The sequence below is a fragment of the Pogona vitticeps genome, chromosome 5 (genome assembly GCF_051106095.1).
Source record: "Pogona vitticeps strain Pit_001003342236 chromosome 5, PviZW2.1, whole genome shotgun sequence".
NCBI classification, from domain to species: Eukaryota; Metazoa; Chordata; class Lepidosauria; order Squamata; family Agamidae; genus Pogona; species Pogona vitticeps.
In genome coordinates, this window is record NC_135787.1 from 134,947,047 (window position 1) to 135,523,762 (window position 576,716).

Consider the following 576,716-nt stretch of genomic DNA (forward strand, 5'->3'; position numbering starts at 1 on the left):
GCCACCTGGGGAATTCTAGAAGCTGTACTCCTCGAAGTAACTTTTCCAAGCAATAGATCTTCCATTTCAGAAATGAAAGCAAAATGCCAAGACAGGTAGCCCCCATTGCTGCTTTTGGGGGGCTTTTTTCAGGGAGGGAGAATGCAAATTAAATAGCATCCACAATTAAGGAAGGAAGGGTGTGCTGCTTATATATATCCACATAGTGCTTAGTGCTCTCTGTGCATTTTACTATTAAATTATGCAGGCTACACATTCCCTTCCCCCCCCCCCCCGGTTGTTGGTACTCAATTTACCAACCTTGGAAGGATAGAAAACTGAGTCAACCTAGAGCCAGTAGAGTCTTGACTGCAGTACTGCAGTCTAACTATTGTGCCATGAAGCTCCAGAAAGGGAGGGAGGAAGGATCCCACAAGGATTCCCAGTTCTTAAAGGCTTTGTCCTTAGAAGAACACAAAAGCATGGGATTCTAGAAGGAACTGGCATGGTTCCAGAACTTTCAAACAGGAATCAAACCAGTATGGATAAACTCAGACAGAAAAGTGATTCTAAAGCAGTGGTTCTTAACCTTTGTTACTCGGATGTTTTTGAACTGCAACTCCCAGAAACCCCAGCCAGCACAGTTGGTGGTGAAGGCTTCTGGGAGTTGCAGTCCAAAACTCCTGAGTAACCCAAGGTTAAGAACCAGTGTTCTAAAGGATAGTCATGTTAGCTGGAGCCAGAGCCAGTCCTGTGACACCTTAAGGAGTACAACATTTATCATAGCATGAACTTTTGTGGACTATATAGCTCGCTTTACTGGGCACATGAAATGTTATCCAGATTACATGCGCGCAATTTTAGATAAAGCTCCATGCTATTTTCTTTTTAAAATGTCCTGCAAAGTGTAGCAGGGCTCTTTGCTATTCTGGATTGGGGGGAAAGTTCAACTGTAGTCTCTCATCTGTTCATACCTTAAAATGGACTCAGGTTGCCATTTCTCTCTCTACCCACTGGAAATTAAGTGGCAAGGGAAAGCTGTTGTCACCAAGAAAGCAAGAAAAAGAGGAAGAGGAAGCAAGGAAGGTCACACTTGGTCCTACTATTGCATAAAGTAAAGCAGTGAATTTTGGATGTCATGAAAAATCTGTAAACCTTTAGTTATTTGATCTACTACTATTATATTTTAAAAATAATACAAGATACATTTGCTAGATTTGCTGCCTCACGTGCTGATTTTGGATCACCAGGTGTGTTAACATGGGTGAGAGATGCCATTTATCACCCTGGCTCAGTCAGCAACATGCCTTGGGTGAGCTCTGGAAAAAAATATCCCAATTAGAGGCCAGTTTTGTCACCCTCACACTGAGCAAGCCAGGGAGATGATGTCAGTCTGAGGACAGAGTATAAAGGTGGGTCTGAACCACCAGAGGATGACCAAGGAGTGCCTATAAGGCCTCAGTTTTCCCTAGGTTTCACTTCACAAAGCATTCTGTTTCCCTCCCCCCCCTTTTTTTTTCTTTTTGCCTGAACTTTCTTAGCTACCTCCTTCCCAACCTGAGACAGGGGCTGCTTACCTGAAACCAGCGCTTGGCCCGTTCGCAGGTTATAGCGGCGAACAAATGTTTCTGTGCTTGAGCTTGAATGCTTGCTACAGAAGCCAAGAACGCTGAAGGAATGATGGGTTTGACCTCTCTGGCAGACTGGAGTGGAGAATGGAAGCTGGGTGGCTTGGTCAAGGCAGTGGCTGAAGTGGTTGAAGGATCCATGGCTTCCTGACCTAGTTCATTCTGGTGGTGCTGGATGGAGCCTCGCGCCACTGCCATCTTCCCTCCTCATCCCTCTGAGGTGGGTCAGTCATGGATAGAGTGCCATCACCATAGTAGCGGCAGGACAGGTATGGAGCAAACCCGCCCACACACGTTTCAAAGCCTGAGCTAATGCAACCATAGAGATAGAATGGAAAGCTGGGACAGAATCCTGTTGGCTCATGTGATCATGGAAGGGCAATTGTACAAACTTGCCCTCTTCCCTACCGTTTTTCCTTCATGTGACCGGTAGAACACTAGTTCCAAAATCTAGCATGTGAAAGATAACCTGCCAGAGGGAGGGGGAAACCACCCTTGAATGTTTTCCCTTGTACATATGTTTTTTATTTAAAAGCTTCTGACCTTGATATTACTTTAAATTGTCCTTCTGCTCAGCAAGCTGTGGAGAGTGAGAAGGAAAAGAAGCAAGAAATCCATCATCTTTGCCCCAGTCATAGACAGAAAAAACCATTCAGTGACAGGATTTCTGTTCAGTACAGTTAGTTTGGTGCTCATTCTTTGACTGTTCAATTCAGTCACAAGATGTGACTTGGTTGCCCCTAATAATTCTGGGGGAAAAACTGAAAATAAGGAATGAAGTTGCCCCAAAGATTAACGGTTAAAGCAATTGGGGGAGGAGGGATGTAGCAGGAAGAAAGATTGGAGTAGATCTGATAATTTCTAAATTACTAATCAGGTTGTTGCGCAAATCATCTCCAATTAAAAACCTGCAAAATAAACCTCAGGAGTGTATGTTCTGCTCCTTCTGATATTTCATAGTAAGACCAACTTGACATTCTCAATCAGCAAGGAATGAAGCATACATGAAATAGATGTCCCAAAGTGATATCTCACCCCAGGTAACAGTAGACTCACTCCCAAATAGCTGGGATAATGCCAATTGTTGTTCTTGTATGTCTTCCTGTGAGCCATTGGCTTATTCAGTTGTTCAAAATCCAAAAAAGCTAAATACATAAAGGACAGTGCACTAGCCCCACCTCTCCATCGCCATTTTGGTCATGTGGCGTTGTCAATATCAAAAGTATGACACTCAAACAATAGCCTCAGAGTACTATAAAACTTTATAATACCCCTTGGTTGTTTGAGTCTGTGGTGGTTCATCATAGCTGACATCTCTTGAAAGGGTTAAATACCAGTGTGAACCAAATAATCATGATAATTATATCAAAGTTAATCTTTTTTTTCTCTTTGCTATTCCATCTTGGTAATCCTCTCTTTAAATTAATTGTTTTAAATTGAAATTGTAATTGTAATTTTATGATTTTATATATTTTTATACTGTTTTATTTTGTAAGCCACCCCGAGTAGACATGGTCTAGAGGGGCGGGGTAAAAATCAAATAAATAAATAAATAAATAAATAAATAAATAAATAAATAAATAAATAAATAAATAAATAAATAAATAAATAAATAAATAAATAAATAGTATATGTCATTTAATTACTTCTGCCTCATTCACCAGGAATGTCAAAGTGCAGTAATTAATTAGTGTGGTCTCCTGGATGGCTTGCCAGAAATGTGGCTTCCCACCTTGATCCCTTTGTCTTCATTCATTGCGAAGTTAACAGAAAAATGAGTTCAGACAACATACACTTCTCTGATTATACAAAATTTGTTCATCCACATTGCTTCCATGCATAAAAATCCAGACATTATTGAAAACATATAACTTTTTGAGAAGTTAAAGACATGTGACCTCTAGATATTCTCACAGTTGTGAGCAAAGCTATAGGTACATACTGTATATTTAAAAATATATGAAGACTAAACTCCATGGAAGTTCCATCACCATTTTGGTCATGTGAAGTGACAGCTTTGAAGATGGGAAACACTTCAATCTGTGGAGGCCCTCCAGGCAATACAACACAAGAAAATCAAGATTCAGGTTCACATGCAGACCCTTCATCGAGCGACAGGTCTCTTGATGGGGTATGTCTAGCATACTCTCCCTCCTTGCAGGTTTAATGTGCTGCATTATGAACAACAAATATGACTACTGTGACAACTTGATTTAGGCATAATGTGCAAAAAGACTCATGGCTGAGGTGGGGACAACTCCCCAATTGTATGATGTGCAAAGGGACATATAGATACTGTACTCATTAGCTGCAGTCATATTGGGTTGGATCAAGAGTTACTCAAACTTAGAGCTGACCCACAAAAATCAATGGATCTTAAATAATGCCTTTTTTCCTATCTTGCTGATGGTGTACTTAAAATATGACAAACTCTTGGTTTAACTCATTTATTAGAAAGCAAGCTCCATTTAACTTATGTGTCTGACCTTCTGACAGACGTAAAATTGAGCTCCATAGTACTGATTTTTGAAACAGTTTTGCAGGTGGCAGATTGTTTACAACTTGAGTGTCCTAACTGGTTACAAGGGAAAATGTTAAAATACATTGGCCATTATTGTCTGATAAGTCTCAATTGGAGATGGGGGCTTCATATTCTTATACAAATACAAAACCTGGCGGCTCAGGTGGCTGGTTTGATGAATACTGTACTGACTTCCAGATGCTGCCAGACCACTTACCAGGCAGTGCATGGTGTGCATGGCTGGCATCATCTTCTGCGGCCCAATCACATCAGTAGCTTGGCTGCCACAGCCCTGCCTCCCAGCTCACCCACCACTCCACAGCTGAGCAGGGAGGGTCATCCTCCCACCTTCTTGCTGGAGTGACTGGGCAAACAGGGAGGTGGGGTTGCTGCAGTCAAGCTACTGCAGCGATTGAGGTGCAGAAGATGTCGCCAGCCACGCACACCACATGCAGCCTGATAAGTGGTCTGGCAGGGTCTGGGGTTGAGTGTTCATCAAACAGTCTTTGTATTTGCATACAAATGCAAAGTCCCATCTCTACAAGACCCACTCAGCAATCAATTCAATGCCCCCCTCTCTAGTAGGGACTAGCAATAAGATACTGACCATTATTTTTACATTGTTATTGTCCCTCCTTCCTTCTTCAATGGCTGTGATTTTGTATTATTTATGTAGGAGCAAACCCTGCTTAATTCATTGGGATTTATTTGACTAGCCAGTAAACACATGAAAGAATTGTGCCTTGAAGATCAGAATAACCCAAATATAAGTGGGTCCTTCTAGAAAGGCCAAGAGAATTCATTAAATTAATTTATCACTTTTTTCTTCTCTTTGGAAACACCAGAAGACTTTAAAGGACACTTTTGCCTATAGGTCAGAGACAGAATTAGGAATAATTCATTCTGATGGTCTCTCCAGCAGTCAATGAACTAATTTTAATCAACACATATGAGGTGCTTCTTACAGTTATTTGCAGTCTTCATTCAGCACTTCCTCTCTCCAGGCATTTCTCTAACAATGGCCGATTTCCACCACCTAGTGGATAAATTCTATGCTACAGGAAATTTCATGCAGACATATATAGTACTCTCCTGAGGTCTACCCAATAGATTTTACTGTATGGCCCCCATATTTATAAAACATCTTTGGATAAATTCTCCAGCATGAGGATATGGCGTCCAATCCATAAATAGGTGGCAGCATGGCAACACGTTCATGTGAGCCTCCAATGAGTACAAAATTAAAACTAGAAGCATGTGTGCTGAACTCATTAGATGAAGAAGAAATACATAACATCACAAACTAAACAAAAAACAAAACAAAAAAGATTACTAAGATTGACACCTGGTAGCTTCAATGAACCAACTTAAGCAAATTCAGAAGTTTCAGTCAATTCCTCACTGATAAATATACAGTCTCTACTATGAATCTTGAAGGTGCACACACATGCACCAAGCAGCCCCCGAGAATCACAGCACAGACTCTTTATTTTCTGTCAAGGAATGGACTGAACCTTATAAATGTGCTTACATTTTGCAAAATAAATTTCAGCCGTTGTGTGCGTTAGAGAAAGGTGTACATGTTGTATGTGTGATGTTGCTGCTTTCCCTCTTCAAAATACATAGATTTGTTTCTTTTCTGACTTCTTTTTGTCAAGCATATTTATATTGAACTTTTCAATACAAAATGCATCATGGTAACTAAAATGACTGAAAACATATTTTTTTTCAAAACACAAAATGAAACATGAGACACCACAAAAATGATGGCTGCAGCAGACTAAACAAGGCAGTATGTAGTAATCCTTCCATCTATTTTAAAACAACGAGCAGGAATAACATTTGCATAGTCTTGGCCTTTGCACACATTGTTTATATGTTAAATATTCAGGGGGACTTATTCTGTAGCAAGAATGCACAGGAATGCTTGCAATGGGAGATAAAGATTCAGATCAGCTCCAAATCTGTCAACATATGGGGACTGGGTGGATCAGGGACCAGGAGGTCTTGAAGGCTTTTCCTACTTTACCCACCCCACATTCCAGTTCTTCTCCCTTTACCCTCTTTCCACTCCAGATCTTCAAGGGGAGATGATGCTTTCTCAAAGGTGATAGGAGAGGGATCCAAGGTCAGATCTCCTTGTCTGAATTCAAGTTTTGCCTCTGAGTTGGGTGGGAGATTTCCAATCTCTTTGATGGCCTGTCTTATCCTATGCTATCCCAATTTTGGGTTGTGCCGTTTAGCAAATAAAACTCTTACAGCCAAATTTAATGTAAGTATCATGATATTCTGTAGTCGGGATAATATACTGTAACTAACTTCTTTTCATGTGTAATCAATTCTATACACTCAAGGAGCTTCCGATTTTCACTCTTATGAAGCACTCCCATTTCACATAATACCTTGCTTTTGAAACTGAGATTTGCCTAAAATTTGTGATATACAGTAGTTTGGCAGGACACTTGATAAAAATCCCACTGGTCAGATCTGTCTCTTGAGTTTCCAAAGGAGCCCTTTGGCTCTTACTCAGTGTTGACATTCATACATGGGATGAAGCAGATGCAAAAGGCCATTTCATGTCACTTGGGAAAATTTCTTAAAAGTTTATCTCACTGATTTTGAATAATTTTGGCTACCATCAGGTATCCTTCCTCCCTTAATGGTACACATTACAGTGTGCATAGGATTTTACAGTTCAACAGCTATAATTTTCATGAGTGCCAATGACAGAAATATGAAGGTGCTCATTTTCACAACCATCATTGACTGGAACTGGTAGTGAAAAGCCTGGAATATCACTCAAGATTTTAAAAAGAAGCTGTGCCAATGCACAGGGGGTGGGGGGAGAAAATACTTTTGGATGTGGTAGAATTTTGTCATTTCCCCCCTGCCCCAAAATCTGAGGAACACAGTTATATTTTGGAGTGCAAAATATTCTATTTCAAAACGATGAATAAAATGTGCAAAACAAAATATTCCTCTTAGTTGTTTGGCCTTCCCAGTCTGCTCTGATTTCTGAGCACACTTAGGACTTGCTGTTGGACTTGCTCACATGTTGCAAAATATAGAAGGTATTTGGTTCAGGAAAATGGGAAATAAGGGTCTTCACTGGATGCCATTCCTCACAATGGTATGACGAATTGCTATCAGGAGAACAGCCTTATGGTCACTGACCCCCATGCATCTCTGGAATACCCTCCCAGGGGGTTTGCCACTTCAGCCATGTATACATATATAAACATTCAAAATAAAATAAATACAAAACTGGTCATCATTTGGAATTATACAATTATGGAAAAGTTCCATTTTTAACCACCCATATAGATGGGGAGACCTGTGGAGCCAGGGGGTGAGTGTTTGAATCCTCATTGTGCCTCCTGGGATGGGGGTTGACTGAGATTACCTATGGCATGTATAGCCAGTAAGATGTACATGTCCTTTCACCTGAGAGGCTTTGGGCAAGCTGCAAGATTCCAGAGTGCCACCAGAGGTAAGCAGGCGAAGCATTTCTGAGTACTCTACTGTATATCTGAAAAAACCTAGAATGGTAGAAATTGACCTGACAGCATGTCAGTTTCATGGTTGTTGCAGATGATAAAAATGGAGGCGAGGAAGAAGCAAAAGTTCAGATAATAACTCAATGTTTTATGAAGCCAAATTAGTATTTGATGAATCTTGGATCTACTTTGTTTTATTCAACTCTTTTTTCTTTAGAAAAGAGAGGGGGGGATTGAAAGAGAGCACTTCCTGTGTCTGCTTGACACTGTGGAGGAGGACTTATGTTCAGAATGTACAATACCATTCTTTGTTTCATTGTACTGTTGTTGGATTCTTCTCTTTTCAACAGTCACCCTTTCCTGGCAAAAACTAGGTTACTTCTGGCTCTGCAGCTTATTGCTCCATTTGTAGCAAAAATACAAACATTTAAAAGCATATTAAATTAACAAACTTGTAATTCTTGTTTGAGTAGGTTAGACTTTTAACGTCAATATGCTCAGCCACAATAATTTTAGGAGGAAACCAAGTTCTGCCTAATGTACTGTATCTAGTGCTGGATTTCTGCTTTTGTAAGAGCAAAACCCAGCATGAGGGTAGAGAAGCTTAGAAAAGGATGCCTTGTCACTTTGCTAGTAAACTATATTCTATATGTAAACAAAACAGAACACAAGATTGATAAGAAGAGTGCATAATTGGGAAACAGAAGAAACCATAATTATTTATAGCTGTTGAAATTTCCTTTTTGCCCATCTGTAAGAGTGTTCCATTCTTCAGAATGATAAACTAGTAGCACAGATGTGTGCCTCCTTCTTCTGGAATAAGCTCATTGCTATTCAAGACTTTAAAGCTGTATACCATGAAGTGCCTCTCAAATAGGGGACAATTAGCTAAAATTAAGTAGCAAGGAATTAAGAAATATAGAGTTCTGTAAATCTTTTTTTCTGAATTAAAAGCCCTGGGGCTGATTCTGCAATTGTTTATGATTCATTCCTTTATAACTCAAAACTTTTCATGAATATTCTGTTATAAAGATCCAGCTCAAGGAGTCTGCTTAATTTATGTGAATTGAAGCCTGTAAAATGTTGCCTGCCTACTTCTCTTCTCTTGGCAGGAAGCACTGACTGTAGTCATGCCAGAGCTGGATTGTTAAGCATCTGATTTTCTAGCTGGCAAATTAAAGGGAGAAGAGAAGAGAAGAGAAGAGAAGAGAAGAGAAGAGAAGAGAAGAGAAGAGAAGAGAAGAGAAGAGAAGAGAAGAGAAGAGAATACTGATTGTGCAATTGTTCAGCTGCCATGATTTGCCACGTATATTTCAGAATAAGGCTGGCCCTGTCATTAGGTAGACTGGGACTGTGACAGAGACAGGCAGAGACTTTGGGATACATAAAAAGGCAATAAATTGGTAATTATTAAACATATTGTTTAATGCAGGTAGTTCTCTATGTGAGATCTCTGACCATCATGTTCCACACAGATTGAAGCGGATGAGAATCCAACAATATCTGATGGACCACATATTTCCAAATTCTGATTCACATTTTACTGTATATAAATTAAGCCACTCTGGAAAGTAAGAATCTCTATTTTTTTTTCTCTGCTAGATTTCCTAGAAAAGTAAGTACATCTCAGTGATGAATCCTCTGATCCCCAAACAGCAATGCATTTATTCCCCAATGCAGTGGCGGCTGGTGATGCCAGTTTCAGAGGTGCTGTGGTTCCACTCCAGATTTAGATCACTCTTTACAGGAGTCACTCAAGGTGCTGGCTCCGGGGGGGGGGGGAGAGAATGGATTTCAGCCACAGAGATCGCTCCTGTAAAGTGTAAATTAAAATTGAGAGTGGATTCACAGCACCCTCAAAAGTGGAGCCACTAACAACCAACATTAGAGTAGAAAATTAAAACTTTAATTCCAAACCACTGCCACAGATTTTGGAATGCTGGAGGATGGGGCAGAAAGAGAAACAGAAGAGGTTTAATTTGCCCTTAAAGTTTATTGCAGTGGTAGAGACTGAACAGGCAAAAAACCACTATTGTTCAAAAATATTCATATTCTTGGAACATGGTGTAGTATTTCCTTCCATTTGTTACTAGCTCTTATATGTTGGAGAGCAAGCATGCTGCAGTACAGCAGCAGCATTAACTTGTGGATTCACTCCTTTGAAAATACCATATTTTTCCATGTATAAAATGACACTTTTTCCTTAAATAATTTCAGAAAAAATTGAGGGTCGTTTTATACATGGAAGACAGCTCTTTACCACTGCCTTTTACGAAGACACGTGGTTTAGCAAAAAGAAGGGGGTGTTGCTCCGTTCCTTTTTGTTAAGCTCCGCGCCTTCTCAAAAGGCAAGGAAAAGCGGCAGTCACTTTGACAGCTGCTTTCCTTGCCTTTTGCCAAGGCGTGGGGCTTAGCAAAAGGGGAGCCCTTTGATCCCTGCTTTTTCTAATTTTGGGTTAGAAAAGGGGGGTTGTCTTATGCATTGGTTCATGTTATAAATGGAAAAATAAGGTAGGAACAACTAGCTGAGCACACTTCCTTTTTGTAAAGGAATCACATTTCTCTAATAAATACAAGAAAGCTTGTAAAGAAATATACTTGTGTATTAAAGAAATTAAAGAAATACACTTGTGATATGAAAGGTGATAGAAGTCCTAGTTCTCACTAAGTAAGTTGTAAATGTCAGGAGCCATGAGTGTTTCTGTCATCTACAGAGAACAAAGGCAAGAGGTGTCCTTCTTGGAGGGACAAGAAAAAGGCCCAAGAAGGAAGAAAGTGACATCAACAAACCTAAGAATAGCAATTGAAGGTTGAGGGAAGGCCAGTACATGCGAAAGCAAGTAAAAGACAGTCTATAGAAGACCTGAAGGGGGTCCCTCTCTGTACTCTTCGCCACATAAAGACATGTGTCTTCTTGGGTGTAAACTGAGTTGCCCCCAGTCATTTCCAATCTATATCTTAAATTGAAGTGAATGTGTAATTGTGATAAAGCCAGTTGCACAGTGGTGAATGCAAAAGTTTACAGTTTTATTGTTTGTTTTTAAAAACAGATGTAGACGTACAACTCGAAAATAAGGAATATTTATTATGTCCTAATGACCTTGCCACTTGCCCTCTTTGATTAAGATCTCAAACCGTCACAGTGGTGACAATGACCCATGGAAAGAGACAGCTGGTAAATGAGGGCCAGACTACTGGTTAAAAAGAACAGTGGTGGAAACCTTCCACCTCAGCTAGTAGACCCACTGCTTCCCCTCAGCTGTTACCTAGCAACAGCTGTTCCAGAAATCTCCCTTGTTTCTCTCCAGCTGGTCATTGTAAAATCGGCAACCCAAACCAACTTTTTCTCTTTCCCCCCACCCCTCCCTTTCCTTTATTGTTTTGTGTCATGTCTTATGGTAAACCAGAGAGCAGGGACTGTCATATTATTGACTTTTGTAAGGTGCTTCAGGATTAAAGTGCAGGATATGTACTTTAAATAATTAAGAAACAATACACATACTTTATTAAGAAAGAATTTAATGTCCGTTTCTATTTTAAAGGAAAAGCTGCCACGTGGCTCCAAAAAGGAAATGTGCCCCTGGTCTGACTCAGGGCCAGTTCAGGGCCCCAGACTTCTTTCTTACCATCACTGAAAAGAACTGTTTATTTAAAATAGTTGCTGAGGGAAGAGGGTTTCTGCCAAATGTAGTGTATGGGGTTGGAAATGTTTGTGTGGAACCATTATGTCATGTGGCAATGAACAGATTACAGTGGGGTCTCGACTTACGAACTTAATCCGTATTGGAAGGCAGTTCTCAGGTCGAAAAGTTCTTAAGTCGAATCTGCATTTCCCATAGGAATGCATTGAAAACCATTTAATCCGTATCTGCTCTTTTCGTCCATAGAAACTAATGGGAAGCTGCTATTCCGCCTTCTGCCACTAGAGGGGGATATTTTTTCCTTTTAACCTAAGATGACTTAGCTTTTAAAAAAAGGGAAAAAAAGAGTTCGTAACTCAAATCTAAGTTCGTAAGTCGAGTCCATATATTCCTATGAGAGTGGTTCGTAAGTCGAAACGTTCGTATGTCGAGCCATTCGTAAATCGAGACCCCACTGTAGTCACAACTGATAAAAAATTAGTATTGTTTGATGTTATTTCCATTATCACATTTCTTGGTGGATATTGTTCATGTTTGACACCCAACTGACATTATCTCTGACAGAAGTCCAGTTTCATCTTATTCCACTGGATGTTTGACAACAATCACAACAAGATTGGATGCCCATCTGACAGACATACGCTGGCTTTGCATTTCCTGTATCAGTGGTGGGTTAGGCGAGATCAGCCATTCTCAGCGGGGGTCATATAGACCCCTGGGGGGCTTTGACACATATGCAGGGGGACAAAGACTGGGAACAATTCTTCACACACTACTTTATGCAATTCATTATGTGACCTATACAATTTTGATTTGGTTTATATTTCTTTTACATTGTGCTTATGTCTGTGGCCAAAAAAGGGTGAGAATGGCTGGGCTAAATGATCTTTGGGATATTAACCAAATCTACAATTCTGTGAAATAATCCTTTGCAATGTTCTCATGATCCACTAGTGGGCAGTTGTCAGAGGAGGGAATTGTGCACCACTGCCATTGAGAGGCTGGCCACAAGAGGAGATGGGAGAGGGAAGAGTGCTGCTGCCTGTGAGGAGGCAAATGAGGCAGGGAAGGGAATCACGCAATGCCCTGTGTGGACACTGTACCAAATCGGGCCAAATCAACAAAGTGCGGTTCATGCCCATCTAATTCCCACTTATCAATAGCTGCAGAATTAGCAAAAACTCATTGTATAAGATGCCAGAAAAGCTTATTGTTGTAGAAATTAAACATGCTTTAAAAATCATGGAGCCTCAAGGATTGTGAATTAAAAATGAATGCAAAGAAAATATTGGAAAGTAGAGGAACCACCTCAGAAGACATCTTAAGCCCAGAATGGTCCATTATTCTGAGTCTTTCAGCTGAACATGTTTCCATCAATAGCCTGGAAAATCAGGACTTGGTTTTCTGGTTTGCACTGTGCTAAGGTTTCCTATGTTCTCCATCAGTTCAGACTGGTTGAGGTACTGTAAAATCATGTCATTAAATGTCTTAAGGTCTTCAATGCTCTTCCTTTCTATCACAATTTTTCTTGACACTTCATCTATCTTGTCTCCAGTGTGAACTACAAGAGAAAGGAAAGTAATGCTGAAACTAATACACTGTCAAATTAAATGTAGGCCATGATATAGCAAGTTAAATAAGCAGCACTGGACATGTCATGAAGCAGGATGAAACAACATGTTGCAGGTGGCATGAAGAGGAAGGGGCAGAGATGAAGGCAGGAATTGGGTATCTGAAGGTAACAGTGTATCAAGCACTAACTGTATCAGGGACAGAATTTGGGGGATTTGGGGTAAGCTGGCCAAATAATGCTTTAAAAAATTGGAATTCTCACTGGGGTCAAAAAGCACCCATAACCCATTCTGCACAAGTTTTGGTTATGAGAGTTAAATCTTTCATGGAAATTGTCCCCCACCTCAAGTAAACCCAAAATAAAAACAGATGAGAAACAGAGATAGAAGGTAGAAAGAAGAACTGTGACTGAGTGGGAGATAGCAGAAAAGCAAAAGTTGAAAGAATAGTATATATGAGGCAAAGCTGCCAAACAGCGTTTTCAAACGCCAGAGATAAGGCAATCAGATTACATATAAATCACCTGTTCCTGTTCATACCAGCTAGGAAACAAGCCAATGTTAACTTTATGGTAGGCTTTCAGATAATCACTAATGAGAAAGCCAGCTTTTTAGTGATTCACAAAGCTCTTTACAAAAGGACTTCCTTATTAAAGTTATGCATAGTTATTCCATTATTTTATCCCAATGCCACACATAAAGATATGAGCGTGTTATAAAATGTGTAGTACGTCATTGCTTTTCAGCCACTCCTTCCCTCACAGTCAATATTCAAAGAACTAAGATGTGTTTACTTACCAATTAAGATTATTACAAAAGAACCAAGTGCCAGGCTGACAATTAAAGTAATGATCAAGGTGACGAAGTACCAGCTTGGACATCTCATGCTGCGTTATGTGGGCATACAGTTAGCATAAGCTGAGTTCTCTTCCCAGACAGCTGCAAAGCAAAAACAGGAATCCAAGAGAAAAGCATTTAAGAGACACTGGGAATAACATGGCAAAATGGGTCTGAGAAGAGAATAACAAAAAATATTCAAAGTGTCTGTCTGCATAGCATCCTATCTCCCCTTTTTCTAAGTACCCATAGCAAGTATACCATCAACCCACTCATCAGAATGAATAAAATCAAACTATTCTTGCTTTTCAAAAATAAAAAAAACATGGCATGATCTCAGTGGTTTAAGTGTCTGTCTGTGGAGACAGAGGTTGGGAGTTTGATTCCCCACTATGCCTCCTGTGAGTACAGCCAGCCTATGTGGCCTTAGGCAAGCTGCACAGTCCCGGGGCACCCCCCCTATCAAAAGAGAATTATAAAATACTTCTGAGTATTATCTACCTGGAAAACCCTGAAAAGGGTCAGCATAGATCAGAACTGAATTATTGGTACATGATTAATATCCCCATTATGTACAAAGTCTTCCACTGAGTATATTGTTGATCCCATGAGAATTCCAATGTATTAAAGATTACAGTTAGACATAGGGATGGAGGTCTAATGTATATTTCTTATATTTTCTGAACAATATAATAATTGTGTGCTGTTGATTCTCAGGGTTTTCTAGGTATAGAGTACTCAGAACTGGCTTACCATTCCCTTCTTGTGGGGTAGCTTTGGAACTGTGCAGCTTCCCACATCTACACAGGTTGGCTCTTCTACAGAGCACTTTGGGGAATTGAATTTCCAACCCCTGCCTTCACAGTCCGGTGTTCTTACTTGGTGAGCTATCCTGACAGCTTGCCTTTCCTGAATCTAATTAGAATTCTAGTATCCCTCTGGATGGGACCGGCCTTATGCCAACTAGAGTATACAGTATTACTTTTGCTCCTCAGCATCCAAGTTTGCTGAAAAATAGTGTCAAATGTGGTTTTATCCCTATTCATCTTTTTACCAAGGGAATAAAATAATCTCTGTCTTGTGTACTGCCACACCTGTTTCAGAGAAGAGTGCCATAGGCTTAGTATTTAAGTTGATAAAGTAAGAGGCCACCCTGACCATACCAAAATAGCTGGGACAAAAAGTAACCCAATGGCAACAAACATAATAGATCTATTGAAATGATTGTCCTCATTTTGTGTCTTCTCCCTATTAAACATACAGACACAGAGAGAGAGAGAGAGAGAGAGAGAGAAACAACAATTGCTTGAAATCTGAGGACATTGTTTATCACAGCTGAGGAAGCAGTGCTACATAATGACTTCACTCTTCAGTCTAGTCCAGGGCAGATCCTGTAACAAAAAGCGTAACTCTGGACAGACTAAAATATCTCATTGTGGCACATGAAGTTCAATAAAACGCCATCATGAGAATCAGCGTGGTGTAGTGATTAGAGTGCTTGACTCGGGTTTCTAGTTCCCGTTCCCCCATTAAGTCATGACATTCATTGGGTGACCTTGGGCCAGTTACTTTCTTTTCAGCCTAACTTACCTCACAAGACTGTTCTGAGGATATAATAGAAAGATGGGAAGCCACACACACTGCCTTACACTCACTGGAGAAAAGACAGGATAAGTATGTAAATAGTAAAAAAAAAAAAATGCAAATAAGAATCTGCAATGGAACATAGGAGTAGAAATAGTGTCTCACATACTTTCCACTCAGGCAGTTATTTGTACCATGACGTCCTTTGCCTGCCATAAAGGTTTCAGTTTTGAGACGCATCATGAGTGAGAAATCTAGTAACTAATTTTGTCTCTGTATCCTGAATCACGCCTACAGAGCAATGGGAAAGCAGTGCAGTTGCAGGACATCTTTTATAAAGTGTTACTGATGGCCAGTCTCTGTTTGAAGATCTTGCCCCAGCTGTAGCTTCCAAAAAGCTATTTATTCCTATAAATAAACCATTTCAAGCAGTTGTGCTTCAAAGTTTCGGTAGCATTAATGATAGCAGCTGGGCCTGAATCAGAGAGAAAAGAACAACTCTCATTCCAGGTAGAGTTCATGGAAAGTGCTCCTGGCTATCACCAACTTAATCCAAGGAAATAAGTAAATCTAAATGTTTGTCTGAGTCATCACAATGGAATGTGGAACCTGCCCCAGCAGGTTGTAAAGTGTAATAATCGTTACCTCATAATGATTCATCAGCACAGTCAGTCATACTAAGTTCCCAGCTGTGTTGAAAAAAATTATAGCACATGGTTTTTTTTTTTAAAAAGGAAAATAGGGCCAGGTTTTGCCCATGTGCTCATTGTGCTATTGGAATCAGTTGTGTGAGATAATGAGGGAAACATGTGGCAACTTGTTATCTAGTGGCAATTCACTCCTGGAGTTTACACAATTACAGTATACCAGAATAACTCATCAATAGGATTTTGCCCTGTGTACCTCTTCAGTTTTACCCAAAATAAATGCTTAATTAGCAGAATGATAAAACAACCAGGCTGTACCCCCAATCAGGCAGTTAGCTGGCTATCTCAGGCAGCAGATGCTAGGGGTAGGGTGGCCACTGCATAAAAAAGTCATCAGGGAAAAAAGCAAAGCAAAAGATGCTACTTGGCAGTGAGTTGCTGGCAAACCGAATTCTGCATGCCACAAGCTTGTTCTGAACCCTCTGAACCAGTCTAGTGTGCTCTGGTGGTGGTGGGAGATGCTGCCCCAATACAAGTTTTGAAATAAGGTTCAACTATCAGTTCACCTGGTGAAAAGGGAGAGGCATCTTCACCTCATGGTAGAAAAAAATGGCTTAGATTGGTCCTTTGCCTTCAAGGTGTGTCAAGATCTGCTCGGGCTCCAGCCAGGAATCTTTAGTTCTGTTGTTTTGTAACTGTGCCCCATGTGACAAGTTATTATCATTAAAACAACTTGGAGCCTCTTCCTCACTGGAAGGAATCACCATTGTGACCTCACCCACCCAGATTGGCCTTTGGGCAGGAAGGACTGTAAATGGCTTCCTCCTTGTGCTTCAACCTTGCCTGGGGTTTTGGTGGGTGTTGTATTTTTCCATGGGTGCCTCGGTGCTTGCTCATTCTTGATTGGATGTCATGGAGAATGTTATGAGAATGTAACAATAAACTAACCTTCTGTAATACCTGAGATCTCTGTGCCAGCGATGAACACAACAGTTCCCAGAATACCTGCCACACACAAAAAAGGACTAATGTGGGACTAGAATTCTGCTACCTATAGCAGGTATATGTTCCTCATCCCTCTTTTAATAGCACTGAAATAGGGCCACTCAGTTGATTTATAGGTGAAAAACTATGTTCCTGGATCATCTTAGTTTTCTTACTAGGTTCGAATTTAAGAATGACAGTGTATGCCAACCTGGTAAGCTTAGAGTTGATTCAGTCCCTCATGAAGACTGAAGTAAAGTGACAAGGCACCAGGAACCCTAATATTCAAGGTAATGTTTGTTGTTTAAAAACAAATTACCAATGCAAGGTCCTTACATATGAATTTGTCATTCTAATGTGTGTGATTTGAGTGTGCGTATAACACACTGCTGAAGCATGTGTTTTCCGTGGTGCATCACTGGACTAATGACTAACAATCAAACCATACATTACAGAGAGAATGTCATTAGAAGAAGGAAATCCTTAAGTGCTGAAAGAGTCTGATTCTCATAACAGGAGCATTTCTCACCTCCAATAGTTTGCATTTGCTTGCCTTCTTTTTTTTCCCTTTCTTTCTTTTTTTAGTTGCCTTCAGGAATTAAGCACAAACTTCATTCGTAAGTCTGTTCAGTCAGAGCTCCTGCAAATGAGTCAAAATTCTCTTTCTTTCTTGATTCCAATTAATTGCAAACACAGGATTTCCTGAAGTTTCTGTTCAGACCTTGGTGGGGTTTTTTAAAATCACTATTCTGGAAACCTCTCCTGCTTAAAGAAAACTTCTTGAAAATTTGTAGCCATTTCAAAATAATTCTAAAATATTTTTAAAAGACAACTAGCTTGTGCTTCTCTTCTGAAGAATTTGTTGTTAATTACATGCCTAATGAAAATCTTCCAATCAAGAAATCATACCATGACACAAACTTCCATTTTCCTTTTTCTAGTATCTTAGAATTTGACCAAACTCCAGGAGGTAGTGAAAGACAGGAGGGCCTGGCATGCTCTGGTCCATGGGGTCATGAAGAGTTGGACACGACTTAACAACTAAACAACAACAACGACAATAGTATCTTAGAGGAACATAAACTCTTTTTTTAAAAAAATCACATATTCACAAATTCTTGCTTGGGCTTCAGTTCCAAAGCTCCTTGTTTGCTTTCTTGTTTTGCTCTTTAACACATACATTGAAACCTTCAGACAGGGAAGCTGCTGTCATGCTAAACTTGGCTCCTTCACAAGCCCAGATGAAAAAAGAACTACGCCTTGGATAATGGAGGTCTCTGCACAGAAAGTCTCAGTTCCTGTCACTGTCACATGTCATATCAAGTCAAGCCTTACATCATCTGGACGGGAGGGGAGGCGGAAAGGAACCAGGAAACCTCAGGGATACAAAAGTCTGCCTGAACTCCATTTCTAGAACACTAGCAGATTTCAGCTTCTAATGGTAGGCTATCTGTAACATATAGTTAGTAAACCATATAGCACTTTTAAGATTGCTATACTTCAGCATTGTATCAGAAATGACATTTCCAAGTGTGTCACATCATCAGGAAACACAGGCTGGGAAGTGACTGGGAAAAGAATTGCGTAGCAACACCTCTCTACACTGAAAGATCCTCTCGCATTGGCCTTGCCTTAGGCCAATGAGGGAGCCAATCGATTGTCTTTAGGACTATTTTCTGTGGCTGGCTGTTTAGCAATCGACGTAAATAAGTTACTGTATCACCACTCTGCATGAATCCCATCTTCTGTGTCCAGTATTTGGATCAATTTGCAGCAAAACTTGTGAGGTCTTAAAAATCCTTGAAGAGCTGTCCTCATTTGGTGAACTGTTCGTTGCGGAGTTCTGTGTAAATTATTACTGTACTACTATTAACCCTTCTCAGAGCCTCCCACTTTGCTCTCTTTACCTGTGAATTGCTCTCAATTTCAGAAAGAATCTTTATAAAACTTTTTCTAAAGCTCACTCCATGACATTCATTTTATTGCCGACTCTGTAGATTTTCAAATATTGCTATCACCATTTGGGCAGTTAACAGACATTGGTCTGCTAAATATTTAGGGATATTTGGAGACTTTAAAACCTCCCTTGGAGAAGAAGTTACAGAAATTATTGACTGATACCCATTCTTCTGAGTTGAAAAGAGCACCTCATTCTCTAATGCAGCAAACCTGTTGCTTCAAGTAATGACAGATGAAATGGGCATATAACTCACAGGACAGCTAAAGTTTACCATTTTTTCAATTATTCCATTGGCTTAGTGAGAGATTGACCTGGACGGGATCTCTGTCATTTATTTCCTATCAGATTAACATAGTTCCACACAAAAGACTAAGCTGTTTAGTTCTATCAGACTGTGACGTCCAACCAGCTTGAGTTCCTCTCCCACATATATTGTCTCCCTTCCTCTTGGTTGAACTTTGTATGCTGCTTGTTGGTAGAGATGTAACTACTACCTATCAAGTCACAAAATTTCTTTTGGCAGCAAAGAAAATACGTGCCAAGCATCAAAAATCTTAAGAAAGAAGGGAAGTTATGCCATCTTGTATTTATGTATAGATAATGGTGTCAGTGCATCTTTGTGTTGCTGTTGACATATGGTTTTAGACAATAGAGCTTGTTCAGTCTCCCTCACTGAGTAGCAGAGATAAAGTTATCCTTGCTGTTTTTCTCTCCAGTCATGCAGTTTGCTATTGTGACTAATTTACCAAGTCAGTCAGAAAAAATAAATAAAGTCAGCCAAAATGATAGGATCATCCAAAGCAAAGTCTCTGGATTCTCTTATGCACAATCCTCTTCCTTTTAAAAGGTATTAACTAAAAATACATTTTCTTAAAAAGATATTTAACTAGAACAACTTTACACCACAAAACTGCATAATAAAAAAACTAAAGAAAACAAAGAAACAGCAAGAGTGACGCACCAAGGCCACACCCTAGTGACGCACCAAGGCCACACCCTATCAGAGTCAGAAGTGCTGTTACAAGTGTAAATATGGAGGTTTCTTATTTGAAAAACATTAGTCAGTATCTTCCTGCTAACTAGGGAGGAGACGCCTGTTCAAGGAGAAATCAACATTTACGTACACCACAGAATCAACGGCTCTCTTCTGACAAAAGGATATTATCTATTGTGTACAACTGTTTTTTATTTATCTTAATAAGTAACCAGTAATCTTGGGATGTATCAGCCTTCTGTTGAGGAACTGGTTATACGTGACAGGTTTCCTGAGCTAGTTGTATTTTCCAAAAAATGTCTCCTTGCCACACTTAAAGTCAAATGCTCTGATTTTTAATTACCCCTCATTTCCTCTGCTTTCCTAATTGCATTGTACATTAAGTTTATTAAGTTTCACCATGACTGATCCTGCTTTCCTAGAAGCATGGTAAAATCTAGAATGCATGTCTTGTCCACACTTTCTAATGAACAGTTCTTAGTAAGTGAGTCGGCTGAAAGCATTAGTTTAAGATATTGTGAGTAATGAATTATTGAGGAATCCTGATAAGCTATTAGCAGTTTATTACTGTTGTGTTATCTGGATTAAGACAGAAGCTGTCCAGCCACTGTCAAAATCCACTGGAAGCCACCTCTTCTTTCAGAAATTCATTTTGGAAGAAAGCTACCATGCTGGTTTATGTACTGCACATTTTTAGCCACTACCAATGTGGAGTAGTGGATAGAGCGATGAGCTAGGACATAGGAGATTTTGGTTCAAATCCCCATTCGGCCATGGAAATTCATGGTGGTGTGGTTAGAAGTGGTAAAACGACTCCTTAAATATCTCTGTTAACATAAAATTTGCATTAAGGTCATTATATATCAGTTCTGACTTGATGGAACATAACACATAACAGTCACTACAAAGGAGTGAGTGAGGTAATGCAGAGGAATCAGTTATAGTTATTGATTACATTATCACAAACAAAGACATTGACTGGACAATCTTGACATTGAAAATTACTCACATTAAACGATAAATAGATGGTTTGAAAACAGTCCCCATAATACCACCCAAGGCAGCTTGTATTTTACAATGTATAAACTAAGGAGGAAACCCTCAGCATGTAAGTGATTACATTTATTTTCTTTTTTATTATTTTCTGGAGACTGACAATATTAGCCCTGTACTTCTTTAAAGGCCTTCTTCAGGGATTAAAATGAAATATTAAAATGCATTTTATTATGTAACTAAAATATAAAACCAGATTTAAAATACCAATTGCTTTACCAATTTTTTTCATAAACAAATACATAACTATCTGAAGGCATAATACTTAACAAATTCACCAAAACAAAACAACAAAAAAAGGAATGGATTATATGTATGTGGTTATTTTAAAAAATTCAGAACTTTTAAACAAAACATGGTATTTTCTTGTGATTTCATATTTTAGTTACATCTTGGCTGAAATCCTGTTGCACAGTTCCACATGTGCAACAGGAGTGACATCAGCAGCAGTGCCATCACCATTGATTAAAGGCTTTCTCTGTTGATTCTGAGGTGCCTACAACTTATGCACAATTTGATAACATCATGTGTGTCCTGAAGTTGTCAAGGAAAACCTTTAATCATGCCCATTGCATACATGAAGTTATGTAACAGGATTTCAGACCTAAAAATGTAAGTTTCATTTTACTCCCTGAGGATGACCCTAAAAGTAGTAAATTGCTGAAACATGTCAGGATGCATAAAACTGGAACTGCAGGATAGTTCAGTGGTTTAGGCATCTGGTTGGGAGTCTGGTTCCCAGTACGCCTCATTGACAAGAGTTGGACTAGATGATCCATAGGGTAGCTTCCAGCTCTGCAATTATTATTATTATAATAATATTTAAAAAGAAAATATAGCTCTGGATTTCTCAGTTTTTTCTCTCTCATTTCACTTTAGTGAATGCCTGCCAGTTCTGGTTTATTACTTTGTAGTTTAGAAACTTGATTATAGATTTCTGAGTAAAATACCTGACAGCTATAAAGAGGGTGTTTGTGTGAATATGAGAAAGCAAACTAAGTACTTCTTTATGGCCAATTTCCTGAAACCACATATTGGAGAGCAGTTTATTGGAGACCAGAGAATGGAAAGCTCTGAGCTGTAGACCTTTAAAACCTGCAAGACTGCATTGACATGCAAAGTTGATTGCTAGCATGAATCCACCCTGCTGAGTAAACAAAAGTAACTAAGTACCTTTCACACCAGCTTACCAGCAATATTCCTTTGTTGCTGTCATGTATTTTAGCATTTGGACGCCCCTCATATAGTGTCATCATCTGGGCAGATGCCGGGGATGACATTTGCTCAAAGTCCCTGTGTGTATGTGTGTAGGGAACATTCTGGGTAATTTAAATGGTGGCGATATAGCATTCATTAAGCAAATGAGGACAACCAGATAAGGCTGTGAAGAAGTCTCCACTGAGGAGTCACCAGAAGGCCCAGGTGACAGCAGGTGTTCATTGTGCCTGTGGGTCCACAGGCTGGTCAGTTAATGGTAAGAGAAGTCAAGAGTGACAAACAGGCAGGCAGGCATTCTGTCATGCAGAGTAGGTACTCACATTCACAATCAAATTCTCTCTCATGCACAAAAACTCCTTAAGGGTATTGTGCGGAGAAGCCTGTCCTGATGTTCTTAGATTCCTTATCAATCTAACAAACACGTCTGTAATTTGTATTTTACTGGTAATCTTCAACCCAGTTGTATATTGGCCCATGTATGAAGTTAGAGTCATGGTACAGGATTCTGTATCCGTTCAAACAACAAAGTGTGATTGTTGCTAAGACACTATGATTTCCAAAGACAGGAAGGTAGTTGCACTTTAGGCAGCTAAAAATAGTCTTGTTGCCATGTGTACACTGGAGACAAATCTGCGTGGGAATAGAATTAGGGTGAAGCAAGTGAAGAATCTGACAAACACACATGGAATGCAGTTTGCCTAGTCAAGAGAATATTATGTTCAGCCGAATCCCCTACCAAAGGAATGTTGTTTGCCAGAAAGATTGCATTTATTCCTCCTCTTTAACAAAAAAGAACTCATGCCAAGTTGTTAAGATCAGAACAGGGAGTGGTGAGGGGGAGGGGGGACATGGTTTGAGGACAGAGGGTGCTAAAGCTAAGTAAGTCTAAGGCCAATCAATGCCTGGATGGAGATCGCTGAGGACCAGGTGTGCTTCTTGGCTCATTTAATCCTGTAAGCCAGTGGTCCCCAACCTTGGGCATCCAGATGTTCTTGGACTACAACTCCCAGAAGCCTTCACCACCACCTCTGCTGGCCAGGATTTCTGGGAGTTGAAGTCCAAGAACATCTGGAGGTCCAAGGTTGGGGACCACTGCTGTAAGCCACCTTGGATCCTTTTAAGGAGAAAGGTGGCACATAAACAAAAAAAACAAACAATTCCAAATTTGCCAATTTAAGCCCCTTTTATTGGCCATAAATCTGTTAAGTAAGCGGCCTGTAAACATGTGTAAGATATACACAGCTTAAATATTTCAGGAGAAAAGCATGTACGAGGTGGCTAAAGAAAACCTCACAAAAGACAGAAATCAAATAATGAGAACTCTGCCAGTGTTCAAAGTTTTAATAAAAAGCAGGCAATCGCCCAACTTTTGATGAGGCAGAGCTTCAAAGAATGCATAAGTACAACCAGTTCAGTTCAATGCTTATTCTCAGTCAATGATACTGTCACACAGGAAAGTAAACAAATTAAAGTGTAGACATGTCGTCTATATTTTTAACTACTAAATCGAAGGAGAATGTTATGCTTCTAAAATTTCAGCTATGCCTTTAGCACAATGTGAATGTGACAAATGGCACTTACCCCAGCTCTTTCCTCAAAAGAACTTTAGATAGCTCAGTGGCTTAGGCATCTGGCTGCAGAGCCAGAGGTTGGCAGTTCAGTTCCCCGCTGTGCCTCCTTGACCGGGGCTGGACTCGATGATCCATAGGGTCCCTTCTAGCTCTGCAGTTCTAAGATTACTACTACTAATACTACTACACTACTACATGCCACAGACTCCATCTTCTATTGTGCTAATCACCTTGTACAAGCTGTAGAGTGAGTATAGGGGTTCATATTTTGAACCCTCTAAATGAGGTTATGTCTTTACATAACAGACCATTATTTGAGCTCTCAAAGAGATTATGCAGTGCTAATTGTGGATGTGTAATCTGTTGCTTAGCAATTTTGATTGATTCTGACTCGATTTCCCTCCTGACATTTGCCACTGTCCGGTACTCCCACACCATGTGCAAGTATGTTCTAAACCCACTGCTCTCCTCCAACTTGTCATTCAACCTGACACTATTAAATAAGAATCTTGGCATAGCAGATGCAATTAATATGTTTCCATTACTCTTTTATCCCTTGTGGAAATGGATGCACCAAAACAAAAATATTCTCAAAAGAAAGAACAGGCACCCTCTAACACTGGGGTTTAGAAGCTACCATTCCAGGCTTTGGAAAGCCTCGATCCTACAAATCACAGAACCTCACAGCTTGAAGAACATAAAATGGATGAAAAGAAGTATAAACTAACAACAAACATGGGAAAAAATACAGAAAGGAGGTTGGTTTCTTTTTCAAAGCTGTGAAGACTTTCTTTCTCTTTTCTGACCCTGTGTTGTAACTTGTAAGTCTGCTCTGCTTTACTCTTTGCCCTTCTGGCAGTCCACCAAGGACATCCGGAATAGCATTACAAGATCTTGCCAGCTCTCTTCCCTTTGCCCTAGTTTCCATGTCACTAAACATGTTTCCTGAGTCATCCTTGCTCACCACTCACAGCAAGGAGGCCCTCATACTTTCATCTCAGAGTGACAAATTAGGCTGCTTCCCTTAACAAGATGGAAAACACTTTTCTCTCATCAGAACCTCATGAACGAGGGATGTGGGACAGATCGCTTCTGCTATTCACATAACAGGCATCTTTTCCTCCCAGCTTACCCAGCTCTCTTCAAAGTGTGTACATTTGAGCTAGCATATGACCACAATGCCTGTTTACCACTTCCTAAGCCCCATCCTCTGATGCACAGCATTGCAGTGTTACATACTGGCAACTGACAGTGTCGCAAAACCCAGCACTACTCCAAGAACCCTACTAACTAGTTTGCTTACAAACTGCTACATCAGTTTGCATTTCATGCGCTTTACTCCATTTTGCCATTTCTTCAAGCACAGTCTTAAAATTAGGGCACAGAGCTCTTGAAATGTAGGCTATTGAAATACTTGAAAATGGAAGAGAAGGGGTGGAAAGGTAGAGGAACAATTCAAGACTGGGCAAAATTATATTCTCAAACAAAAGACAGAGGGGAAAATGCACCTTTCAATAAAGTAGGATTTGCTAACCAAGAGAGAAAATGGAAAAGTCACCCATCCCAAGTGCAAGAAGTGTCACAAAGAGTGAGAATTGCAGTCCTCAGTGAAGTAGCATTTTCAACTGCCTAAAAACAACAAAAAGAACAGTACTCTGATCAAAGTACAGAGCATTACAAGGAGAGGCTCCAGTTACAAAGGTCAAATACTTTATGGTAGAAAATAGCTCATCTGTGCAAGGCCAAGTTCAGGATGGTTAGCTTATGGGTTCCTTAGGGATACAATCATATGGGGAAGATGTGTGTTCCCTCCATGAAAGCATTCATAGACAACGTTACGGAGAACCCACTGCAGTTCGGAAGATAGCATTTCAACATGGGTTACATAAGATTGAAAAGATCTTCCCCAATATTAAGCAATCTTGTTCTATCTCAACTTTTCCTGCTTTAAAGACAAATTGCAAACCCCAGTAAAGAGGTCTGTAAATCACTGAGGTTTGGCACATGTAATCAACTTCCTTTAACTAGCTTTAAGTCTGTTTTGAAATATATAAAGCCCGATTATGTCCCATTAGGGGCTTAAGACTTGTGTAATGGATCTGTTTCATTTTTTTGTTTTGTTTTGGTTTGGTTTGGGGTTTTTTGCCTCAAGCATAACTATCTCCGTTTAGCATCCGACTTACAGGGGACTAAACTCACTGTTCCTTAACACAATACTATTATCACTTTTCGAGGGTTTGAGTCCGTACAGGTTTGGTCACTGATTCCCAACTTAATTTTCACTTAATTTCTTTAAAATGAAGGGAGAGATGAGCAGAAAATAGCAGATTACAGTTACCTCAAAGTAAGTGGATTCTTTATTGCTTTAAAGTCATAAATTACTTACATCTTAATCATGTCCCTGTAAACTCCTGTGCCAAGCCCAGCATTATGATCTAGAAGAAAATGTATTTTGTTCTTACCCTCTAGAAATCCATTGGCGTGTTTCTCCTGAACCAACAAGTTCAGCTTTGAAACAGGAGTCCCCTTTCCATCTATATTTAGTATTTGCTTCAGCCAAGTTGTCAGGTTTCAAATATTTGACTGGATAGTGTAATAATAAGAAAAAATAGATTGCAGTGCTGATTGTAATACAATCCCATATAGATAAGAATCAGCATCTTACTGTAATAGGCTGTCTATTTTTGGATTTGAATTAGTGCTTTCCTCCAGTACACACTTTGCGAGCCTTGCTGTCAAAATATATACTAAGTATATACTAGTGTGTACTATGCTCTATTGTTGTTAGTATGGTACTTATATAAGATACTGTACATATTAAGTCCAGCAAAAAATGTTCAAAAGTACAGAAAAACCTGGAGGAGCTCTCATGCTTGCACATTTGCTTCGGCTTCTGCAAATATTGTGCGTTTTTGCTTGGCCTAATAGAAGTATCATATTGGTATATATTTTGCAATTTGTTTTATGCCAACACAGTTATCCTTGCTGGTACTTGTACATAGCATGGAGGTGTTTAGTATCTTCTGCAGAGAATTTAACAACTCATGCACTGCTTCCGGGTATCTCACAGGCATCTGTCAGGACATCTGAGAAAGAGAAACCATGTGGTCTCTTTGGCAAGGGCTTTTTACCATTCAGGAGCATCTGCAATGATCTAGCTATTAGCTAAATAGCTGATTCCTTCTTCCCCTTGCTTTGAACCCTGTAAGGAAGGACATTTGCACCAAGACATCTCTAAGAGTCTACACTCTTGATCGTATAGATCTGCTTAACATTTTGCTAAATTGGAAGAGGCCATCCAAACACAAAGCTGCACACTCTTGGGTACTTAATCTTTCGGTTTTCTATGACCTCTTAATGCACTGCATATGGGCTGCAACTCACATTAGCCTTCACTGTCTATGCAGGCTAGGGCTGATGAGAGTTGTAGTTGAACATTTGAGACAACCACCAGTTCACCACCCATTTTAAGAGCTCTGTCTTCCTACATCTTTCCCTAGTTACTACATAAAGATACCCTAGGACCTAGGTTATGGCATTTATCAAATGCCTACTTGGAATATCTGGAGGAATAATTTGGACAGAATGTATTCACGAAGGCTTTCACGAGCGGGATCTAATGGTTGTTGTGGGTTTTCCGGGCTCTTTGGCCGTGTTCTGAAGGTTGTTCTTCCTAACGTTTCACCAGTCTCTGTGGCCGGCATCTTCAGAGGACAGCGCTCTGTGCTCTGGTGTAGTCCCAAGCAAACTACACCAGAGCAGAGTGCTGTCCTCTGAAGATGCCAGCCACAGAGACTGGCAAAACGTTAGGAAGAACCACCTTCAGAACATGGCCAAAGAGCCCGGAAAACCCACAACCACCAATTTGGAAACACTTGTTCGATAATTAAATATAGGTAGACAATATAAGTGTAGCGTTCACCTTTATTATGTTAAGTATTTATGAATATTCATGTTTCAGGCTAATGTAGCTGAGAGGCGGAGCCGAGAGATATGTAATAAAGAGATGGAGTCAGAGAGTCAGTGAGAGTGAGAGAGTGGAGGAGATAGAGTGTGAGATCTGAGGTGTGATTAGAGTGAAAAGTGAGTAAGAACTGTAATAACAAATAGAAGGTTGTGATTGATAATAATAGAAGTTACCTATGATTAATATTCAGAGATCTGTAATCAATAAAAATGATTTATTTAAAAGACAGTGAAGTTTGGACCTGCATCTTCATCCTTTCATAATTAATGTTAATTTAGTGATCAACTGGTGGCAGCGGGCTAAAAAGTAGTAGTTTGCTTTCATGTGCTCTGTTTGGAGGGTCAGGCAAGGGGTACGAGGGTGAACGCCACAGTAAGTTACATACTGTATGAATCAAACCATTATCATAGGAGTCCAGATTCCCAAATAGCAATGAGATCAGAATGAGACAAGAATAAAAAAATCTATAGGACCCTTTCACTCAATTTGAAAACAAGGATGGGTAATAGTGATATGCCATTTTTGTTTTTTCACTTCAACTCCCAAGGCTCTATTAGAGAACTTCTCCAAAGGACAGGTTTCTTACCTGCTCTTCAAGTGGTCATCTGTGAATTCACACACTCGGTACTCTTGCGCTTGCACAACAATAGTTGGAAACATCTAGAGCTCAATGATACCAAAGACTTCACCCTCTCTCTCTAGTAGACATGATGTTCACCACGCTGGCCCTCCTCAGTTCCCTATTTTCTGCTGCTGAGGTAACATCAAGGAAGACCAAAGGGAATGGGAAAGGAAAATTGATTCTGGCTACTCTACCAAGGATGTCTTCCCATACAGAGTATCTACAGAAGCTTGGATATTGATGCATGGATTGTTCCCATTCCAGGCAAACTTATCAATCTTTCCCTGCCAGATCCTTGTCTTTGGACCTCCTAGTGGTATCTCACCAGCAAGCCTCTCTCAGATTCTCAACTCGAACACTCTGATGTTCTGGCTTTGGAAGATTGCCCGCCAGTGCCAAAATTAGCACTTCAGCATGAAGAGCCTCAGTCCTATTGGGACAGGTCACAGGCAAGACTACTTGGTCTAGATCTCCTGTTGACATATGGCACAGGAGCAAATCTCCACATTCTAGAGGTGGTTCCAGGTCTCCATCCATGGCAACCTCTGCATGGAGAGGTACGGTAGTTTTTGCTCTTTTCTGTACTCCCTGCCAGAGTTCTATTTGGGGCCTGAATGGCTATCCAGTGTCCTTTGTTGGTGCCTAAAGAGTGGAATCGTTGGTGCAGCTGAGCTCTAGTAGTTTCTGAGGAGTACCCAATGAACTACACCTCCCACAAAGACTTATTCCTTCCAGGAAACAATAGGACATTTTCCTTCTTGTGTATATGAATAGGCCTAGCATCACCAAGGAGTCTCAAAAATAGGCTTGTTCCAGGTGAGTGCAATGTAGGTGTGGCTGTGGGCTGGAACCCAGAATTCTGCCTGGGGAATCCTTTGGAGTTGGAATCACCTCCCCCCACAAAATAAAAACCCAATTAAATGGCACACTCCCTAGCTGGTGATACCTTTATTAAACCATTACAATTTCACAAACAGAAGCTAAGTCTAAAATATTGAAGGAGCCTTCATCAAGCTGGCTACCACAGAACAGGGATTGCAGAAGCAACAGAAAAGCACCAAAAACCATGGCCAGATATAGGGGCCAAGCTCTTGTTTAAAACAAAACGATTAACAGTGGAATCTGCAAATTTGTAGAATCAGCTCAGGGTAATAGGTGTCAAGCCAGACAATGTGCATAGATTTCATTGTTTTTCCTAATCTTGGTAGCCAAAGGGCTGGATACTTAACTCTACATTGTCTAGGGGTGCAAAACCTGCTACCCCAAGTTTATTCTAGTCAGAGATCAATATGCCCATGCTTCCCCCCAACACATCTTAACTTGCATTCCTATTCAACTTTGCTTAGGTTGCGTAACTTATGTTCCAGTACTCATATTTGTTAGAGTAATGAACAATATTTTTTTCAGGTACAATGAAGGGATTAGGATAGTGTTTTCCAGCCTTTTTCTGAGTCATAATCCCCTTTTATAATACTCAAGTAACCTGTGACTCCCACCAATATTTGCATAAAAAACATGAGCTTTGCAGGGTAGAGATAGAAGCAAGACACTAACTTCAAATGTAATGTGTGCATATTGTTGTAGAGTTCAAGTCATTACACATTAGTTCTTGCTTTATAGTTATGAAATAATAATTGTGAGGATTGGTATCTCATTGTTTCCAGTAAGGAGTTAGGGCCAGTATATCCTTCCATATTTCACAGGCTACATACCCATTGCTTTAGCCTTACAGGTTCTAAACATCAGGGCCATAATATATCAGGACGCAGCAAATTGGCAGGACTTTAGCATATTTACTTGGTACATTCTTCTGTTTCTCGCTCTCCCCCCCAAAACTTCACAAGCAGCATTTTTTTAAAAAAAATTATCCTTGTCTTTCCAAGAGAAAACTGACAAACTCATTTCAGAGAAAAATTCAACACAAAAGTAGCTTTTACAGAGAAGTATTTTATTATCCAAATTTCAGCATATTGAGTGTAACATTTCTTTGAACATCCAAGTTCTACGTCACTGTCAATGTTAGCTAAAGTTGAGGGTCCCCTTCATGGCACACCTAGATGTTTTATTTTAAAATATTTCTTAATAGCAGCCTGTTAAGAGGCATGTTTATCCCGGTGTATTGTTCTTAGCATTTCCCACCCATTCCATCACATTGCTAAAAACAATGGTTTGTATCAAAACAGGCCTCAGCACCATGTGACTAATAATGATGTAGGAATTATTCAAGAGCCATTCTTGCCTACTAGTGTTAGAATCTGCCCTCCTAATTCTCCCACATTGTAACCTATATACTCTACATAGCCATCTACGCAATTAACATTACATCAATTACTATACAAATTCATAAGAGATACAGACAATTAAAAAGCCTTTTCACTTTAAATAATGGGATTACACTTCACAAAAATTAGATTTAACAAAAGCTAAAGGTGTTTAACAGCTGCTTTAGAACACTTCACCTACATCTGCCCTTTTATCACGAAATTTGCTTCGAGCCTTTGTCCGAGCTTTGAATGCAGCCGAGTTGTACAGGTGCTATAAAAACAGGGGAAAACAGCAATTATAAATCTTAGCAAAGCTAAATCAATGTTAAATACTCCTCTGATAACTGAAATTATAATCCCGAATAAGCATACTTTACACAACCTGGCATTAGGAATTGATCAAAAAAAAGAAAAATATAGTAAGACTTGCAGATATGCCAGTTTCAGTTAAGACAAAGATAGGGGGTCTGCAGCGTTCCAGATGTTGGAATAACAACTCCCTCTGGTTTAAGTTAGCATAGGCGGGGACAATGGGTTGCCGTTCAACAGTTGATGGTCCAAAAGTACTGCACCTGAGCTACAATGTTGCACTTTTTATGACACCAAGTTCTAAAGATGCAACTTAATCTCAAAGTGAAACCATTAATAGAAAAAACCATCATGGTCTGAAGAAGCTGCTGACAGGATAACACCCTATTTCATAGATGATTACAAAAGCTACACACCATTCTGCACCCAGAGCAGATAAATTCTATGGACAGCTTTGCAAGGACAATCAGACCTCGTGTTACTGGTTCTCACTATTTTAGTTTAATTCATGAATTCTGGTATGTTGCCTTGCTGTGTTTCTGCTTTGTTCATTAAAAAAAAACAAAGGTAGGATATTAATGTTGAAAAAATTAAGGGTTTATCACTAATTCATTATTATCAGTTTAATAATATGTTAACAATATGGTTAAGTAGAACAGAAACATGTTTACACAATGACTACAAAACTTGCTCTTGCCAAAGGTTTCACTGTGGAGTTGAGCTGAAGTACAGCCAAAATCTCAAATAATTTGGACACTGTAGATTTGTTACTAACTCCCCCCATCCTGCTTCATTTATTTAAAATACATCTTCCTCTGCTTCAGTTACCACACTCAACACATTCCCAAAATTCATTCACAAAGGCTTCACACATTACTTGCAGACTGCAAATCCAAACCGCAGTCTAAGTGGTTCCCAACCTTAGGTCCCCAAATGTTCTTGGCCCACAACTTCCGGAAATCCTGGCCAGCACAGCTAGAGGTGAAGACTTTTGGGATTTTTAATCTTAAGAACATGAGGACCCAAAGCTAGAAACCAGTAGCCTAAACCTTCTTGCCTGGTTATGCTGCCATAATGTAAGTGGTGTAACATCTGGAGGTAGACTGCCTTAAGAAATCACCATAAACATTGTTTGCTGCAGGCTGAGCGGTATGACTCAGCATGCAACTCCTATTGGCTATAACGATTTCTTAACTTGGGGCAAATCACCTCCAAGAGCTATGTCATTTGCACAGCAACATATAAGCAGATTTCAGCCAGTGATTCTCAATCACTGTTCCTCCATATGTTTTGGACTTCATTGCCCAAACTGGTTATCATTAGCCAAACTATCCCAAAGGCCACTTTTGAGAAGCAAAACATATTTTACTACCCATCTAAATCCTTGGCTTGGAAAGTGAGTAAAGCAGTTTTACCATATGTTATTAAGTAAATCTCAATCTACTTGCCTGCATTCCCAAAGCACCTCCTTCCCTCCTAACTTTCTAATCTATGTAAGTACATCTGCCACACTGCTCAGAAATAAACTGAACTGTACCGTTTCCCCGAAAATAAGACCTAACTTGAAAATAAGCCCTAGTAGGATTTTTCAGAATGCTTGTAAGCCCTACCATAAAAATAAGCCCTAGTTAAGTGAAACCCTGCCCTCCACCTTTGTGCAGCAACCAGAAGATGACATGACTATATTCATTGTACATGAAAAAAATAATACATCCTCTGAAAATAAGCCCTAATGCATTTTTGGAGCAAAAATTATTATAAGACCTTGTCTTACAGTATTTTCGGGGAAACAGGGTAGTACTGAGTCAGGTGCCCATGTAACTCAACTTAAGCTGCATTGCTAGGTCTTCGCAGCTACAAAAGATTGAACCACAGCACTCTGTATCAGGTTGAGTTTCTTTCTCATACAGATTTTCCAAGGAGATAACAGCTAAGGCAAGCAGTAAATCAAAACACAGCTTGATAATTGCATTTCACAAAACAAAGGTTAGCATACCCTTTCAAAACGAGGTATCTTCATGGTTTTAATAGTTGCTTCATCAAGCACCAGTGGTGGTCCAAGTTCGAAGACATTTCGCAGAAGCTCATTGGACTGCAAAGAACAAATCATTGAGTTATGTATCAATGTTGCGGTGTCAAGTACAGCATCAACAACTTGCATCAATAATTCATATCAACAAATTTAATCATAGTTCTATTATTTCCACAACTAAAACTGGATGTTCCCTATTAAAACAGAGGTTATGGGAAACAACTGATCTCTTGTCTACAACTACTTGAACATAATACAGAAAAGCACTTTTCATGGAAGTAGAGATGCTTTTCTAAAGCATTCCAGCAAATATGCATTATAAACATTTGCCCCATAACTCCTATTTCATGAATGGGTTCCCAAAAATAACAAAAAATAAAAAAGAGCCAAAAAACCAAGACTGAGCACAGTTCTGTTCTTCCACCGAATGTTTTATAAAAGGCTTATAAACTGCAATGGAGTTTAGCTTCAGAAGGTGCTCCTTTGCTTAACTGAAAAGCCAAAGCAGCATGAGCCTTTAATTTCCTTCCTATCTGCTAAGTGGCAGAGTCTGGGAAAGTGAGTCTTTTTGGACTTCTCCCAGAATCCATCAGCATGAGCACTAAAACCCAAAATCCTGCACTGCATCTGCTGTAATACTGTTTGAAACCATAGATGGGGCACATATGTTTGAATTAACCTGTAGAAAACGTTTCTGGTTAAATCTAGCCAGTGTCCAGTACATCTTAGGGAGCTTGCTTTCCTCTTTCAAATGTGAGGAAACAAAACTATGGAAAGCACTGCTTCTCTCATGTACGGCCTGAAAGGACCTCTGGATGAACTGCAGTTTTTTTCCTCTTTCTGTTTTAGAGTACAAGCAAGATGAAGCAATCTGACAGAAGCCAAGAGTTTGGGAATTGCCCTCTCCCACCAACTCTTAACAGGCTAGAAGGACTTCTGGCTTGGGGAGGACCCTCTCCCCACGGGCTGTAGCAAGAAACAACCTCCAGGAAACTGTGATAAGAAAAGCACTGTTTGTCTTTGGCAACATGGTTGTTGTTGTTTGGTCGTTTAGTTGTGTCCAACTCTTCGTGACCCCCTGGACCAGAGTACACCAGGCCTCCTGTCTTTCACTGCCTCGCGGAGTTTGGTCAAATTCATGTTGGTAGCTTCAATGACACTGTCCAACCATCTCATCCTCTGTCATACCCTTTTCCTCTTTCCTTCACACTTTCCTAACATCAGGATCTTTTCCAGGGAGTCTTCTCTTCTCATGAGGTGGCCAAAGTATTACAGCCTCAGCTTCAGGAACTGTCCTTCCAGTGAGCACTCAGGGTTGATTTCCTTCAAAATGGATAGGTTTGTTCTCTTTGCAGTCCAGGGGACTCTCAAGAGTCTCCTCCAGCACCACAATTCAAAAGCATCAAATCTTCGACAGTCAGCTTTATGGTCCAGCTCTCACTTCCATACATCGCTACTGGAAAAACCATAGCTTTGACTGTGTGGACTTTTGTCGGCAAGGTGATGTTTGCTTTTTAAGATGCTGTTTAGGTTTGTCATCGCTTTCCTCCCAAGAAGCAGGCGTCTTTTAATTTCGGAGCTGCTGTCACCATCTGCTGTGATCATGGAGCCCAAGAATGTGAAATCTGTCACTGCCTCCATATCTTCCCTTTTATTTGCCAGCAGGTGATGGGACCAGTGGCCATGATCTTAGTTTTTCTGATGATGAGCTTCAGACTGTTTTTGCACTCTTCTCTTTCCCCCTCATTAAGAGGTTCTTTAATTCCTCCTCACTTTCTGCCATCATGGAAACATGGCACTTAGAAACAAATAACCCAAGACAAACAGAAAAGGAGGTGATTTACTTAATGATTTACCTGTAAATGAAATTGCATCCCAGATCCTAAAATTTCCTTGAAAGTATCATAGGTTTGCTTTTTGACCCAGCAGTCAATGTACATACGCTCTGGCCCAAATTTGACTGTTTCTGTAGGGAAATCATGTTCCTAAGAAAAAAAGAGCAAGCATACAGTTGTGATTTTAGAAATATTATACAGATATCATGCAAATTAAGACAAGACACTTGTCCACTAGTAGGACCCAGCTACTGAACTCTAATACTCTCCATCTACAATGGAATTAGGGGTGTTGAAATTTATTTGGAAAACTGCTGCATCTTCACACATTCCTGTCACACTGTGAATTGGCAAAGATAAATGCAACATAACCTTCCCAAACAGTGCAGCCCCAAGTCTAACGTCCTCCACTCCTTATTTTAAAAAGTCAACGTTACACTAGTATGAACAAAACAGAATTTTAAAATTTCACGTCTCTTCCTATTGTAAAATCAAGCAGCTAAAACCCTACCACTATGAATTTTAGAGCTCTTAGCAACTTATGATTAGATACTACCATATCATCATATTCTGATGGTAGTCTACATCTCTATACTGAGGGACAATTATGACCCTGCAAATCTTTTTATCCTGTAATTCCCACAAACCCTAGGCACTACAACCAATTCTGAGGAACAATGGAGACTGCAATCCTGCAAGAGATCTGTTTAGAAATCGTGATGCACTGATTATAAAACTAGCTTCCCAAATCAAATGTTTTGAAAGATTAAATCTGTCAGTTAGCTTTAATACTTATTACTGTTTACCTCCACAGCTCGTAAAACATCTCTGAAGACAGATCGCTGTTTCCTTTTGTCTACCTTTGCACGGTGTTTATTCCCATCTGTAGCCAGAGCCTTCAATTTCTGTGTCAGAAGCTCCATATCTTCGTAGAAGAAATTCTAACCAGATGGAAGGAAAAAAGAAGAGTTGTTTCTGGTGTGACTTTGTTGGCAGACTCATGTTTCAAAGCCTTTGGGGAAGCCATTTTCAACAGAGGCCACATGGCCCTGGGAACGAAGGTAGCACATTTGAAGGGTGCCACAGACTGGAAACAATTCTTCACACACCACCTTATAAAGTCTGTTATACCGGACGTCCCCAACCACCAGTCTGGGGCCTATCCAGGATCACGCTGCAGACACAGATCTCCTGCCAGAGTGTGAGCGCATTCTGCCCCCTGCATGCACGCGAGTGGAGTTCCCCGACAAGAATGTGCATATGCATGAGCTCCACCCCCCCAACCAGTCCTCAGATGGGGACTACTGTGTTATACAACTTATACAATCCTATTCGGCCTATATTTCTTTCATACTGTGTTTATGGCTGTAGCCTAAAAAAAGCTGAAAATGGCTGCTCTAAGCCTATTAATGACCTTATAAATCTATTCTTGTTTCACAACTGAACAAATAGCAAAGCAAACGACTAATTTAGCAAATTACAATTGTAATTGTGAATAATTTTAGCATGGAGCAGTAAACAACCCCTCTGAGCCCTCTTCTAATGTAAGGACATGATTTTTGAAGGCTGTATTTTTTCATCCCATCCATCTCTACATCCTAACACTCTGGAGACAAGTTACTTATCACATGATGTGTAATGCGGTCATCCACTCCTGTGAGTGATGGAAAATTTCTTAATGATACTAGTACGTAGGCCATTACCAATATATTGTAAAAATCAAAGTACGGTGTCTGTGACTATGTGTAGGAGTTTAGGTTAATGAAGTTGGAAAAATGCCATTTACCAATATCATATATTGGATTAAATATCGGATTGAAACATTCTTCCCTTCTACATTAAAATTCCATAGGAGACTCAAACTGAAGCAAAAGCTTTAATTATATAAATTAATATATTTAAACACTGTGCAATACACTGGCTGTCGTGACCCATTTACAGTTATTCTCTTATCCTATGTTGCCAATATTTTTTCTGGCTACCATCCCAAGACAGGCAGATAGAGAAGTGGACTAGTCTTCAACACTGTCAAAGGAAATAGCAGAGACATTAATAAAAACATGTAAAAATCTAAGAAAAAACCTACTGAAATCTACGATATAAATCTTATGGCATAACCCGAAGTGTCTTATGACCATTTTTTGTTCCTGTTGGCACCTATCTATGAAACAGATAAGCCTGTAACCATATACACAGACAGCAAGGCTGCAAACCATGGCAATAAAATTCCAGTTCTTACTGAACAATAGTTGAGTTATGAAAACGTTGTGTTTAAGGCAGACATCCTCATAGCAACTACAAATGCTAGATTATGCTTTTACTGGGTGTATGAGAGTGAAAAATAGGGCTTCTTAAGCACAGCCTTTACCCCACCAGTAAAAAATTTCAGCCAAAATGAGAACTGCAGCTCCAAAAAGCATTAGTCTTAAGTAGCAGGCATTCTTACCCCAACTCACAAACTCAGAAGAAAACTACTCAAACTAGAAGTGGCTTTTTAGTCTCTTCTGATGTTTGAAAAGCAACTATTGGGTGTGGGCCATGGGTGGTAGACAGTAGATGAGAAGCAACCATGGATCCCTGGCTGTTGCCCAGCCTGGCTTGAGGGCTTTTACTGTATAGAACAGCCTGCCGCAATAAGTACTCTGACTGTAGCTGATGGAATACATCTGGAGAGCCTGGTTAGGGAAGGCTGGTCCAATATTCATCAATTAACTCTTATTTCTCTACCAGAACACAAAAAATGTTTTAACACGGAAAAAACATAACTGCGATGCAACATCCCCAGTTTTCTGGTTTGTGGGTGATTTACCTCATCTGCTTCTCGTGCTAATTCAAACAGCAGAGCCAGAGCTTCTCCAGCAGCAATCCTCATGTTCACATCATCACAGGACAGCAAGATGGGAAATTTATGCAAATGCCTAGGAAAATAAAGACCACCTTATCTATATTGGGTAACATATTCCATGGAAAAGCATTTTAGAGCCAAGCAGGGACCCAAAGGACCACAAGTTGTTTTCAACCTCTCTTCAAGCATGTGCAAGCACTCTCCCCCCCCTCCCCCAGCAACCTCCAACTGCCCCAGAAAATATCAAAGCTTCTGCCTCGCTCATGTCAGATTTCTAGTGCCAGCAGAGATTAAAAGGGAGCTCTTCCATGGCTATGTCAGGGGATTGATCAGGGAAGTGTGTGCAGCCATCAACCTCCCAAGCCACACTATAGAACTGAAGGAAATGGGTACCAGCCCTATAGCTAGCAAAAACATTACTGCAAACCACAAAAGAAATCAGAAAAAGCAAAAGCCCGCCACTCATTTTTGTGAGCCTGCAAGAGATCAATGTATCCTTCTGATTTCCCACCCTTTGTTTGGATGGGATTTTTACACACAGAACCCGTTACGAGGGAATAGAATACACACATTTCAAGTTTTTTCTTCACTTCATTCATTGGGCAGATGGTCAACAGCAGAGTCCATGCCAAAAGAGCGCTGATGTGAAGAACTGTATTCTGGGTGCTAGGAACACCATTTGAATTCCTCTCCTTCTGATAGGATTTTGTGAAGATAGTTTCCAGGAACTCCATAGTTGAATATAACTCCTAATTTTGAAAACAGACAGTCAAAGTAAGCTGCCAAAAAAATTCAATTGTCTTCAGGCAAGAATATTTATTTTAGAAGTTTCCTTACTGTAATATCATCCGTGGCAATAAAGCAACAGACTCCCAAGCAGGTGGCACACTGGACCGAAAAACACAAAAAGTTAATACCTTTGATTTTGATTGCATCAACAAGACTTACATAACAATGTGTACTCACAGCATGACAAACATCTAATAGCCAACAGCAGTAGATTCTGTCACACTGGTCTAAATCCAATTAGTTTAGGCCATCTAAGACCAGCTTAAGTCATCAAACATTCACCTGTCCTTTGCAGTCAAACAAGGCAATATGCTTGCTTAGAAAAAACACTTTTATTTCATTAACCATTTAGCCAAGCACTGTTTGACCACAATCCGAACAAGTATTTTTATAAGAAACATGATACTGCAAAATAACTAGCTGAACAATGCCAGCAGCTCCCCCCACTATCAATCATACAAGCACTTAGGTTAAACTGATCACGTTCTCAGCACCATAAACTATTAGATAACAGATATGGTTATCAAAGAATATGAAAACAATTTAGTCAGTGAAATATTCTAACATCATGACCCCCAAAAAACTCATACAGGAATTTTGGGGGGGGGGCACAGTGCATCTACTGGTTTGCAGTGTATCAGCTGTCACTCCCAATTAGAACAGACCCAATGAATCAGTAGGGCTTAAGTGTTGACTTAAAGAGTCTGATTAATTTAATGTTTACTACAGTTGAGCTGACATCATTATTTAGACCTTTAAAAGTCAAATATTTACGTTATACTTACAGCTTGCCTAGCCTGAATACTTGCTGACCCATCCAAAAGTATCTTCTTTAGAACTGGTGCAAGGGTTTTAAAGACTTCCTCACTTTCAATTCCTGACCCCAGCTGCACACAAAGCAGACATGCCAGCCCTGCTGCTGCGCGCTGTTCTTCACTCTTTCCTAAATACAGAAAACCAATAAAAACTCACTGTAAAACTGAACTGTTTAGCTATAAAAATCAAACTATAGACAGACTTGCTTTAGAGGAAAACACAGTAGTGTGTTACCTTTCTTGATACAGCGTTCAATGCTATCAGTTAATGTCATTCTCCGCTCCAGGATGAAATCATACAGTATTTTTGATGTTAGGGCATTTTTGAGACTTTCAAGGGCTGACTGCCTTGTCTTTGCACTATTGGGGAAAAACACAGTCTCTGATCAACTTTTAGCTGAAAAACATATGTATACTTCCCATCTGTTATTTCTAATGATCAATCATTTTCTGCCCCTATCATTTTGAACTCTTTTGGACAAATTCAACAGAGGTGACGTAACATGCAGAACTTTTAAGCAAGTAACAGGGGATGTAACATTGTGGGACTCCAACTCCAACCACTGCTAGGCAGCACAGGGAATGATGAGAACTAACAAGACCTACAGCCTCACATCATCTAGATCAGCCATTGTCAATGTGGGCCCACCAGGAGGCCCAAGTACATTTGAAGGGGGGCACAAATCTATTATGTGATTTATAGAATCCCAATCCAGCCTATATTTCTTTCATGCCCCCCTCAACAAAAAGTTGAGAATGGTTGCTTTAGTTTGGCACATAGTCTGCAACCTTGATCTAAGGCTATGGCTAGCAAACTGACCCTAAAACACATTTAGCCCCATTTAGGAAACATATGAAAGCATATCCTTAAAAGTTGCTGAGTCTCACTTGTGACAAGTCTACCTGACCTCTGATCCTTCCAGTTTCTTAATGCTTCAGTGGAAGCAACCCCTTTATACACTCTCTGTTCTCAGCCTTTTGCCCTTACTTGGCATCTGACGAAACCGATCCCGCAGTTGTCAGAAAAGAGTAGGTGAGAACACAATTGAAAGAAAAAATATTATGCCAAGCAATGAGTTGTCTGGCAAAGGTTTAAACCGAGCATGTTACAGAATTGCAGAACTTGAAGAGAAACCAAAGGTCAGTGAATCCAGTCCCCTGCCAGTGCAAGAAATCCACAGCTAAAGTATCCCTGATAGGTGGGGCCAGACAACCTCTGCTTAAAAATCTCCAGTGAAAGAGTTCACCACCCTGCACTGTAGCAGCAGATAACAGCATCAATGATTACAGCACATTCCAGAAACACCCAAAGGCTTACTCAAACCCACAATGCCATTGAAAGATGAGAGTATGAGCCAGAACCATTTAATTAGTCGGTTTACGATTACCCTGCATTACGACAAATCTGCTTCACGATGTTTTTGCGATCGCTTTTGCGATCACAAAACAATGGTCTAAATAAGGTTTTTTCGCTTTACTTCGGGAACCGATTCTTTGCAAAATGATGTTTTTTAACAGCTGATCGGCGGTTTCAAAATGGCCGCCGGGTAATTAAAATGGCTCCCCGCTGTGTTTAGGGACGGATTCCTCGCTATACAGGCACCGAAAATGGCTGCCATATGGATCTTCACTGGACGGCGAGTATTTAGCCCATTGGAATGCACTGAACCGTTTTCAATGTGTTTCAATGGGCTTTTTATTTTCACTTTACGACGTTTTCGCTTAACAGCGATTTTCCTGGAACGGCTTATTGCCGTTAAGCGAGGCACCACTGTATTTTTTTTACAGCTATCAATACAAGTTGCCATATCAAGAACTATGATACGATTTAACAGAGTAGTTTCTCCAACCTGTTAGCCTTCTCACTTAATCAAATCAGCAGCAATACCTCCTAGAAGTTACACTCAGTTTCAAAGCTGTCGTTACACATGAACAAAGCCCAGCCCACAATTGGAAAAATCATTGAAATCTACACCTCAGGCCTCCTGTACCTCTTGTCCAATGTAAGGTCAATGAATCCCTTCAGTTTATACTCAAAGTCTTCATGGGTTGCTTCCTCATCCACTTCAGGCACTAGTCAGGAATAAAAAGATTATATATTTTAACTTGGACAAACTGAATATTGCCCAAACTGATTGATCATGGCTTTTTTGACATGTGAAAATGATACATGTATCTGAACTGATCTCCATTATTCTGTTCCACTTCTCTCTAGCCAGCAGATGTTCTGCAATTCTGCCCAACTGACGCCATCATTAATAGCATTTTGAAAGCTGTCAGAAACAGTGCCATTCCACTGTGTTTTAGGCTTTAATTTTGTTTCTACCTCTTTGTCTCCCCCTCCCCCCAAACTGTTATTTTGCTGTGTTATTACCAGTCAGTCAAGATAATACAGAACTAGCTGGACCAAAGGTCTGATCTGGCACATGCAGTCCCCATATTCCAGTGATACTCAAAACTTCCCTCCATAACATTTATGCACATGAATATAACCAAGAACATCTGAGTAAAAACACTAGGTTACCACCACTCACTTGTAGCTATTATGCATATTTTACATAGAGAAAATGTCAATATTTTAATATGTTAACTTCCACAGTTAACAAAACAATATGTTTTTTTTTCTAATTATGAGATCTGTACAAAATTCTTAAGGATTTACTGACCTCTGCAGCTACACTACTGAAATCTGGTTTTCCTTTTCCCTGAAGAAACTGTGGCAGGAGTATTATGCACATTTGATCTCTAAGACCACATGCACCCTGCACTTCTAGGCACCAATAATGAAATCTTTGCCCCTAACATTTCTCCTGAGGGAGGCATAGGAAACGTCCCCCATAATCATAACAAAAAACCCTACAAGTAGTACCAGCACCCTAACTCCAAAAGACTTAAGAACCATCTATAACCATTTCTGCCAGCCTATTTTCCTAGACAACTTCACACACACCATATTTTAATACCACAAAGCTTTATTCCCACTTTTTAAAAAAACATATGCACTGAAGTTTGGATTTTCTGCACTTCCTAACACACTTTATCTTTATTCCATCACAGGTATGAATTTTTCTTCCAATTAATACCCTTCCTCTATTCCCCAGGGTCCCACTCCCAAAACTTCTCCAGGCCTGTTTATCTCCACCCGCCCCCCTTTCTGCACCTCTCTCTGTTGGATTATCTCTTTTTTTCCCCCACTTCCAGGTTCTCTTGCCACCCTCTTTTGTCAGCCACTTCCTTTTCTTTCTCTGCATTGCCATCTGTTTCCTTCAGTCTCTATTTTTACTTTACCATCCATTCCCGCCCACATCTATTCTTTGCTGAGTTTGCCAGCAAAACCTGCTAGGGCTTTCGGTGTTACAGCAACTTAAGAAGAGAGTCTCTGTTACAGGTCAGCCACATCCATGTTGGCTGTACTAACTCCTATCATGTCCCTATGCACACATGAAGCAGAACCAATGTCAATGGTGTGAGGCACGCATTCGTCTCACTTGCTTTTGATGAATTTGGACTGCAGTGTGAGGTTCCCACACAAATATAAATACACTAGAAAAAACAAGGATTTGAATTCTCTGCAACTGCTGCAAATAAAACAGCGCGGGCACATCTCCAACTGGTCTTATACAGTAGGGATTACTACTAAGAGCTTTTATCATTCTAAAATAATATACTCATTTCCAATCTAGGGTCTCCCTAAACAAAGAAGAATGCCTCATCTCAGTAGCCCTTTCAGAATAGGACACTGAAGCTGACTTACCCTCCTCAGTGAAGCTAGCAGGATCACTGAAGCCACTACAATGGCTCATAGTTTCAATAGATGCATCTTCATCACTAAAAGGTTGCATGTTTCTGCGCTGGGCACCTAGAAAAACATTTGATAGGCCACATTAGTACAGAGAAAATATATTAAAGTTATACTTTAATAGCTTCCTACTGCTAAACTGCAAATACACGACTCTACGACAGACCCATTTAGTGCCAGGGAGACAAACAGACAACTGGCTTCCTCTCGATAAGACACACACTTCGGCAAGCCACAAGTCCTCTGACTTACTTGATTTGGCAGTAGTCCACCTCTCACTGAACTGGTGCCATAGGTTCATAATTGCAGGAAGTCATGTTAACCTCCCAATAATGTATACATTACACAGATGGTGCACAACTATGTACATAATGGCCAAACATAACACGACTGGAAACAAGGGCTTGCCATGTTGTAACTCAACTACCAATCCTGCCCTCAGCCATCTGGAATATGCCATCAGCAAAAAAATCTATGGCCAAAGAACAACTTTGCTGGGGTAGGATGTAGCCTTTAGGTAAAACAGGAAAGCCACACACTTCAGAAGATTTCTGGCTTTACAATATAAATAAATGAAGAATTATGTTTAAAAAGGAATTCTAGCCATTAACTAAGCAAGGTACAAATGGTGGCTTGTGGAACAAACTTTGCTTTCCTTAAAAGTAACCAAACCACTGTACAGTAAAAGTGAATTCTAGCTTATTCTTCCTCCTGGTCATGCAGAAAAGATGAGACTAAGATGCAAGCCCAGTACAGTATTTCATATGATGTAAATTATGGTATATGCAGCTACTGTGATGCTGAGACTGGATACATCATTTCAGTGAGAAGGAGTGTAACAGGCAGATTTCTGACCATCTGTTTGCAATATTTTAAAAACATACCTTTGTATGTCCTGCCTTGTCTCAGTAGACAGTCTACCCAAGTTTACACTTACTTTGAGCATTTAAGCAGGACTATCATCACATAACAATGCCATAAGTAGTTTTATGTTTAAGAACAACAGTGGAGAATTGTCACCAAACTCCAGCAGTAAAAACTGAAAGTATTGCACAGCCTGGGAAACCAGAAAATACTTAATATAAACCTAGACTGTTGCTTAACACAATGACCTCACAATATCTTAGTTCTGAACTATCAATAGCAACATACCTAGGTATTAAAGCCTCACTAAGCTGCTTTATTTGTCTACTGACTAACTTCTCCCAGCATAGTAAAAATCACATGGTACACTGACAAACTTTTTATTCATACATTTTTCTTTACCAATGGGCATTGGATGACATCTGTCATAGCCTATTGTTCATTTCCAGACTGCTAAGATAAACAAAGAATTTCCTTGTGTAAACTAAGTGCCAACACAGAATCAGCTTTTAGGGCGCCCCTACATTTTGAAAACTACTGAACGTTTCTCAGTACTTGTACAACAAACACAAGTAAGCACACAGGAATGAAGGAGGAAGCAATACTTATAAAACACACGTTTGACACTCGGTTTCTTGCACCAAAAATACTCAATTTTCAAACTTCACAATAGAGCTATTAAAAATGGAGTCCAGCTGCTTTAATGTCTATAAAAATTACCTGACTTCATATTGCAATTGACTCCAGCTTTCAATGAGTTTCATGCTATAACACTTTGGTATCCTTACTACTCTCAAATCTTTCTCAATTCATTCATAAAACCCTAGCCGACTTTTTGCTACTCACTTTGAGAACAGGCAGGCCCCAGAATTTCCACCTGTGAGATTTCTCTAGACTTATTAATCTTTCCTGAAAATGTGGTTTCATCCTCTAACTAACGTAATGTAACGACTAAGACTGGAGATTATCTGAGACAATTCAATTCAGAAGAGGGACGGCAAGTCCAAAGAAAGAGCACGTCCCGTGCCCTTCGTCTCGGTCATCACCCGTTACTATGGTTCTGCCACGCCAGCAAACAATACAAAAGGCTGAGAGGGAAAAAATGGAGTCCGCTCCTGGAATGCGTGGCTGTTTTGACTTCATCCGTGTGTCATGACGGGCTGCGTTAACACGGCACACTAAATGACGCAGAGACACTAAGGGGCCAGGCTGGGCCGAAAGAGCGGGACAATCAGCTCGTACGAAGATCGCCCCACGCGGGTATTAAAACAAGGACCTCGCCCCACCCGGCCATAAGAAAGGCTTGCGTCAGCTAGGCCTCCTCCAAGCGGGCCGGCGCCCGCCCGCCCTTCCCGCCGCCCTCCCGCACATCACGATGGGACAAGCAGTTCATTCCCAGGCCCGCGTCGTCGAAAAGCCCACCAGGGGGACTACAGCGTCCAGAAGACCCCGCGGGGGGACGCATGCGCGTTTTACCGGGCCTCACCTGGCGTTCCGCGGGAGTTCCCCGCTCCTCGTCGCCTAGACTTCGGCATGGCGGCGGCGGGCTGTAGCGGTAATAACTTCCACGCGGCTTCCTTCCGGCGCTCCCGCAGTGGGGGGGGGGTCTCGGTTGCCGGCCTGGCCTTTTCTTTTCTTTTTTTCCCCTCGCCCAGGTCGCAGGGACAATCAGCCGATGGAAGAGCAGGAACGCTTTTTACTATAAAAACGTCTTTGTGAGGCCGGCTTCCCGGACCGAGGCAACGGATGTGATTGAGAAAGGCAAGTAATAGGCAAAGCTGTAGCAGCGGCAGAAATCCCCGTGGATGCCCGTGAACGAAAACGATACATCTTTCTCCTCTCAGACGCCAGGAACTAAAGGCGGAGGGCTGCCGCTGCCGCGACTTATATACCGCGCCTCGCTGAGGCAGAGGCGGAGACAGTGACGTAAGGGCGAGGCGTTGAAGCAGCCAATGGCGCCTGTAGGTCTGGTGGCACGGGGGCGGGGAATCTCGCGTCGAACTCTGGAAGATGTAGTTTTTTTAACTCCTCCGTCGCCGACACCCCCTGCCGTTTGGAAGGGTGGTGCTGCATTAGTGCTACCAGAGGCCTCAGAGGGGGTTCCAGTTTGCGCTGCATGCTGGGAATTGTAGTTTTTAGCCCTGCGGGAGCCATTACGGTACACGAAGGCCTCACGTCGCCTTCCTTGTTCCTCTCCTTGTCCTCGTATGACCTGCTGACAGTCGACTGTTCTAGCAAGAGGCGGAACAGAGGCCAGGATTATAAATTGGCGACACCGCAGCAAATCCTAGGAGGGAGTTATTATTGCTGGAATAATGCGAAGACCAGACTGGGTGTGGATGGATCGATATTAATTGTGCCAGAGCTTTCTAAGTTGAAAAAATTCAAAAGCTAAATAGCGCGATTATCTTAGCATATTTGAAAATTATGCATCACCCACCCTGTTTCCCCCAAAATAAGACCTAACCTGAAAATAAGCCCTAGTAGGATTTTTCAGGATGCTCGTAATGTAAGCCCCCCAAAATAAGCCCCTGTTAAGTGAAACTCCAGTATTGTGCAATAACCAGGATATATTACTGTATTTAAATAAATGTAGATTGATGAACTGTATATGAAAACAATAAAACATCCTCTGAACATTAGTCCTAGTGCGTTTTTTGGAGCAAAAATTAATATAAGACCCTGTCTTATTTTCCGGGAAACACAGTAGTACCTGTGACAAACCCAGACCTACTGGGATCTGCCACACGTTAACTAAGCTGCCACCAACCATTCCCTATAAGAAGTCACACAGACCAGGGATGGATTTTCAAACAAATAAAAGAATAAGGTTTATTTAAAACAACACACAGGCAAAATAAAATGATCAGGTGAATAAGAAATAGTAACGTGGCTTAGTTTCACTCATACATACACACAGTTTGGTTCACACAGAACCCTTAACTTGAAGCACAGACCCTGAACCTATCAGTTCTGGCTAACCATTCAGACACCTGAACCTATCAGGTTGGTACTGACACACAGTAGTACCCTGTCTGACACACAGACTCCCACACCAGCTTCTTCTTCCCAGCTGCTGCTTCGTCACATCCCAGCGTCTAAACTTCTCCACACACGCATCACATATATATACAGTACAGCCCCTCCTCCTGATGTCCCGCCTTCCACTCCCCATAGGATGGAACTTTCCCTCCAAACCCATGACAGACAGGTAACATCAGTGCTGTATGTAACACCTCCCCTCTTTATAAGTTGTTTTGTAGGGGGAAAGCTAACGTGCTTTTTCCCAAAAAAACAACCTGGATAAAACACACAACCCCAGTTATACATACAATATCATACTTACTTATACTTACATTCTAAGTTAACCATATCAATTAGGCATTTAAACATTTACCATATACATTACATCAAGTTACCTTTATTTATACAAACCAAATTCAAAAAACAGGTACATTTAACCTTTTGTCACCAACATATATACATAGTCCATGTTCTTTCGCCGTCTTCAATCTTCAGGTCTTCTTGACAAGGCGTCAGCAACACAGTTCACTGACCCTCTGACCACCTTCACTTCAAAGTCATAGTCCTGTAGGTTTAAAGCCCACCTCATAAGTTTGCTATTGTGGGTTTTCATTGTCTTTAACCATTGCAGTGGTGAATGGTCAGTGCCCAGAACAAAATGTCTCCCCCAGATGTAAGGCTTGGCCTTCTGGATCGCGTAGACTATTGCCAGACACTCCTTCTCCACGGTTGCCAAATGTCTCTCACCTTTCTGGAGTTTCCTACTCAGGTAGGACACTGGATGCTGGTCACCATTCTCATCCTCCTGGCAAAGAACTGCTCCTACCCCGCTGTTAGACGCATCGGTGTAGATGATGAACTCCCGGTCGAAGTCTGGAGCACGCAGCACTGGATAGTTGATTAGCGCCTCCTTCAACCTCTGGAACGCCGCCTCACAGTCGCTGGTCCACGGGATGCGGTCATCAGCCTTCTTCCTCGTCAGATCGGTCAGCGGAGCCGCAATCTCGCTAAACCTCGGGATGAACTTTCTGTAGTAGCCCACCAACCCAAGAAATGATTTGACTTTTTTCTTGGTGTTGGGTCTGGGCCAATCACGAACAGCTTCTATTTTGGCCTCCAGGGGTTTTATCACTCCTCCCCCTACCATGTGACCCAAGTATTTTATTTCTGGGCTACCCAGCTGACACTTGCTGGCCTTTACTGTTAGCCCTGCTGCACTTAACCTCTGCAGCACTAATTCCAGGTGTATCAGGTGATCTTCCCAGGTATTACTGAAGATCCCTATGTCGTCAATGTAGGCCACTGTAAAGTCACTGAGCCCTGCCAAGGTCTGGTCCATCAGCCTTTGGAATGTGGCTGGTGCATTTCTGAGACCAAAGCTCAGGACTCGAAACTCATAGAGACCAAAAGGGCTGCAAAAGGCAGTCTTTTCTTGATCCCTGGGATCAATTCTTAATTGCCAATATCCCTTTACCAGGTCCAATGATGAGATGAACCGACAACCCCCTATGGTTTCAATCAGGTTGTCTAGCCTGGGCATTGGGTAGGCATCAGGAGTGGTTACACGGTTTAATTTCCTGTAATCGACACAAAACCTAATGCTCCCATCAGGCTTGTCCACAAGGACTATCGGAGAGGACCAAGGACTAGAAGAGGGGACGATTATGTTCTCCCTAAGCATCTCGTCCAGCTCCTTCCGCACCTTGTCCCTATAGGGTCCCGTTACTCGGTATGGGGATACTGCTTGCGGGGGTGCATCCCCTGTGTGGATCCGATGCATCACTCCCTTCACTATCCCCGGCTTGTTGGAAAACACCTGTTGATATTTACTAAGCAGCATTTTTAGTTCTTGCTGCTGGTCTTGGGTGAGTGTAGGACTGATCTTTACCTCCTCTGGGTTGTATTTTACTTCCCCTCTACCCTCCCAGAAGGGTAATTCCGCTTCCTCACTCTCAGCTGCTTTTATCGCAAATAAAACCCTCTGTTCCCCTCTGTAGTAGGGTTTTAGGGCATTCACATGAACCACCCTCCTTGCTTGGTTCTCCTCCTGCTCTATAAGGTAGTTCAGGTCTGACATCTTGGAAATGACCCTATATGGTCCTGCCCATTTGAGCTGCAGTTTATTCTCTCTGCAGGGCCTAAGCCAAAGCACTTCCTCCCCTGGGTCAAAGTGCCTCTCTCTAGCTTTGTGGTCATACCATGTTTTCTGTCTGACCTTCTGCGCTTGCAGGTTTTCTGCTGCCAGTTCTAGGTTTCTCTTTAGGTCATTCATCAGGGTGTCTATGTATGTCACAACGTCTTGTGGGTCATCCTGGGTGATCTGCTCCCAATTTTGTTTGATCAAATCAAGGGGCCCTTTCACCCTTCTCCCAAATAAAAGTTCAAATGGACTGAACCCGGTACTGGCTTGTGGCACTGATCGATAAGCAAACAAAAGGGATTGCAGCTTCTGGTCCCAATTGTTTGGATTCTCTGCCAAGTAAGCCCTAATCATGCGCATTAGAGTCCCATTGAACTTTTCAGCTAACCCATTACTTTCAGGATGATAGGCAGTGGTTTCCTTGTGCTTAATTCCACAGATTTGCCATAAGCGTTTCATGAGCTTTGATGTGAACGATGCGCCCAAATCTGTGATTATTTCTGAGGCAAATCCCATCCTGGACATATACCCCACCAAGGCATCTGCCACTGTGTTAGTTTCAATGTTAGTCAAGGGTATGGCTTCAGGGTACCTCGTGGCATGGTCCACAATGGTGAGAATGAACCTGTTCCCCCTCTTTGTGGCCTTGGGCAAAGGTCCCACAATATCCACCCCTATGCATTTGAACGGAGTGTCAATCACAGGCAAAGGGCACAACTTTGCTTTGGTCCTATCGCGGCTATTCCCCTGCCTTTGACACACATCACATTGTTTACAGAACTCCTTGATCTGCTTCCCTATATCAGGCCAGTAAAAATTCTGTGTGATTCTCTGCTGTGTTTTGTTCACCCCTAAGTGCGCAGCAAACATGTCAGAGTGCCCCCTTTGTAAGATCATGGGGCGATACTTTTCAGGTACCACCAGCTGACTTCTGATCCCATCTCCCCCTTTTGAGGTAGTCCTCAGGGTCTCTCTATATAAAATCCCCTTTTTCTCCAGAAATCTCACTGGGGTTTCAGGTGTTAGCTGGGCGTCAGTCACCTGTTCAAAACACTTTTGGAGAGTGGCGTCTGCCTTTTGCTCTTGTCCAAATCTGCTGTCTGTGGTTAAGGTTTCCACCACAGCTTCTGAACTCCCCTCTGCTTCCGTCTCTGGCTCATCATTACCCCCTTGAACTGTCCCCGTGGTGGCTTGTGAACGTGTAATCACTAGCACCCTTTTCACATGTTCAGCCAGGTCATTTCCCACGAGCACGGCTGCTGGCAGAGTCGATGAAATCGCTAGCCGCCAAACTCCCCTCCAGCCTTGAAAGTTCACAGGTACCTCCGCGACTGGCAGAGAGATCACCTGCCCCTCAATCCCTGCCACCTTCATGCTCTCATTTGGGATTACATACTCCCTAGGAATTATATCTGGATGGCACAGGGTCACCTGGGAACAAGTGTCCCGCAGCCCCCGATACTGACGGTCAAGTATTCCTACGTCCACCCCTGCTGTCTCAAACAACTGAGAATCTGTTCTCACCAGTAGGCAGCGCCTGACCTCTACAAGAGGACCATTTTCCTCAGCCTGATCAGCAGATGTAGCTGTTCCAGATTGAGTAGCCATGGCAACAGGCTCCCTCAGTGACAATGAGCCTTGCTCTTTCTGGACACAGAACACAGCTTTTGGCTTGGTTCCACTCGAATCCTGAGGCACAATTCCTTTTAGCTGCTTTAATTTCTCACACTCTGAGATTAGATGGCCCTTTCCCTGACAGAAATAACATTTTCTGGTGTATTTTGATTCTCTCTCATCTTGTTTTGGTTTTCCCTCCAAAATCTGAGGTCTTGGTTTCATGTCTGAGGGCTTCCCTTCACCATGGGCCCCTCCCCCTTGCTGGCTTTTCCCTGGTCCCTGAGAGTACTTGCTGTAGGTTTCTTTTGGTTTCAGAATAGTTTGTGGCTTTATCTTTCTTTCAGACTCATAAACCATATCCACTGCCACTTTGGATTGTAAATCTTTTCCCTCAGAAAACTCATCTATGCCGTATGCATCCTTAAAAACTTGCCTTAATAGAGTAAACCCAGACCTCTGTTTCTCTTTCAGTTGTTCAATATATCTATTTTCCATTTGCTTAAATATATTGTCAATATTTTTCATCTCTTCCATATACCTATCCCAGTCATCATCCCTCTTGGATTTTTCCTCACTATTTATTTTCATTTGGCAAGTGGTGCAGCTTTGACAAAATTCTTTTATTTCTTTTCCCATTTTTGGCCAGTAGTACTTCTGGGATATTTTCTGCTTAGTCTTTGCCATCCCTAAATGTCCCGATAGGGTGTCTGTGTGACATTTTTCCATTACTTTCTTTCTATATTTAGAAGGAACTACAAGCAATTTTTCCTTCTTGGAGTTTATTAAGATCTCCCTACATAAAAGGCCTTCTTCTTCACAATAATATCTCTCACGGTTCTCAGGGGTTACTGGACAATTGCTAACCATCTTAAAGCACTGCTGCAAGGTTGGATCTAGTTGTTGATCCCATTTGCTAAACTCAATAGAGTCCTCCCCCTTTGAGTTCTCCGTTTCTATTTCTAACGGCCTCATTTGAACTTCATGCTGTTGGGCTATGAGCATTTTCCTGAGTTCTGGGTTCTGTTCTCCCGTGCTGTCACCCTGCACTGAGCCAAATTCATCCTCAGAACCTTGGTCAACCTGGGGGTCTTTCACTTCACCCATTTCTGCCATTTGGCTTCGAGTCAAGGGCATAATCCCCCCCCTCAGAACAGGCTGCTTTAAAAAGTCAAGCCTCAAAATAAAACGACCACTTTTTTTTCCTTTTGCCTCAGAACCAGCTTTCCCTATAGATTGCTGCTGTCCTTTCAGCACTAACTTGCAACTGTTGCGAGCTAGAGTCTACCCCCCTCTGCTGGGCCTCTCAGCAGACAAGCTAGCTCACTGCTATTTCACAGTTTTGCCTCAGCTTTTTTCCCGCCAAAACAGGCTGCCTCAGAGCACCCTAATCTAGTCTCCCCAGTTGGCACGTTCTTCCACTAGCGCACCTCCCCGTGAGGTACACCTAGAAGATTACCTACGCGCCTCAGATTGTCCCTGACTAGACCCCCCTTGCTCTGGGCACACTTGCCAAGGCTTTGCTGGACCACTGGACAACTGGACCAGTCGTATCCCACACGCTGGACACCAATCAATGTGACAAACCCAGACCTACTGGGATCTGCCACACGTTAACTAAGCTGCCACCAACCATTCCCTATAAGAAGTCACACAGACCAGGGATGGATTTTCAAACAAATAAAAGAATAAGGTTTATTTAAAACAACACACAGGCAAAATAAAATGATCAGGTGAATAAGAAATAGTAACGTGGCTTAGTTTCACTCATACATACACACAGTTTGGTTCACACAGAACCCTTAACTTGAAGCACAGACCCTGAACCTATCAGTTCTGGCTAACCATTCAGACACCTGAACCTATCAGGTTGGTACTGACACACAGTAGTACCCTGTCTGACACACAGACTCCCACACCAGCTTCTTCTTCCCAGCTGCTGCTTCGTCACATCCCAGCGTCTAAACTTCTCCACACACGCATCACATATATATACAGTACAGCCCCTCCTCCTGATGTCCCGCCTTCCACTCCCCATAGGATGGAACTTTCCCTCCAAACCCATGACAGACAGGTAACATCAGTGCTGTATGTAACAGTACCATTGGCTTTTTGCACAGATTTTTACCCCCATCTACACAGTGAGGAAAAGATGATACTGTGTTCCCACAAGCAGAGGAGAAATCAGCTGCCAGTACCTGCAAACCAAAGGGAGTAGAAATCAATCCCCCAACCAACTTTATTTTGACACCCAGCAGAAAAATCCTAGTTGTATCTCTCTTAGAGACAGGATATTTACAAATATCCCATCTCTAATCTCTCCTTTTCCCTGGCAGTATTTGTACAGAACAATTTAATAGCTAAAGAGTTACTGCCTTTTCATGGTACCAACAATTTGCTGCATGAAGCAGCCGCCCCCATCATGTTAGCATATATTTTCGAGTGACAGCTCTCTGATGGTTGGCTTTTGACTGTGGTATCCTAAAACATTTATTTCAGAAATTAGTTCAGTGAGACTTGGGTGTTTTATGGCTGCAGTCTGGATTAAGGCACCTGCTTGAAGGAAAATAAAAATAAAGGGTGGCACCTTCAGGATGTGCAGATTTTGTTGTAGCATGACATTTCAGAGTGTGGTCTTTCATAGGGCACGTAGAGTTGACGGGTCAGGGCACAAGCTGAAGTCTCGGACAAGTGCTTTCCATCTGGTCTCCAGACAAGGAGACAAATCTTATACTAAGCTATGTCACAGGAAGGGAAAGCTGGAGAAGGCTTTCTCGTGTGAAGTGACACCCATCTTCACTTTTTCCCAGCTGGCAGTAGGACTCGGCATAAAACTGTTTTTGTGTTATTCTTGCACAGTGCAGAAAGAAAGAAAGAAAGAAAGAAAGAAAGAAAGAAAGAAAGAAAGAAAGAAAGAAAGAAAGAAAGAAAGAATACTCAAATACCAGGTGGGAGGGGTGGTAACTGGTAGAGAGTTAAAATGCATACAGACTTGGGCAGTTTGGAACAAGGCATCAGTGTCACAATCTGTGAAACTTTTTGTTGCACACACCCTGATGGCAAACACACACCTGGAATAAATTCCTCAAGTCTTATGTGTTGTTTAGATAAGGCCACATGGGATTTTACCTTTTTAGGAACTTCTCTCCAGCTTTTTAATTTGGTGATCAGTTGCTGGCCTTAAGAGTGCTGAAAATTTATACTTCCTAGTGGAGAGTGGAAATTAATTTCTAAAATGTGTATTGCGCTCTGCAAATAGGTACTTGAAATTGTGTGTTCCAAATATACTACTAAAAATTGTACAGAATGACCCCAAGTGCTAGCATATGAGAGAATCCATTCATCTCGGATTTCACTATACAGTACTTGGTACAAGAGTATAAATCTGCCATACACCACAGCTCCTTAATGATTATGTTTTTCCTAGCTCAAACTAAAAATCTCAAAGTAGGGAATGCACTGCATTCTCTTGTGGTTCTCTATATGGGCTGGTACTTCTGAAACCTTGTGCCTGCTAGAAGTGACTTGCATAGCATACCTTTCTTTTACTGTATTTACAAGATTTAAGGTAATTAAAACACTGGATGATGATATGCTGACATTACATTTAGCTAAATGAGTCACTATTTATATTAGTGAACGTATTAGTTGTTGATTTGTAGGGAACTAGCTTTTCCCATGATGCTTAGTGTCCATTTTTAGCTGGTGTATCACTTTGGACATTGCTAAAAATGGAATGTACTTCTGTTATTTATACCACATACACAGTCTGTCTGGTTGCCATTGGATTAAACTGATGGATGTGTATATAAGATACTGAGGTCATTCTGGTGAATCTGTTGTGTATGATTACTTAACACATATATTTCTCAGTATGATGACAACTGCTTGGAATGTATACAAACTCGTTTTGTGCGTCATTTAAAGTTGATCATTACATCATCTTTTCTTTTATGTAGTAATTATCCCAGCATAATCCAAAGTCTTTCATAGGAAACAGAGCTGACAGAAAACTGATGTATATGAAATCTGGATACTTTTAAAATTCAGCTCTAAAAACCAATGCTTTACCCAACACCATATTTTCTTCAAAAATTGTCAATTCAGGGGAGCAAGTATAATTATTATTTTTAAAGAGTTATTTAGTTCTCTTAAGGTTTGTATATTACATGCATTAAAGCTTTATTTATTAAAGCTCCCAGAGAGCTTTGGCTGTACAAAAATACAGTGTAATACAAATTTAACAAAGAAACTTTCAAATGGGGCTTTGGTGGAAAAGAAAGTTTTCTTGTTTGGTATTAGCATTTCAGAATGGATGGGTGTTGCTGTCTTTCATTATCAGATTTTATTTAGAGATGGGCATAAATGTAAAAATTGAATCACCAAATTTATTGTTTTCCCCAAGCCAGCTGCTAAAGAGCACTTTCTTGGGGGGGGGGAAACCAATTTGTGTGTATAATGTGGATGTCTCAGACCCAATCTTCACCAAACTAAGATTAATTGTAAAAGAGAGTCAAAGGAAGTATCTCTGTAATCTTGGTGTCTCTAAGTGCCTGAGAGGCCATTTTACAGCCAAATGAATTGACGAAACAATTGATTCATACAAATACAAATCAACAAATTAGCAGTTTTTGAATGAATTTGGTGATCCATTTTTAATTATATATTAGTATATTATATGCCTTAGTGCATATAATATACAAACCTTAAGAGAATAAAATAGTTCTTAAAAATAATTACACTTTCTACCCTCCTGAATTGACAATTTCTGAAGAAAATGTGGTGTTGGGCAAGGCACTGGTTCTTAGAACTGAATTTTAAAGGTATCCAGATTTCATATACATCGGTTTTCTGTCAGCTCTGTTTTCTATGAAAGACTTTGGATCATGCGGGATAATTACTTTTTGTTTGTTTGTTTAGTTGTTCAGTCGTGTCCGACTCTTCGTGACCCCATGGACCAGAGCACGCCAGGCCCTCCTGTCTTCCACTGCCTCCCGGAGTTGTGTCAAATTAATGTTGGTTGCTTCGCAGACACTGTCCAGCCATCTCATCCTCAGTCGTCCCCTTCTCCTCTTGCCGTCACACTTTCCTAACATCAAGGTTTTTTCCAAGGAGTCTTTTCTTCTCATGAGATGGCCAAAGTACTGGAGCCTCAGCTTCAGGATCTGTCCTTCCAGTGAGCACTCGGGGTTGATTTCCTTTAGAACTGATAGGTTTGTTCTCCTTGCAGTCCAGGGGATTCTCAAGAGCCTCCTCCAGCACCACAGTTCAAAGGCATCAATTCTTTGGCGGTCTGCTTTCTTTATGGTCCAGCTCTCACTTCCATACATCACTACAGGAAAAACCATAGCTTTGACTATTCGGACTTTTGTTTACTACATAAGAGAAAAGATGGTATAATAAGTGTCTCTAATTGACTTCAAATGACACACAGAGTGAGCTTGTACACATTCCAAGCAGTTGTCATCATATTGAGAAACATATGTAACCACGCACAGCAACCCAATTCTCACCTAATAACAACCCAATCTTCACCTAACTTGGAGGGATTATAGAGGAGAATCAGTAGAAGCTTCTTTGTGATTTTGGTGTCTCTGGGTGTCTAGGGGGGAAGTTTCCTGAGGGAGCTACTTGTGAGTGTATAACTTGGATGTCTGAAACCCAACCCTCATCAAAACTGCTGAGCTTGTAGAGGAGAGTCAGGGGGAGCTTTCCTGTGAATTTGGTGTCTCTGCGTCCTGGGGAGGATTTTATAGGGTTTTAAAGGCAAAAATTAATCAATTTGTTAATTAATCAAAAAAGTATAAATTCATAATTCATGATTCATCGACCTTGACAAATCACAAATCAAAATTTATACTTTTTTTCTGTTTCATGCCCATCTCTAATTTTATTATAATTTTTATATACTCCGTTTTATTACTCAGATATCTAACTTTTTAGAAATGTAAAAGTTCAGAGCCAATCTGAATGCATACTTTTGTCCCCCATCCCCAAGTATCTTATCACCTGTCTCTCTTGCAGTGGCTAAAACCAGCTGGCTTACTGTGAGGCAAGTGGCTGTTTTGAAGGATACACTGTTGTGGTTTCTGCCTCACAGTAAACTGAGCTAGGAAGCAATAAATTGCAGGGTATATTGGCCAATTTGTCTGTATTCAATGTTGCAAAAATCAGCTACCTATGATTTTAACTTATCGTTCATGTTCAGGTCCAAAGTGAACATGGCGGCACCTCCAGAAAAGTTCAATGTGGAAGAGCCTAGGACCATAATCAAATTCCTGTTTCTCCTAGGGAAAGGTGCAAAGCAGATCCATGATGAAATGTTACAAACTATGGGAGACAGTGGCCCTTCATATGCAACAGTTAAATGTTGGGTTGTCAATTTTAAAACTGGCCATTTCGATGTTGAAAGTGAGAAACCCAGTGGAAGGCTTGTTTCTGTCTCTGTGCTTGCAAATGTGAAAGCCATCCATGACATGATCACAGAGGACTGCCGAATATCAGCCAAAAGTATTGCTATATATCTGAGAATAACACGTGAGCGAGTTGATGCCATTATCCACAATGACTTGGAAATGAGAAAGCTGTCAGCAAAGTGGATCCCCAAACTTTTGACGACTGAACAAAAGAGGAAACGTGTGGAGTCATCGGTGGCTGTTTTGGAACATTTTGCAAGAAATGAGTCAGATTTTTCTGGACAAACTGGTAACTGGTGATGATACATGGATCTACTATTATGATCCTGAGACAAAGGAACAGTCTAAGGAATGGAGGCACAGTGGTTCCCTTAGGCCAAAGACGTTCCTATTGCAAAGGTCGGTGCATAAGCAAATGGCAACAGTTTTTTGGGATAAGAAGGGAGTTCTGCTGGTGGAGTACCTCCAACAGGGTTCAACCATCAATGCAAAATATTTCTGTGCTTTATTGACGAAGCTGAGGCAAAACATCAAAGAAAAACATCGAGGAAAGCTCTCCAAAGGTGTTATCCTGTTGCATGACAACGCCTCGTCACACATTGCAGGTTAAACTGTTACCTTTGAAATTAAAGTTCGGAATCTCCGGCAAGGAAAACAGGCTAAGACACACAGCTGATACTGAAGCCAATCTTTATTTAGAAAGTACAGCTGGACTCTTCGTCTTAAAAGCAGAGAAGAGCCCCGATTAGAAATTGCATAGGCATTTTATAGGGTTTTACACAAAGAGCAATAAAGCAAAACATTCCCTTAGTGGTTCCCTGAATCCCAAGTTTGGATCCTGCTTCTAATTGGACTAAAAATGCCAATTAACTCCAACCATTGGTTATGCGTTGTGCCCCCGTGTTCCCTTGACCTAAAGTCAGAATGTACCCAGGGTGTGCAAAAATGTTGCCTGAATGTCTGAGGAGATATTTTCCCTTTCCCTCTTATCTCGTTATGTTGATTTCTCTTATTTCTGGTCTGGCAAGGATCAAGGTAATTGTGGTGTGCAGGAATGCAGGAAGATGTTCTAAGACTACAAGGGCATTATAACAGGAAATGTAATCTTATAGCATGGAAAGTTACATGAGTTTGTTAGAGTTCTGTTACAAAGGTTACAAGGTATTTTGATTACAGACTACATAACCCATACAGTGCTTAAGATTCATTACTGAAAAATCTATCATAGAAAATATACATCAAGCATTAACTATGAATAAGAATGAAGCATAAAGCATAATATTGCTTGTTAAAATAAGGTTTCATCCTGGCCCACTCACAAAACAAATTGACGCCCTTAGGCTTTCAAGTGATGCCCCATCCACCCTATTCTCCCAACCTGGCTCCTTCTGGCTATTATCTGTTCCCCAAACTCAAAAAATACCTAAAGGGACAACGATTTGGGAGTGTTCTGGAGGCAACTAGTGCCACAAATGAGTGGTTACACCAGCAGTCGGAAGAATTTTATTTGCAGAGACTTAAGAAGCTGCAGGACAGATGTGGCAAGTGCATTGACTTCCTGGGGGAATATGTAGAATAGTGTGGCAGTTACAGCTTCCTAGCTCAATTTTTTCTTGAAAAGGCTCAATACTTATCAGCATCCACTCGTATACTGTCAGCTTAAATGTTCACATGTGCACTGAATATTGGGTTCAAAAACACCAACTGCCTAGTGAAAATTGCAGCAGCAGTTGCTTCTTCACTCCTTTTAAATTTCTCAGTGTGATGACTGGTGAAATTGAATTTGCTCAGTTAAAGTAGGGTCAATCATAGGGGTGACTGAAGATGATTTGGTGCCAGACAATGAAATCCATTTTTCTTCCTCATGAGCTATATTGCTACGGCTGAGAAAGAGAAAACTCTGCAGTTCATGTAGAAATTGCATCTCATTAAAGGGCAGGCAGGGGAACCTTTGTTCCCCTCTCCAAATCAATAAATGTGTATGGTTTTGTTCATAGCATCATATTCTTCTTGCTCTGAGATTTTTGAGTGTGAAATGAGAAGACCATTCCAGTGACTAGTGACTGGCTCAGAGCTATAATGATTATACTGTACATAAGAAGCATGTTGAGGAGAAGAGGAATTTTATAGCTGTGGTGTACTTTTTAATGCACCTAATATACTTTCTGGAAGCAGAGCAGATTCCAGAAGGACATATGCTGTAGATATAAAAAAGTCTTCCCTTACATCTTTTCCATCTCATGGAGGATTGGAAGTCACGTAGGTAGCTTGGTGTGTCACTGTGTGCATATTGAAAAGGATAACTGTAAAATGTTTAACGTTTATATTATTTAAAGGCTGCTTTATAACAAATGATTTCTGAACATTCTGAAAGTAGCAACTAACAAAAAAAAACAATGATAGAAATATAGTAAGATATACAATAAGAAGTCCAGGGAGATTGAATAGAATGCAGAATTTAAAAACTGAAAAATATTAAAAGCTGATGAAAAATCAGCAAATAATAAAATAAATAAATCAAGACCAGCTTTTCATAAACAGCTTGAAAAGCTACTGCATAGTTTGAGAGGTTTGAAATAATTAAAAGGTCTTGATGTGATGCTGAACAGATGAAAGTAGATGCCAGGTATGACCCTAAGGAGGTCATTTCACAACAGTGTGCCATCACTGGGAAGGTCCTTACTGTATGTTGTTGGAGCATTTAAAGAAGGGCCTTAGAGGAAGTCTCAGGGTATAGGTAGTTACATGTAAAAGGAAAGTATGAGTGTGATCACACAAGGAGATAGATCACATTTTGGACCACGTGAACTGATCTGGTGTAATCTATTTCCTGATGATCACACAGCATACAGGGAATTGTGTTCCACCCTAATCCTGACCTGGATGTTTTTGTTCCAGCTGTATGGCTACTACTTTCTGGACTGGGCTAGAGTGATTCCTCAACAGACAGAAGGGTCACTTTAAGAGGTCATTCCCTGGAAAATGACACTTTCCAGTGTGATTGGTTGCACATTTCCCCCCAACTTCTGATCACACCCTAGCTGAAGTTCCTAGTGATGAAGTATATTTTGGAACACTTCAAAAATATTAGTTGTAAATTAATATATTGCTGAAAGCAATATTTTATTCATTCCCAGATCTTTGCCCTCTTTGTCATTCCTTTGGGGTCATGTTGGAGCAACTGGCTGGAGCTTCTGCATTCAGAAGTCAGATCTGCATGGTGATGTACAGCAGTGGTCCCCAAACTATTTGACACCGCGGACTGGTTTAGCATGCGTGCGGGGTTGTCTGTGCATGTGTGTATGTGTGCAGGAGTATGCCTGTGCGTGTGTGCAGGACTGTGGGCATGCATACAGAGGAGCATGTGGGCGTGGTGTGTGTGTGTGTGTGTGTGTGTGTGTGTGTGTGTGTGTGTGCACGTCTGCACGGGGGGGGGTAGGAGATCTGTCTCCAGGTCCAGGTCCTGTCAAGGCCACGGACCAGGGGTTGGGGACCCCTGATGTACAGTATATATGGCTTGACATTGTCAGGTATTGTAGTGTACAAGCAACAATGAAAGGAACTATAACTTTTGAACAGATTCCAGTGCACCCTTAGTCAATGTAGTTCTGAGTAGCTGCATAAAGTTAGGCTATAACTAGGTATATGTTATAACTCTGCTATAACAGTGCAAAGAAAATATTTTAAATGTGCCATTTAAGTGGAGATTTCATTTAAAAATCAGTTATGTTCCATATATTGTAATTATTCTAGGTTTAAATATTATTATTAAAAACTTGCCTTTCTTTTAAAGATAGTGCATGCCTCCTCACCTGAGTTATCTCTAGTGCTATATAGTATATACATGTGTTTCTAACAGTTCTTGGAGACAGTTTTGAAGGTACATTGGATAACATAAGACCAGTGAATCATCCCACATTAAAGAAGCTATTTAATAATCCTCACCACACACAGATATGAAAACGAGCATGAGCGTGATTCACTCTGAGATCTAATTTCCACAATGATGTGACATATTGACATCTAGCTATCTTCTGAGCCTGTGTTAAAGGCAAAATGAGAAAGTTCTGACAACAAAGAGTGGACAGAAAAGGGAAAAGTATACCCACTAATGGAAAATTATAAAGAAAACACAGATGTCAAACAGGTTTCTGTGCATATGGCAGGTTATGGAGACCTCTTGCAGTGTTTAATCCATAGTAGGGTGTTTTTTTTTTCTAGGTCACAATGAGACAGAAATATAGCTAGAGAGTGCTTATACTTCCAGGGCACAGAAGGTGTGACCATCCAAATGATTTCAGACATCTGCTTCCATTAGTCCCAGCAAGCATTGTCAGTGCCCATTGATGACATGAGCTGTAATATAACAACTGCTGGAGAATCATACAGTCCCCACTTGCAGTGCTTTCAGGCCATAAGTTCGGGGACTGCCTTGTCAAGGTCAGCCCTTTTGCAAGTATGGGCTGTTGTTCCAACAGTCTGCAGGTGAAACTGAGAATAATGTCCAGTAAATTGTTTCCCTTGTCAAGCAGGGAAGGGCTGAAGCACAGCTGTCAGCCAATCAGGGTAGAGGGAGTTCCAAGAAATTTGAACAGGAAGAATTGATGTCATACAGGTGTCTATTTATACACTTGGCTTCCATACCCAACTGACTGACAGACCAGAACTGTGGTTCTCAGTGTGCCTCTTCTAGACATCCTGCTATTTCGCATTAGTTATCAGGAGCCTGTTTGACTCTGAGATGCCATCTTTGCTTCTGTTGCAACTGCTGCAGCTATTGGCACATAGACTGCTTTCCTCCCCCAAGTTTTTCCTGGCAGGACTGGCCTCTGCCTTCCCCTCCTAAGCTTCTGAGAAGGTGCTGCCAGTTGGGCCATTGAACTCTTCTTGTGCATTGGATTTTTCCAGCTGTGAGAGATCATCTTCCCCTTCTGAAGATGACTCAGCTGGGTGACATATGACATCCCTGTTGTAATGCAAAGTACTTGATCGCATTTGGTGTTAAATGGACAATTATGAGCCAATAACTTTGCAAAGAAACCTCATCCTCATTTATTAATGTGGACCAACCCAGGTGTCTGCAATTTACTGTGGGGCTGTAATGATGATCACCCACAGTTCCAAATTTACCATTACACCTCTGGCTAAGGGCCTGGCTTTTACAAAGCCAATCCTTCACTGGAGGTGCAAAGTTCCATTTGGTCCAAGTCATTTTGGTGCTTAAGATGAACATGTTTTCCCCATAGTTCTATGTAAAGTTGAGTCTTTGGCATTGGCAACAGGACAGCATCTTCTTCCGGGCCTGAGGATAATAATAGCTTAAGGAATGCAGAAGAGGGGAGGTGGTGCACACAAATCTGTTACTTGTTGGAGCACTACTCCCCAAGTTCATCTGCTCATGACACAAGATCCTCTCAAGCTGTGCTTCTTCAGGTGGCCATGCTTAAGGAGCCCAGAAAATCTTTGACAAGATACCAGGCCTTCTCACCAACTCTCTGGAATCACCTCCCAATGGAGCTATGCCTGGCTCCTTCCCTCCCTCCCTCCCAAGTCTGAGTCCCTATTAAAAACAAGCTTTTTCCCCCAGAAAAAAAGAGAGGAGTGGGGGTGGGGGGTTTCCAAGTCATGAGCTGAGTCTGAGTCATGGGGGAGGGTGCAGAACATGAGTTGAGTCCAACTTAAGTCCAACTTGACAACAAGTTCCTCGACTCAAGTCCCCATCCCTGGTAGTTTCTCCCAGCCAATCAGAACTATCCTTATCAACATTCCATGCTTCTCACTCACCCATCCCATCCCATACTTCCCAAACCAATGCATTTCAAAACAGTACATTTACCATTACTACATAACCAGGCATGACACTAGCCAGCTCTCTCTTCCTCATGATACAGTTGGCCTCAGCAAAAACTAAAACAAAAACAAAACTCAAGATGTATGTCTGTTATCCTGAGTATACATGTAGAAAGTGGTAGTCCAGCCCTAATAGCTCCCTTTTCTCTAAATTGATAGAACAGTTGCAGCTAATACTTCCCTGAATAGTCTAAGTACAGGTATTGAATCTTGCCACATTTAGGGTATAATCCTATAGTCACTTGCGGGAAAAGCCCTTTGAATGTAATGGAGATTATTTTGAGCAGATGTGTATATGGTTGTGTTTTAAATGTATGTGCTGCATTTTAACAACAGGCACACAAGAGGAAAAGGAAGAGATTCAGAGGCAACATTGTGAAATAGCCTGTTCATGGCAAGGTGCAAGTGGAATGCGCCATGTCTGATGACACTGTGTACTTTCAGTGATAAGTTATTAAAGGGGTTGCTGTCCCTACTTCTTCATGAAGATAGGCGACTTTACCAATGCAACTCTGTATGTATATGTGAATGTTTGTATGTGTGTGATTTGCTAAAGCTTCTAGTGTGCTACCTTTATCTTGAATTGTGACAGTGTCTGTCAGAGGAACCTGTGACCCATTTTTGAAGGGTGGCATAGACTATTTCAGAGAGTGTTTTCCCACAAGGACTCCAGTCATTACAGCTTTGCTCAGTCTGTCATCTTGATTCCTCGGAAGGCAGATGTTCCTGACAAACCTGTGACAAGATGATCTCATCTCTGGGATTTTCTGTTGAGTAGTCCCAGATTGTTACTAAATCAGAAGTCTTCATGAATTGGAGGAAGAGCATCCATAATTGTTTCTGGGCAGAGTTTTTGGAATTCTGAGGAGTCCTGTGAGATTAAAAATACAGATATAGTTACAATTTGGATCTCCTCCTGTTCTGAAAGCCTAGGGACAGTGTTATTTACAAACAAGGTATAAAACTCAATGAATTGCAATTCTCTCTATATTAGCCTTCCCAATTGTGATGCCTTCAGCTTCAGACAGCATATCTAATGCTGCCTTTGGTTAGCCAATTGCCTCTGGGGTGGATGGGAGCTGTAAACTATCATATCTGGAGGTTGTCATAGGGGTTGCTGACTAATGAGCAAGAAAAGGCAGGAAGCCACAAGCAAAGGGATGGCTGAGAAGTTTCATATGGTTTTAAAGGGTGATGGATGATTATTTGAAACAGCATATACTATGGTGTCAACACTGTTTCTTAAGCCTGAAATCAGGGTTGTGGGTTGCAGCATGACACAACATTCAGCTAATTCAGTGCTGACAAATTCAAGTTTTTGTTAACAATTGTTTCTTCAAAGCTTCATGTATCTATCCCAGTTTAGCACTTAAATAGGCAGAAACATGTATAAGTATTCTTGTTCTCTGAGTACAGCTATGATACTCAGAGAACAACATATTTACATATTTACAACATATTGACAGTCATCATCTTTAGCCATGCCTTTTTGACTATGAGCACTTTGTTTCTTGCCGTTTAAATAAGTGGTACCAATGGATAGTGTTGAGAAGGCTCCATTGCTGCCACCTATTGGTTTACAGGAGAAAGCTATCTTCATTTCTGGCAATTTCAGCACATAATGATTTGTTTCGGTCTATAGTGCCACCACCTTCACCTCTGCCAAAGTGCTGCCATTATGCCAGCTTGAGGGAACGGAATCCTGCTCATGACTGAGATCTTACAAATTTCTGCATTTCTTTTTAAGTGGACTTTATGTTTTAAGCTGGAAGTGTTTGAGCAAGGCTCTTGTTACTCAGTGCTTCATCTCAGTTCTTTTTTATTGGGCTGGGCAAACTAGATGTTAAGGAGATGACTCATCTGGGCAAAGTAAACCCAGCCACAACCCCAGTCAATGAAATACGGCATAAGGCTCTGGGAAGCAAGCTCTGGAGTTTAGCCTCTAAACCATTCTCTCATCTAACAGGCTGGAAGCTACCTCTGCCATGCCATGGGCCCCAGGTGAGATGGGTGGGAGACCCTCATTTCTGGCACATGGGTGCCAGGTGATCTTTAGACACAATCTTCATTTTGTCCCCAATGCCCTAGAAGCCGAGTTGTGCTGAAACACTGTAGCGGACATGAAGGATGTTACCACAAGTTCGTTCGTTCGTTCGTTCGTTCGTTCGTTCGTTCGTTCGTTCGTTCGTTCGTTCGTTCGTTCGTTCGTTCGTTCTTTCTTTCTTTCTTTCTTTCTTTCTTTCTTTCTTTCTTTCTTTCTTTCTTTCTTTCTTTCTTTCAGCAGCAGCAGCAGTTTTTCTTACACATGTACACATGTCTGGGCCATGTTGGGAGAGCACAGATGGTGCCTGGAAGTCCCTGTGGTATAGAAAAGATTAAAATAAGATTAAAATGTCAACTATTTTAAAAAGGAAACCCAGAAACCTTTCTTGCATGAGGATATGGATGCTAATGCACTTTGGATTCAGAATTTGGCAAGCTACTGAAATGATGATGTTGTCTTACTTATACAGTATAGCAAAAACAAAATAATCTTTTACTGATTCTCTTCACAAACCATCTTGGGTTACCATGATGTTATGGACACTTACCTCAGAGTAATTTGCTGCTGAGTAAATTTGCATAGGTTGTAAACAAGGGGATGTAAAATGCTTGTGGAGTGCCATTCCCATTATCCCTGAGCAGTACAGCCAGTGGTGAAGAATGCTGGGAGTTGCAGCTTCGATAATATCTGGAGGGGTTCTGTGTCACCATCCCTGAATGGAAAGAGCCATGATTTTCAAGCAGGGGTCCTTTCAGTATTTTCAGTGCAATGTCGGCTCCAAGATTACAAAGAGCTATAATAAAAATATGGCTTCATTTAAGTCAGATTTTCACCAGTAGTATAAGTAGAAGCAAAAAATGAGGAATTAAAATTTTTCTTTAATTATAGATAGAGATCAGTAGCTGATTAAAGTAGTGACCATGTTGGCCCTACCATTAGACAGAGAGGGATGGCCAGTTCAGGCAGGAGTTTTGGGTGTGTAAGGAAGGGGCAAAAATTGTTTAATTTATTATGACTTCTTTTCTTTAAGCTGGGAAAGAGGTGAGGTGTTTGAATGCTATTCTGCCTCAGGAACTAGAATATGTGAATGGCCTAGGGTATGATGCACTTTGCCTTTGGTTGTAGGGTGGTATCAGCCTCAGGCAGCAACAAGTCTGGAGACAGCGCAAGCTAATGACTTATTCATTCTATCTGTTTATAGAAGAAATAGAACAACAGAAAAACTACCAGAGGCAGCATAGAGCTTTTGTTCACAAGGGAATATTTCAGTAGTCCTCTCGCACTGTTTATGAGTTGAGGAAATGTATCCAGGTGGGCTTTCAATTTACATAAGCCTATCGTACCATTGCTCTGTCATATTGGCCTCACTTAAGGAGGATGGGGGTTGCGAACTATATTGATGTTTGGACAAATTCCAAGCAATCATTTAGCCGATAATGAAGACAGATGATGACTTAGATACTGTTTTGTGGCTAAAGGCCTACTTTGTCTGACTCATTACTGATGAGGGAGTTACTGGAGGGCATTGCTGATTGTTATAGTTTTTGTTTCTTCACACTCCTCGATGCCTCATAGCTCTCAGTAAAACAGTGATGTGCAACCAGATGAGTGAATTTAAACAGCTGTGAGTCGACCTGCAAGAGAGGAAAGGGAGCTTCTAATAGCTTGGAGCTAGGACCTTCCACATACATATATGATTGATTAACCGTGAAAATTGTCTTCAAAAAAATACCAACAGTGCCAATTATTAGAGGCTCTGTTCGCTTCCTGAGGTCAATCCTACTGGTTTTCTTTATTTGTAACTCAGGTGGTGAGTGTACGGTATAATCTGTGATGATTGCCAAGGATCTCTGTGTTCCACCTGAAATGTAAACATTGGAATCCAGTGTACAACACACACACACATGTAGTTGTAATCCAGTTCAAGACTTTCTGCATAAACAGGAATCAGAATTTTGGCTTTCTTTTCAACATCAGTGAGGGTAAATGGGTGATGTGGGAAATAGGAAAGTATTTTCCCTGTTAATTCATGTCTGTATGGACCATCTATTTAAAATCTTAAAAGATGACACTGTTAAGGTGCTACACTCAATATGCCAGCAAGTTTAGAAAATTCAGCAGTGGCCAGAGGATTGGAAAAGATCAGTCTACATCCCAATCCCAAAGAAGGGCAGTGCCAAAGAATGCTCCGACTACTGTACAATTGCACTCATTTCACACGCTAGCAAGGTTATGCTCAAAATCCTCCAAGGAAGTGTGACGTTCACCCAGTGTCCCCTGCTTGTTTCCCCTGAACCAAGGGTTCACTCTGGTGATGTTCTCTCTTTCTTTTGCTGCCACCAGTGGATTTCCTATATCCACACTGAAAAAGACTTTAATCAGACACTTGCTGCCAACATAACTTGTTTATTAAAAGATACTAGGTTGAATCTGAATCATATTTGTTCCTTAATCATTGTACAGAATCAAAATCATTTAAACCTCGTATATTTTGTTACACACTCAGTCACCATTTACTTTATTTATTCACTTTAACCAGCTTAACTTTATTAATATCAGTTCTCTCTATTTCTCTGACTATCTATCTCTCTTTGCTCTTCAAACTCTCTCTTTCCCACCTTGCACTCTCCTCTACTCACTAACTGACTGAATGATCCCACCCCTCCAGTCCTCTCATAGGCTCATGCAAATGAGCTCCAGCTATGAGTGACAGGTGTGACGTGGGCATTCGTCACAGTAGGCTTCAGCAGTATGTGGACCGAGAACTCCCAGAAGTACAAGCTGGATTCCAAAGGGGCAGAGGAACTCGAGACCAAATTGCTAACATGCGTTGGATTATGGAGACAGCCAGAGAGTTCCAGAAAAATATCTACCTCTGCTTCATTGACTACACAAAAGCCTTTGACTGTGTGGACCACAGCAAACTATGGCAAGTTCTTAAAGAAATGGAAGTGCCTGACTGACTACCTTATCTGGATGACAGAAGGGCCTGGCATGTTCTGGTCCATGGGGTCACAAGGAGTTGGACATGACTTAACGACGAAACAACAACAATTGACCATCCAGATGGCAACTGTTTATCCAGCCACATACACTTGTAATTGTTATTATATTTCTGCTCCACCCTTTCCTTGAGTGTCTTGAAGCATTTGAAGAAGCTTATGTGGAAATAGTGATGTATGGAAGTGAGAGCTGGACCATAAAGAAGGCTGATCACTGAAGAATTGATGCTTTTGAACTGTCGTGCTGGAGGAGACTCTTAATGACTAAACAACAGAGGGGCGGGGTATAAATTTAATAAATAAATAAATAAACAAACAAACAAACAAACAAACAACATGTGCAGGCAATGTGTTGTGTATATTTGTAGTACTTTAAATAAGAAATGGGAGGAGTTAGCAGCTTAAGGCTCCAGGGCCAAATTGACTTCATTAGAAAATCATCTGGTTGTCCAGTTACCAACCCAAGTACAGTGAGATGAACAGAGATGCATCTTATATCTTATATCTTATATAGGAGCCTCGTGGCGCAGTGGTTAAATCGCTGTACTGCAGCTAAAACTGTGCTCACGACCTGGGGTTCAAATCCCAGGTAGCCGGCTCAAGGTTGACTCAGCCTTCTATCCTTCTGAGGTCGGTAAAATGAGTACCCAGCTCGCTGGGGGGGGGGCAATGTGTAGCCTGCATAATTAAATTGTAAACCACCCAGAGAGTGCTTGAAGGACTATGGGGCGGTATATAAGCAGCATGCTTTGCTTTTTTATATCAACAGGAGTTGGACAGTCTGTTTTAAAAATACAACTTGAGACACAAAGGGCATTTTTTTCACGTTTAGAATTGCTGTCTGCTGATAGGTGCTTGTGATTTGAGTATGGGAAGGAGCAGTCCATCCTGAATGTTTGAACTAAGGTACTCTGTCTCCTGCACGGGCCCTGAGCTGTCTTCACCATGAATATTGTAGGAAAAGGACAGGCATTTCTCTTCCCTTAACTATCACAGTGAGCACTATGATTTAAATCAAGCAGATGCTACAGAATAAAGCAGGTGGTGTCGTTTCAGTGCACCATCTCCATGTGTGGCAAATCCCGTGATTAAGAAAACTCTGCAGGAGCTTCCAGATATATATGTGATGCATAGAAGAAAGTTCTGAATTGCTAAAAAGACATAAGACTAATAATACAGTGGCTTGTAAATTTCCAGACTAATCACAGACAGTCTCTTGCTGTCCGCTTGCCCTGAGAACGTTTAAATACTCATGAAATAATAAAGCAAAGCAAAATAAGCTGTGTTTATCACAGAATATTCACATCCTCTAGGTAGAAAGAAGCAAAAAAGAATGATTGAAGAGGGAATTTAACATTCAGTGCCTAGGGTAATGGAAAATTGATTTTATTTATATTTAAATTGCAATGCAGAGAAATCAGGCTGGCCCCCAACTTCTTGCCCTTCTGTCGTTAGGCAAAGATCTTCCTTTCCGGGTTTTAAGTGGTAAATGTCTCAGGAATGCTTTGCTTATTAAACTTAGAGATTTTAAAATGTTTTTTAAACAATGTTTTAAAATTGGTTTGAACCGTGTTTTTAATCTTCATATATGCTTAATTGTATTTTAATATGGTGCATATACGGTATTCTAGAACTGTTGACTGGTATGTAGTTTTAGCTAGTGTGAACTGCCTTGGGTCTCCTATGAGGAGAAAGTTGGTACATAAATAATATAAACAAACAAACAAACGAACATGCATTGCATCCTTATAAAACTGAAGAAAACTAGAATAAATTCACAAAGGTACTGTTTTAACCTAAACTGTCCAGAATCCCCTAGCCAGTATTGCCCCTGGACATCTTCTGAGAAATGAAATTCAAAAAGAATGTTTACCAAGCTCAGAGTATATTGTTGATATACAGTATGTTTTACAGAAGGACCGGGTTAGTTTAGGGTGATTTTACCCGTTACACTATGGACTCCAATCCGCATCTGCTCAGAAGTAAGTCCCATTATGTTCAAGAAAGTAACTGTGCATGGGCTCACTGACAAAACAGATATCAGTCATCACATGATGAAATGAAGAATAGACAAGAAATTATATTGCACCAAGAAACATTTCAAATATTGAAATAAACCTTTAAGTGACAGATAATTCATTTTTAGACTTGTTTGCCTGAAACAAACTTGAAAATCCTGCTTGTTAAACCTTTGTTAAAGTTAATCCAGTTGTTAGTTTTCCATGTAGAGTAGAACTCGTTGAATCAATTGCTAAACAGCAAGTTGACATTTATGAATCTAACTAGTTTGATTAATCTACTTTACTTGGGATCAGTGATTGGATTTAGGCCAAAGTAACTTAACAATTTTTTTCAACCAGCTTATCAAAATTCTTTGCATAAAATGTGCTGTAGTAGATAGAGTGACAGACTAGAACCCTGGAGACCAGGGTTTAAACTGGCATGGAAACTGGTTAAATATCTCACTTTGAAAGCCCTATTAGGGTCACTATACAACAGCTACAACTTGATGGCACACAACCACCACCACCACCACCACAACAACAACTGATGATGATGATGAACAATTGTCTTGAAAGAATTCTGTCCCTTCCTGTTTCTGAACTGAGTAGATCATTTCCTGCAATATCCCCAAATGTAATTGTATCTTAATAACAGGCAATTCTCTACTCCTCTAGCAATTAGTGTTTTGCCTGCTTCAACACATTCCAAGCTACTTCATTGTATGTATTCATTATCATGTATTTAATATATCCCAATAGCAGAATTGTATTTAATCTGCTAGCATTCAAGGTGCCACACATTTTGCATTTCCTAGAATAGGCTAATATGGGTTTTCCTCCTGGAATATTTAAGAGAAAAATCTCATACCTAATTACTGGCAAAGTCTCACAGGGCTTTCCCCCTCCTTTTTGTGGTAGTCATAGATATCACTGCTCCATGCTTTATCCATTCTTTGCTTAACTCACAATCTGCATATATAAGGAAAGGTTATCTATTGTACAATAAATACCTAGTAGGCAAACACTAGTTCCCAACTACAGTACTGTACTCAACTGTCATTGGCTATCTACATATTCCAAGTTATGGAATATGGAAGAGTCTCTTCTGAGAGGCAAGTGGATGACCAAAATGAATTATTTTCAGCCCAAATGGAATGTGCTGAAAAATCACAAAAGATTGTAAGTGTAGTTAGCTCTGTGATAGTTAGAAAACCTTCATATCACTCATCACAGACAGAAAGGATACAGCAAGAGCAGTATAGGCTAGGGGAGGGAACTATTTGGTGCCAGTTTCAGCACATCAAAGTGAAGATGATGAGCTAATGCAGTCCTATTACTGTTCCTAAGATAATGGGCCTGTTGGTTACTGTGTGGCAAATTAGCAAAGCCACATTGAGTTCAGCAGGATAACACTGATGCACCTTAGGTGACTGCAGCATTAAAGTCACTGCTTCTCTCCTCATGCCATTTTTAATCTGTAATTTGGTTATTTCTTCACATCTCCTACAGTCTTGCAAAAGAATGTCATTTGGCTGGCTTTTAAAAATGAATTTTCCAAAATGTATGAATTTCTTCCTCAATGCAACCAAAAGGAAGGAGAGATGAAAGGAATACAAAGGTGACAGAAGGTAAAACTGACAGATACATCCATCTGGATGAAGGCCATTTGAGGGCTTTTTTTTCCTCAGAAGTTTGGGTTTAAATCCCAATGTATTTGACTATTAAGCTTGGCACCTCTTCCCCTCCATCCCCAGAGGCTTTTTATTTTCACAGTTATATGGCAGACATATACAACTGGTTGCTCTCTCCATCCTGGGAATAGCATTGCCTACTGAAAACAGTGGATATAGTCTCAACTGACAGATTTGGCTACCTCTGTGGCATTGTCAAATCTAGGCAAAAGTTACAGCTTTCACCTCAGCTGATGAGGAACTTCTAAATAAATCACACATACAACAAAACACTTAAGTTTTGGCAATGCTATACGGTCTCATATCGTTGATGTAATTTAGGTCCTCAGTATGTATTAAGCTGGCTCTGCCTGTCAAGAGTCAGGATGACTTGGTGATTGATTGATTGATTGATTTTACAGCTGCCAGCTGCCTGCTTCCAACAGCACACACATATTCAGCACATTGCTTTCTATTTGCCTTCTCGTTATGCAGACTTCTTCATTCCCAGTGACACCTTGGTGCACGATGGAATATATGGGAGCCTAAACTGGCTTAACACCTACTTCAAGGTAAAGACTCTTAACTTACTGCTAACATGGAGAGCTACAACAATGAAAGTCTAATAGCATGAATTATAAAAAGACAGAGCTCCCAGTTCCAGGGTGTGGAAGGTCTCATACTTCCTTCTTCAGCTATGAAGATGTTGAAATAGGGGTAATGTGTGGGTTTCATGCCTAAAGGGCATTCCTCAATGTTCCAGAAATATAATTTAAGCATATGTTCATGTCTGACAAGTCATGTCTGCAAACAAAGACCAATCACAAAACCAAGCAGAATTTTCAGAGTATTGAAGGTGAGGAAAACTTCTGCTGTGCTCTATGCACACACCTGCAGTTCAAGAATGTCCTCTTCAAATGATAGATTGTCTGCAACATATAGGTAGTTCCCATAGGTATTAACATATGCTCGTTGATTGAGGAACCCAGTCTTGTCAGGTTTCTTGACTGAAGAAAGAATTCCACAGGCACTCTGGTGGACATGCATAAAATTCTACTTCAGATCTTTTTGCCAAATATGCAAAGATCAGAGAAGGAGCCAAAATATGGTCCAGAGCCATTTGATGGCACAGCTTGCATGTGTGTCCCCAATCCTCTCTCAGTTTGCCACCACTCAAGTTTCATCGAACCAATCGGGTAAGGCTTCTCAGAATCCACCAGTTAAATAAGCCATGAGAATTTCTGTATCTTGATCAGCACTGCTTCTGACTGCTCCAGTACAACCCGGACCATCAGTCAGAGTGAGGGTACCATACAGCGGGGGGAAGTAGATGGTGAGGACAGCAATCATAGCCCCTCACTTTTTCCTTATGAACTCTCCAGTTGTCTTCCTCTGGTGGAGGATAAGCTGGGAATGCTACGCAAGTCCCTCTGTAGCTTGTACATAAATACTGCCACACAGTGTCAGTTGTGATAGAGGGCACTGTCCTCTCACCACTGCTGAATTAAGGGTGCAGTCAGATGGTGGTTTAGGTCTGTTCTTGGAGCACTCAAAGCACAGTCTGGTTTAATCTGTTTTCTGGTGACCAGATAACATTCAGGCGATCGCAAACTTGATCCCTGCCCAGTCCAGACCTTTCACTTCCAGCAGCACGACTGCTCTTTTTTTTTGAAACTGGGTTGGAGTGGATCACATGTGGATGGAAAGGTCACTTTAAAGATCATAACCATCAAAGTGTCCCTTTCTGACACAATCCAAACTGATCTTATATCACCGCCTGATTTCCCCCTAAATTTCAAATCTCAATCCAGCCAGTTTCTATACCTGGACTGGAGCAGGAGCACCAATTTTTTAATTTTATTTTATTTTTATTTTTTTGCTGTTCCTCTGGCAAAGTATCTGTGGTGGCTTTGAGCTGCTCTGTTTCCTCTCCCCCCCCCCCCCCCACATGCACAATAAATTTACTCCTTCACAAACAATCCCTATCTTCTTTGCAGGTTACTGACTTAAATGGCACCACTTTTTAATCTTCACAATATCTTGTCTTTTGTATCTGTCTGACTTTATTTCAGCACTGAATAAGCATCTTTACTAATCCTATAACGACATCAAACTTTTCTTAAAGGTTAAGGAGTTTTCCTAACCCTGCTTTTCTAGGAAGAGGGAGGCTTGAATAGTCATTTGTGTGAAGTACAAAATGTCTGGACTATCACACAACGAGCCAACAGGGTGCAGTACCATCCTGCTCTCTGCTTCACATGAAAAGACTGCTAGCATCCACAGTTAGGTTCGGGTGAAGAAAATGTTAACTTTTTAAACAAGACGGGGGTGTTATTTCTGTACTTATTACACAGAAAGGGAGACACAAAATAGGTAGGAGAGATTCTGTTGCTACAAGAATAATATAAGCCAGCAAGAGACCAAAGCCTTTGACTTCAATTAACTCCTTTGCCAGTGTTTGCTTTACAGGCTAACTTATTCCTTTCTCTTAAAAGCTGCCACCTGATAGCTGTGTGTTTAAAAAGAAAAGCAGTGTATAGACCGAATGAGCAAGTCAACAAATGAAAAAATTATTAGCAGGATTCACTGTGGATTTTGGAAAGGAGAGTGATTTGATTATGAAAACCAGCTTGGGCTGAAGATAGCAGCAGAATAGGGGTGGCATAAATTTCTATTCACCATGCCTGTGATTTTCTCTTGGAAGATTTAGAAGGCTCTGCATTAAATGGTGTTTGTAATGTTCTGATCCAGAGGTGGCTTGTGACCGGGAGGGTAACTCCCCACCAAGCTTGGTCTATAAGCTTCCCCCTGCTCCAATCTTTGCACTGTAGGACACACAATAGATAGGATCAAATACGAAACCTTACTACTAATGCAGCATCATGAGTGGTGGCGTTGCACTGTATCAGCAAAATGCCCAGGACTAGTCATTAGTGTCGGAACTTTTTAGAGCATAGTCGCCTTATACAAAGCTGTGCACAAGTCTGAGGTGCAAACCTGCACACTTTGAGGATACTGCCAAAAGTAGGGAATGCCAAGCAAGCGTCTAGAGGAAAACTTAGGGGGAGTGATTTGAAACTGGATATATACCGTGTTTCCCGATAAATAAGACAGGGTATTATATTAATTTTAGGGCGTTTTTTCAGGGGATGTTTTATTTTTGTTAACGTATCACAATCTATGTTTATTCAAATACAGTCATGTCATCTTCTGGTTGCTGCACAATGGTGGAGGGCGGGCTTTCACTTAACTGGGGCTTATTTTTGGAGTAGGCCCTATATTACGAGCATCCTGAAAAATCATATTAGGGCTTATTTTTCAGAATAGGTCTTATTTTCTGGGAAATAGGGTAGTACATATAGAGACTGGCTGGATAGCTTAGTGGTTTAGGCAGAGCCAGAGGCTGGGAATTTGATTCCTCACCATGCCTTCAGGGAGAAGAGCCAGTCTGTGCAGCCTTGAGCAAAGTACACAGTCCAAGGATGGTTCCAGAAGAAAGGAATATCAAACCACTTCTGCGTACGCTATACCTAGAAAACCTGAAAAGGGTTACCATAAGTCATAATTGGCTTAACACTACGGATTTATTATCACACATATGGACCAGGTGTGGTTTGGCTCATATGTTGCTACAGGGTGTGCTCAGGAAGAAACAGAGGTAGGAAAGGCAGTAAGAGTGGATGGCAGGAGGAACAGCTCTTGCTCCCTTTCTTGTGTTTGAGGATAAAGTATGAGGTCCCTTGCAGATGGGGGAAAAAAAATCTAAACCTAGGTGTGTGTGTGTGGGGGGGGCAAATCCCATCACAGAGCCAGTTGGTATCTACTTTCCTTTACCTGGAAACAAGACTTAGCTTTTTTTTTTCTTAGTCATCTCTTCCTTCTTCTGATTTCCTGAAGTTGTTACTTCTGGATGTGACTGTGTCAAGTCCAAGATAATCACATTTTTCCTACTATTCAGTAGATGAGTAAGCAGCAAGGCAGTAGAAACTATGGAAGAAGATGGGGACCTTCACAGTGTGTGCAAACACTTAACTAAATGCTGTGTTCAAGAACAGCACATTTATAATTTCTCAAAACTTCCACATACACCCAATATTCCTAACATTTTCTCTTTCTTTCTTTGCCAGCATTTCTCTATGAATCTGATGCCAAAAACTTATACAAGAGGAATATACAGTGGTGCCTCGCTAGACAGTTACCCCACATTACAGTTTTTTCGCTAGACATTGACTTTTTGTGATCGCTATAGTGATTCGCAGAACAGTGATTCCTATGGGGGAATTTCGCTGGACAATGTTTGGTCCCTGCTTTGCAAACCAATTTTCGCTAGATGACAATTTTGACAGCTCCCTCCGCGCCCGCAAAACAGGTGCTTTCGCGACCTAAGCTTCGCAAGACAGCAATTTAAACAGCCAATCGGCGGTTTGCAAAGCTGCTTTCCTATGGCCGATCTTCGCTAGACAACGATGATTCTTCCCCATTGGAACACATTAAACAGTTTTCAATGCATTCCAATGGGAAAATGCTTTTCTCTAGACAATGATTTCGCTAAACAGCAATTTCAGTGGAACGGATTATCATCGTCTAGCGAGGCACCACTGTACAGTATTTCCACTCTACCCTGTAGTGTTTCAGTCCATTCTGAGCTATGATTCTCACATGGTAATCTTGGACTGATTGTTCTCTTTCAGCCTGACCTACCTAATAGGTTTGTTGTGAAGATAAAGTGAAGAGCAAGAGGAAAATGATAGGTACCTCAGTGGTTTAGGTATCTGGCTGTTGAGCTACAGGTTAGGAGTTTGATTCCCTACTGCTCTTCCTTGACAGGCTGGCCTCCATAATCCACAGGGTCTCTTCCAGCTCTGCAGTTCTAAGATGCTAATGATGAGTTGCCTTAAGATTTCTGTATGTTGAGTCACAAACAGGTATGTGTGTATGCACTTCTACACTCATGTATGCATCTATGTACCATATGTGAGTCGATGGGTGGATGGATGAAGCAACTTGTGACAGAGGAGGAGAGGGACTTTCACGATTGGCTGTTGCTAAACAGCTCCTCTGAAAGATGGAGACAAAGATGAGACAAATTAGCAAAATACACAGTTATAGAAGCTTTATGGCCTTTTCTCCCAATACAAAATAGAATGTTCCTTTTTGAACCAAGGTAAGAATATTCTTTATTTTAGTTAGTTGTTAGGACTACCAAACCCTTCAAGGGAGGAGACAAATTAGACAACATGGGTAAATGGTGACTATTATTAGCATTACAGTGATCATGACTGCAGTTATTTTCAGGGTGAGGAAGGAGAAATGCCCCTGCTCTCCAGGCATAACAGTTAATGTTTAACATGTGAAATGGAATTTGCTGGGTACAATTTTTTGTCACTTGAAGTTCAGCATCAGAGAGAAAGGGTAGCAGATTTTTATCCTCCATGGCAAGAATTTGTAAATCGGATGCTTTGTGTAAGTGCTGCAGATTAAGCTGTCAAAAACAACGCAAGGGGAAATGTGTACCAGGGAGTACAAGGGGTAGTCAGCAGCACATAATTGAAATAGTGAAGTGAATGAAATATCTTGGCAGCAAGTTACAGCTGAACTTCTCACACTTTGAGAAATCTGCTTGGATGTTGCTACTTCAGTTTTGTCCTCTTGGGCCAAAAAAATAATGTTTACAAATAAGGCGTGTGTTAAGAGTGCTCACATGTCATCGACTTCTGTGCATCAACTTGTTATCTTATATGACTCTCTCACAGATACTCATTTTGTTCACTATAGGGAGGAGGTAAGGCTTGAAGAAGTGTAGAGCTTCTTTCTAGAAAAAGAACAGAGTCAGGTTTTTGTAAGCTGTAGTGCTCTCTGTGATCATCCCACCCTATAGAGCCTCCCTCAGAAGAAGCATTGGGGTGGCCAGGATAAATGGCATCAAGCAGCCCTCTAAGAAAGCTCAGTGGCCAGCAGACATGTATAGGCTTCACCTTTCCTTTTTTGGAGGGGGCAGCTGTTAGGCCTACAAGGCATCTGAAGGTGCTGGTGGCAGTGCTGTGATAAGCGGTTGATAAAAATGGTAAGTAGTACATGATCTACCAACCCTTCAGTTGGCCAAGTGGTTCCCAGCCTTGGGTAACCCAGATGTTCTTTAACTGCAACTCCCAGAAACTTTGACCAGCACAGCCAGTGACTGGGAGTTGCAGTCCAAAAACACCTGCATTACCCAAGGTTGGGAACTCGTGAATTGGCTGGTTGAGCCACAAGGCTCACTTTAGCTCAGAAGAACTGGTCTTTTGTGGAGTTATATTCATTTATTTCTTTTAGCCAACAATGTAGGCAACTGCATTAAAAATGTCAGCAATGCTATACTGGCTGTAATTCAAGAACTAATCACTCTGGATTTTCACCACTATTGGTCCAAGCACATAGGGCCCAGTTGATTTGTCTCTCTGTGTAACTTATAGTAGATTATTTTTCTAAAGCTGTCTGAATATCATAAAGCATTCTTATATTTTATACTTGGCTACGTCTGCCTTACCAACGTTCTTTATGTCTACTAGATATAAGCCAAAGCAGCGAGAATATATTCGACACTATATTTTACTTGGAAGAAAGCCAGGAAGGAATATATTGGGGTTTGTCCACCAGCAAAGGAAAAGACTAGTCTCATCTTTCTAAAGAAATTAACATCTAATGACAATGTTACCGGCCAAATTTGGGTTCTAAGATTCTCTGTCAAGGAATCAAGCATAGATGCAACAGCTGAACCAAAGGCCCAATTTTATTTGAATAGTAGCAAAGAAAAGGTTGGTTGGGGGTTCTCTTAAAAGCAGAGAAGATCCTGAAAATACAGTGTACATATGTTTTATAATGATACAAAGAGTCATAAAATGCTACAATTCTATTGGTCATTTTACCCCAACTTTAGATCCAGTGCCTCATTGGGTAATTGATGCCAGCTACGCTAATCTACTTTCTGGAAAAGACACTGATATTAGGAAAGTGTGAAGGCAAGAGGAGAAGGGGACAACAGAGGACGAGATGATTGGACAGTGTCACTGAAGTTACCAACATGAATTTTATCCAACTCCGGGAGACAGTGGAAGACAGGAGGGCCTGGCGTGCTCTGGTCCATGGGGTCACGAAGAAGTGGGCACGACTTTATGACTAAACAACAACAACGCTAATCTATTGGCTATTTGTAGAGATGCATATTATGCCCCATCTTTCCTTGACCTATCTATGCCCATGGTGTGCTGGGATGTAAGTGTGGGGTATAGAGTATCTATTTCCCTTACCTGTTGATATGTTTATGTGTAGGCTTCCTGGGCCCTGATATATGGTCTTCACTCTCCAGCTCCCTGGTGTGAATGTTTTGGCCCGTCATGGCTGGTTTACTCCTGCCTGCATTCGAGGACGAGGCCATCTGCCAGGTCAAAAGGAGGATGGGCAAAACAAAAGTATCAACAATGACATTCTATACTATGTGTGAATGTTCCTGGGCGTAGTTTCTCTGAGGCCTGTGTTTTCTCTGCTAAGAGTTATACTAAAATCTAGTTTGATTGTGTTCTGGTATAAGCAGCGTGTGTTCCCTTTATCATATCTTGTTTTAATGTAAAAGCAGGCAATGAAATAAGTAATTTCTGATGTTCAGGAACATTGTTTGCAAGCTCAGTCTTCCTACTCAAATAGCCACACAATCCAGGGGAGGGATAAAAAATCTACAGTTAACATGGGTACAAAGGCATTCCAGATGGGGCTGTCTTTGAAAATGATCCAAAATCTTCCACTGGTACTAAACAAGGCTGGCAGAGTAGCTCCATGTTACTGTGATTATATTATGCCAGGAAACCATCCGGCTCATTTCAAAATAGTAGTTTTAACTTATAAACTTGAAACTTCATGGTTTGAGATTTCAGAGGACATTTTGATGCCCTTCATTTCTTGTACAAAAGCTGATCAGACTGGAAACTTTCTTAAACAATGGTGATGAGACAAATATCCACTAATGCACATGAAGGCAGTCAACTAACTTAGTGTGCATGTGTGTGCTGTCAAATCTATTCTGACTTATGGCGACCTATTCCAGGCTTTTCTAGGTAGAGCATGTGCAGAAGTGGTTTACCATTCCTTTCTCCTGGAATTGCCCTGGGGCTGGGCAACTTGCCCAAGGCTACAAAATCTGGCTCTTTTTCTGAGAGTCACATTGGGAATCAAAACCCCAATGTCTTCCTCCACAGCCAGATATAGGCCACCTTAAAAGAATGAGGTAGAACAGTAGGAGTGGAGCTGCATTTGCTTCACTCTAATGGCAAAGCTGGATTTGGGACTTCAGGATCTCTTCATTTACCTGCTTAGTGTAAATTCTGTTATTGTCATTGGAGGTTCATCTTTGTATGTTCCCATGTAGAAATGACTATACTGGCAAATAATAAAGGAATTGCTATGTATTTTGTATTATTTTATATGGGTTGTCTCTGAAAAGTGTCAGGAAACTTCAGTGGGTTCATAATGTGGTAGCAGATCTAACTGGAGCAGGTCAGAGGGATCACATAACCCCCATTACACCACCTCTACTGACTGCTAATCCATTTCTGGGCACAATTCAAAGTGCCAGTTCTAATCTATAATGCCCTAAATGGCTTGGGTCCAAGCTATGTCAAGGACTGCATCTCCCTTTATGAGCCTGCTCAAGATCATCAGGAGAGGCCTTTCTTTCAGCTTTACCAACTTCATGGATGGACTTGGAGGGTACACAGGACAGGGTGTTCTCTGTTGCTGCTCCCAAACATTGCAACTCCCTACCACAGGAGGTTAGGCTGGCCCCCATCTCTGCTGTCCTTCTGCAAGAAGACAAAGACCTTTCTCTCCAGGCAGGCTTTCCCAGGGTAACTGGCTGTCTGAGTGAGATTTTTAACATAGATTTCTGTACCTTACTGCACAGAGTATGTTTTGGTATTGTTTTTGTTTACTGTGGTATCTGTTTGTTCTTTTTTAGTATTTGTATATTTACTGTTAGGTTTGTAAGCTTCCTTTGGTCCTTTTTAAGGAGAAAATTGAGGTAAAATATTTCAAAGTAAATTAATTTAATAATTATTTTTTTGTTTTCAGTGAATGCATTTGTATAGGCTCAGATAGTGTGATTGCTTGTGCCTTGATCTTTTTTATGGAGGGGTGTGTAACCATTTCGTTTCAAGCCACTTCACCAAGCTACAGCAGGGGTGAAGAAGGGCAGCAGGCCCATTCAGATGAGAAGCTAGGTGCTGTTTGAATCATTTCCTCCCCAAACCTGGTGCCTGGGTTTGTATGTGTGGCGATCGACCTTGTTGCCCCTGTTTATTTGGCCCTCACAAAGGCTCACGCCCTATTTCCTTCATGTTGCCACCAGGTATTCTCCTAATACCAATTATGTTATACACGTGTGCTGCCAAAACTAAGGGTTATTGACCTTAGGAATCAGAGGTTTAATTAACAAATATTCTTTTATTGTCAAGTAAATCATGGCTCCTCCCTCTTGAGCTTCTGTGATGGACAGGCAGGAATGACGTCACCTGTTGGCATTTCGCTACAGCATGCTTTCTTCTTCCCTTCCCTTCCTTCCTTTCTTGGTGCCCTTGCACTAGGGCACTTAGGAGGCCAAAGGAAAAAAAAAAGAGCAAGGAGTCAGCAGACAGGAAGGAAGAAATTGCTATTCAGCACTTCACAGCTTGTTGAGATAGCTTTGCCTCTTGAAAATCTGAACAGCCGCAGCAGGCCTAGCTTAAGAAGCTGCAGACAAGCCTGGTAGTCAATTTCCTTTTTATTTACTCCTGTGTGGTTGGCTAAAGCAACTTCAACTTCCTGAGTGTAACTTCTCAGGGGATTCATTTGCATTTTTCTTACTGTATATTCAGACCCTTGCTGAGGTACAAACAACAGTGGTGAGGGAAAGGGCTTTTTCATTGATGGTCCCATGTCTACAAAATACCTTATTTAGAGAAGTCTGTCTGGCAGCTACTATATTATCTTTTTGGCACTTGGTAACAACTTTTTATTATTTTTCTCAAGCCTTGAAACATTATTTAAAATAATGTTACACACACTGTTTTACTTCTAAGGATTCTGTTCCTCTACACGCAATTTTAATTTAATTTTTTTCTGCAAAGTTTTTGCTCTCTGTCTTAAAGTGATGCAGTGGTGCCTCGCTAGACAGTTACCCCGCATGACAGTTTTTTGGCTAGACACTGACTTGTTGTGATCGCTATAGCGATTTGCAAAACAGTGATTCCTGTGGGGGAATTTCGCTGGACAATGTTTGGTCTGTGCTTCGCAAACTGATTTTTGCTGGAAGACTATTTGCTTTTTGCTAGACAATGATTTCGCTAGACAGTGATTTCAGTGGAACGGATTATCATCATCTAGCGAGGCACCACTGTATATGATATTATGGGTTGGGTTTTGTTTATAACTACTTTATTTGGTTTCACTCATGTGAAATCCACCCTGTGGAAATCCTCTGGAGATCAGTGGTAAAGTCGGCTTATTCCCTACTGCTGAAAGATTCCAGCAGGGACAGCTGAGAACCATGGTGCCACTCAGTGATATCGTTCAGGGTTGTTTACAAATCAGTCTAAGCAGCTTCATCAGAGGAAGGAAAGAGCGATAGGGTTGAAAGAGGGCAAAGATGCTCCTAGTGATGGAATGGAAGGAGAAGAGAAAGATAGGAGGCAAAGAACCAGGATCAGAGAGATAAACAGAGGAGAATGGTGAGAAAGATTTAGAAAACGGGACCATGGAAAGCAAGGAGAGAGAGAAGGAAGAAAGTTGTTTGGGGAGAGGCTCTACAGATTCAGAAATACTAAGGACTAGCCCACACTCCCCTAATAAACATATCTGACAACTAGGAGCAGGACGCTCAGTATAAGCAGGGCCATCCTAAGGAAGAAAAGCGCGTGGCTGCCATATATTCATCACCTTCTAAAGCCAAAGTGGGCTGTAATACGAGCAGTAGCACTTTACTTCTGAGCTAGTGGTCAGCTAGCCCCCGGGGAAACCTCAACTTTATTTTTCCAAGTGAGGAATCAGGTGACATCCTGAAGAGAACCACCTGCAGAAGTTGTTGTTACGCACCATCAAGTGGCCTCCCTGACCCCATGAATGAGTGATCTCCAGAAAGTCCTGATCTGCTCAGCTCTTGTAAACTCAAGCCTGTGGCTTCCTTTAGGGAGTTAGCCCATCTTGTATTTGATCTTCCTCTTTTCTTGTTGCCTTCCACCTTTCCCATACTCGGGGTGAAACATTACTGTATTATCACCCTGTAGGTTTACCAAGGCATCAATGGCAAAAGGCAGTAGGACATGGGAGCCCAGACGTTCCCAATGTGTGGAAGATTCAAAACACCAAGATGGAAGAGCTGCTGACCCAAAAAGAAAAAGAAATGCACTGAGTAAGGGGTTCTGGAAATTGTAGCACAAAAAGGCAACTTTCCCTAGCTTTGCTCATGTGTAGGTCCTACCTGCGTTAATCAGTTGAATAGGTCAGGGAAAGTTCAAACCTTTAAACTCAGTCCCAAGTAACTTATATTCAGAAGATGGTCCCTTGAGTCTAACAGGGCTAACTCTAAGATCAGTGAATTTGGAATTGTGTGACCTAAGCTGATCAATGCATCTGGAAGAGGAAGTGGATCCTAAAGAACCAATAAGCTAAAATGTTGTTGCTAATGCTACAGATATCCTGCTATTCTTTCCTTGTCTCGCTTCTCTTAAGAGGGGGAGAAAAAGAGAGAGAGAACACCATGTTCAAAGGCAACAGTCTTCAAAAGAAGTAAATGGTGAAACTAGACCTGAAAAGAAAATGTGAACAAAAACAAGAAGCTGGCAAAGAGCCTCATTTCAATTGAAGAGCCTAACAAACAGCTCTCTAGTTTGTCCCCCTTTCTCACTTGTTTTCCTAAGGAGCTTTTGGGCTCAGGAAGCCTGCTTTGTAAAACAATGTAAGTTCAAGGCAAACGGTATACACATGGCCTGCCTCATTTCCAAGCACAGTCACAGGAACAGCTGAACTGGCACAGCAAACAGTGCATTGCATAACTGAGTTTTACCATTTTGTTTCATTTCTTACATGTGTTTTTGTGCTAAGTTGAAATATAACCAACTCGTGGGTTATAAAACAACATCTTTTAAATACATAAGTAAGCTTTCTGTTTTTCACACTAGCCCAGAATGGCCAGCCTTTTTTCACGTGTTTTTAAAATTGAGAATCCAGGCAATGTGACAATTCACAGCATTCCAGTGTTCTCTGCGTTGCTTTCATATCTAATTTCATTCTTGGTTTATGTTGATTTTTTTCTCCACTTCTTAAAACACAGTTGTAATTCTATTCTGTCCAGTGTGGACTGGCAAGGAAGTGGTGTGGCACTTTAATTAGAGGCTTCCTCCTCGTGGCTTTTGTCCCCATAATTGGTTTTTGTTAAAAATGGTCTTGATGAAGAATTGACTCCTTAATTGTCCTTTAATTATTCAGTTTCTTTTCCCTTTAAGTGTCTAAATTACTGGTTTTCTTCCTTTTTAAAAATTATTACATTTAGCAAACAAAACAGTATTTTGTATTTAGTTTCCAGATAGTAGACGAAGCTAATAACTTAAACCTTCCATGCTTTGGGAGATGTAGAACTAATTAAGAGGAAAGGTAGGCTTCAACTTGAAATCATATTTGCCAAACATCAGAATAATGAACAAAGGCAGGAGTTGCAAAGGAAGATTCTAAGTAAAGATGCTGTGGAAATGTGACTGTTGTCAAGACATTAATTATAGAAGAATTGTGCCCATGGAGAAGGTCATTGCCAGAAAATATGAAACGACTAATTTTCTTATAGGGCTATTAATTTATTTCTACTTCCAATTGATTGTAGGAAGTCAAACTTTATATGTCTGATCAATAATGTTCCCAGAAAGAAAGAAAGAAAGAAAGAAAGAAAGAAAGAAAGAAAGAAAGAAAGAAAGAAAGAAAGAAAGTTTTCAGTTTAGAAAGGAAATATCATACCCAATCCAGGAAAGTATGATTACTTCATTTGTAAGGCAATAGATCCCTGATTTTGCTGAATCATAGCTTATTCTGGTCTTGCATGGGGAAGAAGCAAGCTGGCCCACTCTCAAAGACACATTTTAATAAATATCATTTGCACCAGACATTATTTTGCTGCAAACTGAATTTGAAGAGCCCAACAAACACGAGAATAGAACAACTCATGTGTTTGTATATTCAGGAGCTTTGAAGTTGTCAGTAACCTTGCTTTATTGAGCAAACTTCTGTTTCTGAGCCATCTGGCTGGAGAAACACCTGCAGAATTAATAAAATGCCCATTCTGCTATGTGTGCAGTCACTGTTAGCTTAGTGGCTGAGTCTAATTTGATGCCAACTATGCCTGGGCATTACGCATGATAACAGTCATCTGGTGGCAAAAGCAGGAGAGTGTTTTATGGTTCATTATTTACACATTGATTTAGATAGTCTGGAGAGTAAGAGCATAGCATTATCTGGGCACAGGAGTGTATCCCACAGCTCTCCATGCAAAATCATGAAGTATGTAATAAAATGATTTACTGCAAATCTACATAGGTCCACATGTCTGACAATTCAACTTAACCAATTACAAAACCCAGATGGCTCATTTTGCAAGCTATCAACCTTCTGTCTCAGTCAGCAATAACTTCACCTCCCATTAACCTTCTTGGCATGTCTAAGATGGATCCAGTCTCATTCCTTGCAAAGGTATCATAATTTACAACTAGATGTTATTAGGCCACTTTGGTCTTCTTCACAAGGCCCAAAATGCATTGTTGTTATGTGCATAAGTTTTCTGAGTTATAGTGACTATGAGTGGGCACTCTTCAAAATGTCCTGTCCTCAATTGCTCTGCTCAACTCTTGTAAGCTCAAGACTGTGGCTTCTTTTAGGGAATTACCGGTAGACCATCTTGTATCTGGCCTTTTCCTGCTGCTTTCCACCTTTCTCAGCATCATTGTCTTTTCCAGAGAATCCTGCCTTCTCACAATGTGCCCAAAGTAGGACAGCCTCAGTTTCAACATCTTTATCTCCAGAGATAGTTCAAACTTGATTTGCTCTAGGGCCCACTTGTTTCTTTTTCTAACCATCCGGGGTATCCACAAAGCTCTTCTCCAGCACCACATTTCAAACAAATCATTTTTTTCTTGATAGCTTTCTTAACTGTTCAGCTTTTACACCCATATAAGCATACCCACATGCTATTGTTGCTAGAATTTTTTTGACTATATCTCCCCGAATCCCCACTAGCATCTCCCCAGAATTGGGGGCTTTTGAAAATTATAGTCAAAAAGTCCTTTTTTTCAAGATCCAGTTGCTTCTAAGACTACATACCTCCCCTCAACCCCTCACAAATTTGTATCAGGGATTGTATCAAATTGTAAATGAGAATACAATATTTCCTTGGATGATCAATAAAGGAGTGCTTTACTCTGTATTGTTTTGGGGTGTGTGCTTTTTTGGGTTTTTCTTGGGGGGGCTTTGCAGGATATTGTCATCAACGGCCTTTCAATTTTTAGTCTCCCACCTCTGTGCAGGGTTGAGGAGCAGGCTGCCTTGTTTAAAGGGCATAGCTTTATTGATGTAGGCAATGCAAAATAATTTGGGGGATTACCTTGCTTCTAGACTTTGACAGGAATTGCAGTCCCATGACCTTTGAAAAGTTGCACTTTGCCCATCGCTGTTAAGAATTATTAAAAATAGAAGCCAACAAATGGGTCTTTCAAAATGGCTTTGAACTGCAGTGGGCTGGAAATGTTTGCAACTATGCTGCTGCTGCTGCTTTAATTCTAACATGAGAGTATAGTAGTCCAACAATTCCCCACAGAACCTACTGCAGTAACATGGGAGAAATGTGGGAAGAAATGATTTGTCAAAACTGGTAATCTGTTCAGCCTAGGAAACTGCTATATAGTGAGTCATGCCATTGGTCTGCCTTATTCCACTATTATCAGTTCTGCTATCAGCTCCCCCAGATTTCAGGCAGGACTGTTTCTTAGCTGTATTAAGAGATCCCTATTTTTTTTTCCTGGTGGTCTCCCATCCAAGTGCTGACCAGGTCTAGCCCTGCTTAGCTTCCAATATCAAAGAATACTGGGTATGTTCTGGATGATATTGTTGTTCAGTGGGTACCTACTACGTTGGTGGTGTTCATCAGACTGTTCTCTGCAGTGGGGGCTCTTATGTGTGCAGTTGGAAACTCCAAAAAAGTAAGCTTTAGGCAAAGGCAATTTCTGCTTGACAAACCTATCTGGGGGTGGGGGTGGAGCCTTGTTCGGTTGTGCTTTAAATCATGTGGAGCCCCCAGGTGTTAAGGGTATTGTGCAAGCTATGCCCCTTCCGCTGTCTCTTTAAACAAGGAAGCATAACTGTGTGAAGGAAGCACCTTTTGGGTTGTAGCCTTTCCACTTGAGCCAGAACCTGAATGGGTGGTTGTTTGTCTCACACAGAGAGGTTATCTGGACACAATAGTTTTGACCTCTTCAGACAATTGTATTTCCGTAATTAAAGAGATGATGGAGGAGGCAAGACTAATGTGCTCCCATCGCTGTGTATGGTCTCTCCATGCTTTAAAGCAGTGATTCCCTGAGTTGTGACCCCCTTTATAATAGCCAAGTAACCCCCCTCCACTACATTTACATAAAGAGGCATTTTTAATGGGGTAAAGTCATCCCTTCTCAGAAAGTAAAGGCTTCTTTCTCCCCCAAAGGGCCTGTTTCCAAAACATACACACTAACTTTAATGCCCAGCACTTAAAGGTTAAGGAAGAAATTATGTAATAAGGGCTAAAACACCTACAAGGTGACCCACAACCCCCCCCCAAAAAACCCTCTTTGTTAACCCCCTTTAAGGGTCATGACTTCAGGTTGGGCAACACTGTTTTAAAGCATGAATGGATAATGCTGTAGGCCCATCTGTTATGGTGCCATGCTGTGTTCCTGGATGTTGCTTTACCTTCTCAGCAAAACTGAGTCCAACTTCCATTTACTTTTCATCACCCAGAACGGCAACAATTCCATGGCAGTCTTAAGGATAAAATAGGTCCCCTCCGTTCCATGTACAGAAACCAACTGGAGTGGCAATAGATTTTTCTACTCTAGCACTGGTGGAGAGACAGTTTTCCTCTCTACCTGAGGACAGCTGGCTAAATGAGGGGTTTAGTGCTGGCCATGCAGCACACACAATCCGCTTCGTGAACCTGGCACTATCACTTTCTGCTCCTAAGCATCCATCAACAGAGGCAACCAGTTCACTCTCCCCAAAGGATGGGCTAGCCAAGCTTCCTTGAACTATTTTAGTTAGGATCAATTGCCATTTGTACTCTTTTTCCACAAATATTTTTTTACTGCGAGGCTGTTTGAATTGACCTTTTTTGCTCCTTCCTTTATCTCCTTTTTCTTTGCCCTTTTGCATCACTATTCATCTGTAAACAGTTACAGTATTTTAAATGAGTATCTTGATAAAAAAGCTAAACACAAGCAAGACAGCTTCAAAATCAATAAATAACACAAAGGCTACAATTACATATCGAAGCCTAATTGCATACCTAAACAGGTTTGAAGTGGTGATTGAAAGCAATAGTTTGTTGTTTTTGTGAGTCAAGAACAAACACGAGGTTAAGTTTTCACTGCAGCCAAAGGTATATTTTTCTCTCTCATTCTCTTTCACTCTCTCTGTCTCTCTGGATGTGTGTGTGTATACACACACATACAAGATTTTGCATTTTGCATCAAAACCACCAGAGCAAGAGAAAAATGAACAGAATAGTTGCAGCAGCTTGGCTCCTGTTGACATGGAAATGTAATTCAAATATTCCAACTCTGTTTTAGCCATATTTATGTTTTAGCTCTATCTGTTCATCTTCACCTGGGACTTACACCTGATGAAAATGGCAAAGGTCCCACTGATTTCCATGGAAACGAGCTTAGGAACTCTGTAAATGCTCCATAACATTATTTACTCTTTCAGCAATAATGTAAAATAATAGTCTTTTAACGCAATAATACTTTTTAGCTTACCAAGTCTGTTTTTAAAGTTTTGGATGTTTTTAATGATTCAATGTATTTTAATTACTATTATATTTTGCTTTTAATTACAATTTGTTGTGTTTTTAATTTATTTATTTTTTACACTGTGAGCCACCCTCTGTCCCCACCCATGAGGAAAAAAGGGGGCTATAAATGAGACAAATAAATAGTAAATAAAATAAATATGTACTTTTTCTATCTGAGCTAGCCCAACTCTATTCTCTCCCTCTCCTCCCTTGTCTCCCCAATTGACAGTCACTTTTAAATAATAAGGGAGAATATATCTGAAAAATCTGAGAATCTGTTGAATAGTGCCTCTTCATTAAGAAACCATTTATAATTTGCTTTCCAAAATGTCTGCATTTAAATGCTTCCATTTGGGATTCTTGGAAGCTAAATGACATTTCCTGTCTACGTGTCCCTTTTAATTTCTCATGTCTAGTCTGTTGAGTTTGATTTAGCAGAAGTATTTCCTTCCCTTCTGGGGTTTCCAGGCTTCAGCCAGTGGGTTAAATGACAGCGATTGATGACAAAAACCTGTGGCACAATGCCTGTAGTTTAAAAGGTAGATAGGCTTCTGCAACTTGTCACAAGTGCCAAAAACTATTTTTTTTTATGTGGGAACAAATGTGAACATCTACCACAGGTTGCCTTAAATTCATTCATCAGAAAATAATGGCCTGCTGACAGGCTGCTGCAGGACAGTTTCTTTGAAACTGCTCAGTAATTACTCACTGGGTTTCTGGAAGTTACCCTCACTTTCTCACAAGCCAGCCGCCTCAGGCCACTATTGTATACAACTCTGCACAGACAGACATAAGTAAGCAGGTCTCTGTACTGCCACAGTGAGGGAACTACAGAGGTTTTTCTGACAGGAGTATGAATTAACCGAGGCACACCCTGTGATTGCATCTAGCAGAAGCAGTAACCAGGGCCAAAAACCTCAAAATACTGAGATTCTAATAAATCGAATAGAACAAATTGCCAAAACTCTTTTTGACTGTCATTGTGATTGCAAATTTTGTTTTTCAAACTATTTATTTATTTTTTTAGCAAGCACTTTAGTGTCATAGTATGGTAAAGGTAAAGGCTCCCCTTGACATTTAGTCCAGTCATGTCTGACTCTAGGGGGCGGTGCTCATCCCAGTTTCCAAGCCATAGAGCCAGCGTTTCTCCTAAGACAGTTTCCGTGGTCACATGGCCAGTGCGACTAGACACGGAACTTTCGAACTACTAGGTTGGCAGGAGCCGGGACAAGTGACGGGAGCTCACGCCATCATGTGGATTCAGTCTTAGGACTGCTGGTCTTCTGACCTTGCAGCACAGGGGCTTCTGTAGTTTAACGCGCAGCGCCACCACGTCCCCTTTTAGTGTCATATACACGGTAAATAAAATAGATGCAAATAAATATATTTAAAAAGAATGGAATTAATGCATCAAAAGTGGCAGCATTACTCATAACATCTCTTGAGAGGATTACTATCCCACCCCTTCTCTCTGATACTGATGTCAAACCTCTCCTTGTCTTTCATTTGACTATTGAGGTAATTGTCTCTTTAAATTACCACAGGAATAAGCATTCTTTCTTTAATAATTATCATTTATTTCCTCTCTTTCTCTTTCACTGTGACAAACCTTTAGCTGCCCTTACGTGTGTATGTACAATATATTTAACCCTTCACTCAAGTCCTTATAACACCCTCCACATCGTCAATGCTCAGGTATTGAACTCAGCACCACTCTGCTTGAATGAAACTAACAAGGTGTTATTAAAACAGCAGCATCAAAATAATGTTGTTTATTGCTAGGCTTCAAATTTATTCATCACAATCTATAGTACAATCTCTTCATGCACACATGCCACAATCTGTCTCTGACTTCTCTCTCAGACCCCAGATTCCAGAACCACTCTCTCCCTCATCTCTCTACATCAGATACCTCTACATTAAACTGACAGATTGATCTGTCAAAAACATATGCACAACTTCTTTATTTAATTTCTCTCTCAATCAGAATCATTCTTACCAACAGTCCATGTGCCTCACCCTCTCCCATTACAGACTTGCCAAACCATATAAACAATACATTCCAATCAATCATTCTCTTTTTGTATGGTCACAGACCCAACAAAACTCATAAACATTTCAAAAATTGTTAAAAACAGTTCAATTAACCACAAGGACACAACTTAAAAACAAATACAGTGGTGCCTCGCTAGAGGATGATAATCTGTTCCACTGAAATCGCTGTTTAGCAAAATCATTGTCTAGCGAAAAGCATTTCCCCATTGGAATGCATTGAAACCTGTTTAATGTGTTCCAATGGGGAAGAATCGTCATTGTCTAGCGAAAATTGGCCATAGGAAAGCCGCTTTGCGAACCGCCGATCAGCTGTTTAAATCGCTGTCTTGTGAAGCTCTGGTCCCGAAAACACCTGTTTTGCGAGCGCGGAGGGAGCTGTCAAAATCATCTAGTGAAAATTGGTTTGCGAAGCAGGGACCAAACATTGTCCAGTGAAATTCCCCCATAAGAATCACTGTTTCGCGAATCGCTATAGCGATCGCAAAAAGTTAATGTCTAGCGAAAAACTGTCATGCGGGGTAACTGTCTAGCGAGGTTATAAAATAGAGGCAAGGATTATAAAGGGTTATAAAATAGAGGCAAGGATCATCTTGGCCTCTGGCTCTGTGTTGGACTTGTTTGTATCAGCTAGGTAATATTTTAAATGCCAGTTAAATGACCTACCTGGGAAACCACTCATTGCAGGGTTGAGGAGTTTGGGACATCCATCCCTATAAAAACTGCATACAGAAAGGACATGCTCCAGAGTTTTGATTTCTTTGTTATTACAGGGCATAGTTAATTTTCATGTGGTACCCCATAATAGCACCCATCTAAGACTGCAGATGGAAGACAATTAAATCTGGCTCTTGAAAAGACCTGCCAGTATTTTAGGATGCTCAGATTTTCCAAATACCTGTACCAATTATTTTGGAGGACCTCACTGTGAAGGGAAAGACCAGAAGCTCCGGGTCTTTCTAGTAGAGCCGACTCTCTTAAAGACTTCCAAAATGACCCAGACTAGCCCTCCCACCTCCCCTGGTAGTAAGAAAGAACAAGGGGACGTCGCACAGGAGTCAGGAGGAGCACCGTCAGAAGGGAAGGTGTCATGTGCGGTGGATACCAGTGACTTGGAGGAAGCACTCAAGGGGTTAATGACACCCGGTCCGTATAAGGAAGAATTGGAGGGAAGGAAGGAGGAGGGGTTAAACAGGGAGGAAGGAGGACTGGGATATATAACGGTGAAGCAGGATGATATCCCGGGTGGTTGGGAGATGGTCTGGATAGAGGATCCGTGGACCAAGCGTTGGGAGCAGGTGCGTGTGCCTCGGGAGGAGGCCGAAAGGAGACGTAAAAGGGGTCTGATGCAAAAACCTTCTTACTGGGGGGAGACGGAGGCCAAGCTCTGGTGTAAGAAGCTGGCCGAGGCGAAGGAGGCGAGTGAAAGGGAGAGGGCGGCCAGGCAGGCATGGCATATAGAAGAACTGAGGAAGATGGGCTGTTACCTGGTCCCTGGAGTGCCTCGCCAAGAGAAGGAGACCTCTCGTGGGGGTGGATTGGAGACGAAGAAACCCTCCCATTGTTGAGTCCGTTTGACCAAGAAGAAAAGGACAAGTTGTTGGGGGAGGTCCCTGTTGGACCTTGGGACTCTGAACCTGTTAAATCTGTTTTTGATACCTCATGGATACCCTTGCCCGAGCCTGTTGCAGGGCAAGAGAACAAACCAGAATTGCCAGTAAAGAATGACGTTCCGTTTATTCCAGTTAATAAAGAAAAGTTAACAGCAGAAAAAGCAGTGTCGACTCCTTCTTGGGAAGAGCGGGAAGCCCCAAACAACGAACCCTCACACTCACAGTTTAGGCCAAAATGCAAAGGTGAGCAGGTTTTGTGAAGTCAATATCCCTAAACTGCTTTTCTAAAATAGACTTAATAGCCTTGAACTCATGAGCATGAAGGAAATCCATAGCTACATTTCTCTTGGTTTCACTCTCTCAGCCCCACAGATGTGTTTGTGGGGCCATAAGAAGACCTTCTCTGTTGCTGCTATCAGACTCTGGAAGTCCCTCCCACAGGAGGCCAGGTTGGTCCCATCTTTATGGTCCTTCCACAAGCAGGTGAAGACTTTTCTCTTCAGGCAAGCTTTCCCTGAGAGACTGGCTTGCTAAGAAAGGCTCTAAAATAGGGTGGTTTTTATTTTTGTTGCTTTTAAATCTGTTTTAATAAAGCATTCACTTAACATTTTAAATATCTTTATTTCTTTTAAAATGTTTGAATAAATTGCTGTTTTTAGCTTTGAACAGTCTATAAAGTGGACTTTCTTCTGTTGTTTAGCTGAGCTTGTATCTTTTCTGGAAGATTTTATTTCTTTTTTCTTCAAATCCTTCCCCCCCTTTTTTTAGCTTCCCCTCCATTATTGAGGTCAATGTTTAGGTCTTTCTCCTTTGACTTTACTTCACTTCTAGTATTGTTCTCTTTTGGAAGTGCAGGCCTCTCATCTCTCTTATACAACTCACCCAGAGTGGTTAACAAGCCATAGCTTTCTTTGAAGAATTTCTAGATTAAGTTCAAATCTTTAATTACACAAACCAGATATTCTTCCACTGTGCTCTCCTTAGAAATCAAATTTCCCTAAAGTGTAGGCGTATCTCTTGGGGCTGAGTTGGAACATGAAAGTGGAGTAAAAATACTTTCCCTTAAACATTTTGGATCATGGGATGTGTTTGAAGTAACCTCGGAAATACTTTCCTTATCATCTTGGATAGAGCTTTCCGGGTCTGGTCCAAATATACCAGCTTGAAAAACAGGACTGGGGTTTTTAGACCCACTATGGATTCACCATGGGCAATTTCCGTTGCCAGGATGATCGCTTGCAATTCAGTTTCAGTTCTTTCAAATCGATATTAAGCCTTTTCCTTGCGTAAGGTAAAGGTTCCCCTTGACATTTAGTCCAGTCATGTCCGACTCTAGGGGGTGGTGCTCATCCCTGTTTCCAAGCTGTAGAGCCAGCGTTTGTCCTATGATAGTTTCTGTGGTCGCGTGCCCAGCGCGATTAGACACGGAACGCTGTTATCTTCCCACCGTGGTGGTACCTATTTATCTACTTGCATTTACATGCTTTCAAAATGCTAGATTGACAGGAGCTGGGACAAGCGACGGGAGCTCTCTGTCGCATGGATTCAATCTTACAACTGCTGGTCTTCTGACCTTGCAGCACAGATGCTTCTGCGGTTAACCTGCAGCACCACTACATCCCTCCTTTCCTTGCGTACGCCACTGGTATAATTGTTTAGGTCCTCTTCTTCCTTTCCTTCCTTAGTTATAGATAAAATTTTAGTTTGTGTGGGTCTTTTCTCTTGATGAAGATCTAATTTGGAGAGGTTAACGGTCAGTTTTTTGCATGCCTGTCTTGTAAAAGCCATTTTAAACAGAATAGGTTTCCAGCTAAATCCACAGGATGGTAATTCCAGGCTTACCAAATTTTAAGAGCTATCCACCAGAGAAGATTTTCTCTCTCTCTCTCATAAAGTAATGTAAGATAATGTAAGGTGAATTACTCCAGCTCAAAAAACCACACTTACTGTGCAGTTGAAGCTGAGCACACCAACAATGCTTAATAGAACTGGAAGGCCATAGAGCTTCTGATTTCTTTTACATATGATCCTTGGAATTCTTGCTGTGATTCTGTTGTTTCCTTTCTTTTGGCAAATATCTTTTTACTATTAATAAGTGGTAAAGGAATCTAATTTTTAACATTCCTACAAAAACAATATTAATCACACTTCTGCTTTCAGCACCATCCTGTTCCTGCAGACAATGCATTTAAATATGAGCAGGTATCACAGTTATAGTGGCCTTTTTTCCTGCTTCCCCACTCTTTTCTCCTGCTGAGAAAATGGCAATACAGGAAATACGTACAGACCTGTCATGTCCTTCCATGGCCTATCACAACCTGTACATCTAAATGAGCAAGACAGTTTCCAGGGATGTCTAAGATGGTTGTCAACTTAGTTTTAATTGGATGGCCAAGGTTCCATTTTATCAGATCATATCTGGAGATTCTGGATGAGTTATAGAAAATATCTGTGGCCAGGCAGTACAGATGGACAGTCACATATTACTGTATGAAAAAGTGCCATGGCCTCTTCATTCCAGTGTATTATTTCTTTTCACGCAGGGTTAGCCTGAAATTGGGGGGGGGGGGGGGGAGAGAGCTGTCAAAACAACACCTTTAATTATGACCAGGGATGACTAATATCTAGCTTTAGTTTCACACCTGCCTGCTCATATCATCCTATTTTCTATCTTTGAATTCACACCTCAAGTTTTTTTATTTCCTGCTGTGCATTTGTATTTAAAGGTCAATTATCCCACTGAAATTAGGGTCGGTTTTCAAGTTACAAATTAACAAATTCTTCTCCTTCCAGATGCATCAAGAGTAGTACAAGTTGTGCTTTCATTTTTTTCGAAGCAGCTTACTTTTCCCCAAATTCTTTACCCTTATTTCTGTAATTTCTAACTAAAGTAGTTTAAAGTACTCATTGGTCATTTTTTGTACATACATTAATACTGTAATTACATGGATCAGTGACATCATTTATATCTTTTATCAATACCAAGTGGGAAAGAATTTGAGAAAGCAGGTCAGTATAGAAATATTCTTTAGGAGTTGAATCCAATTTGTATCTACTCAGAAGTAAGGTCTAATGCTTGCTCACAAGTAAATGTGTACACAACTGCAGCCTCCAATGATTTAAAGAGTATAGATATGTACGATTCTTAGATATTTAAGCATCTCCAGAAAGGTCTCTTCTTGCACTCCATAATTAGTGAAAAAATCAGCCCTTGCTGTCAAAACATTATAAAAAGATATGCTTGATACAAAGAAGGTGAAAAAGTTATTTTTAGTTTGGGGGAAAAGTACTAAATCCTGTTTGACCATTTGCAGTATAAGAATTATACCCTCATCCTACACTGTTTATTCAGCAATACATTCCTTTGAATTACTTGGAGAAAATTCCATTTAAATAAGCACCAGATTGCAAAACTGTGCTACTGGTTGCTAGCTGAAATACACTTGTATGAATCTATGGGGATTTAGTGGCTTAACTATGTAAGCTCCATTAATTCAGTGGGCCTACTCTAGTAGCAATTTACTACTGGATTTCAGCGCCTGTCTTCAAACATCCTGAAACCCAAACTTATTTGTTCAAGTTTCAATTGGTAATTTCAAGGCTGCAGATTAATTATGTAGTTAATACCTTGAGATGGATGACCGAGCTGTGATGACAGAGCTAAGATTATATATACAGTATATACAAAGGATCAAAGATTATGGGGTAAATGTATTTCCAGTACTTCATGAGTATGTTAGACTCATCAGGATTAAAACATAGAATCAATCTGCAGTACCATGACTAACCCAAGAATACATGACACAATGTACCTGTGAGCGTATATAGAGGGCGCTGGAAGAGAAAATGCAGGTGCAGTTAAATTGAGTTTTATGTAAGAGTAATAAAAGTCGTGGGCAATGTATGGCTTTCCAGGTGTTGTTGGTCTTCATCAACAATACTCAATTGTTAGAGATGATGGGAGTTAAGTCTAACATCTAGGGGGCCAAAAGTTACCCATTACTAGTATAGATTTTTCTTTGCTACATATGTAGCATGGAAGCTAAAGCAGATGCCTTAACTTATAATTTCCATATTCTGTGCATGAGTGAATTCATCGTATAATGATTACTTGTAGCAGCCACATCATTTGTATAAATCCCAACTGGGAAAGCGTTTCATTAAACTTCTAGAAGCTAAGATAAAACAGGACCAAAAGTCCATGTAAGGAAGATTTTAAGCCACCAGCTAAGAGTCAAAAATGTCTAGGCAAAGCAGAAGATGGTGAAAAGAGGAAGGAAGATGTCACAACAGCCGCAGGAAAAAGCAGCAGCAGCAGATAGTACATGTCATGGTGATACTGACGGGATGTCTTGTCTGATGTGTGAAAGGTCTGGCAGATAGCAAATGTTTGAAAAGCTGCACAAATATGCTCTACTATATACCCACCATTCACTGGATGAGAAAGTCATCACAAGATAAAAAAAGGGAGCAAACTGCCCTGGCCGTATCCATCTTCTAGGACAAAGAGAAGAATATCTCAGCAAGGGTAAAACACACAAGTAGGACAGCAATCTCCACCAATAATATGAAAGGCTTTAAAAAACACCATTGTTTTATTATTTGTAACAACCTTTGTCCCTTACCTTTCCACTAAAAAGCACTTAGAGTAGGTAGCACACACAATTGAAATGAGAGTAAAAACAAATTGAAAACAGCATGTTGGCGAAAGGATTTCTCCCCCCCCCCCAAATCTTGTCACACTTTAAAGATTAATACCTATTTCAGAGTGAGCTTTTGTTGGACTTCATGGCTTGTATATTTATAGGATCTTCCTGACCAGTGAAGATACAGATAATGGACAAAAAGACAATGGTTTGTTAACATAGGAATGGGATTATTGAGGTATAAATAACTGAATTAGAAAGTCCTGGTTAGGACAATAAACAGATTAGACAACAGAAACATTGAAATTGCTATGACTGGTTAAAAATCATCACTGTAATTAGTAAAATAGTTCTAAAGGCCAGTTTGAAGAGACATGCCTTTCTCATCCTTCCTAAATGCAGAAAAAGTAAGAACCAATAATCATTCTTGAGATAACAGCATTTCACAGTCTGAGAGCAATCCAGTAGAAACCCTTCTCTTGTGTGCCCATCAAGCAGGACTCCTCAACCAAGGATACTCTCAAAAGGAGCTTTCCTGAAGATCTTAACATTTAAAGCATGAAGTCTAACTTGAAACCAAGCCTAGCTAATACTGCTAGGTGAAAATGAGATCCTTTATACCTCAGTGAGTAGAAGGGCATAAGCAGAAATGACACTAAGCCATTTACAGGTACAATTAATGGGAAATCATAGTGTGCCTCCATTCTTTGGAGGTACAGTAATAAAGTAAGCAAGTGGGACTGGACCAGCTATGCTGCTTGGGGAAAAGCAGCAAATGGACCCTCATCCATCTGAGTTAAGTTGCTTAGAAACCAAAGCCAACCAAGCTATTCTGGCATAAAGGTAAAGGTAAAGGTTCCCCTTGACAATTTTTGTCTAGTCGTGTTCGACTCTAGGGGGCGGTGCTCATCCCCATTTCCAAGCCATAGAGCCAGCGTTTTGTCCGAAGACAATCTTCCGTGGTCACATGGCCAGTGCGACTTAGGCACGGAATGCTGTTACCTTGCCACCAAGGTGGTTCCTATTTATCTACTCGCATTTGCATGCTTTCGAACTGCTAGGTTGGCGGGAGCTGGGACAAGCGACGGGAGCTCACTCCGTCACGTGGATTCTATCTTACGACTGCTTGGTCTTCTGACCCTGCAGCACAGGCTTCTGCGGTTTAGCCCGCAGCACCACCACGTCCCTGGCATATTAGCAGAAAAATCCCACAAGTACCTCTTCCCCAGTCCTGGCACTATAAATATAATAACAAACTCAACCTTTTGCTACCTACTCCTTGAGGCAACTACTTTACTGTGTCTTAATGGAAGAAGGCCTGGCCCTTCAAGGGCATCACTATCATCTTAAATGTTTAGCTCCACCCATATTTTTCTTTCCACTGTCCTTCAAACAAGCCAAGAGACACTTTCCCTCATGTATCTGTCATGTTGATTTTATTATATTGCATCTCATGAAACGGGCACATCTGTCACATTCTATGTTAACAGTGTATCTTGTATATATAGACAGTAGAGCAGCCATGGAGGAAAGGTTTAAGAAATACGATGGTTTGTAAAGTATTGTCCTTTTTTTAAAAATCTGCACTTTCCACCTCCCCTATCACATATACAAACCCTATCCCACTGTGAGAAGCATGAACCTTTCCTTCTGAAGCATCCTGTGCTGATAGCCCTAATATTTTGCATGTTCACATGTATAATAAAAATCAAGCTGGCAGCTTCTCTTAGTTGTGGGGAAGCAATCTGGTCATGCTATGAACTGGCTTCCTTATGCTTTTAGGCTGCCTAGTATTATGATACCATTTGCTACAGAACTGCGGATCGATCAATTTCAAAACTTCTTTCTATACTGACTTTTAAGCAAGACAATAAAACAAATATAAGTAATAGCAATAACATCAGGACAGCAAAATAAACTGATCACTAAAGCACATGTACATTTTAAGAAAACAACAGTGAAGCAGAACTATAAATTCATGAAGAATATAGAAAATATATTTTCAGAAATATATAGTTGCCCAACTGAAAAGATTATCAGATCAACAACATGATTATCCAGGTCCCCCCTCCCCTTATTTTAACTCAGAAGTCTGCCAACTGGCAAAACTACATATTTGGGGGACTGGAAGCAGCTCACTACCTAAAACTGCTTGAGAAAATCTGAACTTTCCCATCTCACTCACCCCATGATCTTGAACTGAATTAAACACCGTTTCCCTTTTCTTCTCATCTGGTCCCTTACAGGTCTAGATCAAAATATTGTCACTAAGAATGGCATACATATGCACAATGCTAGAATTAGAGGTAGGAATACCAGGAAAAACTTCCCAACTGTTAGAGCAGTATGACAATGGAACCAATTGCCTCAGGAGGTGGTGAGTGCTCCGGTGCTGGTGGCATTCAAGAGAAAATTGGACAACCATCTATCAAATCTGCTTTGACTTAAGATTCCTACACTGAGCAGGGGGTTAGATTTGATGGCCTTATAGGCCCCCTTCCAACTCAATTAAGCCATGATTCTATACTTTGATTTGGATTCCTTATGTCACCACAGTACTGCATTGTATGGTAATTACACTGGAATAAGCAGGAAAGAAAGAAGCCATAAGGGCAGAGGCAGAAGCTCATACATCACTGTGGAAACAGGAACTGGTCCAGAGAACCATAATCTGTGAAGGAAAGTCAGACTGGCTCAATTCTTTGTGAGCTTCTAGTTTTAAAAGGATGTTTGAAATCTGCTTGAACTACTTTTTAAACTGTTTTTAAATACTTTTGCATTTGTTTTCAAATCATTCTGCCTTTTGTATCTGGCGGGCAGAAAAGCCAGGAAGAGTAATAAGCAAGTGAACAGACAGCACCCTAGTGTGAATATTTTGCTAAATTGTCCCCTAAATATTATATTCACATACACAGATCTGATTTGAAAGGAAGCTTAAACTAATTCCAAAGAATAGCCATTCCAAACAAGAGGATTCTCTACTGCTGTGCATTTTTAAGCAAATGTGCATGGAACTGCAGTGAAATGGCTTAAAAACAAAGAAACCAAAATGGTGATGATGTTTTTCAAATGCTGATTTTTATTTGAGCCTCCCTCTCAATTAGCTGGTCTATTACAAGTCATGAATTCATATTACATTTTAAATTACCAAATCAAATGTTGCAGTGTAAGGTAATTGTCTCCATATTAAGGGGAAAAAGTAATTTGACATTAAGGTTCTTCATTATTTGTCTCCTCACGCAGAAGCTGATTTAATATGCTGCTCTTTTTCAAAGCCTCTAGGTTAGAAATGTCCTCGCTAATGACAGGCACAGCCTGTTTTGCTCCCCCTGAAGTCAGCTCTTCCTCACTGTCCGAGAGCGTGCAGAGAAGAGTATCATTTTCATAGGTAGGAAAATAATATCTAGGAAAAAGGAAGAAAGGCAAAATACTTGGTCAGATCACAATACCTGCTCCCTTTATGCATGAACCTCGGGTGTGCTGGAACAGCAGTGCTTTTTTATGATGCTTGCAAAAGTTCCTCCCCCCCCCCCCCACTGGGATTAGGAAGTATTTGGCATGTGTTTGTGATCCTGGAAGTTAAAAGTTCAAAAATGTAACATTTCCAAGTTCTGCCCACTGCACACACACACACACACACACACAGGCTCTTTGAGTATGTGCATGAACTTTGCAACTTTACAGGCCACAATCTGTTGGCTCTAAACAAATCAGAGCTGAGTAATGTATGGGCAGCCCTTGGATTGCAGACAGCCTCTGAGCGCTATTCAACTGTTATACATGTTGCAGGGGCTCTGTGCAGTTTTTAAGCCTTGCCATAACCAATTTTCGGACAGAAATGTCCTTCCATCTACTTCTGGTTTCATTTTTAATTTCCACCCCACCCACTTTTTTGACAGACCATGTTGCTCTGGAGAAGCCTGGGGCTTAAAAACTGCTCCCCCGCATTAGCAGAAGTTGTCCATGTTGATATAAATGGATACATTTAGTATTTATCATCACACTCTGGCGGCCTTACACTGATTGCCCATTCATTTATGCATTGACTTCAAGGTATTAATGCTTACATATAAAACCCCAAATGGTTTAGGACCTCAGTACCTGGAAGAGTGCCTGCTCCCATCTAGATCTACTCGTGTCACTTGATCTAGCCAGGCAGGGCAGCTGAGGGGCTTGACCCTGAGAGAGGCCCAGAAGGAGAGAACTAGAAACCGGGCTTTCTCGGTGGTGGCCCCTCACCTCTGGAATATCTGAGATTTTCCTGGCACTCTCACTGGGAGTATTCAAGAACAAGCTGAAGATTGATTCTTCAAGCAGGCCCTCCCCCCTTCCATCACTTAGTTTCTTGTGTTTTACCATTTTGACTTTGCTCATTTCTCTTTTCTGTTTTGATATTGTTTGTTTTAATTCTTGGTTTTATATTGCTTGGACTGTAAGCCGCCCAGAGTAGATTCATTTAGAATCTAGATGGGCAGGGTAAAAACCGAATAAATACAAATTAATAGAAGTCATTGCTGCACTTTAACATTTTGTTCAGGATACAAGTCACTACTCATTTCTTTTAGGACTTCCACTTTTGAAGTTATTATTAGTCATCTGTTTCCTGCTCATTGCTCTGTGCATTCTGGATGGCAGTGCCTGCAGAACAGACTTGTTCAGAATGGCGATTAGGTCATCTAGCATGACAAACACAATTAAAATGTACTTTGTGATGGTAAATGAGATGCCTTAAAACCTTATATATACCTTAGTAAATGCAATATTCTCGCTGATGGAAACAGCATATCATTCCCATTATAAACTGGTATACTACCGACCTTTCAACCAGGCAAAACCATCTGCATTAGACTAGAAATTCGTTGACTAAAACACATTTGTATACCATTTCATGGACGTCATTTCCCTGGCTCAGTGGAAAGCATCAGCCCACAGAGAAACTGTATGCAGTGTTCTGTATTTAGAAACCCACTGTTCTAGGAACAGCTAATATTGTCAAGGTGATAGCATGCTGACCTGCACAGGGAAGGAATTCATACTAAACAGGAAGGATCAGTTTTCCTTTTCCTGGAGTTGGGATGAGGGTACTTGTTGACTTCTATTCCTTCCTGCCAATTTCAATACAGGGAGGTAAGGGTATAAAAACTCTTGGTAACTGTAGGTGGGAAGGACCATGCTCATCACTATGGTGAACTCCTCAACAGGGAGTATACCCACCTGGAATCAAGGAGGCTCGCCAGTATGTAAAGGCATCTGCATATTTCCTTTTACTATACTGTCTCATGCTACATCTATGCCAAACAGCTATACTACTGCATAAACCTTCTAAGGCACCAGTGGCTTCCAATCTCCATCAGAACACAAAGACTGGGAGCCCACTGGGGTTCTAGCTCGTCCGATACTACTAATTAATACACTGATCTTTTGGTCTGAGGGTATATGGCTATTCCAGAACACTGGGTCAAGGATGAGGAAGTTACTTTTCTGGACTGCAGCTCCCAGAATATTCCTCCACCACCAATAACAATAAAATCCTTTAACTTTGGTCTGCAGAAAAGTCAACGTAGGCTTGAATGAAGGCAAAGGATGCAAAGCCCCATTTTCACTTTTTAGATGCCATTGTGTGTTGCCTATAGGTGCATAAGCAAACCAAATGCATTCTTACTGGGGCTGATCCCACATGGACCTTGCTGGCAATAATGTTATGTGTTTGGCTTCTTCCATATGAGTTACCAACTCCTTTTTCGATGGGAGTTTTTTCAGGCAGCTGTAACACCGGCACTGGTGGACTTCTCTCCTAATGAAGTTCACTAACTTCACCTGTTGATAGAAATTCAAACCTGGCAAACAAAAAACAGGCTTTTAAGCATAAATATCCACATGACACACAAACCAAGCACGATTATTAGAACAAAGGAATGGGCCTAAAGACTGCTGTGAATGAGAAAACACTAAATAGAAGGCATGTTCATAGCTGAAATAAAATGTCATCTATGATCTAGTTTATATAGCTAGAAAGTATGGTGTGTACTGCAACAGCACACTCCCCCAGATATCCATACGAAAACACTTCTGCTATGTCGCAAAAGAGACAGAATGAACTGGGGGGAGGAAATTACATGATTTAGTACAGTGGCATTATTTAGTTTATGTCAAGAATAAATTATAGGCCTGACCAGAATAAAGTGCTGTAATGAGCAACCATAACTGTCAGGTGTGTTGAGAATGAGTCAGGGTGACTCAGCAAGGATGATGTAACCCAAGCTGATGCAACCTAGAGCTGATGTAATGGTATGAGGTAATCTGTTATGTGATTGGTTGTACAAATGTATATATGTAGACCTGTACAGTCAGTATTATCTTCACCTGGTTGGAGATCACATATGCCTGCCATGCTGCTGTAGACTGCTGTAAATACACTGTGCTAAACGAAATGCTGCCGGATTGCGTGTGTTTTATTACTGGACTGCCTGAGCCGCCTTACACTCTGCTAATTCTGTGATTTCTGCAAGGAAAACCTGACAGTTTAGCATGATGTTTATCTGCAGATTCATGATTTATACAGAGAAAATTGAACTTTCAGATCTTCTTGCTACTTTTCTGAGAACCACTGCAAACAATTGATGCTACCTTTTGACACTCCACAGAGATCAGAACTACCATAAGAAGTTTAAAGCAGTTCCAATTACATGGAGTCAGGCAAGCGGACTTATAGCTCCCTACTTCTAAAATTCCCTGGAAAAGACCCTGATGTTGGGAAAGTGTGAAGACAAGAGGAGAAGGGGACGACAGAGAACGAGATGGTCGGACAGTGTCATTGAAGCTACCAACATGAATTTGACCAAACTCTGGGAGGCAGTGGAAGACAGGAGGGCCTGGCGTGCTCTGGTCCATGGGGTCACTAAGAATTGGACACGACTTACTGACTAAACAACAACAAAACATCTAAAAAGCAGTTTTCCTAGCAGCAGACATCTTCAGCAAAGTATATGCTTTACTCACCATGCTCAGACTTAATTTGCAGGAGATCAAACCCATGTGACTCCTGGAATTGGGCAAATGAAAAAAGAGTGTTTCTGGTTACAAATGTTTCAAAGTGCTTCAGGTGGAATGAAATTTGTTACTGACGCTGGACTTACAATCTCTAAATAGCTAGGACACTATGCAAGTTACACAGTTTAATAATGGTAGCTTACCTAAATGCCAGCTGAATACTTAATACTGTTCCCAATGCACAGTTGCATCACCTTAAATCAAACCACCGTTTCACCTAGCATGTTATGGTTTATTCTGCAAAGTCGTTTGCCTGCTCTCTGAAAATTGTTCATATGAAATAGAAGGAATTGAAGCTGGGGCCTTTTAACAACCAATATTCATGTACTATCCATGAAATCAAGCCTCCCAACTGAATTGCTCAAGTTTCTAAGCTTTATTCCAAGCTCTTCACACAGGACCTAAATTTGGACTTTGTTCTGCTTTGAACAGACAAGGACTGGGAAATGTGTGGCCCTCCAGGTGTTGCTGGACTGCATTGGTCATGGATGATGGGAGTTGCAGTCAAACAATATCTGAAGGGCTAAAGGTTTCTCATCCTTGGGAACACACCCAGTGAAAACAATGAGACAAATAAGCCTGATTTAAATAGATTTATTCTTAATTAGGGATGGGCATGAACCTTGGTTCGGAAGTTGGTGCCACATGTTCCCTTCCCCTACTCACCAGTTAAGAGTGTGCTCTTCTCCTCCTCCTCCTCTTTGGCTGTTCAACCAATCCCCGACAGGAGCATGGGTTTGCCAGTCCTGCCTCCTTGTTTGAGTGAGCAATCAGCTAAAGAGGTGGAACAGGGAAGCCTGTGCTTCTGATGGACTGGATGAACAACTAAAGTGGAGGAGAGGAGCGCACTCCAGCTGGTAAGTGGGGGATCCAGCTAGGGAGGCAGGAGAAGGGAACAAGCGGGGCCAGTGGTGCATGAACCTCCAAACCTAGTTTGTGCCCATCTCTATCCTTAGTACAATTAAGTCTAAAACCAGCACTTTGGATGCAAGGCTTGTAACTCTGCCCTTGGTGGCTTGTAAGATCCGCACTGCTTAAGCTCATACAATATAGAGGAGAGAGAATCTTACGAGCCACCAAGGGCACTGTTAAAGAGTTTCCAAACCCAACCAGAAAATTATTCCCTTCATTTTAAAAAGCAAGGCCTAATATAAATTGTATGTGCCTCTTACCTTCATGTGAACATAGAGCTTTTCTGTAGTGTCTGCCTGTTTCTCACAGAAGAGGCAAACTGCACAAAGAGGATGTTCTTCCCAGCCAGACCAGTCTCTATGAAAAAGCATTATTTAAAGCCCACTGTAATAAATGTTTAGAGGCTGTTTCTGAAAAGTATGGAGAAGCAGTACACATGGAAGTCAATTCTGCTTTAAAATAATCTTTCAGTGTGCAGTATTTCTTCTAGGTACGTAGTCTAGTCTTAGAGGCATCTACATTGCATTGTTAAGCAGTTTGAAGCCACTGTTTATTTCTGTAGTGTAGATACATGCTTCCTTGTTTTGTTCTACAACCCTTTAATGTCAGGTGCTCTCAATTTTTAATCTGATGTTACTTACATAAAACTAACAAGTACAAGCAATGCTTATTCTCTTTGTTATGCCCAGTTGAATAACATTCTTTCATGAAACAACCATTTAGTGTTATAGCACAAGGAAGGGAGTGTGCTTAATATTGAAGGATTAGAAGATTATATTCCCAGCCTTGTAAGAAAAATGCAAAGCACCACTTAGATACAAGAGCAGACTTTTCTTGCAGTTTACTCAGGTAGTGTCATCTCAATAGCTATTCAAACACATCAATGGCTACTAGCCATGCACAAAAATAAAAGTTACAAAAAGATCTGCATTTTAATCATTTTGTCCCATCTTTACCACTTCCTAACCTTGCTTCCTCCCCACACTTTCCTCCTCAGAACATTCAACAAATGCTTGAAGAAATGCTGTGAAATTTAGTGCAGTATATGGTTTAAGGCAAACAGCTGTGGTCTTGCATGCTGTATATTGGTAAAAAAAACTCAAGCTTTTTTATTATGTATTTTTGTTGAAGGCAGCAGTACACTCCTGGCCTGTTCCTTTTCTTCCTGGCCTTAAGTCAGCCACCTACAATCCTACCCCTGCTGGGTGAGTTGAATACATTTCTCCTAGGCAGTGTGGTTGCAGCTAGAGGGAAACTGGTTAGAGCAGACTGGCCTAAGAGGTACGTAGAAACACTCAGGAAATAAGAAATATAATATTGGGGCTACCATAGAATGTGCCTCTTCATGCATTCTTCTGGCACTTCATATATGGCATGGTAGTGTACCAAAGTGGAATATCTGTGAAAATTAAAGACTATAATATATGCAATAGATAAGCTCCATTAAACATTGCTTGGAAGTTAACAGGTGGTTCCCCCCCCCCCCAGGAACAGTAATTATGGATCAATGTGGATCTTCTATTTTTCCAAAGATGTTATTTGTCCAATGACGTATACGTTTTCCTTTCTTTCTCATATGCCCCATGAGTGTCTATATGTTAAACTTGGAAAATCACAGTTGGGAGAGAGAAACTATGTTATTAAAGAAAATCATTGGGGGAAGTTGAACCATCTCTAATGGCCCTAAAGCCTCCCAGTCCAAATAATTGCTACCTGGGTCTGCTGTTAACACTTTATGGAAACCCAATTCATGATTTTCCTATTTTGTGCCAATTTATCCTTCAATGTCTTAGTTTTCAGTATGAGGTACTAAGCCCCAGGACAGATGTTCTACTTTCCTAGCCCCTCAATAGAATAAAAAGTCTCTATTACTCTTCTTGGTTGGACAACAATTCTCGATCATCTTCTGACTGAACTTCTTCCCAGGACTTTCCAAATTCCTGACAAAGAAAAAGAAAGTAACTTCAGCAAACATGAATCCATTTTACCTCAGAAACCACCCAGGTTCAAAGACAAGAGAGAAAGGTCTCAATTGAAAGGCTTTCAAGCTAGGTCTAGTTCTGCTGAAGCTTCCTGTTACTCCCCCAGTGACAGCTGGGAGCTTTCTTTCTGAACATAAAGCCAGGCAGAGCTAGGACTAGCTAAGCCTCAAGGTTGATGCCTTTCTTCCAGGTGAGACACATTTAGGTGTCTGTCAGGTAGAACTTGCACAATAGAGAATTATGGGATTTGTAGTACAATAAATTAAAACACCCCATCCCTATTAGTTACTGAAGAATCAGTTATGGTTTGGTTTTATCTCGTCTGTCTTCTTTTTCATTATTTTTCTCTTTCAATTACATTCATATCCTTTCCTTTTTCTTTTGGCAAATAGTTCCAAGGCAGTACACATACTAAAGTCCTTTCCCTCATTTTCATCCTCACAACAACTTTATGAGTAGGTTAGGAAGAGGTAGTATAATTGGTCCCAGGTCATTTAGTAACTTTTTGGCCAAGCAGGAATTCAAAACCTGGTCTTCTTAGTTCCTGTTTAGCATTCTAATCTCTACACCATGCTGTGTGTCAAATTTCTGATTGCTATTCAACTCCGGGAGGCAGTGGAAGATAGGAGGGCCTGGTGTGCTCTGATCCATGGGGTCACGAAGAGTCGGACACGACCGAATGACTAAACGAACGAATTCATATTTATATACACTCTCAACATACTTATATATCATTAATTTTTTTCACTTGCTCTTCACTTCGTTATATAAATAGAAATGTTATGTTGCCCAAGAGAAGTACTGTAGATTTCAAATTTCTAGTCTTCCCAGCAATTCTAATCATTCTTTTCATTCTTTTCAATATCTTTTTCATATATGTGCCAAAACACACTATGTCACAAAAGTACTGGAAATATCTGACTATGACATTTAGAAACCTCAAACAACCAAATGCATAGTTCTGCAGGCAGACCTCACACAGCGTGAGCTGGTGGTCAGTTGGTGTCGATGTTAGGCTGACCTTTGTGCCTTCTACCCACAACACTGTTTGAAAGCACAGCCTGCCTGACACACCACCAAGCAGGGGCTGAACTATTTTAATGTTCTGATTTGCTGTGAAGATGTAGTTCTGTGTTTGTCAGACTGTGGCATCCAGAGCCTGTTATTTTACAGTCCAGATCTCCGGCAGTGTCCTTTTTTTAAAAAAACAAACATCCCTCATGTTTGAAAGCGTGAAAATGCTGTGGAATTTGGGCAATACTTTTAAGGAATAGAGGCCCTTTAAAATAAAGCAGCACCACCTTTTGGGTATCTTCCAATAATATAATAAGTCAATTCTGTCAAGTCAATTTTGACCTGTGGCAACCCTTTCCAGGTATAGAGTACTCAGAAGTAGTTCACAGTCCCTTCTTCTGTGAGTGTCCTAGGACTGTGCAGCTTGCCCAAAGATACACCAGCTGGCTTTTCTCACTCGAGGAACCAAAGAGGAATTGAACTAATGACCTCTAGGCTCCACACCGAGGTATCCCGCCAGCTTCATCATAACACAACTCTTAATACAGGTAGAAATTTTAAAGGCAATCGCCAGTCACATAATAAAATATCTGCTTTTTCAGATATCAGAGCAAAAGGTTGTGGGGGGGGGGACAAGCAAAATGTTGTGGGGGGAGAGAAGCAAAAAGTTGTGGGGCGAGAGAAGATAAAAAGGTGAGCAAATTCATAAGCAGGTTCAGAATAAAGTTTTGTTAGAGCCTGCAGTATTTAGTATATCAAATAGAGGAAAAGCCCTTAAAAACAAATCAAACTCACACCTGTACCTTAATCAGAGTTTTCAAAAGTGTTACAATGTGTCAGATAAATTGAATACCAGCCTGCAATGTTAGAATGGCCTGTGACAAGATGTCATTACAGATTAAGGAATTAAAATCTTGTAATTAATTCAGAGAGATATTACTCTCTTGGGTAAACTCTCCTACTGCAGCCAGTTTCATTAACATTGTCAGGCTAGTGAGATAATGTGAAGCAGTTCACACTCCTTTCTCTGTGTTCTCTCCCTCAAGACGATCATGCCTTCACTGATAGAAAAGGTTGCTTCTAGAAAATTAGCTACTAGGTTTTAATGAAAAGCTATTAGCTGGAAGAAGCAAAGAATTCAGAGGGGACAAACAGAGCTCTTTCCCCCACATCTACATACAATATAATGATATCAAGTGATCCATAAGTTTAGGGCCACATGGATGGTTTTTATTGTTATTTTTATTTTCTGAACTGTAGCAGGCTTTAGTGATTTCCAGGGCATTAAAAACCATGATGATTTTGGCAGTTAGTTTGACCACAGGGAAATCAAAGCACTAATCTGTTTAATGGCTTGTTCCTGCCCTCAGCTAGAGGAATGAAAACTCCACCAGGACCAATTCATTTAAGCAGCACGGGCACATAGGAATAGCCATTAGGTGGAACAGAGGCATGAAGGGCTGAAACCCTCTCCCTCATCATGCTCATTACTGGGCCAGATTCATGTGCCTGCTGGTACAGTCTGTGTGTTTAGGTTTGGTTTCCGATTATAGGCTTGCTCCTGTGACTTGGCATATTGAGCAGAAGCCTCTGCTTTTTGTAAATTGGCCCTTGGAGAGTCTTAATATGAGAAAGATGAACTCACTAGGAAACACAAACAAAACTACTTCAGAACAACAGTCTTCCTAAACTGCAAGTCATAAATAACTACATTAAGCGGCATTCTAGAACTCCAGCTCTATAGAGTACTACCAATATTACGGTCGCTGCTGCCTCTTTTAACAATATTTATTTCCAGATGTATTACATTATTGTTATGACTTAGATTTTTGTGTTTTTTTTGTGGGGGGGGGGGAGAAATCACATGCATGGCTTTTAAGACTTGGTTCGTGACCCTTGAATGCTCCAGGGAGTGCAATAATGAGCAATCCAAGGTTACGCACCTGTCATTTCCAGGACGGCAGGCAGTATTTAGTAAAAGAGAGGGGGAAAAACTTTCATGGTGGCTGCTTGGGAAACTAATGCAGCTCAGTGCTGTTAGCCTGAGGGAAGCCAATTTCACACTGACATGAAGTCTGGCTTGAATTACATCCGCTTAAGGTGGAAATGGCAGAATATGTAACTCTCCAGATGTTACTGGACTGTTATCCCCATCAGTTCTAGTCAGCATAGCTAATGGTAAAGGATGATGGATGCAACAATCAAGAGGCCACTCATTTTCCATCACTTTTTTACAGAACTTAAGCAGGGGCAGGGAGATCAAATAGATAATAAGGTTTCTTGTACGCCTTAGTTGTGTAGAAGAGAAGCAGGAATGTTTTCCCCCTGTTTTCAGAAGACTAAATCCACTTGTTCATCCTAACTAGAGTTCACTCATAAAATGAATGGGCCTTATATAAATGTTGAACTAAGAAGGTTTATTCATTCAATGGTTCTACCTTAATTGGGATTAATAGCTGCATTTACTCCACTATGCTACAACAGAAAGAGCTTCCATTCACAGCATTTTGGCCACATTTAACAACTTTTTTTTTAAAAAAACTATGTTTTTGTTGTTGTTATGTGTTGGCAAGCCGGAACTAACTTACAGCAAACCTAATAGGGCTTTCAAGCCAAGTGAGATATTTAAGGAGCAGTTTTACCAGTTCCACACCCCCAATGAATTTTCATGGCTGAGAGGAAATTCAAACCCACTTCCCCCGAGTCGTAGTCTGTCATACTATCCACTACACACCACATTGAGTATTAGTACTAGCTATTCACAGTAAAATGGTGATCAGCATCAGATGGATGGTAAAGCAGGGCAAGGACCTTGGCAAGTGGAGTGGTGGGGGCATGGGGAATAGAATTTGGAGGCTAGAGAGGTATTTCCTGGCTTCCATTACTGAAGAAAGCAGGAGCAAATGAGCTAAAATTTCAGGTAAGTGGGGATAAAATCTAATTTTCTGCTTCTCCCTATCCGCCTACATTTCATGGATGATCTAGATCAGTGGTGTCCAACCTTGGCCCTCCAGATGTTCTTAGACTACAGCTCCCAGAAACCTTCACCACCACCTCTGCTGGCCAGGATTTCTGGGAGTTGAAGTCCAAGAACTTCTGGAGGGCCAAGGTTGGACACCACTGATCTAGATAGACAGAGATACTGTTGAACAGGTTGCAGCTGTACATCATATTTGGGCAGGGCTGCACTCCTATAAAGGACCAGCTGCCTGGCTTAAATGTTCCTTCAAGGCTGGCACTAACGCTGGAGGTGCAAGTAGCAGCAGTGGCCAGGTAAAGCTTTTGCCAGCTTTGGCTGATTCACTACTAGTGGCCTTATCTTCAGTAAAGCTTGGAAAAAAAATTCCCCAAAGTTTCTCTTGTTATTTTAAAGATTTTCAAAAGCTACAACGGTAAAAAATGTAATATCTCCCCGCAAACTAATGTTTTTGCAACACTGAGTAAATTTTACAAGTTATACAAAAACTGTAGCATTTACAACATTCTTGCTAAAGCATTAAAATTAACATCATTTGCTTTAACATGTTACTTTCAAGTGCTAATCTAAAAACTAAGGGTTTGCCATATATTTTTGTAATACTGTATTTACATTTAGTCTGGACTACTGCAATGAAATCTGTGGGGGGGACTTTGAAGACAGTCTGGAAGTTTTAGCTGATGTAGAATGCAGCTAACGAACTGCTTTAGTTCTTTATTGGCTCTATTGGTTGCCAGGCCATTTCTAACCTAATTGCAAGTTCTAAATGTTATTTTTAAATCCCTAAATTGGCACAATGTAATTTGAAGGGCTGCCTTCACCTTTGGAATAGAGCAGTGGCCTAAGCAGTAATTTCGGAAAGTGCATTTCTTAGTACTGTATTTTGAGGATTTCCCCTCCAGATGGCCACATGTGTGATTTCAGTTAGTGAAACATCTACCATTTTCTTCCCTTCTTGACTTCAATCACTGTGCTATCATGCCTGCAGGAATCTGGCTGAACTTTATTATCAGCTACAAAGGTTCCATTCAAATGCCCAATGCTACAACCCATTAGACAAGAGACAGGACCTCTTTGTCAACCTGTGACATGGTATGTTTACACAGTGTTAAAGTTTTAAAGGGGGTGTAGAAAAAGCAGCCTGGAAAACACAAGTGGTTTTAGAATGGAAGCTTGAACAATAGTTTAGTATAGTTTCTGCAAAAACAATTAGTCAGCTCTCCAACCATCTTTCTACAATAAGGTTTCTGACAGTTGAACATATTTGTGTTGCAATGTGTAAATAGAGAAGTGTGCAGGTCCTATAGCTTGCACCCTCTGTAATTACAATATTCTGATATTGTAATTACAGAGGGTAATTACAGAGGGTAATTCTGATATATTCTGATATGAATACACTCGTCATGGATGCCCCTCCATAGATGTAAACTGGTACAAGGCTGGCTTGACTGGGTGAGAACATTATTTAATAATTGTTCATATACTTAAAGGCTAATAAATGCTTTTTCTGTATCTATCTTGCTTTTAACAACTTTGGAATCTTTAAAGATATGTTCTCAGTTTTTCTGGTGTGTCTTTTTTAGGCTATAAGCTCTTGCATTTTTAGACTATAACTGAAACAACCTCATTTTTTTGGTACTCTTTTAAAATATGTTTCGACACAATCTGGACTGGATTCTCACTTAAGTATTTGTATGACTTTAGTTTTCATATTTTCTAAGTATTTGTCCCTGACGTTTATCCAGAACTCTAGATATTTAAAAACTTTCAAGTATTTCTGAACATATGGAACATAGAAGCAATGTAAATAAATAAAGCTTGTAGAATTAGACATGTGTGTGTTGCCTAGATTTATTGCAACAATGATTTATGCCTTGATACCCAGATGAATGTTAATATGATTGTCTAATTTCATTCTAGAATTAATCCTTTATAAATGCCAGCTGCAACAAACACAGGCTTCTGATTATTCACTAGAATAATCAGAGTTCTGCAGGGTTCTTAGAGAGTTATTCAGGTGTCAGAATCCCTGACCTGACATCTTCATTGGTGAAATTCCATCACTTAAAAAACATATTTGGCTCCATCACTGATGTTTTTTTAATGCGATCTCAAGAATCTGCTTTTAGCTCAAATTGCTATGGGTTGACTGCTAACCAATATCTGAAGAGATCTGGCAACCAGTTCCCACTATTCTACTGTTGGTATATGATATTCTGGGATAGTTTTGTAATTCACCTTGGTAAAACTTTCTCCTCATATGAAGTAAAATATTTAATACTTATTTCATTAAAGAAGAAAAGCAAGCATCTTACCAGATAATTAATAATATAAAATCTGTCATATTCTCTGTTTTTGGCACTGATTCTGCGATGCTGCTTCTTTCTCATATGATCCCTGAGTGTGTTCTTATCCCGAAATATTTTTTCACAATATAGGCACTGCAAACTGAGATTTTTTTAAAAAAGGGTTACAAATGATGGAGGGGAGGAAGAATACTGTAACTAATCAGCCAATTCGTTCTGGTAATTCCAATAAATTCTGATGTTCCAGTCAGAATGTTGCCAGATACCTGATCATGCTTTGTTTATGTTAAATTAACATAAACAAAGCATGATCAGGTATTTAGCAACATTCTGACTGAAACATCACCAGAAAATTATATTTACAAGAAGGAAAAATTTCATAAGACATATCTATATTAATGAAGAAACAGTATAGATAGTAAGTCCATGCAGTAATATACAGAAAAGGAAAAAATAGATGGATTGAGTATAAATATATAAAATCAGAAAACGTATGCTTAGTTTTATAACATTTATGGGATTTTTGTTGTCGTGAGACTATCTGAGATATACAGTATGTAGGTACTTTAAGCACTTTTTTTGACAATGTATCCTTTTATATTATTTGATATTGGAATAAATATGTAGCAAAAGAAGGCTCCATATCAGCCTAGCACAGAAAGTCAAGGAGTCAAAGCACATTATGTGTACAAAAAAGTGCAATAGTGGAAAATTCCAGGAAATGGATATATGTCATTTAAAACATTCTTAATTCAGAGCTTAAAATCACTAGAAGCTCAACAGGCAGAACTGCTAAGCTGGTATCATTCAGTATGGGATAGCATTGACCTTCCACACTGAAAAAGCAGGCAGACTCTTAGGTAAAGAGTATTACTAAATGTGCAGCTCATTGTAGGAGTGTTACACTGTGGAAGAGCATCAAGAACTTCAATAATACATGCTTTAGATAAGCTCTGGGCAGAGTGACTTTGCTTGGAATTCACCAAATGCCAACAGAAGAGACACCCCCCCCCCCGAGTCTGATTCTATTTCCTCAGCTCAAGTGAGAAGGGACTTCTAAGGCACTGGAAGCATCAAAGAAAAATATGGCTAAAATGTGGTACACTACTAACATGTCAGTGTACTAAAATGATAAGTTAAGATTACTGCTCTTTCACCAAACAGCATGTATACACTTGGGCACAGAGAGACATCTTCTGCTTTAAGCTGCCCCAATTGGCAATGGATTAGCTCCAGAGACCATTTGCAGTTCTGCAACACTTTGATTTAGTGTTCATTTGCATACATAATTGGCCTACAGCAAAAATATTTTCCATTTACAGCATAAACACCTATCTTACTTATTCCATTCCTAGGCACCATTTGGAACCTTCTAAAATGGAATTCTGTACTTCTTGAATCAACAGTTGCATTCTGTTTTTCCTTCCCAGATTGTCTGCAGAGAACTAAGCTTTTTGATTCCATTACAAACTCCATATTTTAATAGACACAAGAAACAGGATATAGGATGGCAGTTGGAATTCTCCATGATCCCTTCCCTTTCAGGTTTCTGTAAAATGCTGAAGTACAGCAAAATGGGGGAGGCATTTCCTGACTATCAAATTAAAGTGAAAAAGAGCAGCCTTAATCATAGTGGCCTCAATAGTTGCTCCTCTCTGCAGCAGTGTTATGAACTAAGTCAGGGTACATGTGGTTTACTATGGTTTAATGAATTACTGTGCAAACAAGGTGTGAAGATTTATATTAATTACAATAATACCCCTCAGATGTCGTGGATGCCAGTGAATGGAACAACAGGCAAATGAGAGAAAAAGACAAGGTGTTTCTGCCAGGTAACAATCTCTCCGGTCTGTCTAAAGCAAAGGTGGGCAACACCCCCCCAGGTCTGAAAATGGCCAAAAATTGGTGTGGTGGTAGTGGGTCAAATCCAGAAGAGACTGGCATGCTCTTCTGTTTCTAGGGAACTTCAGGGGACTGATATATCCCCACCTTGCAATGCAAAACCATTTTCCTAGACGCCTGTAAGAGAAGAAACTAACCTCTCTCTCTTTCTCTCTTGTGTGTGTGTGTGTGTGTGTGTATGAGAGAGCGAGAGAGCGAGAGAGAGAGTACGCACCTTCAGGTGGAGGGGGTTGTGAGTGTCACACCTTCAAAAATAGATTTGGGGACTAATGCAGCTTGGCCTAACAGTTAGGAAAAGCATTGAGAATGTGGCCATGATCAATAAGACACGAGGAAAAGATTAACAATCTTTAAGACTATAATTCTCACGGGCCCTCATGCCTGTGAGAATTATAGAGCTGAGGGCTCAAAGGGGAAACTGTTTAAATGGGGATGCTGATGGCAGAGGCTTCCAAAAGAAGATACACACCCTCACACCTGTGGAGAAATCCACAGGGGGTGGGTGCAAATGCTGTCCTAGAATGGATAAAATCTATCTAGACCAAAAGCCCAGAGACATGCTTTATAGTTTGATCTTTCAAATACAGTATGCAGGAAAGGAGTAACAGTTTTTAACTATCAGGTGAGAGAAGAGTGAAGGAAGTAATAGTAGGTAAATATATACATCATTTATAAGGTAAAACTAATTATGGAAAGATACTAAACAGCCACCTGGATTGTGGTCTCCAAAATCTGATCTGTAAAGTAACTGTTTCCATTTTATGGGTCCTTAGATGCACACAGAATGGATGCATATACAGGATGATCACTAGAAATAGGGTTCTGTCATCTCCTCCGCTGACTCTTACAGTTTAATTTCCTCCTTACAGTTTAATTTCCTCCCCCACCTTACTCCCAGAGAGCTGGAACAGTTACTTTTTCTAGTATTCTGAGAGTTGTAGTTCAAAAATTATCTTAAACGCTGACCTTTTTCAAATAAATTATCTTCTTTGCTTTCTCTCCCGTTAAGTCCACTGGTGGGTGTATGTGTGTGTGAGAGAGGAAGGGCTAGAGTTTGAATAACAAGCATCTGTTTATGAGACTGACCGCAAAATGGCTCAGTGATAATAATCTGGCACTGTTCACATACCTGCTAAGTTTCTTCTGCAGAAGATCTAAAAATTCTTTGCAATTTACAATGTTATCTGGCAGTCCTATATTGAATGCATGATCATTTGCCATGTGATTGAGAACGAGTGACCTACAAAAAAGAAAGAATCAGACATTTACTTCTTTGGACTTTTTTGACCACTACAAACTTGTGTGTTAGGCAAAGGTTGCCACCAAAACTTATGGAGAGTTACTAAAAAATAAATGCATTTTTCCTCCTTTGTGAATGTTTCTCTTCACTGCAGGGATCACTGGAGAGAGGAAGAAAACATCGACTATGTATTTGAAGCTTCTCTTAAAACCAGCAATGCATGAATAGTACATGAAATACTATCATACCATCACTGAGTCACTGAACTTTTTCTTCTGTTGCTAGACATTGTTTGCTTAACAGAAGACAATTTGAATTTCAGACACACAAAACCAAACATTGAGTAACTTAATAGCAATGTTTGGGTTTGGTTTTTTTCTTTTTAGCAGTAAACAGTTTTTTGTCACTGAAAAAGAAAATGTACATTTCAGGTCTGTTGCTATGTTACAGTAATATACAGTACTGTATCATAAGGGTGCCCACTCGCTTAAAATCAATGATTTTGATTAGTGTTGTAAGTGACCCCAAGGGACCACCACACTAGAGATTTCAGCTGGGGAGGCAAAAGATTTTAGTAGAAGAGGAGCAAAAACTGCTTAAAAGAACTATAACAATAACAGCAAGACAAGATACACAGTCTTTTCCAAACAAAGAACATTAGCATACAAACACGGCACAGGAAACAATTTTAATGTTCAGGACACTTTCCATATACACAAACAACATCAAAGAGTCTTTCAGCATCTTAAAGGTTAACACATTTTGCTTCACTCAAGCTTTCAAAAACTGTAGTTCACTTTATTATAATGTAATTAGTCTACAGTCCATGAAAACCGATACCAAATAAAATGTGTTTAGTTTTTAAGGTGCCATTAGTCTTTTCACTGTTGTTTTTGCTGTGCCAGGCAAACACAGCCACCACCAAAAACCTGGAAACTTAGTACAGAGTGGCTGAAATCCTGTTGCTTTGTCTAGTAAGTCACACTACAATAGCCTATAGAATCAGTGGTGATTTGGTGAGTCAGCTCCTCTGTAAATAGGCCTACTCTAATAGCAACTTACAGGTCCTTTTGGATCAACAGAACATACAGAGGAGTTGACTCACCAAATCCCCACTGCTATAGTGGGCCTAAAGGTAAAGGTAAAGGTTCCCCTTGACAAGTTTTGTCCAGTCGTGTCCGACTCTAAATACTAAACAACAGGATTTCAAGCACCGAGTGACTTTATCAGAATTGCAGGTGGTGTAAGAAAACGAGGAATATGGTGCTATTATAATTTACTACTTAATTCAGACTCAACAGTTTTGGTTATTAAAAGTATCTGACTTCATGAAGAGACTGCAGTTATTTCAAAGTGAATTAAGGCATGCAAGAGGAAGGGGGAACATACAAGATGTTGACCAAGATGGTGGTGTCCAACGTTGAATAGTTATTATTTTCTTGGCGCCTCGCTATTCAAACCTGTTGCTCTTCTTAGGGTAACAGAAAACAATGTGCCCCCCCCCCAGTTTTCACTCAAATTGCTAAAATTTCAATTTTTCAGTTTTTAACCAATAAGTAAAAGCTCATCATCCACCCCATGGCATTTAAAGCACTCTCTGGGTAGTTCACAAGTTAATTATGCAGGCTACACATTGCCCTCCAGCAAGCTGGGTAATCATTTTATTGACTTCGCAGGTAAGGAAGGGTGAGTGAACCTTGAGCTGGTGACCTGGGATTGAACCCCAGGTCATAAGCAAAGTTTGGCTGCAGCACAGCAGTTTAACCACAGTGCCACAAGGCTGCTTATGTAGAGCAGATAACATAAACACAGTATTAAACAGCTGACTTCAGAATGCTTCCAATTTTCCCCCTCATACGTTTGTTTGGCTCTTATCCTGGCCTAAATGTTTCACACTGGATAGTGACTGTAAGGAGACACAGTTTTGAGTTTGTTTAGCTATAGCCTAATACGGACTTGAGTGGGAGTCGCCTTCTTCCTCAGTTCGGATTTTACCCCTGTTCAGAACACTACTTGTTGCAAAACTCAGAGCATGGCAATAAGCCTCCTCTTTCCCTGTGGACAGGGAGAGAAAACCTGTGGATTCAACTCTTACAATCCTATACACACACCGTTCATTGTTTAGAGCCACACACAGAAGGCTTTTCACTTCTACGCTAAGGTGACTGGTAACATCTATATACATTTTTATCTTCTTTGCTAGAATCAATGTAGTTTAACAAACAGAAGCTGTTGTATCGGGGTTTCTAATTCTGCTTAGATATGAAACAATCTCTATGGATGGTCAAGATAAAATGAGATGAAGGTATACATATGCAGTCTTCAGCTCTTTGGGATACCAGCAGGATAACAGTGTAGGAAATGCTGGCCAAATCTCATACATAGAGCTTCAGTAGCACAATATTTTCATTTTTACAAAGTAAGATGAATCACCACTGCAATAATGCTATCACACAGGTGACTGCATCGCAGAGTAATATAATGGTCAATCAAGCTTCCTTTCCTGTTACTGCTCATCACAGGTAGATTTGGCCCTTTGCTTTCAGACCCAACTATTTAAGACCAATCCTCGCTAATAGCAATGTGACCTTGGGATGAAGAGGGTTGTAATTCAACACATGTACGTAATACCAGTTTGGGGAAGTTTAAACTAGATGGATTGATCCAGCAGATCTTCTCTTTCCCAGAAATTCTAAGAATTTGCCAGTTATAAAATGCTGCTCTCTCTACACCAGCACTAGCTGTTCTATAACATTTCCTTTTTGTGCTTGCTGTGTTATTTCGAGGTCAGAACGTTCAAGTGTATGAAAACATGAAGCTGGATGTTTAACACCAACCTGTTACCAGTAAATTCTTTGTCACAGAATAAGCAGATGCCACAAAAGTCTGCATCGTATCTCTCTTGCTGTTGCTGCTCCAGAATGTCCTTCTGTTGAAGTGGAAGAAAAATGAGACATACAATTACACACACCCCTTGTACAAAATTACTCTTAGCAGATTTACACTGGATACATCCTCATAACACAGCAAGGCAAAGAGGACTGAGGGATCACCAGCTAACCACGGACGACTGTGAGAACTGATTCAAACACAGGCATTCAGTTTCTGTGCTCAGTGTGTGCCACTGAAACATGGGCATATTCTTCTCCTGTTTGTTTTTCACCTGACACCTCGAAGAGTGCCCACCTTGTTTCAAGTTTGTTTTTCCAATTTGGTGGGAGAGAAACTAACCTAAGAAGATAAAGCGCCCAAATTCACAGTGGCCAACATTCTGTTGCATAACATAGTAAATCACACTACAGCAGGACCACTGAATCAGTGGGGGAGTTGGTGAATCAACTCCTTCAATACGTTCCATGGATCCAAGTGGCCTACTCTAACTGCAGCCTACTTTAATACAGTAAGTCACAGTTAGAATGGGCCCATTTGAATCAATCGAACTTAGGAGGAACTGACTCACTCAATCCCCATTAATTCAATGGGCTGACTTTAGTGTGATTTACTACACTAAGCAATAGGAGTTTGGCCGGTGAACCGTCCATGATAGTTCAGTTTAGCTAGAACACGTGGAAGTGAGTGGGCAGCATCTAATTGTCCACAATAAGCCAGAGTTCTGCAGCCCCTTGGCTTACAATGTTGTGCATCTCTGGCCACAATTAACCAGCTCATCGTTGAGCCAATGAGCAACAGAACAGATGTATGGTTTTTGTTTGAAAATATTACTTTTTCTCCTATTAGTAATTTCAAATATTCTCATAGAATAAAAATGATAAATCTGAAGGCTAATTTAACCTAGAGGACTTTAATTGCAATTTGAGGGGGGAAAATAATTTCCCCAAAATGAGGTCTTAAAAACAGTGAAAAATCTGATGTACCTAACCAGTAGCAGTAGCACAGAATCTTTCCCCTCAAGTCAGTGACTTAATACCTCCTTGAGGAGTAGGTGACTTTACGTGCAAAAAGGTAGCTACAGATAGATAGATTAAATATATGGGTTTTCAGCAGGGAAACATATTTCATCGTACATTTCTAACCATACTACATCTTTAAAAAACAAAATAAAACCATATCTCCATGGCTGTTTCTAGGCATCTTCTCCTCCCATTTAAATAAAAGTTGTATTTTTATTGCTAAATGCACACAGTATATACCGTAGCTGCATGTTGCTCCAGGCAAGTGCAGCCAGCAAGGGAGAATTCTAAGGGTATCCTTTCCACAAGAGAGACTGAAGCCAGAAATCATTTATATTTTACACTTAAGTAATAGGAGAGGACTAGGAGTGTGGAACCAGAGCTGTGAAGATATTTAGATTCCTTGTCGCCACAGAGAAAAATAAATGGTGTAAATATTCGCGAAGGCTGCAAGAACTACAGAGCACTTGGGACTGAAAAATATAATAATTTAGATGTAAGCCATAACACATCCTACACCGTGGAAAAAATCCAGCTGTTTTATGACCCTGGACAATGAAGCTGAGTGTGCCCTCCTCTTTTAAAGCCCTTAAAATTTTTCACTCAATTTGAACAGGGAAACAGGTAATTCACCGAAGCACACTCAGTTGCTAAAACAGCTATTCCACTCTTTTTCCACATGGAAGAGACTCTACCTTCTGCTACAAAACAGGAAAGATCTCAGGGTTGCAAGATCTACCCTGCTTTTTTCTTTTTGCTAGAAACAAAAGGACCCAAATATAAAAGGATGGCTCAGAGGGCAGAGACAATGACATACTGCTCCCTATGTGCCCTATAATCAGGTGATCTGTATATACCAATCTGCATTGGGTTACTAGGGATCAGGGACTCTTAAGTTCTATTGACACTGTTATGTCCATTTACTTCCACTTGTGATGGTCATGGCGCCATCCTGCAGGTTCCTGGGATCTCTGCAGCCTGGTGAGATACTTAACAATTATCTCCTAGATTGCTCTAATCCAGTGGTTCTTAACCTTTTTGAAAGAAACGCCCCCTTGAGCCATTGAGGAAGTTATCATTGCCCCCCTCCCCGCGGTGATGATATCTTGTTTGTTTGTTTGTTTGTTTGTTTATTTATTTATTTGTTTGTTTGTTTAAGACACTTAAATCCAATGACCCCTGAAAACAAAATTAAATTCCAAGAAAATGAAATGCCCCCCAAAAAGTAACATTTAATGATTTAGTTGCAAGTGAATTTTAAGACGCAAAAAGAAATATAAAAAGGGCATAAAAACAAATGCAGGAACTAAAAATTTCAAGACAAAAAGTCTGAAACTAAATTAAAATTGGAGGAAAATATATATTCATGCACACTGTAAAAAGGCTGCAGCCATCTTCACAGGTTTGGCTTGCTCCAGCGCCCCCTACCACCCCCCTTCTGCTCCAGTGCCCCCACACCGCCCCTTTTCGTTCTACCGCCCCCCTGAAAAATGAAATCGCCCCCTGGGGGGCATTATCGCCCACGTTAAGAACCACTGCTCTAATCCACTATGGCAGAGAATTAGATTTACCTCATCAAAACATGAATCTGGGGATTCCTTAGGAACAAGCCGTGATAGCTGAAATAGCATCAAATTAGCATAACGGTATATTGCACGGTACCTTCATTTTAGACCAATTATGGCTAATAGTAAACAATGAAGAAATGGAGATCTTTGCTGATAAGTCACTTGAAGATCTACCAATTCTCTACCTACCTCCTATCTATCCCTACTCTACTACTAGTCTCATCCCTTTTATTCTTTCAACTTTTATTTCTTTCGAAAGAAAAGAAACAGGATAACCTGCTACAGACACATCATGGGTTTATTTTATATAACTGGTTCTCATGGCTGCAGAAAATGACGGACTTCTGGTAAGAGCTTGGAAAGGTTAATTTTCTGGGACCACTAGAGTCCTCCAGCCAACATGGCTAGAAAAACAGCACTTCCAAGCTAATATCATTGTAACCCAGCAGCTCCAGTACAGTTTTACTAGAATAAGGCAGCTTGAATGGCTCAGAAATCCCATCCTAGGGTTTTCTTACTGTAAGTTTCACTCCAAATTTAAAATTCTGCTCCTGAGTTCTCTGTGAACATTGCCCTTTCCACCCTCTTTGTTAAGCTCAGTCTGATTTTCACCCTTCAATTTCAAGGGGTTTTTCGTTCCTACTGCTGCTTCTGTGCCGGATAATTCTCCAGTTAGGGAGCAACTGGTGATAACCATCTTCAATTGCTTCTGGGAACGTTCAGTTTGTAGAGTGCGCCAATTCCCACTTTGCAGAAAGAGAATGGCAGATGACATCCTAAGAATACCGAATGAATGTACTGCTAAGGTGAGATCTTACTGCAGGTGTTTCTACTTTTTCCTATACAACTGTGGAACTATACATTACATGCAACATATACTCTGAACATAAAACTAAAGCCTTAGATTCCTTGAGTAATTTTGAGCCCACTTATAAAGAAGGAAGGACAGGCCCCCCCAAGACTTGGCAGACTTTTATTTCAGGTTAACTGCTTATGACCAGGCTGTAATTTTACTTTACTTTAAAAAGTGACTTTTTTGGATTATGACTCTCCAAATCTCCAAGCAATCATGTCTGGAATTCTGAATATCTTACTTAGTTTAGGGATTACTTAGGCTAGTTGAAATGCATGAAATTCATTTTTATGGACTCCGGATGCTAGCACAAAATGACATCTTACCAATCGCTGCTGCTGGAGCTCCTCTCTGAGTGCTCTGTCTTCAGGTAAAGCATCACATAAAAGAAAATAATTGTCCTGGTCCGCTGTTAGAAAATTACAGATCAAATGTCACAGGAACGTTTGCTACTTTCTCAGATTTCTAATGCCAACTCCTACTATGTCAAACTTTCATTTATGTCTGAAGTCAGTGCAGGAGAGGAGGTACACATGATAATTCTAGACATTTAAAAGAAGTGCATTTTACAATTTAAGACGACTGTTCAGAATTTTACCAGCCAAATTAATACTAAAGTAGTCTGAAATAACTTCGTAAATATTAAAAAGAAACATGGCCGGGTATGGCATAAGGGATTTTACTGGACAAAATAACCAGCCCCTGTACACCTTCCTCCTCAAGTCTCTCGCTGCCGACTCAGTACATAAGTATCTTATGCTTCTCTGTACATAAGTATCTGGCTGTGAATGCCTCACATTGGCTGCAAATGCCTCACACTTCTCATTTTGGGAAAGACCTCAACAATCTGCATGCTGACTTTGGATCTCACAGAATGCATGCACAGCAAGCTGAATTGATCCCTCTGTGATCTACACACACACACACACACACACACACACACACACACACAGAGAGAGAGAGAGAGAGAGAGAGAGAGAGAGAGAGAGAGAGAGAGAGAGAGAATGAGAGAGAGAGAGAGAGAGAGAGAGAGAGAGAGAGAGATTGCAGAAGGACCAATTCAGCTTGCTTTGCATGCAGTCTGTTAGATCTAAAGTCAGTATGCAGAGATCAGACAGGGGCATGTATATACAGTGGTGCCTCGCTTGACGACGTTAACTTGTTCCAGCGAAATCGCTGTAGAGCGAAAACGCCATCAAACGAAATAAAAAAACCATTGAAACGCATTGAAAACCATTCAATGCGTTCCAATGGCCTGAATACCTGCTCGTCCAGTGAAGATCCTCCATACGGCGGCCATTTTCGGTGCCTGTAAAACGAGGAATCAGTCCTAGAAAACAGCGGGGGACCATTTCCTTCAGCCAGTGGCCATTTTGAAACTCGACGATCAGCTGTTTGCTGATCATCGTAAAGCGAAAATCGGTTCCTGAAGCAGGGAACCGATCATCACGCAGCAGAAAAAAACCATTTAAAATTTTGTTTTGCGATTGCAAAAGCGACCGCAAAAATGTCAATGTAAAGCAGATTCGTCGTAGAGCGGGGTAATCGTTCAGTGTGGCACAACTGTATATGCCCCTGTCCGATGTCCCTGTCTCCGTATACATATATCAATCAGATAAGGGGATTCTTTTTTCTGAGCTGCAGAAGAAGTCAGTTTAAGGTTGAGATGATGCTGGGTGGAGCTAAAGTCAATAATGTGCATAGGTAGCATGACTATCTGCTTGCATGTCATTGGTTTTTTAATTTCTCTGTGCCACCACACTCCTCCTTTACTTCAGCCACAGCTAGCAAAAGCTGGTGGGAGTTTACAGTCCAGAATTGCTCAGAGGGCTACACATTCCTCTGCCCCATGCAACGTGAAAGCATGTCCCTGATTAGGTAATCTAACGACAACAGGGAAGTTGTATCCCAGGTGACAGATCTTACTACACAGGTTAGATAATGAGAAAAATACTCACCTAAAGGTGCTTCTGAATTTGTTCTTATTACACAACAGAAGTCTGTAATAGGCTGCTCTTTAAATCTTTTCTTCCAGTACAATGCATATCTTTAAGAGGAGGGGGAAAGCGACATTGTAGACAGCTATGTTACAAAACAATTTGTTTATTTCCCCACATTCTTAATGCCATATTTTTCTGTTTATAAGATGACCCAGTGTATAAGACAACCCCCCTTTTCTAACTCCAAATTAAAAAATTTGATCCCTGCTTTTCCCTTCCTTTTGCTAGGCCATGGAACTTAGCAAAAGGAAGAGAAAAGCAAGGATCAAAGGGCTCCCTTTGACCGCCGCTTTTCCTTGCCTTTTGTGAAACCATGGGGCTTAGCAAAAAGGAAGGAAAGGCCCCCTTTGGGTAAAGGCTGCAGTATCGCAGCCCTCTGATCCTGAAGCCCTTTCATGGCTGCTTTATGCACTTCCTAAGCCTCACTTTTAGCAGTTATGAAAGGGCTTCAGGATCAAAGGGCTGAGATCATGCAGCCCTTTCACGGCTGCTTTACCCAAAGGGAGCCTTCCTTTCCTTTTTGCTAAGCCCCGTGGCTTCACAAAAGGCAGGGAAAAGCGGCTGCCTTCCATGTGTAAAACGACCCTCAATTTTTTGTCTAATTATTTAAGAAAAAAGTGTCATTTTATACACAGAAAAATACGGTACATAGTTCTTTTCACAACATTTGGATACTGCAGCCACTCATTACAGCCAATCATCTTTTGGGGAAGATGAACTAGATGACATTTCTATTTAGCCAGAGCCATTTTGTCAGCAGTAAATAACTTGAAAATTAGAAATCTACTATGAACCCATTTGTAGATAGATGCTCAGCTTACATGTAGAAACCAGACACGATGACTAGTGTTTTGTTTTAAAACACCACAAGCTTGTGTTGCAGAAAAAGCTAACTATTTTAAAAAGGATTTTATTTGCCCTAGATTCTTTTCATCTTCTTACATTGCTTTAAACTTTGATGCTTACTGAGACATAAATGGATGCTTTGTGCACGCTTGGTCACAAGACTCTTAAAAATGTATACTGCATGAATGCTAAACCTACTTATTAGTTTAATTATCCAATTGAGAGTAAAATGTGTTGTCCCAACAAAGCAAATATCAAGGCATTCAGCATGAGCCAACCCGGCAGCATACAAATGTGTACTACCAGATGACAATTCTGTCAAAGAAATCAGCCTCAGGACAGGTATAAACTAGAGCCGCAATTTGGCAAGAAATGGAATGGAGAAAAAGCCTGAAGGACACAATCCTAGTGCAAGGATGTGCCACACTGGTATGGATGACAAGCTGTAAGAGAATTATGGCTCTAATAGCTAGGGGTGTGTGTGGGCATCTGTGTGTACACACATGTGCATATCAAGAACTGCAGGATAGTTCAGTGGTTTAGGAATCTAGCTCCCAATGATTGGGAGTTCAATTCTCCACTGTGCCTCTTTGACTCAGTGTTCCACAGGGTCCCTTCCAGCTCAACAATTCTAAGAAGATGATGACGACCATCATCATCATCATCATCATCATCATCATCATCATCTATTATTATTATTATTATTATTATTATTATTATTATTATTATTATTATTATTATTATTATTATTATTATTATTATTATTATTATTATTATTATTATTATTATTATTATTATTATTATTATTAATAATAATAATAATAATAATAATAATAATAATAATAATAATAATAATAATAATAATAATAATAATAATAATAATAATAATAATAATAATAATAATAATAATAGTATTTATACCCCGCCTATCTAGTCATTTCGACCACTCTAGGGGGCTTATTATATTAAGATGCCAAAGGAAGCTAGTTAGTGCCAGGTTTCTAGGGTGAAAGTAGATTGTGAGGGGCTGCTACCAGCGGCTGAGGTGGACAGACTCTCTGCCCTATCCCACCCCCACGCACATGCAGGGGTCGGGTGGAGCAGCTGCTCTGCATTCCCAAGGAGGCTGGGAAGAGGGAAGTGCAGTGTCTCCAAAGAAGCGGATGATGAACAGCCCTTGGGGGGAGCAAGAGACGGGTGCGGAAGGAGGATTAACGGAAGAGGGTGCGGGATCTTCTTTGGGCTTCAGGATGCCTGGCTGTAGGTCCATGAAGGAAGAAGATACCTGGAGCTCACTGTCAGAAAAGCTAGAGCCCATCCTTTGTGCAGTGGCTGAGCAGTTTTTTGAGCTCGAGGGCAATCCCTGACAGAAGCCCTCAGGTAGTCACCTGGTGCTGAGAATTGGAGACCAACAGAGGGGGACTGCGTCCACTCCGTGGTACCCGAGATGCCTGGCACAGCCGGGGTGCCTACCTCTAACACAGCTAAGGAACTGGTGGCACAAACACTGGTGGGGAAAGAAGGAGGCAGCGGCACGAAGAGCAGGAAAGCAGCTGACACTCACTACCAGCCATCTGTATGGCCCTTGTTAAGGGTCTCCCAGCCTCATCCTGAACTGGACATGCCAGTCATCAGGGCTGCACTGGCTTCAGGAGTGAGAGCTGAGGTGAGTACTGAACTGACTGTTGCCAGGAGACCTGTGACAGAAACCCAATGGAATTATTGGCAAGAGATTCCCTAGGCTGCCAATTCCACCAGAGGCACAGGTGGTGGGCTTCACGTAGACAAATCCCCAGAAAATTACATTGAGACTTGCTGTGATTGTGGAACTGATCCTTTATGCTTGCTATGCAACAGCACCAAAGAAAACACAGTCATTTCGACCAAATTCACCTGATATTAAAAATAGGTCTCTCTGGGACAGGTTTCTCCTAATAAACCAGGATGCGAAACATGTAGCCCTCTAGCTAACACTGACTGCGCCTCCCATCTTTTTTTTTAGTACTGATTACAGGCTGATGGGAGTTGTGGAACAACATCTGCAGGGCCACATGATCCCCACCTTTTTTCTAGAACAAAGTCATTACAAGCCTATTTTCTTATTGTCTAACAACAGATATTTTGCTTTTAAAGAAACTGATTGGCAAAATTTCTTCAGCTCCTCCCTACTCCTTGTTCTTTGGTTTGTTTCGCTCCATTCTCCCTCCATGCTTCCCCACTTCTTTTCAGTTCTGGCCATATCCCTCTGTCCATGATTTCTGTCCACACTCTCAGACTGTCCAGAGCTCTGGGAGATGAGGGACATCGATAGGTTTGGCCCAGTTTTGTTCCCTTGAAATGTATGCGCTCTCTCTCTCTCTCTCTCTTTTTCTCTTGCTGTATGTTTGTCCGAGACACCGTACTGCTCCATAACAACTACCACTCATGCTGTTACTCCTTGAAGCTTCTTCTCCATTTGCCATCTAAATCTGCTTCTTCTTCAGTGGTTAATATCTGTCTCCATTTCTTATGAAATGGGAGACATCGTGTTTGTTGTTTTTACTACTGTTACCATCTGGCTACTAGAATAGGGCCCCTTCATTACGCTGATTACCAGATTCTAGGAGTTGCTGTTTAAAAAAAAAAGAGAGAAATTTTCTCTGTCTCCAGACCAGTCCTGCATCCCAATTGAGATCATGAGTATCACACTGATTACAACCTCTCTGCCTTATGTCAGCTGTCCCTTCCCACAGCTAAAGTGTTTTCCTTTCTTACTGTATCCAGGTACAATCAGATCAGGGCAAACAAGCTGGCTGATGATGGGTCTGCACAATGACTTGCTAAAACAGCATCCTCCCATAAAAAGATGTAAAAATGTAACGCTTTGAGCCTAACATGGGACAGGTATTCACTACATCACATCCATGCAACAACATGTGTGTGAGCTTCAGTCTACATACAGTATATTTATGTTATGGCCATTGAAAATGGGATGGTTGACTTCTTTGGACCATTTCCTTTCAGCCACAACAATTCAATATATGAATTTCACATACCTCTTTATGCTTATTGGGTAATTGAAATCTGACACTGACGCACAGTAAACAACTTATGTCAGAAAGACCGACAGGTTACCCACCTGTAATTGTAGTTTTTCGAGTGGACCTCTGTGATTCACACCCTGGATAATTTGTGCCTGTGTGGAGCCTCATCGGAAGATTCTAGAGCTTCTGTGGTTGTAATAAACACATTAGAATATGCCCCTCCCCACCCATATAAGTACCTTGGCGCCAAGCATCCCCTTTCAGTTGTGTCAACTGCTGCTTAGTAGTAAGCAAGCAGTGGCGTGACAGAGGGGAGGACGTGCGGGTTGTGTGAATCACAGAGGTCCACTCGAAGAACTACAATTACAGGTGGGTAACCTGTCGTTCTTCTTCGTGGCCTCTGTGAATCACACCCTGGGTGACTAATAAGCTGTCTTACTCGGAGGCAGGGTGTCACGCCAAGGTAGAGGCTAGAACAGCACGTCCAAAGGCTGCATCAGACTTCTGCCGGAGTCTATAATGATGGATAAAAGTGGACGGCTGTGCCCAAGTGGCAGAGGCGCAGACGTCCAGAAGAGGTATGCTGTGGAGAAAGACTGTAGAAGCTGCCACTGCCCTGGTGGAGTGAGGGCAAACCACTCTAGGGGCTGCTTATCAAGCAAGTTGATAAGCCAAATGAATGTTTGAGGCGACCCATCTGGAGATAGTTTGGGAAGTCACCTGATGGCCTTTCGTAGGTAGTTGATAGCTTATGAAAAGACGAGGTGACTGTCTAAAAGGTTGAGTATGTTGGAGATAAAAAGCAAGAGCTCTTCTGACATCCAACATATGGAGTATTTTTTCTTGGTTTGAAGAAGATGATGGAAAAAATGAAGGAAGGACAATCAGCTGGGAAAGATGAAATTGAGAGACAATTTTGGAGAAGAAGGAAATGTCCATGAATTTCCCTTATTGGGAAAAATTGTAGATAAGGGTAGTCATAGCGTAAAGCTGCCAGTTCACTAGCTTGTCGAGTTGAGGTGATGGCTACGAGAAAATATATTTTAAAGGTGAGCAGTCTTAAGTCAGTTGTAGCTAATGGCTCAAAAGGAGCATTGGTAAGCTGTTTCAGAACAAGAGTTAGTGACCAAAGTGGAGAGGGAGGTTGAGTATCGGGGTAGATATGAGAGAGACCTTTCAGAAAACGTTTCGTTGTTGGATGTTTGAAGAAGTTTGCTGCTGGAGAATTTGGAGGTTGGTATGATATTATTGCAGAAAGGTAGACCCTCTTGGATGAGATGGAGAGGCCCTTGGATTTGAGATGTAGGAGGAAGCAGAGAACAGTGGAAAGTGATGGATTGATGGAGGATGATGAGGAAGATTTGGTAAAGGATTGAAATTTCTTCCATTTGTACAGGTAGGCTTTCCTTGTGGATGGTTTTTAGGCATGATGAAGAACGTTCATTAACTAGGGAGAATCCTCCACACTGCCAGGTGCAGAAAAGGTAAGTCCGGGTGTAGGACTTGTTCTATGTGAGAAGGTGTGGCGGGGGGGGGGAGATGGTGGATGTCTGATGAGAGACTGCGGAGAACTTGGAACCAGGTCTGTCTCGGCCACCAAGGGGCTATAATGATGGCATTGGTTTTGTCTTGTTGCAGACGGACGACAACTTTGTGGAGGGCAGGGAATGGCAGAAAAAGGTAGGTAAGAGTCTTGGGCCAACAACCGACAAACACGTGTCCCTGGGAATGTTTTCCTATTCCTGCTAAGGAGCAATACAGTTGGCATTTCTGATTCGCTCAGAAGGCAAAGAGATTGAGAGTCAGTGTGCCCCATTTCCGGCATAGTTGGCAGAATACTGATTGATCTAGTTCCCACTCATGAGCTTGGGCATCTATACCGATTCTAGAGTAACTATACAGAATTTTGTGGCGGCAATGTAGTTGTTTAATAATCTTAAATCTAGAATATGGTGTAGTCCCCTGTCTTTCTTGGGGACAGTGAAATAGCGAGAGAAAAACCCGGTGTTGTTTTGATAGATGGGTAGTATGGCATCTTTGAGAAGTAAATTCATTATTTCTTCTTGCAGGGGTTGTGATGGTAGAGTAACGACGTGTGTTGTCAGAGGAAGTTCTAAGGATGCGGTAGCCATTTTTGATGATGGTGAGTATCTAGGAATTTGTGGTGATGGATTCCCATGCAGGTAAGTGTTTCCAGAGGGCAGGGTCGGTGGGGTGGGTGGCGATCTCGGTCAGAGGAACGTCAAACATGGTGTTTGGGTTTCCGGTCATTCCGCCTAGTGGCAGGCTGTTGCCGGGTTTTGGCTCTTTGGTTTTTGAAGTATGGATTGTAAGAGGTTTGTCATGGAGAGTCTCGTTGGAACCTTTGATATGAGTTATAGGGTTGTTTCCATTGATTTTGCTGAGGACATTGCTGATAGGAAGGGTAAACTCCCCAACGTCCGGCTGTTGAACGTTTCTTTTGTATGTTCTCTAGTATATCATCAGTTTCAGCATGAAAAAGACCTGCTCCATTGAAAGGGAGGTCTTAGATACGTGCCCGAGCATCTTCAGCTAAGCTGGCCGTTCTGAGCCAGGAAAAAGCGGCGTAGGGCTACTGAAGTGGCCACGGACTTGGCTGTAGTGTCTACGGTGTGGCGGCCGGAAAGCATCTGTTGTTTAGCAATGGAGAGACCTTCTTGTTGGAAGGTTTGAGCTAGTATCTTTTTATCGTCTGGCAGGGATTCAATAAAGGTGGATATGTTGTCCCAGAGGAAGTGTTGGTAAGCTTCCATGGCTCCTTGATAATTAGCGACTCGCATGGTGAAGGCTGCGGAAGAGTAAAGCCATGTACCCAGGAGGAAGCTGGTTTTGTCCAGGATCTCTGTGCAGTACTAAGGAGAGATAGTAACATCGATATCTGCGCTGGAGTGGTTGTATTTTTAAAGATCGGATCATATAGATGATCGGCCGGTTCTGTCGATATTCGGTGGACCTGCAGATCAAGGGATTTGGCCATGTGAATTGTAAGTTGGGCATAGGTCTGGATATCCTCTGCCGGTGATGGTGGGTCGGTATCAACAATGTCCGACTCTGGAGAGGTAAGTAACACCGATGGAGTCTGTTGCCGAGATCAATGGTCAGAGCCATCAAGGTTGTGTCTGGCGTCGACGGACTGTCGATCGACCGGTGTAGAGAGGCTGAGTTTCGTAGTATTGCTGGTTATAAGTTGAAAAGATGGAGGTGGCATGTCCATGGACATCTGTCAATGTCGATGCTCGTCGACATCAAAAGATGGTGGTTGAGTGTCGACGGACCTGGATTAATAGGGATGGACCTCAGTGTCGTAACGGTGCTGGGGTCGATGACTTGGATTTACTGGAGGATGGGAACTGTGTTGATGTAATGAAATGGAGTGAGTGTCCATGAACCAGGATGAATATAGAGGATCATCTATATCAGAGCCTGTGTCTTTGTGATGTCGAAACAGAGGTTGCTAATGTGATGGCATAGCAGTAGAATAAACTGACGCTGGCGATGCCGAGCGTGAAGAGTGATTTCCTTCATCTATTGTAGTAGGAAAGTATTGGGAGGCTGGGGCTGCAAAAGCCTCACAGGTGGATGAAATCTGCTCAACTGTCCGAGGTTGTTTTTTTAATATCAAATGGGAAACAGGTTGATGTATAGGCACCTCTCAGTGATGTGGCCACTTCCACACCGATGGTTGTCGAGAGGTAGGCCGAGTACTAGATGGTATTATCGAACCAGGTAAAGCACTCTGACATCTGATCGTTCAGCCTGGAGGCAGGCAGTGCATCACGGCCTCTCCCAATTTGAAGAGACCCTTGTCCAGCAGGCCGAGGCAAAGAGGAAGTCACAAAGGAAGCAAAACCAGGGAGCTGGACAGGGGACAGATTGGCTTTGTCTTCAGTGTGGAAGAGATTGTAACTCTCGAATTGGCCTCCTCAGCCACACCAGACGCTATTCCAAGTCCTCCATACAGAGCACGCTACCATAGTCTTTCGAGACTGAAGGATGCCTACACAAAGCACCTGGTCAACTAGTTGGTGCAGTTTGTCAAGCAGAGCACTGGTCGGGGCAAATGGCAACCTGATGTGCATGCTGAGTGTGAGTTTGAACCACACGTGATGAAGCGAGCTGTCGAGATTGTTGATGTCGATGGTCCTGGTTTGGGACCGGTGGGCGATCCAAGGGCATCGAATATGGAATGGTGTTGAGCTGTTCGGGATGGAAATCCCTGAGCAATGGAATAACCGAAGGATTGCTTGAAGGAATGGAAGATTGTGGACTGGGAGGAGAGGATGTTTTTGGTTGACTCTTATCATCCCATTCTGGAGACTGAGAACAGGGTTGATGAGATGGAAGTCTGTCATCATCTGAGGGAGATCCGACCAAAATTGATTCAGAGAGTTGTGGTTGTGGTGGGATGTCTGTAGGCTTAGACTGTTTAGCTCGTTTAGGATGAACAGGCTCTGGAGCTGGAACATCTTCAGTCAATCTCTGACGTTTAGAGGTTGTTTTTGAAGTCGAAGACTTCAGTATGGAGGGTTTCGATTTGTGTGTCTTTGAGGTCTTAGACGATGGAGATGGAGAATCGGAATGAGCTGGTGTAGCCGATGGATGTAGTTTTGATGATTCAGTAAAGGCTTTTTCCATTGCTTTGGTTTGGGGAGTGGCCCTACAGGGAGGCTGGGCCATTTGAACTGGTTGTAAGGATTGTTCCCAAAGTCGGAGTTTTAGCCTTGAGAGGCAAGATCGAAGAACTTAACATTTTTTGCAATGGGTACAGGAGGAAGTTTGATATTGTTCTCCCAAGCAGAAAAGGCACTTAGTATGTCCGTCGGAAAGTGGGATCTTATTGTCACAGACAATGCAGTGCTTAAATGGGCCCAAAGGGGCCATGAATAGGAGAAAATAAGTGAGGAGAAAAACCGATGACGGGTGTGTGTGTGCTGCGGCCAGAGGCTGAGCAAGGGGGAAAGAAAAATCTCTGATGATAAAGAGTTTGAGCTAATAGTTTAAAAGAAAAAGAAAAATAACAGGAAGAAATCAAGTATAAGCTCTCTTTCTCTTTTACTCACAGAAGCAGAATTTGAGGCTCTCAACGCTGCAGTTGAAAGAAACTGAAAGGGGATGCTTGGTTCCAAGGTACTTATACTGGTGGGGAGGGGCATATTTTAATGTGTTTTTTGCTGCCGCAGAAGCTCTAGAATCTTCCGATGAGGCTTTGCGCAGGCGCGAATCACACGCTGGGTGATTCACAGAGGCCACGAAGAAGAACTTGAGCTCTATCATATGAAGCAAGAAACTTCCAATTAGCAGGAATGAAGCTTTACATATTCACTTGTATCAGCATGGAAAGATAGTGAAAAACAGAACACATGGGCAGAATGGAACACATGTTATATGAAAATTGCTAAGCAACAACATTTCATGCTTTGAATAAGGCTTATGAATTAAGCAAAATAAGTACACCTTATGGAATGACATATGGTTGAGGAGCAGGTGGATTTGTTTATCTCACATGGTCTGTGGCAGTTCTCAACAACTTGTCCTGCAACTTTAGTCAGCAGATTGTACATTTAGCATTGTGGCCAATACATTTACAAAACAGCAAGCTCATGCAAGCATGGCCATCTCTTGATTGCTAAAGAACCAGAAATTGTGTATCAGTAGAACACAAGAAGACAGAGAACGTGGTATTTTTTGGTATTACAGTACTACACTCAAAGACACTATATTCCATGGACTGCCATCCACAGATAAAAAAAATATTTAAACATGGGTAAAAAATCAGCCCAAGAGACAGCTTTGCAAGTGTTTGAATAGCTGTTTTCAGTAGATTTACAGGAAGAAGAAATGAAAAGATAAGTCCTAGAGGTCAAGAAACAAAACAAGCAGATCCCATACCAAAAATCTACTTCTGAGAAACTGTAATTCATGCAAGTGTCTTTTATGGAAAACACTTGGTCCTTCAGTTCTTGATCACAGCTTCTCAAAAGTAGAGGTCCCTGTTTCTATTTCCGTCACCACCACTATTTTTATACAATGATCTAATATTCCATTCTTTAAAGTCATTAGTACTTTGTTATTTGGAGCTCCTTTACAAATCTATTTATTCCTTTGAAAAAGTCTCTTTCTGTACCACTGGTACTCAAGACAAGAACATCTAGCAAACATGTCTTCCATTTGTACCAGTATTATTTTTTCTCAATTATTATTCTAAACCTAAACATGGTCTACTCATAGCGGCATCCAGCTTGAGGTCCCCAGACACTGCTGGGCTTCAACTCTGAGAAGCCATAATCAGCACCGCCAATCCCAACAACATTCCAGAGAACGACAGTTTGAAAATTACCTATTGAATTCATTTTGTTTCCATTGTTTCTCCTGTAGAGAACCTGGCTTTGGTTTTTTTAAAGATTGATATTGCTGCAGTCCTGTTCCTCACCAACAACAGAACATTAAAAAAAGTTTCACTGGTTTTCAATACTGTATAGACCACCATCATAGATACTTTGGTACTACAACATGACACCTTCTGGCCAGCTTGCATTGTCTAATTTTTAGCATGCACAATGAAGACATACCTCCTGAAATCTGCAACCAGCTTGACGTCTGCTATGACAAGCTTGTGCTCTATAATCATGTGCTTCAAAAGTTGCTTTTGTTCTAATGCCGGTGAATATTCTTCACATAACAGGCAAGGCACAGATGGAGAGACTTCTTCAGCAGATACACCACCTGGATTTTCTGGCAGAGAAAGTGGCTCCAAAATATAGTCTTTGTGATCTATAAATAAATAAATAAATAAATAAATAAATAAATAAATAAATAAATAAATAAATAAATAAATAAATAAATAAATATGTATTTAAGAGGGCAGTCGTTTTTCTCAGTGTCTAATGCAACTTCCATTCATTTCAGAAGGTTAGCAAACACATAAGTATGGACTGCATCAAAATATGAGGGGAAAAAGAAGAAAGGTGAAAGAATATGTTCAATTTTATGTTTGGGAAACCAACTTAGAGCTGCATTATTATTGAAACTACCTATGTTTTATTCCTGGGCTAATAGCTTTCTTAGTAGCGGCTGGTGCTAGATGAGCAGTGGGTGGTGGAGGAAGGAAAGACACCATGTCTAGACAGTCTGGACCTGCACATTCCAGTTGCTATGTATGCTTGGTATCTGTCCAGCCACTGCTTACTGTCTGGCACTCAGATTAGTTACATATGAAAGGTTTCTAATGCATCTCAGCTGATGGTAAACACAGATTTACTATAGCATGTACATATACAGTTCCTTGCTAAGCCAGACTTCTGCAAGACTATAGCCAGAGGCAGGAAACTTTTTACAGCACAAATTTAATGCACATCCTATACACCGAGTGATTTGATGCTACATTTTTGGCTGCAACTCAACTGAAATCATTGTGTTCAGGAAAGGGAGTCCAATCAGGTTTTGCATGATTGACATCTACCAAGAATGTCTGGTATCATATTTCAACAGCATCAACAAGATTTGGCCATAAACAAACCAAATCATCTCTTATTTACCAATGCGTGGCGCTGTCTTTACCGAAGTGCATGTACTACAACTGTCTTGTTTTATGTACAAACATCTCACAGAGTGCTACAGAAGGGCTGTAGCTCAACACAAGAGTACCGTATATGTTTCACAGACAAAACGTGGTGGGCTTAATTCCTGGCATTTTACATGAACATAAATATTATTCATGCAAAAACTGGTAAAGAACTGTACCTGAAACTCTGGGGAACCACCGCTGCTCAGTATAAACAATACTGAACTAAGCAGACCAGCCATCTGATACAGCATAAGGCCATTTCCCGTGTTCCACTTCAGATATTCCACAAAAAATGACTTGATTTGGTACCCCTGGATGAAGGAGATGCATGGAAGGAAGAGCTGGCCCTATCATTTGGCAACGTAAGGCAACTGCCTTGGGCAAAAGCAACAGTCCTTGTTCATTCTACTCTGTTGTAGGACAGAATGGTGTTTGCCACATGGCTTGTCTGGCACCGTGTCAATTAGTTCTATTGCCTGTGCTGAAGAAATTTTCACAGAATAGTCTTATCCCCCCCCCCCCAAGCACACATGAGATGAGTGCAAATGCCAGATGCTTCTGAGCTGGCCCTACTCATAGGGAAAAGTCACATATACATATGCAGGCAAATATATGCATCTACCATATGGGGAAAGAACATGTTTCCCCCTCATTCAAAGAAGACTAGAAAGTACACATCTGTCCTTTTCTTGTCAAGCCTTACAGACATTCAGAGCTGTTTGGAAGCACAAATGTGATATTACCTAATGATTTAACAAAGTGCTTTGATAAAGACTGAGAGTGATTTCATCAAGTCAGAAATCTTTAAGTATTACCTCCACTCTACAAAAGGAAAAAGAAATCATTTGAAATCCAGACTCTGTTATCCCATACAACAAAAATACAAATACAAATTTATATGAAGGCTGCCCATTGGTCAAACACAATGGATTTATAAGATTAATGTCCACATTATACAATTTATGACTCAAAAAGGTTTTGAGAGTATGGCATATGAATATGGTATTGATGTTTTTGTCAGCTCATTGTGTGGAAATACAAGTGTACTGAAACAAAATAAGAACATCTGCTGGAATGTTAAGTGTCTTTCTAATTAAATTCAGCAGTTGAATGAATCAATTCATTAGCAACAAGCCTGGTTTATTATCTCATTAATACAGCTGGCTAATATGAGGAGATTAGCTGGAGAACTTGACAACAATTCTAAAACGAGAAGAAATGCTACAAAAACAACAACAAAACGATATAGCTCTGGACACAGGTTAGAACAGTGAAATTTTTTCTGACACAATAAGAATTCTAAAGTGATACTAAAAATAAACAAAGAATATGCATGCTACGCATCAACAAAGATTTAAACAGAGAGAAAGAGGTTCCACAGTACTCAGTTTCCTCGAAATACAATGTAATTAGAGGTAAAACTACAGGAAACACAGGGACATCAAACTGTATTAAAAATAGGGGAACACTGGCACCTGGAAAATATATTACTAAAACAGCCCAATAGTGCGGTACTTGTCTTCTGACAATACTCCTCCTGGGATACAGTACTGGCCTCTGAAGTAGTGTGGTAAAAGTCCTCAGCCACCATTTTGAATTAGGGTTGCCACCATGCATCACTTTTCCAAGAATGTTGTTGTTGTTAAGTTGTTAAGTCGTGTCCGACTCTTTGTGACCCCATGGACCAGAGTATACCAGGCCCTCCTGTCTTCCACTGCCTCCTGGATTTGGGTCAAATTCATGTTGCTAGCTTCGATGACACTGCCCAACCATCTTGTCTTCTGTTGTCTCCTTCTCCTCTTGCCTTCACTCTTTCCAAACATTAGGGTCTTTTTCAGGCAGATTTCTCTTCTCATGAGATGGACAAAGTATTGGAGCCTCAGCTTCAGGATCTATCCTTCCAGTGAACACTCAGGGTTGATTTCCTTCAGAACGGATAGGTTTGATCTCCTTGCAGTCCAGGGGACTCTCAAGAATCTCCTCCAGCACCACAGTTCAAAAGCATCAATTCTTTGGCGGTCAGCCTTCTTTATGGTCCAGTTCTCACTTCCATACATTGCTACTGGAAAAACCATAGCTTTGACTATGCAGACTTTTGTCGGCAAGGTGATGTCTCTGCTTTTTAAGATGCTGTCTAGGTTTGTCATCACTTTCCTCCCAAGAAGCAGGCGTATTTTAATTTCGTGGCTGCTATCACCATCTGCAGTGACCATGGAGCCCAAGAAAGTAAAATCTGTCACTGCCTCCATATCATCCCCTTCTATTTGCCAGGAGGTGATGGGACCAGTGGCCATGATCTTAGTTTTTTTTGATGTTGAGCTTCAGACGATTTTTTGCACTCTCTTCTTTCACCCTCATTAAGAGGTTCTGTAAGTCCTCCTCACTTTCTGCCATCAGAGTGGTATCATCTGCATATTGGAGGTTGTTGATATTTTTTCTGACAATCTTAATTCCAGCTTGGGATTCATCCAGTCCTGCCTTTCGCATGATGGATTCTGCATATAAGTTAAATAAGCGGGGAGACAATATACAGCCTTGTCGTACTCCTTTCCCAATGTTGAACCAATCAGTTGTTCCATATCCAGTTCTAACTGTTGCTTCCTGTCCCACGTATAGGTTTCTCAGGAGACAGATAAGGTGGTCAGGCACTCCCATTTCTTTAAGGACTTGCCATAGTTTGCTGTGGTCCACACAGTCAAAGGCTTTCGCATAGTCAATGAAGCAGAAGTAGATATTTTTCTGGAACTCTCTGGCTTTCTCCATAATCCAGCGCATGTTAGCAATTTGGTCTCCGCCCTTTCAAAATCCAGCTTGTACTGCTGGGAGTTCTCGATCCACATTTTCAAGAATACAGATTCTATAAATTATGAAATATGAAATCTATAGCTTTGAAAGTAGCCCCGCACTATATAGTGTATGTAACAATTACAATACTGTGGTCATATGGGACAATTTGTTAAAAAGCAATTCATATATATTTCTCTCTGCTTGATGTATTGAGGTCTATATGTAAAGAATATAATGTGTACTGTGTTCATTCCTTACCTTTCACTTAGCAGGCATTCTTCATTTTAGACTAAGGCAGCCTTTATACTCTACATGAGCAGGCACCAGAAACTATGTCCAATATGCAGTGGTGAGATAGATATGGTTCTCATGCCTCCCTATGCATTAGTTCTGCAGCCACTGCCTAACATAGGTCTTCTAACCATGACAGGCATAACCCTCGGTTTCCCAATGGAATTGCTAGGAAGCTGGCTAGCAGACAAGATTTATGAATAGTGAGTTCACATTACTGAATTTATTTACAACCTTTTTTTACATGATATCACAGAATTTGTAAATATAAAAGGATTCTTCCATATCAAAGCTGACAGCAGAACTATTTAAAAAACACCCCAGTATACACTAAGTTTGACATACATTATCCTGTACCTAGTGGAACAGAGACAATGGGTTTTCTGCCTCAGGACCAGAAAAAAAACGACTCAATAAATAGATGAGCATTTTGTGAAATCCTTTGGATCTTCCTCATATAGTAAAACACCATTTTATTCCAACTCATGGGAATCATTTGCTATTACTTTGCTCACTGACATGCTACTAATGCTATGTGTGAATGAGCCAAAGCATCCATGTGCTCTGAGACAGCACATCTCATAGATCAATCAGCGTCAGTATTCTGCTGTGTTCCAATGAATGCAAATCTAAATTTCAAAGGAGTGCTTCATCCTACAGCTAAACTGGGTCAGTTTTACAAGAGCCACAGATCAATCTTCTCAAGCACCCACTGCCATCGATACACGACTTTGTGGCACAAATACATAATTGGGAAGGTTGAGGGAAAGTGGCAGGTCACCCGATCACGTCAACTCAGTCTGAACCAAGTAGCTACTGTTAAACGTTACAACTGAAAGAAATGCAACTGTGTACCGCAGCCGTATTTTATAGCACTGCTCAGTAAGGCAGCATTTGATGCTGCAGTTTCATTAGCATTAGCAAGTGTTGCTATGGGTACCAGAGTGGAGGCGTTGGAATATAAGTGAATGGAAGAAATAGGAAACAGATGAACAAATATCTTAACAGTTGGAACAAAACAGTTCAAATTAGGCCAGGCTTAAAACAAGACATCTTCTCTTAGCTTCTTAGTGAGTCCATGCCACTGCACAGGCCCATCTGAGTACAGCAACACAGTAATAACATCCCTTTGTATATGGCTAAGGAAGTACAGAGAAAACCCATTACCTCTGCAGGTTCCTGGAAAATGATCACATGTGTCAGTTTCAGTGAAACCATTCCAGGTCTTTCAAAGTTAACAAGAATTCCAGGTCTTTCAAAGTAACAAGCAACAAGAACACTCTACCAGCACTGCTGGATTGGATTGCCTTTTCATCAAAGAAAATAGCCAGATTTACTGCTCTGCAGGGAAAACACATCACAAGGGTCAGTACACTGCTGCCTAAAATGTGGAAGGGAAGGGCCCCTTCCCTTCCAAATGCCCAGCAGACTCCCTGTTGTACTCCCGTTCTTTTTCGTATTCTCATACTGACTATAAAGTCAGCTGTGAAAATTGTTGTATAATACAGGGGCTGCTGATGTGTGCCTGTGAGGATGCTTGCTTATGCAATGGCAGTTCTCCTCTGCATTTAGGCAATGGGAGAGTGGCCCGTACATAAAACTCTTTAACCCTGTACTGCCATTAATATCTTCAAATGTCTCTTACTATTAGATATATCTCATTACATGGGATGAAAATGGATGATTAAAAAGGTAATGTTTTTGTTTCTTTCCCATAGGTGACCAAAAATACTGTATTCAAAAATATGTTCATAGATGTCAAATAATAAGGAAGTAGGTAGGAATAGTAAGGTCACCCAGACAGGGTAGGTCTTAAGACCCATTGCCACCATGACCTGCTGATCCATAGGTGAGTCACTAGTTCAGGTTAGCCTGCCATATGCAAACTGCAGAGAGTTTAGATTAAGACTGAAACATGGTTTGTAATATAACCAACAGTTGTAAATTCTGATGTGCAGCCAATACAGTAGTACGTTTGTTATAAGAGTAAAACAGACACTTTTTCGTTCTATTAAAACACGCACAGAGCACCACATACATACAAACACACATACAATCCCTGGAATATTTTAAACCAAAGGAAAAGATTTGGACTAGCAATCCAGGACAAAATGGCTATCAAACAGTCTGTAACCCAATGCACAGGTTTATGTCTCAGGGAGATCAATCTAGTTCCTTGAATTTGAAGTTGGCTGGTCACACCAATAATTGTTTGGACACTACTGCAGCTGAGTCACAAACTGAAGAAAACATCTGTAGTTCCAGATTTTATTCCCTCCACCATTTCTCCTGAACAAATTTCTTTTTTTTTTTAAAGGTGGGTGTGAAAGAATCTAGTAAAAAGTCCCTATTTACTGCTTCCCAAGATAAAACTATTTTTGGCTGGGAAATTGCCAACTCTGAACAAGAGCCCCTTACAGCTATAAGTATTCCTTCTAGTTCTGCATGTTCCCAAACTTATTAGCATGTCACATTTCTTCCTTTCCTGTCACAAAACCATGGCACCAAGTATGGAAGACCTACATACCCCTGTTTAGAACAGTCAGCTGCTTAAACTTGCTCCCTCAATTAATTAACACTGAAAATATCTTAATTTACTACCATAAAATTTTATGTGTCTTTCAGACTAAACATTTTGAAAGTGAAAACATTATAGTAAATATGCAATGAACGAAAGGGGGAAAAAGAGGTGTTGATATAGAACACCACTAATTCAATAGGAGAGATTTAAATAAAAAAGCTACAAACAACCTAGCATGTTTCACATCTAAAATACTAAATAAATGAGAACATAAAGTTTGAATAGACCAGACTCTTATATCTGGAAGACATGAGGGTCTTTAAAAATGTAGGGGTGTTATTGGAAAAGCTCTACAGTATTTACTAATAACCTCATCTTACCTCCAGTTGATGTGAAACTTAAAACAGCTTCATCATTAGATTGCAATATTTCATAAGAAACCTCTTATACAGGCCACATAGGTCCCAGTTCTGCAGGTAGGCCAGCATATAAGAAATAATGATTATATTGGAAGAGCTAGTGTTTATCCCAAATATTTACAAGGTCACATTTTTCTGCACGTAACATAACAAATCAAGGTTCCCTGTAAGGTGAATGCCTGCACATGCATGCGCTACTCTGCCTGCCTCCATGTACCCACAGTGATAGTTTTTCAGCCCTTTTGGTTCTGGTTGCAACAGAACCATGCGCGTGTGGGAGGTGTGGAGTCATCACAGGGTTGAGTCCCACCCAGCAGTACTGAATTAGAGGAAATGTTGTAACAAAGAGATCCATTTCACACAGACATCAGCTTACTATCGGAGATCATTGCACTTCATATTTCAGAATTTTGAGAGTTATAAGACAAATGCTGTTTCAATGCTCACCAATGACTGCATAGCCACAGAACTGGTAGCTGGAAAAATGTTGCCCAAATTATTTAAAAACAAAATACATAGTCAATGGTAGAGCAGTCTATCGCCAGACTTTGTTAGTCTCACATCTGTTCGTTCATGCATTGGAAAGCAAGGTACCTGTGTTACATCTCACCTTATGTGCTGTCAAGTCTATCAATCTTAATATGACTTTCAAAGGAAATAAGATATTTAAGGAGTGGTTTTACCAGTGTCACTTCCTTATCAGTGAGTTTCCACAGTTGAGCAGTCTCTTTAGGATGAGCAGAATATTATTAACCTAAGAAGAGCCCTGCTGGATCAAGTCATGGGCCCATCTAGTCCAGCTTCTTGCATCTCACAGTGGCCCCACCAGATGCCTCTGGGAAGTAAATGAGACAACTAGATACCTGCCTCATGATACCCCTCCCCTGTGTCTGGCATTTTGAGGTACCTTCCTGTGGCGTTCAGCTCTGCTCTCACCTGTCCGTCACAGCTGGGCAGGGGAACCTCAGCCAATGAGAGGACGGAGGGTGGTGCAGAAGTGGGAGGAGCTGGGTTATATAAGGTGTGTGTGAGGAGTTTGGAGGCATCAGAGATCAGTTTGAGAAATGAGTGATTAGATTGATAGAGTGAGAAAGTGCCTGTCAGTGAGGGAAAAGTCTGTGTGAGCTAGTGTCTGAGAGCATTGATTGACTAATTGATTTAGTACCTGTGATTCACTCCTTTTTATTTTGTCAAATCAATAAACAAAGTTTTTGTTTTAGAAGAAACACTTGTCCTTTGTGATTACTGAATAAAGTTGATGGCAGCAGTTTGAAGAAGAGTAGTGAGCACTCTGGGAGGCCTGAGTTGACAGAGGTACCTTCCTTTTAAGCCTGGAGATTACACATCCCCATCAAGGCTTGTAACCTGTGATGAACTTTTTTTCCAGGAATCTGTCCTATCCTCTTTTAAAGGCATCTAGGCCAGATGCCATCATCACATCCTGTGGCAAGGAGTTCCACTGGCTAACAACACGCTGAGTAAAGAAATTTTTTCTTTTGTCTGTTCTCACTCTCCCAACACTCAATTGGAGTGAATGTCCCCTGGTTCTAGCATTGCATGAGAGGGGAAAGCTTCCCTCTATCCACTTTATCCATCCCCTGGATAATTTTATACATCTCAATCATGTCCCCCCTTAGGCGCCTTTTCTCTAGACTAAGAGGCCCAAACGCTGTAGCCCTTCCTCATACAGTGGGGTCTCTACTTAAGAACGTCCCTACTTAAGAACAATCCAACTTAGGAATAGCTCCATTTGCTAAATTTTGCTTCTACTTGAGAACAGAAATCCAAGATAAGAACAGGAAAAAAACCCTTTCCTGCTCTTTTTTAAACCTTAGGTCATCTTAGGTTAAAAAAAATTCTCCCCCTAGGGGTAGAGTACGTATTAACCAGCTTTGCATTAGTTCCTATGGGAACTAATGCAAAGCTGGTTAATACGTACTCTACCCCTAGGGGGAGAATTTTTTGTTATGTAGAGGTGCATTCGTACATTGAAGCATTAGTTCCTATGGGAACTAATGCTTCAATGTACGAATGCACCTCTACATAACAAAAAAACAGCCAGAACGGATTAATTGGTTTTCAGTCCATTCCTATGGGAAATTTTGCTTCAACTTAAGAACGTTTCAACTTAAGAACACCATTCCAAAACGGATTAAGTTCTTAAGTAGAGGTTCCACTGTAGTTTCTATGGACGGAAAAGAGCAGATACAGATTAAATGGTTTTCAATGCATTCCTATGGGAAATGCAGATTCAACATAAGAACTTTTCAACTTGAGAACCACCTTCCAATACGGATTAAGTTCTTAAGTAGAGACCCCACTGTATTGTCAATATATACTCCAGTTTCTTCCTTTGGACTTTCCATTAACTGATCTTCCTAGCAAAAGGGCTCCCTTTCAGGTACAATGGAGCTTTACAGAACAACACACTTTCCAATCTCTCAAGGAAGCCCCTTGAGAAGCCCCATTTTTGTGAGTTCCCCTTGTCTCCGAAGGTTGCCACATCACAAACAGAGAAGTTGATAACCTCCCCAGAGTCAACTATGGAAGCGGCAAATGAAGAAGCAACAAGAGGGCCTCGCCCCGACTTTCCAAAGGGTGAAGAACGTTCTAGAAGGAACAAGGCTCAGGGTTAGATACATTGTAAGGAAAAGAAGAGGAAGACCCCCAAAGGCATAAAAGGAGAAGGAGAAAGCAGGAGTGGTGGCAATGAGCAGTTGAGGGAGAGAAAAAGGAGGCAGGAGAAGACAAGAAAGGGAGAACTGGGTAGAAGTGCTGGAGTGACCCCAGCAGCAACTGCTTAACAAGTTCTGCAAGCCTCATGTTTCAGCTGGCTAAGAGATACAGAGAAGATATTAATGCCCACTCCAACACAGTTGCAACGGTAGAGAAAGCAGAGACAGTTGAATTGCCTCTGACAACTTGAACCTGCGAAGGACATCTTCCTCCTGAAGCAGAGGGCAGCAGCAAGGACAATTATGAGTCCTAAGGGACTGGTAAGAGAGACTGAAGTACTAGGGTTGCCTAAAATCAGACTGATTTGGGTGGACTAAAGGAGGATACAGAAACCCTGGCCAGCATAGCTGTTGGGAAGGCTTCTGGGAATTGCAGTCCAGGAACACCAGGGTCACCCAAGGCTGGGAACCACTGGCATAGGTGATTAGAACAGCCTGGAGTTACTTTGTTGGTTTAGCCTATAAAGATTGTGTTAAATACAAGCTTTGACTCCTACCCTTATATTAGAACTCTTTGAGGCCCCCTGCCCTTGGAAGATATGGGGGCAGTATAGCGGGACACTAAGATTTCTGTGTTACGTTACACAACTGCACTTATCCTTTGCTTTCATATACTGTACAGCAATCCTTACAATTTTCACTTTTCGATTTAGATTTCCCAAAGTATCTTAAATTGTCTAGAATATTGTATAAAGAAGGAGCACCGGCTTTGTTTCTGGTTTGTTAAAAACATAAGAATAAGACAGCACAGTCTTTCTGCATGAGCAAGTTGGCTCTCATTTGAAGGAGGAGAGATCCTGTTTCATTCTATGTCAATGAAGCTTTGAATGCAGCCGACGATTTTATTGGCATGCTATTATGCTTCCTTCATTCCAATCGTGAGCTTCTTTGTTTCATAGAGGCAAGTCTAGCAACTCAGCCTTTTGGTTTAAATACTCACACAAGAGTCGTTTCTAGTTCATTAGGAAACAAGATTGGTAGGGGCTTCAGATCTGGCGTCTGGTTCTCAAACCTCACTCTTTTGGCAGCCTTCGGTAAAATTTAAGAAGCACAAAAGATTCCTCCCCCTCATCTTGTATCCAAATAAATAAATAAATAAATAAATGAAAAAAGAAAGAGAAAATCAGTATGACACTTTAGACGTCCTAGAACCAGGAGGATATAATGCCCTCAGTAAAACTGGTCATTGGTCAAAGAATATTACTAGTAATAATTTTTAAAAGTCATATAAAGAAAACATATAGCAAAGCAGCAATGTTTCAAAATGAATGTGCTCAGTATTACATTAAGGCTACAATGGCGGAAATCTTGTTGCTTAGTGCAGTAAGTTGCACTAGAGTAGGTCCACTGAATCAGCGGGGATTTAGTGAGTCAACTCCTCCAGAAATTCCACTGATTCAAATGGGACTAGTCTAATAGCAACTTACTATGCAAAGCAAAAGGATTTCAGGCATTCCTATTCCCTTTACATGTGAATAAGTCTCATTGAATATAACATGGTTTTCCTAATATACAGTACATATATAAAATTGTGTTGTTTGATGCCCAAGAAAGCAAACACTTCTAAAAGCTGTCAAGAAATCATCTGCTAAGTTGGCTGACATTGTTCCCTGGACTGGTTCCACAGCCAAAGTGGCTTGAGTTCAGGTGTCACAGAATATAATTTCTGAAAAGGAACGTATCTATGAAATGCTATGCAATGGAGCTGAGGTTCTCAGGGTATCAGATGGGCAAGAACACATCACCTCCTCTCCGGACAAAACCTTCTGTTGCATTTGAGGGCCGTGGACCTTACATGATGTATACTTACATATTTCTGATGACCACAAGGAACAAAAGTGATGCTGTTATAATTGAAATTTATGAAAAAGGGACACTACCTAATACACGGATGGTAGCCCAGGGATAATGGACCCTGAATCAAAGGAGGGATGTTTGGAACACACTCTTGCAATTTATAAGAAAGGACTGCATGCCACAACCCGGTCTTCTTCTCACTGAGTTTACTGGATACTAGAAACTCTTAATCTAAAGATCCATAATACTTAATATAGCTATCAGATTAATAACTTCAAAGGTTTTATTTAAAAAATTAGATTTATTTGCATTATTTTAGTTTTGTGCAATTAGCATCTACTATTTTAAGAAGCTCAGTTTGGGTAGCGTGTGAGGCTGTTGGTGAGAGCAAGATCCCTCTCAAGGGACTGCCATCCCTCCTGCTCTCTGCAAACACCACCCATTCCTCTCCCAGGAAGATAAAACCACTGGAGGCAAACCCGGGGAACATGGAGGAGAAATTGAAGGGGATGACCGTTGGAGCAGGCGGGAATATTCTGGTGGGAAAAGAATGACATCCCCGGCTGGAAGCTGGGGGATATAAAGAGGGGAGAAGAGAGTCTGCCCCGTGGTTGGGAGTGGATTTGGCTAGAGGACCCATGGACAGGAAAAGTGGAAAAGTTGAGGGTCCCAAGGGAAGAGGCGGCTGCCCGAAGGAGGAGTGAATATATCCCAAAGCCCTCCTATTGGGGGGAGCGTGAGAGTAGGGAGTGGAGGAAGAAGTTGAGGGAGGAAAAGGAGAAAGTTGAGAGAGGAGAGAAAGATTAGAATAGCTGATGATGGAGCAGTAGCGGAGAGGTCCTTCAAGAGACTATGGCTGGAAAATTCCTCCTCACGAGATCCGATCTGGACAGATGGCTGGGACGAGGATACAGTTCCCCTATTGGAAGGGGAGGGTGGACAATTATTAAACACAGACTTTACCCTAGACTGGCTGGGTCCCTGGAACACCCAGGAGACTAATTCATTCAAAGTTGAAGACTGGAAGCCGCCTCCTAACCCCGTTGTTAGAGGGAGAAAACTGTTGGAATATGTTTGTAGACATAGGCTGTTTGTTGAACAAGCCAATAAATGTTATACCAATCTCTAAACCAAGGAAGTCTGTCAATTTATTTGAAGAAAAAGTAGAGCCAGGACCCGAACTCTCACACAGCAATAATAAAAGGAAAACTGGATTTAATTAGTGAAGCTATTTCAGACAATAATAACTTGGGGTTGTAATCACTACCCTTCTTAACAGAGGTGGACAAAAGGAACGTTCCTAAAACACCTGCTTAAGATTGCTTTCCCTTCTGAAGTCAATTCTGAGAAAGCACAAGTCTGGAAACATTCTAAATTGAGTTGCCAGCTCCATGGACAAGCAGGACTGAAATCCTGCAGCAATTTCTCAGAAGCTGAGCCCAACAATTGCAAATAGTTGTAGTATAATTTGGGGCTTGTTTCCAGCAATTTTTACTTTTTGCAGCAACTAACTTGGAAGGCTTTCTGCCATTTTGCTTCCTCTCATCCTCATGTACCATCAAGTCAAATTTTGACATGGTGAGCCTCTCCAGTGTTTTCTAGGTAAAGAATACTCAGAAGTGGTTTAACATTCCCTTCTTCTGAGACTGTGCGGCTTGCCCATGACTACATAGGCTGGCTGTATTCACAGGAAGAACAATGGGGAATTTAACTCTCAATCTGGCTCCACAGCCAGATGTCACTTGTCATTAAAATACATTTTACATAACATTTGTTTTGGCACTTGTCATTTTTTTTAGGAGGTGGTCTTCTATAAGGAATTGTCTTATGATATCTCCTCCTTTAACTGGGGTGTGGAAAGCCAGAGATGGGGCACGAGGTGTACAATGCAAGACAAGAGATAAGATGCACGCTCCTCAACCACTTCATATGAAAGTTAAAATACAAGAATCCCGATTCTCAACTCATGAGGAGGGCTCTGAAAAGTTACTGTACCCTCTTTGTAAAGGCTTCGAAAGGTGATTTCTTTTCTACCAGATTGCAGAAGGATGGTCAAAATTCGCACGGGGCAGACCTTCGGCACAACACTACTATCGTGACAACGGACAAGGTAAACTTCTCCTAGCTGGTAACTTCCGGACAAGTCAGACCGCAAGCACCATCCTCAAGGCCAGAATGGCTGATGATAAGGACGAGTGTTGTCCACATCTCGGCGGGAGGCAGCTCAGGAAAGGCTGCTGTAAGACATTATTGCAACAAGCACGGGAAGGGACATCCAGCCTTTCCCCTCTAAAACGCCTCTCCCATTAAAGGTCTGTCAAGTCTAACAAGCACTAAGCACGTGAGAATGTGCGCTTTGGCAACACGGCTTTCGAAAAATACCGGGGGGGGAGGGCGTGATATCTGAACAATCCATGCACCGATCTTGAAAGATAAAGCATTATGCCACGTAAGTATTCCAGAAGAGGAGACGGGACTCACCCTTCCTCCTCTCTTCCTTCAAATCCTGAGAGGCTGCCATGCTGCCAGATAAGTATCACTATAAGCCAAATGATCTCGCTCGGAGCCTCTACGTAAGACTTGGAATACCGCCGTGACCAATAGGAAACAAGTTAAAGCCTCAGGCTCCTTCCTCTCCCCCACCCCTCGCGCCCTCTCCCGGCAGCGCAAAAGCATGACGGGAGCGGGATCCCTTTTGTTTTTTAACCAGCGGGCTCGGCCGAGGCGAAGCTCGCGACGAGGGGGCGTGGCTCTTTCGAAGCTGTGGCGGTCGGCGAAAGACTCTACTTCCCATCATGCCGCGGGGGCGCGAAGGGGCCGGGGAGGGGGGCGGTGGTAGTGGAGGAGGGGGCGGGGCTAGCCGTGATTGTCCCAGCGCGCGAGCTGGGGCTTAGTCAATCAGAACAATGACTTCTCCGCGAGCGCTGGAGGAGCGCAGCTGAGGCGCGCGCAAGGAAGCAGCCGCGGCTGCAGCGCTGTCCGCTGGACAGAGAGGGGACCCTGAGGGGCTGCTTTCGCTCTTGCTACCGCCGCCGCTGCTGCTGTTACTGTTATTGTTTGCGGGAGGGGGGAAAAAGGGGGGAGACCCGGCACTGCACTGTTTAGCATGTGGATTCCGACGGAGCACGAGAAATACGGAGTGGGTGAGTTGAGACCTCCTGGCAGGCACCCGGGTGGCAACCGCTGCCCGTGTGCCCTCTTTCTCCCCTCCCGGGAGCGAGTCGGTGACACTGTTGTAACCAAAAAAAATGAGGAAGCCGGTGCGTCTGTCTTCCGTACCCCCCTTCTCCTCTTTCAATTCCTCTCGGCAATCCTGCATTTGTACGATTTATTATTTCCAGTGGATACTGGTTTTCTGTTTCCAGGGGAAGAAAACTGCATTTGTTTTACCGCCACTCTGTGCCCCCCCCTCCAAAATACAGCTCCGCCAAGTGTTATTTGGACAGAGCGTGGTTTGAAGGGGGGGAGATGAAGAGATCCCGCCTTCCCACCCACCTTCAAATTGGCTGCCCTTAATAATTCACGAAAAGAGGCTTTTCTTTGAATATCGTGTCAAAGGCTTTTTTTAAAGAATGGCTCCAGCGCCACAGCATCTTTTGGAAAAAGGCTGGCCGGTCCAGTCGCCCAGCCGCCGCCTAAGAAACGCAGACTAAGCAAGATTTCAGGATCGTTTAGAAATTTAATTTCTAAATTTCTGATTTAGAAAGTAGAAAACGTAGATTTTTTGGCACAGGGTGTAAGTGCGGGCTAAAGTGCCATCTTTCGTGGCAATGGAGAGAGGCACCGGTGCGCGTCTGAATGTGGTGTGCGTGTGTGGCTTGGCTGTGTAGTGTTTTTGTTTTAATCTGGGTAGTAACGTACTTCCAGTAGTGCTGTTTTTGTTCTCGGGTTTAATGGAGTACAAAAGTGTCTGGATTGCACAAGAAAGCAGACAGGGTGATATATTGCCAATCGGGGAACTTACGGGTCCTGTTTGGGAAGGAGGAGAGGCTCCTACTATCGGTGAACAACAAAGGATGATAGATCTTGAATGCGGAATGGCTCGTTTTCTTCTTCATCCCCCCCCCACCCCGCTCTCCTCTTTCAACTGAATTGTGTTGAAACTGGTATTTTATTTCACCTTCCAGTCACTTACATGAGATCCTTCTTAGGCTACTGGGACTGTTCGTTTCGTCCTTCACATAACCAATATTTTCCGTTTTAAAATGGTGTTTTCATAATATTGCACCTCCTCCCCAATTAAATTTATTTTAAAACCATGTGAAGACTGTGACTGTGTTCATTTCTTCCCATTGGTCGGGTTTTGAGTTGTCAGTGGGTTTTTTTCCTCACCCCCTATTTTGGAGGTGGGGCGCAGGGACTTTTCAGTTGGCAAAGTGACTCCAGTCCTTTTACTGGGAATGGTGCCCACTGATTTACGTCTGAGTGAATGTGTGTGTGTGACTGTACCATTTTGAATCCTGAGGAAGCATTAATCATTGTTGACTGATTCCATGCAAGAATAGCGGTTTTCACTGCTTCACAGGTAAAAAAAGCATGGCACAAAGGTTGTTGGCTTTGGATTGAGGTATGCCTGCAGCATTCAGTTGTGGTTGTAACAGTGAATCCACCCAGAATGCAAAGACACAGTTGTGTGATCTTTCTGTGTTTAACAATTAGCATAGGAGACAAATCCATCCTTCGCAACTCTGCTATTGAAATTGAGCCCAGATGCTGCTCTTTGACCCAAACGCTTAAATTATAGAGATCATGGGCAGGATTTATTTCTTGACTTCTTTATGTGCCCAGTTGCAGCTGGGTTGCAAGATATTGATTAGTCCTCCCATTGGCCTTTGGGGGGAATGAGCAAATGCATGCACACATGCTCACACACACACACAAAAACACACACAGAGTTATGCCATGGATTTAAAAGCCACTCTGGTATTTCCTGGAATGGTATGTGGGATATAACTGCTCAAGTATTTCAAGCTGTAATGCCTGCTTGCTTTAAACACACACCACTCTGTCTGACCGGGAATATAGTTTTTCAGCTGAAATACTTATTTCTTAAATAAGGAACAGCATGGTTTAAATGGGGAAGAAGTGTAATTACAAATTGAATTGCCAACGTAGGGTTGCTAAACTATGACCTTTCGCTTTAAAATGTGCTGATCTGGTTAATTTTGTGTTGAAAATTGTTGCCTCTTTGCTGGAAGAGGAGTGGCAGGATGACTAAACTATTATTCTTGTCATCATGGTAAAGGGAAGAATAGAACATGTCTTTGAGGGGTGAAAATATAAACAGGAGGAACATTGTTTGCTCATCTAAGTATTGGTTCTGCTTCCAGAATTGGTCTACGTGTAAATCACTGTGGTACATTGAGAATGCACAAATCTATTGTCAGTGTTTTAAAATGCTGTTTGTACATGTGCTGTCCTATAGATGCCTCCAATGTTGAATCAGTGCCCTCTATAGTGTGTTGCTTGTATTCTTGCCAGAAGAACACCTGGGTACCCCTTCCACACACTCAGTAAGCGATTCTTTCTCAAAAAAATTGTTGTGCAGTCTATCCAGAATCCTGAGATGTGCAGGGCATAAAAATATATATGAAAGGAAATGCCATGCATCCCTTTATTGCATCCAACTGTAACTTCTTTTGATAAAGCAACACTGGGGGTTTTCTTGTTTTTTCTTTTTGTTTTGTTTTGTTGTATGGTTTCAAAATGCTTTTTGAAGTTGAGGGGAATGAGCAAACACTGCTGGCTTCTCAGTCTGATGATTTTGTGCATATTTGCTCAGAAGGAAACCCCGCTGAGTTCAATGGGGCTTCCTCCCAAAGAAGAATATGTTACACAGCAGCTTCATAACACAATCTTAGGCATATTTGCTCAGTTATTCACTACTCTGGCACTTGAGGCAGATAGGATTGCAGTCACACAGCCTAGTACCATAAAGAGTCAGGTTGAAAAAAATCGGCATGTCGGTTCGCCTATGCATGAACAGGTGCAATCAGCCAGTCATATGCACTTCTACCCTGCTATCTTTCTGGCAACAGGTAAAGACTTTCCTTTTTAGGCAAGCTTTTTGCCATCAAATTGAAAGAAAAGGAGAAAGGTGGAGTGGAGTACACTGTTGTTTTTAGGATGCACTTTTAAAGCGATTTTAATTAAATATTTTCATTCTCTGTTGAATTGTTTATTACTGCTATTCATTGTGTTCTTATCGCCTTTTTTTAGAAGAACTCATTTATGAGCCTCTTTGGGTCCCTATGCTGGGAAAAAGGTGGCAGAGATGTAAAGCAGTCAGAGGTGCATCCCAATATGTTCAACTGTCGCATCAGAATATAATCCTAACTGGTTAGTTAAGCTAAAGGCCAGCTGCGCTGGCATGGAAGCTGCGTAGTCTAGGTATGCTGGTAATGATTTAGGACTACTCTCACCTGGCAGTGGAAGACAGGAGGGCCTGGCATGCTCTGGTCCATGGGGTCACAAAGAGTCGGACACGACTGAATGACTAAACAACAACACTCTCACCTGGACCTAAATTTGTGCTAGTGGCTGTGGCCCAGGGCTGGAGAAACTTTGGCTCTAGTGTAACTTTGCCTTGTCATGTCCTTTGTCAGCCTATTTGTCAGTCCTTCTGTCAGCAGAACAGTTCTGCTGGCTGATTGTACCGTTGGCATATCTCTGAGATCAGTCTGCAGAAAAGGGTTCTGTGGGCAGAAGAGGATCTCTGCTAGCAGAGGATACTTGTGCCTAATCCTAGCCCTGTAGCCAACATGACTTTGAGTTAGTTTTTCACTGGCTGGCTGCAGGAATAATCTCACTGAACATTTTAAGACTTCAGTCCTATGCATGCTTAAGGCCTACTGTGTGTAGGTCAGACTTTTCTCCAAAGTAAGCAGCTATTGCATTGCAGCTTAATGTTGTGAACCTCGCATACATACCATGTTTTCCTGAAAAAAATAAGACGTCTTATATTAATTTTTGCTCCGAAAATGCACCAGGGCTTATTTTCAGGATATGTTTTATTTTTTTTTCATGTACAACAATCTACATTTATTCTGATACAGTCATGTCACCTTCTGACTGCTGCACAAGGGTGGAGGGCGGGGTTTCACTGAACTGAGGCTTATTTTTGGGGTAGGGCTTATATTACGAGCATCCTGAAAAATCATACTAGGGCTTATTTTCACCTTAGGTCTTATTTTTTGGGAAACAGGGTACTTGTGAGTAATCACCACTGGGATGTTTGTCTATATAAATATACATAGGATTGGGCATGGAATAATTTAAAATGACCCAGGCTGGAATAAGGAGTTTTCCTTACACCCTCACATTTTGGCTAGGCATTATATTGAATCTTGGTAGAGTTTATCCACAGCTGAAGACTTTTGTCTAACACCAAAAACTAGATTTTATGTATCAGAATGAATGAATACAATAGCAGTCTTTTGTGTCTGGGCCAGCCCTACCATTAGGGCTTATTAACAGATTAACAGAGCTGCCCCAGATGAGGAGGAGGATGCTTTCTGTTTCTTCCCCATCTCAATGGTAATCTGCTACTTTGAAGTATAATGGAATATGTTGCCAATTGGCTATTGCTGATCTAAGATTTAATTATTGGACTGGTTGCATTTTTGTATGTAGAAGGGAAAGGGGCACCATCTTGTTCTTTGGCTTAAAATACTTGGACCAGTCCTGGTTACATTGCTGAAATTGTCCTTTATTTCACACCAAGCTCCATTTGTTCCTTAAATAGGAAGGTGACTTGGTTTAGAGATTACCTCAGATTATTGTTTTGCAAATCAGCCCCTATGCAGTTTCCTTAAAAGTCTAATTTTAATAAATAACATGTTTAGGGCACAGTGGGAAATTACTGAGCTGTGTGTTATGCTCTTGTCTTTAACTAAAGGCCATTTAATCAAAACTGGAGTAAGTAACAGAGGAAAGGGGGAGGTTGTTCCTCAAATTAACAGTGAGGGACCTGGTTAAATCTCGAGCTGGCTAATGTCAGTGCGACCTTAATTTCCACGTTTTTTAAGTCAGTAGAAGAGGTTCAATCTCTTTTGTCAGAGATGGGCTAGGTAAGACCTGCTCATGGCCTTATCTAATCATGTTGGTTTTGAGGTTGACAGCAAAGACACACTCTGTGAAGAAAGCCGAATATATTTTGCAAGTCACTAGCTGCATGTAGCACATGAGCTGTGCATTGCCCTCTCCTAGATTAGAGGATTAAATTGTTATCTATTAAAAGTGAGAAGAGACTCATCTGTCTATGCTTATTTTGCCAAATGGAAGTGATTTCCCCCAAATCCCTTGCACTTCAGCTGGTTCAGAGTTTATTATAATGTCCTACTGCACTGCATGGTATTAAATACAGTGCACTGTATGGTATTAAATACGGCTCTCTTGCTTCTAACTCTAAAGATTTCTTTAGCAAACTAGTCCTAATTGAAGAACCTTGTCAAAAAGCACTGACATACAGAACCATCTGGGTTATGTTTTCTGCTCATTTTTGTAAAATAAGGGTAGGGCACGAAAGGAAGGAAAGCCAACTAAATATAGAAATTTTGCTACTCCTACTGTGGTCTGATAGCTCCACCACTCCGCTTCTAGTCTGATGACAGGGTTAAGAACAAGTTTACTTGCCAGTGTTTCTTCTTTGAATATGTTTTTAAAGATGTAGTTGTGTTAATCTATTGCAACAGAAGCAATAAAATTGTGTTGCACATGTTGAGACTAATAAGTATAGGGCTTTATGAATCAAGATCAGCACTCTGAATTGTGTTTCAAAATGGACTTGTAGTCAGTGAAGCTGTGGTGACAAGTAGTTTTGGTTCTCCCTGTAATCCACTTTGGTTGGCAATTTAGCTCTAGCATTTTGGACCCACAGAAGCTGCAGAACACTTTCCAAAGGCAGCCCCATGCAGAGCATGTTAAAGGAAGTCGAATGAGTTGTAACTCAGGCATCTGTCACTGGGACCAGAACAGACATTTTCAGAAACAGACACAGAAGACACATTAATTTTAACTGTGGCATGTCCTCCTGGATTCTGTCAAGACCTGGGCATATAGACGCAGGGATGAATCTAGAAGCATGCCCAAGCAGTGAACCTGAGTTTTCAGGGGGAATGTACATCCATCCAGAAGAGGGTGAATCTCTTCCCCTTGATCCACCTTTTGAGTGATCAGGAGCACCTCTTATGTCTGGGTTAATCTTAGACACAGGTTTAAAGAGAAATAAATGTGGGTTTCATTTGAATACTAGTGGCACTGAATCCTGCATCTCTGGACAGCCTCTCCCAGTAGCTTCATTTATATGTTTAAGAGCAAGGGGGGCAGAATATAGCCCTGAGGGACCTTATAGGTCAAGGCCAAGGTGTTGAACAGGAGTTGCCAGCACTACTGAATTTACCCCTCCAGGAAGAACTGGAGTTACTGCAAAAAAGTGCCTGCAAGTCCCATCCCGGATAGAGAGTCTAGTAGCATATCATGGTTGATGATACTGAAAGGTGCCAAGAGGTCTAGCAAAACCAAAAGGATCATACTCCCCTGTCCAGTTGCCAGCAGAGGTAATCCACCAATATGACCCAAGCCATCTCCATCCTAGAGACAGGTTAAAATGGTTGTTGATAATCTGTCTCATCCAGGAATTTTTGGAGCTATGATCAGATTGCACCAAATCTGAGCAATGTTGTCTTCAAAAGTGTTGTGCAAATCCTTCACAGCAGGCTGTGGAGTGATCTATGCTCTTTTCTTGTGAGTAAGAGCATCATAGGTATTCAAGACAGCCCCACCCAATGGCTCTGTACAGGTACAATCCTGGCAGAGAAGAATGACCTCATTGCTGTCACCACCATCATGGTGTAGGCCTTCCACTGGGCTGTGTGGCCCATGGACCTGTCCTGAATTTCCCACCGTTGTTGCTGTCGCTTTCATCCTGCTTGTTTCATCACTGCCTAGTAAACTAGGTGGCTAGTTTGGCTTCAGTCAGTGAGTGGGGACGCTTAGTAGTGGTAATTAATACTCTCCTGGTTATTTCCTGTTCCATAGTTTAAACTGAGCATCAAACAGGATCACTAAAGAAATGGGAAATTCCCCCAGGAAATATCAGGAAACTGTATGGATCCATCAGTCTCCTAAGTTGGTCTATCTTAACAGAGTCTTTGAGTTCCGGTGAATCTGAACCCCACCAGCTAATGATCTTTTTATGACGACAAACTTGCAGAGAATTCCTCCACACTAAGATCGTTATCATCACCCTACCCAGCACAAAAAACAAACAACAACAAAAGTGTTGAATGGGACAGCATACCATATGGGACAGACCTGTAGTCACATATGGATGAAAGTCCTCCTGAGTCATTCTAGAAAAGCTGGTCTCGGCGTTGATCTGGAAGTCTTCCATACCGCAAGCTGAGGGTTTCCAGCACCACCTTGAGACCAGCTCGGCTGAATCAAAGAAAGGAGACTGTTGATCAGCTATATGGGCTGTACACCAACAAATTTCTGTCCTGTGCTTCTGCTTTCAGACGGACTCACTCACACCTGGCAAGTGGTGGGGCATGGCTGCAGGTGAGAGGGATGGGGTCACAAGGAATCCCATCTTCCCTCCCTTCAGTTCCTCACTGCTGCTGCTCGGAGAACCCAAACAGACAGAGTCAATTCACCCCCACTTACTTAAGTTCAGCCAGGTCTTTGGAATTAAAAGCCAAGTTGGTCTGCTCGTCCAGAATCAAACCCTGGATGGCAGCTGTTTTTCCATTCACTGGCCTGGCATTTTCCACCAACATAAAGCTGTCCAGGTTCTTTGGACTAGGGAACAGTTTAGGGGCAACCAACACGCTGTTATCTTCATAACCTATGTATATCCTTCTGCTCTGTATAGTTCCAAGGGAACTCCCTGTTTCCTTCCTCTACCTTTCCCCTTACACATCCCTCTGCCAGCTGACAGCAGTCTTAAAATGTAATAGCGTGATGTTAAGTGTGTTGCACTTTGAATGCACCACCAGTAGGAAGGGGTCACAGACAATATTGTTAGGTGGTCTACCACCCGGTCCCAGTCCTAACTTCCCAAGCCGATGAATTCTTGTTTGTATGTAGCTTTTTGTCAATAATAATTACAGGCAACTTTGAAATTTGGCAGGCAAGGGATCAATTTCACGGTAACTCTACCTTGCTTGCGCGCAAAACACAGGCTGCTATTATAAGCCTACTTACCTGAAAGAAGTACAGTTGAAATTGTATAATATTATCCAATAAGTACAGTAAATAATATGATCTGAGTATAAGTTAGATACATAGTTGGAAGGACAAGGTTTTATACTGTGGCAGTGTTGTAATTCATACCTTTTCTAGGCTTCAAAGTGGATGTTTTCTTTGAGTAAAACAATTGGAACTGAAGAAATGTAGTGGCCCTCATGTGCTCTTAAGGGCATAAGACTGATATTTAGGAATCCCCCCGGCTTAACATCTTTTGTCTTTATCCCACAGTGGGAAGAGATCTACTATCACTGCCACCACCACTGCATGACTCCCCATGGCTGCAAACACTTTCCCCTGAAAAGTGGCTCTGAATGGGCTTCCAACACTTTGGTGTCATTTTTCAGGGAGCTGTTGATGGGGTTGGATCCACAGCAGCAAATAGCCAAAAGGCACAAGTATTATTGGCTGGTGCAGTGACATCTTGGGATCAGGGCCAGCTATGTTCATTCTGAATGGGGATGGAAAGTCTGTTCCAGTGTTCATTTCCATTGAGAATCTGGCATTTATGTTGGGAGAAAGTTATAGTATGTGGTATTAAAAAGTATATACAAAAATGCTTTTATGTGGCCATATATTTGTAATTACACATAATCCTCTGAACACGATAATAGATGCAAGGGAAAAATTAAGCAAATCCAATGATTTGTGAAAATATAAGTTACACTCAAATCTGTGATTGTGTCAGTATAACATCTGCATTCTTCTGGTGTTATTCCAAGTCATTATGATGGCCCAAGGAACTACTTCACAATCCAAAATCAATTAAAAGTTTTGTGGCACTGTTTGTTTGTTTGTTTGTTTATTTGATTTATACCCCACCTATCTGGTCTACTCAGCCACTCTGGGCAGCTTCCAGTATAGGATAAAACAATAAAACACAAGAACATTACATAATCATTTGATACAGTTATAATAAAATAGAGTGAGAATAAAATAAGAAGGAATAGAAAAGAAATCAGGTATTGACTGGAGGGAAGGCCTGGATGTACAACCATATTTTTAATTGGGTTTTAAAGATTCCCAGCGTAGGGGCCACATGAATCTCTGAAGGGAGGTTGTTCCAGAGGCGAGGAGCTACTGCCGAGAAGGCTTGGTTTTGTGTCTTTTCCTTCCGGGCCTCTCTCAGCGTCAGGCTCCTCAGCCTCTCCTCCTGACTCACGCGGGTGATATGGGTAGACCTTGGTGGGAGCAGGCGTTCCGCCAAATATCGAGGTCCTAAACCGTTTGGGGCCTTGTAAGTAAGCATTAATACTTTGAAGTCGACGCAGAAACGAAAGGGCAGCCAATGCAATGCAGCCAGAGTTGGAGAAATACGTTGGTATTTTCTCACTCCAGTGAGGAGTCTGGCCGCCACATTCTGCACCACCTGAAGTTTCCGCATCAGCCTCAAAGGCAGCCCCACGTAAAGCACATTACAGCGGTCTAATCTTCAGATTACGAGCGCATGCACCAAGGTAGTGAGTGCCCCCGTGTTGAGATAGGACCGCAGCCGGGCGATCCGCCAGAGGTGGAAGAAGGCGGTGCGGACTACCAACGCCACCTGCGTTTCCATGGTGAGTGTCGGGTCCAGATGTACGCCCAGGCTGCGGACCCCACTCTTTGTGGCCGGGGTCACCTCCCCCAAATGTGAGAGAGTCACCCACGCCACCAACCATGGGGCCACCCACCCTCAGAACCTCCGTCTAACAGACATTCATACAAGCAAAGAAAGTAAGGAAATGCAAAAAGTCCAATATGTGGCTATCAGTGATTTTTAAGAGTTATTAGCCATCATTGGAGTTGAAACACACAGATCTTAATGGATGTGGTTAAGAGTTCTAGAACAGTGCTTTGTGAGTGATAGGTATGCCCAACAGGGATTAATTGATTCATGCTTCCACCAGAAAGGCTTAATCAGTCAATCCTTGCTGGACATATCTGTTTAGGAATAGGTGATGGATGCATAGTAGGATGAATTTGATGGGCTGACTGGAGTGCAAAAATTAAGTATAGAAAAAGCACTCCAAATGGACATGAAATGTTCACCAGCCGTGGCAGCGCAGAAGAGCCTGCATAGGTGAGCATGTTTAATGTAGAGAGATAAAAAGCGGTGGCCATGTTCAGACCCAAGTGGGCAGAGTTGAACCTCAGGATTAGTCCCTGGCAACTCCCTGTGGAGCTGGACAAGCCTCTTGTCTAGAGATCTACAGACAGGCAGTGAAGGTAATACTGAGCAAGATGGCCTGACAGTCTGACTGTAGGGCAGCTTCCTATATTCCTCTCTTCTAATAATAATGTTTTTACCTTTCTTGATGAAATACAGTTTGTTCAGCCAAGTGCAGAGATAATATTAGGCGCTTTCTTGAAAGAGTCGAGATATAAGCATTTACTTTTGTAGTGTGATATTGGTCTATGCAAATTGTGAGCAAATTTTGAGGCATTACTTTTCTGGATTACAACTTCCAGAATCCCCCAACCGTGATCAGGCCATGCCTGAGCAAATTCTATGGCTTGTAGCGCAAGTATGTAGTCTTTCAGCCCCACTGTGTTGAAGGCCTACTGGCTTTATATTGCAGCTGACCATCTGTGTACAGTATTTGCTGTACTGTTCAGGTATCAAAACAGAATGTTTGTTAATCTGTTCCTGGGCAGCACTTGGTGTAGCCAAGCTTCTGTCTGCCTGTTTTAAGTGATTGGCACCTTGTCTTTATGTTGTTGGTATAATATGCTCTAAAAATGCAAAATAGCTTGTCTAGAGAGAGGGGAAACATGCGTGAGGCACTGTGAATATAAAATCAGATCTCTTTAAGGCACATCACAAATGGTTAGGTAGTACTATGCTAAGTAAGGAAAAAAAATTGACCCTGACATTGTGATAATGGTTCAATTTTATTATATTATGTAAATGAGTCTTAATATCCAGCAATAGGTATGGCTTTGGCACAGTAGCAGTTAAATCTCAAAGAACAAGAGTCAGATGTTTGAAGGCTATCCTTCTTTCTAGCGGTCAGAACGAAGGTAACTTGCTCAGCCAGCCGTTGACTCTGTCCTTGATGTTCTTAAACACCTGGTCTGTCCTGAATAAAACCCAACTTATCCAGGATGTAATCCTGGATGAAGCAGCAGGTCTGCATTTATTATCAAGACCTGGGTGGCCTTTGAGGGCGGTATAGCCCTATCACTAATCTGCCCACCCACATATTCCATCCATCATCAAGGTAGACTGGAGGGTCAGGGAGGGTGAGTTGCCATTATTTATAAAGACACCTTAGAGGTTTTTAGGGTCTCTGTCTTGACAATCCCAAGCCTAGAAGCCCTCCACGTGTAGGTGGGAGCCAGGGATGGATTTGGGGTGGTGCTGGTTTACCGTGCTCCTCTCCACTCAGCACTCTTCTTCCTGAAGCTGACAGGCTTTGTCTTGCCAATGGCGTTGAGGTCCCCCAGGCTTCTTGTCCTGGGGGACTACAATGCCAAGATTGGGGTCACAGGTCCAGTTATTGAGTTCTTGGTAACCATGGCTTCCTTGGACATGTCCCAACATGTTAACGCCCCCACCTATGTGGCTTGTCACACACTAGACCTGGTATTCTCAACTGGACAGGGAGAGAGTGATCCAAGGGTGACCAATTTGACATTGATTCCTGTGTCATGGTCAGATCAACACCTGATAAAATGCAACCTATCTGTGGCACACACCCCCTCGCGGGGAGCAGGGACACATTAAGATGGTCCACCCCCCGCATTCTATTGGATTCAGTCAGTTTCCAAGAGGCAATGCAGGGGTTACTGGCTGAACTAGTTGGTGCTCCTGTCAAAGCTCTGATGGATGGATGGTACACTGCCGCCACCAGGGCAGTTGACACGATCACACCTAAATGCTCCCTCCTTTGCCAAACATGTCCAGCTGCTTGGTATAACCAGCAGCTATGTGTAATGAAGCAGAATAGGCGGGGGCTAGAGAGCATTTGGAGATGGGACCCAATGGAAGCTAATTTAAAAGCTGCAAAAATCGCATCTAATATCTACCTAGCAAAAGAGAAGGCTACAAGACTATCTTACTTCACTTCCTGGATAAACGAAGCTTGTAACCACCCAGCCAAACTTTTCCATACTGTGCGTGATTTATCCGGGACTCGTCACAGGGACAGGCCTCCCAGTAGGATCTCCTGTGACCAATTTGTGGCCTTCTTTAAAAACAAAGTGGAGACCATCTGCTGGGTCCTGGATTCCTTATCTTTATCAGTAGATCAAGCTGAGACGTCTGCTGTTCCACCTTCCCCAGAGAACCTGATATAATTTCAGCCTGTGACGTGTGACGTCAGCTGAGCTTGATAGGGTGCTTGACCGTTGTAGGGCCCCACCTCTTCATTAGATCCTTGCCCGGCCTGGCTGCTGAAAGCGGCCAGGCCTGTAACAGTAGATTGGGCTACTGCCATTATCAATGGGTCTCTTCTTGAGGGCATGGTGCTCCTTGCCCTCAAGGAGACACTCATTGGACCAATTCAGAAAAGGCCGAACTTGCCAGCAGATGACATTAACATACAAAGCTCTACAAGGGTTGGAACCTCGTCATCTGGCAGAACACCTCCTTCCAACCAGATCTGCCCCTCCTTCGCAAGCTGGACGACTGAGAGTTTTGACCCCGAGTGAGGCCCAGAAAACAGTAACCAGAAACTGGGCCTTCTCGGTATTAGCCCCACAATTACGGAATGCTCTTCCGCCTGATATTTGCCTAGCACCTTCATTGCAAACTTTTAAACAATTATTAAAAACATTTCTATTTAGATAGGCCTTCCCGGACTCTACGACATCTGATACAATGGCGCTAAAATAACCAGAATTCGCTAATTTTCAACCTCCGCCATGCTTTCTTTATTTTATTCTAATGTTCTGTTTATGTTGTTTTTATCTGCTGATATTGTATAGATTATTTTAATTTAGTTTCTGCTTTGTATTGTTTGTCTTTATATTTTTGTGTTATGGTACAGTATTATGTAAACTGCCCAGAGTGGCTTGGGTTGCCAGATGGGCAGTATAGAAATTAAACAAATTAATAAATAAATTTCTGATTGTGGGGTGTGGGGCGAGGGAAGGAGGAGGAAGGCAGCTTAGCACTAAGGACAACCATAAAGAATTGTGCTTTTCAAACAAGTCTAAAGGTCTGAGAGAATTTAACAACAGAAGAGTTGATCTTTAGATTTCCAACAGCTTATGTTACTGGCAGTCACTCTGTATTAAGGCTTGCATTGTTACACTGAACAGTGCAGAAACTGGCCTCTACTGATGGCTACTGTTTATTTCTCAGAAGTGAAAACAGTATCGGGGACTTCTGCTTCATACATTTTTCCAGCAGCTATGTTGACCAGAACTGAGTTAATTACATTAGATTTGCTTCAGATTTGAATCTACCACAAGCGAGTGGTGAATGAAGTGGTGTGTATTCTATGAATGCAGAATTATAAATCCACATTGAAACTGTATTTCCTCTATTTAAAGTGATGTTTTGAGGAATTGTCAAATGTAGAACAGACCCACACGTTTATGTTAATTAAGATCCGAGTTTAAAAATTGGCTGCCAAGTTTGCCCAAGTAAGTTTCAATCAATCATTTTTAAGCAAAAGAGTCCCCCTGTAAACCTAATGCAGCAGCTTGTACATCATCCATAAACAGGGTGGGAGATGATACAAATTTGTATGCAACTGACACTTGTTTTCATTTAACTACAGATTAACATTTAGAAATAATTATTAGAATTTAAATGGAAATAGAGGATTTCCATAGTGATGAATATGATGACAAGATGATGTGGTGTCTACACAACCTGTTTTTTGGTGGGCAACTGTTGACTGAGCAACTTCAAGACACAGAAAGGATAACAAAAAGTAACTGTGAAGTCAAAAGCAGCAACAGCAACAACAATAATAATTAATATTTTGGCACAGTATATTGGCCAAAATCCTGTCACTAACTATAACTGCAATTTACTATCCTAAAATAAGTTGCAGCTAGAACAGGCCCATTTGAATCAATGGAAATCATGGAGGAGTTGATTCACTAAATTCCCATTGATTCAATAGGCCTTCTTTTGTACAGTTTACTACACTAAGCAATATATTTTAAACATTATCTTTGACATGTTTAGAGATGTCTTTTTGTTAAAGGAAATTCTCCACTCCATTCTGAAACTTGCTAATAAGCTACTTGCATCTTGCTAATTTCTGACCTACCAAAGGAAAGCAGTCCTTTAAAACAGGACATCTGAAAGTCAGATGCATGGTCACTTAATATGAACCCCTGTAATATATAATCTACGTACTTGGCCACCATTATGAGGTTGTAATCTTAATGAGGCTCCCCATTGAGTTGCCAATTGAAGCCTGACCCATTTCACAGAAACATGCAATGGAGTAGCTGCTGAACAGAAGATCATATTACAAAACTACTTCTGGGATGGTTTTGGAAGGATTTGGCTGGTGGTGCCATACATTCTTTGTGCATAGTCCCAAGTTTAGTTCCTGTGATCCCCAGGTAAAAGGATCTTGGATAACAGGCTTGAGAAAATATTCTTCCTAGGGTCAGCATTGAGCTAGTTAGGCCAATGGTCTGATACAAAGAGAATGTAAAGATTTATTTAAATGACAGTTAGAGGACTGGTGGAGTTAAAAAAAAAAAGAAAACCTTCTCTGGGAAATGGAGAATTCTAGCCAAATCTTCACCATACCATGCATATTTTTCTGCATGGAAACCTGTATAGAGGAAAAGGAAGGGTGTGCAACTTCCCCCTCTCCTTCACATCCTGCAGTTATACTGATGCAGATCAGAAGCGTTTCCATAACAAGAACTGTTGTTCATCCAGGCCATGCTTGAGGTAATAATGAGCTGAAATGGTGTTACTATCCAATATGCTCTGTGATGGCTGCTCCTAATTTTATGACTTGAAGCTGGGCTGTGTATGAAGAGGTACTATTGTGCCCTTTATTTTTAATGTTTTGAAAACAAAAAAATGAAAATGAAAAATGGCAGGTTTTACCAAAAACTTGAAACCGAGAAGAATGGTTTTAATTGGGGGGGGGGGAGGGAAGCACCCTCTGTCTAGAGTTCATGAAAAAGAATAGTCTCATTTTATATACAAGTTAGCAAATGTACCTGGCTTTTGCCCCGGTTAGAAATGAATTACCTCCCCCCCCATCCGGTACGGCATTCTCTCTTTCTCTCTTTTATTCCCTTGTCCTCATATCTTAGTCTTTTTTTCTCTTCCCACCCCAGTACTCAGTAAACCTAGTACTTAGTTCCACTTGCGTAGAAGTGGAGCCTGCTATTTAGAAAATTGGAGAATACTGGATTTGCAATTGTATTCCTCCGTTTATTACCCTTAAAAGAACTGTACTAACACAGTCAGGAAAAGGTTGTGTATACAAAAGGATGTGTGTAATATATCCTTCTGCAAGACAGCCTTTACAAATGGGTCCCCCCCCCCAAAGTGAGTTAAATTGTATTTTCCCTTGGCCTAAAGAGTACCAAAGCTATCACTACAAAAGGAAAGTAATGCCCTAATTTCCATATACATAATAACAATATGGTAGAGAGGTTTTTTCAAAAATGTTCTGCTTTGATCATATGGCAGGCAGTTATAATTGCCTGATTTAAAGTGAGATCAATGCACTAAGGCTCTAACAAGTTGCTGCTGCTGCTGCTGCTCTCTCTTTCTCTGTCTCTCTGCCCACAGTACTGTATCTTTAAATTGCTAAAGCTATGCAGAACTTTTATTGTCCATACTCTGTGAAAGAGTAAGCAATGTCCCTGCTGCTCTCAGTGCCTCGCTGTCTCATTAGAAAAATGAGTTTTTCTCACTTTTCCCTATTGAGTTTCTATCGGTATCTTCAGCGTAACAAGATAAAGTCAAGGAAACAAAATACCTGAAGCTAGTACGTCAGTCTTCCTTTAAAAAAACAACAACTATCTTGATATTACTCAGTCAGGAATAATGGCAGTTTCTTCAGAGTTGCCACTTTAAATTAGCATACATCTCCTCTGTTATTTCACTGACTTCTGTGTTTGCTGCATTGCTAGTACAGGGATTCCTCTTCTCACTTCATGAAGGAGTAGAAGGAGGTGTCTGTCTTGAATGGCCTTAAGTTTGCACATGGTGAGCAAGAAGAATTAGCATACCATGCAAGATGATTACTTTTGGCACGGCTTGGAAAAAGCACTTCTTTGGGTCATAGCTCTCAGAGTCTCCCACCCACCAAGTCCCCTTTTGTACCCTTAGATTTGGATAGACAAGCCAGCGCAGTCAACAAAGTACAGTATTCACATTGGCTTCTAGCTTGTCTACCTCTCTCTCTCTCTCTCTCTCTCTCTCTCTCTCTCTCTCTCTCTCTCTCTCTCTCTCTCTCTCTCTCTGTCTGTGTGTGTGTGTGTGTGTGTGTGTGTTGCCTTTCTCCCCTCCAAGGGACCCAGCATGACCCAAAGGTATCCAAAGCAGAGCGTGCAAATGTAGTGGTTGTGTTTCAACATGAAATAAATTCTGTAACATAGGTAGCTCTGTTAGTCTGCACAAGTGTTGTACGTACGTTAAAAACAAAACAAAAATGAACAAAGACAAAAAACAAAAAAGTGGGGCATGTTAAACACTGTTATATATTTACGTGATAATGCATTAAAATACAACAGTTAGCCTTTAAGGTGCCCCCATGGTTTTGCCTTTTCTCTTTGTTCTTTTCTTTTTATTTTGTTTATTACCTAAATTCTGTTTGAACATGGTGGCGCTTAACTATTTAGTGTAGAAGGATATGTGAGAAATAGCTACTGTGTAACAGTCTTTAGTCATTTATTTTTATATATACACCCTGTCTTTCAGTGCTCAGGATAGTTTATTTAAGTTTTTCTAAATGACTTTGCAGATGTGAGACGTTTTAGTTTTCTATCCAGCCAGCTTTGGAATGTTGAATGGAGTCGGGTCTTTAAAAAAAAATCTTTATTTCTATCCATTCTTTATTTCTATCTAGCATAACAGAACAATACATATTGTATTACAATAATAGTAAATGTCTTATTCATAAACTCTCATACCTTCATATATACATACTGTTTACATTATCTCTTTATCTCTTCTTTGCCTCATTATTGCATTTTTATGTCCAGCTAATACCACTTAGAATAACCAGCAATGCAACCCAATGCAACCCATGTTTACTCAATATTGGATTTCAACAGGGGGTGCCATATCTTCATAAAGTTATTTTTTTTTAACCTCCCCTCTGTACAATCTGACCCAGTTAGTCAGGAGTTATCTTGGGTAGCATGTTGTGGGGCTAGCTCTGTCCTCTTCAAATTTGGAAGTATTGCATAGCATCCATAGGAGTAATACAGACCAGGTGCCCCCAGCTGGGTGTAGAAGAAAGAGGCTTGTCCCACCCCATGATCCTCGTCTGAAAGCAGGAGCTGTCCAAACTCTACTGTAGTATCTTAAGGTTTTATATCTCATTGTTGAGAGAATAAGTGAGGGAATGTCTTTCTGTGTGTATTGTTTTATGTGAGAGCTGAGCAGTGGTGAAAAGTCATCTTAATGGTTTCAGTATTTTTGTTTCTTGCATCCCTAATGCTGAGAACTTAGATGCAGAAAATTGAAGGTAAAAATTATCATTGGGGATCATCATTGTAACACAGCCTGTAATTTGTCCTTTTCTTAAACAGATGGATGCGAAAGTCCATCTATAAGTTTTCTTTACCTAAGTATAGTTAGAAGAGTGTTCCTCCTTCGTTCCTTTGTTCCTTCTTTCCTTCCTTTTTGGCAAATGTATTTGTAAAGATCATTACCATGACTCACGTTAGCTATACTTTTTTCCTTTTGTTCTTCTGGGGCACATAAAGATTTTTTGTAGCAGTCCCAAGTTGAAGAAGCAATTACACTAGGTTGTCATGGTTAATTTTTTTCTCCAAAGAAGGTCATATTTTTTCACCTAATAAGAAATCCATGTAATGTCTCGGTAGATTGTGATTACTCTCTCTAGTATTCTTTATGACAATATGAACTTAACTAAGCTGACACGAGCCCTTTCCCTTTGGGAAGTCTAGTTGAATTAAATTAAAAGTATTCTAATAGGTGAAAATTGGTCCATATGAATTCTTCTCAAAGGCACTTGTAGCTGTAGTCTCCCATCTGTAATCTGAAACGTTGCACGCAAGTAACAGGTGCATTAGTTTAAGTGGCTGACTGTGTTTTTGACTCAAAATGTGTATCTGTGCATGTCTGATATAAGTGATCTCTTCTTCCCAGAGAGCCTCAGAACTATAGTTCTGCAAGGATAGTTAAAGGACCGTAGAAGAGAATCCTCAGAGCCTCAAACTAAAGGCCTCTGTATGCCCAAGCCACCAAAGAAGGATGGTGTATAAATACTGGTGGATGTAGAATGTAGAAGGAAATCCATAGGCATTAGTAGATGGTCTTGTATTTGTCTTTTATCTCTTATTCTTTTTCTTTTTATTTATTTATACAAACGTAAAAACATTAAGACTCTATCAAATAATTAACAAAAAACCTTACAAACTAAACATCTGTTCTTCCCCTATGGATCAGAGATTTCACCGTCGTCTGGTCATCGGAATATCTTCAAAGGACTCTGGTGAGCACTGGTTCACTATGAACTGATTTTCCCCTAAGTTCCTGTCTTTTTCTGGGCCCAATTACTGTATATATAGACTTCCAGCTTTGCTTTACAAAGTTTCTTGGTTGATCCCGTAGTGCCGCTGAAAGCATCTAGTTCTGCAATATCCAATTGTTTCTTTAATAACTCATCCAATGTTGCTGTCTCTACATTCTTCCATTTTTGGGTCCAGAGTAACCTAGCTGCTGTGAATATACACAATAGACTATATTTTATTTTCTTATCAATAATTTCTGGCATTATATTCCATAATAACATTTCAGGTTTAAAACTTATTTTTTGTTGAACAATCCCTTTTCCATTTCCCAAACCTGCATCCAATTTTTTTTGCTTCTTTGCATGACCACCACATATGATAGTAAATCCCAGGATTTTTTTTTACATTTCCAACAGACATTACTGATCCCTTCTGACATTTTTGCCAATCTTACAGGAGTAAAGTGCCATCTATGAAACATTTTAAGGGTATTTTCTCTAAGATTCACTGGCTTAATCATTTTATGATTCTCTTTCCACATTTTTGTCCATTCATCAATATCAAAGTTTTGTGCCCATTTTGTCATCGCCTCCTTCACCCTCTCATCCTCCCAATAGTATACTAATAAATATGTATACATTTTTAATTATTTTCTCATTGATGTAAATCCATAATTCATCCACCTGGACTTTCCCCTCAAAGAAGCCCATCATTTTATCCTTTTTGTATCTCGATTCTAATTTCATCATTGACTACCATTCTATAGCAAGGCCCAGTTTCTCTAGATCTTGTTTATCTTTCATATTCTGGTCTTCAGTTCATAAGTCTTTGTATGTGAGTAACACTCCCCTCTGATTCAATACTTTCAGTGTAAATGCTTCTATTGATGCTACCCATATTGGAATTTTCTTGTAGGTTTGTATTTGAAATTTTTGCCATACTAAACAGAGCTCCTTTCTCAGAATATGTTCTGCGAAATGTGATTGTTCTTTGCATTTGCCGTACCACATATATGCATGCCAACCCATTTTCAAATCATGACCCTCCAATTTCAATAATCTTTGATTTTCTAATATTATCCATTCTTTAATCCAGACCATGGCAGATGCTTTATAATATAATAACCAATTTGGTCATCCTGAACCACCTCTTTCTTTTAAGTCTTGCAATATTCTGAGTTTTATTCTGGGTTTCTTGGTCTTTCAAATCAGGCTGTCCAGGTCCTTGAAGTATTTCTAGTTTAATAAGATTGGTAAATTTTGAAATAAAAATAACAGTTTTGGTAATATCATCATCTTTATTATCGAGATTCTTCCCATCATTGAGGTTTGTAGCTTATTCCATTCTTCTAAGTCTCTCTGAATTTCCTTCTGTGTTGTAAGATAATTTTCTTTCATCAAATTACTTTTTTTGTAACAATAACTCCTAGATATTTCACTTTTTGTACCTTCTCGAAGTTAGTTGTCATTACCAATCTTTCCTTGTCTTCTTTCTTTGTATTTATAGTCATGAATTTAGTTTTTTGATAGTTGATTTTGAGGCCTGCTGCAGCTCCCAATTCTTCTGTAGTTATCACTAATTCTTCCAGACTGTCCAGAGGTTTTTCTAATATTATAGCTAAATCATCGGCATATTCTTGCATCTTAAATTCTTCTCCCCTCATTCTAAGACCCTTAATTCCAGCATTCCCTCTTATTTGTCTATTTAGCATCTCTAATATTAGCATAAATAATAACGGAGAGAGTGGACAACCCTGCCTTGTGCCTTGTTCAATTTGAATGTTTTCGGTTAGATGAGCATTGATGTTAATCTTGGCCTTCTGCTTAGTATATATTGCTTTAATTATTTGTAGAAAAAATCCTTCTCTTATTCTTCTTTGATGTCAGTAGGCTGATCCACTGTGAAAATATGGGTGAGAGAATATGACAGCAGTCTGTCAAACATGTACAACAGCAAGGCAGCAGTCTGGGAAGGAAACCTGTGCTGCCACTTCTGAAGCTGTTCTTTGCTATGCCAGACTGTTGCATTAACGGTGGTCTTTGCTGAGTTAAGATTCACTGGTCTTAAGCTGTTGCACAATGCTATTGTTGTTCATTGTACTGGAAACACATTTCTGTGCCATTTGGGAGCACCTCCAGTTTAAATTCAGTCCAGTAATTGTCTTCTGACATCAGACTGGTGATATATCATCCTTCTTCTACAAGGAGAGTTATGGACTACTCTAAATAGTGTGCAGTATTTTACAATATTCCAAATGTTTCCAGTGCTAGGAGACTTATGTAAGGTTTCTTTTAATATTAAATAGATTCGAAATATGAATGTGAAGTGATATTTTAGTATTCTGTATTTTATTGTTTCTATTTCAATGTACTTCAATAGTTTCTTAAATTTTTGCTCTTTCATTCTTGAACAGTCTTTGAAAATAAATCATTAGATGTGGCATGCAGTACATAAATAGATAATATAATGCATTGACTCAAAACCTGTTGCTTTGTGGAGTAAATCCCACTAAAGTAGGCCTATTGAATCAATGGGGATTTGGTGAGTCAATCTCTCCATAAGTTCCATTGATTCAAGAGGGCCTACTCTGACTTAATATGTAAATTGCAGTTAGAACCAGCATATTTGGATTCATGGAATTTATGGAGGAGTTGACTCACTAAATCCCCACTGATTAAGGGCCTACTTTAGTGCAAATTACTATGCTAAGCAACAAGATTTTGGCTAATATAATATATCACAGTATTATCTCAGTGTTAAATGAAACGGTGTTAAATACATTTCTCAAAAAATGCATATTTCAGTTTATAAAGCCTCCTCTATTGGACATGGGGTCAGTGGTGCTGGGAGCCCCTCAAAACATGGCAGGACTGCCCCCCTACTTCCTAGAAAGGTGCTTTCTGAGCCCTTTTTTAAATTAAAAATTTTTTGGGACTGGGATGCCTAAGGGGTTGCTTGAATGTTGTGAAATTGACCATTGATGGAAAAGGCTACCTAGATGCTTAACATCAACAGATAATAGGTAATCTCAGATAAGGAGAATATGCTTAATCTCAGACTTTCCAGAAAATCTTAGAATGTGGGGGTATGAGAACATATGGTAATTGGAATTAAGAGGTTGTTTGAGTGTGTAGATGGGACTGTGTAAGAGGCACCCAGGAGTATGGGGGATATACAGAGATACAGTACAAGCCTAATATTACTTTTGCCTCAGAGTGAAATTTGGTTAAAGAGAAAGCAGCAGTGCTGCAGAACAGTTGTTATATGATGATTAAAAATGGTAGATGGCACATTTCCCTCTGATTATCCATGTGCAGGCTTGACTTTTATTTTATAAAGATAATTCTAAACTGATTCAGTCACACAGTTACCAAGAGGAGAGGGGAAATTGCAGGCAGTTTCGCACATAACTGGGAGAGAAGGCAAAAGCTGCTGAACAGGCCTTGGTTGCAGTGATGTATTCTAATATAATTTAATTGTCCCTTTCAACTCTATTTCTGTGCTGCCTGACAACAGTCTGACCTGTTTGATCTCTGCCAGATGATTAAAAAAAGGTACCAGATGAGGGAAAGAAAAAAAACACACCAAACCTTAATCAGTGGGTAATTTCCTGTCACATTTCAAGCTTACAATTAATTTCCTATCTTTGAAACATTCGTGTGTGAAAATGATCAAAGCAACATAGGGATGAATCTGAGCTCTGTCAGTTGCGGTTAATTTTCATTGAAAAAACAACAACAGTGGGTCAGCAGTCCATGACTTATTCACCCTATTCATGTCAATGGGGCTAATATGTGACCAGTCTGGATCCAGCCCATAGGCCAAAATTTTCTTTAGCATCCTCAGTGTAACACCCAACTTTCTGAGCTCTTGTGTGATCTCTGTGGTGCCATTGGAGATGGTGGAAAACACTGCTTAGCGCCTCTTAGGGCTTCTGCTTGTGGAAGGAGATACAGTACAGAAAATGTCCCAATGCAAGCTTTGTAATTGATGAACTGCCCTCACAGTGGGACACTGGGCTGGTGGAACAATTGGACAAGATGTTGGTCCTTTATCTATTTATTCATATATCTGAGTAACTCACTTGTAATTCATTGTAATCTTCATAATAAAATAAAATGATCTTAATGGTGCCATAGTACTTTTCATTTTGTTTTCTTTGCTGTCTAAAGACTATTTAATGGGAAACATCTAAGATTGTGAATGTAGGCTTGCATGATTTGAAGAAACTCGTAGTGGAAACAGCAGAATTAACTTCAGCATTTGTTTATGTTTCTCTTCTCACCAAACTCATAATCAAAATTGGGATCTAGGATATAATTTGTTATGGATGATGAAGAGTCTGAAAGGGAAGACTTCAGGAAAGAGGGTCCATTTGAAGGTTACTGATCTTTTTTGTCACATGTCAATTTGGAGAAGGAGAACTCTATGTGAAGTCTCTTCCTGTAACAGTGATGTTAAATAATGCTGACAGTTCTGTGTTTCTGATATTCTCCCAATTCTGTAAAAAACTCAAAACTATATCTCTTATCATTTGGGTTGCATTTTGAACCTACATAGACCCAATCATTACAGGTATTAACAAGTTCCATTAATTCAATGAATCTACAATAGGAGGGACTATTATTTCAATATACTGGGACTAACAATTGAATTATACCCTTACAAAACTTTAATGGAATGTACTTGTCTATTTGTGTTTATCTGAAACATTTAACGTGATTAAAAACTGCTGTTCAGTTCAACACTGAGCAATACAGAAGGACATTTTCACTTTTCCTGACAGCATGACCTAAGGAAATATATCACCACTCTATCAATTTATAAGTTGTAAACACAAGTGGGAGAAAGCCAAGGCAACCTCTTACATGATTTTAAAGTGCAATCAAATTAAGAAGCCAATGCTGTGGCATTTACTGTACGCAGATGGAAACTGCAGCATGGATACATGTTGCCAGTGATAGCTCAAACAACATGTGTCACCACTGTTTGAAAAAGAGCCTCCAGATGGCCAGCAGAAACTGTCCTTAATCTGCTGATTACAGAGTTCACTCTATTTTGCTGGTGTGTGTGTGGTACCAGTGATGCTAAAGTGCTGTCCATGGTGTTTGTGTTACTCAAATGTGCAAGGCATCATGCTATGTTAGGATAATCATTTCATGAACATACAGTCCATCACTAGCAAGAGCTGCAGTTAGTGGGTCTGGAGAGGCCAATCACTTCCCTATACAGTATTAGCTTCAAGCAATGTACGTAGATCTCTTGCTACCTATTTTATCCATACTACAACACTGTAAAGTAGGACAGGCTGAGAGATGATAACTCACCCAAGGATGCCAAGTGAGTTACATGAGTCTGTGGGGACTAAATTTTCATTGTTCAAAATGCCAATCCACACTCTAACTGTTGCACTATACTGCCTATCATACTACACTTGCTCTCCTCCTCCTCCTCTTCTCATTCTTCATCTTCTTTCATGTTTGTCTTTCTTTATCTTACCCCTTGAAACCTCAATTCCTAAATGCTTTCTAAATACTTGTTGATAATCTTAATGTTGCTGACTTTGAGAGAGGTACATTATAAGAACTCCAGTAGGGAGCTATGGTGCCACCTTTGTACTTGGGAAGAGAAGCAAGAATCTGCTAGTAAATGCACAACCATCTACCTTTAGTGCCATTTTGGTATCAAAATTATAAACATGCAGGTGGTGCTTTCCAGATAATTTGCATCTGTTGTAAAGTTGGTAAGTTCGTTCGTTCGTTCGTTCGTTCGTTCGTTCGTTCGTTCGTTCGTTCTTTCTTTCTTTCTTTCTTTCTTTCTTTCTTTCTTTCTTTCTTTCTTTCTTTCTTTCTTTCTTTCTTTCTTTCTTTCTTTCTTTCTTTCTTTCTTTCTTTCTTTCCTTCCTTCCTTCCTTCCTTCCTTCCTTTCTTTCTTTCATCCATCCATCCCAGAAGAAAAAAAAAGGAAAAAAGCTACTTTAACTGTTTCATTTGAGGTAGATCCATGTTTAACTGTATTTGGCTCATGGAATGATTTGGGCTTGCAGAGTCTCCTAAAGTTGCTGTTTATAGAGCCTAGAGAACTGGCTGACAGTTTTATTTGGGAAACAGAAGAAAGAAAGTTGACATGCCAGTAATATTCTAAATAGCAGAACAAAAGTGCTGTATGGAAAGTGAGAACTTAACTTGCATTACTGTGGGCTGTGTATAGCAGCACTATAATAAAAGCTCTAAAAGTGTTCTCTCACCCCCTCCTTGTTTCCCTCCTTTCAAGTTGTTTTTCATTGTTCATGTGTTTATTTCTTCCTGCCTGTTCATCATGAAGGTTGATCCAAGAGATGTTAAGTAACTTAACCATAATACAGCTGTGCATGCTCGAGAAGATAATAATGACATGGCTAATGACAGAATCTGGTTTGTTACTATTGCCAGCTTAGCTACCAGACCACCTGCCTATGTTTTTCTCCTCTGCTTGCAATTACAGACATAACAGAGCTTCCCCATCCCTTACCTTTTCCCACTGCAATCTTGTATATGCTCTCCATATATTTAGAATGAAGGTAATTTGGAGGGGAAAGGCTCCGTAATGGTATGTAATATGTTGTATGCAGGAGCAACATGTGGGATATTGTGGCTATATGCTTTTATCATTACTGTACTATCATTTTACTACATGGTTGTTCAAAGTGTTTGTAGGATCTGTAGGTTTCATGTTTGTGTAGTTGATCTATCAAAGATTCACAGGAAATGGGATATTTTATAACAGCATGACTGTGATGAGGATAAATGTCAGTCTTTGGTTGGACTAGTGCTCCACGTGTTGAATGTTTGAGGTTCTTACCGTTTGATAGCTGTGGTACTATTGGTTTTTTAATTTGATTCAGGTCAGGAACAGCCAACTTCTGTACTTATCTGAGGATATACCCCATGTAGTAGGCCAAAACCAGAAGTTTGTTTTGTCTCATTACTTGTTCCGCTCATGGCCTCTTAAGTGAAACAGACAGTATTTAAGAGCAGGGGCTTCATAGCTATGGAATATATATACCACCCAGATATAGCAGAGACACTAATAATAATTTTTAAAAACTCAAGCATGAAATTAAATATGGAATCTTCTCCTTTCTCATGAATGAATCTGCACATACCACTGTTGAACTCAGTATTATTTTTCTTATTAGTGAAACATTGGGTGAAAGTTGTTACCACTTCTTACTTAAATTTTGTTACCTACTTGGTAAGTACATTAAATCACCTTGTGAGCCTGGTCTTGTCCATAAACCATTCATAGCTCCCATGGGTTTTGTCCTACTAAATAGATGCAATAGGTTTGTGAACAAACAAACAAACAAACAAACAAAAAAGCAAAGCAAAACAGAAGGGAATGGAAACATCAAATAGAAATAGTTATGAAAGAGAAGCAAACATTTCTGGATGTATAAAAATGTAGATTTATTTCGCTATAAAACCTGCCCATGCTGAACAGTTTCAGCCCTAACAGTTTATGACCTTTTTCAGGGGCAATAAGATCAGTGAGTTAGGTGTCTCGTTGTGGAGCCAGAGCCTGGGAGTTCAATTCCTCGCTGTGCTTCCCAAGCGAAGGGCCAGCGTTTGTGGCCTTGGCCAAGCTGCACAATCCCAGGTTGCTCCCAGAAGAAGAGAATGGTAAACCACTTTTGAGTATACTTGGAAAACCCTAAAAAGTGTCGCAAAAACGAGAACTGATTTTTTTGTGGCACACAAATTTTATTATTAGTGAATATTTCTTTTGGCCTGTTTCACAGCTCCACTAAACTACCAAACAGGTGCAATGGGTTTGTAGCCAGAGCTGCAGTTTAGACCCTTTGTAAACCTCAGCCAAGACTTCCCTATATTAGAGTTTTTTTAATTGTTGCTAATTTGCAGAGTTCTAGGAATTCCTCAGTTTTAGTGCTCTGTATATACCTGTGGGTGCTGATTTTAAGCAGAGCTTCTGCTCTGGGTTGTTGTAGAACCCAACAGAAGATAAGTTAATCAATCCCTGGGTGAGATAACAAGTGGGTTGTTCAATCACCAACTACCAAGACAAAAAATACCAAGAATTTCTAAGTTCTTAAAAATCTCAAGTGATGCTCCAAATGTGTTTTCAATAATTTGTGTATGTTCTGGGGGGAAAGTTTATATGTACAGTGCTTACAACAGAGCGTGGTTCTCAAACCTGTGTTTATCTATCTGGTAAAGACTACAATTCCATATTCTGTATTGATAAATTGCCATCTCTCCTGCACTCTATGTTGGAGGTGGAGGGAGAGAAGTAAACTGTAAGGAAAGCTAATATCGTCCACAGTAACAGCAGGCACCGGTAGAGAACTGCAATCTAATACTCCATTTTATCAATGGATCTGTCTCATGGGAATTAAATGTTGCAGCTGGCTATCAGTATATCTTAGGGAAGTGGGCAAGGTCAGCTAGTCAGAAATATATCCTAATCCTGAGCCTCCTTTCATAATCCTTTGAACATTGAAGGATAGATGAAAATAAAGTTGGAGCAGTGTTATCTGGTGCACTAGAGAATTCTGCCATTGTGAGCTACTGTAAGAGCTTTTGCATGTTGAATTGCCACATTTGGGAAGTGACACCCCACCACGTCACCCCCACATGCACAAGCCATCAGAAATGTTGATTGGCAGATGTATTTCCTAAACTGAATGTCTGGACAGTACTTTTTGATGTTTGGCTTTATGAAGGAATTATGTATTGAATGGTGCTATCTGTACAGTATTAGACAAGGGTTTCATATCTGTGTGAAACAAGGAGACTTGTTGAATATAACTCTTCACATCAAAGTTATATTCAATGGCTGTGGCTATTTCCCTCTCGATTTAGTAGAAGTCAAACTGTGTTATACACTTAATCATCCACTTCTTTCCTGCTTGAATGTGCTATGTTATGTCCCATTTAAATCAGTTTTTCTGACTTAGCATTGAGATGAAAATGTTAATTTTTGTTGGGGTGCATTTTCAGGTCTCTTTATCAGCTTGAGAGTTGTTCTTGGGCTGTAACAATGCAGGGTCTGTGTGTGTGTGTGTGTGTGTGTGTGTGTATGTGTGTGTGTATGTGTGTGTGTGTGTGTGTGTGTGTGTGTGTTATGAAACTTATTAGGTTATTGTTATGATACAACAACATACATGTGTTCTAAGAATTATTGCTGTTTCATTTTCCTGCTCCTGAAGAAATGTGTTAAACCACTTCCAGATTTGTGTTTCCAGATTTTCTACCTTCAAGGAAACCTTTCGGATTGTTTCATAACAAATGTGTACATTTCAGATGTTTCGGATTTCTTGGCTACACACGCACAACTAGGCTTGCCTAAACAGATGATACACCCTAGAATTTGCCCAATGTGGCCTATTAGTTATGTATTACAGAGGTTTGTGCTCCATGTTTATAAAGAATGTTTGTTGTTCACTGGGGAACTCCTGACAACATTCCCAAAAAGGCTAGAATTCCCACAGCATTGTTTGAATTTATTTATTTAATTATTCAGTTTGTATCCTGCTTCCATTGGTGTTGAGACACTACTCTGAGCGGGTTACAACATATGTAATAGAAAACAGAAATAAAAAGAGAAACATTAAAAGCAGCAACAATAACCCTAAAAAACAGATGGCACTGAGTAGTCATATAAATCCAGATTGGACAGAGGAAAGGGGGGGAGAAGAGGAGGACAAAGAAAAAGGGGGGAGAAGATGGTCAGCTGGGGCCAATGTGAAAAGGCTCCCTGAAAAGCGATGTCTTTCATTGCTTCCTAAATGTCAGCAGGGAGGGAGCTAGATGGAGCTCCTCTGAAAGCTGGTTCCATCAAGTTGGAGCCACTGCAAAGAAGGCCTTACCTCTTGTGGAAGATTTATGGGCTTCTCTCAGGATGGCCACCTGGAGGAGCCTTGACTGGGATGATCTTGTGGGTCAGGCAGATGACATTAAGGTGTGAAGGAGATCTGGAGGCAAGTGAGCCATCCTCAGCATCAAAACCATCCAAGGAGGAGAAAGACACTAATGAGAAAGATGGAGGAGAGATAACAGGGATGTTAGTAGGGGAAAAGAAGAGCGTGGAGGTTTGCTTGGTGGAAGAGCAAGAAGGAAAGAAGGAGGAGCTAAGGCTTTCGATGTGGGAGGAAGATATAAAAGGGGAGGAAGAAAGGAGATTTGGGGATAGATTAAGAAAGGAGAGAAAGGAGAACGAGGAGTCTGATAAAGGGGATCAAAGAGAGCACAAATATGACCGTGCGGGGGATTTGTTGAAAGATTTCCCAGACCTTAAAGTAGGAGGTTTGCTGCCCGACCCAGAGACTTTGGAAGAAGTGGAGATGATATACGAAACACTGGAATGGGCAGTGATAGTATTCCTGTGGGGGCAAGATCAGGGGAAGAAGGTGATACGTCCTGGTCTGGTCTACAACTCTCCACCGAAAGAAGGAGACTGGGCGTGTCACCCATGCTGTGGGACGGTGTGTGTGATGAGGAGCGCACCCCTGCGCAAGATTACTGACCGAGATCTATTTGGCCCTGCGCCACAGTGAGTGGGACACCTATTGAAGAAAAGTCTAGATGGACTAGTTATGGCCAGTTGCCTGAGTTGTTTTGACCCTGTTGGTTTAATGATTGAGACCCCACGAGTTAATAAAGTTCAAGAAGAAAACAGTTTAAATCAGTCTCAGTCTCTTCGTCCTGCCAAAATAGAGGAACTGTCAGTAATTTCAAGCGAACCAAATCACATAAGGAAATATACTCCGACAAGTAATATGGGTCCAAACTGTGGAGGGCTTTGTATGTGAGTATCAGAACCTTGAACATGACATGGGATGCCATGGGCAACCAGTGGAGGCAAGCCAGAACTGGAGTACTCTGGTCAAATTTACTTGCACCAACCACCAGTCTGGCTGTCACATTCTGGACCAGCTGAAGTCTCCAGATCAGGCTCAAAGGAAGTCCCATGTAGAAGGCATTGCAGTAGTTGATCCAGGAGATGACCAGGGCCTGCACCAAAGTCCTGAGGGAATCCTCGTCTAGGTAGGGGAGATGTTGGGCAATTAGCTTGAACTGGTTAAAGGTGTATCTGGACACAGCTGCAATCTGGGGCTCCCAAGAAAGAGCTGGATCCAGAAGAATGCCCAAATTATGCACTTGGTCCCTAAACTGGAGGGGAGTATCATCCAGTTTAGGGAACCATCTCCCCCCTAACCTATCGGAGGTTGAAAACCACGTTTTAACTGTAAGCTGTTCATAGAAATCTACTGGTTTGCACTCTTCAAAATACTGAATGGTTACAATACCAGCTATTCATATAAAAACCCAGCCATTTGAAATTCCATGCAGATTTGTGTCTATAGAGACACAAAGAAGGTCACAGAATGCAGCTTTCAGTGTGACATCCAGAATGTTCATCAGATATGTGGGAACCCTGACGAAAAATTGTAAAGATGGCAAGTTGCTCGGGTTACTGTGAACAGTTTAAATAGTTAAGAACAGGAGTGTACTGAACTTAAATTATCTGCTTACAGCAAGTGTTCATAATTCGATTTTATATTGTTTGGATATATTGGTTTCCTAATGTGCAATAAAACAGTCTCCTTATTGGTTGCTGCTGTGGATTTACTGGAAATTGAATGTGATGCTCTCTGTATGGAGTGCTTGTGCTCAGGCTGTAGAATTATGGCCATTCCCTGATGATGATGATTTTTCAAAGCATGGTTCCCTACCTTTCTGTACACACATAAATGCACATGCTGACACCCACCTACCTATTAATGGGTAGAAAAATATTCTGCAAATTAAACAACAATTTCAGTGGACATATACGGTTGTTTTAATTAAGCTTGTGCCTTCTGAATATGACAGGCTACACATTATCTCTCACCCAACCATGACCATGTGGAAGCTGAACCCTTTTCACAATGAATACCTGCTGCTGCATTTTCCAGTTCCTGTTGTAGTTGAACTAATGACATAGAGCAGGTTTCATGTAGCACTAGAAGCCAGCGGCTTTCTTTGGCACTGGGGATTTCTTTTCAGGTGGTGAATAAATTATAAGTTGGGAACTTTGCTAAAGAGATCTGCAGTAAAAGCTTGCTTTCATTGCAGTTTCTTTTAAAAGGTAAAGGAATGCATTTGGAGGTAGTAAGAATATGATCACTAATTAACTCCCTCCATCGTGTCAGAAATTTTAGGTGGAAATTGGGGTGAAAGTTTTGTATGCCATTAGCAGTGAGTGAAATTATTTTTCCTGGGAAAAGAATGGTTTGTCTTAAGATCCTGGCTCTGTATTTTGTTGTATCAATTTAACTAGGGTATGGAAATGTCACAAATAAACTATTGATATTGTTTGATGGATAGAATGCAGTTCACAACTCATCTAGCCAGGGGAGTGTAACTTCCATTTTCTGCATTAATACATTATTGTACAGTAATATCGTTCATTGTGTGTGGATATCCTGTGGATATTTTAAAATTCAGTGATATCAATTCAGTCCTATTCTTCATGGGTTTCTTTCATGTTTCCTACTGAATACTTTGTTATTTATATACCGATCCTCAGCATCAATATAGAGCTTGGTCTAGTAATTCCCCTTTCTGTCAATCAAACATGGCCTTTGGGGTGAGAAATGTTGTTTGCTGAACTTGAAGGCTGAACAAAACATGCATATATAGGTGGTTCTTATGCCAAATGGAAAACATCCGGTTAGTATGCTTGCTGTTTTTTATTCCCAGGGTAGAGCCTATTGCGAACGTTAGCTGCAGTTCAAAGCTGCAAGATATAGAATGTGTATATTTTGTTATGAGATTTTCTGCTAGTCAGAGCATAATGGGGGGGGTACACAAATAATTCAAGTGATAGCCAACACATTATGAATGAAGTAGAAGGACTATGTCAGATAGTGTTTCAGAATTTCACACTGCATTTAATTTTCCCATTTGTGTAGACTGCCTTGGGGAAAAGAAATACATTTTTCTGATAAATGCTTAGCAGATCCTGGCAGTGGATGTGGGGTTAAGATAAATATTGCTTGCTAAAGACTCTGCAGTAGAGTCTGCGTAGTTAAATTTTGATGAAGTTGATTGCACAGAATTTTGGAGTCTGGGGCTAGTGAATGTCAAAAGTGTGTGCAGAAGAGAAGGATAAAGCAAAAATTTGTAGAACGAACACAAAGAGTGTATCTGCTCCGGAGCTGTTCTGGCCATTAGCCAGACAGTGGTGGTTGCTGTAGGTGCAGAATGCTGAGTGGTATTATTCACCTACCTGGTCAAGAAAGAACTAGAGTTGCCAGAGGGACAGTGATAAGGCGAAAGGCACTGCCACCCTCCCCCTCCCAGTGAGTATTGCAGGGAGGCGCAAAAGACAGTTACAACAGCTTGGTAGCACTGTGATGGCTTCATCCAAGAGGATCCTCGAGTTTGTAGTTTCATTGAGATTTTTACAACTTGATGTTAGAGACCTCCTGTGTCCTTTTGCTGAGATTCAGCAAGTGAGGGGAAGAGGTAATGTTCTCTAGCAGAGAAAGCCAAACATGTCACCAACTGGAGTTATGTCAAGAATTCTACATTTAATGCCTTTTGATTCAATTGTATACTCTGTGCCAAATGTTGTGAGTGGGAGTAGTGGTGACACATATGCACAAGCTCAGCATCCAGTCAGACACAGAGGATTTACAGCTGCTTGTTATAGACATCGCGTCTTGCAAACAGCGACTCAGGTTGCCTGAGTCTGAGGGATCAGCAGGAGCTTCTGGTGAACATTGGTAGGGATGTTCACGATGTATCCATGGGAGTGATCCACTAACTATAAGCGCATATGCATGGAGAGTTTGTTTACTTGTGTCATCTTGCATAAGTATCTTCATTGTGTTGAAGGTCATTTCGGCTTATTTGGAACAGAAACCTAGATTTCTCAGGTTTCAGTCCAGCATTCTGACCACTATCCCAGGCCAGTTTTAGCTAACGTAGGCTACTAATGAAGGGGGAAAGAGGTGTTGGGATGAGGGAAGATAACAAGGCACTATAAATTACTTCAATGAAAGAAAAGGTGGCAAGGAATTGTAGCAGTTGCTTACCTGATCGACCACTGCCTTAAATTCCTGCTCTTAATATGAAGTAGAAACAATATTTTAAATAATAAATTTATCTTTCTCTTCTCCTGCCACAACATTCATAGTAGTGTTTGGTACAATATATTATGTAGCCTACAGGGAGTGAAATGCTGGACAAGATGAAGCACATGCTTTGTCTAAAATGTCGGAGCTCTAATACATATCAGCTATGTTGGAAATCTTCTCTTTGTGAATATATCTAGTCTGTGTCAATATTCCCATGAGGTATGAGGGAGCCTTTATCTTATGGGTGTGTGAAGAACAAATCTAGTCTTCTGCTCCTCTGCAAATCTTTTGCCAATAAAAATTTTTTTGGCTTTAAACGGGAAGGAAGGGGAGTCATAAGGATTTAATAGCATCTTCTTTGAACTTGTGAGTGGCACAAAATATTTGAAAATGTTTCAGAAATTTAATATAAATATACTAGGTAGATTATGGAAGTGATTTACAATAACAGAGGCTTCCCTTCCCTCTGATCTTTCGGCATATATTAAAATGTCTAGGTTGTGGTAAATTTTATTGCCCAGAAATGTAACATTTTTTATTTTTCAAAGAACCCACTAACTCAGCTTCTGTTTTTTATGTCAGGTCCTGAGTTGCTTAAATAATCTGCTTATGTGCATAACAGGATATTTATTTTGGCTATTTATATCTAGTTGGCATATCGCAACAGCTCAGGAAAAGGATGGGAAAGGAGAATAGCTAAATTCAAAGTACCCAGTTAAGTGGAACTATTGGTATGTTGGTATACTATTATCGTCATATAATCTCTGCTAAAAATAAGCACAAGAGAGTCATGCTGGAGCAGCTCTACTATAAGGAGCCTCTCTTTTTTTTGGTAGCTCTGCAAGGGAAAGAAATTAGTGTTTGCGGGGACATCGGCAATAATGCCTTCCTGGGGGTGAAAGTACGGGATAAAAAACATGTTCCCCTTCTACAGACCTTCCCATCTGCAAGGTTTTGTCAACTCTGAATACTGTGGGTTAGAGTTACCTCATGATAATGATGTTGCATAGGGAAAGATCACATTTACAGCCTTACATGAAAACATAAGAAGTTGCTTTATTACAAGTCGAGGCATTATTTCATCTCATGCAGTGTTGTTAACTCTAACTGGCTGCAGCTCTTCATCTGGAGATCCCTGATATTTCCTGTTGATCTCTCATTAAAGAACAAACCATGCTTAGCCATGCTTAGCTTCCAAGATCAGACAACGCTGGGTCCGGCTTTGAGGCTGGAATGTTGATCACCAGATCAGTCATTTGACGCAAGAGTGTCAGGACAGAAGAGGGATTAAACTGTCTAGTAGCTGCTTTCCCTCCTTCATGGATTGCTGCCTTGTCGTGGCGAAGGGGCTTGAGTAACTCAGAGAAGCTATGGGCTATGCCGTGCAGGGACACCCAAGACGGACAGGATATAGTGGAGAGTTCCGACTAAACGCAATCCACCTGGAGTAGGAAATGGCAAGCCACTCCAGTATCTTTGCCAAGAACGCCCCATGATCAGAAACAAAAGGCTAAAAGATATGACGCTGGAAGATGGGCCCCTCAGGTCGGAAGGCGTCCAACATGCTACTGGGGAAGAGTGGAGGACAAGTACAAGTAGCTCCAGAGCTAATGAAGTGGTTGGGCCAAAGCCGAAAGGACACTCAGCTGTGGACGTGCCTGGAAGTGAAAGGAAAGTCCAATGCTGTAAAGAAAAATAGTGCATAGGAACCTGGAATGTAAGATCTATGAACCTTGGGAAGCTGGAGGTGGTCAGACAGGAGATGGCAAGAATAAACATCGACATCCTGGACATCAGTGAACTAAAATGGACAGGAATGGGCGAATTCAGCTCAGATGATTATCATACCTACTATTGTGGGCAAGAATCCCATAGAAGGAATGGAGTAGCCCTCATAGTCAACAAAAGAGTGGGAAAGGCTGTAATGGGATACAATCTCAAAAATGATAGAATGATGTCAATACGAATCCAAGGCAGACCATTCAACATCACAATAATCCAAGTTTATGCACCAACCAGCATTGCTGAGGAGACTGAAATTGAACAATTCTATGAAGATTTACAACACCTTCTAGAACTGACACCAAAGAAAGATGTTCTTCTCATTCTAGGGGACTGGAATGCTAAAGTAGGGAGCCAAGAGATAAAAGGAACAACAGGGAAGTTTGGCCTTGGAGTTCAGAATGAAGCAGGACAAAGGCTAATAGAGTTTTGTCAAGAGAATAAGCTGGTCATCACATACACTCTTTTCCAACAACACAAGAGGCGACTCTATACATGGAAATCACCAGATGGGCAATATTGAAATCAGATTGATTATATTCTCTGCAGCCAAAGATGGAGAAGCGCTATACAGTCAGCAAAAAGAAGACCTGGAGCTGACTGCGGTTCTGATCATCAGCTTCTCATAGCAAAATTCAAGCTTAGACTGAAGAGAGTAGGAAAAACCACTGGGCCACTCAGGTATAATCTAAACCAAATCCCTTATGAATACACAGTAGAAGTAAAGAACAGATTTAAGGAACTAGATTTGGTGGACAGAGTGCCTGAAGAACTTTGGATAGAGGCTCGTAACATTGTCCAGGAGGCAGCAACGAAAACCATCCCAAAGAAAAGGAAATGCAAGAAAGCAAAGTGGCTGTCCAACGAGGCCTTAGAAATAGCAGAGAGGAGAAGGGAAGCAAAATGCAAGGGAGATAGGGAAAGTTACAAAAAATTGAATGCAGACTTCCAAAGAATAGCAAGGAGAGACAAGAGGGCCTTCTTAAATGAACAATGCAAAGAAATAGAGGAAGATAACAGAAAAGGAAAGACCAGAGATCTGTTCAGGAAAATTGGAGATATTAGAGGAACATTTTGCACAAAGATGAACATGATAAAAGACAAAAATGGGAGGGACCTAACAGAAGCAGAAGACGTCAAGAAGAGGTGGCAAGAATACACAGAGGAATTATATCAGAAAGATGTGGATATCCCGGACAACCCAGACAATGTAGTTGCTGACCTTGAGCCAGACATCCTGGAGAGTGAAGTCAAGTGGGCCTTAGACAGCCTGGGTAACAACAAGGCCAGTGGAGGTGATGATATTCCAGTGGAACTATTTAAAAACTTGAAAGATGATGCTGTTAAGGTTCTACATTCAATATGCCAGCAAGTTTGGAAAACTCAACAGTGGCCAGAGGATTGGAAAAGATCAGTCTACATCCCAATCCCAAAGAAAGGCAGTGCCAAAGAATGCTCCAACTACCGTACAATTGCACTCATTTCGCACGCTAGCAAGGTTATGCTCAAAATCCTCCAAGGTAGGCTTCAGCAGTATGTGGACCGAGAACTCCCAGAAGTACAAGCTGGATTCCGAAGAGGCAGAGGAACTCGAGACCAAATTGCTAACTTGCGCTGGATTATGGAGAAAGCCAGAGAGTTCCAGAAAAATATCTACTTCTGCTTCATTGACTATGCAAAAGCCTTTGACTGTGTGGACCACAGCAAACTATGGCAAGTTCTTAAAGAAATGGGAGTGCCTGACCACTTTATCTGTCTCCTGAGAAACCTATATGTGGGACAGGAAGCAACAGTCAGAACTGGTCATGGAACAACTGAGTGGTTCAAAATTGGGAAAGGAGTACGGCAAGGCTGTATACTGTCCCCCAGCTTATTTAACTTATATGCAGAATACATCATGCGGAAGGCTGGACTGGAAGAAACCCAAGCCGGAATTAAGATTGCCGGAAGAAATATCAACAACCTCCGATATGCAGATGATACCACTCTGATGGCAGAAAGTGAGGAGGAATTAAAGAACCTTGTAATTAGAGTGAAAGAGGAGAGTGCAAAAAACGGTCTGAAACTCAATATCAAAAAAACTAAGATCATGGCCACTGGTCCCATCACCTCCTGGGAAATAGAAGGGGAAGATATGGAGGCAGTGTCAAATTTTATCTTCCTGGGCTCCATGATCATTGCAGATGGAGACAGCAGCCCTGAAATTAAAAGACGCCTTCTTCTTGGGAGGAAAGCGATGACAAATCTTGACAGCATCTTGAAAAGCAGAGACATCACCTTGCCAACAAAAGTCTGAACAGTCAAAGCTTTATTTTTTCCTGTCGTGATGTATGGAAGTGAGAGCTGGACCGTAAAGAAAGCAGACCGCCGAAGAATTGATGCCTTTGAATTGTGGTGCTGGAGGAGGCTCTTGAGAATCCCCTGGACTGCAAGGAGAACAAACCTATCAGTTCTAAAGGAAATCAACCCTGAGTGCTCCCTGGAAGGACAGATCCTGAAGCTGAGGCTCCAGTACTTTGGCCATCTCATGAGAAGAAAAGAGTCCTTGGAAAAAAACCCTGATGTTAGGAAGGTGTGACGGCAAGAGAAGGGGACGACCGAGGATGAGATGGCTGGACAGTGTCTGCGAAGCAACCAACATGAACCTGACACAACTCCGGGAGGCAGTAGAAGACAGAAGGGCCTGGTGTGCTCTGGTCCATGGGGTCACGAAGAGTCGGACACGACTAAACGACTAAACACACATAGCTGCTTTCCTCCAAACTTTCCCTTAGGATAGCTGCCACCTACCCAACTCCAACAGTTTTGCTTGGGAAAGTAAATACAGTAATTAGATGTCATGGGGCTGGAAGCCCCTGATACTCCCCTGTAGGAGGAAGTAAGCAGAGTGCTTATGAGCTGGTAGGTACCTCACTCCTTTGTTGTTTACATGTAGTGGTGTTTGCTTATTGTTGCTTATTGGAAGGTGATTAAAAATGTTTTTACTAGCTGTGGTGCAAAATGAATATAGAAAATTCCTGTGGCAGCTTAGAGTATAGTTTAAATCAATCTTACTTTTATCTATCTGTCTGTCTGTCTGTCTGTCTGTCTGTCTGTCTGTCTGTCTGTCTGTCTGTCTGTCTGTCTGTCTAAATATTATAACAAAACTAAATCAATACTGTAGTCATATAAAACCAAAATTCAGTTAAATACCATTTAAAACTCCCCATTAAAATAATTACAAGTAGCAATAGAAAATCACATCCTTAAATGCCCCTGTCCTTATTGTTTAGACCTGCCTAAACAATACAGCTTTTGTGAGCTGGTGGAAGGACATCAGGGGGTGGCCAGCCTTGCTTCCCTCTTGCTGTTTATTACCACTACACGAGAGTGCAGTTATATTATTGTGCAGTACAGCAAATCAACATTCACACTTGTCAAAAAACAACCCCAACAATTGTTTTGTGTTTGGGAAAGAACTGGTTAACTGATGAAAAAAAGGATGAACTTCTGAGATTTTCCCTTATGGGGTGTCACTTTGTGAATGATAGTGCGCATAAGAGGGCATCATGATTGTAGACCATCTTGACTGCTGCCCTTGGCATTGTCAACATTCAAGCTGCCTTTTGCTATCTAAAGCGTGGCATCCTTTATTCCTGCTGGCAACATAGGGACAATATTGTGCAGCAATATCAGGCCATTTCTTGGCTTTTTGAATAGTGGATATAGAAACCGAATATCCCACATTCATAAAGTGAAGGTGATTTTTAAAGAATTGAATGTGATATTTTACCTGCTTTCACAGAACATATGTAGGCACATACCAGTTGCTAATTTCTCACAGTGTACACATAACAACATACTAATCTAATGCCTTGCCCCGTGATAGGGAGAACTTTCCTGCTCACTTGCTTTTCCTCACGTCTGTTTGTGAGTGAATGCTTAGGCTCTTCTCCATTGGCTCCCTGCTTGCCCCGAATATCCCTCTGTAATTGTAGTGTGCTGTAACTGTTTGTTTCCAGCATCAGTCTCTGGCCAAATGTTTTCTGCATTTTGAATCTTGCTGGGATCTTGGGCTTTTTGAGGAGGGCAGAGATATGGGTGTCCCTGTCAGCGATCCATCAGACTCCAACCGGGCACCCACACAACCCACCCAGGCATCCAGTGAGCCTACCACAGAGTCTCTTGCACAAGGAAGCACCTGCAACCATATGTTATTCCCAGGAAAGAGCTGCTTTGCCACTCGCACATGGCAGCTATAAAGGCTATTTCACTGCCCAAGGGGAAGAAGGAAAAAGAGGCACCTAAGAAAGAGGAGGCAGGGTTTCACATTGACCCTGGGGAGGAAGTGAGACCTGAAAAGAAGGAGGAAGAGGAGTCCTTAGTAGGGCCTAGTGGAACCTACAGGAAAAGGCCTAGTGGCAAGTACCCAGGGAGGAAAGGCAAGGGGACTCTGGGGAACTGGGAGAGGAAAGGCAAGGTGACCCTAGAGAACTGGGAGTGGCAGACTAGGTATCCTTGGACGACTGGCAGGAGGAGAAGACCCCAAGGAAAGTGAACTGGGAAATGCCTGGGAGTACTGGTCTGAGACCTACCGGTTGGAAGACTCCCCTGGAAAAGAGCCAGAACCCCCAGGAGAGTGGGACTACATTTATAAAGAAGACCCCCTGGAGAGAGGTTCTGGTCCAGTCAAGAGTCCCCAAGGGAGAAAAGGAAAACCATGAACACCCCAAACCTCCTTACTGCCCATCATACTGGGGTGAATGGGAGAGGTGGGCTGCGCAGAAAGGAGGAGAATCCACTCAACACAGAGATGACACTGGTACAGGAAGAAACAATGAGATCGCCAATGACAGGAGATCACTGGGAGAGAATGGTGCTGTTCCCTGAAGAGACGTTCCCCCCCACACCTGTCCTCACTGTGGGCATATTAACCCTCACTACTAGGAGTAATCAGAAGGCAGAAAGCCCCAGTTCCAGGGCTTCACAGACTTTCTTAACAGTCCAGTGGTGAGTAGTGGAGTGTCTGGACAGATGTGATAAAAGAACATGGGCCAGTGTCAAGAACTGGGGCCAAGGAATCAGGCTTGCATACAGAACTGATTATTGTACAGTGGACCCTTGACTTACAGACGGCTCCACTTACAGACTTTTCGAGTTACAGACTTCTCTGGCCACAAAATTTAGGTTTGACTTGCAGCTGGAGAATCACCCTACAGAACGGGAAAAAACCCAAACTGGGACAAAAATGGCAGGTTATGGATTAATCAGTTTTCAATGCATTGTAGGTCAATGGAGCCTCGACCTACAGACTTTTTGACCTGCAGCCACTGTTCCAAAATGGATTAGTTCCGTAAGCCGAGGGTCCACTGTACATCCCCTTCCAAATCCAATAAGCCCCGTTTTGTTTCAGCTTCTTGGCCTAAAGTGTGTGGGTCCAAGGATGGAGGAGGGATGCCCTGCTGGGCTGGCTGGGCTAACAGCTGCCTTTTCAGCATTTTTAAACTTTGTACAAATGTACACTCAGGTTTCTTAGGCTGCAGCCATTTCCAGGATTCTGTCAAAACTATGTCCTAGAAAGGAGAGGAGAGGAGACATATATCCCATCATGAAAGTGCACATGAATAGTTGGCTATTTCCAGTTATCTTTTATTGTCCAACAAAAGAGGAAATATCCATTTGGACTTTGTATATAATAGGCAAATGAGGATGGGCCATACCTTTATTTGACTCCTAAAATCTAACCATCAGGCAAGCTTTCTAATCCTACATGAGTCTTCATCAAGCTGGGCATTACGGAGTGGCAGGAGGAGTGCTGCCTGAGGGAGGACTGAAATGCTTGTTGGCTTGTGAGCTTGTTGTAGTCTGATAAAGGTATGGTCCACCCCTGTTGTCAGATGAATGGGAATGTGTATGCATGCATATGCATGGACACAGATGCTGCGTTTGTGCTACTCCATGCTAAATAATTCCTATTTCAGGAAAGTCTTTGCTGGTGCCTTGTCCGCCCATTACCTTCTGTTTTAGCACAGTTGCAGACCCTTTCACAACATTACATGCATCTGAGTTTTTGCTTTTATTTCGGTAGCAATAATACTGTAATAATTCATGTGTCTACTGTTTTTTTCCCAATAGTCACTGTTATACATTCCTCCAGAATAATAATAATAAAAAGGATGTTAACATTGGCTGTAGATGTTAGTATGACCAGTTATTTTTACTAAATAAATTTAAATATTAGAATAATAGAGTCAGAATTGAAAAATTGGAAAGGATTCCATGGGTCATACATCCTAACCCTCTACCACTGCAGGAAATTCATAGCTAGAGCAGCCTTGGAAGATGGTTGATGAACGGTTGTTTAAAAATCTTTTACAGTGAATAGCCCAGTATCCTCCCAGGCAGTCCATTTTATAGTCCAACATCTGTACAGTAGTTCTTCCTGCCATTCTGTCTCCATGACTTAAAGACACAGCAGCCAATTTACAGCTGACAAAGATTGCAGCCAGAATTCTGTTGGAGTTCATGTAAGGTTAGCAAAAGTTGCTGTGGACGTTTCAGAAATTTCATATGAATACCAATGCATGTGTCAGTCATATTCCCGGTGAAGCAGGCTGACCACACAAGTGAAACCAAGATAGGCTCTGGTGCCCTTATCACTTAGTCACAGGTAGTCATGGCAAGTTATGTGAGCCTTACACAAACATCAGTAGGATTAGGGCCTGCTTGTGTTTCATAGTTCTGCTCAATTGAAAGAATTAAGTAGCTAGCCCCTGGCAGGTATATATTAACTCTGGTGCTCCAGGCAGCTACCTGAGTAATTTGTTCCTAATGAGGATACTTAAGCAGTAATCCTAATGTGAAGATAAGGGTCCTCCATTTATTTAAGTGTTCTTCAATTATCTGTGAAATGTTGGAGGTTTGCTAACTTGACTAATTGTGTGCAGAGCATGATGGGACCTACTTTACTATGTCAGTTATCCATATTGCCTTGTTAAGTATATTGTATAAAGTATAAACTGCATTTAAACGTCAACAGATTGCAGTATTTAGTAGAACCTAGCACGTGGAACTGGTTCCATTCTGTGAGATCTTTAGGCCAATTGCCTTTGCTTAGCTCTACCCCTCTTTATTGATCCCCTGACCTTCTCCCTGTTTTTCCCTATTTGTTGTTTTGAACTTGTGTTTTAGAACTGTCTGACAGTGTCTTCCCCAGATTTAAGCTCCAAAATGCTCAGGATAGTCAAAATCTGATGAAGCAGAATAAATCATAATCTGAGCCACTCTAGGATAAATAGCCTTTCGTCTGTAGTGGGTGCCTAGACATGATGATAATATCAAGCTGTTAATCTTTCATTGTTTCTTCTTTATTTTATGTCACTATTCAGTTCTGGTATGCCCCTGATATCAAGCCACTATACTCTGATTTATCTGTTGGTGCACAGATCTCCTTACATCCCCACATGTCACTGGAGCTAATGCTTAACTGGGTCCATATCTAAGAACGTTACTGTTGTCTATCTCCCATTCGTACTACATGAGCATTTTTTTCTTTTAGCTTTATATGCCAGAGAACCGATAGTCCCAGTGAAAACCAGGTGAACATTGCTTTGAAAGGCAAGTTTGTGTCATGATGAAAGTCTCATGGTGTTCCGATTTTATACTCCCCAGGTAGGGTGCAAAGGGTTACAGATCTTTGTTCTTTCTCAAAACAAGTCAGATATCTTTCCCATAGATTCTTTATGAGTGCTTCTGCATAGATGATGGACTTCTCTGAACATTTTAAAAAGCTGTAACCAGCTTTTTCCCAGAGGTGCAAAGGGGGAAGAAAGGGGAATAAATTGCTCCCAGGGCCCCACAAGGTTGATAACCCCCAACATTTTAACTTATGTGATCTAAAATCAGCAGACAGACAAGGTTATGCTTGTTTGAAAGGCAAGTCAATGTGAGTAGGAAGCATTAGTGAACTGAAGAGTGAGCTTTGTTTATTAAAGTTATATCACATTCAAGTTGAAATAAACTACCACAAGCAACTTTCCTCTTCTAACAGAATCACCAAACAAGGTCAGATTAAGACATGTTGAAGTCTTAAGCTGTGTTGCATTTAAGAGGCCCCATAATATTAACAAAACTTGAAATTTAGTAGTGTTCCTCTATTTTTATTTTATTGAGAGGCCCATCATAATCTGAGGCCCTAAGCTGTTGCTTACTTATCTCATGCACAAAGCCTATGCTGCCAGCATCAAATCAGACAGTGTTTTATCCTGATTTTCTTCACCATTCAGAAACTGTTCCTACAACCATCCATTTGTGTTTCTGGATCCTTTGAGTTTGCAGCTTCTGTAAATTTAAGAATTTATTAGTTATTTAAATATCTGTCTGTATAAGAATGTTGGACATGTGTTGTAATATAAAAAAACTGTGTAGTGGAAAAGAACTGCCATTGCTGTGTGCTAGATTAATACAAGCAGCTGTTAGTATGGGAAAGCCCCCTCTACTTTGACAAACTACCATGTAAAGCAAGATTTGAAGCAAAGCAGCTTATGAGCCTGTTTTATAATGACAATCACTGCTTGTATTCTCAAGAATATGGTGAGAAAATGTTTCTAAAAAGCTTGTTTGAAACAGACAGTTACCTGTTTAGATCACAGAACAAATGTCATGCTCAATTTTGTTGACAGCACGTTTCTTTATTCTCTAGAGTCTTTATTCTCTAGAGGCACCACAGTTACTCAAAGCCTAATATTTGTTGTTTATGCAGGATAGGCATTCCTGCTGTCTCTCTTCCATCTTCCAAGTATTTGCAGGCATCAAGAGCCCTGATTTGAACCCATGCACAAAGAGAGGGGGATACCACTGCACATTTCAACTCTCAGGCATGGAGAGCAAAATGTGAAGAGGAGACCTGCCTGTAGCCATGAGAGCTTTTCATGTCAAGCCCTGAAACCAGAGTTTCTGGATATGTCAAGAGGCCCAACACATAGAGGCCACTCTCTGCGTATGAGAGTGAGGACAAACAGAGGTTATGCTACCCTGCTCCTTCTTCTCTTCAATTTGGAATTGCCCCTTTTCCTGAGCACTTGATTAAGGTTCAGTTGAATCTGCTTTTACAATGGGTGAGTCAGTGGGTGGTCATAGTATCTTTGTTGGGTTATCTAAAAAAAAATATGCAGTCCTGAACTTAGCCTTGTGTATGCAAATCTTTCGTGGCGCATATGTTCAGCAGCCAGACACCTTCAGTTTCTTGGCTGTGTTTTTGTAGTAAAGCATCCTCATAGCATAGGGACATTTAGGTAAGTCAAATCCTTCAGTGAAACATTCTGGATTAGTTTTAATGGCAATGTATGACGTTGTCACGGAATGCATGAATTCATTTAGACAAGTTACTGCCACTGAGTGGCTATGTTGTTATGGCTACTACTTTAGACGATTTTAAAAGAAAAATTAGAACATTGATTGGGGGGGGGACAATTTATCCATGAATTAATTTGATTAGATCCAATACTAAAATCCTTAAAGTTGGCAATCAAATGTTCCATAAAGATTTTTCAGACTGGAGTCTTATGTACAGGTAACACACACTCTCTTTCTTTTTCTCTACATTACTGTTTTAATTAAAGCAAAAATAGGTAGGCTCTAAATTTTACATAATTACCATTTACTGATCAGGATTAGGGGCGAGTGATGTGCGCCAGTTAGACTGCCTATAAGCACTAGCAAGCAAATGTGCTTTTCTGTTGTAGAATAGGTTTCTGGCACAAAAGTCCTCGTGGGAACATATAGCCTTCCAGCTGTTATTAAACTGCAAATCCCACTAGCTCTAGCTGGTGCAGTTGATAGTGAAGGATGAGGGGAGCTGCACCCCAACATCTGGAAAGCTATGTGTTATTCCCCATCCCATCCCTAAACGCTGTAAGGATGGTAAAAAGCAGATCTGGCTTTACTGGTTGTTATCGGCGTGTCTTAGATCAGCAATGATTTCTGACCACCATCACAGGCTTGAGTCTACAGGAGCTGAGCAAGGCAGTTGTGTACAGGACATTTTGGAGATTGCTCATTCATAGGGTCACCGTAGTTTGGAAGTGACTTAACAGCACATAACAAGAACAAACAAGATTAGAACCATTAAAGTGCATCCAGAGAGCAAACAACTAAGGTGGGAGTAGCCCTGGAACAGAGTCTAACACAGTTCAGGTTCAGATACCAAGGGGGTCACTCAGCAAGAGCCAAGGAGTCTAGGAGCAGTTTATAAGGCATAGAGCCAAATACAGATGTTTGTTGCAGCATCTCCAGCATCAGTTGGATATTTTTATAGCTGAGCTGCCTTGGATACACCCCAAGCTCAGTGCTTCAGAATTAGGTGCCCCCCAAGATGAGGAATTCTCTGTTGCAAATGGATATTTTATTAGGTTGTCTCCAGCCTCACTGGCCCTTTTCATCCTGCAACCCTCTCTTGTCTTTTTATTATTATTATTATTATTATTATTATTATTATTATTATTATTATTATTATTATTATTATTATTATTATTATTATTATTATTATTATTATTATTATTATTATTATTATTATTATTATTATTATTATTATTATTCAGATAGTGAATATAATCCAAAATGTTTATGAAAAACATGCCAAAATGTTGGGGCTTCACATCCAAAGTGGGACATATTGATTTGCTGCTGTGTTGAAATCTTATTTCATGAGTATTCTTTCACCTGCTCTCCCTCAAAGTATGGAACCCAACAATCTCATATACAGTGGTGCCTCGCAAGACGATTTTAATTCATTCCACGGAAATCGCTGTCTTGCAAAAAATCATCTTGTGAAACTCAGTTCTCCATTGGAATGCATTGAAATCTATTTAATGCGTTCCAATTGGGAGAAAATCACTGTCTTGCAAAAATTGACCATAGAAGACATTGTCTTGCAAAACACAGTTCCCCATACCGTAATGGGGAAAAGCAATCCCCCTTTGGAAATGCAGTGGGTCTCAGCTGACCATCCCCCTCTTTCTCTGTCTAGCAAAGAAAGAGGGTGAAAAGAATCAAAGCAGCCCCCTGGCTCCTGATAATGGTGACTCCTTTTGCCCTGATCCTTTACCACAGGGGAGAAAAAGAGGAATAATGCAATGTAAGATATCACCAGGACTTGCTGCCTTTGCAATAGGTTCTGAGGAAGAGAAAAAGAGATGAAAAGGAGTCTGAAAAAACTAGGGAAATCATAAGTGCAATCCCCCATTAACACAAATTATGCAGTTGAGTTCCCCACGTTTGGGGATATCACAGGGATCAGCAACATACCCAAAGTGCAATGTATGAGCCTCCCCTGGGAAAACCACTTTTATGACATGGTATTTCCCCTGCAAGTTATGAGTTGGAATGGCCCTTGCACCTCCTACCCCCTTCTGTCCCCTGACCCCCCCAAGGCATGATGACCCCCTGGCTGCACCTCCCACTCAGTACAGGGCTGCACAGCCCCAGTCCTGCCAGAGGCCAAGAGAGCTCCTCAGTGTTTTAGGGTGCCCTGTGGGACCCCCATCAGGGGCTAGGTGTTCCTCCCACAATCCTCTAGTGCACAGGTATTAGCATAAGGTTTTATTTATTTATTTATTTATTTATTTATTTATTTATTTATTTATTTATTTATTTATTTATTTATTTATTTATACCCCGCCTATCTAGTCATTTCGACCACTCTAGGTGGCTTACAATATTATTATTATTATTATTATTATTATTATTATTATTATTATTATTATTATTATTATTATTATTAGTAGTAGTAGTAGTAGTAGTAGTAGTAGTAGTAGTAGTAGTAGTAGTAGTAGTAGTAATATTAGTAGCATTATTATTATTATTATTATTAGCATTAGCATTGGCATTGGCATTGGCATTGGCATTGGCATTAGCATTAGCATTGTAAAACTATTTTTGGTGCAAAATGGAATTAAACAAATTCTAGCTAATGGAGCCTGATTCTTCAGCCAGGAGAAAGTGGTGAAAATATTGAGAATTTGTATGAAATAATAGCACTTTTAATATGACCACTGTACCTTGGGTCCTTTTAAAGAAGAAACGTGAGATAAAAATATGATAAATATATGAATAATAAATCAGTCAATCAATCAATCAATTAAATCAATCAATCAATCCTGCCTGTAATAGAAGCACCCATTCCACCTGTCGAAATCAAGATCCATAGCACTTTAAGCCAGAAATGTTACAGTACTTTGGTTTTGTTGCAGAAGTCCCACAAGCGCCTCTTCCTCTGTTACATAGTAAAAATACAAGAATACATTTAGTAACAAATTGCTGTCCTTTTGTGGCACTAGAAAATCTGTTTGATGTTTTCCACCCCCATCGCCATTGGAACTAACCATTCTCTTCTGCTAGTGTGACCATTATTCCCAAAGAGAGTGGATACATCTTAGTCTGGGGCAAATATTATGTCTTGGGTGACCCTGTTCCTCATGGTAGAGCAGATCAAATCCATGTGTCAGGTTGGCTCAGAAGAGAACCAGAATTTCAGTTAAAGGCATAGGACACTATTAGTATTACAGCTGCCTTAGATTCACTGGTTGTTATTCAGATTTTGTTGAAGAAACAGGTCCAAAACTAGTCATTGTGTTTCTTGAAGAAACAAGCTCAACACTCATTATGTTAGTATATCATCTATTAATATCTGCAAAAGATCCTCTTGGTACAGGAGTTCAAAGGCTGGAGTTCCTTTCCTTCCTGTTTCACAATAGGAATTGGAATGTTGGAGTCTGTTGAGTTAAATCTCTCAAATCAGATTGGTAGAAAGCTGAAAAATCTGAATGTAATTTATAAGATTTTTCAGTATGTGTTCCAGTGTAGTAGATTCCAGTGAAAAGCAGATTTCAAATGAACCATGTATTAATTTGCATTTAATGTAGCATTTGAGGGTTATTTCTTTAGACATATGGGATAATTGAATCTTATCCCATGAACAACCAGGACCTTGTTAATGAGCAGCAATTTGCTGCCAAAACTTACCCAATTTCCTTTATACCATCAAACTCACTAGCAGGATTTGGGCCTACAGCATACTGCCTCACAGCCTCTTTTCTTATCTTGGACATTGAATGAAAAATTAGTCTGATCATGTTTATTTGGAAAGTTAACATAGAATAAAGCACATTTTCTTTCAGAAGTCCCATTTCATTCAGTGTAACTGACTCCCAGATGCTCATAAGGCTTCAGTCTTAGCCTTTTCCTGTAATTGCACAGTCTTTGCTCCCCCTGTATGGCAAGTGTTCATCTTAGATTTTACAAAGAAAGGAAGACTTACAGCTCTGACAATATGAAATAGTATCACATTTCTAGGTACAGAACAAGAAAGGTATGATAAATTCAAAATATTTTGCCAATAGAGCATAATAGCAGGTTTTCTTCTGCTGTTAAAATTTGTAGTACAACAAAATTTGTTTGGTAACAAATAAATGGCATGTTGCTTTTAAATCTTTAATTCTTACTGTAATGTTTCAAAAGTGAGAGCTAGGAGTTATGCTTAATAGTATTATTCAGTACTTTTAAATACTTGATATCTGCAGAAGCTGAAATAATTGATGCTTCATGTTATCCCAAAAATAAATTGTTTTTTTAAAAAAACCACACACTTCAGTGTGAGTAATTATTGTCTGCTTTCAGTGCGTGTGTGGGGGAGTAGGAAAGAAATCTGTGTTAAACCTGAACAAATTTATCCAGTTTGTGGTCAACAGGCTATTAATGAAAGCATGAACATACCGTATCTCTTGCTTTCCAATCAATGGGAAGGACCTCCAAATTATTCTTTTCATTTTCAAATTATATGCAAATAAATGCACGCAACTGTTAAAGAGCTCTTTGAAAAATAAATATATAATGCATTAACTAATAGGAAAAAGACAGTGAAGTGTTAAGTACATACTAAGTTCATATCAAAATACACACAGATTTCTGTGCAAAAGAGGTAGAGTCCTGAAAGAAGAGGAAAAACAGCCAGTGGGATTCTGAGAAATACAGGTCCAATGATTCTGAAAGATTCTCGCTGGTATGTGCACACTTACTTGTTTAAACTTTCTGTTGCTTCTTATGAAGAAATGTGTTCCCATTTAATTTTATTCTACATTAGGTCTTATATTGGTGTATGAAAAGAGCACAGAATGGTGGTGGTGTGAATGCAGCTGGTACTTTAAAGCTGAAGCAAGCAGTTTTTGCCAGAATGAACGATGTTTACCTTGATTTGAGTGACTGACATAGAGAAAATGTTTCTGAACTACAAATAGTGGATGTTGAGTAATCAGAGGAAGCTTTCGTAATAAAGAACAATTCAGATTCAAAGCGTTTGCTTTTTCCCCTTAAATTGTTTAAGAATTTAAACTACAGCTTCTTGTAGTTACAGAATATGACAGTACTTTCAATTCTTTCAGAAAAGGGATATGAGGTTGTGTTGTTGTTGTTGTTCTTAAAGAGAGTCTGCTGCCTAAAATAAAATTTTAAAATGTGAGTTAAAGCCTATTTGAAGTACATGTGACCAGGTTATCGTTGGAATTTTCTTTGCAACCTCACATGCTGTTTGTAGTTTATGTGACTGGAAGGGCACTTTTTCTTGGCTGAGGTGATTGTAAATCTGTTCAGCACTAACCTATCATTCCTTCCAGCCTTTGAATTCGAAGACACCCCCATCTCTGTGATGTGTTCTTTTTCTCTCTCTTTTCTTGGCTGGCGGCAGTTATTTGTTTGCTGTTGATCTGTTCAGTTGGTTGCTAAGTATGTATTCAGTAAAGAAAGCAGAATATGCAAGTCTGTAACTGGAAATAAATACATGTTTTTTGTTCTTTAACCTTTGTTCTTTCTGTTTCTCACTCGAGAGTGAGTTACTGAGACGTTAAGCGCTGGTTAATGAGAAAGGGGTGGATTCTAGGGAAGGTGAAGGTATTCTCTGTGGCTGTCTGTATTTTTTTCAGAAATTTTAAACTCTGCAACTACGATGACATCAAGGAGTCTGTCAGAGCAGTGCGTAATGACAGGGCATAGCACAGGGTGAGGTTGGGATACTGGGAGGACCATGTGGTCCAGACTTCACATTCATAGAGGGGCTCAAATTTAAAATGTATCACAATTGTTGTAACTCTGCTTTGCCATTTCTTTAATTTTTAAAAAATACTGAGACCCTCAAAAAATGGAAGTGGTCCAGGCCTCTCAATCACTGAGAGATCTTAGGTATTACAAGTGTAGGGCAGTTTGTTCACTTAAGGCCTGCCTGTTATTCTAAGGAAAGAGGCATAATAAACCTGTATGCATATCTTGTATCATCTGGAGTAGAGTACAGAATCAAACCTTTGCTTGTGAGTAAAGATCACAATGGCATTTGTATAATATTTCCCCCTAAGCAGTCCTATCTGATGTATAGACCAGTAGTGTCATCCTACTGCAAAACGAATATGAGAACAAGTGATCCAAATAAGAATATGGGAACAAGTGGCCCATTGGAACCACGACTGACTACCAAACACATCAGCCTCTACACTAAATAGTTTAACTATTTTTTAAAAAAAATATTTTTATTCATTTTCATAGGGATAAGGGTTATGCTACAAATAGGGGGCCATGTTAAGGGGAGAAGGGTAAGAAAGGACAAAATTCCAGAGAGCGAAAAGTATTCTTACATCCGTTTATACAATTGTATTAAAGATGAAAATAATACAAAGAAAAAAAATCATAACAATTTTCCATAATATTTATAATTATTAATTTTCCATTTTCTTGGACTTTCTCTTTCTTTTTATCTTTAAGTTTACTAGTTTTATAGGTTTAATATTATTCTGCCATCTTATAGCTATTATTCTAAATTGTTCTACTACTAAATCATAACCATTAATTTGTGTTTATTTTATCTTATATTCTTTCACCACAAAATACCTTCTTAGATTTAACAACGTCTATCTCCACTGCTCTATCTTCATATTATAACTAATATTCTGTGCCCCTATTATCATGTCCTCTTTCATTTTCCATCTTATGGACCATGCATCCATTCTCAAGAGCTCCATCCACTCCAGGTATTATCTCCTTTGCCTCGTCTGCTATTGCATGTGTCTCATCATCTCAATTTTTCTCCCTTTCCTATCAAAATTCATAGTAATTTGATGCATTTCTGCTGTTGACCTCTCCAAAAGGGGGATTAACAAATTGGCTGTCCACTGTATTGTATCTTCAACCTTTTTCTTCTAGAACCTTAAGAATAAAATTGTCTGTCTCTGTGGTTTTTAAAAGTTGATTCCCTGTCACAATTTCACTTCTTTCTCCGTCTTCACTATCTTGACTGTAAATTCCATTTGTGTCTCCACATCTTTAATTTGTTCGAACAGCTGATCCATCTCTGTTTTCATCTGATGCAGTCCATTAAGTACAATGTTCTGAACACTCTTGAGGATGTCTCATTGTTCCATAATTGGAGGTATTATCTGGATTTCTTTCCAGCAGGTAGTGACCACAATAGTTATTCACAATAATAACTTGGGGCAAAAAGTTGACAGAAGGGCTTTTCCCTGAGACTGTTTCTGGCAGCTTCACAGATTTAAATCCATCAGTAATTTATGGTTATATTGTCCTGCAGGAGCAAGTTTTATTGCCGCAATAGAAGTGGAGTTGTTTTTCCTCCCTCCCCTTTCCTCCTCCTTTCTTTCTGTTTCTCAGCCAAGCCTCAAATGAAGAGGGGGGGGGGAGAGTGTTCACTGATCTGGCCAGATACTTTTATCTGACAGATTATACCCAGTCTCTTCATTGTATTAGGTCCTTAGCAGTTCCATATGTAAAACAAGCCACTTACTTCAAGTTTGGTCAAGATTATTTTTCCAAAATCCTTCTGTACTTTTCCGCTGTCTGTCTTCCGGCATTCACAGCTCTGTGCCAGAATGGTGCCTTCTCAGTTTCTGCTTTTCTGTGACTTCAAAGAGAGGCCAATCCAGGGATCTCCCAGGTCACCCCCCTTCTCAGTCAAATTCTGTTGCTTCAGACTTTCACTTCTCCTAGAAAGAGTCATTTCCCCCCAAATTTGAAGGGGTCAAAACTGAATGGCCTCGGTTAGTTTCAGGAGCCTCCTGAAACCCAGCCGGGTCTCGCTGCAAGGAAGGCCTGCCTGCAACTGAAGCCCCTGGGTTTTACTATTTAAGTAGCCATGAGGGGGCCTGTATAGGATCAGGGCCATAACCTAAGGATAGGCTGGTTTAAAAGCCAATTTTCATTCAGAGTGCACATGGTTTTTGGAGAGAAAAATGGTATGGAGTGAAAGGACCTTCAAAACTGCTGAGTGGCTCACAGAAAGGCACATTTCCCATGTATTGTGTGTTAAAGCATGAGTGTCTTTAAGGGTGTTTTTTTTTTTAACGCTAACAAATGTTGGCAATATGTCAGGAAAATTAAAAGTCTGCTTGTGCGGAAGTGTCTCTGGTGGGTATAAAAGTAACTCATGGGTTCTGTATCTCCTGCTCCCAGAGCTGTAACCAGGGTGGGGCTTCACCCTAGGGTGTTGAAATTTAGAAGACACAAACATTTGCTGCTGGAAAGGTTGGGAATCCATCAGCTAGTATTTGCTGATGGAAGGATGTGACCTTTCTTATCCCAATATACCACTGTCAGTGTCTGCTCCTTGAGCAGAAGGAAGCACAGAACAGGTAAACTCAGTGCAAAGCCAATATGTCTACAAAATTATTAGATCATGATGCTCATCTTGCTTTCTCCACCTTTCTCTTGCTGGTCTCATAGGTTTGAGAGAGTTTACACATAGAGGATCATGTGTGAATATGAAAAAAGCCACAGAGATCACAAATGTTCTCCTTAGAATATGTGTATGCCAGCAAAAGAATATGTGTGCGCCAGGAAAAGAAACAATAATAATTTCATCATAGTAAAGTTTAAGAATGTTTACTTTATAATGTGTAGAAGAATAAACAAACAGTACTTGAACATTTGGCTTGGTATAGATTCAATTTGTGCTTGACAGTTTCATAACATCCTCTTTTAGTAATGTACCAAGACAGCTAGCAGCAGTCAGTCCTAACTGAACACCTACATATCAACAGAGAAGCCTCGTACTAGCAGACAAGTTATCAGATGCTAACAGAACAAGCCTCATCCTGTCACTTTTTGTTGTATCTGACAGTTAACCTTCTAAGAGCCTTTTGGCTGACACTAGACAGAATCTGATTGGTGAAACATAGTCTCTTATGCAAATATCACTCATTCATTTTTATATACATCTACGGATATACATGCTGAGTTGCACAATTATATATTCTAACATATGTGACCCAAGCTTAAGCAGTAGGGCAGTGAAGCACCAGTAAATTGCTGCTAATTAAAAAGTTCCCTGCTTAAGTTTCTCATCACTTAAATGTAATATCTTTGTGCATGATTTGAGTGGCTTTGCATTTGACCTAGAATTAAATCAGGGACTCTTTAATTGGAAACAGTCTAATTCATACATGATGCCAAAAGATGGCACCCCACAAAAAAGCAGTATTTTTTGTTTTGTTCAGAAGACTGCTTAGGTTAATGGGTACAAAGAACAGAGCAGTTCCTTTCTGATAACTCTGAAGGAAAACATTTTTCAATATGCTCAGAAACAGGAAACATGGGTGTTCAGTAGCTCGTGCATTTCTTTTTCCTAGCTTTGCTTGTTTTGCCATCAGGTATACAGTACTTTGAAGGTCTGATGTTGTTCAGAACTTATTTCTCATAGCCAGACATTGAGATAGTGGCCAAATCAAATAGTAACATTCCTGTCTTCCAAATCATGGTTTTGGCCAGCTGGGAACATGTTGCTGACTAGCATCTCCCTGATGCTGGATTCCACTTCTCTTCTCCAATTCCAGATTTTCCTGAACTATAATCATATATATGCATCTGTGTACAGATACACTCTCACACACCATTTCTCATTGTAAGAGTTTAGCACTAACTCCAAGAGAACTTAATCTCCACTGTGAGCCTGCTTCAGATGTTACAGCAAGCCATGTAAACAAAACCCTGAAATTATTTCAAGGTTCAAACACAATTGACATATTGGAGTCAAGGTGTTCCATCGGGTGGGGGAGACACACACAAAGTAACAGCACCAATTTGCTTTCTCTTCTTTGCTTGTTCTTGGCTAGCCCTCTTTTGATGTCTCCCCTCTTTCATATAACTAGTCATGTGAGTATGGAAAGCAAGAGAACATTCCCTGAGTCCCATCTCCACCATATCCTGCTTGGCAGCCCCCTGTACTTTAGGGGCTGAATTTAAGCAGCAGGAGCTTCCTGAGTGAACATAAATAGAAGAAGCTCCCTGCTGTAGAAACATGGGGACCTGCAGAGTCTGTGACAGGAACTTGATGGAGTTGAAGGGCCAAACCATGACTTTCCCCTTCGTATGACTCAATTGCATGCAGAGAGGAGATGACACCTGAGCTGCGGTTAGCCTAACATTATATTAGTCTTTATGCTTCTCTCTATCTCTTCATGTCTCTCTTTTTATGTTTCTTTAGCAGTAAAGCACCCCCTCACATTGCTTGCTGTGCGCAGTGATTGTTAAGGATTACATTAACAAGTAGAAACCAGCGGTTTAATGAATAGTATTTTAATTTTAAGGAACTGGTATGTTTGCCATAGTTATAGCTGATGTTTGGACTTTCAGTGTGTGAAGGTGCAGATAAAGATACAGTAAATGGTGTGTCAAGCTGCTATATATCAGGGACATCTCTTTTCATTTATGGATTTATTGTTTAAATAGATAGTCAGTAAAATAGAAGACAGTGCTGAAATTAGACAGATCAGTTTAAAACGAAAAGCTCTTCCTATATATTATATTTTAAGGTGGGTGGGCAGAGGGAAGCTGAGGTTTCTATTAATGAAACCCTTTTAACTTCCCCAAGACTTAGTCATGTTAGATGTCCACATGTCACTTTCTTACAGACACGCTAAGGCGACATGAGATGTAGGGAAGGGCAGGACAACTCTCGCTCTTGGTAAGTAAAGTGAATTGGTTTGCAATGGGCACTTGAATGTTATATTATGGCTACTGAAATTAAATCAGAAACTCCAACTTAGGTCTTACCAGAATGTGGTTCTTACCCATTTGACAGGTATATCATTTTAGTGCAACTTGACACTGACATGTTTTATCTGGTGCCTATCAAGGTTTGGAAAATTGACATTTGCAATGCAGTGGTCATATGAATTCCAAAACTAATTTCCCTGTAAACAGTTTACTGTATCTGATTAATTTCTGAGACTTGGAAAATAAAGCCCTCCCCCCCAAAATGTCTCTGCATTTCTGGCCTCTTGGGTGCAGTAACCTTTTTTTTTTTTTAAAGGAAGGCTCTTTTAAAGGAAGGCTCTGCCTCGGTATATATTAGGAGTCACGAAAGTGTGTCTTAGAGGTCCTGTGCAGTCCATTTCTTTTTAAAAAATCTCTGTAAAACATGTATTCCTCTGTTCCTAGAATAGAGGTTCCCATACTTGGATCACAAGATGTTCTTGGTCTAAAACTCTAAGAAGTCTTCACTAGGAGCTGCGTTGGCTAAGATTTCTGGGAGTTTTAGTATCTGGGGACCCAAAGTTCTAGACAGCACGATTCACACTTTAAATAGGCCATTGGACCCTCCACACCTATAATGTGCATGCACAAATAAGCATGCACATTTTCATAGCTGGAAGTGATCCTCTGCCCATTTTCATGTTCATCCTTTTAATTTTTGGGCAGTCCATGCTGGGCTCTGTATGGGCACAAAATTCCTGTTGTTGTTGTTGTTGTTGTTTATCATCAAGTTGCCTTTGACTTATGAATGAGCCATCTTCAAAATGTTCATGTTCTCAGCAGCCCTGCTCAGCTCTTGGAAGCTTGAATGTCCTTAGACCTACCAAAGTAGTCCATTTACAGTTTATAATGGAAGACAGGGAGGAAGGAAGATGGGGCTCCATGAGGGAATTATAATTATATTTACAACCACTATACCCTGCTTTGCTGTCTTTGCCCACACTTGGTGGATTCCCCTCTACCCGCCTTCTGATATTTTGTCCAAACAAGTGTATCGCTTGCTTTTTTTTTTAAGAATGTGAAAATGAATTATTTCACTAACTGTATAGTTGAAAAAAGAAATAATTTCATAGTGTTTTGGAATTAAACAAGGAATTCATTCAGATATTGTTCATTTCCAAACTAATTACAGTACAGGACCCATTAACAGGAGAAAGTTTGTTGGTATTTTTTGTAGATAAGCTCAGTGAAATACAATTGTGCTACTATTATTTTTGCATTGTTTCAGATACCTTTCTCCATGTCTGTGATCCTGGCAGAGATGGGAAAAGTTACTTCCTGATCCATCACTCCTAAAACACACCAGGCAGCATAGCTAGTGTTATTCTGGGAGTTGTCATCCACAATACAGTCATGCCTCGCAAGACGAAATTAATTCGTTCCGCGAGTTGTGTCGTATTGCAAAATTTTCATCTTGCGAAGTGCAGTACTAATGGCTGTGCGATTTAAAACAACCCCCCCCCCCCCGAAAAGGAAAAAAATTCATCTTGCGAAGCATGGCCATAGAAAAATTCATCTTGCGAGTCACCAAAAAATTGCAAAACGCTTTCGTCTTGCAAGTTTTTCGTTGAGTGAGGCATTCGTCTAGCGAGGCATCCCTGTAATAACTTTCCATCTCTGAACCCTTGTGCAAGCTGTAATAATATAGATGGCTGGCTGTATTTTCTAGGTGAAGAGACAAGTTTGATTTTTCTTTTACTAAAGTCAACATGAAGTGCCTATATTGAGTTGATTATATCACCTATATTTTTGTTTCCGGCAAAATATAATATATAATTGTAATAGTGATATATTTTATCTACCTCTAGTTTTGTTTATGTCTTTAATGATAGTTGAATCCCTTTTCTAAAATGATGAATCACTTTAAAGACATGTGGAACTCAATCTGATCCATGTTTTCTAACAAGTAGGTCCACATGCATGCAATTGAGCTAGCTTCCTCCCAAGTATGTTTGGGTCAGAGATAGAGAGAAGCTGTTTAGAACAAGTCCCTAAATCGCACAGCTGACAGAGCTGTGAATTGTGGGATTCTGGAAAGTACAGACCCGAAAGGTAACTTTTCCTATCTTTTGTTTAGGATGACAGTTTTCAGTTAGATGACCTTACAATGACTGAAGAGCATGAATATGTTCATTGTAACAGTTTTCTGTTAACTGACGGTACAGTATATCAGTAAATGATATACTATTGAGAATACAGTATTAAAAGGGTAGTGGTAGTGGTGAGTGACCTCCACAAGCACCCAGTTGTTCCAGAAAATGAAGGTTTGATACCAACCTTTCAGTTTTCTTATCTAATAATAGTTACAATATGACTGAAGCCTCAAATAGCTGAACCACCACAGATCATTTCTCCCTATCAAGCTGACAATCATTTTCATGTGACCTACTTTCCACTGATTATATACTGAGGTAGAGATCAATACCTTAAAAACCATATCACAGTTTGGGATAATGGGCAATTTAGCAACTATATACTACAGAGGGCGACAAAAAAAAGAAGATGAAGTTGGAAGAGCAGGAATACAATGATAAAGGTAAGCAGGACCTGTTAGTAACTCAGTGACTGGAGAAGATTTTTTAAAGTGATACTTTGATTAGTTTTTTCTCCCTAATAAGCGTATACTTATATATCTTGCAATGCTGCCACTCCTGTCTTCCAGATTTGCATGTATACTGTAGGTTCCATTCTCCCACGTAGCAGGGTGAAGGCAGGGTGAAGCAATTTGCTGGGAATTGAAAATTCACAGTTCCCTGTGTCTGGGTCCCTATTTAGAAAATGTCTGCCACTGTACACCAAAGCTAGTCTCTGGTGCCAGTAGCCAGTATGGGGATCACCTTCACTTGATCCTCCTCCTTTGGTGGCATAAGATTCCCCTGCTGCAACCTCCTTCTCTGACAAATGTGTGTGTGCATGTGTGGATGGTGCTGGTTCTGGCAAATGATGATCCTTCTGTACTCTTATTAATTCTTTCATGCTGGGCATAAGCATCACCTCCCCCTTATGTGGCAAATTGGGTGGATACCATGTTGTGGCAAATTGAGTGAGTATCAGGGGTAGGTATCATGTTCTACTTTAGGTGGCTGGACACAACAAATTTCAGAATTAAGTTCCACCAACTGAGTCACAGTTCTAAAGCATGTCTCTCTAGGGGTTACTGAGACATGCTTTAGAACTGTGACTCAGTTAGTGGAACTTAATTATGAAATTTGTTGTGTTTCCATAACAAACATAATGTTCTCCCTTTTAGAGTTTTTCCTCTTTTATATAAGGCATACAGGGAGAATGTGCCTTCCCCCTGCCCCTCAAAATGTGGTTGCTTTTAAATGGAAAAAACACCACTTTTTCTGTCGCTGTAACAGCCAGCTCTGAGGCATCAGTGGATGGTCCCTTGGGAGCTTGAGGTGGGAGAGGTTGCAAAAATGAAGTGGGTGGATGCATATAGCTTCTGGGCTGCATGCTGTCCACTCCTGGTATAGTGTGTGTTATGTGCTATCAAGTTGTTTGTGACTTTTGGCAAGCCTTCTTGGGGTTTTCTGGATGTAGGCACTCAGAAGGGATTTTCTGTTTTCTTCTGCTGGGATGGTGCAGCTTGCCCAAGGCCACCCGAGCTGGTTCTCCTGGGAGACCCAGGGGGAATCGAACTCTAGAACCTCTAGGTCTGCAGCCAGATACCCAACTTGCTAAGCAATTCTGTCAGCAATTGCAACTTCCACCAGAGCAACAGTATTCTTTAGAGAAATTGGAGGTATCCCTTCACTCTTTTGTTGAACAGCACCGTTTTCAAGAGTCTTTTCTCCCCACCACAGTCCTTTTAATGCAGTAGGTTCAGAAGCTCATTGTGGACTTTAGGGATTCATATGATGGTTGATGTGGGAACTGGTTTTCTAAATGTGCCTCTTCTCCCCTGCCAAGGCTTGAAGTGTTTACATACATACACTGACAGCAAGAGAAATACAGTTTGAGCAACTGTGAACAAAAGAAAAGAGCAAACACCGTGACAGATACTTTGCAGTTCAGTCTCTGTAGACCTCCCACTTTCCCAGTAATCACTCTTATCCGTTTTTGCTTGCAAAAGTAAAGATGATCACAAAGTAAAATATTGGAACATCTACAAATGTGATTGAGCAGTTCTCTGTATTGTGTGATAAACAGCCTGCTGCTTGTATAAAGATGATTTTTGTATCTTCACTGCACTCTTTACCTTCAGCGGAATCCACCTTTTTGATTCAGACTTATAAAATTATGTGTTTTTTGGTGATACCGTAAGAAGTTTATCAAGAATTTTAACCAATGAATTGACAATGTAACTTTTAACATTTAAGTAACTATGGTTGGAATCCTTTAATTAAGCTTCATAAGGCTGATAAAATGTCATCAGCTGCAAAAGTTCTTTGGAAATTAAAATTTTCCCCCACCCTCAAATGTCACATGGATCCCTTGGAATTCTTTCATTGTGACGAATCTGTTAGGATATCGGATGGGGAAGTCTTTAATTCCTGAAAATTACCACTACCAGGATGATTATATCAGCAGCAGCAATTTTAGGGAATTAAAGACTTCCTCATACTGTGTCCCACAGATGTTTCCACATTATGAAAAGGATACTAAAATTTTCCTAAAGAAAAATTTGATTTCAGAAACAAAAAACCTTGGAATTACCAAATCGAGATTATTTCAAAATCTTACCAAAGTGTGGGGTTCTTTTTGTTGTTGTGAGTCACTCAGCTGCTTCCAGTTTATGACATAATATAAATTTTCAATGTATGTGAGCTGTTTAAGGAGTAGTTTTACCAGTGCCACCAGTCCTTATTGAGTTTCCATGGCTGAACAGATATTTGAACCGATGTGTCTGAGTTCTAGTTCATTACTCTACCCATCACTATACCACACTGTTTCATTTTTTACTGGTTTACAAGCAATTAGGGTAAGTGCTGGTTGTAGCTGCTGTCCTGTAAACCAGCCTTTTCCAAACTAGTTTGTTGGACTAAAGTACCCATCATCCAGAACCAGTAGGTGATAATTGTAGTCTAACACACCTGGAAAGAGCTGGGTTTGGAAAGGTTACACATAATTGAACTGAGCTATAGTGTTAAGAATTGCTTCTGCTTTAGTTGCATAATCAGTTGCTAATTCAATCGACAACAGATCAATAGCAATGAGCTATGAAGTACCTGTAGTGAGCGGAAAGCTTGTGGGAAGTAGTAGCTTATTCAATTAGTATTTTATTGAAAGGAAGAAGAATCTGTTGGCCTGAAAGAATCAATTGCTGACTTGAAGTGTAAACCTATGTGAAAAGGGAGTGTGAAAGTGTTTATATACAGCAGTAATAGCTACCTAGTCCGTGAGCCACAATATTAACTAACCTGGAAAAAACAATAAGGTTGAACACAGACTTCCAAGAATGTTTTCCCGCTATTTATCTTCAGGACGGTGTAGTTCTGAAAGACTGTCAAAGGAAAGTGGGACAAAGGAAACAAAAGGAAAAACAACAATTTCACATATCGTCTATTTGTATCATTCTCCTCTGCCAGCCCTGCTTGGTAAACTTTTGTTGTTCTATACTTGTTTCCTCTTCAGAGCATTCGCTACCCTTTGGCCTCCAAATAATGAATACCAAGTATGGTCTTAAAATTATCCTAGGTGCCTCTGTCATGAGAAAAGGTTATGATCAATGGTTTTCAGAAATACTTTTTTTGTCGATAATATTAAGTTGGAAAAACACTTCGCGGGTTATCAGTTGGTGTAATGATCTGCAGACTCTAATTAGGGTATCAGTATTTGTATCTATATATTACGGGTGTTAATGATTTCATCAATCTATGCATTGAGAAGGATTTACTCTCAAGCCAATATGCATAGGATTGCAACACCAGCATCACACAATCACTTAGATTAATTGACTAAAATCCTTGGATTACTTAAGAAAATGCCTTTAATAAACTCATGAGAAGTTCTATTAAAATAAAAAGGGGGGTTTATTCATGAAGTTAAACCAGTAAATAGCTGTTTACTGAAACTGGGTAATGTTTTCAGGAAAAATTGTTAAGCATATGTGTATATAATTTAAACACTTTTATCCAGATGCAATTATGCAGATCATTCCAAGCTCCCTTTGTTTTTATAGTGGAACTAGTGACTTACATTTAGAGCTGTCATTTTTTAGCAACTAGAAAGTGAAACAGAATGCCAGTGTTTGAGTTGTTCTGTGTCAAACCTGTAAGACATTGACAGTTAAAAAAGCTGTTGGTTGTAGAGACTCTGTACTCTGGAAGTCCAACTCTGGAACCCTGATATATTAGTTTTACTTGCCAAAATCACCCCCTTCCTAGGAGAAACTCAGCCTTTGCTGATATGTAAGTAACTAGTCACTCCTCACTTCTTTCTGAAGAAATTTTACGTTTTACAGGCACTCTATTAGTATACTTACATTTATAGTTGCTGAAATCCAGTCATAAGAGTAAATTTATTGAATCGGGATTTGGTGAGTCAACTCTTCTGTATGTTCTGTTGATTCAGTGGGCCTACTCTAGTGACTTACTACTAGATTTCAGCCACTAAGTTGCTGGGCAGGAAAAAAATGGGATTAGGAGAAAAGTAACATGCCCACTGCCGCTATTAGCATACCAGAAAGTCACAGATGGTTAATCCATGACAGGTGGAGTCAGTAGGTAATGGCATGGCCTTGAAGAAAGTAGCTGTAGAAAGAGAACTTTTAGCTATTGTGTAAATCCAGTGTCCCATTTAGAGTAATTCTGTGCCACATCAGTGGTAGGTGTAATACTGGTTAAGAACCACTGGCTTAATATACTAGTAGTCCACAATCCATTGCAGGATAAGTTGCCCATCTCTGGTCAGCAACAGTCTACCCACTATGGTTGGTAATGTGGAAGGTACAGCATTAAGTGGTTGGCAGAGCTGAGGCAAAAATGGGTGTTCACATGCTCATACAGAGGCATGCCCATACAAACCCAGACAGAGGGAGAAAGGCAGGCATACATGTACACATGGATTCATACAAAGGCTTCTGGCCTCTGGCAAGGAGAAGTGGAATGCCTGGGAATAGCATAAGCTTGAAGTGGGGCAATATTTTTCTTGTCCTAATGGGCGAGTCATCGTTGCCTCTGCTTGGATCACATGAGACAAGTGGCCTGATGCTTTCCTGGACTTTATCAGATAGTGCTGTGGGTCTGCTTTTTGTTTTAACATTCATAGGAGTCCCACAGTTAACTTACCAGTTGCCTGAAGCAACCCTGCACTTCTGAGTCACTTTGTTTCTAGGGATACACACTAGTGGTAATTGTGAAAATATGCTTGCTTTACATAAAAGAACCAACTGACATAATGTGAAAGATAAAATGCATTTTGCACCAAAATGTGAGATGGAAATGATTATCATGGTGGAAATGGCCCAAGCCTACCAGTTCTGAATGCTTTTGGACATGAAGATTAAGGTACATTGAGCCTAAATATAAAAGAGTCAAATTCGTACATAAAGTCTCTCTTGGAGATTTCATGAAGTGAGTTCTATTTTAAATTAGGGTGCTTTGAATTAATATACGAGGGGCAGAGACTCTGTATTACAGTGTTTTGGATTTTTGTATAATTATCTGTGTTAAGTACTCATTACCATTTATATTTTTGAACAAGGCTGGTATTTCTCTTGGGTTTGATGTCTTATGATTTCAGTTATCCAGTGACATCCATAGAATTCAATAGGAGCCAGTGGGGGTTGGCACCATGCGGGGCTTTGTATGGGCTTCTGGAAGCAACTTCTGTGCCATGATGACTGTTGTACGGGTTTATCAGAAGAGGACAGTTCTATCCCAGTCATAAGAAGTCACAAAAGCTCCCATACATAGAAACGTCATATGTCTATAACAGTAATCAGCCAACTTTCGGAAGCTTCTCACTTTAGCTGTCTGATTAGCATTCACTAACTGGGTCATCTTGAGTTTTTCACATAGAAAGCTTTTCCCATTGAGCAAAGTAATGTGAACTGAGGTGATAGCAGCAGCAGCTACTTAAAGTGTGGCATGGCTATACAGCAAGGAAAATATCTCATGTCTGCTGCTATGTGGCAGAAATAGTTAAAATGAACTGGACAATTGCTACTGTTTCTCTCTACCTTTCCCCACAATTTTAGAAGGCAAGCTTGCTTTACATGCAACAGTATCTGTGAGTCTGTCCACATTGAACATTTCTTCACCTTTCTTATTATACTGGTACTGAATTCTAGTTACAGACAATAAAGGGCCGAAACTAGTGTCAGAAGAATTAGAGTGGGACAACCCCCCCTTCCTTTCCATTTTTTAAAATACAGTACCACAGTTGGGTGGTGATATATTTTTGTTCCAATTTCTTCCAATGCAGTATGTGCTGGTGTGGACACTTCTTCTGTATTGTTCAATGCTCATCCATACACTTTGCTAGCGTGTATCATTTGATGATGTGTCCTTGTGTGTGTTTTTCTCTTTTTCAATCTCTACCCTTTCATGCACTGTGGATGGGTAAAACACCCAATTTCCCCACCCAAAAGGGAAAGTAGTTTGAGGTGAGGGCGGGGGAATATAAGACATGAAAGGAGCGTGATTTTGAAGGAAGGCCAGTCTGAAGAGACACAAGCTAGTGGCTATTTGAGGGGAGGGGATGGAGGGAGTTATCTGATGGAGCTCACCGGGCAGCCCAGGAGGATCCTGACTGAAGGAGAAGTACCAGTGCATTGACTTTGTGCAGGGTGCCACAACTACACCACTGTACATGAGACAAAAGCAAGATGAACTTTGCTACAGGAATAAGATTGGTTGTGGTTTAGGAATGGAGGGGCAAATGGAAAATACCAAAGTTGAGAACTTGAATTTTGAGGGAGATATCAAGGAGAAGGTTACAGGAGAGCTGAGGAGAAGCCAGGGATCTGAAGAGGAGGCCCATGAGGATAAACAACACAGTTCTTCCCCCAGTCATATTTGTGCCAACACTGACATTCAGCCAAAGTAATGGAGGCTGGTGTTTGAGGAGAAGCTTTTAGTGTTGAGAGAAAATGTCTGTTTATATCTAGCAGGTATTTTTTTAAAATCTCTCCCTCAGACTTTAGGTTCTTTCTGTCTCTGTGTCTCTCCCCCTCTCTCTTTCTCATGGTCTGTCTCTGATGCAGAGAGGTAGGGAGAAAGAATAAATAAAAGACTTCTCTTTTTCATATAACAGTCTGATGGTGCTATAAATTTGACATCTTGCAGACCTTAATACCTACACTAAATAAGTGTAGACAATATGTTACAGTAAAGCCTTATCCCATTAAGCTAAACTATGACAGGGCATAGTTATCTGAATGAGTCCTAAAGCATCTTGCTTTATCTGTGCCAGCTGAGGTAACCTAGTTCCATTTTCAAAATGGGGCAAAGTTCAGTTCAACTCATTATTTTCACTGTCCTATTGACTAGGATTTGTACCCCCTTTGGCTTTGTGTTCAATGACATCAGGCATTCGAATGCTGACTATTAGGTGAAGCTGAAGCATAACCTTTAAATAATACATCACTGCTTCTTACTTGAACATGTTGTTTGTTAGCTTTAGTTATTTTGTAATGATACAGTTCTCTCTTTTTCTCACACAGCTTTTTTTGGTTCAGTAAAGACGAGAGCCTTACAAATCCACAATATTTCTGTAATGAGGTAAACTGAAGCTCTTTCTGTTAAGATGGGCATGGATTTCCAAGCAAACATCTTGAAGCCGTGAGGGGCTTTTAGTATATGCATTTAATTGGCTAGGGCTAGAAAAAATCCACAACATTAATTCGTAGTATTACTAAGCTGGCTGGATACCTCTGTGGGTTAAGTATCTAGCTGCAGAGTCAGAGGTTGAGAGTTCAATTTCCCACTGTGCATCCAAAAAGAAGAGCCAGCCAGTGTGGCCTTGGGCAAGCTGCACAGTTTGAGGATGCCCCCAGTGGAAGGGAAGGGTAAATCACTTTTGAGTATTCTCTACCTATAAAATGCTGGAAAGTCTCACCATAACTCAGAATTGACCTGATGGCACACAATTAATATTATTATTATTACATTTTATCCCTATCATGGTTTATTCAGTTTTTAAAAACTCAGTCATGATACATCATAAGCACCTAAATGTTGTATACAATTCATATACGGAATGAGTGCATATGGTATATAATAGATAGGTCAAAGAAGCATACTGTGATCACTTATGATTCTTGAATTGAGCTTGGGGTACATGGCCAAGATCACCAGTGCATCAAAGGCACAGTTAATCCAAACAGATAAAGATAAAATGGAGAGTAGCAGTAGTTGTTGTTCTGTGCTGTCAAGTCAGAACTGACTTATAGCAACCCCAACAGGACTTTCAAGGTAAGTGAAATGTTTAAGGAGTGGTTTCACCAGTTCCACTCAGTCAGTGAGTTTCAATGGCTGAGTGAGGAGTCAAACACTGTTCTTCAGAGTCCTAGTCCGTCATTCTATCCCTTATACCAGTGATCCCCAACCTTGGACCTCCAGATGTTAACAAGCAGGGTATGATCCCAAAACAGACTTCCTCGTAGATGCCAGATTGAGGCATTGTGCAAGTTCCTTTCTGGTCTGATACTTTGCTTTTATGAACCAGACTGCTTGCTTTCTCTACAGTAACTGAATAAAACACCATTTGGTCATCAGAACTTATTCTCTCAGGCAGGTAGTGAGGCAAGTAGAGATTTAGAATTGTTCTAGAACATCAGTGTGCAGAAAGCCAGCAGTGCAACTGGCACAGTGAGAGCTAGAGATAGGTGAGAAATTCATGTTGTTTTTTTAAAATAATTTACCAACATTTGCAAATGTCTTCATATTTGGAGTGGAAACAATTTGAAAACTATAACAAAGAAAACTTGGATATGGAAGATAAAGTAGCCAATCATTCTGTCCATTTGGGCCCAGGGCTTCGAGCCTCTTAAAAGTCTTGACTTTAATCCATATGTATTCAAGTTTAATAGAAGTGAATTAGAGCTGCCATCTCTCTATTTTTTTTTCTAAGAGTCTCCTCAGTGTCTGTATGGTAAACAGATAGGAAATGAGTGTTGCCATTTTAAGAGTAGCTATATCTGTTGAATTTGTCTGGTTCAGATGGGGGCTGAGTTTAATTTCAGTTCTGTTCCAGTAGGAACTTACCCGTGCTTGCTTATTTTGTCATATTTGAGATGGAAGAATCTTAAGGTTTAAAAATTTCAGATGTAGACTGTTAAATCCCTTATATCCACATAAGAGCAAAGTGCAGGAAAAATTCCTTGGATCAGTATATCCACATGGATCAATGTTAGATCAGGAGAAGATTTAAGACATCTGCCCCTACATGTTCGAGGTATCTGATGCCTTACATCAGCAATCCAACAAATAATGTGCCCTCAATTCCAGAGTTAGAATTCTGTGACAGTGTGGTTTCATGTTTATGCAAACCATATGCAATAACTGGATTTGCATATCTTCCAGTTGTCAACTTAACATAAATTTTAGCCAGATCAGCAGATCACTTGAAAGGCAAGTGTTATAATTAATTTCTCCTTCTCTATTACATATCCAAACTGCAATGACAACAATAGACTGAATCACACACAGGCACAATATTTGTTTGGTTTCCTCTAATCTTTATCTAGTGGACATAGTTTTGTTTTTTAAGTGCCCTTGACAGCAATTGACCTATACTTTCAAATCAACAAATTAAAAATGCGGATGTGGCTGTTTCCTACATTTGCAGAATAGCTTATTGACATGGAATCAGATTAGAAGTAAAGAGTCACAGAAAAGAGGAATCATGTTGCTTTGATGTACAGTATTGTGTCAATGCACCAAAAGCTCTCTTGTGTCTGGAAAAAGAGAGGTAGTATGAAAATCTGAAATACTTAATTTGTCTGTAGGACCTGTCCGGGTGTTAAAATTCCTATGTTGAAACCTTAGTTTTGATTGCAATGAGTAGCCCCTCACCTTAGAGACATTACTGACCAATGTTTGTTTCAGCTGAGTGTCCATATGAACACCCTCCTTGTTCCAGTCTAGACTTGGAGTTGTAAGGAACATAAAGCATTGATATAAATAACTCTTGTTTTGTCCACGGTATGGAGATGGAGGAAGTTTGCAAGCTGCTTACCTGTTATTCTTAGTGGATTTAGATTTTTGCTTCAAATATCTGAATAGTCAGACCTATGGGATTGCCAGAGACAATTGGTTTTGTGTACAGTACTTCCCATGTATAAGCTTATGAGTCTACATATGCCAACAAATAAGATACAGTAGGCTCTTTTTAGTAATCAACAATTCTACCTCTTAAGATTCTTGTGTATGCTCGAACTAAAATAATTTATTTATTTCCAAGAAAGCTATTCCCTAGGAATTAACCTGTTAAACACTTATTTATTTGGAAGAAAATAACTCTGTGGCTAGACCCCAAACACTCCAGTTTACTCAGATTTCGCAGTATCTGCAGGGAGTTCAAACAAAAATACATAAGACTAAGCACTGAGAAACAAGGTGCCTTCCTTGCAAGAGCAGACCTGCCACAACACCCACCCTAATACCAAAAAATCCCAGTAGCTTGGTCAAGGCAAGACCTGGTTTGAGCAGCATAAACCCTCTATACCAAAAATCCAGATAGCTGCTTGAAAGGATGTTTGTTTTTTATTAAATGGACAGCGAGGGGATAGTGGTGGAAGGTTAAGGGACAGAAGTTCCAAAATGTTACAAAAAGGTTGCAGAAGATACTTGTAGCAAAATACAGAGACAGTCTCAGGCAATTCAAGAGAAACACATCAAACAACAAATGCCAAGCTAGACTACCTAATACAGTATTCATACCTTAGCAGAGTGGTATCGCAGTTCTGGGACACGCACAAAGTGCATCCTTTCCTGGTACAATTTCATAATACAGCAACCAGATGGCAAGTGAGCAAAGCCCCATATTAGAGGCAAGCTACACGATCTAGTTTTCCTAACACCTTTTATACAGTAAATTAGCTATTTCACACCTGTTGTAATCCCCTTTCATGCTCATTCAAAACACAGTCCTCTTCCTCTCCTCTTCCTTTTCCCCAACCATAATTTGCATGATTCTGGTGGAGGAGGGACGGAAGTGGACTGAACTTTGAAGTCAAGAGTTAAAGTAGCAGTGTTAGACCCTTTTCGGTGCTGTCTGGAAGTGCCCTTTGAAATCTTCTTTAACAGAAGGTCAGTTGAAGGTAATTATCCTTTTGTTCATAGCCGATAACCATCCTTGCTTTATAGGCCAACTTCCCAGGCACTCACAAGGAAGCACTGAAGCTTCCAGTATCTATGTTACATGCTCTCCAGTTCCTCTCTTTCTTCAGTTTCTCCTCTTCTACCTTTTCAGAACTATTTTTTAAGCATTTGGAGTCTTTTCATTCACTGCAACTTTCTTGTAAGTAGGTCTTTTTCAGCTTCTATTTCAGGGCACTATAATGTATAAAATGGCTCCATGGAGCTTCTTTGAAGGCTTCTGGCTGTTGCCCAGTTCAATGTGTGAAGAGTCGGCCAGAGGAGGGCAGATTCTGTCAAAATTACATTTGATAAAAATTCTCTGAGATCTGGGAAGGACTGTACGAAATTAATCATAATATTACTACTATGTGAAAGAGACTCAGAAAAGAAAGTGAGTGAGTCACAATTATAATCACAGGAGTGGTGAAGTATTAACCTGCTACCTTCTAGTCCACACCTGGGCAAAATGCAGCCCGAGGGCCACATATGGCCCGCAAGCTGCTCCTGTCTGGCCCGCGGACAGTTTTGAACATCAAAACCATTTATAGCTTTTTGTCTAAAGCTGATCAGTTGCTTATCTTTAACACGCTGCAAAAAACCTCTTTAGTATTTGTGAAGATTAACAAGTTTAAAATAAAAACAATCATAACATTACTGTTTCATTTTATTTTTAAGTAAAGTTGGTTCGGCCCCCGAACACAGTTCAGATGTTTCATGTGGCCCCCCTATAGAAATTAATTGCCCACCCCTGTTCTAGTCAGAGACAGCTTGTGACTGGGGCATTGTAGGAGATCCTAGGAATTGCCAGTCATCATAGTGGGTGAGGAGTTCTGGGAACTCTAATCCTGAAAGATAACTTCTTTAAGCACTGGTAGAAGCTGCACTGAAACTGGCTCAATAGTAAAAGATTCATCAAGAACACTGAAGCTTCCAATTGATCTGTTTTGAATTAACTCTCAAACTGCCCTATCAAGATGTCTTAACTCTGCTTGATGTAGACTAGGGGCTAGCATGCCAGAGAATTCCAGTATATGGTGCTGCTTGGTTCTTTATGCTACTTCAGTGTGGGATGTTCACTGGAACAATTCTTTTTCAATACTCTTTGTTAATGTGCAGTATATCAAAGACATGTCAACTTCATATTTTAACTATTAAAGGTACAGTATTATCTAATGTGGCTCAAGAGAATAAACAAAATGGATGTGTCATGAATATGTTAGTAATGTTTTGCTGCCTCAGACAGTACCCCCATAGCTAGGCCTAAAACTTTCAGCCTCAATGCATTGAATTGCTTATTGTATGGATGACCATCATTATATGAACAGACTTTACTTCAAGCAGCAATATTATACTTTAACTGTCTTGACTCTCATTTTTTGTTATCAATTTTTCTTATTTGTTGATGTTGGATAATGAATTTGTGTTGGTAAATGTATCTTCAGTTGATAGTCAGCTTTGGGTCATTGCACAGCCACTGCATTAGAGTACTTGGTTGCACAGCCTGAGGCTGGGAGTTCAAATCAAAATAATTTATACCCCAAAAATTCTGGGAGAATTGAGAGTTCATAATTATTATATATTTTGGTCCTTATTCATCTGATGTATAACGTCTACTCATAGGCCTCCTTTTGGGAGGATATTGTATCTAAACATAGAATACGTTTGTGTACTATAGACAAATAGTTTCTAATTTGTACTGCTCAGGTCCAAATATTGACTTGTCGTTGATGATTTACAAATTGCATAACAAGTAAATTTATCCTTTCTTCTCTGCTTTCTCCTGCTGCTTTCTGTCATTTGGCACAGTTTTTGTGTGTGTGTTGCCTAAAACGAAAGCCTTCAGGATTTGATACCTGAATCCCTATCATACTCAAAGTGCTTTCCTGCTTATTTTCTTTCCTGCCTATCTTAAAACAGTCTGCTTCTTTAGCACATTCTCAAAAGAGGAGAATGTGCTAAAGAAGCAACTATTAACAACTAATAACAACAAGTAATAAATAACTATTATTACTTATTTATATTACTTACAAACAAGTAATAATAGTTTTTCCAAGTTAAAATGAAAATCTGTCAAAACCAGTCATACTTTTTCCAGTCACCTTTTTTATTCCTCAGCTACCATCTATTCAGGCTGAACACTTTTATCCCCCAGAGTCATTTTTTATTGTGGAATTTACATAGAACTAGAATTACATAGGAGGCACTTATTGATGTTGCGCCTTTATGGGGGGGGGGGAAGGGATTGGGATAAAAATTGTTCCAACAAATCTATTGCTTGTATGCTTTTGATGTATGTTTAGTCTTTTTGTAATGTATTGGGACAATACATGAATATCTTGTGTTGTTTCTCAGCTAGCTGTGATGATAATAAGCAGATGAAAAATATCCTGGTTGTCATTTAGGATGGCCACTGCAATTCTCAATGGGATCATAAAAAGCAAGAGTGTAATTGTATCTGTAATCTTATTGACTTACTCAGACAGTCTTATTGCTGTTCCTCAATACTCACAAATTCCTGGGGGATCAGGAGCTACTCCAAAACTCACTCAATTCTACTTATTAAAATGAACCTGGATGAAGGTTAAGATGTTTAAAATGATTTACAGTGTTAGGATTATACATTTTCAGACCTGGGCAACAACAGAAGTTTATGAAGCATCTTGAATCTACCAGCTTTATTCATTTCTGTTGGTTTGCATCATTGGTTACTGCCTTAGCACATTACTCTTGTAGCACAAACACTACAAAATAATTCCTTCTGTGCACGTGAAATGCTGGTGATGACATTTCAAAAAAAGATGGCTGGGAAGGGTTGCAGAATGATTTTTAAAAATGCTCCAGTGCCCTAGTAATCTTTATCCATATAATCATATACCTGGAAGAGAGGCAGAGTAGCTGAAAGAGGAGCAAACTTTGATTCTGGAGATGACAAATTAAGTCTCATTTCTCTTTATGGTCACTAAATAATTGAATCCTGTAATTTGGTTTGTACATGGAAAAACTGATAAACCAGAAAAGTGAGAATGGGCATAAAATGAGATGTTTCAGTGAGCATCGTGTTTCCTGGAATGTTTTCCTTTTTCTTCCTTTCTTCCAGATGTTTGTAGGGTTCAGGATTGAGTTTAATTGGACAGATTAGGATATCCCATAAGAGAGCTGACGTTCTAGTGTCTACAGCATTGCATTTTGGGTACGTTTGAACAAAATGTAGGGGAGGGCCAGTCAGTGCAGAAAGCCCAGGTATATGGTGTAACACATACATAGTTGGGATATAAAAGTCCACATGTTAAATCTTGGCAGGCCTTTTAAGAGAGGTCATAGTTATACTATAAAGAATAGCGCCTTAGAAAATGAAATACAAAAAGCACATAGAATAGAAGGATCCAAAGAAAGTTGCTGACCTGCAGACTTGTCACATATGCACAACCAGTCTCTCCTCAGATTTAGTTGGCACAAGGGAGAAAACTCTGACTCACAGTAACATGACAGAAGGAAGTATGGTATTGTGGTTTAAGATATGTTCGCCCACAATCTGTTCAAGAGTCAGTCGTAAACTTCCTGCTTAAAAAGCACCGTTTCCTTATTACAGAATTAAGGATAGAGTCAGTCTGTGTAAAAGGGATGTGGTAAGATCACATCTGGTGAATACTTGGGCATGAGTGTTGTGTAGCGGCAATGGCCTTCACCTTAGGAACCATGCCGGAATGGAAACTGAGTACAGTAATACAGTTCCAGGTCACATTACAGAAAAATCACACACCAATATGCATAATACATTTTTATGTACATTAAAATGCCTATGAAATCTTACCCATACTTGTTCTTTAACAAATTGCAGACTAATACAGAAGTGAGATGCAGTTAAATAGGACTCAAGAAACCTGGGTTCAAATCCCTGCTTGGGCAAGAAACTCAGTGGAGGGTAGTACTGGAAAACCACGCCTGTTTTACATACCTTGAAAGCCCAGTTAGGGTCACCACAAGTCAAATGCAACTTAGTGACATCACACACACACACACACACACACACACACACACACACACACACACACACACAGAGTTTGTGCTTTAAAAATGTAAATGTTATAGAAAGCTCATTGGACAGATTTAGCCATACCTATCTGATCCTGGAATTAGTTTATATTTCCCATTCTGTCACAACCTAGAATGGATTTATGAAAATATTTCAGACATGTTGGAAGATATGGAAGATAGTAGAACTTTATATTACGTATAGCTGGGAATGTTATTATTTTTTAAAAATAATAATAATATGACCAGTTCAAGCGATACTGTTTGAACAATTGCACAGTGGTTCTCTGGTCTGACAGTATCAACCTATCAGTGGATGGTTTCAGCATTTAATTATATTCATTCTTCTTTATTGCTTATATATCTTCATATGTTGCAACTCCATTTCTTGTTTATAAATTAGATCAAATTGATAATGTAACATTTTTTTCTACAGAGGGAAAAATCTATTTGTTCCCTAGAACAATTCTTCTGTCTTTGTACCTGAAATAAAACCTGCAATTCAACAACAGAACGGGCAACTTGTTCAAATTAAAAAAATTTGACAGCTCACCTCATCCACAGATGCATACAGAGTCAGAGACGGATACAGAGTGCAGAGTTACCGTATTTTTTGCTCCATAAGACGCACTTTTTCTCTTCAAAAAGGTGGGAGGGAAAGTACATGCGTCTTATGGAGTGAATGCAATAACCCAGGGCTCAGCCACCACCACCCAAAAGCCTCCCACTGCCATGCTGGGAGGTCTCTGAACTGGCAGCAGAGACTGCTTGCTATTTAGACCTCACCATTCTGCACTGCTAGCTTTCCAGGACCTGCTTCCTGCAGCCCACCTGGAAAACCAGCAAGGCAAATAGGCCTATGGCAGCAAACAGTGAAAATAGCCAAGGACCAAAGGATAGTTCTAGAAACACCAGGGGAAACCATAAACACAGTCTCCCACTTAGGCAGTTGATTTTCCCATGTTTGGGGAAATCACAGGAGTCAGCTCATCTGAAGTGCAATAGATGAGCCTTACCCTGGGAAAACCACTTTTACAACAATGGTATCTCCCCTGCCAGGTCTGAGTTTGAATGGCTTCTAAGCCTCCTGGCCCTTTGTGTGCCCTACCCTCCAAAGGCATGGTGACCCCCGGCTGCACCTCCTGATTAGAACAGGGCTGCATAGCCCCAATCCCAAAAGAGGCCAGGAGAGCTCTTCAGTGTTTTGGGGTGCCCTGCAGGACCCCCATCAGGGGCTGGATGTTCCTCCCACAATCCTTCAGTGCACAGATATTAGCATATCTGCCTGCTTGCATCACCCAATTGGCTATTGGAGAAGCAAAGCAGGAAGGAGGAGTCTCTTTCCCTTCACCTTCTGCAGAGAAGTTAAACCATGTGACCAACCAGACATGTGGAGAACCAGAGAGAGAGAGAGGACAGAAACAAAAGCTTCTAAAATTGCCAGTAAGTTTAATATTTTTTATTTATTTTATTTATTTTATTTATTTTATAGGCCTTGGTAGTAAGCTGCATCACTTCCCCACAAATTAAGCCTAAATAGAAGTAATTTTGCAGATATTTAAAACATTAAGGGACCTGGGGGGGAGGCTAATGTGTATTGTTAGCCAAATTTCATTCTGAAGCACAGAATGATTAAAAAGGCACTGAGCACATGCAGAATAAAGTTCAAAAGGGAAACTAAAAGGGACCTAACACTCCTTTCCTTAATATATTACCACTAGGGCTACAGGTTTTATTTGGTGTATTAGCTTGCCACAGTTTTTATGGACTCATCAGGAGTAAGGCAATTTGAATTGCAGAGGGCAGATCTGAATCACAGATCTGAATATGTCCAAGTAAAGCTTTGAAATCTTGAAAATTGGTTTAAGAACCCAACATTTCATAAATAGCATTTCACACGTACACACACACAACTGGAAACAGAAATTTTAGTACTATTTTTGTGTTAATAAAAGCTGCATGGTGTCACTCCCCCTGTTTTTATTGGTTTTTCTTAATCATTGTTGTTCTACAATATTGCTGGTAGATTTTATCTTTTTATTGTGATTCCCAGCTACTGTATTTTATCCTATTGTAGTCTCTAAAACTGGACAACCATCTGTCAGATCTGCTCTGATTTGGATTCCTGCATTGAACCAGGGGTTGGAATTGATGGCCTTACAGTATAGGCCTCTTCCAACTCCATTATTCTATGATTCTGTGCTGCTTTGAGATTATATTTGTAAAAGCAAGCAGGCAGTAGATGTTGTGATGTATAAGGGGCACATTTTTCTTGCAGAGTATGGGAACTCATTCTACCAGTGCAAGGATGATAAAGCAGAAAAGGCTAGCATATAACATTCCTTTTAAACTAGAGGTAGTAAAATATGCTAAGGAGTATGGAAATAGTGAACAGTGCAGAGACATTTTGGGCCTCCTCATCTGAAAAAATGATTAAAGAGTGGAGGAAACAGGAGGATCAGCTGCAAAAAGCTGATAAAAGTAAGCACACTTTCTGTGGACATGCTGCATGCTGCAAAGTAAAGAACTGAATGATGGAGAGAGAAAACTTTATTGCTGTAAAGAAGGAAGGGAGGAAGGGAGGGAGTGGAAGTGAGGCATGCTTTGCTGTTTGCTTACACCTGTGCTGGTGGTGATTTCTTCATCATAGCTCTTATTGACTACCCAGCAACAATCTGTTTATCCATCTCTTTCAGTGCAATAACAATTCATTATAAGTGTTAAGACTTGAGATGGTACTGTAATTCCCACTCATTGTGTGTCATCCTGCTGTAGAAGTCTGCTTCATGATTCTCCACTTCTGGTACATGTATGACTTGTGAAATGACATGCTTGAGAATACACCAGTCCCAAAACTGTACTGTTAGTAGCAAGAAAGACATGGATTTTGTTCCTCCTTGGTGGTTGATATAAAGCATTGTAGTGTTGTTGTCTGTGGCTATTGGAATAACTTTGCCAACTACAAATTGTTCAAAAGCTCTCACTGTGTTGTACACTGCAAGAAGTTTGAGGTAATTGATGTGACAACATCTATCTATTGCTACTGCCTTATGAATTTGCCAGAATATTTTTTCCCTGTTTTCCTCTCCTAAAAATGAGGTGCGTCTTATGGAGAGGTGCGTCTTATGGAGCGAAAAATACGGTAACTTTCATTCTTGACATGGGAGGTTGCTAAGAATGGGGCTTTGAAAGTAGCTAACTGCCAAATGTTAACCAGATTAACAACTACTTTGGTGTGTTAATAAAATCACAAATGCATCAGTACTTTATGAGATAATGGAACATAATGCTTTCCCAGAGACTATTTGTGAATCTAAAGTATGACATCACTACTTTTAATATCTGTGTGTATGTATCTGGAAATCCTGATTCAGCTACCAGTCTGGAAGTAAATAAGCAACTGTGTGCATCTCTCTGTGTGTATCTTACTCTTAATGTTTGTTCTGGATAATAGAGAAGGATCTTTAATGTAAAGATGAAAAAGGGGGAAAAAACTGTATTTTTTTCCATTATCCTTGTTATTTCTTGGATTCCCAAAATGGAGCCTCCAAGACACAAATTATTCATTTAAATGAATGAGGAATACACAAAAGTTCCATATTCTTTTCTTTTTTCCATGTTCCTGTAACTTTTTTTCATACTTTGTCTATCAAATTTCAAAGAATGTTTTAAATTAAATAGCATTGCAAGAGCTGCTGTCAGCAGCCAATCAGAATGTGCAGCTATGAGATTTCTGAACCTGTAAAAGGAACTGGATTGGTTAGAATTTAGTGAGAGGAATGCTTTGCTTCAGATGCGCTTGTAGGAATCAGTATGCTAGTGCCTAGTGCCCTCCATATTGTATTAGGCATCAGGTGGTAGAGGGGAGAGAAATTTTTCCATATTATAGGAGTTTTGGTTTGGAGTAGGCTTTGATTGTTGTTGTGTTGTTGTTTTATTGCCTTTATTTGCTTGTTTGCTTTGTTATTTCAGCTAGGCGGCTGAATGCTTTTGCTTTGTTTTAATTTTATCTGTGTGTATATGGGTGGGTGGTGTATGCTTTCCCTTTTAAATTGGGTTTTTTTTTAAAAAATTCTTACTTGGAGACTTAACTATGTGTATATTCTGTTAAAGGTGCATATTTTGGTGAGATGGTTTAAATCATTTTTCCTTCTCATGTGCTTTTGCCTTTTCTTTAAGTAGACCAGTTCTCTGTTGCCTTTCCTGTCTGCTTTTTTTGAAGCAGCTGTTAAGAGTTATGTAGGGCTTAAACTGGAGTAGTGCCAGGAAATACCAATAGTAAAATCCAGAATGAAATAACCTGAAAAAGACTTTCACATCTATATGTGGAACAGGAAGCAACAGTTAGAACTGGATATGGAACAACTGATTGGTTCAAAATTGGGAAAGGAGTACGACAAGGTTGTATATTGTTCCCCTTCGTATTTAACTTATATGCAGAATACATCATGCGGAAGGCTGGACTGGAGGAATCCCAAAATGGAATTAAGATTGCCAGAAGAAATATCAACAACCTCCAATATGCAGATGATACCACTCTGATGGCAGAAAGTGAGGAGGAATTAAAGAACCTCTTAATGAGGGTGAAAGAGGAGAGCGCCAAAAATGGTCTGAAGCTCAACATTTAAAAAAAACTAAGATCATGGCCACTGGTCCCATCACCTCCTGGCAAATAGAAGGGGAAGATATGGAGGCAGTGACAGATTTTCCCTTCTTTGGTTCCACGATCATTGCAGATGGTGATAGCAGCCACGAAATTAAAATACGCCTGCTTCTTGGGAGGAAAGCGATGACAAACCTTGACAGCATTTTAAAAAGCAGAGACATTACCCGGCCGACAAAGGTTCGCATAGTCAAAGCTATGGTTTTTCCAGCAGCGATGTATGGAAGTGAGAGCTGGACCATAAAGAAGGCTGACCGCCGAAGAATTGATGCTTTGAATTGTGGTGCTGGAGGAGATTCTTGAGAGTCCCCTGGACTGCAAGGAGATCAAACCTATCCGTTCTGAAAGAAATCAACCTTGAGTGCTCACTGGAAGGATAGATCCTGAAGCTGAGGCTCCAATACTTTGTCCATCTCATGAGAAGAGAAATCTGCCTGAAAAAGACCCTGATATTGGGGAAGTGTGAAAGCAAGAGAAGAAGGGTACGACAGAGGAAAGATGGTTGGACAGTGTCATTGAAGCTACCAACATGAATTTGACCCAACTCCGGGAGGCAATGGAAGACAGGAGGGCCTGGCGTGTTCTGGTCCATGGGGTCATGAAGAGTCGAACATGACTTAACAACTATACAACAACAAAAAGGATGAATGCACTAAAAACATGAAAACAAAAGAAACACCTGAAAAAATACCCCTGAGAAGAAACAAACAGAATTCTCCTCCCCCGCTGCCCATGTACATGTTTACTGAGTAACATCAGTGGAATGGTAACATTTCCATATCATGTAACCCTAAAGGTTCCCCTTGACAATTTTTGTCCAGTCGTGTTCGACTCTAGGGTGCGGTGCTCATCCCCGTTTCCAAGCCATAGAGCCAGCATTTTGTCCAAAGACAATCTTCCGTGGTCACATGGCCAGTGCAACTTAGACACAGAACGCTGTTACCTTCCCACCGAGGTGGTCCCTATTTATCTACTTGCATTTGCATGCTTTCGAACCGCTAGGTTGGCGGGAGCTGGGACAAGTGACGGGCGCTCACTCCGTCACATGGATTCGATCTTATGACTGCTTGGTCTTCTGACCCTGCAGCACAGGCTTCTGCGGTTTAGCCTACAGCGCCACCACGTCCCTTGCCAGTGGTCAAATCATGGGGGAAAGATAGGCATATTAATGAAGACAGTATATTAATGAAACATTCTTGTCCCACAAATCCTCCCTCCAGTTTTATTCATAAGAACATGAGAAGAGCCCTGCTGAATTGCACTGAGCCAGCCAGCTGCCTTCGGGGAACAAGATATAAAAGACATTCATGCAGTAGCTTCCTTCCCAGCAACTGCTACTGAGAGACATTTATTTATTTATCTATCTATCTATCTATCTATCTATCTATCTATCTATCTATCTATCTATCTATCTATCTATCTATCTATCTATCTATCTATCTATCTATCTATCTATCTATCTATCTATCTATCTATCTATCTATCTATCTATCTATCTATCTATCTATCTATCTATCTATCTATCCATCCCACCCATCTAGACCAAGGGTCTACTCTGGGCGGTTTTACTGGAGGTAGTGCTATTTAATGTTGGAGGAGATATACAGCTATCATAAGTAGCAACCATTCATTACTTCACTCTCTATGCCTTTAAAGGCATCTAAGTACATGGTTATGCTACATATTGTGTTTGCAAATTCTGTAGTTTAATTATGCATTGGGTGAAGAAGTACTTCCTTTTATTTGTCCAAAATTTCGCACCATTCTGCTTCACTGGACAACCCTGCATTCTAATATTATGACTGAAGCAGAAGCTTTTCTCTGTTTCCTTTCACCATACAATTGCATTATACTGTAGAATTTTATACACCTCTCATGAGCCCTTTCTACCTTTCTAAAAACAACATTTAGGAGACCAATAGAAAAAGGTAAGAGGGCTGTAACGTGAGGTGGGTTTTTTGGCCTGAAAAGTGAACAGTTTGAAGGATTCTCTGAATTTCACAGTGGGATCAGCTCAAGTAAAGACCTTCTTTAAAATGATGACTTAATTTCTAAAATATTTTTCATAAATGATGGTTTGAGTTGGTTGGTTTGCTGTGGAATATGAGCTGCTGACCAAATTCTACGAAGAGAAGAAGTAACTGTTGACATCAGGTACAGACAAGCTGAACAAAGACAAGCCATTAGGTACTGCATTTCTTCCACCACCAGGTCTCAGTATAAAGTGAAGCCTACATACCACTAAGTAGCATCTGATCTTGGATGTCTGTCTGAAGAGTTCGATCCTGTGGGCACAACTGGAAGGGGCATTGGGTAGTGATGTGAACTCCAGGGAGAAATGGAAAAAAAAATGGGAGCAACTGCAAGTGTACCATTATTGTAGGCTTAGATTGCTCTGCTTCAGCCTGAATGTCTCCTCAGCTGCTTCTTTTATTCACCTATAGCTTGAATAGTAAAGTTACCCAAGCCGCCTTATCTCCTCAGGAGCAGGTTGTTTATTCTTGATGTGGAAAGTGAATCACACTGAATCAAAAACTAGCGCCAAGTGCCCGTTTTGCTGTTGTCTGGCATTTTCTAGTGAGTGTCATAATGTTAGATGTGTGCTGGGAACTGCTTAGTAGAGTACAAAATAATAATCTTTCAGCTGTGCAGAGCTGGAGGGGACCCTATGGATCATTGAGTCCAGCATGTCAAGAAAGGACAACGGGGAATCAAACTCCCAGCCTCTGGCTTACAATGGAGCAGCTCAGCTGTTGACCTAGTCAGACTGTGAAGCACATGCTCTTTGCATGAGCTTCACTGTTTAGTTAGATATATGATTAGAAGTGCTGATGCTTCCCTTTTAGAGGCCTATGTGAGTTGCATCAGGGTTCTTGAAGCACTTCTGCTAAAGAAGCTCTGTATGTACTAAAGTCTGACAAAATGCTGCTACCAGAGCCATAGTGAGTAGAAACCAAGGTGATAGTTATGTGGATGACAGCACTTTCTGTGCTGACATACCTGTTATGAAACCTCCTCCCTCAGGCTGGGACTCGTACTTTGGTGTGGTGGCCTCTTATCCATTATTAAAAAAGGAGCACAAGCATCACCAGACAGGACATTGGTTTGCATAATATAGCATATGCTAATATATATGTACAGAAGCAAAATTAGAGATGATTTGTATAATTTAAGCAGAATTTACAGTGCTTCTCTCTTGATAACGAAGACTGTGACCGGGTGATGTGTGTCTGCTGAGTCTGCTATCCAGGCGCTTTGTCCTTAAATGGGACAGGACAACCCTTCAAATGGAGGGCAGCTTCAAATTGAAAATTATTCAGTGGCAGCCCTTCAACTGAAGGACTCTCCTCCCTGAAGAAGGGCATATGTCTACCCTGTCTTCCAGATAGGCATTGAAAACCTTGTTGTAACTGGATACATTCTGGCATTGTTGTTCATTGCACGTCACTGCTATTGATGCCAAGTTTATTATTATATGTTATGCTTTAACTATTATAGATATAAGTTGTTCTACTGTGTTGATATGAACCTCTCTGAGGGCCTGTGATGAGTGGAACATGACATTATTTTTAACAAATGAAGAAATAAACAGGAGGAGGCAAGGCATTATCTAGATGCTGATTTCTTTCTTATTTACTTGTTTTGGGTGTTATGAAAATAAGGAGAAAAGGGGTATGTGAGCCATGTTCTTAGTTAATGTGGCTTTCATTTCAAATATGGATTGTAACTAGATATGGGCATAAAATTACTAATTTGTCGATTTGTATTCATACAAGTCAATGCTCCCAACAAATCATGAATCGATAATTTTTTAGCAATTTTTGATCCATCAATTTGTTTGGCTAAAAAACAGCCCCCAAGGTGCCTAGAAATAGCAAAATTGCAGAGAAGCTACCTCTGACGCTCCTCAATAATACTGTACCTCCAAGTTTGGTGAAGATTGCATTTCCCCAAGCCAGTTACTAAAGGGCACTTTCTGGGGGGAGGGATTTTGTGGATATATAACTTGGATGTCTGAAATTCAGTTTTCACCAAACTTGGAAAAACTGTAGAGAGCCAGTAGAAGCTTCTCTGTGATTTTGGCCTCTCTAGGTGCCTGGGGAAAACTTTCCTGGGAGTCCCTCCTTCTGTGTATAAGTCAGACATCCAAATCCCAAACTTCACCAACCTTGCAGGACTTGTAGAGGAGAACTAGAGGAAGCTTCCCTAAGAATTTGGTGTCTCTGGTGCTGCCCCCCCATTATATAGGGTTTTAAAGTCAAAAATGAATTTACAAATTGATTTGTCAATTTGTCAAAAAATCATGAATTTGTAATCTGTGATTCACTGAGCCTGATGAATCACAAATCAAAATGAATTACCATTTTTCTGATTCATGCCCATCACTAATTGTAAAAGGTTATTTGACCAAAGGCTGGTGATATTTGTTCTTTCTTTTTCTTTCTTTCTTTTTGCTTAGGAGGTTAACCATCTATTTAAAGGGATATCCAATGGAAAAATACAGAAATGGAAACAGAACGAGGACCTAGAATTTGCCTATCAGCATATAACACCTGGACTGAGTAGGCACACAGGTCACCTGGTCCTAGTCTTCCCCATGATGATGCCATTGCATTTCCATTTAAATTACAGTTATTATAGCAAAAATTTGAGTTTGTACATATCAATCAATATATACAAATCTGCCCTCTTTTATTTCATTATTTAGTGATGCATTTCTTCTTTTTGATTATGTTTGGGTAGCCACGGTATCTAAGTGCTCATGGTCCAGAAAACTGAAACTGTGCTGGTGATCTTTTTTCTTTCCTTCAGTAAAATGTTAGATAAGGGTACAGTATCAAGAAAGTGTCATATGTTGCAAGAAGGTCTCTGCCCATTTCAGCCACCACCTAAATAAAATTAGTTTGTTCCATGTTTCATATATCATGCATGCAGTCTTTCAGTCTTTCCTCTGGCCATAAATAGACTAGATTGAGTAGCTTATTCAGAAAAGAATATGAAGCAGGTGCTGGCAGGTAACAGCTACTTTGCATAGTTTTATTGACACAATGTGCATACAAATTGAATGAATGTTATGGACCTTAGGCAATTACTAGGGATGCTGTTCTTGCAATTTTGAGTGTGAAACTAAAAGTAGCAGTGGTTACAATATTTTGGAAATGCTAACTACAAGTTCAATTCATGTTTTTTTCAGAAATACAAATGTTTTCTCACAAATGTACATTTTGCCAAAGAGGACTTTTAACGCTTCTTTAATGTTGCATGAAATCCATGTATTGTAATTACTTCAGAATTAGTTGAATGCCAGTGGGGTGACATTCTTAATGTTTTATTCAGTACTGTTTGTTTTTTCTCACCCGACCCATGTGTATTTGCACAGTCGTGGCATCTCTGTGGCAATAGCTAGAGAATTCCTAACTGTACTCATATCTAAACCCAGGATTTCTGGCTTGATGTTTCTATCTCTGTAGAGCATGAAGTCCAACTCATCCTGATCTCAGGATGTTTGTCACAGGGAATTGCTGCACTTTCTCAGTCTGAGGCAGTGAGACACATCTCACAGCAAGAGGTGCTAGAAAAGGACAAAGATGGATCTTCATATGTAAGGTGTGATGTTCCCTTTAATTTTCAGCCCACTGTGCCCAGCTGTGCCCCTCGCGCACACGACCCCCCTACATGGGGTTCCGTTGCAGTTGGAACCAAAAGTGCTGAAAACGATCGCTGTTGGTGTATGAAGGAGGAGGAAGGCTGTACAGAGGGGGACAGAGTTGTGCACATGTAAGCATGCACCTTAGAGGGAATCTTGACGAGGTGGCTTTAAACTGGACACCCCTTCTACCCATTCCCAGTTGGTGGCAGGGCTTATTGGCTCAGCATGTGGATAATGCACTTTTGAAATGTCAACACATCAAACACCAGGAGGGGAATAAAGAGACATGTGATGGATGAATAGGCTTGGATGTGGAATTTGGAACAAGGTAGGGAATGAAGCACCAGCATAGCAACTCTTGAACCTTCTTGCCCAAAGCTTGGCACTAGTGACATAGCAAATGGAAGAGGAGGAAACTGGCAGCAAACGGCAGGAGAAGGGAACTAGAAATTCCTCGTGTGTCTTTTGTGGTGTAGGTAAGGCTGTGTGAGATGTGAGATATAGCAGAAGCAGTGGCAGTTGCTGCAAAGGCAGGGTGCAGTTTGCTGCTTGCCCAGCCACTAAACATTTGTATGTTTCCCCCCCTCACTCTGGGTTCCCATGCTGTCACCCTGCCTCCTAAGATAATGGAAAAAGCAGAAAAAATGCATTCCCACAGTGCTCTCATCTAATGAGTGCCCAGTCTATCTGAAGACCTCCTGGGCTTCTGCTGGTGGGGCCGAAGAAGAAGCATTTAAAAATCTTCTCCCATCTCTTCCCCATTCCTGTTCTATTGAGCTTAAGATATGTTTAGTTTAAGGAGTTTATTCAAAGTTCCCTATTTCCTTCCATCCCATCAGCCACCCTGAATCCACTTTGTTCAGAGCCATGTGATGAAGCTTCACACCTTTTTGTGTGTAATAGGGCAGCTGAGAAGAAATGTTCCTTCTGTGAACTTTTTTCAGTTTTAGCTTACTATGTCTTTTTTCATGTGTTCAGTATGGTTTTCAGGGCATTTTATAGTAGTTTTTTTTAAGTAAAAAAATGCAGTTAAAACTTTGCAATAAAACAAAGAGTAGCAAAGTAAACCAGCACAATGAGGCCCACATCCTTCTACAAAAACAAACACACACAAAAACAAAAACAGGAAAAAAAAATCCAGGGCTTCAATATATATTTAGATCTTGTTTTTTATGCCTGTGTTTCATTCAGCAAGAGGTGGGCAAGCAAAATGAAGCAAAATCTCTCATGTCCCATGTCTCCTGTCTTTATTCTCCTCTCTGTTTGAGGAAGTTGTGGAATCTTTCTGATTAATGGAGGAAGCACATGTTATGCACACTTCCTCTTACAATACATTTGGAACTTGGGGTAGAAAATGTATGTCTTGGCGGGGAGAGGAACAGCATCAGGAAGTGTAAGCTAGATATAGGAGCTGTGATGGGAGGTAGTCTTCTGGAAGGAAGACAGCGATTGCTCTTGGTCTAATCTTTCCACCCAGTGACGTTTGATGTAGCTGCCTGCTAAATGTGCCAGTTTTCTAAAGAAATCTGTTGTGGCATATTGCTTGGATGCTAAGATACATGTGTTGTTTGTTATTGCATTTGTATGCTACCTTGTAAGCAGAGGCAGAAGAAAAAAAATGTCAAGGAAATGCAGTCCAGACCTCAAGGTCTGGACATGTAGAGCCTAAACAGTGGACCATATTTGAAAAGCAAGCAGTACAGCAAGGTTCTCAGGCCACACAGACCTGGCATGAGGTAATGGTGCTGGACTAGGACTTGGGAGATCCTGCTTCTGTTCCCTGCTAAACCTCATTTAGTGACCTTGAAGAAAGCACTTGATGCCAAATCTACCTCACAGTGTTGTTGTGAGATGGAAATAGGGAAGAGGAAAGGCACATACTTTCCTCTAGTGAACATGCTAGAGGAAAGTACATGTCTCTAGTTCCTGCTAGTGAACTTTTTGTGTTCACTAGCAGAAAGAAGTTTCAGTTTACAGTGGTGCCTCGCTTAATGATTGCCTCGCTTAACAAGAAAATTGCTGTACGATTAGGTTTTTGTGATCGCTTTTGCGATCACAAAACAATGGTTTAAATGTGTTTTTTTCCGTTTAACGATGATTGGTTCCCTGCTTCGGGAACTGATTTTCGCTTTACCACGATCAGCAAACAGCTGGTTGTCGGGTTTCAAAATGGCCACCGGCTGAAGAAAATGGCCCCCGCTGTTTTCTAGGACGGATTCCTCACTTTACAGGCACCGAAAATGGCCGCCATATGAAGGATCTTCGCTGGACGAGCAGGTATTCAGCCCATTGGAATGCATTGAACGGTTTTCTATGCGTTTCAATGGGTTTTTTATTTTGTTTGACGATGTTTTTGCTCTACAGCGATTTTGCTGGAACGAATTAACATCGTCAAGCAAGGCACCACTGTATTGCCCCTCATCTAGTCTATTACTGGTACCAGACATGGATCCAGAACTGAAACAGCTTCCTCAGATTTAGGACAGGAGAGAGAGAATACAGCTGGAGAATCATTTCCATCAAACGCCTTAAAGTCTGGGAATGGTGCATAGGAAAGATGTGACCCTGTACACATTTTGGGGAACAACTGCAGCAGAATACTAAAATACATACATTTGGCATCCAAAATATTTTAAGGAGCAAAAATTCCCCACCCCATTTTGTTCTAGAGAAATTGTCAATTATTTGAATTAAGTATATTGTTCTTTTGAGAACAAGCTAATATTTTCCTGTATAGAGGCAGAGTGTGGGTTTTTATTTCTTTGAGGTGAACTTAAAACTTTTAAAAAGTCTGTGCCACTTTGAATGTTTGCTGCTATTAGTAAATTCAGGGTGTGTGCATGTATTTGTTTTGTTCTGTTTGGAGGTATAATTTGAAGTTGAGAAATCTTGTGGTTATATTTTCAAAGATGTTTATGTTGTTCTAGTATTTTTCCGCCCTTTAAGTAATAATGATGTGTTCTGTCTAGTTGATTTTGACTTATTGTGATTCTTTCCAGGGTTTTCTGGGTAGAGAATACTCAAAAGTGGTTTACCATTCCCTTCTTCTGGGGATAACCTGGGACTGTGCCACTTACCCAAGGCCATATAGTTTTTAAAAGACTGTTAAAAACTTGGCTATTTAAGCAGGCCTTCCCTCCAGTCAGCTAACTCTTTTCATTTCTTTTTTCTTATCTTATCCCAACCTAGTATCCTTTCTTAATTAATTGTTTTAATTAATATAGAAATTGTATTTTATGACTATATATATATTTTATATAGATCTATTTTATGTTGTAAGCCGCCCCGAGTAGACATGGTCTAGAGGGGCGGGGTATAAATTTAATAAATAAATAAATAAAATAAATATAGTCTGGCTCTTCTTCTAGAAGGCACCGCAGAGAATCAAAGTCCCAACCTCTGGTTCCACAGCTAGATATGTAAACCACTGAGCTGTTCAGCTGGAAGAGAAAGTCCAGTTTTTCCTTCTTTCCTTAAAATACTTTGGAGTCCACCTTTTCCATATTTTCGTAACCTCTCATTGTCTTTTGTAGTTTCTAAGGGGGTTTTTGTATCTCTCCACTGCCACTTTTCAGTTTCAAGCTGTCCCCCACCACCATTTTTCTTTAATCGGGGAGTTAATTTTGATTAAGACTTTTGGACCAGAGGCCTGTTGGAGAAACTGGCATGTGTAAACGTAGTTGCGCTATTCTTTCCACCCTTTGGCAGATGCCTGTCGTGCATTTGGTTGCAAAGTTGATCCCACAATGACAGCTACAAAATGGACATAAATATTTGAATGACTACCCATCTACACGTGGTTTCTTCCAGGAGGAATCTGGTTTTAATCTGATAGTCTAATTGATTAATCTGTTAAATACCCAGCAAACATAGCTGTAAAAGTCAGGGCCAGCCCTATCCTTAGAGAGTGGGGTGTCAGTAAATCATTGACGAACAGAGGTGCATGGGTACCAAGCATTCTATCCTAAAGCAAGCTGCTCCCTTGAGGTATGGTGGGGCAGTCAGCATTTTGACAGCAGTTACATAGCAGTCTAGTTTGTTTCTGTGCATGGTGTAGATGTATATTTGGATAGCAGGGACATTATCTTGGCCTTGGCCTCAGGCAGAAAGCCATCCTGGGATGGCCTGGTCACACATTCTAATAAACACACATTTTTCAGATTTTCTGTTTGAGTAGAATAAATCCAGGCTGCTCAGTGGAAGATCTGTGGTGGCAGCCCTTCAACATAGCAATAAGATGTCACACCAAACCAAGCGTTATTATAATGGAAACTAACCTCAGGAGACCTTATGTCTGTGTGACCATCCCCCAGTCCTGCGGAGTTCAGAAGTTCAGATTCCATTTTGGACTAACTGCAGTTTATCAGACGAATTAAGGAGACAATTTTTAAACACTGGTAATAAAATCAAATGTTACCTGTTTTGTCATTAATGCCTTATTTACTTGTTCTATTATTGCTGTGTCAGTGGTGCTTTATTTATGTGTTCTGAAACTTCTGAAATTCTTCTTCAATAAGTATATATTGTTATTTTTTTAAAACTTGTTTTGTTATGAATTGCTTTGAGCATGTTCAGGGGGAAATGACATACAAATAATTAAAGTGATAGATGGATGTCTGATGGGATCAGGCCTCAGAACATTAGGCTGCATGAGGAAAGTGGAAGTGACATGAAGATCAGAGTTGCTTGAATTTGTGATCTGTAGACTCAGACTGTGGATTACAAAACCTGTGGAGATGAGTCATGTTTTAAAAAGTCACAAGTCAAACAGCTCCAGTCTAATAGTGTGCAAATAGTCTACCCAAGCAGAAATAAGTTTCTAAATTGAAATGTTACAAAAAATAACATGTTTTTAAAGAGTTAATATTTATTTGCCTCTACACACAGAAAGAACAGTGTGTCTATAGGAGAGACTTGCAAAGAACAGGGGTCACCACAGAAAAAGCCTTGCTTTTATGCAAGGCACGACTGCCCTTCCCAGCAGAAGAGTCCTCTGATTCGGAACGTAATGGGGGCACCCTGATTTTTAGAGGAGCTCTATGAATAGCATATTGCATTTCAGAGAAATGAAAAAGGGGAGCAAGTATCTCTGCTTCTGCTCAATCCACTCCTCGGAGGTATGGGGGCAAATCTTCGTGTAGAGCAAGGCAGCTACACACTGTTAAACACTTAGCAGTCTAAAAACAGCGAATCTAATGATCGGTGCTTCTTCCACCCACCAAGCCTACATGTACTGACCTTTCCTCTGCAGATCTCACTGTGCATCTGTCAGAAAGATTGGCTTTTGTGTACAAGTCAAAGGAGAGCGAATGGGAGGCATGCAACTGAACTGGAGAGGGTGGGAACAGTAGTCGGAGATTGTCTCAGCATTCACTACAGTATTTCCAAACTTGTTTGTCATGAAAGATGGAATTAGTGGGTTGCCAAAGAGCTTTCCAATGAGAGGAGCTGTTTGGAGGGCGGGGGAACAGCTGGGGGGGAGACTAGAAAATAAGCCACTGGGGGAGTAGGTGTTTGAAAATTGTACGCACCCGGTGTAAGAGTGTTCTTCTTAGAACTGTGGGATATTATGGGTTGGGTGGTCGGCGTGAAGAAAAAAAGAAGCATGCCAAAACAATGCATACCTAGCCTGATGTGGTAGAATAAGCTTCCGCTTGCTTGTGGCAGATGTGCTGAGCTAAGTCACTGGCGGGTCATCCAGCTGAAACACCCTGTCTTGCTCAAAAGGGCATTTCTGCAATTTGGTACTAGCAAATCTAAGCATAAGATTAAAGCCTGAAGTGACTGTTAATGAAGCTGCTACTATTGTGGGAAGAGAAGGTGCTTGTGTATAAAAACATGTAGGCTCTCCCCCTTCACCTCCACCCTCCCCCCCCCCCGCCTTCAAGTCAGTGATAGAATCTAGCAGTTTCTTGGTGGATGCAAATGAATCCCAAATGGAGAGATTGCATTGTTCCATCACTGTGTTATCCACTTGTTGAAAAGGACTGCTTTCCTATCTCACCCCCTTAATGAGCTCTGTAACCATAGCAACACCCACTGGCAAACAGTGAGATTACAGTACCACTGTTGTCCGGCCTATAACGTTCCTTGGCACACTGACCTAGAATACTGCCCTACATCCTAGCATAAGGTTTCTTTTTAATTTCTTCCTTTTTGGTTAAGATTTAAACCTTGAAAAGAGGTGAACATTGATGGCTTAGCAATATAGTGATATGAGAAATTGTTTCTAATTAGCTTTCAAGCAAGTATTACCAGTTATCTTTTTTTAAATGATGCCTTGTACTGTTTTTCATGGGTTTTGACTGCTGCTTTTGTTTCATCAGCCAGATGTGCACAAATGTGGCGGTTTCTCTATTTTGTTGATTAAGTACAGTACTAGGCTGCACCTCTTCCTCTTACATGTTTATAGTGTTCCACAGTTAATTATATTAAACGTCATATTTCTGCTGTTTCCCAATTAGTTGCTACGTCTGAGTTAGTCATTAAGATATGTTGAAGGTTAGCTTCCACAGCAACACTGTCCATGTGACTATTACTTGTCACAGGAATATGATATGGGAGCTGCAGATTCCTATGAGATTGTCTTACATTTTTTTTTCCAGAAGTCAGAATGCCAAAGCTGGTAGTTTTTAAATTCATGAAAGAGAAAAATATGTTATCTGTCTTCATCCCTCCCTTATATAATGTGTGGAATGTAGTCATGTGGTAAAGTTATTTTTTTAAAGGCTACATTTTAGAATATTGTGTCATATGGAATTAGGAAAACCAAGTATTACAATAAAACATAGGTGCCGACTGTGAACCATGCAATGAAAAAAGCATTTTGATTCCACTTTTAAATATCCTTTGTTGGCTTGGTGATACTGTAGTGTCTATTAGCATTTTCTGGTATTAGATATGTATCATAGCCTCCAGTTTTAGAAGATGAATTTAGAAAAGTTATTCAGTGCTTTGCCTAGTAATAAGGCCCGAGTTGAGGATATGACACCTCCATAAATTTACAAAAATAATATTAATTGATAGTCTTCAGTACTTGCTCCACATAATATATTATTTGTATAAGTAAAGGTGTTGTTCAAGGCAACTTTGGATTCTTTTAATGGAACTGCTTATGTGTTACAGCACACCTAATGTATTTTCAGCAGGTGTGGGCTAGTTTAGGGACTAAAAGCTTAGCCCTGAGGACCAAATGTGCTAAAATTTGGAAATCAGTCAACATTTAAAGTGAGAAGCAACGTACCCTCTAATTTTCAGACCCACTAGACAGGGCTCTGAGCATTCCGTTCACCAGGTTGGTTAGCTGTGTGGCTGAAATACTACTTCAACAACCCCTTACCCCATGGAGTAGTCCAGCTGCATTGTGTGGTAAGGATCCATCTAATGTTATGCTAACTCCTGGAAATAATTTTCTGCAATCTCCATGCATTGACACTGTGCATTAATTTAAATTGAACAATATTTAAATTGGGTTTCCAGAGGTCAATGTATCATATAAATGCTTATGACGGAGGAAGGTTTCTATGATATTTCACATTTTCTCTGTAACCTATATTTGAACCCACATGTAAGTTCAAACATGTTTATGAGTAACTTGTCCTTTCTCACCAGATTACTCATAAACATGTTCAAACCCACCCATAAGCTCATAGATAGGTTGCAGGAAAAAAGTGACATGTCATAGAAATCCTGGCTTGTTGTCTCCGTACTTGTAAATTAAATTCACACCCTCTTGGCAAACACATATTGATTACCTGGGATTAGAGATGGGGGTATCAGTATATGAATAAGAATACCCCCACACAGGTGGACATAATGAGGATTCAGCCCACTGGATCAGACCGTCTACTCACCATCTGTTGTTGCCGCAAGCTCTGTGCTCCCTTCCCATCGCTCCGTTGCTCGTGGTCTGCAAGCCACTCCTGGCAGGAAGCGGGAGAATGAACCTTGCTGCAAGGTCAAAGAGTGACTCACAGACCATGAGCTCCGGAGTGATAGGAAGGGAGTGTGCAGCTCGCAGCAACAGCGGAAGGTGAATGGACAGTCCAACCCCAGGGGGCTGGACCCTCATTATGTCCACCTGTGAGGGGGTATTCACATTTGTATACGAATACCCCCATCTCTACCTGGGATCCATTTGTAGCTTTTAGTCCTGTTCTTGAGGACTCATAAAAACAATACTTTCTCAGTTCTCTTAATTGTGCCCCAAGCTATGCCATTTTAGAGCAACATATACAGGAATTGAACAATTGGGATATCAGCGAAGATTGTCCCATCCAAATTGTGTAGGTGTACCTGACATTATGTATTCTGGAGAAGGAAAGAAAGGAATGTGATAGGATAGGCATCCATAAATACTATCTTAGTACTGAAATATGGTGGAGTACTCAAAAATGATGTTCATGGATAATCTGAAAGTGCTAATTTAAAGAGATCTGGTGGGTCAAGGGTCAAGAGTAGAGATGGGGACGACTTACTATTTTGGTGAATTGTCCTGCTTCATGAGTCGTCAAAAGTTGATGACTCACAAAGCATGAAGTTGCCCTCATAAACCGACAAATAACAAATTTATATAGTAGGATTTACTTTAAAAACCCATCCCCCGCCCACCCCCAACACCCCTGCCGACACCCCCTTACCATAATTGTCACTGCCGCTGCAGGCTAAGGCAGTCTAAGGGAATCCAGGCTGCCTTTGCAAAGATGGCAGCTGCAGCTTCCCTACCCTAAATGAAGCCACAGCCACCATCTTTGCAAAGAGCAGCCAGTTTCCCTTTCTACAGCTGCGGAGGCCTGATGGAGATCTCAGCAGCAGTGGCGACAGTTACGGTAGGGGGGTGTTGGCACGTATGGGGTGGGGGGGGCTAAGGTAAGGAGAGGAAGGGGGTGGGGAGTAGGCTGTGGGGGTGGGTGGCTGCCTATCGGCCTGCCAATCAGCTGAAATTAAAATTTGACAAATAGGGATCAACGAATATATGACAAATTGGCTATATTTGTTGGGGGTAAAAAAGATCCATTTTTATATTCGTCCCCATCTGTAGTCAAGAGATTATACTGTCGCAAAGATAGACTTTAAAAAGCATTAGACTTCTGTTGGTTGCAGTTCCTCTCAGTGGTCAGCAGCATGCGCTGGGTCTGTTTCATCGCAGGTGGCACCTGCACAGCACATTATGTGTTCCTCTTTCCCAAAAATATTTAAAATGCAGGCTTGTTTCTGGATTTGTTTTGATTTTGCCCTTGCCTATGATCATTATAACTGACAAGCCTGACCTAGATAGGAAATGAAGTTTCCTGTCCTTTACCACAAAGAGAGAAACCTGAAGCTTTTCAAAGGTTAAAAAAAAAGAAAGAACACCTTCTAAAATTAAGTGTTAGGGTAAAAAAAAAAGCCGTTACACTTTGGAAATGCTAAATTAAATGGTCTTTAGATATCTGAATTGAAAGCATAATGTGTGTGAACTGACTCAAAAAGAACTGAATAATAGCTAAGAACTTGATACTCTGTGAAGGTGATCTTTTGAGAAGAAAATCCATGTGAAAGTAAATGTTTCTGTGCTGTAAAATTCTGTACTCTCTATTCACTAAATTTAATAGACCATAATTTCTGTGTCTGGAGGTGGAAATTATGTGCTAACTACCTCTCATGCCGCTTCTGTTTAAGCTCCTTGAAGAGGCGGATGCTTACATATTTTGGGAATTCTAATGTTCTCTCTCTCTTTTGTTACAAACTCATATCTGCATCTTTAAAATAATTACAAAAGCATTTCCTTCTCTCAGGGCAAATGAGTTATGATGTAATCTGTTGTTATTGCTTTTAAAATTGTCTGGATAAGCTTGCAGCATCATTTTTTCAGTGTTTGGCCCAAGGTCTGGCCATCATGGATGTAATCTAAATGACTACCTCAGTGTTGTCTTTTATACCACCTTGGAAACATCCAGTTTCAGATGTTAGCCTAGGGAGTTCTTAGGTAGGAGACCACCAGGGAACGCCAAACATCTCCAGATGGAACTTTGGAAAATCTCATCTCAAAACCAGGAGAAACTTTACTAGTTACAGTTGACAACAGACCACTAGTCTAGATGAACCATTGTTCTGATTCTGTATGAGGCAGAATCCTTTTTGCAATGCATTTTTAAAATCACATTTTAAAACTTTTTTTAATACTCTACCTTTCTTAAAGATAGGAGCTAACTTCCTAATCCATGAAATCTGGCTGATATGTGCAAAATTTGAGCTCAGTATATGCTGGGCATTATCCTGATTGCTTAGGGTGGCCTATGTATAGTCTTGGTTGCCATATAATTGCAGGACGATTGCAATGTACAACCTAGAAGTCCATGGTTCTCCCCCTTCCTCTTTCATCTATTTTGGGGCTGTGGACTGGATTTGTAGAGCTCTAGTGTGTAAAATAAGCTCTCCCTATATTTAATGGCTTCATTCTTTTATATAGCCACATATCTTTGAGACATTGGATTAAATCCTAGTACAGTGGTGCCTCGCACAACGAGCGCACCGTAGAGCGATGAATTCGCTCTACGGTGACGCTTTTGCGATCGCTAAAGCGATCGCACAACGATGGCCCCAATGGGCAAAAATCACAGAGCGAAGGTCGGTAAGCTGCTCGCTTACCGACCTTCGCTTTGCGACCCGCCGATCAGCTGTTCGGCGGGTAAAAAATGGCCGCTGGAACAGCCGAAGGGCCGGGGCGCAGCGTTTTCGCGCCCTTGGTAAGCAAGGGGAGCGCGCGAAAACGCTGCGGAAGCCCCGAAATGGCTGCGCGCAACCATTTCGGGGCTTCCGGCAGCGTTTTCGCGCGCTCCCCTTGCTTACCAAGGGCGCGAAAACGCTGCGCCCCGGCCCCTTTCGGCTGTTCCGGTGGCCATTTTTTACCCGCCGAACAGCTGATGGCAGCCATTTTGGCGCCCTCGTTCTGCGAGGGGAGGACGCGAAAATGGCTGCCGCCTATGGAGGAACTTCGCTGAACGGTGAGTTTGAAAGCAATAGGAACGCATTGAACAAAGTTCAATGCGTTTCTATGGCTTTTTCCCTCCCGCACAGCGATGTTTCCCACAGCGAAGGTTAATCCGGAACGGATTAACCTCGCTGTGCGGGGCACCACTGTATATAAATTATGCCTGCCATGTGGTGATGATAGCTGGGTGAAATTTTTGGTAATAAAAGACTTCCTCCTCCTGTCTTGTGGCTTGTCCTATTTGTGAGTAATCCATTTCATCACATGGAAACAGGACTGAAGGAGGAAGTCTAATTACCAAAAATCTTTCCCTGTTTGAAACATTCTCTGTTAGCTGAGAATGTCAGTAATCAAAGGCTTTCTTCTTACCTCCTGCAGCTACCACAGCTTCCATATGCTGAAATGAGTTATTCATGAGTCCAACAAGCTTTAAGGAAGAAACATAAAGCCTAAATTGCCCCTTGCTGATGATATCTTTGTCTTTCTGCATAAATAACTTACACAAGAGGATTTCAGTCATTTCAATCTAGTTTGAGGCTTCTCTCACAATTTCTCCAGTATGGCTTGTTGAAATGACTAGATATGCGAAACATACCAGCATCTACCCAAGGGCATATAAATTTGCAGACCACCTGACATACTGCATTTTAATGTATTTGTTACAATTATTTGTTTGTTTGTTTAGAGCACTTATATGCTGCCTTATATCTTGAAATCTTAGAACAGAGTACAACAATAAAACTATAAAATAATTCAGTGTGTTAAAACCTTTAAAAACCAATTACATTTCTATTTTGTCTTGCTAGTAAGGAATAACACTCAAGACAGTCTGTGAACATGATTAAACATCATTATAAATATGACAAACATACAAAACATAATTGAAAACAGATGAATGCTATAAATAGAGTCCGGGAAGCTTATTAGCATTTTACTGTCCTTGTCCAGTCCTTAGTATAGGTTATCTCACACCCATCTACTAATTGAAAGCCGAGTTGAAACTTGTCCAGACAGCTAAAGTCATCCAAAAGCACTTGGAGTTGCAGTGATACCAACTACTCAATCACTTTACCAAGAATGGCAGATTAAATGTTGGACTACGTCCTGTATACCAACTTCCAGGTTAAACATCCTTCTAAGATCCCTGACAAGTAATACTGAAATAATCAAATCACTATAAGCAATATTTTAAGTTCGAACAACTAAAAATGTGTCAGAATTCTATGAGTACACACATCATATGAAAACAAATCCAGAGTAGCATCCTCCATTTTCTCTTAACAATTGGTCCAACAAAGCCACAGAGTGCTGTCCTCTGAAGATGCCCGCCACAGAGATGGTGAAACGTTAGGAAGAACAACCTTCAGATCCCAAAAAACCCACAACCAAAAGCCTGAAGAGTCTAAGACAGCAAGACAGAAGATCAAGAGAGAATGACCAAATAAAAATAAAAATAAAAATTTAGAAGGTTGGTGGAGCCCCGGAGTGCCAGGAGGGCTGTCAAACCATAGAAAACTATCCCCGTGTCCCCTAGTGGGCAGAGGAGGATTTTTGGTATTACTTTCCAGAATTTAAATATACAGTGGTGCCCCGCATAGTGAGGTTAATCCGTTTCGGATTAACCTTCGCTATGGGGAAACATCGCTAAACGGAACGGAAAAGCCGTTGCAGGCAAGTCCAAATGGGCCCAAAACTCACCGTTCTGCGATGTTTCCCCATGTTCTGGTAGCCATTTTGGGTGTTCTGGCAGCCATTTTGGGTGTCCCGGCGGCCATTTTGGGTGTTCCGGTGGCCATTTTGGAACCGCCAAACAGCTGTTCCCCCATCGCAATGCGATAAAACATCCGTATGCGATCGCATTAGCGATAGCAAAATCCGCATCGCTATGCGGATTCATCGTTAAACGGTGCGCTCGTTATGCGAGGCACCACTGTATATATATGGGAGGATACATTTGGGGTCCCAGGAGTCTTCATGTAGCCTTCAGACTATGTCTTGCCAACCTCTACTTTAGTCAGTGAATGATCCCATGAAGAGGCATTATCTGAACTGGAGAGGTCAGTTGGAAGGTCAGCTTGCCCATTAGCTATGGTTCTGTTATGTCAGAGGAAGTATTTTCTTTTAGAAAATTGTACTAGAGCTTGGAAAAGACTAGCAGCATGGCCTGGGGATTCTAGGACTGGCAACCCAAAGAGTAACTTTTTCCAAGTTTGGTTGCACAAAGTGATTATTTGCCGTCTTTGGAATGCCTTCTATGCGTTCGGATAAGAAAAGAAAGGAACGTGCCTATTTCGAAACCCTTTGGCACAAGATGCCACCACTTTTCTCAGATTCCAGTTTTTAGAGCATTGACTCATTTCTCAAATGAAAGTTTTCTCCAAATTGAGAGGAGAAAATAAGTACATTTCCTAGCAAGGTGATTTGCATGACATTAACCATCATTCTTTGCTTACTGTCAAAAATCTTTAAGCTTGCAATGACCCATTTAAGGGTCTTATGACAAGATTAAGAATCCTGGTGAATTCCATGCACTACTTTTTAAGCATTCATATGTATTTTTTTCCACTTTTGTTTCTATGGAGATAATGGCCAGAAATTTTGCAAGCCTATGACTATCTCATCGTCTTAGTAATTTCCTGTCTTTGGGCTTCTCAGAAGGGAAGGTCATTTTTAGTGGATTTGTGCTTTTTACTTAACATGCTTGCACAAAGAATTTTTAAAAGTATTGCTTGCCATCAGTATAATTCCAGCTGCTGGCTTTGTTATAAACGTCTGTGTTCACACGCTGAGTTAACTGTAGTCCTTTGCTTAGAACTGATGCTAGGCAAACTTGCCATAGCGTTAATCCTCCCTTCTGCAGGCAAGCTGTCAAATTCAGACCAACCTATCAGTACTGATTTTGTATTTATTAAAAAAACAGACTGTGTCTCAGCAATGCATGCTCAGAATAGAGACCCCCTCTACTAGTCTATCAAAGCCGAAAATGCAGTTGTATCTGCTTTTTAACCTGTTGTGTGGTGTTTTGCCTCCCAATATTGTATGAAAGGCAGGATGTAAAGTTATTAAATAAATTGTAGAAGACCACTATATATTATAAAATCAAGGCCAATCTACCACTGGGAAGTATGTCTGCATGGATAGTTTGGCCCTGATGCATATAATTAAATAAAAATTCCTTAATTATATGCAGATTGTTGAATCTTATGGACAGTCGTAAACATTTCCTCTGCTAACATAAAAATAGTTAGATAGGGATGTTCTCTGGCAATAACTGCATATATACATAATGCTAAACTGAAGTTCAGCACGAACATAACATGATTTTTGGGCTTATTAACTTCCCATCTCCTCCAGCAGAGCTAGAAGGAAATTGGAATCCTTGGCTTCTGTTGTAAAGTAACTGAGGTTATTTGTCAAGTCCAAGTTTAGTCAAACTGTAGTCAATTTTAGCTGTGCCTTAAGCACATAAACGAGCATCCAAACATGGTTTATAGTCCCAGGGTTGAGGAATGGATCACATCCCATATTTTGCTGCACTTCATTTTCCTTCATTTCTGTCCAGCAGAGCCAGTGGTGAGTGATTTAATGGGAGTTGCAGTGCAGAAACGCTCGGAAGGTGACATATTTCCAATCCTCAAGATAGCCCATAGTTAAGATTTGCTAAGCTTCCACTCTCCCAGTGCCTAGGATTGGAGAGAAGAGAGCACATAACTTTGGTGAATCTCTGCGTAATGCTAAACCACAGGATTGTATTACGTCCCAACCAGGCCAAAATAAAATGAGCACCAGATATTCATAGTTGACCCCACAGTGGAACTCGAATTTAGAGTGTATATCTGAAGTTCCTTTAATGTTCCTTATTCTGCACCATTTCACAATGTGTATAATTCTCCCTCTCAGGAACTCAGAATAATGCTTTGTTTTCATATTCTGAGGAATGTGTTTAAGCATTGTAGCTATTTATAGCCTGCCACATAAGGGAAACCAAGTCTTTAGGGAAACCCTCTGCATCTGTTAGGTGCTCAAGAAAACTGGCCATACAGTAAAATGTATTTTTTAAAAATAATGTTTTCTCTGTGTGTAACATTGCAGGATCAGACGATCTGAAAAAAATTTATGTTATCATTAAATTTACTCAAACCACTGCTCAGTTCTGAGTACATGCTTAAGAAGTCATTAGATTATTTAGCACAGAGCTGTAAAGCAAAGTGTTTGAGCTGTGCTTTGGTCAAATCACTTAGGGATTTGGTTCTTAAAGCTGGCACCTGGCTGTGATCTGTGGTTTTAAACTAATTCCTGTGCCAGAAAATGGAGCAATTTAAATAAAGCAACAATACATCATCTGTGTTTGTACCTTCCTCTTCCAGAATGCAGAAACTGTGGTGTGGACTCTGTGTTTCATGGTACATTTAAAATCAGAGCCAGTATATCATGGGATTATTTGAGGATGACTTCATTTGCCTTTATGCAGAATCTGGCAAGACAGCTGAGATTAGCTAGCCTAAAGATATGAAGCATTCTAACTGTTTTTCACATATTACTTTACTCACATTTGCCAGTCTTTGTAATGCTTCCTTTAGCTGGCTGGCAAGTCAGCTACGTTTTAAAAGTGATGAATGCAATATCCGTGAAATCTCAAGGTCTCCATAAAGGCCCTGTGAAATTAGGACTAATGCTGAATTTTAGTGGACAGTGAATTTTGTGTGGCAAAGGAGCTGATGTTTCTAAAAGATTGTCCTCTATTTCACAAATACTGAGAAGATTTTCTGAAGTTTGATACAACATTTGAGAACTACCAGCTTCCATACCTTGTTCTGCATTTAAGCAAACTTGTAAGCAAGGGTTAGTAAACATGGACAGGAGGTAGGGATCAGTGAATATCTATACAGAGTATCTTTAGCTTATGCCTTCCTTTTGTGGGCAAGGGGAGAGATTCTGTCAAATGCAAGTACTCTTAAACCATTTGACTAATGAGAAATTATGCAAATCAACTGTAATGTGCCTGTTTATTTGCTACTTAGATCAGAACACAGAAAATGGATGCTTGGTTGGAGATTCTGGGAATTGTAGACCCCCAACAGTAACTTCTCCTATCTTTGACTTAACTGGCTTACTGCTATTTATCTTGCCTGTTCACTACACTTTTTCAAAGGAGACAGGGAAATGATGGTGAAAATCTGCATCCATTTCCCCTTGCTGCTCCTTACACTGTAAATTTCTCCCCAGACCACTGACAAGGTACCACTTATCTTTCCTATTTGAATCACTCCCTAATTTGTCTGTATATCTTTTAACTTGAATCCGTTAGCTTTATCCCCAACAGAAATGAAGCTGAAGTTAAGAGTGCATATATTATTTGACATTCATCCATTTCTACCCCTTTTCTATCCCTTTTTCATCTCAAGCAACATGATAAATTTACATTGCAAGCTCTTCAAGCGACCTCTCCCACTTCCAGAATTCTCTGTAACATGCCTTTATATACTCATGGTACTGGCATAATTATGAAATGACGACTAGTCCCGAGAGTATTATGACTAATAGCGATGAGGCATCCTGCTTGGGTAATGATAAACCAGACCTTTTGACAGACGGGTGTCCAGCGATTGGGGGAGGCAGGACTTCATCACTTACCATATAAAAGTCCATTTCCCAAATTGTTTTCTCACCTGTCTGAAATGCAAACAACTTGTAATAGTCCTTTCTCTGCAAATTAAAGTGCAGATTCTTTGTCTACTCTTGCAGCTCATTCCCCTATTTTGTCACCTTGATTGCTACCTCCTTGGAGTAGTCTCCTAAGGTAACTTTAAAGTTTTGGTACCGGATGCTACTTGCTCCAGGTGGATATTTTGTGGTTCTTATTTATCATCGAGTGTGTGTTGCTACTCCTGCCTGAGCACTGCATTTAAGAGCAGTGCAGTGGTGGCTTTCTTACTAAATGCTAGGTGGGTCTCGTGAGTATGAAAGAATGGTCAGTGACTCCATAAATATAAACACTAAGAAAATGAAAGAAAATCCTTAAATATCTCAAGTGTCAAATGGAAAACAGGAAAATGAGTTGGCAACATTCCAGTTGTAGAATTGGATCTCTGGTGCTGATAGGCAGGCTCCACTTTTGCTTTCATTAGTTCAATTTTCGCACCAGTGCACAGTAATTGTGCCAACTTCATTGGGATCACATCCGTGCAAAGGAGAGTAATTAGATCCTTTTTTTCTTTTTCCTCCTGGTAACTGTGAATGTAGAAGTGCCACTTTTATTCAACTCTCTGTTTTAACAAAGCACCCCTCCCTGCTGCAACTAATTTTGGTTTGTTGGTGGACTATCTTACAGATTTTTGTTTTTTGATTTATTTTTTTCTGGCGCCACAGTTAACTGTATTTCCTGTAAGCTATTATCCAGAGACAAGCCTTTATATAAACAAACATGAGACTTGTTCGCTTGTAGTTAAAAAAGAATCTTTTATGGTAAGGACAAAAGTTGAAGGTGTCACCAGTGCTATTTCCTAGCAAATAATTGTGTCATGACGGTTTCCTGTTTCTCTAATTCAGTTGGAACATAAGGTTGTGGAGTCCTTCCAAAGCACATTTGCATAATGTCATTTTAAATTATCATCCTTGGAGAGTTTTCCTCCTTTTGCAGGTCTAAATATCTGTCAGTTCCTATGCTTGCTTTGAAAATTCAGTGCTTAGTATTATGATAAAAGTGGTTTAAAAGGTATGTTTATTCTACAGTAGTTCTTTTTCTTTTAAGCAACACCACCACATCAGTGGTTAACACATATGCCTTAAGGGATTAGACTAGATTAGTCTGGTCATAAAATGGTATCTGTCCCTGTCACTGTAAGCGAGGAAACCACCCAAGGACCACAATTATTATGTCTGTTTGTTGAGGCTAATGAATTGCAGTGCCTGCTGCAAGTGACTGCAGACTGACCTTTCAGATAATTCTAATGAAGTGGGAAGTGGTTTCGCTTTTGTTTTTCTTTAAATCATAATAGTTCTTTAGAAATTTAATAAATGTTATACAGTATACGGTCAAATATTTAAATATAACAAAATATTGTGAGCTTACATATTCCATTTATTGAGAGAATATTATCACCACCTGGAGAAAATTATTCGCATACAGATACCTCTCGCATTTCTGCTTGGCATTTTTCTATTTATCACGTTTAATAGATTGATTTTAATTGAAACAGCAACAGGGATAATGGCAGCTTACAACAGCCCTTACTTAATGACTCATGAAACAGTTTCACATATTCTCTCCCATTCTCAATCTCTCTTTAAGTCTCTTTAATTTTAGAAATATTATTTTTGAAATATTTTTGAAATTTTTGAAAGATTTTTTTAAAATTAATTTTTGAAATATTTGATCCTATTGCTCAATGGATTTCAGTGGGATCAAAAACTGGAAGAGAGATAAAAAATGGAGAAGTAAAGAGATTTTGATTAAATTTTGTGATTTTTCCTATGTGCCATCAAGTCAACTCTGACTCATGGTGACACTTTTGCAGAGTCTTCCAGTTAAAGAATACCATTCCCTTCTTGTGGGGGCACCTGGTATTTTGCAGCTTGTCCAAGGACACACAGGCTGGTTCTACTCACAGGAGACACAATGGGGAATCAAACTCCCAGCCTCTGGCTCCATAGCCAGATACCTAAACTACTGAGCTATCCAGCCAGCTGGGATTTTATTTAAGTTTACATTTATTATGGCTTAGATTTAGGACCAGAAACAGTGCTAAGATCACAGTGGTAATGTCTGTCAAAACTGAAGAGAAATTGCCTTCATGGTGATCTAGTGATTCAGAATTAGCCTAGAGGCCAGTTTGGCATACTTTCCAAACAGTAATCCACGAACTGTTAAATTGATTTCTTATAAGTGTAATTGTAGCAGCACAGAATATCTAACTGCCAATAAAGAGGTGGAGAACAAGTTTTTGGCCTGGGAACTAAATTCTTGTGGTTGTTCTAGATTTTTCGGGCTCTTTGGCCGTGTTCTGAAGGTTGTGCTTCCTGACGTTTCGCCAGTCTCTGTGGCCGGCATCTTCAGAGGACAGCGCTCTGTGCTCTGGTGTCCTCTGAAGATGCCGGCCACAGAGACTGGCGAAACGTCAGGAAGAACAACCTTCAGAACACGGCCAAAGAGCCCGAAAAACCCAGAACAGCCATTAGATCCCGGCCGTGAAAGGCTTCGCGAATAAACTAAATTCTTATTTGGGAGAGCTTTGGGGCCCACATTCCAGCCATGGGTAGGACTAGAGTATTGTAGTTAATGTTTGAACTGGATTGTAGTCAACTTTTAAAATGTTTAACTCATCGTCCTATCTGTGAGTCCACTATAAGTAGAACTGCCTATGCTTCTGTTTGTGCAATGTTAATCTTCCTTCTTATTAAAAAGTGGTGAAAAATATCATAGGTATATGGTAGATGTAGGCAATTTGTTGTAAAAGAAATAATTAGGAACATAGGAATTGTTTTGCAATTAGTCATTAGTCCATCTAGCTCAGTATTATGAACTCTGACTGGCAGCTACTCTCCAGGGTTTCAGTCAGGAGTTTTTCCTGCCCCTAATTAGAGATGTTGGGGACTCATCCTGTATTGCACTCCCTCCTTAATATATAATCTGGTATATATTGTATTATATTACAACCTCCCCACTCCATCCAAGTCTAACTAGTGCCAGGCTGACCTTAATTAGTTTCCAAAGTCACACAGGGCCAGTGTGTTCAGGTTGGCATGCCAATAATTGTGCAATGTGTGTGCATGGAGTGGTGACTCATCGTATATATGAGATTCCTAGCTAAAGAGTTTCATGTAGCTTTTTGTTCAGAATAACACCGTCAAAGTTGTGCAGTCCAGCCTTAGAGCAGCAGAGCAAAAACAATGGCACAAAACAGTCAGAAAATTGTAGAACTTTGCTTTATTATTTATCCATTCAATTTATTTCTTGTCTTTCTCCTGGAAATGGGTCCCACAATAGTCCACAGATATATAGAACAACTACAGCTAAAGCATAAAAAGAGAAGAAGCATTAAAAAGGGACAAAAGCCACTGGAATACACACCAATACAGAACAAGAAAATATATCACCTACCTAGATAAAAGCCCAGTCCACTGCAAAATTTGGGTGGCCAAGGAAGAGTTTTAGTGTAGTCACCTTTTAAGAGAAAAACCCTAAAAATTTCAAAGGATTATAGAAGTTTGAGAATTTTTTAAAAAATCTAACATGCATTATTTGTCAAAGCCAAAATCCTTGAAACTGATTCTCTGGACATGTTCACAGAACGGTCCCTGCCTAGGTGGCTGCAGCTTAAATAGGTTAGATATGGATATTTATTTATCCTTAGTGGAGAAGGAATTTGATATACAGTATATGGAGCAAATAGCAATAGTGTTTAGGACAAGCTTTTCATTTGGCAGTGAGAATGAGAATAGCATTTGTTTGGGCACCTTGCTCATTCCAAAGGACTACAGGAAGCTTTTAAAAGCTTGGTGGATGTGGGAAATGGCACTACATGCACACTTCATTCCAGTGAAATGAAAGCTTGAATGTCAAAGAGATAAGTCCTGGATAAGAAGAGGGTGAGGTCAGAGAGGATACAGCACAACACTTGATGAAACTGGAAAATATTGTCAGTCAGAAGTGTATGAAGTCCGTACTGATTTCTTGCCATTAGTATTCCAGTGGGATTTTGCCGAGTCCAAAACACAGCCTTGCCCTTTAAAGGAAAGAGATAAGAAAAAACAGACAAGCAAGTATATGCTTTTCTTTCTTTCTTTCTTTCTTTCTTTCTTTCTTTCTTTCTTTCTAAGGCATTGGATATAAGGTCATTTGAGCCCCATATGCAATACAATGATAAACTTTCCTGCTGCTATAAAGTGAAATACTGCTTACTGTTTCTTCCTACTATCCTTCACTCCTTCCCCCTAATCTGCTCTTCTTCCCAATAATTCATCCGCTTCATAAAGAGGGGCAACCTATAAATATCTTTGAGCAGTGTTCAAATACTTGTTATCCTGCAACCATGTCCTTCAGTTTAAGCAAGCTGCTTCATCATGTAGGCTGTGAGAGTGACAATTTAAAATGTTTGCATTTGGCACTGAGTGAAAATTGAATTTGAATGGATTTCACTGAATTTGAATGTTCGTAATTAGATTTATGACCTTGTTTTTTGCTTGGCTATTTCCTACTTTCATTTTCCCTATAGATGAGAACCTGATTCATTTTGTCCATTATTAAAGTAAATACATAACATATTTTTCTGCCTTCCCTCAAAGTGTCTGGGGATGAAAGGCATTATTTCTTCTCCATTTTATTCTCAGCAGATTAGTCTTAGAATGCAACAATAATCTAAGGTCAGTTGATGGGATCCATGGGGATGTAAACTAGAATTTACTTGGTTAAAGTTCCACATCAATTCCATTGCTGTTTTTACACATCACAGAGGTCCTTATATATGGTTCCCTTCACTGCTGGCCAATGATTAGGGTGCCTCCATATCACCAGCATCTGCAGGTATGTGCCTTGCGGAAACATTTTTCTGTTGTATGCCTAACTGCTTACAGAACTTGCATTACCTACTGCAGTTACAACCTGCATTGACCTGCTTAGTTCTGATCCTTCCTTTTGTGAAGTTCTGGACACTTACATTTGCAGATATGTGCCTTGTGAAAACAGCTAGGTAGTTACTGTATGTATAACTGCTTATACCAAGCTTTACTCTGGTGTCTTATAACACCAGCTGACATCTACAAAACTAGGAGGTCTGGCCCTTTTCTACCTCTTTTCTGAATTGTTCCAAATTTATTATTTATTTTATTTATTTATTTATTAAATTTATACCCCGCCCCTCTAGACCATGTCTACTCGGGGCGGCTTACAACATAAAAATCAATATAAAATATATATAATCATTAAAAATACAATTACTATATTAATTAAGACAATTAATTTAAGAAAAAATTACCAAGATGGGGTAGGATAAGGAAAGAAGAAATAAAAAGACTTAGCTGACTGGAGGGAAGGCCTGCCTAAATAGCCAAGTTTTTAATTGTCTTTTAAAAACACCCAGTGAGGGTGCCAGCCGAATTTCTGTTGGGAGGGCGTTCCACAGCCGAGAAGGCCCGGTTTCTAGTTTTTTCCTTCCGAGCCTCTCTCAGCGTCAGGCCCCTCAGCCGTCCCTGCTGGTTATGGCGGGTGATTCGGGTAGATCTGGGTGGGAGAAGACGATCTGCCAAATATTGAGTTGAATCCGTGGAGACCTCTTAAAATGGGAAGCTTTATAATAATTCCTCCTTTTCAGAGTCATCTCACCCCATGATACAAGAGAAGACATTAATGTCTTTTTTTACTGAGTCTGGCAGAATTCTCAAATGATGTTGTGAGGGAACATAACCTGCTACAGAAATCACATGAAGGCATTGCCCAAAACACATGGTCTCTCTCTCTCTCTCTCTCTCTCTCTTTCTCTCTCTGCCTCTTCCTGCAGTCCTTCTCAAGTTTTGTGTTTGGCTTGTCTTTTCCCAGTGCAATTCTCTGCATTTGTTTTAATCCAGGTGCAAGCTTTTGTGGTGCCAGATCACTTCATCACAGGGGGAACAAAATGCATGTCATGTTAAATTCATTAGCCAGCTTAAGGCCCCAAGGCATTGTTCTGTTGTCTTTAACAAACTATCATAGTTACGCTCTATAAATGATTTTAGATGAATTGTGTGATGGATAGTATTGTCTGATTGGTTAACAAATACTGAAACGGAGCACAGTGCAACATGATATGGAGGGAAGATGTTAACCCTCTTCCTCCAGCATCATGGTTTCAGTTTGGTTTCTGGCATATGTGATCACTGGTATCTTGTCTTCTCCTTCTTTTCTAAAGAGGTGCAAGAAATCCTTTCTGATGATCTCCCACATCCTTTTTAGTTTGGCTCTTGTATTTTATTCTTTTTTTCTGACCACATTCTACAGCCAAGCTTCAATAAGTAGAAAAGACACACCCCTAGGTTTTCAAAGCATGCGAAATGCATAGATAGGGTTCTCCAACCTCCTGTGCAGTATGTTATATGGATGATCTGGGCTATCTACCAATGAACACATTTCCTTCTCTGGTCAAAATCCAAATAGTTTTCTCTTTACCTGAGTCTGATTAAAGAAGCATTTGTCATCAGAAATGAAGGCATATCAATTGCTTTTCAAAGTTTCTGAAGATATCTTCCTTGTCTTTGTTTCTAAGCTCAGGGGAGTACTAGAGCTGTAGCTAAATATATCTCTTGATCTACAAATCTTGGAACTTGTACTTTAAAGCTTTTGCAAGATTTCCCCTAGCATCATTTCTCTTTCTCTCATCCCTATATGCTTACTGTTGTAGAAGGAAGCTGTATCTCCCTCTGGAGTGTGGGGCTGAGTCAAGTCATATTAGCCAACTTAGGACACAGTTACAGTGATGATTTCTTCCCCAATGTTTTTAAAACAAAAACAGGTGGGTTTTGTTTCTCTGTGCATGTTCATTTTGAAAACTAAACCCACAGGGATGTTGTGTTGGCAGAAGAAGATGAATGGGCAGCTGCAGAAGCCCTCAGTGCCAACATGTGGCTGCTTCAATGGTGAGGAGGGCTGGTTATGGGTCAGGGGATAGAGAAACAGAAGGAGTGTGGGGGTGAGGGAGGGAGGATGGCCTTGATGCTGTGATCTGTGTCAAGTGGGGTGGATAAGAGACACAGTGCAAGACAGGTGGCACCTCCTTTACACAATGGGGTGGTTGGAGTGGGGGTGTTCTTCTGGCCACTGCCTTTTCAAGAGGCTACCAGAAGGACAGGACCATTGGTATCACAGTGGGCTTGGGGAAGGAGGGAGACTAGAAAGAGGGGTTGAAAGAATGAAAAGAACAGGAAGGAATTAAAGCATTTCTGGAATAAGGGCACTAGGAAGCAAGGAATATTAGAGTCAGACTGCAAAAAAGGTGGGTTGTAGGTTTTGGACTGCAGGTGGCCTGCAGTCTGAATTTTTAAAAATATGTTTTTATTTGGAAATTAGTGCTGTATCACAAAAGTGACGGATCCCTCTGAAACATGCATGGCCATATGTTTTCTGTATTGTCCATCTCTCAGGCTTTCATACATTCGTTGCTCTGCCTCTTGTTTTCAATAGCGTTCACTTCCAAAGACAGCAGTTACTCTAACAGAGGCATTCACATATCCTGAAATGAGTTAAAACAAATCGATTTCACACTTGTGTTACAATAAAAAGCTTCTGTGACAATCTTTAAAATAACTAGCTTACCTACCCCCAAAATGTGCCATTTTCTGTGCATCATGGAGCTGGGATTTTCAAAAAACAATTTTTACCATGCTAAACCGGATTTAGACTCAAGTTTTGTTGTGCTTATGACCACACCCTTAATTAGGCAAAGTCATTGTCATGTAGCACATCTTCCAGCGAGGACTCTTTATGTAGAAATGACAGAAATCAGGACCAAGGAGAGCTCCCAGTGATCTCTTCTGGATGTTCTTTTTCTTTCTTGTTACCGGAATGAAGGAATATTGGGTCCGATCATGCAGTAGTTTACTGTATCTCACATTTTGGGCAAGTCTTGGCACAGTCAGCTTTGATCTGTTTTCCAGCATATACATGATGTATATGACAGGCAATTGTGAACTGGCCCAACCCTTTTCCATGGCTATCTGTATCTTTCTGGATCATTGCCAGGTGATACTTTTTTAAAAAGCACTGTTAGGATCACTCTGTTTTAATTTGGTCTCTGGCATGTGCGATCACTAGCATCACACCAAAGCAGCACTGGTGGATATTTTCCCCAACAATGCAGCAATTGCATTGTTATTATTTTTTAAAAAACGACTTTTCCCCTGTTACCTGAAGAGGATGAGACAGGAGAGGATGTCCGCGATGGGAAGAGCAGATGTCTTTCATTTTTCTTTTCCCCTGGAAGCTGGCACTGAGTCCGTTGAGTGTCAGCTCAATTCAGCAGTATGCTCTCACCAATAAATTTTCTAAAAGGTTCCCTGCTCTCCCTCAGGGGGAAACAGGAGAAAACACAGGAGCGTGGAGTGGAGAGTGAGGAATGGGTTACTATATCAGGTTGCTTTGATATGCAGTGTAGTTTCTTCTCCTAAAACCAACTATCTAGACACACTTTTAATTTCAGTAGAAAGCTGAATTCGTATGGAAGCTGGCAAGACCTGTGCTGTAGATGCTGCCATCCCATAGTCTAAGGCCTTTGCCTGTTTCTTTTATGAGTCAGAATAGATAGAGGTGTTACAGGGTACTTATTCTCCAAGTCCAAGGTCAATAGAAAGGCTGTTTATGTTGGGAGGCCACAAGAAGAAGTTCTGAAGGTTTCTCCCCAGGTAGAAAACCTGTATATCCTCATAGATGGCAGTGAAGGGGCCCCTATTTGAGGGTTATGTCAAGCTGCAGTTAGTGATCACAACAGAGGTCAGCAGACTATTTATATCATTCTAGCAAATTATATTTTGCCATTGTTTTTAGAAGCAGATCTGTCAATATTTAATGCAAACAAAGTTATTGCCTCCGAGTACAACAGCCAAGGAACACAACATCAATAAAATGTGCAATGCTATTGAATGCTAATGGCTGGGTTGAATGCTAGCTGCCCTTTCAGGACATTCTTCAGCATATGCCTGCTTCTGCTTGAAAATTTCCCAAAGACACATTGTAGAATGAATCCTGCTGTGCGTGATGGATCTGATTCTAGGAAGACTTTCTCGGTGATGAGCTTCATCAACATGCCTCTGGGCTCCAGAGGCTTCTTGATTGTCAAGGGCTGGAAGGAAAGTTGTTGTTATCCCCATTGGTAGAACAAATATAAAACATGACATTTGCCTTTCACAGTCTCAGCGGGATGAAATATTGAGTTAATCAGCAGCCTTTTAAGACTAAAACTGGAGAGATTTTCCTTTTCTATTGAAACAAAGCACCATACCAGCTAGGGTGAGAACTGTGATTAGCAACATTTCACACTTTAGAAAGCTGGAACATTGCTGCAGCATGCCTAATGACTGCAAACTTGCATCTGCTCCTGTGGCACAGTAAGGAGGGGAAGGGGGGTGGAACTGAAGTAAAAGAAAGCTCACAAACTTAAAGCTGCTTCATATGTCACTAGTGCTGCTTGTGGGAATTCTTTAGATATCCTCTTGTTTGTTCACTTGCTTTCCTGAAGCTGTGGAATTATTTGAGAGAGGTTTTGCCCAAAATGGAAAAGGAGGGTCTAGAAATTAAAATTTGGGGCATCTTTCTTTATTTGTATCAGAATGTTGTACAATTTAAAATTATGGGCCCATATGAAATATAGGTAAAACTAAAACAAATTAAAATGTTAAGATGATTAGATTATTATTGACCAGAAGTTGGCTACTTCAATAGTGTTATCTTAGCCATTTGCTATATCTTCTTTTGTACACATAGTGAGGCAGAAGGTGCATGCAAATAAGTGCTGCGCCGATTGAATTTCTCCACAGTCACAGAAAATGTGTCCTGTAGCCAAGTATTTCATGCTGTTGTACAGTGACGGCTAGTGATTGTGGATAGCTTCAACAAGAATGAAGTAGAAAGCTTTTTAAATGAACATGAATAAGACTGGTATTCTCCTTTCTTTCCGCCAAGCTCTGCCTGTTCTTTTGCAGATCGGCCTACAGATGAAATAAAATTATTTATCTATTGGTGAAGTTGCTACAACCCTGTGTTAATGTTATACTGTTGAGGTATTAATATGTTCACTGCTTCTTTCGCTGAAGAAGTTTCTCCTTACCTATTCCAGGCTTACTTTAACTATGGTTTACATTCTAACTTCTGTTGGTGATAACCAGACTTCCCCATCTGAAGAGTGGTTGGTGGCAGGTTTTCATGGAAGACATCCTTCATTAGCCCTTTGTTCCTCTTTTTCTTTGCTAAGCGTTTCTTCCATCTCTGTAAACAACCGTTCAGTTTCAGCCATATATTAATTTTAAAATATGCAAATTTACTGGCATTGACCATCTTGTTAATATTTGGAAAAAACAACTAGGCAAAAATCTGTAGAAGAAAACAAAATATTCAAGTGATACATACATACATCAAGCCAGTCCTTTTTCTTTTGGGGAAAATAACACCTTTCTTCATATCTTGGAGATGAAGAAAAAGAATGGTATGTAGGTACAGCCTTCTGAATTTCAGTGGTTCGTAAGGTTTTATCAAACTTTTCACTTTTTGCTGATTCAAGCTGGAAGTTTCTCCTTGCACTCATCACATCTCTTAGGAAGCAGGCCAAGATTCTGACAGAACATAACAACCTTCCTGAAGGAAAGGAATGGACAGAGAAAATAAGCTTGTCTCAGCTGTGTGTGTCTCTAAGTGAGCGCTTACAGTTACTATTGCGCTCATCTTTATGGATAACCAGTGTTGTCAAGAACAGAGGAGATCCATCAACCTCTCAGACAAGCAGATGACAGATGTAGAATGAAGCTAATAACTTCTAGGTACATTTGATGCATGTGCCATTATTTCAGTTTTATTGTTTAGCTGCCTTTAGTGTACAAACTCTTAAGCATTTGCCTGTGTTTTAAAGAATAGGTGATTTATTATAACATGTGCACTTGGAGACTAATCCCAGAGAAAGTTGCCGAGTCTCCAAACCGAGTCTCCAAACAAAGAGTGAACCTTTTAAATGGAGATTTGTATTCTTCTCAGCATCCAGAGTAAAATTAGGAGTGTGATCAGGTAGCACTTTATCTTACATTTTGGACTGCTTTAGGAATGGGCTGGGTCACTCTCATTTTCTGGCAGCCACTTGGTTTACAGGCAACAGTAAACCAGCCCGACCCTTTTCTATGCTTACCTGCACATTTTTTTGGTTTTTAGAAGAACCAGCTGTTTTTTTGTTTTTCTTTTTTTTAAAAAAGGTCAGATAGGATCGCTCAGTTTCCATTTGGTTTTCAGCATGGGTGATCACCAGTATTGATACTGGCAGCTATTTTCCTCAACAATTCTATGCTATGTCACTTGGGTGTGAAACAAATGAAGTGATATTTTACTTACCTACAACTGAAAAAACAAAGAGTTTGATTTTCAGCTCCCCCCCACCGGAGAAGGTGACAGGAGAGGAGAATGAGGACATTTTTATTCCTCCTCCTTCTTTCTCTCCTCCTCCTCCTCCTCCTCCTTCATAATCTTGCACTGTTTCACTTTGGTGGCAATCCAATGATGTGAAATGTCACTTACCAATAAATAATAAAATAAAACCTAGTTCCCCCCCCCATGCCCCATGGAGGGGGTTACAAAAGAGGAGGGGGAGACAGAAGAGGAAGTGGATGGGCATCTCTTTTGTTATTTTTCCTTTTTTTGTCTTTGTCTCTTTACTTTCTCTTTACAATCTAGTGCTGTCTCACTTCAGTAGTAAGCCAATTCAGTGACATGTCACTTGTTAATAAATGGGAAAAAATGTTAGCTTTCTCACATTCCCAGTGGAGGAGAAGACAGGAGAGGATGTAGGGGTATGGAGGCTGAGAGGGAAGAATGGGCTAACTTGGGTTCCTTTTAGTTGCGGTGTGGCTTCTGTCTGCAAGAAATAATTTATTTTATTTATTTATTTATTTATTTATTTAATTTATATGCCGCCCACTCTACCCAAAGGTCCCTGGGCGGCTCACAACAATTAAAATTCAATGCAATAATTCTGAATCTCAGGCCTCACTTTCACGTTCAGCCTGATCCAGTCTAGAAAAACATCTGGTCTAGTCGCACCCTAACTTCTGTTAAATGGACCAGTTCTGTTTTGGAAAAGTGGTGTACTGTAAAGTAGTGATTTTTTTTAAAAAAATGCCAGAAGTTTGGGATAAAATAATGACTCGCAGGAAAACCTGGAAACAAGTGTCTGTTTCATACCTAGAGCAATATTCCTCAGAAGCACAGTGAACATATATAGAGTTCCACTGCAAACAGACACCATTTTATTTAAATTATTTTACCCTTTCTTTCTCCTTGAAGAGGATCCAAGGTGGCTAGTCCTCTTCAGATGACATAGCTGTGTATAAAAAAATTAATACATGTAGAAAGGGGAGTCTGATTGAGCAGCACAGATGCAGCTATCTGTCTGAACAGATTCAGTGTGTATAGAATCATAAAAAATGAAGTTGGAAGGAGTCTACAAGGCCATCAAGTCCAACCCGCTGCTCAATGCAAGAATGCACTCAAAGCATATCTGCCAGGTGATTATCTAAGATTATTCTTGAATGCCCTCCCGAGGTAACTGGTTCCACCGTCGTACTGCTCTAATGGAGCACTCTTACATGTAATAAGCGTGAAGACCCTGCTTTTTGCAGAGATTTCAGCCATTCATAGGATCTATTCAGATGACCAATTGAATGTGCATTGGTTGTTGATGCAGTTCTACTCCCTGTCTACACTTTTTCTTCGTGTATGTTGATACCCTCTGAAGATTGGTGCCTTTTTAAAAACAGCACAGTTGGAAACTTGTGTTTTGTGCAGTAGACAAGAAGCTAAACTACAAGTGACTCCCTCAGTGCATATCCTGAAATGCTTGGGAATACTTTGACGTCCCCTTTGCATTATATGTTTACAAGGATAAGCACTTTGTTCAGTGTTGTGGACTATTGGTGCATGTATGTGTGTGTATGCACACCCTTTTGTGCTTTAAAGAAGAACTCCTATATATTCCTTACTATTAATTAAAGCAGGGATTATATTGATGGGTAAAACCCAAACTGCAGGGGCGTGTATGTGTGGGTAGATCAGGGTGCGGGTAGATGCATGTTTATGTACAGACGGATGGCTAGATAGATTTAAGATTTATTCGGCCATTGGTGAAGTGTGTGGAGTCCACACACAAGGAGAGTAGCTCTGCTCATTCCATGGTTACCTGAAAGTGACTATCTGGAGAGACAGCGGCTGTTCTGTCCACCTGGACTTCCCAAATAAGACAGAACAGAGTTGGAATAGCAAGAGAGAGTGTTTGTGAAAAAACCTCAGTTTGATCTTGCAGATGCCTCTTTGTACCAAGATTGAACTAACAGTGCTGGATTCTTCTTTCTCTCATTCAATCGTGACATCTGTAGGTATTGTCTAGAAGTTTAATTCTATCTTAATCCCACTTCTCAGAGACTTTCCCAGTTAGGGGGAGTGAGAGACATAAAAGAGACATTATTAAAAGAAAAGGTTAAACTGAAAACATTGCAAAAATGTTTAATACTAAGATTGTCCACTTGAGATGCTGTTTATGCCTGGTAGCATGTCTTGAAGAGGAGGGACTAGTCTCATATGCTTTGATGTTGTGCGATAGCTGACACTCAAGAGCCAAATTAATATTGACAACAATGGGAAATCTTGTGTATTTTTAATTTTTTAGCAATCTGATTTTGCATGTGCATTTTAAATAGTAGAATATGAGTATGGATTATCTTTTTATATAGAAAAAGAAATTTCCATCTATTTGCTTACACCTTTGATTTTTGTGGTGTCAATTACTGCCCCCAAAAAATGAACAGCATTTTCTGCTACCTGTCTCAAGCTTGATAGCACTGATGCCATATAGAAAATAAAATCCACCATGACTGGATGTCAGATCTAGCCTATGAATGATTGACTGAATGTTGGCCAAACAGTTACAGAAAATGATTTTGCACATAATTTTTTTTTTTTTAAAAGAGGGGTGGAGAAGCCAATTATTTTTATTTGATCTTTGCTGTAATAGAGGGCAGATTTTATTTTAATCCCATAAATTTAAATCACTGAAGGGTGGATGAAAATCAATTTGATTTTTTTTAATTAAAAAATTCAATTTAAATTTAAAATATCAATTTTTAAAAAATCTTTGATTTTTATCCACCTTGCAGTCATTTAAATCAAATCCACACTGATGTAATATAACGTTGTTATCTGAACAATAAAGGGGAGTGTCTTAAATTGTTGTAGCAAATCATCAAAACGTACAGTGCAGCATTTATTATGTTGGATTTGGACTGGAATGTAGAAAAAAAAACACTGTGTGATCCTTTTCCCCCCTGCTGCATTTGAAAGTCAGCTAAGGCATAGAAGGATTAGGTATGCCTAGGAAGGCTTCATTAATTTTTATTAGGTCCAAAAGGCGTCTAGGCACTTGAGCCTTTAATTTTGTTCTTTTGAGGAAATGAAAACCCACATCCCTCTCTCTCTCTTTTTGGCTTGGACAGTTGCTATCAGGCATTCTCCCACAATGCATATGAGATTTGTCATCATGACTCATTTGTCTGAATGGAACAGTCTTCTGTAGTTCTGTTCTTTGAAAGGATAATTTAGTGTTTTGTCAGTAAAGAATCAGGTGCAAGGTTTACACTTGGGACAATGCACTGATATGTGCATTTGTGTGTAAGCTTGTGCTAGATCTTGTTGCTGTTTGTGTGTACATGTGCATACAAAAATTAAGAAGTGTGCTAAAAATACTAATATTTTCAAATTCAGATACTAATATTTTCAAATTTGCTGAACAGTATACATTCAATAACTGTATATTAGTCAAATGAAAAGTGCATAATGCATGGCTGAAGTTAAAGTATATCAGTGGGAGCAGTAAAATGAATTCAGTTGCTGTCCCCCACAAATACATCTCAGTCCTTACGGACAATGAACTATATCGGATTCTTTTCACATTTTCCATACCTTTTCTTCTTAACTTCTGTATTTCAAAAGGAGGCTAGGAACAGATGAAATACTTTATACTGAATCAGACAACTGGTCTCTTTATTTTAGCCCGTGGCAGCTTTGATTGGCAGATCTCTCCAGGGATCTGCCAATCAAAGATTTTCATTTCTGGATCTACATGGAAATGGAGGTGACTGAACCTGGATCCTGCATGCATAGCTTGCTCTCTTTTACAGAGCTGCAACCCATCAAAATGTATGTTCCGGTGTGTATGTCAAACACAGAGGAACTAAATTTGGGGTTGCTTAAAAATACACTACATTCAGAAATTCAAGGATCCTATCTCCCATCCTCTAGCCTGGGCAAAGGTTCTTCCTTTTATCACTGGGAGGAGTGCAATTTCTCCTGTAGTGTTATGCTGTAATCATTAACATAAGAACATACATGCATGAGTATCTTTAATGATGTGCAACTCCAGTGGCCTATATTTCAGGGTGTTGAGAGCACTGGAAACAGAGCCTCGTGGTGCAGTGGTTAAACTGCAGTATTGCAGCCAAAACTCTGCTTATGACCTGGGTTCAATTCCAGAAGCTGACTCTAGGTTCACTCAGCCTTCCATCCTTTCAAAGGCACTAAACTGAGTGAGTACCCAGCTTGCTGGGGGGCGGGCAATGTGTAGCCTGCATAATTAAATTGTAAACTGCCCAGGGAGTGCTTTAAGCACTATGGGGCAGTATATAAGCAGCACACTTTGCTTTTACTTTGTTTTGAAACCTTAAGCATTTAAACATTATGGAATGAGGTAGTGACTTTTGATGGAAATGGGAGATGATTTGGTATCTGCTGCAGTTGTGAGATCCATTGCCAAATTCCAGTAGGATCCAGTTACAAGGACAAAATTGCTTTTGTTAACAGAACCAGGAGAGAACCAAATGCAATAAAAGTCTTCCCCTACAACTTCCTTTACAGTCTCCAGATCTGGCTCTGGAGGAATGAGAAACCTTCTGGAAATGGTTCTAGAGAGATGTGGTGTTACAGGAATGATAGGAAGAAAGAGGTTTGTGTACTGCTAGCCAGCATCAGCTTGAAGAATGCTGAATGTCACCCTAAAAGATCAGAGTCCTTTCCAGGCATTTTGTGGAAGAGTTAATCTTGACTAGGGACCAGGCTACCTTTGCCTCCTCCATCCTGGTTCTCATGTACAGTGAATTAAATATGAACAGGAGAGTAGTTTTCACATATGGAACATTTCAGTATGGAGCCATGATTTCTCAGAGTTTCTGATTCTAGGAACAGCCTCCATGGCAAGACACCGCACTCTTACTCAGATTTAGCTCTCTATGCAAAAGAGCGAGGAGGGGGAAAGTAGATTGGTCCCTCTCCTTATAAATTAGGATTAACCTGTTTATTGATTCTCCAAATAGAGTTTACTTCTTTCCCTGCTGTTTTTGTTCACTTTCTCTCAAGGCTAAGCTGTAGACAGGCATCAGGTGAGACAGGCGCTGAAAGCTATTTGTTTCCATATCATGTTGACTCTCCAGTTACCTAACCTGAGGAAGAAAATCAGGATGCAGTTGAGGAATGTACCAAAAGACAATACAGTGGTGCCTCGACTTACAAACATCCCTACTTATGACAATTTCGAGTTAAGACCAGCTCCGGACGCAAATTTTGCTTCTACTTGTGACCGGAGCTTCCACTTATGAACAGAAAAAGGCATGGGGAAAAGGCAGGAGATTCAAATTTCTAACTGTAGGTGGTGACAAGGCTGCTTCTTTGTGGCTCTTTCACCCCAGCAGTTAGAGAGTGTGTGTCGTCATTGGAGGCTTGGGACTGCCTCCTTCTGTTTCTGAGAGTGTGTGTGTGTGTTCGCAGGGAAACTTAGGACTGCCTTATAAGGTAAGGTGCTCTTTTCTGCTTTTTAAAAACTGTTCTGGGTGTTTTTGCAGTGTGATTTTGAGCTGGGGGATTATGTTTCTGTGCTGTGATGGGTCTTGGGTTTTTTTTGTTTCCCCCCCCATTCTGATGGGTCTTGGGGGGTTGGTTGCTTTTGGGGGGTTTCCCCCATTTCCGATTGATCTTGGAGGTTTGTTTGTTTTTTGGCTTCCCCCATTTCTGATGGGTCTTGGGGGGTTTGGTTGCTTTTTGAGGGGGTTTCCCCATTTCCGATGGGTCCTGCATGCTTCCCTTGCTTTTTCCTTTGTTTTCTTTGCATTTCCGACCTACTCCCTTTATTCTCTGTGCATTTCCGATCTGCTCCATTTGTTTTCTGTGCATTTCCAATGGGTCTTGCATGCTTAATTGCTTTTCCTCCCCCCCTTCGGCCAGAAGGGATTAATCGTGATTCCAATGAGTCTTGCAGTGGTTTTAAAAAATCTTAGACTTCATGTGAACATAAGGAAAGTTGCTTCGTGATTGAAAGTATTTGTTTAAAGAAGATCCCCCAGTATGACTGAGTTATTATATTTCTTCCAGATATTACCCCTTAGGATGAGTTGTGTTCCAAATCAGATAATTAGGACTTTCCCTCAGATTTTCTTATAATGAGTTTTGGAAAACAGCACTTAGTTATGCATCTGGAAATTGCAAAGTGATATTCTGCAGCATCAGTTATTTTCTCAACATAAAGAAAATGCTTTTGTGGACTGAAAGAGATGCACGCTATGGAGGCATTAAACAACAAGACCTGGCACGCATTAAAGATGAATAAATTTTATTTTCTGAACTACTCTTTCCACCACAAGGCTTTTTGTTGGCTTTGTTGCAGCAAGTGGACAAGGCTGGAAATTAGGAAATTATGGAAATCTTGTTATTTTCCTCTGTTGCCAGATGAATTGTTTGTACTGATAAACGATTTATTTCAAGCAATATATCAGCATCTGTATATTTGTATTTCTGTATAGGTATATCTAGTATCTTCTTTTGCTTTTTGGCATGTGGACGGGTAAGAAACATCACAAGGTTCTTTCAACGACTGGAAGTGACTCTTGGTGCTCTTTATCTGTTCAGAAACTCCAACAGAGTTGAGCTGTTCAAGAGACATGTGTGCTGTTCAGTGACCTATTAGCCAGGGGTTTGAGAGCACTTGCCCGTGGGAGCCTGAGAAGTGGAGTTTTGAATGTTGGATCTTGAACTTAATTTCCTACATATGTTTCATGTTTGTCTCTTTCTAAGTCCAAGGAGCTTTTTTAAAAAAAAACTAAATCAAAGTTCCTACTTGGCCAGGGAAAAAGTAATACAGAAATGTGACAAGCCCTCTTACTCTGAAGTGATTATAATGTGGAGTTGCTGGTTACCTAAGTTAATAAGATTCAGACTTGGTAGAACAAGTATGTAGAGTCCAACCTTTCCCAGGTTGATAACCTTTGTGTGTGTTGGTCTAACAAATTCCATCAGCCACTGCGGTGTATAGTGGGCATTGTGGTCCCATTAGAGAGCACCAGAAATAATCATTCTTGTATGTGTTCCCTGTTTGTTTGTCCAAAGATCCAAGCCAAGCCATCTTGTTTTTGCAATTTGATATTAAAGATCCACTTTGAATTGGTCCTTCCTTAGGGCTTGATTATACAGGAATGGTACTCCATCATTAGAAGAGGTTGCAGGGATGAGATCTGAGAATGATTTTGTGACCGAGCAATCATACTTGCAAATGAAGTCTGTGCTTACTTCGTGATGACTGACAAATCACTTTTTTGGGGGAAGGATAAAATATGGGAGGTGTCCAATGCCCCTTCTGTGAGAATCACACATTTTTCAGTTATTAAAGAATTATCGCTTTTAATGATAGACTATCTCTAATGTATAGTTGAGATTTCAGTTGAAATGTATTCATATTATTACTAGCAGTGCCAGGAATGTCACTGCTGAAATCTAAAATACTGCTCCTGTGGCAAAAGTTCATATGGAATCATCTATAGGCACAGAAAGACATGTTTAAAATAACTGTTAACATGAAAAACCTAATGGCCTTGTTTATGCAGAGACTGGACAGATTTCAAGCTCCTCACTTCCGAGGAGTGTGTTTTGTAAAGATTTTTGTTTTCTTTGCCTTGATAATGGCAGAGAGAAAGTGCCTTCAGGATTAATGCTTAAGGGCACTGTTGACCCTTCGTGTTACCCTGCTTCCCCCCCCCCCCACTTCCCATTGTGGGACAAACTCACAAGCAATGTCTTTGAGAGAGAGCAGCTGGTCCTGTAAAGACAATTTATCATGTAGCTGGGACTCGAAAGATCGTTGCAGTTCCTTGATTGGACTGATAAACAATTCTCCAGGCACATCTGCAATTCCACAGCTGCTTCCTCCTTCTTGGAGTTTTGCTTTCTCAGCCAGTCTGATGGATTTCCTTTCATTCTGACTGCATCCATAGCTTTGTTTGTTGAACTTCTTCTCACTGCTACTGATTTTCTCATTTTTGGCCATTCTTTCCCTCGGGCTTATGGAGAATAGCAGAAACTGTGACTTCCTTGAGTTTATGGAGGATAATAGAATTTTAATGGCATTGTATTTGCTGACCAGCATCAAGATAAGCAGATTGCATGTATCTAAGTGAGTATCCCATCCCCTTCCAAATATCTCATTTGTGCTCACATGTACTCCAGTCCCCAAGAAAGGAGATGCCAAAGAGTGCAGTAACTATAAGACCATTGCTTTAATTTCCTGTGCAAGCAAAGGGATACTCCAGGTGTTGCAACAAAGTATAGGAACCAGTATAGGAAATGTTGGACATCTCTCATTCCTAGAGTCACCATAAGTTGGAGGAAACTCAGCATAACAACTCACATGTAAACAAAGCATGTGCACATCTGCATCTTTCCAATTGTTTCCCTTTGGTAAAGTGTTTTGTGACTAGGACTATAATTGAAATTGCAGTTCAATCACCACATTGGGTTTACTGTTATCTCCTAGAAACAATAATAAAACAAGTATTAATCAAGGGAATTGATGCAAAAGAGGAACCAGCAAAGCTTAGCTGAGAAAGGAAAGTCTTCCCCCTCTTGCAAAACACAGTAAGAGGGAGGGGTGAGCCTTCCTAGACAGGCTGTCCTTCCCCTGGCCTTCACCTCAGTATCATAGTCATGTGTTTTACATGCCTAAGACAGGGTTCTACTTGAAGGGATATCGGACAGTGGTCTTCTATTTGAAAAGAACCCTCTCTCTGAAGAGTTGCCCAGATTAAAGACTGTGAAAAGGACTGTGTCCATGAAAGCTTACCTTAATATAATAGAGTTTAAGGTGCCACATGTTTTCGTCTCTTTTTTTGTGTTTGTTTTGTTTTGTTTTGTTTCTTTGGATTTCGTCTGATATGTGAAGAGAAGAGACGAGGGGCCTTAAAGTTGTCTATCAAAAGTTATCTGTAGACAGCAGACTGAGCAGGCAGAGTTTCCAGCCACAATTTTCTCACTCTTATAAGAAGTACTTATGAGATGTACTTTTATTTAGATTTTTAAACTAGAAGAATTATTTCTAAATGAGCATATATAAGAACAACAATAAACAACAACATGCAATCAAGTCAGTTCTGACTTGGGGCAACACCTTCCAAGGTTTTTTTTAGTACTCAGAAGTGGTTTATGATTCCTTTTTTTAAAAAAAATGGGGGCACCCTGGGACTGTGCACCTTGCCCAAAGCCATACAGGCTGCACGGTGGGGAATTGAACTCCCACAGCATCTGGCTCTGTAGCCAGATACCTAATTCACGGAGCTTTTCATCCAGAATGAAGATATATAAAACAGACAAGCATATACAATGTTTGTGCAAATCCACATCTTCATTCCTATTTGTGGTGATAAAGGTCCCTCTGTTTTGTTCTCATGATGCAAAAATGGTCTATCTTTATCTCCAAATATAAGAGCAAGAAGAGGGATGAGCACAGTGGGAATAGAAGGGAACACCAGTTGTCAGTCAAGGCAACTTTATATCTTGTGGCAACCATGTTCTTTGCTCTGGCAGTGGGGTGCTCAAATGTTCCTTCTTGCGCTTATTGTGTCAAGCTACAACCTGGTTGCACAAGCTTTTATCAAATAGCCAACCAGAGAGCTGCTAACTGCCAGCTTATATATTATGTGGTTTTGAACTTCCTTCTTGAACGACTGTATATATATTTTTTGGTTTATTTTAGCATGACAAATTTCTAATTTTGTCTAAAAAGATGTTCATTAACCAACTTTTCTTACCTTGGGTAAAAATAAAAGGTGAAAGAGAAAATAATTACCGTATTTGCCGGTGCACATGGCGACCGGCTGTATAAGATGGACCCCCCAACAGGAGGAGGAGGAAGAGGAGAAACGAGCAGGTGGCAGGCGAGCAAGCGCACTGGCTCAGCAGCGAGAGGGCGAGGAAGAAGGCAAGAGGCTGAGGAGGAGGAGGAGGAAAAGGGAAACGGGCGGGTGGCAGGCGAGTGAGCGCGCTGGCTCAGCAGCAAGAGGGAGAGGAAGAAGGCAAGAGGCTGAGGAGGAGGAGGAGGAAAAGGGAAACGGGCGGGTGGCGGGAGGGTGAGCGCGCATTCAGTGCACCCAGCATACAAGGCGACCCCCCCACTTGGAGGCATGTTTTTTGGGCCCAAAAAGTCGTCTTGTACGCCGGCAAATATGGTACCAGCTATTCACAAATCATATAACTTGATATACAGCTTGAAGCATTTTGAGATTTGTTTTTAAATTCTGTACATTTAGCTGCCTTGCTTTTCCTTGCAATGTGAATGTGTAATAGCAAACATGTAGCTTGTTAAAAATGAGTAATTGGAATTTAATATCTCTTTCAGTAATTGCAAGTTTTCGAGGAGCAATCCCTCATGGCTTATCGCTGGAGATTGGAGACACTGTTCAAATACTAGAGAAATGTGATGGTAAGTGTTGACATTAGGACACCACCGGTAGGTGGGAAGGGAACTCAAGATTATCTCAGCTAATTACTCTGATGCAGGAACCGAATGTTTGCTCTCAAGGAGAGCTCATCTAATAAAAAACATCCGAGCAAACTTTGCTGCCATGAGCACAAAGGCTATTAAATTTAGAGATGCCTGTATAATGTGTAATAATGTGAAATAAAACATGTCATGTCCAAGATATCTCAAATAATGCCAAGACTGTCTAGATGCAATAGAAACAATATTATGGAGAAGTCATTAAGAATGTGGAAAACATTTAATTTATGTGGAGAAAGCAAAATCATTGAGAATACTTGTTGACAAGTATGTAAAGAAAATGTACGTATACCTTCCTCTAATGATTGGTGGAGCAAACTTGAACTGGAGAGACCTAAGTTCAAATCTTTACTAGATTACCCTTGGCTGGTTCTCAGTACAACATATACCCACATGGTGTTGGTGACCAAAATATGGATAAACAATGCACTACAAAATACGGATGCTTGTGGACATTTATGCCACCTTGAACTCCTGGAAGCTGAGCTATAAATGCAATAAAGTAATTTAAATAAACAGATGACTTTCCAGATGCTCATTTTAATGCAGATGCTGAAAGGGCATGCATTTATGACCTGTTGGCTTCTGTCTGATTTTTGAATTTAGTTATTGATCTGGAAAAGAGGATTACTTTCCTTCCTAGTGGATCCTTTTTCCTGTTGATGTACTCACTCTTGCATGCACACTGCAATGTCATAAGAGGGCTTGAGTATGTCAGGGAAGCTGAGCAATGACGTCAGGAGGTTACATCCTTTTATGAGTCTGGATTCCTAGCAGTCACCCAAGGCAGAATGGCCAAAACAGAGATCCCAGATTAAGATGCATCCATCTTCTTCAGGAATGAGTTGCCACATGAACATAAGAGAACTGTGATGGGGGTGGATGAATTCTTGAACAAGAGCTGCAGTAATGGAAGGTGACACTGGCAAAACACCTTTCATAGACAATGACAGGGGTGCTCAAGCCAATTCTTGTTAGTACTGCGCAGAAACCAGCAATGGTAAACCACTTCTGAATATTTTATATCCTATATGAAAACGCAGTGATGAGGTAATCCAAAGAGAGAGAGAGAATACTTCAAGGACAGATGCTGAAGAAATTGGAAGCATTTATTCCCTTGTCCAGAACCAGATCTGCTGCTAACCATAGGAGACTGGAACCAAAAAATTAAGAAATAAAAGTAGAACCAAATATCATCAGACAATTTAGCTTAGGAGTAAGAAATGAAGCAGGAGAGCAACTGATAGAATTCTCTGAAGCCAACAATTTGTTTATTACAAACATATGCTTCTGCCAACCTAACATACAATGGTATGCATGGCCGTCACTAGATGGTTGATACAGAAATGAAATAGATGCTGAAATCCTGTTCTGTAGGTTCAAGTGGACAAAAGTGATATCAGCCACAGATGCAAATTACCACTGATTAAAGGCAAACTGACACTAATGAAAGGCAATTTTATGGTGTTCATGACCCATGTACAACATGTTGAAGTCACGTGCACCCTAAAATTGCCAAGGAAGCCTTTAATCAGTGGTGATTTGGCACTGATAATGACATCATTCTATTTGCACACATAGAGCTGCACAGCAAGATCTCAGCTAGAGGATATATTTGGAAGTAGAAGATGGAGAAGCTCTGTTCTCTTTGGAAAAAATCAGTCAGGAGCAGACTGTGGTATGGACCATAAACTGTTAATTTCAAAAATTGGAATAAAGCTGAATATTAACACAACAATAGTGCCAATATATATATATATCCATAACATTCCAAAGAACTTAAAGTCCATGCAAAAAACAGATTTGCATCTGTTTATTATTCAAATTAGTTAAAAGAGAATAAAAGCCTTGATGGAAAACTGATGTGACTCTTAAAATTGTTTATGACAACTGAGAAGCAAAAGTAAAAGGTGGCAAAAATAGGTTCAGAATACTGTAGTAAATGCAGATTTTCAGCAACTTGCACAGAAGGGCAAAGAGACCTATTATAACAATAATTGCAAGAAGTAGAAAAGGGCAGCAGCAAAAAAAGCGAGAACCTGTCCACTTAACAAAAAAAAAATTAAGATTAGGATCAAGATTTTCTGATCAAAGAATAGGGAAACAATATACAGAAGAGGTGTACAGAAGAGCTTATAAGATAACAGATTCCTCCAGCTGATGAACCAATGATTTTCGAAAGTGAAATTAAAGCTGTTCTCAATGCACTTAAAAGAAATGAATCACCAGGAATGAATGAGATACCAAAAGAACTATTTCAAGGGAAATTAGGGAAACAATCAATCAAAATCCTATCAAGAATATGCCAGTAAATATGAGGGGGTAGCTTTCATATTGAAAATGATCAATATACATGCCTATGTCAAAGAAAGGAGACTGCCAGAGGTTGTAAAGACTTATTATTTTATAGCAAAGACATTCAGAATATGGGAGTGAGAAATGCCAAATGTTCAAGATGTATTTGGAAAAGAAAGAGGCACTAGTTATTATATTGTGAATATACATTGATTACTCAAGCATAGGAAATAATTTTAGAAGAAAATCCATTTGTGGTTTCTAGATAACAATAAAGTCGTTGACTGTTGGAATCGTGAAAAGCTATGGATCATTTTGAAAGAAATGGATAAGCCATGACATTGGATTTCCCTGTTGTGCAACCAGTACTCTGACCAAATGGCCTGAAAAAATATGGTTTCCCATTAGCAGTGATGCTCTGTCTGTTCAACCTCTATGCAGAACATATTACATGGAAAACTGGATTAGGTAAACAGTTCTTTGAGGAACCTATGTTCTATAAAAGCTGGCCCCTTAACAACTGATAGACTTGTTTCAAATCATAATATGATACTGTGTCTTTATATGTCTATCTGGCTGGATAGCTCAGTGATTTACGTATCTGGCTGTGGAGACAGGGTTAGTAGAAGAGCCAGCCTATGTAACCTTCATTTAATGTACCTTTCAAAGTAGTCAGCTGGCTTGAATCACATGGGTGTTTTTTTGGAAATAGTTTTTTTAGAAAATTAAATTCTGGATGTCTATGGCAAAGTACAAGTTAGTTGGTTCAATCACATAACCGAACATGTGATAAACTTTCCAGATGTTCCATCAGATCCTGTTGAGTTATATCTGAATATAAAGGATTGTCACAAATAGTAATTTACTTTGTAATGTTGAAAAGATGCAAAGGGGGGGGGGAAATCATCCTGAACACTGTTCTTCATTGATAGGTATTTTTGAAGAATATGAGCTTTATCAGTGCATAGTTTAGCATGTCTTACAGCAGAATCCTACAAATCTGCCTCTTTTTATTATTTGTTGAAATATATGTATCTGACTGTGAGAAATTTTGCTTTACAGATAAATACGAGTTTATATATAAATGTTCATTTCTCTACAGGCTGGTACAGAGGATTTGCCTTAAAAAATCCAAATCTCAAGGTAAAACTATTTCTACTTTTAAGTCAAAATCCATATGATACTGAAATAGATTTTAAAAATGTAAAGGTGCAGTGAACTGTCTTACAAGATAGAAGTTTCTCAGTATCATGACAAAACTTTAAAATGAACAAGGGAGTTGTAGCTTATAGTAGTAGCTGCACTTGGGGAGAAAATAAGAGACTTGTGAGAATATGGAGGCAAAAGCCTCTCCTTCATATATACTAAGTGGTCAGGATGGTGTGGAAATGTAGAAGCCTTGTGCAGCAATTAGCTGCAGCAGTTGCTACTGACTAGTGTTGCAACGTGTGAGGAGCTTGTAGTGCCACCTATTGGATTTTATCTCTCTATGGAGCTGGGGAAAGTGGATGGATTGGCAAGATTCAGCGTAGAGCAACAACAAGGGATAAGATGACTGGGGAAGGCTAGAAGTAGCTTTCTAGAAAAGGGACACTTTCTGAACACTGGCTCTCTTTCCTACTTTATAAAAACAGCTAAGGTGTAGATGACTGCACTGGTTACCCCAGTGCTCTGGCTAAATGTGCTTATTGGATGAGTCAGGGCAAGGATAAGAAAAGGAATGTGAGGTAAGGTACAAGGGAGAAGAAAGTTCAGGCTTTGTCCACAATGGGATTTGATGACACCCACCATTACTGAAGGTGGGGAAAATAAGCTATGGATGGCAGACAAAAGTTTTCTCAGTTGCTGTGCTTGCTTTGGAATCAGACTTTGAGTTTCTCTGGGAGCTCAATCTACATTTGGCATCAGGAAGCAAATTGCTAGGATTGAAAGAGAAATTTTAAATGCTTCTAAGATGGTGATTACTCAAACGTTGAGTGTCCCCTTCAGTTCCTGGAATTATTTCTGTGCTAACTTTCACGTAGTTCTCTCTGCTTTGGTCATAAATTATTCCATGTGTGTTTTCATAGGAACTGAGTGACATTCATATGCACATAATTCATTCATGATCTCTCCTTTTCTCTTTCTGTTCTTGGTGGTATGTTGCATTTATTGAACTACTTCTCTCTTTCAGGGCATCTTCCCATCCAACTATATTCACTTGAAAAATGCATGTGTTAAGAACAAAGGGTAGGTGAAGGTTGTGATCTCATACGTTTGAACAAAACTAGGTAGCTGGAGGAAAGAGTACTGGATGCTGGAAACCTTGTTGGAGGTGGATAAATCTAGTGAAACAATGAAGCTTGTGCCATCTTAAACGGTAGTGCAGATAGTGTATACCAGAGTGTGCTGTCATTTATCATAATTTCATCCATCCCTTTAATTGTTGAAAGTATTGGTAGTGCAGCATCACATCCCTCCTTCCCCCCCCCCCCGCATTAACCATGGTATTACCGTTAGAAATGGGTGTGTAAACACTGGGTTGCCTTAACCATGGTTAGGCAACCAGTGTAGTTCAGCACCATGGCTAGCTCTTAAAATGAAAAACTGTGTGAGAGATATTTAGAGCAGGGGTCCCCAACCTCCGGTCCATGGCTCGGTGCCAGTTTGTGGGCTGCCTTGAACTGGGCCGTGGACAGGGATCACCGCCCCCCACACGGGGGGGCGTGTCGAGCTTGCTGGTGGGTGTGTTGAGCTTGCACACATGTGCACAAGTGTGACACTCAAGTGTGTTACCTCAATCTCTGCACCCCCTTCCACCTTGATCAAAGAGATCTGGGGGTGGCAGTATTAAGCCTGGACTCCTCGCCTTCCCTGCAACCAGCGGCAGCTCAGCGCCTCGTGGCTGGGGGCCATGCAGTGTGACAGGAACCAGCAGCTGCAGCCAGGTTCACTCGGGCCGCCCCACCCAACCTGCCACTGGTTGCAGGGAAGGTGAGGAGTCCAGGCTTGTGACCACTGCCACCAGATCTCTTTGCTCAAGGTGGAAAGGGCAGCTGGTGGTCGTCCTACTAGTCCTGGCGAAGCCCGGGCCGGGAGCCTTCACCATCAGCCAGGAGCATGCCAGAGCCAGAGCAGAGGGCGACGACCTCGGAGGAGGAGAGTCTGACTGGGTGAAATACAGTTCCCATGGGCCATAGTGAGGCACGCAGACTCCATCTCCCAGCAGGCCTGGCAGTGTGCCCTCCTTTGCTGCTGGGCAATGGGGCATACACAGGATGGTGCCGGCCAGGGGCCGGCTTGTCCCCTGAGGGGGTGGGTGAGTCACTTCTGGGCGGAAAGGAAGCCCCCGGGGAGGGTAGGCGGCGTGGGGACCCTCGCTGGGCTCCTTTCCAGCGCTCCTCACCGTGCACTCCCCGAAGAGCGCGGCCTGGGGTGGCCCTGGCGAGGCAACGCTGGAGCTGGTGCACTCGCCCAAGAGGTGGGTGTGTCACGCACGAGCACAAGGGGTGTGTTGCGCATGCGCACAAGCTTGACACGCCCCCTCCACAAGTGTGCCCCCACCCCCAACTGGTCTGCGCAGGGAGCCAGCACCCGCCAACCAGTCCACAGTCTGAAAAAGGTTGGGGAACATTGATCTAGAGGAAGCAGAATATAGATGCTTGCTGGTTAGGAAGAGAAGCTGGGAGCTTGTGATCATCTGTCAGCTTTGATCAACAACCATAAAGCTGACATAGGATTCTCTATCTGCTGGTTTTCCTACACTAGTCTGAATTCAGTTTCCTTACTTAATTAATTATTAGTAATTAGCATGCTTTACCGGGGCCCCTAAATCTCATAATGGTTTGCAGTTGACCAATCCTGACACATTTGTTAGGGGAAAATTCATACCCATGCCTCCACCTCAGGAGAACTCTTACTGATATTTCCAAGTGGTAAGGTTGACAGAGTTGAATCTAGTAGAATGTTTGGTGCTCTGATGGACTGGGCCTTCACTGGCAGGGTGAGATGTCTGCCCCCAGTGCCAGAGCCTGGCATAGCATGATACTAGAAAGCATAGAGATTCAGCTGGTTCTAAAACCCTTAAGTCAGTGGTTCCCAACCTTGGGAAACCCAGTTGTTCTTGGACTGTAATTCCCAAAAGTCTTCACCACCAGCTGTGCTGGCTAGGGTTTCTGGGAGCTACAGCCCAAAAACACTTGGATTACTGAAGGTTGGGAACTACTACCATAAATGAACCTGCTGCTTTCAGGTGTGGTGGGGGATGCAGTCCTGCCCCCAGTGCTGATTCAGCTGTGCAAAGGATGGGGCAGTGCGCCATCTTGCCTCTTACTATGCACAACAAAATGTCTAGACACAGTCCTATCCTCACATAACATATAACAGTTCTGACGTCTTTATTGATTATTTCAAAAGCTAGAAAATGTCAAGCTGAATTATATTCTGTAATCCTAGCCAATGTGAATGCTTTTTTTTAAAAAAATGCTTAATAAACATAGTGTTGTTTAAACGTGTGCTTTTTACATATGTTATCCTTGTAACAGGCAGTTTGAAATGGTTGTTCCAACAGAAGACTCTGTCATCACAGAGATGACATCAACCTTAAGAGATTGGGGAACAATGTGGAAGCAGCTTTATGTGGTAAATATACTATATGACTGTGGTAGCTGCAGCTCTTGTTCTTTCACAATAAAGAAGTGAAGTCATTGTATTTACTTTTTAAAAATGAGTCTATTTTAATATATAGTCAAGTATGTATTCAATGAAGGATGTTAAAAGTTAAAGCTGCAACATTTGGTTGCTTTCTCACTCTGGCCCACTCAAATGGCACCACGTTCACAGGACAAGGTGGAAGAAGGAGTGCAGAGTGGTGGAGTAACTGTTAACATTCAGCATTTTCCAAGAAAGTTCCCAAATCTACATCCACCTAGCCAAGTTCTAATATTCCTAGCCATGAAAGAAAGAACTAGTAAAATACCCTGAAGACTGGACCAATCCTAAAAAATATTCCTTAAGCATCCTTCCCCCTTCAAAACACTAGTATGGAAGAGCTATAGTCATTCTCTATCATTAGAAGCTAGAGCTTCCAGTCTCAAACCTACACCTCTCAATCCTTCCCTTGATATTTTCCTTTTATTTATTTTATGTACAGTATCTCCTCCATTTCCAGTAGAAAATGATACTCTTAAGTTACTGTCAATAAAATATAAACAAAGATAGCCATGTTGACAAAAAACAAAATAAAACCTACCAACAAGCAATATACCTTTTTTTGAGGTCAACTAAAATTCGACAGAAGTGATCCAACTTTTGAGATCTTCACTTTTACTAATTCTGCATTTTAAAACAAATTCTGGAACCAGTGCAGCCGCAGTCATGAATTCCACTCCATGTGACAGTCTAAGAACTGGGCCTATGTATTTGACAGAGAAATGAAGGGGACCTCTTTCATCGACTGTGGCACATCATGAATGAAATCCTAGATCTGCGACGGCAGGTACTTGTGGGCCATCTCACCCATGATAGGATGAAGGATGTCAAACGGCACATTACGGCTCGCTTGGACTGGGGCAATGAGTGAGTAAGAGAGAAATGATAGAAAACCCTTTATTTACTTTGTTGCAGGTGTTTAAAAGGAAGCTAATTTATTTGACCTATGCACCACAGGTTGCACCATAAAGAGTAGAGAGCTTTTCTACACAGAACTTTAAGGAGATCCTGTCACAATTCTTGAAAATTTTGGAATTTTTATAGTCTTCTAGCTATCTTTAGAAAATAAATGAGAAGTATCCAGAAAGCCTCTTATCATACGAGGTATATTCCCTCACATGTAAGAGAATGTGTTTCATTTCCCCTAGTCTCCAAATGTTATGTCTTGACCTTCCTCTGATGCCAGCCCGGAGATCCTACAGGAGTACCTTTTCTTGGACAAACAAAAAGGTGTAGGCAAGAATGCCCTGTTATGGGAGCAAAATTCTACTCTTTGATCTTTGTGTCCTGCCCATTTTCTTCAGTTTTGGCTGCCTTCATACTTTACTCAGTAGAAAAGGATCCTTCGCAGGGTGTTCTGATCTCATGCTGCTTAGTATATGCATATTACAGTTGTTGGGGCTGATTGCATAGCTTGACCCCCCACCATATTGATGTTCTGTCAGGAGATTGTTGAAGAGTCTTGCCTCTGAGCTACCCACATAGCTTGAATATTTACATCGCTTGCCTAGCAGCTTCAGGTTCTTCCATGGGGCTCCAGTGAGTGTATGAAAATACTCTGTGTACTGCTGGTGTCTTGAAGAATATTGTATCTTTCCACAGGCAAATTTATTTTCCAAAATAAATCTCATTAGTCAGTTACTTTGGTTCTGCTGGTATGAGCTGAGATTTTTGCACCAGCGTTCACTTTTATTATGCCAATGGTTGAATCAGATCAGTTTCAGTCCAGTTGGCTGTCAAGATACTGGGGCAAGGGGGGGACCCACAGGCAGAAGGCAGTCAGAAACATGTGGTTTTTCATGCTCATCTGAATCAAATGGTGTGCCATTTTAAAATTTTTGCAGCAAACACTCATTTCGTTGGGCATGTGTGTTTGCTAAACCCATGCCATATCAAAGACTTTCACTTTCTTCTTACTAAATGCATAATATTGTCACTAGTTTGGGAAAATGAAACATTCATAAAGCAGTGTGTTGACGTTGAATGTGATCTGAATCTTGCCAGGTACAGCTCCTGCTGATCTTGATGGTACCTTGCAGAGTTTGAAAAGCAGAGAAGCTCATTGATATTCTAGACAATACAGCCTGCAGGGAGGAAAATAGACTCAGTGGGCTTCTTTAGTTCAGCATTACTTGGGAGAAAGATAGTGCAGATTTGAACATGCCAGCACTTGCATTCCAGATCAGACTTGCATTTCTACAATATGCTGATGGGATAAAAGTCTCTTCTGACTCATTTTTCAAAAGATGCCAAAGATTGGGGTCTTATTTGCTGCTTTCCTAGCATATGAATGGAGCAGACCCTAGAAAATAGGTTAAGAGGGCATATTTCTAGCTTGAAAGTTTGCAGTCTGTCAAAGAAAAGGCAAGCTCCTGTATCTACTTGGATCTTGCCCTGGCTGAACAGTTGGTCCTCCTGTCTCCGAGAACCTCTCAGTGCATAGATCTCAAAATCCTAGCAATGAAAATGTTAATCAAAACAAATAAGTAATAAATAATGGTGCATTCCTACAAGATACCCAAAATCTGCTCCTTGAGGGGTTCATCTCACTTTGTCTAATGACAAGACCAGTCAGGGTTATGTTCCTGTGTTCTTAGCATTTACCTGTGTCTTAATTGCCCTAGTGTGTTTTGGGAAGTGCCATAACAAACAAGGACATCTTGAGTCCTCTGCAGGCATAAGTTCAGTTCTTCTGAATTCTAAACTTTGGTGTTAAACAGTGTATTAGTTCAGGGAAATGTTAGGGATGCTTCTCTTTTAAACAGAAAAATCTGCACATGTTTGGTTCTTTCTCTTTTTTTGCATGAATGGTTTACCTACCATTTGTTTAGAAGTAAGGTAGCAGGCAGCTGTAGACATTGCAAGGAAAGCTTTAATGTACTACATCAGAGGAGCTGCTTATACAATTTAGAAATCAAAGATACTTAAAAAGTTTCCCTGCTTTGCAAGATTAAACAGGTGAGTTATTCATATTTATGCCATCTGGTGACATTTTTTACTCAGGCATTTGTTATAGCAGTTACTTAGAAAAGTAAGCCTGAATTAAAAAAAAAAAACTATTACATGCAGAGGGAGTTTTTGTTTGTTTTATTACCTGCCTTCTCAGTGTAACTTGACTGGGCTCTGAAGACGGTCATGCTTGATGGGAATTAGAATTGTTTGTCCCTTGTGCATGAGCAAATATAGCTTCCACTCAGTCACGAAGTTTATCCAAGCCTTATAGATAGATAGATAGATAGATAGATAGATAGATAGATAGATAGATAGATAGATAGATAGATAGATAGATAGATAGATAGATAGATAGATAGATAGATAGATAGATAGATAGATAGATAGATTGATTGATTGATTGATTGATTGATTGATTGATTGATTGATTGATTGATTGATTGATTGATTGATTGATTGATTGATTGATTGATTGATTGATTGATTGAAGATCGATCTTGAACTAAAGCTTGGATAAATTTTTCCTTGACCGAGTGGAAGCTGTATTTGCTAATTGCTCAAAAATTCCAATTTTTCTTTTTTAACTCTTACTTTCATCACCATTTTGTTCCCCACTACTTTTATGACACTTTTGTAACTTATTTCTCTATGTAAAATTGTATATCTATTAAATAAGTGTATCTGGTAGACTGAGAAATAATGGAGTGTACTTTTAAAGGTTTTAACAAGATAACAGATGAGAAGTACTACATTAATGGGAACAATCATAATTGTGTGCAATAATGCTGGTCTTGTCTTAAATTATACTCTGTAATGATGTGGATGATAATACATATTGCGTATTGATATGTATAGATACTTTTGAAGTATTTTGGTGCATACACAGAATGTGAAATTGGACCAAATTTGGCTTCTTCAAGATGCTTTTTGGAGATTGAACCCAGTGTACTCCAAAATCTTTTTCACTAACTAAGCTTATCATGTTTGCCCACAGACAACTGGGACTAGACTTGGTTCCAAGAAAGGAGTATGCAATGGTGGATCCAGAGGAAATAAGTATTACAGAATTGTATAGACTGGTAGGTATATAAGTCCTTTCTATTATGTTCCCCTTTCAAAATAGACAGAGATTTCCATGGAACTTATAGCAAGAACAAAGGGAACTACTACAGGTGCAACTCAGCTGTTAACTACAGTACAATAATCTGAGTTCAGATCACGGGAACCCGACCTCCTTTTTCTCTTCCAGATCTTCAGGGCATCCCTATACTAAAGTCATTCTTCTAGGCCAGTCTTAACTGCTGTTGTTGCTACAAGGCACAGAGAGGCTCAGAACGTTGCTCAAAAATGGCATCACAAAATAGAAACAAAACATTTGGTGTGCATTGGGATTTCTCAGTACATGTCCTGAATTTTCTTATTTACAGAGGAGAATCTCCTGGTTGCAAGGACTTCTGAGAAAGATTTTGGAGCCACAGGACTACAGCTATAATAGATTTAATATTTTCCCCTTAAGTCCCTGCATTTTTTGTGTGTGTTCCTCATGCTAATATTCCATAATGCCAATTCAAAATGAAATGTGTTGGGATTAATTGAGAGTTCTTTGCATTGACAGGATTTGCTCCAGTTTGAGTTAAATCTTAAAGTAAAACGGCTTCAACGGTAGCTGTATTCTTTTTGCAGGACAACCCATATACAAACATGCTGAATTTGCTCTCCTTTCTACATTATTCCTTATTATTTAATTTAATATTGTTATAGAAGTTGATTTCTTTTATAGACATGGGATACTCCAATATTCAAGGTCAACACCCGTGGGTTGGTGATGTTATTGCAAATACAAACACACACATACACCCCTTTGCTTTTCCCCTGCAAAAGCTCAGCAGGAGTACCAGTAAAAGGACTTTAGTTTTACATTGTGAATCAGCAAGATTAGAGTGCCAGATGAAAACTGGTTTCTCAGGTACAAATCTCTGCACAGCCTTTAAACTTACTGGCACAACTCAGCTCAAGTCATTCTCCTCTCCCCTCTCCCCTACCCAATAGGGCTATTGTTAAAGATAACATAGGCAGAGAATATTCTACGTCTCCCTGCAATCATTGGAAGAAGAGTAACATAAAATAATTAAATAATTAAATAAGCAGAATATAAGAAAATGGAGCAGCATTATATACTGAATCAGTGGGGATTTGTTGAGCCAACTGCTCTGTAAATCCCATTGATTCAATGGGCCTACTCTAGTTGTAAGTTACTTTTGTATTTTAGTCATTTTGGTTGACTATGATACCTACTGATATATTGTGGAGCCATGATTCCTGGGAGAGAGGCCAACCAAGAACACCTTGAGGTTATGTTGTATGAAGCCTTGAGCAAGCTTCATGACCGCAGAATGTCACTAAAAGGAAAGACTGGTAAACCATTTCTGAATAATATCTATGCAGAAAACCTGGTAGGGTAGCCATAAGTTGGAATCAACTTGACAGCACAAGTTTATTAATTATTTTTGTTGAACATAACAAAAATGTGTGAATTACTTACCACTATTTACCTCTGAAGAAGAAGAAAAAAGATGAACGTGATAGATGGGTTATGTTCAAAATAAGAACTGGAGAACAAAAAAAATTGTTTTAGGAATGAAAGTGTAGCTTTCTACATTTATGTATAGGATATGTTCATGTCATACAATTAAAAAATGTATGTCAATGCCTAGATGGAGCACCGGCATCGCAAGAAAGACACACCAGTCCCAGCCAGCAGCCACCATCTCTTTGTTCAGATGAAGAGTTTGATGTGTTCCAATCTAGGAGAAGAGCTGGAAGTAGTCTTCTCACTTTTTGATAGTAAAGAGAACCAGCCAATCAGGTAGTGCTCTTATTTTCATTGTAAAAAAATATTTGCTTCACCTGTTTTGCTTTCATTTGGACAACAAAGTAATTTTGTCATTCTGCTTTTCGCTTTTGGCTCTCAGGCTTTAGAAGGCTCATAAATGTAATCCTGAATGTATGTTTTTCAATTGTATATGTTATGGAATCTGGGTATAGGTTACTGAGCACAAAGATCTAGTTGATATGTGGATACAAGAAGGCTATCAATATCTCCAGACAAAAGTTAGTATCAAATGGTGTTGACCAGCAAAGCAGTTCTCACCTCTAGTTTTCAATGTAGTTCTTTCCTCTAGCCCCCCAAACACTAAACATAAAGTTAAATATAGGTTTAGATTTCTCTGTAGAGCTACAGTGTATAGAGTACATTAAAATGTTCAGTATTCTGTAGGAAATGGGGTGGGGAAGTTAAAAAAAGTTTGGCTGTAACTATTAAGACTACTTTTGTTGTCTGTATGACGATCGTGAATGGAAAATGGAGATTGCCATAAGTGTTGTTGGATTTCATTTCATTTTATATTATAAATCATATATGCTCTCCTAGCCTTGTTAACCCTGAACAAAACATTTTAATCCTTCAGGCTGTAGCACAATACAAACTTACCTGGGTGCAGAGTTAGTTGAAGTGAGTGGAGTTTCTGTCTGACTAGGTGTGTGAAGATTTGCACTGTCAAAGAAATAACTAATCCTTCAAATCCTGTAAGAATGAGCAGGGAAGGAAGTGAATCTTTTCTCTCTGTCTCTTTCTGTGAAACTAGAAGATGAAATATCTGTGTACTTGGAAGGAAAATGTTGTAAGAGGAAGAAATATTTAGTTGTGCAGCTGTCACAGGCACCTAGTTGGATAGTACTAGTGACATGACAGAGTATGACATCTTTGTTCACACAGCTTTGGCACTTTGCTTAGCGCTGTGCTTTTCGTTACTTTCTACAGAAAATGCAAGCATGTAATTCTTCCAAGGGGAAGGGGAGGAAGCTGCATAAAATGCACACATCGTATACACATTAGATGATTACATTACATTACAATAATAATGTCAGCAAGGAACACAAAAGAAAAGGAAAAATGTGTGGCTTTAGAGACTAATGGCTATATTTTAATGTAAGCTTTTGTGGTACATCATTCACTTCTTCAGACATATGAGTTAGAATACAGAGATTACAAAGTAAAACATGAAATAATAAATACATTTAGGATTTCAGGCATCTCTGTTTTGCTCTGTGAGCAGTCAAGTAATTATTTTAAGAAGTGTGACAGTCCTGATCAACATGATCATCCATATGTAATTCTTTCATTTCATCACCAAATTCATTTATCAAAGCAATTCAGCACACACCCTACATGGTATTTCACTAATAGCTAAATTGAAGTTGTAGTATTGAGAGCAAGACAACTGCCATCACTCAAACAAAACAAGATATAAGCAGCCCAATGCTGCAGTTCAAAGCATATTTGTCTGCTCCCCCAATAGATCCTTCTTTTTGCTTACTTTTGTGACATTTTGCCTGATGGAGAGACCAGTGATGATGACAGCTTGCATGTGTTCTTGTGCTGTTTTAGATGGCTGCATGAAATATCTCACCAGAATGAGTTTTGAACTTTGTTTTGTGGCCAAATAGCTACACATCCACTGAAAGATATTTAGTAAAATATTGCAACACACCATTTCAGTCAGTAAAAATACCTGCCCAAAATATTAAGTTGTAAAATGTTTTGTCCAGTGATAACAAGAAAACATATAGAATTCATAATATCAAATGACAAGAAAGCCTACAGCTGGTTTGCCCATTTGTTTTTTATACGAAACGACTGTAAACACAAATACTTGTTCTGCAGATATTATTGTTTTCCAAGTCCTGTTCAGAGACATTGATAGCTGCTGACTGTTGTTGATTTGGACGTTTGACAGCCCTGGTTTTGTTGCTCTTGCTGTTTTTTGGGTCCTTTTTTAAAAAAAAAATGGATGAATCACAGTGTAGGTCCCAGTTGACGTGGAAAAGCTATATTAAAAAGGATGGCTTTGATATTACAAGAATGTTAAAGCAAAGAAGATTCCATTGATATTATAGAGATGGTACAGTAAACAAGATACCTTTAGAATTGTGCAGCTAGGTTTGGTGTTATAAAGTCTCTGCGGGCAAATAATAGTATAACAGCAGTGGTGAAAGATGGGGCACCATGATGCATGCACCCCGTCAAAGCTGACAGGGAGTGGGAAGGCATCGTAATTTGACTACATAAAGTCACTGAGGCCAAGGTAAATCAATCTAGAGCTGCAGTCAAGACAGCTAGTGAAGAGAAGAGAATGAAATTTCCTGTGTCATGTTGAGCAACTGTTGCAAAAGAAAAGTGATTTTGAATATTGCAGCTTTTCATGAATAGATTTTAAAAATGCAACCCATGATTTAAATTTCACTAAATTGTGAGTTAAATCAATTTGATTTTTAAAATGATTGACTTTTATCCACCGTAGTTGTGCAAGTAGTTTCATCACTGACTTACATGGAAAGATTCCATTGAAATTAGTGGAATGTACTTCAAAAATTAATCATCTTACCAGACTTCTTACTCAGATCACATCATCATCATCATCAAAACCAAGAGGCTACTATATGACTGATATACAGTCTCTCAGTCTCTGACAGCTTCTTTAATTTGTGGAATGTAATATGCAACAACTTAAGAGTGGTGTTGTGAAGGGGTGGTATACAATGCAATATGCACTTGATTGTGCTGTCTACCATGGACTCCTAGATTTTAGCATAGAGTACTATTTAAAAAAACCCAAGCATTTGACATCTGCATTTATTGCATGGTGCTAAGAATTGCTTTGCTCTGGAGGATGGGGAAGAATTCATGTGAAAACTAAGAGATCATAAAACAAATGAAATCCAGACAGCTAGCATACTTGGACCATGTAATTAGAAACAAAAAGGTTAGTTTGTTACAGCTGATCATTGAAATTTAAAAGAGAAAAGAGTGCAGAAAGAAGAGCTTAATAGTTAAAAAAACTTGGAGAATGGCCCTCAGGCTGCTGAGTCCAGAAGTCAGAACCTTGGAGCTGCTGTGTTCAGAAGTCAGAAGATGATTAAGTCTTAGCCTCTGGTAGGAGAGTTGCAAGAAAAAGAAGCATCTGATTAAAGTTGTCTTTCTTGGTATGGCTAGTATGGAGATGGAGGCTTCTGTTTATGAGAGCTGAGCAGGGCAGTTGAGGACAGGACATTTTGGAGATTGCTCATTGATAGGGTTGCCATGTAATAACATTCATAGGGTTGATGGAAGTCAGAGGAATCTTTATGGCACATAATAATAACAATGGCTAGTATATGTCATTTTGTTGAATTTTCACTTGAAAACATAAACACATATGAGATCAGACTCTTTGCAAACTGCAGTTCTCAGCAACTTTTCTCGCAGCATTCATCAAGATAATGCCCTTCAGATGTGCTTATTCGACATTATGGGTGCTCTAGTACACACTTGGGGTTCTGCAAGGTTCAGATAACTGCCCTAGAGACACTCTGGAAACATGTGCCTTTAAAAAAAAAGCTATAACCCAATATGTTTTATGTACCATGAAAACTAAAGAGAAGAGACCAGATTGTCTGTAGCATGGAACAAACGTTATTTCCACAGTGGAGGAAAATCCATAACACTTCTCAGGCTTTGCTTCCTCTGCATTAAAAGCCATTAGTGGAATTTTAAGCTGCATTACAACCACTACCTGCTAGGAATCCCCCTCCCCGCCGTACCCCTGCCCGCAGCTTTGTTACAATGGAGATGCACTTGTGTGATGTTTGGGAAGGGAGGCAGATTCTTTGAGTAGTAAATAAATAATTCACCAGCTGTCTGATGATGGAATCCCCATTATTGCCATATTAAACTAAGCCTCATCTCTTATCCATTGTTGAGCTCAAAAACTACTCAGTGCGGAACCACATGGTCTATAAAATAGAACACAAAACCACAGGCTGACTGCTTTAATCCCTCCTTTGTCAAAGCAACAGCAAGCTTGTTTGGCTTTCTTGTTAACAGCAAACTTTGCCACTGTATCTTGTTCTCTGACTGTCACCCAACATGGTAAGAAAATATATTTTTCATTTGTGCACCGCCAGCTTCATTGTACCTCAATTCATTTAGATGGATTAGAAAACAGAGATCTTTTTTAAAAAGACTTTTGTTGCAGAATATTTGTATAAGTATTAGTAGAATCCCAAAAGCTGCAACTCTCGGGTTTTTGAACAGCAAGCTTCCATGCAAAACTATAATAATAATCTAATAATCTTAGATTATTTGCCATGTGCACCCTCATTCAGAGTGGATGTGCATGCACTATGGAAGATCCCATTTCAGAAATAAAATGTTTATCGGTTCTTAGACTTGTGGAAGTACTTTTGCTGTTGTTTTCATTTAGCACTCCCCTGCCCCCTGGTTTGGGCAGGGTGGATTCTAATTTCTTATGCAGTGCTCTACAAATTTGTACCCAAATTCGATTTCAACTTCTAGTTTGACACACACACACTTTTTAGAGTGGGTATACTGACTTACGGTGCAAGTGAGAATTTCTGAGGTCTGTCACTGGAAACTCCAGTTAAATATTTGTGAGTATTCCTCCTTCAAGGGGGAAAGCAGATGGGAGAGACTAATAATACTTTAGCCTAGCAAAGGTTTTTTTTTTAAAATGGGACATACAACTATGCTTTATAGTAAACTATTGTCAATGTCAGTTTTTTTCATGCTGCTTTTTAACCAACCAGAAGCAGAATGATGGACTCATCTTTTTTGTGCTTTGGAGCATTTGGTTTCCTGCCACTCTCTGCTTCTGTATTCTCATGGGTTTGTTTTGTTTCAGGCTGTGAGACAAACCTGTTGGGAAACTTCTTCTCAGCCAATGTCTCATTTGTACTTCTGGTTTGCATGGGTTTTGCCCACTCTGCCATTAGAGCCTTGCCTCCATCATATAGGAAATAATACCTGTCGTTTCTTGCTTCACCTGTGCACATGTGTACATCTCCAGTAGAAGTCTCTTTCTTCCTAGCATTGACTACATGTGCTATCATGATCACGTTTGGTTAAAAGGGCAAGAAAGCCATGTCCAACTCTGGGCACATGGCTTGGCACCCCGATGCCAGAGTCATGTTATTTATTTGGCATGTTTCGTGCATTTCTGTGCCCTACCTGACACTGTGATGCCATGACAACATCATCGAAAGGCAACAGAATATTATTGTGAATGATCACAACCTCTCCCTTCTTCCAGTCAAGTAGGCATACAAGGAAATGAGTGTGTTGGATGGCGAGCAAAACAGACTTGGGCTGGGAATCTTCATCTGCCTCCCTTAACATGACCAGATGGGAGTAACAAACATTGCAGAAACTTGCAGGAGGCCATAATACTAGGAATGGAGAGCATGGGATGAGTAAGAGTAACGTTGAAGGGCTGTGCAATCAGTTTTAGTAGGAACCTCAAGGGAAAGAAATTAGCTTTCAGCAGGAAGCAGTGTGGTAAAGATCAGTGTCTTTTCCCTCATTGCGTTAGAGGCTGGTTATTTGCTTGCAGTTACCATTTTTCATATATATTGGCAAGTGTGTTTCCCTGCCTTAGATATTTCAGGATAGTACTAGGCTTGCTTTGGTCGCGATTTGGAATATGAATAATATAGAAGCTACACTTTTGTTGTAGCTCATTGTGAGTCATTTTAGGTGGCAGAAACATTACTAGCTGGGCTTCCTGTTGGTATCTTTCTTCATTTTGATTAATCTCGTCTAAAGGGAAATATCCTAGGCAGCCGTATATCATTTATGGTTTTGAAAATTTGGGGTGGTAGCCTTCAACAATAAAGTAAACAGAAGATTGCAGTGGAATAATATTGCAAAAATATGGTGTTTTAGGAAATTATTTCCAAGAGGCAAGTAGCCTTAGGGTGTACTGAAAAACTTGTAATTGCATCAGACCATATTGCAGTATATATGGAAACAGTTTGCAGCTTAGTCCCAGCGAAGGGAGTGGAAGAAAGCAGAGATACAGAGTGAGATGGATCGTGATTCATATGGGAACAAATAGGTTGTTGCATCTCCCTGTGAAAGATGCAGGCATCTATCACACTGACGTGGTTGATGGTTTAATCTTCCACCCATGAAAGAGGGAATGAAATGCTTTCTTCTACCCTTGGTGCAAGAGTAATAGAGCAAATGAAAGCAGGCCAGTGGCATTCAAGAAGGCTGACAGGAAGTGAAGTATACATGCATGGAACTAGTGACCATGGTTTGCCCTGTGAAGCGCTTATTGCTGAAGTCACACTGCATGAATACAATATTCATAAGAAAAAATTAGATTACTGAAAGGTAATTGAAACTACCAAGAGGTAGTTGAAACATCTCCAATCCTTAGCCATGACTATTTTAAGAAGAGTGAGTACATCTCATAGCATCTGTTAGTTTCAATCAGTGGTTCCCAACCTTGAGTAACCCAGGTATTCTTAGACTGCAACTTCCAGAAACCCTAGACAGCACAGTTGGTGGCGAAGGCTTCTGGGAAGTGAGTCCCAGAACATCTGGGTTACCCCAGGTTGGAAACCACAGGTTTAAATTATCAAACCAAAATCCCACATTTGGAGAACACTATTATACATTTCAGAATTGGACAAAGCATTAAAAGGCAACATTCCAAAGCAACATATTATCTATAACAGTCATGAATATATGTAGCCCTCAAGGTCTTTCTGGACTGCAGCTCCCACTGGCTCTAGCAAACGTAGCCAGAAGTGAAGGAACGTGGGAGTTGGAAGTCTAACAACATCTGGATGTCCACAGAAGCCCACCTCTGCTCAAAAGCAATGTCACTGAGAGACTAGGATTATATAGCAAAAGCCTAGAAGTTAAAATGGGTTACTTACAAAAGTAATATGGCCAGTAGGCCTACATGTTTAAGCTCAGACAATTCCTTCACAATACAGGAAGCTATACCCAGGTGCAACTTGTATTGTACTTATGAATATCTGATGACTTATAGAATTTCAGTACAGTGGTGCCTCGCATTACAACGTTAATTCGTTCCAGTGAAATCGCTGTAGAACAAAAACATCGTAATGCGAAAATAAAAAACCCACTGAAACGTATTAAAACCTATTTAATGCATTCCAATAGGCTAAAAACTCACCGTCCAGCGAAGATCCTCCATAGGGCGGCCATTTTCGGTGGCTGTCTTATGATGAATCCGTCCCAGAAAACAGCGGGGAGCCATTTTATTTACCCAGTGGCCATTTTGAAACTGCCGATCAGCTGTAGGAAAATAGTCGTTTTGCGAAGAATTGGTTCCCAAAGCAGGGAACTGATCATCACAAAGCGAAAAAAGCCTATTCAGACCATCTTTTGCGATTGCAAAAGTGATTGCAAAAACGTCATCGTAATGCAGTTTCATCATAATGCGGGGCAATCTTAAAGCGGGGCACAACTGTACACTCACAGGCTGTTCATATAATTTTATGCTCGCTCTTCTATTGCTTGTTGTCTCTGCAGTTCATTATCTCAGACAAGAGTGAGGAAGCTCAGGTTTTGATGAGGAATCTGGCTCTCCTTTGGCCCCAAACTGGCTACCTTGGTCTCCTCGGTTGGCCTCACAGTCTTTGCCATGACATAATTGTCTCCCTAGTTTTGTGTAGGGTTTTACCATTCTAAAAGTGTATAATGCCTTTCTTAATTACTAGCAGGAAGAACTTTAAGCAAAAATATGCTGGTATTTTTAGATCGACATTTTTGCCTTTGGTCTGGCCCATCACTAGAATGGGACCACTACATGCAACTCTGAAATGGAGTTTGGCCTTTGGGCTGAAATAGGTTCTCCACTCTCAGTCTAAGGCATGCTATAGCTGGTTTAACACATGTGTGGTTTATAAACAGTATTCTAAATATGTTGAGACTCACTGCGTGACTGTCAAGAAAATATTATGCAACAGCTGTTGAGCATAGTGGTCTGTAGATGACAGCAGGAAGTGTGGGAAGTGTCCTTAGAAATGCCAGACATCATCTCCTTAAAACATTCCCACATTGAGAAGGGAAAGATACACAATATATGACCTCCATTCCCACCCTACATGAAGATAGGCAAAAGCAGTGCTTGGGCTGATGCTCTCAGAATGTTGATTATGAATGAGCACAGACTTCATAGCAGTATGCACCAGTACAGTTCAGTTCTGCTAGGAATACTACTCCTCACACCATCTCCTGCCTTCTGACTCTTAAAATAAGTGCCTCCCTTATTTGGTGTTAACAGCCCTCATTACTAAACTCATTGATTGTGGATGTGGTGGTAATCATTATATAGGTTTATGTGGATTACTAGTTACAAAGTCTAATTAATGAAGCTTTTTACAAGAAAGAAATACTATTCTAATCTAATTATTACCCCAAAATCTTTATTCCCTTCTTTGACATTTGTGATATGCAGAAGATGAACATGAGTCCATGTGATTGAAATAAATGGCAGTGTCTGAAAATGTGAGTGCTGCCAGCTGTTTTAAAGATCCCACTGATCACGATGATGGAATCCATGTTTCATATTCCAGTTGAAGTGAATGAGACCTGCCTTATCTGAACATTGGCTGGATAATGCTGTTTATATACTGATCATATATGGAATATAGGCCAACATCCTGTTGCTTAGCATAGTAAATCATACTAGAGTCACCCTTTTGAATCTCTGGGGATTTGGTGAGTCATTTTGCCTCAAGGTCCGTTGATTAAAATGGATTTACTCTAACTATGACTTTAGCATAGTAAGTTGCAGTTAGAAGTAGCCCACTGTGGAGAGGACCTTTTGCAAGACTGCCTTTCAATGCACAGTTTTTCTCTTGGCCCAGAGATTCCAGAGACTATTCATCAGATTTAGTCCTGTGAAGGCTGAAGGATGGTTTCCTATACAGAGATGGATGGTTTTATTGAATGGTGCATAATCATAAAGATATTTAGGGGATCGGCCTTGTGAAGTACAGTATATATAACTCTCCTCTCTCTCTCTCTCTCTCTCTCTCTCTGTGTGTGTGTGTGTGTGTGTGTGTGTGTGTAACTTCAATACCTTTGATTGTAGTAATTTGACATCTACAGAGATGTAGGCAGAATTATGGATTCCAGTGCGATTTGACTCTTCCTGCCACACTGAAACAAGCATCTGCTATAAAATATTAAAGTTGTGAGAGAAAATTACTTTGGTTGTTATAAAGAGATTGCCTTTATTAACTTATGCACATGCTGAAACACACACACCTGACATTTGAACTGAAAGACATTTGCTCCTTTCATTTTGCCATCTAGAATAGTATGTTGAGGCAGGTTGACCTCAGCCTTGCTGGAGGGCCCAATTACAGATAAGACTGATTCTTTAATCAAACCTACATTGATTTTTTTTATCAGATCTGAGCAAATTCTGATTATCTCTGGGCATTTTCAGAATTCCCACAAGAGAGGAAGTCAGAATGACATAAAGATGGGAAACAAGAAAGAATAATTCAGTGTTCCTTGACTTGTTTCTAAAATTATGGTTTACCATCTGCAAAGCACTGATTAAATTTATTGCTTTACGTTACTTGGATTCACAACAGCTTAGTGAAATATTCCTGTTTCCATTGTGTATGGAAGGGAACTGTGACACTGAAGCAGTCATGGAATCATAGGACTGGGAGGAACCTTAAGGTTCGCTGATGCCAACCTTTTGACAAAGCAATCAATCCACAACTAAAGGATCCCTGGCAGATTGCCATCCAACCTCTGTTTTAAAGCTTAAAAACTAACACTTTCTGACATAGTCCATTCCAGTGCTGAACAGGTCTTACTATCAGGAGGTTCTTCCCAATACTTACTGTATTTTTCCTGTATAAATGACACTTTTTACTTAAATACTTAGACAAAAAATTGAGGGTCATTTTATAAATGGAAAGCAGCCTCTTTCCCTGCCTTTTGTAAAGCAGCTGTGAAAGGGACCAAAGGGGTTCGAGCGTGCAAATTTTTAAATCTGGGGTTAGAAAAGAAAGGTGTTGTCTTATACAGTGGTGCCTCACATTACGACGTTAATTCGTTCCAGTGAAATCGCTGTAGAATGAAAACGTTGTAAAGCAAAATTAAAAAGCCCATAGAAACGCATTAAAACCCATTTAATGCATTCCGATGGGCTGGAAACTCACTGTCCAGCGAAGATGCTCCATAGGGCGGCCATTTTCGCTGCCTGTGCAGCAAGGAATCCGTCCCAGAAAACAGCGGGGGCCATTTTGTTTATCCGGCGGCCATTTTGAAACCGCCGATCAGCTGTCTGAAAATCATCGTTTTGCGAAGAATCGGTTCCCGAAGCAGGGAACCGATGATCGCAAAGTGAAATTCCCCCATAGGAAACATTGCAAGCGATCGCAACAAGTAATGCTGTACATTGGGTTGGCAAGGAGCTGGGACAAAGCGACGGGAGCTCACTCCATCGCGTGGATTTGATCTTATGACTGCTGGTCTTCTGACCCTGCAGCACACAAAGGCTTCTGCGGTTTAGCCCACAGTGCCATATTCATGGTATATTCCATGTAAAAATTTAGTTATATTTAAATCACTCTAGAATTTCACCCCAAGTAAGACAGATACAAGCTTGGAGATTCTGAACCATTATTTTTTGAAGAGTACAGCTATGATAAGAGATTCTGCTCATATGTGTGTATTGTGTGTATTGTAGGTCTGTGTCAATATGATATGAGATTTGTATTACTGCTGACTGACGGTTCTTGGCTCCCTCAGTGTCAGTTTAATCTGCTGCTCTCTGTCAACTTCAACACTGCTTCTTTCATATATCATACTACCCTCAAAGACACATAGATATATCATCCATGTAGACAGGAGAGTAAGAACAAGATTTATTATGGTTGCAGGAAGCTGGTTTCTTTCTTCCATCTCAAAGAGCCAGCACTTTGTTCGTTTAATAAATTTCACTCAATAAACGATTTCCCCAGACTTCTCCTATATGTAATTAAAGCATCTTTCTTTTTGCCTCTGCAAGGAAGCAGTTTGTCAGAAAAAAATCAGCAACATAAGGAGGACAAAACCATGTTTCTGGCCTAGTGCCACGATCATATCTTCCATTGAGGCATATCTATTTTTCAGGGTTTGGAAAGTTATTTTTTAATTGCTGTCACCCATGTTTGTAACTCATTATATTACTTGCTGTTCCTCTTGTTTTCTGTTACTTTGAGGGCCAAATACTTTAAGATGTTCCTAAACAGTAACATTGGAAAGTAATTAGAAAATGTTACTTGTTATTCCAGTGGAGTAACTTTATTCCTATTTCTTACATTACCTCCCTGCACCAGGTTGCTTCCTTCCTCTCCTCTGCATTGTTGGGTTTTTAAATATAAGAGTTACTAAGATTTATTGCCTCCCTTGTTCAATAAAATAAATGAAAGGCATTGCTCAGCCATTGTCCCTCACCTGATAACACTTATATGAAGGAGGGAGAGTGAGCCTGCACTTAAGTAGCTCTGCCTCCTGTGTCACCAATCCTATACTTTTGATAGTTGGAGTCTTGCCACAAGATTTAGAACTCTTTCTACATGAGGTAGGAAACCGTGTAAAGAGCCTAGAAAGCTCAAACAGCTTCTGTTTCAATGGGATGTGTCAGGCAGCAAGCATCTTGAGCCAGTCCATATTCAACACTCAGGAAGCCAGTCCTATCAATGGTCAGAGCCATTTGTTCAAGCTCATTAGATCAGCAACCTTCAGAACAGGGACCTGGTAGAGGCTGGATCATTGGCAGTCGTGTTTCTCAGATGTATGGGGAATCTAGATAAGCAGCACGGAAGAGTTGGCAAAACTTCCAAGTGTGGCAAGTTTTCTGTTCAAACTTCCAGCCAGTTTTGCTTTCCTTCAGGATACCGGCTACTTCTCTCCTCCCTCAGCAACATTTCCAGCTTCCTAACCCACCAACATTTAGCCAGCATTCTGTGACCAAAGGACGCACTCCTTTTTTGTTGTGCTGTTTTTTAGCTTTTGATGAATGTTATTTTTTCTTCTCCAAACTGCGGGACTTCCCGGAGCTTTAGTGCTGATGTTTACAGCACAGGCAGCCACAATTAGCATTTAACTGTGTTGATTTCATCTTTGTGGGAGAGCAGCAGTGCTAACATTCTGTGGGTGCTAATAATAGGCAGGTGTTCAACTCACAAAAGCAAAGGACTTTTCCTGACTCCTTGGCCAAGCCAACAAGATCTGGTTACAGAGATGCCTGCTGAGAGATTCAGATAATGTCATCAGTGATACTTCTTGGGGGGTGGGGAAGGGAGGAAATGCTTCCTCCTGGTTGTCTGTGCCACTCATTTAAAAATACGTTCTCCTTGCAAATAAGTAGGACAAGAGAAGGCTGTTTTTATGGAAGAACACAGACCTCAATCTGAGACCCGGTGTATCACCACCATCGCTGTGTTTTTGAGGAAATAGCTCATAGGCTACAGAATGGGGTCATTTCTGAGGGACATAAAGGAAGCAGAACAATTTCTGACAGAAAAGTGGAGTTCAGAAGACTCTACCATGTCCCCTTCTCTATTTTCAGCCCCAGTCCTTGAAGCTGCTGTTCACTGAACATGAAGGCAAACTGCTTGGCCGAAGAATTATCCGTCTGCACATTCCGTGCCCTTTGGTTCTGTAACTACTGCACAGAGCAGGGGGAAACCAATAGCAGCAATGATTTCTAGGCTTCCCAGGAAATTTGGTGCACTGAAGCCTGAGACAATGGGGTGCGAGAAGCTGTTTCTGAACCAGCTGGGGCTCAGTCACACTGTAAAAATACCATACCTACTATCATAGTTAATACTTAAGTATTTTCTGTTGACCACATGACATGGGGGAAAGCATGGGGAAGCCTGGTCTTTTCCCATGAGAATTTGATGTATTTGATCAGCTGATAGGGGTCTTGCTCTTTTGTGACCATTCCCTCTGTGTTGCTCTGCCTTGGTTTCTGCCCTGTGTGATTGCCAAAGAGATTGCCAATCTCACAGCCAGTTGGAGTAAGATTCAACAGCTTATCTAGTCAGCATCTGTAGATGGAAGGAAGGAAGACCATCTTGTCTTTCTGCACAGCCGGTTAAAATGCCATGTGTCAAGAACAATGTTATTTTTATTCTCGAAGACTTTCACGGCCGGAAAAACCAGCAGTAGCTGAACATGCCCTAAAACAAGCTGGACATGAAATTCTATTTCAAAATACTGATTTACTGGACAACACCAGCAATCTGTATGTTAGACTGCACAGCGAAGCCATTGAAATCCATAAACATAAACAGAACTTCAACAAAAAGGAAGGCGGCCTAAAACTAAACACAGCCTGGCTCCCAATTCTGAAAAATACAGCCTGCAAAAGGTCAACAAACTCTACCCAGCCACAAGGGCCAGGGATCATTGCACAAAAAAGACCAGCTAATGACACCCATCAATCACAGTGACAGATAATCTCTCCCCCCTTATCACGACAAAAACATACTGATTACCCCATATCCTGAAAAAAGACAAAAGCTGTTCCCACAGCTATAAATACTCAACTATCCAACAAACAGCAACAGAGCATCGACAGAGTTCCTACTCCAGTCTTCTGAAGATGCCGGCCACAGAGACTGGCAAAACGTCAGGAAGAACAACCTTCAGAACATGGCCAAAGAACCTGCAAAACCCACAACAACCATCAATGTTATTTTTAGTGTGACAGAAATAAACAATTGTTAGGAAAAGAAAAGAAAAGAAAAGAAAGAGCAGCTTCACACTTGGTGTAGGAAATACTTGCAGATACTTTTCTGTTTCACATAGCAAATGTGTAAGGTGTGTTCATGCTTGTTCGGGGTTCACATATATTTAACTGTGCTCTGGCTGTGCTTGGTCAGTTTCGGCTCTAAGGTATGAGTACATGTTTTTTTTAAAAATGAGGATATATTCATGTAAGGGAAAACTTTTCCCTTCCAGATATTTTGGAAATCAGTCCCCCGAAGGCCTAGGCCATTGGTAATTTCATCTATTTCAATTGTAACATTTGCACCCACCTACCTTTTTCCTTCTTAGCACTCAGGGTGACATACATAGTTCTCCTCCACATTTTATCATGACAGAGAAATCTGTGAGAGAACGTGATGATTAGACTGAACCTCAAATGGAGATTTAATCTCCTGAGACCTGGGCCAGCACTCAAACCACATTGATAAGAAATTATGGAAGTTTTCATTTGGAACAGGTCCAGAGGATAAAGAGCTCTCTATGCTGTATGTTATACACACTTCACACCTTAACTGTGCAAGACTGATACAGGGGTTGCATACATGTTTGCCCCAGAAAGTGTGAAGCTGCTGTCCACCAAATCCTTGCCTGAATGATAGAGCTGTATGTCAGTGTTCAGTTTAATTAAACTGGCTGGGGAAACTTGTTTGAAGCTTCTGTTTTCTGCCTTAACTTGCAGGTAAGCTATTTCTGGCAGCTGCTCTCAGTTGTCAGCATTCCTAATGCAAGCAGAAATGATTTATAGAGCGCGAAAAAAGAGATAGGTGGATGCGCAAGAACCTTTTGTCTCTGCTGCTTGGCCAGGAAGCTGCTGTTGCTACCATAAAAACAAAGCAAAACAATAAAATGGCATTCTATAAGAGATACTCTTGTTGGAGAAAAGGGCTCATTGGTTTGACCTGCAGGTATCAGGCTTTTTTTATGTATAATGAATGTCTGCTGCCAATGTATTTGGCACAATTTAAAATACTTTGTTGCACAGATACTGTGGCTCTCATGAAAAGCTATGAAATACATGTGCCTTAATTGCAATCGGAGATGCGTATTCTTCTGCTCAAAGCAGTAAGTCTTGTTTTTCATGCTTCATTTACATTCAAGCAAACTGCAAAGTAGTCTACATCTGCTGTCCTTTTTTCAGCTGACAGTCTGAACATTCCAGCGGGAGAAACAATACGAGCGTAGCAAATTGATAACTAACATATTGCAGCTTTCTTCTCTGGCAGTGTTCCTGTGCAGATTGTCTTAGATGCCTTGCCCCTTGTGCCGCATGGTTGTACAATGGCATGCATTCAGTGTAAGGTGAGGATCAGGCCACCCCAATATATTTTCTATCAGAGCAGTAAATTATTTCCCTACCCACCTAATTCAAAGTGAAAGGTACCTAAAGGGAACCCAGTTATTTCGGCACATGACACAGTGATTTCCATTAGCATTTCCCCTCATCCCTGTCTCCTCTTTCATGGCATCAAAAACCTGAGACTTCATTCTCCCTAATGGTAGAGTTAGAATGGACTTTGGAAGGAGAGTGCTTGCAACCTATCCTGGTCCAAACATATTAAGTGGAGAAAGGCACATTCCTGAAATACATGTCAAACATCTTTTCCTAATTTCGGTGTGCTGCACAGGTTACATATGCTTCAGAGCAAGCAAAAAGAATTGCAGAAAACCCAGTTGGTTCATTCAAAATGATTTAAGCAACAGCGGTACTTATTACAAATACCTTAATTAGGGCCAACAGAAAATTTCAAAGTGGAAAAAGATTTTTGATCGAAGCATATTGGAACAAAGTACCTGCTATGTTTTTTTTTCTACTAGATATTTCATTGCTGGTGTAAGCCAACAAAGAACTTCTACAGCCATAATCTCATTGCAAGTTGCCTCTTTCTCTTCACAATACCCGTACTAACAACAGCTTTTTCCTTTTTTCTCCTCCTGTATTTTTTCTTTTCAAGAACTAAATAAACTACCAGGATGAGGAAGTATTCTGCGGTGCTAATAGACGCTTTACAGTACTGCAGCAGTTTGGGTAGATTTCATAATGTCTTTACCTAATGTCTTTAACTTACTATAGAGCCTTGTGGTGCAGTGGTTAAACTGCTGTCCAGGAGCCAAAGCTATGCTTACGGTCTGGGGTTGGATTTAATCCCAGGTAGTCAGCTTAAGGTTGATTCAGCCTCCTATCCTTCCGAGAGCGGTAAAATGAGTACCCAGATTGTGGGGGTGGGGGTGGGGGGCAACGTGTAGCCTGCATAATTAGCTTGTAAACCTCCCAGAGAGTGCTTTAAGTGCTATGGGGCGATATATAAGCAGCATACTTTGCTTCTTTTCCTTTTTCCTTATTACTTTATTTTCTTTATAAAATGGAATACATGCTCCCCCCTTTTTTGCATGTGCCAGTTTAAAGTGAAAGAATGTACCTTTTCTCCATTTAGAGATTGAATGTGACTGATCAGTGTTTGATTGTACAACTATATACTAGTCTAGCAACATTAGATCTTAGAAAATTACTTTTTTTAAAAAAAGTAGTATGGTACATATGTAGTTGTAATTCAAACAGGTAGTGACCATTATAGTTGCAATTTTTAAGAAGAAGGAAACTGTCCAGTGTCAAGGCTCCCTGGCAGCCACAATGATTCATGGGATGAATAGTTCTATGAAAGGTGCCCTCAATAGAAATGTAATGGGCATCAGGACTACCCCATGAATCACTGTGCCTCTCATGGAGCCTTGACATTCACAAACAAGTAGTTTCTACCTTCTTGAAAGGCAAAATATGATGAGAGAGAACCATATGTAAGTAATGAAAACTGCTATGTGGAGCTTTATTTATTTATTTATTTATTATTTTTTATTCATTTTCATTCATTCATTCATTCATTCATTCATTCATTCATTCATTCATTCATTTATTTATTTATTTATTTATTTATTTATTTATTTATTTATTTATTTATTTATTTATTTATTATTGGCTACTGTTGTCAGAATTTATGCAGGATACCTCATGCATAAATTCTGGCAATTGCAGTCCAAAACCTTCAAAGGTTACAGGCCTAATTCAGACTATCTTGCGTTGTATCTCTCTTCAAAAAGTACTTGTACCCTTTTGTACCTCACAAAATCAAGGATTATTTTTGTAACACGTTTGGAGAACATTCTTCAGCAGTATATTGTTTCCTGTATGCTTTGGTTTCTGTGGTGGGAGCATCCTGCTCCGAAACTTTTGCCAGATTAGTGTTGTACCACCACTCTATACTGCATAGTACGTGGTGTATAGACACTGCATGGAAAAAGATAAAAGCTCTCTTATAACAGTGTACAAGTGGGGAGTAGTGAAATGAAGGTGCTCTGGGTGCAGAGGAAGAGATGGAAGGGAAGACAGGGAAAAGTATTTAAATCAGGGAACGGGCATTTTCTTTGGATGTGGGAACAACAAGAAGCACCAATGAGTCTGATGCAGAATGAGAAGAGTGGGGTATGTTTCTAGAAGATTCCATACTTAGTTCTAGTTAGTTTTAAAATATCTCATTTGAGGAACATGAGCACAATAGCATACAAGATTCCTTCTCCACCTTTTATTGAGTCCACACACCATAACTTTGAAAGCAACTAAAATGTCCCCATTGCATCCCACAAATCCTTGTTAATTTACAGTTACAATTTAAATTCCCTGCCTCCTTGTTAGTTCTGAAAATAGTCCCTTTCTTTTCTTCTCAGCAAGAGGTGGGCAGTTTCTTGGGGTGGCAGGTTGTCAGCTCCCAGCTACCTTATTCTCCTCAAGAATCTTGCATTTTTAGACCTTAGGAAATTTGAAACTGGTAAAGCTCCACAGGAGGGCATTCCTTCCGCCTCTCATTGCATCCTCCGGAGAGTTCATTTCTGCCCTATCATAGAGCCTTTGGACATAGCATTGTTAAGAAATTGTGAGAGGGCCTCAGAAAATGAAGAACGGGAACACAATAGAAATTTTCTGTGTGGGTGTGTTAAGTGTGGGGGTGAGGGGATGTGGAAGGAATAAGGGAAGAAGCCTTGTCTTAACAGGAAATATTGTTTGAGTGTATTATGAGGGGTAGCTGTTGTGTTAGTCTGTGTAGCAAAAACAAGAACAAATCTTGGTGAAACTTTAAGACTGTTGCCCCACCTCCACTCAGTTTTTTGTGGATTGTCACCCAATTCACCAGATATGTATTTTTACATGGTTCCCCCACCTCACTATGACTATTGTGCATAATAGATGTGGGAAATGTTGCATCTTGTTGAGGATAACCCACAGATTGCAGTCTTATACACATTTCCTTGAGAGTAAGCTTTGTTCATTGCAACTGAACTTACTTCCGAGGTGGCATGTGTAGGTTTATGCAGTGATTTTCCTCTGCCTGTTCTCTTTGAAGATACACCTGAATAGGTTTAGAAACCATTTTATGAACTATAAGACCAACATATGTAAGATTTCTGTTGTATGGAATATCTGGAATCATACCTACTTTTTAGCCTGATCTTACAGAGAGAGAAGTGTAGGAACTTCTTTCTCTGTTGCATTTTTCTATTGTCAAAACTATTGTGTTTTCTTCTCCTACAGTCTTACTGCATTTGAACATGATGTTGTCGGCTTTGCAGCAACAGTGAAGAAGAAGCTATAAATAATACTTTTCCAGCATTTTAGTATTTCTACCTTGAATAATGCTTAGCTTGTGGCGTGGAGGCGGAATCCCACATGCTTTTATTATCAAGCAAAAGATTTGTCAGTGAGAATCTTGATTCAGGAAGGTTTTAGTTCATCAGATTTCCTCCAGTCGTAACTGGTGTATGTTTCTGTTTTGCTCAAACAGTTTTTATCTTGCACACACTTGTTGATGTGCTGCTCATCAGGGGTGGGTTTGCTGTTGCAACTCATCTAGATGTTCTGTGCCAGTCATTCCCATTCCTGGGTCCCCAGATGTTTTTGGATTAAAATTCCTAGAAGCCCTCACCACTAGCTGTGCTGGCCAGTCCAAGAACATCTGGGGATGCAAGGTTGGGAACTACTGTATGCAATAAACATATTGAAACTAATCCATTAAAAAAAGAAATTGATGTGAAGCTAGGTTTTATTGGACTTTGAGAGACCCTATTGATTTATTTAAACTTACTGTTTTTAATGTCGCGTGTTTCCTGGTATAACTTCCAGCAGAAGGATGCAATTAGATATATCATAAATAAATAAAAGAGCGTCAGCAGCAAGAAAATCCTGGCTGGAGAAAGACCTGCGCATTTGAGCAACCCCAGAAGTGAAGCTGCAGTGAGCTCAACTCAGAGATTGTCAAAGGTCCTTGGACAGCCAAAGCGTACGATATCTATAAGCCTGAAATTACTGTACCTGGCTTCCTCTACCGCTTTTATTTTATTTTAATTAATTAATTAACTCAGCAACCTTAGCTCTGGTGCCTACAGGCTCAGAGGGCCCTTGTGAGGATAATTAATAAATAAAATAAAAGCGGTAGAGGAAGCCAGGTACAATAATTTCAGGCCTGTAGATAGCATAGGCTTTGGCTGTCTGAGAACCTTGTTTGGCAGTGGCCCAAAATTTAAGGTTAGGGTCCGAGGGGGTGGAGATTAAAAAATGGCACTGTACTTTATCTACACACTTGCATAAACAAAGTGGAACAGACCGCTGTATATATACACAGTGGAGTTTAAAGATTTGGTGTATTGAGACTAGAACACAAGAGAACTGGCTTGATCTTGTGTTCTAGTCTCAATACACCAGCAACCTTAGCTCTGGCACCTGCTGGCTCAGAGGGCTCTTGTGAGGATAAAATGGGAAGGAAGGAAACCATTAAGCCTTCAGCATAATGGAGGAAATGCAAGATATAAATGTAGCAAAGAATATACATAAGTAAATAATATATTCTCCAAGAGTGAATAGTGGAGCAGTGTCTTTTGACTTTGGCAGTTGTCCCAGAGGTTGATAAGCGCTGAAGTTATTTCCAAAAGCTGATGTTAATTTGAATATTCTGTGTAAAACATGTGGTAAAAATCTGAACCATTTCCCTTAAAGAGGAAGTGGCAGGTAGATTCACACCTATTCCTGTTTTTCAGGAATAAAATGACAGGATGTGAAAAACTTGTTGCTTGCTTGCTTGCTGTGTTTCAGACACAGACAGGACAAATACTGTTTTAAGTTGCAGTGTCTTGATGTTGAAATTTTATTCTAACTTCTGGACATTCAGAGTGACAGCTAAGAAAGCAAAGCTGGCAAATGGTGATACACTGATCTATCTATTTGAGTGGCAAATGAAGCACTTTGAATTCTGACCTGGGGAAGATGGAGATATTGAGTAGAGGCCATTTTAAAGTTGATCAGAAAAAGCAAAACACAGAGATTTGGAACCAGCTTATCTTGAAAGGATAGCCTATTTTCATTCTTGATTTCTCTTTCATAGGGACATGGTGGCACTGCGGGTTAAACCGCAGAAGCCTCTGTGCTGCCAGGTCAGAAGACCTGCAGTCGTAAGATTGAATCCATGCGACTGAGTGAGCTCCCGTCGCTTGTCCCAGCTCCTGCCAACCTCGCAGTTCAAAAGCATAAAAATGCGAGTAGATAAATAGGCACCACATGGGTGGGAAAGTAACAGCATTCCGTGTCTAGTCGCGCTGGCCATGTGACCACGGAAACTGTCTTCAGACAAATGCTGGCTCTATGGCTTGGAAACGGGGATGAGCAACGTGCCCTAGAGTCGGACACGACTGGACTAAATTTCAAGGGGAATCTTTGTCTTTACCTTTCTCTTTCATGCTCAGGTTTTAACAAAGAGACTATAGTTCTCCAGTCTCTCCTCTTTGATAGAGGAAGATGCCTTATACTGAGTCAGACCATGTGTCCATCTAAGTAATTATTAGCATTGACTGGCAATGACTTCCCAGGTTTGGGACCAGGGGTCTCTTCCCAAAGGGTTGATCTTGTCATTAGATAGAGTGAGCCAGCTGTCTTATGCTACAAGTGTTGGCAGGCGGGAGAAGGAGGTGTAGAGTAGTGGGAAAGTGTAGGATGGCAGAGCTGTGTTTAGTTTCACCCTCTGAGCTGGTCTTTTGCATCACCTACAACATCTATGTCACTATCTAGAAATAATAACGATAAACCTCCATGGCAACGTCCAACTTCTAAAGGTAGCTCCACTGCTGTTTCCTTTGAGCTACCACATAACATTTATATGTGTCATTATGCATCTGTTGATCAATAGAAGAGTTGGGTAATACATTTATGGAACACCAGGATATAGGAAGCAAGGGAAGACACACAAAAAAAATCAAAAATTCATTCTGGCCTAATATTAATGTAGTGGAACCCCCATCTCACGCCTGTCCATCATTGGAAGCTCAAAGGGAAGAGCCAATGAGAAGACAGGAGGGGCGGAACCAAGAGGAGAGTTGAGGAGACAGGCAGTTAGGAGAGAGACAGTTGGGGATGTGGAAATAACAGTTACAGTTTAGGAGAGAGAAGAGGAGAGTTAGGGAATTGTACTGAGAGAGTTAGGAGAGTGATTTGAGAACATTAAAATATATTGAACAAGCAGGAATGAAATTATAATTACTATAAGATAGATATTGATAAAAAGTATATACAGTGGTGCCCTGCAAAATGAGCGCTTCATTTAACGACGAATCCGCATAGCAATGATTTTTTTGCGATCGTTTTTGCGATCACATTGCGATGTTTTAAATAGTAAAAAATCACTTTGTGATGATAGGTAAGCTGTTTTGCTTACCGATTTCCGCATAGCGATGTTTTTAGAACAGCTGATCGGTGATTCCAAAATGGCCACCGGGTTAAAAAAATGGCCACCCGCTGTGTTTTTGCACCCATTCCTCGCTTACCGGGCAGCGAAAATTGTGGCCGTATGGAGGATTTTCATTGAATGGTGAATTTTTTGCCCATAGGAACGCATTAAACGTGTTTTAATGCATTCCTATGGGCTTTTTTTGTTTCGTATAGCGATGAATCCACATAGCAACGATTTTTCCGGAATGGATTATCGTCGCTATGTGGGGCACCACTGTAGTAGTTCAGAATAGAAGTACTTGCAACCAAATACATAATCAAATCCTTGTTAATACCTGATACAGTTCCTACGTGATTTACCTTTGTGTTTTACTTAAAAATAAAAGAATATTTGTTAATTAAACCTCTGATTCCCAAATTCAGTAAACCTTAGCTTTGGCAGCACATGTGTATAACATACACAAACGGTATTAGGAGGATAATACCTGGTGGCAGCTAGCAGAGAAAAGGGCTTGAGCCTTTGTGAGGGCCAAATAAACAGGGGCAACAAGGTCGAGCACCACAGTTAAAAGCCATGGAAGTTCTAATTATGTATAGAACCAGCTCAAGCAGGCCCCTCCACATGAGCAGGAAGAGAATTACTGCCCCCTTGTCCCTCCATGTGGCCACCATTGCCTTCCCATCTCCTTTCCCATGCCAGTGTTCTCATGCTTTCTTCTCTCTGTTCTCCTCATCATTCTGTCATCTATTTTACCATTTTATTGCCATTGCATTGCTTCTCCTCACCTTACGGTGTATTTCCATCTCCTCTGTGCCCCCACTGCTTCTTCCCATCTCTTTAGGTTGCATGTACTTCAGACCATTATCCCTCCTCATCTCCAGCCTGCATCTCCTCCAACTCACCTTCTTTTGTATTTCCTCCAGCCTGAACAATTACATCCAGCCTTCATCTCTTCCTGTCCATTGTTGTTTCCTTCGATCATGTCCCCATCACTTCCTATTCCTCCCTTTCTGTTACCACATTGTTGGCTTCAAGACAGTCCTTAGATGTACGTAACTGATTAAAAGAGTGGTACAGCAAAGTTTGGGGTCATCCCACGTGAATGCATTTTAAAGCATGTTCTCTAAGTAGGTGATGGACATCTACATTTATATATTGTGCCTGACTAAAAGTGCATCATGACTTTCTGCAACTTCTGGAGGTCAGGGTTTTGAAAGGTGCGAGGGAGGCAGTGGTGATGAACTACCAAACAGCAGAGCAAGGGATGATTGCTGAGAGAATGATAGAACACGTGTAGATAATCCTGTCAAGATGCCTCTTCAGAATGCTCTTATCATTGTGAGAAAAAAGTAACTTGTTTCCTACTGATTATGTCACTTTTGAAAAGTAACTTTGTGCCACCCTCATTGCCCATTGCCAGGGCCCCCCACTGATTCCTGCTGTGCATTTCCCTATATTTTATTTCCCCAAGCTTGGTGACCTGAGCCAGCCCTGACACATAAGGTGACTGAATCAAGGGATGAAGTTTTGTTTCCCACAGTGCCCTTGAAGTAGTAATGCTTAGGGCATTACAGGATATTATGATGGCAGCTAGTCCAACTATCCAGCCCTGCCGAAAGTATTGCTGCTAGGCAACACACTAGTAGGGTAAGCCCTGAGAGCCTTTTGACTTAGCCTACTTGAGACATAGAGCCAGCCATGTCCTCTATTCTGAGCATCTTTCTCACAGCAAGAGGGTCCTGCCAGTTTCAGATCTTGTCCCACTTCCCAACAGCTTGTCATTGTTGCTCTAGGTATTTGGTCTGTTATCTTCCATCTAGCTGCTGGTCCTTTTGATCTCTGGCTTTTGTTTTTAGAATTTGACCCTTGCCAGTTGTGGATTGTGTTGCTCACGTAGGCCCATCATCTTGAGAGCTGTATTGACCTCAGCTTTGAAACCTGACCTTTGGGTGCCTGATCTCCTGCTAGGACCTGACAACTGCTACCAGCCCAGAATTAGAAACTAGGCATGTTACGTTTTGAAATGTTTGAAATGAATAGGAACAAAAAGAGAGAGATGCTGTTTTGAATCACTACGAGTAGAATACGAGCTGCTTAGACATTCCACCAGAAAGCAGCCCATCGGAATATAATCATTAAAAAAGGCTGTTTGCTTAGGAAATATACAAGGAATACAGCTGTTACTATTATTGTTTCTGTCATGCCCCTTAAAAGCTGCTATTTTTACGGTTCCATATGGAAGAGATCATATGTGTGACAACCACTTGGCCTTGACAAAAGCCAAGGAAACAGCTGAGAAAGATATAGTTAAAAGAGAATGTAGCGAGACCCAGAGAGGGAGATTTTGTTTGTACAGTATTGGCATTTCTGATAAAGATGAATGGAAGGCAGATAAAGCAGAAAATAAAATACCTCTGTATAAAGCCTCCTTATTCTTGGCCTTCCTGGTTTGATCCTGCCAGTGTTGTTTTCTATGGCAGCCACTAAAATTAGATGTTGCTTTCTTAAGACCAATATTGTGGATTGTACAGTTAATGACTGAGGACACATGCTGTGCTCAGTTGTGAATCATATGTCCCTCCTTGTCGCTTGCTTTTGGAAAATACAGCTGCAGAAGCTGCAAACTAATGTTTGAAGCAGGGAGAGTCTTACGTTTTTTTTCCTTCCATGCCATTTCCTCTCTAAGATTTTCCCCACCCTAGTCTTTTTTTTTGGGGGGGGGGGACATGCAATACACAGAGTGTGCATGCAATACACACAGGAAGAATCAAACTTCAGTGCTTCTCTTGCTCTGAACCATAGTAGTGGCTATTCTGGTTGGTAATGGCTGCCATCATATTACTTGATGTTCCCTCTTTAAGAGACTGCAGCACTTCCCCTTCATTTACATCTCAAGGCAGCAGGTAGGCAATAGGGCATTTAAGATCAACCCATAAATACAACCTTCCTTTCTCCCTGCTTTCTGTAATATGTTGTCTGGCTGAGAGAGCTCGAAAGCTTGCACATATTTTGCAGCCCCCCCCCCCCCCGGTCTAATAAAGGAATCACATCAATATGGGTTTTAATTTTGTTTTGTTTTATTATGGCAAGTGCAGCTGCCCCTGAATTTAAATGCCACAAAAATTAGTTCAAGGATAAGACTATAAATTGTTTGTCACCCTCTCTCTTTTTTTTCTTACTGTATTCTAACTATAGCTATGTTACCATCTTTTATACATACTGATTGGCTTTGACTGAAGAGGTTCTGTTACTTGTGTGATAATAGCAAATAAAAGAAAGTTGTGTGGTAATTATTAATGATTAAGTGCATTTCACAAAAACTCTCCTCACGTATGCGTTGGTCGCTGTGGGAGCAGCTGTATCCTGCTGCAGTTGCATACCAACAGTGCCTCACCTAAGAAAGTTGCATCTGAATAACTGCCGTGTCTCTCCCCCCCCCCCCCATCACCATTGGAAGTGGAGCGAGATAGTGTCATAGACTTTAAGATTTATTCTGGTTTTGGTTTTGTGCCATGCCTTTCCTTTCCTTTCCTTTCTCCTTCCTTCTCTCCTGCTAAAGTGGTCCTGTAATCTTGAAAGCTTGCAAAAAAAAAAAAATTGTACAGTACATGCCTTCTTCCTTCCTTCCTTTTTTTAAAAAATTGGCCTAATAAAGGTATCATCCTGTGCTGGCAGCATGGATGTCCACCTTCTCTTCAGCTCAGCCTGTCAGAGCTCTCAGAATGCTGTTGAGGGGGATTAAAGAGTTAAATTAAAGAGGGGATTAAGGAATTTTATAGTTTCATCCAAAAATGAGCTTTCTTTGAACACATACCAATGGGATTGTACTTGTTCTGTTAAAAAAAACACCTATGTGTGTCTTTTTTCTAGGATCACTTTGGAATCTTGAAATAAATGGATTTAGAAAGAGTGACAAAAAGACATATACTTTATCCTTCAAATGCAAAAATTTTTTTTTAAATAATCCCCCATCTAAACTGATATATTATCCTTTATGCTATGTTGCTTTTCTCTTTACAGTGAGAGATTCTTTTTAAAACTGAATCGAAATGGGTTGCCAAAATGTCCAGAGAAGCCAGAAAGACACTGTTCTTTGTTTGTGGTGAGTCATTTTACTTTTTCAATTTAACTCCCTCATCAGGTAATTTATAAAATGGGAAAATTTATTATGAGTTTCTTTCGTCACTGATAGCCCAGTTATACATACTGAACACCCTTCATAGTAGAGTTTGGAAGTGGCCATATTAAGGTATTCTTGGAATTGTAGTCTAAAGAATAATTTTTTAAGGTAAAGGTAAAGGTTCCCCTTGACATTTAGTCCAGTCGTGTCCGACTTTAGGGTGCGGTACTCATCCCCATTTCCAAGCTGTAGAGCCAGCGTTTTGTCCGAAGACAGTTTCCATGGTCACATGGCCAGCGCAACTAGACACGGAATGCTGTTACCTTCCCACCAAGGTGGTACCTATTTATCTATTCACATTTTTACATGCTTTCGAACTGCTAGGTTGGCAGGAGCTGGGACAAGTGATGGGAGCTCACTTCGTTGCGTGGATTCAATCTTACAACTGCTGGTCTTCTGACCCTGCAGCACAGAAGCTTCTGCAGTTTAATCCACAGCGCCACCACGTCCCAATTTTTTAAGCCGTATGTAATAGAGAAAAATCAGGATGTAATACTCAGAGAGAGAAATTTATATGAACAAAATGGCATAACTGTATGGATTAACAGTTTCCCATTACTAGGCATGAAATGTTCTACTCAGTGGATACAATGACCATCTGGGTAGCTTCTAAATGAAAGAAACTTATTGTTACACAATATTACATACATTTATTCAACAGTTTCAGTGGGAATTGCTTCCTAGAATGCAGATTCAAAATAATGTTTTAAGAAATGAACCTGGTTTCATTTCAGGGGAATTCGGGAGTAAATTTCATTGAACAGAGTGGGACTTAATTACAGCTAAACATACATAGAATTAGAGTGTAGATTGCAAACTGAGAATACTTTACTCAGAGAGGATGCTCAATCCTCCTCAGACTTGTGTTTATCATTTTCCAGGGTGTAACGTTCAGCCCTGCCCTCACCTGTCCGTCACAGCTGGGCAGTGGAACAGCAGCCAATGAGGGGACGGAAGGTGGTGCTAAAGGGGGAGGAGCTGGGATATAAAGGGGTGTGTATGGAGTTGGAGATTGATTGAGTGGGAGAGTGAGATCTGGAGAGATCTAGTGTGTGAGAGAAAGAGGCCTGCGTGCCTGAGTGTCAGTGAGGGAAAGTCTGTGTGAGTTAGTGTTTTAGTAACTGTGATTGACAACTTGATTCTATGCCAGTGATTTACTCCATTTATTTTGTACAAATCAATAAATACTTTATTTTGTTTTTGAAAGAAACCCTTGTCCTTTTCATTTAAAGGAAAGGTTGGTGGCAGCCAGAATGTGTAGTGGCGTAGTGGGCATCCTGAGAGGCCTGAGTGGCAGTGACATTGGAAGGGCCCGCCATGTTACACAGGGAAAATCCTTGTGTTCTGTGGAATAGGACTTGATATATTGTGATTTTATACATTGGATGACAAAAGCAACCATCCAGTTTCAAAAGCCTGGATGGAATGAACAGGAATTTGCACATGACATTCTAAGCATAAATCTTTGATACTAAAGGCTGTGATTCTAAGTAATAGTAAGTCCCATTGGATGCAGAATATCATACTAATGACAAAATCATAAGTTGGGAGAGGTCTTGAGAACATCTAGTCCAGCTCTCTTCATAGTGCCAATATTCCAGATCCAGAGTACTTGCAGCACATGGTGGTGGGTTGACTTATTTATTTATTTATTTATTTATTTATTTTATTTATTCAATTTATATGCCGCCCACACTACCCAGAGGTCTCTGGGAGGCTCACAACAATTGCTTTAAGATGCCCAGTAAGGGACATGCCTGGATGTCTGTGGTTCTCAGTCTTTGACCTTCCAGATGTTTTGGATTTCAGCTCCTAGAATCTCTTACTGTGTTGGCTGGGCTTTCTGAGAACTGGAGTTCAAAACATCTGAAGGGCTAAAAGTTGAGAAGCACTTCTCTGTAATTGACTGCAGACTTTAATTGACCTTGGTGTCAGGTTTCTTGCCATGTCTGAGAACCACCCGGGGAAACTTGCATAAGTTTATGAGGTTGATCAATCAAATGTAGTGAAACCATCTTTTTATCTTTTGGTTTTCTGATTGCTGCCCAACATCTTAGATAGTAGCACACTTAGACATTTAAAATAATGTATCTGTTAGTAATATGATGATTAAAGTCTTAAGCATCCTGTGATAACTTCAGGCTGTTGTGATTTTCTACAGGATTTGGGAAGCAGTGAGCTGAGGAAGGACATTTACATCACTGTGCACATCATACGCATTGGTATGCATGCTTCTTTCACTAAAACCTTTATGTTAGAAAGTGGTAGAAGATTTACTGGTGACAAGCAAACAGTTTAGTTGCATAATTTTTTTTTATCCTGAGTGCCACCAGCTTTCAGTATGTCTTACATTGAAAATATTAATAATAATGTAGATGGTTCATTATATGATTTAAAAGGGACTTACCCTTTCAGACTGCAGGGAGGATGTCACATGAATCACCGTCTTATGGATTGAAATTGCATTTATTGTTCTTTTAAAATATTACTATGGTTGAAATCCTGTTGCATATCTCCACTGTCCCATGTGGTGATGATATCATCAACCACAAACTTTAATCTTTAATTTACAATTTCCCACAAACCTGCCTCAGTCTTCAAGTCATATTAACAGGTAGGAGAAGGAAAACTCCAATTCCAAACCTCCACTGCCTTGTGGCTATATCCACTGATGGAAAAGGCTTCAGGAGTAAACCTTGAGGCAAAATCCAGAGCCGGAGTCCTGGAGGCAGTTCGTGTCATTCTGGCAATTCCTGTGACATCGCTGGAACCAGTTGTATTGGCTCTTGCCTTTCCATTGGACTAGTTCAGCGATGTGGAGAGGGGGGATTTGCTGCTTAGGTAACAGCCTATCCTCCATATTATTTTACCCAGGCCTTGTGCTCTGGAGAGGACACTCCAGCTTTGCATACAGCATCGAAGTCCTCCATACAGAGCACGTTACCATGGTCTCTCGAGACTCAAGGATGCCTATGAGATATTGGAAGCCATGAGACCCACAACCCCCTTACTGTTAGTCATGATGGATAGGGTTAATGAGTGTTATAGTTCAAAATATATCATATTAGTCCAGTATTCTCTCATGTTGTCATCATTTTTGCTAAGCCAGCATTGGCTATTTCTCTTAGGCCTACTTCAGTCCCTAAATTGTCATTCATTTCTGTCTGCCTCTTTCTTGTAATGTCAATTTTTGATGCAAGACTGTGCCCATGAATAAAGACATTATGTTTTCTCTTGGACAGTTTAACATATGGTTAACATTATTCTAGACAAATCTGATTAATCCGCAGACAATGTTGAGGTAGTATAGAAGGAAAGAGTGGTTAATCTCCTTATTTAAAGAAGCTGTCACATGGGCTTCACTGAGTTAACTGGAGTAATCCTTACCTGTCATCCATCTTTCTTTTTAAAAGCATCTTGCCAGTTTGGCCTTTAAAGCAATAGTTGCATCTTAATATTTCAGCTTCCACTGTGGAAAGGCTGAATGTGCCTTCAACTATTCTTGATATGGCCAAGCATAAGTTACACGTGACAATCAGCAGTTGTCTGTACTGGAGAATGTGCTAGTTAAGCAAATGACAAAACAATTATGTCAGTGATCTTTTTAGTAGTAATATAGTCCCCTTTCATAACCTTCTTGAAGATGAATAGGAACTGTGTTGCCTGTGAGCTGCATGCTCTGCCCTCCAGGGCATAGCTCCATGGTAGAGTGCATATGTTTCATGTGGAAGGTCCCAGGTTAGATCCCTGATAGGTCTGGAAAACATCTGTCTGAAGTCTTAGAGAACTGCTGCCAGTTTGTATTGACAATACTTGGCTTAAATCAATGGTTTGAAGTGGTCTCTTCCTGAGGCCCCCAATATGGCTTCTAGGTTGCCTACAAAGTCCCATCCAGAGCAAAATGGATGAATAAATGAATGTGGCCCCAGGTTGGACAGTTATTTCCAGAGAAGCCTACGCAGCACCATTGTTCATTTTAATACCATTTTGGAGAGACCCTGCGTGTTTGTTGTTTTTCTTTACCTAGGGAACTTGTCCAACAACAGCCACAACAAATGCTTTGTGTTTGGGTGAGAAGTGGTTAACTGATGAAAAAAAGAAGTCAGCTTCTGAGATTTTTTCCTTGCTTGGTGTCACTTTGTGAATGGTAGTGAGCACAAGAGGGTACCTTGTATGCCATCTCGACTGCCACCACTGGAGTGATCAACATTCAAGCTACCTTTTGATATGTAAAGCTTGGGATCTTTTTTCCTGTTGGCAACCTCAGCATAATATTCGGCAGCAAAATCAGGCCACTTTAAATCATGGATACAGAAGCCCAATATCCCACAGACATAAACAAGAGCTTTTATTTTAATTTATATTTTAAAATAATTTGAATCTGTTTGAGTCCTGGCATCTGGTATCTTTAATGTTGCAGTATAATAATATAGCAACACACGTTCAGCAAGACTAAAGAAATATTCAGTTTACTTAATTAATATAGGCCAGCAACTAGGACCACATGTTAATTATTCATGAAACTGGTGTCTTCATGAATCTCTACTATGAGATGGCTACAAAGTCACCTTGCAGTTTAAAATGATGGTGTGAATTCACCCTTTGATTGTAATTTAAGATTCTAGAAATGTTAGCTATGAATGTTAAATGGAAGGCTTATTGTTCTGTTCACTTCATATTCTGTTTGAGTTGCATCTGCTCAGCACCTCTGCTTTCTGATCTTGCAAAGCCTGGAATAGATTCTATGTGTGTGTTTTTATTTCACTAGTCAGACCTAATGCAATTTTAAGGGCATGCAGCACAGTTTATTTTAACACAAAGAAGATGTGGCATGCAGAAGAAATAACCATGAATATAGATTGTTAGAAATAATGTGCTTTTTGTCACCACATAAATTAAACATATAGCTGATATAGGTTTAGAAGACAGAGAAATTGAGGCAGGAAGCAAACAAACTGCTGAAAATTTGCCGAGACAGTAAAAATGGAGTGCAGCTTTTTATAGTATATGAAGGAAAATAAAGCGGATGTTTCTATACATCCATACATAGAAGGACATGTAGAATTGTATTTGTTTTGTTTTTTATTTAATCTTCATCTCTTTTGGGGGTGGGCTGGACAAGTTTTCATTTTCTTGTCTACCCCTTCATTGTTTACTATTTGCAATTTGTCATGTAAAATCTCATATTCCAGTGGATGCAGGGACCGTCTGACACCAGCAGATTTGTCCTGAAAAAGTCAACAGAGTGCAGGAACAACACTAAATAGGGAAGAAACTGCAGCTCATGGCATGGAATTCAGCACCATGGATAGTTCAATGAGTGTGAGAGGTGCTGTTTATTGAAGTCAGTGGCCAGTGTCCTCTGGAGTGTCTGCTCTGTGAAAAGTCTCCCCATTTCAGTAAGATTTGTGACAAGGATTTGTGTCACTTGCAAAAATGTTGCCAGGGGCAAGCAGGGGTTGAATTTTCTTCATGGGAATCACTGCTTGCTCAACAACAGAACATGGATGAGTTGTTCAGTCTTATGATGGCTGGACTTTCCTGGTCAATGGAAGCTCAGTAGCTTCTTTTAATCTGCTATGAACCGCATCTGTAATCTTGCAAGAAATCTAAGAGGCCCCCTCTCATGTCCTCACCAAATAAGCTTGGAAAGGTGGTGGAACCAAGAGAAGGGCCTCCTCAGAATATCTTAAAAGACAAAAAGACTTATGTGACGCTCAGTGAACCTGTTGTAATGAGAGGGTTACATGTTCCCTGTAACCAGTGCAGTTTTGCTGCAGCATTTTAAGCCAGCTGAAGTTTCCAAACACTCTTCATTGGCTACCCTATGTACAGCATGTTGCAGTCATCCAAACAAGATGAAACAAAGGTATGTGTAACTGTAGCCAGATAGGACATCTCAAGGAACTGGTGCAGTTGGTACATCAGCTTTAAATGTGTAAATTCACTCCTGTTCCAAACTCAGAGCTGACTCCAGGAGCACACCCAAGTTGTGAACCTGACTTTTCAGGGGGAGTGTAACCCCATACAGTACAGGCTGAATACTATCCCCCAGGTTGCATTTTGAGTGACCAGGAACATCTCTGTTTTATCTGAATTAAGTTTCAGTTTGTTAGCCTTCATCCAGTCTGCTACTGACAACAGCCGCTGGGTTAGGCACTGAACAGCTTCCTTGGAATCAGATGAAAAGGGTAGATAGAGTTGAGAGTCATCAGCATACTGATGGCGCTGAACCCCAAAACTTCAGGCAACGTCTCCCAGTGGTTTCATGTAAATGTTGAATAACATGGGGCACAGGACTGAGCCTGGAGAGAGATACCATAGACCAGCACCACCTTCTGTGTTCAGTCATCCAGGAAAGAATGGGACCACTGTAAAACCGTACCTCCAAGGTGATCCTTGAAAGGCACTCCAGAAGAATATCATGGTTGATGGTATTGAAAGCCACTGACAGGCCTGGCAGAACCAACACCCTACCCAGTTTCCAGCACAGATCACCTTCCAAGGTGATCAAATCTCTCTGTTCCATAACCAGACTGAAATGGATCTGGATAATCCACTTCACCTCTGGATCCAGTACACCACAACATGCTTCAAGACCTTGCCCGAAAATGTAATATTAGAGACTGGCCAATAATTATCCAGGGAGGGTGTTTTTTTAAAAAAAATAAAAGTCTTATTACTAACTAGAAATGGGAGTATTCGTATTCATATATGAATATGAATATCCCTGCACAGCTGAATCAATGAGAGTCCAGCCCCTGAGGCTGGACCGACCACTTACAGATCTGGCAGTGGCAGTGACCCCACTCATCCTTCCATATGCTCCCACAGTGCCACTCTCTTCCCTTTCGGCTAGCCACTTCAGGCGGGGGGGGGGACGAGTCTCCCTGCTTGACTGCTGAGTTGCCAGCCCAGTGGGAAGAGAGCAGAGCCCCAGGAGGGATTGGAAGGATGAGCAGGGCCGCTGCCAGATCCATGAGTGGATGATCCAGCCCCAGGGACCAGACTCTTGCCTAGCTGTGCAGGGATATTCGTATTCATACGCAAATACGCCCATCTCTATTGCTGACATTTAATGAAAACACTCTGTATATTTTCCACCCTGTTGTTGCAGTTGGTAGCAAGACTGCAGTTCTTAAATACATTTACCCAGACATAATCCAATGATATTATTCTGTTTAGTACAGATGTCAGCAGAAATGTTGGTTTTCTTGCCTTGCACATTTGGAAAAATGTTTCGTGCCCCATGTGCCTCTTTTTATTTCAACAGGCCGAATGGGAGCTGGTGAGAAGAAAAATACTTGCAATGTACAGTACCGACGACCTTTCGGTTGTGCAGTCCTCAGCATCGCAGATCTACTGGCAGGCGACACAAAAGATGACCTTATTCTGAAAGTATACATGTAAGGGAGCATATATTTGAAAGACAGTGCAACAGTTTTTGGGAAAGAAATTGTGAGGTCAAACTTTGCTTAAGAACTTCACTCAATCTATTTTCCCCTTAAATATCCATTGTGGCATTAGTTAGTAGGCACTCAGCTCCAGTTATATGTGCCTTGAAATTAAGAAACCCTAGCTTCTGCTCAGTAGCCCAGTAAGGTGAGATGTCATGTCTTCTACCAAACAAACAGTCCACCACCCAGTCAAGTAGTACCTCTATTCAGCCATAACTATAGTATTCATTTTGAGCAAGAAATAAAGGACATAACTCTCTGCCTCATAAAAAGAATCATACTTTGATTTAGTACTATGATAATGTGCTACACTCAGGCTGGTATAGATGCAAGGGGAAGGTAGGAAGCTGTCCTGTCTCTTTTAAATTAATGTTGTGTGTATTCTGAGTGGGTGTCTTTGGAACGAGAAGATCCTCATGGGCAGGGAGGTTTGATGAAATGTTCTTTAATGATGCCTCCAGAAACAGAGGTCTCCTTTAGTCCTGCCCGTCTTCTAACAAGAGGTTTGATGCTGCCAGTAGTAATACTGTATTGTGGTGGCACATCAGACCCTAGCTAGCTTCACTGGCTCCAGAGAGAGGTGGGTAGGTCTAGGTCACTATGTCTGGTGCTTTATTGCCAGCTTGGACTCTTCAGGACTATACATTCACGCTTGATTGGGCCCTGGAGGTCTATATAGTGGGATTGAATGATATTCTGAAAGGCCGTGTGTTGGGACCAGATCATACTTTTGAAAGTTGTGCTTTGGGACTGGATCAAGCTCTGAGGGCTGTTAATTGGGCAGCATAGTGAGAAGCCCTTTTTGCTGGAGATCTGAGATGCCCAGTTCTGCCATAGTAGTGCAGTGTTCCTAGGGATCTTCAGAGCTCATGGTGGTCCCTGGTATTGGAACCCAGGAGTTCTCAACCTCTTCTCCCTTATTTCCTCTGGTTTCACAGACTCTGCTTCCTCTCAGCAGCCCCCTGGGCTCATACCTTCTGCTCCTGCCTAGGTGCTCTCCCAGGTTTCTTGATCTCTGAAGCACTTCCCTGTTTTTAACAGGAGGGACACAACCTGTGGTGGACATATGGTGAGAGGACTCATTGGCTCCCAATGATCCATCCCAATCAACTACAATTCATTATCTCCAAACCTTAATCTCTGGTTAACTGTGTTTTGTTCAAGTACCAGCCAGCTGTTAAAAGATATGATTTATCACATTTGGTCAAATTGCCAAACCATGGTAAAGGAAAATTTTGAAGCAAAACATTCCAAAATCTTCCTTTGGAGTTGTACTGGGAGAGGGGAGCACAAAGGCCTGGGACTCTATTTTGCTCGTTTTTGTAATACTGAACAATAGCTTCTTGTTATATCCAAACCAATTTTGCAACAAATAGGACAGAGTCTTGCAGAGCCCTGAAGATCTGGACTTGGACCCAACTGAATTCAAGTAGGCTCATTGAATAAATGGAGTTTATATAAGTGTTAACTGTTCAGCAACTGATTTGATAAAACTGCCCTGGTTGGGATTACCAAATGGATTTAGTTCTCGTAGCATGAGTGTGCACGTATCTTTTAAGAGCAACTTATAAAGAAGGTCATTGCCCATGAAATGATCCTCCCACTGAATGTGTGAATGCTGCAAGAGATTTTCTATATGTTCTAAAGAGTCTATTTTCTTGATTATACAAAGAATTAATTTGAACTGTTTTTCTTTTAGGTTCTGCTGATTATATGACTTGAGTTCCTAACTTAGAAAGATAAATATATCAATGTCCTTGATTTGTCCTTTCTTCTTACATACTTTCTGAAATGTGAAAACCTTTTTTTGCCTTGCTCTGTGTGGAAGCTCATCCCTTGTTTCTTGCTGGGAAGTTTCCCGCAAGTTTATGCATGTAATACAGATGAGAAACTGAGATTATATTTTGATGCTGTGATGCAAATATAGTTGTGTTGATAGGTTAATATGCAGTCATTTATCAAAACTAATCTATGACAAGAAATTATAATAGTACTGCTAACAAAGTAGAGAGGGTCTGGAGTTTGGCAACTGAATACATGTTTTTTCTGTAGAAAGTCACAGGTTCAACCCCTGGCACTTCCTGGGAAAAATCTGTGCTTCACTACAGTGTGGGAAACAATGGACTAGGTGTACTAGAAGTTTATTCAGTATCAGACAGCTTTGTAGGTTTCTACCAGAGCTTAGAAATATTATTATTGGAATCAATGCTCATAACCCAGTCCCCCACAACCCCCGCAGCCAACATCCCAAAGACATAGTTGTACAGTGGTGCCTCGCTTAACAAGCGCACCGTTTAACAACAAATCCGCATAGCAATGCATTTTTGCGATCACATTGCGATGTTTTACAAACAGATGATCGGCGGTTCCAAAATGGCCGCCGGGTCAACAGAATGGCGAAAATGGCGGCCGGATGGAGGATTCCCCGCAGAGCAGTGAGTTTTTCCCCAATAGGAACGCATTAAACGGAGTTTAATGCGTTCCTATGGGTTCCCCCCGCATAGTGACGAATCGGGATAGCAATGTTAATCCTGGAACGCATTACTGTCGCTATGTGGGGCACCACTGTACTCCAAAAAATGTAATTTTTCAAAATAATGTTTCCTACACAACTTTCTGTTCGTACTGCAAAGAATTTGAACTTATTTTGTCAACGATGAAAAAGCACATGTAGTTCTCGCAAGACTTTGGACCTAAGAGGGTAAAAAATATTCTGAGAAAGAATATAAATCCTGGATTGAGATGTTTATCAGCTGTATTCACTGAGGGCTGTTGTTCCTTTCAGGGTCAGCACTTATGTTATGAATTCACCTCAGGGTTGCAAGGTCGGTCCTTCACTAGCCTCTCTCCTACAATCTCCAGTGCTGAATTATAGCTGCTGGAAGCGGTGATCTGGGGAACAATTTAGTGTCATTGGACACCAGCAGCTTTTATTGTACTTTCATTTTCTGACAGTTCTGTTGAAAGTGTTCTTTGCTGGATTTCTCAGCAGTGGAGAGGTCTGCTTGCTTGCTAGTTGTGTGGTCCTTTAATCATTTATTTATTTTTGTTTTAAAAATAGTGGTTTTATTTCTGGATTCCGGCTACTTTAAAAAACAGATTTTAAAATGAAAAAAAATATATACAGTGGTGCCTTGACTTATGAATGTCCCGACCATTTCGAGTTACAACCAGCTCCGGCTGCAAAATTTTGCTTCGACTTGCGGCTGGAGCTTCAAGTTACAACCAAAACAGGCAGGGAATTCAAATTGCTAACCATTGGTAGGGGAAGAGGCTGCTTCTTTGTAGCTCTTTTGCCCCAACGGTTAGAGTGAGTGCGATTGGAGGAGTCTTGGGACTGCCTAGTAAGATAAGATGCTGCTTTCTGCTTTTTAAAAAACTGTTCTGGGTGGGTTTTGCAGTGTGGTTTTGGGCTGGGTGATGGGATTATGTTTATATGCTCTGATGGGTCTTTGGGGGGTTTGTTCACTTTTTGGGGTTTCCCCCCATTTCCAATGGGTCTTAAGGGGGTTGCTTGATTTTTTGGGTTTTTCCCCTATTTCCAATGTGTCTTGGGGGTTGCTTGCTTTTTGGGTCCCCCCATTGCTGATAGGTCTTGGGGGGTTGTTTGCTTTTTGGGTGCCCCCCATTTCTGATGGGTCTTGCAGGGTTTGCTTGCTTTTTGCTTTGCTTTTTTCGCATTTCCAATTGGTCTTGCATGGTTTGCTTGCTTTCTGCTCTGCTTTTTTGCATTTCCGATGGGTCTTGCACTCTGCTTGCTTTCTGCTTTGCTTTTTTTGCATTTCCAATGGGTCTTGCACGGTTTGCTTGCTTTGCTTTTTTGCATTTCCGATGGGTCTTGCACTTTTTGCTTGCTTTTTGCTTTGCTTTTTTGCATTTCTGAAGGGCCTTGCACGTTTTGTTTGGTTTTCTTTTTTCTTTTTCCTTTGGCCGGAACAGATTAATCGCGTTTCTGATGGGTCTTGCAGTTGTTGGTTTTTGTTGTCTTTTTTTGGTGATTTTTTTTCTTCAGCCAGAATGAATTAATTGCCTTTCAATGCATTCCTATTTGTTTCGACTCATGACCATTTCGAGTTATGACCATTTTCCGGAACAGATTAAGTTCATAACTCGAGGCACCACTGAATATATTTGGAATTTAATTGGAATCTGAATGGTTTTGGTGTTGTAAGAATAATTGAAAGCAGTATTTTCTAGGGCAGAATTAGTGCTAGTAATTACCTTGGTGGTAGCTTCCCAGTTTCAGTAAACTCACTTCTAAAGGAATTCTATTTCAGTATAATTTTCTTTGCTCTTGATATCCAGGGGGTACCCATGTTACTCTGCTGCGGCAAAAGCAAACAGTCTAGTGGCACCTAAAAAGCCTAACTTGTCTTATCTGGCATACATTTTCATGGACAGCAGCCCCCTTGGTTAGATGCAAGTGCAGGAAACATTAGACCAAGTAGAGCTTGTTAGACTTCAAAGTGTCACAAGACTGACTGTCGCTTTGACCATGAGTTACATATAATCTCTGCAGTGTGAACTAATGAACATCATGGCACAAGATGGGGATGTGATGGGGTGGAAATTATCTCAGAGGCACTGCAGATATTGGAAAAGGCCTGGCATAGGGTTTTGTCCCTCCACCGCGGATGTTCTCCCAAATTTGCAGCTGGTGCTCAAAACATTCTTAATATTTGCTCTTTCTATAGTTTTTCTTCTACGCAATGTGCTTGGGGGACATTGTCACAAAACCCCAGATACAAATTGATTCAGGTCCTCTTCTACAGGTGGGAAAATAGATTTATGCTTACTATGTGGAGGCAGATGCTCTGAATTTGCCCCATGAACTGCAGAATACAGTTTGTTTTATTTGAATGTTAAAATATCCTTCCCCCTTTTTTCTCTCTCTTTTCTACAGGTGTAACACAGAGAGTGACTGGTATCAGATCCATGAAAACATCATCAAAAAGCTAAATGCTCGTTATAACTTAACAGGATCCAATGCTGGTAAATCACTGCCCTGATTTTGTTTAGAAATTCTGTGTTGCATATAATGTCTTGTATCATGTGGTGTTTTGGCTTTGCAAGCAGCAGGAAACACTTCCTTGTTGTCCTTTGAAAAGAAAAATATGATACCTTGTTCACCAAGATGAATGGTGGCTGGTTTGTTACAGAGTTATAAATTCACAGTGAAATTCCTTTTTGCTACATGGTAGAAATACAGAGATTTACAGAGGAGAATAACTACAAGTTCCCCAGATTGCACCCCTTTCTTGTTAGTTGGCACTTAGTCTCACTAATTCATTTTGAGACATTTGTAGGAGAAAGAATTTTAAAAGTCTTTACTTACAGTTGTTTGAAGTTGCAGACTTGGGTATGCTGCTTTCTTTACTGCATACATACTTAGGAACCAACTGAACAGATCAACAGCAAATAAGTAACTGCCACCGACAGACTAAAAAAGAGAAGGAAAGAGACACTCGCCAGAGATGTGGTGCTCTCTTTGAATGCAAAGATTGGAAGAACTAGTTAGCTACTGTTGGATAGATGAACACCACAGCCCAGAAAAATTATTCCCAGCCCAGCAAACTACAGGCAGCATGCACTCTTCTGAAATTCACAAGCAGCCACATTCCCTAAGGCCCGTCTTTCTGCACATGTTCTGGAAGGGTTCCCTCATAAGAAGTATGTCTCCTGCTCAGTCTGCATCAGTGTGCCCTACAAGCCTTGTTTCTTTATTAGCTAGTAGTCTTAACTTAAAGACCATAGATTTTTAACCTGTGGTCTGCAGACTCATGAGAGGCCATAGTGGGTCCATGAAGGCTTGGAGAAATGTTGTGATCTTTTGCAGTTAAAACAGAAAGAAAGAATGAAAGCAAACAGGCAAGAAAAAGAAAAAAAGGAAACACTTTTCTAATCTACCACCTCCATTAAAAACAAATAAAAGTAAACATTGGTTATGAAAATAACTGTTTGATGGCAAATAAGTGTTTGATATTTCTGCACATGGTGAGAATATGCAAGTGAATGATGCTGAGTGGCTGAGAAACAGCACATGGCATTTCTTGCTGCTGTGCAGACAGTCAGAAGCTGTGGGAAGAGAGAGTCAGAGTCAGTCAGTGTGAGTGAGTGTTTGAACAGACTTTGTGATCATGTTTCTTCTTCAATTTCTTGTGTAAAGTGACCTTTTGATATTATCTCAATGAATTTCATTAATAGTGCATTTTGGTGGAGCCTCAGAACAGATTGTAGGCTGAATTTGAAACATAAAAGAACTGATGCTATTGATGAGGGTGCATCCTGTTCAAAGCAAAATTAAGCTTCTTCCAGTCATTTTAAGAAGTGTTGACATTATAGCAAGGAATATCTGTCAATGAGACCTTTAATATTAATCTTGAGTTAAGCCTTAGTGTTCTAGGGCAACAAAATATATTTAAAGAGGGACCGTGGTAAAGAAAAGGTTAAGAACTGCTGTTATAGACCATAGTCTCTTTCAAATACTTTTTACAGCTGTTGAATTACTTTTTTCAATTACTCTGTTTGGCAAACTTTTCTGCTTACTATTCCTACAGCAGTAGCTATGTCTGGTCTGGTAGTGGTAAAACTTATTTTTCAGACAACCTGTCCCATAGTCACCCAGCTTACACGATTGTTGAGATTCTAGGAGCTATACTCTACAAAGTGATTTTCAAATGTTCCAGATAAGATTCCAGCAGAGATTACCCTTGTGATTTATACATTTTCTTAGAGCTTGTTTTTTAAAAAAAAAAAAATTAAGGAAGGCCAAGTTCTCCCTGTTTGGTTGAGCAGAATTTTTCATCCCGCTCCATGATCTGAGTCCTTGTAAAATACCAACGTTCATACAACCCCCCATAACGTTTTGTCCGTTTATTATGGGGTGGGTAACTTGCAAGTCAGTTGCAATCCAGAAACACAAGCAGGATTGCAAATCGCACTCCCTGATTTCTACAGCCAAGAGTGCACCAAGTCAACTGCTATAAATTCAGCCCTCTCGCTGTTATTGGACTACAGTTCCCATGAGCTATCACCATTGGCTATAGTAGCTAGCTGTGATGGAATTGCAATGCAGCATCTTCTGGAGGCGCAGTCGCAAATCTTGTGAAATTATTGGAGTAATAAAAGTGACAACAAAGCTTCCCTGTCACTATGCAGTGTTAGCAGTCATGTCTTTGTACAGAGTCATTTGATCCAGCTTGCTGCTGAGCATGTTGAAGATAAAGTGAACTGTCCGCTTGATGTCGGATATTCAAGACTGCTAAAGTAAGAGAAGAGTAAGCATACCACAGTCTTATAAAGTGGCAGTGTTGTTTGATCTGTGTCACATTTAAACTTTGATGTGTTTCAGATTGTCTTGAATATTTTTGGTCACTAGAACACAATACACCTGCTTATTTAGCTTTAATTATGCAAATATCACAGGGGGTGATGGGTTAGGGACCTAGTGGGTGAGATGCTTTTGCTTAGCATATGAAGTTGCAACGACAATAAGCCCTTTGAATCAGGGGTGGGTTTAGTGAGTCAACTCCTACATAGATTCCATGGACCTAATGGACCTCCTCTAACTGCACTTACTATGCAAAGCAGCAGGATTTCAGCCAGGTGTTTTTTTCAAGTCATCAGTGTTGGCTGATGTGTTGTTCTTGGTTAGGAATTCACTGAATATGGTGTAGGTAATTTTTAAAGCTATATTTAGAGATATGATGATGATGCTCAGAAAGTGTGTATGTGTACTTGGTCCCATGAGACGCGGGATGCTTAATGTGAACCAGACTTTGGCTGAAACCTGATTTAGTTAAAACCTGATTGCAATATGTGCAGTCTTAGTAAATTGTAACCTTAAAATAACTTCACACCAAGATTTCTCTGCTGTACCTGGTGGCAGCGGGGGGGGGGGAGGTAGGCTAGGGAGCTTTTAAAACACAACACTTTATTTTCAAGATTTTTCTAACAGATCTATTGCTGGGCTGAAAGTTTGGTTTCTCCTTGATGCTTGCAAAAGTCCTCCTAGCTTTAGTATTCCTCATGATTGATGTCACTTTAACTGGAATAACATGCACCTCTCCCATGGCATTTTGTGTACTTACATGTAAAAGTAGCGGAGTGACTAGTAGATGGTGCTTTAAATACATATGGCCCTCTACTTTGTACATTACAATCCTCATACGAATGGTCTCATCCTTTGTAGGTTATATTTTTCAAAAAAAACCCTAAGTGCCAATTAATGATTATCTAGGATCCAAAATCAAAGATTTATGAAACGTGGAAAGAGATAGAGTTATATAGATCTGGGTCCCCTTGGGTGTGTTCAGTGGAGTCCTAAGTACCACCGTGTCATCCAGAAAATATTCTTTGGGCAAGATTGGTACTTCTGCAGAGAACATTTGATTAGGTTAAATGGAAATGTCTTCCTCTTCCTCCCAAACTGATCAGAATGTAATTTAACGGCATATAACATAAAAGCTCAGATAACCCAAAGCACTTTGCTGTATGAGGCAAAGTAGAAAATGACACCTCGTCAAAGTATATAAGATGCAAGTCTAGTTAAATGATTTGGGCAGCTGAGGCAGAACATTCCACAAGGTGTTCTTGAATATATCAGTTCAAATAAAACAACAAGAAGTTAAATATCTATCAGTTTATTGATACTGGTGTAGTGGGTAGAGTGATGGACTAGGACTTAGGAAGCCCAGGTTCAAATTCCCACTTGATCATGGAAACTCACTGTCGCTGTAAGTCAGTTCCGACTTGACAGCAAGTAACATAACAGCCATTTGCTACTCTTTATTTATCCCCAAAATCTTCTGCCTGAGGCAGCTGCCATACTCTGCCCAGTGATTGGGCTGGGTGTATTTAAATTAGGCTACCTTGTATCCTGCCTCTGATCCAACTTGGTCTTTGATCAATTGCTACAAAGGTTCAGAGACGTATCAACACCACTTAGAGGGTTGTGTTTTACAGTGACAATAATATTCTGTACAGTAGAGTGCTTGTGTTTAATTACTTCATACTCTTGTGACAAGATATTAATCTGCCATTTTAAATCCTTCATTACACTTCTGGGGCAAAGAGATTATGTACATTATGCTTTGATGTGTTTAAGCAGGAGTTGTCACTGAAAGCTGCTATCTGAAAGAAATTCAAAGGAGGAGTGATGCTGAGATCTTGTGATTCAACATAAATACACACAGCATGAAAGCATCCCTCTTTGTTCTCAGTAAATGAACAGCCAGGGCAATTGAACTTTCAGACAGGGTTTTTGTTTTGTTTTGTTTTGTTTTTTTCCTCAGCTGTTATTGCTCAATTAGTTTTAATTATAACTTGACAGCGGAAGAGAAACATTTGGTGATTCATTTTATGGTTTTGATTTTTAAGTGCTTTTAAAAAATTTTTTTAAAAGAGAGTTTTCCCTTCAGCAACAAGGGCAGACTTCTTAGTTGGGCATAGCAGAGAGGTCCTGTGAACGGGGGAAAAGGAGGAGTCAACAAAGTAAAGCAGGAATTTGTGAACTACGTAGGGCTGCCTATGTAATTTGGAAACTTCAGCTGGTTCAAAATGCAGCAGCCAGACTACTGACTGGGGCCACTTATAGGGAGCATATAATCCCCCTGCTACAACAACTGCAGTGGCTTCCAGTCGGTTTCCAAGCCCAATTCAAAGTGCTGCATATTACCTATAGAGCCCAAGTTCAGGCTCCTTGAAGGACCATATCTCCTCATATGCGCCTTCTTGGCTCTTAAGATCATGAGAGGAGGCCAGTGCAGGCATGGTTGAACACTTACTAAGCAAGGCTGAGTTGGAGGTACTGTAAATATGCCTGCTTGGCCCTGCCATGATATGAACTGCATTTTTACCAGGAGGAGATATACGGTACATATTGGTGCAGTAGGTCTCTCTGTGCGTACCTGAGGGGACTCAAATCTACATAATCTCTCTGTCCATTCATGTTTCCTTTACCACGATGAGCATTTCATCAGATATCAACATACTACGCCAGTGCTACTCAGTCTCCATTGCAGATCCATGCTTCAGACAGGCTCCAAATTTCCATCCTCATTATTCTTACTGACTGCAATGCACTATATTGTATTTCCCCTTTCATTACTTATGGTGGCTGCAGTAATCTACTGCAGCCATGTGTTTGCTATCATTATGATAACATGATTAAATTCATGCACTGGCTTATTTGTTGATTTTCTAATGCAGTGAAATACAGGTAGATTGGGATCACGTTTTATTATTTTTATAGCAATTGGTTATCTTTATAAGCAGAGAATATTCTGTTAGCTAAGCTTAGCATGAGCCATCCTAGCAGCCATACCTTAATAGCGAAACTAGAAATATAACAGACAGAAGCAAGTTGTAGTGAAAAGTCTGTTATATAGGTCACCAGGAATCTGCCTTATCCCTAAAAGTTTCTTGTTAGCCGCTTATGCTGCTGTAGGCCCTGGTTTGGTACTGATGATTGTTCCATGCAAAAACACAAACCATTTAAAAAATGAATTCAATTATTTGCACTGGACAACCAATTGAATTAGCTATTATGATGCAGCAAACATAACATTGTGGTGACCACAGTGAAAGCTATATTATAGTCTATAGGATCTAACATATTTCATGGGATCCGAAATATTTCACTTTGCATTTGTGACAGTCTTATATTTAAAACAACAGTGTTATTTAAAATAACATTGTTTTAAAGCTCCAAATAGGCAAGACCCAGACCCATCGGAAATGCAAAAAAACAAAACAGAAAGCAAGCAAAACGTGCAAGACCCATCAGAAATGCAAAAAAAGCAAAGCAAAAAGCACCCAAATCCCAAAAGACCCATCGGAAATGGGGGGACCCCAAAAGCAAGCAAACCCCCCAAGACCCATCAGAAATGGGGGGGAAATACCAAAAAACAAACCCCCTCATCACAGCACAGAAACAACCCCCGAGCCCAAAACCACGCTGCAAAACCTACCCAGAACAGTTTTTAAAAAGCAGAAAGCAGCACCTTACCTTACCAGGCAGTCCCAAGCCTCCTCCAATCGCACTCACTCTAACCGTTGGGGCAAAAGAGCTACAAAGAGCTTCATCCTTCTTTAGACATTGACTCTTAACTATCATATTCTTTAGGAGTTCTATCCCAAGTGCACCACTCCACACGAAGTTGCTCCTCCCCCATATGAGAATTTAATTCCAGTCAAACTGGAAACTTTCTCTTTTCATCTCAGAATCTCAGCTTCAAACATTATCTCTTTCTTCTTTGTTTGGTTTCATGTGTTCCACAAGTGTTCCACTTCAACACGCTGGTTTAGTGTATCAGAGTTCTAAGCTTAACTATCAGAATCGAAAGCCTTTGAGTGCTGTCAACTTTATACAGAACCTGCTCTTTCTAATTTACTTCAAGTCAAGGTGTATGACAGTAAATGGAGTTGTTATCAGGTGTTTGCAAAGGTTTGAGTACTGAAAAAAGGAAATGAATCAATTAGTGCTATGCTGGAAATTTCTCCCAAGAGCATACCTATCATTCTCATTCAGTTTGATAGAAAATTAATTTCCTTAAAAAGAATTTCAAAGGAAGTGAAAATTTCAGTGAAATTTTCACGGACAAGGTTTGGGATTATAAAATGTCTGAGAAGTTTCATTATTATGTAATCATTTCAAGCTCCAAGATTCTCACTTCCCTTAAAGCCCAGACAACTTCTCCCAAAGGTTTTTTTTGGGGGGTTGTTGTTAAGTTGAGAACTGTGGGCAACCAGGAAAGCTATAGAATAAGAAAGAGATGGGTCGCAAAAAGTGGCTGAGGGATTAGTCACCTTTCGGTTTTGTGGTTGTCTCTAAGAAATATTTTAAGAATTTCTCCTTAGGCTGTAGAAATTCTGTGATACAGTCCCCCCCTCCCCGGCAATTTCTCTGCTCATAGATAGGCTGGAAAATGTGAAAAGGTAATGTGGGCACAGCTATGGGATACATCCTTTATTTCTATGTAGCATTGATTTCTGTACATAACGTGATAATCTCTGAGTCCCTGAGATCAGTTTGTATAGCAAAATGCACTTCATAGCTATGGACTGCTTTCCTGAGAGTGGCACTGCCAACAGCAAATGTCCTGTTCATCCTCATTCTACATTCTACTATCTTTCTAAAGTAGATAGTTTTGGACCCCATGAATATAGGGATAACTTTTCCTATCCACTTGAGAAATGGCCTAGTGTTTTTGTGTAAACAGAAGATCTAATGTTCTTATCTCTGTTGTGTGTTTTCCCTCCCCCCTCCCTCTGTAGGCTTAGCTGTTTCTCTTCAGCTGCTACATGGAGACATTGAACAAATTAGGAGGGACTATGCCTCTATGTTTACCCACGGCTTATCAATAACAAGGAAACTGGGCTTTTCCAACATTATCATGCCAGGTAAGTACAAGGAGGCTGGAAGGAAAACCCTGACCTGAAGTAGATGTTAGAAGTAAGAGAGAGATGAGAAAGTAATAATTGATTGGAGTAGGGGTGTGGATTGTGGAGCCTTTTGATCTTGATCAAAACAAAAAAACAGCCACTCTTTTCTCCTCACAGTGAGAATCCTCTCCATCCCACCTCATGCCCGAAAATTCTTGAAACAAATGTTGTGGAACTTCTCAGAATAGTTGTGTTATTTTTTTTTCTGGAAGACATGGCAAAGTGTATAGGATTGTTCCAGTTTCTGGAAAGAATGGCTTCTATCTGGCAGGGGACTCATCTGGAATGAGCAGAAGAAAGTCGAAACTGTGCAGAGTTTTTGTGATTCTTGAACAGAACTACATCTTTTCTGTGCAGGAAAGGGCATTAACTTGTGCAGAATATGAGAGCTGTACAAAATAATAGGTAAAAAATAGAGGTGTATGTGTGTGTGGGATAAATAAAAGTGAAAATGAGACCAGGGTCATTTCTGCAAGAAGCTTGGAAATCTCACTGATGAAGGGTAGAGTCCTGACATGGCAAGCTATGAAAAATCATCACGAATGAGAAACATCCCTGACTTCAACCAGGAAGTGAACAGGAAGCCAGTGCAGATGGCTACATTTCTTCCTTCCCACTCCTGCTTCAGCAAAGAGCTGTGCCTTAATGTTGTCTACCAGCCAGATGTTCTCAAGTGTTTCCAAGAACAATTTTTATGAATCTTAACAAAGAAGAAAGATGTATTGTATGGCGGCTGTTAGAGAAGAACACACTGGACATAGGCAGGCAGCAGTTGAGTCCTAGGATAACGTGACTGGGAATGGAATGAAGAGAGCAGAAGAAAGTAAGTTTAGCGTAATAGGAAAAAGAAAGATTAGAGCAGCAAAATATAAAAGTGTCTTAATTTGGGAGGTGGAAATGCCTGGTCTCTGTAGAGAGATGTGTGTGGCAAGAATTCTTAGAATTTTACATCTGGAAAATATGGAGGGTAGCTGTAAATTATGTACTTCAGCCACATGAAATATTGTCAGGATGTTTGAGACTGTTACACATTTAATTTTTAATAGCTCCCCTTTGTGTTTTTAAACAGTGCATAACATACTTTTGCAAGTTGTGTTGGAAGATTTCTGCATGAGGTACAACAGCCAGGGCAGATCTATTTCAGTTAGGGTTGCCAGGTCAGCAGCATGCCAGTTCCTGGGATTTTTTTGGGGGGGGGGGGTGACACATTACCTTGCAGAGGTAATGCAGGTAAGTCTTGGGAATGGGGGATTTTTCCATGTCCTGCACTGCTGAGCTTTGTTAACAGGAAGTCTTGTAAGTTATGATGCTGGGTGTTTTTCACTATCTCCTTTGCTCCAGGGTGTGATGGGCCCTCTTCTGGCTTACAGAAAAGCCTGGAAAAAGGAATGGGACTAAGTGGAGAGCCAGTAGCTCATGTCCAAAATACTGTGCACATAACACAAAGAATTCTATATATCAGTCATAAATATTGAATTATTTCCATGTATAGCTGTGTTAACCTATTGCAGTAGAAACAATCAGGAGATATCTTAAAAACTAACAGATTTAATATGCCATAAGCTTTAATGGACTCTAGCCCACTTCTTTGGGTGCATAGAGTGTAGCCTCACTAGGCAGATCTAACCTCTCTTACCAAAAATGTTGGTTACTTTTAAAAGAAGATAATAAGGACTTAAAATATAACACACCAAGGATGCAATCCTGTACAACTTACCTAGGAGTTAGCATGAACCATTGAGTAAAAGCAATGCATACAGAATTGCACAGTGACTCTGATTCAGATATTGTAATCTTAATTTTTTAAAATACCACAACAACTCCTCCTCCTCCCCCCCTTCTTCTTCGTCTTCTTGAGTTGGTAATGTGAAATAATTTTGTCTGAGAAAACTGGAAGCAATTGTAACCCAGTGTTAAAGAGTAACAGCTTTTTCTGAACGCCACTTATCCCATTAGCTCTATCCCTTTTCTTTGCTAGCTGTGCATGATATAGTGGCTCTCTGCTGTGCATTGTCACATCTTCCTCTGACTGCTATAAATAATTTTGCTTCTTTTGGCTTCCCATTGTGAGACAAAGTGATCTGTTTCACCACTATGAAAATGTGCGTTACAGCCAGTGTGCAGCTAGCACAGCAGTAGTGGACTTTCAGCTGTTCAGGGTTGTGATGCTTTGGTTGTGATAGATTTTTCTTATATATAGATTTCAACATTGTGTTTCATCCGCTCCATAAGTGGTGGCATGCTTTTGTTCAGATAACATGCAACTTTTGTCCTGTCTTCAATGCTGTAAATGAGATTTTTATTGAACGGTCCCTTTCTTACTGTAGTATTCATGAATTTCATGTTGTTAATCGCAGCCAGACAATGCAGAAAATATAAAGCAGAAGAGTGTCTTTTTGCTCTTACTCTCTACAGTTTAGTCTATACATTGTTCTATAAATAACACACAGTTTTAAGTGGAATATGATCCTTCTGCACGGGACATGTATTTTTAATTATATCACTAGTAAATAACTCTGGTCTTAACTCCCAGACTTTCCCTGTTTATCCAGGGAAAGTAATTTGCCTAAATTTCCTTTGGAGGTTGTTAATTCATAGTCACTTAAGTTAGAAGTGACTTGACAAGACATAATCACTAAATATGCAAGTTATCTTAATTTTTTAAAAATGTGTTAAACATTTGTGGTTGGTCTTAGTTATTTCTTGCAATGCAGTGGTGATTTTCCATACTTTTTAAGAATTTTTAAAAAATCAATTTAAAATAATTAGTTGGAAAATTAAATCATCCCTTCTTTTCTTGTTACCATTTCTTTTTGATCCCATGCTTTAAAAAAAAGAGCAACAACACCATTATATGAGTTGTATTCATATTTAGTAGATTTCAGACTAGGGGTGTGGTATTCGTTTTTTTTCTCAGGCTCCCACTGGCCTACGTCATGTACAAAAGGGAAACTACCTTGGTGCTTCCTGGAAGGTGTTCATTTTTTGGAGGAGCCCTCTAATAAAACCCAATGGGCAGTGAGAATAAAACTCCCATGGAAACCTAGACCTCCCAGGAAGCACAAGGGAAATGTCCTTTTTGTACAAGAACTAGGCCGGAAGCACCTGGAATAGAGGTTTGTTCAGGTGAGTGAAGCCTAAGTGTCTGTAGGTGTGTGTCTGTGAGCAGGAACTCCCACAATCCTGCCTGGGGAATTCCTGAAGAATTCTGGGAGTTGGGATTAAAGAAGAAAGAATGGCACATCCTTATATCAAACTTCTAGACTATCTCTTGTGCTAAGTTTATACAGCAGTAGTCTTTCTTTCTTTCTTTCTTTCTTTCTTTCTTTCTTTCTTTCTTAAAGGACAGCATTTAAAGCTAACAACCTTAAATATACAAATATAAAGAAAGGATCAAACAAATAACATGCTAAAAAATGTAAGGAACGCAAAACACAGTCAAAACAGTAAGGTGCAACATTCCATTTAAAACCCCACACAAGAAGGCAGTCACTCAGGGAAAGCTTATCAGAATGGAAAGGTCTTTGCCTGCTTGTAGGAAGGACAGAAGAGAGTAGCCTTCTGTGGGAGGGAGTTCCAAAGTCTGGGAGCAGCAACAGAGAAGGCCCTCCCTCATGTACCCACCAAACACACCTGTGAAGGTGGCAGGACTGAGGGAAAGGCCTCTTTTGATGACCTTAACGCTTAAGCAGGCTCCCAAAAGGAGATGCAGTCCTTGAGATATCTTGGGCCCCAGCCATTTAGGTACTTGGAATTCAGCCCGGAAATGGATCAACATTTGATCCATTATAAGGAGCTATTGTAACAGGGGAGTTATGTGATTCCTGTGTTAGCAATTTGGTTCTGGTATTTTGGACCAATTAAAGTTTCCTGACACTTTCCATAGGTAGCCCCATGTAGGTGCAATACAGACATACAGTTGGTATGTAACTAAGATATGTCTGTCACCATGGCTAAATCAAGCCTCTCCAGGAACAAATGCAGCTGGCACGCTAGTTTTATCTGTGCAAAGACGCAAAGACACACCTGGCCACCACCAAAACCTGGGCATCCAGACTCAGAGACAAAATCAGGAGCAACTCCCACGCTGCTCACATGTCTTTTCAGAGGAAGTGTGACCCCATGCAGCACCAAGCTTCAACCCTATTCCTTGACCTGGGTTTCAAGTGACCAGAAGCAGCTCTATCTTGTCTGGATTAAGTTTCAGTTTATTCACCCTCATCCAGCCCATTAAGTATATTAAACACTGATCTAGAGACAGAACAGTTTCCTCAGAATTGCAGGCTTCTCTGTTGCAGTTTTGTAGATGATGCTGAAAGCCTAGCAGAAGCTTCACAGCCTTAATCCATAGTGGAGACAACCAAAACATATTTATCTGTGCTCAATACTTAACAACAGATTTCTATGACTACTTTGTAAATTATTGAGCTGATACTGCTTCATCTTGATCTACTTGTTATGATATCAGGTCATTCACTTGTAAATCAGCTCTGCCATTCTAAAAAATGTTGGATCTATTTTCATGCTATTTCTTAGACAAAGTCCAGCATTTTTTCCCTAGAAGATGTCAGTGTTTGTCCTGCATCATACCACATAATTTTTGTGTTACAATTGTTCCTTTGGGGAGTTTAGTCATTAAAAGTAACTAGAATAAAGACATGATTGGTAATACATTAGTGGAATCAACACTAATGTACATTTATAAAATATTACCCCTGGGTATTAGGCAAAATTAATAGTTTGCCCCAAAGAGTCACAGTATCTAATGAAAACTTTGAAGAATATAATAAATTCTAATGCAAGAATGTAGAACTTAAATGGAGAAAAAGCTCACAGGACTCCTTAGGGTCCTGTTGCTTTCTTCTCCATTTTGATGTTCATGGAAGAAGTATATCAAGACATTACGCAGCCAGTGTTTTCTTGCTCTGTGTTGTTAAAGGCATCTGAGCTACAGATTTGGGATAAGTTGCTGTGCACAGGGACAGTGGGCTGCAGGGTAGACACACACATAAAAAAGAGGGACATTCATATAAAAAATAAAAACCAACACCGCTTTGCCAAAAAAACAAAAAACAAAATGCAAAATAAGCTTTAAAGGACACGTAATTACAATATATCTTAACAAATTGACAGGGTGACTCATCTGCCTGCAGAGTCTGCTGTCCAGGGTAGTTACTGTAGATGGGTAACTTCAACGTCCCCAATCTCCTTCTTTTAAAGTTCAAATTAAACTTGGGTTGGGCAACTTTCAAATAGAGGACTTTCAGAGGGAAGATTTTCTTCTGGCATCTGTTTAAATGGAGGACAGTCTTACTTAACAAATGACATGCAGCCACCCTGGTGGGTTGGGTGGGAATATGACAACCATGTGCAGAGACATCTCATTCCCTATATAGAATAATAGAATAAATTGAGTTGGAAGGGGCCTATAAAGCCATTGAGTCCAACCCACTGGTAAGTGTAGATCTGATAGGTAGCTGTCCAATTTTCTCTTGAATGCTGCCAGTTTTGGAGCTCTCATCACCTCCTGAGATAATAGGTTCCATTACTGCTCTAACAGTCAAGAATTTTTTCCTGATATTTAGCCTAAATCTGGCGTCCTGTAGCTTGAGCTACATCTGCCCTGCACCCTGGAATGATCAAGAAGAAGATCCTGTGCTGCCTCTGTATGATTAGCTTTTGAGTATTTGAAAAGTGCTATCATATCTCCTCTCATCTTCTTTTCTCAAGTCTAAATATGCCCAGTTCCTTCAGTCTTTTCTCCTAGGGCTTGATTTCCAGTGCCCTGATCATCCTTGTTGCTCTCCTCTGAACTTGCTCTAGTTTGTTGGCATCCTTCTTAAAGTGTAGTCTCCAGAACCAGATACAGCAGTGGTTCTTAACCTTTGTTACTCAGGTGTTTTTGAACTACAACTCCCAGAAACCCCAGCCAGCAGAGCTGATGGTGAAGGCTTCTGGGAGTTGCAGTCCAAAAACACCTGAGTAACAAAGGTTAAGAACCACTGAGATACAGTACTCAATATGAGGCCTAACCAGTACCAAATAGGTTGGAACTGTACTTCTTTTAATGCATCCTAAAATAGCATTTGTCTTTTTTGCAACCACATCACACTGTTGGCTCATATTCAGCTTCAGTCATTTCCATTTCTTTGTAGACCAATCCCAAATCTTAATTGTCTAAGCCATAACATGATACATACAGGAGAACAGTTCTCTCCTTTAAAACATTAGCAAATATGTTGCATTTTTATTTATGGACTGGCATAATTAATTATGATTCAGATGCTGGATGTGAGCGCCATCTATGGCGAAGCATTACCACCAGGAAACATGCTTCTCAAGGAATTAGGTCCTGTACAATTTCTGCCTCCCTGTTACATTGTTATATTCTCTTGTTCTACCAGGCCTTTCAAATAGACAAAAAAGAAAGTATTTTCCTAGATTTCTCTCACTGGATTGCAGGTATTCCTTTTTAAAAAGACTTATTAATTTTGTTATCATTTCAGTATTTTAGATTCCACCTTTGAACAAACTTAACATTCCCAGGACAGTGAAGTCTATATATGTGTTGCATTTGATAATATAAAGAAAATCAAATTGAGCACACAAGCACCCTTTGCTTTTAGCTGTTATTCCCCCCCCCCCTTTTAAATGTTCTCCACGTTTCCACAAAGAGAAACATGCATTAACTGTTTGTGGGAGGAAAGGGTATTCCAATGCTTTAAAGTGCAAAAGTTTAATAGAAGATGTCTGCTGCCCCAGAAAGGAAAGTCCCTGGAGCCAAACTATCAGGAGAGGTCTCTCTCTCTCTCTCTCTCTCTCTCTCTCTCTCTCTCTCTCTCTCTCTCTCTCTCTCACACACACACACACACACACACACACACACACGCACACACACACACACACACACACAGAACATGCCCATTGGGGCTGTGGAGTCTAATCCTACTCCCCTTGCACAACCCTGTACTGATGAATGTGACTTGTTTTATTCCTCAATTGCTTTAATTTAGAATGGATGAATATGACCTTGTATACACTTTTGTACACTTGTGCACAATTGATCTGACACAATGTCTAACTCAGTATGAGAGCTTCAGCTGTCTCACTATGTTCAAGAATGGGAAGCAAAAAAAAAGAGGAATCATACGCAAGAGAGTAAAATATTTTCTGTTGGCCTTTTCACAGTTGTAATAATGAATTTTGAACAAATAATCTAATGACACTGTAATTTTACAAAATCGAATGATGCTATAATTTTACAAACTATTACCTTTGTTTCATTTTAAAAATGAAAAGCATTGAATGGGTGTTTGTATTCTTCTTTGCTGCTCTGTTTCTGTATGCTTTGCTTCTGAGAGAGGATACCTCTCTCAGAAGCACAGAGCCATTTTACATATATTTCTGTTACCTGCAATGAATTGCTTGCAACCTGACTGGGAAAAAAATATTGCCTGACTCTCGTGCTGGTGGTGAGGAATCCTATGGCAAATTAAAATTCCTCAACTGTCTCTTTATGCTGAAATAGCTTAAATTAGTGAGAATGCAGAAATCAACTAATATTCTTCACATTGCTACTCCATGCAAGGAAAGATCCTGCCCCCATCCTCATTTCAGCTTTTGTTTTAGCCATGTGAAATCTGCAGGGTATGACAACTTAGTGAAGGTAATAGGGGGCAAGAATTGGTCACACCGGTTCTAGAAACAAGATATGGCCCCACATAATTCTTGCACCTTCTTTCACTGTGTTGGGGTTCTGAACTGTCCCTCTTAAAAACTGTGCTGCATACGGTACATCCTGAATTATTCAGGGTCATTTTTGGCCATAGTTGTTGTTGTTTAGTCATTTAGTTGTGTCCAACTCTTAGTGACCCCATGGACCAGAGCATGCCAGGCCCTCCTGTCTTCCACTGCCTCCCGGAGTTGTGTCAAATTCATGTTGGTTGCTTCGATGACACTGTCCAACCATCTCATCCTCTGTCATCCCCTTCTCCTCCTGCCTTCACATTTTCCTAACATCAGGGTCTTTTCCAAAGTATTGGAGCCTCAGCTTCAGGATCTGTCCTTCCAGTGAGCACTTAGGCTTGATTTCCTTTAGAATGGATAAGTTTGTTCTCCTTGCAGTCCAGGGGAGCCTCCTCTAGCACCACAATTCAAAAGCATCAGTTCTTCGGCGGTCAGCTTTCTTTATGGTCTAGGTCTCACTTCCATACATCACTACAGGAAAAACCATAGCTTTGACTATGCGGACTTTTGTTGGCAAGGTGATGTCTCTGCTTTTCAAGATGCTATCTAGGTTTGTCAGCGCTTTCCTCCCAAGAAGCAGGCGTCTTTTAATTTGGGGGCTGCTGTCTCCATCTGCAGTGATCATGGAGCCCAAGAAAGTGAAATCTGTTACTGCCTCCATCTCTTCCCCTTCTATTTGGCCATAGGGGGCCTTATAAATAAACCCAGTCTTTTCAGCTGGGCTTGGGAACAGTATTGCAAATATGCTAGGACCAATGCGGTATATTTATGCTAACCCATGCCTGGCAACAAATAGGCCAGAATTTTGATGAGCACAACATTCTGGATCTTTGGCAAACAAAGTTCAGAAAAATTACTTTTTAAAATATAACTCGTGGAATTCCAGAGTCAGCATGCCCGGTCACTTTGCTGGCTGGGGAACTAACATTTGCACTAGCAAGCACTGTTCCCCTTTTAAGGTCCAGGAAAACAAAGTCGAGTTCACAGGAGAAGGAAAAAGATACAGCTCTCTGTCTCCTTTCAGGATATCAGTCTATATCAGAGCTCCTGCTCCACCTGCTTTCTTCTAAAAATCTATTCAAAGAATTGCTAATTGCCTAGATGGTGTCTTGTCCAAATAAACTGTAAAATTAGCTTTCTCTGTCAGTTTGCTGGGTCCATCAAAAACAGACAAGTGCTTTCTCCTGTGACATATGCATAAAACAGGGAAATCTCTGTTCGCAACCCATTCCATGCCTGGCTGATTTCTCATAGATATTACAGCAAATATCCACCAGCCTTCAGAGTCATTATGCAACTAGTCAGGATATATAGGCCCTGAGAAAGAAAGCCTCTTTTGGTGAAACAACCCAACACGCTAAAATTCTTTAAGGCAGTAACTTTTTTGCTGATAGCAAAGTCTATACAATTGAATTTGATACCTCCTGCCTCTCCCTCCTTATGAGAAAACTTTGTCACAAAGGTTTTCTGATTGTGTTAGCAACTGATAGTAAGCTTAAAGTAATATAGATAAATAAATAAGTCCTGAAATATAGCCATCCATAAAATTGTTATGGGCTATGGGGAATGTGCCCTGTACTTCAAATCCTATTTTAATTTTCTTTAATTCTCATGGATGCCAAAAAGATAAAACTCTCTTAAATGAAACTAGTACACAAACAGGCTTCTGGTCACACTTGGCTCAGTAAGTTCAATAAACACATAATTGCTTTTATTCTCACCATTCCTCTCCTCACAGCTCTTTGCTTCCTCCACTGACACTGATGTATCTGCTGTGGTGGGAGTTACGGCAATGAAGCCATGAGGCGGGATGACAGGGAGAATAGGATAGGGGAACTTGATTCTTGTTGCCAGTCTGACTTGATATGAAGACAGATGAATGAAGGTGGGGTTGATATCAGAAGTCTCCATCCACGTGAGCAGCAGAAGCAGAGGTTTTTGTTTTGTTTTCTAGAGGGGTGTGGGGTGACCATGGTGGTCTGTTGCAACAAAAATGACAAAGAGTCTTGTGGCGCTGTGTGACTGCCACATTTTATTTAGGAGACACTTCCTTAAGCTGCAGGCTCTGATGAAGGAAGTTTTAGTCCACAAAAGCTTGTGCCAAATAAAACTTGTTGATCCTTGAAGTACCGCAAGGCCCGTTCTTACTTAGAATCAGTTGTGTTTCTGTTCTACTCTAAATGCAGCCATTCTCAACAAGGGCTGTATGGCCCCCTGAGGGGCAGCAGCACATTTGAAATGGGGCACAGAGTGGAAACGATTCTTCACACACCACCCTGGCACATTTGAAGGGGGGCACAAACTGAAAAAAAATCTATTTTGTTTCTGTATTTGTCATTTTGTGTTGGATCCTTGTTTGACAGTGGGCCCTAGAACCTGAGAACCTAAAAGGGTTGTGGCCAAAAGAAAAGATTGAGAACGGCTGTTCTAAAGAACTGACATGGCAAAGAGCCATAAAAATCAATACATCATTACTTCATGAAAGTCTGTGCAGTGCGTGATGTAGTCTTGATCTGCCTCAAATGTAACAATTGTGGTTTTGAAATAATTTTTTTCAAGCCTTATTTAGGAAGATTTTTCTCAGAGGGAAATTGTTACAGTTGCCAGGATGTTTAGCTAGTTTTATATTATACGCATCTTAGGAATTCACTTTTCGGGGCATGTTGATCTGTTCCCAGCAAGAAAGCCATGAACATAATTCTAGTAAAAAAAGAGAGAAATAATTGGATAGTTGACAGAAAGTGTTCCAATTATCTAGGATTCCCTTCTCTCCACATTAAGTGAGACAAATTTCTTAGCAAGAAACTATTTCTACATAGAAAAGAGGTATGCAGATCACTTTTGGGCCATTAGGTGCTGATTGCCTCTGTGTACATATTATAGTCATGAGCTGGTAGACAAAATTAGCCTCAGGAATGCCATTCCTGTGAGAAATTGTCCCATTGGAGGCAACACTCTTGAGTCATATTGGATTTTTCTTCATTAATCTTACAAATGAAGGGCCATTTCAACATGACTTATGAATATAGGCAGGATCCAGCATTAGACTGCTGCTGCTGCAAAAGTGAAATCTAGCAGAAGCAGGAGAAAGTGGTCTTCTCCTCTCACAGCTATCTCCTGCTGTGTTTCTGGGATGTCTTTGAGAGCTGGAATAGGATGGGAATAAGTGAGTTTTATCATCCTGGGATTGTGCCACCTGCACCATGTTGGATTTAGACCATAGCCTTCAGCTTTTGAAGATTTTTTGACAATGGCCAGTACCCAGGGTTTTTCTTAAATTTGTGTTCATATTGTTCCATAGTGGTTCCACCAGAATTGAGGGCCTCTCCTATCTTCTTCCCCTCCTAAATTCTAAAACTTTGCCCTGGCAGGCTAGAAAATCTTCTATAGCAGGTTTCTGCTGTGCACTGTGGGCTGTAGCACAGGGGTGCTTACCCCTGTGTTTTGTAATGTGATTTTGACTAGAGATGGGCATGAATCAGCAAAATGGCAGCTCATTGTGGCTCATGGGTTCATTGAAGTCCATGAAACATGAACTTCTTGAACTTCTGGAAGAAGCAAACCACAAATTGGTTCGTTTTGTTTGAGAAGTTCAGGAGCCCTAAAATGGCCCCCAGCCACATAGAGACACCAAAAGAGAAGCTTCCCCTGGCTCTCCTCTGTACCCCTTCCACATCTGATGAATTTTGGATTTTGGATGTTTGAGTTATATACCCTCAAAGCAGGTCCCCCCCCCCATGAAAGTGTCATTTAGCAGCTGGTTTGTGAGAAATTCCAGCAGTGGTTAATACCAGGGAACCTGACACAGGGTGTTGCTCATCAGGAGGTGGACTGGGGAGGGACAACACTCTTCCCCAAACCCTATGGACAATGCCACGCTGGAGGTCTGAGTTGAAGTACAGATGTTGTTGTGTGGTCGGTGGAGCATGGGGAAGAGACAGGCTGCCTGACAAGGAAGGCAACATGCCACGAGAGATCTGATCTAGTCTGGTTCCAAGGCAGAAGAGTTCCTTTGATAAACAGAAGTAGCTTTGAGGTGAAAATGGCTCCTGTGAATTGCTCTTATAAGTGAGAACAAGCAGCTCCCTTAGAGCCCTTTGAGCTCTACATTTGGCTGTCTGGATTGCCAATCCAGTAGCCTCTAGGTCCCTCCCCAAGTTGCCTAGTGCTTTTGATTGATAGGGGCAAGCTGTCAGATGCAAGAAGCAGAGAAGCAAATGGGCAGATGAATCAAAAATTGCTTTAAAAGTTTGTTGGTTCAGTTTGTTTTGGTTCGTTGCTTTTGATGAACCTGAACCAACCCAAACTAATGAAACCAGTGATTTTTGATGAATATCCTGGTTGGCATTTTGGTCAGTGCCTGTAACGTTCAGCCCTGCCCTCACCTGTCCGTCACAGCTGGGTAGTGGAACAGCAGCCAATGAGGGGACGGAAGGTGGTGCCAAAGGGGGAGGAGCTGGGATATAAAGGGGTGTGTATGGAGTTTGGGAGATTGATAGAGAGTTAGAGTGAGATCTGGAGAGATCTTGTGTGAGAGTGAAAGAGGCCTGCGTGCCTGAGGTGTCAGTGAGGGAAAGTCTATGAGTTTAATTAAATAAGAAAGTGATTACAATGCGATTATCTTCCAGTGATTTACTTATTTTATTTTGTAATCAATAAACCAGTTTTATTTTTGAAAGAAACCCTTGTCCTTTTCATTTAAAGGAAAGGTTGGTGGCAACAAGAGTGTGTGGTAGCGTGGTGACCATTCTGTGAGGCCTGAGTAGGCAGAGACAAAGGAGTGGCCAGCCACGTTACAATGCCCATCTCTAATCATGACCCTTCCTTCACTGGTGGGCAGAAATACTGTCATCAGGAAAAATACATCACTAATCCATGATTGCTGGTTGAGTGTGCAAATGATCACATACAGCGACTTCTTTACAAGGCTCTTCTTTCAGCCAAACACAGAGCTCTCTGTGAATGTGTTATATGTTTCAGTCCATGGCTTACTTTTCAGAAGCCTCAATTCAGTCATCTTTTGTACCTGCTGTCACAAGGTATCCTTAATGGAACCACCTCTTTTATCAGTCCACAACAGAAATCAACAACTTGTTATCCTCGAATCGAGAGTTTTACTTTACACTGCAATAATTTAACCTTTTGCATCTGTGGAATTCATATGGCATTTAGGATCAACTGGCTATGACAGATTGACTGAAGTAATGGCTTATGAAGTAATTTCCAGCTTGCAAGAACCTTGCTGGACTTTTGCCTTTAAATGTTACATTACCACTCATTTCAATGTTACATGTAACATTAATTAAAGTAGTTCTAATAGTGGAATAATGATATTTTCTCAAACTCCAAATTAAAAAAACAGTTTCTAATATACATACTGGACTTGTTCTGCATTCTGTTGTATTAATATTTTTGAAGCACAATATAGGAAATGGCTGCTAGAGGAAACAAGAGAGCATTTATCTGTATTTTGCTGGCCTGTCAGTACCATCAGCTCTGTTGGATGGGTTCTGCCTGCACAATACTAGGAATTATATAGTGGCAGACTGCCACCGATGAAAGACTTTCATTTCCAATTTTGGTATGCACGTAACCATCTCATTAGCTGCACGTTATTTGCAAACTTAAATTGGAGGAGAAAGTCTTTGATCAGCAGCTGTTTTGTCACCACCGAACACCCATTGCACAGGTGGAGCTACACAACAAAATTTTGGCCAATAAGGCAACACAATTAATTGCTTGCAGCCTGGCTGTTGACAAGTGATAAACAATGAATGTCACAAGGTATTTTTAAAATATAACATGTTACATTCTAAGCCCTGGACTCTTTCTCCATCTCCTGTACCTTTTAACACACACAAATCATTGTTGTTCAGTCATTTCCAACTCTTCATGACCCCATGGACCACAGCACGCCAGGCCCTCCTATCTTCCACTGCCTCCCGGAGTTGTGTCAAATTCATTCTGGTAGCTTTGATGACACTGTCCAACCATCTCATCCTCTGTCGTCCCCTTCTCCTCTTGCCTTCACACTTTCCTAACATCAAGGTCTTTTCCAAGGAGTCTTCTCTTCTCATGAGATGGCCAAAGTATTGGAGCCTCAGCTTCAGGATCTGTCCTTCCAGTGAGCACTCAGGCTTGATTTCCTTTAGAATTGATAGGTTTGTTCTCCTTGCAGTCCAGGGGACTCTCAAGAGCTTCCTCCAGCACCACAATTCAAAAGCATCAATTCTTCGGTGGTCTGCTTTCTTTATGGCCCAGCTCTCACTTCCATACATCACGACAGGGAAAACCATAGCTTTGACTATGCGGACTTTTGTTGGCAAGGTGATGTCTCTGCTTTTTAAGATGCTGTCAAGGTTTGTCATTGCTTTCCTCCCAAGAAGCAGATGTCTTTTAATTTGGGGGCTGCTGTCTCCATCTGCAGTGATCATGGAGCCCAAGAAAGTAAAATCTGTCACTGCCTCCATGTCTTCCCCTTCTATTTCCCAGGAGGTGATGGGACCCATGATTTTAGTTTTTTTGATGTTCAGCTTCAGACCATTTTTTGCACTCTCCTCTTTCACCCTCATTACAAGGTTCCTTAATTCCTCCTCATTTTCTGCCATCAGAGTGGTATCATCTGCATATTGGACGTTGTTGATATTTCTTCCGGCAATCTTAATTCTGGCTTGGGATTCCTCCAGTCCGGCCTTTCACATGATGTATTCTGCCTGAAAGTACAGCCTTGTCGTACTCCTTTCCCAATTTTGAACCAATCAGTTATTCCATATCCAGTTCTTCCTGTCCCATGTCCCCCCCACACAAATACACACACTAGATTTCTTGCTTCTACTCTCACTGGAAAAAGAACCACAATTCAGTTCTCTCAAACTCTCTTCTAGACACTAGAGGAAGATTGCTTTGTCATTTGCTTCTACCACTTCTCCTTCCTCCTTCTCAGCAAGCAGAAGACGTTCCTGCTGTGGATGTCTTTTCTCCCCAATCTCTTCTTAATGGGAGATCAAATTACTTTCCAGACTTCTTTCTCAACAAGGAATTTACTGGATTCATGACAAGTATCTAAAGCAGTGGACCAGACTGCTTTCATTGCTTTTAAATGGAAATATTACAGTTATACTCTTGGAAGGAATTTTAAGCATCATATGTTTTTAGGCATCTTTCTCTTGGTTATAACTTGAGCAAGAATAAATAATGTGCTAGCAGATCACAACATATTCAGAGTAAGTGAGAAAGAAAGATAGACTCTTATGCCAAGTAATTGCTAATTACTGCAGTAATTACTAATTCTCTCTAGCTCCTTCATGACTGCAGCCATGACCTAAGGTCCTGGGAGACATAGTTTCCATGTGTTCTCCTTCTCTTGGATGCCAAATAAAGAGCAGTTGCTTTCTGGTGTGATGCCTTATTAAAGGCCCATTAGTGCTTCTGACTGGCTAATTCCCTTTGGTATTAGTATTGCCACTGCTAATGAGCCCATTTATAGTATTTTAGTGGCAACTCTTTTCCTAACAAGTATGAGTTGCAAGGTAATGGTAAGGCTTAAAGCTGTTAGCTACAATTATACATATTTATATGTGTATGGTATATAGACTAAACAAATATTTCTTCAGCAATTTTAGCTAGTCAGCTGATACTGTTATTCTGCTAGGCCAGGGGATTGCTGTGTCAGGTTTAATGCTGATTTGACATAATTAAATAGCCTGGCATCAGGCTACGAAACAATGAATGAAGACACAGAAAATAGAGAGCAGAACCAAAATTTGTACCCACATCTCTAGAAAATCTGTCATACACCCCTACCAGGGAGGATGACGGGACCAGCAATATACCCCACATGGAAGAAGGGTGCTATCAAACACATGATGATAGCTGCAGTGTTATGAATTGCTCCATCTTGTCCAGTCCCTGTCATGCAAAAATCTTGTCAGTGAGAGTCCTTAGCATTTTTTTCTCAATGTCTTAATTCTTATTTCTCCTCCTCCCCCCCCATACCCAATGGAGTCCTTTTTCTGCCTCAAGAATATTCCTGCAAAAACATTATTTTGATCTGTCAGAACAAGATTGTTATGGTCCATAAACACAAGACATTTAGAAAGAACTATCTACTATCTCATGGGCATACTGAAGAGCTAGTTACTGTATACTTATATTCGATGTAATGGTTTGCAGAGGTCATGTAATTATGATTCTCCTGATGCTGATGACATTCACATGTCATAATGTACAATGGATTTTATTTGGTTATTTCTGAATAGCTCCATTTAATCCTACTCTGGTGAGAAAAAATAGAAACAGAGTGATTGCTGAGTATGGAATATCAAGTCCACCATCCCATTGTTGTTCTTGTAATTTGGTTGAAATCCTCTCATGTAAGTTTTTCTAAAAGTGTGATGATGTCACTGGCAATGGGAAATTTTTCAGGCTTAAAGACTTCCTCCTCTCTTCAGACTTCTCTATCATGTTAATTATCTCATCATGTGGAAGCCTTGGGAGAGAAGGAGGAAGTCTTTCATTATTGAAAATTGCTGCCTCCAGGTGACATTACTAGCAGGGGGAGATTTTGGTAGTTGAAGACTTCCTCCACCCATCCCATGGCTCCCAGGGAATGGAACTAACTGATTACTTATGAGGTGGACAAGTCACGGGAGAAAAGAGGGAAGTCTTTTACTTACCAGTTACTGCTGTTGACTTAATCACCTTTCTGCAGGTGTAACTTAATGATATAAAACTTGGCCTTTACATTTTACAGAGAATACTAAGAAGAAGAAAGAGCCTATATATTGTTTTTGTTTAGATTAACATTCAGTTGTGGGATTTCTCTCTTCTGTAGGTGAAATGAGAAATGACTTGTATATCACAATAGAAAGAGGAGAGTTTGAAAAAGGAGGAAAAAGTGTGGCCAGGAATGTTGAAGTAACAATGTTCATTGTGGACTCAGGTGGTCAAATTTTAAAGGTATTGTCCCTCTATTATTTTTGCTCAACCTTCCCTATTGCATATTTTATTCCAAATTGACATTTTCTTTAGTGAGAGACAACCCAGAGATATTTCACAAAGAGAAATTGTACACTAGCTATTTGTGAGGTAAATGTGTTAATAATCTGAAATATGCCTCCAACCTCTGCTTATGCCTGTGCAGCTTGTGCAGCCAAAGTGAACACAGACTTCAGGTGTATATCTTGTTCAGCCCCTGTTTTTTACATGCCAAAACAAACAGAAAATGTGAGCTCTTACTGTCACCTTGCTGGAGTGCTAAACATGTCTGGTGAGCAGTGTGCTGCTTTGATAACAAATTGTATAGAAAATCTGACTCAGAATAGTACAAGGATTATACTTCAGATTCAATGGTGATGTCATTTGGCACAATTTGAAGTTATAATTTCTAGGTTTCAGTTATGTGTTGTACTGTGTCTCTGTAAATGCATCTTGGCAATCTGAGTCAGAACCTTACCACAATTTCCAAAGATAAATTGTCTTTACCCAGCCTGTTAAATGTGTTGCTGAAAGGGCTCCACCTGGGTTTCCTGTCTGCAGGCAGCCTGATTGAAATGCATGCAGCTGGCCTGATATGGAAATTGTAAACCTTAAGGGGTAGATCACGAGAGAAGGCATATTTACGTGACCTAAATCCTTGGAACACTCTTTCACACTGACACAGAGATTAAGTCAATTAAATAAATGGCTGAGACTCCAAAGGAATGCTCACTATTAGAGATGGGAGTATTCGTATACGAATATTCACACACAGGTGGCGATAACAAGGGTCCAGCCCCATGGGACTGGATGGTCCACTCGCTGATCCGCTGCTGTCGCTGCAATTCTTCCAATGGCTTTGCAGATTGTGATCTGCAAGCCACTCTTCGACCTTGCAGCGAGGCTTGTCCTCCCACCTCCTGCCAGGAGTGTCTAGCCGATCACGATCTGCAAATCCATTGGAAGAATTGCAGCATCCACAGCAGTGGCGGATTGGTGAGTGGACCGTCTGGCCCCATGGGGCTGAACCCTCGTTATCACCACCTGTGCGGGGATATTCGTATACAAATATGAATACCTCCATCTCTACTCACTATACTAGTGTAGAATAAAGACTGGCTGTTGGGCCGCAAGTTGATCTGAAGTGGTAAAAAATGCACAATTGAAGTGGGGTCATAGGTTGTTTGTTTTTTATGTGACAGGGTGAAAAAATGTCAGAGAAATGAAAGGTAATTGGAACCGAAGCCCCTAGCAATACCTGAATTTTAGCACTTGCTCCTCCATCCAAGAAACTCTTACTGAGAAGTCAGTATGTTAGCAGTAGGGTGGTGAATCAAAAGATCTCCCTCAACCATGAGAAAGGATTTGGTTCATGTTTGTTCACAAGCTGAGTACCAACTGTTCTTACTATGTTTTTTATGCTGGGTACAGATTACATACTCTAGTCACTGCTTTGCTTCATCACTGATGGACAGAACATGGGGCTGGCAAAGGTCCATAAAACAAGGCCTTTGATCCAGCAGAAGCTGTCTCTGAAAGGAACGGGCGTCACTTTTGTGGTGGATCCAGCAGATGGAGATAGAGACAGGGGAAGAGATGAGGTTTTTGTATTTAGCTTATTTTATTTTTGGATACACTGTTTCCTTTGCAGCGTTCTCTGCTACCTCCCATACAAATACCTCCCATACATCAAATGATACCGCTGCCCTGTGAAAAGTGCAATGAAAAGGGAAAATCAGATGCGATTACTTCCTTTTTGTTTTGGGGAGCTGAAGGTGCCCCATTCCAGATGAACAAACTCTGCTTTCAGATCTTTGGATGCAATCCAAGGATTTGCCCCCATTATTGATCAGTGACATCGGAGGCAATGTAGGATATGCTGGTTTTAGAGCAGCATGCATGAAATGTACATAAACACACAAATTGTGCTTGGTTTGGACCCTCTCATGCATGAGAAGAGCCAATGAGAGTTTGATATTTCCATAGATCCTTTTTTCGCTTTTTCTAGGAAATTTGCTATCGGTGGTTGTTGTGGGTTTTTCGGGCTTCTTGGCCATGTTCTGAACGTGGTTTCTCCTAACGTTTTGCCAGTCTCTGTGGCCGGCATCTTCAGAGGACAGCAAACTGTGCTCTTGTGCTCAAGAGCACAATTTGCTGTCCTGTGAAGATGCCGGCCACAGAGACTGGTGAAACGTTATGAGAAACCACCTTCAGAACACGGCCAAGAAGCCCGAGAAACCCACAACAACCATTAGATCCCGGCCGTGAAAGCCTTCGCGAATACAAATTTGCTATCCCTTTTCACTCGATTGCTTTTGCTCTCTTCATTTTCTTTATTAGGATTTTATCTCCTTCGGCTCAGGAGAGCCTCCAGCCAGTGAATACCACTCCTTTGTACTGTATCACAACAACAGTCCCAGGTGGGCGGAGCTGCTGAAACTTCCTATTCCTGTGGATAAATTCAGGGGAGCACACCTTCGCTTTGAATTCCGACATTGTTCCAGTAAGACCTATTAATAAGTGGCAGTGCTTTGGAGTTGCATTAGGCTGTCTTAGAGAGCTTTTCAAAGGCATTTTGTGCCTCATGGCTTATAAAAGAGTTGCTGATATTGTAAGTCTGTGAGGGATGGGGAGGATCTCCGTCAGGCATCACAGTGCAAACACTAGCTACCCACTGATACTAACAACTTAGCCTTAACAATGCTTTGCATAAAAAGATATATATTATTTCAAGACTGTGTGTTGTGTTGAAGTCTTTCAATGCTAAATCCCAGGACACAAGTGATACTCATTTTATTTATAGATTTTAAAAAAAACTCCATTAGGACAAGACACAAATAACAACTCTATCAACAGAGAATAATGTTAGACATACTATAAGTTAAAAGCAAGCTGGGGATCCTTCAGCCCTCCAGATGTTTTGCATTCCTATTGCTGCAATCCATTCCAGTTGGGCCATGCTGGCTAGGACTTCTGGAGGTTGAAATCCAAATTATTTGGAAGGGCAAATGTTCCCCATCCCTGTGCTAAAACCCTGCTGCTTACACGGGCTAGCTACCAGGGAGAATAGTATGAAAGTTATGGGGAGACCAAGCATGTTGGCCAGTGAGTCTGAACTGTGGAATGATCACTTTTATGTTGTGTAATAGGAACAAGTAACAGAAAGAGCAGGAGGAGAGGGGTATTGCCTAGAACCTCTTTTTGTTTTATCTTCAAAGCAGAATAAGATGATATTAAAGGGGTGCAGTGGTTTAACTTCAGTAGTATAGTCAAGCCCCTGCTCTTGACCTGAGTTTGATCCTGATGGGTTCAGATAGCTGGCTCAAGGTTGATTCAGACTTCCACTCTTGCAAGATTGGTAAAATACTCACCTAGCTCACTGGGAAGGGGGGGCACAAAGCACTGCCTTTATAATTATGTTATAAACCACCCAAACAGTGCTCTGGCCTTATGGTGCAGTATATAAATCGAAGCAACATTAAAAGTTACAGTTCCCCATATCTTTGGGTAATTAGATGTCTTTCTCTTCCTTTCCTTAGATTTCTTGTTCTTTTCTATGGAAAAAATAGACCATAAAAAGGCCACTGATTTTTAAAAATCTCTTCTGTTATACATGACTGTTGTAGCAAGAATTTGTCTAGAAATGCTCATACTAATTAGCAAGTATAACTTCATGATCCAAGTTCTGAATGTGTTGCCATTCGTACTCTGGTTAGGATATATAGTCATGTGAAAAACAAAGTACACCCTCTTTTAATTCTATGGTTTTATTCATCAGGACATAATAAAAATCATCTGGTCCTTAGCAGGTCTGAAAATTAGGTAAATACAATCTCAGGTGACAGTTTTCCTTATCCCAAATGGGACCAGAAAGAATGATAGTAATATTTTTCATACTTCAACAATTGTTTGAAAAAAGCCCTGTGGTCCTTGCGTAAAATATGAAAAGAAGAGAGTGCCATACTTTTATTAGAAAATTAATGTCTATGATTTTTTTAGTTGTCCAGTAAATGTATCATCTGTCCTTGTCTTCAGATTGATTTAAAGTATTGCAGTTATGATGCTAGCAGCCTGGTCCTCCTAAGCAAACTATCTTGAAAGTAAATTATGTGGAAGTAAATTTGATTTTCTTCCATTATAAATGTTTAAGGATTGAGATATATTTTTTTAGTAGTTGGTATAATTCCGTAATACTGATGGAACAATGATTGTATTTACCATATGAATATGTATTTTATGTTTTGAATTGTTGTTAGAATAGGCTCAGATCAGAGGAGAGTGTTACCACAGGGAAGTGGCTCCTAGCAGCCTCTTCCTGATCAATCCTGGCCATGGCATATCAAACTCCTCCTTGTACAGATTTTGGTCATCTTACTGGCAGCCTCTGATGATGCCAAATTCATCTGCAATCAGTGGCAAACAAGATAGTCATATCTCATTCCCATTCCACTGTTTAAGTCTTAGGCCTACATCTGACATCATGCCACAGGTTTACGTCTAGCATCATGCTAGAACATGTCATCTAGCATAATTTGACTTCCTTTCACCCTTTTCCCACTGCAGCCTTCTGTGGCCTCTGAAAATTGACCCCCAGAGGGTTTCACAGACCTCTTATTTTGGAGCTCCATGGTGGGAAAAAGGCATCCTCAGGGCTGCCCCCTCCAATTTTACTCATGCAAGTATATCCAACAGCAAAACCACTCCATTGGCCTTAGTTGTGACTTTTGAGTGTTTGATTGCATTCCATAATTCTTTGTACAGGTTATAGCTGAGTTTAAGGATGGATCAGTGTGGGAATGTCATTTTTGGAAGCCTCCTTGGGGCTATAGTACACTGGCTATCTGACTGGAAAAAGTGTCAAGTTTCTGTGTAATTTCAGTTTACATTGAATCTATGCAGTATCATTTCCATCCTGGAATGTGGTGGATTTTTAATGTGTATGTGTGTTTCAGCAAAAGAAAAGGGGGAGAAGAAGTTGTTTGGTTTTTCTTTCGTCCCTCTGATGCAGGAAAATGGAAGAACGCTGCCAGACGGCACTCATGAGCTCATTGTTCACAAGGTAATTTTCTGTTAGAAATTAGAGCAAAACACAGTTTATTCAAATAAATGCTCCAAATACTGAGGGCTGCCCTCAGAATCATGCAGATTGACTCAGCTGCCAAAAGAACACTAGACTTGTCATTGTGCTAAATAGTATCTCATCATGTCCTTTCAAGCTTGTTGGTTCTTCAAATCTTGTTATGCACATAATGCTGTACTTTGTACTGGGAATAATTTATCCCTTGGATAGCACCCATGTTTTGCTAATGGGCTTCATCTACACATTTGACAGGGATGGCAACCGAGTTCCTATCTTTACCAAGGAAATATTTTTCTCTCCTCCTCATCTTCCTTGTCTGGATTCTTACTTCTATTTGAGAAACCTCTCTCTCTCTGATGCTGTTTCTGCCTTGCAAATGCCTTTTTTCTCCATTATTTGTCCAGATAATATTTTGCAACAAATATGTATGTGTTAACAGTTCAACTTTTGTGGGCTTGAATATACATACATAAAGCTAAAATAAGACACAATAAAAATGGTAAAATCTCTCTGAATATAGATACATATTTCTTATTCTAGGACCGGTTAGTAATATTGCAAGAAAACTGAAAGCTTCTGGCTCACTGGATTAAATTGTGCTGTAGTTCTGGCCTTATGTTCTTTACCTTTCAGAAATATCACCCTTCTTTGAATGATTCAACAGCTCAGTTTGATTTTGCAATGATCATCTAACTCTAAATTGTGTTCTATCTTTTAGAAAAATGTACACTTGCCATTTGCCTAACAACATTCTTTGAAAGATGCAGGAATGCTAAAATGTATCATTTAGGCCTTCACAATTGTTAAACTAGAGTTTCTATAGAAAATAACCTTGCTTGTTTTATTTAGCACCTTCTGTGTGCATGTTGCTATACAAAGAATGAGAGGACAAGTCCCTGCTCTAAGGGCCTTGCAAGCTAGACATCAGGTTAAGAGAGAAAACAGAAGAAGCAGAGGTAAATGAAGGCAAGAATAAAAAGGGGAAGCAATTATTGGAGTCATGCATAGGCTCAGTTGCAATGGTGCTATTAAGATAGGACTTTGAGGCAAAAGTCTAGCACCCACTCAGATAAAATCAGCAGGAGGATCCTCTAATGTAAGTCTGGCTTACTACATCTTAAAGTTAGTAAAGTAATTCTTTTTATTATTGTTATTATTAGATTTTTATCCCGTACCTTCTAGACAAAGTCTACTCAGGGTGGCTGTTGCCATCTAAAGAATCTTTCTTTCTTTCCCTGTCTCACTCCCCCCCCCCTCAAATGCACACAGAGAGACATGTACACTGATTAAATCTAAAGTCTAAAATTACCTGATCATATTGCTGTATACTTGTAGTAGTTGCAGGATAGGGGACAAGATGGTGTCAGTACCTGAATGGGAATAATGAATATTGAGAAAAGATTTGAAGGTCATCAGAGAGATGGCATTATGGAGTCACTGCACAGCTGGACAGTAAGAATGAAGGATGGAAAATGTAGACCTGGGTGTTTTCAGTGCATACATTTACAGAAAGCCGTGGCCCTTGATGAGGTGACTCAAGGACAGTGTGTACTTTGAGAAAGAGAGAATAGTAGAGCACTAGGAAGAGAACAATGGAGGAACCAATAGAGAGAGGAAATTAGTGTATTTTATCATTTTCCAATGAAAAATGGTTTTACCTGACCGCTTTATTCTGCATTTTATTTCATTTTTATGAAGTGAATTGAAATAACAATTTAATGTCATTGTTCTCTCAGTGCGAAGAAAATATAAGTCTTCAGGATTCTAGTCGCTACCTCAAATTCCCCTTTTCAAAGGGGCATCTCCTTGCAAACAACCACCCAGCAATAAAAACCACTAGGGAATCATTCTGGATCACATCTTTCCTGTGTTCAACTAAGCTCACACAAAATGGTAGAGTAATATGTTGATTACTAGTATTCTATTTTGTGGTTTTGTCACCATGGGAATACATTGTAAATTTAATCTTAGTAACACGAACGCAAATAACATTGATTAAACCATTGGTTTTATCAGCCATTGAAAAAAGGTGTTTGTGAATAGAATCAAAACTGACATAGGTTTATTGTTGTATAGTTTGTTTGTTTGTTTAAAAAATCTGAATTGTAGCATCATTAATTTTCTTTAATTTCTCATTAATTGCTATATGCATTTTTCCTGTTAAATTGTTTGTTTTGCAACTTAGTTCAGCAGCAAACAAAATAATGTGATAGCTATTGGGATCGTCTAATGACCTCTAAATGGCAGCACTTGGAAGTAGTATGTTTTATGTAACATGCTACTAACAAGGGGTTAATGACACCCTTTGTTTTCAGACCTTTGGCACTAAAATGTCTTCTTGTAGAATAAGTAACTCATTCATTATTTTAAATTATAGATTTGTTTTTTGTTATTTTGGGAAGGAGTTGACTATTTTCTATTTATTTTGTCTTCTTAAAATTAAAGTGCATTTAGAGCATATTACTGCTGTATTACTTGTAAGATAAAAAATAATGTAAGGTTGACATATACTTTTTAAAAAGTAACAACTACTGGTATGTTTTAAATTTGAGGGGTAAATTTCCAAGTTCTGCTTGAATGGTTGCGAAGACTAGTGATTCTGCTGGCGTCTAATATAATGCATCTGCACATCTACACCCTATTAAAATGTAGACAGCAATCATTTACATCTGTTACTTAGAAGTAAAGTTCATTAGGTTACTCCCAAGTAGGCATGTATTAACATTACAGCTACACTGATTTATGTGGTACTTTTGCTAGATTGAAATCCATTGTCTTTCTTTATGTTCTTTGTAAAATTGATGTAGGTATCATATCACACATTTGTTTGACACACTGATTAGATGCCTGTTATGCTGTCTGGTGTGTTCAATTTGTAGGAGACATGCTTGACCTTCTCAAATGGCGGGCCCATCCAGAAAAAATTGCAGGCTGCCTCTCAAAACTGAAAGAAATTGATGGGTCAGAAATTGTAAAGGTAAAGGTTATCTTCACTTTGGGGTACATTTTGCCTGGGAGGACGAAACAAAGAACATTTGCACATAAGTGTATCCTAAATGTCCTTTTATTCAACTAGTTTCTCCAAGATACACTCGACACTTTATTTGGGATTTTAGATGAAAATTCTCTGAAGTACGGCTCCCAAGTATTTGATTGTTTGGTAAGGCATACTTCATTGTCCTTTCTGAACTTAACTTGAATTTTTGAAGTTGGCTAAAGAAAAAGGCACTAATAAACACCAATTTTATTATTCTTAGGTTCACATAATTAACTTGCTGCAGGACAGTAAGTTTCATCATTTTAAGCCAGTTATGGATACCTACATTGAAAGTCACTTTGCAGGAGCACTGGCGTACAGGTAGAATTATATGTATACATATATATATATATATATCTAAATGGTTTCAAATGTGGCAGTAATTAATAATTTGATTGACTGAAGTGGAATAAATCAACACTTTAATTAAATTACTACTTTGAGAAAAAATAGTCCTGTGCTAATTCAGTTTCTTAATACAAGTCTTTTATCTTTTACCAGAATTATGTATTATTTATATATGGCCCTTAAACTTGAGCCTAAATAGAACTTAAATGAAATTCTCAATTTTCAGGTACAGTATAAACAATGAATAGTAAAATGCATGGAAGGCAATCAGAAAAGGCAAGACCCCACACTGGCTTTGTTGAGAGTAATTAAGCTAAAGGCTTTTCTTTGGGCATAAATAAAACTGTGGATTTGCCAAACAAGCCAGAATATTAGTGAATATTAGTTTTGGAGAGTGGTCTTCAAACCAAGAAAGGCTCTGTACCCAGAATCAATGATTTATTTCCACTGGAGCCTGCTGCTTCTGCCAGAATTGATTATTTGGCTACCTCCTACATCTTCTTGGTCATCCCCAAAACCTGCTTGGGATGGGCTGGGAAACCCTCTGAAGCAGGCCCTTTTGTGCTGCGTGGTGTGGGAGAATAGGGGCAGAAAGCTCTGTGCCATTGGCACTGGTTACTGAAGTGCATTGTTGGTGTAGAAGATTGGAGGATGTAGGCAGATCAAATACCTCAGAGATTATTTAAGGTGGGAGCTCTAGACCACACTAACCTGTTTCTTGCTTTGGGGCTACTTTACTTCCTAATTTACACACTGTGGGTGTGACGTTTTATTAGAACCTTGTGGAATCAGAGGAGGACATTATCTTTTACAGCCTTGATCCACACGGTCTATCAAGAAAAAGGCTTTAAGATGTAAAAAGATTCTTGTTGCCATGGTGTGGTTAATTTAGCATAAGGCTTTCCTTGATGAGGATTTAGTTTGTAAAAAGTTTCCTTGTCAAGAACAGTTGTAGATGTCCACAACTAGTGAAGCACGTTAACCAGAGGAATATAAAAAGCTGCCTTGCAACAAGATGAACCTTTCCTCTGGAAAGTTTCTTCAGCATTTCAGACAGAAAGTATTTTCTAAGCCCTACTAGGAAGTGCCAGGAATTGAAGCTAGGACCTTCTGAATGAAAACCATTATGCTATGGCACTCACCGTGAAGATAATAATGTGAAGTTAAACTTTCCAGATCATTTGTCCTTCTCCTCCATTTTAGAATGTAAGGGTGCTAGGACAAGGGTGGAGAGACCGCTGGGAGAGAAAGAGAGAGTACGTGCAGAAATTCCCTTGTATGTGTTCCTGTCATCATAACAGTATTGCTACTCATAACTTGAATTATGCCAAATTAGCTTTCAGTCTTTGACTTTGGGATAAATTTCCTTAATTTTTCTGTACAGCTGCTTATGTGATTTATTTTTGCCCCACTTATTCTGAATAAAGCTGGCTATATGTTCATAAACAAACAGAAATTAGATTCAGGTTTTTTTATCAACAAGAACATTTGGCCCTACATCGTTAAATTCATATAGACAGAAGAAAAAATAACAGCAGGTTATTATTTTCTCTTCCCCCCCCCACTCTACTCAACACATGGGATTTCATTGTATCACTCTCTAAAACCACAGTTTTATTATCATTTACCTGGATGCAAGTTACATTGAACCTAACATGCCTGACTTCTACACTTATGTTAATTGAAAAAGCACTGTTTTCATTGTTACAGTACCTGTAAAATGGCAAAGTCAAGGAGACATGAATCTGGTGGAGATCCCATTTGCAGGGCTATTGAACTCCTCTTCCAGTTACTAGACTTGGCTCACTTCATACAGGCATTAAAGGGCTAGTTTAGAAAAGTCTGCTCTTCCACTGAGTTTTTTAAATATTACTGCTGCCCTTTTATTTTGGGAGGGTTTCCTGAGTTATTGCAATGTATCTACCTCATGAGTTTTGTTTGGGGTTACTTTAGTTTAAGATGGTTGTATCTTATTATTTTCATGATTTTTATTGCAACTTGCTGCATGCCCTTATTGAATGGGGGGAATGATAAGGAAAAATAAAGAACTGAAGTATAGGAATCAGTTATGTAAATTATGCAAGTCTGACTTTGTGTAACCCTTTAGTTGATTAGTTTAAGGTACTCCATTAGACTTTCAACACCTCAGCCTGGAAATACGTTTTGTTTTATATACTAGAGACCTCATAAAGGTGCTGAAGTGGCATGTTGATCGAATAACAGACGTGGAAAGACAAGCACACAACCTGGAAGTATTAAAGGTAAATAGAGATGGGTGAGCAATTGTTTCATTTTTATTTCAGTGTAAGCATCCAAGTTCATGCTTCTTGATCTGGAAAATGAGCTGGAATTGAATTCTATACTTTATTTAAAAATAATAATAGTGTTGCCTAGCACCCTTCAAGTCTAGAAGATCTGTTACAGCATGTCTTGTTTGCACAGACAACTTTCTCTGACGGAAAAGTAATAAAGGGTCATGTGCAATGTTCCCTCTAATTTTCAGCCCTGATTGGCAGGGCTCTACTCCCCTGTGCGTGACTCGCACCCCCTTTGTGCGTGACTCTGCCCCTCTACGCAGGGTTCAGTTGTGGCCAGAACAAAAGGAGCCAAAAACTGTTGCTGTAGGTGTTTGGAGGAGGAGGAAAGTTGCACGGCGGGGGGGGGGGGGAGTGGTGCTCCGCTTGTGAAGTCATGCAGCTTAGAGGGAACCTTGGTTATGTGCATCTTTAAGACTAACAGATTTATTTTAGCATAAGCTGTTGTCAACGTACTGCCCAGTTTTTCATTCTGAGAAAATGGGTTGTATATCTAAGAAAGGCCATGCTATAACAGCTCTGCCAGTCATAAAAGCCCCACACAGGTCTTTGTTGTTTTGCAGCAAAACACAAATATGGCTGCTATATAGAAGATTCTTTTTCAAATCTGCAATACATTCCTTTTCCTGCCAAAAGTAAGCTGTGGCCAGAATCCTGTTGGGATTCTACACCAGCATAAGCACAGTTAGTGTCAATTCTCTCTCATGGATAGCAATGGTTTAAGAGCCTGGGTGCAGAACCAAAGGCTGGGAGTTCGATTCCTCACTGTATATCCTTCACAGGGGATGAACCCAATCCATAGAGTCCCTTCCAGCTCTGCAGTTCTAAAATAATTGTTAGTACGTACCATGTTTCCCCGAAAATAAGACAGAGTCTTATATTAATTTTTGCTCCAAAAAAATGCATTAGGGCTTATTTTCAGGGGATGTTTTTTTTTTTTTCATGTTCAACAATCTACATTTATTCAAATACAGCCATGTCATCTTCTTCTGGTTGCTGCACAATGGTGGGGGTGGAGTTTCACTTAACTGGGGCTTATTTTGGGGGTAGGGCTTATATTACGAGAATCCTGAAAATTATAGGCAAAGGTAAAGGTTCCCCTTGACATTTTAGTCCAGTTGTGTCTGACTCTAGGGCGTGGTGCTCATCCCCATTTCCAAGCCATAGAGCCAGCGTTTATCCGAAGACAGTTTCCGTGGTCACATGCCCAGTGCGGCTATACATGGAACGCTGTTTACCTTCCCACCAAGGTGGTACCTATTTATCTACTCGCATTTACATGATTTCAAACTGCTAGGGTGGCGAGCAGCTGGGACAAAGCGACGGGAGCTCACTCCGTCGCGTGGATTCAATTTTACGACTGCTGGTCTTCTGACCCTGCAGCACACAAAGGCTTCTGCGGTTTAGCCCGCAGCGCCACCATGTCTCACCTTGAAAATTATACTAGGGTTTATTTTCAGGTTAGGTCTTATTTTCAGGGGAACAGGGTAGTACTAGAATTCAGAAATACCAAGCACAATCTATCAAAATTAGAAAAACAGTGACTGGTAATATATAACAGGTACGGATTTTAACCAAAAACCTAACTATCTGTTGTTGTTGTTGTTGTTGTTGTTGTTGTTGTTGTTGTTGTTGTTGTTGTTGTTGTTGTTGTTGTTGTTGTTGTTGTTGTTTATATTGACATAAATCCTCAGTAGGATTCTGGGCACTATATTTGAAACGGTGCATTTAAAATTTGGAAAAATGAACATAAAAATACCTGCTTGAATGAATGAGTGTGTATGTACGTTTTAAAAAAGGCATGAGATAAGGTGTAAATTTTCACTTGGAATGGAGAAATTAGCTCTGAATATTTAGTCAACTGTTACATATTAGTATGTGTAACTGCATAGTGTAATTGTAGGACAAAATATGTCATGCCAGTGTTTTGAGGATATAAGGAAGGAAATTTCTGTCAGATAGATCATCAGTGGGCGCAAATAAAAGAGTTTACATTAATGATGGAGGAAGGTTGCTCCTGTTGTGTTATATGGTACAGAGCTTTGTGAACTTAGTAAATCTTTAACTTCTGAGTTAGAAAAGATACAAAGCTCTCTTAAAAAGAAGGTCTTGAATCATCCTGTAGGTGCTCCCATGGTGTTCACTTCAGGCCTGAATACAGGTTTCTCTTTTAAACTTCCATAACAGGATTTTAGTTTTGTCAGCTTCATGGAAGCTTTGCATTCTCTGGCCGGGGAGCAAACATGAATAGATTGGGTTCCAGTTAATTCCCAAGCTACCAACTAATGTATGTTTCAGAAAGCCGTTTTTATTGACATGTTAGCCATTCAATCTACAAGATTTCCTATGATAATCATGTGTCGTCAAAGTCAATTCTGACATATCACAACTTTTTCCAGGATTTTTCAGGTAGAGAATGCACAGAAACTGAAACCCCTGAGCTACCAGCCAGCTAATACAGTCTTCTATTAAAACTGATTCTCAAACAGCTGTATAGAGACAATAACCCTAGCCCCCTGCAAAATCACCTACATATGTTGAGCTTCCCATAGGGCATCATTCCTGTGTGGGATTCTTTATTTCTGCTACAAGCTAGTTCATTGTCTATCTTGTTTTTGTTTATATACATATCATTGGGGCATTATTTTACTTTATTTCTTATTTCATTTGTAGTTCAATGGAACAACAATATTACATTGTTTGTTTTTATCTTCATATTTGTAGGCACAAGAATATATATTTAAATATATAGTCCAGTCTCGGAGGCTGTTTTCTCTTGCTACTGGTGGACAGAATGAGGAGGAATTCTGCTGTTGTATTCAAGAGCTTCTGATGTCAGTGCGATTCTTCCTTTCCCAAGAAATCAAAGGGACTAGTGCTTTATCTCAGGCCCAAGTAAGTTAAGCAAGCTTCTGCTTTCAGAAGTTGCTGCCACTACTCATGTTTCCTATGTGTACGATTGTTAAAATGGAAGTTTCTAATTTATGTCCAGCTATAATGACATACATAGTATGTTTTGTATTATGCTGTCAATTTACTGATGGCAGAAGATCAGGCATCTGGCAGTAATTTTTTTCTTTATCAAGCTTATTGGTTGAGTTAATAAAGCTGTGAGTTCATTTTGTTTCTCTGTGTCTTCCAGGAATATTTTCAGTCTAGCGCCCTATTCTGTTACTAGCTTTGAAACATGCAGTCCTTTTTGTTCATCTGCACAATAATAGTTTTGACCTCCTAGTATTTTACAACAACAACTACTAACAAGCAATAAGGCAAATTATCATCTCTTTCATTTTACACACTAAAAAAGGGGAAATTTCCACAGCCCAGTTGTTCTGGCAAATGAAAGAAACAGTAATGCTTAAGAAACACATTTCCTACCTCATGTCTTTGATAATCTCAGATTCATAAAATACTGTTTCTTTCTATGGTCTTCAGGTGGCCTTTCTCAGCTCTTTTCCGGCTGTCTATTCTGAGCTTTTGAAGCTCTTTGATGTGAGAGAAGTGGCAAATTTGGTCCGGGATACTCTGGGAAGCTTGCCAACCATCACAAATGCGGATGAATCCCTTCAGGCTGTGAAACTCCAATGTATTGGGAAAACAGTAGAGAGCCATCTGTACACCAATCCAGGTAGGATGCCAAGCACATTGCTGCTATTCTAAAATCAGTGTCTGACATTTAGTGATCTGAATTCTAGTAGAAATAACACACTTAATAAAACATTAAACTTCCATAGAAAGTATTTATTTTAACTGACATTTACACTAAAGTGCCCAGGACCAGAATATCTTAAGAACATCCCTTTATAGTTGATACTAATCCAGGAGGCAGTGGAAGACAGGAGGGCCTGGTGTGATCTGGTCCATGGGGTCACAAAGAGTCGGACACAACTTAGCAACTAAACAACAACAACAAGAACATACAAATACTAAAAAGGATCAAATAAATACCACACTAAAAATGGTAAACAAAAATAACGTCAAAAACAAATTCAAAACAGTAAGGCCCAACAATCCATCTAAAAAACCCACTCAGACAGCCAGTCACTGAGGGAAAGTTTGCCTTCTGCCCTCTTCTTTCTCTTCAGGCAAGCCTCCCCATAGTAACTAGCTACCTGTGTGTAATTTTTTAGATGGATTGTTATGCATTATTGCTTTGACTGGATTTTTAATACTACTTGGGTTTTCTGTTTTCGTGTTTTCCATTTCTCAGAGTGACATTTGGTATTTTAAAAATATTTATATACTTATTGTTCTTAACTTTAATATTGCCTTTTAATGATGTAAGATGCCTCTTTATACTCGTTCTTAGCTTAAATATTGTCTTTTAATTATCTTAATCACCATTGTATACTGTTTTCAACTTTAAATATTGACTTTCAATATGGTAAGCTGCCTTGGTCCCTTTTCAAGGAGAAAAGTGGGATAAAATCTTATAAATAAATAAATAATAAATAAATAAATAATTCCTAGACCTTTTTAGGAGGAGGCAGCCTAAATGCATCCTAAAAGATGCATTATCTCTTGCATCTTTTATAAAGTTTCCTCATGTTCAGTCCCAGCTAGAAAATAATGCTTTTCCTACTTCTTTTTCACCGCCCCACCTTTACAGAAGTTTAAAAATACACTTCATTCAGTTGTCTAAAGTATACTGATCTGGAAAAATAAAGTGTGGTATCCTGGGGTAAAGCCAAGACTCACTGAGATCTGAAATGTAATTAAACTCCCTTGTCTCAGAGGGTGAAAATGAACACTTTAGAACATGGGAATATGCTTTGCTTTTGAGTGTGGGGAAAATAGCATGGTAAAGGAAGAATCCGTAGGTTGAGGAAACAGATTGCTCAAACTTCTGGACAAAAGAAGCTTTCTGCGACAAGTAACTTTCTGTTCCAAAGCTAGATTTACCTGCTAATCAGATTTGTATAGCACTGAGGGGGTTTCATGTTTTCTGCTGCATTTAATTTCCCAAGGCATAGAATGAAGCTGGCTTTTCATCACTACAGAGGTGTTTTACCTGAATCTTCACTAGGTTGGATTGGATATATTGGGCAAAATTCTCTTGCTTAGCTGTGTGGGTGCAAGTCGATGATGTGCCTGCAGTAGCTACAAAAGCACCAAAGACAGAAGTGCTATTTATGAAGCACTTCCGCAAGCACATTGTGCAGCAGTGGCAGTGGGAATAGTGCAAGTGATTGTGCAGTCAAATCATGAAGTTCCCTGATGCCAGGTGCAATGCCTGGCACATTTACAAAGGCATAACAGCTGTACAAACACACACACACACAAACATATATATGTATATGTGTGTGTGTGTGTGTGTGTGTGTGTGTGTGTGTGTGTGTGTGTGTGTGTTTGTACAGCTGTTATGCCTGTGTTTGTTTGTGTCTTTTCCTGTTGTTGTTGGTTTATATGTTTATATATATAACAATCAAGGGTCAAGGGACCTGGGAATCCAAAGGCATCTAAAGAGGGACTGGACCTCAACTTTGGTATGCAAGAGGCTTGGGGTATGTGTCCTTCCACATGTTGTTGTTTTTCCACTCATCAACCTTAGCCAATATCAGCAATGATGAAGGTTAATCAGGGTTGTACCCCCAAAATATCTGGGGGGCCACACAGTCCTCATCGGGTGACACAGTGGTTAATTTGCTTGCTTTTGAGTGTTAGAAGTTTCCTTCCATCTCCAGGTGCCCCCCTTCATACACAACCCCTCCCCAAAGTGAGATTGGCAGTGAGGGACTGCTTTGTGAACAACTAAGTTGTAACTATTTTCACAAGCATTGCTAGACCATGGTTTGATATTCCAAGAAAGAAGGTGACCGCTCCTCAAGTTCCCAAGCCCTCTTCATCTCCTCCTCTGGTGCGGCGGTGAGGAGATCTCAAGCTTCTCCTTTTTGTTTGTCTGTTTGTTTTTTCCAGTTTGATTGAACTGACCATTAAATGGTGTTTTTTTGTATTCGTAGAGAAAACAATTCAAAGTCATAAACCATGATTTTGTAATTAGTTTGTTTCAGTTTCCCACAGTAAAGAGACATTTGCACAAAATTGTAGACTGTACATAATAACAAATGGAGCTTCTCTGAAAGAGGCAAGGGAGATGTGTGAGCTTGTCAGAAAGGCAAAGTGAATCTTCATACTGTGCAGTGAAAGAACAAGCACCATGTGCCTGTGGAGGAATAAATCACATCTTTCACCAATCTAAAATATATAGTAGCTAAGGCCATTCAGCCTATTCGAGTGCACGAGTCAAAAAATCCTATGAGCAGCTCTCTCACTACCTGTGAGTAAAAATGTAATAATGACTAACAATTTGCTGCCTTTTCGTGACACCACAAAATCTGCTGCCTGGAGCAGCTGCTTTACCTTGCCTAGGGTTGGTCCGATCTTGTGAGAAGTCTGTGCAGCCTTGTTCACTTGAGAGGGTAGAGTGTTCAAATTGCTCCTTAATGACTTTATTTGACATGAGAAAAAATGGCCACAGGGACCAAGTCAAATGGCTCATGATTTATTTCTATTTTCCAGAGTCCCGATGTATTCTACTGCCAGTAGTTTTGCATCACCTTTATATACATCTGCAAGAGCAAAAGGACCTGATTATGTGTGCACGCATTCTTAGCAACATTTTTTGCCTCATCAAGAAAAACAGCTCTGTAAGTACCAGTGGCATGGTGCAGAAATTCTATTTGCACAGTGTATGTCTCCCATTGTTCTATATTTGGTTCTGTTCCTCTCTCGCTCTCAAATACGGCTTTGGATAGCATTGGCAGTAAGTCTTTTTGTGCCTTATATTTGATATTAGTGAAAAGCTAGTTTAAAGATTCCACTGATTGTTTTTTTAAAAAAGTTATTTATTTTCATACATTTAGAGTGTCACAAGCAGAAAGAGAAACACCTGCAAAGAAATTGATAATGTTACTCATTTTAGAAAAGGGTTCGAGGATTGGGTGGGTGAGTTTGCTGTTGAGTAATGTCTGCACAGGACATCTGGTAACTACTTTTAAGGGCCATTTCAAATTATTATGATTCCTGGGGGATGGTTTGAAGAGATGGATGTGTTTCCAGGGAAAGCTAATATGGTAGACAAACGTGGAGACATGAAAATGGTACAGTATTAACCCTATTATCCTGGTTATATGATGAGTGAGGTGGTGTGTTCTTTTAGCCTGGCTCACTTGTCATAGAGTTGGAAGGTACAAGTCAAAATTCCTACTTAATGCAGCATCTGCTGCCTGTGATAGCATCACAAGCATCCCTGACAAACAGTCGATCAGTCTTTGCTTAAATACCTCCAGAGAAGCAGAGGCTGCCATCTCCTAAGGCAGTCTGTTCCACACTGCTGAACAGCTCATGCCATTTGGAGAAGGTTTCCTTCTCTCAGTGGTTAACCCAGATCGTATCTCCTTTAATTTCTGTCCATTGGTTGCACCTCTGCTCTATGAAATCAACAGAAAGGAAATCTCCTGAAGACCTTCAGATAATTGAAGGGCACTATCACATCTCTCCTTAACCTTTTCTTTTCTAGGGGTTTTTTCTTTTTGTAGCTTTTCTCCATTCCACCTGAAAGTATGGCTCACATTATCCACAGTTTTTTTAAAACTGTCCTAAAACTTTCCATTTATTTTGAAGAAAAAAACAGGCCCAGGGGCCCAATGCATAACATGGCCCCAACGTTAGGCCACTTCCTTGACTAAAAGGAACTGAAAATTTTTACAGTCCAGAGCAGGGCTTTGCAAGTGCCAGTTTTTCCTCCAAAATAAAGTAGCAAAAGCTTTAGAATGTTTTTTAAAGCATTCCTTGGCCTTAAAACTGTTCAGAAAGCAAATTTCCACTGACTTACATTTTAGTTTGTTTGAAGGCAGTAGAATGTATATTTTAATTTCACACATTCTTCTGTGTGAGATTAAAAGTGTTCAAAGAAGGCAGTTTCTCATGATGGCAGAGAAATAGATCCCTAATGCACTGAGTAAGTAAATGATACAGTCAAATATTTTATTCCTAAAAATCTGGGCTATTAAATCATGGCAGAAATTCAGAAAGGTAACTCTTTATACATATACACAACAGCATCTGAGGAGAGGAGGGGGAAAATTGCAAAGGCATGTCCAAAAATAGACCACTGACTTAAGTGTGGGAAATGTGTCCTTTGTGCTCTTTAATAATCTCTGTGTCTTTTACGGCCATCACGTTGCATCTTATCTATGGCAAACCTTGGTTTTTCAAGGTATATAAACTGTTTAAGGAGTAGTTTTACCAGTGCCACCTCCCAATGAGTTTCTGTGGCTGAGCTGGGATTTGAACCTATGTCTTTTCCCATTACTCTGTGTGCTACACAGCACTGTCTCTGTTTTAAGAATCTGGACATAGAAAGAAAAAAGACCATAGTGATAGCAAGAAAGCACAGATATGCCTAGAAAATATATGCTGGCTTTCAAACTATTCTATGTCAATCTTATTAATGTTTCTGTAGAGGTGATAGGCCAAGCTACAAGTTTTCATTCCATTTTGCTTTTGAAATCAAATTAGAAAAGGGAACCATTATAGTTTCAGAGCTCTGAAAATTACAGTTTTGGATTGTAATTCCATGAATCCTCAAGTTGCCATTATAAGCAGTCATGTTATTTGGGAGATTCTGGCAGTTGGAGTCCAAAACTATAATGTTTCCAAGCTCCGGCCTCCTCCAGACGTTTAAAGGCAAGGCAACAAATGTGTTGGGAGCAGGATTCTGGTAGCTGGTTCTGCTTCTGGCAACACAGTTTTATATGAACAGCGTAGTGCTCGCTCTGCAGACATTGTAATCATCAAAACACGGGTTTGGGCAGAGTCTGTACTTCCCTTCACATGCACATTCATCCTACCCACTCAAGAAAGTCTGGAAAGAGCTTTGCTTGTGGGCAATTATTTCAGGTAACTATCTAATCCATTTAGCTCACTTTTCTTTAAAAAACAACAACTAAAATGTTACTTAGTTAATTAAAAATGGCAAGGCTATCAAAGTCAGTAAAGCAGTTGCACTGTTTTTGATAGAATATATTTTCAGTTTTTGGCAAATCTAGAAAGAAATGTCCACCTCTTTGCCTTGAGTAACAGCTTGGCTTGTTAGTATTTAGCTAAGGAAAAAGTGACCGACCCAAATGACCTCTTTCTTCTTTTTAAATAACCCAAAGGAGAAGTTCGTATTGGAAGAAATAGACGTCATTGTGAACAGCCTGCTTGATGTGCTGCTGAGGACCATCTTGGAGATCACAAGCCGCCCTCAGCCAGCAGGATCGGCAACTAGGCTTCAGTTTCAGGATGTTACCGTAAGTGTGGTGGCAGCAATAGCTTGATGTTGGTACTGAAGCTCCCATTTTTCACTTTCTTGGCTGTTGCTGTGACTCCCCCTCCCTCTCCTTCCTATTGTCTCTCTCTCTCTCTCTCTCTCTCTCTCTCTGTGTGTGTGTGTGTGTGTGTGTGTGTGTGTGTGTGTGTGTGTGTGTGTGTGTGTGTGTGTGAAAATGGAAAAGGTTGCATAGCAAAGTGTGTATCTTCTCGTGTGAAAATGGATCATCTCTGTGTAATAGGGCTTCCTGTTGGATTCAAACAGCACAACTCTGCATATGCCTATGGAGCTGCCTTTGAGATCAGTGAAGAAGCACACGTGGGCCCAAATGAATTGGCATGTTGTGTTTTATTGATTGATTGCCTCATTTAGAGTACTTTCAGCTCAGAGATGGAGAGTACATTTGCTGCAGGGCTGTAACCTATATTGCCGGTCTAAGGTGATAATAGATTGGACTAAGCAATTATTATTTAGCTTTGACTTCTGTGAACTGCATGGTCTTGCAAGACAGAGCATTCACTCTAATATTTGCTGAAAAACTTAACTGAGTTATTACAAAAATCTTTGAATGCTGTCGATTTCAAGCAGTTCTCAGACCTCTCTTCTGAACGAAACTAAGCCTGCTCAATTTCAGTGAGAGCCGAAAGAACGAGGAGGTGGGAAGCAGATTACAAGTTCCTGTCCTGCTGCCCCTCCTTTGACAAATTCAAATTCCTCCTGCTGTTCATTGTCCAATCTTATGTATTTCTATGGCTGGCCATAGTTAATGCCGGCCAGAGTTCCCTGTAACAGGATTTGTTGATCAGCTTCCAGAACAAGTGTGAATGGGATCAGCAGTGATTGTTATTCAGTGACAGTCCAGTGGAATTATACCAAGAGTTGTTTGACATTTTAAAAAAATTTAAAGCAAGAATGAAGAATGTGTGGTCTCTAGATGTTTTAAAAACATAAAAACCTCTTTATAGACAAGAGATGGTATAGTTGGCAAGAGTTGCAGTTTAACGTGTCAAACAGGGCCTAGGATTTCCCACCTCCAGTCCTCAAATATCCCATCTATCTCCCTGAGAGATAACTGGAAGAAAAATCAGCAGTAGTTGGAAAGAATATTAAAATACACATGAACAAACAACACTATGGACAGTTCAAAATAACAGTAGTAAACCATCAGGTTGTGTCTGGTCTAGCATCCTGTGTCCATCCTGCTAGAATCCTGCTGAGAAAACATGAAAGCAACAGCTATGCTTCCTCATGTATTCCCAGCAACAGGTAGTCAGCAATGCATTGCCTACACACAAGGGTGGTTCTGTTTCCTGATCAAACCTGTTAATCTTCAATAAATCTATGCTTCACCAAACTGTCCAGTTCCTTTTAAAAATACAGTAGGACTTCCTTATCCATGGCATCAATATGCGCTGATTCATTTATCTATGATCTGAAAAATTTTAAAATATTAAAAGAAAAAAATCCAGAAAAAAACTATTTTCATATGTATCATCAGAAACAGCCTCTAGAGGGAGCCAGAGACTGTGCTATGTATACTTGTTAGTGAAGAATACATAGCATTGTCTCTGGTACCCTCTAAGGGCCAGTTCTGGTAATGCATGTGAAAATATGGTTGCAGCCTTTTTCGGACTGTTTCGCCAGTCTTTGTGGCTGGCAGCTTCAGAGGAGAAGAGTTGGAATTCTGTCTGTCAGAGTTCCAGCAGATCCCAGCCATGAAAGCCTTTGAGAATACATGTGAAAATAGTGTTTTTTTTTTCTAGTTTACGTTCCTTTTACCATGCTCTCTCTCTCTATATATGTGTGTGTGTGTGTGTGTGTGTGTGTGTGTGTGTGTGTGTGTGTGTGTGTGTGTGTGTGTGTGTGTGTAGTGTTTGCTGTTATCCAGTTTTCAGTGTCCACGGGGTGGGGGGACTGGAATGAATCTCCAGCAGATATGGGGGTCCCATTGTATGGTCTAAGCTGGAGAACCTCATCACAGCTTGTGAATTCCATAAATATGTGGTGCTGAAAACAAGGATTGCTCCTGACGATAAGGAATGTGAGTTGGGCTGCCATTATGTCACTACTGTACTATTCTTCCCTCCACTTTTTACAGTCCTGGGGTGATGCAATTTTCCCCTACAGGGATAAAAGCTGCTGGAGAAGGCCATAGTGAGTGAACAAATAAATGTAGGGAGAAAGGTTAAACAGTCCCACTTGATGCTGTTTCTTTATTGGAACAGGTCCTAAACTCTAAACTAATTTCTATTTTAAAAAGAACAGAAAATACTCCTGCATCTCTCACATTATATATCATTTCATTTATCCCTCGATATAAATAGCCTGATAAATTCTACATTGTTCAGATGTATGTGGTTACAAGGCGGAAATCCTTTTCTTTTGAGAACAGCATGAAAGCCATGTAAGTGAAGTAATGTCAGGTTATACCCTGCTTTGTTAAAATGATAGGAAGTGTACACAGTGGGGGGCATGTAAGGACTTTAGAAGAGCAGCTGACCTATATTTGTTCACTCAGCAAAGTTTTCACGGAAACGTTTAGCACACTCACTCTTTGCCTTGCAGTCTTATTAGTCCTCATCTTACCTCATAGAGCCTCTTTTTAAAAAGGTTTTCAATGGAAAATGGATCCTAGTCATATGTTCTTCTAAATGATACAGTATTTCAGAGACCAAATATTCTCTAGGTAATCAAGTAAAACATGATGTGATATTTAGAGTCTCACTCCTTTCCGTCACCAAGAAGTTAGAAGTAATATTGATTAGAGGTGTGTAATTTTCTGGGTTTTTTGGACTAAAACTCCTAGAATTTCCCAGACAGCATATCTGCACACCTTTAATATTGATAGATTTAATATATTTATTTATTTATTTGATTTATACCCCACCTATCTGCTGCTGTTAATGTGCTTCTAAGCCACTTCTGTCTTATGGTAACCTTATGAATGAATGACCTCCAAAAGTCCCTTTCAGATCTTGCAAACAAAAGTCATTGGCTTCCTTCTTGAATCAGTCCAACTAGTATTTACTTTTCCTCCTTTCCTGGTGTCTTCTACTTCTCTAAGCATTATTATATTTTCCAGTGAACATTTGTCTTCTCATGATGCACTCAAAGTATCATAGCCTCAGTTTTGTCATTTTTGCTTCTACAGAGAGCTCAGTCTTGAATTGATCCTAGCAGTCACTTGCTTTTCTTTCTGGCAGCTATACCAGCACTCTAATTCTGTGATGATGTCCTTACAAGATGTCATAGTTCTTTGCAGTGAAGTTATGAGACATGGTACTACTGCTAAATTTGGCCAAACATTTTCTTCATGCAAATGAAACTTGCTGAATTTCATTCCACTGGTTTTGTTTCAAGAATTCACTTACATATATATTGCCAAATATGGCTTGTGGAATTAAGTATAACCTTGTTGAACATATTTCTTTTTAGTGGATTTACACTTACACATGCCTTCACTTTCCAGAAACCTCTATGCAGGTCTTATTAATTTGAAGCACAGAAGAATAGGGTTTTGTGGTCCTTGCACAATATCATAGAAGCCATTGTACAGAGAAGTTTCACATACTTAATTTTTCAGTGACTCATTGCACAGCATAAGGCAATTATATACTGTTATGTAGCAAGTTCAGGCAGTACTATGCTTGCTTATGGTATCATACTGAGCCAAATGCTCTCAAGTTATTTGTGAAGAAAGATACCACCCATTTTGAGTGTAGGTGGCAGGTTCTATGCCCGTGTGTTGTGAGGAACCCATTCAATTTTCTCAGAATGAAGAAATGAGCACATGCAATGACATGTAGGTGGACTGAAATACCAGACTTGACTTTCCATAATAGATTCAGAAGCCTGGATGGTCTTGCTAGAGCAGCCATTCTCAACAAGAACCGTATGGCCACGTGGGGGACCCTGTCACATTTCAAGGGGGCCACAGACTAGAAACGATTCTTCACACACTGCCTTCGTTATGTGACTTACACAGTCTTGATCCAGCCTATATTTCTTTCATATTGTGTTTTTCTCCCAAAAAGGTTGAGAATAGCTATGCTAGAGGAATGACCCTAAAAAGAGGGATGTTTCTGTTTTCTTTAAGTGTATTCTGTTGCGTTGTAATTTTAATGACTGTACAACACAGTGTTATACCTATTCATTCAGAAATTATTTCTGCTCTGGTCAGTAGGACTCACTTGCAGATAGTGTGCATAGATGTGTCCTAAAATGTTCAGTCATATCACCTTTGCTGTATTCTTGGTAAGAAAAGAGCACAGTGACGTTAGCATCCTTCTTCCATGTGTGGCTGTTTATTGGGTAGATGTCAAATACAAGTGGTGTCAATGTATACAATGTGTCTAGGGACATAGGATGCTGCCTTAGACTGAATCAGGCCTTTGGTCCACATAGCCCAGTGTTCTCAAATCCAGATGGCAGTGGCTCACCAGGATGTCAGGCAGGATTCTTTCCTAGCCTACCTAATTATCCTGATATCCCCTGATGGTTTCTTATCCAAGCTCTAACTAGGTTTAAGTCTACTTGTCTTTTGAAAACAGCTGAGAGTGGGTGTGTTTGTGATAGTGTGATGGCTCCATGGCATATAAGTTGCATATTTTGTTTTTAAACAACAAGACAATTATTCTACATGTGTAAAAATACAATGGGAGGAAATATGTCGTTATTTAAATAGGTTGATTTATGTATACCAGCTTAGGGGGAAAATCAGACACTTGTCCTTCCATGTAGCAAGAGGCCTGCTACAGCTCGCTTGTCAGTACCGGTGTACTTAGCATGCGAATATACTTTTAAAAGATTATGAATGGCACAGAATGATATTTGTCCAACATGGATATTGTACCTAAGAAACACAAGGAATCCTTTAAAAATATAATGAATCCTTTAAAGGTTAAAAGAAACTGTGCAAGCCAAATAAATTGAATATTAAGAGCAAAGCCTGTGCATATTTACTCAGAAGAACCTCTCTGGTTGGTTGGGCTTGTGGCATCTCTAAGACTGACAGAGATTACAGTCCATATCACAGTTTATTTTCTATCAGGAATGTGAGTTTCTTTTTAACAAAGGAAGATGCCAACACTGAAACTAGAAAAAGTGTGTTAGGTTGCAGGCAGTTCTTTTCAAAGGGACTTTGTATAGTTTATCATCCTATTTTTTAAAATCTTAAAAAAAGAACACTAGAAACCATGTTCTTTGTTCTATCTGTTTATGTTCTAATAGGCTTCCTTTCTTTTGAAATTCTGTTTCTTTTAGGGAGAGTTTGTTTCATGTCTGTTATCATTATTACGACAGATGACAGACAGACATTACCAGCAACTCCTTGACAGATTCAAGACGAGGGATGAGCTCAGAGTAAGTAAAAAGACCTATGCTTTCGCTCCTGGAAACATCCATTGCTTTTTTCCCCCTGTCCCAATGAACTCATGATTTTGCTTAAGTGACCACTGAGTTGCATGTTTAAGGCATCATCTGGAGCAAGTTAAATGACCTCACTTGTTTCAGTGAAAATCTAGCATGTTTTTAGCTCCAGTTCCTTGATGTTTTCTTTCCTAGGGTTAGTGGAAACTATTCAATTGCAGAGCGTGCTCTTTTATAAAGCAGGCACACTATGATGCTGTTGAATTGGCATCCTGGCCTGGGTTTTGGAAGATTTACGTTCACTGGGGATGAAATCATAATGCTTAAAAATGACTGTGTGATGCTGAAAATTATGAAATATTTGCCATTGAATATTGCTACAGGGGGGATAAACCACAAATAAAGCATGAATTCAAATAATAAATAGAGCCAAAGGGTAAAAATCAGAACCTGGAGATAAGATGTTGCTAATAACATTATCTGTAACGTTGCTTTTAAAGATAATATCGCAATACAGGTATTCTTATTCTGACATAAAGCAGTGGTTTGGTGATATTTTTTATATTTAGTTTGATGAGTAATGTTTACTCATTATTCCATAAATACTGCTGTTTGGAAATTATTTTGGGACATTTTTGTATTTTAATTGTCCTTAAAAAGTAATAATAAGAAAGGAACGCTGGCGATGAGTTATTTAAAGCAACAACAATGAGCAGCTGATTACTTAAAAACTAATAACATTCCAAGCTCTGCTAACAACACATTCTGTATTTACATAGACAGACACACCTATCCTAGGATAGGGAGCAGGCATTGGAACAATGCAACTGTGCTTTTTAAAAATTTTAGTTCTCATTTCATGAAAAAATCTAAGTCTATATGCAATAGTTCACTTGTAGGGCTGGAAAAATATGCACTTACTTAAGGATGAGATACCTTGAGGAGGAATGTTAAAGCTCTGTGAAATTTCTCACATCCAGCTGAAAGCAGGGAATATTGCTTTCTGATTTCTGCCTCCACCCCAATCTCTGCGATGTGCATAAAATGCCACTAGTCTCTTTTTCCCTTAGAAAGTAATGCATAGGCAGGCGCGCGCGCGCGCGCGCACACACACACACACACACACACACACACACACACACACACACACACACACACACACACACACACACACACACACACACACACACACACACACACACACACACACACACACACACACACACACACACACACACAGAGCAAGTACAAAAGACCTGGCTGATCATTAAAAAGGATACCAACAACCCAGCAACAGCTTCAAATCCTTATATAATGTGGCCATCATCCTAATTTTGAGCAATTCACACTATTTATGTGACTCATGAACTATGCAGTTTTGCATAAAAATGAGCACTCTGTGCACCAAACACTCTTCTTCATGTGAAGACTCTATCAAGGGTGCAAGGAATTCCTTGCCATCCTTGCTGGTGAAGAGAAGAAAGTTGCAGTGCTTTGTCCTGGCCTGAGAAGATGAGACAAGTGAGGGGGCGCTTCCCTATGCAGTTGCATCCACCCCCCTCTGCTGTCAAATCACCAGAGCATAATTAGATTTTGCTTATGATCAACAATGAGATCTTGCTTATTCTTGACAGTGAATCAACATTAGGAGTGTTACTGGCAGGCTGTCAATTACATGCACATGTTCCCCCTAGATTGCATTTTTATTTGCAGTTTCCAAATAACAGATCATAAATGACCTTCAATAAAGGCCTGGAAATGCTTCGTGGTTGGATGTTATCTGAGCATCTTCTAGCATAAGTGCCACAGAGTTCACTTCACCAGACCAGGAACTGAAATTGTTATGTTCATTATCTTATAGCATGGTTCTATTATGCAGTGGTTAAAACGCTGTACTGCAGCTAAAACTGTGCTCACGACCTGGGGTTCAAATCCCAGGTAGCCGGCTCAAGGTTGACTCAGCCTTCCATCCTTCCAAGGTCAGTAAAATGAGTACCCAGCTGTATAATTAAAATTGTAAACCGCCCAGAGAGTGCTTGTAGCGCTATGGTGCAGTATATAAGTCCAAAAAATAAATAAAATAAATAATAAATACTGTAGATAACATTGGCTTCCAGTGCCTGCGGATAATCATGTTGCTTCAGTGTTGCTGTTTTGTGCAACTGACATTTCTAGTCAGAGGCAGTGATGTTCACACAATAAGCGCTCATTTCTCTGACCATCTCAGTTTGTCAGTTCTCATATTACAGAAGAAGCTAACCCTGGGAATATGTTGTATATATTTGAGATCCCTCACATATCTTTCTGCATAGGTTGAAAACTGAACTCTGTTATATTCATATTATAGTATTTTCTAGTACACTGGTTCTTAACCTTGGGTTACTCAGGAGTTTTGGACTGCAACTCCCAGAAGCCTTTGCCACCAACTGTGCTGGCTGGGGTTTCTGGGAGTTGCAGTTCAAAAACATCCGAGTAACAAAGGTTAAGAACCACTGTTCTAGTATAAATACCACAGAGTTCACCAGACCAAGAACAGTAACACAGTCCAAAAGGAGCAGAACGTATCATTCACCATTTATCATTACAGATGTCTCTGACTCTCATGATGAGATTGCAGGTGGCATTATTTCATTTCATTTCTTGCCTTTTTTTCCCTTGCAGGGGAGATCCAATACAGCTTAATAAATAAAAAAGAAATAAAGTTCAACGAATTATTAAAAACATTAAAATTTAAATTTAAAAATATATCATACACATATTTCTTTTAAAATTTATAGAACAGAGTTTAATAAGCCCACAAACTTTTCTGCCTCAATTTCCTGCTGACTCCCTGAAAACTTCTCTAAAGATGTAGGTTTTCAATTGCCAGTGTAAGGAAATGAATTGAAGGACCCAGTTCAGCTTCCTACGGAATGCAGTTTCTTAATCTGGGAGCAGAAAACTGAAAGCAGAACATAATGCATTTTTAAGCCAGACGAGTCAAACGTTTCCTCTCCCCACCCTAACACTCTACACAGCAACAGTTATGGCTAGATAACTTGTGAGCAGAATCAGTATTGACCAAGTAAAGCAAGGGGGGGGGGGGATGGATGTTGGTTGACAAGGATCACGTCATTCCTTGGCAAAAATGCCCCGAGAGGGTTCCTAAGTATCTCAGGGTTTTCCCCACCAACACTTCTTTCCCTCTATAAATAATTTTTTCCTTAGATGGAAATTACAGTGTTCTTTGAGCATAAAGGACATATAAAGAGAAATCAAATTTCCAGGGATGCAAAACTGGCTATGTGACTGCATGCATTGTTTGGTGTGATCAAGAGGCATGAGAGAAAGGGCAGCAGCCAGAGGGCGGGGAACTAATCAAGCAGAGCTCGGACAAAAGCAAAGAAGCAAATATTACCCAGTTATTAGGGTATGATTGAAATTCTTTACTATGCAAAGCCTTTACAGGAAATCAGACTTGTTTTTGATTTATGCACTGGGGACTGACATTGCGAGTGGATAAACTGCAAAAACTGAGGGAAACTTTGAATCCCACATGAAAGCTGTCATACAACAACTGAGCCTATCTATTGAATAATAGTAGCTCCTGGATCTATGCAGCGACCAAAGCAGATGTAACAAGAAAAGTCTCATAGCACTTAATATTTATATCAAAGAGCATTTGTTGGTAGTGGCATGATTATATCATGGACTGCAAAAAGAAAAGAGAATGAGATTAACCCTTTTCTTGCCTGCTGTTGTCCTAATAAATGTGGGAGGATTTCTTCCTATGGCCAAAAGACAGCTCCAAGAGAGCTCTGTCTACTGTAGTTCTGATTGTAACAACCACATAATATACCAACAACTTAGATTTGGATTTTTAAAAGGATGCATGATAAATGCAAGTACAGTCGTGCCCCGCTTTACGATTACCCGTTTAACGACAAATCCGCTTGATGGTGAGGTTTTTGCTATCACTTTTGTGATCGCAAAACGATGGTTTGAATGGGGTTTTTCCGCTTAGCGGTGATCGGTTCGCTGCTTCGGGAACCGATTTTCACTTTACGACGATCAAAAACAGCTGAGCGTTGGGTTTCAAAATCGCCACCGGCTGAAGAAAATGCCCCCCCCCGCTTTGCTTAGGGACGGATTCCTTGCTGCACAGGCACCAAAAATGGCCACCCCTATGGAGGATCTTCACTGGACGGTGAGTTTTCAGCCCATTGGAACGCATTGAACGGGTTTCAGTGCATTTCAATGGGCTTTTTTATTTCGCTTTACAACGTTTTCGCTCTACAGCGATTTCACTGGAACTAATTAACATCGTAAAGCGAGGCACCACTGTATACAGTTAAGACCACATTCATTTTATCCCTTGGTGGTTTTTTTTTCTGAAAAAGATGGTACATGGTGGTGGCCCCCTAAAGAAACTCCATTCCAAAGAGTTTCTGAACCCTTCTCTACAGTTTGTAGTGTATACAGGGAGCGTCAGGGGAAAGAGAGATGGTTTTTGGTTCTGGTGAAAACTTTGGGCAAAATCCTGCTGCGTAATTTGAAGTTGTACAAGCAGTTGCAAAATTCACATCAAAGCAGACATCATACCCAGCAGGCAGTTGCACAGACATAATTGCACAATTACTTGTGCAATCAGTCACATAATGTGGATTGCCTCTTTGTGAACTTCCACAGACATAACTTTACACTATGTCAAGAGTAAAAGGATTTCAGCCAGTGGAATCCAGTGGAAAGACATCATTGGGTTTGGACCAACGAAACTATAATGTCAGTATGTAGGCCACTAGACATCAAGATGCATGTTGTCATTTTCCCCACCCTTTTCTTTCCACAGGTAGGCAGTTTTAATAATGTGAACTCCATCAAGAACCTTAAGTGATATATTTAGGCACAGGCTTACTCTTTGTAATTTGTGAGAAATGAACCTGAATTTATTTACGCCAAAGATTTCCAGAGTGTGTTATGGAAAACCTAAGATCATTCAAAAATGTGTCAAGGAAGGTTCCCCAGAGAGAAGGTCAATAATGGTGGACATTGCTGGAAGGCACCTGAAGTGCACAATAATGGGAACAAGAGTTTGGCCAAGGATACAGTAAGGCAAAGTGTCCTGTTCTACACTGGAAAGCTCACCTCAGCAAGAAATCAGACAAGGCATTCCAAAGCCATAGTCCAAGGAGCTGTCCAAATGGTCAAACAAGGTCCAGACAATTGAAAAAAAGGGTTTCAGGAACAAAGCAAAGAGCTGGTAGATAGCAAAGCCAGATGAAGGCTGTTTTCTAGCTGCATTCCTAGAACCCCAGCTGCAGGTGTTCAGGAAGCAAGGAAAGAACTCAGTTACAGGGTATGGCTCTTGTTGGGGGAAAGATTCCACTTGTGAGGAAACCTGCTACTCACAAAGAATCCTCCTCTGCAGCCAAACTCTCTAACTTGAGGCTTCAAACTAGGCAAATGCCTTCTGTCTGCTTTGCTCCTAAGAGTGGGGAGGCTGTCCTACCTCCTCCTAAGTCTCAGCTCCTGAGCCCCCATAAGGTCCAGGATCTGCTGACTAAAGCATTACGCCATAAGTGGAAATGTTAGGGGGTTTTTTTGTTTTGTTTTTTTATTTGCTTGGATGAGAGTGAGGTAGTTCTGTGTATACAGACTAATTAGCTAAAAATAAAGGTGTATATCAGGGTAAAGATCCACCTGTGTATTACACCCCAAAGTGTGAAAATTTCTGATGTGTTGTATAAAGATTAACCCAATTGAATGTCATTTTGCTCTTACTGCTGAATATTTTTAGACGTTTTTGACAATGTGATCAACTTTCTGTATCTCACTTAAAAACATGTTAAATAATGTTGACATTATTCATTGAAGTTCCTGGAAAACCAAGATGCACAGAATTTTCTTAAAGAGCCATTAGAATGCTGTTTCTTTTTTAACTGCAGCTGTTACAATGTTGTTGCTGAAACTGTTTAAATTTTCTGTCACTTACCTAAGGATTTCCCCCCTCTGTCCTAGGATTTTTTGTTACAAATATTTACTGTCTTTCGAATATTAATACGGCCAGAGATGTTTCCAAAAGATTGGACAGTGATGCGTTTGGTTGCTAACAAGTAAGACTTCTTAAACATAATCATAATTGTGATAATAGTACTAATGTTGATGAGAGTGGGTATTAATTATTTGGTCACACAATTCCAGCATACTGTATTGCAGATGTCAACATACTACAGTAGCCTTAAAACAGAAACATAGTGAAATACCTTTGAAACATTTCTACTTGTACAGTTTGATTAGTATGAGTTAAAGCTGATATTGAAGACGAAACAAACTACCTTTGAAGCATGCTCCTAGGTCTTATTCTACTACTGTCTGGTAAAATAGAATCTGAAAGGCAATGTTCCATAAACATGTAGGACAATCTACCTATTCCATCAGTTTAATGGAAATGGATTTGTTAGTCAGATGGCATCCGTACAAAGGACAGGACATTTGGGGTTGGGGGTTAGTCTTGAAGAACCTTGTTTTGCCTCTGCTGTCCTTGGTGTGGTAAAAGATTTAAGCTTCCTGCATGGAAAAGTAAGCCACTGCTTATCTCTAGAATAACTTTCCATATAAAGGCAGTAAGATTTAGAAAGCTCAATTAATTCGAAAGAAATGTTGCATCTTCATTTCACAGCACTGAATGAGACTAGAAGACTATTCATGTCTTGACAGAATTCCATTTAGGGATACAGTGGGGTCTCAACTTAAGAACTTAATCCGTATTGGAAGGTGGTTCTCAAGTCGAAAAGTTCTTAAGTCGAATCTGCATTTCCCATAGGAATGCATTGAAAACCATTTAATCCGTATCTGCTCTTTTCTGTCCATAGAAACTAATGGGAAGCTGCTATTCTGCCTTCTGCCACTAGAGGGGGATATTTTCTTTCTTTTTTCCCCTTAGGTTCAGGGAAGGCAGGGAACACTAAAGGCAGCACTTTAGAACTCTTTTTTTTTAAAAAACGAAGCCAATTTTAAATAATGTTTTAAAGCATGTTGTGCTGATTTTTTCAGCACAAAGGCACTCAGGCAAGCTTTTTAGGTGCTGAGCAAGCCTCCAGAAGCCTGCTCAGAGCCAGCCGATCAGCTGTTAGGCGGGGAGAGGAGCGGGGAAAACCACAAAATGGCTGCCAGGCTCTTTCTGGGTGTCGGCTTTTAGCTCTTTCCTGCTCTTTTTCCTGTGGTTTGGGGGCTACCAAGGCCTGGTAAGTGACTTTATTTAACAGTACAGTATTTATTTTTAAGTTTCTGACCCTTTCCCCCGCTCCAGAAGCCTCTAAGGGGAGGGAGGGGTGACTTTTTTCCCTGTTCCTAACTGGAGGGAAGTTCGCATGTCGAGTCCTTACTTTCCCTATAGGGCAGATTCGTAACTCGAATTGTTCGCAAGTCGGGTCGTTCGTAAGTCGAGACCCCACTGTAGTAGTAGCAGCAGCACATAATATTCATTTTCTGGTAATATATAACAGGAATTGAATAAAAATAAGACGAATATTGTGACACTTTAAAGACTAAATGACCTATTTCACTGAGATACGTCAATGATTAGTTTTTATAATGTCACAGTACTTTTTGGGTTTTGTTTGTTTCATTTTTGCTACATATGCTGAATGAGACAAATATGGCTATGTCTCTGAACACTGTCCCTGGGAATGGAAATTGCAAAAAAGTAAATCTGCGATTGGCCTGTTTTCCCCTGTGGATTGTTTGGGGTTCTAATTAAATAAGTCTGTGGGAAGTGCTTTTAGTTGTGGATGCATACTAGTTGCCAAACAAAACAAAACAATAACACAAGCAAGCAAGCAACACATGGAACCAGAAGGGAAAGGTGAACCAGAACAGGCAGCTTAGAAATTGAAAAGCACAGTGAAATCATTCAGCTTTTTTGTTTTATAAACTCCATCTTCTCTTCCAGGGAAGATGAACCACTAATCGTGTGGTGTATATTTTCCTTATATAGTTCAGTGCTTAAACATGTTGGGTGATGTGGGGGAACACACCATGTGTTTAAGAAGCTAAAGACCTCCTGTTGATTTAAAGCCTGGAGCACATTTCATTCCAGCAAGGAAGTGTTTGTATATCAGTGACTAGGTGGCAAAGTCAAGTAAGCATGAAAATGATTGCTGCCATTCAATGTTAGTTAAATCCTCTAGCAGCTGAGAAGACACTTAATATATACTTTCCTTAGGCCCACAGATTTAGAAAAAAAATATATAGCCTTACATAAAAACATGGGTTGAAAAATGTCCTTTAGACTGAAGAAACTACTTGGAGGAGTAGTGAAACATTTCAGCCTAACAAGAAAGAAGCCCAGTTGCCATGACTCAACTTCAAGATTTAAATTTATTGTGTTGCCATCAAATTATTAAAAATACAATTGGCGAGCTGTAAAAATGGACCAAAAAATAGTGTCGTGCATTTCAAAAACCAAGTAACTCTAAGGTGCCCATCCTAGTATGCCATTAGTATGTTTAACACACTCAAATTTGCACTGTCATCTAATCATGTCAGATTATCCAGTTTTCTAATTATCCAGTCTGAGGGAAAGAATAATAAGCCAGAGTTAGAACGGTGAAATATGTGGCTCAATCCAGCTGGATTTGAACATGCCTTTCAGTAGAATAGTGTATCTAAGTGGAGTTTGTCAGGAAGCTGCATAGATAGAGTCAGCTTATTGATCCATCTAGCCCAGAACTGTATGTGTTGACAGGCAGAGGTTATCAGGGTTATAAGCAAGTTTCTTTGCCATCTTTGCATGGAGATGCCAGGAAAGGATCTTGGGATCTTTGGTTTGTGAAGCATGTGATCTCTCACTGAGTTGCAGTTCTTCCCTGTGAGCTACAACCTTTCTACTGTGCTGCAACATTTTTGATTGACTAGTTATACATCAGTAAGAATCCTCTGAAGGGAAGGTACCTCTATCTGTTTTTGGAGGATTCCCCTCTTTTCTCTACACCCAAGCCCACACCATTCAGCAGGATTTCCTGGTCCTCTGCATATCAGTTTTGAGGCACTGGACGGGGCTGTTAGGGGGAGGTGGCAGCAAGCAAATCCATTTCCACTAGTACTGTCGCATTTGCCTAGATACAGATTTGTTGATAATATTTGATCTAAGGATAATGAATTCTGTATTAAAGTACCCTAGTAATTAACCCTAGATGCATGCATTTGTGAAATGGGCATGTTAATGGAGATGTTGCTTTAAAGAAAAGGAATTGGTTATGTTAGAACAGAGAAACAAAGTAAGTAATCCATAAATGTATGTTAAATAGCTTTATTCCTTTATTCTCCTTCATAAATTCTGTGAGTTAAAAGAGAAGTATTAATCAAAATATTTCATACCTCACAGCCACAAAGCTAGAAGCAAAATGCATATTGCAGTAGCTGGTTAAGGATTTTATTATGCATTATTTAACTTGTACTATACAATTGCTTTTATTGCCCCAAGAAACAATTATTTAAAAAAGAAAATACATCGCCTCTTTAATTTATATTTGTATATCTCTTTAATTTAGAGAGAGTACCCACATTTAAATATGCAATATCTTTTTTTTTTTACTAGTGTTATTATTACAACAGTGTTATACCTTTCGGATGCCCTTCGTAAAAACTTCTTAAATGAAAACTTTGATTACAAGGTAAGCTGGCATTTGGCTTGCATTATTAAGATTGGTGGCCAGTATCCACGTCTGGAGCTCCGCCTGTGCAGCAGGAGTGACACAATTGGTAGTGGCAGATTGCTGCTAATTAAATAGTTTCTTTTTCACTTTTGGGGTGCACGTATCTCAATGAGACAAATTTGTGTACATGATGAAATTGAAACAAGAACTATTTAATCAGCAGCAATATACACTGCTAGTGATGTCCTTCCCACTGCACAAGCAGACCTCTGCCAAAGGATATTGGCCTCAGTCTCCTAAACATTTGTCTATTTTCTTCATTCCACCGGGTGGCCACTCTGTGCCTTACCAGTGATTCTGCCATTGTTGAGATTTAAATTAAGGTATGGGACTTCACTCCTAAATATTCTGCCATTTGTGTAACTGGGCAACACAAATTTGGCTGCTATGTAACCTTGTTTCTGTTTTCTTCACAAGTAAAACCAGTAAAATTCAGTGGTGCTTACTTCTCATTTTCTGAGTTTAAGGAAGAAATCTTAAGGCATATTTTTTTCCATTTTGGGTGCCTTAATTTAATCACAGCTGAACCACTGAAAGCATTGTACAAGAAAGGGAACAGACATCAGGGGAAGTGTACATAGGACTGACTCTTATTTCTACCATCATAAACTAGGGTTATCAGAGCTGATACAATTACATCTGATTCAACCCCTTGTCTCTTTGTACCACCATGGCAAGTTCTAGTGAAATTAACCAGTGGCTGACTGGAACACTTCCATATGTTTTATTAGCAACTTATGTTCATCTGACCAATTTCACTGATTTTAATAGACATGATAGTATTTAATTGTTCCCAACTGTTGAATTATTCACCCAAATATTTATTCGCGGTCGTGCTAATCAATAAAAGTTGCCTTATACTAGGAAAATAAGTATTTCCCTTGTCTGGATACAATATGATCAGTTTCTCTTTGAAGAAAGAAAATCACCAGACTTTGTTTTCTTTTAGATTTGGGATTCCTACTTTTATCTTGCTGTCATTTTTATAAATCAGTTGTGTCTACAGTTAGAGATGTTCACACCTTCAAAGAAGAAAAAGGTTTTAGAAAAGTAAGTATTGTTTTTGGTTCTCATAAAAACAAAAGAGCATCCATAGCACATATTATTTCTGTAGAAAATATTTATGAAGTAGTGGATTTTGATCCACTATCCTCTGATCTTTTCACTTCTTTATTGCTAAGAATAAAGCAATCCTGTTTTTTAAAAACATGGCTAGAGATACTATCACAAAATACCATTATTAATAGCTGTTATACTAATAGTATAACTTTTTCTTATGGTTTGATGATCTGTGTAAGCAAGAAGCATAGTTATTTTGAAAAATATGTAAGCAGCATCTCCACTGTTCAGGTCTAGCTTGATTAAGTTCATATTGAGTCCACTTTATTTTAATGAAGATGGTGTGTAGGAGAGCATCATTCAAGATCCAAAGAACGAATCTCATATAATAGCCCGTGCTGTTAGAATGTTCTGTGTTGCTTCCCTTGAATAACTAGAATCTGTTGGGAATTGACATTGGCATAAGTGCAATTGCATAAGCCATGGAGGTAAATTGTTACAAAACAATGAGTTGCAACTTGCATTCGACATCATATGCTAAGTTGCATGACCAATTTGCAGCTGGGCAGGCAAGCAGCAATGACTTAATTACTAAAAATTCACTGTTTCGTTTTCCACTGTTATGCTAGTATAACACCACAGTGAAGCTTTCAAGAGAAAATTAGACAACCATCTGTCAGATATACTTTGATTTGGATTCCTCTGTTGAGTAGAGGGTTGGACTTGATGGCTTTGTATGCTCCTTCCAACACCATAATTCTGTGATTCTCTTCATCTGTCCAGTGATTCCTACTGCTGAAGATATATGCTGATTTTTTAAAACTGAATGTGACATTTCATCTTCAGTAGTAGGAATAGTTATGAGTGAAGATGTCAAGTAAAGCTTTAGGTATGTCTGCAAATTCCCTTTCTTGGATTCCACCCATAATGTTCATTTGGACCCACAACAGATTGAATACATTGCAACCACAGTACATAGCATGAAAATTGTATTTTGAAGCTAGTGTTTAGCTGTGTATGTTATTCCGTTAGCAATATACATTAATAAATTGCATTTTTTTCTCTGCCAATTTGAATTTCACAAAGTACTTATGGAGAAAATTGTTGATAATAATATGTTATCATGAGTTTTTTTTACAAAAATCCTGAAAATATTCATGTTCCTAACTGGATTGTATATCTAGGCCATGATTGTCTTTTTGATCTTTTGCTGGTACAAATGCCTCCACTGTAGGTCTTGTCTCTACCATCTTGCCACGTTACCTATGGGATTTTCATTTTTCAGCCTTTCTGCTTCCACTTCAGCTTCTTCAGTTTGCAGTCTTATTAATTGGACCTGAATGTGTGGCTTATGATAAAGTGAAATTAATTGCTAACAAATCTTTGTGCTTTCTCTCTGTGTGTCTCTGTATTTCTTTCTTTCTTTTTTTCTTTTTGAAAAAAAATTCACAGATATGGTGATATGCGGGTGACAATGGGATGTGAAATCTTCAGCATGTGGCAGAATTTAGGTAAGATTACTTCTTAAGATGCAGATGCATATATGCATTTTAACTTTCAGTGTTTATTTTGTCAAAGAAAGGATAAATTAATCTTGGGTATGGAAGACTGAGATGCCTAACAGATCATTCATTTGAATTCTTAATTTGGCTGCAAATCTTCATCACTGAAATCATTAATATACTTCATTGAAGGAAATATATTTGATTATTGATCAGTGTTCTGATGGCAGAAAATGAGGAGGAATTAAAGAACCTCTTAATGAGAGTGAAAGAGGAGAACACCAAAAATGGTCTGAAGCTCAACATTGAAAAAACTAAGATCATGGCCAATGGTTCCATTAGCTCCTGGCAAATAGGAACAGTGACAGATATGGAGGCAGTGACAGATTTTACTTTCTTGGGCTCCATGATCATGGCAGATGGTGACAGCAGCCACGAAATTAAAAGACTGCTTCTTGGGAGGAAAGCGATAACAAACCTAGACAGCATCTTAAAAAGCAGAGACATCACCTTGCCGACAAAGGTCTGCATAGTGAAAGCTATGATTTTTCCAGTAGTGATGTATGGAAGTGAGAGCTGGACCATAAAGGAAGCTGACTGCTGAAGAATTGATGTCTTTGAATTGTGGTATTGGAGGAGGCTCTTGAGAGTCCCCTGGACTGCAAGGAGATCAAACCTATCCGTTCTGAAGGAAATCAACCCCGAGTGCTCACTGGAAGGATAGATCCTGAAGCTGAGGCTCCAATACTTTGGCCATCTCATGAGAAGAGAAGACTCCCTGGAAAAGCCCCTGATGTTGGGAATGAGTGAAGGCAGGAGGAGAAGGAGAACGACAGAGGATGAGATGGTTCGGCAGTGTCACCAAAGCTTCCAACATGAATTTGACCCAACTCTGGGAGGCAGTGGAAGATAGGAGGGCCTGGCGTGCTCTGGTCCATGCGGTCACGAAGAGTCGGACACGACCTAACGACTAAACAACATCAACAAATATATACTGTGTATTCAATTGTATGACATATCTGGATGGGAAATTTTCTTTACAGCCAGCATCACAAATACATACAGTGTATTTTTAGCCACTGAAAACAGTATTGATTGACAGAAACAGTATTGATTGACTGCACAAAACAGAACCTTAAGAATGCTTTCCTGGGTAACGTTCAAACTTTAAAACAGAGGCACAGGTATCTCTTGCAGCACTTCAGCATATCTATATTCTGTTTCATACCAGCCTTCCTCAACTTGCATTCTTTCAGATGTGTTGTATTTCCATTCCATTGTTGGCTGCTGAATTATGGGAATTGAAGTTCCACTGATGGATGAGAATTTCAGTTTGCTACAAATAAGACTTTTCTTCCTATTTGAAATGGAAAGAACTTTTTTTTTAATAGGAGACAACTAGAACTGAAAGATTTGTCCATCCAGGCCCACAAGTTTGACTGCTCAATTTTTGAAAGCCTGGAATTGAATTTTGGTATGTTCAACTGTGTTAGTATTGAACCAGCCTTGTTGTCTCCTTTTTCTGAAGAAATCCTCATCTTTAACATCTTTAATATGGCAAGTAGGTATGATATGATCACCCTCAGGCTGTACCTGTGGAGTTTGGCTGACATGGAAGGAAGAGAAGTTTGTTTTCATTCATTTGTGAATAATTTATCAACATCTGCTATTTTCTTCCTGCTTGCAATAGGAGGGACAGGAGTTGTTGCTGCTGCTGCTGTTGCTCATGTTCAAGCTGGATTCAGAAAAGAAGGGCACTAGAGATTATATTGCAAATATACATTTGCTACTGGAGTGAACCAAAGAATTTTGGAAGAAAATCACTTTGTGCTTTATAAATTACAATGAAACCTTTGACTGTGTGAATTATGAAGAGTTATGAAATGCTCTAAAACAAATGAGTGTGGCTGAACATTTAATGCACAATCTATACTCTTGACAAGAAGCTGCTGTTAGAACAGAATGCAGAAAAACAGAAAGGTTTGCCCTAGGCAGAGCTATCACAAAACAATGTATTTTGTTTCCTTATCTGTTCAGTCTGTACACAGAATATATACAGAAAGAGGGATTAGATTCAGATGAAGGAATGAAAACTAGATGAAGTAATATAAATAGTTTAAGATATGAGGATGGCACCATACTAACAGGAAGAAATGATTCCTGATGAAGACAATAGAAGAAAGTGCAAAAATAGGACTGCAGTTGAATATTAAGAAGACAAATATCATTATAGAAGAATTATGTAACTTCAGTGTTGACAACGAAAAAAATCGAAACTGTTAAAGTTTTTCTATACCTTGGTTCAGTTATTAATCCATAAGGTCACTGCAGCCGAGAAATCAGAAGTACATTGGAAGGGTGTCTATGAAGGAACTAGAAAACATCCCCAAGGGTAAGGGTGTGTACTATAGATCTGGGCAAAAATTGTCTAGTGCAGATGTAGAAGTTGGGCAATGTACAAATCCAACAGGACAAATATTGTTTGATTTGAAATGTGATGTTGAATGAGAGATTTGCAGATACAGTGAACTGCCAGAAGAGCAAATAGGTAGGTACTAGAGCATATAATGAGTCAAGTGTCCCTAAAAGCAAAAATGACTAAACTGAGATTGTCATATGTTGGGCACGTGATGAGAAGATTCATGGCAAAAGACAATAATGCTCAGGAAAATGGACATCAACAAGAACAAGGAAGACCAAAAATGAGATGGATTGATGCAATCAAGGAAGACAGCTTTGCAAGAGCTGTGCAGGGCTGTTGAGGCAGGACTAGTTCATAGAATCACTATAAGCTAGAGGTGACTCAACAGCACATAACAGCAACAGCAAACACACCTGCTTTCTCTGTATTAACTTTCCTCATGTAGAAAAGGCCAAATGTGAAGAGGAGAGGTTCTTATTCATATGCAGATGCTCCACAGAATAAAACCCTCCAGTTTTTTCAAGGTTCTTTCTTTTGTGGAGATCCTCCACACAAACCTGAATCTCTCCTCTTCAGTTTTGTTGCTTTATGAGTGAAGAGAACAGTGACAGAATAGGCAAGGATATGTCCTCGCCTCTGGTGTTTTGGTAAGAGCATGGTGAGGATAATCTTTGAATAGGGCTATAAAGAAAATATACTCACAAGTCAGTATACTTTAGGTAACGTAATATTAAATTACAGCATGGGATGTGTGGCAAACCAACAGATGTAATACTTTGTTGGGTTATATCAAAATAAGTGGTGCACTGAAACTCAAGATGCATAGCATGATATTAAAGGTAAAGGTTCCCCTTGACATTTTTAATCCAGTCGTGTCTGACTCTAGGAGGCGGTGCTCATCCCATTTTCAAGCCGTAGACCCAGCGCTTGTCCAAAGACAGTTTCCGTTGCCACGTGGCCAGCGTGACTAGGGAACGCCATTTTACCTTCCCACCGAGGTTGTACCTATTTATCTACTCACATTTGCATGCTTTTGAACTGCTAGGTTGGCGAGGAGCTGGGACAAAGCGACGGGAGCTCACTCCATCGCGTGGATTCGACCTTACGACTGCTGGTCTTCTGACCCTGCAGCACAGGCTTCTACGGTTTAGCCCACAGCGCCACCACGTCCCCATAGCATGATATTACTTCTGTTTATTTGTTCCGTTTTAAAATTTCCAAGCAGGTTACCAAATACTGAAGCAATTTCCATAAATGAAACCATGTTAGTCTATCACAGCAAAAGCAACAGTTGTTGTCATTTCATTTTAGGAGAACATAAAGTCCACTTCATCCCAGCACTGATTGGGCCCTTCTTAGAAGTGACACTGATACCTCAACCTGATCTACGGAATGTGATGATTCCTATTTTCCATGACATGATGGACTGGGAGCAAAGACGCAGTGGCAACTTTAAACAGGTATTATCAATCAATTGGTCTATCTAATCTAGGAATACAGATCGATTTTTCCACTTGTCAGCATTCTTTCTCTGCCATATACAGCTTTGCTGCTGGATAGTTAGTTAGAACAAACAGTTTTCCAGAGTTTCTATAGAAGGAGGAACAGGATTTTATTTCAAAATAAAGATATTTTCTTCTCTTCTCTCTTGTGTAAGGCAGAGGAAACAGGAGTATGTAAGCTTATACTATGTGCAGACTTATTTATGATCATGCAGAGATAGGCAAAATGTGTCCCCTAGATATTTTTAGACCACATGTCCCACCAGCCCTTGTCAGCATAGCCAATAGTGAGGGATGCTGGGAGTTGCAGTCCAGCAACACCTGGGGTCCACACTTTGCCCATCCTGGATTTAGAGCATTATATTAGATGATCTGCTGCATTTGAGTGTATATAACTTAACAGAAGGGCCTTTTCATTAATACGTTCTGGTAAAGGCAAAGCAAGGTAAAGAAGAAAGAAACTAATTGTGGCTAGATTTTAAAACAAAGCATAAGGATGTGCTAAAGAGACTTAAATAAAATTTAAAGAAGAAATGAATTATGATGGAGAAGGAGTGTTGTGAAGAATTGTTGCTTACCAAATAAAGAGGATGCAGGCAGGCATGGAGGTGGATGACATGAAGGCTAAAATGTTAAAAAAAGCAAATAAATAACTGATAGCAAATAAATAACTTTTTTTGTTTTGCAATGTCAAGAAAGCAAATGAGAGGATTTAAAGCTCAGGTGAGGAAAAGATCCTTAAATTAAGTGTTGAAAAAGGTATAAATAGACTAAAATCCAGGTTTCCATTTTTAGGAAATTTAGATACACCCTATATTACACCTAACTGTGTTACACCCTTGGTCCTTTCAGCCCTGTATAAGCTATTCTAACTGTCTGCTGCTTTCCAGCATCTCAGGGTGATGCCTTTTCCAGTCCTATTCCTAGAAATCCTTTCACCGGGAACAGGTTGTGCAAACAGCAGAAATGGAAGCTTGTAGAAATTCTCCAGATTCTTCATTCTGCCTCAGGCTGTTATATAATTTTTTTTCACATGGAAATTCATGTGTGCTTTTGCATTCATTTTTCTAAAGCTAGGCACTTCTGGTGAGCAGTTTTAAAAAATGTATGCATTTTTCTCCCATCGACAGGAATGTGTTTCTTCACATACTTTTAATCATTTTTTCCTCTGTGAACATTTTTCAGAAGTATGCATTTCACTGACACTTGTTTTGCTATGTGAATCAGGCAGGTTTGTGAATGTATAGGTTTCCAACTTCAGATTGAAACTTCAGTAGGTTTTGGGGCTTGCAAAATAGATAAGCTCACATACATGTATAAACAAAAGAAATGTCTTCCTCCTTCTCGTTGTGCCCTCCAGGGAGCGTGGGGAGCCGTTTTGCCCTGAATTAAGGCCCCGAGACTTAAATACCCCCAATTATTTTCAAAAACTTTTTAGGGTGATACTAAAGTGTACAAGAGGTCTTTTTCTGTTTAATACTCATTTTTAAAAGTTAGGTATTATTTCTAAGTGATTAAAAACATCATAGCAAATGCTTGCAATACATAAGCACTGCATGGGTTTTATAGTCACATAGGCGTCCTTCAGTCTCGAGAGACCGTGGTAACATGCTCTGTATCGAGGAGTGTCTTCTCCAGAGCATGAAGCCTGGGTGAAGTAATATGGAGGATAGGTTGTTGCCGAAGCACCAGATCCCCCCTCTCCACATTGCTGAAATGGTCCAATAGAAAGGCATGAGCCAATACAACTGGTTTCAGCGATGTCGCAGGAGTTGGCAGAACGACACGAACTGCCTTTGGGACTCCAGCTCCGGATTTTGCTCTAGGTTAACTCCTGAAGCTGTTTCCATGAGTGGATATAGCCACAGGGCAGTGGAGGTTTGAAATCAGAGTTTTCTTTCTCCTAGATGGGCTGCCTTCCAAGGCTGACGAGCCCCACCTACCCGGGGTAGTATGCAAATATGCATGTCAATCTCTTTGACTACACTCTTTGCCCTTTAGCCTCAATCCCTTGGGCAGCTAGCAAACCTGAAAAAAGAGCTATTCCCCCCCCCCAATTGAGATCACCCACTCCTGCCTTAAAGGCAGGACAAGATCTTACCATGATGCCTTTTTCTTCCTCTAAAAATAAAACTTCAGAAAACAGGACATCTGAATTATGCCACTTGTCACATTCAAAGTGCAATAAATGTCCATGACATGGAATCTCATCCCAGCAAGCAGGTGAAATAAAACAATATTCCTGTTTTACATTGCTTTAAAAAATACAGAGCAGAAAGTCCCCACTAGAGGAGATACTTAGAATATAAGGAATGTCACTGGTGGGACCTTAGTGGGGAATGCTTGAACCAGTAACATCCTTTCAGATCCACATTTTTGAAGGGCAACTTGCCAAGTTGTGCCACAGTCTGATGCTTTTATTTTATTTTTTTTATTTCTTTGCTACTTAAGCATTCTCAGAGATGCCAAGTAAGGAAATACCAAATGTGCCATCTGCTCTTGCTGTTTGTATTCTGCTCCTCAGTATCGCTCCAAGCCATTTCTCTGTGTTCCCTTTCCTGCTGCTGCAAATGAAGCAAAGCACAAGCATCTGAACTAGTGAGGTGAAATGGCAAAATACGGGGACTGGAATTTGCAGAAATATCTGCAGAACAAATAAAGGATTAGAAGTAGAGCAATGAATGCAGGAGAAGTAGGCTAACATAGGTGGTCATTTTCTGAGAGCTAAGGAGAAAAGGAGTTACCATATAGACAGCGTACAGGCCTTCTCATTTCTTTTTGCATTATTGCATTCTCATTACAGATAAAAGGGATCATTCATTCTTTAGTAACTCTACAGCAGTTCATTCTTCCAGATTTTCACTCCCTAATTAATTTTATTACTGCACAGGAGACAGTTTTCCAGTGCAATATTAAACTCATACAAAGCCACCATGCCACATTTCTTTGATAATATAATGCATTTCCCAGTGTGTTTAAGCAGTGCTGCTTAGTCAACAAATTTAGGGCTCATTCAGACAGGCATTTGGTACATTACAGAGGAGGATTGTTCCACGTTTTTTCCATATGTCTTAATCTCTAGAGTGGACCACTTTGCACCCAGAGCATCCCAACCTGCATCTTTTTGAGCCCCTGCTAGGGGTTTCTCCTTTTTTTTGATGGAGCTTATTATGTTCTAGTTTAGTATGTTCCCTGCATGTGCAATCACTAGGAATAGACCAAAATAGACCCTTGCAGCTATCAAAGTGTCCATTCCTGGTGTCAGTTTCCAGCATCATTAAATGGCTCAATAGGCGAGCCACTTTAGGATAAATTGGCAAATTGAACCCTTCATCTGCTTCTCTGCAGAGGGACAAGGGGATTATTTTCTTACTCTGCTAGACGATCACTGTTGCACTGAATCACTTAGATTATATTTTAAAAGAATTTCTTTCCTTTGCCTTTGTGTGAAGTGCAGATCAAAACTGGAGTTTCTTAATTGACATTACATACACGGCAATTAAACAATAATAATCAAAGTGATTCACTTCATCAGCAGTGGTCTAGCACAAGCAAATAAGAATAATTTCACTTTTCCTGCCCTTCCTCAGAGGAGCAGGGGAACTGTTCAGTAGGCAATGAAAGGAGCTGAAGGGTTGCTTAAGATCAATAAAACATTTGGACACAAGGATTGCACCAAATGGCTTATTACTTCTCCCCTGACCTCAAGTGACCCTATTTCGACCACACCAGCTCACACCAAAAGGACGAGTGCAGTTGTGCCCTCATATTCCCCCAACTGCTCTTGCTTGCTGAACTGGAAATTAAGTCTATTTCTCACTTGTCCAAACTCTGTTAGAGGCAGGATAGGTTTCAGTATTAGACCATCAAATAGAATAGAGAAATGCAGGTCATCATAATGCTGATGGAAATGTTTCTGGAAGTAAGGAAGTAAAAATAAAATGGTTTTAGGCTGATACAGTATTATAATATCTTCTGTTTCTAACCCTCAGATAGGGTTTTCATGCAGGAGTGTTAGATTGTCAGTGGTTGTTGTTTGGCTCCATAAATAGCTTCCTTACAGAAGCAGCAAATGCCTCTCCTTCAAAAGCATGTCATTCCATTGGAATTAGTGCTTATGTGGCTTTCAGGAGATGGTTCCTGGGGGCAGATACAGTCCTGTGAAGGAGAGCTAGAGTGAAAGTAACGTAGCAACTCTGATTTGTTTCCTATAAAGATGATTTAGTAATATCCATTGCAAAAAAAAGCATTTTAACATACATTTTGATCAACCGTGTTGTTCATAACTGCCAAATAGCTCATATTCATATGTATGTTGCCTATAGGTGGAAGCAAAACTGATTGATAAATTGGATAGCTTGATGTCAGAAGGAAAAGGTGATGAAACATACCGAGAACTCTTCAATAGTATGTGAGTAACAGATGTACTTTAAATGTCCACTTGGATAATCATTTTGCTAAGGAGCAGAACTGCAAATGCAGCTTACAGCATTGAAGCAAATGCTTTGTTTTCCTGACTTTATTTAATCAGGGTTAATTACCTAAATGAGTTAACAAGTCTTGTGACTTTAATTACTAAGATTTGTGCATTTTCTGTTTAATTTGAGAGCTAGTTCTTTTCTCATTCATTTAATTGTGAAATTTGAGAACACTTGAACTATTTACACTAGATTTCAAACAGTAAGCAATATTTTGAAATGCAAGTTATGTATATCTTCAAGAAGATATCTATTAAACATTTTATAGCAAAATAAAATCAAAACCAAATTGGATTCAGTTCTCTTTTTCCTTTTTGCTCAGTTTCCTAACATAAAATGTGAACAAACATGCCATAATGGAATTCTTGCTGTGGCACAAAACCCATGGATATTTAAATCTAAAGCTTGCTGTCAACTCCCTGGAGATTAAAAATAGCTTTGCTTCTTTTTGATTGGGTATGAGAGAACTTTTAAAGACAGAAGGGTCACTTTCCCCCTCAGGAACATAATCTGCTTTAAGATAAACTGGTTACAAGGAGAATAGCTCTGGTGGTTCTCTGCTTTGATCCTGTTCAAAGCTTGGATATAGTGAATGTGCATTCCAAGCAGTCACTGGTGAAATGTAAATTTAATTGACTATGTGTGTGTGTGTGTGTGTGTGTGTGTGTGTGTGTGTGTGTGTGTGTGTGTGTGTGTGAGAGAGAGAGAGAGAGAGAGAGAGAGAGAGAGAGAGAGGCTGTGACTAGAGGAATCACCCCAATTTGGCTTGCTGCGATTTCATTCACATCCTATTTTACTGCTGAATTCACAGTCACTGATTGCACGAGGGCTGCAGATTGAAACAGGAGTTCACTGTTCACACTCAATGTGGTAACATTTGTATTTCAGTCCACAGCCCCCCCCTTCCCCCCTTTTTCCCTCTGTCCTGCCTCTGCCAATCCTTTTGTAGTTCACTGTCAAGCCACTTGGTTTTGAAAGGGCTGTACAGTGCTCTGGAAAATATGGTAGCATTCCAAAGTTCTTCTTAACATGTACAGAAATACCACACACCACAGGAATGTCTTTTATTTTGTCTAAATGGCTGATTTTTTAGTCATCATTTTAAATATTTTTCTCATCCAGAAGTGATCTATTACTAAGCTATTATGCCAGTTCTAATGATAAGATGATCTAGCGCTAATCTCATATGTAAAAAATAAAAATAAAAATTGGGAGAACAATCAGGGGGAAAATGAAGGGGCAGATGTTCCTGAGGTCCTGAACAACACTCCCTGATTGCCTACATCACTGGTTCTTAACCTTGGGTTACTCAGGAGTTTTGGACTGCAACTCCCAGAAGCCTTCACCACCAACTGTGCTGGCTGGGGTTTCTGGGAGTTGCAGTTCAAAAACATCCGAGTAACAAAGGTTAAGAACCACTGGCCTACATAACGACAACATCCCCATCTTTCCTACTGATCACAAAGGGGAAAGTCTGTTTGAATCGTTTCAACTTGGAAAAGGTAGAAGCCCCCAGCAGGAGAGGAAAAAAAAGCTGGTTTGGGAGCAGAAAGAGTTGGACAGATGCGAATCAGCCTTTGCATTGTGTGATCCATAAAAAATAATTTGAATTCATCCGTTTTTATAAATGGAGAAAATCCTCCATTATTTGACTGCCTAGTCACAGCCAAAAAGAGAGAAAAGCTACATACAAACCTCTATACATTCCAGATTCCACCTCTATAAAGTGTACAGTGGAATCTTTCTGGATTGGGAACAAACTATTCTATAAATGCTGTTGCTGAAAGGCCATAAATGTGTAATGCTGATGTATGAGATATCTGGTAAATGCCAGATATGTCTGAAAAACAGAGATTAGTTTATTCTATTTATATTTAAAAGAGGGAGTTCTTTTTAAGGTACAACAATCATAAGAAGGCTCACAAGATGTATACAGTACAAAAATAAATGCACATGAGAATGACATACAAACAACGCATGAAACTGAGGCCAAAGCATTAACCCAGTTAAAGCTGTGCCAAATTCACTCAGTTCCTCTCTCACCTCTCTCACTTTTAGACTTCTTCTTCTTCATCATCATCATCTTCTTCTAGGGGTGTGTTCTTAGCATAGCTATCAAGACAGTTGTGACAGCTGATTTCTTTGAAAGTCCCTGAGACTAGCCGGGAGAAGGAAATTTTTTTTTTTTGCTGTTTTTGCTGACACATCTTTGAGTTCAGATTTCATTATTAAGTTGCTATCCTAACCATATTTACCGGAGAGCAAGACTACAGTCTTTGAAAGTCCCTGATGTCCAAAATGGCCAAATGCCAGCTGAAGTGACACTGGAGCCCTCAAGCAATGGTGAATCTAAACTCCTCCCAGCCAAGGCTAGTTAAAAATTACTTATGATTACCCGTGGCATAGCCTGCGTTTGAACCAGCACGTCATAGTGTCCTTGGGTTGGATGAGGTTTATTTTGGGCTGGAAGGGGATCTGCCATAACTGAGCTCCTCTATATCCCTTTGTCAGCTCTTCTGTCAGCCGAACAGTTCTGCCAGCAGATTACTCCGTTAGCAGAAGGATAACCTGGCAGAAGGGTATTTCTGCCAGCACAAGATTTCACATTAATCTTAAAACTAGTTCACCAACACTTTTTTGAATTGGGACAGCACTCATTCACTTCTCAGTGAAGTTTGCTCCTTCAGGGCAAGGCAGTATTAGAATCATGTGAAGTTTATGAAGCATTCTTTGAGTGCTTCAAGGGTTTTGGTTTTTATCTGCGGCAACAGACAAAAGTAGTTTCTAGTTATAACTGCACATTTAAGAAGCTACAGAAACCCATATTCCATCATACTAAAGTTTATCTAGTCCCCGCACACAGGTCATAAAGTAACCAACATTTATTTATTTATGTATCTGTGTATTCATTCATTCATTCATTCATTCATTCATTCATTCATTCATTCATTCATTCATTCATTTAAGGATATTAGGGCAAGTTACAAAGCTGCATAAAACAATTTTAAAACATAAGATGCTTCAAACAATTCAAAATCCAAGATCACAAAATGAAAGCATTCAAATATTAAAGGTTTTGCACTGAAATCTAAGCAGGCCACAATGCTCAACTCCCAAAAGATCTAAATAATAAGAACACCTTGACCTGGCACCAAAATGATGTCCACAAGAAGGAAGTTAATGAAATAAAACACCCTCTCAGTTGTGCTCCATGTTGTTGTTGTGTACCATCAGGTCATGGCCATTCATGATGACTCTATGAATGAGAGATCTCCAAAATGTCATGTCTTCAACAGTCCTGTAAACCAGTGGTTCTTAACCTTTGTTACTCTGATGTTTTTGAACTGCAACTCCCAGAAACCCCAGCCAGCACAGCTGGTGGTGAAGGCTTCTGGGAGTTGCAGTCCAAAACTCCTGAGTAACCCAAGGTTAAGAACCAGTGCTGTAAACCCTTGTAAAGTGTGGCTTCCATTAGGGAGTCCACCTTGTACTTGGTTTTCCTCTTTTCCTGCTGCTTTCTGCATTTCTCAGCATTATTGTCTTTTCCAGGAAATCCTGCTTCCTCATGATGTGCCCAAAGTAGAACTGCCTCAGTTCCATTATTTTTTTGCTCCATTTCAGGTTTTATTTGCTTAAAGACTCACTTGCTTGTCTTTCTGGCAGTCTAGAGCATCCACAAAGCTCTTCTCCAGCACCACATTTCAAACAAATATATATTTTTTTCTTGTCAGCAGGGATGGAAGCTCGGCACTTTGGTGTTCCAACCAGGGGCCCAGCTAGCCTTTCTCCTCCTTGCCAGTCAGCCAACTCCCCTGGCGAGGATGTGGGATGGGGAGTCTCCCTGCACAGCCAATGAGTGGTTGGCTGCTTGGGGAGGTGGGGAAAGGCTGGCTGGGCTCCTGCCTGGATTGGAGCACCACTGCCAAAGAAGGACCCCAGCAGCATGCGGAGCACAGTAAGTGGACCAGAAGGCCTGGGTGAGGGAGATGGAACTCAGCACCACCTGTGGTGCCGTGCTTGGTACAAAGCTCCCATCTCTACCTATTAGCTTTCTTTACTGTCCAGATTTCACACCCATACATGTTGATTGGGAATACAAGAATATGGACCATCTTGGTCTTGGTTTCCAGTGACACATCCTTACACATGATCTTTTCTAATTCCTGCCCTCCTGAATCTGTCTTCTTCTGATTTCTTGGCTGCAGTCTCCATTTGGATTGATAATTGAACCAATCTATAAAAAATCCTTCACTATTACAATTCCTTCATGGTCAACCTTAAAACTGTGTAGTTCTTCTGTAGTCTGATTTTGGCCTTCTTCATATTCAAATGCAGTCCTACTTCTTTCACTTTTATTAAAAGTCATTTAAGTCATTATTTGCCCTAGCAACTGATATACAGAGACATATACAAAGTCTACTTATAGCCACTTTAGATAATAAAGCTTTGTTACATAGTATATTTTTATTTTCAGCTGAACTTGTTCATGTTCTCTTGAATCTTGGAATAGATATTTCTTCTTTCTTCTTTGATCTCCCCAGGGAAAGGGGAGTTCATGAACATTAGAACTATTTATTGATTTCGGAAACAAATCACAGATATCATCTTTTTTGTTAATACATGCTTGGTGAAAGTTACTATTGTACTTAAATTCCACTATAATGAAATATCCTATAAAATTGCATCTATAAATCTTTTGGCAGTCTTCACCTAGGGAATTTTGAAAAGTCACCAGATATATCTGACTCAGGTGTCTCTCTAAATTGGTACTGAAATTGGAGAGATGAATGCTTTATTGCTTTCACTGTTGAGTTATTCAGCCTTGTTCTACCTTACTAGTTTTTATATTGAAACAAGGAAGTTTAATAGAAGGATTATCCTATAAATACTAGACACACATGGAGATTTTATCATTGAGCTGTTGTCATGCATTATTATGCCAGAGTAATTCAAATAGGAAGACTTTCTTCGGCTCCTCTTCAAAAAGTATATTATTCACATAAATCATTCAGTTTAACATCTTTTCTTCATTGAATCTGGCCTTTGGAAAATTCTGGAGGTTTGAAAACTTCCTAGACAAATTTTATATCAGAAAGGGGCAACTTGTGCACCTAAATATGTTGTTGGACTACTGTTTCCATCATTCAAAGCTAGCACAGCCAGTGATGAGGAATGATGGTGCAGTTCTCCTTACATTGATCTTGGCTTTTTATTTCTTGTTGTTTTGGAAAAAAAAGAATCTTTGATGAAAGAATGGCATAAGGCTGAAAAAAGTCCACACAATGCTCTTAAAAATAACTAGCATATGTTACTTAAAGAAGCCGTTAATCAACAGCAATCTCTCACTGCTGATTACATCATTCATTGCACAGGCAGAGTGGAGTAACAGGATTTCAGCTTTTGCATTTAGCTCAAACAATAACTTATAACATCAAAAATCATAATCTTAGTCCAGAATTGATAAAGGGATGAGGTTCTGTGAGGGCACCAGCCAATTTAGTCAGTGAAAGATAAACATTGGGACATCCCTAGCTCTGTGTTCTGGCAGCTTACACCATCCAGCCCCACCATCTACCTCACTGTGCCTAGTTGTATAGCTGGCCTTGAAATCCAGTACAGACATCTGAACACAATATATTTGCATATGGTGCCCCAGTTGTAAAGGATGGGTCCACATATTACGGTAGTTTTGCTGTTTTTCCATTTAAAATACACAGACACAGAATTTTCTTCCCATTTTTTCCAAGCATTTGTGTGCATTTTAAAGGGAAAATGGGACATAGATGAATCCATGGACTTTTTGCAAATGAGACATTAGTTACCTATTTTATATACCCAAAGGACGCGGGGGCACTGTGGGCTAAACCGCAGAAGCCTGTGCTGCACAGTCAGAAGACCAGCAGTCATAAGATCAAATCCACGCGACGGAGTGAGCGCCCGTCGCTTGTCCCAGCTCCCGCCAACCTAGCGGTTCGAAAGCATGCAAATGCAAGTAGATTAATAGGGACCACCTCGGTGGGAAGGTAACAGTGTTCCGTGTCTAAGTCTCACTGGCCATGTGACCACGGAAGATTGTCTTTGGACAAAACGCTGGCTCTATGGCTTGGAAACGGGGATGAACACCGCCCCCTAGAGTCGAACACGACTGGACAAAAATTGTCAAGGGGAACCTTTACCTTTACCTTTATATACCCAAATTCAGTTGCTAGCCCCAGCTGGAGCAGACCCACTGAATCTGTAGGATTCATGTTAAGTGCGGATATCATTTAGCAACTGATTTGACTTTTGGATCTGAAAAGAATGTGGAAGAGAAGTCACCTTTATTTGTTCAGGCTGTATAATTCATTTTGGTCTTATTTATTTATTTTGCATAGCTTTCTTTGCCTGTGCTCTACAAACAGGGATTAGTGCTGAAAACAGGGTCTCTGGCTCCTGTTAAAGAAATTCCATTCTGTTTGGAAAGCAAACAGGCCTCTGGAAAAAAGATCAAAGGGAGATAGGATAAAATATTGCAGTAAAGCCTGCAGAAGAGTTTCTGCCTTCCGATGTGAAGGGCAGAATGCTAGCTTACTTGGAAATAACCCTCACCTCCTTTGACCTGCTCTCCAGATATTGCCTGAGGAGGCTGAGGCATGTGTTTGAGGAGCTCCCTTTGTTATGAATGTTTGCCTTGTGCATTATCTCTCAAAGGTCAATGATGAGAAGAGATTTTTTATGAATTTTTGAACATCCCCGTGAACACTTAACTTGATATGAAAATATAAACTGGAAGTAAGCCCTGTATTTAAAATGGCTAATCCGTATCCGTTCTGAGAGATTATAGCCACCCTTATTTTGAGAAGCTCTCACCTTGAGCAAGTGTTTGATATTTCGTGGAGAGAAGCCTTCAGGCTAGAGAACATATTCCGCCTGCACCATTTCCTAATCCCTATATGAATTCAGAACCTTTCCCTGAATAAAGTGAAATAAATGAAGCCCAGCTTTTCAACCCCTTCATCCCTCTGGACTGTTCTATATCTTAGGTAGCAGATGTATTTCCTGGAGGTCCCTAGGTAAACTTTATAATGCCTGAAGGGCAAACACATGCTTGTAAACACAGAGAGAAATATGCAGAGAAGTTCCAGTTGGCTACATTGATTGCTTTTTTTCAGTTGCTGTGGGCTAGACTGAACCTAGTAGATAGCAGTGAAATGTATATCTTATATAAAGTTGGAGCATGTTCAGTGTCTCCACTTTATTTCTAAAGCCTTCAGCTGATCTCTGCCATCATTGGGTAGTCCTTTCCTTCTCTCATCCTAGGAATACACGGCAGCTGCATTAGCTGGAGGAAGGGAGGGCAGAGGTCCACAATTCAGCAGCCAAATTCCCTCGCACCTCTACTTAGCATATCATCTGAAGTGTGCACTTACAAGACCTTGGGCCGGACGTTTGGCCAATGATATTGGAACTGCATTATCGCTGCTCCCAGCCTATAGTTGTTGACCTTGTAGGGTGATAAAACTTACTAGAAATTCCCAAAGGGGTAGTCATGTTAGGCTGTAATCTCCTGCCACCAAACCAACCAACAAACAAACTAGCGGACAGTTTTCCTAACTATAGTTAAATACAGGAAGTTGCATCATCAGTTGTACCCAAAGAAGTGGGCTGCACTCCACAAAAGCAGATGTCAGCCGTCAGACTCAGTGGGCAGCTCAAAGTAATTGGATTAGTTAAGAACTAATTAGTAGTTCCCGGTTGTGTGATAGCTGTAGGGAAATTGCTACAAACATTTGTGTATGATGGCTCCCAACTCCTGGTGCCAATTTGAAAGTGGGGTGGAGCAGAAATCCAGGATATAATTTTCCTGATTAAGTAAAATGGTGATCCAGTTGTGTATACCTATTGCTGCATTCAAGATTCCACTTTGGCAGTGCCAAAAAAGTAGCACTTCCCAAGAAATGTCATAAGTTAAATTTTGCATATGACAATTGGTATTTATGAGCTGGCCAACTCCGTATCCATCTATTCTTGACTTCCTGATGGATGTGTTAAGCGTTCTTGTGCTTTCTGTGTTGGCCTTTGCTGTTTCGATCTGAGCAACAAGTTTTTGTCATGTCCTGCCACCGTACTAGTGTCTCAACCAAATTATGAAGTCACCCTTCTGACTTTTCCCTGATTACACTCTGCATCTCCTGCTGTGCTTTGCAAAAATATAAATAAATAAATAAAATCTGGTGTTTCTTTCTGCTTCCCCATCATCTCCTGCAGAAAGAACCTATTGTATAGATCACTTCACCAATCTGTAGAAATACAGATAGAAGAGCATCAGTCGGAGTGAATGTTGGGCTGCTGAACCTGCTCTTCTCTTACTGTCCCCATACCTTCTTAACCTGAGCAGAGTAATAGGCTTTTCTCTAGTGTTTTTTGCCATCCTACTTTTATTGAACACATACCACTGATATAGCCACAGTGCTAAATGTCTATAAAAATATAATTCTGGTGAGATATTCTAGAATTGCCTCTAGAATCCCTTTTTATTACAACTTTCAGCTTTGAAAAATAGGAAGCAATAATAAAGGCAAGAGTCCTTTTGAACATATGCAAAGTGCCCTTCCTACAACCGCTGTACAGCAGCCAAGTTTGCATGTGTCTGACTTAAGAGGAAGGAGGTCCAGGGCAAAAAAGACATTGCGATACCTTTATTTTAGACCCACAGCAAATGCTAATTGATGTCCGTTGGCAGCATTGCCAGTGGTTCTCTTTCTATACTTCTGTATACCGGCTGAGCTCAGTAACTCTCATTCTAATTGACTTAGAGAACTGGACTAACACTTGCCATCGAGAAGCCATCAATTATTTAATGGTTAAATGAATGAGACTGAAATGCATAAATAACACCAAGCGAAAGGGAAGTATGGGTTTAAAAAAATCTGAGGAAAAGGCTTTTCCTGTGGCAGTTACAATGCAGTGAATTGTGTGGGTGCAGAACTACTGTCGACTAAAGTAGAGGAGGAAAAATCCTACATTGGGAAGATTTGAAATCTCGTCGGAAGGGAGCAGGGAGATGGGAAATGCTCTCCTCTAGGTAACAAAACCTTCAATTTATTTTCTTGGTGGCAAAATGCTGGTCTAGTAAATAGCACAATAGAGTAAGAATGGAATATAAACTCTGAAGCTTCTGTGTGTAAAGGCTGTGAAATCTCTCTCTGTGTGTGCATATCTACATATTGAAAATAGGATGTTATCTCTCTGTGTGTTGACTTGGAGTTGGCTAACCTAAAAAAAATCAATTTGCCTTGTCAATGCTTCCTGGACTAGAATTCCACTCTTTGGTCCGTATCCCAGGTAAGATAATACTTGCAATTGTGTTTTGTATGAGAAAGGGGGGAAAGTATATATTTAAATGTGTGAATGAGCAGATATTGCTAAGACATTTTTGGGTACCTTTGAGTACAAATGGTTGTTATGGAGACCGGTAAAAATAAATGCTGATATTCTGCCCTGGGTTCATTCCTTCTAGCCTGCTAAAGAAAATTGAACGTGAAACATGGAGAGAAAGTGGCGTTTCATTAATTGCCACTGTAACTCGCCTTATGGAGAGGCTGCTGGACTACAGGTGAGCAATTGTTGCATGCTTTATAAGAAGAAATATTCAGTTGTCTGCAAGTCTAACAACAGTATTTTGTTGGGGTCGATGATTATTGCCAAGAAATACACACATACTCATAGACCCTAAGTTTTCAGGAGCAGATATGCCAGAAGTCATAAAATATGATTTTAAGCCCCTTCTGTGGCCTTTAGCAAACATAAAGGACAGTGTTCCAGGACAGAAACAAAAAAAGGTTGGTATGGCTTCCCATATGTGGGATATAGATGGAAAGATCATATGCCCCTCCCCACCCTATCAAAAACTGTATTGAAAACTTGCATATCAAGAGGAAGCAGTCTTGCTTAATCTTCTTTTTGAACAACATGTTAATTTTCTGTGTCCAGGAAGGTTTCCTCTCTTCAAACATTGTGAAGTTAGAAACAGTTTGTAGAATTCCATGTTCCCAGTATATACAGATATGCTCTAAGTGTTACTGCATAGGTTATTTTCATAGAAGAGACACATAAGAGCAAAGGGCTGCCTTTGCTACTAAAGCCAGATCTATGTCTCTGGCAGGTGACGGTGTGTCACAGAAGCATAGCAAATTCTTAGTTCTATGATCAATTATCATTGCATTTTTATTTTCATTGGGGCTGGGGAGGAAGACTTGTTGGATTGACTGTGTCCAGTGGAAAACTAACTTGACTTGACTTCGGCATGAATATGGGAGGTAGGGGGTGTCATTTGCTATTCCACCTCAGGCAGGAAAATGTATTGAGCTGCCTTTGCCATGTTAAGGTCAGGGGTGGCATCAGCACTGCGTTGTTCCTTGCCATTCTTCTTCTGATGCATTTCATATAGGACACGATGCAATTCCTTCTCACTTTGAACAGCCCTGCAAGCTGTTACAGCTGATGTGGTTGACAAGAGAGGACTAATAGCTTTAGACACTGTACTTTTTGAATGGAAGACCATCTGTGGCCTGGAAACATAACACTGAGTAGGCACACATATAGGAGATAGGTGGTGAAACTCTCCATTCTTTCTTCTTGATGCCACATGAGATTTGGACTCAAGAAACTTTGAGTTGCTCATGTCTGTCCATCTACACCTATGACATACTAGTTGTCCATGTAGTTTCTTAGATCGATGGAGATCCCACCCATCTAGGTTGACACTGTTTATCAGGCAATATGCTGTTAACCATGTTGCTTTGCAAGGTCATCATTTAACAACAGAAAGCATAAGTGGTTTTGCATTTGGGATTCAGAGTGAATAACAACACCTGCAGTTTTAATAAAGCAATAGTAGCTGCTGCTGCTGCTGCTCCTTCTCCTCCATTACTGATCCATGATATCTGGGTGTCTGAAGAAGGAACAAAATGCTGTTGCCCCAACCCCTTTCTTTTTTTTCTCTTTAGTATCGGTGACATCTTCTAGCATATCTGACAGCAGCAGATTTAAGGGATTCAAAACATATTATTTGGCCCTCCTTATTCCATCCCTCGCTGGAAGGGAACATCCAGGAGAACAACTTTTGTTTCCTTCCAGTCTGCCAGCTGATGTGGTCACCTCACACTGCCAGGGGAAAAAGCCAGACCTATGAGAGCAAACCAAATCTGTTACCGAAATGTAATTTGCATTAAAAGGGGCAGACACTTGTGGCTTACAAGATGTTGTGGGTTTGTAAATGCTGTCACCCCCGCACCACTGGCTGTTCTAGCTAGGGCTGATGAGAGCTACTGTTCAGTCACATCTGGAGGGCCACATTTTGCTTTTCCCTACCTTACAACAGTCTTATCATCCTAGATTACAGATAAATGGACTGTGGTTAACAGGGAAGGATTTACTTAAGACTGCCTAGTGAGTTTTTGACATAGGTGAGATTCAGATGGTGTATTTCTTGATCCACAGCTCAGTCTTTTAGCCACTAGTCATCAAAGTACGTGTTTGTTCTCCCACCACCACTGCTACCTCTAAGCCAAATTCAGAGAAATATTGATTGCAATCTTCATATGGATGTTTACTTAAGAATCTGCTTCACTGAGTTTAGTGGAACTTATGGATCGTATGGATCTTGAATCCCAGTCTCTTTTATAGTTTTAGGTTTGTAGACATTCTATATACCGTACTTGAAATATTTGCTGTCTTTGTTTTCAGTTTCATACAGCTTGTAAAAACAATGGAACCTTAAAGATTAATATATTTTATTTGTCCTAAGCTTTTGTAGACTGCAGCCCACTTCATCAGATGGAAACTGTTACCCAAGTAGGCAGGTATTATTTATACACAGGCTTGAGTGGGAGGAAGATGAAGGGAAACAGAGAGGCTACAAATACAAACACTGATGATTATCATTTAAGAAAGCAAAGGTACAGACAATTAAGGGCAGTGTGGTGCTTTTCACTGTAGAAACAATTGTTAAGACAATCATCCATATTTGTATTTTGCATTTCTTTCTCCCTTCATCCCCATCCCACCCAAACATTTATAACTGTCTCTGCCTGCTTAGGCAACGTTCCTTGCATCAGATTCTGTGGGCTGCAGCTTGTGAAAGCTTCTGCCAAATTAATGCTTGTTGTCTTTAAAGTATCAGAATATTCTTTTCTGTTTTTTATCTGTTGCAGCAAACGAAGGGTGCAGCTCTACAGTGGGGAAAATGTGAATAGATCCATTGCAAAGTTGCAGCTGGGAAGATGGGTTTCCGCAGGTTCATTTGCCTCAGTCCACCACATAGGAGTCAGCAAAGAGAGGGAAATAAATCAACCTTGTTTGTAGCTTATTAACTATTTGAATCTTCTCCTCCCTACACCTGGTACCTGCATCTGCTTGTTTGCCTCTTCCCATTCAGTTTTTTTTCCTTTTTAAAAAAGGGGGACAGCTAGGGGACTGGGTGGGGTAGGTGAGGAATCGTCAGAGAGAGAGGAGGACATTTTGTATTTTAGCCTTGTTTCTAGCTTATTAAGAAAAAAGAGGACTCAGTGCGCACAGGCACAGAGAGAGAGAGAGAGAGAGAGAGAGAGAGAGAGAGAGAGAGAGTGTTGTTTTTTAAGGTGGCTTGACTCTAACAATCTAGATTTGCAAGAGGCACAGTTAGAGCCAAAGTACCGTAAAACTTCCTTCTCTTTCTACCACATGCTTGCTCTGTTTTTATCCTCCTTTGGTTCCCTGGCTGCCCTAGTGCTAGATTAGCAAGTTGTTAAATAAAAGAATAAGTAAGTAAGTAAGTAAGTAAGTAAGTAAGTAAGTAAGTAAGTAAGTAAGTAAGTAAGTAAGTAAGTAAGTAAGTAAGTAAGTAAGTAAGTAAGTAAGTAAGTAAGTAAGTAAGTAAGTAAGTAAGTAAGTAAGTGAAAGAAAGAAAGAAAGAAAGAAAGAAAGAAAGAAAGAAAGAAAGAAAGAAAGAAAGAAAGAAAGAAAGGGAAGCTGAAACAGACCTAGACACCAGGTGTGGAGAGGACAGGATTCAAGTGGCAACAATTTTCCCTGCTGCCCTGATTCTCTCATGGTACTGCTGTAGCTTGGCTGGATTGGCTCAAATACAACATCTACAAACCCCTCCACATTAGCTCAAGTGATTGTACCAATTTTATATCAGGTAGTCAGTGGGAAACAATGTGAACCAGGCCATCCTAATTCTAGAGCATTTCCCACATTATTCGTCAGTGTAATTTTACCCTTACACCGTTACCTCATCTCTATTGAAATTACATGTTTTAGTTGCTCAGGTTTAGATTCTGGTTCCAAAAAGCTACTTCAGGCATACCGAAGTGCTGAAAACAATTATAAACACAGAGATCTTATTGTACTGTACTGTTTTTTGGGTCCTAGTTTGGATCTCTGCATAGTGGTGAGTTTGTGATGGGGCAATGTATGCACCTTCTTCAGTCCGATGACACTGAAAATAGTACAGTGGTGCCTCGCATAGCGAGGTTAATCTGTTCTGGATTAACCTTCGCTATAGCGAAACATCGCTGAACGGGACAGGGAAAGCCATTGGAACGCATTAAACATCGTTTAATGCGTTCCAAAAGGCTCCTCTACTCACCGTTCAGCGAGGTTTCCTATGGCCGGCAGCCATTTTCGCACCCTCGTTAAGTGAGGGGAGGGCGCGAAAATGCTGCGCGCAGCCATTTTGAGGCTTCCGGCGGCCATTTTGTCCGCCAAACAGCTGATCGTCGGAGCTTCATTTTGCGAAGATCGGTAAGCGAAACGCTTACCGATCTTCGCAAAGCGAAATTCTCCCTATCTGAAGCTCGTTGAGCGATCGCATTAGCGATCCAAAAAAAACGGATCGCTATGCGATTTCATCGTTATACGGTGCGCTCGTTAAGCGAGGTCCTACTGTATTTTGTTTCAATCTAAGGCAGAAGGATGTTTTTTAAAAAAATGTTAACTACTTTGTAGTGAAATGTGCATAATGATATTGATGATAATTAATTCAGTACTCTCCATGTACTGCATTTGGCTCTTTGCAAGGGAATGTAGTTCCCCCAACCCAAGGGCTTACCATATCCAGAGTAGGTATCAGAGAAACAAGCAAGGAAAGGAATGAAGCAGAAGGAACAGAGGAAGAATGTGTGATAATTACAGTGACTGTCACGCACCCCCAGTGACCCCTGTATGTTTTGCCTCTCACACAAGTTCACCTTCGGACACAACTTGTTCTTTTCACTTTTATTCGCTGCCACCAGAGGATATTATACTTACTATATCAATTATGAATCTCACACTCTTGCTGCCAAAGATAACTAGGTTTATTTACGGAGTAGTAAGAAAATCACAGAAAGAAAATCATGGATGTTCTATTATCATTCATTCAATAAACTTGGATTGGATTACAGTGTATGTAAGCTTGCTTGTATTCATTTACTTTAATCAAGGTCTCAATATATTCTTTGTCTATGTACTTCTAATTCCTTTTAACTCTTTAATATTCTATAATACACCAACTGTCCCATATCTTGTCTAAACACTTCACAGTCTTTAATCTAACTCCCTCTCTGACACACACAGTTTTCCTGACTCCACCCCTCCTGTCCGGTCATAGGCTCCTGCACTAGAGCTCTAAAATGCCTGACAGGAGTGACGTGTGGGCTGTCTGCCACAGTGGCGTATATAGCTTTACCGTGTTTCTCCGAAAATAAGACAGGGTCTTATATTAATTTTTGCTCCAAAAAACACATTAGGGCTTATTTTCAGAGGATGTTTTATTTTTTTAATGTACAGCAATCTACATTTATTCAAATATAGTCATGTCATCTTATTCTGGTTGTTGCACAATGTTGGAGGGCAGGGTTTCACTTAACTGGGGCTTATTCTTGGGGTAGGGCTTATATTACGAGCATCCTGAAAAATTATACTAGGGTTTATTTTCAGTTTAGGTCTTATTTTTGGGTAAACAGGGTAATTTAGGGTTGATTTATGCCAATTCCCCATTTGGAGCCATCAGCTATTTGATTTCACTTTAAGAATACCAGTTGTTACAGATTCTTGTATCAACAGTATATTTGAATATTTTAGCACATATATTTCTCTCAGAAACATCATTTTATCTGATGTGCATAATTAATTCTTTCCCACATAATTTGATCTGATTTTCTTCCTCCACCACATCCAGGGACTGTATGAAAATGGGAGAAGTGGATGGCAAAAAGATTGGCTGTACTGTCAGCTTGTTGGTGAGTATCACTTTGACTTGGAAGATCTTAATTTTCACACTGAAGATCTGTATGGGAAGACAATGAATGCAGTTTTAACAAAGGAGGCACGGTGGAGAATTAAACTCCCAACCTAAACTACTGAGCTATTCCCAGCCCAAGGATGTTTTGAATATGGCGACAACATTGTTTAGATGTATTCTCAAAGGCTTTCATGGCCGGGATCCGATGGTTGTTGTGAGTTTTCCTGGCTGTTTGGCTGTGTTCTTAAGGTTTTTCTTCCTAACATTTCACCAGTCTCTGTGGCCGGCATCTTCAGAGGACAGGAGTCAGAACTCTCTCTGTGCTCTGGTGCAGTTTGTTGGATAGTTGAGTATAGCTCAGGGATCAGCTTTTGTCCTTTTCAGGAGATTGGGTGATTATGGTGATCAGTGTGTCTTTGATGTGGGTGTATTGTGATAAGGGGGAGAAGTTATCTGTCACTTTGATTGATGGATGTAGTTAGCTGGTCTTTTGTTTGCAGTGATCACCGGTCCTTGTGCCTGGGTAGAGTTTGTTGACCTTTTGCAGGCTGTATTTTTCAGTGCTAGGAGCCAGACTTTGTTGAGTTTCAAACTTTTCTTTTTTGTTGAAGCTCTGCTTGTGTTTGTGGATTTCAATGGCTTCCCTGTGCAGTCTAACATAATGATTGCTGTTGTTGTCCAGTACTTCTATGTTTTGAAATAGAATTTCATGTCCAGCTTGTTTTAGGGCATGTTCAGCTACTGCCGATTTTTCCGGTTGTTTTAGTCTGCAGTGTCTCTCATGTTCTTTGATTCTGGTGTGGGTGCTATGTTTTGTGTTTCCAATATATACCTGGCCACAACTGCAATGTATCCAGTATACTCCTGCAGTGGTGAGGGGTTCCCTTTTGTCCTTTGCTGACCATAACATTTGTTGTATTTTTGTGGTGGGCCTGAATACTATTTGTGTGTGTGTTTAGTCGTTTAGTCGTGTCCGACTCTTCGTGACCCCATGGACCAGAGCACGCCAGGCCCTCCTGTCTTCTACTGCCTCCCGGAGTTGTGTCAGGTTCATGTTGGTTGCTTCGCAGACACTGTCCAGCCATCTCATCCTCGGTCGTCCCCTTCTCCTCTTGCCATCACACTTTCCCAACATCAGGGTCTTTTCCAGGGAGTCTTTTCTTCTCATTAGATGGCCAAAGTACTGGAGCCTCAGCTTCAGGATCTGTCCTTCCAATGAGCACTCAGGCTTGATTTCCTTTAGAACTGATAGGTTTGTTCTCCTTGCAGTCCAGGGGATTCTCAAGAGCCTCCTCCAGCACCACAATTCAAAGGCATCAATTCTTCGGCGGTCTGCTTTCTTTATGGTCCAGCTCTCACTTCCATACATCACGACAGGAAAAACCATAGCTTTGACTATTCGGACTTTTGTTGGCAAGGTGATGTCTCTGCTTTTCAAGATGCTGTCCAGATTTGTCATCGCTTTCCTCCCAAGAAGAAGGCGCCTTTTAATTTCAGGGCTGCTGTCTCCATCTGCAGTGATCATGGAGCCCAGGAAGATAAAATTTGACACTGCCTCCATATCTTCCCCTTCTATTTCCCAGGAGGTGATGGGACCAGTGGCCATGATCTTAGTTTTTTTGATGTTGAGTTTCAGACCGTTTTTTGCACTCTCCTCTTTCACTCTCATTACAAGGTTCTTTAATTCCTCCTCATTTTCTGCCATCAGAGTGGTATCATCTGCATATCGGAGGTTGTTGATATTTCTTCCGGCAATCTTAATTCCGGCTTGGGTTTCTTCCAGTCCAGCCTTCCGCATGATGTATTCTGCATATAAGTTAAATAAGCTGGGGGACAATATACAGCCTTGCCGTACTCCTTTCCCAATTTTGAACCACTCAGTTGTTCCATGACCAGTTCTAACTGTTGCTTCCTGTCCCACATATAGGTTTCTCAGGAGACAGATAAAGTGGTCAGGCACTCCCATTTCTTTAAGAACTTGCCATAGTTTGCTGTGGTCCACACAGTCAAAGGCTTTCGCATAGTCAATGAAGCAGAAGTAGATATTTTTCTGGAACTCTCTGGCTTTCTCCATAATCCAGCGCAAGTTAGCAATTTGGTCTCGAGTTCCTCTGCCTCTTCGGAATCCAGCTTGTACTTCTGGGAGTTCTCGGTCCACATACTGCTGAAGCCTACCTTGTAGGATTTTGAGCATAACCTTGCTAGCGTGCGAAATGAGTGCAATTGTACGGTAGTTGGAGCATTCTTTGGCACTGCCTTTCTTTGGGATTGGGATGTAGACTGATCTTTTCCAGTCCTCTGGCCACTGTTGAGTTTTCCAATACTATTTGTAGGTTGTGTTTTTTCAAAATTTCCCGATGCGGTCCGTGACCCCTTTGATGTATGGCAGAAATACTTTATTTGTGGGTGGCTGTTTTTCCTCTTCAGATTGGTGTTTTCTTGGTTTGATGGCTCTTGTGATTTCATTCTTGGAGTAGCCATTTGCCTGTAGGGCCCAGCTCAGGTGGTTGAGTTCGGTGCTGAGAAATTGAACTTCACAGTTCCACTTTGGATGGTCTACCAGTGTTTTGATTATGCTTCTTTTTTGTTGTGGGTGGTGGTTGGAGTTTTTGAGTAGGTACTGGTCTGTGTGGGTGGGTTTTCTGTAGACCTTGTGTCCTAATAGGAGGTCAGTTTTGCGTATGACCAGGACATCTAAGAAAGGGAGTTGGCACTCTATTTTCTTTTTCCATGGTGAATTGCCTATTTGGGTGGATGCTGTTGAGATGGTTTAGAAATTCTTCCAGTTTTTCTTCACCATGGTTCCAGATTGTGAAGGAGTCATGCACGTATCGGAACCAGACTGTGGGTGCGAAGGGTGCCAAAGCCATGGCCTGTTTTTCAAAATGTTCCATGTAGAAGTTTGCTATAACTGGGCTGAGGGGGCTCCCCATGGCCACTCTATCTGTCTGTTCATAGAACTCGTTATCCCACTGAAAACAGTTGGTCATTAGGCAGTGTTGGAAAAGGGCCTTGATGTCTTCTGAAAAAGGGCCTTGATGTCTTCAGAAAACCCACCCACAACAAAAACATGCTGATCATCATAATCACCCAATCTCCTGAAAAGGACAAAAGCTGATCCCAGAGCTATAAATACTCAACTATCCAACAAACTGCACCAGAGCACAGAGAGAGTTCTGACTCCTGTCCTCTGAAGATGCCGGCCACAGAGACTGGCGAAATGTTAAGAAGAAAAACTTTAAGAACACGGCCAGACAGCCTGGAAAACTCACAACAACCGACATTGTTTAGAGTTAGGGAAATGCTACATTTTGGAACAACAGCTTCCAGAACTTCCCAGCCAGCATTGCCACTGACTGCTGTGGCTGCAGGATTCTGAGAGTCCAAAAATGTAACTTTCCAAGAAGCCTTGGCATCTATGCTCTTGCCTAATTTTAGACAGTTCTGGCAACACTGTTCTCATTCGTCAGCAGAGCCCCCTTTTAACGCTGACATTTTATACTTAAAAAAGAAAACAGCATGATGCATGCTTTCCTCAGAGTCATTGGCCATGATCCAAGGAAGTAAGAGTCTGCCAGCCTTGCCAGTACTTCTGGCATACTCCCAGTGACCGGGCTGATGAAGAAACCTCTTGGTTCTGATAGCATTGCCTACGTTTCCCATGGGCAGGAAGATCTGCCTCCAGTGAGCCTGGTGTGTAATTTCTCTCCTTTCTTACTGCTTCTGAGAATGTTTGCCCTGTTGGATCCCAACATCACTTTACGTATTCTAGTGAGGTAGTGTACATAAACTCAGTTTTCCCACTAGTAATACCTCGGAGACTGTTCCATCACACCTACAAGCTCAGAGTAAACAAGAAAAAATTTGCTGTTCGAAGCCCATAAACTACTTTAAATTTTGAAAGGTAATCTACACATTTTTTTCTTTTTGAACAACTGATTGATGCATTGATCAATAATATTTTAAAATCTCCTCTTCTTCTCATTCTCCTCCTCCTCCTCCTCTTTTGCCCATGAGGGTACCCAAAAGTGATGCATGATTAAATCCTAACATAAAAAGAAAACCTGGACAACCTTCTTTAAAAAGAGACTAACAAGAACTTTAAAATCACTGATATGTAATATATCAGAACTCAAAAACAGACTGATTTTTTTGAAAGCAGTGATGTACAACAAATTCAGTAGACAGAAAGAAAACAGAGGTAAAAGCATTATTTAACAACAGGGTAAAAATAATTTTTAAAACTAAAGTCCTGATGAAATAATACTGATTTGGAAGCTTGTCAAAGCCTCACTAAGAACAAAATCATCCTAACTTCCCTTGGGGGCGTGGTAGACAATAGAAGTACTGCTATAGTACTGCTCTTTCCTATTCATTCCCAGTCTAACATCTCGACAGGATGAACATTCATCTGCATCCCTGCTGAAAGGCAGGCTCCTTCAAATATGGTGCTCCCAAGCCATTATGTATGAGAAGGTGAAGCACATTGCTTACCAAGGGTAGGAGCCCCTTCTGGTTGCTTGTTTGAGCATTTAGAATGTTTGCCACTGTGACACAGATAAGAGCCAGACAGCTGCAAGCCACAGGGCAATTTTCCTGGCGTGGGGTTCATCAAAGTAACAGTAAAATATCTGTTATGGAAAGGATAACGTTCCATACTGGTTAATCCCTCCCCTTTTTTTCCTTTTCTTTTTGGCAAGGGTTTCTCAGTAAAAGATAAGCTGCCCTCAGTCAGAGTGAACCTGACTCTGCCCTTCTGTCAAGGACCTTCGTCCCAATTGGAGGCAGGAAGAAAAATAAAGATACATTGGATGTCCCTGATCCTAGGTCTAGAAGACACAAGATGTAAAATCCTGAAAATCCTGACAACAGAAGAGGTTGTTTTGTAGGCATATGGTCCTTATCATGGACCACATACCTATGAAAGGAATGTTTTTTTGGGGGGGAAGGAGAGGGATTAAAACAAGAAAGGCAACCATCACACAAATACAGTAGGACCCCCATATCCATAAGATTGGTATCCACAGTTTCAGTTATCCATGGTTTATCACAGCCCTATATACAAAACACAAGGGGTGGGCTTTGTGGCCTTTGTCCCACGTCGTTGTGTGTTATGTATAGAATTTACTACTATTTGTGGTTTCAGGCATTTGCAGTAGATTGTGGAAAGGATCCCCTGCAGGTACAGGGGTCCTGCTGTACAAGTCCAAATAAAAGCAATAAAATCAGTTTAACCTATTTATAGTACCACCTCGCATAGTGTTGGGTTTTAGATCATACACAGACTTCATCACAGAAAGGATAATCTGAGACTATATTGGCATCTAATAAGATAATATTTGGTGAATGACAAAGATTACATTATAGAGTGAAATCTTGTGTATGCCTTTTAGGAATCAAGTCCTACTGTGTACAGTACTGCAACTGAAGTGGGATTATGTTTATGATTACACTTGTTTATAGACTGGAAGGCCTCATTTTTTATTTATGTTTGAGTTTGTATATGAATAATATTTACACACTGTTCACAGTACTGCGTAAAATAAGAATGGATGGTACTTTTAGTAGGCCACTTCAGATATATAAATATCTACACATACACATATACCGTATTTTTCGCACCATAAGACGCACTTTCCCCCCACAAAACAGGGGGGTGGAAAGTCTGTGCGTCTTATGGAGCGAAGAAAACAGATTATATTTTCCTGTTTTCATATCCTAAAAAATTGGTGCGTCTTATGGAGCGAAAAATACGGTATATGCCAATCTCTAAAGTACTGCAAGACTCTTCTTTAGGCTGAATGTTGTGAGTTTGATAGCACACAAGAGCAGAAAAGTCCAAAACTTCTTATGGCCCAATGCTGATGCTACAGGATCTGAAGTTAACATCCCAAGGATGCAAACTCGAAAAATCAGTTGTGTGTTGTATCAAATTTTTCCTCAGGGGAAGTCCCATTTCTGTATACACTAATGAGCCTTCCTTTCCCTTTTGTGGAAACACATGACTTTTGCCCAGAACCATATTGGAAGACCTGAAGATTAAATTTGGAGCCTATATGAGAGCTGGTGTACTTTCTAAACTCTGATAGAAACACATTGAGGCTGACATCTGTCCTATGGGATAGACTAGGCTGAGAGAGTTCCTTATCTATGGCTAAACAAGAACCTCAGCCTGAGTTCCTATCTATCCTAGGGATGTTGTTGATGATTTTTTTTTACATGTAGTGCCCCCCCCGAGTGTGCAGTTGGAAAAAAAGTAGGTGAGTTGGAAATGGATAGCTATGCAGTTGAAGAAACAGAGACACCATTAGACAAGTTATGTATATCTGTTTATTAAGAAAACACAACAAGCAGTGTCAGGTAACACAGTTTATACAAGGGCTAGGAAGTGCTTGATTCCCTGAGTCCCAAAGGGGTCAGTTATCTCCCCAATGCTTGGGTGTTCTTCTCAACCCAGCACTATCAATGCAGTCCCAGGTCATATCTGTAGTATCTTATGCCTTTTTACATCTGAGGTGGATACGCAGCTGTTTCCCTTCCTTGACACCAGATCCCTCACCATGTTGATCCATGCATTGGTAGTCTCATGTTTAGACTATTGTAATGCTCCCTATGTGTACTGGCTACCTGTTTGTTTCTGTGCCAACTTCAAAGTGATGATGCTGTTTTACAAAGCCCTAAATGGTTTGGAACCTTGATACCTGGCAGAATGCCTCTTTCTGATGAGATCTGCCCATTTTACATGATCTTCCCAGGCTGGGCAGATAAGAACACTGACCTTCTCAGCAGTTCCTCCCTGCCTTTGGAACAATCTCTGACCTGAAATTCACATGGCCCTTCACTGACAAGCTTTAAATGATCACTGAACACATGGCTTTTAGGCAGGCTTTCCTAGAGTATTTAACATTATAACACAGTGGTTGTTTCAGCATTTTCTACTACCCATTCCACCATCTTGCTTTTAAATTATTCAAAAATATTTTTAGGTTTTTATTTAGATTGCGAGTTTATGTTCATTTGATGTTTAATTTTGATTTTGATTGTTATTATATTTATCATTTATCTGGTTTTTAGTTGTAAACAGCCCAGAGTGGCCCTGGTAGCACGATGGGCAGTATAGAAGTTAAATAAAATTGCCCAAGTCATAAAACAACTTTTTTTTTTTTGCTGAAGACTAGTCTTTTTTGCCTTCACCTTCAAGTAACACTTAGCCTGAAGATTTGTATTTGGTTTTCGGATGGTGGGGTCTGAGCAGGCATTTGCACAATTGAAATTTTTTGCTTTAAATACCCTAAGTATTCCTGCATAAGAATCAGTGATATGAATTGTGGTCCCTTCTAATTTCTCAATCTCTTATCAGTATTTCCATCCTAATGCATGCAACAGTCTTTTTAATCCAAGAGAAAAACCTTTAGCACACAGAGAACAATGTTATACGGAGCAATGGAGCTCAATGCATATGAAAAGTCCAAAACTTCACCTTTTATTTCAAGAGCGAAAAAAGAGAAGTTTTCAGCCATTTTTGTAACTCTGAGAGCTTGCCAGAGTGAGAACTGTGAAGTGACATCTTAATGACAGGGTTGTTTTTTATATATGCTCTGTTTTTTAATTCTCTACCTTGAAACCGCCCATAAGGACCATACTTTGGCATTTACAGTGCTTGATGACAATGTCACTTGCTTTCTCAGTTGTTTCAGATCAGAGTGTCCTGATATGTACTATATTGATAGGCGCTACATTATAAATCCTTTTTGGTTTACAAACACAATATTGACCTTCTCCAAACTAATGGAAGGTGCAGGTTTAGTTCCTGCTAAATGTTTATAGGATCACACTGTAAGAGAAGCAGTGACTCCTTTAGGCTTAGAGCAGGGATAGGGAAGCATTGTATATTGAATGAATGAATTTATTTATTTATTACGGTCGGACCAGCTCATAAAACATTATATGGCTGAAATATACAAAATGCAATTTTTAAAGTGTACAACCCGTTCATAAATGCATTGTGTGTTGAGATCATTGGGACCCTTAAGCTCCAGAAGACCCAGCCAGCATAGCCAAGAGATCATGAGAGTGGTAGTCTAAAATACCTAAAGAGCTAAACTACCCACCCCACCCCCATCCCTAGATTAGAGCAATTAATTCCTGCAATTCTTGTTCAATCAGAACATGGTATAATGAAGCTTTTTCTTATCCATCAACAAAATTATTCCCCCTGCTTTGCTATGCTGTTGGTGGGTCACATGGAACTTGTATGAAAAGGGAATTTCTGTAAATATCACCAGCTGGAGTGATAAGTCATTGATCTTTCAAAGCATGCTATTTGGGGAGGAGACAGAAGAAGCTGTCTTCTAAATGACTGGAGAAGAGACTGTTTCTGCAATTTTAGTGATTTAAAACCCTAAAGCCCATAGTTGTGAATGTATTTCCACATTTTCTTTCCTCTCATTTAAGTAAGGGGATCCAGAAAAAGTATCTATCCAATGGAATGTGTCTGTGTACCATTTTTGCATACATTTATCATAAACAAAACAAATTTATTACCTGAACAAGACATCACTCTGCAAGCACACTCAGAATAAAGCGTGCTACTCCTGTGAAAGTCTTGCAGTCTTAGAACAGAATTGGGTGTAGCATTTGTCAAAAAAATACATTTCCTTCCATCTGGCTCATTCATACCTGGAGGCTATTGTTATGGAAATCAGTAGGCAACAGTAATACAGTTGTGCTGGTTTTTGCTCATCAGTTTGAATGTGTGAACCAGTTCTAAAGGAACATCTAATGCACTTTTTTTCCTTAGGAGAAGAAACACTTAATAGAAAGTACAAAATCAGAATGCAAAATCCACCTGTGAATTTGCATTATAAAGACCCACAACCATTTCTCTTTATGGCTTCATTAAAAACAAGATGTTTTCCCAGGTGATATGGTCATTCTCATGCTACAACCAATATGCAAGTCGGATTGGACAAATCACTGTCCAGAGGAGGTACATCCATCTTCTCTCTGGATTTTCCCAAATATTCTTGGATGGATGAGATACTTACATAAGGCTTACTCATGTCAAGCCCCATTAGCATAATAGTTAAGCAACTAGAATCCGGGAAACAACCATGTGGTCAGTTCTTTGTATGTTGCATTAGATCCTTCAGTGTAAGGATATGCATTGTGCAGAAACTTGGAACAAACATGCTCTGTTGATGGATTCAGGAGACCTAGTCCTGCATCCTTCACTGACATAGCCTTTACAGTGGCCTTAACTGGCATCAGCCATGTATGAATTTTGCATTCCAGTTCAGTTGAAACTTGAATACTAAGATTAGGTTCCCTACATTCAATATGGCTGCATTTCCAGGTTTGTCTTCTGTACTGTTCGTTGAAAGCCTCTTTTCCTTAGAATACCTATTGTTAAAGAATTCACACATGTTCATTCATTAAAAAATACAAACATATATATTTATTTAAACATTTATACATACCACCCACATGGCTCCATAGATCTATTGGAGCAGCTAACAACATTCTACAAATGGCAAGAAGAAAACATTAACAATTTAGAAGTGCACTAAATGGCATGTCCCACACAAAATATTTTGTTGTTAAGGCATTAACAGGTAATCATTCCACACAGACCTAAAACTCTGCACAGTAATCGCCATATCTCAGATCATTAAGCAATGGATTTTCCATTTGCAGCTTTGAATTCCATTGGTGACTAAATGTATCATATTTAGTTTTCTCATCTGGTGTGCTTACAATATTATATTATATATATGTAGTGTACCAATTGGCAGTAACTATCACATTGTATGCAACAGAAAAAAAAGATGAGCTGTATATCTGATTTCCCTCTCTTTCCCTAATTAAGTCGTCTGGTTTGTTATTTTATTTTAACCTAGATCAAAACATTTTTTTGCTTTAAAAATATAAAGTTTTAATACATTTTTAAAGATAAAATTATTCCAACAGAACCAGGAGAATATCACACAAATATGATATTTCAGAGTCCTCTGTCTTCTCCATCTCCAGAAAGCAGAGTCTTCCTGATAGGAAATGGTATAAAATTCAGGAAGCACTTCAGGACTGTGTTAAAGGAGTTGTACTTTATTATTACAGTTCTTTTGTACCCGTCTAATGTTTTACAATGTTTTTCCCCTCAGAATTTTTATAAAACAGAATTGAACAAGGAGGAGATGTATATTCGATATATACATAAATTGTATGACCTGCACCTAAAAGCACAAAACTTCACAGGTAAATGTTTCACCATTTTATCTGGACAAAAATATTTTTGAAAAATTGTTAGTGTGTGTTAGTGGAATAAAGAAGAGTTTTTGAAAGCTTTCATTCGTCTTAATTTGGCATACATGTTTTCAGGGGAAAGCTGGTTGTGACAAGGCATGGGAACAAATTTCTTCTTTATATGCCTTCATTCTAGTTGTAAGCCAGGCACTGAAATTACTGTTTGGGTTTCAATCCTTGATGTTTTATGCAAACCATACCTTGTGCTGTAGTGGCAAACTATTGCTTGCTCAAATGTGGAAGGGAATCAAAGCGGGAAGAGGGACAGAGCAGGGGGAACTCATGTCACATTCCTTTTATTTGAAACCTTCAAAAATTGGTTGCAAATAATAAGTCCGAATGTATCCTTTGAATCTCTAAAATACCTGTTTCCAAGGCAATTTTTTTTTTGTTTTGGTCGGTTAGCTTTTACATCCCTAAGCAATATGTACAGGGTTCAGCAGAGTCATACACACGTTGAGGTAGTAAGATGTAACTTGAGTATAGATCTGTGGATCAGATCAGCCGTCTTCAAACTGATGCCTTCCAGACATTTTGGGCTCCAGTTTGCATCATGCTTGACCTGTAACCATGCCAATGAGGACTGCTGGATTTCTAAAACATATGGGAGATCCCATGTTATGGAAGATTATGTCAGGCATAGCATCATTTGTATTTTCATGTACATTTTATTGAGTGATCTTTTAAAGCCATGTCAATAGTTCTCTAATAATACTGCAGCATTTGCATATGAGATGCCGTTAATAACTTTTCCATTGACAATACCATCATTTGTTTCAACAAGAGTATCTCTATAAATGTTCTTGGTGTACAAATGTTAAGATATCTTTGTCATATTCCTTTGTCATTCGATTTTCAATTTTTACTGCATCCTTTTGTTGTCAGTACAGGTTGCTAATTATATGAATATCTCTTGAATTGAGATCTTTGTTTACTAAAACCTCCATAGCTTGCCTTGTTCTACATTGTCAAAACCTTTCTCATAATAAAACAAGCATACATATTTGCATCCATGGTATGACATCTTTCCCCAAATACATGTATGTAGAATAATGCTTCTCTGGTTCCAAATTTTCCTCTGAATCTAAATTGCAAGTTTCCTGTCACTTCTTTGCACTTCTTGTGCTTTCTGCCATGCTTTTAAAGAAAACCTTCAGTAAATAACTTATTAAACTTACCAATCTGTAATCAATGTGAGTCTTGGGATTTTCTGTTTTGTATAATGTAATAAAGATGGATTCCAGCCAAATTTCAGGAATTATTCTTTGGTAGTTTGATTGAATAGATTCACTAAAATACTTAATTTGCCATTTTCTGCTAGCTACAATACTTCTGTGAAAACATCACTATGCCTATTTCCGCTGTTTGGTGGCTATGTTTCCATTTTCTTCTTTCTATTAGTTCTAATATTCTTCTGCCACCCACTTTTTTCCATTTCCACTTTTGAGGTTGCTGCTCCTGATAGCAGTTGCTCTCCACCCCAACAAACATCTCCTGCCTAATGTAAGGAATCTGGAAATGTCAAGCATTTCCTTTATTGGTAATCTTCCCCAGAATAAAATGATAAGGTTGGAATCTATGAATACTGCTAGTTTTGCTGTACTGCTTCTGGCCAAATTTATGGGCCAACAGTTTTTGGCACAGCCCTCTCCCTTTTAATGCCAGTTTTAAATCTTTCCTTGAAGAGCTGGCAGGCAATGCTGCAATTGCAAATCAGGTTGGTGTACATCTTCTATGTAGTTCAACAGGCTGTGTGTAGTACTGAGATCAATAGTGTTCAGAGGGAAAGTATTTGATATATTTGACCTGGAGTGTGCGGTGTTCCCCAGCACCTGAATATAGTCTCAGAAATCATTTATATACCTCTTTTTAAATAAATGTTTTGTTTTCTAACCTTTTCTCAATAAAACTGAATACCCAGCTCATGATTCCCAATTGTTATGTAATTCTGTTGGCATTCTTCAATGTTGTTCAACACATTGGTGTTGGGAGGAGCTATGTCTTTGTCTTTTATTTTACAGAAAATGGAAGCCATGTCCTTTTTGTTTTATTTTCCCATTATACTGTATACAGATGGACGGACGTGGTCCAAGACAGAAGGACATGATCCTCTAGGTGTTGTTAAATAGCATCTCCTGTGATGTCCAAACATTGGCTAGGCTTGCTAATATGAGTAGGATGGGCAGTTCAGCAACTGGTGCCTACATTTTCTACTCCTTTTTCAAGGGCACTGTTGTAAATAAATGCATGGCAGTTTGTGCTGCATTGGCTGCATTTGGGACATCATCATAAACTGATGTAGACAGGAATAAATATAGGCTTCTTTTCCAGGCTTACACGCCCTGCCTTCCCAGTACAGCTGCAAAGAGGAGTTTGGATCCTTTTGTTTATCATTTTGATGAACCACAGTTTAATGCATTATCCATAGATGACAGATTATTGTTGAACTTAATTGGGGTTTCTTTGGAACCAGCCAGTTTGGTTTACCAAGTGGGGCTTTTTTTTCAATAAACCATACTTAAAGTTAGCCACTTTTTGAAGTTTGGACAGAATCAGAATTGAAAGCTTCTCATCACAAGAGGGAGGAACAAAAATGTGACAGCATTATCTGGGATTTGAAGGGAAGGTTTGACTCATTCTGTTATAGCAAAGACTCATTTATCATGACACCTATGGGGAGTTATCCTAAACAGAAAGAAAACAGATAGATAATAGATTATTTTTAATAGTACTTCTTTAAAAAAAGAAAATTCTACTAATGCTTATATATTTTGTTTCATATTTACTTGCAACCCATGATAGAAGCTGCTTATACACTGTTGCTATATGACGAACTGTTGGAATGGTCAGACCGGCCACTGCGGGAATTTCTGAACTATCCCATGCAGACAGAGTGGCAGCGCAAAGAATATCTTCATCTCACTATCATCCAGAACTTTGACCGAGGAAAAGTAAGTAGATTGGGCTGCCAGTTTTAATTGCTGTTTTGAGCAGTTGATTACTAGAAAGCCCCCCCCCCATTTTGTAAGATATTAGCTTATTTGAAAGTATATTTAATATTCAACGTGAGTTCATCTTTTTGTGTATGTGTGATAACCTCATAGGAAATGAAGTTTACCATCATTATAATTCATAGCATTAGAGTGAAATCCTAGCTAGTTAAAATGGATGAGGATAGCCAGCTAAAGTTGTACTAAATCCTTTCCAGCTTGAGGATGTTGGAGATTGCTTATGGCTACCTTCACCTTGGCCTGTTTTGGTATAAAGCATTTGTCCCGGCCTGGAAGATGATTGGATCTAGCATATGGCTTCTGCTTTTTCCCCATCCCCCTTTTTTTGTCTCTACTGTTGACAGACCTTAGTCAGACCAGTTCTGCTGGGACATGGCTCTGCTAGTAGTTCTCTAGGATCAGCCAACAGAAGGGAGTTGTGCCAAGCACAACGGGATTTCTGGTAGCAGAAGAGATTTCTGTCTGAGTTCGCCCTATAGTGAACATTACTTTAAGTTAGAATTGCACTGTTAATCTGTAGAACGTCTCAGTGCTTGCCTGGTTTTTACCTCATTTAACATCTCCTGTTTACATTTGAAGAAAGAACCCTAGAGCAATGATGATGAATTTTTGTTCTATTGTTTGCAGCCGCTATGCCCCACTGTACTGATTCTATCAACTGTACTAAATCTTTTTAGATCAGCCACCATAGTCTTTAAGCAGCAGAGTGTGCAATGGCTGGGTCTGAATAGTTGGAAACTGGCTACTTTTTTCTTAGCTGATACCAGTTAAAAGCTTGAGTGTGATTTTATAATATATTTAATTTGAATAGTCCATTTTGATAGGATGCTCAGATAGTGTTGTGTTGTCTTTTAAAAAACAGCACAATTGCTCCACAGGACAACAAAAGACTTGGGCTTCTATTTGTTTGCTTGTTTATGTTGTAACACATCTGCTTGCTATAAGGAAAAACACTTCTGAGAAGTTAAGAATCCTACTGGGCATACCCATGCTCTTGGCACTGCCTAAAAATACCATTCTGGGGTGAAGCCTTGTTATAACAGACTTATGCAGATGTCACTCCAAAAGTATCTGCCACTGTGCATTATGGACTATAGGGCCACATCTCTAGCCCTAACAAGAACCATATTAAGCCTCTCCCCCTTCTTTTTCTGAGTAGTGTGTGCATACAGAAGCCTTTGAACATAGACCCCTGTGCTCATAGGTCTCTGTTCACTGAGAATTCTATAGCTCCTAGAATGCTGCACGTTCTTATACAAAGATATTTGTGCCTCAGATATTCATGTTAAAAGTTCTGGATGATAGGGAGACAGTAGGGTCCAGGATGGTTGCAGTTGGAGCCTGATGTCCAACCTGCACTGCCTTTTTGATCATGCTATGCTCCTTTTATACCAATGATTTGTGAAAGGTGAGGGGCTTGTGCCTGGTCTGTATTTGAAAGAGGATCAGACAGTCTTTAGGAAAGCCACTCAAGGGTTTGGATTATGGCAGTGGGCTGGATGTTATGTTTCGATAGGGTTGTAACTGAATTTACCCAGTTGAGTAGTGGTCACAATTTTATATCTTGAAAACTAACAGTCATAGGAATTCAGCCTCCAAATGTTGTCCCCAGTTCAAAAAATATTCTTAGTACGTCTGTCTCTAACCTGACTGGGGACAATGGAGGATGTGGTCCAGTTTATCTGGGGGGGGGGGGAGGCAGCAGGTTGAGAACAATGGCTGTAGTACATGAACATCAGTGAGCCTTTTAGGAATTGGGGCACCCAAAGCCACAATCATGAGAGATTTATAGATGGTGGCAAGTGTTTGAAAAATGCAATAAGGCTTTCTAAAACACTCACCCTTCTAGCTATGTAAGCCTTTGAGCTCCATTTCAGGCCAAAAAAAATTGTGCTAGTATGGTAGCATCATCTGATTCCTTTAATGGGACAGATATTAGAAGATGCCTAAAACCGAGGTGCATACATTTTTTCCAATAAGAGCACTTCCTGGTAACGTTGGAGCTCAACTTCAGTAGGCCCAGTATGTGAAACCTAAAGGCATGCATTCTAGTTCTGCTATTCAGTTGTGATTCCTGCCATCTGCTTCTTGTATGAATACACCCAACATCACTGGTTATGTTAGTTGTGGCATTTTGATAGGGTGGCTTATAGCTCAGTGATAGAGCACTTGATTTACATGCAAAAGGTCACAGGTTCAATCCCCTTCATTTCCAACTATAGCTAGAAGAACTCCTGCCTGATATGGAGAACCACTGCCGGTCAGTATCACCAGTTTGGTCTAGATGGACCATATGTCCAGCTTCCTATGTTCTTACCTACAGACAGAAGGACTGTGTAGGTGTTTGGCATTGGTTGAACCTGTGGTAAAGTGTCCTCATCACCTAGGAATGAATGTCCTTCAATATTACCAAAGAAGAAGATGCTTTGATATCATATTGTCAGTTCTCACAAGCATCAGTTCTCTTCCTGTTTGTTAATGTTCTCTGAAAGTGCTGATTGATGTGAGATTGTGTGGCCAAAAGTTGAAAATCTGTTTGAACCAGCTAAAAAAACATTTTGATTCTTCTTCGTGTTGAACATCCCTCTTTCTTTGTCTACAGTGCTGGGAGAATGGCATTATCTTGTGCAGGAAGATTGCCGAGCAGTATGAAAGCTATTACGATTACAGAAACCTCAGCAAAATGCGGGTAATGAAGCAGGATGCATTTTGTTAAGAGTCAGTATAAAATGACTTTTGTTAATCAGCAGGCAAAACTTTAATTTCCTCAATGTCGCTCTCATGCAATTGTAGTTTTTAAACCAACAATAATAATTAATGGCTATGCTGGCTGGATAGCTGTGTGGTTTAGGAATCTGGCTGTAGAACTGAAGGTTGGGAATTTGATTTCCCACTATGCCTCCTAAGAGGAGAGATAGCCTGTGAAGTCAGGGCAAGCTGCATAGTTCCAGGATGCCTCCAGAAGAACAGAATGGTAAACCACTCCTGTGTATTTGCTACCTAGAAAATCATGGAAAGGTTCACCATATGTCAGAATTGACATAATAATAATGATGATTTCATGTATTCGCTAAGGCTTTCACGGCCGGAATCTGATGGTTGTGGGTTTTTCGGGTTCTTTGGCCGTGTTCTGAAGGTTGTTCTTCCTGACGTTTCGCCAGTCTCTGTGGCCGGCATCTGCCAGAGACTGGCGAAACATCAGGAAGAACAACCTTCAGAACACGGCCAAAGAACCCGAAAAACCCAGAACAACCAATAATGATGATTATCATTTTTATATGAAGATGTTCATGATAATGATGACAATCCTGTTAATGCTACTCAATATGTGGAATATATGCAGAAACAGAAAATAAGAAAATTATTTAATTGCATTTTTAACTGGGACAATTTGTCTGAAAAAAGGCAAACAGCCATTCATGAATGCTTGCAGTGCTACACTAGAAGCTGAAGGGGACTGCAGTCCGATACCTCTGAACTCTAAGCCCCTTGATTAGTACAAAAGCTGTCTTCTGTATGCAGTATAATTCATTGCTTTCTATAATATTCCTGTCTTGAATTTTATTGTTAGAGTTAAGAATACATATAGGATTATTCCTGTGGTATTGAGCACATTTTTAAAAACTTCTTTTGGTTTGTGTAATGATGCCTGTTAAACTTGTAGTCAGACACAGCTTAATGTGCCACTGTTAGGGCATCAATGCTTTCCTTTTTTGACTACTCAAATGTACCAATCGAGGCATAAGGGTAGAAATAATAAAAAAATCTCCTTATTACGATTATTATTTTTTAATCCAGATTTTTTTTTCTATCTCTGTTTGGAGAGATGACGGAAACAGAGATTCATAGTGGTCTGTAGATTAAAGTATGCTCTACTGGTTGCCTGGTGAGCTTCAAAGAGAATGTAAATCCACAAGGAAGTGGCAGACCAAATCAAATCATTGCTCCACTGGGCTCCATGTTTCTCCAAGGTTTCAAATAGGGATCTTTCTCAGCTGCATTGAATCTGGACCACTGGATTATAGATTCTGGCTCTATTTATTTATTTATTTATTTATTTATCTATCTATCTATCTATCTATCTATCTATCTATCTATCTATCTATCTATCTATCTATCTATCTATCTATCTATCTATCTATCTATCTATCTATCTATCTATCTATCTATCTATCTATCTATCTATCTATCTATCTATCTATCTATCTATCTATCTATCTATCTATCTATCTATCTATCTATTTTCAGCTAAGAAAGGCCCTTGGAATGGCTTACAAAAGTCAATGGCTTGGTCTCACACTTCAAATTTCAAAGACAGAAATCAAAAAGAAAAGGTCTCAGGAGGGAGGAAGAAAACAGCAAACTTGGCCCCGGATCATAATTAAAAACTAAGGGGACCACTGAACTAGTTCTTGCATTAACTAGTATCTAAACAATCTTTAAAGGGACGTGGTGGTGCTGCAGGTTAAACCACAGAAGCCTCTGTGTTGCAAGGTCAGAAGACCTGCAGTCATAAGATCAAATCCATGCGACGGAGTGAGCTCCCATCGCTAGTCCCAGCTCCTGTCAACCTAGCAGTTCGAAAGCATGTAAATGCGAGTAGATAAATAGGTACCACCTCTGTGGGAAGTGACCGTGGAAACTGTCTACAGACAAACACTGGCTCTATGGCTTTGAAACGGGGATGAGCACCACGCCCTAGAGTCGGACACAACTGGACTAAATGTCAAGGGGAATCTTTACCTTACCTTTAAACAACCTTTAAATAGTTGTGTCAGGTTAAGTTTTTATACAATATATTTAGTGATTTGCTCTCTTAAACAGTAACATGGAACACCCTACTTTCTTCAAGATTTTAAGAACAAAAACAAAACTTTACTCATTCTTATACAGGTGATGGAAGCTTCTTTGTATGATAAAATAATGGATCAGCAGCGGTTGGAGCCTGAGTTTTTTCGAGTTGGATTTTATGGGAAAAAGTTTCCTTTTTTCTTACGAGTGAGTACAGTCTTTATATACTGCATTGATGTTTTAATTCACGACAGCATCACCTCTAGATATTTTGACACCAGCTTAACTCAGGGATCAGCATACAAAGTATTAGTGCCACTTTCACCTGTGCCTCAAATAAAATAATCTGTTCCACCTTTAAACTTGAAAGGGTTGGCTAGGGTTCAAGATGTTCCCCAAACATAAGAGAGGAATATTTTTCCACTGTAATTGTCTAGGACCTCAGGGTTAAAGGATTCTAACTCGAATGTGTTGGATTTATGCAATGTCTATCCTTCATGTCTTCATGATTCTAAACTGGTCTCCTTTGTGGCAAGGGGGAATGAAACTGCATACTATATTAGTGGTGCCATGTAAATTTCAAAGCACAGACACTCAACATGATAGTCAGATCCTCAAGTGTGTGGGCAGCTGGCAAATATGTGGGCAGCCAGCTTGTTTCATATCAACACATTAGTTCTATCAGTTTTCATCTCTGTAAGGAACTCATCTTTTGTAACATTAATGGGTCTTAATTTTCCATGTAAGACCTCAAATACTTCATGACACAATGTAGATGATGATGGTGATGCTGATACCTTTATTGCTATGGGGAATGGGCAGGCACAGGCTATCAATTTCAAGAACTTCTATATGGGTTAAACAGTCAAACTTCAAAGCCACTTCTCTGGGAGAATGGTGCCACTTAATAAGATCATAGAAGAAAATGATAAAAGATGAACAACTTGAACCAATCTATGTTAATGAAGGTCCTGCGCTGCAAGGATATGTGGCCACTGCATGGAGAGCACCTCCGTTTTCCTGGATGATAAGCAGGCATTGAACCTGTGGCTTATAAAAGGCCTTCTTCTGGCGGAAACTGCGGGATTCCCATATGCAATCTTAAGTTTTGCACAAGTCATTATCAGAAAATAATTATGATTCAAAATGTATATGTAGGGCCTGCCACAAATCCAAATATATAAATAATTGGTCATATCATAGCTGGATGCCTAAACTAGCATCACCAGATTATATGTGCAGGCATAACCAAACTACAGAGACCATCTTTCAGGCTTTAGCAGTCAAATGGATTTCTCACACATTTTCCTGCATGTTACAAATTCCTGACAACCTCCATTTTTAGGGAAAAAAACTGCAGTGCTGCACTGGGACAAGCAATTTATCACTAGTGTGACACAAGCCAGTCAGGGCCTATTTCAATAGCCCTCTGCCACACTACTGTTTTTTGTCCTGAGGCAATTAAGCCTGAAAAAGAGCTAACTGGAGAGGAAATTAAGGAGCCTGGTGGAAACTGTGTTAGTCCTAAACCATCCAATTTATTCCATTCTGGCAGTGTTTCCAATAATAACCTTGAAAAATGCACAAGGTTAGGCACCTGGAGCATGTGCCAACTTAGCAAGATAGAGAGTTGCCACCACACACACACACAAACACCAGAAATTCTAGTACATGGTCAAGGCAAGATCTGGTTTTAGTACCATATCCCTCTCAGCCAAAAAATATCAGCTGGTCAAACAAAGTCCATGCAATCTGGAGCAAGGGATTCAAGAACAAGGCAAAGGCTTCCAAAGACTTGTAGAGCCCACTGAAGGCCTTCCACACACACACCCCAGCTATGTTGCTGGAGCCCCACCTAGCACAGCTGTTTCAAGTGGCAAGGGAAGAACCCATCTGTAAGGTTTGGCACCTGAGCCTTCCTGGGAAAATGTCCCTTGCAGCTGAGCATTCCACCTTGGGGCTTTAAATCAGGCTGGTGCCTTCACCCTTCTTTGCTTCTTCAAGGCCTGGAAGATTGTCTCACCTCTTCCATATTCTTAATTCCTGAGTCCCCATCAGCTCAGGCTCCTGGATTTCCAAGGATCTGGAATCTCTAAGGTCAGGAAGGTCCTCCACCCCATCACGAGTAACCCGTTCCTCAGGATTGCATGTGGGAATCCCTCCAGCACTCTCATTGTGCTGAGGTTATGACAGCAAAAAAAAAAAAAAAATGTTTTGGCACTTCAATCTTACAAGCCCTGGCTCCGTTACAGCAGCTGCACCCTGCCTGTCCATTTGATGGAAACTGGAGTGTCAGTTCATCCATGAAGCCACATAAGAATGCACATATGAAAACCTATGAGTATCCCACTGAAGTCTAAAGATCCTCACATTTGCTTACTGAATGCTCTGATAGCTAATTATGTACTTCCTGAACATAAGCTGACAATATTATCTCCTTAGGAGGTATCTTGAAATCATCATTTTGTTGGAGGTATTTATTTTTGTCATGAATTCTGCATTTTCATTGGTTGGATGGTAAAAACATGGGCAGCAATGCTTCCTCTAAGCTATGTAAGTGCATGCAGTCGAATGAGTGTATCCGCCCATTTGCTTCTGTTTACAGCTGGAACTCCATGCGCAAGGGGCGGAGCCTTCACACAGAGCTCTGGAGAATTAGAGGGAACACTGATGGGCAGTAAAGGAATTGGCTTAAGCAGCTTATAAAATGAGTTTACACTGGCAGATAAATCAATTAGTAGATAAGATGTAGCTGAAGTGGCAAAAAGTGTCTTCCACTGAATGATTTTACCTTCACTGGGGATGTGGCCCTCCAAATTATGTTCAACTGTTACTCCCATTATGCCTTCCATTGGCTGTGCTCACAAGGGGCAGCGGCTATGGCTAAAAACATCTCCTGAGTTACTGTTGCCAACCTCTGACAATTTACAGGGTTGATTAGGTACCCGATGTCCAGTCTTTCCGCCTACCGCCCATTCTGGGCTCCCTTTTAAAAAAAAGAAGAAGAATCTGAAAGGAATATAAGATTGACTTGAGGCGTGGCATTTGTATCTATTTAAAGAAATGTTTTCTGCTACCATAGCAACATGAAGTGGCTGGATTCTAAATAATGAGACTTCTGTACAGTTCATGCTCCTGTAATTCACACATTGGTAATTGGTTGCTCTTGGTTGCTTTCAAGAGAATTGCCTCAACAAATCACAGAGGAGGACCACTACAAAGATGTATGGTGTGAGTGGGAGAGGGCATAGAGACTTGTACTGTAAAATGCCACAGGCCTATGCAATCTGCAGCACCCTGGATGTACAAAAAAATATGGTATGCAGAGAAATGGCAAGGTTCTTGTGCTTGGCTGTCTACAGCAATTACTGAGCAATTCAGGTGATATCAGGATTTCCATGCCGTGGCACCAAAGGTGGCTGCCTTGTGAGAACATAACACCATGTATACAAACTCACAGGAAAAAGCAACCACCATCAAGTGAAAGCACAGCCTTGTATTATTTCAGAAAATGGCGGCAGCAGTGGGGGGGAATCTGCTTCTAGTTTCAGGAATTGAACTGTGTATTTTTGTTTTGCTTTGTGGGCACTGGATGGGGCTGGAGGCTGTGTCCCATTTAATCACCATTCTTAGAGGATGTTAAGTGACCTTTGGCCACACTTTGCTGATCTCTAGGCAAAAGCATCCATTGGAGGCTGTGACATACCTGCAAGTAGAGTGTTAAGCCTCCTAATGCCTTCGCTGTTGCCTCACATTGTTAAGGCATGAGGGCTCCTTTCCCTTTCCTTCAGGTCACTGCTTAGTAGAATTGACCACTTTCTGTCCCTTTCTACCCATAATGCTGCCACACTGGCTCACTGGAGACAAGTGTTGTCTGGTATCTTATGATTAATATTGAATCCATAACCACTCCACAAGATGAATTGAAATGTCCAGTCATACAGAAGATTTTGGAGATGGTAGAAGCTGGGGTGGGGGGGCAGCACTTGCTTCTCCTACGCCTACTGTTGGATAAGCTGTGCTGTTTGTTAGGCACTTTCCCCTCTCTTTCACTTTATTGAGATAATCAATAAAGACCTGATGAAATGAAAAACCTAGATAAGAGCATGCACAGTTAATATGTGATTGATCTCTTAGTCCTTATAGTGCAGAAGCAACCAGAGCAGCATCTGTCAGAAGCAAAAGCCAGATTAAAATATCTGCAGGTGCTCTACATGTTAGGGTTTTTGTTTTAATCCTTGGGACTAGCTGTCATGCGTCCTCAAGGATTGTTGAAGCTCCCCTGAAACAGAGATTTCATTTCAATGGTCAAGAGAGAGAAATCAATTGGGAAAAGGGGGGGGGGGAGCCATTACTAATATTTTAATTGTTTGTGTACTTACAGTTTATCATTGTATGTCTTATCTGTTGTAGTAAACCACCCAGAAGAATTCATTGCACTAATGGGGTGGTGTATAAATTAAATAAATAAAATAAAATACAAAAGGAAGAGACCAGAAAAAGCTGGAAATGTAATGGGATTATAAACAAACAGCAAGTACTCTTTTTTAACACTTGTAGACACTTTTTGCACTGAAATCATAAATAAGGTGCTCTGCAAAAAAACAAAGAGCTTTATCACATGCAGAACATAGTAAAAGAAATGCAGATTTGTTTTTACTGAATACAACAAGTGAAAATAGTTTTGTTTCTAGAGGAAGAATTTAATTCTGTTTTTAGATTTCTGTGTTTTTGGAGTGGGTTTGTGTAAAAAAAAAGGTACAGATTAGAGTTATTTGAACTGAAGTATCCATCTGGATGCTGGCAAGTGCTGCTTCATTAAAAAAAAACACTCCATTTTCACATAACCAACTTTGCATTATTTTTTTATTCTGCCCAGAACAAAGAATTTGTTTGCCGAGGACATGACTATGAACGTCTGGAGGCATTTCAGCAGAGGATGTTAAATGAATTCCCACATGCCATTGCTATGCAACATGCCAATCAGCCAGATGAAACCATCTTTCAAGCAGAGGCACAGTGTATCCTTTTCATTGAAATAACAACAACAGCAACAATAACAACAATAATAAGCCATCAAGTCAGTTAAACTTCTGGCAACACTTTCCCAAGGTTTTCTAGGTTCAAAATAGAATTAGGTAAGTTTGTTTGCTTGTTTGTTTAAAATATTTTTGCCCCATCTTTCTACTTCAAAAGGACACAAGGTGGCTTACATCATTAAAAGACAATATTTAAAGTTAAAAACAATGAGTATACAAAGGAGGCTTACTTCATTAAAAGATAAATTTTAAAGCTAAAAACAATGCCATGGGACTGTGCCATTTACCCAAGGACACAAACTGAGGAGAATCCTTACCTTAAATCAGTGGTCCCCAAATTTATTTCCTGAGGTGGTGTTGGATTTTAATTCCTAGAAGACCCAGTCCACTTGGCAAGTAGTAAAGGATTTCTTGCAGCAATCATCATCATCTTAGAACTGCAGTTAGAAGGGACCCTTTGGATCATTGAGTCCAGTGGGGAATTGAACTTCCACCCTTTGGCTCTGCAGCCAGATACCTTAAACCACTGAGTTATCCTGCAGTTCACATCCCACACATTCTCATGATCTGTGGTTGGGAATCACTGACTTAGAGAGGGAGGGGGAGAGAGAGCGTGCGAGCATTTGCCAGGTTTCACTGAACATTGTTAAAAGTAATAGAATCTCCCTAAAAATCCATGTCACCTTCATCAGTGCAGTGATTTTACTTTAAAACAGCAACGATAAAAATAAAATCATATATCCTAAAATCGTATATCATGATAGCAATGTCAGACATTGATTTCTGATGGCTATGTAGCCAAAGCAAAGCTACTGAGAAACAAGAGGCGGCATGTGAAGAAAACTGTAAGTTTGCAGACTTGAAATAAAGGTAGAGGGGTGGGAGTAGGACATTAAAAAAAAAAACCCAAAGGACTGTGTATGTTTGATGGCCACCAACTGTTAATGGTCTGTTGCTGGAGAACAAATCAGGGGAGTGGAATTCTGATAGAAAGGCATGATTGGAACACAAAACAGGAACACTCTATACAGCAATACTGTGATGTCATGTGGTTTTATCCCTTGTGGTTTTGTATTTAAAAATTCATCATGAGGCATTTCTGACAGAATAATTAAACTTTTAAAAAAGCAAAGAGCTTATTTGATTTTTAAAGGCTGATTCAGACATTTGGAAGCTTTTAACACAGCATTTGCTGTTATGGATATCTGTTCGAGAGTTATGTTGCTATGCAACTAGACTGGAGGAAGTTACAAGGTTCCTATAATTCTATAAAGCTTAATCTCTGTCATGTAGTGTACATAATTCCCTGCTACGCTCACCCAGTTGGTGAGGCTGGGATAATCCAAAGACAACAAAAGTTGTGGGAATTATATTTGCCATTGTTCTTGGTGCAAACACTAAGGCCTAATGGAATGGGGCTGTTGGTTTGCTTGTCCACCACTTGTACTGTATAAGTTTTCCTTCATCCTATTTAACTGAAAGTCAACCACTTACTTTTCCTGTTGGTAAAATAGCTTGATCCTTAACTTGTAACACATAGATCTGCAAATCTATGCCGTAACACCAATTCCTGAAAATCAAGAGGTGTTACAGAGAGAAGGCATTCCAGATAATATCAAGAGTTTTTATAAAGTAAACCATATCTGGAGATTTCGATATGACCGGCCATTCCATAAAGGGACCAAAGATAAGGATAATGAATTCAAGGTATGTCATTTTTCTCTCAGTTTTTCTTGCTAGTAGGTATGTGATTTGTAATATATATATAATATATACATATATACATACACATTTATATTTTACATATTATATATATTTACATATATATATATATATATATATATTACAAATCATTTTATATAAAAAATTAATAGGAATTGTAAATGACACTGACTAGATAGTATCTGGGGTCATCTATACTTAACTGAGCTGGGCATAGTCTGAATTGGTATCATTATGCTTCCTTTCAAAAATCGACCCCTCCTGGAATGTCATGTGGCATAGACACAGGTTCAAATGATTCCAAATACAGCATTTAATCAATGTGTTAAAAACTCTATTTGGAAGGGAAAAAACTGCTAAAGGAACACAAGTCCAGAGCCCCCTTCAATGTACTGAACAGCTGCTGGGTTCTTTCAATCTCAGCTGAAATGAAGTTCTCAGGAGTAAAACTGGTAGCCTTTACTACATAAACTACCGGTTGTAAGTACCGTAAGGGGTAGGCAGGTCAGATAACATCTGAAGATCTCATCGTGTAGCCTTCTAAGGAAATTAAGCAGTATTTTACCTTTAGTCTTCTTAGGTCTGGGATGCAAATTGTTTGTTATATGTAATGAAGTCACATCAGATTTATGGCAACCCTAACAGAGTATTCAAAATACTGAAGGAGCAGTTTTACCGTTGCCACACTGCTATGAGTTTCCATGGCCCAGCAAGCATTTTAACTCCTGGGTGCGAGCCCACCACTCTATCCACCATAACACGCTGGCTGTTATGGGAAGCGAGATGCTTCCTTTATGCCACCTCCTTGAAGAGCTTGTTGGTGAGCCTCATTTCTTCTTTTTGCCATATGGGTGATCTTGGGGCAGTGTTCTCTACCTTGGTGTCTTCCAAATCTACTAGACTACAGGTCTTCTAATTGTGGATAGGGGTGTGTGGTTAAGGGTAGCACATCAAGGAAGGCTGCCCTTCCTGCATGTCTGTTCTACTCCCTGCCACCTGGGGCAGGAGAGTAATATACCATGGAAACAAAAGTCAATGTGTAAAAGGAGAACTCAGTCAAAGTGCTAAAAGCTGCATGCAATGTTGTCACTCACTAAAGAAAGCAACTCCAATCAGAAGTTTGTTTTTCTTTGTCACAGAGTTTGTGGGTGGAGAGAACTACGCTGATCCTGGTGCAGAGTTTGCCTGGAATTTCCCGTTGGTTTGAAGTAGAAAAACGTGAAGTGGTAAGTATGAAGTGGGGGATGGCTCTTCCTCACTCTGAGGTTATTTGCTAATGTTGACCATACCATTCTATACATTGTTTTAAACTCAGTGTGGTAAGAATAATGAAAAACATCTGATATGATATAGAGAACAGTGAACTCAGTATAAATAAGTACTAGAAGATATTCAGCTAATGAGAGAGAGAGAGAGATTATGTAATAACTTGTGTAAAAGTCAAATATGAAAAGAATAAATTCCAATCTGTCTTATGAGGCCTAGCTTGCATCAGAATTTTCTTTTTAAAGTTTTCTTCTTTCAAACAGTCAGGAGGGAGTTGCCTTTTAAAAAGCCTAGAGTCAGATAATTATATTATCTTAAATTAAATTATATAGTTGCACTCCTTTTGCTCTATTAGACTGATTAGATGAGCTCTCCCTGTAGCTAGAATAATGAGAAGTGACAGATCTATTGCAATAAATTATATAGCACAATAAATTCATGATATCAGGAAGAGTCTGTAACCAACTGAACAGCCCCTAATATGGGAATTTGTTTAGTACTGTATACCTTAGTGCATGAAGACTGATGTCTAGGCACAGTGGAAATTTGGCTACTTCTAAGATTCACATTTTGCAATACAATGGTCAAGCTGGTTGGGAATGATGGGAGGTATAGTCCAAAAAAAATCTGAACCTCACTAGGACAGAAGGTGGTGCTGTGGCCATTTGATAGTGCACAGACAAGTGTTCAAAGTCCTGTTGTGAACTGCAAAAATGCCACAAATCTTCCAAATCCTTTCTGGAACCAGCTTTCTGTATTCCCTGCCTCATATATTCATAGAAGCATTGGATTTCTATGAGTGAGAAGCTCTTAACTAGATGTATGAGGTAGAGAAGTTGTTATGCCAAAACCACTTCCTAGAAGGGGCTCTTCTGGTTATGGAAAGTTTATTAGTTATAATACAAATGCAGTATGTTAGCTGGACATCTGCTTATAATTATTCTGTACATCTGGACAATTGCTAGAACACCAGAAGCAACATATGGATAGTTCTTGATTTCGCTTTAATTTAAACAAACAAACAAACAAATTAGTTGCTGTTTGTGAACATTTCAGGGATGAGATTGTCAAGAACCATAGTTAGTTGCAAAGGAAGTCTAAGAAACTGACACATAACGCAGAATTGTGAACCAGTTTTTGTTCTTGATGCTGCCTTTTAGGTGGAAATGAGTCCACTGGAAAATGCTATTGAAGTGCTGGAAAATAAAAACCAGCAGCTGAGGACACTGATCAGTCAGTGTCAGTCTCGACAGATGCTGAATATCAACCCTCTTACAATGTGTTTGAATGGTGTCATTGATGCAGCAGTGAATGGTGGTGTGTCAAGATACCAGGAGGTATGTTGTTCTTGTCCATAATACTTGTGAATAATAATGCATGTTGACTATTTATTTTTTAAAAGCCAAATAAATTATTACAGTATTTAGAAAGCATTAAACAAATATATTGAAACACATAATAAGAGCAAGATTAAAAATACAAGTGAAACATAGAATAAAATGATCCCTTTCAAAAATCCCTTTGATCAACCAATCATTTAAAGGAAAGCCTGCCTGAAGAGAAAGGTCTTCATCTGCTTGCGGCAGAACAGCAAAGATGGAGCCAGCCTAGCCTTCCATGCATGCTCTCAGTTTAATTAAAAGTGTTTAGAAATCTGAATGCCTATTGGAGCTAAGAAACTGTTTGACTGTCTGTGTAATCTATAAAAAATAATGCAATCATTTCATGTATTACCTTTTTATTTTACCCTTCCTATAAAGAGCCCTGGGCAATGTAGATGGCTTTCATTTCCCTTTCATCCTTACAGAAAACCGATGAGAAAGATTAGGCTGGGAAATAGTGATTAGTCCAAGATGAGCTTTTCAGAATTTGATATCCGAACATCAGTTTCCTTAACTTTTGTCCATCTATCTAACTACCGAACAGCATTGGCTCTAGTTAGTCATTGTAGTCCTCATAATCATTTTCAGGAATGATATTGTTGCTAGTAAGGAAGACTGCACTGTTCTCTCTCCATGTGCTGAAATCCTTCAAATGCTTCTCCACTGTAGTTAGCTTTGGAAAAAATTCTCACATTAAAGCTAATGTAAGGATTTCCCCCCTAAGCTTGTTCAACATAGGATGTGAAATGTTTGTGAAGCGTGTGAACTGCTGTTTAGAAGCTTCACCTGGTTGAGAAGATTGTAGCCAAACAGTTGACCACCCCCACTTATAAGGAACATATAACTCCTTTCCCACAATAACTGATTGTCAGTTTGTTTCCAGGCATATTTCAAAGTGCTAGTTATGATATATAAAGTTCTAGACCTCAAGGTATCTGTCCTAAGCTTGAAAATCTGCAGAAAAAACCTGTCTCACATTTACACCATCTTCAAGAGCCCTGTTTGGTGAGGACTTGTGAAAGGAGGCCTTCTCTGTGTTGGCTCCCAGGCTATTTGCCCCTCCCTACTATTCTTCCACCAGCAGGCAAAGACATTTCTGTTTGGGTAGGACTTTGGCGATTAACAGCTTCCAAACCACAGGGTTTTAGCTGAGGTGCTGGTTTTCTCCTTTTTAAAAAATAAGTATTTTTAATATTTTTAACTATGATATTTTAAAATTTTGCTTTTAATTATATTTCAATAATATAATATTTTGAAATTTACTTTAATATTTGCAACTTGCTATATTTTAATTCTGTTATTTCCCTGACGATCGTATCAGCTGATTTGGATGTGAATTCTAGGAGAAAGGTGGCATATAAATAAACAAAATCAATCAGTCAATCAATTGGTCTATGTGAGAGTGAATTGGTATGAATAAATCTTTTGTGTGTTGTGTGAGTGTATCAGAATGGGGAGATGTTCTCTTGTAGATACAAGAGAAGGAATAGCCTGACACTTCCTCATACCATTGTTAATCCTACCCAGATTTTTCAGATATGTTCAGCCACTTAATTGTCCTCCCTAATGGATGGGGCCCCTGGGTTAATTTTTTTTTCCTGCTGCTATGCTATGTGAATAAATTAATCATAATTGTAATTACTCTGCAACATGCAGAACCGAAGTACATGAAGTGAGGACATAAACCAGACACAATATGAAGTCATAATTTTATGGTCTGGCTGATAGTAATTGAAACATTTGACTACCCAGCTGTAACAACTATTTCAAGCACTTATAAGCATGTATTTATAACTCAAAATTGGGCAGTATACAAAACTTTTAAAATATATATATATATAAATAATTTCCTTATAAAGGTATGGTAAAGTAAGGGGCACATAAACAAAAACAGCAATGAAAAGCAGTATAAAATTAAAATGTACATAAGATTACATTAAAAACAAAGTCCAGAATGTTCATTGTAATAAAATCTGAAAGTAAAAGTTAAATGAGAAAATGATGTCAGAAACCACTATATAACTATATTGTCTTTATTACTGTTCTAAAACATAGCAAAGAGTGGCTGATCTGATTTCCCCTTGGACTAAATTCTGCTGTACTGGAGAAATTTTAAATTTGCAGGCCCCATGCGTTGCATAAAACTCACAAGCCTATCACAAGAGTACTGGACTAGAAAGGAAATGGCAAATCGTAGGCATAATTTAATTTTCATAATATTCATTATGAAAATTAAACTTAGGAACATTATGACCATGATCAGCATTTTATACATTTGTTAAATTTGCACATTCTTTGCAAATATACATATTTGTTAAACTGAAAATCATAATAGGTTGGCTTAATATTCAGAATGGATTCAAGAATTTGGTTTTCTTAGATTTCAGAATAAATAAATCACAACATGATAATGAGCATGGCTAGCAAACATGCCTTATCAAGGAGGTGAACTGATCACATGCCAGTGGTGCTCTTTGAGCTCAAACATGGTGCGAGGAAATAGGAAGATACTATCAAGGGAACTGGATTTGCTGACAACTCTTGTAAGCGTGATGTACTTTGATCTAACATGAATGACCTTGTGTGGCAATTGCATTCTGCTCAGGCATTCTTTGTGAAAGAATACATCCTGAACCACCCAGAGGATGGGGAGAAGATCACATGCTTGAGAGAACTGATGCTTGAGCAGGTAAAGGAACGTCCAAGCAAGCTGTGTGCTGTCTGTTGTAGCTGAAATTTGTACCTGCCTCCTCTAGCTGAAATTGACACAAGCCTGGGAAAACACATAACATGGCTACATTCTGCTGTTCAGAGGGCTTTGGGATTTGTTGGCTGTTGAGGTGCCTCTGATAGGAGCGAGCAAGCAAACCTAAGTATATTTAGTGAGGAATAGGTGACAGGCAGAATTTGTGATGGCCACATTACAACCTGCACGTTGTTTTTTTTTTTTTTTTTTTTTTTGCAGGAATGTATTCCATGTGGCTTTAAGCAGTCTGCGAAAGGAATCAGAAGCAGAACTGTGCTTATTAAGAATTTTCTAAGATTGCTTTATGATACTCATGTGCCATTAAGTCAGTTCTGACCTTTTTTAGGTAGAGAATATTCAAAGTTGGTTTACTAGCTCTCACTGTTTAGGTATCCGGCTGTGGAGCCAGAGGTTGGGAATTTGATTCCCCACTGTATCTCCTGTGAATAGAGCCAGCCTGTGTGGCCTTGGGCAAGCTGCACAGTCCCAGGGTGCCCCAGAAAAAGGGAATAGTAAACCACTTCTAAGTATTCTGTACCTAGAAACCCCCCCAAAAGGGCCCTGTATGTTAAAATCGATGACACATTATTATTAAAATTGCTTTGCACTTTTAACTCTCTAAAACTGGAATGAGTAATTTAAACCTAGAACCTAAGTCCTTTTCAGAGCCCTGCTCTTTAAGTGTTCCTCCTGCCAATTGGGTTATTCTCAGCCTAACCACTAGGAACACTGCTGTTAACAGGCTGGCAAACATCTATACATGCAGATTGTGCTTTTCAGTCATCAGCAAATTGGCGTGGATGCCCATGGGTCATGATTTATTATGATGGAGTGAGCAATGGTGCAGCTAGGCAAACTTAATGGTTACATGGCAGATATGGCAGTTATAACACTCATGCACTGCCACCCCACGGCAAAAACTTTATTTCTGTTTTTTAAAGGGAGAATTGTGCTTCCAGAACCCTCCAACTTATAGTTAAGGTTAACTGTTATTTAAGGTTTGGGTGTAGCACTGAAATAGGGTAAATACAAATCAGTGCAAATGGTTCCAGTTGAACCGCTGGAGAAGGGAGGGAGCCAGTGAAGCAAGCCTGGGGTTCATTGCAACTAAATCTTGTCATGATCCAATGTAGCAGAAGAGAGCCTCTGTTTGTATGAAGAAAACCAATTATTTAATGACACCATTATAATTTCTGAGTTGAAAAATACATAAAAGGTAAAGGTAAAAAATACATACAAAAGCAAAAGTTAATAATTTTTCTCCCTTTGTATTACGAAGGCCCAGATTCTGGAATTTGGCCTTGCTGTACATGAGAAATTTGTCCCTCAGGATATGAGACCTTTACATAAAAAACTAGTGGATCAGTTTTTTGTGATGAAATCAAGTCTGGGAATACAGGTAAGTGGGACTAAGGCCATTGGGCCCATCATGTGCTTTATATGGATAGTGGTTAATGTTTTCTTGAGCAACAAATGGTGACATCTTCTGGCTGTTTGGTTATATTGCTTTACTTCCAACTTCATTGGGAAAAAAATATACTGGAATGAAACAATAATGAACATCTCATTTCTCCACAACATTTCCCCCTCCCCCCCCCCCCCGAGATGCATTTGATCAGAGCATGCAGAAGTTACTTTTTTTGGACCGCACCTTTTGTCCAAGAAATAATTTCTCCAAGCTTTGCATTTATCTCATATTAAAAGTATCATCAAAGTATCAAGGCATATTGTTTTGCATTTTTACAATTTCTAATATTTTAAATTTAAATATACCCTTAGGAATTTGCTGCATGCATCCAGGCCAGTCCAGTTCATTTTCCAAATGGGAGCCCCCGTGTTTCTCGAAATTCAGTGCCTGTTTCTATGAGTCCAGAGGGTGCCAGGGTAATTCCTAGGCGCAGGTAAGTGAGATAATGAAGCTCCCCATTTCTTATTTGGGTCCATATTTTATGCAATGGGGTGGACTAACTGTCTCATAAAAAACCAGACAGCATTGAAATAGTTAACTGACAGCTGGCGAAAGAAGTGGTGGTCCGTGGAATGGTTTAGAGAATGGTTTCTTGTGGAGATCTGGATTATGTGACAAACTGAAGTTGGACCCAGAGTTGATGGAATATGTTCTCATTTTTCTTTCCTTTAATAGTCCATTAAGTTACCCAGCTGTCAACAGATATTCTTCTTCATCGTTGTCTTCTCAAGCTTCTGCAGAGGTCAGCAATATAACAGGACAGTCTGAAAGTTCTGATGAAGTTTTCAACATGCAGGTACAACTTGCTCCCTGATCTGAACTGGATGGATTTATATCTTTTTGATGGCTTCCCTAGTGAGGGAGATGGCAATAATTTTAATAGGAATGAAGGAAACCAACAAATTGCAAGAAGGTGCCAAAATGTCATTTGTTTCTACATGTTTTTGTTTGGGGATCATCATTATTTTTTTCTTTTTTTAAAAAAAAAAGATTTCCTCCTTTTAAAATCTTGGTAGTCAAGCTCTTAAAATAAAAGGTGTTTTAGAAAAAAGCTCAGAGTTGGCCCTCTGCATATCTCCAGACCTGTTCCTTGTGCATAATGGGAGGGCCTACTGATCATGTGTGCCCTTTTTCTTCATATGCCAGTTTTAAGATAAATTTATTAGTATAGGCTTCACATTAAATAGGAATAAGACTGCCATGGTGTGTGGCCATGATGCAATATTTGACCAGAGTTTTCCAAAGAAGTGTTAATAACCAAAGATCAATGGGATGTTCTGATAATCCATTTTTTCTTTCTTTCTAATATTTATCTCTCTTGTGCTTGTTAGTCCTCTCAACGTAATGTACAACAGAACTGAAATTCTTTTTAAAACAAATAAAAATTATTCTAAATACATTCAAAATGTTCCTTATTTGGAGTTAATTATTAGAGGATTACTTCTTGATGCAAGTAAATGGCCTGAGTAGTCTGGCATACATTGAGAAACTGACCACAATTTTTGAATGGGACTCAGAGAGACAGAAGCTGGAATCCAACTGAAGAATTAAGCCAGTGTAAATCTGTTAGCATAATTTTCAGCGGAGAATTGCTGCTAGTTAAGCTGGTGTTTTAATTTCTTGTCACATGTCAAGTCAGTTAGCTCAGTGGTCCCCAACCTTGGGCCTCCAGATGTTCTTGGACTTTAACTCCCAGAAATCCTGGCCAGCAGAGGTGGTGGTGAAGACTTCTGGGAGTTGTAGTCCAAGAACATCTGGAGGCCCAAGGTTGGGGACCACTGACTTAGCTGCTATATGACTGGAAATACAACCACTGGCTTATTAACTTTCAGCAATTCGCTGCTGAGGTTTACATCAATGGACTTACGATGGCTGATGTTAGTTTATAGAATTTTGGTCATAGAGAGAGTGGCTTTGGAACCTGAAAGTTAAAAGCATTTTTGGTGGGGGCGGTTTCTGTCTTGAGTTCTGATGTAGGAGTAATGAACGTCAACTGTTTGTTGGAGTTGCAATTCTATATCAACTTATAGTTCACCTATATTTATTTTTCCATAAATGTAAATAGTGCAGAATATCATAAAAGTTTGGTGACCTCCTTTCAAAGGAAATCTAACTTGGATAAACCCTTTGGAATTTTCTTTACCCTTGTTGAGAGGTACTAATGATAAAGAGAGATAGTTAAATAACCAGCAATAATTTTCCTGTATTAACCCTCTAATATATATGCAAATATACTGCAAATCCATTTGTACACCTTTACGTCAATAAGCCTGGTAATTTCATTGGCCATGGTAGCTTTTGAGAAGCTAAAATTTCAAAACCCACCCAAGGTTCTCTTGGGATTCCTTTTGTCATAGGGAAACTTTTGGAAGATGTGTAATGGGTGGGCGGAGTCTTCACTTTCTAAAACCACCAATTAAATCATCCTGCCAGTTTTGGAAACTAAAAACAACCCCCATCCCATAAATCCCATGTGTTCCCCATAATGAAAAGGATCCCAAGGAAGCTTAGGAACAAGGGGAGGGATTCAAAATTGTGCAATTTCCAAAAATCCACTGCATCTAATGGCATTGTTAGCCTTAAGTGGTGTAAAACTGCACAACAGGATTCCAGCCAATTTGAACCATTTTGTGGACTCTATTCAAAGTGGAAGACACAGGCTAAAATATACTCTAATGTATAATATTAATTGTGTGCAATCAAGTTGATTCTGACTTAGGGCAACCCTTTCCAGTTTTTTTTAAGGTGGAGAATACTCAGAATCAGATGGTTCAGTGGTTTAGGTATCTAGCTGTGAAGCCAGAGGTTGGGAGATTGATTCCCCACTGTGCTTCTTGTGAGAAGAACCTGCCTGTGTGGCCTTGGGAAAGCTGTATAATCCCAGGATGCCTACAAAAGAAGGGAATGGTAAACCATCTGATTATTCTCTACCTTGAAATCCCTGGAAAGGATCACCATAAGTTACGTACAAAACATTAAATACACTATTTAAACATTCAGATTCCTTATTGCATTTCTCTGTTCCCTACATATCTTGAAAAAGACACACTCTTATCTTGTTTACTGTTCTCAGCATGATGATAGGGTTACTTCATGGTTTGTATAGGCAATAAACTGGATGAAAATAGGAGTTGGTGATTGTGGGAAGATGAGAAATATATACAGACTGGAATCATGTATATATGCATCTTCGAATAAAACCTATTTGAATGCACTGGGACTTAGGTCTCGATAGACATGCTTAGGATTATGTTGTCAGCCATCTACTTATCATCCAATCATATTCTTGCTCTGAATGTTTTGCTTTTGTAGGTCGAATAATGCTGAAAGCCTTTATGTTGAGCTTTTGTCACAGTGTGCCATATCATCAATCAGAACATGCTGCTCCTTGTTGTTGTTTTTATCATGTTGTTGGTTGCATCATCGAGTTGCATGGTACTGAGATTTTGTGGCTCTTGTATATTTCCAGCCAAGTCCATCTACCTCAAGCCTGAGTTCCACTCATTCTGCTTCACCTAATGTGACCAGCTCTGCTCCATCCAGTGCCAGAGGTTAGTGCTTCATAACACAGAGATTCTTCTGGAAGCTTTCTGGGCACAAAATGACTTAGATGCTACTGGTTTTTGACATCATTAGTCTTAAGTGGTCATATCATTTAAATTCTGCAGTGGAAGATGAGCCACTGTAAAGTCTCTGTCCATGTGCCCTCACCAAACTAATCCATCAAACTGGTCAGAAGAATTGCATTGATTCTGTAGGTTTCTCTTGTATTCCAGGCTCACCTCTGTTGTCTGACAAGCTTAAACATTCCAGAGAAAATTCTTGCCTATCTCCAAGGGAGAGGCCCTGTAGTGCCATTTACCCTAATCCTGCTGAGCCTTCACAGGTAGGCCATTCGTCAGGTCATCTTTATAGGGTGGTCCTCCTGCAGATGGGCTGCTGTGGTAGAGAAATGTTATTGAATCTTTCTATTGATTCATACATTGACTTTTCTGTGTGTATGTGTGTGTGCTAAAGATACAATAGATCTATTTGACTTTATAGGAATTCTTCCCCAAATAATAATCCTTAGGTGTCTACAGCTTTGGTAAGTCATAGTTCAGTTCCTGAATTCTTATCCTGACTATGGAGATCTCTTGGAGGATACTGAAGAGAGACTGTGAAGGAAGAAACCAAGAAACGTATTGTTCTTGTTGAAATCCCTTCAGAAAGTCTCATAAAGTGAAATCAATCTGCCTACCATTTTGCATCTCCATATGTCATTTCTAATTAACAGGCATTCAATTTATCAAGAACATTCAACATTTCTCAAAACTCTTGCAGTCCACCCCACCTTCGCTTCATGCAATTAACAATGTCATTCTAATGCTGAAATTTGAATAAACATCTGACCAGGTTCCCAGTGGACTGTGGAATTCTGGTTCTGTCAGGAGAATACTATAGTATTTCAAAGGCTATATTACCTTAGAAATTATCAAGGCTCTCTCCACACCCAAGATCTTCGATAGGAGATAGTTGCTTATAGGTTCCCCAGCAGATTGCCGTTATGATTTGTCATAGTCTTCTAATGTGCTGGTTTCCATAATAGCCAACGCATGTTCTGTGACAGCAGCTGCTTGGCAAATGATAATTCTCAGCTCAGCCCAGTTTCCTGGCATGTGCTGGAGTGGCTAAGAAAATGTTCTGTATGTAATGTGGCTTTTAAAACATGCCACAGAGAAAGAATTGTGCCATTTTTGCTCCCAGCCTGCAAACCCTTACTTTGCCAAGTGGAATGAGGCCTCCATTCCGCGCTGCATCAGAGATTCACCAAGGGAGCTTGAAGAGCAGGTAGGCCCAGTATCTGCTGCTCTCCCAGAGGGTTACCTGACAGGAAAATGTCCCAATCTGTCAACATCCTCAGTAGTCCCAGACAGGGTAAGTAGAAACATTTTTTTTCCACGTAACCATTATGAAGAGAAGGACTTAAGAAGTTCATTTTGCCCATTGTTTCATTAAGCAAAATAAAAAAGACTTTATTGCAAGGGCTTCATATTGTAGAATATCACTGTAGCTGAGTCTTCTGTATTACCATTGGATAAACACGGAGAAATGATGTCCTGGTTTGCCTCAGATTGCAGAGTTATTTCTCAGTGGCTTTGGAAGTCCCTCCAGAGTCCCAACATGCCTAGGAATGATTCTCTTTGTCTACCAACTATTGAGGATAATATTGTGATTAATGGAGACAGACACCCCCCCCCCCAAAGTACAGAGTAATGCATCCAGAAGTTTCAATAATTCCTGTCAAATTACTGGAAACTCTACTGAGGGCACTTTAAGGTGGTGAGCAGGACTTGGGCCACTGGTCTGTCATGCTAGCTCTCTTCATGCTTCAGATGGTTGAACAGGAATATGCATCCACCTGTCTGTCTCATTCTTTTCCATGTTGCCCTTTTACTGAATGTGCCTATGTCACAAAACCAGGCCCAAATCATATTACTTAATCTTTTATCTGATTCTCATAGTGGATGAACTCCGAAAGCATGGAATATGGTGGTGGCTTTGGTCACCTTATGTTGTATTTCATTACTACTACCCAGTTTTGTTCATATTGAATTAATACACATGTTGAGGTATTGAACCAAGATTTTACAATGTTTGGCTGTTTCGTTTTCTTTCAAAAGAAGAAACCACCGAACTATATTATGCCAGAGTTTTTATGATCCATCTTGTTTTCATGGTTCATCTTCAAGTTGAAATGCCTTCATGACTGCTCATGGAAAAGCTTTGCATACATTTACTGTGAACACTGCGCTTAGCTGTCGCTGCCATATTCTTTTTCCTTTCCCTTTTCCTTCCTCTGCATTATCCCATGATTTCTTGTTTCCATAGATTTATTATTTGTCTTAGATACCTGGCAGTTTTAGTTATGTTTTGTTTCCACCACTTGAACAGTGACTTCAGTTCCTTGGCAGAAGTACTGATATTTATAGCCTTGTGATGTAAACTGGACATGACTAACTGTAGAGTAGAGATGGGGACGAATATAAAAATGGACCAATATTTCTGAGGAATATAGCCAATTCGTCATATATTCGTCGATCCATATTTGTAAAATTTTAAATCAGGACGAATATGGCTTGATGAATATTTCCTCGGTTTTATTTGTTGATCCATTCATATTCGTCTATATTCGTTACCCCTTTTGGGGGCCTCTCTGAGCTTGCAGGCACCAATTCGAAGCTCTAGCCAATCAGGTCAGAGATCCTGGATTGGCATGTCCGGCAGCCAATAGCGCTGCTGAAAGATGTATCTGCTTTTACAGACACTTCATATAAGCTTTTCCCTCCCAGCCATTCCCCACTTCTGTTTGTGCTCTCTGGAGTGAGAACAGTTGCTGCTTGCTGGCTGGCTGGTGCTCTTGCGGTTTCGCTTTTGCAGCAGCAAAGCAAAGACTTATATTTTTCTTTTTCATCATCATTCATCCTTTTTTCCCTAGGAAGCTGGGCTGAGGGCGAAGGCCAGGTCTGTTTGCATGGATGCCATGCTGAGTTTTTTTTTCCCCTGGGCTTTCTTTTGTCTCCTGACCACATGGCGTGGGGGTGGGGCCTAGGGGTGGGACTTCCTGCTGTAAAAGAGCGTGTCCCAGGACCCTGGACTCTTTTCCCTAGGAAGCTGGGCTGAGGGCGAAGGCCAGGTCTGTTTGCATGGATGCCATGCTGAGTTTTTTTTCCCCTGGGCTTTCTTTTGTCTCCTGACCACATGGCCTGGGGGTGGGGCCTAGGGGTGGGACTTCCTGCTGTAAAAGAGCGTGTCCCAGGACCCTGGACTCTTTTCCCTAGGAAGCTGGGCTGAGGGCGAAGGCCAGGTCTGTTTGCATGGATGCCATGCTGAGTTTTTTTCCCCTGGGCTTTCTTTTGTCTCCTGACCACATGGCCTGGGGGTGGGGCCTAGGGGTGGGACTTCCTGCTGTAAAAGAGCGTGTCCCAGGACCCTGGACTCTTTTCCCTAGGAAGCTGGGCTGAGGGCGAAGGCCAGGTCTGTTTGCATGGATGCCATGCTGAGTTTTTTTTTCCCTGGGCTTTCTTTTGTCTCCTGACCACATGGCCTGGGGGTGGGGCCTAGGGGTGGGACTTCCTGCTGTAAAAGAGCGTGTCTCAGGACCCTGGACTCTTTTCCCTAGGAAGCTGGGCTGAGGGCGAAGGCCAGGTCTGTTTGCATGGATGCCATGCTGAGTTTTTTTTCCCCCTGGGCTTTCTTTTGTCTCCTGACCACATGGCCTGGGGGTGGGGCCTAGGGGTGGGACTTCCTGCTGTAAAAGAGCATGTCCCAGAACCCTGGACTCTTTTCCCTAGGAAGCTGGGCTGAGGGCGAAGGCCAGGTCTGTTTGCATGGATGCCATGCTGAGTTTTTTTTTCCCCTGGGCTTTCTTTTGTCTCCTGACCACATGGCCTGGGGGTGGGGCCTAGGGGTGGGACTTCCTGCTGTAAAAGAGCGTGTCCCAGGACAGCATTGAGAAATTCTCAAACTTTGTATCTGGCCTTAATATTGTAAATAGGAAAGCCAATTAGATTTGCATATGCCAGGGAGTCAGGAAAGTTTTAAGGATCAGATCATACTTTTGCACTATTAAAGAGCAGGCCGGGTAGGTGGGGCTCGTCAGTCATGGAAGGCAGCTCATCTCGGAGAAGGAAAACTCCAATTTCAAACCTCCACTGCCTTGTGGCCATATCCACTCATGGAAAAGGCTTCAGGAGTTAACCTAGAGGCAAAATCCGGAGCTGGAGTCCCGAAGGCAGCTCGTGTCGTTCTGCCAACTCCTGCAACGTTGCTGGAACCAGTCGTATTGGCTCTTGCCTTTCCATTGGACCATTTCAGCAACGTGGAGAGGGGGGATTTGCTGCTTGGGTAACAGCCTATCCTCCATATTACCTTACCCGGGCTTCATGCTCTGGAGAGGACACTCCTCGATTCAGAGCATGTTACCATAGTCTCTCGAGACTGAAGGATGCCTATGATTCATCATTCATCAATCATCATCAACTTTACTGGGAATTTGGGGAGGGATTTCAGATAGCTTAAGCTACTTCTTCGGAAGGGCTTAATTTAATTTCAAATTCAAATCAATCAAACCTTTTTTTCCCCTAGAGGCTTGTGTGTGTATGTGTGTGTATCATCTGGTAGAGGGGGGAAAATGTCATCGTGTGACTGTGGAATTTCTTTTCCTTATATTCAGTTTCAAAAGTTCATTTTAGGGAAGCTTGTGTCTCTCAGGGAATTTGGTGGGTGGCTGGATCCATTTTCCTAATTACATTATACTGAGGGGGGTCTTTGTTTAGGCAGGCAGGTCACATTTTAGTAAAAGAATTACACCACCATCATTCTAAAAATAAAATTTATATATACTCTCTGAACCTCTATTAGTTTCCTTCCTCAATCTCCATTGCTTTATTTGTTTAATTGGTTTGTTAGGTAGGCAGTAGAAAATGAAGGGGTTTCTTCAGGGGCAATACAAGGGGAAGAAGCCTGTGAATCTATGCAGGCTAGGTAGCAGCACCGTCATCATGGCCACCATGTGCACAACCACATCTACGATAACCAGTGCCACTGTCCCTCCTCTGGTGTTCTTGCAGGCATGCATGGAACCAAAGCTTCCAGAGGTGCCCAAAGAACTGCTGCTCCTCTTCCTAGAGGAATCTGAGGAGTTACCGGTTTCTGAAGATCCTCAGTACAGTTTGGAACCATTAACGGCAGGGCAGGCTTCACAGCCCCCCCATCCCCAGAGTCATCTGTTCCCTCCTCCCAGACCAGCAGCACCCTTGGGACACAGGCCAGCAGTCAGGGGCAGGCAGTGGGTCCTCATTTGGGCAAACATGGCAGTGGGGCCATGTGGGATCATTTCACAGTGCTCAGTGATGACCCACGGCTGGCACTTCAGTACCTGCCTTGGGGTGGTTTGGAGGGGGTCAGATCCCAGGCATCTATCCTCCACTGCCCTCTGCCAACATCTGGAGAGGAACCACCCAAGGCTTCTGTCCAGGGAAGGCACTTCGTCCATGCCGTCTGGGAGAGGGAAAAGAGCAGCTCCAGGGGAGGCAGGAGGAGGTGCCTTCGACTTTGTGAGGGAGGTGGTCCGTGACCATTTTTCACAGCTACAGGGGCGCAAGGTGCACTTCACAGTGGACCTGTGAAGCAGAGGTCAGCACGGCTACCTCTCGCGCACAGCCCACTGGTGGCAGCCAGAGGACCCGAGTGGTGGCAGGGAATCGGTGACAGGGCCACAGGGGGAGGCCCTTGCGCTGCCCCCAGGGTACAGGTCCATTCTGCTGCAGGCGCGGTGCATGGAAACTCAGGTGACAGGGAGGAACATCGCCAATGAGTTCCTGTCCACGCTGCAAGAGTGGGCACTGGAGGGGGAGGTGACCCATGGCCACATGATGACAGATGCTGGGTGGAACATGTTGGCGGCATTGAATGCGGTGGGCTTTGAGGGCATCATATGCATGGCGCACAAATTATACCGCCTGGTGGAGCAGAAGGCTGTTTTGGAGGACATGTCCTCTGTGCCCATTCTGCCCAGGGGGGAGAGAGGTGGGCATCAGTGCCATGGATTGGCTGGCCCTCTCCCAGATGGTGGAGGTGCTCAAGCCCTTCCTGGAAACCACGGACATCTTGCGTGGTTATACGGCAAGCCTGGGGCAGGTCATCTCTGATTCATGCCCTGATTCATCCCCCTGATTTGGTCCCTGGAGACTGCTGTGGCACCAGAATCCTCCCTCCTTCCACAAACCAGGGCTTTGGTGAAGAGGTTGCAGGCAGGCGTGCTAAAATGACTCCATCCTGTCTACAGCCAATAGAGCTTACCGCATGGCCTGCCTGTGTGATCCTCGAATCAAGGGGCGCTTGGCAGCATGCACTTCAGACCTCAAGGAGTGGAGAACTGGGGCCGTTTGGGGCTCAATGCTTGCGTGGGGGGCCAGGAACGTCAGGCCACAAGGGGCAGGGTGATTTGCCCTATCCACAGGGAAGGACTTCAACGGTTGAAGGCTCCATTCACCACCAGTATTATTGGAGTTCTGTGGTGACCTTGGCACTTGCCTCAGAGGAATGACAGCTGGCTGAGGAGAATTCTGCAAAGATAGTGGTGCGGGAATATCTGGCTGAGCCCCCTCAGACCCACCAGTCAGATTCACTCCATTACTGGGCTAGGAAACTTGTCATATGGCCAGAGTTGTCCAATGTGGTCATAGACCTCCTTTCCATCCTAACCACCACCAGCGTCCAGAGCAAGTGCATGTTTTCCCATCTCGGAGACATACTCTGACCACGCTGCTCACGTTTGGATCCCCTTACTGTGGAGAGACTATCATGCATCAAGGTGAACCTTCCCTTGTTGGGCTTCCCCTCACTGAACCCAAAGAGGTAGGGTTTCAATGACAGTTTCTCCCTTAACACACTGTCTGCCTGCTTGTGCCTGCCTCCCTGTCCACCCCCCAGTCCTCCTGAAAAAAAAAAGACCTGCCTACTTGCCTGCTGGCCTGCAACCCTGCTCCTCAGTCAGAACTCCAGCTGCCAATTCCAGTCACCTCCTTGGGCCACGTTCCGACCAAGTCATACCTGCCTGCCTGCTAGATCAAGTTAGACCAGCAGGCTGAGAACTGTTGAACTCCTGCCCAATGTGGCCAAAAAAGGGCTGCTTTCCTGCTGCCTTTTCCCTCAGTGCCAGATGGAGCCAAAAAAGCCTGCTGTGCTGCCAAATACCTCCTTGCCTCCAGTCCTCCTGAGGGCAAACTCTACTTCACTGGCAAATGTAATGTTGAGCTGAGCTGAAGACAAACTTGATGCCTTATGCATGCCTCTGCCAAAGGGACCTCTCATTCTGCTGGTGCTAAATATAACTCCCTCAATGCCATGGACTTCTGTGCCATGTGGTAAACTCTCCTGGGGGGATCCAATTTATGGGTGAATAACTCGGAATTCCAATATCCACTCTTCACCAAAGTTGGCAGGCATGTTGGGGAAAGACATAGGAAGCTCGGTTGTGATTCTGGAGTCTCTAAGTACTTGGGGGGAGCTTTCCTGGGGTGTCTTCTTTGTGACTATACAACTCAGGGGTCTGTGATCCAATGTTTGCCAGACATTCTGGAGTTGTAGAAATATGTCTGAGGAAGCTTTCCCACAAATTTGGTATCTCTAGGTCATTGGGGGTCAGTGGTATAGCTGTTTAAAGTGCAAATGAATTGACGGATCGATTCGTCGATTCATCGAAGAATGTTCGTATTTGTTGCTTCATTAACTGTGACAAATAACAGATCAAAACAAAACGCCATTTTTAAAATTCATCCCCATCTCTACTGTAGAGCATCTACAACACATAAACCTACTTGTGGTTTTAACTGTTTCAGTAGCCCTTCCAAGGTCCTACTAATATTACTTTTTTCATAAAAACTTTTTTTTATCAATTTACTATTCTTGTATTTAATTTCATACTTTTACTGGGACTTTGTTTGTATTATCCTTGCCCCGTTTCCTTTACAAAACCCAATAATTGCCTTTGAATGGGTATGTGAGATTTGTATTTTGATTCTTATGTTCCATTGGCTAAATGATCCTGCTTTCAAGTCACAGAATATGCTGTTTCTGTTGCCTTCACAAACTTGATGATTCTATCAAGTGTTATTTTAATTTGGTTGTAGAAAATTTCCTTTACCAACAGGAAATATGCGTTTAAAAATCTTACACTGCATCAAGTGCGGTTGTATGAATCATTTGATTCGGTGTGTGGCTAAATTATACCAGAGATAAATCCTGTTAAGTAGGGACAGGAAAAAAAATATTTTTATAAAAGAATGAATCTTCTTTTGTTAATGCCAGGAAAGTTAGTCTTTGAACCCAAGTCCCAAATCTTTGGTACTGAGTTCCAAGTCCGGGGTCTTAGGTCCAAATCCCAAGCTGATGGAGGCTGGGAGGGGATATGTACATGTGCATACGCAAAAGCAGCAGTTCTGGCTTTTCCTTCCTGGAGCAGTCCTTTGATTCTGCACATGCTCAAAAACAGTGGGCCTGATCTCTGCCCCCCTGCTGCCTACCTGCCACTGCCACACCCCTGCCCCCAACTGCTACCCCCATCCCCACTGCCTACCTGCTGCTGCCACACACCACTGTCCTCAGAAGCAAGCAGTAAGCTCAGCTTCCCTTCCGTGAGCAAGGGCTGCAGCTTCTGAGCATGCTCAGAAGCAGGAGCCAAATGTGCCACTTCTGGGCATGTTCAGAAGTCTGAACATGCCCAGAAGTGGTGGACCTGGCTCCTAGAAGGTAAATTGCCATCTTATTCACCTGCTGTAAAATAATATTACATAGCCTTTCACTACATTGTCATTCCTTGCTTTCCCTTACTTTGTTTCTGTATGTCATATAAATTAAATTATCTCTAGTTTTGTCTCCTCTGAACATCTTCTTAAGGAGAACACACTCTAGTGGGTCTGCAAACTCAGGCAAGCTGCTCCTCAAGAAAGCAGATGATAATATTGTTACTTCTCAAAGGTTTTTGTAAAAAAATACGTTTGTCCAACCTTTTTTGCTAAATCAAATTTGGGAGAGACACACATTGGCTGAAATTTTATTGCTTACCTTAGTAAGTTGCACTAGAGTAGGCCTATTGTATCATCAAGAAATTGTTGAGTAAACTCCTCAGTAGTTTCTTTTGATTCACATGGGCCTACTCCAGTTGCAACTTAGTTTAATGTAGTAAGACATAGGTAGAGTAGACCCATGTGAATCAATGGAATGTATGGCAGAGCTGACTCAACCAAATCTCACCAATTCAATTGGACTACTTTACTGTTACTTACAAGGCTGAGCAACAGGATTTCAAACATTGTTTTAGAGGAGAACTGCACCCCTACAAGCCATGACTCCTCCATCTGGGGAACATTATTTTTTAAACAGGGGAGTCCACCCGGGGGGGGGCTGCAAGGACTATATAAACAGCTTTAGAAGCGACATGATTTCCCAATATTGAGAGCTGTGGTTGGTTGAGAAAATTCAGACCAACCATTTAAGTACAAGTAAGTCTATTTAGAAGTTCATTTTCTTTTTCAATAGATCAATTTTCACAAATTAATTAAATTTGATTTGTTTGTTTTTTTCTAAGCAGACTGAACATTGGTTTGTAAAAGTTTAATATAAGTGCCATTATCAAAATGCACTCTTCTGAATTTTTAGAGAATTATGTTCAATCACATTGGAGATGGCGCTTTGCCTCGCAGTGATCCTAATCTGTCTGGTCCAGAGAAAGGTAAGTATTTAATTTACTCAGTATGATAGTTATATGATGCTCTGAAATAGATAGCCAATAACAAAACTTAGCTGTCAAAGTAAAAATATATGTGCCTAATAGATATATTATGCCTGATGCCCCCTGAAAGTCCTAAGGCCCTTGGCGAAGCTGCTGGAGCCTGTAGGATAGAGGAAAGCCTTACTTTCTGAAAATCAGTACCTCTGGTAAAGTGATCCTGGTGACAGCAGATAGGAAATGTTTTATTTCCAAAAAAATTGCTGTGGCTAACCAACCCTATTCAGTATAGCTGCATGAACAGGATTTCAGTCAGTACATATATATATGGTATATATAAAAGAAGCAACTTGATAGCCTGTAATAATAATGATCAGTAGCACTGCCTATATTTTTATATGGGACACCATATATATATAAAATATAGGCAGTGCTACTGATCATTATTATTACAGGCTATCAAGTTGCTTCTTATTTAAGAGAATCCTATAAATCAAATTCTTTAGTAATCATTATTTTGGTCTTCTTCAGTGTCTGTAACTAATTCCTATTTTTCCACTTTTTTTGTTATTTCTCCATGTTCTTCCTAAGAGCAGCTCTTGTCCGGACTATAAGTTACACATGGAGACAATAAAATTTTGTAGCATGCTCATTTCTTTTCGAACAATCCATAGTTTATCATGACCCATGGTGTCAAAGGCTTTACTGTAATCTATAAACGGCAAACTGATAATCTTATTAAATTATTTGATATGTTCCTAATATTTGCAAAATGATCTCTAGTACTTCTTCCTTTTCAGAAGTCAGCTTGAAAGCTTACTCCCATAACATCTGATGGCTCACTCTGTAAAATGTTTGTTAAAAAATCTTGAGCATCTCTTTACTTGTACAAGAAGCAAATATGAGAGTCCTACAATTATTGCAGCGGTGTCTCCTTTCTTTGAAATTCGATCATATTGAATGTCTCCTATCTGTAGGTCATTGCTTTGTTTTCCTTTTTGGGGTGGGGGGTGTCTTATTCTTGTTAGGACTTCAATGAATTCAGCCTTTGTAGTTTGAAATAGCTATTTTGGAATCTTTTGCCCTTGAAGATTTAGTGCTTTGAGAGAAGGTTTCATGTCACTTTCTAAAATTACAGGTGCTTTATCAAAAGAGTCTTCTTTGAAGGAATCTGTCATCTTATACTCTCTTCTGTACTCTTCTGCATTACTTTTTCCATTTTCTCTTATTTTCTCTTGAGCAGATAACATATTTCCCTGTTGTATCTAGGTCTAAATTTCTCTTTGTTTTCTTGGATCTTGCAGAAAGAATCTCTTATTTTATTTTCTGATTGTCCTCTTCTGTTTCTTTGCAGTGGATCATTGTTCTCTTTGCCCTTATGTACAAGTTGCTGTAGAAGTGCGTTTAGGATTCTAACCCTATTTCTATCACATTGTACTTTTGCTTCTCATCTCTAACAAGTTTGAGTCTAATCAGTCATCCCTCAAGGTTTTTCTTTTCTTCTAAATTATAGGAACAGTCTTCTTTTTTTCTCATTCTCTCCTGAAAATATCCCTGCTCTTAATCATAGTTCTGGTTTGCTGTCAGTTGAATTTGGTAATACAAATTTACCCTTCAGGTTTTTCAGAGATGTTACTTAAATTAAATGTTGGCAGTAATTCCTGAGGAAGATGGGTGCATTTTAACCTGTTATCTCAACTGTGATCATTTCTCCTTGGGTAACCCAAGACTTGTAATGAAGCCTAGCCTCCTGACAATATTGCTTTTAGCTTTTATTGCATATTCAAGCTGCCTCCAATAAACTGTATAGAAGCCAGATGTTTTAGGTTGACAGCCTAGAATATTAATGCCCATTTTGCCATTATTTTGCAGCTGTAAATAGCACTCCAAGCAGTTGGAGCCTGGACAGTGGAAAGGAAGCCAGGAACATGTCAGAGAGTGGGAAACTTATATCTCCTCCTGTGCCACCACGCCCCACACAAACAGGTATGGCCATATATTATAATCTTTCTTTTTGAGTGTCCATGGCCTATGTGAATAGTTTGCTACAAGCTGAATCCTGCTGAGATTTATTCTTTGGCTTGCTATTATCAACCCACATAGAAGATCATTTAAACCTGTGAGGCCCATATATATAAGATTCAACTGACAAGAACTGAGGACATGGAGTCCCACCATGATGACAATGTATAACAGCTAATTACCGTTTGTTCCTGTCCCAATAGAATGACCAATGAGTAGAGGAGGAGGCAGGCAAGCAAAGAGGGAGCACTATGTTGGGTGGGACTAGGAATGGGATTGAACTGATAGTGGAATTACCTCTACAGGTGGAAGTATTTCAGACCCTCCAAGATCTAGGAGCTGGTGTTTTCTGCAGAGCATGGATGTAACACATCGGAACTAGTGGCATTAACTTGTTAAGCGTTACTTATTTTTTTAATACTGAGAGCACAGATGCTCTTTTGACAGATTATGCAATTATGGGTAAATTCTTCTCATGTAGTAAGGGCAGTGTAATTCAAAATGAGGCCCAGTTGAATCTAAATGTAACCCAGAAACTACATCTTCTATGGTCCTTGACATTAATAGCTACTTCACATAGGGCCTCTCCCATTTCTTTTGCATAATCAACTTTAGAGAAGAAAGAATCTAGTGATTCATGCTGGCAAATTAATTAGAAGTCAGTCCCAACATTTAGAGAGAATTGGGTTCTTATTGTCTAAACTGTGGGAATAGATTTCAAAAGCTCCTCAATTCTGAATTTTACAATGTTTGTTGGACCTGCCCTGCCATACAAAACTTGCTGTTTCAGCTGTATCCCATGATGATATCTGTTTCAAGCCTTAAGACCATACTTCTGGGTCTGTTGGTTATTGCAGACAACCAATTGTTAATTATTTTTGTCACTAAGTTAAGTTTGCTAAGGCAGGCTTAATTGTTCTGTTCACTTATTTCTACTATCTTGTGGGTTTTTTTCTGTTTTTGTCTATGGCTAGCAATTAATTTGGGATAGGAAAAGCAGCATTCCTTATTGACATAAACAGGGGGAGCATAATCTGTTACTGAGAAGGTTGCATCAACTAGAGCCAAGTTTGTTGTACAGTTTTTAACTATCATATCATTGAAATATTTAAGTTAGGGTATCTGTCTCTCTTTCTGTAGCCTTCTTCAACCTGTTGGCCTCCAGATGTTTGGGACTTCAGCTCCCATTATTTGTCACAACACTAGACATATTAGCTGGGGGCATTGTAGTCAAAAGCAACTGGGGCAATGCTGATCTAGATATATGATCTTTTCTTCTTGCAAGAATGTTCATTTAAAACTTCATTGTTCTGTTAAAATCAAGTCACTCTTTTTTTTTTTTTCACAGCATCACCAGCTCGGCACATAACCTCTGTTTCCCCGTCTCCTGCTGGAAGATCTCCAATGAAGGTACTGGTCTGTCCTGTGCAGATTTTGAAGCATAGCTTGTGTTGTCTGTTCTTCTCTTTTTAATATAGGTGTTATTCTTCTTATAATATGGATGTTCACTTGACGCGCATACTGACACACAATGCATCCATAGAAGCCAGTAGCTTCTGTGCATTCAGAACAGAAGTCTCTCAACCTTGAATGAATGTATGTATGGATTTGTGCTGTGTGGGGCGCGCGGGGGGAATTAGTAGCATATCCATGGAAATTCCCAAATTTCAAAAGCTTGTAAAATCGATGGCTGATGCTCAGAAAAGGGATAGCTAAATTCCTATTAGATTAGTACAACTGAGGATAGTTTCAGAACCTTCTACATAGAGCTGCTGTGGTGAAAAATAAGCAACGGTGCCCTATACAAATGTGAAATCTGGCCCATATTCCCTTTTGATGTAATGTAGTCACCGGAAGTTTTTTCTTCTTTTTAAAGTTTCATGAGATAAACATTTCTCATGAACATGACCCATGTTGTGACAACCTCTGTTGTACTGTGGCATGGAAAAAAGACTTGAAAACAAATTGGCTTTCTTTTGCGTTTAGTAACACCAGCTGAAGGCATATAGAGGCACATTTCATAAAAAATCTAGTGAACCAGTATTAGCCTTCTTTTTAGCTGGAGGGAAATCTGGCTAGCAGTAATAAATCTTTTAAAGGCCTAAGCCTTACTCCTGATTGTTTCTTCAGCAAAGAATATCAGAAATTGTATTGCTCTCTCGACACCTGCAGTTACAAAGCCATTTATCAAATAGAAAAGAAAAGAAAAAAGTTGTGTGGTCCTTTTACACAATCCAAAAACAAGGGTGGGTGATAAGTACCCCTGTTTTCAGAATGCTATTTATTGCCTCATATGTCCATTTCACAGAAACACAGAAAGGTGGCCTTGTTCAAATCCTTGTTCAAAAAGATATGGAGACTATATTTTAGATATACAGTGGTGCCCCGCATAGCGACGTTAATCCGTTCCAGATTAATCGTCGCTATCCAGAATCGTCGCTAAACGGGACTAAAACCCCCATAGGAACGCATTAAACTTCGTTTAATGTGTTCCTATGGGGCCCAAACTCACCGCCCAGCAAAGATCCTCCATAGCGTGCCATTTTTGCCGCCTCGGTAAGCGAGGGCAGCGTGCGAAAATGCTTGTGGCGGCCATTTTGGGCACCCGGTGGCCATTTTGGAACCGCTGATCAGCTGTTCTAAAAACAGCGCAATGCAAAGATCGGTAAGCGAAATGCTTACCGATCATCGCAATGCGATGTTTGCCCATTCAGAACATCGCAATGCGATCGCATTAGCGATCCCCAAAAATAGATTGCTATGCGGATTCGTCGTTAAACGGTGCGCTCGTTATGTGAGGCACCACTGTACAGTACTTTCAATTGGCACAAAATCAGCTTACACCAATCACCCACTTGTTTAATGTGGATCTGCTAGGTGATAATTTTGTGATAACTGAAAGCACTAGTTCTTTCAGTGCCAAAAGTTATATGATCCCAACTTAATCTAAAAGAGTTCTATTTAAATGTGAAGTTCAGTATCTTTAATAGCAATGTGATTGAGGATGCTTACCTATTGCAGAATTCACCCTTTCTATGTATGTATTTATATCTGCATGTCATCCTCCTTTCAAGGAATTTTGCACTGGCTGAGCTTCCAAGTTAGCTCAGCAGAGAACATATTGCAGCTGTTCAAATGCAATAAACAGGCATTATACCATGCTAGTTCTCAGTGTTTTAACAGTAGTACGGTGGTGCCCCGCAATATGACGACCCCACAGTGTGACGAAACCGCAGTACGGCGCAAAACGATGGTTCCTATGGGGGAAATCCGCTTTACGATGATTAGGTCCTTGCTTCGCGAACCGTTTGTTCACTAAACGACGATTTTTCCGGCTCTGCAAAATGGCTTCCCTTCGCAAAATGGCTGGCTTCCCTTCGCAAAATGAGTGTTTTCCGGACAGAAGCTTCGCAAGACAGGGATTTTAAACAGCTGATCAGCGGTTCTCTATGGGTGATCTTTGCTGGACGACGAAGTACTTCCCCACTGGAATGCATTAACCAGGTTTCAATGCATTCCAATGGGGACTATTTTTTGGAAGACAATGATTTTCCTGTACAGCAATTTTCCTGGAACGGATTATCGTCGTCATGCGGGGCACCACTGTATAGGAAAAGCAGAATACTTTTGTGCTTTTTATAATTGTTAAAAGTTGGGGTTCAAATTCAAGCGAGTCCTGCCTGATCCTATTATTTGTACTCTCTGGGAAGTCCAGTATACAGATTTTGAGGAGCACAGTTTTAAAAGCATATACATCTGTCATGTACTGTAAGTACTCATTTCTGACATTAGAGGGCACAATCTTACCACTTACACAGTATAATCTACTGGGTTTTGAAGCATTCTAGAGGTTTTGCACAGTTAATGAGTACATGATTGTAAACAGTAGCACTATTCAGGTTCTAGTTTTGAAACTATAAACTTTAAATCTTCATTTTTTTTAATTTATTGGCATTTGGAGAGCTGAATGCTACAAATTACCTGGGGCCAGAACTAGTATAAAAGAAGATTTAGCTGTAGTTTGGTATATCACTGGAAAGAACTAGCGCTTTCCCCCACCATTCCTTTGTATATTTTATGCACTTTTTTCTTCTCCGTTTTTGTTTTTAAACTCAGGGTTCAGTGCAATCGTTCACGCCATCTCCTGTGGACTACCATTCCTCAGGACTCATCTCCAACTCACCAGTCTTGTCAGGAAGTTACAGCAGTGGCATCTCCTCACTCAGCCGATGTAGCACATCGGAAATATCTGGCTTTGAAACTCAAACTAATGAGCACCCCTTATCTATTTCTAACTGCAACATTTCTGAAGAGCCAGTGAGAAAAGAAAGTAAGACTCCACCACCCTACAGTGTTTATGAACGGACATTGAGGCGCCCGGTCCCGCTACCTCACAGTCTTTCGATCCCCATTCCTATGGATCCACCAGCACTGCCACCCAAGCCCCTGTTGGTTCGACCGAACAATCTGGAAAGTAGTAGCAAGAGAACTGAGCAGGTCCCTCGGCCCAGGCCTCTTCCACGAAAAGTGTCTCAGTTATAAAGAAAAAGAAAAAGTCATTTTTGTAATGACAAGTGGAAAAAAACACATCTAAATATATAGGCACTTTAATATTTTTCACAAATATTCTTTCCAGTGATTTTTTAAAAGAAAAATGCTTAATATTATGTTGCACAATTTGTCAAATGAAAATACTAATATAGAATGCAAGATGTTACAGGACCAGAAGACAAGACTGAAGGAATTACATTAGTATTAGACACAGCAAATATGGAGGCATACCAATTTGAATGAGAAACTCAATTTTTTTCCAAGTGTAGTTTAATCAAGACCGTACTTCCCCTCCACAACCTCATATTGGAAAGGCACTGTACTTTTGAGAGCATGCAGAATGTTATGGTTTAAAATAAGTATACTAAAGAGTCTGGTAATAAGTTACTGTCCACATGTTACACGCCTGTACCACATTTCAACTCATGAATTCATGTACGTGAACAAAAGCAATGATAATTCAAGTGATTATAATGCATTGGAAAATAGCAGAGATGTTATTGTAGCTGATTTCACAAAACAGAGTACTTGTTTTCAGTTCTTTTCTTTCTACTGACACCTTACTGCATTTTATTAAATGTATATGTATACATTTACCAATATTTTTCTTCTTTTTAATGCAATTTTCAGCACTTTGCTACTGATTTATCTACAAGACTCACACATTTTACCCAGAATTTTTCTATACAGCTAGGTTTTTAAAAACAAGTAATTCCCAAGGCTAGTTGGGGCCAAGTACCTGACATGAGAAGCTGGGGGGAACAAAGAAAAGAAATTAATCAGAACAAGAAATTAATCTTCAGATTTAATTTCTAATAGTGTTTAAGGGAGACTCAATACACAACCACTGTTTATTCTGGAAGATTAATAAATGCCAGGAATTAGACGAAATCACTTTAAATACAAAGGGCATTAAATATTAGATTGAGCTCAAAAAGACTTTATAAATCCAGATTCTATCTCTGTTAATAAATTATTCTCCAATCAACCCTGCCCATTTGACAGCTTTTCCCTATGAAGACCTTCCATCATGTAGCATATAAAAGAAAGCTTAGTATCTGAGAAAAGGCAGGTACCTTTTTGTACAAGATCTACCATAACCAGTTTCTAACAGTCAGACATGTGGGATTGGTGGCTTTTGTTGGTTCTTCGCGGGACAGCTTCTCCTGCAATCTTTTGTACCCTTGATAGAAATAGGATTCAGAAAAATGCAGGATGCCCCAGGGCTTTAAAACTCACAAGAACAGGGTCTTCAGCTTTTTCCAGGTTCTGTGTGCTTTAAACCAGTGGTTCTTAACCTTAGGTTACTCGGGTGTTTTTGGACTGCAACTCCCAGAAGCCTTCACCACCAGCTGTGCTGGCTGGGGTTTCTGGGAGTTGCAGTTAAAAAACACCTGAGTAACCCAAGGTTAAGAACCACTGCTTTAAACAATGATGCAATGAATAATGGGATGGTCTTCTAGAAGCGCTGTCCAATTGCCTTTTGACACGTTGGCGTAACAGAAAGGGAATGGTGTAATGAGAAGGAACTTTGTAGATTTGACTTCTGCTGAGGCACATTCTGAGCTTCCCTCAAACAGAAGAACTGGAATATGAGCCCCATACATTTGACTGCCCTTTTCCCTCTCAAAAACAAGCATTCCTCCATTCTGCCGCTGTACATTCCACTCTCCAAATGTGAGAAACCTCAGGAATGTGAGGAGATGTGGTCTGAAGAAAAAGGGAAACACTTGTTCACAACTAAGAGCTGTCCCAATTAGCAGTGGCAGTCTGTGCAAGAATACTCTCTCTGGAAGTGCCCTTAACTCTTTCCGGATAATGTTCTAACGTTCTAGGTGGCTTTTCACTAGAAAGCTCCTGTAAACCTGTTTGAAAGCTTGTGAATGGTCCTAGGACTCTATAAACTAAAACAACTTATATTACTCCCCCTCCCTTGTTCTGTTTGTGACATCCGAAGTATGATCTGTCTTTTTCAGTCATACCATTGAAAGTTATCTCCCTGTTTTGTTGGGAAACTTGTGTTTATTTAACCGTACACTTTGTTAATAGCTTAACTGGAACGTAGTGACCACTTTTTATATTCATTCAATGAAACCTTCAGCAGGTATATGCTGTTAATGGTAGCTATAGAGGTTTTCTATAATAAATGTTCAAGTATTTTTGTACATAACTGGTTAATTTTAATAAGAAGTACAACTATGTGGAAAAAGAAGCAGCAAACGGTTGTGTATTCAGTAAGATTGTTATAATTATGCCAAATACTTTATGTACGTTGGGGGCCAAGGGGAAGAATATTTGTACATATGTGCTTTTAACAATTATGCCATATTGATTCTACAACTTCGAATGTCAGAAAAAAATATTAATATATGTTGAAATATCTATGTTTAGCAGAAGTGTTTATAACTGGAAAAGGAGCATATGAATTTTAGCTTTGTACTTGCTGATTTTGAAGTCCTGAGATTTCTTGAATTAGCTTTCGCTTTTGATCATAACATTTTCATGTCTGCATAACCAGGTTTTTGAAGCTCTTAGCTACATATTTATGCTGTGGTTTGTTTTTTTAAAGAATATATTGTAATTTAAATAAAGTGACACAAACTGGATTAACAGATCCATGTTCATCCCTCCCCCCTTTACTTAGAGCTGAATCAGTGTGTTGGTTGGTACTTCAGCATAGTCCGAATCAGTGATCTTTGCTCAAGTCCGTTTTTAAAATATATTTGACAGTAAGCAAAATTTTTACTCATGTGCACGTATTACTGATGTCTGCGTGGCAGCAAAACATTTTAATGTAGTTAAATGTTTACAGATGGTGATGCTGGTTGCTGAAGAACCATAAGAACAAAATAAAATAGATTGATCTTCATTGTACAATTTTGTTTTCTAATGAATCCCCAGTCAGTTTGCCATAAAATTAAATCTTCTGATTCTTGATACAGCTTCCTTTCTGACTGAAGGTGATGATGGGGGAAAGCCCTTCGTTGAACTTTTCTTATTTATTTTATTTATTTATTTATTTATTTATTTATTTATTTACTTACTTACTTACTTACTTATTTTCCTCCTTTCCTTCTCATAGCTCCTCTGTCTTCTTCAGCCAAACTGTATAGTACAGATAATTCTCTATTCGAGTTGAAATGCACATTAATCTTCAAGAAATGTGGTTCTTGTATCTTGTGACTGAGAAATCTGACTCTGAAGAATATGCTTATATCCTGAAGACCAATCATAGAATGAAATGGTCTAATTTGCAAATTAGAGTAAGTGACAAAATCATCCTCATGAGAGAATTACATACAAGTATCACTAAGGAATTCCCTCCTCCAGAGCTGGTCTCTCTGAAATATGTATAGTTAGCCCCTAAGACATTTGGTTGTCCAGTAAATGGAAAGGACAAAATGTCAAACTAGCATCTGACTGCTAGTGTAGCAGATGTTTCTACCTCTTCCCACACCCCACTAAGCTGCCCAAAGCAAGAGGCTTCGCCACTGCCTCTTAAGCTTCCAGCTCTTCAGAGCTGATTTTTAGGACACACGAGGAATCTGAAGGAGGGAAGAGAATTCTCCCTTCTCACAGTTCAACTAACAGAAACAGATTCTGGCTACAGTTACTTTCGGGAAGCAAAATGCCTTTTTTTCCCTCTCAGCAGGTGGTGTGTGTTCTTATGTCTTCCATGCCTGTCATCATAATGTATTTTTCACTGGATGACCCAAGGTTTGTCCTAGCATGTAACACTGAAGCCCGGATTTAGCTTATATGTGACTCAACCTGTGCTACATAGAGTGTTGTTAGTTATCAAGTCATCGGCTGAAATCTCATTGAATTGAGCCACATCCCTTAGCCTCCAGACCAGGAAGGCAAATCTCAATGGAACCAATGGCAGTGGAGGAGACAGTTTGATTTAACTGTGGGTAATCATTTTTAAACAACCAGGCTGTCCTCTCCTTTCCAAAATGACACCCAGAGTCGCTGACTCAGTGCAAAGGTGGTCACGTGTGTTAAGCATGTACCTGGAGTCCCTTTCTGGGGGAGAATACAATAAATAAATAACATTTTATTAGACGGTAACACAGATGATTTGCATATCCGGCTCATTCTTGAATACATGCACATATGCTTAGCAGTTGTTACACAAGCACTCACCTCCTGTGACATCACTAGTGTTGAGCCCTGTATTACTTCATAAGAGCCTGTCCTCTGTTCTGAGGTGTTGGGCCTACAATCTCAAAAGAATGGGAAGCTGCTGACCTGTCAGCCCTAGCTATATGAAAAACAAAAATCAAGGATGAGCAACTTACGGTCTCGGAGTACTGCTTGGAGTGCAACTCCCATCAGCCCCAACAGATCCTAAGGATCCTAGGAATCACGGTCCAATGCAATCTGGAGGGCTACATCCTTCCTCATCCTTGGCACAATAGTGCCTATGCACTGGCAGGAAGCAGTAGAGTTCTCTCCCTTCTCTTTCCCTTCCCAATGTTGTTTTTAGTTCTCGGTTACTTTCATTTCGGAACTACATTCAAGATTTTTAAGAGGTGACACCAGAGCATATAACAAGTCTAAGTGAATGTGCAAAGTTTGGTGAATGCAGCTGGGAACTGTACTCTACAGAGCAGTGCACATCCATTGCTAAAGATCACCACACCTGGAAAGATATATATTTAAGCACAAGCTTCCCCACTTAAGTTGTTGCACTTGCTGTCCCCATCTTAGCTCCAAACACAGGATTACATATAGCTGTGTTTTAGGTAACATTTTTAAGTAAAGACTTCACAGACGGCACAAAAGTGTTATACAATTTGGGCTCTGCTCTGTCCTTAGTTTTAATTGTGCTTCAATTTGGACGCCTCGGCAGCTACACACTGTACACTATGGATTCGGAACGTGGGAACAGACAAAATGCTTTACTTGTTTTTCTCTCTCAAACACTTGTTTAGTTTCACCCAGGCTTCTTTAAGAATGCATTGTCATTTTCTGAATACTTCTTGGGTTTTGTTTCCCAATTACCAAATTTTTGGTTTTTTTAAAATCTTTACCTCAATCCATTAAACAACCCTACCTTTAAAAAAAAAGAAGAAGCTACAAGAGATGTTAGAGGGGAAGCACTTTTCTTGCAGCATTTTTTTTTTTGGGGGGGGGACATAAATATTGCAACAGTGAAACTAGGTTAGCATTTTTAAAATTATTTGTTTACAGTATTAACCATCTAGCCTTTCCTTTCTGCAAGCAGAAGGATGCACGGACAGGTCTTTTTTCCATGATCTCATCACAAAAATCACAAAAGGTAAGAAAGCCAGAGAGATAGCGATGATCCCTGAGTTTGGCTTTGAACATGGAACCAGTATCCTATTACCTAAATCCAGAACAGAAGAACAGTTGCTAGAATACCCCTCCTGGTCTGGCAGATTCCCTGTTGCGTGCCTGTTCTCGCACTGGTTGTGACAATGGTCGCATGACTGATCACAGATAGTAAGCCTTTTGGAGTGTGGAGAAACACTTACAGGACTGCCCTTTTGCTGTACATTCAGTCAGTAGAATAGCAGCCTAGACCTCAATGTTAATGTTGCTTCCTATCCATTGTCCACCCATAGCTCTCAGGATAGGAAGCTTTGCCACAAGGTAGGAGGACCGTCTGATAATATTGGAAGTATTCATTGTAGTATATAGTGAATTAGGGTACACAAATATTACTAAAGTGCTGTAGAATACCCAAATTTCTTGAACTCTGGTTCCTAATTGCTAGGAGAGAAATGAACTGAGGAGTGTAAAGAGAAACTGTAAGGAACTTGAATCAAACCCTTTCTTCTTAGGTTATAAAATATCGCTGTGGGCCAGTTATTATTTAGATCGCTGGTTCTTAACCTTGAGTTACTCAGGAGTTTTGGACTGCAACTCCCAGAAGCCTTCACCACCAGCTGTCCTGACTGGGGTTTCTGGGAGTTGCAGTTCAAATGCATCCGAGTAACAAAGGTTAAGAACCACTGATTTAGATTTTTAAAAAATGTGCACTGTATTTTGATACGAGTTGTGTCTGCAACACCACCCACAGATGGAAAGGCTACTTGTATGTAAAGCTTGGATTTGAACAGTATGTGCTGCACTGCTGGCAGATGTAGCTTAGTGAACTACGTGGTGACTTCCAGCAGTTCAGGAGATATATCTATGAAATGTATGTGAATATTTCATTCCATATTGTAAAATGTCAAAATAAAAATGGCATCAAGTTTGCATTTGTATTTGAGTATATTAACTACTCCTGCACTGATTGGAAAAGTTGTCATTTGAAATAATGTCATTTGAAATAATGAGATGTCTTCTTTTGTTTTGTTCAAGACAAGTCATCATAGCTGTAAATGATTGTTGTGATACAGTCCATGAGTTATGGGAATATCGTCAACTAAATATCACTGATTTACTGTTCATATTGCTGTACTTTGCATTTGCTCCGTTTTTCTGAAAATCATTGGGTGAGGAGAAAAATTATAATGTTCCATTGCACTGTGTTAATGCTTTAGTGGCATTCCATGTCTCTTTGTCTTTCATGTCTTATTAAGAAGCATCTCTGAATATGTTTTACACACCAGAAGACTGGAGAGTATGCTTGTGATGGAAGGCTGGGGGATAGCATATCTGTGAGTGCTGGGATGGGAATCATGGAGGGCTCCATCCATGTAGCTGTTGTGACTTGCAAATATGAGCAGGATACTACTCAGTGTAACTTAGCTGCCTTAAATAGTGAAGAAATGAATGAATTTGAAGTGATTAGTTATTTATAACTAGTTACTTCCAAGTTCTCCACGCATCGTATAAGGTGAAATGCTGTTCATTACATCTTCTGCCAAATTAAATTTAGTAATCTATTGCAATAGAAGAAACCAATCTTAAAGCAGTGTAAACATGAGCATGACTGGTCCTCAGATGAAACTTCAGTTGGAGTCAGACAGATGATGAAGAAACATGAATGAGTTTTTGGATTTTGTAATCTAACATAATTTTAGGGTGTTGGCTAGTTCCCTGAATGCCTGATGGGACTGCTCTAGATTTGGGCTATATCTAAAGCTATGGCTTCACGTGTACTCAACCAGTGATAGACTTGAATATGAGAGTGAATTCTAATTCCCACTAAACTATAAAATTCAAGTTCTTCACTGCTCAACCAAACTTATAGGGTTGTTGTGATGCTACAGTCACAAGGAAAGCCAGATTTGGTCGGATAATAAATTAAGGAGGAGAGCCTTCAGCTTCCTGGAGGAAAAAGTTACTAAATGCAAGTAATAAATGGACAAACCTGTATAAATAAACCTGAGATGCCAATATGACAAAACAATTAGCTCCCAAAGACATTTGCTTTGAACGGATAGCAAGCTAGTTTTCCCATCACTGTTTTGCACAATATAGTGCATAGTAAGAGTATTGATTTTCAACATATGGATTTGAAGAGCCAAGACAAAAGAGCTATGGATGAGATCCAGACCAGAATGTACAACTGAGTCAGCTGCGAGGAAATGCGGAGCCAGAGATCTCTTTCCCTTGTGTCTCAACTTAGAAATTCCAACCAGGCCTGGAAGGAGAGAGAAATAAATAGCAACCCTCCTCAAGCCAGAACCAAATTTCAAAAGTCCCTTTCCCACTCTTCACTTAATTGTTAATGTATTTGAATCATACAGAAATCCTTGATTAAATAAAACCACTGCAATTCCATATGAAACAATAAAACCCATTGGTATAGAATGAGTGAAGCAAACAATCCCTTGGCCCATTTGGGGAATGCTAGCAGCCGTGCCATGTGCCTTGTTGACTGTGAATTATATTTGTCCCTTCAGTGCTATTTGCTCTGAAAATGTTTTGATTGACCAGCATTGTGCTATTGTGATGAAGAATGAAAGGCAATTGTTTTATGAATCCAGACAATAATGGCCTCGCATACATGCTGCTGCTTAGAGAGACAGTGATGGAAACTGAAGTGGAGTAAACATGTCTATGAAGCTTTTAGGACCAATGTCCACCCAGTAATTCCACAGGAGTCTAATCACAGGTTTCTGTAATGATACACCTCAATTATTTCTGGGTTGAGAAATGCTTTTGGTGCCCTGTGACTTTTCAGAATCCCACACACGTTTATTGTTCAGTTTATAAATCTCGGTATAATTCTTATTAATTTCCCCCTATTCACGTCTAACCAAACAACGGAAGCTTTTATATTTCCATTTAGACACGCCTTCTCCTTTCATTATTCTCTTTGTCTGCCTGTAATTCCAGCTTTGCTTATTGACCCTTACCCGAGTTGTAACAATAAAATGTATGAAACTCATGGTGGCTTCATATACACTAAGAAGCACAAAGTCCCTTTGGCCCCGGCTCACTATTTTCGGATTCAAAACGCCCACTCTTTCCAATGCATCATTCTGCTTCTCCTTCTCCTGCTTCTTTTAATACCAGAGGCTACATGGTACTGTGGATACTTTGACTTTGGAAATGGTAGTGCTAAACATTACATGAATACATGTGCATGTTCTGACTAAAGAAAGAATCCCAGACTGTTTTTAAACACATTGAAACTCAACTAAAGATTTCCTTTGAAAAGCACAGCCCTTCACTTGTGTCATTAAAAATAACTTTGACCAAAGAAGACTGACAGAGAAGAGGTAGCTTTAAAAAAACTGTAGCTGCTGAGCTAAAAGGAAGTAGGATGAGAGAGAGACAGAAGGAAGAAATAATGCATTGGAATATTTGGTCCAAACACTAGTTTTATTTCTCTGTGGAAAATGCCTCAGTTTAACCTCCCCCTAATTATTCCATTACAGAAACACCTATTTTCCCCCACTGTCAATGGGTTTTAAAGGGAGAAAGGAGACATCAATTGGCCTAATAGAATAATGCCACTATACCAGGCTTCTCAGAAGCAATCCTGCCTTGTGTAAGTGCATGCTAGGGATTTCTAAAAGTGGGAGAAGTGGCATTAAATGCTCATGCAATAGCAATTTTATGGGCTATCTAATTAAGTGCCTTCATCATAAGTGGGGTCCTGTGTTTCAGCACCTCTTATGTTCTGATCACGATCCCCAGGAAAGCTAGTTTTAAGGGGATTGGAAGAATTAAACGTGGCCTCACAAATCACTTCTTAATCTAATGAAGGAAGCAGAGGATGAAAAACTGCCTGCTGTCATTTCTGAGTTGAAGGCAAGAAAAATGTAAATAAGGAAAACAAATCACTGGTTGGGACATACTTCATCGCCTGCCTAACAACTTGTAACCAGTTAATTATACACCCTTAAAATACTTGTATAAGAGGAAATGATTCAGAACTAAGCTGTTTTAGTGGGATACATGACAAATGCTAACATTTTTTCTGATTTTATAGAATTTAACCCTTCATATAATACTGTAAAATAGAATATGTAGCTTTTCTTGACAAAAGGATTTGCTTTTTGTTTTTCCCGCTGGGGTTCAATCCTTTCAAACCATTGGGTTGGATATAATTAGAGCAAACCCCTGGTAAAAAGTTGGGTTTCAAATTGGTCATAACCAACTGAAGTCCACTGATCCCAGTGGGTTTCCTTTAAACATGACTATAATAGAATCCAACCCGCAAGAAACTGTGAACATGAATTGTGATTTCTCTACAAGTGAGAACTCAGGGTCTTGCTTGTGAATTCACTAGATCACCCTAGATCAGAGTGGGGGAACTTTCATCTGGCAGATGTTTTGGGACTACAGAATCACTTGCCATTAGCCATAGTGGATGGATTGGATGGGGACTGCAGACCAAAACAGCTGTAGAGGCAAATATTTTCCACTCTTTAATAGGCAAACTATTATTCACAAAGCCAACTGTGATATAGGGATAATCACACTGACTGAGTTTGTGAGAATGACTGGATTAAGAAGCATGATATGCTCTGAGCTGTTTAAATGAGATACATGAGAAATAGTAACATGCTTAGAATGTGTTGATTGTATATGAGGTCTTATTTGAGAGTAACACAAGGAAGAGAAGAGAATATGTACATCTAAGAGAATGAAAACCTCATAATTAAAATTTATAGAATTAAAAAAACCAAATTGTGAAATTATTACAATATTTAAAAAGAGATTAAATTTGTTTTGAAAAAATTCATGGAAACCATATGCACACCAACATAAGCCATTGCAATTTAAACTAATCAAAATACAAAGTCCATCCAAAAAGTACTAAATGTTTTTCACTCCCTAACACTTAATGTACAGAGGTACAGGGGTGCAATAAATGTGTGGAATTCTCCTCTGCAGACATCCAGCCCTTCACATATGCCCTCATATTCCATTCCATTCCCCTTGGTCCTGGTTTTGCCTCCAAGAATCTATCAGCATTCCATGGCAATGGAATATCTGCCAGAAATCACTGGGTTGTTTTTGCAATGGTGAGGAGGCAGCAGTTTTATTGCCACAAACTCGTGTTTGAACGGTCCAATTTTGTACTCCCTCCCCCCTCCCCAGAGGATAGAGTTTTGGAAAAAAACACAACACTTTGGCCAGAGTCCTATTTGCATTAATTAATTCCACAGTTCACCCAGCAAATTGTCACTACCTAACAAAACACTAGTCTTGTTTTTCTTTTAAAGTATGCACCTGCTTGCATAACAGACATGTGTTTAGTGATACTTTTCAGTTACTTCTACTCAAAAATAAAACAACACAAAATAAATCCAGGGCACCATTTTTTAAAAAGCATTTTTTGAAATGTAGCATGATGTTACATTGTTACTTTTTGTGATTCTAAGGAGTGACATTAATCTGATGAAATTACTAAACGCATACCCCAAAGTAAATGTTATTAGTTGCTATGGTACAATTCAAAAGCACATATTTTTAAAGGGCAATTTTTAAAAACAGTGACCAAAATAACAAAAAGCAATGTGTTAGAGGTAGCACCATGACTTATAATGTAAGGGTTGGAATCCTATTTCTTTTGCCCACCCATGGAAGTCAGAAAGTGTGAATCACACTGTCAAGTTGCTGCTTGTTAAGAAGTCAAGGCTTGTATTTCTCATTATATACGAGTCGTGTGAGTTGTCGTGATAAGAAATACAAGCAGTAACTTCTCAATTAGCAGCAATACATCCTAGCAATTTATACTACGTAACTGCTGGTGGGCATAAATAATAGGATTCTAAGCATTACTTTCAATAAACATCCTGAACCATTAGATTTGAAGTTTATGCATATTGCTTAGGTTCATTCACACACTGCAGCATACTTTGGGTTCATTTACACATTGCAACATACCTTGGGCTCATTCACCATTGCAACATACTCTGGGTTCACTGAATAGATTATTTTGCAGACACAATATCCTGTTCTCTTAACAGAACTTAAAATGCTCTCTTTATACAATACCTGTACTGTATAGTGTTCCATACAATGCCTATACAAACACTGCCACTTAATACCTTTACTAAGTCTGTTGTATGTGAAATGTAAACTTAGTTTTGGCTTACTAGCAGTATGAGTTTTATTAACTACAAGTTTTATACTATCTTTAACTGACCTGGAATACTTGGAAGCTTGTTTGCTTAACTTTTCAGTGATCTGGTAAAGGTACTGCTCACCTTTGCATGCTGTTACTATAGAATGACTACAGCAATAGTCTTTCTGTAATGTAAGAAAGATCATGATCAAAGTTAGAGGAGAATATCTGGTTAGTCCCATCTTGTTTGTCATTTTGCTTATACAAACAACAATGTATGAAGAGGAAAGTTTCCTGCTTGTGCACAGACTCCGCACCTGAGACAGGGCCCTTGGAAAATGTAGGTTCTTGCTTGTGTGTAGAGACTGCATGTAATCTGCTCTTCAGACTTGGTGTTTGCATGAGCAAACCAACAAAGGAGAGGCCTGGACACAACTCCTCTCCTGTAACCATGATCCTGGTTCACAGAGCAGCAGAATGGGGTTTCAGAATGAAGTTCTCATAAGAGAAGTTCCACATCAGGTGAAAACTGGTGGGGTGGGAGGAGTACAGGAACAGTGATGAGTTATAGCTAAATGCTGCCCATATCTTCTCAAATATAAGTCCCATTAAGGTCAATGGGACTTACTCCTGGGCACTAGTAGCTGGTACAAATCAGGATGGGGAACATACAATGGCTAATAAAAAAGAAGTCAAAGTCAACAGTAGGCTTTACTAGTTCTAGTTTTGTTCCCCTCCTCCTCCTGTATAAAGACTCTGGAGTACAACTCCTGAAATATAAACATCTTACTAACTCTACCAGTCTTTATAAACATAAGGAGGTGGGGCAATATTTTAATTTCCCTAGTGGTCCAGGATCCACTGCTCCCAGATAACTGGATATAGGGTTGCAGCCTTATCCACTGTCTGACCCATCCCACTATCCTATAAGAATTCATTTTGTAGGAAAAGATTATCTAATTGTGCCTGAGTCTGATGCTGCCATATTCAGTTGGGTCTCATGGCCCCTAACCATCAGCATATGAAGCAGCCTCCATCGACAAGAAGCACACTAAATTGGGTGCCTCCAGACGTGGCATGAGCAATCAATCAGAAGGTACTGACCATACAGTTATTCTGTCTCTTCCTCCTTAATAACCTTTTTTTTTTTTGTAGTAGCAAAAAAGATGGAATAAGTGGTGGAAAAAGGAAGGGATACAACAGGGAGGCATAATTTGGAGCCATAAACTTTGTTCAATAAGGCAGGATAATTGTACAATAAAAAGCTCATCTGGAATTACCTATAGATTAGTACTTAGTCTGTGACTTTGAAAAAGCAGGAAAGAAATATAATGCTCTGCTATTGATAATATATATACTTTTAATAGGCAAGAGCTGCACTTTAGATTTTAGAAAAAGAGGCCAGTAATTCCAGTAACAAGGGACAGGAAGGAAGAGGTAAGATTCATTGGCACTGCAAAGGCCTGCTCTTGGACACATTAAAATTTTAATTGCCAAAAAGTAGTACATTCTTGAATATACAGTATATGCAAGCATTTTTGCACTATGCCAATGCACTTTACCTTCCATCCAGCTGGAATTACTTATAATACAGTGCAATACTACCCAAATTTATTCTGAAGCAAGTCCTTAATTTACAGTACGACTTCCAGTGCAATTCTATGCATGTCTAAACATGTGTCTTCAAGTCAATCCTTACTGTGACCCTTTTCGGGGTTTTCCACATAGAAGTGGTTTAGTATTCCCTTCTTCGGAAGGCACCCTGGGACAGTGCAGCTTGCCCAAGGCCATACAGGCTGGCTCTACTCCAAGGAGGCACAGTGGGGAATCAAACTTCTAACCTCTGGCTCAGCAACTGGATACACTGAGCTATCTAGATTGTCTTCCATGTTTACTCACACATAAACTCCAGTGAGTGTCAAGTGAGTTTCTCCCATGAAAGCGTATACACAGGTTTGGAGGCCTGCTCCCAAATAAATGTACACGTAGAACTGTAACCTAAGCTGATGTTATTCCCTTCATTTTTAATAAGCTCAAACTAGAGACCGGCATATTCCCCGGGAAATAACTACAGTACTTGCCATTTGAAATGGGAATGGTAAACCACACCTGAGTATTCGCTACCTAGAAATCCCTGAAAAAGGGAATCATAAGTCAGAAGGGTCACACATGATTATTAATATGACCAGGTGGAGATACTGGTAATGGACAAACTGGGGATGGTTCATTAGTAATGGAATAGGACCAATCAGGCTATGAACAATTACAATTATCAGTCTACGAGTCTAAAAGGCAACAACAGTGTTGAAACAAGTGTCAAACAGTAATAATAATAATAATAATAATAATAATAATAATAATAATAATAATAATAATAATAATAATAATAATAATAATAATAATAATAATAATAATAATAATAATAATAATAATAATAATAATAATAATAATAATAATAATAAAAGAATGAAGGAATGTCTGGCTCACTGAAATTGAAATTCCAGGGGATGTCAAAGTTGAAAATAATGAATTGGAAAAACTAACAAAATACAGAGACGTGGCAATCAAAACATCTTGCCTGGGGATGAAACACATTTCAGTGGTACCTGTAGTCATTGGGGCTTTGGACAGAATATCAAGAAATTTAACAAAGTACTATAAGCAGTTGCAGATGCCAGAAACCACACCATCAGAGCTACAAAAAAACACCCCCCTCAGTAATATTAGGAACAGCGTACAGATTGTGTCGATATTTAACAGATACTTAGGGGTGGGTGTTTTTTTTTTTGGTTAAATCTTGTATCTGCTATATCAGTCACTGTTTTTATAAATCTGATTGGCTGTGCCTAGCTATCCTGCAGAGCATCAGTGCGGGATTTCACAGCTGAGTTAGGAACGACGATGTGTAATGATGAACTATTCCTGCTGCTGCTTCGAGAAAGGCAGAAGTTCAAAAGCTTCCTTTGGCACTCCACCGTCTCATTGTCACCCTAAGGCTCCCAGCTCTTGTCTGGACAGCTCTTCCCCCCCTCCCATTCTGGGTTGAATGACAAGGTACGGAGCTGGGAAAGGTGTTGCTCCTCCTCCTCCCGCTTTTCTTTGTACGTCACGGGAGCGCCCGCCTCTCTTTCCCCTAGCTCCTCCCCCTCCCCCGCCCGCGTGGTGTCGGCGCCTAAAAGCGGTGAGTCGAAGCGCGGCGCTTCGTTAAGGGGTGGCTTGGTTTGCGCGCGGAGGGGGAAGAGGAGAAATAGGAGCTGCTGAGGCGGCTGGACACCTACGGGAGCCGTTGAGGCTCAGTCCCCGGAGTTTGGCGTGCGGGCGCTTGGGAAGGGGGGTCGTAGGGACGGGCAAGAAGACCGTGAGGGTCCCATATGTGGGCGCTCTTTGGCAGGGAAAAGAAAAAGCACTCGGTTCTTAGCAGACAGTTTGTGGGCGTGGGCTTGAGGGTGGTCTTCCGGAATTCCCCTGCACTGGGGCTGCTTCAAGGTTATGGCGGGGTGATTGTTTTGGGGGAGGGAGGGCGAGAAGGGGGGGAGAGAGGGAGAAGACGCCGCCGGAGAGGAGACTGCGGCTGTTTCGGAGGCTTCGCCTGTCCTTTGCCTTTGGGAGGTTTTCTTGGGTCTCCCAAGCGGAGTGCCTGCCCCCCCTCCCCCGGCAAGCAAGCAGACGCCCCTGCTGTCTTCTGACGAACAGCAGCTCGCTGGCTTTTCAGCCCCGTGCTGATATAATCGGGGGGGGGGGGGAGATAGGGCCCGATCTTGGGTCTTGCTTAGGAGAAGTAGCGTGCAGCTTGAGAGCATGTGAAGAAATGAGGCGAGCTGGGAGGATTGGGCCCCTTCTTTCTGCGGGGCTGCTTGGAAAGGAGAGGGGCCTCCGGTGAACTCTTTCGGCTGCCCTCCTGCCTCCGGTGAAACTGCTTTGTGTCGTTTCAGGAGGATGTGGTTTGTGATTTGACTGATTAGGGGTTAGAAACGTTGCTTATTAACGTTGACTACAGTTTGAGGGCGCTAGTCAAATACATAGTGGGATATCCATAAGTTTATATAAATAAGTGCAGTAGGACGAAATTGGACTAGAGTCCAACACGACTGGACTTTACCTTTTTACCTAGTTTAATAACGAAAGCTGTACCTCGCATGGTCTCTGGTTCCGTTTAGTGGTCAGTTCTGGTAACTTCATCTTCAGAAATATATTTTTAGTCCGGCAAAATCCAAAGGAGAATCAAACAAACGAAAAGTCAAAAGCTATGAAGCACCTTAAAGATTAACTTATAACGTGAACTAGGATTTTTCTTTTACTATTTTTAATGTGTTCAGGCTATGGATGCCTGAATCAGCAAATAATAATTCCGCAGATAAGAGAGTCCTATATATCCCCCTTGCCATATTGCTTAGAGTGAAAGAAAGCATGCAGGAGTAGCTACCATCCTTTCCGGTTTACTGGGCTGTGCTTTTCTTCTAGGCAAAGAAACAGACCTAACACTAGCATTTGTGCTTGGAAGAGGGCAGGTAGCAGTTTGAAACAACCACTCAGCCACTTTTGTGGGTGTGCAAGTGGCCTTTTTCCAGTTGCATCTTCAATTGGTAGAGGTGGGGGATGAGGAGTTGTGCCTGGCACAGATATGGAGGAACCTAGCAGAGTCCATGCCTACTACTCTGGCCTGGGTATTCTTGAGCAGTGGTTGCTCAGCAGCTAATGTTGATATGAGCAACCTTGAGGTGCTGGGTTTTGACGGGGTCTAACAGATGTTGCTCATCCCTGATCCTGGCCCTGTTTTGCACCTAGCTGTAAGAAGCTGTAAAATAAATGCAGTGAAAAAGATTTTGCATGTGTAGTAGGGAAATACTAAAGGCTCAAGCAAAGAAAAGATTGGAGACAGCAAAAAAAAAGGCCAGTGTGGCTTCACAAAAGGCTCAGGGAGAACATGAAGAAGAGGGACAGGTATAGGAAGTGGAAAAAAGGCCAGGCCACAAAGGAATAGTACAGACAAGTAGCAAGGAAATGCAGGAATGACATTAGGAGGGCAAAAGCTGAGAATGAACAGAAGTTCACTAGATACTAAAAGCAACAAAAAAGCATTCTTCAGGTATGCACATAGCGAAATACAAAGAGAAGAAATAGTGGAACCTGGGAAATTCAGATCAACCTGACACTGATCCCATGGAAAATTCTGCAACAGATTATAAAGCAGTCACTATGCAAGTACCTAGAAAAAAATGGAGAAATAATCAGAAACCAATACAGATTTGTCAAGAACAAATCTTGCCTGACTAATCTGATCTTAGTTTTTGATTGGGTAACGTCCCTGATAGACAGAGGGAGTGCTGTATGCATACAATATCTTTGCAAAGTGTCCCATTATATTCTGATGGGTGAACTAACTAGGAGTGGGCTGGATAAAGCAACTGTGGATACACAGTTGGCTACTGAGTCATATCTAGAGGGTGAAGATGATTAATGGCTCCTTCTCAAACTGAGATGAGGTAACAAGTGGGGTACCCCAGCGCTTAGTCCTGGGCCCAGTGCTCTTCAACATTTTTATTAATAACCTGGATTAGGAGATACAGGGAATGCTAATCAAATTTGCAGATAACAGAATTGGGTGGCATAGCTAATACCCTGGAAGACAAACAAAATTCAAAATGATATAGATAGGTTTCAGCACTAAGCTGAAACTAAAAAGAATGACATTCAACAGGGATAAGTGCAACATACAGTGGGGTCTTGACTTGAGAACTTAATTCGTATTGGAAGGTGGTTCTCAAGTCAAAAAGTTCGCAGGTCAAATCTGCATTTTCCATAGGAATGCATTGAAAACCATTTGATCCGTATCTGCTCTTTTCCGTCCATAGAAACTAATGGGAAGCTGCTATTCCGCTTTCGACCACTAGAGGGGGATATTTTGTTTCTTTTTTTCTTAGGTCAAGAAAGGTTCAGGGAAGGCAGGGAAAATACAGTCCAGGCAGTCTGAAGACTGTCTCCCAATCCACTCTCTAAACGCTGGGAGGAATGAGGAAGCAGACAGGCACCCTTTTCACTGGCCAACAGTTAACTGAAAGTTCAAATTTTGCACTTTCCCTGCCTCCCACGTGGGTTTTTTCAGTTCATAACTCAAATCTAAGTACGTAAGTCAAGTCAGTATTTTCCTATGAGAGTGGTTCATAAGTCAAAATGTTCGTAACTCGGGCCGTTCGTAAGTCAAGACCCCACTGTACTGCACCTAGGAAAAAGAAACCAAGCACACAGTTACAAGATGGGAGATACCTGGCACAGTAGTGCTGGGAGCTAGAAGGATCTTGGAATTGTCATAGATCACAAGATGAATATGAGCCAACGGTGTGATGTGGCTACAAAAAAAATGCTATTTTTTGATGCATTAACAGAAGTATAGTCTCCAGATAGACTAGTTCTTCTCTATTTGGCACTGGTTAGGACTCACCTTGAGTACTGTGTCTAGTTCTGGACACCATACTTCAAGAAGGATGTTGACAAATTGGAACAAATTTAGAGGAGGGCAACAATGGTCATCAGGGGGCTGGAAACCAAGCTCTAGGAGGAAAGAAGGAACTCTATATGTGAGGAGATAAGATAGGACTTTTCAAATACTTGAAAGGCTGTTATACAGAGGAGGGTCAGGATCAGTTCTTGATCATCCCAGAGAGCAGGACATACAACTATGGGCTCAAGTTACAGGAAGCCAGATTTTTTGCGCAGGAAATATCACAGGAGACGTTTTCTTAACCTTAACAACTTTATCTTTATTAACAACAGGGAGATCAACGTTGTTCATAATAGGGTCAAAAAACTCAACTCAGGCAACAAGCCGTAATTGTCCATCACATAATCAGGTCTTCCATCAGCCGGACTTAGAGGGGTGCTGGGCCAAATCTCTCAGCATCTGTCGGTTTCCACAGAGGCACGCTCTGTACTGCGCAAATGGTGCCACAGCATGGATGCCTCGCCTAGTCACCTTCCAACGGAAGAGTATTATACCACGCATCTGGTTGTATTACCTGTCATCTGCATCCCTTGTTCTTGGGGAAAACCACTACAGACCATTCAAGAGTCTCATATTTCATCTCCCCACTCTCTTTGGGCACAGGGTCTGGGAGCAGTCCTCCTAATCTTAGGTTAGGAAAGTTTCTCAGTAGCTCTTGTGTCTTCACCCTCTCATACTCCCTCAGCCTCTCTATCTCCTCCTTCCTTTTCCACAGCTCCAGCTCTACCTCGAATTGATGTTCCCCCTGAGTACTTATACTTTCCTCCCAAATGGATAACTCTTGCTCCACCCCTTTTGCACCCTCACGTTCTTTATTTTATTTATTACATTTATAGCCTGCCCATCTAGTCATACCAACTACTCTGGGTGGCTAACATCATATATAGCAAATACAGTTTAAAATCATAACAGTATGTTACTAAAAAAATCCACCAATGATCCAGATGGGAGAAAGCACAAAAAACAAAATCATTCTGCACCATCTGGAGTTTCTGCATAGATCTCAAAGGCAGCCCCATGTAGAGAGCATTACAGTGGTCTAATCTCGAGATTACGAGCGCATGGACCAGAGTGGTGAGTGACCCAACATCTAGATAGGGGTGAAGCTAGGCTATCTGCCAGAGATGGAAATAAGCGGTGCGGACCACTGACGCTACCTGGGATTCCATGGCAAGCGCTTGGTCCAGATAGACCCCCAAGCTGCGCACCTCCCTCAGGACCTCTGTCTTGAGCCTCAGCCCATTTTCTTGCATCCATTGCAGTACAGACCCCAGGCAGTGCTGCAGGTACAGAACGGCATCCACTGTAGTTGGCAAGAAGGAGATGTAGAGCGTGTCATTGGCATATTGATGGCACGGTGTTCCACGCCCCCTGATGACCTCACCCAGCGACCTCATATAGATGTTAAATAGCATTGGGGAGATGATCGAACCCTGCAGAACCCCACAATTGAGGCTCCACGGGGCCGACTCATGCTCCCCAAGCTGAACTCTGAGGATGGACCCCCAGGAAGGACTGGAGCCAAGCCAGTGCCTGACCACAGATTCCCAGCTCACAGACCCTTCTCAGGAGAATACTGTGGTCGACGGTATCAAAGGTGGCTGAGATATTGAGGAGGACCAGCAGAGAAGTTTTTCCCCTGTCACCCTCCCTCAAGAGGTCATTTAACAGGGTGACCAATGCCATTTCTATACCATGGTGCGGCCTGAACCCCGACTGAAATGGGTCCAGGGCATTTGTTTCATCCAAGTGCGCCTGAAGCTGATCGGCCACCACCGTCTCAACCACTTTACTCATGAAAGAAACATTGGCGACGGGCCTATAATTGCCAGTATTATCCATCGCCAAGTTAAGTTTCTTTCGAATGGGCCTAATGAGTGTCTCCTTGAGGGCAGGGGAAACCAACAGCAAACTAGCACCTTGTCCACAGTGTCAAGCTTCACAGGCTGAAAATGGTCAAGACTCATCGGGCAAGGCAGAGCGCTGGACATCTCTGCTCGATCCACTGTAGCTAAATAAGGAGAAAGCTCCCGGCGGATGGCCTCCACTTTAGATTTTAAAAATGCTGCAAATTGGTCAGGGGAGATACTAGGGGGAGGCCCTTCGCCCCGACCAATTCCGGATAGGTTGTGAACTATATGGAAAATTTCCGCTTGCTGATTTGAAGCCTTGCTTATCCGGTCAGCGAGGTGAGCTTGACTAGCAGCCCTTATCTTGGCCAGATAAAGGTTAGTTGCGGCCCTAACAGCTTCTCTATTATACTCTGTCTTCCTCCACTTGATCTCTAGCCTTCTCCTAATTTGCTTCATTGCTCGTAGCTCCTGGCTAAACCGGGGCGCTGGACGAACTCTGCATTGGAGAGGGCGTTTAGGAGCGATTATGTCAACAGCCCTAGTGGTGGCCGTAGTCCAACCATCTACCAGAGCCTCGACAGGAGCGCCAGCGAGATCTGCCGGTATCCCTCTCATGACATCCTGGAATCCTGCTGGATCCAGTAACCTTCGAGGGCGGACCATTAAAATAGGTCCTTGCTCCCTGTGAGGTGGGAGGGCCATTTTGAGGTTACATTTTATTAGGTGGTGATCCCACCATGACAAGGGGATCAACACAAGGTTGGTCACCATCAGATCACACTCCAGTTGGTGGAAAAAACCATGTCTAGCATATAGCCACCCACGTGGGTGCGGCCATTAACATGTTGGGACATGTTTAAGGAAGTCATGGTTTCCAAGAACTCAAGAGCTGGGCCAGATACCTCAGCCTCTGCATGGATGTTGAAGTCCCCCAAGACCAAAAGCTTTGGGGACAGCAACAGAGCCACGGAGCCGAAACTCACCAGCTCTGGTAGGGAGATGGCTGGGTGGCAGGGAGCACGGTAGCCCAGCAAAATCCAATATCATCCCTGGCCCCTATCAACATGTGGAGGGTCTCCAGACCCAGCTTCACCACCTCAGAGTGCCTAGTAATCTCCAGGGTGTTTTTATATATAATGGCCATTCCCCCCGTCTCTCCAGTTTACCCTGGTGTTGGATCACATACCTGGGGGGACAGGCAAGGGCAAGAGGAGGACCCCCTCCCCGCCTATCCAGGTTTCGGTTATGCACGCCAGGTTTGCATCCTCCTCCAGAATAAGATCGTAAATAATCTGGCATTTATTGGATACAGACCTGGCATTCAACAGCACCAGTTTTAGAGTGGAGGGTCGGCTAATCTGTTTACTTCGGTCCTGACAGTTGGTCAGGGTCCCAGAACAGTGGACAGCTTTCAAACATCTGCTCACTGTTCTTCTGACACGAGTAGGGGTCCTGCCAGTGCCATATCTCCCTCTACCCGTAATCACATGGATGTTCAGTGGCCCCTCCCTGGGAGGGCAAGCCTTCCACTCCATATAATTAACAGAAATAACTTAAAGTGCAGATAGTTCAGATAAAAAGACATAATTTATAATCAGGTAGTCTAAGAGAACAAAAGCAAATTCAGCAATAAATTAACCTACAATAACATAAAAAAATTGAATATACCTTAAATAATATAAAACAATAATATAATCTATAAACTCAATAATATAACATACAATAACTAGATAAATAAAATAAAGTAAAATAAAATAATATCAATAAGGGAAGGAGAGGAAAAAATTTAGCCCAATTTCCCCCCCCCCCACTCACTGTCCTGTTCCTTCATGTTGGAATACTTGCGGGGCTGATTTTATAGCTGTAGAATGCCTCTGTCGTGAAAAATGAGAGCAGCGCAGACAGCAGCAGTGAAGAGCTGGGAGAGATAGTGGAAGCAGCACAGGCAACAGTAGCTAAGAGAGCTGGAAGGTAAAATGGCACTACTGTTGGTGTTTTCCAGTCCAGGCAGGTAGTTCCAAAAACCTCGCTGGTCCCCGTAGATAGTAAAATGGGTGGTGGTGGTGGTGGCTCCAGATAGAATTTTCAGCATAGCAATATATGAGGGAGCAGCTGGCAGGATCCAACAACATGCGGCACCCCTCTGTCTAACTCCCTGCTCCACACACCCCGCAGAAAACATTCTGCGCTTGTAGTTCTCCCGGCACTTGCAGATCTCCCGGCGGCTCGTTGAGCCCTCCGCATTGGGTCCTGTTGACATCACCGGAGTTCTGTTGTGTCCCCCCGGATTCACCTCCAGGTGGGATCTTCTGACGCTCCAGGCTCTCGCCCCCCCCAACTGTTTCTCCTCCTGGCCCAGCCGTTCTTTTGCAGCAGCAACTCCCTCAGCTCAATCTCTAGTGCTGGCTCCCAGCACTCACCACGGCTCGCCTCTCTCCCTCCGCTGCTCAGACTTTGGATTAAAGTGCCTGCACACTGTCTCTCTGCTTGACCTCCGAAGCTCAAACCACCGCAAGACAACAGAGCAGGATAGATCATAAAGCATCAAAGGGGAGGGAAGGTAACAAAGAAAAGCACAGACCAGAATGGTGGAGAGCAATATTACCAACTGCTACCGGTCCGCCATCTTCTTCCACTAAGCTTACTTCAAACTTCCCACCCTTTTATCTTTTTCCATCCATAGTCATATTCACTATCTGGTCCTCTTGTCCTCACTCGCTCTCCAATTTTCCCCGTTCCTCCTTGCCTTTATCTTCAGGGACACTCTCCCCTATGACTCCTTCACAACGGTATCAAAGGCAGCTGAGATATCGAGGAGGACCAGGAGATATTTTTTGCCCCTGTCGGCCTCTCTCAGTAGGTCATCATTTTATCTTCTGCAACCAAACCAAAGCTCGGTGATCGGTTTGGAGAGTAAATTTACGCCCCCATAAGTAAGGTCTTAACAGATTTAGCGCCCAGAACACAGAAAGTGCCTCCTTCTCCGGTACTGCGTAATGTCTTTCTCGTTCTAGGAGTTTTCTGGAGAAGTATGAGATAGGATAAAGGTTCCCATCTTCCCCTTGCTGTAACAATACGGCTCCGAGGCCTAGTTCTGAAGCATCCGTCTGTAAAATGAATGGTTTGTTAAATCAGGTGATTTTAGAATAGGTGCATCGATAGCTTTGGCCTTTAAGGCATCAGAAGCACTTTGACATTCTGGTGTCCACTTCACCTTGACAGGCTGTCTTTTCTTAGTTAGCTCAAAGGTGTAGCTAAATGACTAAAATTGGGAATGAATTTCCTGTAATAGCCAATCAGACCTAAGAACGAACTTGTTTCTTAGTTTTTGGAATAGGCCAATCATGAATAGCTTGTATTTTAGTTTGCAGGGGTTGAATTTCTCCTTGCCCAATCAAATGACCTAAATACATGACTTTTCCTTGCATCCACTGACATTTACTTGCTTTGACTGTCAGTCCTGCTTGATAGATCCTTGACAAAACTGTTTCAATGTGAGCCATATGAGAGTCAAAATCAGAACTGAAAATTGCCACATCATCAAGATAAGCACTAGCAAATGGTAACCCCTGTAACAGTTTGTCTATCATTCTCTGGAATGAAGCGCCTGCATTCTTTAGCCCAAATGGTAAACGTCGGACACGAAAAGTTCCCACGTGAGTGATAAAAGCAGTCTTATCCCGAGATTCCTCGGCTAAATCGAGTTGCCAATATGCATTTTTAAGATCAGTTATGCTGATAAACTTAGCCTATGAAAGGCGCTCAATTAAGCCATCCATTCTAGGTAATGGGTATGGATCTGAAACGGTGACACTATTTAACTTCCTGTAATCAACACAAAATCTCACTTCATCAAGAATTTCGCCTAGCGCGTTCTTTTTAGGGACCAGAACCACTGGTGAAGCCCACGGGGAAAATGATTCTTCAATCACCCCCAAAGATAACATCTTTTGTATCTGTTCTTCAATTTGGGTAGCATAATTTCCAATTGCTCGGTATGGACTTGACCGTATTGGTGGGCTAGCCTCTGTATTAATTTCGTGACTGATCAGATTGGTGTAACCAGCTTGGTCTGAGAAAACCTTTTGGTACTTCTCTAGAATTTGGTAAAGCTTTTCTTTCTGATCGGTGGTACCTGTTAAGACAATGTTATCAGACCAAGTACCCACATTTTTCAATTCAGCCAACATATCAACAGGTTCATTTTCAGGTTGAAAACATGCAACATGACATTGAAAAACCATTGCTGATCTGTCTCTATACAACTTCAAACTATTGACATGATACATTACAGGTTTCTTGGTAGAATTCAACATTTTGACAAGATAATTGACATTTCCCACTCTTTGTACAATTTCACCTGGACCTTCCCAGACAACTTCCAACTTAGAAGGTCTGAGCGGGTTCAGCACAAGTACCAAATCACCCACTGCAAATTCTCGGTGACGAGCTTTCTTATCATGATAGAACTTCTGTTTTGCTTGAGCATCTAACAAATTGTCTCTAGCCAATTCTTGTAGAGCTAAGAGTTTTTCTTGCAGATTCCTAACAAAATCAGTGACTGGAATTGTACTGCTTCTAACCACACCTTCCCAATCCGACCTCAGTAAATCTAAAGGTCCTTGTAGGTTTTTCCCAAAGACCACCTCACTTGGAGAAAAAACCCCAAGAGAAGCATGGGGTGCACTGCGGTATGCAAACAAAACAAAAGGCAACAGTTCATCCCAAATGTTCCCATATTCTTGAACTAAAGTTTTAATCATCCTCAGCAAAGTTTGTTGACCTCTCTCCACCATTCCATGAGATTCTGGATGATGTGAGACACTATAATTAAGTTTAATTCCACTTATTTCACAAATCTTGCTCATCAGTTCACTTTTAAAAGCACCAGCTTGATCACAGATGATTTGAGAAGGTACACCTATGCGAGAACACAAGTCCACCAAAATACGTGCAATAGTTTGTGCTGAAAGGTTGCTGATCGCATAGGCCTCAATCCATCTGCTAGCTTGACAGATGAATGAGATTATGTATTTCTTTTTAGACTTGGTAGGCACAAAAGGTGCTAATATGTCCATTTGCAGATACTGAAACACCTGGTCTGGAATTTCCATGAGCTGCATTTCAGCCTTCGTGCTGTCGGTCTGGCCCCCTGTTTGCTGACAATAATCACAGGAACTAACATAATCCTTGACAGTTTCGGTAATATCGGACCAGTAGAAATGCTGAGAAATTCTGCTCAAAGTCTTTTGTATTCCAAGATGGCCACTGCTTGGACTGTTGTGGGCAATCTGCAGAATTTTCTCTGTGTACTCCTTTGGAATAACTAGCTGTTGAACTGGTTTAAGGTTGGAAAATTTTAAACTATATTTAGATTTTTTTTTTCTATTTCCTGTTTGGCTTCTTATAGACTCCAGCTACTTAAAGCAAACAACAACAAAAAATTCCACTCTGTCACCTTGATGACTAGAGCTTACAATTTAGAACAGCAAATGACTGTTCCTGCTAAACAACTGAACCACTGGAAGAATCTCTCCTTGCATCGGCCTAAACCTTTCTGCATAGGAGTTTCTCCAGTCATAAAACAATTACCAGGCACATGAGTCAGATTTCACGCTGCAGACATGCGAACACCGTCTGCCTCCATAAAACAATTAACAGCGCTATTAAGCCCTTAAGCAAAGCGCGTGGTTAAGATCCAACGCAACCACCATGTGCTAAAACAATTATCAGCGCAATTAACTGGCACCTTAAGCAAGGTGCGTGGTTAAGATCCAACGCTGACACCATGTCATAAAAAGCCAAGTTTCCTAAGAAACTGCTTTACCACGGGACAGAGAGGGTCCGGAATGATCAGCTCCTTTATCAGGCAAAACCGGGTCCATTAATTTTACCCTAGGGCAGCTGAGCACTCTTTCTCCCAAGTCTGACCCGATTAAAAAAAGAACAAAAGCACTTACAAGAAGTCTAGGGATTCTAATCTTCCTAGCACCCTTTAATATGTAGGACCCAAATGGTAGCATTAAGTAAACGTGGCCGTATTGAGCACATTAATCTAAAGAAGCCAATTAACTATTGTAGCTTATGGTCTATCCAAGAAACCAACTTCCAGACATTTAGCATTTTTATAATTTTATTAGAAAAATATAAAGATTAGAAAGAAATTTGTTTAAGGAAGTATAAGAAGACATATTTCCATAATCAATTATTTCCAACCCCAGCCATCACCAAAAGACAGAATTCCTCTATAAAAAATGAAAATAACAAACCACTAACTATTATAATTAGAGGAAGGCTGACCTTCCCTCCAATTCCCGTAAAACTACATTTTCAACAAAACTGTAGATTCTATTAGGTAGAAGTCAGTCTTACTGTCCTTTCCAAAAATAAAGTTCTTCTGACGTCCATCTTCTAACTCTCTCCGTGCTGGAAAAACTCCTCTCCTCTCATGCTGGAATTCTTTTTTTCTTCTCCTTCCCATGAATCTTAAATAAAGAGTTATGTCCTTGCTCCTTCTGGGCTAAGATAGTTGCTTATTTACAAGATAAAGGTCACATTGAGCTGCACAGAGCTTGCAAACTGCAAAAGAAACCGTCCTTGGAAATTTTACCTCTCTAACTCAGTGGTTCTTAACGTGGGCGATAATGCCCCCCAGGGGGCGATTTCATTTTTCAGGGAGGCACTAGAAGGAAAAGGGGCGGCGTGGGGGCGGTAGAGCAGAAGGGGGAGGTGGGGGGCACTGGAGCAAGCCAAACCTGTGAAGATGGCTGCAGCCTTTTTACAATGTGCATGAATATATATTTTCCTCCAATCTTAATTTAGTTTCAGAGTTTTCATCTTGAAATTTTTAGTTCCTGCATTGCGGTTTGTTTTTATGCCCTTTTTATATTTCTTTTTGCGTCTTAAAATTCACTTGCAACTAAACCATTAAATGTTACTTTTTGGGGGCTTTTCATTTTACTGGAATTGAATTTTGTTTTCAGGGGTCATTGGATTTAAGTGTCTTAAATAAGTAAGTAAGTAAGTAAGTAAGTAAGTAAGTAAATAAATAAATAAATAAATAAATAAATAGGATATCATCACCGCGGGGAGGGGGGGCAATGATAACTTCCTCAATGGCTCAAGGGGGCGTTTCTTTCAAAAAGGTTAAGAACCACTGCTCTAACTCACACAGAAATCAAAAGGATTTTTCCAGACTAACTTTGTATCTATAAAGGAAATCACTATTTAACTTTCATAAACAAGTTCATCACACATTGGTGCTGGACCAAGTACCCAGGCGGACACAGCTGGGAGAAGGGAACACCTCCCTCACAATAAAACCCTTTCTAAAGCCTTTTCTCCCCCTGAGCCAGGTGCCTGGTGTTGAGGAGGGGATGGAGCAGTTAGAAGTAGCAAGGGCCCAGTCCTGCAAGACAGTGGGAGTTCAAGCCAAGCTCCCCCAGGAAGGCTGGCAGCCGGCAGCAGCACAGCTACACTGTCTCTCACCCAGTGCCTGTGGGGTGGCAGATGATGGTGACTCCCGTGAAAGCAGGAATGTTGGCCTGGCAGGGCCCTGGCACAAGCTGTGGCTATAAAGCCCTTTCTCCCCCTAAGGTGGCTGGTGTCGAGGAGGGGGTGGAGCAGCCAGAAGTAGCAAGACCCAGTCCTGCAAGACAGTGGGAGTCTAAGCCAAGTTCCCCCAACAACCTATCTTTGTGAAGCAGGCTTTTGTTGCAGTCATAGCAGAAAACCCTGCTTCGCAAAGATAGGATGTTGGAAATGGAATCAAGCTTTTCAGTGCTTTTGTGGCAATTCCAGGATATTCTGCCTTTACTTTGATCCAGAAAGTATGGAGATTTGAAGTTCTCTCAAACATACTTTTAAGGCCACCGTTATTTGCGATCTCTTGCAGTTGATCCTAGCACGAATAAAGTTGATTCACCTGACTTGTTCACAAATGGGTCACGGATCCATTCCTTCCCAGTTCTGGGGTCTTTTGCTGTTGGGAAGTAATTCTCAAACTCTTTCAAAAGCTGAGAAAGATGATCATGTATCAGTTGGGAGAAAGAAGGTACTGGCTCAGTCCCTTTCAAAACATCTGCTATTGTTTGAAACATATCAAAAATCCCAATGTTTACTTGTCACCCCTATAATTTTAGTTTGGTTTTGAATACAGCTATTTTATCTACTGACTTAAACACAGTTGTCATTCTCCCCTGAAGTGACAGATTGAGTTGGCTGAACAGGTTGAATATGCCACACAAGTAAGCAAGTTTTGCAACCCATTCTGTGTCACTGAAATGTGCTGTCATTGGTGATTATTTTTCTGTAAGAAATCTCTGGAGTGCTTCTTGTAACTCAAAAATTCTGGCCAGAGATCTACCTTTAGAAAGTCATTTCACTTCTGTGTATAAAAGAAGATGTGTGTGCTCTGCATCCATCTCCTCACAGAGCTGTGCAAACAGACGTGAGTTAAGGGCATGCACCTTAATGTGGTTGATCATTTAAATCACATCCTGCAAAACCTTGTTAAGTATAGGTGGCATTTTTTCAGCTAGCCAGCATTTCTCTATGGATGACACTGTGTGTAGACTCACATTCAGAAGCAACCTCCTTGACTTGAGTAGTGAATCCAGAAATCCGTCCAGTCATGGCAGCTGCTCCGTCTGTGCATATACCTACACAAAATGACCAGTTCAGTTTTCCTGACATGTAATCATTCAAAGACTGAAATAGTTCTGCAGCTGTGGTGTTAGTTGGTAACAAAACTTCACATAACATATCCTCATGCACATAGTCCTGAAAAATATATCGCACAAAAACAAGCATTGTTGCCTTGTTGTCAACATCAATAGACTCATTCACCTGGAGTGTGTACCATGGTGACTCTTTAATTCTCTCTAACTGTGCCTCAGTATCCCCTGCCATTTCATCAGTTTGTCTAGTTATGGTGCTAGCTGAAAGAGGAACACATACCGCTTTTTGAACTGTAGCCTCTCCTAAAAGTTCACGGCAAATGTCCTTAGCAGCAGGCAGGATCAAGTCTTTACCAATAATAAAGGGCTTCTTAGCTCTAGCAATGCACTTAGCAACTAAGAATGATGCTCTCAGTGCAGGCACATTTCATGAAGTGATGGCCATCAATAATTGCTTCTGTTCTTCAGGTTCAGGCTTTTTTCTTTCGAAAAACTGCAAAGGCTTGTCTTTTAATGCAGGGTGCTTGATCTCCATGTGGCGAAGCAATTTTGATGGTTTCATTGGTCCATTGGGTAGCTGCATACCACATATTATACAAAGTGGGCTTGGAGAATGTGAATCGTCCATTGCAATGAAGCCGTAATTTAAGTAGGATATTTACTTTTAAATGCAGTTTTTCTTGGCAGTCTGTCTTTTACTCTCTCATCATTGGGTCTTTCCCCCTTTGCAAAGACGCTTTCCAGTGATGTTTGTTTTTTGCTCATTCTGGCTACAGTTAGCTTGTTGAGTGTTATCCATGTGTCTTGCAAGGCTGTAGAAATGTACACTTTGTACCTATAAGTAAAAATAAATCCAGAAGTTAATCTCAGAAATCTGAAGGAAAAGAGGCCAAGCACCACCCTCTGGACATGGTCAGCCAGGAAGGAGCAGAATCACCCTAAAGCAGTGCCCCCAACTCCCAACCCAGCCATCCTATCCAGATGGATACCATGGTCGATGGTGTTGAAAGCTGCTGAGAGGTCCAGAAGTATCAACAGGGTCACACTTCCCTTGTCTCTCTCTCGGCAAAGGTCATCATACAGGGCGACCAAGGCAGTCTCTGTACCAAAACCCGGCCTGAAATCCAATTGAAATTGATCCAGAAAAATCCGTTTCATCCAGCAGCACCTGGAGTTGCCCAGCCACAACCCGCTCCAACACTTTCCCCAAATAAGGGAGGTTCGCTACTGGTCGGTAGTTAACAACCAGCCTTGGGTCCAAGTTAGGATTTAAAGGAGTGGATGAATTACCGCCTCTTTCAAGTTGGTAGAGACCACTCCCTCTCTCAAAGTGGTGTTCATGGCCTCCTGGGCCCAGGTGCTAACCCCCCCAAGATGGGCAAGGGTCGAGTGGAGTGGTGGTAGAACGGACAGATCCAAGCACCCTGTCCACATCCTCAGGTCTCATCAATTGAAACTCATCCATTAATACTTCACCTAAGTACAGCATACTGAACACATCCTCTGATTCTGCAGTAACAGTTACCCAACCCACTGCGAATCTGAGCGATTTCCCCCTCAAAATGAATGGCAGACTCATCTCAGTGAACTGATGAACAGTCTGGGACCTCCACTGGATTTCCCAGTTGAGGAAGATCCTGGACCACCCAAAACAGCTCTGCTGGATGACACTCTGAGGAAGCAATATGGCTGGAGAAATATTGCTATTTCGCCAGTTGTATTGCCACAAAATAGGCCCAATAATGGGCTCTAAGTCATGTTTGATCAGACACCCAGTGGGATTTCCTCCACCTGCACTCCAGCTATCTCCCCCCTCTCTTCAGTTCAGAAGTATACCAAGGAGCTGTCTGGGCTCTGCGTGCAGGGAGAGGGAAATTAGGCACAATTGTGTCAACTGCCCGGGTCATCTCCCTATTCCATAGGGTGACCTGAGCTTTGACAGGAGCACCAACCATATCAGACGGATAATTGCTCAGAGCATTCAGGAAGCCATCTGGATCCATTATTCTCCAAGGGCGTATCGTCTTAATGGATCCCCCACCCTTCCAGAGGGAAGAAGAAGCTAATAGACTAAACTTGACCAGGAAGTGGACTGACCAGCCCCTCCACATCCAAACCACCGTCTTCCAGTCCTGTTGAGAAAACCAGGTCCAAGGTATGGCCCTTCTCATGTGTCAGGCTGATGACACATGGAGACAGCCCCATGGTTGTCGTGGTGGCCATGACGTCCTGAGCTGCCCCAGTCAAGGCAGTCACAGCATGAATGTTGAGGTTCCCCAGTACCAACAGCCTAGGAGTCCTCAACACCAGGTTAGAGACTATCTCCGTCAGCTCAGGCAGGGAGACTGTTGGTACAGAGCAGGGTGGGTGGTACACCAACAGAATCCCTAATTTGTCTCGCAAGCTCAACACACAATACAGGCAGCAGGTCCCAGTCCTGTAGAAGCAGAGGGAGACTGAGCCAGCTCCCATGGAAAGGAGTTGGCAGCCCGCAGGAGCCCAACCACAGTCCCCCTCTCTCTCACAAAGTGAGCTGTGGCCGGCAGATAGTCTTCGGCCCCTCCTGAGTGCAGGAACGCTGGTCCAGTAGGGTCCCAAGAGCAGCTCCGGCTTAAACGCCCTCTCTCCCCCTGAGCCAGGTGGCTGGTGTTGAGAGGAGGTGAGGCAGCCAGGAGCAGCAGGTCCCAGTCCTGCAGAAACAGAGGGAGACTCAGCCAGCTCCCTTGGAAAGGGGTTGGCAGCCCGCAGGAGCCCAACCACAGTCCCCCTCTCCCTCACACAGTGAGCTGTGGCCGGCAGATAGTCTTCTTTTCAATCTTTCCGCTATAATTACTGCAAAGATTTTATAGTCCACATTCAATAATTATATTGGTCTAATTTTTTTTTATATGTGTAATCCTGTAATCCTAGTTCTGCCATCTGAAAGAAAATTTTTGGAAGTCTTTTCCTTCCCCTTTCCCCTTTTTACCACTTTTGTAGTCAAATCTCTCATCTACAGTTGCATTAAAGTCTCTTAATATGCAAATATTTTGATATTCTTTTTCCAATATTGTTTTACATAGCTTACGATAGAATTATTCTTGGTTACTATTAAGTGCATATATTGCTATCATCAAAATCTTTTTTTTTTTTTTGGTTTATTGTTATTTCTACCATTAAGATTCTCCCTTCTTGATCTGAATAGATATGTTTAGAGTTTAGCTTTTCTTTCACATATAAAGCTATCCCTCTTTTCTTTTGTTGTGCAGCTGAGTAGTAGAATTTCCCAATCTTTGGGTAAATCAAATATTTGTAATGCTGCTGTTTAATGTGCGTTTCTTGAAGACAGTGTATATCTGTTTTAGTTTTTTGTAGTTTTGAAAAGATGTGTTTCCTTTTTCTTGGCACATTCAGGCCATTGTTGTTCACTGAGAAGATCCCAATTTGGTTCTCCATTTTATTTACTTGTACAGTATTTAGGTTTTGTTGCCCTGGTGTTCCTTTTTTCTCTTTGTATTTTGTTCAGATCTTGTTCAATATCTTTTTTCTGACTCTCTTCTTCACTTAGTTCACTCTTCTTTTCTGGTGTTTTTTTCTCTCTGTTTTCTACTTCTTCATTTATACCTTGCCGCTGTGCTTCTTCTTCGAAGAAGGTTATATGTTTTTCAAGGAATTCTCTTGCTTTATGGATGGAGTCAAGCCTATATCTTCTTGAGTTCCAGTTGATCAGGATCCCCTCAGGTACCAGCTATCTAAAATTCATTCCTTTCCTATTCAGTTTGGTAGTCACAAATTGTTATTGTTTCCTCCCCTCTCTTATTCTCCAAGGTATCTGTTTCAATACCATGATTTCCTTTTGTCTGTATTGTATTAGGTCTTCATTGGTCCTTCGCAGTATTTCATCTCTTACCGATTTTTTCACAAACTTTACGTGTACTTCACGTGGTATTCTAGTCTTCCTGGCATAACTTGAATTTAATCAATATATTTGGTCTATCTCATTTTCCAACTCTCCTTTTCCAGTTCCCAGTGTCTGTGCCAAAATGGTTACCATCAATTCTGGTAAGTCCTCCTGTTTATCTTCTGGTATGTTTTGGAATCTAAGAATTTTGAAGCTCTTTCCATCTCCATTACTGCGATTGAATCTGTTAGATTTTTGTTAGCCTGGACAAGTTTGTGGTTTTCTTTTTTCAATTCATGCAATCTCTTCTCTGTATGATCTGCATTAGTTTCCAATTCTTTGTTGGTTCTTTATAGTGTTTTGCTGGATATCTTGGAGTTGCGTATTCATCATGCAGATCTGTTCTTTGATTTTATCCATTTTCTCTTCCAGTTTCTGTTGGTTAAGTTTGGCTTCTTCATAGTTTCTTCTTGATTCTTCTCGATTTTTCGTTGTCTCCTCTTTGTGCAATACAATTGTTTCTTGAATCTTCTGGAGCGTTGCTTGAAGGTCTTTCTGAAATTTTTCTTGAAATAGCATTGTATCGACAGATCTTTGCTGTACTGGACTGGGGGCCCCAGATCAAGGTGCAGAGGCTGGGGTTTTTTTAGGCAGTTTTAGAAAGATTTGGCAGGCTCATCATGAATAATTTCCCCCAAATTATTCAGTCAGTCCCCCAAAGTTCTGTTGACCTGCTACACTGCCTTTCCCACCTTTTAATTATTCAGTTATAGTCAGTATAACAGCAATACCTTATCATCAATAGTTATCAATAGTACCTTATCACAGCTCTATATTCAGTTTATAAGTTCACTAATACAAGACAAGGGGCCACTTCCAGAACAATCTAGTATTTTCTGCCTAAACAGGCTACTAGTTTTACAATTTTACAATTTAATATAACAGAGCTTCAAAGGTTATTTCCACTCTTTGCTAATTGGGGTGGCATTCAATCCATTCAATTCTCAACGTACGTATCCAAATCTGAATGGATGGTCTAGAGTCTTTAATTGCAAATCCAGCTCGATCAAGTAACGTCAAGTTTGTATATACAGTCTAAGAGTTAATTGTCTGTAATTGTCTGTAGTTAATCCAGACTGCAGCTCCCAAAGAAAAAACAACCAGGCTTTAAGAGTTTTAGCTTAGAGTTCCGTTTTCTTTCCTCCTCCTGTTCTACCTCCCCCCAATCTATCCCTCCTTTTATCTCTCTCTCTGTTACTAGAAAAACCTATTCTATTGGTGCCTCTGCCTTTCCCATAATTTTCCCACTGTTTTTCTCTTGTGTATCTAACTGCTCAATGGCTGGCATTAGTGCATAGACTGTTTCATAACCGTCTGTGATGGATGTTTGAGGGGACGGCTCACTCTCCTTCCTTTCGGGGTTTTTTTGTCCCTTCTCACACTCTTGGCAACCTGGGGTTAATAGGGTATATTTATTGATTGATTGATTGATTTGGTTTGGTTTGGTTTGGTTTGATTTGATTTGATTTGATTTGATTTGATTTGATTTGATTTGATTTGATTTGATTTATACCCTGCCTATCTGGCCCACCGGGCCACTCTAGGCGGCTTCCAATATAAAATCAGATAATAATAACATAGGCAAATACATAATAATCGAACAACAACAGCAGTAAAATAAAGAAGGAAAACTAAGAGAGAAATCAAGAATTGGCTGGAGGGAAGGCCTGGATAAACAGCCATGTTTTTAGTTGGGTTTTAAAGATGCCCAGAGTGGGGGCCGCGCGAATCTCCAGAGGGAGATTGTTCCAGAGGCGAGGAGCCACCCCCGAGAAGGCCCGGTTTCATTTTTTCTCCTTCCGGGCCTCTCTCGGCGTCAGGCTCCTCAGCCTCACCTCCTGACTCACGCGGGTGATCTGGGTAGACCTTGGTGGGAGGAGGCGTTCTGCCAAATATCGAGGTCCTAAACTGTTTAGGGCCTTATAAGTAAGCATTAAAACTTTGAAGTTGACACGGAAACAGATGGGCAGCCAATGCAATGCAGCCAGCGTTGGAGAGATGTGTTGGTATTTCCTCACTCCTGTAAGGAGCCTGGCTGCTGCATTCTGCACCACCTGAAGTTTCCGTGTCAGCCTCAAAGGCAGCCCCACATAGAGCGCGTTACAGTGATCTAATCTGGAGATTACGAGCGCATGCACCAAGGTAGTGAGCACCCCCGTGTCGAGATAGGGGCGCAGCCAGGCAATCCACCAGAGATGGAAAAATGCGGTGCGGACTACCGACGCCACCTGGGTTTCCATGGTGAGTGTCGGGTCCAAATATATGCCCAGGCTGCGGACCCCACTCTTCACAGCCAAGGTGCCCCCCCCCAAATGTGAGAGAGTCACCCAAGCCACCTACCACGGGGGCACCCACCCTCAGAACTTCCGTCTTGTCCGGGTTCAGCCTTAGCCCGTTCTCCTGCATCCAGGCCACCGAGATGTCGAGGAGGACCAGCAGAGAGATTTTGCCCCTGTCGGCCTCCCTCAACAGGTCATTGTACAGGGCGACCAATGCCGTCTCAGTACCGTGGCGTGGCCTGAAGCCTGACTGAAATGGATCCAGGGCATCTGTTTCGTCCAGGTGAGCCTGGAGCTGATCGGCCACCACCCTCTCTTGACCACTTTGCTCATGAAACATTGGCGACGGGCCTATAATTGCCAATTTCGTCCGCCACCAAACTAGGTTTCTTTCTTATGGGCCTAATGAGTGTCTCCTTGAGGGCAGATGGAAATCTGCCCTCAAGGAAAGACTCATTTATTATTACTGTGGCCAATTCTGTTGTTATCGGTCTGGCTGCTTTGATTAGCAAGGGTCCAAGGAGGAGGAGGTGGCTTGACAGCGATCAAGCACCCTGGTGACAGAGTCAGGAGTTACAGGCTGAAAAGAATCAAAAGTCAATGGGCAAGACGAAGCGCTGGACATCTCTGCTTGACTCACTGTTTTTAAAAACGGAGAGAGGTCCCGTTGGATGGCCTCCACTTTAGATTTTAAAAAGGCTGCAAACTGGTCTAGGGGAGGCCTATCACCTGAACCAGTTACGGATAGGTCGTGCACTGTACGGAATAACTCCGCCTGCTGGTTGGACGCTTTGCTTATCCGGTTAGTGAAGAAAGATCTACATGCAGCCTTTACCTTAGTCAGGTAAAGGTTAGTTGTGACCCTGACAGCAATCCAGTTATAATCTGTCGGGTTCTTCCTCCACCTACGCTCTAGCCTTCTATGTTGCTTCATCGCTTGGAGCTCCTGGTTAAACCAGGGCGCAGGCCGAGCTCTGAGACAAAGAGGGCGTTTAGGGGCGATCGTGTCTATAGCCATAGTGGCAGTGCTAGACCAGCTGTCAACCAGAGCCTCGACAGGAGTGCTAGCCAGGTCACACGAAACACCTCTCATGGCCTCCTGGAATTCACCAGGATCCAGTAGCCTTCGAGGTCAGACCATAGAAATAGGTCCCTGCTCCCTGCGAGGGGGGGGTGCCTTTGAGAGGTTACATTTTATTAGGTGGTGATCTGACCATGACAACTGGACCGACACAAGGTCAGTCACCACCAGACCACACTCGCTCCAAATAGTTGAAAAACCCAGGTCTAACGTATGGCCACCTACGTGGATGGGGCCGATGACATGTTGGGACATGTTCAAGGAAGCCATGGTTCCCAAGAACTCAAGAGGTGGCCCTGTCCTGCCCCCGCATGCACGTTGAAATCACCCAAGACCAAAAGCCTCGGGGATCCCAACAATGCCACGGAGACAAAGTCGGCCAGCTCCGGTAGGGAAGTGGCTGGGTCACAGGGAGCGCAGTAACCCAGCAAAATCCCAATACCATCCCTAGCCCCTATCGACACATGGAGTGCCTCTAGACCTGGCTTTACCACCAAGGAGCGCCTAGTCACCTCTAAGTTGGATTTGTAGACAATGGCTACTTCCCCCCGCCCCTCCAGTCTACCGTGGTGCTGGACAGCATAACCGGGCGGGCAGATGAGAGCCAGGGGAGGACCCCCCTCCCCATTAATCCAGGTCTCAGTTATGCATGCCAGGTCTGCATCCTCCTCCAGGATGAGGTCGTAGATCACCTGGGGTTTGTTGGATACAGACCTGGCATTCAACAGTACCAGGTTTAGAGTGGAGGGCTGGCTGGACTGGCTACCTTGATACTGGGGGTTGATCACAGTCTCAGAACAATGGACGGCCTTCAAGCATCTGTCCATCGTTCTAACACGAGCAGGGGCTGTGCCAATGCCATATCTCCCTCTACCCGTGATCACAGGGATGTTAAACGGCCCCTCGCTGGGCGAGCAGGCCTTCCACTCCATATCCAAGAAAGAAAAAAGCAAAGAAAGAAAAGAGAGAGAAAAAATCTATTACCCTAAATTAATAAACAAACAAACTTAGGCACAAAACAAATACATAAATCAAATAGATACTATAAGGCAGTGGTTCTTAACGTGGGCGATAATGCACCCCAGGGGGCGATTTCATTTTTCAGGGGGGCGGTAGAACGAAAAGGGGCGGTGTGGGGGCGCTGGAGCAGAAGGGGAGCGGTAGGGGGGCGCTGGAGCAAGCCAAACTTGTGAAGATGGCTGCAGCCTTTTTACAATGTGCATGAATATATATTTTCCTCCAATCTTAATTTAGTTTCAGAGTTTTCATTTTGAAATTTTTAGTTCCTGCATTGCGGGTTTTTTTTATGCCCTTTTAATATTTCTTTTTGTGTCTTAAAATTCGCTTGCAACTAAATCATTACATGTTACTTTTGGGGGGCATTTCATTTTCTTGGAATTCAATTTTGTTTTCAGGAGTCATTGGATTTAAGTGTCTTAATAAATAAATAAATAAATAAATAAATAAATAAATAAATAAATAAATAAATAAATAAATAAATAAATAAATAAATAAATAAATAAATAAGATATTACCGCGGGGAGGGAGGCAATGATAACTTCCTTAATGGCTCAAGGGGGCGTTGCTTTCAAAAAGGTTAAGAACTACTGCTATAAGGAATGGAAGAAATACAAAAAACCCCATAAAAACCCCAAATTATAAACCCATGTGTATAAAGTTAAAATAAGGTTTTGAGGAATCAGGTGCTAAAGCCCCACATATGGTCCTGGACCTCCCTCCTCCTCCACACAACCTTGTCTATTCGACAATGCAGACTTCGATGTTATTTTAGATGTTGCAAGAACTGATGTTAAAGGTGGAGTAAGAATATTACTCATGGAGGTAAACACAAAGGCCTTAGACATGAGCTCAAGGGTGAGCCAAGATGTTTCAGTCGCTGGCCCTTCCCGCCCTGTGTGTGGGGGCATTGCGTCTCTGCAGGTGGTCCGAGAGAGGCGGAGTGAGCGAGCCAGTTCTGAGGAAGGTCCCGTCCCCTGGGGATCCAACATGGCGACCAGCCAGCCAGGGAATGCAGATTTGAAGTCTATAAAAACCACATACAAAGAGCCCCCTTTAGGAGTAGAATATTTGCTAGATGTTGCAAAACTAATGTCTGGTCTGTAGTGCTCCTGCCTGCTCTAAATCCAGCCTGTTCCTCAGAAGTATTGAAGTTTTCCTAGCAGATGCCTTGCATAAAGCTTGCTCGTTGTACTTAGTAGACTTATAGGACGATCATTTCTTGGGTCCGATTTACAGCCTTTCTTAAAGAGTGGTACTGTGATAGCAAGCCCCCCAATTTTTTGAAATAAACCACAGAGCAGTCAATCCATGTAAAGAGTGATGTCAAAACCGGGGCCCACCAATCTATGTTATCCGGAAGCAAGTCAGCCATGATATACATGATATACACTTTGCCCTTTTTCAGTTGACAAATCAGAAAGCTGATTTCCTGCACAGAAACTGGCCAATCTGCTAGGCCAGATGGCAGTTGTCACAATTCTCCAAAAGGATGTAGAGTCCCTTAGTTGGGTTGCAGCAATAAATTGATGCCATAATTCTTCCTGAGCTTGAGCCTTCTTCTTTTTGATCTTTTATACTCCCTCTTCAAAGTAAACCATTCGGGTGGAATCCTTCCCAAGCCCTGTTCTTTGTACAGTCTATATTTGACCAATAGATCATATTTCTTTTCTCTACATTCCCTGTCGAACCAAGATCATGACTGTGGATGAAGGGAAGACTGTATCCTATTACTGTTATTTTTACTCTTTAAGTAATCTTGAAGAGAATTTACTAGTTCTCCATAATTCTCTAATACATTTGCAGTTGAATGAGCTGAAGTAAAAAGGTGACTCATCTGCATATAGGGCTCAGTGCATAAAAGCTTTCTCATAGTGTCTCCTTGCTTGGCTGACCATTTCACTCCGGAAGCTCTAACTTCTGCCATTGGGAAAGTTATTAGATCTTCCTCTGGGGACATTTCCAGCACCAATGGTAAACGGTCACTGTCTATACAGTTGCCAGTCTTAAAATCTATCATTGCTCCTACCAGAGCAATAACAGATTTTATCCTGTGAGATTATGGCATAATCTATTGTTGAAGCACCATTGGTTGATATAAATTTATTGGATTTATACTCCATGCCATCTGGCAACCAGGCCACTCTGGGTGGCTAACAAAAGGATAAACAGCACAATATCAAAAGATGATAAAATAATAATGCATACATTCAACAAATACAATAACCAGGAGAATAAATTAAAAACAGATGGCAATGAAAGTGGTAAAAAAGGATGATGAAAAGGATGGCAAAAAGGATGGTAAAAGGGAGGCTGAGAACTCAAAAACCTAATACTCAAGGAAAGCCTAGCGGAAGAGCCAAGTCTCCAATGCTCGTTTGAACCCATCCAGCGAGGATGCCAAGCGGATCTCAATGGGCAGGTTGTTCCACAGGCAGGGGGTGACCGCTGAGAAGGCTCGGTTTCCCTCTGGGTCTCCTTCGGGGTCAAGGCCCTCAACTGCCCTGCCTGTGAAGAACATGTTAAGGGAGTGGGCGTCTGTGTCTTTATCTTGTCTCTCGCAGAGTAAAGCGCAGATAAACGAACACAACAGCTTCTTCTTTCAAGCAGTGTATTTACAAAATATATACAGAATATACATACATACAGCACTTCAGTGGCTCGGTATTCAAACCAGCAACATGACATGCAGACATCAGTATACAGGAGAAGAGAGAGACTGTACAGTGTTCATTTCTTATATACAATCCTGGTATCAGTCTGGTCCAATCCCGTCTGAGGTGATCTCATGCACACAGGTGTGGTAGTCCTCATATTGCAGTGGATTGCATCAGCCAGGGATGAAGGAATGATGTCATCTTATTCTTGTTCTGCACACACACATATTATGTTCAGGCTATATAAAAATTATATACCTTAACACTCCTCCTAATTTTTAAATTGCCTGAACCCATTACACATTCCCAATACATCTATACACATTTCATGCTTTTGAGCACACAACGGTTTAGTCAATATATCTGCAATATTTTCTTCAGTTTTGCAATATTCTAATTCAATTAGTTTTCCTTTTACAGCTTCCCTTACGTTATGATATTTAATATCAACATGTTTGCTCCTGTTTTTTACTCTATCTGTTTTGGCCATTTGTATACAAGTGGTATTATCTTCCATTACTTTTATTGCATTATCTGTTTTACACTTTAAGTCTTTTGTTAATTGTTTGTACCGAATTAATTCAGAACATAAATCTGACAATGCAGCAAACTCTGCTTCAGAAGTTGAGATTGCTACAGAATTTTGCTTTCGTGATTTCCAACCAACTATATTACTTCCAAATTTTATGACAAATCCAGTCATAGATTTTCTGTCTTTTTCATCGTTGGCCCAGTCACTATCCACATAAGCTGACAGTTTTAAATTTTTTTGATGGTTGCAAAGTTAGATGATAATTATATGTTCCCTTTAGGTATCTAAAAATCCTTTTTAATCCTTGCCAGTGTTTTTCACTAGGTTTTTCTATATATCTACTGAGTATGTTTACTGATGCCGCTATATCCGGGCGCGTCCAGTTTGCTAGGTACATTAGACTCCCTATTGCTGAGTGATATAATTCTTTGTTTTCAAAATCTTTACTTATTTCATCTTCCTTTTGAAAATCCACTGTCATGGGAGTACTCACATTCTTGCACTCTCCCATACAATATTTTTCTAACATTTGTTTTATTTTGTGTTCTTGACTTAATTCAAGTCCATGTTCTGTTTTCTTTATTTGTACACCCAGATAATTTTGTATTGGTCCTAGATTTTTAAATTTGAATTCCTTTTTTAATTGTTTTTCAAACAACTCTACTTGGCTCTGATCTTTTGCTATAAAACATAGGTCATCAACATACGCCAGAAGTATATTTAATTCATTCCCAACTTTCTTGGTATATAAACAAGGGTCTGCTAGACCGTTCTTGTATCCTAGTTTCATCAAAACTTGGTGTAAACAATCATTCCAATTTTTAGCAGATTGTTTCAAACCATAAATTGCCTTGTTTAGCCTGTACACTAGTTCTGGTTTAGTACCCTCAAAACCCGGTGCTTTTGCCATATATAACTCTTCCTTTAAGTCTGCGTTTAAGTATGCAGTTGTTATATCGTAGTGGTAAATTACATAATTTTTACTGACAGCAAAGGCAAGCGTTGTTCTCAATGTCTCGGACCTGACTGTCGGAGAAAATACCTCATCATAATGTATAAACTTTTTCTGTGTAAAACCTTGTGCAACCAATCTCGCTTTATATCTGTAGTTTCCATCATTTTGCAATTTTCTTTTGAACACCCACTTACTACTTATTATCTTATGCTCTGCTGGTAGTTTGGTTTCAGTGAACACTTGATGTTCCTCCATGGACTTCATCTCCTCCTCCATGGCCTCTAACCACTTATTCTTCTCATAATCAGGAAGCTTCAAAACATCTTTATAGTTTCTGGGCTCAATATAAACATTACACACTGTAATACCACCCACTCCATATCTATTGGGTGGCACACCTTTATTTGCCCTCTGGGACCTTCTGGGACCATGTGTATTTGTGTGTGTTTCTATCTGACTACTTGTGTGTGCTTCCTCCTCTTCGTGTTCTTCCTCATCACTATCTTCTTTTTGTTTTATTTTTCTTTCATCTTCTTCTTCTTCATCATCATCTGTAATAGCTCCTCCTTCTTCATCACCAGCACAGGACTCCACGCCTTGCTTATGTGTTCCTGTCTGTCTTAATTGACTTTTTCTTTCGTGTAGAGGGATGTATAACTGTGAGTTTGCGTGTACTTGGTCCCAGTTTTCCCCTTCATTAAAACTGGCTGACCTAGAGATTATCACACTTCTATCCCCATCAAAAAACTGGTATGCCTTTGAATTGGGTTCATACCCCACAAATGTCATTTTTCTTGTTTTATTTTTACCTTTTCTTCTGAGTTGTTTCGGGATATGCACCCATGCCGTGCATCCAAACACCCTCAAATATTTTAAACATGGTTTCTTACCGTATAACATGAAATATGGTGTGTCATTGTGAGGGTTCATTGTGGTGGGCTGTCTTCTCTTCAATAAATGGACGAGGCATGGAAGGAACGTCAAAAGGTGTCGTATTTATTTCAACATTAACATCAACTGGTACACCACCCATGAAGGGGTTTAGGGAAGTTTGGAGACCTTGGCTAGTTTTTAAGGGTGTCCATAAACTATGTACAAAAGGATTCGTAGTCTCTGGATTCCAGGGACCCGTTGAGGGTGGCACAGGTCCCAGTCCAGGGTCCAACTCTTCTTCTAAGGAGATCAAGGGTAAGGTCTCCTCATCCCCGCTCCAGCCGTCCCAGGAGGATCCCTCTCCTCCTTCTGTACCCCAAGGACCGGGTAACCCCCCAGCTTCTTCAATTCGGTGATGTGCCATTGTCTTTTACGCTCCAACTCTCTGGCGACCGCCTCTCTTTCTTCTCGTAGCTTCCTCCTCCACCCCTTGGCCTCGGTTTCTCCCCAGTAGGACGGACGAGGTTTTAGTCCCAGTTGCCGGCGCTTTTCTGCTTCTTCATGGGGGACCCGGACCTGCTCCCACTTGTGGGTCCAGGGGTCCTCCATCCAGACCCACTCCCAACCGCCTGGAATGTCCCTCGCCCTCTCCCTTATATCCCCCATTCCCGCCTCTATCTCCTCCCCTCTTTTTCCCGCCTGAACTCGCCCCGGTTCGCGGGTGATCTTTAACCCTTTCATAACCTCCTCTAGGTCCTGTGTATCCACCCCCTTGCTTAAGGTAAGGGTTCCGCCGCATTCTTTCCCCCAATCGGGGGTCTCCACTCCTCTCTCTTCCCGTCGCGGTGGGGATGGTGGGGGGGGATGTCTGAGTCTGGCTGTTACTCTTCGGGAGCAGCGGCACTCCTACCATGGCTTCCAATTTGGGAGCCTCACAGTCATCTATCGAGGAAGAATAAATTCTGTTAATCAAAAAATTAGAAGTTAGAATCGCTTCACTCCACAGACCGTGACGCAACCCAGAGTCTGCCAACAATGCATTTTTCATCTCTTGTAACACTCTGTTCCGTCTCTCAGCAACACCATTCTGAAATGGGCTATATGGGCTTGTTTTTCTATGTCTAATTCCCAGACTTTCTAACCACCTTTGGAACCTAGTGTTTGTAAACTCCGTACCTCGATCCGTTTGCAACTGCGCCACCTTGTGACCAAATCTCCTCTCTACTGAAAACAACCATTTTCTAAATGTTTCAAACACTTCTGTTTTAGATTTTAGCGTATAACAATAAGAAAACCTTGTAAAATCATCCACTAGAACCATTGCATATTTCGCTCCTCCTAATGATGGAGGAAATGGTCCCATTAAATCTGCATGAACTAATTCAAATGGCCTGGTTGTGACTCTGTCACTTTTTCTCCCTTTTGGGGCCACATTCGTTTTACTTCTTTTACAGACATCACAGTCCAAGTAATTTTTGCATTCCTTTATGTTTATATCCCTGGCAAAATGTTCCATTTTCTGTAATGATCTAAAATTTAGATGACCCAGCCTCCTATGCAATAAATGTATACAGTTATCATGTTGTGGTTTGTTTGTATGTATCATATGTGCACTTTCATGTGTCTGGCTCTTTAACATGTACAGATTGTTTTCTTGCTTCACTTTTGCAACTATTTTACCATTTTTCTTAATTATACACTCCTGTTTCTCAAAAGTGACAGTGAACCCTTGCTCAGCCAACGCTGATACACTTATTATATTAAACGACAATTCAGGAGCGTAAAATACCCCACTTATCTGAGTTTTCAACGAAGGAATGTAAACAGTTCCTTGTCCTTCGATGGCCGTCTCTTGTGAATTTGCCATCATCACACTTCTGAGGCTGGTTTCATCTAAAAGACAAAACAAATCTCTATTATTAGTCAAGTGCCCTACAGCGCCAGAATCGATCAGCCACTCCACTGCTTTTGTCTTGCTGTGAACCTTGTCCCTCGTTCCTCTGGTAACCAAGGAGACCGGCCTCATGTCGTCTCTTTGTTGAAACCGTTTGGAGACTTTCTTTCTGCAGTCTCTGTTGCTTGGAAGACTTCCGCTTTTGTCACAGTTCCGTTGCAGGTGATTGGTGGATCCGCAGAGGAAACAGGCTTTCGTCATCATCACTCTTCCTCTTTGTTCTCCGTCCGTCCGCCTCCTGGGCACGCTGCCATCAGAGTATCTCTGTCTCTCGTGGTCAGCACGCACGTGGCTTGCTTTTTTGTTCAGCATTCTTTGTTTTAAATGCTGTTCCTCCTGCAAAATTCGGTTCGTCACATATTCTTCTGAAAGCTCCGTTTCTGGCATGCTTTCCAAACTTGTTACCAGCATGGAGTAATCATCATTCAGAGAACTTAGCAAAATATACACGCGCTGTTCCTGAGGGAAGACAACATTCATTAATTGCAGTTGATTAAACATGTCCTTCATATTCTTTAAGTGTTCCGAAGCACACTCATCCAGTTTCATCCTGCATTGGAACAACCTCCTGGTAAGAGAAATCTTTGTGCCTGTCGTCTCCCTCTGATAAATGCCTTTTAGTTTATCCCAAACGGCTTTTGCTGTTGTCAGTCCTTGAATGTGGGTCAGAAGGGAGTCTTCAATGGCCAAAATGATCGTGGCTAAAGCCCTCTCATGCTCTGCCTCTTCCTCCTCACTGGGCTGCGCTGGGGGGTCTCTAACATAACGCCACAGTGATTCCTTCCGTAACAACATTTCGGCTTTAACTGCCCATGTCCTATAATTATTTTCATTCAGTCTATTTATGGCCAGGCCACCTATATTTCCTCCCGTGCTGTATGCCATCCTTGCAGCTCTCTGTATCCTTCCCTTCCCTGGGTTTACAGACGAACTGGTTTCTGACTCACTATCACTGCTGCTTAGGCTCTCCTCCTCTTTCATTTACTCACCACCTCCCGTTTTCAGCGCAGCGGAACGTTGCTGGGCCCATAACCTCTGTTAAGGGAGTGGGCGTCTGTGTCTTTATCTTGTCTCTCGCAGAGTAAAGCGCAGATAAACGAACACAACAGCTTCTTCTTTCAAGCAGTGTATTTACAAAATATATACAGAATATACATACATACAGCACTTCAGTGGCTCAGTATTCAAACCAGCAGCATGACATGCAGACATCAGTATACAGAAGAGAGAGACTGTACAGTGTTCATTTCTTATATACAATCCTGGTATCAGTCTGGTCCAATCCCGTCTGAGGTGATCTCATGCACACAGGTGTGGTAGTCCTCATATTGCAGTGGATTGCATCAGCCAGGGATGAAGGAATGATGTCATCTTATTCTTGTTCTGCACACACACATATTATGTTCAGGCTATATAAAAATTATATACCTTAACAGAACAGGTATGACAGACAGATCTGGGAGCAGGCGTAGGTCCCTAAAGGTAAATTCTCCAGATCTGTCGCCCTTCACAGTCCCATTTAAAAGAACCAGGTTGAGATTATTAATCATTTGCGTAAGGCATAACCCTCAAGTGCAAATTTGCTAAGCGAGAGGATGTCATGCTTTCTTACTTGACTGCTGAGACAACTGACATACATAATCATGTTGAACATGTAGAATCGCCAGCAAAGGAGTACTTGATATAGGGCACACTTATTTAGTTTTATAAATCACTGGGCGAATGTGTATGGAATATTAATTATAGTTTCACTATAGAGGGGTTTTCCCTCTGTGGATTTTTGTAACCAGCAAACTCACAGGTGCAAAGGCAAAATTTACATGCATAATTATGGTGGTGGGATGAGGTAGTGGAAAGTGAGTTTCGCGAGTTTACAGCTGTAGCCTCCACAGTGTTTGAGTAATTAGCATCCATTTTATAACGTTAAGAAAAGATGCACATCTAATTCAAATGATGATGACATTAACTATGTTCAGATTTTGCACTTCCAGACCTAGGAATAAATCATGGGCTTATTTTCTTCTACCCCACAGTCTGATGGGAATTTCTCCTCTCTTGTGAACCTGGCTCAAGAATGCTTAACTGCAGTGACTTTAAGAAGCTGTGCACTGCCTTGTTGCCATTGAGTCTAAATTTGGAAACTTTCTTCTTTGATGCTTTCTTAGGCTTCTGGATTTTGAACTCTTTTTATAGGAAGAAATGTACTCCATAAAATAATTGCAAAATCCTTACAGAATCCTGCAGTCATGTTGGATTTAATAAACATATAATGAAATTATGTTTGCTTATGTTTATTATTATTAACATAAATGAAAAATGTTTACTTTTTTTTTACATAATGTAGTTTGACCAAGAAGCATGATTAAAATCAGCTGTTAATGTTCAATGATGCCTTTGATGGTATATTCCCCTCCTAATACATTGACACTACCTAACAATTTCCATCCTCCTTGATTATCAGTTTGATATAATTTTGTGAAATGTAGATTTTTTATGCTGTAGAATTATTGATGATTGGCTGCTTCCTGGAGCCAAAATTGGATGGTCCTGATTTTCTTTACAGAATGTGAGCACCAGGAAGCATTTCTTATAGACAGTGACTCAGAAGGAGGTGTTTTTTTCTGATAAGTTGGGAAAGTCGTTGGCCACCTCTGTTTACTGCGATAAGATGAGACCAGCTTTGCCGTCTTTGAATGGCAGAGCGAACAAAGCAGATTGTTTGAAATAAGCTGCTGCTGATGTTCTATGTTGCAGTTCTGTGCCTTTTCTCCCTGCAGCCTGCTATTTATGACCCCCATCAAGGGTCATTATTTTGTCTCTTTTTAGGGAAAAGTGGCTGTGATTTTACTGCTGAATTTCCCGTCATACTTCGGTGGATAATTTTTAAATGCTTAGACTTGAAAATGTGTGGCTTGAGGCTTCTGGTGTATTGCCTGATGAGGTTATTCTTTTGCAGGCAGCTTGACAACCCGTGTCTTCAAACATGCCGGCGAGTATAGGAAATAAAAATAAACATTTAAATGTGGGAGAGCAATCTAAATAGCATCTCTGCTCCATATGTCGTAGTACCCGCTGGAGACCCATTATAGCCCCTGGACCTGTTGTACACAAGCACTTCAGTCCAGATAATGCTGTGCTCCATCTGCTATAATCTGCGAGTTACATGGTGTGGGCTTCCTTGGAGTTTGCCCTGTTATTTCCAGATGCTTTTGATCTTTGCTAGGCAGGCCCTGTGCCCATCTAATCCCTCCCCCTCCACCTTTTGTTGCTGTAAACCACAAGATAGGACAAGTACTGAGTTTTTATTGCTGATATTTAAGGCAAATAAACCTATACACGCAAATAAAAGGGCGCCCACCCTTAGTTAATAGTTGATTTTAGTCTTTTTTCTGTTGGATCTTCTCCTGGCATGAATGCTTAAAGCAACATACCACAGGAATGGCATTAGTCCAAGAGAATAGGTGTTTAACTGCCCATTGTTCAATTTTTTTAAAATCTCAGAGAACTCATTGACAGGTGGGAAAACTTTTGACATGAAACCCAAAATGACTAGACAGTTGTTAGAGTGGCACAATTTTTCTCTCTTTAAATAAGTTTGTGGAGAAAAGGTTTGGAGTAAAAAGTTCACAGAAAGCTGCTTGATATGTAAATGGTTCCAAATATTTCAACTTGATAATATTTTAGGTGACCATATTATTTATAGGGAGAGTCTATTTTCAGTTTGGGGTTTAATTGGTTCATTTAGGCTCACAGTATTTCCCCAACCTCATAACAATAATGGCTGTCAGTATCATTGTGCTCAATTAATGCTTTAAGATATATTGTTTTCTATTGTATTTTTAAACATTTTAAGGAGCATATTTATCTATTACCTATTCAAATACTCTTGTCACTGAACATTAGTTTGCAAAACATATTGCTATTAGTAAATATTTTGAATAAATTACTTGCTCTCAGATAATCTGTGAACAATTTACTTTAAAATGGAACATTCTTTCTTTGTGAATTGATGCTTGTTTCCTTGATTACTTCTCACCTGATAGTGTGTTTTAGATTTGCACAATGCAGAGACTAATGGGAGAAATAAGTATCACCATACAGTGAAATTGATTAGAGAAAATAAGTCTTTGAGCGAGTATGTGTAAAATCCTACTGATGATTTACATGTATGCAAGTAAACTGCCTAGAGTAGTACGTGCACTAATGGGGCAGTACAATGGTGCCTCAACTTAAGAATGTCCCAACTTACAACCAATTCGAGTTACGACCAGCTCCGACTGCAAAATTTTGCTTCGACTTGCAGCCGGAGCTTCGAGTCATGATTGGAAAAAAGGCAGGGAAAAAGACAGGGAATTCGAACTGTTAACCGTTGGTGGCGAAGAGGCTGCTTCTTTGTAACTCTTTCGCCCCAGCGGTTAGAGAGTGTGTGTTTGGAGGAGGCTTCGGACTGCCTGGTAAGGTGCTGCTTTCTGCTTTTTAATAACTGCCTGTTCTGGGTGCGTTTTGCAGGGTGGTTTTGGGCTGGGGGGTTATGTTTCTGTGCTTGCAGTCTTTGTTTGCTTTTTTGGGGGGGTTGCATTTCCGATGGGTTTTGCAGGGTTTGTTTCCTTCTGGTTTTGTTTTCCCATTTCCGATGGGTCTTGCAGTGTTTGTTTGCTTTTTGGTTTTCTTTTTCTTTCTTTCTTTCTTTCTTTCTTTCTTTCTTTCTTTCTTTCTTTCTTTCTTTTTCTTCCCTTTTTTTTTTTTTTGTATTTCCAGTGGGTCTTGCAGGGTTTGTTTGCATTTTGGTGTTCTTTTCTTTTTCCTTTTTCCTTTTTTTTGCATTTCTGATGGGTCTTGCAGGGTTTATTTGCTTTTTGGTTTTCCCCCCTTTCAGTCGTAACGGATCAATCACATTTCCAATGGGTCTTGCAGGGTTTTTTGTTTGTCATTGGTGATCCCCCCCCCGGCCTGAACTGATTAATCGTGTTTCAGTGCATTCCTATGGGAAATGGTGCTTCAACTTACGACCATTTCGAGTTACAACCATCTTCGTAAGTCAAGACACCACTGTATATAAATCAAATAATAACTAGTTTAAGTCAAGTCAGCAAGTTGTCACTGATTAATGAGATGCCAGTTATTGTGTGCCTGTCATGTGATTAGGAATGCTACCATGTCCTCAGTAATCAGTAACCGTTTGCTACCGTAAACTATTCAGGTTCCCTTATTTGTAAATCACCAGTAAAATTCTGGATGCTGTATTTCCAGAAATTAGATTGACATTGTTATCCTGTGTTCCTGGCTTTAAATCAAGGTAAATTTGCATGTACTTGTTTCTTTTCCTGATTGTATGGGACTAAATTGTTTCTTAAGGTTATGGATCATGACTAATATTTATTTGATCTGTAGCTGCGGGAATATTTTGACACTGAAAAGTAGTATTGCTTTATTTTCAGTGCAAAGGTCCTCTCCCTGATGTCCTCAGATCATGCCCTTCAATTTCTTGCGCAGTGCCACATTTCTCACTGGCATCTGCCAAACATACAGTACAATTAAACTTGTTGGAAATTTCATTGTGCATGGGTGTGTGGTGGAGGTGGTGGCATGGTTTATGATAGCTAAGACTAAGGGTATTAAACATGAGGTTGTTCCAGAAACATTGTCTGAAGCTATATTGTTTTGTACCCCAGATTACTATAGTGGAGAGCCTGAAAAGTTACTCTTCTTTTGGTCTGCAACTCCTGGAATCCCCCAGCCATTATGACCATGTTGCATTGCGGGTTCTAGAAGTTGCAGTCGAAAAATGTAACGTATCCAACTTCTTCCATCAATGAAGCACCATTCTTGAAACATGACTTGACAGAACCTTAAAATTCTCAGGATAGGATCGTCACATAAGCCACTTTCTTCCATGAAGTTTGTCTTTGTAAATTCAGCTTCCTGTCTGCATCGTCACATGATTCCCAGCTTTCTTGACACAATGTTCAATGCGAGTACAGAATCACTTGGAATATTTCCCAGTTGGCTCTTACCTTTTGTTTGTCGGCTTTGACAAATAATTCACAAAAGCTGCTGGTGAGCTGTTTAATTTAGCATCTCTGGCGCATTATCTCTACATGTTCTTCTTTTGTAGGAATGTAGATCTGGGATCAGATTTAGATTGTCACTGCTGCTGCAAAGGAGGATTTTTGTTTGTTCTTTTGTTCCATGAAGGGGTGAGATCTAGTAGATACTCCTTCTGGGGAAAAAGGAGGAGAAAGTAATTTATCCTTTCCCGTTATCACTCCTGTGTCACTCCTGTGTTCCCCAACCTTTTGGAACAGCTTTGTGTGTGGTGAGAGTCATTTTCTTCAGTACAACACACCTCATAGTTTCTATCTCTGTCTAACTTGTCAGGTGTTCTCTAGAAAGGGATGTATTAGCATAACGGCTAGAATATTATTGATGTTCTGTGTAAGAGTTACATGACTTGCTATGGCTAATTGCGTCTACTTGATGAGGTGTCAGGTTACGTCTCAGTTGCGCAATCAGGCATATGACAAGAAGCAAAAAGGAGAAGCACCCTGGCAACTCACCAGTTAGTTGCAGTTAGTCATGGTTACACAAACATCAGTGGGATTCTGGTCAATTTCTAACACAGTTGCTGGATATTTAGTGGCCAAGTATAAAAGAGGATGGTATAAAGAGTCCCCACTTTCAGTTAATTGTGATAGGAACAAAAAGGACTGGTACATCCACTGAAGTTGTCAAGCAAGGAGAGAAGATAGTCCCAGGGTGTAAAATGGGTATAACTTTAGGCTAATGTATTTTTGGCCTTCTTCAGGGGCATTGATATTGCACTTATATTGAATCTCTCTGAAGCTTTTTTAGGGGACAGTTTCCCACCCCTTTTCAGATAAATGTCAGTTGTAATAGTACAGTGGTGCCTCACTTAACGGGCGCTCCGTTTAGCAACGAAATCGCTTAGCGACTTTTTCAGAGCGTTTTTGTGCTTTGTTCATATGGTCCCTATGGGCGATTTTCGCTTAGCGATGGTTGGGACCATGCTTCGCATAGCGATTAAATTTTGGGTCCCCTGTTTCACTTAATGATGGTTTAAACAGCCTCATGTCTGCTGTTTTTTAAATGTTTTTCTGTTATTTATAAAGTTAAAGTTTACTGTTTAAAATGTTTGAAATCATAAAGTGCACTTAATAAACCCTTTGTTAACCAAAGTTGACTTTGTTCTGACGCTTTTTAAATTTGTTGTTGTATTTCCCCCCATTGAGATGCATTGAATAGGTTTCAATGCATTTCAATTGGGGAACCGCGTTTCGCTTAGTGATGTTTTCTATGGCGATTTTCGCTTAAGGACGGCAATTTGTTCCTATTGGAACGGATTATCCAGTTTTCAATGCATTTCAATGGGAAACTGCGTTTCGCTTAGTGATGATATCGCTTTGCAGCGATTTTTTGGGAACAAATTAACATTGCTAAGCGAGGCACCACTGTATTGTAATTGGTGTTGAATTTCTCTTTCTGTAGCAAATGTTGATGATTATTGACAAAACTACATGACAGTACTCTATTGTTTGCTTGACTATAATGGAAATTTGTCTTGTTTCTGCAATAGTTCAACTTTCTTCCATTCTTTAGATCATGGCCCAGACGCAAAGCATTGGGAGAAGATACATTAAATCATTTGTGAGAGGCTTTTTTGTTGCTGTTCCTGTGACTATCACCTTCCTCGACAGAGTGGCTTGCATTGCAAGAGTTGAAGGGGCTTCAATGCAGGTAACAAACTGACTCTCTGCCCTGTTCATTTCTGCCTCCGTAGAAACCTGTATTATAATTAATGGGCAATCCAATTTCAAAGGATGGAGATAAAAGTAATTTTCAGCACTGCATAGATAAATCCTAACTTTATGAGAAAAGGCTTTTTCAACACAAAGAGGGCAATTTCTGCTATGTTTGGTGAGGCAGCTGTTTCTTGTACTCACAGGTGCAGAAAATATACCAGTAGTAGTTAAAATGTTTAACAGATATTTTTTGTTTCTTTGAGATGCTTCTAATTGTTAAGAAACTGGAAGTATTCTAGATCAATGGGAAGATTTGATTGATTTCTTTCAATCATGACAGGACAGAACACAAAGTCAGCAAGACATGTTGATATTATCAAAGCAGGGGTGTCTCAGTTACTGTCAGGACCTGTCCTTGGTATTACAGGGGAGATGGCAGGTGTGCTGATGTTTATTAATTGCCTTTTAACTAAAAGAAACTAACATGCAACTGCTGCTTACAATAGAAAGAGCAATGTCTCAGCTCTCTGTTTCCAGCTATAACATAAAGTTTTCCATTCTTGGCACAATTAGAAACTAGACTTAACATATCTTCTATCCCATAGCTCCTATGCAGTGGATAGGCGATGGCTATTATCAGCATCATACCCTATATGTTTTGGCTATCTTTGGCATCAAAGCTGGTAAATCTGGTTGCCATTTGCCTGCCATTGCTTGCTGTTGTCTCAAGTCTTGGTTACAGACTTTTGTTACGTATATCTTAGCTTCTGTCACTGCGTAGATCCTCTTTCCTTGTCCCCACGAGCAGAGCAGGAGCCACACAACTGCAGCTACAAATACACAACAGGTACAGCTGTGTACTTATGTAGAAAGAATGGGAGGTATCTATTTTTGCATGGGATTGTATAGCTCATGATAAATGAAGGTACATTTTATTTTTCTCTTACAATACCTATCTTTCAAAACCAACCTTAAGAGCAGAATTTCCAGTCTCACTTTCCCCCCTATTTCTCTTTTATATCTTCAGTTTTTGAGTTCTTGCCTTCCTCATACACACTTTGTGTTGCTACTCTTGACAAAACTCTTGTTCTTTCTTTGAAAAAGCATGCATGTGGTGTTTTCGTTTAGAATAGGGGAGAGGCATGTGGGACAATTCAACCAAATTGAACTCAGCCAGTTACAACCCACTTCAGCCAAAACCAAAAGCCAGCTTCATTGCCAAAGGTTTGTCTTTGACAAAAAATGTTTTCTCTAGTGGATGACTGATAAGAGAAGAAGTTTTACTTGACTGCTTTGGACTAGGAATTCCAGAGTCTGGGAGCAGCAACTGAGTAAACCCTCTATTGTATCCTCAGTAGACGTGTTTCCTGTGGTGGTAAGACAAAGAAGTGCCTCTCCCAAAGACTTAGAAGCCGGGGTAGGTTCATATGAGAGAATATGCTCTTTCAGCATTAAGTACTATATAGAGATGGGGGTATTTGTATAAGAATATTCCCCCCCGAGGTAGAGATAATGATGGTCCGTCCCCCTGAGACCAGACCGTCCACTCACCATTCTACTTCTGCTGCTGTGGGCCCCGCACACCCTTCCTATCGCTCTGGAGCTCGCAGTGGATTAGCCACTCTTTGGCCTGGCAGAGAGACTTGTCATCCCACCTCCTGCCAGGACGGTCCGGACCCTCGCTATCTCCACCTCTAGGGGGGTATTCATATCTGCATACAAATATCCCCATCTCTAGAACTAAAATATTAACTGTTGAAAAATATATTAAAGGAGGTTGCGAGACACCGAGATAAGTTGTTCAAAATATACTTTAAGTCTCTTAGGGAAAAGGTATACGGGAATTCCTAATAAACAAACATAACATCTAAAACATATTACATACCATATAATTGAGCAAAATAAGCAACAGCAGTCAAGGTAACGCCGATAAGTAGGCAAACTCAAAAGGTTCTGCCTTGCTCGTAGCTTTGCACCGTCTGAGGGAGGGTGTGAAGATAGAGGGTGAAACAGACTACATTTATAAAGCAAATTAATTACAGGGAACACATGAGGTTCCTTTCAAGGTTATCCATTAAAGAGAAAGATATGTTGCATATTGATATTACAACATTAACATGATCAGGCCTGGTTTGTGCTAAAAGACCCTGTTCATATGAATGGTCTGTTCAAATGAGAAGTGTAATGTGAGAAGAGTGGACAAAGCATCAATAGCAGAAGCCTTTTGAAGCATGGCAGAGAAGAGAAGACTAGGGATTTGGTTTAGATTATACCTGACTAGCCCAGTGGTTTTTATTTATTTATTTATTTATTTATTTATTTATTTATTTATTTATTTATTTATTTATTTATTTATTTATTTATTTATTTATTTATTTATTTATTTATTTATTTATTTGATTTTTACCCCGCCCCTCTAGACAACGTCTACTCTCTTCAGTTTAAGCTTGAATTTTGCTATGAGAAGCTGATGATCAGAACCACAATCAGCTCCAGATCTTGTTTTTGCTGAATGTATTGAGCTTCTCCATCTTTGGCTGCAGATAATATAATCAATCTGATTTCGGTATTGCCCATCTGGTGATTTCCATGTATAGAGTCGTCTCTTGTGTTGTTGGAAAAGAGTGTTTGTGATGAAAAGCTTGTTCTCTTGACAAAACTCTATTAGCGTATTTGCGAAGGCTTTCACGGCCGGGATCTAATGGTTGTTGTGGGTTTTTCGGGCTTCTTGGCCGTGTTCTGAAAGTGGTTTTTCCTAACGTTTCGCCAGTCTCTGTGGCCGGCATCTTCAGAGCACAGTTTGCTGTCCTCTGAAGATGCCGGCCACAGAGACTGGCGAAACGTTAGGAAAAACCACTTTCAGAACACGGCCAAGAAGCCCGAAAAACCCACAACAACCAAACTCTATTAGCCTTTGCCCTGCTTCGTTTTGAACTCCAAGGCCAAACTTCCCTGTTGTTCCTTTTATCTCTTGACTCCCTACTTTAGCATTCCAATCCCCTAGAATGAGAAGAACATCTTTCTTTAGTGTCAGTTCTAGAAGGTGTTGTAAATCTTCATAAAATTGGTCAATTTGAGTCTCCTCAGCATTCGTGTTTGGTGCATAAACTTGGATTACTGTGTTGAAAGGTCTGCCTTGGATTCGTATTGACATCATTCTATCATTTTTGAGATTATATCCCATTACAGCTTTTCCCACTCTTTTATTGACTATGAGGGCTGCTCCATTCCTTCTACGGGATTCTTGCTCACAATAGTAGATATGATAATCATCTGAGTTGAATTCGCCCATTCCTGTCCATTTGAGTTCACTGACGCCCAGGATGTCAATGTTTATTCTTGCCATCTCCTGTTTGACCACATCCAGCTTCCCAAGGGTCATAGATCTTACATTCCAGGTTCCTATGCAGTATTTTTCTTTGCAGCATCGGACTTTCCTTCCAGGCATGTCCACAGCTGAGCGTCCTTTCAGCTTTGGCCCAACCACTTCATTAGCTCTGGAGCTACTTGTACAGTACTTGTCCTCTGCTCTTCCTCAGTAGAATGTTGGACGCCTTTCGACCTGAGGGTCCCATCTTCCAGCATCATATCTTTTAGCCTTTTGTTTCTGATCATGGAGTTTTTTTGGTATAGATACTGGAGTGGCATTACTCCAGGTGGATTGCGTTTAGTTGGAACTCTCCACTGTGACCTGTCCGTCTTGGGTGTCCCTGCACGGCATAGCCCATAGCTTCTCTGAGTTACTCAAGCCCCTTTGCCACAACAAGGCAGCAATCCATGAAGGGGCGTTTAGTCAGAACTCTCCACTATGGCCTGTCCGTCTTGGGTGTCCCTGCATGGCATATAGCCCATAGCTTCTCTGAGTTACTCAATCCATGAAGGGGAAAGGAAGGAGTACTGAGCAGCAAACTAAAAGTGTGTCTGTAGGGCCATTTTTTCTTGTTATACTTTGAGGAAAGGAAATGTGACAAATCATCTCTATTTTCTTTTATCTCACACTCCAGAGAGTGAATTATGTTGAATGTGTTTGAAAGCTATGGGATGTGATGGAAAGTGAAGTTTAGTCAGCATGATGCCTTACACTCATCAATAACACGCTTGCATTGGACGTATGATTGTTGTAGCTTTCTCTGTACAATCCACAAGAATTGGATTTGTAATAGACCTTTTAGGCTTCTAGCTGGCTTTGTACACTCATTATCCTGACTCACGCTGTGAGATTGAAATTAAAAGTTCTTTCTTTTTTTAAGAAAAGCAAGAATACATCTTACCGTTTTTTCATTCTATTTCCTTTTTCTTCTGTTTTTGTTTTCTGAATCAGTATATGTGTAATTGAGCTCCACAGGTCCTAATGAATAGTAGTGTTTCAAATAACAAACAGTTAATGTATTCAAAATAAATTTAAAATATTTATTTTGTGATGATTTTGCAGTGCCAGGAACTTTGTTTTTTAAATTTTTATACTCAAGTCCAAATTGCTTTTTCAGTAGCCTTGGCATTTTATAAGCCAGTAGTCAATTAATGTGCATCTCATTGCATTGCTCTTTGTATTTTCCAGCCAAATTTATTCCTCCCATTTTATTCCTCCCATTATTACTGTTTTTAGATGAAAGCCTTGATGTCCTCATATAAACAGTTATTAGTATGTTTTGGTATTAGCATATTTATTTGCAGCTGTGTACATATGTGAGGCAGAAACAGCTGGAGAGGTAGTCCTAGTTATTTTGTTGCCAAGGATTTTGGAAGTTCCTTCTTAGAACTTAGAAGTTTGTCTGAATCACAGTTTCATGTAAATGCAACTTCATTTTTAGTCTATGTATCAGCTGTTCCAATTTCTATCCCATGTTTTTTTCCAATAGAGAAGTCCAAGGCAACTTATATTTTCCGAATTAATTTGTGGTGCTGCATTAATTTTAAAGGATCTATTTAGTATTAACATGATTATGTTTCCAGTATGTGTGAAGTTTCTTGAGTTATTGGGTGCAGCTCAACCCCATACTTAATGGACTATCAGCTGTAGTGATGGTCTGTTAGATATAGGCTACAGCTGTGATAATTGAATAACTTCATTGCGGTATAAAACCATAGAAATACATCTAGCACAGTTACAGGATAATACCCTGGTAAGATAAGGGAATATTTATAGAGAATTCAAAGTTTAAAATTTAATTGAGAATTTGAACCTTCTAGTTAACCCATTTTCTTAGTATGAAATTTAATCAAATATAAGCCAAATCTAGCTATTTGTTTAGTAATAAAAGAGTTTTCATTATTTAAAAGTCTTCCCAAACCCTCCTCAATTGCATCTGCTATTAATCTATCTAAACATGGCAGGATTAATCTCTCCTTATGTGGGTGATGAAAGAGGCAATGGAAAAGCATATGTAACATTGATTCCACCTCCCCTTGGGGGCATGGGCAGAGTCTGTCTTCATAAGAAATCTTCTTATGTCTCTCTTTGAGAACCTTTCATGGGATAGCTGTGAGCCAAAGTGAAAGCTCTCCTATAGATGCAATCTTCCAGCTCTGAAATATACATAGAGCTGTCAGACAATGCCACACATGGGGCATTTCAGACTCAAGGGCTGAATCTGACTCTCCTTGGCTCTCTGTCTGGCCTCCTACAGTTTCTCAGATCATCATGATTCTACCTAGGAACGCCATATTAGGTGTTTCTTCTTTGTGGTCTCTGTGAATGCACAATAATGGGTTAATCTGTGCCTGCGCAGAGATCTCTGGAATATTCTAGAGCTCAAACACGCATTTGCCAGGACCCTCCCCCCCAGCACAAGTGGTCCACCTGTCCTGGTAATTACCTCAGTTCCTTTTTGCCGCTGCTGAGGTCTCATCTTCTGCTGAGCTCTCTGCTACGCATCTTGGATCTTGTTCCTGAGGAAATTTAATACTGTAGATCATATAATTGTTGTTGAGTATTGACATTTTTCGTATGACTTTTTCAGTTTTTTGGACCCATTACCCCCCATTTTGTTTCTTCCCTTCCCTTCCCACCTTTTATGGCCCCCACAGGGCTGTTTAAGAGGTGCACTTCAGGTATGAATAAGTTGCCTGTTTTTGATGGCTACGATTTATGCCTTTTTTTGTCCGGGGGAATCATACCAACCAGCCTCCTGTTCCTATTGTAAAAACGTACAGGCCATCAAACTCTATCAGCAGCGCCTTAAATCTTTCCTGTGGGAGCAGTCTCTTTGCCCACCATCCAAGATGGATGACATTCAGGGCTCTCAACCACCACTGGTTTCTTCTGCCACCAACTCCCTGTTACCAACTCGTACGTCTAAGCCAAAACTGCCAAATCCTGAAATCCTCAGGATCGATGTCTCAATCGACCCTGAGACCGAAACTTACTCCGAAACTGGTCGGTACCAAACCAAAGAAATCCAAGAAGTCCTCTGTAGACTCTCAGCCTCAGGTACTGCAACCTCCCGTACAGGATTGATCTCAATACCAACGCTGGATTGATCTCAATACCAACGCTGAATCCATTCTGCCTCCATCCGGCCAACTGCCCTCTCCTCTTTGGCTCAATCTCCGTCTTGGGCGGACACCTCAACTGAGGTGACTGTGCTGCCTTATTCGGCCTGCTTGAGCCCCAAATCTTTGGGTTGCTCTGTGTCCGGGTGTGAGTGAGTCTGAATTAGCATCTGTTCTGGCTGATCCAGTTCCATTGTGGAAGAAGAAAGCTAAACTCCATGACGTTGAGGACACTGACTGTCCGAATACCGTTCTCTCAGAGCCTCTGATACTTTCGGGACTGTCGGTATCACAGGACTCTCGGGCTTGACACCATTGGCCCAAACTAGTCATGGTTTATGAGCCTCCTGTCTACTATGAACCTCCAGCTAAATGGTATCAACATTGTCCACACCAGTATTGGCAGCATGATACCAAATGTTGCATTGAACCCAAGCAGCTTCGGTATGCTTACTATTATCCTTCGGACTCTTCAAAGTCTCCTTCTCCTTAGTATCGTATGGGCTATTACTACGACCAGTCATAAGAGTGTGAGGGCGTCTCTCTCATTCCAATACTGAAGTTCTGCATGAAAGCTCATGGAAAAGACCCTAATGTTGGGAAAGTGTGAAGGCAAGAGGAGAAGTGGATGACAAAGGACAAGATGGATGGACAGTGTCATCAAAGCTACCTACATGAATTTGACCCAATTCTGGGAGGCAGTGGAAGACAGGAGGGCCTGGCATGCCCTGGTCCATGGGGTCACAAAGAGTCGGACATGGTATAACAACTAAACAACAAAAACAACAACACACCATAGTACCAGTTTATTTTCTCTCTCGATTTATGGGGAGCTGCAACCCCTTAACTTTAATTTTTTAAAAATAACAGGTACATCTACATGTCGACTACTGTTTCCCAATGGAAACAGTTGCACTGGTGCCTTCAGAAGCAATGCATTGCACTTAATGGACCTGGCATCCCCACCCAGGGCTGTTCTGCTTGCCAGACAGTAGGTGGAGTGATGTGACACCTATCAATCCATTTAAAGCTTTTGATAGAAGTTTACCAAAGTACAGTATTGACATTCCAGCCATGGAAATTTAAAAAAAAATATAGAAGGGCAGCTGTGTGGCAGTAATGGTGGCCACATTCCCTGGTGAATTTGCTTTGAAAAAAGATTTTGTAGGATCGTGCACACATGCCATAGTACTAAAGAATATATTGAAACGCCACCAGAAAAAGACCCAGAAACTTCTCAGGAAAGGGGAATTCAACTGCAATTACAATGCTGTCCGGTAAAAGGGCATTTTGTCATGCAACCACAGATTTATTCTACAATCTAACTTGGGCATAAGTAGGGAACAATTCCATTGTGTGGTCACACTCTAAATCTCCATGTTTAGGTGTATACATAGAAGCATTTAGTTGCATTAGATGATATTTTCATGCAACTTTTAGAGTATTGCATGAATATTGTACTGGAATATTTTTATTGGTATGTTGGTCATAGTGGTGGATTAATTTTGCAATGTTTAAAAGACAAATACAGTACAGATATCTTGCAGTAGAAAGTAATTTTTAAAAAGCATACATGTTCTAGAGGTGTAATCAAGTATTATACAGATAGTAATAGCTTGTATACATAGTTATGCTGTAAAACACGGTAACCGTTGCCTGTTTGCCCAGAAAGAAAATTCAGTTTTTTGTTTATAAAACACAACAGGACATAGAAAATTAATGTGTCTGATGGTGTTTCTGATGGCAGAACCAAAAAAAATATGCATTCCGTTCTGAGTAATTTGAGTGATTTGTTTTCAGTAGATTCCCTTTCACAATCATTTTCATTTTAAAGGAAGCACCTACCTGATTCAGTCTCTGTTTTAGCCAGAGAATGAGAAACTATGAAAAAGAGTATGAATTACTACTTGTTTTGCAAAATAACGTTATGAATGGGAGACCTAATTAGTGGGTACGTGTAGAATATTGCAATTAGCCAAGTAAAAATGCATAACTGTGCCATCAGTTATGGATGATTTTCTTTAGCAATGTAATACGTAAATACGGATTTGGCATGTAAATGAGGTAGAAGCCTAGGAAGTGAACAGCTGGCTCAGATTCAGTAATTTGAATTTCAGTTTTGAAATGTATTAATTTTGTCAGTCATAAGATTGGGCATAGAATCCTTCAGCGACTTTAACAGTCCATAGTCCTGGAAATGAGAGCCATCAGGAGGAACTGTAATGATTTCTCCTTTTAATTGACAGTTGCTCTTGTTGACATACTTCAGAATTTTCTAGAGTTTGCTAAGACAGACATTATTTAGGTTAGTGTGACGCTTCAAATCTGCTGCTTGAGACAGTTATCTTACTCTGCCTAACGGTAAGGCTGGCCCTTCATTCAGTTCAAAGGCTGAAGAAAATTACTGTTTTGGACCATGCGGGTTGGGGATTTCTGGGAGTTGTAGTCCAGAAATTTCCCATCTGTGACTTGATTATACTTTCACTGAAGTCCTGACATTTTTTTTTACTTCCACATGTGATACTATAACTATATTCTGGAACTTGGAGGAACACCTTTGTCATGGCCTGGACGTTGACTGTGTGGCTAACATCAATATTTCTTTCTTTGTCTAACACTTAGCCTGTTACTAGAAACTGATAGATATTAGAGGATATGTGAAGAGGTGGGGAATGTCATTTAAAAAAAGAGACACTACAGCATTTAGGTAGTTTCATTCCTATAAATGATTGTGAGAACATTGCCACAATAAATTAATTCCATGGAATTTAACTTTCTTGATGAGTGGAGGTCTGATGACACCACAGTTTCTATACCTTTGCACCTCTTGGAGCTTCATTTATGCAAGTGGGTCCACTTAGTTAGATATACTGGTGGAATTTACTGTTTGAACAGTGTGGGATAGAGATTAGGTAAATCTTTTGCTTGCTTTGCTTTAAAAAGTGTTGAGTCTATAGACACCCACTAACAGAATCAAGAAGAAAAACTGGCAGTGTAAATGAAGAGTACTATGAAAAGTTATTTCAGTTTTATAGCTGCTGGAACAAAAGCAAATGTGAGTAAACATCACTATCGACAAAATAATATTTTATTTCTGATTATTTTTTAAAAATATAAATATTTTTATTTTATTTTTTCAAATTTTCTGTCCATTGCAACCAGAGTGATTTATTACAATATGTTCCATTCATTTCAACATGTCTTATAGTGTAGGCATCCTTCGGTCTCAAGAGACTATGGTAATGTGCTCTGTATGGAGGACTTGGAACAGCGTCTAGTGTGGCTGAGAAGGCCAATTCGATCTGATGTTGAGCCATCACAAACTACAGTGCCCTTCATTTCCTCATGAAAGGATCTGATGATGTTAAGGAGTCGAAGTGGGCATCCAGTCTTGGGAAGTATTTTAAAAAGGCCATCTCCCTGCTAAACAAATGAAAGGCCTTTGTGAGATCTACGAAGTCTACAAAGAGTGGGTATTGTTGTTCCCTACATTTCTTCTGCAACTTTTTGAGGGAGAATACCATGTCAGTGGTGGATCTGTTGGCTTGAAATCCACACTGTGATTCTGAATAGACTCTGTGTGCAAGCACCTAATGCCTCTTCAGCAGAACACAGGCGAGCAGCTTCCCTACAATGCTGAGAAGAGAGATGCCACGGTAGTTATTGCAGTCGCCCCTGTCTCCTTTGTTCTTATACAATGTGATGATGTTTGCATCCTTCATGTCCTGTGGTACTCTACCTTCCCTCCAGCAAAGACAAAAGATTTCATACAGCATGGTGTTGATGATCTCTTTACAGTTCTTCAGCACTTCAACAGGGATGTTATCCTTCCCAGGTGCCTTGCTGGAGGCGACAGAATCCAAGGCCACTTTTATTTCTGCTAAAGTTGGTTCGCTGTCCAGCTCTTCCAAGGCAGGCAGGCAGCCAATGTTATTTAGTGCCTCTTCATTTAAAATATCCTCTCTGGAATATAGCTCAGAGTGGTGCTGCACCCAGCATTCTATCTGCTGTGCTCGGTCCTGGATAATTACGCCGGTAGCAGACTTCAAGGGAGCAGATTTCTTCTGTATTGGACCTAAAGCCTGCTTGATACCATCATACATTCCCTTGATGTTACTGTGTCCGCTGCTATCTATATCTGAGAGCAGAGCTGAAGCCAATAATCATTGGAACATCTCCTGGCAGCCTGTTGGACTTGGCTATGGGCAGCTCGAAGATCCTGCAAGTTGTACTGACTAGGACAAGTTGTGTATGCTGCTAGAGCTCTCCTATTATCCTTGATGGCTGGCATCAACTTCTCCAAATGAGCTTCAAACCAGTCTGCCATCTTTTTGGTCTTGTTGCCAAATGTGGAAAAGGCTGTGTTATAAACAGCGTTCTTGAAATGATCCCATCATTCAAGTGCATTTGTATCAGCCGGGTCTGGAACGGTTTCCTCAAGCGCTTGGGCAAATTCCTCCACTTTTCTTTGATTGCAAGTCTTGCTGAAGTCAATACATGGTCTTTCTTTTTCATGTGATACAATCTCTTTGTTCGCAGTTTTACTCTACTAAACACCAGGGAGTGATTGGTATCGCAATCAGCGCTCTGGTAACTGTGTGTGATCATAATACTAGGAAGGCTAGAACGTCTACTGAGGATCAAATCGAGCTGATGCCAATGCCTGGATCTTGGATGTCTCCAGGCAACTCTATGTTGAGGCTTCATATTCAAGAATGTGTTGCTGACACAAAGACCATAATAACAGCAAAACTCTAGCAAGCGTTGGCCATTTTCGTTCATCTTTCCAGTGCCAAAACGGCCTAGACAAGTGGGCCAAGAATTGTGATCAGCACCAACTCTAGCATTAAAATCTCCGAGAATGAAGAGTGCCTCTCTTTCAGAGACTTTTTTGATAGTAGTTGCCAGATCGTCATATAATTCACTTCTGTAGTGGATGACAGTGTTGGTGCATATGCGCTAATCAGGGTAACTGGTCCTGCTGATGAGTGGAGCTGCAGAGACAGGATTCTTTCACTCCCCACAGTAGGTGGAACAATGTGTTATTTCAATGCTGTATGTGAAGCTGGAGTGTCCTCTCCAGAGCACGAAGCCTGGGTAAAATAATATGGAGGATAGGCTGTTTCCCAAGCAGCAAATCCTCCTCTCCATGTCGCTGAAATAGTCCAATGGAAAGACAAGAGCCAATACAACTAGTTGCAGTAAAGTATTATATAAACTTTTAATCAATTTTTCCTCTGACTTCAGCAACCCCTCATCCAAAGGTATTTTGTCTTTCTGAAACCCTGTAGCTTTATCTTTTACGTATCTCGATTTCAACAAGTTTATCGACCACCAATCTAAGTTAATACCTTGTTCTGCCAGTTCATCTTTGTTCTTTAAATTAAAATCACAATCTAATATCTTGGCATATCCTGTTTGTCCCTTGAGATGTTCTTGCTGGCTCAGAGAACGCTTCTAATGGAGCTACCCATAATGGTATCTTTCTATATTGTTGTGCCTTAACTGTCTTCCAAACTCATAACAGAGCTCTCCTGATCAAATGTAAATTAAATGTTTTGCATTGCTTATCATCTTGGTACCATAGGTAGGCATGCCAGCCTAGCCTTAAATCATACCTCTCAATTTTTAAAAGTCTCCTATTTTGTAGAATAACCAATTTCCTCACGCAGAACATTGCTGCTGCTCTGTAATAATTCATCCAGTCTGGTAGGGTAAACCCTCCTCTCTGTTTATTGTCCTGAAGAGCCTTAAGTTTTATTCTTGTTTTTTCCCCATACCAAACATACTTGGTCATTATCTTATTCAGTTCTTTTAAAAAATCTTGTTTTAATAATATTGGAATTGTCTGAAAGAGAAAAAGTAGCTTTGGTAATATATTCATTTTTATTGTGGATATTCAACCCATTAGGGATAATTGGAGTTTAGACCATTTCTGCAAATCTACTTTGATTTCTTTCATTACTTCCATATAATTGTCCTTCATTAATGTACTTAAGTTTTTTGTTTGTTTGCTTGATTTTTTTGGTCATATTAATTCCTAAGTACCTAACCTTATACGTTTCATGACATCTGGAGTGTTTTCGTAATTCTTCTTTTTCTTTTGTCATATTTTTCATCAGAATTTTTGTTTTTTGTTTAAGACCTGACATACATCCATATTGAATTATTGTCTCTACTGGAATAGAATTTGTTTATTACGGTCAGATGACCAGCCCACGAAACATATCCATGGCTGAAACATACAAAATACAGTTTAAAATATACAAACAATTCACAAAACATACCATGCGGCCAAAATACACAAAATGCAATTCAAAAGTGTATAGCCAATCCATAAAACACACTACATGATAAAAAAACATAAAATGCAATTAAAAGTGTGCACAACAAGCAATCAACCGTGCACTGATTGTAAAACACGGGCAGAATAAAACACAGCACCTCTATAGCTATCCCCCAGGCCATTGTCCCTTTGGTTCTGACCATAACACCTCTCCATGCTAGACAATAAACCATCTCAGTGCCTCTTAGACCAGTCAATCCGTGAGCTCAGGAGACTAGAAGGGAGCTCTGTGCCATAGCTGCTGCACAAAATCTTGCTGCAGAGCATGTAATAAGGGAGTCTTGATCAGAAAGAAATAGCTTGATGTAAAATTCTTCTGATCTCCATGGATATCTGAGAATGATTGGGCTCAGGAGGTTGGTGCGTAGATCTGTAGAAAAGACAATACAGTAAAACATGACCTACGGTTTCCACTTGGTCATCATTGTCACAGGCAATCTGAGATAGATATATGTTGAAATCTTCCCTCCATGAGTTTAGAGGGTAAAACATTAAGTCTTGCTAATGTGAAGGCTCTTCTGGTCTTTGTTGACATTGTGCTTGTCAAATATGCAGATATTGTAAAGGCATTATTAGTGACAACACTGTATTTGCCTACCTGGCTCATATGCTCTTGAAGTTCTGTGTCCCAGATTCTTTGTTTGAGTGCTACTTTAGCGCTGACCTGCCCCATCACCAAAAGAACATTGGTGGGAAAGCCCACTTGCCTTATTTCTTTTGTAAGTTGTAGTTTCCATACTGATTGAAAGGAATCAAAAAGTGGCAACTGTACCAAGACTTCTGAAGAGAAGAGAAGCTTTAGACAGTAACTTAACATGTGGACTCCAGTCAAAGGGCTACATTAGGTGTACAGGGGGATACAGTCAGAATAGATCTCAAAAATTTGGTTTGGACTACCTCAAGAGGACGTAGGTCAGATAAAGCAAACAATTGGCACCCGTAGAGCATTTGAGCAACAACTTTAGCCTTGAAAACCTGAATGGCTGTGGGGATATGGTGACTCCCTTTGGTGTGAAAAAATCTTGTTAATGCTGCCGCACTTTTGTGAGCATTCAGTGCTGCATACTTTATGTGGCGGCCCCAGAAACCCGAGGCATGAAAGATTATGCCCAAATATTTGTAGCTGGAAACCTGCTCTATAGGATGACCATTGATAGTCCAATTGTGCTTTACTCTTCTTCTACTGACCACGAGAACTTTGGTCTTCTGGTAATTAATTACTAACTGCTCTCAATTACAGTAAGAAGAAAGCTCCCTCAAGAGTCTTCTCAGTCCCACACATGTTAATAAGAGGAGCACCATTTCATCTGCATAAAGCAGCATTGATACACGACATAAATGCAGCTTGGGGGGGATGAAATTCAGGCTTAGATAAATATGTTATTAATATAGAAGTTAAACAAGGTGGGCGCCAGTATACAACCATGTTTGATCCCATTGAAAACTGGGATTGGATTGGATAGAACTCCAGCTGAATTACAGAGGACTCTCAGATGGGTATTTTCATACAGCCATCTCATTAGCAGAAGCAGTTGTCTGTCTATGTTTGTAGATTCAAATTTGGCCCAAAGTTTATTTCTTGGGATAAAATCGAAAGCGGGCTTAAAATCAATAAAGGCTGCATACAAGGCGCCTCCTTGGAGGGAGGAGTATTTATGAGTTAGATGTTGTAGGATAAAGCCCTGATCCAAGGTAGACTTTCCTGCCCTAAATCCTGCCTGCACATTGGTCAATATATTTTCTGCTTGAAGCCAGTCTGAAAGCCTCCCCAGTAGATACCTTGCATACAGCTTACTGATTGCACTGAGTAGGCTTATCGGACAGTAATTATCAGAGTCTCCTCTATTGCCTCGTTTGAATATTGGTACTATAATGGCTAACCCCCAGTCCTCTGGAATACACATTGTATAATTAATCCAGGAAAATAGGGAGGCCAGGACTGGGGCCCACCAGTCCAGGTTGGCCTTCAACAAGTCTACTGGGATATAATCCATATACAGTTATTGTCTCTACTAATGTTTCTATTGACATCATGGGTTCTTCTAAGATTAGTACTAAATCATCAACATAGGCTTGAATTTTGAAATATTCTCCTTTAACCTTTAAATCCTTGATTCTCTTATCCTCTCTGATTTGTTGGTTCAGGAGTTCCAACATGATAATAAACAGTAGGGGGGACAGCGGGTATCCTTGCCTTGTGCCTTTTTCAGTTTGAATTGTTTCTGTCAGCAATCCATTCACTTTGATTCTTGCTTCTTGTTTAGAATATATTGCTTTAATTTCTCCTATAAACTTCTCTCCAGCTTCCATTAGTTGCAACTGTGTCGTCAAAAAAATCCAGTTCATATTGTCAAAGGCCTTCTCTGCATCGAAAAATATTAATGCCATCTGTTTTTCAGGGTGGGCTTCATAGTATTCCAAGACATTCAATACTATCCTGATATTGTTTTTCATTTGTCTTTTTGGTAAGAATCATGATTGGTCCTGATGAATAATCTGCACCAAAACTTTTTTTCAATCTGTTTGCAAATATTGATGAATTTTTTTTATAACCTACATTCAATAACAAAATTGGTCTGTAGTTTTGAATTTCTGATTGATCTGTACCTTCTTTATGTATCACTGAAATTATTGCTTCTTTCCATGAAGTGGGAATTTCTTTTTGTATTTCTATTTCTTCTGTTAATTCCTTAAAGGGTAAATCTAGAACTTCTTCAAAAATCTTGTAATATTCAGCCGATATTCCTGGAGATTTATTATTCTTTTGTTTTCTAATAGCTTCCACCACTTCACACATCATTATTGAGGAATTCAAGCTCTCTTTATTTTCTTTAGATAATTTCTTTTAACTGAAACTTCTGTAGATATTCGCTTTGCTCTATTATTGATTTCCCTGGTTCTTTGTATAGCGCATAATAGAAATCCTTGACAATTTTTTTTATTTCCTTCTGCTCTCATTTAGTCTCTCCTTCCTGGTCTTTAAGGTTTATAATTTGGTTTCTTGTTTGCTCTTTTCTCAGTCTATAGGCAAGCCATCTGCCTGGTTTGTTTGCTTTTTAAAAGAAATTTTGTTTCGCTTGTTTTATCTTCATTGCCACTTCTGAAATCCACCATAGATTTATTTGATGTTGTACTGATGTCATATTATCTACTAGTTTTTCAATTGAACTATTTTGTTTTGACTGTTGTTCGAACTGGAAGAGTTTTTTCTCTAATTCTTTGTATTTTTGTATTTTTTTCTTTTTTTTATCTTGCTGCATGCTTTATAGCTATCCCTCTTAGCTTTGCTTTTCCTGCATCCCAGACTACTCTCATTGGTACATCTGGAATTTTATTTTCCTTAAAAAACCAAGACATTTCTTGCATCACTTCTTTCTTAAAATCTTCATTTTGCAAAAGACTAGTGTTCATTCTCCAGAACTATGTTTTATTTTGTATATTCAGTTGTAAAATAACTGGACTTTGATCAGCAAAAGTTCTTGGTAGTATGTCTATAGTCTTCATCACGTTTATCCAGCTTATTGGAATCCAGCATGCATCTATTCTAGACCATGTCCTATGCAAATTTGAATATAAGGTATAATCTTTCTCTTTTATATGTGTTGCTCTCCATGCATCTACCAAATGGAACTCTTCTATAGACTGGATGGTTTTTTGATAATATAGTCCTACTTTCTTTTTTCCTTTTCTTAATGTTTGAATGTTTGTGTCCAGTTTTCTATCCAGAACTGCACTGAAGTCCCCTGCAGAGCAAATATCTTTGTATTCTTTATCTGCCAATTCTTTTTGTAGGTCTTTGAAAAATGTATCTTGATTTTTATTTGGAGCATAAATATTCACTATCATTGTTTTTTCTTTCCCTGTTTGAATTTCTACAATTAATATTCTTCCATTTTGTGATGCAAAAATTGGTTTAGGTTTCAGATCCTCTTTTATAAATGTTGCCACCCCTCTCTTTTTTTCTTTGTTGTCTGATGCAGCGAAGAGCCTTCCTAATTTTGGCATTTCCAAATATTTCTAATCTTTTTTTAAAAAATACGAGTTTCTTGTATGTATGTAACATCCAAATTCAGTTTCTTAAGCTGATGATTCCCCCCCCCCCCCGTTTTCCAGGTGCGTTGAATCCATTTAATCTCAGTTTATTTTTAGACATTTCCTGCTTGCTTACTCCTTCCATAGTCCTCCCTCTTCCTTGTAGATCTAGTCTGAATCTGTACTACTAATTTAGATTTTTTTTTTGCCTCTTTGGCAAAATTACCTAATTGCTCCAACACTTTTGGTATATTGTTAATTTAGAGACAGAGAAAGGAGTCATCATGCTGTGCTTATTACATAGACCATTAGATTAGATATTTTTCCCTATATTCCTCCCATGCTCTTGATAAGGTTGCTGTTTGATAGTTTGGGAACATTTCTTTCTTCTTTTTGATTGAATTAGCATTGCATATTTTCCTGTTTTATGAGTGTGATGGGCTGATGTCTGGGAGACTGACCCAGGAAACCCATTTGGTGTCCTTGGGCTGGTCACAATTTCTCAGTCTCACCATCCTCACAAGATTTTTGAATGGTTAGGCAATCCATGTATCTTGAGCTTATCTGAGAAGAGGAAAGATGTAAATGTGATTAATAGATACAATGAACAAACAAAGAAACAGGTGACAAAATTCCTAACTGTAACACATTTCCACACATTGCTTTCTTTCCCTATCTCAGCCCCCAGTCTGAGGTATCAGCCTAAAGTGTGTCATATGGTATTTTTGCACCTGTGGGATTGCTAAAAATGGATAAACGAGTCTGTTTCCAGTCTATCGCTGTATCGTCTGTGTTCATTCTTAAATCCACTCCATCCCATCTGCATCTGTTTATATATATAAATGACATGAAAATGTATGTTATTCTGAAGGGTTTTTTCCAGGCTTTTATTCACCTTTTTTTTTAAAAAAAATGTAATTCTTTTTAGTGGATATTGCTTTTATAATAAGCTCTAAAAGGGGAACATACCTTATGGAGCTCATAGTGTAAATAATAGTTGATTGTTACCACCATTCATTCAAGGCTTCATAAAGATGTTAAAATGCTCAAAGTTGGTCCTTTTCACATCAGGAAAATGAGGTATTAAAACTAAGGCTTCTAAATTCTCTTTATCTTCTGACTTGTTTGTAGGGGCTCAGTGTAAAGTGAAGATAGAGGTGCTCTTGAAGACACAGACTCTTTGCCACCTTGACCCCTGACAAATGGTCCCCTTAACTACTCATCTTCATTTTTTCACATTACGTAAATAAAAGAGCACCGTGGGCATGACTACAGCATCATTTATCCCGTGGTTTTTGACACAATTATCACTGTCAGTTTTCTGTTATTTCCCCCTAGTTACGTGATTTAATGCTAATCATGCAGAAGCCTGTCCGTTTTGCATGGTCATTCATTGTGTTCTGCTCAGCTGGGGAGGGCTATGACTTTTTAATGACATTGCTTTATTTCAGGTTCGTCATATGTGATTGCCTGTACTGATCTGAGCAGGTGGTGTGTATATCTGTGTGTGTGTCCTAATGTGAAGTTGGCAGGGTGAGAGATAAACCAGAATATCCACCTCCACAGAAGCATTTTTTAAAATGGTGTTGTCAAACACAGCACTGACTTAGTTTAGTGACATGTCACCTACCAAAATCAGTTGCATTATGTGCAAAATACATAGACTTGAGTCTGGAAAATGGAAGAAGGAGTTTGGGAGACCCTCTTCATCCCATTGACAAAAGTGTCTTCTGGATCAAAGACCCTCAGGTAGTTAGGAACATAGGAGTCTGTCTCATGTGCAGCCCTGTTAGCTTTCTGACAGCCCTTTTGATTTGCCTGTATTTAAGAAAAATGACCCCACAAGACAGTGAAGGAGGCTGTAGAGGTCCTGCCAGGTACAAAGAGGTTAAATGTTCAAAGGGATGAACATACTGGTTTTCTGAGATAAACTGGCAGGGGATAAATTGCTTCCCTTGCCTCTGGTCAGTGGCTTCGAATTGCTTTTTGCAGCTTATATCTTGCTTCCCCCTCCCCATTTCCACTCCACTTCCATTTCTACTCAACGAGGTATCAAAAAAGGACCATCTCATAACAAGGTCTATTTTTAAATATATATATAATTTTGGTAGGTGACATGTCACTAAACTAAGTCGTGTGTGTGTGTGTGTGTGTGTGTGTGTGTGTGTGTGTGTGTGTGTGTGTGTGTGTGTGTGTGTGTGTGTGTGTGTGTGTGTGTGTGTGTGTGTGTGTGTGTGTGTGTGTGTGTGTGTGTGTGTGTGTGAGAGAGATTTGTTGTTACTGCTGTTTGGATCCAGAACACCAGGAGTCCTAGTCTATAAGATGCAGGTCTGAGGAATCCTGGGATTGCTCAGCAACAGAGATCACATATGTTATTCTTGTGTCTCCTTCTTGTTGATTCTCCTTGACAAACAATGGGACTGTCTCTTTAATAGCCTGAGCTTGAAAATAGCTTCATGAGGGTTACAGTTGCTTATGAAGGAATGGAGTCGAAGGAAATTATATCTTGTTTGGTCCATTTCTCAAATAGCTGAGCCTGGAGAAATTAGTTTTGTGTGCTAGAGCATTATAGGAACTGTAATTTTAAAAAATAATGTGTCAATGCTCTGTCGGATTGCTCTGTCAGTGCTCTATCAGCCCCTACTATTGTTTCAGTTAGAGATGGGAATCTTCAATCCCACCCCACCCCTTATGTTTTGGCTTGTAATTCCCACATCCTTTACCTGTGGCTGTGTTGGTTGGAGCTTCTGAGAGGTGGAGTCCAAAACATTTGGAGGACCAAGCCTGCCTCCCTCCTCCTGCTTCCCATGTACTGTACATCTGTGCTTAAAGATCATTCAATGCTGAATTGAATTATTTATTTTTCATTCAGTAAAACTCTAATTTTCTCCCCTCTTTTGTAGCCTTCTTTGAATCCAGAAGAAACACGGATATGTGACATAGTGCTTTTAAACCACTGGAGTATTCGAAATTATGAAGTCCAACGTGGAGACATAGTTTCACTGGTGTGAGTAATCTCTGTCTCTATGATTTTCTCCAGCCCATTGATATCATTCATCTGATGTGCTTCTATGTGTTTTTGGATGAAGCAGGAACTTGATGGCAGATTTGTTGTGCAAAGAGCATGCATATGGTTAACGCTGTTGAGCTGCAGAAGGTTGTCAAAAGTTTTCGGCATTAAGCATATGAAAGTCTAGTGTCTGTTTAAGTGGTAACATAGAGTGGTGGATAAGAAATGCGGATATCAGAAATCAGGACTTATGTAGCAATTGTAATTACATAAACAATAATTAGCATCATTTGAAGATGAATGAAGAGTGTTTCTTGACGGTGGCGTTGGACTTTAGTTGGCTTTAGTTGTGTTGTTTCTTAAGTAAATTTTAGGTTTTACTCTTTAAAAGCATACTTGATCAGCATTGGTGCAATGTTGACATGGCTTTGTTTTAATAAAGGTTCAATGTTCCTGAAACAGGTGTGTGTTTGGGGGTTGGGATTTTTTTTAAAAAAGTGACTGTCCATGAGGTGGCACTGTTTCTCTGCCTAATACCTCCGTGACATATAAAGGATGAACACTATTCCATTCTTAATGGAATCTAAAAATGGAATGTCGAGTTGTGCATAACAGACAGAGTGACATTAAGCAAATTGATAGTATATGCTCTGATGACAAAATTTGTTTTTTAGCATTATAATTAAAGTGTGTGGCACACAGATAGCAGTGTACTCTGTCTTTGATTCCTTTTGCTGGATTTTGACTGCATTAGAATGGCTTTTGAGGAAAGTACATAAACAGACCTCTTTGTTGGTTTTGTGCTAGAGTTTTGCTATTGCATTGTTGAGTTTCCTTTCATTGTTGACTTGCAAAACCCATTCTTATCAGCGTGCCTGTTATAAGCGTGGTTGTCCCTTGTGTTGAATCTTGCTCAGAATTGGACTTCAGGTCTAAAAAGTGGACATGAGAAACCCAATTTGTTGAGGAACTGTTTGCATTTTTAAGAAGCAAAGGAAAAATGATAACAGATTATAAGCAGCTCCAGTTAAAACAAAATAAATTAATTTAAAACTAAACCCCACCCTGTTGTCTTCACTCTTTTTGTTTGCCTTGATCTTAATGCTGACAAGTATAACGCTTTTCGCCACAAAAAACATTCTCCATTTTATATGTCCAGAATGGATCTTGTTTGGGGTTGTGCATATAGAAAATGCTAGATTAGGTAACATCTGAATTGGGCTGTGCTTTCCAGAACACATGGTTATGAAAACTAGATATTGAAATAGCTATAACATGTAATCAGTTGCAGGATACCTCTGTGAGTAGTGTTACCTGCAATTATTCTGTGGGTCAAATAACGTATTGAGAACCTGTACCAGATTCATAACATCACTCCCTAATGTGAAATTTCAGTAACTCTTTATGCTCTCCCGTCCAAAGTTAAATCTTCCGAACATCCCAACAAGGCATAGTGAATTCTTCAAATATTTTATTTTCTGTGCTATATCTTTAGCCATAAAATGCCACTTCAAGCAGTATACAAACACTGTAAAACAAGAAACATTCTGAAACATTCTAGCACAGCCAAAATTCTGAGCAGATAGAAAGAAAAAAGGATACATACGTATCTTTGGTGGTCATAAAGACTAAGCAACACAATGTAATAGACATTGTTGATGGTTTGTAATAAAGCAATCACTGTCAATGCATCCATAAACAATAGTCTGTTTAGTGAATTATTAGCTGAAAATGTTGCTGTTGAAATTGCTGCATCTGATTATTTTAGTGAAATGCAGCTCACTGTAATCAACACCTGTTTCTGGAGATTAAAAATTCACATTCAGTGGAATTGCCACAGAAGGCTTAACTTAGACTTCACTTATTTTTATTCCTTTCCTTTTATTCTGTGGTTTTGAATATTATTAGTCTGTGATTTCTTACATGCCAGAGGAAGAATAAAGAATTACTGGAGCAGAGACAGAGGCTAACACAAGGAACCTCGTAGAGCAGCATTTAAACTGCAACACTGCAGCCAAAACTCTGCTCAAAACCTGGGTTTAGTCTCAGGTAGATGGCTGAGGGTTGACATAGCCTTCCAACCTTCTGAAGTTGGTAAATTTAGTACCCAGCTCTGGAGGGGGGGGCACGTATAGCCTCCATAATTAATTGTAAGCCACCCAGAGTACTTTAAGCTCTATGGGACAACATATAAGCCGCACACTTTGCTTTCACTTTTATAATAGGTTGAACTGAGACAGTATTAAATTTCTTGTACACTGATGTTTATGTTGTGATGTACAATTTAGTATACAGTTGGTTTTGTTTGACTGAAATCAGTGTAATGCAAGTATGGTCCTTTCTGTGCAGAACTGAGGCAGTGGTGTGTGAGTATTTTTCATAAATATTCTATGTAAGCTTCTGCTTTGGATTTTAGAATGGAATTGTCATAATTATAAGGAGAAAAGCCTACTGAAATGCAAAAAATTCTTGTTACATTGTGAAGATTTTCTTCAGGAAGAACTTTGGAAACCAGCTGCATTATATAGCATTAAACCATTGGTCGCTCTGTCTCTACTGACAGCTCTCCAGGTGTTCCTCAATCTAGTATGCTGCTGTGCCTACCCTGTTTTCCACTTTTTGGTAACAAGTCTTCATTCACAGCTAGGATGGTTCTTGGATAAGAGATGCACAGTTCACTTCCATGGCTGTACTCAAAGTGTTATCCATTGATTAGATCCTGCCGTGCTCTAGCAGCATGGTCTTTGAGAATCAAGATAATTTTGTACCTAGTGAGAACTTTAAGGATTGTAGTTCATGCTCACAGATAATTTTGTGCCTTTCAAGGACATTGTAGCATCTTCCTATATATATAATGGTATTGGCCTGCATCAATGGGAGCTGTTGGGATGGAGAGCCAGAGAAACCAGGAGGGAGGGGTGAGTCAGAGTCTAAGAAGTTTAGACAGAGAAAAGAGAAAGAGTTTAGGGGTTTTAGGCAGAGAGAGTGTTTAAGGAGTGATTAGACAGAGTGTGACCTCTATTAATTAAGATAGAAGAGGTTAAAGTAAAATACTGAAGCTTTGTGTAAGTTTAAGAATGTGCTTAAGAACTAGTCCTAAAACAACTTGTAATTAATAAACCTGTTTCTGTTTAAAAGTTCATTACTGAATGGACTTCAGGCTTTCATAGGAAATATAGGTTGATAAAGAGATCAACTGGTGGCAGCGTGTTAAAGGGCGTGTTGGGATACTCGTGGGAACTCTGTGTTTGGTGAAATAAGTAGGGGCCACAGGGTAAACATCACAGACATGTTCACTAGCTGTAGGTCAGTCTTGGAGCTAAGACCCCAAGTTGCACAATACCTTTACTGCATGATCTGTTTTGTTTATAACATACTTGGTTTGTGTACTTCTACCAATTCAAGTTGCAAATTATGAAATCTAGGGTTGGTGGCACCATTGTACACAGAACAAAAATGATATTTAACAAGCTGTTCTCAGAGCCTGTTTGATTTATGTTTGTTGAGGACTCAATTATTTGTTCAGCCTTTAATACTTTGCCTTGGATAATCTCTAGTATTACCAATTATAATTCTGCAGTCACTTGCATCATCTAAGTTTTGTGAGTAGAGCAATACAGTAAGAGGTGTGTTTTTTTTGGGGGGGGGGGTTGCTGTGGACTATGAAATCCCAAGGGAATTTAAGATACCAGTAAATATTTTGGAATATTGTTCTGATACATGAAATTTTTTTTTCCCAAACTCAGGAGTAGAAAAATTGTGTGGGGAGGGCTATTAGTGCTGAAAGATTTCTAGCTTAAAGGAGAACTTAAATTTGTTGAAAAGTAAATGAACTACATCAAGCCTCCCACTCTAATCTTTTTATGAATGTTCCAACTGTGCCTACGCAGTCACTTCTTTCTATAGTAAAGTGTCTGTGCTCTTCAGGAATTCAAAAGTAGAAAAGCCAGCAGCGTATGTATCCAATTTAAGAAGGAAAAACACAGCTGCTCACTTATCTTTGATACTAACTGACCACCAAGGGATGAAAATGAGATACAGATATGCAAATTGACATGTTTGCCAGTCCTGTGGTTTCTTTCATGTCTACTCAAGTACCTGTAAAGATTCTCCTCCATTTTGTTGTTCCTTATGGTTGTTTGTTGGAACCTGTGAACAAATGGGAAATAAATAGCGAGAGAATAAGCAACTGTCACACCAGTGCTGTTTTATCTGTTAGACAAAATGATGATATCTACATCCGTTGTTTTCTCCCTCTCACCTGATACTGGAACTCAGGGGTCATCCAATTAAACTGATTGGCAGGAGATTGAGGACAGACAAAAAGAAGCACCTATTCACACATTGCATAATTAATTAACTCCCACAAGATATCTGTTGGCTTGGATGGATTTAGAATGGATGAAACAAATTCGTAGAAGAATTGTCTCTCTAAGTAACTCCTTTTTGGCTATCTGCAACCTCCAGGTTCAGAATGAATACGTCTTGGAGCATGGTTTTTAGACCAGTTGCCGGTTGATGAAGAGCAGCTGTCTTCCCCTGCAGGTACTGCCTTCATGTCCTGCTTGATGTTCCTTGTCATCTTGGAGAGAAGCGGTGTGGGGATTCAAAATAACCTGAACAGATTGGAAAACTGAACAAAAGATGAGTTTCAGCAGAGAAAAATCTACAGTTCTTCATTCTGACAAGAAAAAAAATCATATGGATGAATATAGACTGGGTGACACCTATCTCGGTAATAGTATGTTGAAAAGAATATGGGGGGTCACAGGTTAAACATGAACCAACTTTGTGATGTGGCCTCAAAAAAAAAAAAAGAATTTGTATTGAGCTACATCAATACCTATATAGTATCCAGATCAAGGGAAGTCATGATACTACTTTATTCTAGATTGGTTAGACTTTACCTGGAATAGTGTGTCCAGTTTTATGCTCAATAATTCAAGAAGATTATTGACTGTGTACATGGAGAAGAGCGATGAAGATGGTAACCAGTTTGAAAACCAAGTTCTTTGGGGAGCGGTTGAGGGAATTGGTTATATTTAACTAGGAAAGGACAAGATTGATACAATAGCTGTCAACAAATATTTGAAATGGTTTTGAAGTTGTCTACTGCACCATAGGGCAGGAATCAAACCAATGGATTCAAATTATGGGAATGAAGATTGTTACTAAACATTAGGAAGAACGTCCTAATAATAAAAATGAGCAGTGAGTAGACTGCCACTATAGGTGGTAGATTCTTGTTCATTTAACGTTTTTCAACACAGATGGTGGCTATGTGTCAGATGCTCTCTAGCTGTGGATTTCTTGCAATGGCAGAAGCTTGGATTTGCTGACTCCAAGGGATCCCTTCCAACTTTTCAGTTCTACAACTTGACTTGCCAGGTCGCTTTGTCCTGAGAGTTCCTGTAATATGGTTTCAGCCTCAGGCCTTGGACAATCAGTTTTACTCATGCTCCTCACATGAACCCAGTAAGTGGGTACAACTGCACATTTTTAAAGTAATGCATTTTGGTGCAGATGAATTTTCCAGGACTTTGAAATGCTTTTGGTTCGAGACATCAATGTGCAGTTTTTGCCATCACTGTCAGAAGCTTACAAATATGTTAAGAAACAGAAAATCCTTTTCTGTCAGAGCTGCTGCAGCTGCTTGTCGTTCCTCACAGTTTACAATTCTCAGCCAAGGAACCATTCCAGACTGCTATGTGATGGTGCTTATTGCAGGGGGAGTCAGGCCTAAGCACTCTTTGCCTACTCAAAGTAGTGTTGGTGCTTCAGGGTACAGTTCTCCCACAGGGTGTTTCTAACCTTAATGCCGAAAGATCAGTGGCAAAAGGGCAGGCAAATAAAGTCTTCTTTACCCAGTAACCCTGGGCACTATATTGCAGTGTGGTTTAGTGTGACTCTTCCACCCAATTTTTTTGTTGGCCTATCCCTAGGGCTCCATATAGGCAGCAACTTAGGATACCCTCCCTAAATTTAAAAGGTGAAGAATGGGGATCCTTATTTAAAAGGACAGGTTTTTCAATTTACCAGGAAAAGTGGTGCTTTTGTATGTGGAGAATATGGGCAGAAATGCACACTTGTCTGTTGGAAAAGGCAACCTTTTAGATCTCACGAAACGATCTTCCAGCACCGAAGAGTACTGAGTGCATGATCGTGCATTTAAATATGTTTCTGTATCATCTTGGCTGTAAGGTCATACTGAAAAACAAGTTAAAAATAGCCAGTGTTGAGTATAAAGTCCCCTTACACAGACCCAAACAATGCAGCAGGCCTTCTGGGTATACAGGATACTATTATCCCTTGCTTGCTGGCAACTGATTTTCTTCCTCTGCAGTGAAGAGTATATTTCTCTTGTTACTGCTGTCCTAGTGCTTGTGACAATAAAGGTACTGCTTCTAAGTGCCTTTAATTTTATTGGTTTCCTCTAAGCAGCATATACTACATGACTCAAGTGATGTGTTTACAATTTATTTCTTTGGATGGCTTGGTTTAAAGATGGATATTGTGTCCCACTGAAATCTGAAGAGTACATTGAGCTATGCAAGAACTGCATATTTTAGCAAAATCTTTATTCAAAGGCTGAAACTCTTGTGTAGAGAATTAAGGCATAAAATTACAATATGTTAGATTGAGGAAATGTGAATTCTCTGTAATCAGCTTGTTCTTTCTCGGACAGTGCAGTTTCCTCAGAGAGAACTGCCTTGGCACTGAGGCTTAAATGAAGTCCATGCTAATTTGCAGGATATGGAATTGAGAAAAGGTAGTGCTTGGAAAAACAGATGTCTTTCACCACCTAAGGGAGCACCACTTCTAAATCTTGGCTCAGTCTGTCATATAGCTTGATCTTGAGAAAGCAAGAAATGTGAATTTTGCTAGAATTTGGATAGATGAACTGCGGGGGTAGATCTCACACTGTTTTGCTTACCGGGGTACACAGTACTAGCTTAGATTGGACTGGGAGGTGAATGGGCACTGAAGTCCAACAGTTTTCTAAATCTTTTAGCAGGAAGCTTGGAGCAGGTCTGAGAGCTTACTTCTGGTATTGAACCAGTAGGGTAGACCAGGGCTTCTACTGGAATAGTGCCTATCCAGCTGTCTCTAATCAATGTTGAACACAATAAGAGGTGAGGTGGGCAAAAGCTTCAGAACATTTGGTATTAGGAAGGGGAAATATGATACCACTGTATTGTTAATTTGGGTTTGGTTATTCTTTTTCTCTTTGTGAGTTTTAAAAATTTATACTAATATCATGGAGAAATATGGTCCCATGGCTTCCTTTTTCCCTTACCCTTTCCAGTCCTTCCCTATGCAAAGGAGCTGTACTGTCTTTCTGAGTAGACATTTGTAGTCTAATCCCACTATTAAGGGGTCTAACTACAAAATGAAATGGGAAACAATGATAGAAAAGAGAATAGTGTAAAAATAGGCAAAGAAAAAAGCAACATAAAAATTATTGTAGTGTTTCCAGTTCACAATAAGGCCTTATTGGATTCTGCTGTAGAGAACCAACATACTGATAAGAGGATGCTAGCATGTGGAATTGAATTATATTGAATTATATTGTTCATGAATGTTCCTGTTCCCAGCATTTTGGAGGTCCAAGGGATATCTTCTGAAGAAGTAAAAATACCCCAAAACGAGCTTAGTGGACAATTATTTATGCTCAGAGCTCGTCAGTTACCCAAGTATCCAAGACTTTGACTACATTTGAATTGTCTTTTTACTCAACACTTCCAGAACTTAGACTTTGAGTAGGAACACTGGACTGCACACATTGATATTGGTAAACTTTATCATATTATTTACTTGGTTAGTATCAGACAGAACATTGTTAACATATATTGTTTGACAGTTTGAGATAAATTGTTGTTACACTTATGTTGATATTTTTGCATATTATACACTAATGTTCTATGTTTTATTTAGCTGCAGTACAGAGTTTCCTGTGTTTGTTTATCTTCTATTCCGTACTCCCTAGATTTGGATAAATGAACTTGAAGATTAGACAGTTTTGTAAGGAAGAATATACATCATTCAGAACTTTTAGAACATTACTTGCTTTTTCACTCTTTTGTAACCATCTGTTCAGGATGTAGTTGAGTTTAAACACATCTATCTGATGAAGCGTTTATAGATATTGCACAGGTGTGGTGGTATTATGATGGTCAGGGGACATTTTTATTAAGAAAGACTTCAAATGCCAATATGTTACTGAGCATTGTAACTTTATAACTTTAAAAAAGCCCTCAGATTTAGTTGACAGTAGGCATAATGTGTTCATATGGCCCTTTAATGAGTCTTACCAAAAGTTACTAACTGATCACATGATACTGATCAGTCATATACGGTGGTGCCTTGACTGACGAACTTAATCAGTCCCAGAAGATGTTCATAAGTCAAAACATTCGTAAGTCAAATCAGCATTTCCCACAGGAATGCATTAAAACCTGATTAATCTGTTCTGGCTGTTTTTTGTTCTTATGTCAAGGCACGGTTTGTAAGTCAAAGCATTAGTTCCCATAGGAACTAATGCAAAACTGGTTAATCCGTCCTCTACCACTAGGGGGAGAATTTTTCTTCTTTTAACTTAAGATGAACTTAGGTTAAAAAAAGGGCAGGAAAGGAAGGAGGGAAGGAACAATGGGGAAAAGAGGAAAGAAAGAAAGAAGGTCATCACTGTGGCACACAGACCCCTCAGACAAAGGTTTGTGCTTTTAAACACAAAAAGAGAGAAGACAGAGAGAGAGAGAGAAGACAATGGGGGGGGAGAGAGTTTTGAGTCTAAAACACATTTTAAAATCACACATTCTAAACCCACACATTTTATGATGACACATTTTAAACCAAGCAACTTTTAAACAAAACACATTTTAAATCAAACCAAGCAACTTTTAAACAAAACACATTTTAAACCAAACCAAGCAACTTTTAAACCCACCCACCAACACCTTTTAAAACAAAAGAGAGGCTACTTAGCTTTAGAGCCCAACAGCCAGACAGACCTTTGCAAACAGTTTTCTGATTTTAAAACCAAAAGACTAAAATGCATTTTAGGGGCCAACAGCCAGACAGACCTTTGCAAACAGTAAAATCAACAACCAGCACAGAAACATAACCCCCTCTTCTAGCCACCTAGCCCAATCCCAAGCTGCAAACCCCTATACAGTAAATACAATGTACTCACCCAGAACAGGCTGTCTCTCTGTTTTAAAAAAGAAAGCCTAAGAAAATAAATAAAAAAATCAAACCCCAGTCTGTACAGTACAGTACCAGGCAGTAGGCAGTCTGAAGTCTTTCTCCATATCCACACTTTCTAACTGCTGGGACGAGCGAGGTAGCAGACAAGCAGCCTCTTTTTCTGGCCAACGATTAACTGAAAGTTCAAATTTCCCACCTTCATTGTGTTTTTTCCCCTGTTTGTAAGTCAACGCTCTGTTCGCAAGTCAAAGCAAAATTTTGCGAACGGAGCTGTTCGTAACTCAAAATGTTCATAGGTTGGAGCATTTGTAAATCAAAGCACCACTGTAATATTTTCAAGAGGTGAATCGAGTACTGCATTCACTCTGTCATCTTTTAATTCTCCTTCATACACATTTCTTGACTTCTTAGATAGAACAGTGTGTTACTGTGTATATGAGGGTTCATTATTAGAGATGGGGGTATTCGTATTCATATATGTTGTTTGCAATGGATTGGCCACTCTGCCACCTGGCAGAGAGGCTCGCCATCCCGCCTTCTGCCAGGAGTGGCTAATCCATCGCGAGCACCGGAGAAATAGGAAGGCACCGCGGAGCTCAGGGCAGCAACGGAATCGTGAGTGGTCGGTCTGGCCCCAGGGAGCCGGACCCTCGTTATCTGCACCTGTGGGGGATATTCGTATTCATATACAAATACCCCCATCTCTATTCGTTATTGCATTCCTTGGTGCCTCAGCTCATGTTTCTTACAGAATGTTCGTGTAATGTAGCAAAGCAAAGTAAAAGCATAGCGTGCTGCTTATATACCGCCCCATAGTACTTCAAGCACTCTCTGGGTGGTTTACAAGTTAATTATGCAAGCTACATATTCCCCCCCTCCCAGCAAGCTGGGTACTCATTTTACTGACCTCGGAAAGCTAGAAGGCTGCTTGGAGCAAATGGAAATGACAAAGACCTTGACCACATGAGAAATAGGTTTAAAAGGGGGAGATCAACATTTAAAGCTTAATGCATTGATAGAAATTCTGCCGGACTACTCTAGTATGGTGATAATTTACAAGAACAAAGAGAATGAAATACTTGTGAAAATTTAAGGACGAGGTTTCTTAAAAGTAATGCCTCACTTCACCTCAGAATAATAGGATTTCAAACAGTGAATTTCAAGATCAAACTTATATGTTTATTAAACACTTTCCTATGCCACCAGAATACTGATTTAATTCTTAAGCTCCTGGAAGAGTGTTATTTCACGGAGTATACCTTTCTTGCAATGGAATTCATGTTACCATAGGAATTGTGAGACTCGCAGAGAACATTTTGTAATAATTTATGGTGACATCGTATATGCTTCATGTATGTGAGATCTGGAAAGATGTTATGCAGTAACAAAAGAATCCTGAGAGTCCTTTGGCACACAATGCTTTCTACCAAATAGAATATATTAGTCTTTATTTGCTGTAGTCTGCTTTGTCATATACAATGGGCTGCAGTCTATGAATGCTTACACCATTTAAGTGTGCTAGTCTTTAAGAAGCCCCAAGCCTTCTGGTTACTTTTCGTGTGGAAGACTAAAATGGTTGACAGCCACTCACCCTCCCCCAGAAATAGAAGGCTTGTCTTTGTATGGGTTCCATTTTAATTCCTTTGTGGAAGTATCTTGCCTGTTTAACTGTACAAAAACTCAATTATGTGCAAAGATGCTCTTGTCTGGAACATTCAACCCTGTTTATGAGCTTGTATTTTCTTTCAACAGCTCCATTTAGTTTTTAAATGCTTTTGATGTGTAAGCAGAATTCACATGCTTGGCTTAAGTATAACTCATTGATGGAGCTCCTAAATGGTACTTCCTGCAATTTAATATTTATGATTCTCATAATATTGCTAAGCTGGCCTAAGGGAGGCTTGTTACCAAGTTAAAAGATGTGAGGTCAGCTCCAACTGACTGTGACAGTATTTAAGCTCTTGAGCCACTTGTGGAAGAATGAGTCACACATATGTCTTGTGTAACAACCTGCTCGTTCAGTATTTTTTTTAATGGCAAAGTGAAGAATCCAGTGAGTAAAGTTCATTAATTGCATACACAAGTTTTGAAATTATTAAGAACTCTAGGAAAACACATTTCAGCTCTTTGTAGATGTTCAGAGAATCTGTATATGGCACCACATGTGCCTCGTGTGAAGATCAGCAGAATCCTCCCCTATTCCACCTTGACTGAGACTGTAATTAAATGGAGTCTCTGTGGCTTGAAGCATCGACCAGTATCTTCCCATCCCATTTTCTCCACTTCTTTCTTCCTTTTGTGTGATGAAGAGTTCTAGGGAACATGAAACCTAGCACATACTACTTTTGACTCAGAGTTGATGTATTAAATGTATTGTCCTAATACAGATTTAGAATTGTTAAAAGGTACTTTTTTAACTGATCTGCATCCAGGTTTATGGCACCAGATGATGAAACAACTGCTTTTTCATTTTGCAGTCCATTAGGATTTTTTGTATACAGTGGTGCCTCGCTTGACCACGTTAATCCGTTCCAGCGAAATCGCTGTAGAGCAAAATTGTCATCAAGCAAAAGTAAAAAGCCCATTAGAATGCATTAGAAACCGGTTAATGCATTCTAATGGGCGAAATACCTCATTGTAAAGCAAAGATCCTCCATAGGGTGGCCATTTTCTGGTGCCTCTCTTGCGAAAACTCCATCCTAAAAACAGCGGGGAGCCATTTTGCACAGTGGGTGGCCATTTTGAGAGGTGCTGATCAGCTGTTTTCAGACCATCGTTAAGCGAAAAAATGGTTCCCGAAGCAGGGAACCAATCATCGTTAAGCAAATTTTACCAATTAAAACATCGTTTTGCAATCGCAAAAGAAATCGCAAATACCTCATCATCAAGCAGATTCGGCGTTTGACGAGGTAATCATTAAGCGAGGCACCACTGTATTTCGGTTTTATTGTAGTCCAGAATCCTTTTGGTGCAAGTCAAATGAACTGCTGCCATATAAGAAGTTGGTGCTTGCACTTCTCATCACACACCAAGTCAAGCAACAAGAGTGCAACCAGAAATACAGTGCTTAACTTCTGAACTAGCAGCAATTTGCAGCAGCAATTTATTCCATTTGATTTAATGCTGATGGGTGAAAGTAATAGGATTTTGGCCATAGAACTGGGGAGTTGGAAGAGACTTGAAGGGTGATCTAGTTTAACCTCCTGCCAGTGCAGCTATCATTTAACATTAAGGAAACGGAGGTAATTTTTTATCAAGGATTCTAGAAATTGTCAGTTCTTGCTGCCTAGAACCATTTCCCAGAGTAAGAGCAAGGAAGGGAAGGTATGGCAAATTTGTAGAACCTTCTTTGTTTTGGCTCTGTCATTACTTTGTCATCCAGAGAAGCAGTAGGACCCAGGAAGCTCCATGGTTTGGAGATGCATTCTGTAGATAAATCTTCCATAAAGAAACATTTCTAATAGGCATGCTTGTTTGGGTATTTTGTGGAGTGTCATCTTTTAAAAAGGAACGTTTACCATCTTTGCGTGGCTCTCTAAATTTTGCAGTAAAAACAAATAGTCTCATAGTCCTTAAATACCAACATATTAGTGTGGAACAACTTTTAGCAGACCTTGATGAAGTCTGTGCCTCGTCTGTGCCAGTTTATGCTACATTAATGATGTCCTCCTTTGGAGCACTATGGGCTTCTTTGTCATCCTCTCTTCCGGCTGTTAGGCTGCAGGAGGTGCTTGACAGCATCCCCATCTGTTAAGTCACATGTGGCTTAAAAGGAAGTTTGTGTGGAATGTATTTTACTAGAATGGCAGTAGAGGCAGTCATAGCAATTGCGCGGTGTTGTCAGTTCCTAGGTTTTGCTAATACAGCAACAGATAACTGCCAAGGGAAATCTAAAGTTGAATGGGAGTCTTCATCTCACAATTCATAAAAAGCCCCTCGAGGGGTAGTGTTCTAGAAACTTCTTCTAGTAGGACTTTATACTGCAGGGAGGCTCCTGTCATCTACTTCTGGTTCTATATTTGGCAGTACAGAACATGCTGGAGCCCTTTGGGGGCTGCGCCTTGTTCTGAAGGTAGTTGTGCCACTGCTAGCTCCTCTGTGGAAGCACGTCGTTGACAGAAAACAAGCAGTGAGCATTTAGTTGATTTAGTAGCTCAAAGTGTTACTTCAGGCTAAATACATGCCATCTGGGTGTCTTAAATCTATTAGTTCTAGCTCTGCTTTATCTGGCAACTTATTTCAGTGCATCTGTTGCTGTGTTGTAACCTGCTCTTGTATCACAACTTAATTTTTCTTTGGATGATTTGCACATATCGTACAGGTGAGCTTGTAGACTGAGTTCTGTCATAGTAGAGCTTTCTTGGGAAGGGCAAATATCATCTTAGTCAATGAACGAGTTGAAAATAAAACACCTGACAAATAGTGTTAATTAGTGGGGCCAAGGGCCATTTTTCAGATTTGCTGTCAGCCAGAGAACTGCACTCCTGCATTTAACCCCTAGTATGTGGGTTAAATGCAGAGAGGTATTTTGCATGTATATATATATATTTAATTACTGTTTAGAATTATTTTAATGCATTAATTCTGCACTATAAATTTTTTGTGAACTTTTAGTAGTTAATTTTGCTACAAAAAGGTGGGGTTAACTTTAAAAAGCCCCTAGACACCTTTTAGTGGTCAATTAAAATAATAATAATTTGGAGGGAGTTTTGGGAGCTCAGTTGAAGGTATCTCAAATCAAAGGTAATCTGGATAAACCTATGGGGGAAGAAGATCTAGATTATTTTAGAGTTGTCATCAGAATAAACAGTTCTAGTTTCACTTTGCCTGTGACATAGATCCATGTTCAGAGCAGCCCTTTTGTGTAAGATCACATCATTACTAACTGCACAAGTAAAATCATGTCTATTTAGGGGTTCAGATTTACCCTTTAGCCTTGACTTTTGGTTGATAAGTAAAAGATTCAGTGTGGCTACTAAAACTGCTTAGCAGTGTTGAGTCATGTGTTTAGTGGATTGGGGATTGATGCCCTGGTGTGCATCATACAGCTAGATAGCAAATGTTTGTTATACTAAATTCAGCAAACAGCTAATCTGTTAAAATTATGCTTGCATACAGGTATTACTACACATTGCATCCTTCAGCATAGCAAGTTAGCCATCCCTCACTGAGTTCTCTTTGGCAACAACAAAGCCACTGAAATTGGAAATGATCAGAATGATTTTTATTCTGGAGGGGAATGTGCAAGGATTTTTTGTATGTGTGAGTTCAGGATCATAAATATTTATCAATCATCATCTTTATCTCCAGGGGCACAGAGGGGTAATTTTGATAAAATGATGAGCATTTGTATGGCTACAAGTTATCTGTCTAAATCATTTTTCAGGAGCAATGTAATTGCCCAGAGGCTTATATCCAGAGTTCCATAACTGCTTCTTACTCAAGTTAGCAGAAGATGTTTTGTATTTACTGTGCCACAGTGTGTTGGGGAAATGAATAAAGAGGATACATGGCATGAACCCTGTGAGAATCAACATATACAAAATCTCAGCAGGAGCTGCAGGGATTTTCAGAAGGGCTGGTAAAAACAGAAGAGCTTTTTAAGATGTTTGGTGTTTGTTGTTTTTAACACAATGCTCTTGTGAGTGAAATAGGCATTCTTCTTTTGAATTCATGACAAAATGTTTCCTAAGCCACATCCACAAACTAGGACCTGCATGGAGTCAATGAGTGGGGGCCTTGTTTTGTGCAAATATGAATAACAGGAAAAAATATGTTTCAAGGAGGTGCTCCGAGCAATATCTGGTTCCTCAGGCAATGCTTTACTTTGGCGTGGCTTGCGCATATTTAATAGCGTAGTGAACGTCTATGATCCTTGGGAAACAAAAAGCTCCTGTGGGAACTTCTCGTCGGCTTTATGAGCCATGTCTGAACCAGCATAAACTTGAAGTTTCCCTGCAACCATTGATGCTGCTGTGTCAAATTAATCTACCCGACGACCTTCCCTTTAAAATTCTCAGTTCATTCTGCTGCAACCTTACTGTTTGTGGAACAGGTTGGTCTCATATGGGAGCTTACTGCAACAGAAAATGTCACATATCTGAATGAATATACAGCCCTCGGAGAGTGGTTTGTGGCGTATGTAATATTAGACTCAGAGGAACTCTGATTTAAAGAAATGGAAGGGAGCAGCTGTGTGTATGCAGTGTCAGTTGTATTGTTTTCCAAGTAGCAGGAGTAGCTCTGCTGCTTTGTTCTTGTTCTGCCTTCTGCTGTGGGAGACAGTTAAGAAAGCAACTTAAAACTGGCTTGTTTTGCTTGTATTTCTGCCTTTTTTTTTGAAACATCTGGTAGGATTTTTCCTCTTTAACAACATCCTGAAATTTTATTTTGGCTGTACTTTTTTCACATACTATTAAAGTCTATAAGATATTTCTCACCTTTATGGTGTTGAAATCCAGAGTCCAGGTGAAAAATGCATGACTTGAATTTGTTTAAATAAACACGAGAAAGGCATGATGTGAGTTCCATAACAAGGGAACTATTCACAGTATTTAACAGTTTATGGTCTCTATGTTCCTTTGTTCTGTCTCTCTTGCTAAGTCATATCCTTGAGGAACTCATTGGTAACTTTCTGGTAGAGGAGGTTTTCTTTGTGATGTAAAATAATAGTATCAGTGACAAGCAGAACATCAACAAGAGTGCTTAACATTATCATATGCCTTTCAACTACAGTGATAAATCACCAGTTTAATGAATTAAGACTTGCATTGTACTTAGGTTGAGGGATTCTGTGCACACTGGCTGTGGGATTAACAAACCATGTTTGAGAGGGATTCATAGTCAGTCGTCTCTTGAGTACATGATGTAGACAAAAAAGAAACTATTTAATGTCAGCACATTTCCATCACCATGCTAACGGACCCCATTAAAGACACACTAGAGAGCATAACTTATTATGTAGCCGAGTTCTGACTTTTCATGGTTTCATTGTAAACATGATAAAATTTATGGCCAGCATTTTATGGTATTAAGCTGACAGAATTAAAGTTACCGTCTGTTGATACAATTCAGTAACCTAATTTAATTACTTCCCCATAGCACTTGTCAAAGATGACTATATGTTTTGATGTGACATAACTTTAAAACAAAACAGGGAAGTTACAGTATGTGTTTCAGTGTGTCTCGACTGAAGTTGTGCTATAAATTTCAGTCATCTCGAGGAAATACAAAACTATGAAAGATCTGTGCTTGAAAGCACATGCTTTGCTTTCAGAAGGTCACAGTTTCAACTCCTGACATCCTCAGGTGGGCTAGGAGAGAAGCATGCCTGGAACCCTGAAGGTATTCTTTCAGTCAGAGTTGACCATTCTGGGCTAGATGGAACCAATCCTCTAGATTGCCTTCCTGTGTTCATGTGTCTTTAACAAAGATTCCAAAGTTGGCAAAGATTTAAGATGACAATATCCTGCTAAAATCCCTGAATTTATTCTTCCCAGCCCGAGGACTTTTCAGTGCCACTGTTGATGCTTGATAGTGCTTTGTGAAAGAACTTCATAGACCTGTTTCTTAATCTCCCCTGCCAGCGTACCAACAACCCTATATGCTGGATCGTTGTGACTGAACAAGTCCAAAATGCTGAGCACCATTAATTAACTGGCAGAAGGAGTATTTGGGGTGGGACGAATGAGCTCCATCATTGCATATGATGCTGTCTAAAGAATTTTTTTTAAAAAAAAATACATCAAAAGCACCAGACTTTAAGCACCTTGAAGAGCGTGTTATGTGTGGAATACAGCCTTCTGAACTGGCCAGATTTGCAGAGGACTTGAAAAAAAATAAAGGACAACTGATGAAGGAAAGTTTTAATGGTTTTGTGGAATGACTAATGGTATGATTTTAGGGAGGTGCTGAAGTCATGCAAGGCCAATGTTCCATTAAATCTGATAATTGCTTTCAATGCTATTACTATGTGTAAAACTTAAAACACCTTGACAGAAATTTTTCTTGGCACAGCAATCCCATTGGCAGAAATTGGCCATTTCTCTACAGAGTAACAGACATTTCTTGTTTTACTCTTTTGCAGTGAAACTATTGACCAAAAGACAAGATGCATAATACAGTACGCTAAATCTCAAAATAATGTAACTATGAGATGTATTTTAGCGAAATAACTATTAAATATTCTATAAGTAGCAAGTTTGAACTGAATAAAATAAGTGTAGATTAGTAATTTAATTTGTGTATAGAAGACATCCTTTTTTTTTTTTTTTTTTTTTTTTTTTTTGCATTTGTGACTTAATGATTTGATTGTGGGTTCAGGCTTTGAGACAAAATCTCTATTCAGGCATGAAAGTTGGAAAGCAGATGGGGCTCTAGCCAAGGTAGGATTATGGGGATACATGAAAGTCCTACCTCAAGATCAACATCTATTGCAGCTTAAATTTCAGTAAGTCCATCTCATGTTCTACTCAAAGGACTGAAGCACTTTCGGCTCAATCAGTGTACAGCACTGCTGTGATCAAGAGCCCTGATAAAACAGGGGTACCAACCATGACTGTATGGTAAACATGTTCAACTGAACCTGCTTCCAAGAGTCACTTTCAGCATTTGAACTGAGCCCAAACAGACTTCATTAATATCTGGAGGCACTGGGGGAGGCTTGGGCTGAGGTGTTATGCCCCTGTCTCCACTATGGTTACAGTCGTACCTGCTTTTAAGCTACAGTGCATGAATCAGAAAGAACTTTGGAACTTGAAAATTAAGTCAAGGGTGAATTTGAGTTACTCTGCAGAATGTGTCATCTTCAATTTGTTATTTATCTCTTTAAAATATTTCAAGAAGAAAAGATGTGCTTTTTACTAAGCTTCAAGCCCATGTTTCCCTTATTGTGTGGACTGTTTGCATCGTTAGCCAGCTTTTATTGTGTGTGTGTGCGTGCGTGCGCAGCCTGTTATGAACCCTGAGAGCGTAGCTGGAGGTATGTCTTTTAAATAAAATATTATAAGATAGTAACTTTGCAGCCAAAAGTTCAGCAAGAATTCCAGTGATTATATTAGTGAACTATTGGATTGTGTTTCTACCTCATAAACCAGGAAAATATCCCATCTTTCTTCAGTAACTGCTACAGTGTTGCTTAGAGGCTTTTTCTTCCTTTCTTTCCTCCCCCCCCTTTACTGTTAGCAATATTTTATTCAAATGATGTTCTGCAGAAAATTATGTGAAATGATAGTTTGTAGTTCGAACAGTTGTTTCAGTGTCTGTGGAAATTGCCTTCTGTGCTGTTTTCAGCCATATGTCCCAATACAGAATAGTACTATCCAAAAATGAACCATCCATCTTTTGAGTGTGACTTTTTCTCATATTCGTTAGATTACAGATTGCCTCAAGCTGTTCTTAATAACAGCATTGAAAGCTGTTTATTCTTGACTTTTGGTCATCTGGAGGTTAATTTACATAGAATCACTCAAGAGAAATACTGTACAGTCAAAAGTCTATCCACTTGTCCAACCCCCAAAAGGGTGGACCATCTTTAGATCGATTGATAAATAGATCAAGGAAAGCACCCCCACTCACTCACATACAGTACAGTGGAAAAATAGCAGACTCCCCACAGCCCCTTCAAGATGAAGAAAGCAACCAAGCAATTAAAGACAAAAAAATACAACCCAAGTCCACCATCCACCAAGGCCCAAACTAGGAAAATATGGGGAAATTCCTCACCACCACTTGTGAATTGTCTTCTCTGAGTACATTAGGCAGCAACAAACAGGGGTATTGCCACCTTGGGTCCCTTTCCCTTATGGTGGCATAATGTGGAATGAATGAATGAACAAACAAATGGACAGGGAAGCCAGGCAGTAGCAGAAATAATCTGAGGAAGGAAAAAGTCAGAGAGAGAGAGAGAAGTCCCCAAAGAAATCAGAGGAGACAGAAAAATCTCACAGCAGCACCCTGACACAGGAAAGCTGCCTGGAAGCGGCAAAAAAAAAAGCCAAAGAAACTAGGAAAGGATCTCCCAAAAATTATTTTAAAAAGCAAAAAAGTGGAAAGGATCCCAGCTGGAGGCATGATAGGCAAGCAGGTACAGTATACTGTACAGCCAGAAGCAATGAAAGATGGAGGGCACCCAGGCTCAGCACATGTTAATCCTACAAGGAATGACTGAAGCAAAGATCACTTCTCAATGGGTTGTAAGCCGTTTGGCAGTTTCAAAATTCCCATACCTGTATGTTTGTTTGTTTGTTTTTCCATTGGCTGTTGATGCCCTCTGCATTTTGGGTCTTTCATTTAAAGACAAAAATACAATCATGAATAGTCATACTGTTGAAGACAATAGTTCTCCCCCCTTTCTAAATTACATTGTTTATACTCAGGAATACCTTTCATACTTTTTAATGAGGATAATTATTTAATTAGCAGTTAGTTTTGAATACATGGCTCATATGGCCAAATAAATGGTTAGAAACCCTGGCACCATCTTGATATAGCTGCTAATTTTTTTTCAGGGTTTTGTAGGTTTGAAATATTTTTTCCAGTTGTACAAACTTGGTACTTTGAAGATAACAGCCTGTTCAGCCTAGATAAGAATCACAGACAAGAAAATAAGCAACAACTGGAAAGGCAACATTTAATCAGGGATGGGCATCTGCGGACCTTTAGAAGTTGCTGGACTTACAACACCAGGTGGCATCAGCCAGCATAGCCAAAAGTGAGGAAATATGGGAGTTAACAGTCCAAATAAATTTGGAACATGGCCGCCCAAATAAATTTGGAAGGCCATGTTTCCTGATCCTAAAAGTCTTTACAAAGACTAGGCACTTGAATATCAAAATATATAAATATACAGAGGTATATATAAAAATATTGGGAACAAATGCAAATACTTGGTTCTGAGGTGAACAACAACCACATCAAAACATCTCCCCTAAAGCAATTCCAGAATTTCTAGCAAACTATGCTCTAACTACAGAGGCTCATCCACTTTTAGGGACCTTTTTCTAATGCCCATTGCAGCAGTAAGAAATTTGACAACCCTATATGTAAGAATGGGATTGGAGTCAGACAGAGGCATATGTTGTTGCTCTGTACAACCGGGAAATCGGCCTATCAAAGAGGAAACAAGTTCTTCACGTACATCCATGTAAAATGTGCACCACAACAGAATGTGCTCAATTGTTTCTATCTGCTCCATTCCACATGGGCAAAGGCCCAGAGGATCTTTTTATACTGTCCCTCCTGCACTGCTGAAGGTAGTGCGTTAAGCCGGGCCAAAGTAAACGCCCTTCTATGCCTGGGCTGCTGCAACTGGGCAAAATAAGGTGCTGCTGTGACCTTGTATAAATTATCCTCCCTAAGGTAGAATTCTGGGGCACTGCTTAAATCATTTTGTCTCTCAATGTCCTCAATACACTGCTTAATTATCTTCTTTGTCTGTTCCATTCCCATGGTTAACAGAGTCAACAGAGAGAGACCCAAAGAGGCTATTTTTTGCTCAATTAACTGAACCCATTTTGACTTTAAGGTGTCTTGCAGGATCAGTGGTGCAAGACCAATAGGGAGATAAAGACAGTCTGAGCCAGTACATGAGAATTGCAATCCATATTCTGGCTTCAATTTTAATTTGACCAGTTTCCAAACTTAGTTTTACGTTTGCGACATCTCTGGGGACTCCTAACATTGCCCTCAGGAATTTTGATTGTACATGTTCTAAGATTGCAATATTTGGGGGGCCCAATTGGGAGCCATGCAGTAGTTGGGCTACTGCTTTTGTGTGGAACTATTTAATGGCCGAGGGAATGTAATGCCCCCCCTTCGTTCTCATAAATTGTAATCTTGCAGCAGAACTGCTCTGGGCATTTAATGCCACATAATCACTGTGTGCTTTCCTAGAGCCGTTAGATTGGAAAGCAACACCTAAATATTTAAACTGGTGGATCTGATCAATTCTATGCTGATTTATCATCGCAAAGCAAAATTCCCCCATAGGGACCATCACAAAGGGATCGCTTTTGCGATCGCAAAAATGCGTCGCTAAGCTATTTCGCCGTAAAACAGAGCAATCGCTATGCGAGGCACCACTCTATGGGGACTATGATAGCAAATCCCCAGTTTTCTGGAATTCGGCCAGTAGCATTGATATACGTGAATAGCGATGCTAGAACCGGAGCCCAAAATTCTAGATTATTTTTGACCGCCTCTGGAGGAATCAGATCTTCTACAGGGGCTTTTCCCATTTTCATCTGGGCTATTAAATTGTGTATTTTCGAAGTTGACACAGGTGACCATGGTGGAACATCTTCAAGTGTACTATTCTGTCTCAACTGGGCCGCATCTGCGTCTTTATATAAGTCTTGAAAATGCATCTCCCATGTCTCTGGGTGATTATAATAATCTGGGAGCGTTGGCCCAGAGGTTGGAGAGATCTTTATCAGACGACAGAACAGAGTCAAGTCCATAGATTTTGCTGCTTGAATCAATTTTTCCCAATTTTCTTTCTGAGCCTCTTTTTTCTTTTGCACTAGTAACTTTTTATAGATTTTTTTTTCTCTTTCAGAAGGGTTTGGGCTACTTTCAGATCCAAATTTATAGATCTTAACTTATATTTAAGATCAGATCTTAATTTATAGGCTTGGTTGGTGCTCTATAAGACTTTTTTTTAGCGAGTACACATTCCTTGTCAAACCATGGCTTCAAAGTTGAATACTGCCATTGTTGGGTTGCTTTTGCCTTACCAGTAACAGACCGTTTCAGCTTGCAGATCAGCTCATAAGTTTCCACCGGGAGAAAATAGTAAGAGACTTTAGAACTCTTTCTCCCTCTTCTGATTGCCTTCTCTTTCCCTTCTCCTTTCCTTCCCGCCTTTAATGGCACCTATAGCACCGTTTAAACAGTGCACTTTGTGCCCCAACAAAATTCCCCTCTCTGATGGGCACGGCAATTGTCTTTTCTGTCTTGGAGAATCTCATCAACCTATATGTGCCAATTCTGTAAAAATTTCACAAAATAGGCACTCAAACTTTGCCAACAGCACCTTAGTTCCTTTCTCTGGGAACGTTCTCTCCTGCTGGCACAATCCGAGATGGAAGCTACTCAACTCCTCAGTCCCAAGACGTGTCCCTTGATGTGCCCAATACTTCTCCAACACTGAAATCGACATTGTCTAAAGCCGAAGCTATCTCCAAATCCACGTCTTTGGGACCGACAACTCAGCCCACACCCATATCGAAACCTCCTTTGGTATCGGACCATCAGACTACCACGCTTTCCCGATAGGCCCGGTCCACCCTGGGAAAGCCTGTGTCTGCAGGGGCGGGGGACCTCTGAGAGGCCTCCCATGGCGGCGGGGAAGCCCTGGAAATCCTCCGGAGGTCCCCCTCACTGCCGATCGTGCCTCTGGAGCTTCTCCACGTTTTCCTCTCACTACCGTCTAGATGTCAGGGCTAAGACAGATGCTGCCTTCGGCAGAGCTGTACTCTCTTCTGTCCTTCCATGATGGTCCTCCTCCGGTAAATCAGCTTGTTAATCACCCTATAGTGTGCATTCCACAGAGACCATGAAGAAGAAAGAGAGGTTACTTACCTGTAACTCTGGTTTTTCGAGTGGTCATCTGTGAATTCACACTTCTCGCACATCCTCCCCTCTGTCTGTCATGTCTGTCTCACCTTTGATGCAGCAGTGGGCTGTTCTTTGGAACTGAGGCATTCGCCAGGATGGGCGAATCACATGTACTAGAGAGGCGGTCCTGGTGAACACATGATAAAGCTCTAGAATATTCCAGAAACCTCTGCACAAGCATAGATTAAACCCTATAGTGTGAATTCACAGATGACCACTCAAAGAACCAGAGTTCCAGGTAAGTAACCTCTCTTTCTGGCTTCCTTTTCTCCTACTGGGGCTAAATAGTTCTGTTTATGACTCAACATACACTTTGGTCCTGCAGTCTCAGACAATGGCAGTTAAATTGCCACGGAACACAAGAAAACCACAGTAGACGTCACAATAATGTTATCAACCGTGACAAAACGGCAGCACCTCAAGCTTATGTTACCACAACCCTAGAGGGTTCCTAAAAGAAATAATTGGTGAACTACTTCTAAGTATTCTGTATCTGGAAACCCAGGAAAGTGTCATCATAAATCAGAATTGACTTGATGGCACATGATTATTATTGGCTGCATAGCTCAGTAGTTTAGGTTTCTGGCTGCAGAGCGAAAGGTTGGGAGTTCAATTCCTCACTGTGTGTCCTGTGAGCAGAGCCAGCCTGCACAGGTGCCCCGAGAAAAAGAGAATGATAAACCACTTCTGAGTACTCTCTACTTAGAATACACTGCAAAAGGTTGACGTACTGTAAGTCAAAACTGACTTGACGGCACACAGTTTATTATTATTTACAGCATGGTACATTGAATTAATTGGAGAGATGGAAAATGTGTGGAATACTATATCCCCAGTAAACATGGGGTTAGAAGGCAAAACTTCTAACACAGAGATTCCAGGCAGGTTTGAGTCCTGTATTGGTGCTCTTTCTGTTCTTTTAAAGTAGTTAGTGAGTATATGTGTTTTTGAATTATGCCCAGCATAATTCTACTCTGTATCTGTTTGGAACATTTTCTTTGATTATCTTTAGTATTCAACAAAGAATGAAAAGTATGCTAACCCAAAATATGGTAAGGTTGCGATAAACACACAGGGAGACATTGCCTTCAGTCATGGTGATGGATCTGTGGAGGACATTGATTCTTGTGTTTCCTTTTAAAAAGATAGAAAAGAGAAAGAAAAGCCCTTTTCATGATATTTTAGAGTGCTTTTACTCTCTAGATGTTTTTTATTGCTACAGGATAATGACATGGTCAATAAAAGGTACTTTCACCACACCCATATATTAATCCCCCCCCCCCCAAAAAAACCCCATCCATTTCAAAAATACATTTTGCAGAATTTGCAGTGGAAGGTGTAAAAATATTCCAGGCCACTGACAGTTTGTGAGAAGGTGTGTGATTTCATTAAGTTCATGGCATGCACTACATATATTTAGGAATTGGATTTATTTTTATTTTGTTCTTCCTTTGATCGGGTGAACAGACACTGTTGAAATGACTTTTCCCCTTGTGGATGCTGAATTATGAGAATCACTTCTGGTTCTATGTCACCCAGGAGGATCGATTAATGGGCTTAGCTATATAGATCTGCAAAATTTAACTATGGGCTGATATCCATATTGAGCTATAAATCTACTGTTGATTTATAGGCAAACTTCTTAACGCTGATCAAATTAACAGCAAGAACTCTTTCTCAGATTTAGTATCAAGGCAGAGTACTGAGAGATATATAGCATATGAAAAGAGATAGACCATTTGAGGAATATATATATATATATATATATATATATATATGTGTGTGTGTGTGTGCTTGGAAATAACTAATTACAGGCAATACAGTTATGTGTAGGGATACCCCATGTGGTGTAGTGAATAGAATGATGGACTAGGACTCAGGAGACCAGGGTGTGAATCCCTCCTCTGCCTTGGAAGTTTACAGAGGGAATAGACCAGGTAGAACCACTCCTTAAATATCTCACTTACCTTGAAAGTCCTGTTAAGGTTGTTGTAATTTGGTTCTGAATTCCCAGCACATAACAACAGTTACCTGTAAGTATTTACTTTTGGGTGACAAATAATGTAAGAAGTGATTTAAAAGCTATTTTAAGTCTGAGAAGTAATGCTTAATTTACTCGGGTGTAACAAATAGCCAGTAGTTAATTTCAAAAGTTACTTTTACCAGCATTCTGACAGGAATTTTTCAGGTTTTGTGCCATTCTTTTATCCATCTTGAGTGTCAAAGGAAGTATTCCTAGGGTTTTTAGGGTTTTTAAAGCATTTTTATAAATAATTCCGTAGTGGAATTAAAAGTTGAAATTGGCTACCAGAGGGGAGCAGAAAGTATTTCTCTGCTTTTTTCCCCCTGTCTTATTGGAAAAAATAACACCATGTGTTAATAACACAACAAATTACAGTACTGGCATGAACAGACAATCATAATAGCAAACTGGCTGCTAAGAATTAATTAGTAATGCAATGTATTTCTTTTAAAATGTAATATTCTAAGCTCCGTTCCATTTTCTCCTCTATAAAAAGAGCATGTGCCACCTGGAGAGTAGTTTTAGTGATGATTCTTATGGAGAAGTGGTGGAGAGAACCACGTTCTGAGAGCCCCATCAGAGCACCTGTGGCTTCTATCACTTCTTCATCTGCAGGTGTCTTCTTACTAAGTCTCTCTAGTTATTGCTTGTAATATCCTAACCAAGGGTTTGTGGGGTAATCTGACAACAAAAACAGTGGTCTTCCTCATTGCACCGAACGATGTTCTAGTGGTGACAACCACAGTGGTGTTAAAAAGAAAACCATTACATTTTCTTGCTCTCTCGCCTGTGTTTTATTCAACAGCTCTGCTCACTGTGAGGATTATCACCACTTCAGTGCCAATTCAAAATGTCAGTCAAATAATGGAGAAACCTTTAGCATTCTGAAATGTCTCCCACTCCATTCGCCATGTTTCATAATTATGCAAATGCCCTCCTGTCAGTGGATGGTTAGGAGGTGCTCTAAATGTAGGAGGCCTTTTTTAAAAAGTGTAATTAAAGCACTTCTTTATGGAAACAATGACATCACTGGCATTACGGTTTTGCTGAAAATATTCTGAAGACTAGTGTATTATTATTTCTTTGTTTTAGGACTTTAGGTCTGAACAGGCAGAGTTTAAGATGTAGTCCATTTTTATATGGTGCCTCCCATCTGTGCCTCTCTGATTATGTTCAAAATACTTTTTCAAATATCTCTTGCCTAAGCAACTGAACTTGCTGTTTTAATCAATGTGTTGGATCCTGACTGTTTGATCCCTGAATGGGTGGCTTCTTTCCATTTATGCAAGGAACTGCAGTCCAAAAATGGCTTTCTCTGGCACATACAAATGTAATTTGTATGTTCTGTGTCTAGTTGCGCTGGCCGCGTTACCACGGAAGATTGTCTTCAGATAAACACTAGCTCTGTGGGTTGGAAACAGAGATTAGCACTGCCCCCGAGAGTCGGACATGACTGGACAAATTGTCAAGGGTAACCTTTATCTTTACCTTTACACCCTCATTGTTCTGGAGGGACCTTTAACCTTACAGGGCAGCATTTCAGGGGAGTCTCCAAGCTGTATAGGGAAGAAGTCATTGGCCAAAAAAAATGGCTTGCCTCTTCTTCCAGCATGAAAATCCTGTGAGCCGAGTTCTGTTCAAGAAAAACCAAATATATGTTTCTAGATTGCATGTCAGCATCATACCAGTCTCATTTCCTCAGGTACTTCTAGCATCCTATGTATAATTACATGATAGTAAATGGCATTGAATTTAAATGGGCTTCTGAATACAGTTCCATGGAGGTGCAGTTGTGAGTCCAGTGGGGCCTGCTTCTGAGTTAGCTGGTATTGGCTTGCACTGTGAAATTTGCACTCCTACTTTGTGAAACAGTTGTCCAGTATTTGTTCCTACAAATGGACCTTGTGCTTGTTTGGAGGTTCTAGCAGGGGAGCGCAACTATCATATACAGTACGCTTGACCAAAGGACGGTCCACTCCTTCTCTCTGAGATGGTTGTCTTTTTCCACCAAGCACACAGCTTCAGGAGGGATGCATATGGAGCAGTGAGTGAGTATGGGGACACCTACGTAGTTCACCAGATCAGCCAAATCAATCCTAGCAATCAGTAGGGTGACAGATGTTGCAGCCAGTTTGCCCTCACTGTCCAGTATTCGTTTATGCGGAAGATTTTATAAGCCATAGAGAAATAAATTATTACTTTGATTATTTTTTTAAAAAACAGTACTGTTCTTGTGAGAATTGTATAGTAGTCTCAACCAAAAGTAATTTTCCCATTCAGAAACCCAAAGAAATAATGGCTGAAATAGCCTCCCATTTTCCCCCACAGAGCACATAGGGAGTTTTTAAGCCACGGACAAACAACCAATGTGGGGTGCTGGAAGTGCAATAGATTCCTGGGAGGGACACATGTGCCCATGGAGGTACATTTTACCCACCTCTGTGTGGTAAATGGGCAATATATTGTTAATGTGGTCGTATTTGTTGAAGATCCAAGAACGTTGACTTGTCTGTCACCAAGGTCAATTGTGCTTCTTACATCATTTCTAGTGTTACCATTTGGGGGCTCCTCCTAAAGGCCATCTGTGTACATGCACCTTAATTTTGCGGTTGAGGATGTGCAGTTGACAGAAGTGGGCATGCTGTTACTCAGCTGGAGAGGTTCTATGCAAAGGCTCTATGTGGAATGATTTATTCCATATGAGCCTATGGTGTCCATGTACACATACCGTGATAACGAAGGTGAGAAGCTGCCCTGTTGCACTATTTGGAGGATGTTTCCCTGGTATCTGCTGTGCTATAGTATAAATACATCAGTATTTGTTATCTCTTTGTTGGGTCATGAGTGTCCGTCCTCTTTTAAACAGTTGCTTCAGCTAAGTGCTGCGTGTGACATTTCATGAATGCCTTTTGATTCGGTGGAATGTTAACCCAGAGGGGAAGGAAGGTGCAATTATTGAATGTTAAGCCCTTTGAAAATAGCAATTTCTGTCCCAGAAGACCTGCTTAAGGTGAATAAAAGAGTAGTTATGGGTGCCAGTTTTTGAGGCGGGGACTCAACACAAGCTGTGCAAGCAAAAGTGAAGCCCACTAAACCTTGCTTGCAAAAATATGTATTGTATATAAAAATTGCCACAGGCGATAAATTTCTCATCAGGTCAGTATAGCAGCTGTTTGAGCATATATTATCTGGAGGGCTTTCTTCTTCCTGATTCTTGAATTTTAACTATGACAAGAACTGCTGTGTGTCCTGATAGCGCTCCCCTCCTCCCCGCCTTCATACGTTGTAGGCAGCCCTTCAGCACCAGATACCTATCAAGCTGGAGAAAGCAGCTTAAGTATTCTTTTGTTTGCCTTTATAAAAGCAGAGAAACTCAAAATGAATTCTGAACTTCTCGTGCTGCCTGCTAACAAATACTGTGCATAAGAAACTCATATTATTGTAGGTCACTGAATTCATTTTTAAAATGCCAATTGACATCATTCCTTTAGGGAGCTGTAAGTTGCAGCCTCATATTAGAGTCTACCAGAAATGTGAAAATTCAGGGTTTTGGAAAGGATCTTGCTTCAGAGCATAGAAGGAGGTTAGGTGGCGCTTTTCCAGCACTTCATTCTCCCAAAATGGACATAGCTGGCTTTCTAGAACTGTATCTATTGGGGCTGTCTGTTTCAACATGCATTGGAAAATTGGCATCATTTCCCTTTCCCCTTGGCAGACAGCTTGATGACTCCAGTAGATACTTAGTCTTTGCCTTAGCAAAAATTGAAACGGTAGCACCAATAATGGCCCCAGCTGCTTAGTTGAAAATGAAAATAGGAAGGCTAAATGCATGAAGAGAAATGACCAAAGACAAGCTATCCACAGCTATTTGTGAGAAAGAGTGATTTTTTGATTGGAAGGAGCCACAGTTACCGTCGGTATTCATTAACTCTTGCTGACACGTTGCATACGTTTAATTTTTGTCAAGCAGTCCAATATATACCACATTAAGCAGTAAGATGTTGCTTTTCACTTCATTACATGAGAGCCCAGTAATATGGGTAACATTAAAAATTTGTCAGCTGCCCTATTATGATTCTTACTCCAAAAGAGGCATTTTTAATTGCAGCCTCAAATTTCAGAAGCAGCTTCTTATTCTTGTCAAAAGCTTTTCCATTCAATGTTGGGCTATTTCATGTGACCTCTCACCTTCTGACCTCTGCTCCAAATTACAAAATATGCTGTAAGATGGAGGTTGTAGCTTTCATTTTCTACTGAATGAAATGACATAGTGTACAGCCAGATGTTAACATACAAGGCTAATATTAGGAAACTGTCTACTTTGCTTCTCGCAAGATGAACTATTACAAGTAAACTATACAGTTTAACGTACCAGAATAGCTCCATGAATATGTCCAGAATTTAAAATCGCAGTACCTTAATAATGAATGTTTACAGAAAACAAATGATTGCAACCACCATCTCATTTTATTCACCCACTTTACTTTCTCTTGTACTGAATTTTCTGTCATGTGGATGTTGAAGGCTGTTTCACATATTATGATTTGCTACACTGAGTCGATCCAGGTTTCTCTAACAACATCTTCAGTATGTGATACAATGGAACCTCTACTTACGAACGTCCCTAGCTATGAACGATCCAACTTACGAACAGCTCTGTTCACAAAATATTGCTTCTATTTGTGAACGGAGCTTCAGGATACGAACAAAAAACGTGGGGGAGGTGGGGAAAGCGTGAAATTTGAACTTTCAGTTGACCGTTGGCCAGCGAAGAGGCTGTTTGTCTGCAACGTCACTCGTACAAGCAGTTAGAGAATGGATAGGGAGAGAGTCTTCAGACTGCCTGATACTGCCTGGTATTGCCTGGAACTGCCTCGTAATGTACTGTACGGACAGTATTTTTGTTTTGGCTTTTTAATTTTTAATTTTTGGATTTTTGCCTTTTTTTAAAACAGAGAGACTGCCTGTTCTGGGTGAGTACATACACTGTACAGTATTTACTATACTGTATGGGTTTTTTTGCAGCTTGGTGGGCGGTAGGGTTAGGTGGGTGGGTTATGCTTCTGTGCCCTGATTGGTCTTGCAGTGTGGATTTAAAATGTGAAAAGTAGATTGTAATATTAAATTAAAATTAAATGTGAAAATGAGACTGTAATTTTAAAATGTAAAAATTTATTTATTTATTTTTGCATTGCATTCTGTGGCTTCTAGGGTTTGTAAACTGTGACCTCTCTGTTGTTTTAAAATGTGTGGGTTTAAAATGTGACTCCCCACATTTTAAACAGATCCCCAAAGTCTTTTTTCCTTTGGGGATCTATTTGCTGTAATAATGGTTGCTGGTTGTTGATGCAGGCAGGCTGTAAAATGCAATGTAGACTCCGCAGTCTTTTTTTCTTAACATCAGAAAATATTCTGTGAGGGGCTGTGCTGGCTGTTGATGCAGGCAGGCTGTAAAATGCAGTTTAGACTCTCTTTTTGTGATGAGGAATAATGCTTGCTGGATTCTGTGACTTCTAGGGTTTGTGTATTGTGACCTGTCTTTTGTTTTAAAATGTGTGTTTAAAATGTGGCTCTAAGGTCTGTCTCTTTTAAAATCAGAAAACTGTGGTGCTTGTGCGAGGGTTCAGTTTTCGGGGTTGTTTGTTCTCTAAATAAAGGACGAGTCGGTTGAGGTAAATCAAAGGGTTCCGTATTTATTGCAACATCAACTCCAACAGGGTTTACTCCTAAGAAGGGGTTCAGAGATTCTTGCAACACGTTACTTGGTTTCAACGGGGTCCATAAACTATTTACAAAAGGGTTGGTTATCTCTGGGTTCCAAGGTCCTGTTAATATCGGCACAGTCCCCTGCCCAGGGTCCAATTCTTCTTCCAATGAGATCAACGGAATAGTCTCTTCGTCCCCGCTCCACTCGCCCCAGGACGACCCGTCTCCTCCATCAACTCCCCAGGGGCCGGGTAACCCCCCAGCTTCCTCAACTCGGCTATATGCCATTGCTTCTTACGTTCTAGTTCTCATGCCACGGCTTCTCTTTCCTCTCGGAGCTTCCTCCTCCGCTCCTTTGCCTCAGTCTCACCCCAGTATGACGGGCGAGGCTTTAGTCCAAGTTGACGGCGTTTCTCGGCCTCCTCATGGGCGACTCGGACCTGCTCCCACTTGTGGGTCCAAGGATCCTCCATCCAGATCCACTCCCATCCCCCCGGTATCTCTCTTGGCTTCCCTTTTATATCTCCCGCCGCCGCCTCAATCTCCTCCCTCCCTCTTCCCGCCAAAGACTTCCCGGGTCCCGGGGAAAAGGTTAACTCTTTCAGCGTCGCCTCCAGGTCTTGGGTATCTACCCCCTTATTCAAGGTAAGGGGTTCGGCGACCACTTGTTCCCAATCAGGGGTCTCCACGCCTTTCTCTTCCCGACGCGTTGGGGACGGAGGTGGGGATGTCTGGGTGTGTAGGGTTCTCTTTGAGAGCGACGGCACTCCCACTAAGGCCTCTATTTTGGGGGCCTCACAGCTTGTTGATGCAGGCAGGCTTTAAAATGGAGTTTTAAAATGTAGTCTACTGTAGACTCAAGGCTCTCCCCCTTGTCTTCTCTCTCTCTCTCTCTCTCTCTCTCTCTCTCTCTCTCTCTCTCTCTCTCTCTCTCTCTCTCTGTGCTTAACAGCACAAACCTTTGTCTGAGAGATCTGTGTGCCCCAGTGATGACCTCCTTTCTTTCCTCTTTTCCCCATTGTTCATCTTAGGTCAAAAGAAGAAAAATTCTCCCCCTAGTGGTAGAGGACGGATTAACCGGCTTTGCATTAGTTCCTATGGGAACTAATGCTTCAACTTAAGAATGGCACCTCTAGATAAGAATGAAAAACAGCTGGAACGAATTAAATGGTTTTCAGTGCATTCCTATGGGAAATTTTGCTTCTACTTACAAACGTTTCAACTAATGAACATTTTCAGGGACGGATGAAGTTCATAAGTAGAGCTTCCACTGTATAAGAAAAAAAAAGATCCAATGTAAAAGTAGTTGGTTATTGCAATTCACTGAGATTTACTACACTGAGTGGATCTAGGTTTTTTTTAATAACTTTGGAATGATTCAAAAAGTGGTTGAAAATTAGATCTGAGAATATGGCTATTGTGTGTACCTTGGGGCTCATTGGCACTGTGAGTTTGCCACTTTACATTTCCCAGATGGAATTTTGCCCTTAAGCCCGTATTGTCTTGGTACTCATTTCCAGCATGACAGAACTTTTGTCCCCTCTTCTCCACCTTGTAGTCCTCCACATCTTCAGAAGAGTGGATTTGGAGGGGTTATGAGCTCCATGGGACCAAATTTTCAGGATGCATGGGAAGCTGTTGCTAACAGACTGTTCTACTGAGCGAAGGGGATTTGTCAGTGGGACCATCCCTTTGGGTTTTAGCTTTTGTTTTACCTGTAATATTGTTGTTATATTATTATACTCTATTGGTGGAAAGCAGGGAAATCTAGAAGGGTCCCCTTACTGAAGAAAGAGTCCAGAGGAGCAATTTTCACATACACTTCTGCAGGGTCCCTTAACACACACACACACCCCATCCAGTGATGGTGGAGGGTGCAGAGCAACTGTAGGAACGCGGCAGGAAATTTGTATTTGGTTGTTGTTTTTTTTAATCTTCTGCTTTTGACCAAGGAGGGTTCAATTTTAACCAAGGTTTGCAAAGAAACTTTGAACTTTGCTTAGTGGTATCCATTGTTGACATTATTGTGAAGTATAGAAAGGAGATATTCTCAGTGGAAAAGAGTGGGCGAGTGGTTTGAGATTGGCAAGTCATCTTTTTGCAGGGAGCCAGTGTTACATTCACCAGGGGGTATAATCTAGGTGCTTTCAGATATGACACTTAAGGTCTAAAAGTAGAGAATCTGTCTGGATAGCATGCCAGCAACCAACTGAAACAAACTGTTTGTAAATCTCTTTGATTTACAAACCTGCAAGGGATCACAGGCACACTTCCATGAAAAGAGAAATTGAGAGATGTTTAATTTTTTATGGAGAGTAAAAAATGTGAGTACAATTTCTTCCAAAACATAAGCTTTTCTGGTGGTGGTGGGGAGGATTGTATGAACTTTGCACAGCTTGGCAAGATTTGTGCCTGTTTTAGATGCCGACAAAGTAGATCATTGGAGTAGCAGAATATATTTTGCAAGTTCAGTTATAGAGCAGTAGTTAAATGATCTGGAATTAAATGAAACTGAATATGATTAGATAAGTAGCAGTGCAGTTTTGTCTTGAGGGAATTTCATAATCGTTTAGATGTCATTTTTCAGCATGATTCTCTGTGCCTGTTTCTATTATGTTCCTTAAACAGACGGTGTTCAACAGAATCCGTACTTTTGTGAACTGCCTGCTGCGAAGCCAAAAAAGCCTACATTTGAGCTTCACCGTAACCTGGCCTGGAATCTCTACAGCTGTACATTCACAGCGACTTTGGGCTAGCATTTCTTCAGCAGTTCCCTCCTTGGCCAAATCACTTTTGAAACAAAGGATATTTTCAAAGGCAGTTTTTGATACAGCATGACAGCCATACGTTCAGGAGGAGAAATGTAAGGAAAAGGTTGAATTGGCATCTCACCTTTCTTGGTCTTTTGTTTCTTTCAGTACAGCATGACCAAAACTTTTGTTAACTGGAACTGCTACAGGGATCATACAATCCCCCTGTTTTGGCAGTTCTACTTGTTGCTGATCCATTTCCGGGCACAATTCAAAGTGCTGATTTTAACCTAAAGGTAAAGGTTCCCCTTGACATTTTTAGTCCAGTCGTGTCCGACTCTAGGGGGCGGTGCTCATCCCGTTTTTCAAGCTGTAGAGCCAGTGCTTGTCTGAAGACAGTTTCCGTTGTCATGTGGCCAGCGTGACTAGGGAGCGCCGTTTTACCTTCCCACCAAGGTGGTACCTATTTATCTACTCGCATTTACATGCTTTTGAACTGCTAGGTTGGCGAGGAGCTGGAACAAAGCGACAGGAGCTCACTCCGTTGCGTGGATTCGATCTTACGACTGCTGGTCTTCTGACCCTACAGCACAGGCTTCTGCTGTTTAGCCCACAGCGCCACCACACCCCTAGAAAGCCCTAAATGGCTTGGGACCAGGCTATCTCAAGAACCTTCTCTCTCTCTCTATGAACATGCCTGGGTATTTAGATAATCAGAGGAGACATTTCTCTCGATCCTACCACCTTCACAGGTGGGGATACAGGAGAGGCATTTCTCTGTTGCTGCTTCCACACTTCAGAACTCCCTCCCACAGGAGGCCAAGCTGGCCCCATCTTTGCTGTCCTTATGTAAGGAGATAAAGACCTTTCTCTTCAGATAGGCTTTCCCTTAGTAATTGACCGTCTGAGAGGGGATTTTAAACTGAGTGTTGTACCTTGCTGCTTTGAAAATAGTTTAGGTGTTGATTTTGTGTACAATTTTTTAGTGTGGTATTTGTTTGATTCTTTTAAAATATCTGTATATGTACTGCTTTAGCTCTGAAATATTGTATTTTAATGATGTAACCTGCCTTGAGTCCTTATTAAGGAGAAAGATGGAGTAAAATTAAACAAACAAACAAACAAACAAACAAATAAAGCAAGTGAGTAAAAAAAATCTGCAGCTGCAGAACTTAAATGAATTATCCTAAACAATGCAAAATACATGTTAAGTAGTACTTTCACTGTATTTGGATGGAAGCTAATTTTAAAGAGCACATCTGTCTTGATCACTGTTTGGTATATTGAGGTCAAAATATAGACAACATACCCATGTGTGTTTGTGTAAAACTAATAATTTAACTGAAATCAGACTCTGTATACTCTGGGTATATTCTTTGGGAAAATTATAAGCAAATGGCGGGGATGGATTGTTCTCTAAATGGTAATCCTTATAAGGCATTTGTATGCATAGTTATGGGCGAAATGCAATTACACAAAGTTCTCACTGTTGTATCAGAAACAGTTTTTAGCTATACATAATTCATCCCCTCATTCCACTACATGAGGAAATGAGAATTTAGGAGGATAAGACTGATTTGTGGGAAGGATTTATTAAGAAGCTCTGACCTGAAATTATCTTGGAGAGGGTGGTTTGGTGAGTTGGCTTTGCCTTTGAAGGTTAGTACTTAATTTCTAGCAGCATTCAACACTTCCGGTGACAAACTGTGATTTCAGTGTCTGCTAGAGCCAAGCCAGATGCCTGATTTCTGGACTGGTTTATAGCTAATTTGAAAGGCCTTATTTTTAATTCTCAAGCTTACAAGTGTGCTGCCTAGAGTGGTCCTCACTGACCAGATAGGCGGGATATAAATTAAATAAATAATAATAATAATATATTTATTTCAAAGCAGTCAATATTCAGATGACTGCTAAGTAAGTCCTGATAAACCTAATTGGATATTTTTCATTGTACATAACCTTAGTGCTTACTTTTAAAGGAGTCATAGTAGTAGCTGTTAGTAAATCTATTGATAATTACCATGCTGTTAATCAGAGTTGGTTTGAAGTGGGATAGCACTTTGTATATGAGATTCAAACGTAGAGCAATGAAAATATTATTTTTAATTTATTTTAGTAGATGCTTCATGCTATATTTTTTTCAACCCCACCCCACCCCACCCCACCATTTTTGTTCAAGAGCAGCAGAGCTCTTGTGTACAGTGGAAATTTTACCAAAGACTATCAAAAGTTAAAACGTTTCTTCCCTTCTCATCCAGCCGGCAGCTCTATGTGTTGGCCACAAGCCAGATCTAGAGGATCTCCCAGCATTCCAGAGCTGGTTTGGTATGGGGTGGGGTGGGTGACTGGCTGGAAGCGGATTTTCCTGTTCCCAGTTCTGCTAATTTCTGCCATTTTCCATCAGAAACCTACCATGGAATTCTTTCCATAATAGATCACCCATCCCACCCTAGAATGCTATATGACTGATGTAAGAAAGGTTTATGAGTCATTTTGTTGGGTACTTAACTATGTGATGCTTTTCCTCTATATATTGAGGGAGCACTGATTTTAGTGCTGATATTGTTGGTCAGCACCACTGACTGAGCCTTACAGAGCTTTCTGATGCATAACGGGGCTCAGCTAAAGACTCACTGAAGACCCAGAACTGGCCCTAGTTTATTTAACTGCTGGTTCCCTCCTCTGTGCATAAATAGTGAGTTCACTTCATTGTGGTCATTAGAAAGAGCTTTGTGTTACATAGTCTGGATAAACACATTTTCTTAAATGACCCATGCAGTATTCAGGCACAACAAAGACCTATATATTCTGCATAAAGGGATCAGCTTGTAATGTCAGGTGAGGGATATGTTTTTACAATATGTTTATTGTTTTTGTTCTTGGTTGTTGTTTTTAAATAAAACTTGCCTGTATTTTTAATTCAATAAGCAATCCTACATTGATAGCAGGCTATGTTCCATTATCCGTGTTCTGTAATTACCAAATAAATATAGCCTCTTCAGGAATCACTTAAAATTCCCCTTTCTTAAGTAAAGGCTTCTCTTTAAGTATCAGCAAATGCAAATAAGCACAATCTGCAGTTGCAGGCATTTCTTTCCTAATGTGCGCTACTTTCTTACAGTGATTCAACCGCCTAGATATCAGTTTTCATCCTAAATCATCTCTAGTTTAGAAGGTTACTCCATTATGTTGCCATCTCTTTTAAACATCACAGATCTGTGAACATGGTGGTCTGAATACATTTGAATGCACTTTTGCCGCAGGTGTATGAGGGGAAATCAATATTATAGCCTCATGCATAACAAGTACTGTGGAAATAAGATTCAGGGTTTCACTGTGCTGAGTCAGAAATAATAGATTTGTTGCTAATGCCAAATATTTATGTTTGTCTGTATGAAAAAGGTAACGAGAACTGGGGGTAAAGGGAAATAAGTGTCTGTGCTGGCACCTCTGCTCAGCTGCACCTCAGTGCAGAAAGATTTCAGCTAGAATCTAAGTTTAGCACAGTGTTCATTCAGCTGCTGGCTGCACAAGTGGTTATAGTTTGCCCATGCAAGGAGACGTCCTAGACCAGCTGTTGCAAACCTGTTTGATATTTAATTTCCTTCCTTCCTTCCTTCCTTCCTTCCTTCCTTCCTTCCTTCCTTCCTTCCTTCCTTCCTTCCCACTCTCCTTTCCTCTCTGCCCAATCTCATTTTCTGATTTTCAGTCCGCCAGTGTTGAACAGGTAAAAAATGACAGAGTGTTTTGTTGTTGCCTTGTAAGAACACCCATTTTTAGTCAGTTTGGAGCTATCATTATTGCAAAATGAAGACAGGAAACTCAGTATTACAGGTATAATTTTTTGAGATGAAAGTTTGCACTGAGTATGCTGTTTCCTTGCTTATTAAAATGCAAGGGACTGTCCCTATGAAATGTTGTGGGAATACCTGTGGGGACCCATCTTCACTATTGCAACAAGTGAGCTAAGTCTATCAAGAGTGTGTGCATAATGCCCATGGTCTTGAGGGCAAGACTTGGTTTCTGGAAAACAGTGAAATGTACCTGCAACCACTAGCACATCTCAAATACTCTGGATTTTAGAAATAGGAAGGATTGAAACCACAGCGAAATAGTACCTCTAAAACCTGTCCCAGAAAGGCAGGCCAGTGAATCCCATTGAGGCCCTGTCACCTCTAGATCTAAGATGGAAAAAAAAGTTAAGATGCATTTTGCATGTCAGTCATAGAAATTAAGTATCACCCTAGATTCCTTTTAGAGGTGTTGCGTATACAGTTGTGCTTGCATGTATACCTAATTAGGCAGGTAGGTAGGTTTATTAAAGACCTTTCTTACATTGCTCACATATAAATACAGTGGTGCCTCGCTTAACGATTTTAATTGGTTCAAAAAAAAATCGCTATGTGAAAACATCGTTAAGCGAAACACCATTTCCCATAGAGATGCATTGAAAACCGGATAATCCGTTCCAATTGGAACGGATTACCATCCTTAAGCGAAAATCCCCATAGGAAAAAATGTTAAGCGAAACCCATTGAAATGCATTGAAGCCTATTTCAATGGGGGAAAAAATTCACAAAAAAATCAAAAAGACTCAGAACAAAGCCAAATTAAGTTAACGAAGGTTTTATTAGGTGCACTAACGATTAGAAGCATTTTAAACATTTTTTAAACATTTTAGAATATTTTAAAAATAGCAAAAACGGGGCTGTAAAAAAAAAACGTTAAGCAAAACAAGGGGACCTAAAACTGTCATCGTTAAGTGAAGCATGGTCCTGAAATCGTTAAGCGAAAATTGCCCATAGGGAAAATCGTTAAGTGAAGCCCAAGATCACTCCAAAAAAGCCATCGTTAAGTGAATTTTTCGTTGTATGAAGCAATCGTTAAGTGAGGCACCACTGTATAGGTAAAACAGGCATATTGTGCTAATTCTCTTTTGACTGAGTTGAAATCAAATTATATGAAAATATTACCATTTAATGTGAAATAAATGTCCACACTGAATATTTATTTATTTATTTATTTATTTATTTATTTATTTGATTTGATTTGATTTGATTTGATTTGATTTGATTTGATTTGATTTGATTTGATTTGATTTTTATCCTGCCTATCTGGACCAACGGTCCACTCTAGGCAGCTTCCAATAAAATCAGAAAGTAAAAACAATATCAAGTACATAATAATACAAATAAAATAAAGATAGAAAAGTAAAGGAAGATCAAGAATTGGCTGGAGGGAAGGCCTGGATAAACAACCATGTTTTAAATTGGGTTTTAAAGATGCCCAGTGTTGGGGCCGCGCGAATCTCTGGAGGGAGATTGTTCCAGAGGCGAGGAGCCACCGCCGAGAAGGCCCGGTTTCGTGTCTTCTCCTTCCGGGCCTCTCTCGGCGTCAGGCTCCTCAGCCTCACCTCCTGACTCACGCGGGTGATCCAGGTAGACCTTGGTGGAAGCAGGCATTCTATGGTAGAACAAGGGAGGGAGAGAGGGGAATTAATTGAATAACTGAATCACTGATGAATCACAACCCACAGATGCCAATTGTTAGAGAATTATTAATATTTTAAGCAATAATCTGTTGCATTTTTATTTTACTTATGTAAAAGCACACGTTTTATCATTATAACAATTTTGCTGCATTTATTCACCTTAATAAATACAGGAATAAACTGGTTTTCATTGGCAGGTTTATATTTATTTTTAAAATTCTCTCGACTCAAGCAGAAAATGAAGTGGCTGATAATGAGGAATTTGGACTGTTCCATGTGAAGTCATTATTGGGTTCAAGGGGAAAGTGAAAAACAATGGTTTTCCTAAAGTTTACATTGTTCAGATCATTCAGTCAATGTAGGACATACTATATTATTCTATATTAGCCTGGATTTATAATATGGTAGTCACAGATATTCCCATGATGTTTTCAACCTATCTTTTCCTTCTATTGACTATGTGTGTGTTTGTGTGTGTGCACACCACAGGAGGTAATGATATTTGGGTTTGAAACACAACATGCAATCTATCTAACAAATTTTCTTCCGATATCTCAGTGCTCTGAATACTTAAAGGTATTGCTCACCAACAAATTTCTCAACAGGCCACCAAAGAAGCAAATGAAACCATTGGCGTTGCTTACATTGATCAATGAAGAATGTAGCAGCATTTTAATAGGCAAAATTGTTCTTGATATCTCAATAGAATTATTACTTGGCTTCCTGAAAAACTTGAAAAATGTTACTCTGGTTAGAAGGCAAGTTGTAGAAGCAAATAATAAGATGCAAAAATATCTCAGTACAAAGAAAAATGTTTTTTGTGTGTTTTGTCAATATTTCTATAACTAGAGAATCTAAATGAAGTTATGTTCGAGTCTCATTCCAAATTAAATAAATGAAAGTGTTTCAAGTATACGTACAATGGGAGAGATTTCGTTTGGCCAACTTTTGCAGCTGAAATGTGGCTAAACATTTGACAGATGGCATCTTCTGTTTTTTTTTTTTTTTTTTTGCTTCTTCTTGAGCTTAGGAAATACACAAATGTACGTTCTTGACATTGTTACTTGCACAAGCATGTTTGCCCAAAGCAATAATAAGTGACAAATAAATCAAAATGTGTAACAGATGAGATGTTATTAGTTGTATAGCTGGACAGTTCTTGGGAAGAAATTGGTGTGCAGTTCTTTTAATTAGTCTGAAACATTTATATGTTGACTATGAAGTCCATGCTTTCCCCTTGCACAGCACCTTCATTAGAATGTTTTTCATACCCTGATATATCACACTGTGAACTTGACACGGCTTTGGTAGCACTTAATTATCAGACAACTGCTTCAACATTTTGTTAGGGCTGGAAATGCTAGCACATTTTTCTTTTCTGTTTGATTATGACTCAGAAATTGTGACAGATAATTTGATTCCTTATTATATCAGAGACATGTATTATGAAAAGGCACAGTGGCATAGTGGTGAGAGTATCAGACTAAGGCAAGGGAGATGCAGGTTCAAATTCAGCTATAAACCTCTATTCACTGATTCACTTTGAACCAGTTGCTGAACTTAAAGTACCTCAGGTGGTTGTTATAAAGAGAATATGGCAGAAAGGATAAGGATTTGATTAGTAAAATGTTTGTTTGTGAGAGCGACAAAATATTTCTTAAATCTGAAAAACTAGATTATTTGGTATAATACCACAGTTTCTACCTCTATATTGATTAGTTGGTTTATTCTAATACTTTCTTGATTTTGGAGTATTTCTTCCTCCTTCCCTCTGAAATGTACATTTGTATACACCATACTAAACCTGAGGCATGAGTGCAGCAATTATTTTTCCTTACCACCTTAATAAGATATTTATACTTTTATATGTTTGCTTATAATTTCCCGTACTTCGAAAACTATCTGCCGGTTGAATCCAATTTATCATGCACCCCCCCACAAGATTTCTGACCATAACTCCGAGCTGAAAATGTTCAGGCTGTCAGGTATTCAAACATGCGTGGTTATTACCAGTAAAAGATGAGTTCTGGCTGTCTGTGACACTAGATATTTTGCACTCTTACTGTGGGAAATAGATTCCAAAGAGCGGTTATGAATATATTACATAGTAAGTGCACCAATCATAATGATGCACAATAAGAAAACCATGCAAAATATCTGTCAAAGCCTCAATGGGATTCACTGTAGATTTTTTAAAGGCTCCATAAGTTGCATAAATGTGTACTGCAAGAGTTTTTGTTAAAAAAGAAAGTCTAATGCTCTGTAAAATATACAGACAGTGCAAAATCATTCTGTTGAGCTTCAGTCACTGAATTCTAAGATTATCTTGCTTACAAGATGAAGCATTTTAAGACAGGATGTCAGTTAAATTGCAATATTATAGCTAATATATGAGTAACATCTGTTTTTTGAAAACACAGACATATGTTAAGGGGTAACAGCTAAATACATTAAATAATGGCCCCTGTATTTGGATCATCATAATTGGAAGCAAAAATTTAAAAAAATGAATTAAATTTATGTCTTCTCCTTTCTGCAAAAGAATTCATTCAGGGTGACTAGGACAGATAAAATTCAGATTTGAAATGAAACAATTGTAGCATGAAGGTACATTAAAGGAACAATTAAAACACAACAATGAAAAGAAGGACCATAACCCAGCATGTTGAAACTTCTTCAGGAGGAGACCAACATAAAAAAAGCCAAAGACTTGTATGAATAAAAAAGTGTTTTCCTGCTGGAGGAGGGACAAAAAGAAGTCTCCCATGGAATGAATTCTAAAGGTTGAGTGTGGCCACTGAGAAAGCACTCCTGCATTCCTGCCAAAAGTGCCTCTGATGAAAGAACAACCAAGAGAAAAATCTCCCCAAAGAACTTCCTACTTTGGCGATATTTTTCAAAATCAACTCCGCTGTAAATCCCATTGTTTCAAATGGACCTCCTATAGTTATGATTTACTTGAGCATTGTAAGTTGTAGTTAGAGTAGGTCCATTTGAATTAATTGAACTTGCAGTGAACTTGATTCATGAAATCCCTATTGATTCAGCTGAGTCTAGTGCAATTTATTATGCTGAGCACCAGGATCTTGGCCACCAAATCAGACCATAGGTCCATCCGTTCCCTGGGGTTTCAAGCAGGTTTCTTTCCCATCAATCTAATCAAGTCCTAACCAGACATGACCCTGTTCAGCTACAAAAATCAGTTGTGCTCTGAGTATTATGGTGACTTAGTTGTGTTGTGCCCATGAGCCTTGCCAAGAAACAGAAAGAAACCCAGCTATCTCATCTTCAGCTTTTGTTAGAATAACAATTTTAATTGCCTATTCATCAAAACAAGGAGGGCACTCGGTTTTGTGTTTTTGGATCCATACTTCTGTAATCATGTACCTTTTTGCAATATATATTGTTTATGTAGCAGGTCTAGCGGTTAAGTGGCCACTTCAGTGTGATGGAAATGTGTAGTTTTATAAGGGCAGTAATGATGTCTATCACAAATGGCTCGAATAAAACATTATGATCACGATTGCTGAAAATAAGCATAAAAATCTAATCACTAGATGAAATTTTAACATTGTCTTGTTCCATTTAGGAAATATGATTGGTTCAGAAACAGGGTGTTTTTCAAATAATTCTCTCTCTTTTGCATCATGCAAAGAGGAAATGTCAGGATAATTGTTTTATTGGATGCATTGGGTGAAATCCTGTTCCTCAGAGAAGGCCCATTGGATCAGAGAGGAGTCAGCTGCTTTGTAACTTCTGTTATTCCATGGGCTTACTCTAGTTGCAGTTTACTACACCAAACAACAGGATTTCAGCCACCTATTCTCAATAAATGTTGAAGTTAGCGGATTGGATAGATACAAGGCATTGCTGTTCATATGCAATATATTCTTCCAGCTAGATTACTTGGTTTCCCATCTAGATTTGCCAAGTTTCTTAATTCCTGAGAACCTCTGAGTACAAAATGTGGAATTATGGTGGGCACCATATCTGTCATTGATGAGGAAGTTCTGTGTAATTTGCAAAACAATTAACAATAAACATCTGACATTTGGCAGCTATTGAAACAATGAGGTTGGAGATGCATTCTCCAGAAAAAATTCTATTGTGGGCTTTTTGTCTGTTTACAAAGAGTGTAATAACAAATTATTTTGTATTGTACCTTTCTGAAAACCATATTATATTTCTCGTTGTCATTTACTGACTTAAAAATACTGATTTCTGTAGTGTCTTTTAAATAGTCATTTTAAGGTAGTTCTTAAGGTCCTCCACATTACAAAACTTACTCTTTTGTGGAAACGAGTGCTTATTTCTTTCTGTTTACATAGTCCTAAACTTTTGTTTCTACAGTGATATCTCTTTCTCCTTCCAAAGCTGCTTCTGTTTTATGCGGACTTAAATTTTGCTGCTGATGTTTCAATTTCATTGAAAAAGCTCCTTTGATTTTCATTCTTCTGTCTAGAATGCCTGATTATTAGTTAGCTTCAGGTTCTGCTGTTGTTGATCTAGAATGCTTTTTCCTTCTTACAGTACTGTAATAGCCATTGCTTTCCACTTAGTCAATACAGTATCTACCTTTCAGGAAATACTATTTCCCAGCCCCCAAATATTAGCACTATTTAGCTTCATATTTACAAAGGGGAGGAGAGGAAGGTGTTCACATACACAGAACGTTTAAGACAAATAGTAAAAGGAAACATATAATCTGTTTCTGTTTACAGAAGGTTTCTGTTTCCAGTTACAGTAATTCTCTTAGAACATTTAGCAGTGCAACTGAACATTCCATGGTACCAGGATTTTGCTGCTCTGTCTGTTGCTAATATTAATCAATATTGCCAATGTAGTGTCTGATGGCAGAGACATGAGAGTCTTGTAGGCAGAAGCCACTCCAGCTGCTTCTTATCTGTAAGTATAGTTATTTGGGGAGGGGGGAAGCAAAAAAGCTCAGTATATTTATTTATTTATTTATTCTATTTGTATCCTGCCTATCTAGTCATCGCGACCACTCTAGGCGGCTTGAATTTATCATTTATTCAAGTGTGTACAAGAAAATGCATGAAATCCTTAATTTCCATGATGGGCACTGTTTTGAATATACATCATAGTTGCTTGTACAAAATTTTTACCAGTCGTGTTTTGATATAAACATAGAACCCTGCTCTGATGGAAGTTTCATATTTGCTCTTTGGAATTTTGACTCACGTACACTAATGTTTCTTTCCCCTTATGACTGAACAGTGCAGTCATAAATAGAAAAATGTACTCCAATTATGACAGCCTCTCTACCAACCAGATGCTGTATTTGTTTTCCAATTTGGAGATGGCAACAGAAGGATCTTCTGCCCTGATCAGTCGTATGAATGACATATATCAGTGATTGTGACATTGAAACAATAGCAAAGGGTGCTGATTATACACTGTCCCATAGCACTTAAAGCACTCTCTGAGCAATTTACAGTTTAATTATGCAGCCGACACATTGTGTCCCCCAGCAAACTGGGTACTCAGTTTAGTGACATCAGAAGGCTGGAAGGCTGAGTGAATCTCAAACCAACTATCTGGGATTGAACCCAGAGTTTTGGCTGCAGTAGTGCAGCTTAACCTCATGATGCAGTGTCCCATCCTCCCGCCCCCGGGAATCTGGAAAATAACAAATAAATAATTCTTTCTCAACTATCTGTGTGGAGAAGCTGTTCACAATTGTAAATATAGAGATTCTGTTTTATGGAATGTTTTCTTCATAGGCAATGGAATTTCTACTTTATCTACTCAGATGTAAACCCTACAGAGCCGAATGGGATCCACTGCCAGGCAGTGAAAATTACTTTTTAAACTACAATTCCCAGAATCCACTGGTCAACATGGCCACATTCTGGGATTTTCTTCAAAAAGGGGTAACTTTTCCAAGCTCTCTTCCTACATATGTGTGTACAACATTGCACTTTATTATTGCTCCTACGCTTCTCAGAGAATGTGCAAAGGTTGAGTGGTGTGTATACATAATCTGTAAAGTGAGAAGTGCCTGTAACTTAAAGCAAAGCCAAAGTACCAAGTCTCTTCAGAGGAGGAGGAAGCAAATTTTCCTTGCACAAAATTGAAGTTTCTTATTTTGGCAGCTTTCATTGCCTTAGAGCAACATGTAAATATTGTAAAAGAGTGTATAGTGGTTGTGGTGTGGAGGTTTGTTTGTTTTTTTTAGCAATTTTTAAAATGGACTCAAAATAACAAAAAATAGTAGCAGCAGTGACAGTGATTGGATTGGATGCTTACCACTGTTTCTACTGAGATTCATTTACCATAGATTAATCGGAATGGAATTTGTAGCCTTAAGGGAAAATGAAATTGTATTGTTCCTGTCAGTGGAAAACACTTTTAGAGATTTAATTACTGTATTGATCAAACTGGTTATAAAATTACATAAATAAAAAGTCCACAAATAGAAGGATTCAGGAATAACTGTGGATGATTTTCTGAAAACAATATACAGTATAATGTAAATTAAAAACAGAAGAATACGTCCAGCACATTCCCAGTTTCTGAAAGAACCAAGTAGTATCTCAGCTGAAGACATTTACGGTAAATCTGTTGATCTTGCAGCTACACACTGATAGAGCTATACACAATAACAACATTTGTAGCAATCCTGACACTGATGGCACTGATGAAGTTATATTATTTTATTATTATTTATTGATTAAACTTTTATCCCACCCCAGTAGTGCAGTGCACTATTCTGGGAAGTTTATAGCAGTCACAATACTACTAAACTAGAAATACAAAAATAGGAAGTTAAAAAAATTAACACGTAACTACTTATATCAGTACTAATTCTCTAATATAAATTTTAAATAATTTGTGAATAGTTGGCTTTTACTCATTGACTAAAATACTCTTGCATAGCTATACTTTCTAAAGGCAAATGGCATAATTCATAGTGATCTAGCTGACAATTAACAAGTCCCCTCTTGGATGGCTGGTTGCAATGAAAAGGACTGGATCACACCCAAAAAATCCAGATGACTTAATTAGTAAAAAGAAACTGCCATCAGTCTCCCACAGGCATAATGAAGCAATGCATTTTGGTCATTGCTAAAGAGTATGTTATGTTTATTTGTGTGTCAGTAGTAAATAAAAGGGAGAAAAAATCCATTAAAAAAACATTTAAAAATTGAATTCAAATGGATATTTTTTTTCTGCAGGTCCTATTCTGCGACTACAAAACTTCTCTCTCTCTGTGTGTGTGTGTGTGTTGAAAGTTCATCCCAGCCAATCTGTGTTCCATGTCTCAAAGCCACATGTGCCTAGGCAAAAAATCTTGATCATGTTTCCTCAGTCCAAGAACTTAATTTCGTAGAGTGGGTGGAACATGGCTCAAAACGGGTTGTGTCCTCTTTTCTTGAACTAGAGAGCCATCCTCTGTTATTGACTTCCTTTTATCAGCATGGAGTTCCAGTTTTCTAGCACTCATCCAGCCCACTATCAAAGTCAAGTGATTCAAATTTCCTGCAAGTCTACCTGGTTTAGACCTCATAGCAATAAAGCATGGAATGTCATCGCTGTACTGCTGCAGCTGGCTTTACAGAGATATTAAATAGCAGTGGAGTATGGGATTAAATATTGTGGGATTCCATTAAAGAAATGCCATTGATCCACACAATTGCCCCCTCCCCAGGGCCACCTTATGGGAGTAACTTCAAAAACTACCTTGTTAGGTAGCAATATAA

The 576,716-nt window shown here is 40.4% G+C and overlaps 4 protein-coding genes, 1 long non-coding RNA gene, 2 other non-coding genes and 1 pseudogene across 19 annotated transcripts in view; 2 read left to right on the forward strand and 6 right to left on the reverse strand.

The window, feature by feature from the left end:
* Positions 1-17,821: 17,821 nt before the first annotated feature.
* On the reverse strand, positions 17,822-26,189 carry LOC110088248 (uncharacterized). The gene is made up of 2 exons (XR_013537009.1): positions 26,148-26,189; positions 17,822-17,930 (listed from the first exon to the last, which is right to left on the reverse strand). It is a non-coding gene; the product is annotated as an uncharacterized LOC110088248 (transcript).
* A 4,012-nt stretch (positions 26,190-30,201) lies between these two features.
* Positions 30,202-45,741, reverse strand: IFRD1 (interferon related developmental regulator 1). 2 transcript variants are annotated; one of them, XM_020810448.3, is made up of 12 exons: positions 45,313-45,741; positions 42,918-43,022; positions 41,155-41,236; positions 39,399-39,523; positions 39,134-39,291; positions 38,397-38,447; positions 38,130-38,308; positions 37,524-37,632; positions 35,521-35,655; positions 34,736-34,864; positions 32,844-32,939; positions 30,202-30,809 (listed from the first exon to the last, which is right to left on the reverse strand). In XM_020810448.3, the coding sequence occupies exons 1-12, from the start codon at positions 45,359-45,361 to the stop codon at positions 30,720-30,722; spliced, it is 1,308 nt and encodes a 435-aa protein (XP_020666107.2). In that variant the 5' UTR covers positions 45,362-45,741; the 3' UTR covers positions 30,202-30,719. The 2 variants fall into 2 exon arrangements, with proteins under 2 accessions (XP_020666107.2, XP_072856609.2); XM_073000508.2 differs by lacking the exon at positions 45,313-45,741 and adding an exon at positions 44,673-45,166.
* Positions 45,742-100,039: 54,298 nt separating this feature from the next.
* On the reverse strand, positions 100,040-149,371 carry ZNF277 (zinc finger protein 277). Of its 2 annotated transcripts, XM_078376831.1 has the most exons (13): positions 149,184-149,269; positions 145,846-145,977; positions 135,158-135,359; positions 124,657-124,745; positions 123,025-123,107; positions 119,204-119,295; positions 116,256-116,366; positions 113,234-113,366; positions 106,818-106,885; positions 105,206-105,302; positions 103,983-104,025; positions 102,646-102,820; positions 100,040-100,386 (listed from the first exon to the last, which is right to left on the reverse strand). In XM_078376831.1, exons 3-13 carry the CDS (start codon positions 135,214-135,216, stop codon positions 100,194-100,196), a joined length of 1,143 nt encoding a protein of 380 aa, XP_078232957.1. In that variant the 5' UTR covers positions 135,217-135,359; positions 145,846-145,977; positions 149,184-149,269; the 3' UTR covers positions 100,040-100,193. The 2 variants fall into 2 exon arrangements, with proteins under 2 accessions (XP_078232957.1, XP_020666116.3); XM_020810457.3 differs by lacking the exon at positions 145,846-145,977 and having other exon boundaries at positions 149,184-149,371.
* A 278-nt stretch (positions 149,372-149,649) lies between these two features.
* On the forward strand, positions 149,650-461,671 carry DOCK4 (dedicator of cytokinesis 4). 7 transcript variants are annotated; one of them, XM_020810435.3, is made up of 54 exons: positions 149,650-149,845; positions 270,527-270,610; positions 274,086-274,126; positions 275,157-275,212; positions 277,507-277,603; positions 278,391-278,539; positions 281,619-281,703; positions 283,339-283,490; positions 309,071-309,152; positions 311,392-311,452; positions 316,504-316,636; positions 321,591-321,679; positions 328,964-329,089; positions 345,711-345,835; positions 348,194-348,356; positions 350,806-350,912; positions 352,670-352,826; positions 353,813-353,910; positions 354,010-354,093; positions 354,191-354,291; positions 356,498-356,579; positions 359,358-359,528; positions 360,069-360,261; positions 363,153-363,280; positions 365,795-365,929; positions 371,212-371,310; positions 377,314-377,408; positions 380,894-380,969; positions 381,961-382,061; positions 383,523-383,581; positions 387,306-387,454; positions 391,822-391,907; positions 401,272-401,298; positions 401,474-401,569; positions 407,159-407,219; positions 417,382-417,475; positions 420,326-420,474; positions 423,137-423,223; positions 425,428-425,532; positions 430,205-430,346; positions 431,905-432,071; positions 433,226-433,312; positions 434,513-434,689; positions 437,340-437,423; positions 438,760-438,879; positions 439,260-439,381; positions 439,624-439,744; positions 442,418-442,499; positions 442,725-442,834; positions 443,695-443,865; positions 452,152-452,224; positions 454,094-454,207; positions 455,592-455,653; positions 458,360-461,671. In XM_020810435.3, the coding sequence occupies exons 1-54, from the start codon at positions 149,809-149,811 to the stop codon at positions 458,783-458,785; spliced, it is 6,078 nt and encodes a 2,025-aa protein (XP_020666094.1). In that variant the 5' UTR covers positions 149,650-149,808; the 3' UTR covers positions 458,786-461,671. The 7 variants fall into 7 exon arrangements, with proteins under 7 accessions (XP_020666094.1, XP_020666096.1, XP_020666097.1 ...); XM_020810437.3 differs by having other exon boundaries at positions 382,006-382,061; XM_020810438.3 differs by lacking the exon at positions 443,695-443,865.
* On the reverse strand, positions 195,675-195,839 carry LOC140707848 (U1 spliceosomal RNA). Its single transcript, XR_012088016.2, has one exon. It is a non-coding gene; the product is annotated as a U1 spliceosomal RNA (small nuclear RNA).
* Positions 199,202-201,372, reverse strand: LOC144583299 (uncharacterized). Its single transcript, XR_013537010.1, has 2 exons — positions 201,299-201,372; positions 199,202-199,232 (listed from the first exon to the last, which is right to left on the reverse strand). It is a non-coding gene; the product is annotated as an uncharacterized LOC144583299 (long non-coding RNA).
* On the reverse strand, positions 222,743-222,895 carry LOC144583362 (U1 spliceosomal RNA; annotated as a pseudogene).
* An 11,629-nt stretch (positions 461,672-473,300) lies between the features above and the next one.
* IMMP2L (inner mitochondrial membrane peptidase subunit 2) overlaps positions 473,301-576,716 on the forward strand; it is a 659,819-nt gene continuing 556,403 nt past the window's right edge. For 4 of the 5 annotated variants that reach the window (XM_073000504.2, XM_073000506.2, XM_073000505.2 and 1 more), the window contains exons 1-3: positions 473,301-473,421; positions 510,176-510,313; positions 530,092-530,195. In XM_073000504.2, the coding sequence (XP_072856605.1) occupies positions 510,179-510,313; positions 530,092-530,195 (239 nt within the window). In that variant the 5' untranslated portion in view covers positions 473,301-473,421; positions 510,176-510,178. The remainder of the gene's footprint in view (positions 473,422-510,175; positions 510,314-530,091; positions 530,196-576,716) is intronic. The other variant, XM_078376834.1, reaches the window with a different exon arrangement.

What these genes read in the sequence shown, in the direction of transcription:
- IFRD1 (XM_020810448.3), bottom strand. Translation starts at nt 45,361, where the DNA reads ATGCCGAAGTCTAGGCGACGAGGAGCGGGGAACTCCCGCGGAACGCCA. An exon ending in TGAACGCTGTATCAAGAAAG is followed by an intron (nt 39,292 to 39,398) that starts GTAACACACTAC and finishes TTCTGTATTTAG; the next exon opens with GAAAGAGTGAAGAACAGCGC. An exon ending in AGATACCTCGTTTTGAAAGG is followed by an intron (nt 30,810 to 32,843) that starts GTATGCTAACCT and finishes CTGTTTTTATAG; the next exon opens with CACCTGTACAACTCGGCTGC.
- ZNF277 (XM_020810457.3), bottom strand. Translation starts at nt 149,223, where the DNA reads ATGGCAGCCTCTCAGGATTTGAAGGAAGAGAGGAGGAAGG. An exon ending in TTGTTGTCCAACCAAGAAGA is followed by an intron (nt 105,303 to 106,817) that starts GTAATAGAGACT and finishes GCTTTTTCATAG; the next exon opens with AGACTGGTCTGGCTGGGAAG. An exon ending in TCCATGTGGGATCAGCCCCA is followed by an intron (nt 100,387 to 102,645) that starts GTAAGAATGCAT and finishes CCTTTTTCCTAG; the next exon opens with ATATTATTTTCCTACCTATG.
- DOCK4 (XM_020810435.3), top strand. Translation starts at nt 149,809, where the DNA reads ATGTGGATTCCGACGGAGCACGAGAAATACGGAGTGG. An exon ending in TTCAGTTTCAGGATGTTACC is followed by an intron (nt 365,930 to 371,211) that starts GTAAGTGTGGTG and finishes TGTTTCTTTTAG; the next exon opens with GGAGAGTTTGTTTCATGTCT. An exon ending in CGAGAACTCTTCAATAGTAT is followed by an intron (nt 391,908 to 401,271) that starts GTGAGTAACAGA and finishes TTCCTGGACTAG; the next exon opens with AATTCCACTCTTTGGTCCGT.